Here is a 509,424-nt window from a genome sequence, read left to right as displayed (position 1 = left end):
AATCGCTCCTAAAGGAAAAAAAAGTGCGTCCCCCCCCTCTAACTTTTGAACCGAACGTTTAAAAAATATGAAAAAAATCACAAAAGTAGAACTTTATAAAGACTTTCTAGGAAAATTGTTTTGAACTTGATAGGTTTAGTAGTTTTTGAAAAAAATACGGAAAACTACGGAACCCTACACTGAGCGTGGCCCGACACGCTCTTGGCCGGTTTTTTACATTCTAATGACATAAAAACAATATTTTTATAGAAATTGCATGCTTAATTATCGTCACAAAACTGACAGTGAGTTAATATTTTTGTTAACAACTTACGCTAATTGGGGGGGTCCGAAACTTTGAAAATGCTGGTCGTACTATTTTTCTACTTGGCAGAGCCGGGAAGCGGCAACTTCGTTCAGTACAACGGCCTGAAATTTGATGTTTTCTGGCTAAAATTTGGACAGAAAATAAATTTTTATATTAAAGGAAAAAATGGAAAAATTTACGCTTCCGGCGGGACTTGAACCCGCACCATTTTTGCAATCCGTGCAATGCTCTTACCAATTGAGCTACGGAAGCCACGCCGGACTTCGCAAATCCTTCCATGCCTTTCCTTTTGTACACACGTCTTGGGGTGACGTCTAGCGCCATCTACCGACAGACTATTACATCTTGTAACGGCACTGGAGTCTCAAGTTATATTGAGAATTCACCAGTAACAATGTGCTAACCCATACTAAATTAATTTTTATTAAGCAGAAACGTCTGCTAACGATTCTAAACATATTAAAGGAAAAAAGTTTGGATCCGAGAACACAAGTATTTTTACTTAGGAATACATTATTGAACTTTCTGAATTATTTTATAACTCATTAGCAACTCTGTCAAAATTCACGCCAACCGCAAAAGTTAGGGGAATTATTCTTTCCTAAGAGCGTGTTCACATTGGCCGATCCGATCAGATCAGATACGTACAGCCTGGCAAAAAAGTGTAGTACCTATACTCTGTCAAACTCTGTCAGTAAATAAGAACAAAGAAAACTATAGGTATCCTTTTCTCTAGCAGCCTAAAGAAAGGATGCATATAGTTTTCTTTGTTCTTATTTACTGACAGAGTTGTTTGACAGAGTATAATTAAAAAGTGGCAAAATCGTATTGCGGTTTTCTCACACCTTATCCACACCACACCATGCCACTTCTTATATATTCGAATCAGAATCGTGGATAAATAAGTATTACAACAATCAAGAATCATTAACAGAATCGTTCACAACACATATCAACAAAATTATCAATAGTCTAAAAAAGTTCATTAACACCAAAAGAGTAATTAGTAATTCTTTCCTAATCGTGTCTCGCAAATGGTCTCGTCGGAATGGCTGCGTTCGTGTCTCGCAAATGGTCTCGTCGGAAGATCAGCGCTGTCCTCCGGGTCGGCATTATGCTGAGACGGGACCATTTCGTGATAAACTTGTCCATCCCTTATACTTTTGTAGTTCTTAGCCATTTTATGCATAATGTGTAGTTTATTACGAATAAATGTTTTGATTGATTGGTTGATTGATTGATAATTTACCACAGCTTCAAGGTCACCCGTATGCCTAGGTGCCCAATGCTCGCCCGTATTCCTACTAGCGAGGGCCTTTCATCCTGAACACGACATACAGTTTATTATGTGAATAACGTCTGCCACAGATAAGAAAGTCTATAACATTACGTACAACTTACACCTTATCATAATTATACATTAGTGTGCGATTATTATAATTTAGATAAAGATAATCGACGAAAATCACTCAACTTGATGGTGATTATGCTGATATTGTGGATGAATTGCAACAAAACTAATTATAGATACATAGATACAACCACTGTACAAAATTTAAATGTTGAAAAAAAACCGACATAGTGGCTAATAATACTCCCGACTAATTCAGCTTTGAAACGAAAAAAAAATCTTAATCGATTCATCCGTTCGAAAGCTGCCATAGAGACACAAACACGCACGCACGCACGCACATACACACTAACTTGCATAAGAGTGCAACGTAATAACCATGGCTAGTAGAAGTTGCATTTAAAATACATTTAAAATGTTTAAACAGATTATAAAAAAAAATTGACTCGTTTTTTTACATGCCTTTTCGAACTAAGTACCCGCCAGCGCCACGCTTGTGGTGAAATACCGGAATTTTTAACTTGCTCGAATATTGTAAAGAATTTGGGCAAATCTTAGAAGTCTTGTTTTAAAAATTATCTTATCGAATTGATTACCATTTTCCCGCCGAGTCAGGGTCGTATCACGATAACCGATAAGGGCATGATTGTAGCTGTCAATTCAGTCATACAGCTGTACAGGTGACCGACCGCACGCCAACAAAAGCAGGTAAGTTTTATTTTAATTTTAATTTCGTATTTAATTACCTATATTATTTTAAAAAGTTTATAAAATAATAACCGAATATCATTTGTTATACAATATAATTTTAACATTTAGAATTCGAATTTGAACAAATATTACGGTTGTCCGTATCTGAAACTTTATACGGTTAAAATAATAATATGTTTAATATAAAAAATAATACCCGTAATACGGATTAATGCCCGTGTGGTGACGGGTTAAGAATTTCACCACCCCCTTTCTTCCCGTGGGTGTCGTATAAGGCGACTGTGGGATATGGGTTATATTGTGGCGTAGGCAAGAGGCTGGCAAAAAGGGGTTGAATGAAATCGAAATTGTAACATTGCAGTGACAGGTTGCCAGCCTCTCGCCTACGCCACAATTTAACCCATATTCCACAGTTGACTTCTACGACACCCACGGGAAGAAAGGGGGTAGTGAAATTCTTAACCTGTCACCACACGGTGGAAGTAGCTAAGTAGTTTCAGCGTCTAATATGAACCATTTGCAAAAATAAATAACTTGAAAAAAAAGCGAGACATTGCAAAAAATAGCTTACGTTAAAAAAAGTGTTGGTGCTAGGTTAACGGTAAAATTTACTTTTAATACACTCAAAAAAATACAGAAAAAAACACATTTTTGCGAAATTTACTTACAAATGAGTAATTGTTTTTCTTTTGGTCTCTGAAAGGGGTGGTTAAAATCTTTCGGGTTCCTTATGTTACACCGTGTATATTGCGATACAATACAATGATAACGGCATTAAGAGAAAAGTAATGGACATGTAGCCAATAATACAATCATTCATTTTCCATAGCGTATCGTAGTAACAAAGACATTATACAACTCCGTATAGACCGATAAAGTCTAAGAAAAAAACGTACCTCAGTACCATACAGAAAAAGGTACGGTGGACTAGATGGCATTACACCTTTGGGGTACTCTCAGCTAGATGGCGCTAATACTAATATTTGACATTTTAACACATACCAAGCTAAGAATATGGGCCAAATTGTCAAAACTGAGGTTCAAAAGTTTTAAACCTGTCTCAAGAGATGGCAGTCTATGCACTGTGATTACAGATTTTACTTTGACAGTAACTCTCTGTAATACTCGATCCTCTTTGGTAGTAAATAAAGTTAATGTCTCTCTAACGCTCTTCCGTATTGGAGCGATAGAGACAGTTGCACTTCATTCGCCGCGGGTCGTTAACGATTGTACTCTTGGCTAAGGGCCCTGATAAACGTAACACAACAGTTTATTGATTTTCCGGTTTCAATTACCCGCCAAAGTTATCAGTTGGAAAACCCTTTGTGAGATAAGGCTCTCAATCGAATATTAGATCATTTTTTACAACTGAGTAATAAGTTACGTCAGTCAAATATCTGATAAGTATCTGATGAAAAAACTTTGGAATTTTTAAAACTAATATATTTATGACTAATTTAATTTTACTCTTGATACCCATACTATCCATACTAATATTATAAATGGGAAAGTGTGTGTGTCTGTTTGTTTGTCCGCCATTCACAGCAAAACGGAGTAACGAATTGTCGTGATTTTTTGAGTAGAGATAGTTGAAGGGATGGAGAGTGACATAGGCTACTTTTTGTCTCTTTCTAACGCGAGCGAAGCCGCGGGCAGAAGCTAGTGATTAATGTTTCACACATTCACTACCAGCAAGAACGATTTAATACTGGACTGATTAAGTCCATACAAAAAAGCGTACACCTGAAATGTATGGGTCTTTGAGGCTTAAAACTAGATGGCGCTGTTCACAGCCTGGAAGTGGCCAAAACCATATTTTACCCAAATATTTTTGCGTGTTTTTATTTTTTATAAGAACAAATGACATTTCTCTTTATTTTAAAATCATGATATCACGTCAATACACATTTTGAAAAAAAATGTAGGCATTGTCAATGTAAGTAGTTATAATAGTATTTAATAGGTGGCGCTAAAAAAATCGAGGTACGATTCTGAGTCTGAAGTTTGTAAATCCTATATAAATAATCATTGCTACCAGTAATATGATTAATTGTACGAAGGTGAAACACAAGCCTGTGTGGTGACGGGTTAAGAATTTCACCACCCCCTTTCTTCCCGTGGGTGTCGTAGAAGGCGACTGTGGGATATGGGTTAAATTGTGGCGTAGGCGAGAGGCTGGCAACCTGTCACTGCAATGTCACAGTTTCGTTTCTTTCAACCCCTTATTCGCCAAGAGTGGCACTGAAGCTTTAGTAGTTTCATGTGTTCTTATGGGATATAGGCGTGATTGTATGTTGTATGTATGTTGTGAAACACAAGGTGTGTTGCTGGCAGTGAATGTGTTCAAATGTTTCTTTTCGCACGCAGTGCCGGATCTAGACTTTTTTCGAGACGATTTTGGCGCCCCTTGAATTTGACGAAGTTCAAATTTGGCGCCCAACGTGGACTTCGCGGGCATTTGACCCGACTCGCCCCTAGTTCCGGCTCTGTTTACACAATTAATCTATACCTGGGCATTCTGAATTAAGACTGAAGACCACACATTGAAAATAATTACATGCTGTAGTTAGACATACGCACATGTTTCATTAAATGTGATACCGTAATTGAGTTTCAAAGTTGCTCTAGGTACTTAAATTATATTGCAAAACTGGTTTTATTTTATATTTAAAATTGCAAACGGGACTTAATCGAGTATTAAGCGTTTTCAGGTTGAAAAACCGAATATTGTGAGTGTTGTGTGTCGACAAGGTGACATCCCTAGTGCACAAACTCAGTCAGTACCAAGTGCGGGTAGTTCGAAAAAGTCGTACAGCTAGATATTGATGTCAACTTTAACCAGTCTGCTCCGAGACCCCGGGGACAATGCTGTCCTTGAAACGTCGGAATTTAGTGTTTACGTAGTAATACGCGATTAAGTCCCGTTTGCAATTTTAAATATGTGTAAAAATCAAATAAGTAGTTTTATTTTTATTTTTATTTTTATCATTTTCCACAGTCGCCGCCCCAAAACAAAGCATGGCTCAAACACAGTACAAACTAACCGACGTACAGGCGCGCAATGGCAAGCTTGGGGCTCCTGTCTGGGTCGTGTATAAAGACTCCGTCTATGATGTCACCAGTTACGTCGATCAGGTATGTCAATCTTTGAGCTCATTTAACAGGAATGTACAGATGTAAATAGTGCGAAAAGAAATTCCTTCGTATTTTTAGTCAGTTTTTTCAGTCAGTCTCAGTATAAGACGAACTGACACTGTCTGAACTAGCATGAAAAATACGAACGTCTCCGGAAAAATACGAAGAAGAAGCTTTCCGCACTACATCTATATCTTTGCATATAGCCAACAGTACAATCGTTGGCCACGGCACGGCTAGCGGCTCTGGGTTAGAATTTTTTTTTATACTACGTCGGTGGCAAACAAGCATACGGTCCGCTTGATGGAAAGCGGTCGCCGTAACCTATGGACGCCTGCAACTCAAAGACTATCACATGCGCGTTGCCGCTCCAGTAGAAAAGGAATTCCTGTAAGGGCATTTGTCATGTCTAAAGTCATGAATGTATTTTTTGTACAGTCCACAACACAGCTGTCAATCTGACAGACAAAATGCTAAGTATGTCATACAGAACTTTATTAACTGTACATTAAGGTGTGTATATATATTTTTGGCACTTTGTCTGTGTTCACAGCTGTGTTGTTGACTGTATTCGTGTCTTTGTTCTCAAAGACATTCCTTTGTAGCTAACCTAACCCATGAGGACTCAATGAATTATTCTACTCAATCTGAAACTCAATGAATTATATAATTATTTGGTTTACCTGTTAGTGTAAGTTGGTTGACAATAAATGAAATGAAAGCTCTGTCACAGATTACTAATGTGAGAATGACGCTAGTGGGCAATTTTAGAATTTGGAACCCCCAATGAGCGTAAGTTGTTAACAAAAATTAACTCACTGTCAGTTTTGTGTCGATAATTAAGCATGAAATTTCAATAAAAATATTGTTTGTGTTAATTGCATAAACATTAAGCGATAATCTACATTCAGAACGTGAAAAAAGAATTTTTTTAGACAGATTGTCGATTTATGCTTAATTGTCGTTACAAAACTGACAGCGAGTTAATTTTTGGTAACAACTTACGATAATTGGGGGGACCCACATTCTGAAAATGCCCTAGTATGCTAGGCCCGCTGACCAAGGCGAGTCAAACGGAAAGCAAGCTTTTCTCGAAGTGCATTCGTCTTTTTAACCTTCACAATAATATTTATTTATTAATTTATGATGCTGATTTTGTTTTCACACAGCACCCTGGAGGCAACGACGCCATCTTGGCAGAAGCAGGCACCGACGCCACGAGCGCTTTCCAAGATGTCGGCCACTCAGATGACGCGAGGACCATTCTCGCCAAATTCAAGATAGGAGAGATTGTAGAGGTATGACACACTTTAAAATTAAAAGTGTTTGTATTAAGAGTGTGAGGCAGTGGCGCTGTTGTCGCAAATATACGTAGGTAATGTTACGGGCATGTCAAATGTGGTATGACGTTGACGGTTCCGGTTTTTTTAAATACCTAAAAGTACAGGGTATAGCGGACAGAACCCTGCGTCACTGGCCTAGACGAAGTGACAGTGAGGAGGCACACTCAAAGGTTATGACAAATGGCGCCACCTTATTAGTCCATTGCACAGATAAAAAATTTCAAACGTGAGAGCGAGAAGATGATATTTTTTGCTCTCTCTCACATACGAATGACAGTGGCATGCCTAGGCACTTGATACAGGCGCTGCCTGACGGGATAAAATGTCAGTGTGCCTGCTCATTATTGGCACTTGCCTAAGCGTATCGTCTATCTTAGCTATCCCTATTGCTCTTATGTAATTCAACAACAGAGCCAGGCTGCATTTCGATGGCCACGTAGCGCCAATGATTGTCACTTCGGCTAGGCCGCCTTCTTTGACCTCTCATTTACGCAACTGTTGCACAAAACACTATTAACTGAGCACTCATAACTCACATTCCAATCGCCTGTTCAGTCCCGAGGGAGATCGTTTATAGCCTGTCACGGCCGCGGCCATCTTTGCGATAGATTATGTCCTATTCTTTTTACGACTCGATAGTGTTTTAAGCGTGAAATGTTCAATTTTAGTCGATTGCGGCGAAGACAAAAATGGTAGATTTATTTGATTTACGGATTTGTCAACGGAATGGCTTTCGATGAAATTCTCTCCCAACAGTCCCAGTTAAATAGGTCATTAAGCCACCCATAGGTATTACTTGAGGATTTTTTTTTAATATAGTGACTTTCAGTTATAAGGACAATTTACAAATTTCTCTGGCTGGTGCTGGCGCGACCAATTTATACATTTTTTTTTTTTTTATATATGGAGTTGATGTTACTCGTTACTCTATTAAAACATATTAGTCCGGAGCGGATCGCTCCGCGCGGTTGTAATATCTGATTTTACATTTTACTTTACGCTCTAGATCATAAAGCAAACGTTTGCCGCCTGCAGTGAAAATTAATTTCAAACGTTTTACAGTAACCCCGTGTGCTCGTTGGTTGCAATTGATGGCCACTATAAAAGTAACACGCAGATGGCCGAAGCCTCTATTACTAGGCACTCACTGTGATCACTCGACTGTTTGTCTTTTGTCTATATATCCTGGCTGAGTTAGAATTGCCACTGCAGCACGAGAGCGGGCGATCCTAGCTTTCACTGGTGTATTTTGACCTAGAGATTCGTCTTGACCGAAATTGATGCACAGACAGCATTGGATAAACTGTATTTCGATGAAATTCTCTCCCAACAGTCCCAGTTAAATAGGTCATTAAGCCACCCATAGGTATTAATTAAGGATTTTTTTTTATTTAGTGACTTCCAGTTATAAGGAAAATTTACAAATTTCACATTATCTGGTCCGATATCGGATGTCGGACCGATATCCCATACATTACAGACGCCATCTTGGATTTTCTATTGAAATTTTCCGACATCCAATATCGGATCGGATGATGTGAAAACGACCTAACAGTCCATCTGTATCGGCCGCACCAGCATTAATTCTGTCTGAAGATAGTGTAAGGCTTGAGTGTACGCTCAATTGGGAGCGTGCAGCGGGGCGGGGCGTGCGGCGTGGATATCAAATACTTGAAGCTCACACAAGTGTCCTCAGTCGACGCTGCACAGGAGTACGCGTGCTCGCTCGCCCCACAGAACGCTCTGCTCCAAGCGTCCACTCAGGCCTTAAAAGTAGGTACACTTAGTGCGTTTTCACATTATCCGATCCGATATCGAACCGATATCCCATACATTACGGGCGCCATCTTGGACTTTTTCCATAGAAATCCTTCCGACTTCCGATATTGGAACGGATAATATGAAATCGGAGAGGCTCGTAAGCTTTTGGAGTAACACCGCTGCTCAATTTGCTAAGTGGGTTTTTGTGACGAGTGTCCTGCTATTTAATGAAAGCCTATTATGAACTACGTTTTTTGTTCTCCTTACCTAATATCAGTCCTTTGTTTTTCCCAAAAAATACAGATTAAATTTTACGAAACTAACCTAAAAGATACCTACCTGCATAATCTTACTACTAGCTCGTGTAGATAGGTGTGTTCCACCTTTTGGTATTTCGATGGCGAAGTGCCATGAACTCCTAAGTACGAAAACCTAAGTAGTTGGGAGTTCATGGTACTTCACCGTCGATTTATTACAAATTAATATGTTATTGCCTTGTTTTAGGAGGAGAAAAAATACGACGCCAATGGAAAGAAAAAGAAGAAGGTTGTGGCGGCTAAAGACGAAGACACGGGAAGAAGTTGTTTAAGCACTGTCACTTGTGGTCTGCTAGGCTAGACAACACTAGGGTATCTCAAATCTACACGGTCGGCTTAGGTTGGCAACGAGATTTCAGTCCCCCTCAATTGGAGGGGGTATCCACTATGGGACCGGCAAGAAACTCGGCGGGCCACTTCTTTTCAAAACATTACATCTTATAATTAACATGCATTAAAAAACGAGATACAATTTAATCAGCAAAAGTATTCATCAAAAAAAAATATTAAATTAACAGACATGGTCGCGACAAAAAAGTCGCTGCCAAAAGTTGCCAGTGTGCGCGCTCTCTAACCCGTCACTAACTCACCACACGGGCATCCCTACCCCATACTGTTTTTTATGTTAGGGAGTGCAATCATAATAGTTTTTTTTTTGTTACCTTACAGCGTTTTCACATCGATCCGATATCGGAAGTAGGAAGGATGTAGAAGGCAAATGGCAAAGGGCCTTTATATATAGTATATCGGTCCTACATCCGATATCGGATAGATCATAATGTGAAAACGCACTATGTAAAGCCTGACAAGAAATATATGATATGATCAATGTTAGCTGAAACTTTGTAAATTGTATTAGCCTCAACCAAAGACATAATTATATTATGTAACTCCGTATAGACACTGATAAAATCTAAAAAAAAAACGTACCTCAAAACCATACAGAAAAAGGTACGGTGGCCAAGATGGCGTTACACCTTTGGGGAACGCTCGGCTAGATGGCGCTAAAAAAAATATTTGACATTTTAATATCAAGCTAAGAATATGGGCCAAATTGAAAAAACTGAGGTTCAAAAGTTTTAAGCCTGTGTCGAGAGATGGCAGTCTATGCACTGGATTACACATTTTACTTTGACAGTAACTTATCAATCCTCTTTGGCCTCAACTAAGAAATATTTGGTGAACAATTCTGAGCATTAATCTCAGCAGGATTATATTATTTCAATTTTAATGAAATAATACTACGATCAAATTGTACAAATAAGTAGTTTCAAAAAAATATTTTTTACCCTGCTGGCAGGGATTACTGTAGGATAAATGGTAGGTACAGATATGTTTTATTTATAAGTATTAGTAAAGTTAGTTCTAAGATTTTGTATGCATAAAAATATTTTTACTAACATTTTGTGTTTTTTTTTTATTAACCATCTCGAATTTCTGCTACATTAACATCTTGCACTTAATAAGTAGGTTGGTAAAGTACATGGAGAAATTATGAATGAATTCATTGATAAATTTGCCATGCACTTTTGCAGCTGATAGTACCTAAAGCCCGTAAAGACTCTCTGGCCCTTCTACTGTTTTCCTGAAGGTACAAATATCATCTTCAACTTTACAAAGAATTTCGTCCAATGTTAAATGTAGGTAATGTCTTCCTACCTCAAAATCTATTCAATCGGGAAGCGTCTGCGTCCAAAGTGACAAGAAATGCGTGCGGCATACGAGGGCCCCTAAACGAGCGGAAAGAAGCGGCCATCATATACCTACAATTGAGGAAGCAGAGCACCCAGCGCAAAAAACGTAATCATTCCAATAGGCGTAGAACTTTTGTGAGACATAATATACGAATGTATAGGTACCTACTCCTGGGAGGAGGGGTTACGAACATCTTAGTCCCCCAGCTTGTCTCGCCTGCACGTGGTCCTCCTGCTGTTTAACGAAAGAGATAGCACCAGAGAAGGAAAACTTGAAACAAACCCGGCTGGCACCGCCGTTATGCACCTGCAACCGACCCGACTCCGCGCGTATTGACTTGTCGACATTTCACATAAACAACAGTCCGTTGCTCGGGCGACTCAGTTAGGTCTGACAGCCCGCTACCGGACCGCCCCGCCCCGTGTCGTGAACGTGAACACAACGATTGCGTGTACTCGAATCGTATGGCCCGGAGATGGCGCACCGTAGAGCTGCCGCGTGACGTCGTCCCGCGCCGTTAGTCCGTTTTCACATTATCCGATCCGATATCGGATGTCGGAAGGATTTCAATGGAACAAATCTAAGATGGCACCTGTAATGTATGGGATATCGGTCCGATATCCGATATCGGATCGGATAATGTGAAAACGCACTTACGTCGACGGTCCGTCCCGTTCTAGTGTGAGTCATGCTTAAAGTGATGGCGTGCTCTTAGGCCATGACTCACTTTGGGTCGTCGCGACAACAAAAAAGTCTGTTTGTCGTTTTATAGCTGGCTATCGAGAAATGGAATCTTGAGCGTTGTGAGGGTTTCAAGGCACGAAGGTTAAACAAACTTACAAATACTGATAATAAATACCTCTAGATTTTGTTCATGTTGGTATGGTAAAAAATTTTGTTTCACTGGGTGGCAAAGTTTCTTTAACCTTCGTGCCTTGAAACCCTCACAAGTCACAAGATTCCACTTATCTTCACTTCAATGCGGTTTAACAACTTTTCCCCCTTGTAAAACAAATAACTATTATCTGGCCCGCCATCGGTCCTTTAAAATAAGTGTGTGATATGAATGTGGCCAGTACTGTCAGTAAAAAAGCATTTTTCGTGTAATTACTCGTATGGCCCGCCTCTAAAAGTTCCTTCATATTTTGGCCCCCAATGAAAAACGTTTGCCCACCATAGGTCTAACTACTACGCTACGTCTTCGTTTCATGGCCCCTCGCGTGTCTCTAGGGGCTCGCCCCAGACGAGGCCTAATTGCGCCTACAGCTGCTCGAGGACGTGACATGCCACTGTCACGCAGAATCAGATGATTTGATCTAGGGATTCTAGGGGACATATCAAATTATTTTAAGATTTTTTTTAAACTACCTACTACTGACAATGTTGCAAGAAAACGTACCTAATAGCAAAAGCCTACGTTATTGAGGCACCAGATAGGTACATTACACCGATTTGAATAGAAAATAATAATAATAAAGCTACATTTTCATGGAAGTTGGGCATCAATACTTAAATATAATGACACCTTATCGAGCCGTAGTGTACTTATACCTATATTTAACATCTTTTTTATTTATTATACTGAGAAGTGAGATAGAAGGCAAACAAGCAGACGAACCGCCTGATGGTAAGCGATCACCGTCGCCCATGGACACATTAACGATTATAGCCGTTATAGGTACGTTGCCGGCCCTTATGATAGGAGAACACTTTTTCTTATTAAGTTTGATTTAATTATACCTTGAATGTTTCTATAGCGGCAAATACTAACGCTCACTTTTTAAAATAGTAAAACGGTGCAGTCCATTAAATACCATTAGGACAGCTCGCAGAAACTCGATTCCAAGAAAACAGGAGCAAAACCTTTTACTCAATGCAGCTCCGTGTTCCCGCATAATGATGAATAACATTACTAATTCCACGGGAATTCTTATAGCCATTTTAACTTTAATATACCTAATGTAATTCAATGGAAATGTAAGAAAAATATCCATGATCTATTCAGTTTCCTATCTGACAGAAAGCGCCATCTATTGACTACTTATTGAAGCAAGAGTAAGTGAATTCAGCTTGAGCGCTAGGCGAGCGACTTTTACTTTCATAGTAGTGCCGCTACTGTATCGAGATGGCGCTGTTATAAACAACTATACAACATCAATAAAATACAATATTATAAAAAACTTCATAATTTGATGGTGATAACCAGTACACATTATTATATGACTGATAAAACCTAGTTACAAATATATTTTTGCATTCAAAGCCAAGATATTTTTATGATTAACACAATAAATACTTATTTTATGCTCTAACTCATAAGAACACAAATAGAAAGATTTATGATATTGATAGCTATGCAATACAAAATTTAATGATGAAGCAATCAAGTAAGGAAATTTGCTACATGGCCATTTTAAGAATTAAAAGCCAATTAAGTATGTCCAATAAATAGCGCCATCTATACTTTACATAGGTCATTGACTGTTGCGAAATAATTAACACAATTTTATCCAAATCGTTTATTCAAGCAAATGAACATAATATGAACAAACTATAACATTAAATTTACCTACTTAATGATATTTACATTCCATAACTCGCTTACCTTACCGATACTGATTATTCTATATGTATAACTAGCTTATACTAAATAAACAATAGGTATAAAAATGCAGAATATATCATATCACGAGAACATTTTCAAATATTTAAAAGAACAATAATATTTGTGAAATAGCAACGTTGTTGCGTGCAATCGGTCTCAAGTTCAGTCCTATTCTCTTATGGGAGTATTTTTAGATCACCCAAAGGCGGCATCATCCGTACGATGACATATTTTTTTATACCGAAATTGAAAGCGACTGTACGTAGGCATGACAATTGCGCAACCAGCCACCGGCAGTGGAATACTCTGTACCTACTTGACGCCGTACACACCTACTATTTACAACAGTATAATTTACAGTGAAATAGAAAATCTAAATAATAATTTGATATACATCCTTGTGAGCAAACCCTAATAAAAATATAAGATTTTCACAATAATACTCTGCATTTTTATCTCGGATATTTCTTACAGAACAATTATTGATAATGATTATCAATAAAATTGTCATTACGAAATTATATTGGAAGTGCCTTCGCAACTGATCGGCCGATCTACCGGCAGTAGACGGACGAAACCCATCTCTCAAGTGTTGGTTCAAGTCAAGTCAATATCTAAAATAGCCTCTGGGTTCCACACAGCGTATCGGTGAACCACATACCAACACCAGATCCATGCCAAAGTAACACGTCTTGTCATATAAAACTTAAATAGTAGTGCATATTATGTCGTGATTTGAATAAAACTAAGAAACAAGTCCTGGCTTCATGTTCTTAGTGGCTGCGAGAGTCCACTTGGTGTGCCCGATGGGCAGCCACTAGAAACATTCTTCGGAACATAAATATTCAAGTTATAACTAGCATCCTAAACACCGTCATGTTCAAAGGTTTAATTCAGCATTACAAGGAAGACAGGACAATCAATTTATCCTTTTGGTTACAATCAGACAATGCTAGTTGATTCACAGAGATGTACTGTCGATACATGATTATTGTAAAAAAATATTAATATGTATAATAGAAATGTAAACTAATAATAAGTTAGGAGACAATTCTTGCCCGTTTTAATGCATGTGGCAAGACTAGAATTGCTCAATAGGCACTTTCACATAAGTCAAATCAAGTCACAATGAAAGCAACTCTGCAGAATCACACAGAAAAACAGTATGCTGCCACATACAGAAATACATCATGGTACAAGACAGATCAACATTAATCAGTTAAAACATGAGCGGAAATCAGGACATTACAATAATATGTTTATATTAGGAGTTTATTAAAATATTTTAGTAAAAACTCTATGAGGACACTTTCTACACAGACCCATATAACATACAAAAAAAACTCATAAACTATATTATGATTTTAAAATATACTATAGTTCGACCGACTCACTAATAGTGTTTCACAGACATTTACAAACTAGTTTCATCACTCTGGCTACTGCGGCGGGGCCGGCGGCGCGCCCTGCCCGGCCGACTTGGTGATGACGATGGTCTGCTTGCCTCCAACACCAGCTTTACCCAGCTGCAGCACGTTAGAGGGCAGGGTGATGATCTTGTTGCCGCCTACTGTGTTCGCGGACACCAGCTTCACAATGGTGGCGCCGGGCGCGATACCTGCGCTGGATGCCGCGCCTGCAGGTGCTGCAGGTCGGCTCTGCATCATTGCCATCTTGGGCATCGTCGCTACAGTCATTCCGGTCGAGGTCTTCACCAAGGTCACGTATTGCGGGCCAGTAGAAGCCTGCGCGCCGCCGCCTGGCGTCTTCTTAATGATGACGGGGATGCCCGCGTTGCTACCGGCGGGCCGCATGACGGCCCCGCTCGCCGCCGCCGTCGTCGCCGTGACTGTCTGCTCGCCGGACTTCGCTGTGACGATCTTATAAACTGGCGCCTTGACTTGGCCTTGGAGCGGCGAGCCCGCGAGTTGCAGGGCTCCGCCGCTGCTTATGACGGGTAAACCGGCGCCGCCTAGTTTAACGGGTACGCCTCCTGCGACTTTGTGTATTCCTGCGCCAGCTTGAACCGGAACGCCACCCGCAGTTTTTACTAATACGTTACTCGTGCCAATTTTAACATTACCGGCACCCAGTTTGAGTACGCCACCGGCCTTCTGCACGCCACCCGTCGTCAGTTTACCTTGAACACTCTGAATACCAGCCGCTCCCAGCTTGAGAGGAACTTGTCCACTGGCCAATTTGACGGCGCTCCCGGCTCCTAATTTAACAGGAACGCCTGCCGCTCCACCTGCCTTAACTTGTACGAAGCGTGGAGTTCCGCCAGCGGCCGAGCCGAGCACGAGCTGCGTCGGAGCGGTGCTGACGCGCGCGGTTGCCGCGGCGCCCGGCGTGCTCGCAGCGCTGACTATACGCGTCACGCCTTGCGGTGTCACAGCCGCGACCTTGATCTGCGATGAGCCGGCCGGAGACTTCACTACCGTCTTGCCATGGTACGTCGCTTGTTTTAGCGCGGGCGTTCCGGGTGATATCTTGACTGCTGCCTGTGCCGGAACCTTAATGGCGCCGGACATGATCTTCTGTGGCGTGGTGACAGGGGAGGCTACGGGGGAGGCGGCGGCGACGGGCGCGGCACGCGCGGGCATCTCCATAGGCGAGGGCGGCAAGCCGATGGACGTAGGCGACGTGAGGCCGAAAGCTTTAGCCGCATCGGGCTGCGCGGACGGGGACGCAGGCGGCGGCGCAGCCACGGGCTCGGCAGCGGCCGGGAACCTCGCGGGCGCCACCTTGCCGCACTTCTGTACCTGTAATAGGTATGTGGTGACAGTGTTCATGGCCGGCCAGCACAGCTCAAGCGACGTCGTGCCCGCGCGGACTAACGCGACCCGCCCAGCCTGAGGAGGCACTCCGACTTCCAAATACCATAGATCCTTGCAGCAAATCTGGTTATTCCATGTTTTTCTGTATCCATCTCGTCCTGACCATATGTAAAGTCTTGTCTGTATAGCGACTGCACTGTGACCGGCTCTCGCTCTTGGCACACAATCTTCAAACTTGTCCAGAGCTATGTTGTCCCATGTCATATTTTCTAAATTTAGTGATGCAAGAGTGTTAGTGCATTTCCATTCTTTCTCGTGGGTGGCTAGCTTGGATTCATCAGGTACCAGGGGCACCCAGCCACCATACACGTACATGTGGTGACCGACTACTGTGGCTGTGTGCAGGGAGCGTGGTAGGGGCGCTGGTCCTCCAACTTCTGGTCGGGACCATGACATGCTGTCTACATCTAAAACCCACAAATCGCCAAGACGAGATCCGCTCATGCCTCCGTATATGATAAGTGAAGATTTGCCACTGTGATTATCAGTGTATGAAACTCCACTGTGCGACTCGCGTGGAGGAGGGGACTGTCCATAGGTGAGCGGGATATCCCATACCGTCATCGAGGAGTTGGTATACAGCTCGAGGGTGTACAGGTCGTTGAGGTACCTCGGGATGTTATTCTTGGGGTCGTCGCTCTCGTTGGCCAGGCCACCGAACAGGTAAACCTTGCCGTTGAGCAGTGTGAAGCTGTGCCCGAGGCGAGGACATGGCGGCAGGCCCTGCTTAGGCGGTAGCGGCTTCAGACGTTTCCATTCCCACCGGGAAGCTTGCAACTCATAGAGGTCGTTAGAATACTTGCCGTACTCCACCATGCCGCCGAAAACCAGCAGACGCGTTCCGTCGACTACGAAGCCGTATGCAGCGCATCCCGGAGGCACCTCCCCCTTGGTGACGGGCACGAACCATTGGTTTGTAGTGGTGTTGAAGACGTGAAGCTCATGAACGATACCTTCGTTTCCACCGCCGAAAACTATCATCAAATCTTTGATGGCGACGGCGCGGTGGCCATGGCGAGGTCGGGGCTGGGGGCCGGTGGGATTGTACACTTTTTGCCACTTAAGTACGGCGTTTTCCTTCATTTTTACTATACATTTGTCACTAAAAGCTTTATACCGTATGTATCGCTCGGGATGCGTATCTATAGCATAGACAATGAGAAACGTCGTAAATAAGCTTCGAAGAAAATATTCAGGCCAGTAGAAGCTACATACATCAATCCAATTCGACTTTCTCTTTCGCACCAGTGGTTCGTGCCTATGAGTAAAAAAAAATCACCTTACGCAGCTTCGAGCGTATAACAAAAATGGCGTTAGCAACAGCGCTGCCAATCTGACAAAAAGAGAAAGAGCGGCGTCGGACGTCAAGAATTTGTTTATGGTTCAATATAGTTTTAAAGTATTTGTTGTTCAGCCAAACATAATGATTTTTAACGACCTATAAATTCAATTTGTTGAGAAAGGGCATTTAAAAATTTATTTTAAGTGTTTTGAATTAGTTATAAGTCTATTTCTGGCTGAGTGTTTATTTTTTTATTACATTTTTTTAATTTTCACCAAATAAGAGGGGCACTGAGGCGGTTAATGAGCGGTTGAAATGAAATTTACCATTACTCCATGAAAATGTTTGTGGTAATAATATATTTTTAATTAATAAGAGTTTAAAAGTCTATAACCTATAATAGGTATTAGGTACTAATCATAAGTCATATCGAAATAGACGAAATATAACTTTCAAATAACTTCTAATAAACACAAGTTAAATCATAATCTATTGAAAATATTTCAACTTGTGCTGTCTTAAAGTAGTCACACTACTATGTATTTAAATTAAAACCGAAATAAATTACACATATGAAAGAAAAAGTGACCAAGTCCTCTGGTGCCTGAGGCTGGAATCGAACCAGCGTACTTTCCAATCGCGGGAAATGCCTCTATCCGCTCGGCCACCCAGGTCACAGCTGTCGAGGTCGAAATTATCTCTCATATGAGTAATCTATACAAGGACTCGTAGCGCCCTCTGTCCACCCCTAGGGCAGAACGGTATGGTTCTTGCCCCCCGTGTAAACCAAACTCAGGTTGGTTTCGACACAGCTCGAGAGATGGCGCTGCTAAATCAATTCTAATAAACACAAGTTAAATCATAATCTATTGAAAATATTTCAACTTGTGCTGTCTTAAAGTAGTCACACTACTATGTATTTAAATTAAAACCGAAATAAATTACACATATGAAAGAAAAAGTGACCAAGTCCTCTGGTGCCTGAGGCTGGAATCGAACCAGCGTACTTTCCAATCGCGGGAAATGCCTCTATCCTCCTCTATCCGCTCGGCATTTCCCGCGATTGGAAAGTACGCTGGTTCGATTCCAGCCTCAGGCACCAGAGGACTTGGTCACTTTTTCTTTCATATGTGTAATTTATTTCGGTTTTAATTTAAATACATAGTAGTGTGACTACTTTAAGACAGCACAAGTTGAAATATTTTCAATAGATTATGATTTAACTTGTGTTTATTAGAATTGATTTAGCAGCGCCATCTCTCGAGCTGTGTCGAAACCAACCTGAGTTTGGTTTACACGGGGGGCAAGAACCATACCGTTCTGCCCTAGGGGTGGACAGAGGGCGCTACGAGTCCTTGTATAGATTACTCATATGAGAGATAATTTCGACCTCGACAGCTGTGACCTGGGTGGCCGAGCGGATAGAGGCATTTCCCGCGATTGGAAAGTACGCTGGTTCGATTCCAGCCTCAGGCACCAGAGGACTTGGTCACTTTTTCTTTCATATGTGTAATTTATTTCGGTTTTAATTTCAAATAACTGTTTATTATTCTGTATTTATTTTCATAAGAATTTGTGACCAGATTCTATGATAAAGTCTCTACTTTATCATAGAATCTGGTCACAAAAATCTTATCTTATCTTAATCTGTTAGGCCGGCAACAGACAGTCTTAAAAATTCATAATCTTAGAAAAGATTTGTATGCAAACTGACAGTTCAAATTGACACTGACAGATCTGTCAGTGTCAGTTTGCATACAAATCTTTTCTAAGATTATGAATTTTTAAGACTGTCTGTTGCCGGTCTTATTGTCGAGACAGTTTTTGGACTTTTTCATAAAGGACTTAAGCGCCAATAGCGTGTACGGCGCTAAAGACTAACGTTACTTGACTGAGCTTTTTCTTCTTGTCCTAAGCCTTATCCCGTCATCTGGGGTCGGCTCTCCTTGACTGACCGACTTGACTGTCATAATTTGCCTAAAAGAACTAAGTGTTTTCACTTTTGCGTTTTCTAATAATATCTACCGAGGGGTCGTTCAAATAGGACGTAAGTAGATTTATTACAATTATTCCCCCCCCCCCCTCCCCCCTCCCTCCAACACCCTAGTCATCAACAGTAAGCATAGCTCTTACCCGATCCCCATAATAATCAATCATCATCATTTAGACCCCTCCCCCCTACCTCCCATGTCATTAAAAATAAGCAAAGCAAAAAAACCCACCTTTATATGCTTACGTAATACTTGAACGGCAGGACACTTTTATATTAAAACTGCCGAGGTCACATACATGATTTTGACTAATTTTAAATCCTTAAAGTGAGGCGATTTATTTGATACCCATCACTCCATAACTTTAAAGTATAACAGTTGTCGCTTTTTCACTTTTGCAATATTTGAACATGTAGCCGACGTGTCCGTCCACTACAATATTTTTAGATTGTAAATATAGAATAATTTAGTAATAAATAAATTAAACATTCGAGTAAATAAGCAACAGTTAGGTTAGCAAGTTGGACCCGTACACGGTCATTTATTGTATAGCCATAAAGTTACATTTATTTTATTGCGTAATCCACGACCGCTACGGTCGTCTATTGTTTACCCGTTAGGTTCCTGTAAAGTATTGTTTTAGTTTATTAGGGTTCATCTCTGTGTTCTCACTGACTCGTCGTCATTCGTTGTTCCGACACACGCGTTTGCTCAGTCAATATCTCTGTATAGTACTGTTACGCTAGTTGAGCCAAACCGTGTTGCTCCTAGCCGCGCTACTGTGAATAAACGATTTACAACTCTACAAGATATCTTCTTAGGGAATATACCTATCGCTACTCAGCATCCATAACCCTAAAAACACATTAAAAAAATAACTATTGGATATATTTTTCAAAGGTACACCAGTATTTACGCCTGATGGTAACAATTTTATGCTGCTGACCTGATGATGGAAGGTCAAGTCCTCAATGGTTAGCAGTTAAAGATTAATTCTTTCACTACTCTACGCATATTCAGACTGATACTTATAATATCAATGGGAACCATTAAAAATCAAGAAATAAATAAACTTTTAAAAAATAAAATAAAACCGCCTTCAAAAATAAGACCATTACAAAACACGAAGAAACTAAAAAGCAAAAAATAATGAACCTTTGAATTCAAATTTCTTATTGGATTGCAATAATGTAAACATCCAAATTATAAACAAATCAATTATTTTTGGAGTCGGGGCCAGCCTGCGTATGGTTGGGTGGGGCCATAGCTGGGCACCGTTAATCAAATAGTTAACTTCGTTAATCGCTAATCCGTTACTAAAAAAGTTAACTTCGTTAATCGTTAAAGCGATACATTTCGACAAATTTAACGTAAGTTAAAGTTAATCGTTAATCCTTTAACACGTGAAAAAAAATGAACTTTATTGAAAATATTTTGTTGTATCAGTATCCACTATAACGTATTATATTTCTGTAAAAGCCGAAGTACAGCTAGCCTATTGAACTCTAGGTTGAGCGTGGAAGACAGTGATCGCCTGAGCTACTGCCAAGAGCTGTGTCAGGAGAGATGCTGGCGGTGACGGGACTGTTATGGCACTTTAGACGGTAGAGGTTAGGGAAGCGAATGTGGTCGTAAATAGGGCTCGAATTTGCTGCCCTATCACTACAACAGTCGCCATGGTAAAGCTTAGGATTCACCGAATCAACGTTAGTGAAAGCAAATCTACGTGAAGAATACTTTTTTAGGTAATATTTCGGGCTTTTAGCGATCGACATCGGTAAAACCTAGGATTTACTGGCAAATCATGGGATTTGCCGTAATTCGGGCTTTTATAGTAGCGTTCAGAACGTGTTTTTCGCAGCGCAGATGGCGCTTGTGCCCTACTAGATTAACGATTAACGGACTCGGAGAAATTTAACGGAAGTTAACGAGTCCGTTAACATTTTTTCAAGTTAACTTAAAAGTTAATCCGTTAATCAAAATGTTAACTTCGTTAATTAACGATTAACGGATTAACGAGTTAATGCCCAGCTATGGGTGGGGCAAACACAAACAGTCAATAGCAAGACGAGGAACAGGGCTGGTGCTGGTACCGACTACAAAAATAATTGATTTGTTTATAATTTGGATGTTTCGATTATTGCAATCCGATAAGAAATCTGAATTCAAAGAATCATTATTTTTGCTTTTTAGTTTCTCCGTGTTTTGTAATGCGCTTATTTTTGAAGGCGGTTTTATATTATTTTTAAAAGTTTTTATTCCTATAAACTTAATTCCTTAATAGTTTTTAAGAGGTAAAGTTACGCAAATGTACTAAAAAAGTTAGAAAACTTTTTCTATACGTGCATTTAGTATGGGAGAATGAATCTATTGTTTTAATATTTATATTTCTATAACTCGACTATAATCCTGTTACATCATGATGCCATAGTATACACATTGTATGGGAAAAATGCCCTCAACGGTAAACTGTTTAACCGCATCCAAACCGCTTCAACCATAGACAAAGAAATAAATTTGAACGCATCACTGACTAAGGTATTTGTGCTGTATGTTGGTACTACTTCTGTTGAAATGGCGGGCCCGGGAGGTGTAAACTCACCGCTTTCTTTTCCTTCAAGTCCCAGGCCCAACCCAGTTTTCTTTTATGGTATCTTGCCCAAAAAACATACATAATGTTTTACAAAACACATACTTACTAATAAGTAGAACAAAGATAGTTCAGTAAATTTAATATATACTAGTTCATTATAATGTTATACAATAACATTTTCAGTTGACTTAGACGAAAAATTTGATCGTGATTGTTCACATATTTAAGATGACTATAGACTATAGATATATTTTGATGAACATGAATGATAAAGGTAAACTTATAAACTCCAATATCTCAAAAAAATGCATAAAGACGGTCAAGCAAATCTTGTCACCATAAAAAGGCGGCAGAAAAATGTAGGGGCCTTCATATTCAATAGCTAATCATCCAATAGCCATAACATTTCAAAATGATTGAAAATATAAGGCGAAGATCTATCGTCCATTAGATTCTGTAAATTCCTAAAAAACTAAAACGAACCGTCCGTATATATTACCTAAGTTGCTTAGTCTTAGCCACTTTCCGAGCTCACTGGTAATATTATTATGTATTTCTAAATTCACATACTGTTCATAAAATAGGTAATTCGCAACTCGTATCGATTTAAAACACGACTGAAGTGCATTTTGATTTGTCTTTACGCGTTGCGAACTTCCTACTTTACACAGTTGTATCGTTATTCGATATCACGCAATGTTTATTGAATCTTTGTAATAAAATAAATTCTTCAGAAAATTGCAGTAATCAGTGTTTATTTTTGTCACAATTTTATCATATGCGCCTAAAATTATGTAACTGGCCTTAGCAATCTCCGTAAACGGATACAAATGTCATCATACCGAACTGTGTCATTGACACTTTGACGTCTTTGACATTAGTGATATACTTCGAAAGCCGGCAGCAGACTTTAAGGTTATGTTTTTATGTGTATTTTGTTCTGTAACTATTTTAATGTTTTTGAATATTTTGAAGTATCTCTAATTGATTAGCCTCACTCAACTAGTATAGAATATACGAATAGTTATTTTAGCTTATTTGGTTAGCGTTTTTAAAATTGTAATATGAATCATATTAGATAATTATTCCACTTATTTGAATATAAAAAGTGACCAATATATGAAGAATTTCTAAAGATGACCGGGCTAATCAAGTTTTACTCTAGCAATGGCTATCGCCTACTAAAATAATGCTGTAATATTTAGCTTTAATAAGAAATATGAAAATGAAGGAATGAGATCATTTATCAGTGAAGATGAGCAATCAGATATTTGTTCCTGAGTCATGGATGTTTTCTACGATTATATAAGTGAAAATGTGTTTATATATTTATATATCGTTGTCAGCATTAGTACACACACAACAGCAAGCCTTCTTGAGCACTTGCATTGAAACATTTACCGTGGGCCTCAGTCAATCTGTGTAAAAATGTCCTATAATATTTATTTATTTATTTTTAAGCGTCCTAGGGACGATGCCCTGGGAAACATAGAATTAATATAAGCTGTAGTCTGATATGTATTTGAACAAAGTCCAAGCAGAGATCAAAAATTTGTGGGTTACGAAAAAGCACTAATAACCCCATTTAATGTCTGCATATTAGCTAGTTTGGCCCCACAGCAAGAAGTTTTTGCTAGGTTTTAAAATACACTAACTTTTCTTAAATTTTCAGGCCTGATTTTTATATGTGTTAGAAAATACTGTTAGGAATTCATAATCATCATTTCTGGACCAGTTCAACTGGCTATAACTTATCAAACGCTTGAAAGACTCTCTAACTTATCCTAATTTCTTAAGCTACGGCCATTTGTCCGGGCCTGTAGTCCAACAGTTTTGTATTCCACAACCCACAACTTCTGAGTTAAATAGACCTAACTCAATCAGAATCTAAATAATAATAGATTAACCCCCTTATTAATAAATGTTCACTAAAGTTATCAAGCTGATAAAGTTTGTTTGTCCCTTTCCAATGTATAGGTGTCATAGAAAGGGACAAACAAACTTTATCGGCTTGATAAATTTAGTGAATATTTATGAATAAGGAGGTAAGTTTTGTTTGTAAAATTCTGTAAAAAAATACTAAAATAAACAGTTTTTTTTTTTAGTTCTAACTCTGCAACTCAAAGTTGATAACTGTTTGACATTAATCGGTGAGTCCATATTTGTTGGTAGTTTAGTCTGTCTCCACCTTATTGCTGGGAAAATATTAGTGAGGATAACTCATTTGGAAATATGAATAAAAGAGGATGTCATCATATCACATATTTCTTTAATTGATTCCATAATTGTACCAGTTTTACTCTCTGTCTGTATGCTGACAGCTTTTCTGTCTGATTTGCTGATCGTGTTTCAGTCTCATTTGCTGACTGCGTTTCAGTCTCATTAGCTGACGGCTCTGCTTCCTTTTCAATCAATCAATTATTAATTTGTCACAATTACATAAACATGCACAAGTACAAAAACAAAACAACAATAAAAGAAATTTCAACATGATATTACTAGTAATATGTGGTGTTCCATACCTAAAGCACAGTATAATAAAGAGTACTATCGTACAGTATGGCCACTCCCGCTCCCCACTGAAAGTTCCGCCCAACCCCTCTCGGTTACCTCACAGTTACCGCCTGTCCAAAACGCGAACAGTCGACCTGTCATATTTCACTCGTACAAGCATAGTACGCGTTCACCTACACGAGCTTAGACTGTGTGCTAGGAACCCGCCTCTTTTATATATTTGATCGCCAGTGTCCGAGGTGTGCCAAAAGGGTGCTTAATGCTTATATAGTTGACATAGAATCATCATCATCATCATCATATCAGCCCTTTATCGCCCACTGCTGAGCATAGGCCTCTCTTCTAGTACGCCACTTATCCCGGTCCTGAGCTAGTCTCATCCAGTTGTGGCCCGCAATTTTCCGGATGTCGTCCAAGAACATTTAATTTGACTTAGGCATTGCTTAAAAAAAAGTGCTACTTACAAATTTCTCCTCATCACATAATAAACCTGTACACTAAAATTAAAATACGAAATGTGAGCAAGTACTTAATTTATTGAAACATGAAGAGCTATTTTGAATGCTTAAGTCACAATATTTGTTATTTGTAATTATAAAGAGAAAAAAACGTTGTGAGTTTTTCGCGGTTAAAAAACGGTGTTTAACTAAATCATTAATTAATATAGGCACATTTGACATAATTACCAGAGCTGTACAATTTCGTTCGCCGGCAGTGCACTGCACCAAAAAAAAATCTTGCTCAAATTTACAAAAAAAGTGTTGTGTCAGGCGTCAAGGTTATTTTTATTGGCTATAGTAGGTACCTATACCTATCTTTACAGTCAATGTCATAAATCAAAGTTTCGTGGTAGGTATTTCAAGTGTAGCAAAATATTTTCAGTAATTACCCTGGCTCGGCAAGACTGGCCGTTACACTGAAAAAACAAAGCTTATATTTATTTATTATTTGTTTAAACTTTATTGCACAATTAAAAAAAAAGTACAAATGGCGGACTTAATGTTAGCCCGCATTCTCTACCAGTCAACCATGGGCTAAACCGAGAGATCGTGTTAGTGCAAGGTCAAAAAACAGTTAAGTACCTAAGTGAAATAACAAGGTATACCTAAATTTGCCTAACCTTGTTAATATCAGCAGACGCAAAAAAAGTATAAACTGTTCCTTCCAACGTCTATCAAAAAATGTAAATTATGTTTACTTAATAATATCTACTACACGAAACAAATAATTGTAGTACATTACGATACAAGTGCGAAAAAAAGGAAGTTCGAAACGTGTGGCGATAAATTAAATCGACAGGAGTTACGAATTTACTTTTCGCACGTGTTTTTCAGTACAAATTGCCCTCTGAAGTTTCGATCTGACATATAATGAACCACTTCTCGCACTAGTGCATAAAAAAGCACCATCTGTACTGAAATAGTACATTATGATACAAGTGCGTAAAAAAGGAAGAAGAAGACCTGGCATATGAACCACTTCTCGAACTAGTGCGTAAAAAATCGACCATCTGTACTGAAAAATAACTATGTTCAGTTTTCCCCGAACTGGGAAAGGATTTGACCAGTATAACAAGAGCCTTCACAAGAAGTATGTTTTTCATCCTTCAAGGTTCTTCTTGATTCTTTATCGATCGAGAACTCTTTGATCGATCCGTACTTATATTGAAATGCAGAGACAGCCGTGTGAAGTTGAATGTAAGAACGATTCGGTTTGCTTTCTGGTACGTCAAATAAGGCTTAATTAAAAAAAGTGTATATTACCAAAGAATAACAGTCTGTTCCGTAACACTGAAATAAAGTTAAAAATAAACTTAGGTGCAAGTATAAGCTTGTGTTTTATACTGGGTACTCGTAAAGCTTTACAAGCCTCAATCAATTAAATTATCTTTTATCCTGCGGTATTTCTGGACCGATGCGACCTTCAAATCTTCAAGAAAACAGCGTACACCCATCTTAAAGGCCGGCAACGCACCTCCAACACCTCTGGTGTTTCGGGTGTCCATGGGCGGCGGTGATCGCTTACCATCAGGCGACCTGTCTGCTCGTTTGCCTCCTATCCCATAAAAAAAAATGTTTTATCCTTTTCTGATAGATACTTAAATCAGATTGATAGATTCATACATTTTTAATTATGGCTTTTCGCGTTCATGATTAACGCCATAAGTATTAAATCTAGCACGGGAAGCATGGTCGCGCGATAGACGATAAAATATCAGGCCGTCCCTATCGCACTTACAAGTAGTGCGATAGGGACGGCCTGCTATTTTATCGTCTATCGCGCGACCATGCTTCCCGTGCAGGAGTAGGTAAATAATTGTGGTCCATGTGATAAGAAGTTCGTAATTTGAAAACTTCGGAGCTTGCGATAGGCCATCTGTTTTCACCTCAGTTAAATCTTAAATTAAACATAAGAAGATCATATACCATCCCATACATTAAAATGCGACCGCCTAAGAACGCGCATACACTACACCACACATAGATGGCGCTACAAAAAAATGCCTTGTAGCTTTCGATTATACTTGTAGATGGCGTTAAGTGTCACTTTTGACATAGATTTATGGCAACCAAGATAATCGATGGCAACAAGGTATTTTTTTGTGGCGCCATCTATGTGTGGTGTAGTGTATGCGCGTTCTTAGGCGGTCGTATTATAATGTATGGTATGGTATGATCTTCTTATATTTAATCTATGGTTAAAGAAACACGCCGGATATACATATACAGTTTAAATAGGTACATACTACATACCTACTACCTAGTCTACCTGTATAACTGAGTGTATAACGCATCATCTTTGTCTAAGGGACTATCCACTCATAGGCGACGCATGTCTTAAGACGCGGAACGGACGTTAGCGTCATGCCGCCCGAATGTAATTTAGAAATATTAGAAAATGTCTCCTCAGTACATTTTGTATAGGAAGGACGTAAGACGTGCCCCCAGGCGACGCGGCGGCGCGCGCCTTAACTCTCAAGCGACGTTTTTTAAATTACACTCGGGCTGCGTGGCGCTTACGTCCGTTCCGCGTCTTAAGACATGCGTCGCCTGAGTGTGGGTTGCCGCTAAGAAATTTAAAATCAGCAAGAGAGAAACCACACTGTTCCCTTGTTTTTTTTAGTATACCTATTGGCGACATCTATTGGTGACATCTATTGGTGATTCTTCGTCAGATATGTGTGTAATAAACTTACATGTGATTCTGACGCTTGATGATTGAAATGTGGTATCTATAATGTAAAACATGCAAACAATACAAGTAGGGATTAGTTTCGTCAGTTGTGCCGGGCCACTGAGTAATAGCAGGGGCGGCTCACTCCGCGCAACAATAAACGCCGGCGGCCGATGAATAGAATTAGAATTCAATGTCGGCTGCTCGCGTGCGGTCCATTTGTTAATGTAGGTAAGAGTTTAGAATGGCGGCATTTTGTGAACATCAAAGGAGTGAGCCTTCTGTACTTGTACTATTATATATTCTGTGGTAAGAGCGCTATCGCCGTTGCCTGTGGCCTGGGGCCCTTTGAGTTTCGACATAGGCACATAAAGTAGGTACCACTTCTCGTACTAGTGCAATAAAGTTGCACTATGTGTACTGAAATAGTAGGTACATTACGTACAAGTACATACAAGTGCGTAAAAAAGGAAGTTCGAAACGAGTGGCGATAAATTAAAACACGATCGAAGGGAGTGTTTTAAATCGACACGAGTTACGAATTTCCTTTTCGCACGTGTATCGTACGACGTTTTTCAGTACAGGTGGCCCTCCGAAGTTTCGACCTGACATATAATGAACCACTTCTCGCACTAAAAGTAAAATTCATAATCCTACGGACTAAATTGACAAATGACTGACAGGTAAAATGATACCAGGAACAGCAAAATTAAAATAGGGAAGGGTATATGTCGATAACAATATATCGACAAGTTGTAAAGTACATACAACAGACAAGTTTAAATCAAGAATAAGTATATTAGTTTCAAATAAGAGGTACACATTTTGGTTTGTTCTATGTATCTTCGAGGTAGTGGATGGATGCCACGCATTTTTACCCACTAGTTTTAAAACATAAAAAGGTTTCCGAGCCTGTAGGTAAAAAATAAAATACCATGTCCGACGATAATCAATTATCTGTCACGCTATGGCAAGTATGTCATAAATATCTATATAATTTTCGAATAATATTATTGCTGCTTCGAAATTAAAAATATATCTCTAATTAGCGGTCTACAGACCTTTTGATCTGTCGAAATCACAGAAAAAGTTGGTATATTGATTAGCCGATCAAATTGCCAATTTCATTGTCCCGTCTGGGTGCACCTTAAATCTACGATGTAATCATAATTTTAATATCGATAAGAACGACACTGGCCAAACTGTGGCAACATTCGTTCACACTTACTTGTCAATTTGGTCCGTAGGTTTATGGATTTTACTTTAGTGCGTAAAAAAAACACCATCTGTACTGAAAAATACTATTATTTTATTCCGATTTTATTTCTATAAATACCTTTAATACTTTTCCTTTTGTCTGGAAACAAAATTGATTGCATTTTTACTAGATAAATATGTACTTACCTATTTAATTAGGAGATACCAAATGAAAACATGACATATAATTGTGATATAGAATTGCATGAAAAAATAATGAAAAAAAAAAACTGTCCCAAAACGTTATTTTACCTTGGAAATGCAGCTGTCTCCATAACACTGCAATTTTAATTAAATAGTGTTTTGATAATACATCTACTTACATATTTATTATTATTTATTTAAGTAGGTATTGTTTTACCATACCTGGGATTCACACGGATTGTCTAGACACTGTAATTAAAATACATAATTATAATTTACAATAGGCAATTCATATTTAAATCTCAAATAATGGCTTAATAGAATATTAACTCTGCAACGCAATAATTTGACTATCACTTTACAATATAAGATGGCGTTATATTGTTCTCATATAGGCAAAAGAATGTCAGAATTGAACGGGAGGGGTAAACCCAAGCAGCGATGGATGGTGAAAGAAGATACGAGAGAAAGAAAGACGTTAGTGCTGAGATGACGAAAGATACCCCACAGTATTAACGTGGGATAAAGGTTAGTAAGAAGAAAAATGATTATATTGATTAGTCACAAAGCCCATGTTGATGAAAAGCAGAATGTATCTGAGCCAGCGGGGCTTTGGGGTTGATTGAGATATATTATCCTAGCTATTTTTTTTTTCAGGGAATTAAGGCATTATTTACGACAGAGGGGCTGCGATCCTCGTTCTGGGTCGTATCGTATCTGGTTGAACTGGTCTCTATTGCAGTTCAGCGGGGAAACGCAGCGGAAATAATGACTACTTTGGAGTCAGGCCAGGCATCAATATTATGGTTTTCACTGACTATGTACTTTTATCGATCGCTGCAGGGTTAGCTTGGTCTAATTATAGGAAGCGTACCGTTGAGTTGCATTCTTTTCCATGACACTGAAACAAAACAACTAAGTATAGTAAGTATTAACCGTTTAAACGTTAAAAGATTCACAGAAATATTCTCTTCTGATGAATCTCATTAGTAAATAATTTTTTTCAAAAAAAAACACAAAAAATGCTAGGTACTTTTGTATTTGTACATAAACTCACAAACGCTTGTTAAAAGCAAGAATTATTTATATAGGATTTACATACTTCATACTAAGAATCGTACCTCGATTTTTAGCGCCACCTATTAAATACTTCCAGGCTGCAAACAGCGCCATCTAGTTTTAAGCCTAAAAGGCCCATACATTTCAAGGGTACGCTTTTTTGTATGGGCTTTGTCAGTCCAGTATTAAATCGTTCTTGGTTAAAAGTATTCAACAATAGCAACATGATAACGCATCAAAAACTGTCAGGATATTTTGGATTATATAATCAAATATTCATTCGTTTCCATACTATTCGTTTAATTTAATACTAGTTCTAAAATTAAGTGGGCACAGTTGCTCCACATGACTACTACATCTACATTTAGGTGTCAGCTTCATTTAAGTCGTACATGTATTTTTCATGTAATTGAGCATTTCTTTTTTTTAACATTTTTTTATTTTGATTTTTTTAGGGAAATTTAGGTCAATTGTACTCAGAATCACGAGTACTTTCAATCTCACTGGGAGACAAAAAGTGTCCCAGAATTTCCATACATTTTTGTTACTTTCCTCTTTTGTTACCTCACACAACATGTACGTAAATGGTAACAAGATAAGAAAAAATCGTATGGGACAATTTTTTTACCTACTAGGATTGAAAAAGCTAATGATTCTGAGTAGAAATAGCATATTTTTTTTCAAAAAAATCACATTTCATAAGTGGCAGAAAAATGAAATGCTCAATTAGAGAAAAATTGATTAAAATCGGTACCTTAGTATTACACATTTTTCCATAACACTGAAATGAAAACAAGAATTGATAGAAAGCTTCTTTATATTTAATTTTCTCCAAACAATGAATATTTGACGACCGGTCTGGCTCAGTCGGTAGTGACCCTGCCTGCTAAGCCGCGGTCCCGGGTTCGAATCCCGGTAAGGGCATTTATTTGTGTGATGAGCACAAATATTTGTGCCTGAGTCATGGATGTTTTCTATGTATATAAGTACATATGTATGTATCTATTTAAGTATGTATATCGTCGCTGAGCACCTATAGTACAAGCTTTGCTTAGTTTGGGGCTAAGTTGATCTGTGTAAGGTGTCCCCAATATATTTATATTTAATTTCGTTGAGTTTACACTATTAAGTAACGTATTCCAAAAACATGAAATATCTGTGGTAGTCCTTTATCTGATATCGGATCGGATACTGTTAAAACCCACGTAGAGGCTCAGGACGTTACGTTAATACTCACCTCGGCTGTGCATTCTGACCCCATACACTGTAATAACAAAGTTTTCGTTACGGCGGATGAACCACATTTTTTTTTAAATAATCTTATAATTACAAAATCGACTTTCTATATTATTAGGCCATCATGTCTACGTATAGTTACCTCACTTTCGCAATTAAGTCCTGTGCACTAAAAGTACAAAAATAAATGATCAGAAATGAGTGTTAGTCCGTTTTCTATCGTAGTCGATATCGGATGTCGGAAGGATTTCAATAGAAAAAATCCAAGATGGCGCCTGTAATGTATGGGATATCGGTCCGACATCTGATATCGGATCGGATAATGTGAAAACGCACTCACGAGTAGGTAGGCAGCGCCGGCCCGTGCACTCGATCAGGGTAGAGCGAGTTTGAGTTTCGGCGCCCCTTGGTAAGGGTTCACTACATAGGAAAATAAATCGCGAGCGTAGCGAGCGCGAAATTTTTTTCATAGTAATGCCGTAATTTGAAGATTGACGTAATACAGAATTTATGGATTTCATAATACAGATACAGAGTACGAAAGGGACAAATGGTTGAACTTTCGTAGTCACACCCTAGCATAGTTACGTGTGGCTGAACGTGTATATCATGTAAATACATAAAATAACTAACAAAATGGAGCACTATAGTGGCTAAGTCAGGAAAGCACATTCGAATTTTTCCCTAAATAACTAAAAGAGAACATATAAATAGTAAGCGCGAGCGAAGCGAGCGCGATTTTTTTACTCGATTTATGAAGACAACCCGCCAGCGGGGAATCCGCGAACTGAAAGCTTTTATGTTCTGCAGAGCTGCGGTCTTTGACATATTTTGGGGTATTTTGACTTCACTGGGCGCCTATGTTCCCGACTTTTAGGCCTTATATTTCCCCATCACTATTATTTTTATAATACTAAGAGTTAATTAAGAGATTAACTGCGGACTCGATCATCACCGTCGGGATACCCATTTCGTTATTTTGCCACTAAGTAATCTTAGTGTTTTGAAGTTCGCTCACCATCTGCTGGGACCTTTGAGTAATTATGTTAACTAGAGAGGGCACCTCAACTTGATTTTGTGTAACAACACTTAGAGCTGATCAGCACAAACGCGCTTAGTCTGTGCCGAACGGCTGTGGTAGATTGACGTATCGCAATGAAAAATATTTCGTCTAAATAATGCCGTCATGTGTAGTGAGGTACTGTACAAACTGCTCAGGAAAATCTAACAAAAGCCAAGGAGTGACTTTTCATACGTAGGTTTACTGCATTTTTGTTTAAACACGCTTTCTTTTAAAAAAATGTATCAATATAAACTCATGCCGAAGCGCCATGTTGCGGCGGCCATGTTTCGTTGAAACCAAAGAGTAAAAAATGCAACAAAAGCAGACGTGACAATATCGCAAGTTAGTTCAAGTTTCCTATCATACATTAAATTATATATATTTATCGACGCAAAAAAGGTTATTTAATTATTATTGTCAGAATTGCACAGTTTTCCGACATTTCGGTCTATAACAGATTCTCAATACGCGTGTCGAATTTCATGTGAGTATGTAAATGTAAGTGCAGTACCTAACCTGCCTGAATGAATTTGGGTAGGTAGACGGTCAAGCAAATTATGGGAGTATAAAAACGCGCGAAATTCAAATTTTCTATGGTACGATAAACCCGCGCCCATACATACATGGATGTAGATAAAGTTATGTGTGCGACTATACATAATTAGGCATTAAAACACTCATGTTATCTTATTAACACAACAAAAACAACACTCATGTTTTAATGCCTACCATTATGCAAATGTCACATAAATAACTAATATCCAGTTGCGGCTACGTGTACACATGTACGCTCAGTCCGTATGCAGCTTTATATGTGGTCATTTAAAAAAAATGGGCCTCACAGAGTTGTTAAAAAAAAGTTAAATCGCTGTCAGTTTTGCAACGATAATTAAGCATGGAATTTCAATAAAAACATCGTTTTTGTTTTAATTATGTAAATTATACTAAGCTATAATCTAAATTCAGAACGTGAAACAAGTTTAGTTTTAAATACAGATTTCAAGCTTCATTATCATTACAAAACTAACAGCGATTTATGTTTTTTGTTAACAACTCACGCTAATTGAGAGTCATAAATTAAAAAAATGCCCATGTAAACCCATGTCACTTCTATACTACGACTTCTAATCTATGCACTCTATGCAGGGCTCATCATTGCGACCGAAAGGTCGTAAGCGCAGAGTAAAATCGTAGCGCTTGCGACGTTACGGAAGCAGGCCATTGGTTCACACCCCGCCCCCTCGCCCCGCCTTCAGCTTACAGGCTGTGACACGTTCGTTGTTTGCTATAGCTCCTCTATACGAAGTAATAATTACTCAATGGCTGGGACTCACAAAATTGCGCCTTTCTGAAACGTTTTGCGCCTTTGGCTTTATGAGGAACTCCGCTTTGGACTGTCGGGTAGACTCATATTTTTGTATTTGGATAGCGACGTAACTTTGTCGTTCGCCGCACAACAATGTGGTTCGTCAAGGGCTAGAAGCCTAGAATCCTCCTTTTACAGCGCCCTAGCAACAGCGCCCTTATGAATGTTGGCATATGTTGGCAATGCGGTGGAACTTTCCACTTAATCTGAAATACAAATATTTTTCAATAGCGGATTCATTCCCGACTCCTCTCGCCATTTTGTCATATGTGCGCGCCCGCGCAACGTATAATTTTTTTGTATGGATTTTTCCACATTCTCGATTTTGGCGCCCCCTTGCCATGTGGCGCCTAGAGCGGCCGCTCCACTCGCTCTACCCTTAATCCGGCCCTGTAGGTAGGTATATTAAAATATGTTTCCGTAATTGGAATATTTCTTTGCGTAGTAGATCAAATGTATGGAAATTACTTGAATGAGTTTATGATTCCAGCCTCAGGCACCAGAGGTCTTGGTCACTTTTTCTTTCATATGTGTAATTTATTTCGGTTTTAATGAGTTTATTGTTATGACACAATATCGACAAGTTTTATATGTAAGTATTTGTGTATTATATAGGTAAGTATATCGTTATTTGAGTACCTACAACACAATCCTTACCGTGGGGCAATAAAACTGTGTAATGATGTCCTATAGTATATGTTTATTTATGTAGGGTAAGGTGGGCAACAGAGAACCAGTGGTACACAAGGAACCAACGGTTTTATTCGAAAATGCGACGTTGCCAAACTGCACTGCGAACATAGGCACGCGCCGCTAAGGTTCCCCCGCTCGCTCCCCAGTCGGCGGCCGGTCCGCGTTGAAATTGCACGTGTAGTGAAGTATTTTGTGATTTTGGACAAGAAAACAAAAAAAAATAAGTATTTAGTTTTTTTATTTTCTCAGAATGTAGTTATGTTTGATTTATCTAATTAATCAGTTGTGCGGAGTGACTATTTCTCTATCTTTTTGACATTCACTGATGCGGCTTTCTTGTGCCGTTTATTTTTTACCGAATTTAAAAAGTGAAAATGTATATCTAGCACACATTGAACCACAAGGCTAGAGTACTCAATGAACCAGGAGGTTCTCTAGGTAATTCTCTAGTTAGCCTTTGGAAGGTCTATTTTGTACAACTTTTGCCATGTTTAAGAGTTAATATAAATATATCTAATATAACGTTACTATATAATCACAAAAATATATGATAATACATATATTATTTAAGTTTTTTGAAGTGCAAGACTTTATTTTTCATATAACGAAGAATATTGTGACGATTACATTAGTAAACTACTCTTAGTTTAAATAAATAAGCATTTTTGACATTGTAAATGTTGTATTTATTAAATTGCCCCATATTTACCTAAATCAGTTTGTATATTTTGCAATTATTTATCAAAAACTATGCAATTATATAATGGTAGGTTCATTGTGTACTAGGCCGGTTCATTGAATACATAGTACCGGTTCAGTCTGTACCAGAGATTGTACACAATGAGCCATTGTTCATCTTTTAAAAAAACTAAAATATCTCGACTTCTATTCAGTTTTATTAAAAAATAATGATGAAAATTTAGAGCTAGATAAATAACAAATGCACTGAATAAAAAAAAATTAATTTGGACCTATTATGACTGACTTATTAAGATTTAAATTTTTGGTGGCTCATTGTTGGCAACCTCACCCTAGGTATTTATAAGTAAAGGAAATAAAGTAACTAAGGTGCACTAGGGTAATTCCGAAAGTCGTCTAATTTCGAAAGTCGCACAAAAATCACCATTATTTGCATCATATATACTTATCAAGATTCCCCTTTCGGAATTACCAGAGCATTTTTGTCATACGGAATTACCCTAATAAATGAATGAATGAATGAATATATTTAATGCACCTTACATGAATATTTTACTCACGTTCACAGTGCAAGGTCTTGGATAAGAATGACACTGAAATAGCACATTAAAATACTAGTGCGGAAAATTTTCGAAATAGGCACTTAATATTACGTACGATACAAGTGTGAAAAAAGGAAGTTCGAAACGAGTGACCATAAATTAAAACACGACCGAAGGGAGTGCTTCAAATCGACACGAGTTACTACCTTCGGTCGTGTTTTAATTTATCGACACTCGTTTCGATTATTATGTATACTCTGTCAAACAAGTTTGTCAGTAAATAAGAACAAAGAAAACTATATGTATCCTTTTCTCTAGCACCCTAAAGAAAAGGATGCATATAGTTTTTTTTGTTCTTATTTACTCACAGACTTGTTTGACAGAGATTATTAACGCCCATAAAATAACAGATATATTACAAATAAACTTTATTGGGAACTAGCTTTTGCCCGCGGCTTCGCTCGTGTTAAATTCGAAAATTGCGGATTGCTCCATACAAATTTCCACCCCCTGTTTTAAGGAAGTGGGGGGTTAGAAAGAAACGAAAAATAGCCTATGTCACTCTCCATTCCTTCAAGTATTTCCACTTAAAAAATCACGCCAATTCGTCGCTCCGTTTTGCCGTGAAAGACGGACAAACATACAGACACACACACTTTCCCATTTATAATATTAGTATGGACTATCCATACTAATTCTTTTTTTTTTTAAGCATGAATAGGTAGACGTTTGACCACGATATTATATCAAATTGGTAATTATGAGCCGGGGCTCGAACCCGCGATCTCAGGATTTAAAGTCGCACGCTCTTACCGCCAGGCCATCAGCGCTTTTTTTATAGTTATGTAATGTATATATTTATGTACCAATCGAGATATTCGTAATATGTAAACATAAGGCCCCGTAGCCGAATGGCATTTCTCCGACGCCAAACGAAAACGTAACGTAATCGCGCCAATGTGCAAAGCATAGAGATAGACGTGAGCGTTTCGTGAGCGTTTGTGCCATTCGGCTACGCACCCAGGACATAACTTACACTTGAGTCGCAAAACCAGCCTTTGCACTACAAAATAAAAATGCATATGTTTCAATTCAAAACAACAATGATCTTGGAGAACAAATATTGCCTAATACTAAACGTAAACATCGTAATTTCAAAGGTAGTCGTATGTAGGGTAAACTCGCCTCGTTCGGTGACACGCCTAATTCTAAAACAACCAAAAATCGTCTTTCGGAATAGTGCTTCAAAGCTTTTATCACCAAATAAGGCGTGTCACCGAATGAGGCGAGTTTACCCTAACCGCCTTGTTAAGATCTATTCTTACGGGTAGATGTTTGCTATAACGCCACCCTAAGTCCGTTTTCACATTATCCGATCCGATATCGGATGTCGGAAGGATTTCAATAGAAAAAATCCAAGATGGCGCCTGTAATGTATGCACAGATGTCATATATACCATAGATCAAGCAAACGTATCTACTTAGCGTGTCAAATGAACTCAGTGAAATCCACTGAGTTGATACTCGCAAGCTTTCGGGCGTCAATTTTTGTAAGTTGAAGTCAACCAAAACATAAAAAATGCCTCGTTACACGATATTCAATTGCAACAACACAAAAATTATGAACAATCAAGAGCCTGAGACATATTTAAAATTACAGGCAAGAATCAACTTCAGTACAAAATTTGACACGCTCGGCCCCTATACAAATATATGAATTTGTTTCTTCTATCTAAATTAAGTTCTGTGAATGTATGGGATATCGGTCCGACATCCGATATCGGATCGGATAATGTGAAAACGGACTAAGGCGGTTGAGAATTGAGGAAAGGCATGGATAAATTCGCACACATCCGGCAAACCTCCGTGGCGCAGTTGGTAAGCGCGATGGCCCCGGCAAGGCCAAAGGTCGCAGGTTCGAGTCCTGCCGGAGGTGTGAATTTTTCCATTTTTCCTTTAATTTAAAAATATGTAATATCGCTCGCAGACGTTTCTGCATGATAAAAAACAAATTTTGTTCACTTTGTTCGACTCTGGTGATCTCTTTATAGTCTTGACTTATTCATAGATTGTTGTGTATTTTGTTGATCTTAGAAAAACGTATACTTTACAACAAAGTTCGAGGTTACTTTGCTCGCACGCACCGTATCCCTCGTGTGTGAAGACCAATCTAATTCATTTTTATCATAATTTAATGTACCTAGTGTACCTACTATTACTCGATTGAGTCCCATTTTCAATTTTAAGAGGATACGGTAGCGAAAATGTAAAATGGAAAGGAGCCCCCCTTTCAAATTTCAACTTGGGAATTTTAGTTAAATATACCTCTACAAGTGATCATGTCACAATGGTCAAGTGTGTATAGTCACGTTTCGTTTTCTTTCAACCCCTTATTTGCCAAGAGTGGCACTGAAACTTGAGTAGTTTCATGTGCTCTGCCTACCCCTTCATGGGATACAGGCGTGATTGTATGTATGTATGTACAAGTGTTATTAAGTAGATTAATCGAAAAAAAATTGTCCAGAACAACTCAGTCAAAAAAATTTTCAATTTTTTTTAAAAAATCGAGGTTCCGCTCTCGACTCTTTCCTCCTTCAAAACTTAATCAATCTGAACGAAATTTGAGAATCTGAATAACAATGAAATAATCTATGTCGGACCGTTTAGTTTTTTTTGGTTAATTGTTACCAATCTTGAGTATCACACCTTTTTTTGCGCCACAATGAAAAAGGCCGTTTTGGAAATTTTTGATTGGCTCTAGAATCTTTAAAAAGAAATATTCTGATATCAAAAAAATCACAACGGTCCGACACAGATAAAAATAAAACCAAAAACCAGGGAGGAAATAGTCGAGAGCGTTTGTATGGAGAATTGACCCCTACCGTATCGTCTTAATTATGCTAATAGTGTGGTTGACTAACTTCACTCTTGAAGTATCCATGTCGCCTCTGAAATCAAACATCCGTAATTACTTCAATACTAATATTATAAATGGGAAAGTGTGAGTGTCTGTTTGTTTGTCCGTCCTTCACGGCAAAAATGAAGTTTGAGTTATAATTGACATAAGATTCTAGCAATGCCCTATCAGGGTGCCATGTGTTTTATAAATTTAATTGTAATTTACCACGGTTCACAATGAAGTATTCTATTATATTATATTCTAATACTTAATAAGTACTATATTCGTGAGTTTTCATAGAACTTTAAAACCCTACATAAAAGATGTCAGGACAAGTCTATCTAGTCACCCTGAAAACATTTAGTAGCAGTAGCACGATATAGCTGTTACAGTTCAGTAAATACATTGCTACCAACTTAACAAACCAATTCGCAGAGTACTCCTTCGTTTTCTGCTGCGTTCATTGGCGACGCGTCGAATAGCATTCAAAAGAGAACTCGATTCAACTCGGCTCGAACATCAGGCTTCAAAGAACCATACCATAGACAGATGTTTTCAAAAATTCAAAATGATAGGCGGTCCTAGATAACTAAGATGACTGAAAGTAGGTATTTGTTGAATTTATAATTTTCTTTCAAAATAAGTCGTGTTTTAATTTCAAAAAATGCTCGTCGCTTTATTAACAATTTTCGGCTCGCCTCAAATTTTCGAACTTTTTTGACCTCTTTTAACCACCAGTTGCACTATTTGTACAGATGGTCATCTGTGAAAATGATACACGTGCGAAAAGGAAATTCGTAACTCGTGTCGATTTAAAACACTCCCTTCGGTCGTGTTTTAATTTATCGTCACTCGTTTCGAACTTCCTTTTTTACGCACTTGTATCGTAACGTACCTACTATTTCAGTACAGATGGTGTTTTTTTACGCACTAGTGCGAGAAGTGGTTCATTATATGCCAGGTCGAAACTTCGGAGGCTCATCTGTACTGAAAAACGTCGTACGATATACGTGCGAAAAGTAAATTCGTAACTCGTGTCGCTTTAAAATAATGTACTATTTCAGTACAGATTAGAGATGGGCCGAATATTCGGTAAATATTCGGTATTCGGCATATTCGGCAAGTTTTACAATGTTCGTATTCGGCCGAATAGTTCGGTTACATTGCCGAATATTTACCGAATAAACAAAGTAAATAAATAGCGTAAGTTGTTTCGTAATTCATCACATAATGACATCCTATTTCTGCATTCTAAGGAACTACCAAAGGGAGTTAAAAATACGTTAAAATATAAAATACAATAATTTTGTTTGAAAAAAAAAATAACGTACCATACCTTAAGAAACAAAAACCAAAATTTTCTTATGCACTAAATTATAGGATAATTAAGATAAATGTGTACCCATTACGCAATCATTGAAACGTTTTTAACTCTAAGTCAGGATTTAAAATATGGCTCAACCGAATATTCGGCCGAATGTTCGGTTCGGTTACAGCTGAACCGAATGTTCGGCCGAATATTCGTATTCGGCAAAGTCCGTATTCGGCCCATCTCTAGTACAGATGTTGCTTTTTTTACGCACTAGTGCGAGAAGTGGGTCATTATTTGTTAGGTCGAAACTTCAAAGGGCCATCTGTCTCTACTGAAAACGTCGTACACGAAAAGGAAATTCGTAATTCGAGTATCGCCACTCGTTCCGAACTTCCTTTTTTCCGCACATGTTTCGTAATATACTAACTAAATGCACATACTTACCCCCGTGCATTGGTAGTCATGAGTGCCATGACACTAACAAAAAAATAGAAGTGAAATTAGCGGAAAATTAAAAATGCTAAATAGTGAATTACTAAATTTACTAAAATACAGTGTATTTTACAATGTTTGCATTATTAAATAGAGTGTCCACCGGTTATATATGGTAGGCGTGTTCAGTGGATACATGTAGAACTCAACATCATAGTGTAATAATGGAAAAAATGGATCAGTTACAAATGTCCCCCAGTCGAGATTTACTCCGCTGTACCTTATAGAAATTAAACGTGCATTCAAGAAATTTAAAGATCTAAAACAATTCAATTGGAGATTCACTGCACGTGTATAAAAGATCTAGAGATTGGCTATATGCCCGACCGCATATGACCCGGCAACCTTCAAATCTAGGAACAGGGGATCGATTTTTGAGTCTCAACGCGTTCGAATTCAGAAAATTGACACTGAAAATAATAAGCAAGTCACTGTTTTCAACCGGTATTTTAGTGACAAAATCCCGTATGCGAGATTCAAAAATCGCCCCCAGGCGTCTTCTGGGCGAGCTCACTCCATCGTAGGCCACGTCTTTGCCTTTGGCTAGTCTGTGGTTAAGAGTAAGCCCATTTATAATTTAAAAAAATGGGTACGAGTAGGACTAGGGATGTCCAATAATTCTGACAAATAAATCGGCATAACATAAGAACTTACGGTAAATTCCTGAAAAATAATTGGATATATATTTTGAAATTTGAATGAAAAACTTTTTATTAGGTATATTAACTTGATTACAGAAACATACCGAATATATACAATCTTTTCCTTCACACTGCAAAAAAAAAACTTAAATATCATACTAAGTACTCGTAAAATAATCTTTACCTCTATTGTTATTTCTGTTTTTCTTTTATATGAAAGAAGTTACGATATTATTTTAATTGATACCTAAGCCTGAACCATCTCCTCCACGGGACAGGCATCTGCCTAGTGTGGAGGTCAGTTTAATTGTATACATGACTGTATTTTCTTGGAAATTAACAAATTTTATTTATTTATTTTTATAATATGTATTTAAAAGATTGATGGATTCTTACCCTGGCTAAACAATTTTTTCCTGTACACTGCAATAACAATAGAAATAATTAAGTAGTATAAATTCCCCGTCACATATATTTTATAATGTTTCTGTAAAATTATATTACGTACTACAGCAATGCACTTCTCTCCGTGGCACTAAAAAAATAGAACAGTTGGTTCTTATATCTGTTAAATTAATGAAAATGAATGCCATGAATGAGGTAGTCAAAATCATTTTTCCTTACTTGTTATGATGAAAGTAACTGTCTTCAGATAAGGTACAGCGGGACAAGTCTCGGCTGGGGGGCAGATATAACTGGCCCATTTTTACAATGTTTGCATTATTAAATAGAGTGTCCACCGGTTATATATGGTAGGCGTGTTCAGTGGATACATGTAGAACTCAACATCATAGTGTAATAATGGAAAAAATGGATTAGTTACAATTGTCCCCCAGTCAAGATTTGCCCCGCTGTACCTTACCTACAATATTTATTATTTAATTTAAAGCAAACTAGCTTTTCGGTGAAAACATCGTGACGTGACTGCATTCAAGAAATTCAAAGGTAGGTAAATATGTGCACTTGTGCAGTCTCCAATCCGCATTGGGCTAGCGTGGGGACTGTAGCCCGAACCCTCATGCGTGAGAGGTCTGCCCAACAGTGGGACGTGGATACTAGTGTAGAAGCTCGATAATTATTATGTCTTTCCCATGACGGAACAATGGTGTTCCGGACCTTTGGGAGGCGTGCGCGGGGCCGAAGCCAACGCATATAGGCCCTTTTGACACTTCAATGAAATGTAAGGAGTACACCGAGTGGCAATAATTATTATTATTATAAACCAAATGTGAGAGCAGACCTAAATTATTAAACACATTGAATTATTTTTGCAGAATGGAGGGTTCTTTTTACTTACTTTGGCGATACAGCTGCTCCCTATGCACTGTTAGAATATTACCAATTTAGTGGAAATTCGAGGTAACAAACTAAGTATACGTGGGAGCCAATAATTGGGAAGATTTGAACCCAAAGATTCTGTAGCCTATTTTTAGGGTTCCGTAGTCAACTAGGAACCCTTATAGTTTCGCCATGTCTGTCTGTCCGTCCGTCCGTCCGTCCGTCCGTCCGTCCGTCCGTCCGTCCGTCCGTCCGTCCGTCCGTCCGCGGATAATCTCAGTAACCGTAAGCACTAGAAAGCTGAAATTTGGTACCAATATGTATATCAATCACGCCAACAAAGTGCAAAAATAAAAAATGGAAAAAAATGTTTTATTAGGGTACCCCCCTTACATGTAAAGTGAGGGCTGATATTTTTTTTCATTCCAACCCCAACGTGTGATATATTGTTGGATAGGTATTTAAAAATGAATAAGGGTTTACTAAGATCGTTTTTTCATAATATTAATATTTTCGGAAATAATCGCTCCTAAAGGAAAAAAAAGTGCGTCCCCCCCCCTCTAACTTTTGAACCACATGTTTAAAAAATATGAAAAAATTCACAAAAGTAGAACTTTATAAAGACTTTCTAGGAAAATTGTTTTGAACTTGATAGGTTCAGTAGTTTTTGAGAAAAATACGGAAAACTACGGAACCCTACACTGAGCGTGGCCCGACACGCTCTTGGCCGGTTTTTTTTTATTATTATAAATGGGCTTACTCTTGGCCACAGACTAGCCAAAGGCAAAGACGTGGCCTACGATGGAGTGAGCTCGCCCAGAAGATGCCTGTTCACTCTTCTATAGCCTATTCATAGTAAATAGGGTTATATAATAAATAGTCCAGAAACTGAATTAATTAATTATGTAAAACAAATCACAGGTTAAACAGTCTCAAGTCTAACACACCTACTTTTACACGCAGAAGCACTAACTGTATGATTGATGACCAATTTTTCTGATTTTTTTATCGGACTACAAACGAACCTGCGACCATTGGACCGTAGGTCCAATCGCTTTTGCTTATAAAATTGTAACGCTCGCATACGCTTGCTAAAAATAGTTTTTCTATAAAGTAGCATTAATCTTTACCTCGGCTTTACATCTATCTGCAGTACACTGCGAATGTTTTAAATTTTTAATTATTGGATAAGGTGACGCATCGTTAAAAAAGAAAATACGCATAAGCTTAACAAATTAGGGCATTTCCAGAATTTGGGACTCCTCAATTAGCGCAAGTTGTTGCAACAAAAATTAACTCGCTGTCAATTTGTGACGACAATTAAGCACAAAATAAGTCTAAAAATTTACTTTTTTAACATTCTGGATGTAGATTATCGCTTAAAGTTTATGTAATTAACACAAGAACAATATTTCTATAAAAATTTCATGCTTAATTATCGTCACAAAACTGACAGTGAGTTAATTTTTGTTAACAACTTACGCTGATTGAGGGGTCCCAAATCCTGAAAATGCCTATTAATCAAACGTACACCGATACTGATAGATGTCAAGGAATACCAAATAATTTACTAAATGTGCTCCTTTTAATATCCTTTCAATTATTATTTATGCTCCTTGTGAAATATATTTTTTTATGTAGATAAATATTTGGTTTAGACATTACAAATTGTAATAACTGTGGATTTCAACAGTTCGCCAAATGGATGGACGCAAACTAAACGCTTGATAGAAACTAGCACACACTCTACAGGATGTAAACCGAATACGGGCGAATCTCTTAACGGTAGTGAAAATAACACATAAGAAATGTAATTAGATAAATTTTACTTAAAACTGGAATAAAAATTTTAACCCTACAAAATAAGTCAGCCCGCACTGCAATGCAAACACACTCGCATTAAGCGCTCGTTGACAGTTGTCATTGACCGTCATCGCTACCATGTTTACAGTACGTTGCTGCGGGGAAAAATTTCGAAAATTCATTATGGGGTGAAAATTAAGAGTAACTCAAAAATAAAAATACCTCTCAATCAATGGAAACACTAATGAATGCCTAGTTTCATTTATCGCCCGTATTACGTTTACACGCTGTATAGGTAGTAGTCTCTACCGACTGTTAAGAAGGGATTCTCGCTAGATATGTATGTTGATAGAAGAAAATGCTTCATAGAGGTAATCGACATCGTGTCGTTATTGAGCTTTTTCTTTGCCACTTTTATGAAATGTAATATTTTTGAAAAAAAATTGCTATTTCTACTCAGAATCACTAGCTTTTTCAATCCTAGTAGTTACAAAAATTGTCCCATACGATATTTTTCTTATTTTGTTACCATTTTCCGTACATGTTGTACGGGTAACAAAAAAGGAAAGTAACAAAAATGTATGGAAATTCTAGGATACTTATTGTCTCCCAGTGAGATTGAAAGTACTCGTAATTCTGAGTACAATTGACCTAAAACTCCCTAAAAAAATCAAAATAAAAAAATGGCAAAAAAAGAAATGCTCTATTATCACTTGATTAGCTAATATTCTAATTCACGTACAACTATACGCTTAAAGGAGTTAATATATTTTGGTACTCGTATGTACATAAATAAATAGGTACACAATTCAGAAATGAGTAGAGAGATCGTTACCTCAACTTCGCACTTTATACCGGTGCACTAAAAACAAATAAATGCATGGTACCAGAAATACAAAGTGTATATATAAAAATAGTGGTACAAAAGTCTAAGGTGCGGCCTAAGGAATTTCCCTCCTATGTTATTTAGTTGTAATCAAAAATGATTGTTTGTCAATAGTCATATTGACATTTTGCAAAAGAATACATAGAAAAATCACGTCCGGACGGTATTGTACTTTTTATATATAATTATGTACCTATAATAAATATCTATCTACCCAGGGGATGATTTTTATTCGCAACTTTTCACGATTCACTAGTTATGTTTACAAAAATCTTTCATTTCATATGTATACGATGAATACTTACTGAAAAGTGAAAAAAAGCGTTATTGTACAAAATAAATTACTAAACAAAGCGTTCTTTTTTGTATTTTCCGCACGCGATTTTTCTAAAGGGACATTTTGGTGGAATGCACCTTTTGCATTTTATTTATACTTACGTACTTTAAGGTGACATTTTTCTTTTTCAGACTGGCACTGTAACAGTAATAACATTATTCATAGTTTTGTCCTTGTGAAGTTTAAAACTAAACACAAATTATTCCATTAATAAACATTTTATTTGAAGGTGAGGGAACAGAAAATTTATTAAAAATGCATTAATTTTTTATCTTGTACGTTTATTTTACTAATAAAATCTGTAGGTAGGTACTCTACTCTGTATAATGAATCTTTTGGGCAATATGATAGCGTCTAGAAGGTCAGGCTCAAGATCCTCCTCCTCCCAGATGATTTCGTACTTCAGAACAGACGGAATCTTGGCATCTTTTCTACTGTGTATAATGTATTGTATGTACAAATTTAACTTACCTCTGACCGGCACATATTTCCATTGCACTACAATATGGTAGGTAACACCAAAGAATCGAGTTATGAAATAGTATTTTATTTGTTATTATTTATTTATACGGTATGTCAATTATTAGTTATATTAAATAAAAAGTAAAATACCTAAGGTAACGGACCCAATCATGGACAGTTTAATATACAATTTTGCCTATTTTTGATATTTCACTGATACATGTAAAAATTCTACCGCTAAGTGTGGTAAAACTTGAATGTCCTAACCTTCTTTTACATTTCAAGCGTATTGCAGAATAGATATTGTTATTTGTTTCCTCGTAGTTAGCAAATTAAAAAGAAGTGTTTTTTTCTCCAATCATGGACGGCAGTTCTCCAGTAATGGATCCCCTATTATGGACAGTGAAATAAGTTTAAAATTTTACTTTTAAAGCCAACTGATACTCAATAAGTCAATTTTATATACCCCAAATAAAATTAGTTTGAGTTAGTTTAACATAGGATTGATTCTTGTAAATTTTGGTTTCGTAAATTGTTCCTTGTCCATCATAGAAGGTACGCAGTTTTCCGGGTCCAGTTATGGACACTCGCAAAATACATACATACTTACAAAGCATTGTTATTGCGTCCGTGGCCCACAAATGGTCTCGCCGGAAGACCAGCGCTATTGCTAACAAGCGCCAACCCAAGCGCTGGCCTTATGGTTAGCAATATATTGCTAACCATAAGGTCAGCGCTGGTCTACGCAATAACACTATATCTTTCTTTATATCTTTGGAGTAACAAACTAGTACGTTTTGTACCTTATCTCATGGTTAATGCAGTAAGTAAAACTCATTCAAGTTTACACCGAGTATTATTTTTTATTATTTTATACATGAACTTTACTCTCTTAGCGACATTACTAAGAATTCGTCTTGATATTTTTTTCAGTACACTGATGACTTTTAACTTGCCGTCAAATCCTTCAGAAATAACCGAATTAAATGAAACTTCAAAATTAAGCAACTCGACTCTTGTTTATGGTACAATGCCGTCTGTTTTTAGAAACTAATTCTAGATACTTATTTTTACGGATTTGAGTTTTTTTTTTTGTCCATAATCGCATCACAGTCCATTATGGGGTATTTTACTGTATGATTTACGTGTGCATTTGTGCAATAACTTCAAATTATTAAAAAAGTTTATTACTTACTTCGTAATCGCAATGCTTTTTTCGTTCCTATAAAAGTAAAGACATAATATTTACTTTAACAAGGGATAAAAATAAATGGTTCTTGAGATAGAGCTCTGTTATTTCTATATCATATTTTAGTACCTACCTAATAGATTTTCTAGAGTTTTTACACATTATTAAAACTTTAGTATTAATGCAGTTTTACAATTAAATTGTTTTAAATAAACAGGTAAATAAATGAGTCCCTGATTTTAAATGACAAAAAATCATGGATGGTATAATTTATATTAAAACATTTAAAACCTTAAATTATTCCCAACTGTAGATACCTGTTTATTCTAATATTTTACTTAAAATATGTCAAATACATACCATATTACATTCGTTCATGGGGCAGGTTAGTAGTTTCTATAAAATATATTAAAAAAACGTCGCTTTTATAAGGACCGTATTTCCACCAAATTGCGATTATATATTTATAAACAATTTTATGCTAATTTCAGGTAGGTATTAAAATTGTAAAAAATAATGTACAAATCCACTCTTTTAATTTTTTGATAAAAAAAACGTTCAAGTCTAAGGAATACTACCAATGACTTTCTAGAGTTAAAATTAGTCTACAAATAGCCCTAAGGGCCTATTTACACGGTGCGAGAACACGTGTGCGAGTTTATTACATAGCGATTTTTGATTGGTGTGCTGAATTGTATTATAGTCTCTAGCTCAGGGGTTATCAAAGTGTGGGACGCAGAAACATTATAAGGGGGGTGTGAGGCCGTGGGACGCGTGGACGTGGAATCATGGTCAGTAGAGCATTTCTTTTTTTTTTGCCACTTTTATGAAGTGTGATATTTTTGAAAAAAATACGCTATTTCTACTCAGAATTACTAGCCTTTTCAATCCTAGTAGTTAAAAAATTGTCCCATACGATTTTTTCTTATTTTGTTACCATTTTCCGTACATGTTGTGTGGGATAACAAAAGAGGAAAGTAACAAAAATGTATGGAAATTCTGGGACACTTTTTGTCTCCCAGTGAGATTGAAAGTACTCGTGATTCGTACAATTGACCTAAAATTTCCTAAAACAATAAAAAAAAATATTGGCAAAAAAAAAAGAAATGCTCAGTAATGTGTGATGTGTCCACTTGTCACGGTTTGGAGGGAGGGGGCGCGTAGAAATGTTCTTTTTGGCACAGGGAGGCGTATTTGAAAAAGTTTGGGAAACCCTGCAGTCTATTTAGTAGCTAGTAGGTAGTCCGCAATGTACGAGTGACTAAAGTGGTATGCGAGTTCGTTATTATGATTATAACTTATTCTATTAGATTTTATAAGTCCATCCATAGGTAAAAGTATTACTATTCCCGAGATTCTATATTTCCGAGCTCATATAACCCGGCAACCTTCAAATCAAGAGTGAACAGGCATCTTATGGGCGAGCTCACTCCATCGTAGGCCACGTCTTTGCCTTTGGCTAGTCTGTGGTCAAGAGTAAGCCCATTTATTAAAAAAAAAAGTATTACTAGAAAGACTCGTGAACATACCTCACTGCACGGTCTTACTTCCTTTTTCTCGCACTGAAAATAATTGATAAAATATTTAACTAGATGTGTAGTAGATTGTGTCACAAGGGAGCAAAATTAACATATTTAGCTACTTTAAGGCGGGCTCAGGGGTTAAAGTGATTTTGCTACCTTGCGTGAAAATATTATGATTTAAAATATTATTTAAACTTTAAATATGCAAAAAAAATAGTGTCATAGAACTGAAAAGTGTCACTTTTGTTCCCTCCTAGCTAGGATAAAATGTCAGTTTGCTTCCCTCGTAGCGAGGAAGAAAAAGCCCGTTTCCGAAATGGGGACGTATTTTTTTTTTGTGGTTTTTGATTTTTTGGTAATTAGTCATGAATATAGAATATATTATAGAAATACATACATACATACATATAATCACGCCTGTATCCCATAAAGGGGTAGGCAGAGCACATGAACTACTAAGTTTCAGTGCCGCTCTTAGCAAAAAGGGGTTGAAAGAAATCCAAATTGTGACATTGCAGTGACAGGTTGCCAGCCTCTCGCCTGCGCCACAATTTAACCCATATCCCACAGTTGACTTCTACGACACCCACAAGAAGAAAGGGGGTGGTGAAATTCTTAACCCGTCACCACACTAATATAGAAATAAGTAATAAAAATAATGCATAAAATATCTTACCGTAGACTTGCAGAAACCCTCATCCTAAAATAAATATTTTAAACGTTGGTAGGTGTTCAGTGTTCGGTTAGCATCAAAATGAATAATAAATTGATATAAATAGTATTAAACATTTTTTTTTAATTTCCAAACACAATTGTATCAAAGTTAATTTACCATATAATAATAATAAAAAAAAACAGAAAACATCCACAACAACAATCAATCAAACAACCCCCCACGAGTCATTCCAGGTGCAAAGGTTCCCAAGACGCTAGCTGCATTTCCGCACTGGACCGCGATCGATAACCTCTGCACCAGGAATGACCCTGAGCGGGGATCGAGCCCCCTCTCCCTCAGCCGACTCCCGAGCTCCAAAAAGAAAGCCCGAGCCTCCCAGCACCAACACCCAGTGGTCTCCACCTCGTGTTTTTTTTAAAACGTAAAATTATGAATAAACAAGAAACTTTACCGCCTTCATGTTTGTTGGTGTTGTGCCCTAAAGTTTTAAAACGAAAAAATGACGACTTATTGCGGAAATGTATTTACGCAGATTCAGCCTACCTATAAATATTTAAAGACCAACTGAAATATGGATAATTCAACTCTAAATAGTCGCTTTCCGGTAAAGAAAAACATCGTGAAGAAACCAGACTAATTCCAATACGGCCTAGTTACCCTACGGGTTGGAAGGTCAGAACGGCAGTCGCTTTCGCAAAAGTAGTGCCTACGACAAATCTTAGGATTAGTTGTATCATCTCCTATGAGCCGTGGCAAATACCGGGATAAAGCAAAGAGGATGATGGAAACTCACTCGTGTTTTTCTTTGTGGCGGTGGTCTCTTTGTGGTACGCTGTGGATTAAATACAATATATTGTATAAATTATTAATAAAATCACTGCTTTTGCGAAGTTATAACTTAAATATAGTATATTTTCATGTTATGTGTGGTGACGTGAAATAAAATGATAGGGATTTAGCCGATTTAGTATAATAATATGTAATGTATGATGTAAAAGTACTTACCCACTGAAATAAGTGATTTAAATAATCGTAAATTAAGTAATATGTTTATATATTGTAATATTTAGCCACTTTATTTTAACTTTACTTTACTAAACGTATAAAGAGTGTACCTACATAGGTATGTACAACATATATGTTTTTTTGGAGAAAACGGAAAAACTAATTTGCTACGTAAAACACCCTGTTTATGTGATTATTAAATGAAAACTCATTGAACAGAGCTATATACATATGTAGATGTTATGACATATATATGTTTATCAGTATCAGTTACATGAAAAGATTTCTGATGGTTCTAATTTAGGACCTTATATACATATGTAGATGTTATTATATATTTTTATCAGTACAGTACTGATGGTGCTTTTTGCACTAGTTTGCGCAAAGTAGTCAATTTCTTGTCAGGTCGAAAAAGAGGCCTATCTGTATTGAAAAACGTCATACAATCGGTACGATACATGTGCGAAGAGGAAATTCGTAACTCGTGTCGACTCCCTTTGGTCGTGTTTTAATTTCTCGCCAGTCGTTTCGAACTTCCTCTTTTCCGCACTTGTGCTATTTCATGCTTATTGTAGGCGTTATACGAACCCATTCTGGAAACTAAATGAATAAAAAACAATTAGACTAGACCAAATTTTATAATTTAGTTGGGCTAATTGTGCTTACTGCTTTAGTAAGGAAATAATTTTACTGCATTTTCGTTAGTCAATTCAAACATTTTTTAAGTTGCTTCATTTCTATACAATGTCAACAACTCCTTTAAGTATTTACAAATTCTACATTCCTTTGATGCCTCTTTAAATCATAAAATAAAATTAAGGAATTTTTTGAATTTTGTATAACTAGCTTTATTAATAGTGTGTGAACCTGCTTTCAAAATCTATATTATTTATAGTCATGGTACTCATGGTTCATTAATATTTCTTGTATGTGGGGTAGCTTTTGCACATTGTAATTTTTCCTCAGTCACCGTTGACCACGAATGCTGTAAATTAGTGTTCGAAACGTCTGGATTAGTTGTAAATTCATTATACGCGATATAATCCGTTTCCATAGTTCTATTTCATGAGTAACTATCGCGATAACCGAAGTCAATATTATGCCTCCTTAAATGTTAATTTTCATGACAATTTGAGGTTTATAATATTCTCCTAACATATTGCTTTGAGGTCCAAAGTAATGATTGTACTATATGGACAAATTCAATGTGCTTAACTTTTTATATAGTATTTTGTGTAAGATTATACTTACGTCTCCCAGTTTTTTCTGATACTGTAGGTAAGAAACGATTATTTCACTTATCAGGATTTCGTATAAAATATTTCCTATTAAATACTTATAATGTATACTTGGGAGAGTCTGTGTCATGACAGTGATGACAGATTTGTGTATGTGATAAGTACATAATTTTAAACGTATCTTACATAAACGAAGAATAGATACTTACATAGTCTTCAGGAATTATATAGTATGCATCGTTATGAAATCCTGCCTTAAAAAATATTACAACATTTGGTAAATATGTAAACACTTCTCGCGTCAAAAGATAGTAAATAAACAATTTGTTTACATACATTTATTACGACGATCTGGAATTGTTATTTTACCATTAAATACCGAGTTTTGCGATAAGAGGAAAACGAGCAGGGCGGTCGTCTGATGATAAGCGCTTGCTGTCACCCATGAAAACTGCATTTAAAAAAATTAGGACCGGCAATTAGCGTTTAGAAAAAGTTAACTCGCTGTCAGTTTTGTAACGAAAATTAAGCATAAAATCTGTCTAATAATCTACTTTTTTTCACATTCTCAATATCGCTTCTAGAATATAGATTACATAATTAACACAAAAACAATATTTTTATGGCTATGGGATATGGGTTAAATTGTGGCGTAGGCGAGAGGCTGGCAACCTGTCACTGCAATGTCACAGTTTCGTTTTCTTTCAACCCCTTATTTGCCAAGAGTGGCACTGAAGCTTTAGTAGTTTCATGTGTTCTGCCTACCCCTTTATGGGATACAGGCGTGATTGTATGTATGTATGTATTTTTATAGAAATTTCATTAATTGCTTTATTAACGTTACAAAACTGAGAGCGAGTTAACTTTTCGTCAACAACTGACGCTACTTGTGGGTCCCAATTTTTGAAAATGCCCCTTTTAACGATTATTAATTACGATTAAATCCCTTTAAGTCCTTAAAGTTATGAGCGCAAATCGTGTTCTTTATCAAATTCTGAATTTTATCTTATTTATCGACGGTTGATTTTACACTCAGAGTACCTACTCAGACTAGGTATGACTCTATTACCGTAGCTAATGACGTTACCGCGAACAGTGGGCATCTCGCTTCCATCTTTGCTGTAAAACTGAGTTCTTGGAAGATTTCTTTATACAATCGTTGAGCTGAGCCAATTGATTATATGGATTGTAATCAAACTCAATATTAATGGGAGTCTCTGTCTTTAAATTGTGCAAATATTATTTTTTTGACGACCGGTCTGGCCGAGCGCGCAGCGGTACGCAGCGGTCCCAGGTTCGAATCCCGGTAAGGGCATGTATTTGTGTGATGAGCACAGATGTTCCTGAGTCTGATATATTTGTATATTATATATATCGTTGTCTGAGTACAGTGAGTATCCACAACACAAGCTTTCTTGAGCTTACCGTGCATGGGACTCAGTCAGTGTATGATATGTATTCATTTATTTTGTCCGGATGTTCTGTCTTAGTGGTGGCATTTCTATAGGTGTCACCTATTTTAAAGCGGATTCGATACGCATTCCAATAGAGTTCTCATACATTTGACTGCAATTCAACACGTCGCCAATGGCAGTCTCATAAGAAATGCAATAAAGCGTATTAACGACGCCAGCGGGCGCTAGTGGCTTTATATTATAATAAAATCTAAAATAATTATAGTCTAAATACGTACTTAACCAAAAAGCATTCCAAAATGGACATGATTCTATGTACATTTAAATTTAGAAATTAATCCTCAAGTTAGCTGTGTAAATTGATTAACTACTCTTATGATCAATTTGTAACACTAAGTTATAATCATTTACTTGTCTCAATTTCAGTTTGGCATTCCTTCTAATTGGATCTGTATCTCCCAGATGTGGTTGTTAATATTGTCTTCATTGGTGCTGGTACGTTTTTTTAAATCGAGTTATTGGTCGTTCTTGATTCATTATGCTATGCTATATGACGTATTTTCACATAAAAAAATTTTTTTATCCATAAAGTTGGCAATTAAAATGAGTTCCTTCATTTATTTTTCTAAAAACCAAATTATTTGGAAGTTTTTCTTGTCACATTTTGACATCTATCAATGACTACTGTGAGACTATGCTCCACAATTGCGCATCAGCGCTGTTAAGAAACCTTTTCTACTGAGTAACAATACGGAAATGTTTTTTTTAAATTGGCAATATCTCTGAAACTAGACGAAATCTAGAAAAGTTTATATGACATTTTAGTCTTAAAATGTGACCAAGAATATGCCGTTAAAGTTATATGGGTTCCTCGCGAGCACCTTGTATATATAATTTGGGTAATAGAAACTCGTCATAAACTCTTATCAGTGTAGTGATAATTAAGGAACTATCAGATATTAAACTTTTTGTAAAGTATTTTTTAAGCGTTATTTTGTTCCAGGTTGATGGGTTATACGTGAGTACTAAATATTACCTAAGTAAATGCAGAAAACGATTAAAATCAGACATGTTCCCGCTCCCTGGCTGACTGAAGATATTAAGTCACTCATAGTCAAGAAAAATCTGGCCAAAGCAAAATACAAAGGAAACCCGTCTGATAAAAACAAATGCAGGTATCATACATTGCGTATCAGATGCAGTACTGTGTGAAGCGATACCGAGAGGCGCCAGCGCCACACACAGGGCTGTTGAGAATGATGATCCTGCTAACGTTTGGAGATTTCTTAGGAGTTGGGAAGTCTGCACAAGATTCAAGATTTTGATCGACTGAATCAGCACTTTTCTAATTCTACTTCTTTTTCTGGGCCAGCTAAATCAAACACTCAACTTTCTTTCTAACATTTCACTTCCAGATCATCCTTCTTCCTGTTTCACTCAATTCACTGAAAGTGATGTTAAAAAGAATATTTTAACTATTTCCTGCAATGCAGGTGGGGTGGACAGCGTTAGCCGTAACATGATTATTCCTCTTCTTGATTTCCTTTTACCTTATAACTCACATCTTGAACTACTCAGTTTTTCATAACCTCTCTGTCAACTCCTTCCTCTTTCTCTTGACTATCGCCCTATTTCTATCCTCCCTTTCCTTATTGATTGGTTTGGCAGCTATTTGAAAGGTCGTCGGAAACGTGTTAAACTTGATTCTATCCTTTCATTCGTGGTGCTACACGTTGGCTGGTGTTACGCAGGGTGGCGTGTCGTCTCCACTTATTTTTTCTGTTGCCGACGACCTTCAAATTTCTTCTCAAGGCACAGTTAGTGATCTCCTTTGATTATCGACACCGTTAATCGTGACTTGGACTACATTTCTGATTGAAGTAGGCGTTACGGACTTGTAGTCAACCCTGCAAAAACCCAAACGATTTTCATAGGTAGCTCCAAACTAATTCCTAGGATTGACTTCTCTGCGCTACATGCCATAACGTTTGATGGTGTCGTAATTCCTTTCTCTAAACAGGTAAAGAATCTCGGGGTTTTAATAGACTGTAATTATAAATATCTTTGATTCCTCAGATTAACGAGGTAAGCGGTAAGCAGGAAGGTGTTCGCCTCAATGGGTTCACTTCGCCGACTTCGAAACTTCTTGCCTATCGCGAACAAAATTGAGCTATCACAATCGCTTTTTATGCCATTTAGACTATGCAGACATTTGTTATCCAGATCTTAATGAGAACCACCTTAATAAACTAGAACGCCTTAAAAATATTTGTAAAACATATTTTGAAAAATATAAAAAAAATCTTAATACTCATTTAGGTTTTTTAACTGTTGGCTGATGTTTTTTTTACTCTTTTTAGGCTTGTGGCAATTTGAATGTAAGTACATGCGGTGCAACTGTTATTTTACACGTCAAACTTCGATGAAATGATGGCGTTTACTTACAGAGGCCATCAAAATTGTTTGCAAACTTATCTTTGGTTGATTTTAGGAATGGAACATGACATTATGCTTGATAAATCGACGACAACAACGTACAAAGCGCAATCTGAAAAAAAGATTTGCCGATTGTACCTTATACGTTGTTATCGTCGTATTAAGCACATTGTTTTGGGGTGTACAGACACTACCAACAGATGTTACGACTTTTGGTACACCTAAGTGCGTTTTTACATTTTCCGATCCGATATCGGAGGTACATAGGACCGATATACATTAAAGGCGCCATCTTTGATCTCTCTGATATAATACTTAGTTATTTATTTGTACAGATACCTGATATCATTTCTTTTTTTGTAGTGTTCAGCTTTTTGTACAGAAAACGTATGTATATTTTTAACCCCCGACGCAATAACCTAACCACAAAATTAAAATTTTGAAAAAACCCCCGACCGCGACATAGTGGACCGATTTTCATGAAACATGGCTAAGAACACTCCCGACTAACTCAGCTTTCAGACAAAAAAACTAAATCTAAATCGGTTCATCGGTTCGGGAGCTACGATGCCACAGACAGACACACACACAGACAGACAAACAGACAGACAGACAGACAGACAGACAGACAGACAGACAGACGGACAGACAGACAGACACGTCAAACTTATAACACCCCTTCGTTTTTCGTCGGGGGTTAAAAACGAAGGGGTGTTATAAGTTTGACGTGTCTGTCTGTCTGTCTGTCTGTCTGTCTGTCTGTCTGTCTGTTTGTCTGTCTGTGTGTGTGTCTGTCTGTGGCATCGTAGCTCCCGAACGGATGAACCGATTTAGATTTAGTCTTTTTTGTCTGAAAGCTTAGTTAGTCGGGAGTGTTCTTAGCCATGTTTCATGAAAATCGGTCTACTATGTCGCAGTCGGGGGTTTTTTTAAAATTTTAATTTTTAAACGTAATATGGTTTGTAAAGTAGCCTAGGTATATATTTTTTACATTAATGGAAAACTAAAATAAAAGCTTAGGTTAGGTAGCAATATTTAACAAATTATGTTGTATTTAATAAATGATTCACCGTTTGAGGCAAGATTTGAACATACTACCTTTAGGTACAATATTATAGGACATTCTTACACAGATTGACTGAGCCCCACGGTAAGCTCAAGATGGCTTGTGTTGCAGGTACTCAGACAACGATATATATAATATACAAATATATACATAGAAAACATCCATGACTCAGGAACAAATATCTGTGCTTATCACACAAATAAATGCCCTTACCGGGATTCGAACCCGGGACCGCGGCGTAGCAGGCAGGGTGACTACGCGCTAAGCCAGACCGTCCGCTGTTAAAAATCTAGAGTACCGAATGCGGTCTATCCAAAGTTCGAAAGGTAGCAAATTCTTGCCCAAAACAGTACATTTTACCATTTTTCTTGAATAAAAAAAATAACTTGCATGCACATATTTATTTGTATGTCTTTCCCATCACGGAACAATGGTATTCCGGACCTTTGGGAGGCGTGCGCGCGCGGGGCCGAAGCCAACGCGTAGAGGCCCTTTCGACACTTTAATGAAATGTAAGGGGTACACCGAGCGGATGTTGCCCTTGCCCGTATCATGGGACACACGCGGCAGAGGCAACACCCGCCAGGGTGTAAGGACTATTTGAGAGTTAATGGAATCTAAAATGAACTGGTATATTTTGATGAAAGTGATGGACTAAATACTGGGCATGCACAGATTTATTATTAGAGTAATTATCTGCTTGATATATAAATTGTATATTTAGACGATAGTAAGTAGTCATTAAAAAGTTTTATTCTAATATGTGGCTTATTTATTTTTCAGTACATAAACATTGATACGAGTAAAACTTGTTCAGCTAAAGTAAATAAATTAATTAAATATTATATAACATGCTCTGACATTTATTCTTTCTTATTCAAATATTAATAACCAATGAAAATAAAACTTATATTACTTTTCATTACACTTGCTCGTAAACGGTGTTATTACATGCCTGCATATTGATACGTAATGAGCTATTTTACCGCCCTAGTGCCATTTATGTATGTACACTAGGTAATAGTTAGTTCTCTCTGGGCCACACTGGTCACATATGATATAACACTCAATAATGGTAAAGTTAATAGTGTAAAACATGGAAAATATTTCGATTGGTAAACTTCTCCACAGTCAAAATTGCCTCGGTGAACCTTGCTTGATTTGTGACATAAATAATAATTTAAAAGTGGAAAATGTCTGCCTTGGGTGAGACTTGAACTCACGGCCTCTGGCTCAGTTGGCAGAGCGCTGGAATATTGATCCAGAGGCCGTGAGTTCAAGTCTCACCCAAGGCAGACATTTTCCACTTTTAAATTTATTCTAAGCCTAGTGGCATCGATTGCAGACGTTTCTGCTAATCATAAGTTAAAAATTTAGCATGGTTAGCGTATCGTAACTGGTGAATTTCCAATATGACTTGGAACTCCGGTTGCCGTTTAAGAAGTTTAACATTCTTACGGTAGATGTCGCTACGGGTCCCATTGACCTTAGTAGTGGAAAATTTCGCTGGCTTGGTTGAAGTCTTGGTTGCTCAGTTGGCAGAGCGCTGGAATATTGATCCAGAGGCCGTGAGTTCAAGTCTCACCCAAGGCAGACATTTTCCACTTTTAAATTTATTCTAAGCCTAGTGGCATCGATTGCAGACGTTTCTGCTAATCAGAAGTTAAAAATTTAGCATGGTTAGCGCATCGTAACTGGTGAATTTCCAATATGACTTGGAACTCCGGTTGCCGTTTAAGAAGTTTAACATTCTTACGGTAGATGTCGCTACGGGTCCCATTGACCTTAGTAGTGGAAAATTTCGCTGGCTTGGTTGAAGTCTTGGTGGCTCAGTTGGCAGAGCGCTGGAATATTGATCCAGAGGCCGTGAGTTCAAGTCTCACCCAAGGCAGACATTTTCCACTTTTAAATTTATTCTAAGCCTAGTGGCATCGATTGCAGACGTTTCTGCTAATCAGAAGTTAAAAATAAATAATAATAGTGACGTATATTTTAGTGCAGTGGACCAGCTTTGTGCGAGGGAAAAGTAAGTACTATGAACCATTCTTAAAAGACACTTAGGGCTCATTTACACGAAGTGCGAAGTCGCATGCGACTTTGTACGATGGATCTTATAAGAGATATTTATTCCGATAAAATTAATTCTGAACTTGAGTAAGTTCGACAATTTTACATTAAGAATAGAATTTGAAATTTTTAGTGTACCTCGAAAGATGACGACATACGTCCATGTGAAATAGAGGTGAGTCTAAAATATCAGATTGTTTCATTGTTAGGGCCCATTTAGACGGTACGAGAACTCGTATACGAGTTTTATTATATTGCGGTTATTGATGGATGTGCAAAATTGTATGCTGAAACCTCAACAGCCCGCAATGTAAATAAAATCGCATGCGAGTTCGCAAGCCGTCTAAAATCTAAATCAGGCCTATCATAGATTAAATATATGAATTTATTTTCCAGTGCGTTGGAGCAAAATGCGCAGCTACGGTAAAAAAATAGATTATTATTCTACGTGTTACTTTTGGCAGTTTTGGCGAGTTGTAGCTAGTCTAGGTATCCAAGTTGAAAATCATACATTTTTATCGACAGTTTTAAAAAGTTTTTGGTAGACAGTGCTGCTGCTGCAAGAGTGGCACTGAAACTTAGTAGTTCATGTGCTCTGCCTACCCCTTTATGGGATACAGGCGTGATTATATGTATGTATGTAGGTGCTGCAAAAAGACGTGGTTTATACTGTCGTTTTCTATTATGTACCGCATTTTTTTATTTCGTTAAATTTGACATGTCATTAGGCTCATTAACAAGAACCATCCAGTATATTATAGCCTTTTGATAAATAAAAAGTATACCTAAACGTGTAAACCTAATACGGGCGAACCTCTTAACGGTGGTGAGTATAGGACATAAAAACCGGCCAAGAGCGTGTCGGGCCACGCTCAGTGTAGGGTTCCGTAGTTTTCAGTATTTTTCTCAAAAACTACTGAACCTATCAAGTTCAAAACAATTTTCCTAGAAAGTTTTCATAAATATCTACTATTGTGATTTTTTTCATATTTTTTGCACATAGGGTTCAAAAGTTAGAGGGGGGGGGGACGCACTTTTTTTTCCTTTTGAAGCGATTATTTCCGAAAATATTAATATTATCAAAAAACGATCTTAGTAAACCTGTCTTCATTTTTAAATACCTATCCAACAATATATCACACGTTGGGGTTGGAATGAAAAAAAATATCCGCCCCCACTTTACATGTAGGGGGGGTACCCTAATAAAACATTTTTTTTCATTTTTTATTTTTGCACTTTGTTGGCGTGATTGATATACATATTGGTACCAAATTTCAGCTTTCTAGTGCTTACAGTTACTGAGATTATCCGCGGACGGACGGACGGACGGACGGACAGACAGACATGGCGAAACTATAAGGGTTCCTAGTTGACTACGGAACCCTAAAAATGGAATTAGATAACTCTTACTTAAAATTGAAATATTTTTTTTATCCATACAAATTAATTCGGCCCGCAACGTAATGCAAACACACTCGCGTTTATCGCTCGTTGACAGTTGTCATTGATTGTCATCGCAACAACGTTTACAGTACATTGCTGCTGGGAATTTTTTCAAAAATTCATTATGGGGAGAAAATTAAGAGTAACACAAAAACACCTCTTAATTAATGATAACAATATTGAATTATATGCCTGGTTTCATTTATCGCCCTTATTAGGTTTACGCGCTGTATATTTTGTTGCATACACATGTAATACCTAGTATCTGAATAAACTCGAAAAATCGCGTTTGCAGGGACCTAAGACTAAGCTAGATCGATTTTTCACCCCCGAAAACCCCCACATAACAAATTTCAGCGAAATCGTTAGAGCGGTTTTTGAGATCGCCGGTATGTACACCCTGTTTTTATTGAATTCCGTTAACTTTAAGGGAAGATTCTTTAGTTCAAATACAATACATTTCTAGAAACTAGCCTCTTAACTCTTGCGGTTATCGAATTATTAATAAGAATAATTTAATTAGTGAACACATGTGTGGCATCCCTTACCACTTCCTAATGTTATTTGATTGGACATGTGCCGTCAAACACTTGACAATGACTTTAATGTTATGATTAAGGTCCTCTCACACTAATTATATCATTTATTCCAAAAAAAAATTTTCGAATTTAACAAAAAGTGATATACATGGTGGTTCCTGATGATGAACCTAACTGCGTGTCGAATTTAACGGAAAACAAAAAAAACACGGTGTGTAAATAAATAAAAATACAATAATTGCTCAATTTGTTTTTTATCATGCAGAAACGTCTGCGAGCGATATTACATATTTTTAAATTAAAGGAAAAATGGAAGAGTCCTGCCGGGGGTGTGAATTTTTCCATTTTTCCTTTAATTTAAAAATATACAAGAATGGCTCGTTTAAAGGTATAAAATATAATAATAATAAGATATGACATAATAAGTGTGAGTAAATACTATCCACTTTTTGAGCCATTATTTTTTTTTAATAACTCTGTAACAGTAAGAGTTAAGACACAGATTTTTCCGCATTTTTCTTCAGTGTACTGGAGCGAGGTGTAAGGCGATGGTGAGATATAAACTTAAACTTTATCTGTTTACTTACTTGGCTAGCGCGATAACCTTACAATCAAATATTTTACTTCTTTCAATGAGTCGTTGACTCAAAATGAATGGTGATTTCGTTCTTATTATCTTTTTGTTTTTTTGTATCCGATCCGATATGGAATGTCGGAACGATATCCCATACATTACAGGCGCCATCTTGGATTTTTTTCCATTGAACAAAGTTTCTTCAGGCATCTGAGCGGGTTCTTGGTTGCGGAAGTTTTAAATACTTAATGATGACTTTTTTTGCAGTGTTCCGGAAACCATTGCACAGCGGAGGTAACATGCTGTTATGTATGTCGGCCATTTTTTTCAAAGTTGTCCACCCCACTTTTTTTTCAGATTTGGAATTTTTTATGTGTTTTCCACTCAGAATTTGCGCTCAGTGCAATGTTGGCGATTTGTTGTTTTGGTTATAATATGTATAATGAATAGTATGCCTACATTAATTATATGATTGTTGTATTGTATAACATCTACCGCGGAATGGAATAGGTATCGAGACAAACCTTATTGGTTTAACAATACTGTGTAATTAATTAGAGATTTTTGTTTGTAAATAAAATAAATAAATAATCGCGAGCTCTTTCAGTCCTAATATTAGAAAAACCGGCCAAGAGCGTGTCGGGCCACGCTCAGTGTAGGGTTCCGTAGTTTTTCGTATTTTTCTCAAAAAATACTGAACCTATCAAGTTCAAAACAATTTTCCTAGAAAGTCTTTATAAAGTTCTACTTTTGTGATTTTTTTCATATTTTTTAAACATATGGTTCAAAAGTTAGAGGGGGGGGACGCACTTTTTTTTCCTTTAGGAGCGATTATTTCCGAAAATATTAATATTATCAAAAAACGATCTTAGTAAACCCTTATTTATTTTTAAATACCTATCCAACAATATATCACACGTTGGGGTTTGAATGAAAAAAAATATCAGCCCCCACTTTACATGTAGGGGGGGTACCCTAATAAAATATTTTTTTCCATTTTTTATTTTTGCACTTTGTTGGCGTGATTGATATACATATTGGTACCAAATTTCAGCTTTCTAGTGCTTACGGTTACTGAGATTATCCGCGGACGGACGGACGGACGGACGGACGGACGGACGGACGGACGGACGGACGGACGGACGGACGGACGGACGGACGGACGGACGGACGGACGGACAGACAGACATGGCGAAACTATAAGGGTTCCTAGTTGACTACGGAACCCTAAAAAAAAGTGTCCCAAGGTTTTTCCCATTCCGTTACCACTTTTTCATACAATTTGTATGGCGGTGACGGAATGGAAAGTTCGAAAAAATGTATGGAAATCTTGGGACATTTTTTTTCTCCTATCAGGATCGAAAGAGCTCTCGATTCTGAGTATGAATCGCGTAAAAAATACCCATGTTACAAAAAAAGTGGGGTGGACAACTTTGAAAAAAATGACCCATCTCACTAAGCTCGGAATTCTATTTTACAATCCCGGGCTATTGCTTCATTCAGTCATTTTGCTCCCTAGTGACACAATAATATTGTTGCAGTGCAAAGGAGAAGGGTGTTCATCTATCGTAAGTGAATATTTTATTAGTTTACCTAAATAATTTTATGTTTTTTTATATTATTATAAATGGGCTTACTCTTGGCCACAGACTAGCCAAAGGCAAAGACGTGGCCTACGATGGAGTGAGCTCGCCCAGAAGATGCCTGTTCACTCTTGATTTGAAGGTTGCCGGGTTATATGAGCTCGGAAATATAGCCGTCGGCAAGGAATTCCACTCCTTGGCAGTGCGCATAATTTTTTTTAGTAAGCACAGATGGTGCTTTCTGCCAGCACTAGTGCGCAAAGTGGGTCCATTTCTTGTCAGGTCGAAACTACCGAGAGCTATCTGTACTGAAACGATTTTGTACAATTTTGCACATCCAACAAATAGGTACCGCAATGTAATAAAACTCGTATGCCAGTTCTCGTACCGTCTAAAAGCTCGGCTACACAGGCGTTGCGCCCAGCGGACGCCGGCGGGAACTAACGAGCGCGGATTGCGAGCGGAACGCCAGCGTCCCGCCGGCGCACGCTACGCTATCAAAACGCTTTATGTGTGGCGGAGGCTTAATAGGCAAAAAATGTGTACACTTCTTTATTGAAGTATTATTCTATTTCAAGTTTGTATTATTACTCTTAACTTAGCCTTTTTGTATTTCAGTGCTATACTTCCTCCTGCACAGTCTTGGTAACAAAATAATTAATTATACACGAAAGGCATTAAGTGCGTTTTCACATTATCCGATCCGATATCGGATGTCGGACCGATATCCCATACATTGTAGGCGCCATCTTGGTTTTTTCTATGGAAATTCTTCCGACATCCGATATCGGATCGGATAATGTGAAAACGGCATAAACCTGGACCCTTATAACCGACGATTAACAAAATAACCAGCATTTATTGCTCTTTCAAACTTCCGAACGATAGAGGAGAATAGTTATTTGTTATACAAGGGGGCAAAGTTGTATTTTAACGCCAAGTGTGGAATTGAAAAACGAGCAAGTGAAAGGATTCTATAGTTGAACCACGAGCGAAGCGAGTGGTTCGAGAATAGAATCCTGAACTTGCGAGTTTTTTAAAACACGAGAAGTAAAATACATTTGCACCCGAGTGTAACACAATACTTTTCCCCTCACTATAGCGAGGAAACTACAACGCAAAAAATGCGTTTAACATTGCTTCCAGTAGTTCCACAGGTGGTAAATCATCTTTATTACTTACTAGATTCACCTACTTTTATCAATTTTAAAGCAGTTAATTTGACTTTATTTAAGGTTAAATTACTTTACCCACTAGTGGATAAAATACGTTTTTACCCGCTGGTATTAAAGGACAAAACACGTGTTTCCGAGCTAGAGAGGGGAAAAATATTATTTCAAGTCTATCTAAGAACGTATAAGATTTTTCCCCTCACTAGCTCGGAAACACGTGTTTTGTCCTTTAATACCAGCGGGTAAAAACGCATTTTATCCACTAGTGGGTAAAGTAATTTGACCTTGAATAAAGTCAAATTAACTGCTTTAATAGTAGTAGTAGTAGTAATCACTTTATTGTGTACAACAGTTTATATACAATTTGTAGGAATAGAGATACAAAGGCGAGCTTATCCCTAAAAGGGATCTCTTCCAGCTAACCTTGGAGAAGATGAGAGGATCGTTCCAGTACGTAAGATAGACAAACTTACAGGAGTACAATAAAGGTCAAAAGTAATCCAAAATATTGCTAACAATTATATAAACTACATAAATACAAAATGACACTATTAAATAAATTACATACTAGAGTACATAAATAAAATACAAAATAAGTACCTAACCAATATATAAATATATCAATACATACATAATATATATATAAAATTCCCAACCATTATCATACTTGTTCAGAAAGCCAAAGTTTCTTCAGATTCACCTTGAGTGATGTCACACACTGAGACCGTTTGAGCGACAGAGGCACCTCATTCCACAATTTCACAGCGCGCACCGTGAATGATTTTGCGTACGTATGTGTATTATTCATAGGAATAGCAAGCGTGAGATTCGCACTTGAACGTAAACGGTGTTCACTGCCCTCAGCCAGATACTTAAATCTCTCGGTAAGGTAAGAAGGAGAACAGGGGTTATAAAGTACGTTGTAAAGTAAGGACAGAACACGCACATCTCTACGTCGGCGGATCGGCAACCACCCGAGCTGGGAGCGAAAATCAGAAATGTGGTCATATTTGCGGAGGCCAAATATGTACCGGATGCAAACATTCTGTAATCGCTCGAGCTTGTCCAGCAATTCCTCGTTGAGATCAACTAATGCAACGTCACCGTAGTCAAGAAGGGGTAGCAAGAGAGATCGTGCAAGAGTCAACTTGGTATGGAAAGGGAGGAAATTCTGCAATCGACGAAGAGAATGAAGGGACCCAAAAATACCTTTACTCACTTCAGCAATATGAGGAGCCCAAGACAGCGTCTGATCCATGGTGATACCTAAATTTCGAACAGTAGAGGAGAGAGGGATAGTGCACCCATCAAACAAAATTTCAGGTATCACCATGTCTGAGAGCTTGCTTACGAAGTAAGGGCTGCCAATGACTATCGCCTGTGACTTAAGAACATTAATTTTGAGCCCAAATCTGCTCGCCCAATCCCGTATGGACTCTAAGTCACAATTCACTTGATGAATCAGCGAGGGAAGATCGTCTAAGCCAGCCGCTGCATAAATCTGTAGGTCGTCTGCGTAAAGATGGTATGATGACTTAAGTGCACTAGTGATACCGTTGATAAAAATGGAAAATAAAATTGGTGAAAGAATCCCCCCCTGCGGAACACCAGCGGAGAGCTCGCACCAGTTGGACAAATCATCATCTGTTTTCACACGCTGGCGTCTGCCATAAAGGTAGCTGCGGAACCTTAAAGCCTTAAAGCTTTAAAATTTATAAAAGTAGGTGAATCTAGTAATAAAGATGATTTACCACCTGTGGAACTACTGGAAGCAATGATAAACGCATTTTTTGCGTTGTAGTTTCCTCGCTATAGTGAGGGGAAAAGTTTTGTGTTACACTCGGGTGCAAATGTATTTTACTTCTCGTGTGTTAAAAAACTCGCAAGTTCAGGATTCTATTCTCGAACCACTCGCGTCGCTCGTGGTTCAACTATAGAATCCTTTCACTTGCTCGTTTTTCAATTCCACACTCGGCGTTAAAATACAACTTTGCCCCCTTGTATAACAAATAACTATTAACAGTGCCCATGTCAAATACTAACTAGTATAGTAGCTGAACTAAGTATCGAGCACTAGTACCATACTAGTATACCTATTATATGTTCTGTGCTAGTACTTTCACCTAATACTTACTTATTTTTTGCTTTAATCCCCATGCGAAGCCTGGGTCAATTGTAGATTTACATATATGATCAACTTGCCAAAATAACACTAAAGGTTATTTTTTATTGCAGTGCGAGGGAGCAGACTGTACGTCCACGGTAGGTAGTCATAGCCATAGAGTATATTGAATAGAATCATTCAATTGTTTTTCACGCCCTCTATTGTCGTGTTTCCCAGGTATATCCAAAGTACATCGGATTTAATATTTCCTTTGACTGAAAACACCGTGGTCATAGCCCTTGTTTACAACTGGCCGAGCCAAGTTCGCAGCAAGGATTATGTAATAGTTATTTGTTATACAAGGGTGCAAAGTTGTATCTTAACGCCGAGTGTGGACTTGAAAAACGAGCAAGTGAAAGGATTCTATAGTTGAACCACGAGCGAAGCGAGTGGTTCGAGAATAGAATCCTGAACTTGCGAGTTTTTTAACACACGAGAAGTAAAATACATTTGAACCCGAGTGTAACACAAAACTTTTCCCCTCACTACAGCGAGGAAACTACAACGCAAAAAATGCGTTTATCACTGCTTCCAGTAGTTCCACAGGTGGTAAATCATCTTTATTACTAGATTAACCTACTTTTATCAATTTTAAAGCAGTTAATTTGACTTTATTCAAGGTCAAATTACTTTACCCACTAGTGGATAAAATGCGTTTTTACCCGCTGGTATTAAAGGACAAAACACGTGTTTCCGAGCTAGTGAGGGGAAAACATAATTTCATTGTTTAAAACAACATTTGCACCAACGAGGCTGTGTAAAATGTTGTGGGTTCCCCAAACCTAGCATTGGCGGGGAATCGGCTCTAGCCGTTCATACTAACGAGCGATTTTTGGCTGGTCGATGGGTTTGGGGAGACCCTTAGCCAGACCTTAGTTGTTACAAACTATCAAAGAAAGCACCTCCTTGTAGTACTTCTTTTTTTTTTCAGGCCGATATAAAAATAGTATGTATGTTATATATATAAATATTCAAATATTTGTTATATTTTGTTTTAACTAAACTTGATTATTTAAACGCAAGTGCAAAAAAAATTATCAATTGTGTGCAAATACTTCAGATTAATTATGTCTATTGAATAATAAACTAATTACGTACTCAGCCATTACCGATAAGTTTGTACATTTGGATCACGTCTCCGATTTGGATAAAAATTGGTAGGCTGATAGAGTCCGTGATGCTGAGCAAGATCCACTATCTTGCTCAGCATCACGGACTCTATCAGCCTTTCCCAAAATGTCCTATGTAGTTTGTATGAAACCTTCCTTTTTTTGTTACCAGATTTCTATACATTTTCGGCAACAAAAAAGGAAAGCTTCATACAATCAACCTAGGACATTTTAGGAAACCTAGTGGATCTTGCTCAGCATCAGGGACTCTATCAGCCTACCAATTTTTATCCAAATCGGAGACGTGATCCAAATGTAGAAACTTATCGGGAATTGCACTACTACACTATATGTATTTAAGTAATAAGCATGCTCTAAATATCTAAAAAAAAATACAACTCATGGGTTATATTATTATGAAATGAAAAGAAATGAAATTAACAGATTATATACCTAGGCCAGTAAAGTAAGAAATGTCTCAAATCACATGGAACTGTCGTGTAACGAAGGTGTGTATATTATTTTTCTGTCCGACGGAACTGGGAAGCGGTAACTTCGTTTAGCGCAGCGGCCTGAAATTTGACGCTTTCCGGCCGGAGGAAAGAAAATTTGTTTTCATTTGTCATGGTGTAGGTACATATACCTACACCGTGTTTTTTTTTGTTTTCCGTTAAATTCGACATGTCGTTAGGTTCGTTATCAGGAACCACCCTGTATAACATTTTTAGTTATATTCGCAAAAAAAGTTTTCATCGTGTTCATAGATAAGATAATAAATTAATTAATTAGTGTGAGAGACCCTTAAGAATAATATTCAAGTTAGTGTCAAGTGATTGACGGCACATATCAAAATAAATAACATTGGGAAGCGGTAAAGGCTCACACACGTGTTCAGTAATTATTTCTATTTTTTTAACTCGATAACCGTAAGAGTTGAGACGCTAGTTTTTTAGAGAAATTAATTGTATTTGATCTAAAGAACAATCCCTTAAAGTTAACAGAATTCAATAAAAACAGGGTGTATAATATTGTTTGTTTTCATCATATGTGCAGATAGACATCACGTCAAGTATAGATACTAATGTCAAGGTAAAAAAAAATTAATACCTATGCCTAAGTTTTTAGTGATGCGCTCTTTTTGATACTGACCATTTTTTTTTTGTGGAGCTTATGTAGTGTCTAACTGCTGGACAAAAGCCTCCCCTAGCTTTTACCACAAATTTCTGACATTTGTAAAATGCGTCCCAGTCGTCCGGCCATTTTTAGGGTTCCGTACCTCAAAGAGGAAAAACGGAACCCTTATAGGATCACTCGCGTGTCTGTCTGTCCCTCTGTCACAGCCGATTTCTCCGAAACTACTGGACCGATTTACTTGAAATTTGGCACACATATGTAAACCTGTGGCCCAAAGACGGACATGTAATTTAATTAAATGAAATTTAATCACAGGGGTCACTTTTGGGGGGTAAAATTGAAAATTAAAAATCAAAGTTATTAAAACTATATTGTGTTACATATCAAATGAAAGAGCATTTTATCAGCATCTGAAATATATTTTTTTTATATTTTTTGTTTTGGTAATTTAGAAGTAATTTAAGAAAATAAGCAAAAAATGACCATTCCCCCCCTTATCTCCGAAACTACTTAGCGTAAAATTTTCAAAAAAATACACTAGATAGCCCTCTCCCTGTAGATTACAGGAAAACCTATTAGAAATCTACAGTCAAGCGTAAGTCGGACTTAAGAAAAAAACTCAGATTACGAATTTCACTCACTGCCGCTGCAAGTAGGTACTAAACGTCTTAAAATTGTGTAAGCGCGTTGGACAGGTATAAAAAAATTCATTTCTGTCTTTTTCTTTTTAGAACTTGTTCAAATTTTTTTTCATTTGTACAAAATGACTTAAGTTCCTACTAAAAAGGAGGCGCTTAAGACCGTTTATAAATTGACTGAGCAAAATTTTATTCAAATCGGTCCAAAAAAAGGTGTCTGTTGACGAAAACATAGAATTTGTGCCACCGAAAGCCCAAATCTGAAGTCCATTTTGCTCTATCTCTTATCGTTTCCGAGATATATACGTAAAGTCTTGAAAGTGCGAAACGTTAACTTTGCCATCATAGTCGTTCAGGCGCTCATGAGTTCTTTGTATGGAAAAGTCGAAAACCGACTCGCACTTGACCAATGTTCATAGAACGTTGTGGTTTTTTTTATTAGCAAAAATGACTTAAGCGCCTTCAGAAGTGCAGGTGCTTAAGACCGTTTGTAAGTTAAAGTTAGCTGTGATGGCTCAACGAAGAAAGAAGATTTCAATATCCTACTTATACATATTTCATTAATTTAACTATACAGTTTTTATTACTCAAGCCAAGCGTTACGTTAGCTATTGCTATTGAAAGGAAAACTTGTGTATAAAGCTTGAAACAAATTATGGGACGCGTCTGACGGACGCGGCTGACGACCGCGACTGATAAGCCGATGGCTTGCGTGGGCGACGGTCGCGCGATGGCGATGCGACGCATACGAAATCAAACCTTATCGATATGGAAGAAACGATGCGATGAGAAGTGACGGCGACGGTCGCGCGACCGTCGCCCACGCAAGACACGGCGTAAGTGTGCACAGTCTTAAAACATTCAGCGCCTCAGATTGCGGCAGGACACCATCCGATTCATCCGAACGCTCAAGGCCACGTCCACGGTTTATGTATAGTTTGCACAATTCAGTGTCATATTCATTATCTAGATCGCGGCAGTGGACGGCGTTTGTCGCGTTTTTAGGTGATTATCTGATTATCGATGGATTATCGCATCGATCTAAACTACCGCGCAGCAGCGCGAACTGAATTAAACTTATGTTGGCTGCAATAAGACGTAGATTTGTTTAAAAATATGCACACCTGTAGGCCTAGCACATGATGGCCGCGGGAGTATGTCGCCGCGAGATAGACTACCCGTCCTTATGTCATTAATACAGTTAGAAGAAGACGTGGCATCTATCTCGCGGCGACATACTCCCGCGGCCATCATGTGCTAGGCCTACTGCCACCTGCGGTAATAAAATTTTATGGCTTGCGCGATGATCACATTTATTAATGTCATAACCGCCAATTGCTTGCATTTGAAATTGAACTTTAATTACTAAGAAATAACGTTGTTTTTGTAAAAAAAATGAAAGTAGTTTTTACTACATTGCGAAGTTTTCGTTTGTCAACTAGACGCACACATTTGCAACTAAGCGATCGGACACTTTTGAGTGTCGAATTTGTAGGTGACAGTGTATCTAGCCTCGTGGCGCCGAATGTACTTTCTAAAGTACATAATGGTTTCAATGGAATTTTAACTCTCATGTAAGCAAATAAAATATAATTTCTTTTGTTTCTAAAATTTTTCGAATAACTGAAATTGAATTCAATCTCAAGTACAATAAGAATCAAAATTCCCTTGCAAAAATTTTGTATGGTGGGCGCCACGAGGCTAGGGAAGTTTAAATCGATGTTATCGCATCGATCTACTGAGGGGGGCGGTGCCTACAGCAGTTGTAGTTGTATGCATACCTAGCTCACGCACACAGACGCGTCCACTGGCGCCGCGCCGGTGTCCGCGTGCGCTCTCTGCAATGTCTCTGCAAATTCTATGCACAGCGCAGAATATGCAGAAACCGCATGGTGGTCTGTGGCAGAAACTCAATAGACATTTTTAGGGGTAGGGTACGTGAAGTAACATGGTAAATTAAAAATTATCATTAGTAGAGCAGGCTCCAAGGGGATGTTCGTTTGCAAAAATAGCGCACCTCATTCTGACTTCAGATATATATTTTATAGATTCCGGACACCATATAAACACATGTTGCCAACCAGTTTTGTGGTCCCCTTTCCCGCACCCTGGCAATCAAAAATCGCATACAAAGAAAAAACTAATTTTCATCAAACCATGCCGTGTGGGGTATCGAATGAAAGTGCTTACTGAGTAGTTCACGAATATATGGCATACTATAATATTTCTTACACTTCCTCTAAGAATTTTTATGAAAGTTTACTAAAATGCTCGATTTTCGAGTTAACTTTAAACCACTATTGCTTGAGAAGTTATGAATATATTTTAATTATTATTATTTTAAATAACTAACAATAGTCTATTGTTTGCGAACCAATAGTTCGTATAGTGAAAAATTTGCATGGAGGAGCGGGGGAACAATCAAAAATGGCGAGTTTCGATGTTTCCGAAAAGAAAAAGTTGAAAGATGAAAAGTTGTTATAATATCACTTCGGAAATATGCATTATGTCGGCGGAGCTATTTGCAGTCTCTGAGGCTATATCGTATGCAGTTACGTTAAAATGCAAAAAAATCTCATCTTTACAGATAGTAGCTAGTTGCAGCATGTAGCTCGCTGCATCTCTGGAAACAGAGGTACAGCGATAGCTTACTCCGTGCTGAATAAATTATATTCATTTCCTAGTGATATTAGGTCTTTGAGACTGCAATGGATCCCTGCACATGTTGGATTGAGAGGGAATGAGGAAGTTGACACTTTAGCAAAGGATGCCTGCAATATTGGCGCAGAAATTTATATTACTCCTGACTTTTCAGAAATCTTACATAAATATAATAAGAAAGTACGGGGAATATGGAAAGAACATTTTGACGAGCGTAGCAAAGAAAAAGGTGTATGGTACAGGACTATGCAAAGTGAGCCACCTCATATCCCTTGGTTTACAAATGCTAGGTTAAGTAGAACATTAATTAAGATAGGTTTAAGACTTCGTCAGGACACATTCCTCCTAAAAAGTTCGCTTTTATGATGAAGAAAGTGCCATCCCCAAACTGCGAAGCTTGCAATGTTGTAGAAGATGTACAGCATGTATTAGCGGAATGTGTGCGGAACGAAAATATCAGACAACAGTTGATTGTGTCACTAAATATAAATAAATTAGATATAGGCGCATTTCAAAGTATCTTAGCTATACCGATCTCAGAAGAGGCAAAGGAGATATATTTGTTTATATATAAATATTTAATTCAGTATACTGTAAGGCCGTAGATGACTGTAATTTAGTTTAAGTTACGATGGGACTGGCATAATCTTAAGATTAAAAGTCCCGAAATAAATAAATGAAAAAAAAAAAAGTTATCAAGCCGATAAATTTCGTTTGTCCCTTTCCGACGTATTGATGTGATAGAAAGGGACAAACGAACTTTATCGGCTGGATACTTTAGTGTACGTTTATGAATAAGGGTGTTAAAATTTATAGCTACGAAATTTTACATAAAACACCTACTTTAAAATAAAATAAAAAATGTTGAATTTGGTTAACATTTTAAGACCTCACGCAAGCTGTGCTAATTAGTTCGCGAATTCGTCGAGAGGTGGCGCTAAACACAATTATGCTCATTAGAGAACCTATACTTCTAGCCTAGCCCAGTCTTTAGAATTATGTGAGTAACGTAAAAGTTTTGTAGGTACGGAACCCTCGGTGGGCGAGTCCGACTCGCACTTGGCCGGTTTTTTTTTCGGTCTGAACCATCTACGCTTTTCCGTGGGTCCCACTCTGTGACCATTTTGGCCCACCGTTCATGGTATAAGGCATGTTACGCTATAGGAAAGAAGGTGATCGGACTTGCTGGACGATTTTTAACCCCCGACGCAAAAACGACGGTCTGTCTGTCTGTCCGTCCGTCTGTCTGTCTGTATGTCTGTCTGTCTGTCTGTCTGTTTGTCTGTCTGTGTGTGTGTCTGTCTGTGGTATCGTATCTCCCGGATGAACCGATTTAGATTTAGTTTTTTTTTGTCTGAAAGCTGAGTTAGTCGGGAGTGTTCTTATTAGCCATGTTTCATGAAAATCGGTCCGCTATGTCGCGGTGGCGGGTTTTTTTTTAATTTTAATTTGGTGGTTAGGTTATTATTGAATAGAGTTACTATCACAAGTTACTTGAACCTACACACACTTGTAGCTGGAAGCTCCTATTGGGCCATTGCGTAATACACGCGCACCATTTCCATATTATGTCAGCCAAAAAAGTGGTTTAAGGTGCATTAAGGTAACTTCGAAAGTCGTCTAATTTCGAAAACCGTATAAAAACTGGAAACCAGATTCCCCTTTCGAAATTACCCGAGAATTTCTGTGATTTGGAATTACCCTAATGCACTTTACCACTTTTCGATCTCACGTGTTTAAAATAGTCGAAAAGTGGTAAACCACTTTTTTGGCAAACCGTACAATCCGTACATGCGAAGCGAGCGTTCAGTGAGTTGTCACACCTTGGACACTGGCGATCAAATATATGAAAGAGGCGCGTTCCTAGCACACAGTCAAAGCTCGTGTAGGTGAACGCGTAGGTACTATGCTTGTATGAGTGAGATATGACAGGTCGACTGTTCGCGTTTTTGACAGGCGGTAACTGTGAGGTAACCGAGAGCGGGTGGGCGGCGTTTTCAGCGGGGAGCGGGAGTGGCCATACTGTACGATAGTACTCTATACTGTGGAGTCGTGTCATCACGCATGCACACTGCGAAAATTGTATGAGCAATAAGCTCGTCCGCCGGCGGCTTCTCCGCTAGTATTGGCACACATGCCCAGCCCAGTCCCATTTTAGCAGTCTTGACGCCTGCATCTGCTACTTGAGTTCTGGAACGCAACTCCATATTTAATCTAGATTATTTTACGTTTACGCAAAAGACATGACCAGACCAGCGCTGACCCTCTGATTAGCATTTTATGCTGAGTCGGGACCGTTTCGTGGTAACTTATGTGTTTAATTTCTTTTATTTGCTGTTTCTGTTTTCTTACTTGTGTATTTTGTAGTTATCACCAATAAATAATTGATTGATTGATTGACATGAGAGCCTGCGAGGTTTCAGTAGACGACACGTCCGATCGTGCGAAGTGGGAGGAAAGAACAGGAAAAGCAGACCCCAAAATCAGATGGGAATAATTAAATAATGCTGAGGAGAGAGAGAGAAAGAATTGCCTCTATGATATGACTTTTTTTTTCAGTGCACTGGAGATAACTGCACATCAACGGTAATTTGGAAAGATTATGAATAGATACTAATTAGTACAGTTTAATATATCGTCACTACTTTTAAAAAAACTTGTATCTTCGTCTGTCAATGAGAAGAAAATTGTAGTAAGTATGCATGGAATGCATATAGACTTACTGCGTTTTAACTTTGAGGAGCAACGTGAGATACGAGACTTTTTCAAAGTAGTGACGTTATGTAGTTAACCGCGTTTCATAGCTCCCCAGGGAGAAGGACACGACAAATATGTACTATACAGCGTGTGTATTCCATACGGGCGAATATCTTAATAACGATTAGTATCGGACCTAAGGGCCCTAAACTACATGGTTTTTTGAATAAATGAGATATTTTTCTCATACATAAAATAAATTGAGCACGTATTATGTCCACATCAATTAGCGTACCTACCTAAACGTCATTACAACATGATGTTTATGTCATGTCAAATTAAGTTGGACAGCGTACATTGCTGCTTGGCCAGATTTAAAAAAAGTATTACTCTTAATTAATAACACTTTTTAATAAAATGATTATCTTAATATTCGTATATCAGATACTACACTATGTAACATAATTGCCGAAGATAAATCCTACGGCTTATACATTACCTTCTATAGTACCTTTAATTTTCATGGTGTTTATTTAAAAAAAAAGGAAGTGGTATTCGTAACCGCTATTCGATACCGGTTATGCTCTTAAATGGATCACCAGCATTAATGTTACATCCTGTATAACAGGATACATCGCCCGTATAGAATCCTCACGTTATATACGTAGAAAACATCAAAGACCCGGGCACTGATATCTGTTTTCCTCACACAAATAAATGCGCTTGCCTTACCTGAATTCGAACCCAGAACCATCGGCTTAGTGGCAGGGTACTTGCTAGGTGAGACCGGTGGTCAAAACATGTTTCATTGGCACTTGTTGCTACTGTTATCAATGTTGGAATATATTTTTCTGCAACTGTTATTTGACAGACACATCATCGTCACGCAACAGATGTCTACGCTTTAACCACACCGAGGTGTGGACCTCGGACACTGGCGATCAAACATATGAAAGAGGCGCGTTCACACAGTCTAAGCTCGTGTAGGTGAACGCGTACTATGCTTTAACGGTGACATACGGTTTGATACAACTGGTCCTTACTGATTTTTTTTTATTAACTTTGCAGTGTAACGGGGAAAAGTGCATTGTATCGGTAAATAGCCACCTTTATACAGACGCTCTATCGCGCGTGATACAGCAATCGCGTGTGAAACCATGCGCGTGTAAAGCCGACGGGAGGGGAAGGGAAAGAACCGCTGGAGCGGGCGCGCAATCGCGTGGTTGAGGTTGTCTTTAATGTAAAATACCCTATAATGGACGGTGATGCCATTATGGACAAGAAAACCACAAATCCTTAAAAATAAGTATCTAAAATTAGTTTCTAAAAACTGACGGCAATGTACCATAAACTAGAGTCATAGAGCTGCTTAATTTTGAAGTTTCATTTAATTCGGTTATTTCTGAAGGATTTGGCGGCAAGATAAAAGTCATCAGTTTACTGAAGAAAATATCAAGACGAATTCTTAGTAATGTTGCTAAGAGAGTTGAGTTCATGTATAAAATAATAAAAAAATAATACTCGGTGTAAACTTGAATGAGTTGATTAAGCATGAGATAAGGTATAAAACATACTAGTTTGTTATTTTTATTTTGCGAGTGTCCATAACTGGACCCGGAAAACTGCGTACCTCCATGATGGACAAGGAACAATTTACGAAACCAAAATTTACAACAAACAATCCTATGTTAAAATAACCCAAACTAATTTTATTTGGGGTTTATAAAATTGACTGAGTATCAGTTGGCTTTAAAAGCAAAATTTTAAACTTATTTCACTGTCCATAATGGGGGATCCATTACTGGAGAACTGCCGTCCATGATTGGAGAAAAAACACCTCGTTTTAATTTGTTAACTATGAAGAAACCAATAGATATCTATTCTGCAATACGCTTGAAATGTAAAAGAAGGATAAGACATTCAAGTTTTAACACGCTTAGCGCTAGAATTTTTACATGTATCAGTGAAATATCAAAAATCGGCAAAATTTTATCTTGAACTGTCCATGATTGGGTCCGTTACCTTACACGTACGTTCTTTGGCGCGCGCAACATGGCGGACATATTTACGCTCGTGGACTAAAGAATTAGTGGTTGAATTATTGTGAGCGTCAGAATGGCGGGTGTACATCAAGCAATCCTGGTGTGGTATACGTCAGGAGTTAGTGCTAGCAATGTGCCAAATGTGCGCCAAAATTCGAGCAATGTGCTCTTTGAACTCCAGAGATATTTAAGAAATTAATGACACCCGCCATTCTGACGTCAGGTTGGCGGGTGTACTTCCAGTTCTAGCTAATGGCTGCTAACTTGAGGGTGAAAGTACTGCCTAAGGTTAGTGCTCGCAATGTGCTTCCACATGTATGAAACACACACTAATTCAGAGAGCCGTTGAAGAGTAATATGGGATTGAATAAAGATGTCTATAACGCCTGCTGAAATAAAATAGCAATGTTCATTACCTGCAATGCAGCATTAACATTCAGGCGCTTTTCACAAAAAAGTGATACTTATAGATATATTTATTCAATCCCATATTACTCTTCAACGGCTCTCTGAATTAGTGTGTGTTTCATACATGTGGAAGCACATTGCGAGCACTAACCTTAGGCAGTACTTTCACCCTCGAGTAAGCAGCCATTAGCTAGAACTGGAAGTACACCCGCCAACCTGACGTCAGAATGGCGGGTGTCATTAATTTCTTAAATATCTCTGGAGTTCAAAGAGCACATTGCTCAAATTTTGGCGCACATTTGGCACATTGCTAGCACTAACTCCTGACGTATACGACACCAGGATTGCTTGATGTACACCCGCCATTCTGACGCTCACGAATTATTTGCTCTTTATAAATCGATACTATTAATAACAATAAACAATAATAACGCGGTCTGTCGCGTACGATAAGCCTTTACACGCACGCTCTTTCCGTTCTTAAAAACTTCGACGCGCAATCACGCGCGAAAGAACGTGAACCTTAAAAACTAACAACACGCAATCGCGCGCACAGGCAATACCGCGCGCTATCCTGTACGCTCCGGGAACGCGCGATAGAGCGACTGTGTAAAGACGGCTAATGTAAACAAACGATAATTATAATAGTAGATTATTACAGAGGCCGGGAAGTAAGTCGTTGCCGGCACTAGTTATTGATAAACGGAAAGGGATAAGGAGCCGGCAAGCCCTTTTCTCGGGAGGCATAAATAAGTGATGATTTTTGTAGCTTGTCGCTTTAAATCGTTTGACAATTTCGTATGACATTTCAGACACGACGTTAAAGTGACAAGGTACAGAAATCATCACTTATTTATGCCGGTGACTGTACAATAATAAAATAATGTGAAAAATAAAAATATGTGAGTGTGCACGGAAAACGTCCCACTTTGTGGATTGCTATTACCGCTTTGTCAGTTTATTCATACAAAGATACAAGAATTTTCCTTCTACCGTTTAAATATGTTTAAGTTTGTCTCACTCGTATAGTTTAAATGCGTATACCCTTAGCTTAAGCTAATTACTCCCTTATTTGGTATTAGCTAAATTGTTACCTAATAGTTCTCTGATGTTTGCTATTGTAGTTTTACTTACTAGATAGTGCTAAAATATGTATTGTTTCCGCTGAATTGTAAAACATGCTGAGTACACTTGTTTTGGATCTCTTGCTAGTTTTAAGCCACTTAGCATAAGTTTTAATTGTTATCAAGATTTTGTACGAAATCTGTTTGGTGTACCTAATAAAGTAAAATAAAATAAAATCTCGCCTTAATGGTAACCGACAAAGTGAGACGTTTTACTAAACACACTCACATAATATGGCGGCGGGAGGTGCTTGATGGTTAAATTTAATTAGTTTTTTTAGTGCATGGTTATGAATATGTCACAAATATGTGTGTAAAAGTTAAAAAATATATACACATGCTTCAATTTTCTATTAAATTTCTTAATGTAATAGGTACTCTGAGAGTTGGTTGAATATTAAAAAAATAGATCATTTTGCTCCCTTGTGACATAAACTACTATTTCAGTGTTTTGGGAAAGCATGTGATGCTTATGTAAGTTTTTCATCCCCATACAAACTATCACCCCTTTTTACGCCCTTAGGAGTAGAAGTTTTCATAATCTATTCTTATCTCTTGTAAACTTTACAAAAAGTCCTCATGTAAAACCAAAAGAATTGTTACTAGCAATTAAATTCAAAACTATTAAGATTATTCTTGCCTGTGTTGAAATGCGCGTTGCGTTGCCGGTGCTCGCGTACCGAGCGCCAACGCCATCTATCGATGGCCTTTTCACGAAATCGATGAGCGCTCAAAGGAATAAGGGGTCATAATTTTGTTCTTAATTTTTCTTCATTTAATCCTTAGACATATGTCTTGATCCTTTCCTCTAGAGTTAAAATTTACAGTTATAATTAACTAGTTAGTGGGCTTGAGAACATGTTAATTTCTCATGGTAAGTCAACAGTCCGTAGTCTAAAATCGCATGCGAATTCGCGCGCCGTCTGAATGAGCCTTTAGAGATTGCAGCCAATATTTGATACCAAGTAGATATCGTCACTACTTTTTAAAAACTGCTTCTCAAAGTTAAAACGCAGTAAGTCTATACGCATTCCATACATACTTACTACAATTTTCTTTCCATTGATAGATGAAGAAACAAGTTTTTTTTTTAAAGTAGTGACGATATATATTTTTTTCTACTCCCGTGTTGTTATTCGTCATTTACCGTGTCGTGCATAGATCGTTAAAACCCTACATAAAAGATGCCCGCCCCCGGCCGGCGCCCCGCGTACCCACGCATACGATATAGCTCTTACAGCATTGTTAGGTAACCGTTAAGGGATATAGCGGGCCGCGGGGCGCCGGCCGGGGGCGGGCGGCGGCGCGGGGGAGTGCGAGCGACAGGGTGAGTGCAGGAACATTGCAGAGGACAAGTCAAAATACTTGTAGGAAACAGTGCGAATTTCACGAAAGTTGTTCTAGAAAACTATTCAAAAGTATGTGCATGGTCGTAGAAAAAGTATTGTATGCAACGGTGTTTAACTGAGTCAAAAAATACTCGTGGCGTCTTAATAACAATTTTCGGCTTCGCCTCAAATTGTTACCCACGCCACTCGTCTTTTTTGACCTCCTTTAAACGCCTGTTGCATAAAATACTATTAACTGTGTTTTGTTCTTCAGTGCTTTGACAAAGATAACAAGGATAGATCGGAAGGCTGCGTAGCATTGCAGATTTACAATCACGACGTGGGTGCAGTAAATATTAACGTCTAAACAAATTATTTTATTTTACCATACAACACTGCATTTCTCCTTCATAATGTATTGTCCACACAATACACATACAGTGTGTAAACGTAATACGGGCGATAAATGAAACCGGGCATATAATTCATTAGGTATTTTTGAGTTTTTTTTTTTTATAGCCTCTTTTGTGTCCCACTGCTGGGCAAAGGCCTCCCCTCGCTTTCTCCACTCGACCCTGTTGTTGGCATTTTCCCACCATTTCGGGTAGAATGCGTCCAGGTCGTCCCGCCATCTCCTTTTTGGTCTGCCTGCACCCCGGCCTGCCCCGTCTATGGTGTTTCGCGGGTCCCAGTCTGTAAATATTTTGGCCCACCTTTCCGGGTGCATGCGGCAGACATGTCCAGCCCAGTCCCACTTTAGCTTAGCGGTCTTGACGCCCACATATGCAACTCCAGTTCTGGAGCGTAGTTCCGTGTTTCTGATTCGGTCAGTTCTACGAACACCTAATATACTACGCTCCATCGCTCGCTGGCAAACCTTGAGTTTCAACTTTAGAGCCTCAGTTAATGACCAAGTTTGTGCCCCGTAAGTTATGATAGGCAGGATGCACATGTCAAGGAGTTTGCGCTTAAGACACAGAGGAAGGTCACCCTTCATTAGCGCTTTCATGGACCAGAAGCTCTTCCAGGCATTCTTGATACGTCTATCGATTTCGACAGACTGCCTGTTTTCGAAGGATGCTATCTGGCCCAAGTAAACATACTCCTTGACGTATTGTATATCCTGCCCATCTACCACTATTCTATCCTCAGCTTGATTGGTCATCAACTGGGTTTTTGCTCTGTTCATTGAAAGTCCTACCTCAAGGCTTGCCGTGCTAAGATCTTGCAGCATTTGCTGCAGATGTGACGACGTATGGGAGAAGAGGACTATGTCGTCAGCAAAGCGCAGGTTTGTCAGCCTCTTGCCGTCGACTTCTATGCCCATAGTCTCCCATGAGACCGCCAGCTTCTGAAATATCTCTTGGAGACAACTGGTGAACAATTTCGGAGATAGCGGATCGCCCTGTTTGACGCCTTTCTCTATGCTAAATACGGGACCGGGTGCGTGCAATTTAATGCTAGCGGTGCTATTACTGTAGATAGTTCCAACGAGTTCAATATATGCCGGGTGTATACCTTGATTCTGCATGGCGGAGAATATGGAGGAGTGTTTCACGCTGTCGAAAGCTTTGCTGTAGTCAACAAAAGCAAGGTATAGGGGGACATTGAACTCGTTGGACTTTTCTATTATTTGATTAAGGGTGTGTAGATGGTCAGTGGTTGAGAAGCTAGGTCGAAATCCGGCTTGTTCGGGTGGCTGATGTTTGTCCAGCAATGGAGAAATTCTATTTTCAATTATTTTAATAAATAATTTATACAAATGGGATGTTAGGCTAATTGGACGATAGTTATTTATATCGCATTTATCTCCTTTTTTGTGCAGAAGTACTATATCAGAATGACAAAACTTGGAAGGGACCTTGCCAGTGTAAAGAACGGAGTTAAATAATTTTGTTAAGTGAGGTAACAAAGTAACCTTGCCCGTCTTGAGTGCTTCGGTTGTAACGCCGTCTACTCCAGGGCTTTTTTGGTACTTCATGCTCTTGAGAGCGGCGTTTACTTCGGAGTCTGTTATTGGGAAGACGGGGTTCGGACTGGAGTTACAGTTTTTGGGCAATAAAAGTGATGAATCGGAAGAATATAAAGATTTATAAAAAGTTGTGGCAATTTCAGTGATTTGGTCCCTGCTAGTACATTTTTTTCCATTTGCATCTCGAAGGCTTGTGATCCAAGGTCTTTCCTTGTTTATGCCTTGTTTTGCCGTTCGGAGACATGAATGGGTCCTTAAAGCTACTTCGACTAGTTTAGTGTTAAAATTTCGTATATCTTGTCTTATACTTCTTTTCACGAGTCTGTCTAGAATATTGTATTTTTTTCTGTCATTTTTAGTATTTTCCCGGTCCTCAATTAATTTGATTGTGTCTTTAGTCAATTTGTTATTATTCTTTCTGTTTGGTTTAATTTTACTGCTGGCTGTTTTTATGCTGGTAATAATAGCATCATATTGATTTTGTGCATCCTTATCTATATAACATTGGTCGAGTGTGTCAAAACTATTTCTTAATTCTAAGTTGAAGGTATCGTGATTCAATAACAATGTGTCTTTATTTAGGCGCCTTTTCTTTCTTATAAAAAGCTGTTTACGGTGAAGTTTAATGTTGAAACGAACTTTGACTCGCACTGGTCTATGGTCGGAACTGAAATTAATCTTGTTTATTGTAGATATGTCTTTAATTACGAATTGATCAGATGAAAGGACATGGTCTATTTCATTTTTAATGAGCCCACTTGGCGACACCCAGGTCCAACGTCTTTGTGGCCTTTTAGGAAAGAAAGTATTGCTGATACTCATGCTTTGTCCAAAGGCGAATTGAATAAGGCGAGAGCCACGATCATTTCTACTGCCAAGACCATGTGGTCCTAGTATCTCAGCATTATCCAATTCAGACCTTACTCCGACTTTAGCGTTGAAATCCCCGAGGACCATGGTCCATGTTCCTCGGTTCTCATCGCAAGCTTTGTTCAAGAGATCATAATATTCCTCTACTTCATCGTCACTATGTGAAGATGTTGGAGCATATGTCTGGATAAGAGTTAAAGTGTGATTTTCAGATATACTAAATTTTAACACAGCCACCCTATCGGAATAACCTATAAACTCGACAATGTTATCCTTCCACTTCTTTTTGACGAGGAAGCCAACCCCGTACAGACCGCGGGCTGTCCCGAAGTGGTAAAACACATTGTCTTCCCGTTCGACGGTCTGTTCGCCTTCTCGTCGAATCTCTGATAACCCCACAATATCCCACTTAATATCTTTCAAGGCGTGCTCTAATTCGATGAGGCGTTCTTCTTTCATTAGAGTGCGGATATTGTAGGTTAGAACATGAAGCGTTTCGGAGTCCGTTTTTCTTGCATGGGTCGGTACATTCGTTTTGTGGGAAACCTCCGCCCGGGGATTCTTAGCACCCCTTTTGCCGGGCACTCGGGGCCGTAACGGGGAGTCGTTCATCATGAGGGGGATTTAGACCATAAGCCCACCACGCTGGTCCAGTGCGGGTTGGTGGGTCGTCAGAGCCTCGTTCGTTGTTTAGCAGGGTACACCACGTGCAGGTGAGGATGACTTGAAGCCCGAGAGATGTTGTTTGGGCCCCCTTGTACCCTTTTAAGTAAAAGTTATCTAATTACATTTCTTATGTGCTATATTCACCACCTAAGAGATTCGCCCGTATTAGGTTTACAATTTACATCCTGTATTCGCTAAGTACCCAAAGCATTCATAAACCCTCTATGATTACTAATTGAAACAGATCTGATATAAGTAAGACACAAAAGAATTATCGACCGGTCCACCGGGGCCGAGTCGGGAATCGCACCCAGTTGGGGTGGTCTATGCATTGATTAATTCTGTTTATGACTCCTCGTCACTACAAAGATTAGAGATATTACAAAAGCAAAAGACGCTCTGGAGCAAGCATTGTCATTGAAATGGAAATGGGCAGGCCACGTATCACGTATCAGAGACCTAAGATGGACGAAAATTCTGACAAAGTGGAAAGGCCCGTCAGGGAAAAGAAAACAGGCACGACCTTGCGCAAGATGGGAAGACGAGATCATAAAAACAGCAGGAAGAAACTGGCTACAAACAGCCCAAATAAGGGAAGACTGGCTAACTTTACCTGCAGAGGGGTTCTTGCAAAACCAATTTAAAAAAAATAAATAATAATAAAAATAAATAGGTATAGTTTTTTAAGTAAAAATTAAGTCACTTGTATGCAAGAAATAAAAGGCTTTTTTTTTTTTTTTTATTTTTTTTTATTATGACTCCTCGTCATCGACCGGCCGAAAATTGGCGGTGACGGCCAAACAAGCCACATCCCCGTCGGCCGTCCACAATATCACCTCTGAGCTGAAGGTACCGTACAGACTGTGGTTGTGCAGGTGGCGAATGTCCAGAACGAAGTTCTTGAGGTGGTATTCTCCCTGTAATGATACATAACAGTCAGCATCAACAGTAAAACAGTAGCGCCGTGGCTTGCGTGGGCGACGGCGATGAGACGCATACAAAATCAAACCTTATCGATATGGAAGTAGACGATGCGATAAGACGCGACGGCGAGACACGGCGTAGAAGTAACTACCACAATACATAGGAAGAATAATTAAACTTTGACATTTCTGACCGCGAACTGTACCTAGAGATTGATACATATGTATGTACCCATACATATTTTGTGCGTTGTTTCATCTGCTACTATTGCTGACTATAGTGACAGTATATTTATTATTAAGTAAAATTTTCGTAACACATATTTTCAATATAGAAAAGCACAGTTCTAACAATGCAATGCACAAGGTCGGCACTTGAAACATCAATAGCCATATAATAAACGTGAGTAGGTATATAGGTGCATTGCAATACAATTATTCCAGGGTGGCTAGCCGAATGGCACAATCGCTCACGAAACGAAGCGCTAGTAGATATCTATCTCTATCGCGCTTGCGTATTGGCGCGACAGAGCCAGCGGCGTATCGCTTTCGTTTGGCGTCGGAGAAATGCCATTCGGCTACGGGGCCTGTTAGTTATTCCCAACGAAAATTTTATATGGAACTAGTTTTTGCCCGCGGCTTCGCGTTAGAAAGAGACAAAAAGTAGCCTATGTCACTCTCCATCCCTTCAACTATCTCCACTTAAAAAATCACGACAATTCGTCGCTCTGTTTTGCCGTGAAAAACGGACTAATAAACATACACACACACTTTCCATTTAAAATATAAAATATTTCTGTTAATCGAAATTGCCCCCTAATTGAAATCGTCCCGAGCCTACAATTTAATAGTTATTTGTTATACAAGGGGGCAAAATTGTATTTTAACGCCGAGTGTGGAATTGAAAAACGAGCAAGTGAAAGGATTCTATATTTGAACCACGAGCGAAGCGAGTGGTTCGAGAATAGAATCCTGAACTTGCGAGTTTTTTAACACATGAGAAGTAAAATACATTTGCACCCGAGTGTAACACAAAACTTTTCCCCTCACTGTAGCGAGGAAACTACAATGCAAGAAATGCGTTTATCACTGCTTCCAGTAGTTCCACAGGTGGTAAATAATCTTTATTACTAGATTCACCTACTTTTATCAATTTTAAAGCAGTTAGTTTGACGTTATTGAAGGTCAAATTACTTTACCCACTAGTGGATAAAATGCGTTTTTACCCGCTGGTATTAAAGGACAAAACACGTGTTTCCGAGCTAGTGAGGGGAAAAGCATTATTCTTGAATACCTACTTCCGGGAGTGGGAATTCAGGCGGATCTACGCCCATATTCTCAAGTGCTCTCCTCAGATTATGTTTCGCAGCAAAGTATATAAGTATACGGGCGCATTCGTATTCCAAACTCTGGAAATTTTTGCATTCTCCGTCTTCCATCATGCAAGTATTTATGCGTATCTGAAAAATGCAAATAAATACAAAATCTATGTTTATACAAGACGCTGCAGACTGGCGAAATCCAGAAAAGTTTATAAAACATTTTAGTATGAAATTGCTCAAGTTACGCAGTGTAGGTACTTATGTAATATATATAAAATATATGTATTAGGCGTTTAATAATGATTTTGAATCATAAATGTTTAATAAATTGATTAATTTGATTTACTTTGATCTTTCAAATTTTATTCGTGTTGGCGTGGTGATTTTTTTTTCATTTGGTGGAAAAACTTCGTGCCTTGAAACCCTCACAACGCTCAAGATTCCACTTCTCAAATCACTCGCTACGCTCGCGGTTCAATATTGAAATATTTCGCTTGCTCGGGTATTGCCACGTGCGGTTAAACAACAACTTTGCCTCCTTGTAAAACAAATAATTATTAACGTTTAAGCAATTTAAGCTAGAAATACGTTTACATAACGCATTCAAAACGTCAATGGTAAGGACTTAGTAGACTTTTAGGATTACTAACACCGACTGAATCGTCGAATACAGCCAACGTGTTGAAGTCAGCGTCGAACGCGTCGTGCGTACTGTTGACCGCGTATCGACGCGCGCGCAGCGTCCACGGCATCTCAGCGTCGCTCGCGCACGGCTGCACGTCCAGTATTGACCACCTGCCTCTACCCTGGAATCAGGACTTCCAGATTTTGTCATGTGAGCATTTTCAGAATTTGGGACACCCCAAATAGTGTAAGTTGTTAACAAAAAGCAACTTACTGTCAGTTTTGTGACGATAATTAACCCCTCGTATGCTTGACACGGATCCGTGCGTGGGAATTTTAATCTATTGCTTTAAATGTCAAGGTCACTATTTCAATGACCAAAATTGATATAAATAATCCTTGTACTATCATATCAATTTCATTCTCAAAATATTCTATTCGAATTGTAATTTCATTTAAATGTAACCTACATAATATTTGTTATTGTAATATTGACTCTTAATTTTATACAGAGTGGGGCCTGTAACAAAGGCGAAGAATTGAACTCTAGGCTATTCTCCTTATACTGATCAACATTTGTTCGGCGACTTTTAAAAATAACTTGTATTTTGATTTTTATCACCCTTGAAAGTTTTTTCTAAGAGGTAATGTATTGCGAATTCTGTTAAGTCTAAAGTGTGACAGACAACGTCAATGACGACAATAATGGCGTACATTGAAGCTAATATTTATTTTGTATGAAAAATAAAAAATTTAAAGACTTCATAATTTTTAAAAGTCACTGAACAAATGTTGATCAGTATAAGGAGAATAGCCTACAGTTCAATTCTTCGCCTTTGTTACAGGCCCCACTCTGTAGATGTTACAAATATGTTTTGAATTGATGATACAAAATAATTTATTCCCTGTTGTTGACATGTAATATTTTGAGAATATTATGAATAAATGAGTATGAGTATGATAGGCCGCATACGCATAAATTTTTTATAAAAATATTGTTTTTGAGTTAATTACATAACTTTAAGCGATAATCTACATTCAGAATGTGAAAAAAGTAAATTTTTAGACAGATTTTATGCTTAATTGTGGTCACAAAACGGACAGCGAGTTAATTTTTGTTAACAACTTACGCTAATTGGGGGGTCCTAAATTCTGAAAATGCCCATGTGAAAGTTATTGCTAAATAACTTGGAAGATTCTTGAATTCTACTTGGGGGTTAGAAAGAGACAAATATTAGGCTATGCCACTCTCCATTCCTTCAATTATCTCCACTTAAAAAAAACGGGTCACTTCGTTGCTGTTTTGCCGTGAAAGACGGACGAACAAACAGACACACACACACTTTCCCAATTACAATATTAGTACGGATCATGTACAGATGTAGTGCGAAAATGGTTTCCTTCGTGTTTTTCCGGATACGTTCGTATTTGTCATGCTAATTCAGTCAATGTCAGTACATCTTGTACTGAGACTGACCGAAATAGCATGACACGTTCGTATATTTCCGTAACAATACGAAGGCAAATATTTTCGCACTGTATTATGTACTTAAGTATTTGAATTGAATCGGCCACTTACCACCATCCCCTCTTCAGACATACCAAGTGACAAAATACTAGACAAAACAAAGCCTCTTGTGACAAGATGTAGAATCATTTTCGATAGCTAAATTGAAACTGCGGATGTAGTAGTTCCATGCTATTATTTTATAATCTAACATTATAATGTTATATCGCGTGATATTTTCCATGTAGATTGTATCTAATAAATTATTGTCATTGCCTTATTGCAATCGTATTGTCCACATAACACGGGTGTTTTTAAGTATTTTATACTTGTCACGCAGGTGTTTAAAATGGTTTCGTTCGATGCTGAATCGACATCACCTCAACTCAGTATTGTCACATCTAGGACACTGGCGATCAAATGTATGGAAGAGGCGCGTCCCTAGCACATATTCTAATAGGCTTGTGTCGTTCACGAACTATGAACTGTTAGGAATAAAATCCCATCAATGACCGAAATGAACTGAATCTTTCCGTGCTCTGAGAATCGGTCTTTGCTCATTTAGTTCAGTATAGGATCGGCGAGCGCGAGCGGTTTGGATCGAGAACGAGTGTGTGACTGCGCCGACCGAGAGCGAGAGCTACTTAGCAGAGCAACAAAAAAAGTCATTCGGCCCGGAATGTTACTATCTGTGGACTATTCGTATCATTTTGACACTATTCGGCCCCATTCGTTCTGATCTTTCCGATCGCAATGGTCGCTGGTCTGGCTGAACTAAATGAGCAAAAGACCTGAAAGAGCGAACTAGTTCGCGGGAGCGATTGAACGAGATCGGAACGCTCCGATCAACGAACGGAACGGCACAAGCCTATATTCTAAGCTCTTGTAGGTGAACGCGTACCATGCTTGTATGAGTGAGATATGACAGTTCGATGGTTCGCGTTTTTGACAGGCGGTAACTGAGGTAAACGAGAGGGGGTGGGCGGCACTTTCAGCGGGGAACGTACGATACGTACGATAGTACTATTTATTATACTGTGGTATTGTCGAACGCGCTAAGTATGCGCTAACTCGCTAAGGAAGCACTTTTCTGTTTAGGTTGGTACAATGTTAAATTAGAAATTTAGGAATAAAACGCAACGTCATATGTAACAATTTTATTTTACCAATATTAATAATATATTAACATACGTGGTCCAAAGCCACCTGACTCTGATAATAATGTAATACTAATATAATACAAAGAATTTGCACAAGAGGTCACTGAACCCATAACAAAAAAACAAGAGCTACGACTAACTAGCGAGCCGAAGGCGCGCAGGTAAAAAAGGAAAAACACCCTTGACGTAAACATTTCATAATATATTAATCGTTATTACTATTTAAAATTACTCGGGGGCGACGGTAGGCCGAACCACGACGGTCATATGTGCCATTCTCAAGAAAAAGGTACAATATTGTAGCTTACAGGTGGCCACTTTTTTTCAAAGTTGACCACCCCACTTTTTCATAACATGGGTATTTTTACGCGATTCCTACTCAGAATAGCGAGGACTTTTGATCCTGATAGGAGAAAAAAATGTCCCAAGATTTCCATACATTTTTCAAACCTTCCATTCCGTTACCGCCAAAATGGTAACGGAATGGGAAAAAACCTTGGGACACTTTTTTTCTCCTATAAGGATTGAAAGAGCTCTCGAAACCACATAAAAATTTCCAAATATAAAAAATAGTGGGTTTGAACAGCTTTGAAAAAAAAAATGGCCCATATTTAATTTGTAAAAAGAGAGGAGCGAATTTAATCTTTATGGTAGGTAAGTGACAATATGATGCATTTTACTTGAAAAAATCACATATTTTTATAACGCATCCATCCGTGCAAAGCTTGCGACCGCCCCTCACACGAACTTCACATTACTCGCTATAATTATACATTATATACAATGGGAAATAAATATATTATATGCACGACAAAATATATAATCGTGTATGTACACATAACCGCGCCCACATATCACAAAAATACTCGCGTCCAGCCCGACGGGCTATCGTGTCCATACACCACTAAATGCCACTAAAGTATAAAATTAACATTTTTGGTTTCCACATTGTACAAACAACTTCGTCCAAAAATATCTCTCACGAATCCCACCCGTGGACAGTCTGAAAACTTTTCAAAATTATAGAATAGAAAAGTCTAGAAATCGTACAAACTTTATGGGTCCAAACGCGTCAGAAACAAAGTCTTGGTTGGCGAGTCACGATTTTAAATACTTCTAAAACATGATTGGTAAATGTTCTAAATCAACTTGCACAAAAAATATTCGGTTCCGGAAGAAATGCAGTGACACAATTTCTAAACATTCAAAGACGAATTTCTGTTGTTTTTTTTGTGCAAGTGTTCAGTTTTCGCATTCGATACATCATAAGACAATTTAAAGCTTACGGCGTAACTTATCGATGTGAATTTATATCGTTATAGGTACAAGACATAACTACTAATTTAATGTACTTAACACATCACCTCTCGTTATTCTATTGACTATGGCGCGGTCTGTACCTCGCACGAACCGGTGTAGCTCGAAAGAAATACGCTTTGTCTATGTCAAAGTAAATATTCGTTCTACATTAGCATAGACAACAGTCACTTCTTGAGTTTATTCTAAAAACTATGTGAGCTACATTTTGGAGACCATTTACACCTTACGTGTAACTGCAAGGTAAAAACGGAGCTCCGATACAAATCTTGGTGCGATTAGCGTTACCTTTAGAAAAACGACATATTAAACTTTAGTATTAAGTAGGATTCGCATGAAAAATATAGTGCATAATAATTTTCCATCGTATCGGAAACGTTCGTATTTGCAGTGCTAGATCGGTCAACGTTAGTATTTCTTGTACAGTCAGACAAGAAAGTGGTTTACCACTTTTAGACTCTATTTGAAACACATGAGGTCGAAAAGTGGTAAACCACTTTTTGGCTGACTGTACCGAGCCTGGCTGAAATAGCATGACACGTTCGTGAGTTTCCGCGAATACACGAAGGAAAAATATTTCGCAGTACATCGGTACAGATGTACTGCGAAAAGATTTGCCTTCGTATTGTCACGGAAAGGAACGAACATGTCATGCTATTTCATTCAGTCTCAGTACAAGATGTACTGACATTGACTGAACTAGCATGACAAATACGAACGTTTCCGGAAAAATACGAAGGAAACCCTTTTCGCACCACATCTGTATAACGTCTCTAACAAACTAAAATAATACAGTAAAATAGATTTTCGATTAGTAACGCGTGTCGCAGTAGAATTATTAAAAGGGCGTAAGTTGTATTGGTATTATATTCACTTAACACTTTCGAAACCGGGCTCTACGCGGCGCTACGACATTTTCGCTACATACGGGGAAACCCATGTAATCGGCTACGCTTCTACGAGCGGTGTACCCGACAGTCGGGTTCTTGGTAGCGAAAGTGTTAATTCGCTGTTTGAGTTAAGTTGTAAGAAGAATATATACAGTAAAATAATTTTAAAAAAACTTTACTGAATTCATTCAAAATAGCAGTTAAAATATATCGGTTTTTGATCTCACTCAGGGAAAACATAATTTTCATTATACCACTCAACTTAGCCCTTTTAGATTGGTCGCAACATCGAAGTTATAATTGTAGCAACCTTTTAAGGCCACTGTTCCTTCATGGAGTACAAATATATGCTAGAATGGTATAATAGTATGTTTTTTTTTTGTTCACTCAGGATAAAGTACTATTATTTAGCCTTTATAAGTTTCCTCATTCCGAAATAACTAAACTGATGTTTTGTTCTGAGTAAAATTTTGTAAGAGTTAAGATTCACGATTAGTTTCACTAAACTTGTATTGATCGGGATATAGCCCGTGATCATATTTTTGTTTTTTGTCGTCAAAATCTGCTAAAATGGTACTCTGGTTCGAATCCAGTATTGAACACTTGGAGGCCTTGGTCATTTTTTCTTTGTATATATGACATTTATTTCAGTTTAAAAAACAATCTATCAGGCAGACAAGCACGGTCACGTAACAAAGCGTATCATATCAGGCTGTCCTTTTCGCACTGTTTGTAAGTGCGATAAGATCGCACCGACGCGATAAGGTTTACCACACTAGTGTGCTACAGCCAATTGTCTATATCCCGGTCAATACAAGTCTAACGATTAAGTACCATGTACATTAATGACTACTTCTAATATTTTGCAGATTAACTGCCTTATTCATAAACGTTCACTAAAGTTATCAAGCCGATAAAGTTCGTTTGTCCCTTTTCGACGTATTAGTGTGATAGAAAGGGACAAACGAACTTTATCGTCTTGAAAACTTTAGTGAACGTTTATGAATAGGGGGTCAGACTTTTATGGAAAGCTACAACAAACATTTACAAGTGCGTTTTATACCACTTATGTTAACACTCAAATCTAGCCGATCTACGAACGATGTAATGTAAATTGTAAACACACACTACTGAAGCCCATTTCTCGAAGTTACAAGTTACAAATTACAAATTGTAGTAGCTGTCTAATATGACCAGTTGAAACAGGAACTGTCATTCAATTAAAAGTTGTAGTAGCTGTCTAATATGACCAGTTGAAACAGGAACTGTCATTCAATTAATAATTGTGTAATAAGTTATAAATATTGAGTTACAAAGAGACTTCCTTTAAGCTTTGAGAAATGGGCCACAAGAGTGTTTGAAACGCAAAAAAAGTTTAATGATGATCCGAAAATAGCCAGCACAACCGTTGACATATGATAAAAAATAAATAAACAATGCCATTTGCATTATTCGTTGAATGATCGATTGAGTCCCTCTCATTTTTAATTTTTTTAAGTGATTTTATTGAAGTCTGACACGGCCATCCTGCTTAAGTGTGCGTCCTCGAGTGTGTTAAATATTTGTTAAATACAAATATGTTGATTAGCTACTTAGACGGACTGAATGTTCCATCCACGCCGTTAATTTTGAGTTTTGCGTCACACTTGCGTATTATATCGATCATAATTTGAACAGAGTTGCACTGACATAGTCAAGGACTTTTTATTTTAGGCACTAGTCTCACTAAAGCGAGTAATCGAAGAGCTGACGGCGATAGAAACGAAAGATACCTTTTGCCACTTTGGCACACCTCGGACACTGGCGATCAAATATATGAAAGAGGCGCGTTCCTAGCACACAGTCTAAGTTCGTGTAGGTGAACGCGTACTATGCTTGTATAAGTGAAATTTGACAGGTCGACTGTTCGCGTTTTTGACAGGCGGTAACTGTGAGGTAACCGAGAGGGGGTGGGCGGAACTTTTAGCGGGGAGCGGGAGTGGCCATACTGTACGATAGTACTCTTTATTATACTGTGCTTTTGGTGGGACGAGTGCCTAAGATCCTTGTTGTATCTCGTAACCGGCTAGTGTTCGTGTTTGGCTTGGCAGTCGGGTCGCTCGGGTCGCTCGGGTTAGTGGCCGACGGGTTCCACGTAGTTGGCCGGGTAGAGCCCGACGCGCCCGTCCTTGCGCCCCTTGCACCAGCCTTGCTCGTCCTCGTCTTCTAGTTTCTCGAAAAGGTCGCCTGGAATACAAAAATGAAATATAAATTTACATGTTTTTCAGTTTTAATATTGCGGTGACGTGGTTTGTGTTTGACATGGCTTCGAATAGTATAACCTAGGACCCATAGTAATCCCTGTACCTAAAACCTGTGTTGTGCCATTGAACGACTATAGGTACAATAATTTGATGGTAATTACATTACGGCGGTATGAAAAAACCACAACCGATTGATACCTTGGACACCTTTAAACATACATACTGATGATGCTGCAAATACAGATGCATCGTCGGTGCAATGTGCATACGAAGCCCTTTCTACAGTATAGCAATTTGTGAAAACGAACGTCAAAACTTGCTCAATTGCTTGCAATGACCACTTGTACCATTTTTTTTAATGATGACGTGAAGCGCTGGTGGCCTAGCGGTAAAAGCGTGCGGCTTTTAATCCGGAGATCGTGGGTTCAAACCCCGGCTCGTACCAAGACTTTTTCGGAACTTAAGGGCAAAATGTCATTTGATATTTGCCAGTCGCTTCTCGGTGAAGGAAAACATCGTGAGAAAACCTGGCTCAACCCAATAAAGCCTAGTTACTCTTCGGGTTGGAAGGTAAGATGGCAGTCGCTTTCGTAAAATTAGTACGTCACGTAGTCTACGCCAAATCTTGGGATAAGTTGTAAAAAGCGGACCCCAGGCTCCCATGAGCCGTGGCGAATGGTGGGATAACGCAAGGAGGATGATGTAATGATGACGTATGAAAGGGTACACAAAGTGTACAGTGTTAAATTCAGTAGTGCAGTGCACCAAAAAAGGGGAAGGCTCGCCTCAGTTAAGGGAATAGGCGCGGTGGCACGGCACGACGATGGCGTCTGGCCGCCAGACTAGCTCGGTCTCTACGCACAGTAAACAAACACGTACAGTAAGCGACAATGGTTGGCAGCCTTAAGGTAAACTATGGAATCGGACGTTACTTTGCGGTCCATTCTAATCAAAATTAAGATTGCTTTCCTAATCCGTGAAAAGACCTGTTCCGAATAAAATGCGAATACATCTATTCGCGGATTAGCAATCATTTGATTTTGATTCCTTAAGGCGATTTGTACTCTTACCATTTGCCATTTGTACTCTTTTCTGTTAAACTGTGCGATAAAACAAAAAAACAATGTGTCAATCATGCGAGTCCCGTGCCACCATGCTTCAATCTACTACAGTTACCTTTCATATGCGTTAGTAGGTGTAATGGGTAATCTAATGAGTACGTTCCATAATAGGAAGTTAAATTATTAGCATTAAAAATGGTTAAGTACCTATCACACTAGTTATGATGCAATGATATCTCGCAGAGTGGCACGGTTCATAGCATCTTCCGGAGGTTAAGTAGTAAAATTTGACATAATTTAGCGAAAAAGATCCCTCCATCCCACTTTTAAAATTCGTCATTTAAATATTCATTTATTTTCTTATCATGTAAAAGTTCAAACTTTGTTGACAGAGTTTCGAGAATGGATCATTTTCCCTAAATGACGTCATAATTGGAATCTCACATAATTCGTCTTGGAGTACCGTACTGCGCTCACACAGGCTACCTCGGTTCACCGGTAACAGTCACGAGCTCCGCCAGACCCCTGGTCCCAATCTTCTTCCCACGGGTTCTTTACCTAGTTAACTAGGGAGGTCTAATATTACCTTGTCTAAACCCAAGTTCATCGCTCTCCACCCCAGTTTAATCAAAAGGGTGTCTCGGTTTGCACTGGCAACCAGGGCTCCACCAGATCCTCCCATCCTTTTTCAAATGGGTTCTCCAGTGGTTTTCCAGGTTTTTAGAAGGATCTAGTGTCTCTTACCTTGTCTAAAGCTGAGCTCATCGCTCTCCGCTCCAGTATAATCATACAGCGCTCGCACAAACTGTCCTGGCTCCCCTGTATCAGTCAGGGCTCCGCCAGACTCCTCATCCCACTCGTCTTCTTCAAACGGATTCTCCTGCGGTTTGCCCGGCTTCTAGAAGGATCTAGTGTCCCTTACCTTGTCTAAAGCTGAGCTCATCGCTCTCCGCTCCAGTATAATCATACAGCGCTCTCACAGGCTGCCCCGGCTCCCCTGTATCAGTCAGGGCTCCGCCAGACTCCTCATCCCACTCGTCTTCTTCAAACGGATTCTCCTGCGGTTTGCCGGGCGGTTCTTTGGCGGGCGAGCTCTTGTTGGATTTTGGTGCGGAAGCTGTGCCGTTCCTGAAATCGAATTTGAATGGATTTAGACTGCAGTTTGGACACAATTTTGAGTTCAGTTAGTGGAAACGATAGCGTATTAAGGATGAGGAAAAAAATTAGCCGATACCTAAATACCTAGTGGGCCGGACATTTAGGGAAGTCTGCTTTTAATCATGGAATGGAGTGTTTGGAGAACACCAAGATTTGTGAGAATAAGGTTTTCAATTTGTTGCGACGACCGCTTCCTGGTGGCCGTCTGTCGACCCAGAAATCGCCGGGAGGACGGTATGGCGGCGAGTATACTTCAGCTCCACTTTACTAACTGGTAGGACTGACACGCCGTTTAGGAGGCTAAGATTCTATTTGGACTGTTGAACCAAGTCTAACTACACTGAAAACGGCCATGTACTAACGAATCCATCAACATAGGTTCTTCAGAAATATCAGCGAAGGCGTATCGTGGGTCCGCTAGCGCGAGGCGAAGCGAGCCGCGCGAGCCGGGCGCGTGCGAGGGGCAGGAGGCGCACGCGTATATCTCCAGCCGCTCGATGCTGGGGTGGGGGCGAGGGTCAGGGTAAGGTTGGGAGTTCAGATATAACCATTACTACTACAAAAGAAAATAGAGGATTAAGATGCATTGACGAAGTAAAATTTGTCGTCACAGTGAATTTCCTGCTATTTTTTGACTAAGCAAGGATTACGGCTCAGCCACGACATTGGTCTAAGCGCGGCAGCGGCGAGCGGCGGCCATACAGTGGAGCGAGACACAGCGATGGGACTTTTCATTCGCACGTATGGCTGCCGCTCACCGCTGTCGCGCTTAGACCAATGTCGTGGCTGGGCCGTTAGGGAGTTCAAGTCAGTTTAGGTTATTTTTTCAAAAGCAAATCACATTTCACTTCATGAGAACATGTGTTGAGAGTAATACTAGAGTAAATCAATGATTTAAATTTAGTCATGTATACTAGGTACTACTACTCGTACTACAAAAGAGAATGGAGTGCATTTCCTGCCATACACAGACACACACACACAGGACTAAAACGCAGCACAGGATAAAACATTTTAGAACCTCCCGTTTTGATAATTTAACCCATATTTTTTGACTGATATTTTATCTACTTTGAATAGGTACATCCTGAACAGCGTTACAGTATCATAATATGGGGAAAATTCGTACTGACAACCGTGCTTTTAAAAACTTTTAAGGAAACTTGGATAGTTTGTTCTCGTGTAAAAGGCATTTCATGTACAGTTTTACGACTTGTAACAATAGTCAGGCACTCATTGAAATTGGGTCGAAGGGGGGGAGTTGGGATGAGATTGTACAGCAATAATGCATATTGTAAATCCATTGACATTTTTAATCGCCTTCATGATGACATTAAAGATTTACCTATTAGTTTATTTAAGCGCAAACTAAAGAACTGGCTTATTCAACAATGTTTTTACTCGGTGGAAGAATATTTTGATTATTATAGACATCAAACTTGACATTCTATGAAATATTTATTAATTAGCTGAATGTGTAATTGTAGTTGTGTTATTTTAGTAGCAATATAATTGTAATTTGGACATTTTTAGTAAATACGTTAAATATGACTGACCTTATTTTAGATTTAAGTACTTAGAGTACCATTGCATGCTTTTTCTTATTTAGGTTGTATAATAATTTTGCATGCCAGTTTCTGGTGGAATGTGTGTGACTACAATATATTATGTGAACATCTCCTGTACCACATTTTAAAGCGAAATAAATATTTGATTTGATTTGATTTGTGCAATGACGGTTTTCTGAATCGTTTTTTTTTTCACCAGGAATCGATACTGAGGCGCCAAGTTTCTGACAGTAAACTTCAAAATCCACCAATCGATTTAATATGATTGGTGGATTTTGAAGTTTGCTATTTACCCTCATTAAGTTTAAATAAATACTTACGTGACAGCAATAGGCGCGCTAATTGTCTCCTTCTTGATGTTGTTCGTGTTGTTGACGTTCGCGGTGTTGTTGTGGTTGGCCGGCGGCTCGTGGTTGGCCTTCGGCGCCATTTTGTTGTTCGTGATCGGGGGCAGCTCCTGAAGTTCGTGGAACAGTTAGAGCTGATCGGAATACGTACTCGATGTTTGTGTGAAATTGTTCCTTCGGTTTTTCTTAGTAATTACTAAGATACAGTTCAGTATTAAATTTCTATAAATAATAGGTAACATAATAATTCTTACAAGTTACGAGTTGAGAATATTCGTTTTATTTTAGAAGGTTTAATTTCACATAAACATCGAGTTACAAGTTCGTAAAGATCTGTTATCGTTTAAAAATTCATATATAATTATCAAGGGAATATAATATTTGTATTCAATAAATACTTTATAGGAATAAAATATATTTAACAATAAAATACAGATAATTGTTAATGGTTTCATTAATGAACATGCCAATATGCGATAAGCAACATCCATCATGCGACATCGATTTAAAAAATAAAATAAATAATATAAAAATCGAAGCGGTACAGCTAGAATTGAAATGAGAATGACTCTCTTCCCACTCCCGGTTCTACCAACAACTAAATCGCTTCATGCCAACTACTGACTATAGCAATAAAAAATACCGTATACGTACTTGGCAAAAGAGAGGAAAAATAAAAAAGCGGCAACATCGTCGTGTTATCCCTTTCTTACCAATTTGCGTGAGGAAACGAGACGACAGAACGATGTTAGCAGTTTTTAATTTCTTGTCTTTTTTACCAGGCTGTATATGACGGTTATACACGTTTTCATTCTCATTTGAATCCCTGGAAGGGCCTACTCACGTCTGTCGGCTGCTCTGGGGACGGGGCCGGGGGACAAACTTGGTTAGGCCCGCTGTGAATGTGTATACTTAACTTATTGTAGGGGTGCTTTTGGATGAATACTCAAAAACTTGTAAACTTTTTACTTGAACCATTCAATGTCAGTTTTCGATTGTCAGAACAAAGTTCTTAAATTTATGTAATATGACAATTTACCATTTCAATACTAAATATATATTTCATTTCAATACATAAAAAAGAGATGTCATTTTCAACAGAATGTTCTTTGTTTGCTCATCCAAAAGGAGGAAATTTTAGACACACACGTTCTATAATCTCTTAAGCACTTATTTTTGAACAATTTTGAAACGTTTTATCCACCCATAACATTTTAATTTTAAAATCATGTTTGTCATATATAATAGAAATGTGTCTTTGTGGATTTGGTGACCGTGTGAAATCGACTAAAAGTAATCAAGTAAAAATAAAACCATAAAAAGCTAACACTACACAGACTTTGAAGTGACAAACTGTGCTTCAGTATAAAAACCAAATTCTAACAGAAACTAAGTTTATTTTACTTATGCATGGTATTTTTCCCGACACGGATGTAACTGAAACTCCTAGCGAATTCTGGCGCCTACGAATTGACAATATTTTCGTGACATCACATTAAAAAAATATTTAGTTGATATCGGAGTCATATCGAAATATTAAAAACAATGCATTTAGACTATCAGGAGCAATGGCATCATAAAATAGACCAGTGAAAAAATTAAATTTTTTGTTGTGAAAATGACAACAACTTACTGTCTAAACAGTTTTTATGACTAAACGGTGTGTGTCTAAAGATTTCGGGGGATGGTGGGGTAAGGTGGTACGTACGTCCTCGCTGACTGGGCGCTGGTTGAGCAGCGTGATGGGCGCGGTGGGCAGCGACTCCTTCTTGCCCTTCGCGATCTCGCGGAACTCCTCCGTGTACTCCTGCGCAACTGGCCACGTCACAAGAGGCAATGGGACACGCTACTACCGCCCTAACCGAGCAACGGACTCCGCGTGTTTGTTTAACTCAGTGGTGGGCAAGGAACGGCCCGCGAAAGGACTTTATCCAGCCCCCCATCGGTCCTTCAAAATAGTGTCTGATACGGACAGAACTTTAGTAAAAATGCATTTTTAGTGTAAATCTGACTCGCCTATAAAATTCCTTGAAACTTTGGTCTCCATGGAAAATAGTTTGCCCATCACTGGTGTGTAACTAATTACAGTAAAGAATTATTCAGGGATTGCTTTACCAAATCTATTTTTAAGAGTTGATCACGTACTGTTTGGAAGTTAACATAACAATAACATCCATCGCGGTCAACAATGGGTTAATCCGTTATTTTTTTAAACTTGATCCACCCTTGGGGGTTTGAATCATCATTCATCAGTGATCAACCAAAGGATAACAATTACATTTAACATAACATGATTAAAATAACTTTTGAAGTTACTTTTTACAAATTGTAATTTTTTTGTAAAATGTAACTGGAAAAGTACCTACGCGACTTACGATACTTGAAAGTAGTTTGTCCCAAAGTCTCTGAGCAGTGCTTGAGCGAAATCAAAAGGAAATCAATAAAATTAAAACATTAATAAAATAACACGTCCACTCAAAGCATGTTAACTAAACAAGCTCCGGTCACTGGACTCATGCAGGTTACTCAAGAAATAGGAAAATTAAATCTTATTGAAAGATTATTCAAAACACACAGAACATAGCAAAATTTGTTGTAAAGGGGATAATTTCGACTAACGGATAATTTCAACTCTTAACTATTGAGTGTCACTGCTCACATATGGCTAACATATTTACACATATTTTTTATCAGTCTATCAAAAATTGAAATATTTTGAATAACCTTTCAGACCAGAATAAAATCATACCGAAAAAGGTGAAAAGTAAAAATCTACGTTGAACTAGCAGTTGTTCAATGAATCAAAATAATAGTTTTTGCGACACTGAACGTGACTAGTATACGAAATAGCTGGCAGTGCTGTGCTAATGTCTGTGTATCCTTATATTGTTGATATTTTGACCAGGCCAATATATGGTGGCAACGATTTTGATAGTCCCGCCTCTGCAAGGTTAAGTAAACGTCATAATTTCATCGAAGTTACCACGTTTAAAGTAACATTTACACCGGCAATGCTGTCAAAATCGTTATAGCAACTTGTACTGGACGGACATGAAACCTATTCGATTATTTTTGTTTCAACAAAATAGCTATCGTAATCGTCTTAGGGGAATGTTCTATCGATTGATCGTGTCCTCCTAAAAACCTTACATTGGGTGTTCCCTAACAAAGTTGTTTGTTGACCCACTACTTTAATTACATATTACTAACCGTACGATTTACATGTTTCGCCATCTATAGGTATTGTTTTAATATTAAGTTGGTCGTCTTCCACGGTCATTTGATTTGTTTGTAAGCGCTGCTATGCGTGCTTACTGAATACTAGTAGATTTACAAAAGATTCAACCCTTGCCAAACATTATGAAACATTGATCAAACTAATCAAATATTTCGATTCTGTCTCGCATTTTTAAAATAAGGCTCGCAAAATCGTTGCTGACTCTAAAAAAATGTCCTTCGATTGAAAGTCAAGCTTGTGCTTATGTAGACTATTTGACAGCTGCTGTAGACGGTGGCTTATGACTCTGTTTATTATAAATCTGTTAAAACCTACTTCTAATAATTGTTGCCACATAATATGTAGGTAGCCGAATATCGTCATATTTTCGATCCGAAAAATTCGGAACTTGACTTTTTCTTAGCTTCAACACATTATTTCAATTTCATCATTATTGGTCAACCGTGATAATTGCGTCTAGTGAAGTAAATGTGTCTTTAGAAGATATCTTCTAAAAATAACATTTTAGAACTTTTGCAACCCTGTAGGTACCTATGTTTGAAGTATGGTTACCGAACTTTTAACACGTTCACTGCGTTACGGGGGGTTTTGAACCCCGTACGCTGTCATCACTCAGTGCGGGTGAGAAAAATCGTGTTCACTCCGCTGGTGCGAAAGCTGTATTTTGGTCATTTTTACAACTACGAAACTGACAAATATACATTTGGATTTCTGTTCAAAAGTATTATTTATTGATATATTAATTATATACGGGGTCTCAGGAACCCCGTACCGACCAGGGGACAAAAATTACCTTCTAGTGCGATACGGGTCTCCGTGAACCCCGTAAAAGAATTTGCTGGCCCGTACGGGGTTGTGGGCACAGTCTCGCTAGTGCAGTGCTTACTGAAATACTTGTTATCGGCAAATTAAAAATGAAGCGCTCGAACCATACGTTAGAACTACTATATTCCAAAAACAAAGGTTATCCCACACAATAAACGTCAAAATCACCACAAATTGGCATCTAATTACAGGCAGGTAATTAAATATATGTTCTTAATATGTAAAAACGGTGGTGGTTTATCTTATTTTATTTCTCTTTGTTACTTAATTATATTAACTACTTTCGCAAAAATACAAGAGTGCGAAGTATCATATTTTTGATGTGTAATTTTTTTATATTAATCCATCGATTAATACATCGATTTTTTTATTTCCCATCACTACTAATTTATAAATAAAAATAAAATAAAATAAAATCACTTTATTTCAGACAAAAGGTCCATATAAAATATACAAAAACAATACATATAAAACTTACACTAAGAGTTGCTTCAGTCGACAGACCAGTCTTATTTTTACTTTTTATTCTCGCTATGGTGAACGGATGACCAATGCCGAAAAATGGGGTTACACAGGTTCTCGGAGATAGTGCTAAGTATGAGATTGCCAGAGCTTCTCAATCTCTCCCAGAAACCTGCTACCCGACTTCTGATGATGGCAAAGAAGTCAGGCACCCCTGCATCCGCGAACATGCCCGATGCACTGCAAAACCTGGGTAACCTCAGTAGAATGCGAAAAGCGTCATTGTATTGTATTCGCAAAGTTGAGAATGCTTTTCTACTATAGTTAACCCAAAGTTGGCAGGTATACAGACACTGACAAAATGCTCGAAACAGAGACACCTTGACACCATCTGTACACCTTGCAAATTTGCGCGCGAGCATGTTACACCTGATAGACAGAGCTCGTCTTTCCCTTTCCATGTCAAGGTCATCTCTTAAGTCGCTGCACAAGATGTGTCCGAGGTATTTAAATTTATTAACCACCCGCACCGGTGAGCCATTCAGAACTAATTTAGGTATCCTATCCGGACCCCTACCAGCCCTAAATACCATCATCTCGGTCTTCTGAACGTTATATTTTAGACCATGAGCCGCCGCATACCGTTCACAGACCGAGAGTAGCACCTGAAGACCACTGATAGACGGACTGAGCAGCACCATATCATCCGCATAGCTGAGATTGTTTAAACAAACATCTCCTATATGACAACCGATTCTGGCGCCGCTCAGCCCGCCTATCAGATCATTCACATAGAGGTTAAAGAGGTCCGGAGAGGTTAAACCACCCTGACGTACACCGCAGTCTAGTCTATAATCACTAGATGTCGCGTCGCCCCACCTAACGCAGTTAGTTTGGTTCCCGTACCAGTATCTCAACAGCCCGACGATAGGTTTAGGTACCTTTGTGTCGAGCAATTTGTTCCAGAGAATATCATAATTCACCAGATCAAATGCTTTACTTAGGTCCAGGAAACATGCATAGACAGATGTTTCCCGGTCCAAGTAGTAATTCACACTGTGTTTTAGGCTTAAAATCGCAGTATCTGTTGAGAGCCCGGCACGGAAACCGAACTGAGCGTCATGGATATCTAAATTACTCACCAGTGCAGGCTGTATAAGTCTCTCCAGAATTTTCCCCAGAATTGTGCCCAAAGAAATAGGCCTGTAGTTGCTGGCAGATCCCAGGTCACCCGTTTTGTTTTTAACAACTGGAACCACGACGGTCCGCATCATCTCTAGTGGTAGGTAGGAATATTTGACGCACATGCAGTATAACGCGCATAATTTGCCATAAATGATATCGCTAGCATACTGCACATGTTCCAAACTAAGTCCATCGTGCCCAGGCGATTTACCCCTTGTCATTTGTGCAACTGCTTTTTTGATATCCTGGGGGGTAAACCGTACTGAGTCCTTCATTCCCGATATCACTGTATCCGCTTGTGCCGCCGTAGGCAGCGGGTCAACCTTGAACCTGCCAGCAAACATGTCTGCTATAAGCTTGGGCTCCCGCAGACCGTCCACACTAACAGGAAGACTTTGTTTAGGAGTAAGTTTCTTGATGTTACTCCAGAACTTTACAAAGTTCTTTTCTCGTTTGCACGTAGCTAGTATGTCCATCTTGATCTTATCTTCATTATTTTGACACCATTTCAGCTTGTTTTTGAAGGTTTTGCGGCTATTCTTCATATTGTCAAATACTTCACCAGAAGATGGACGGCCCGCGAGAACCCAAGTCTGAAAATATATCCTAGCCAATTGATGACTCTGCTTGACATGGAAATTCCACCCTGTTACCTTATCCGGTCTATTCCGTTCACCACCACGAGAAGCTGAAGTGACAATGGCAGCAGACTGTAAAATAGATACAATTTGTCTATAAAAATCGTCTATGTGTAGTTTATGATAACTTAAATTGCTACATAATATTTCTGGGTCGTCGTAACAAATATCACAGTTCGAACTATCACTTATACCTACAAGTTTACTACTAATTTATCGACCTTAATACATTACATGCGTTACGGGATATGCTAAGCCCCGTATTTTTTCAATTTTAGTGCTATACGGGGATAAAATAACCCCGTATTTTCTTTTCTATATAATTTTCTGAGTTTTTATCGTATCCACGTGCGGGGATAATGAGACGTAGGAAATTTCATACTCTTACAGTTAGCCGAAAAAAATATAATATATATAAAATTCAATTTTTCAGGAACTTACAGCACTTTTAACAAACTTAGGCGTACGGGGCACTTTTATACCCGTAACGCACTACGATGTAAACTATTACGGGGCGGATTGGGCCTCGTAACGCACTAGATTTTGGGTTAAGGTTTTGGCTTGCCGCAGCGAACGTGTTAATGTATTTTTTCTACTCCCAAACTGTTATTCGTCATTTAAAGGGTCGTGCATAGATCTTTAAAACCCTATTCATCAAAAGTCTATTCCCCAAAGCCAGCATCCGCCGGCTTTCCGCGCATGCGCGCAGTATCGAAAAAACTGAAAACGCATGGTTTGGCTCTGTAACCATGGCAACGCATTGTTATAACGATACTGTGCGCGTGCGCGGGAAGGCTTTGGGCAGCTGAGCTGACAGTGCAAACCTTTGCGTCAAAATATAGGAAACAGTGTGAATTTCACGAAAGTTATTCAAGAAAACTATTAAAAACTAAGTGCATGGTCGCACAAAAAGTATTGTATGCATGCAACGGTGTTTAATTGAGTCAAAAAATACTCGTGGCGTCTTAATAACAATTTTCGGCTTCGCCTCAAATTGTTACCCACGCCACTCGTCTTTTTTGACCTCCTTGTCATAAAATACTATATCTTATGTTCTATTTTGTTTAGAAGATATCTTTAAAAGACGCATTTATCCCGCCCAGAAACATTTATCCAACTTGACCTTGACAATTGACATAGTCCTTGAATTTCGTGTAAACTATCTAGATCCTTGCTGTTGGTGGTTGAATCTCGTGTAAACCGTCTAGATTCACGGTGAGGATGAGTGAGCGTGCTGTGATCTTTGCGTCTATCAGTCTTGCACCCCTCACGGTGTACGCCGTGTCACCAAAACCACTGTGTCCAAACTGTCGTGTCACCCGGTTTCTGGTTGTGCTTTTGTACTGGGCGGCCAGCTGGTATGGGGAATATTTTGTGCTTTTGAAACGTATTTTAATTGATTTTTAACAATAAAACACTTGTAGTTTCTGCAGCGTTATCACGTTGCCTAGAGAGTTATGTCGCTGTTTTCTTCTACTGTGTAAAATCTCTCGCAAGTACGAACATGCGAGCGTATGCTTTCAGTTTTCCGATGCGTAAGCGTCTTAAAATGCAAACAGGTTTTTATGTATTTGATAACGGTAGAGTTTCTATTAGTTACTGGCTGGATTTGAAAAGTAAACACAAATTGAAGTGACACAGTGCAGTGATTGTATTTGTTTCAAGTGCGAAGTTTACCCACTCTTGGATTTGTCGGTGCTAACCGGCCAACCGCCCAGAGATCCAATTCACAGTTCGATCGAGATTTACTCCTGACAGATAGAAAACCCTAGTTCTTAGAAAAGTGTAGAATAAAAACGTAAGCTCGACGCCGGTATGAAAAAATATGATAACTTCAAAAAATCGTGACCCGGAGTTACAAAACGCCTCCTCTACCTCTTGTAGATTTTAAAGAACCTAATTGTATTGTAAACTGTCATCTTTTGGCACGAAGTACCTACGGCATAAAGGAGACAAACGACAGCTGTAAAAATAAAAGCAGTTTTTTAAAAGTTAAGTTAGTATTTGTGGATACACATACAAAGCTGCAAAACGTCGTTCGACGTTTCCATTGAAAGAAGGAGTCTACAGATACTCTGGCGTAATTTCTAAAACGATCGCGTCTCTCGCCCTATATTATCATAATTTCTAGTGGCTTAATAAACGTGAAGTATAAGGGTTTCCCAAAAGATATCGACGCCGATTCAGCTTTCGCCGAAACAACATGCGTACGGCTACGTTCAGCGGCGATGACGCATAAGCGACTTCATACTAACGCGTGATTTTTGGTTTGAATTTTGAACTATATCTATCATGAGGTAGATCTCGATCGACCGTGGCGGCCCTACACCGTGACGGCGTACCATCGCGGGGTTGCCGTAGGCCCAGCAGTCGGGCGCGACGCGCTCGGTGCAGAAGGGCAGGCGCGCGCGCAGGCGGCGCAGGCCGCGCGTCCAGCGCCACGCCGACGCGGCGGCCGCCGACGTGGCCGTCACTGCGCGCGTCAGCATAGCCGACGCGGCCTCGGGGAGGTATTGGAATAGCGGCGTGGCTGACGGTTCTTCCTAATGTTCCACATTATATAAGAAGCCTGCAGGTCGTTCCCTAGTTGGATAGATGGCGGTACCATCTCTCTCTCGTATAGGAAGTGTGCTTGCACACTTTGCTCATCCTGAAGCTTTCGCCACACAAACGCGTGTTATGAGCAAGGCACGAGGTCGCATTGCGCACAGCGCACTCAAAACCCGCGAATCGAGCTCTCTAGAGAAGCAATCAACTATTATCTAAAACTGTTTTTAATTAAATAGTATTTTTCTACTTCATTCAGAATACATTATTATTTATTATGAATGTTTTGGAGAACCTTCTGTTCTACAGTTGACTATTAAATGTATTTGACCGTTTACAGTATTTTTGAGCTACGTTCATGTTACAGTCGACTACATTACTGCCCATAAAATTTGAAATTTTCAGTAAATAATCTCACGTTTTTAATAATCCGCCATACAACAATGATGAACAGGTCGGACCACTCCACTATACCATTTATGGTTGGCTGGTTCCTAATGATTCCATAAAGGGATAATTTGAGTCCCTAAACTAATCCCGCCTATGAATTTGTCATCCCTACTGAATATTTAAAGGGTCTAAAATAACACTGCGACATTCAGTATATCAATTAGCATTATACTTGAGAGTTGAATTTTAGATTAGGTTTACATCATCGAATATATTATGACAAGCAGACCGCCAAAAATACCGGACCACATCTTTATTATAGTAAATAAAAAAGGTGTGTCAAGATATATTTGGCGCTCTGACACAACATATTCGATACAGACTACGCACAATCTAGAAAAAATGTAAATCTTTTTATCAACGCTGATAATAAGTTCAAATACAAACGAGCTAAAGAATGCGAGGGCAATAACGTAATTCTTATATCGGTGCGGTATCTCGTACAAATATGCTCAGCAAATATTTTCCAACGGCATTGGAAGGCATTACAAGTAACTACAGATACAAGCGTAAGAACTACTAGGAAACTTTTAGAGTAGTGTCATGCTGATCTCATACTAGGAGGGGAACTAGATCAACGTAAAGCATTCGGTTAATACGATGCGTACATTATAGAAGAAATGGCTTAGTGTACGTCGGATATGATACCATCAATTCTTTATCAAACTTATCAGGAAAATAATCAGTTGGTGGAATTTTATATTATTGGTAAGTGTGGGTGGAATTTTTCCAATTAAAAATGCGGCTTATTTTCTAGAATAAAGCGCTTTATGGCAATAGCTGTTCTGCTTCTGTCATGACACGTAAGTGAAGTAACTATCTATCTATCTATAGCATTTCTTTGTACATTGGTCAAAGAGGATAAAATGCCTTCTAGACAAAAATTCAAACGTTGGCGCTCCGTGAGGAATAATACGCAAATGGCTTCGACGCACCAATTCTAAAGAGCAATAGAGAGAGAGATAACTACGATAAGCCACGGTGCGTCAACGATTGTCCGTCAGGCTAGGGGCCCTTACTGACTCTTTAGCCATTGATGGTGATCATATCCGACTTTTATATATTTGCAAAAAAGAGTAAAAATTTAAGGCTGGTTTTAGTGTCACGCGGATCGTCCGCACAGAGCTATCCGCACCGGAATAATATGTATTAAGTTCAGGGAGCGTTTTAGAGAAAAGCGGACGAATCCGCGCAGACGACAACATCAACTTCATACAAATTGGTCGTGCGGATCGCTCCGCGCGGTCGGTCCGCGTGACACTATAAGCAGCCTAAAGCTGGCAACATCGTAGTATCGTCCCGTTTTCTGGCAGACGTTGATTAGAAGCGACACTTCAATTTTACCACTTTTAACTTCTACTCTTTTCTGCCAGCCTGTAAGGAAGGTTCCCCGGCACTTGCAAGGGCGGGACAGTACCTCAAACTGAGGCCACGCCATGGCCATGTTAACGCCGTGGTTGTTCGCCCACCACTTCAGGTCCTTCTGGTGGTCCGCGTTGTTTATCGTGTGGTGGAACTCTTCGTAGAGTTGGGGTAATCTGGAAATTACGGCGAATCAGTTGATAATACAAAGAGTAAGAAGTCAGTTTTGAAACAGGGAGAAAGGATTAATTATCGTTAATGGAAGATTTGCTTATATGTTTTACTCTTGGGAATAACATTAGACAGCTAAGAGACTACAATTTTTCCTCAGCTCAAAGCCAAAAATTTGCCAGGAATAAAATAACTATGAAGAGATAAAGTATGGTTTCTGCTAAAGAATGTGCAATGTTGATGGCAACGTTAAACGTAAGGGACCATCCACACTCATAAGTTGCGGCGGAGTTGCGGCGCGCGCCACGTCTTCGCCACGCCGCCTGAATGTAATTCTCAAAACAATTTTCCTAGAAAGTCCTTATAAAGTTCTACTTTTGTGATTTTTTTCATATTTTTTAAACATATGGTTCAAAAGTTAGGGGGGGACGCACTTTTTTTCCTTTAGGAGCGATTATTTCCGAAAATATTAATATTATCAAAAAACCATCTTAGTAAACCCTTATTGATTTTTAAATACCTATCCAAAAATATATCACATGTTGGGGTTGGAATGAAAAAAAATATCAGCCCCCACTTTACATGTAGGGGGGGTACCCTAATAAAACATTTTTTTCCATTTTTTTATTTTGGCACTTTGTTGGCGTGATTGATATACATATTGGTACCAAATTTCAGCTTTCTAGTGCTAACGGTTACTGACATTATCCGCGGACGGACGGACGGACGGACGGACAGACAGACATGGCGAAACTATAAGGGTTCCTAGTTGACTACGGAACCCTAAAAACATCTCCTCAGTACATTTTGTATAGGAGGCAACTCATGAGTGTGGGTGGTCCCTAATCTTCTGGTCAGCGGGTGTGAAAAGATGAATGAAAAGGGATACCTTGGAAAACCTGATACAAAAAAGTAAATAGACACTAAGAAACATTGGACAGCATACATAAAAAATTCGGAACATTGTCAGAAAACTCTAAGAGGAAAGTACTCACGTAGGATCCTGGCTGATGTTTAGGCACTTAAACGTAAGTCTCTGTGCCTCCATCTGTTGACAGTCCACTCGAAGACACCGCTCATGTTCTCGATTCTCGAAGTTGGAAACACATCAGAACCAACTCAAAGAGAACAATACTCACGTAGGCTCCTAGCTGATGTTTAGTCACTTGTGGAAGCTAAACATTACGTCTTTGAAGAACGTGAGTCTGTGCCTCCATCTGCTGACACCACTCATGTCCTCGAAGTAGCAAGGATTGTAGGAAAGGAGACACATGAACCAACTCAAAGGAAGAAATCTTGAAGACATCGCTCGTGTCAATGAATCGAGGGTTATAGGAAAGGAGACAGATGAACCAACTCAATGAACAGTACTCACGTAGGCTCCTGGCTGATGTTTAGGCACTTGTGGAAGCTGAACAATACGTCCTTGAAGAACGTGAGTCTCTGTGCTTCCATCTGCTGACACCGCTCGAAGACACCGCTCATGTCCTCGATATACCGAGGATTGTAGGCGGTGATCTCGGCGAGAGCCGCTTGGTACTTCTCTCGGGACTTGGACACTTCCTCGCGGCATTTCGATACGCGCTCCGCCATTTTCTTAACCTGTAACAGAGGAAAAGCTTGAGATTAGTGGAACGGATTCAATAAAGGGAATGGATGACGGCCCATGATTAAGTACGACACATGTGTGACACTTATACATAAAGATAAATTAGCCAAAAAAGAACAAGAAAACACTAGCATCTTATTGCGTCTACCACAAGTTTTTGAGGTGTACAACGTTACTAAATAGCGCAGATGTGTCCAAACACACTACACTCACAGTGTTTGGACAGACCATCGAGTGTGTATGCGACCAGTGGTAACGCTCAAAGTGAACGCAGCCGACGCGCGCGAAGGAGGGTAGATCGAGCGCTGTCTACGCAACTTTGACATCCACCCGCCTTCTTCAGTTTTCCGTGATCATGATGCATGTATCGAAATATCTGTAGGGAATGCAACCGAGTAGTGAAAAAACCGAGTTTCGGTTAAAACCGTCCGGTTTTCACCGATTTGAAACTCGGTTTTCAATCGAGTTAAACTCGAGTTTTTTCGTTGAAGGATTTTTTAATAAAAATACTAAATACATTAGTTAAGATGCAAATTCTCACCTAGAAACTGACGTACCTAAAGCCAATGTAGATTACTTTACTTGTTCAAATATTTCAAATTACAGTGATCACTTTACTTTTTCAAATTACTTGTAGGTAATTGTTATTTGAACTTCTATCAATCTATCTCTAATCTATCTTGCATTATCCCGGTATTTGCCACGGCATTCATTGAAGCCTGGGGTCCGCTTTGACAACTAATCCCAAGATTTGGCACATGCACTAGCTTTATGAAAGCCTTTGCCGTCTCACCTTCCAACCGGAAGGATCCTATTGGAATTATTCCGGTTTCCTCGTGATGTTTTAATTCATCGAGAAGCGACTGGTAAATATCAAATGACATTTCGCACATATGAATTCATTGGTACGAACCGGGGTTCGCGTTCGCACTCTCTTACCACAAGGCCAGCAGCGCTTTTTGAACTTTAACGAACATTTTGTTTTTGTAGTAGGTACTTACGTTGTTCAAGATTCACCTAATACGCCAAATATCTAATATTTTATAAAAGGCAACTGAACGGTGTTTAAGAGATTTGTAATTGTAACATAATATGCTATTTTCACGCAATTGTAGGATGAAAGAAGAAATTTCGGTGCTTTTTTTTCTTTTGCGGAGACACTGTAGGTAAAATTAACTAAAAGTAAAGTTTTGCGGATGCGGTGTCGGGTCTGGGTTCATGCTTAACAATCATATAAAAAAGTTTTGAAGGAGCTTATCTTTTCCACTTCATCAAAAGCGACTGTTTTATTTGATAAAAATACAAATGACAATACACGTATACCGTTAAGGTTTATGGAATTCCCTGGATTTATTTATTTATTTATTTTATTGGATTCCTCATGAATTCCATTATTAGAACTCGAGCTTGACAAAATTACGTCTTGAAAACCCAACATGCTTAACAAACATAACGAAGAAAACAAATCAACGCGTCATGCGTCTTTAAAACTTTCTTTCTGATCATCATCAGCGATTCCACTTCATCAAATGCCATTCTTTTTAATGTTATTCCTTTTCTGATAAAGATACAAAAGTCACTATTGGTGTGCCGTTTAAATTTGAAGAGTTCCCTTGATTCTTCATGGAGCCCGCCACCAAAACACGAGCTTGACCTAGTGTTGTTATAAGACTAGTCTTGAAGACTTTTAAACCTTAAAGACTTGCAAACCCTAAAGGTTCACGCTTTAAAGACTCAAGCGTTAAAGGTTTTAGCTCAGAAACGGTTCAGAACCTTAACGACTCAAGCTTTTTATGAGCTCTTAAGAGTGAGTCTTTAAGACTCGGGCTTCATAGAGAGCTCAAGCCCCTAAACCTCGAAGGCCTGTGTCAAGCTTTAAGAGCTCAAACAACGAGCTTTATAGGCAGATAGTATTTATATTTAACCCTTAATTTGACGGTGTCGGTTTGGTAGATTATAGGGTTCCGTACACAATGGGTAAAAACGTAAGTCTATTACTAAGACTCAGATATCCGTCCGCCCGGTCACGTCACCACGCTGTATCTCATGTATCTCAGGATACTAAAAAGTACGGAGCTCTTAGTGGGCGAGTCCGACTCGCACTTGGCCAGTTTTTTTTACTTCTGTTGACCTTAGGATCTAGTTTATTAAAAGCTCTTAAGACTTAAATGCTACAAATCTTATAGACTTAAACCTTCAAAGCTTAGGAGTCTTTAAAGCTTGAGGACTAAAGACTCGAGGATTCTGTGCTCGTAAGCAGCAACGCAAACTTATAAGGTTGGGGCTTATATGGTCGAGGCTTTAAAATTCGAGGCTTTAAAACTCAGAAGTCGCGACTCGAGTTTTGTAGTTTACGCCTCAAAGCTTAAATTCACAACACTAGCTTGACCAGAATGTGGCTTAAAACCCCAACGTTCTTAGCAAACGAAAATCAGTTTACCTTTAAGATTTGAAGAGTTTCCTTGAATTCTCCAGGATCCCATCATCAGAACTGGACACCACTTGATAAAAATAGGACCAACCTATATATACATTCGATAAAAAAAAATCGGTTCAGAGTTGAGGGAGATATCAAATAACAAATATTTAAAAAAATACAGATGAACTGATTACCTCCTCCATTGATCTCTTAAAATCAGCTTTGGACACTTGGAGGCCTTGGTAATTTTTTTCTTTTTATAGTATATTTATTTCATTTTACTCCTCCATTGATATTTGGAAATCGGTTAAAAATGAAAGAACTCACCAGGACACAAAAGATGCCAAAACGATTACTTTCATCATTTCAATTATAGATGAGATTCGTTCTCAGAGAGTTGAAAATAGAGTCTTTTCATCCCATTTTACATCGCAATATGCTGCGTCTAACATAAAGAAATATGTAACATCACTTACGTTACATTTTTAAATTGTTCATGTCGATTGAACTTCAGATATACTTTTCAAAGCAATAATCTTCACCAATTCCTAAGAAAAACTGGTCCCAGCAGTCAACAAATCGTCCTATGAGATTTTTATTTATATACTGTGTTTACAAAGTCCATAAAAACACAATATAAGCGAAAAATCTGTTTTGTTTAACAATTTACCTGAAGGTAACAAAAACTCGGTTATGAACCGAAATTCGAATCGGTTTCGAGTTTCACCGAAAAAAAACCGATACTCGGTTTTCGGTTCTAGCTGCATTCCGCAAATATCGGGAGCTCGACAAAAATCAAAAAGGTAATCACGGTCTATATCGCGGTCAATATAAGTCCACTGATAGACACTCCAGTGTCGCTTATGTTAACACCAATGTCACTACACACAGAGACAAACTAGCCAGAAATATACATAAAATAAATAACAAACATACCTACATGATCGATTAACTCCTAACTTCTTTGTTTACTCACAACAGACATAAAGCAGCTCGCAAACTCGCCAATTTATCTTAACACAATGAAACAACTCAATGGCCCAAACTGAAAAGTGTGTCAGTGGAAACTGGACCACATCCAATTCCCGGTTCTTGATTTACAGATCGCGAAATCTGGGCCAGGAAATAAGACTTCAATTGATAATGCAGTTAAGTATTGTGCAATTCCCGAAAAATTTGTACATTTGGATCACGTCTCCGATTTTGATAAAAATTGGTAGGTTGATAGAGTCCGTGATGCTGAGCAAGATACACTAGGTTTCCCAAAATGTCCAGATTTCTATACATTTTCGGTAACAAAAAAGGAAAGTTTCATACAATCAACCTAGGACATTTTGGGAAACCTAGTGGATCTTGCTCAGCATCATGGACTCTATCAGCCTACCAATTTTTATCCAAATCGGAGACGTGATCCAAATGTACAAACTTATCGGGAATTGCTGTATTGCAGTTTGGGTTTTATTTTCAGACAAAACTTTAGCTTGCAGTGCTTTTGATAAATGAAACCGCATTGCATTGCATATAAGACTGGGTGGGAATTCTGTACAGAAACAGAAGAGTCACAAAATGTATAGGATCCTATCCCATAAGTACAGTCACGGACTTTAATTGTTGATCCACTTCTAGCTCATTTTATACTGGAACGTCATAGCTTAACTATGATATGTCCAGTATAAAATGAGCTAGAAGTGATAAAGTCCGTGACCGTACAGTGAGCGGTAAAACTGCATGGCGAATTTATCAATGAATTCATCCATAATTCTCCATGCATTTTTGCAGCTCAATCTATTACATTCCATGACTTTTCTCTTTCCAAATATACCTTTATCATCCATAATAGTGCGACAAAAAATGCAACGAATAGTGGTTTAGCCGGATACCGGAGACCGGGTATCTGACTCTTCTCAGATTATTTTTTTGTGTCAATATTTGTATTGTTACTAACCCTATTGACACTTAATAACTGTATGCAAATATTTTTAATATACTCAAGACCACAGCAAAAATTTGCATACCCGCTTCACGTATTCGATTAATTACCTATTTCATGCGCCTTTTACTTAGTTTTCTGTCAAATCCAATAACTTCCCGTACTTAATTTCCATTAAATTCCTCGGCTGTGCACCGTAAACACAATTTCCGTAAACGTAACAAAGTAAAGCCAGGTGATAAACCGAAGAGAAATCACGAGACCCAGCGGCGCCGGCGAACAGCCAATTCAATTACACCTTAAGACTTTTCAAATTAAAGTCTATAATGCAATAGACAGTTGTACAGTGGCCATCTGATATATCTAAACGGGCAAAGTGCTCAGAAACATCGGAACGCACTTTGAAGCTTTGGTAATAGAGGGGTGTTTCGATGTTTGTGAACACCTTGCCCGTTTCGATATATCAGACGATATAGTAGAGGAGCCAGACTGTGTGCAGCCACCCTTCACTGAGCACTAATTGGATGCCATTTTGATATAAATTAACATAAAAACCGGCCAAGAGCCACGCTCAGTGTAGGGTTCCGTAGTTTTCCGTATTTTTCTCAAAAACTACTGAACCTATCAAGTTTAAAACAATTTTCCTAGAAAGTCTTTATAAAGTTCTACTTTTGTGATTTTTTTCATATTTTTTAAACATATGGTTCAAAAGTTAGAGGGGGGGGGACGCACTTTTTTTTCCTTTAGGAGCGATTATTTCCGAAAATATTAATATTATCAAAAAACGATTTTAGTAAACCCTTATTCATTTTTAAATACCTATCCAATAATATATTACACGTTGGGGTTGGAATGAAAAAAAAAAAAACGCCCACTTTACATGTAGGGGGGGGGGTTATCCTAATAAAAAAATTTTTTCCATTTTTTATTTTTGCACTTTGTTGGCGTGATTGATATACATATTGGAACCAAATTTCAGTTTTCTGGTGCTTACGGTTACTGAGATTATCCGCGGACGGACGGACGGACAGACGGAAAATAGTTGACTACGGAACCCTAAAAATGAGCTAGCTTAAAACATTAAAATGGATCTATGGTTCGGTGTGCAATTATCGGTATTTGGTATTGTAATGCGGTGATGTATTGGTTGTATGATGTATGCGTGATTATTCGGGTTTTTCAGGATCGTGTTAAGATACTGTTTATACGGTTTGCCAATGTCGATTAAGATTTCTTTAGTGCTAAGCGAAATAGACCGATGCTTCTCATTTACTATGTTACTTGGCTTGCTTGCAACAGTTGCAACGCATAAAATTTACTAGCCTACATCTCTGTAAGGAAATACCTGACGCAGATGTCTTAGGTAGATACATTAATTGTTTTATTGATTTCATTGTTTCGAGTTGTGTGTTATTTTTGTTAAACTTTTAAATTCGGTTCTTTCTTTCTCTAACTGCTACGAGAGGCACTGAAACTTGAGCAGTCTCATTACTCTGCTTACACCTTTGGAAATACATAATATACGCCATTAGGCATTAAGTCCGCCATTTGGCATTAAGTAGTAGTCCGCTATTAGGCATCAGGTAATATATGCCATTAGGCATTACGTCCGCCATTTGTACATTTTTTTGATTTATATGGAATAAACTGAATAAAGTAAATAAATAAATAATATATGTGAATTTATATATGTATGTTTTATTATCGCTTGAGTTAGCGATAATATCTCTTGGGTAAATTATATACATATAGCTATATAAGTACATATTACAGAGTGTATAGCACTTAAGCTGAGTTTAGACCAGCAAGTTATTGCTGCAAGTTTTGAGACGCAACTATAGGTAAGAGTGAGTGGCAAATATCTGCATCTCTTTCTTGCATATACTTCTGTCTCAAAACTTGCAGCAATAACTTGCACGTCTAAACTCAGCTTTAGATAAGTAGCTACTACATTATTTATTACATAGTACAGTCAACAACAGCTGTGAATATAGACAGTGCCAAGAATATGTATACAGAACTTTATTTCCTGTACATTAAGGTGTATGTATACATATCTTTGGCACTTTGTCTGTATTCACAGCTTTGTTGTTGACTGTACAAGTACCTACCTGTATTCTTAGTTTAGTCAAAGAGGATCGAGTATTAAAGAGCGTTACTGTCAAAGCAAAATGTGTTAGCGACACTCCACACAGGCAGTTTTGACATTTCATTCTGAGCTTGATATGTTTTAAAATTACATACTTACCAATAAATGACGCTGTGAAAATAAAACGTATTGCATTAGTGTTTATTTTTTTAGGGACTATTAACAGTCAACACACAGGCGACGCACGTCGTAACACGCGGAACGGACGCCAGTCCGCTCCACGCGCCACGTCCCTCGCCGCCCGTGTGTATTTTACGCCTTATGATCTCATTTGAGAATAAAAAGCAGATTTTTGAGACGTAGAATTCTTACACAAAGGGTATTATATAAGTAGTATATTATGTCAGAAGGAAGGAAAATGATATATTTACGGCGAGGGCATACAGTGAATCCTGAACGAAGTTAAGGGTTCTCAAATTTAATACTTAAGAGTAGCGTAGAATTTCAAATACAATCTTGAGCGTAGTGAGTCTTAAGGCCCAATGTGGAATGGACTTATCATGGGTTACCATAAGAACATATCTTTATGTCGTAACAACAATAAAAGCTCGGCCACACATGCACGTTTTGAGAGTATAGGCGGAGCGTTAGCGGAGCGCAATGATAGTGGAGCGCCGGACGAACGCTAGCGTTGCGCCCAGCGGACGCCGGCGGGAACTAACGAGCGCGGATTGCGAGCGGAATGCGCGCTAAATGCGCTACGCTATCAAAACGCGTTATGTGTGGCGGAGGCTTAAATAATCGTACTTTGTCTTCAAACAGGCAACAAAATAATCTTCAAAGAAAAACGCTCAAACTTGTTTCATTAGTCTCTTAACAATACCTACTTTTAACGACACTTATGAGAAGTAGTGAAGTAAAACGTACAACCTTTTATTTTCTTCCACGTGACAGAGTTATTAACGACGGTAGAGGTATAAAAACAATGAAAGACAAACGTTGCACGAAGAAAAACTAAATTTTAACTTCCGATTAGCAGAAACGTCTGCAATCGATGCCACTAGGCTTAGAATAAATTTAAAAGTGGAAGTGGAGCGCTGGAGTATCGATATCGATCCAGAGGCCGTGAGTTCAAGTCTCACCCAAGGCAGACATTTTCCACTTTTAAATTTATTCTAAGCCTAGTGGCATCGATTGCAGACGTTTCTGCTAATCGGAAGTTAAAATTTAGCATGGTTAGCGCATCGTAACTGGTGAATTTCCAATATGACTTGGAACTCCGGTTGCCGTTTAAGAAGTTTAACACTCTTACGGTAGATGTCGCTACGGGTCCCATTGACCTTAGTAGTGGAAAATTTCGCTGGCTTGGTTGAAGTCTTGGTGGCTCAGTTGGCAGAGCGCTGGAGTATCGATCCAGAGGCCGTGAGTTCAAGTCTCACCCAAGGCAGACATTTTCCACTTTTAAATATATTCTAAGCCTAGTGGCATCGATTGCAGACGTTTCTGCTAATCGGAAGTTAAAATTTAGCATGGTTAGCGCATCGTAACTGGTGAATTTCCAATATGACTTGGAACTCCGGTTGCCGTTTAAGAAGTTTAACACTCTTACGGTAGATGTCGCTACGGGTCCCATTGACCTTAGTAGTGGAAAATTTCGCTGGCTTGGTTGAAGTCTTGGTGGCTCAGTTGGCAGAGCGCTGGAGTATCGATCCAGAGGCCGTGAGTTCAAGTCTCACCCAAGGCAGACATTTTCCACTTTTAAATTTATTCTAAGCCTAGTGGCATCGATTGCAGACGTTTCTGCTAATCGGAAGTTATAGCATGGTTAGCGCATCGTAACTGGTGAATTTCCAATATGACTTGGAACTCCGGTTGCCGTTTAAGAAGTTTAACACTCTTACGGTAGATGTCGCTACGGGTCCCATTGACCTTAGTAGTGGAAAATTTCGCTGGCTTGGTTGAAGTCTTGGTGGCTCAGTTAGCAGAGCGCTGGAGTATCGATCCAGAGGCCGTGAGTTCAAGTCTCACCCAAAGCCGACATTTTCCACTTTTAAATTTAAAACTAAATTTGTTGCTCGCGTTGTTGACAGCAGAAAAAGTACAGCGAGTAACTAGCAAAATTTTATGAAAATCATGAAGCAATAAAAGGCTGTCAAAAGTTAACATTAGACAATTCATAGATCAATCCCAATACATGTGCAATGTACATACGCGATACGTTTAAAATAGGGGGACGAGTTTTAATTTTTAAATCCGGTTTAAATTTGGGATGCACAGAGGGAGGCGTTATTTGATATCCGTGTCGTAGAGTCGTAGCTCCCTCTTACATCTCACGTCCGGTAGCAACAATACTTCAATCCGCCGAAGAAGAAAAAAAACGAAAATATCTGCTCCCCTGTGAAAAACGACATGCAACATTTACCCCCCTCGTAACATCCGTTGATGGTATCTTCGCACCTCAAATGTCTGCCTTTGTGAAACATCTGGGTGAAGCAATCGCCGAACGATGGGACAGATCCCTCAGCGTGGTTATGGGTTGGCTAAGATCAAAAATTACAATTTCAATAATCCGTGCTACAAGCATGTGTATCCGGGGTACGCGATACAAATTTAACACGTTCAAAAACTTCTTTGGCTTAAATGATGGCGCAGCCCTACCCAATCCTTCCTCCACTTCATAAATTTCCCTGTTTTGTTGATGCTTTGATACGTATTTGTAATATTTGTAACTATCTTTTTGTAAATAAATATTATCTCATTTAAAATAGGGTAGAATCACGGCAAGATAAGTTGTGAAGTTGATAGCCCTGCCTCTGCAAGGGGTTAAATAACCTAACCACAAAATTAATTTTGAAAAAACTTCCGACATAGTGGACCGATTTTCATGAAACATGGTTAAGAACACGTTCAACTTTCAAACAAAAAACAACTAAATATAAATCTGTGCATCCGTTCGGGACCTACGATACCACGGACAGGCACACATACAAACAGACGATTGTATAGAGTTAACTTTAGTTAGAACTTAGGATTAGTATATAATAGTATCAATTGTAATTTCAACTCAATTTTAAATATTTTTTAAATACCTATGTACATGTGACGTGTAAAAGTGCCCCTATGCTGAATAATTATTTTGATTTTTTTGATTTATTTTGATTTTAGACAGACAGACACGTCAAACTTATAACACCCCGTCGATTTTGCGCCAGGGGTTAATAAACGTCATAATTTCATAGAAAATAACAGTTGCACCAGCGAGACTGTCAAAATAGTTGTCAACTTGGACTTACTCTACCTACCTATATGGTACAGGATTAAAATTAGGAACCAAATACAAATAACAGTTAGGTGACATTAATAACAGTCACGACTATGTTCTGTTTTGTAACTGCTGCAATGTCCTAAGTCATCAATGACATCGGAGTATCGTATTGTTAGGAATGAAACAATGGCTCATAACTACGAGTAGTCATATAAAAGTACATCGTTCCTTACACGTGCGTACTAACTTGTACAGTCACCTGTAATAATAAGTTACTTTTCGAAGTCTGTCAAAACATCTGACACATAATTTAGCAGACTAGTTACTCACTCTTTCATCGAGGACCAAAATATAATAGTATTTTATGCAACAGGCGTTTAACGGAGGTTGAAAAAGACGAGTGACGTGGCAACAATTTGAGAAAAGCCGAAAATTGTTAATAAAGACGCGAGTATTTTTTTATTTTTTTAGTTTCCTGTGTTTTGATGCAAAGGTTTGCACTGTCAGCTCAGCTGCCCAAAACCTTCCGAAGCACGCGCGCAGTATCGTTATAATATAACAATGCGTTGCCATGGATGCAGAGCCAAACAATGCGTTTTCAGTTTTTTCGATACTGCGCGCTTGCGCGGAAAGCCGGCGATAGCTGGCTTTGGGGAAAAGACTTTTATGTAGGGTTATAAAGATCTACCTATGCACGACCCTGTAAAGTAGAAAAAGGAAATTTAGGCTGGCCAGATTTATACAAAAATACAGTTTTACCAAGGGCGGCTCACTCCGCGATTCTATCGCCGCGCTACAAGTACATCCTGGCGGCCGCGAGTTCGCGGCCTACTCAGGGGTTGCGCGCGTTCTCACGGAATGCACGTTCGCACTTTCTATTGTTACTTTACGTCGCGAGGTTTTTAAAGCGATTTCCGCGTGTGGAATGGCTAATAATACTTAGTTAAATAGACATATTGAATAAAATAAATACCATAAGACATTCTCACTCAGATCTACTACGTTTTACTACAGTGCTGGATATATCGAAATGATGATGATGATGAATTATATGTATGAATATTAACGCGTTACACGCTATCGCTATATGATGTGTAAAGCACACCTTTGTGCGTCCCTAGCTGCCAGCCGGCTTGAAGCCTCATCTATCAAAACTGCCGACTCAGCCCCAGGGCTGTCATACAGTTTTCGTTATATTTGGAGTGACGGGACGCTTCATCTGACGGACTAGTTGTAAATTGTAAATGATATACCTTTCATTTGTTTTACGCACTGTGGTATATTAAAGTGATAAAATAAGTAGGTAAAGCAGAAAAAAATGCATACTAATATTATAAATGGGAAAGTGTGTGTATCTGTTTGTTTGTCCGTCCTTCACGGCAAAACGGAGCGACGAATTGTCGTGATTTTTTAGGTGGAGATAGTTAAAGGGATGGAGAATGACATAGGATACTTTTTGTCTCTTTCTAACGCGAGCGAAGCCGCGGGCAAAAGCTGATTTAAAATACATTTAAACTCCGTCTACGGTGACTACCATTGCTAAATGAGGGTGCATTTAATGTTTTTATTATGAAATGAGAAGAACTTCTTTCGACACTTCGCTGCCCCTCTGTTATTTATAAAATGTGCAAAATGTACATTTTTACAATAGAGACGAGACGGTCCCTTTAGAAATCTTTCATGGTTTCTATACAACTTGAACACGTCCAGTCCCCCTTTATCGCAATCTATCTTATCCACTCCGATTTTACAAGGTACTTATAAAAAATCTAATGTAACTTTTGAAATTTTAACGAAGTATATTTAGGTCTTACCAAAGGAGATCGAGTATTATAGAGAGTTACTGTCGAAGTAAAATGTGTAAACACAGTGCATAGACTGCCATCTCTTGACACAGGCTTAAAAACTTTTGAACCTCAGTTTTGGCACTTTGGTAGCTCAATATGTGTTTAAATGTCAAATATTAATAATAGCGCCATCTAGCTGAGCGTACCCCAAAGGTGTAATGCCATCTAGGCCACCGTACCTTTTTCTGTATGGTACTGAGGTACGTTTTTTTCTTAGATTTTATCTGTCTATACGGAGTTATATTATGTCTTTGGTCTTACTGAAGCGCGTAAATTGACATCGGCAAGTTGGCAACCCTACATTTTATATCAATTCAGCTGATTGATTATCTCCGTGATCGGGAAAATATGTTTTTTTGCACCTAGGCTATTTTTAGCCGTTTGTTTCCAAGAAAATTTTTGAGGAAACTATTTTCGATAAATACATACACATTTACAGAGTAAAATTCCTATAAATAATTACGACAAAGTACAAAAAGAACCTTATCAATCTTATCATCACAAATCTACCTCAAAATGTTCTTTTTTTAGCCGAATGCCAGACTTAACCTCTCGTATGCTTATGAGCAGATCTGCTACATATTGTTTTAACTTTAACTTAAATTTATTATGACTAGTATGTATATGAATGACATTTTTTTGACAGGCGCATACTCCGTAGCTCCATTTTCAAAGCACGCCTAATGCACTGGTCCCACCAAAAGCGATAAGCCAGAGCCACACCTCGGACACTGGCGATCAAATATACGAAAGAGGCGCGTTCTTAGCACACAGTCTAAGCTCGTGTAGGTGAGCGCGTACTATGCTTGTATGAGTGAAATATGACAAGTCGACTGTTCGCGTTTTTGACAGGCGGTAACTGTGTGGTAACCGAGACGGGGTGGGCGACACTTTCAGCGGAGAGCGGGAGTGGCCATACTGTACGATAGTACTCTTTATTATACTGTGGTCAGAGAGAGCGAGCGATTATAGATCATCGCTCGGCGACGAACAATATTTAACTTGTTCGCGCCATTATCGCATCTTTGTAGGGTTTCGTACCTCAAAAAGGAAAAACGGAACCCTTATCAGATCACTCGTGATGTCTGTCCGTCTGTCACAGTCAATTTTTTTATTTCCACGGAAGCGACTGTCTTTTGTTAATTTCTCGATAGCTCATCAAATACTGGCTTTTGGTGGGACCAGTGCCTTAATGAGATTCAATAAGGCCACAAAGCGGGCGTATCGCAACACCTTTGTCACATTTTATCGACAGCCACTTAGCGGGAGTGGGCACGGTGGCGGGTGAATTGAGCGTTGAAAGGTGTTCGGAAGAATAGTTTACCTCAATTGGATTCTTTTTTTACCATCGCTAACTCAAGTCTTTTTAGACGGTATTTCAGATTCGTCAAAAAGAACCAAAGATTGGCTTCTTAGGCTTAGGGCCAGTTGTATCAACCACAGTTCTGCCAGACACAGCAACGCCAAGCTGCGGAAGTCTATGAAATTTCTCAAACAAAAAAAATTGCAAACGCTTAACTCGATACCAGACGGTTTGGTGCAACCGACCTTTAGACACTTAAGTACCTATGTACCTATGAGAAACGAAAAGTAACAACGGCTTTTTCTTCCTACTGTGTTACTTTTCGGAAACATTAAGCAACTTTAATATCATTTATTTAAGAATCGAGGAGCCCGTATATTTCTCTTTTTATTGTAAAAACAATGTGTTTTACTATCTCAAACAAGTTAGTTATCGTGGTCTTATTCTTTGACAACCGGTCTGGTTTAGCGCGTAGTGACCCTGCCTGCTACGCCGCGGTCCCGGGTTCGAATCCCGGTAAGGGTATTTATTTGTGTGATGAGCACAGATCTGTTCCTGAGTCATGGATGTTTTCTATGTCTTATATACATATTTGTATATTATGTATATCGTTGTCTGAGTACCCACATCACAAGCCTTCTTGAGCTTACCGTGGGACTCAGTCAATCTGTGTAAGAATGTCCTATAATATATATATTTATTTATTTATTCAGCCACAATAGAGGCCAAGTATCCCTATTATACAGAGCACTCCAAAATAAGACTACAATAGCTACTATACCCAGCATTCCTAAATAAGATTCAATCAGCCTACAATGCCTCGCGTATAGCAACATCTTTGTCACATTATTGACAGCCGGTAAACGAGTACGGCGAACGGTGGCGAATGGTCTTGAACGGTGTTAGGAAGAAGAGGGTCCATTTGTGTTGCTTTTGTTAAATGTGGGAGATAAATCGAAGTCTTTAAGTTGATTATGTAGGTGTTTTAAACTAGGGGCACGTATTTTGTCAAGTCCGTGACGTCTTCGTACACAATACACGTCTGAAATTTGATCGTATTTTTATACTATCTGTTGAGTTTATTCTTGATTTAATGCCTTTGCTTGAGAAGAACGGCACAAGCAAAACATTTTTATATATAAATATTATAGGACTAAATTAATATTATAGGACATTCTTACACAGATTGACTGAGCCCCACGGTAAGCTCAAGATGACTTGTGTTGCAGGTACTCATACAACGATATACATAATATACAAATACTTATTAAGTTCGCCTTTGTACACCGGAAGTATACTGTATTTCTATGTCCTAACTTGTCTTATGTACAATAAAGTGTTTACATACATACATAAATACTTATTTACATAGAAAACATCCATGACTCAGGAACAAGTATCTGTGCTCATCACACAAATAAATGCCCTTACTGGGATTCGAACCCGGGACCGCGGCGTAGCAGGCAGGGTCACTACGCGCTAGGCCAGACCGGTCGTCAAATATATCTGTAAGTACATTTTCTTTTTTATTTTGCAAACCTATCGACGCGACGTGGAATCGGCTCTAGCTGACCAAAAATCGCTCGTTAGTAATATGAAGACGTTTAGTAGATACGCGGTACGCGTCTGTATAGTCGCTAAACGCATGCGTCAACATGTTCTTACTAACGAGCGATTTTTGGTCGGCGAAAGCCGTCGCTAGGTTTGGGCAGATCCTTACGGACTACCCACACACAGGCGACGCATGTCTTAAGACGCGGAACGTCTTAAGATCCGTTCCGCGTCTTAAGACATGCGTCGCCTGAGTGTGGGTTGCCGCTTAGTTGACAAAATTTTACGATTATCTCTTCTAATTTACGATTCGTATCTCAAAATGTCGTTATAATGCACATATATAAACACGTCACATTTTAAAATCGCAAGATTAAATTTTCAACGCATTGCTCGTTACATAACGGTTCAAGTTCAAAGTTGAAAGTTCGCAATAAGCCCCAGTATGGTTATGCAAGCCGGCAGGTGGCGGCATTCAATTTCCTACTTCCCTCCCGCTTTCTAGGTCAATGCGAGATATTAATAAACCACTTTCAGGGCTTCGATGTGTAAATATGGACGCGTAAACATTTAGGACACGACTTTCTAAATAAACATTTTGAGTGTTTGAAAGAGGAGAGGAAATGCAATTTATAAATAAGATTGTCTTTGTCAGGTCAGGACACGCGGTAAAGATAGGTTTAAAATAAAAGAGTAAAAAATACCTACAACGATAAGAAAGTAAGTAAATATAGTTTACCATAAACCACAGGAATCATGTTAATCGCTAATATCACTATACGATACATAATTTCATTTTCAGAAAGCTATCGTTTACTTTGATTGTGGAGCGTTTCTGTTACAAAAAGTTTCATTTTAGGCCACCGCCAAGAGTCCGCAGAGAAATATGAATTTAAATTTCGTTGACACTTTCTACTACATGATTAGTTTCTAATAAAATCCTGGTCACGGCACCAAATTGTAACACTCTCTGAACAAAATCTATTTAAAGCAGCGCTAAAGAGGGCGACCTTGGCTTGAAAAACTTGTTATATTTTTATCCGTTTATACGCGATGTCACTGAATTTCGAGCGTCAAAGTGCTGTTATGTTCTCTCTGAGCGTACCTAATAAGAAAGATCTAAGTATTTTTATGTATAGGTACTCTAGTAACTAAAGTTGCAAAAGCTCAAGTATTAGACGTCTTCGGTTTCCGTATAAACAAATGCAGTATACTGAATTCTACAGTTTTTTGGTGCAGCGAAATCACTTCGTTACGCAAAAGGTCAGCATTTCCGATGTCAGTACTCAGAGCCTAAGACCCCTTATCTACCCTTGGCTTTTCGTTAATGACTCTAATTAATCAGGGACAAACTGTCGGATTAAGGCGGGACTAAGCACTGATAAAAAACATAATCCAGAGTGTAAATATGCCAAAATACGGTGCTGTGCTACACTCCGCTAAATCTCGTATTTTAAATTATGATAGTCATCATGATCTCAGTCAACGATATAAAAATACAGATCCCACTTTGAAGCCCAAGGACATAGAATATTTTTTTTAAATATCATCATCATTACACACAGGTGAAGTAACAGGTCAAAGAATAGAATTATTACTAAGTCATATAACGTGGCACAATGAAATATCTGCATTTTTGGTCGAAAGGTTTCAAGAAATAAACCTAATTTTGACATCCATGTGTTATGTGTTGTATAAGTACGATAATGACAATGATTAAATACAAAAACTGACAAACTAACAACAGAGACCTTGAATAAAACGAATAAGTACCTACTAATGAAATACGAAACACTGTAAGCAGAGCGTAACAGTCCGATACTGTTACGTTACAAATTGGACACGTCACTGGTTCCCAATCATTTTCACACCGCACTTCATTCACGCAGGCGCGTGATGCTGGTCAACGAATGTTACTTTACGCGTAAGTATTGGTTACTGAGAACCGTTGGTTCAAATTAACATTTCTTATATATCTTTTATAACGCGGAAGCCTTCTGAAGGAAAAGGAAATTTCTCGTTCAAACATTGTATTTGTTAGGTTTTCAATACTATTATTTTGTAGTCCTATCATATTATCTTCTTCTCCTTTAATATTATTTTCTTCTAAGGTCACTCAGTAATGACAAGAGTTTGTGACAAAATCCGAACACAAAAATGTTCTATAAAATCATGTTTTAACAATATTTTATAGGTTACACAGAAGGTCGTCCCTAAAATGTGTTGCATTTTTAGCAAAATACTATGCAAATATTTTTTAAGTTATAACTACTATTCGCTAAAATTAAAATTATAATCTATTTTCGTCTTCAAACAATGAAGCAATCAGACACCGCTGTCTCAAAACCGCCAAAAGTTTCTCTAGATTCAATTAAATAGTGCTGAAAACTACGCCCCTTCAGCGTTCTGGCAAAAGTTTCATTCAATACGATTCAGAAGGCACAATAAGAGCCAAAGCCTAGTACTATACTATATTTGGCTAGCTATTCTAGTGAATACAGATTAAAATAAACTTTGCGAGAGAAAATATACTTAGGCAAGTAGGCATTGACTTTCAAGCACAGCATTTAAAATCATAAACAAAAGGAACCGCTTTTTCTCGGCAACTTAAGTTGCATTCTTTTTATTTTATTATTTATTTAACATAAATGTATACAGCTTATAGAAATACAGTGTCCCACAAAACAGCTTCTACGGTTTGACTGTGGGATCGTGCAGTATCTACTCTCTTATATTATAAAATAATCTGTATCATTAAATACTTATGATAAACTATTTCTATACACTATTTATGAGGTAACTACGCAGCTTTTTACCAAATTTAAACGTCTGTCACCGTTAAAGCGCTCGTTAATTTTTTATGGTATGGGAAGTTTATGATGTGTCTGTCAAATGTGGTTGATGCAACTGGCCCTTAATGAAAATTATATACATTTTTGAGCACTTGGCTATTAGTCATGGAAAGTGCTGCCCTGATGACGTCACAAACTCGTCATCTAAGTCTCCGATCCCACCGGCATCGGTCCCAACCGCGTGCGCTCGCGAAAGCGGGCAAGTGTGCCACGGGCACAGCCATGGGAGCGTGGGGAAGCAAAGACATTCTTGCCATTCCGTGCCGGTTTCACTGGTGGATTGGTGCTTTTATTGTTCTGTTGGTAGCTAGTGTTAGTTTATACGGTAGTAGCGTTAAATAACATGTATGGTCAGCATAGGCTTCTAGGGTCGCGTAGGGGGTAGACCTAGACATATTTAGGATCCTGTACCCTAAGTGCATTTTCACATCATCCGATCCGATATCGGATGCCGGAAGGATTTCAAAGGCAAAAATCAAAGATGGCAGCTTAAATGTATGGGACAGTCCTACATCCGATATCGGATCGGATAATGTGAAAACTCACTAAAGGTAAAACGGGATCCTATTATTAAGACTCCGCTTTCTGTCCGTCGGTCCGTCCGTCCATCCGTCCGTTCGTCCGCCTGTCTGTCACCAGGCCTATCTGTCCCATGAACCGTGATACTCGTAGTTAGACGTTGGAAATTTTCACAGATGATGTATTTCCGTTGCTGTTCTTCTTCTTCTTCAACCTAGCGTTTTCCCGGTCTAGCGCCAGGGTCCGCTTTCCTGCTCAGCCTTCTCCACTTTGCCCGGTCTTCGGCATCCTGAGGTGAAAGATTGTTCTCTTCCATGTCCGCTGTCACGACGTCCAGCCAGCGCTTCTTAGGCCTACCGCGGCCGCGTGACCTAGGGCCTTGGACGATGAGGTTGAGGCATCTGTTTCCGACGTAGTCTACCGGTCTGTTTTTTTCCGTTGCTGTTCTAATAATAAATATTAAAAACGGAATAATATCAATATTTAAGTGAGGCTCCCAAGACAACACTTGATTTTAGACACTGATACGGACTCTTTAGTGCACTAACACTTGACCTTTATTCATAAGCAAATCCAAGCTTATATCTTGAAAATAAACTAGCATACATTTCTTCCTCCAATAACCTGAATATGCAAAGTACATTTTTAGCAAGAAATAAAATCGGCACTTAATGAACAGCCTTTTCATACCGCCCGCTTTTAATCACCCCTATTCCTCTAGCCAAGAGTACAATTGACACAATCGGTGCCGTATCGAATCGTATCTCTAACATTTTTTTAATTATAGAGGTATAGGCAGCAAGCGAGCAGACGAGCCGCCTGATGGGAAGCAGTCATGTCCGTCCATGGACATAAGCAACATCAGGGGAGCTACTAATGCGTTGCCGACCTTTGAGAACCCTAAATACCTGCCTGCTTCTTGAAGCACCCCATGTCATAGCACAAGGGAAACACCTCAAAAGGAAGCTCATTCGACAACTTGCACGTTCTGGACAAAAACAAGCGAGAGGCCCGTTTGTTCTTGATGTGGCATGTGTCGTGAGGAAGTGAGAAAGTGAGGATGACCTTTGTTTCTTTGTCAGGAGGCGTCGCTTTTTCATATTGGTACGACAGAGCCAATCAATCAATATTTATTTGCAAAAATGTAGTATTACAGTGAGTTCTTAAGTGTAAGTATACAAAAAGTGCGTACATTCTACTTGAATAAGAATGCAAATTTTACTTATAAGCTACTTAATTAAGCTATTCTAATAGCGTATGCTAAAAGTTATTTAACATACCAAAAATTATAAGGATTTAAGTAACTGCTGCAAAATAATAAATTAATAATTAAAACTACACTAGACATTAAAAAAATTACAAATTATTTACATATTGCATATTCTCATTATTATTTTAATACAATTCATGTCAAAATGTTCATGTATATATGCCAGTTGCGTGTTCGTCAACTATTGTATTCTTGGCTGCAGGCCTGCCCTGTCCGATACAAGGGGCTTTTTTAATTACACCTCTTGTTTCCAGTCACTACGGCTTTTATACTGTTCCCTATTTTGGTCAGGTTTTGTACTGCTTTGTTTGGTGCCACAGAGAAATTTGTGCTATCATTTTATATGAAGCACCTTTCAACAGGGCGTTTTGAAAGGAAGATTTTATTTCACAGCATTATCAGCATTAAATCAATTATTTTATTTAATACTTATAAAAAATTATCATCCTCATTGCGTTGTCCTGGCAATCGTCGAGATTCATAGAAGCCTGGGGTCCGCTTTGACATTTAACAATCAATCCCAAGATTTGGCGTAAGCATGCACTAGCTTTTACGAAAGCTTGAATTCGTGCTAATGAATTTTGCATTTTTTTATTTTCTAATATAAATGGACATTAGATATATAATTATGAAATAGAAAATAAAAAAAACCGGCCAAGAGCGTGTCGGGCCACGCTCAGTGTAGGGTTCCGTAGTTTTCCGTATTTTTCTCAAAAACTACTGAACCTATCAAGTTCATAACAATTTTCCTAGAAAGTCTTTATAAAGTTCTACTTTTGTGATTTTTTTCATATTTTTTAAAGTTATGGTTCAAAAGTTAGAGGGGGGGGACGCACTTTTTTTTCCTTTAGGAGCGATTATTTCCGAAAATATTAATATTATCAAAAAACGATCTTAGTAAACCCTTATTCATTTTTAAATACCTATCCAACAATATATCACACGTTGGGGTTGGAATAAAAAAAAATATCAGCCCCCACTTTACATGTAGGGGGGGTACCCTAATAAAACATTTTTTCCATTTTTTATTTTTGCACTTTGTTGGCGTGATTGATATACATATTGGTACCAAATTTCAGCTTTCTAGTGCTAACGGTTACTTAGATTATCCGCGGACGGACGGACGGACGGACGGACAGACAGACATGGCGAAACTATAAGGGTTCCTAGTTGACTACGGAACCCTAATAAAAAAGGGACTTCTATTAAGGACAAAAGAACTCGCTAACAGCGACCACAAACAAACATGACCACAATCTAAAGATAAGATACTAAACTTAAAAACAACTCCTCACAAGTTTGTCGAATGTTTTATTCATACGACAAATAGTGCATTTCTGCGGTTTTCTGATAAATGACAAAATTATCAAAATAACAGATAATGATTCGATATGATATATCATTGCATTAATCAATACTGATAGTTTATCAATGCGAAAGTATATCAGTAGGTGAGGGCTGCGACTCAATAATCGGAATTACCCTACTTATTGAGTAATTTGATAGGTATGTGAAATCAGTGATTGATTTGTATATTGCTTGCTACTTGCATTTATTTTAACATGTCAGAATCATTATTTACTGATTGTGTAGGATATTTAATAATTCAAATCATTGATAATAACATGAAACAAATTTAAACTTCTTCAAGACAAAACGTAATTTTTTTTTGGTCATCATCTACCCCCTTTGGTTATCCCGGTTTTTGTCACGGCTCATGGGAGCCTGAGGTCCGCTTTACCAACTAATCCCAAGATTTGGCGTACGCACTAGTTTTTACGAAAGCGACTGCCATCTGACCTTCCACAACTAGGCCTTATTGGAATCAGTCCGGTTTCCTCACGATGTTTTCGTTCACCGAAAAGCGACTGGCAAATATCAAATGACATTTCACACATAAGTTACGAAAAACTGATTGGTGTGAGCCGGGGTTCGAACCCGCGACCTCCGGATTGAAAGTCGCACGCTCTTACCGCTGGGCCACCTTGTTAAATATTAGTTCAGTTCGGTTATTATGTCACTAAGATCTTTGATCTTACCAAAGTTAGTATTCAGAATTCTGAGCATGTTAAGTATCCGATAATGGATATTTTAAACTGAGAGTTTTGGGTGTTGCTTTGATTTTTTTTTTAACCCCCGACGCAAAAACGACGGGGTGTTATAAGTTTGAGGTGTCTGTCTGTCTGTCTGTCTATCCCTCTGTCTGTTTGTCTGTCTGTGTGTGTGTCTGTCTGTGGCATCATAGCTCTCGAACGGACGAACCAAATTAGATTTTTTTTGTCTGAAAGCTGAGTTAGTCGGGAGTGTTCTTAGCCATGTTTCATGAAAATCGGTCTACTATGTCGCAGGAAAGCTGAGTTAGTCGGGAGTGTTCTTAGCCATGTTTCATGAAAATCGGTCTACTATGTCGCAGGAAAGCTGAGTTAGTCGGGAGTGTTCTTAGCCATGTTTCATGAAAATCGGTCTACTATGTCGCAGGAAAGCTGAGTTAGTCGGGAGTGTTCTTAGCCATGTTTCATGAAAATCGGTCTACTATGTCGCAGGAAAGCTGAGTTAGTCGGGGGTGTTCTTAGCCATGTTTCATGAAAATCGGTCTACTAAGGACTGTATCGTTAAGTATAAGGACAAAACAAACCTCGTCTAAATATTGACATGTGCATAATTTTGTATTATTATGTTCCGAGAGTATGATCTTAAGGTATTGGTAAGTACTATTTGATATAAGAAGGTCTGATATTTTTTTTATTTTAGGGACTTTATGGTACTTTCATTAAGGTCTAGCAAATAAATTTCGGACAACCCCTATCTGGCTTAATTTGAGAATATTTCAATGACTCTTTGTACGATTTCAACAAACAAAGGTTAATATGCTGCCAAAATATATTCTTTAAGAGTCCTCTTCATGGTTTTTCCAATTGGGTACTTGTAGAATAAATGCGGCGAATTTATATATTTTAAAAAACCCCATTTTGAGCAACGTTCCGGATTGCCGTAAATTTTTGATGCTAGCAGGATGAGAGAAACAGATAAAAAAATTAGCCATAGGCCAAAGACTAATTGACATTCATGGTGTTTGAACAGTGCTTAAACCAGATCGATATAAACAATGTATGATAGTCAAATTCGACATCAAAGTCGGAGTTAGAGTAAGCACAATGCCACATTCTCTAAATGGCCGCCATACACAGATCCTGAACTATATTTCTTTTAAATAACAGTGGCTAGACTATGTCCAGATATTCTGCTTTGTGGATCATGTGTCGTTGAGGTTCGCACCATACAATTTTTTTTCGCAATCGTATCGTCTTTTACGCACTTTGTGAATTTTCTAGTAGCATTTGTCCGGAATCGTAATTGGTACTCGGGAGGATTAAGTCAATACTGTCTAAACCATATGCTTTACGTCGAGTTTCTAGGACAAAATGTGTACCTTATTATGTGCCTTATTAAACCCATGGCTTGTTAATAAGAAAAAAATATAATAGCAAATAAATACGGCTACTCAAAGTTGTCTTCATACTTAACGATACAGTATGTCGCAGGAAAGCTGAGTTAGTCGGGAGTGTTCTTAGCCATGTTTTATGAAAATCGGTCTACTATGTCGCAGTCGGGGGTTTTTTCAAAATTTTAATTTTGTGGTTAGGTTATAAATATACTCTCCGCCATTATACATATATCTGTCTAGTACCTATCTACCTTTAGAACGTCACCTAGTATTAATTTAAAGGCATACTAGCGATTGCTGAGTACCAAACAGACACTGATACATACCTACATATATCAAATATTTACCGCTTGGCAAAAAATACGCATAGTAATAACAAATTCCGAAACATGCCTTGACCGATAAAGCATATACTTATATCCCATGGCGTGACAGTTATTATTTTTAATCACTTGCGGCTAAATGTGACTTTCCATCGCAAAGGGTCCTAATGCTTCAAGTGAAACAAGGATGATTTTATTTGAAACTCCAACAGGCAGTTTTTTTTAGGCCCCCCACAGACGGGAGACAAAACTGTTTTGTCTCCGTCGCTCGGTCTATGGGCTAGTATGAAAGTGCGCACACGGGGCGACGCAACTTTTCATACAAATACGAAAGTCGCCGAGCAACTTTGTCGCCCGTGTGCGCGGAGCCTTAAATTGGAAACAGATAAAGAATTTGACTACAATCTGATGGAAAGTGCCGATACAACCTAAGATAGAGCATGTTTATTCAGTAAAATAAATAAATAAATAATTATTGGGGACACCTTACACAGATCAACCTAGCCCCAAACTAAGCAAAGCTTGTACTATGGTTCTAGGCGACGATATAATTACTCATATAGATAAATACATATACCACAGAAAACATCCATGACTCAGGAACAAATATTTGTGCTCATCACGCAAATAAATGCCCTTACCGGCAAACCCGGGACCGCGGCTTAGCAGGCAGGGTCACTACGCGCTAGACCGGTCGTCAAGTGACTTTGTAAGTATACAATCGGCAGCGTTGACTGAACGGGTGCAATAATGTTTCTAGTTTCTAGAAGCGAAGTGCAACTGTTGGATACAAATTACTTTTAAAACTTTTAAAAGACTGTCTTGCGATATAATGAAATGACATACCGGACTAGGACTACGGTTTGAGCATAATTATGGTCGCTTATGTAGATCTTACAAAAGCGACGTGGACGCGAGATTTCCTTTGGAAGGATTGGTCTTTAGGATACAAGAATGGATTTAAGAAGTAGAGCCACCAAACATTTTGATGTTTTCTAATAATTAACCCCCGACGCAAAAACGACGGGGTGTTATAAGTTTGACGTGTCTGTCTGTGTGTGTGTGTGTGTCTGTCTGTGTCTGTTTGTCTGTCTGTCTGTGTGTGTTTCTGTTTGTGGCATCGTAGCTCCCGAACGGATGAACCGATTTAGATTTCGTTTTTTTTGTTTGAAAGCTGAGTTAATCGGGAGTGTTCTTAGCCATGTTTCATGAAAATCGGTCTACTATGTCGCTGTCGGGGTTTTTTTCAAAATTATAATTTTTTAGCATGATGTTTTTATGATGAATGCTACTAGGACTTATCGGCAGGGTCACTACCAACCGGGCCACACCGGTCGACAGATTATTAAAATCAATAAGCATATCCAGATAAAGATCTCTGTCAACCAGCGCTCGCGCACCTACTACGAACAGCTAACCAGGTGTCTTAACACTCGTAACCTAGATACCGCTACTGTTCCATGCACTAAACGCACTGTCCCAGTGAGAAAAAGTGCTGCACTTACGCCCTTGTGCATCTCAGGCCGGTTACATAACGCACATTCGCGGTCATAAGTGTTGCGCGGTGTGATTAATTTAACACTTCATCTGTTAAGTAGTGTATTTAATGTAGTTATGGTGTTTAAATTTGTTTTAAGTGAGTGAAGTGGTCCGTTTTATATTATTTTATTTTACAGTAACACGGTTTATATAAAATTTTAAGTTTTAACATGGCTTGGCATGGCTGATATGCACAATCTTACAATAAATTATTACTTACTTTTTACCATATTTTCGAAACAGTAAATAATAGAAGTATAAATAAATGCCATGAGAACATATTGCTGCATATTTATATTGTACCTGCAATTTGTATGCAATATGTTACCGTAATGATTAAATATAAAAAAAACCGAAGCACCGCGATATCGCGAGAAGACTGGAATTATAGCACCCGATAAAAATGTCAGAAAAATGACATAAGACGTCACAACTTATCGACATAAGACATATAACTATCTTATCAACGGTAATATTTCCGGCTTCACGCCTTTCTTGTAATACCAGTACGAGTATAATATTAATAATTATTGTATCTACTATCTCAGCAATTCCCGTCAACTTTGTACAATGCCACGTCAGCAAATTTTAATTGATCCTTTTTTGTTACCAACATTTAGTAATATAATTCGACTTTCGTAAAATATATACAGGATAATTGTTATAATTAAGAAAATATAGATACTAGAGAACCTTAATGACAAAATAAAACTTAATAAAATCTCAATTCATCAACAAAATCTTGGTAACAAAATAGGAATTAATAAAAACAAATTTAACTTTTCCCTTAATTTTTGTACAAAGTTGACGGGAATTGCTGATCTAGTACTGCGTGCGAGTACATAGATTTTATAGTAAGTTGGTACTTAATTTCGTGCATGATGCGAAAACGTGTTTTAAACACAGTAACGATTTGAAAATTGAATATTCTTATGGATATAATAAATATACACCCCGTTTTTATTGAATTCCGGTAACTTTAAGGGAAGGTTCTTGAGATCAAATACAATTTATTTCTCTAAGAAACTAGCATCTGAACTTTTACGGTTATCGAGTTATTAAAAAAATAAAGATATGACATGTGCCGTCAATCACTTGACACTAACTTGAATGTTATTCTTAAGGGTCTCTCACACTAATAAATTCATTGTTTATGTATGAAAATGATAAAAAAATTTTTTTTGCGAATTTAACTAAAACTGATATACACGGTGGTTCCTGACAATAGTGACAATGAACCTAGCTACGTGTTGAATTTAACGGAAAACAAAAAAACACGGTGTATATTATAGGACATTCTTACACAGGTTGGCCGAGTCCCACCACGGCAAGCTCAAGAAGGCTTGTTGTGGATAGTCAGACAACGATATATATTATACATACTAGCTTTTGCCGCGGCTTCGCTCGCGTTAGAAACAGACAAAAAGTTGCCTATGTCACTCCCTTGAACTATCTCCACTTAAATAATCACGACAATTAGTCGCTCCGTTTTGCCGTGAAAGACGGACAAACAAATAGACACACACACTTTCCCATTTATAATATTAGTATGGATTATGAGGAGGGCGTGTTAAATTCTTGCTTCTTCATATTTTTACTGACTTCGGGTACCATTAAACGTGATATTATCAGTTTTTAAAAGGTACCACTTTGAATCTTATCCGATTTTTGAGTCTCACGCGTTCGAATTCAGAAAATTGTCACTGAAAATAATAGGTAATTCACCGTTTTCAACCGGTATTTTAGTGACAGTGAGACTCAAAAATCGGCCCCCTGTTCACAGATATTTGTCCTGTGGTCGAAATAGGAAAACAGGCAATGTAGGTAAGCAAAAACGTGCCCAAGTTAATACTGCAAGCATCAAAGCATACAAATCTTTACATACATACATACAATCACGCCTGTTTCCCAGAGGGGTAGGCAGAGATCACGGATTTCCATTTACTACGATCCTGACAAACCACTTTCGCTACAAACAACAAACAAAAACACAAACAAACAAATCTTTACGCGGCCTTATCACGTTATGCATTCGCGTCGCTTCGTTACTGCGGTTTTATTGCGGTTTTTCTATACTATACATTAAGATTATCGGGAGCGCGGGAATGGAATGTGGAAAATGCAGTGAGATGTGCGTAAATCTGGAAATAGCAGTACGCAAAGGGATTGGACTCTAGATGTATAAAACAAATGCGAGTGTGCACGGGAAAACGTCCCACTTTGTCGATTGCTATAAAGCCGCTTTGTCAGTTTATTCATATAAATTAGAGATGGGCCGAATATTCGGTAAATATTCGGTATTCGGCATATTCGGCAAGTTATCCAATGTATTCGGCCGAATAATTCGGTTGCATTGCCGAATATTTACCGAATAAATAAAGTAAATAACTAATGTAAATCTTACGTATTCCATTGGATAATACGCTCCTATTTTAGTAGCTTTTTAAGGAACTGCTAAAAAGAGAGAAACCTATGCGTCAAAATATAAATACAATGGGGGATGTCTGAAAATTTTAAAATCGCCTGATATTTTTTCTGGTGATAGGAATAAGCATTTCTATTTACAGAAAAAAGTTACAGATTTTTTGGTAGCACCATACATTTTATAAAAATAAAAACGTGTTGCTCGACTGCGCGTACGACCCACTTCGGCAGTTATGAGATTTGTCTTAGTCTTTAAAAAAATCCATTTTGAATCTGTGCTGGCCACAGACACTGACAGTTGATTGTCAGCTTGACATTTTTTCGGAGAATTCATAACCATATCTGGTGAACTATTTATTACTGTTTTCGACTCATTTTCTCTCCCTGGCCTCTGATTTTGCCTCCTTCTACGACTACCTTCGCTCTCGAACCCCGGACCGTGATTTTACTGGCTTAAAACGACGACCTTTGATTTTAAACCCTGGACCTGATTCTACTTGCATTAACGAAGACGTGTGCTTGCCCTGCTTGCTGCCGACGGCCTTTGCGTTGAACCCCGGACCTGATTACAATTTTTAAGCCCATTGAATTGGGAAAACGTGGATAGGTACTAGCGATTTTGTAAGAGCTAGTTCATCTAATTTGCCAAAATGTGGAACAGCGACAAACACAATGCCTGTGAAGAAGAAATTGATGAAAGATGCAGAGATATTTTGGACAGAGAATGTGTATCCCATTAATTTTGAAAAGTGCAACTACATGTTATTAGAGTGTAATAAACATAAATTTGTCTTGATCTATATTAACATTATTACTCATTTTAGCACCCATAAGTACGTTTTCACATTATTCGATCTAATACCAGATGTTGGACCGATATCCCATACATTACAGGCGTCGTCTTGGATTTTTTCCATTGAAATCCTTCCGACATCCGATATTGGATCGGGTAATGTGAAAACAGGCTAACTCCTAGTAGTGATTCATAAGCGCACCTGCCTACAGATGAGAACTAGAGAAGGACCTATGCCCTAAACAAATAACTTTAGATTGTTGGTTTATTGTCTGCTTTAAGTAGTTAGTGCTCAAAAAGGAAATGAGTTTGCGATGTGACGCCTACTGCTTTTCACATCACCCATTCAGAAAGGGTACTTTTCGGCCCTGTTAGGAGGGAATTAAGTGACACTTTTCTGTTCAATAACTTTGTCTGGCCTGTATAAAATATTAACGCCACGGAAAGTGTTTGCACATAAGTAATAATCAGTAATCAGTAATTCTTTATTGCTATCATAGGTACATAAGTTGGTACATTTCAGTAGGTATAGCACAGCTATGAACCCTGTAAGGGCACTGCAAATATAGTTCTTAATAACTAAAAATCTTAATACTTACAATCTTATAAATCTTAATACCTATATAATATTGCTATGAGAACATTTTTATGTTGTAACATATTTTAATATTATGTATAAAAAAATTGTGTCGATTAAGTGCATAATATTTTTACAACAGACCTGATTCATATTTTAGTATTTTGCTTATATGATATGAAAAAAAAGTGTCAAATGGTAGCAATAGTAGATTGTGCAACAAGGGAGAAAAATGAGATATATATCTTGAGTGTAGCAAGGTATTCTTAAATTTAATCCTGAGCGTAGTGAGGGATTCAAGTGTTAAGACACAAGGTGGAATTAAATTTGCTACACATATTAACATCAACTTTTAGGAAATTTATATATAATGATATGTTATATGAACATAAAAAATGGTATGTTATGTAACCATGTAAAAAAAATGTGTCCTTGAAGGGAAAAGTATCACTTTGGTCCCTAATAGCAATGAGGAAAAGTGCCTCTTTGCACCCTCCTCGCAGTGCAGGGAAGAAAATAACCCTTTCTTTTCGAATCCCAGTCACTACACTCAGTATTCAATTACATATAGAATACTTCACTTTGTTCACAATTCAATTTATATCCTCGCTATAAATATGCAATTTTGTTCCCTCGTAACACAATCTACTATAGTGCTGTTAATCATGCTTTAACAGTATGGAGGGCCATAGAAGAATATGGAAAGCCATAGCCGACTGAATTTGATAGTAACTTGACAGTAACTCGACACACATCTACAACTCAGAAGTAAAATAAAACAACACAATAAAATAAATCAATTATATTTTATTATAGGACATTGCAAATTATAAAAAAAAATGTATTTTACCATATTTTTCCTATTGGTCTATCCAAAAAATACACATTTTATAAAATGCCACCGTGTCAGATATTTATGGCTTTCTTTTTTATGATATTATTGCCAGCGTGTAACTGCATTTTAAGGTTGGTTAACAAGACACGGTATCTTACACTCAGGTGGTCTTCACAGCAAAATCGCACTCTGGTTGGGCAGTTCCTGCCAACCTATTGACACCAACTTTCCTTCAGCTCCTTTCTTAATATGAACAATTTTAAATCTGGGTTTTTCTGGTTGGTTTTAGAACAAGTTGGTATAAAGCATGTTTTGGAATCCTTATATCGTGTTTATGTACTTGCATTCATTATAACAAATAGTGTCCGGAACTTAAAAGCGATGATCGTCCTTATATCAAGCAAAATCAGAAGTCAGGGAGGCAAAACGGATCGTAAACAGTTCAGCAGGATCAGGTCCAGTGTTTAAAAGCAAACGTCTTCGTTAATGCAAGCAGAATCAGGTCCAGAGGTTAATATCAAAGGTCGTCGTTTTAAGCCAGTAAAATCAACGTCCGGGGTTCGAGAGCGAAGGTAGTCGTAGAAGGAGGCAAAATCAGAGGCCAGGGAGAGAAAATGAGTCGAAAACAGTAATAAATAGTTCACCAGATATGGTTATGAATTCTCCGAGAAAAATGTCAAGCTGACAATCAACTGTCAGTGTCTATGGCCAAAATGGAAGCACAGATTCAAAATGGAACGTTTTTATTTTTTAAAGACTAAGACAAATCTCATAACTGCCGAAGTGAGTCGTACGCGCAGTCGAGCAACACGTTTTTATTTTTATAAAAATGTATGGTGCTTCAATCATTTAATAGTTTTAAAAATCTGTAACATGGCGTAACCGAATTTTTTCTGTAAATAGAAATGCTTATTCCTATCACCAAATAAAAAATATCAGGCGATTTTTTTTAAAATTTTCAGACATCCCCCATTGTGGGTACTCAGACAACGATATATATAATATACAAATACTCAGTACTCAATACTTGCCCGCGGCTTCGCTCGCGTTAGAAAGAGACAAAATGTAGCCTATGTCACTTTCCATCCCTTCAACTATTACTACTTAAAAATCACGTCAATTCGCCGCTCCGTTTTGCCGTGAAAGACGTACAAACAAACAGACACACACACTTTCCTATTTATATTATATATATATATATATATATATATATATATATATATACTAGCTTTTGCCGCGGCTTCGCTCGCGTTAGAAAGAGATAAAAAGTAGCCTATGTCACTCTCCATCCCTTTAACGATCTCCACTTAAAAAATCAAGACAATTCGTCGCTCCGTTTTTCCGTGAAAGACGGACAAACAGACACACACACTTTCCTATTTATAAATTAGTATGGATGTATAGGTAATATTGTCATATATACTAGTAAAGCATACTATTATTACAGTCACACAACATGAATTCTCCGATACATTGCAGTTCGTTCATCAATAAGGAGAAATGCACGTGTCATTCAGATATTCATTCAGTGAGAGGGGCGGAAAATTCACCGAGGCAGCATAACAGGTTTAAAAATAACCCACTCTCCCGTGTATCGGTGCTCCCGTGTGGAAACTAGAGATGGGCCGGAAACGAATATTCGGCCGAACATTCGGTTCAGGGTACGTAGACAAATGAACAAACGCTCATGATGATAATATCTGTTTCGTAGATATCTATCTCTATCGCTCTTTCGTATTGGCGCGACAGAGCCTACAGACTACATTTCTGTCGGCGTCTAGCGTCGACGATTGCCATTCGTTTAGGCCGGTAGATCTGCTGCATGCCAAACGATCTTTGGGCCAAGAAAAGTACCAAATGACCACTAAATGTGCGGCGTGACGGTAGACCGCAAAGAACATGACGGCACGATCTTGACGTTTTTTAACCCTCGACGCAAAAACGACGTGGCGTTATAAGTTTGACGTGTCTGTCTGTCTGTGTATCTGTCTGTGGCATCGTAGCTCCCGAACGGGTGAACCGATTTAGATTTAGTTTTTTTTTTGTCTGAAAGCTGAGTTAATCGGGAGTGTTCTTAGCCATGTTTCATGAAAATCGGTCTACTATGTTGCGGTCGGGGGTTTTTTCAAAATTTTTAATTTTGTGGTTAGGTTATATGTTTATTCAGTAAATATTCGGCAGTGTAACAGAACTATTCGGCCGAATACGAACATTTCATAATAACGACTAGTTGACGAAAATTTGGCCCAACTCTAGTGGAAACCCTCCGTAACTATTTGAACTGTTAACTCATGAGTATTCTGCGGCTGAGGTCTGTTTTGCTGGTTCACCAATGTTCAGTAAGAATTTATACAAAAGTGTCTCTAAAGCGAAATTTCATCTTTCATTATAAGTAATTATGTAGAGTAATAACATAATTTTATGATCTTCAAATATTCTTGTCTTAAATAATTTTTTATATGTAGTTCATTTTTGTAGTTGCTGCATATTAAGAAAAGCTACTACTCGTAATTTTATACCAATAACGAGGCAATCATACAAGATTTAGATTGATTCGCTGAACATCGAATTTTATCTAAAAGTAGGTTTTGCGAAGAAAAGTGGAAGACAACAATGTATGGAATCGATTGAGAGAGAAGCGCACAATACTTTATAGACGTCCACTGCACTGTACACGCAGGTTTCATTCTCATCTCCCCTCAAACACAGTCAAATTAAACCAGCTGGCCTAGCCGAAGTGACAATCTTTGACGCCGTGGTGATCGAAACGATGTTTGCTCTGCTGCGCCACTACAGAAGAGCGAAGAGTTTACAAAGCGTAAGCGATTGTCATCATTATCATATCAGCCCACCCTCGAGCAAAGGCTTCTCTTTTAGTAGGCCACTTCTCCCGGTCCTGGGTCAGTCTCATCCGGTTGTGACCGGGAATCTTGCGGATGTCGTCGACGGTCGAGCCAACGTATGCCAGATGTCAGGCACTTCTTACATTTGTCTTCTTCTTTAGTCGTTCCCTCAATGCTGAGGACCATTCTGTTGAAGACTAGGAACAGGAGGAGGACCTAGGAGGGACCTAGGTCCTCGCAAAGCGCATGGCTTCGTGCAGTTTTAATCGTATGGGTGCAGTAATTTGAGCACACCATCTAGTAGGGGGAGGTGCCTGAGGTCTCGTGCCTTCAACTTTGCCCATCATAATTATTCTCTCCAGGCTAGGCTATCTGGCGGGAGACGTGAAATGTGACCGAAATAACTAAGAGTTATGGTCCTGGCATATTGTTGACAGTCGGCGCTTTATGCATTTGTAATCGGCCACCATTCCGTTAACATTTGTTTATTTTCCGTTAACGTTTAGTTTAAGCGACTGTGACGTCAGCTATCGATATCCAGAATTCAAGATATACTGGTACGTTCTAGAACTTGAGTTGCAACTTCCAAGCAAAGGGAACACGCGGTCAGTTTTTGTGCTAACGATCGTCGGGAGTCTGGCGAGGAAGTTCGATTGCTCTCAGACTGGACGGAATTGCAACTTGATCGGAGACGATTGAAAATGTGCGGGCAAAATACAGTGTACGGTACGGATTCTCGAATACTTAGTTCGTTTTTTGAGTTAAACACGTAACTCATAAACTCTGTACACTATTTCATCCCTTCGACGTTGATGTTTTAAACATCTTGATTCATCGCTTGCTTGTAAAATGTGTCCTAGAACAGAAAAGTGCACATTTCTACGCTCCTAGCACAGAATAGGTGTCTCTTTGCATCATAACAGAGAAGAAAAGTATCCCTTCCGAATAGTTGATGTAAATAGTTATTTGTTATACAAGGGGGCAAAGTTGTATTTTAACGCCGAGTGTGGAATTGAAAAACGAGCAAGTGAAAGGATTCTATAGTTGAACCACGAGCAAAGCGAGTGGTTCGAGAATAGAATCCTGAACTTGCGAGTTTTTTAACACACGAGAAGTAAAATACATTTGCACCCGAGTGTAACACAAAACTTTTCCCCTCACTACAGCGAGGAAACTACAACGCAAAAAATGCGTTTATCGCTGCTTCCAGGAGTTCCACAGGTGGTAAATCATCTTTATTACTAGATTCACCTACTTGTATCAATTTTAAAGCAGTTAATTTGACTTTATTCAAGGTCAAATTACTTTACCCACTAGTGGATAAAATGCGTTTTTACCCGCTGGTATTAAAGGACAAAACACGTGTTTCCGAGCTAGTGAGGGGAAAAATATATTAAGCAGTGGAATATTTCATTGCAAGTTAAGATGAGTAACCGGTTCGTAATTACATCTCATTAACAGTTCTCGATTGAGTGAAGCGGTTCGACTTGAACCGTCAATAGTGACGTCAATGCGCGACGATCGCGGTTTACGTGTCACGGCTTTTAGGTGATGCCTTGTTTATCTACTACAGTAATCATTTTCAAGTTAAACACCTCTTTTCATACTCATAGATGGTCGGTAAGCAGTAAGTACGTGCGACTTTCGTTCCGGAGGCGGCGGGTTCGAACCCCGGCTAGCACCAATGAATTTTTCGGAATTTATGTGCGAAATGTCATTTGATATTTGCCAGTTGCTTTTCGGTGAAGGAAAACATCGTGAGGAAACCGGACTAATTCCAATAAGGTCTAGTTTACCCTTCGGGTTAGAAGGTCAGATGTGGCAGGCGCTTTCGTAAAAACTAGTGCCTACGCCAAATCTTGGGATTAGTTGCCAAAGCGGACCCCAGTCTCCCATGAGCCGTGGCATATGCCGGAATAACGCAAGGAGGATGAGATGGTCGGTACAGAAGAACGAACGAAGCTCATCCTTTCTTACTGTATTTCGAACAGGTACAATTAATACGAGAGTTTTTCTAAAATGATCTCTCAAATTAGAAGGGCTATTTACACGGTACGAGAGTTTGATTACATTGCGGTATTCTATTTGTCAATGTGCTGAGTATGTATCCTCGACAGTCCGCAATGTAACTGATATCGCATGTGCGAGTTCGCACGCCGTCTGAATGAATATGAATCCAAGTTGTATACATTATGCCGGTCTTAATTACCCACATTGAACTGAGTGAATCTTTACCCGTATAGACTTGCTGCATTTATTTTGGCATTCCACGAGAATGTCGCTTACGACATGCTTTTGCCTATTTCAATCAAATCCTTAAAGCTCGAGAACATACTGCCAATTTGTTAACCAAGACATGAAGGGTTGTCAGACACAAATTAGCTTTCTTAGCGTCTTCTTCAGAAGTATTAGAAGAATTACATGTCGTAAGCGTAATTCCGGTGGAATGCTCCAAATGTAGCTGTTTGGTAATTACAGTATATAGAGCAATACAAATAGCGTGTCCACATTTCGTGATATATAGGCAAGTTAACGATTTAGACATGTATTCATCCGCTTAAAAAATGGGGTATAAATAGTGGTTTGATGTCAGTAATTCATAGATAATTCATGTGTTCAAAAAAGTTTGATTAATCGCGTGTAAACCGGTCGTTAAGCGGCCTAATGAAATCAGAATATATTGTCTTCAATCTGTGGTATTTAGTGTAGTGTAGACTTTAAAATTCTCGCGTTTTATAGGTACAGTCACCGGCATAAGGAAGTGATGATTTCTGTACCTTGTCGCTTTTAATCGTTTGACAATTTCGTATGACATTTCAAACAAGACGTTAATTCGACAAGGTACAGACATCATCACTTATTTATGCCGGTGACTGTACACAAAATGATTTGAGTATGATTTCAATACGATTTGTGTTTTTCAATAATATTTAATTAAACTTGCAGAGTCCTTTACGTTTAAGTTGTAAATAAGCCCTATTTGTAAAGAAGTTTAATTTCAGTCACGAGTAAGTAATAAAATGACACTAAACATGTAAAGATAAATAAGTATTGAATGTCAAAGTGGCCGCGACTAATTTGCAACTGACAACGTTTTTCACAACATAATAGGGTAGTCAAAAGACTATGTTCTTCTTCTTCAACCTAGAGTTTTCCCAGCCTAGTGACAGGATTCGTCTTTCGACTACTACCTTCTCCATTTTGCCCGGTCTGCGGCATCATGAACAATGTGTCCACGTCTATATAACGGCATACAGCCGCCGTAAACTATTGGTATTCTCATGGACTTCTGCTGCGAGACGTTGATGTATCTGATAACTGTGGTTGATGCAACTGGCCCTGTTATTGTAACGTGATAATAAATAAATACCTTTTAAGTAGGCATATAAAAAAGAAAAACGAAATCCAGGATCAAGTCCGAGTCTGAGTTGTCGACCGGTCTGGCCTAGCGTGTAGTGACCCTGCCTGCTAAGCCGCGGTCCCGGGTTCGATTCCCGGTAAGGGCATTTATTTGTGTGATGAGCACAGATATTTGTTCTTGAGTTATGGATGTTTTCTATGTATATGTACTTGTATATTAAATATATCGTTGTCTGAGTATACCCACAACACAAGCCTTCTTGAGCTTACCGTAGGACTCGGTCAATTTGTGTAAGAACGTCTTATAGTATGTATTTATTATATTTTTTTTTATTGTTTCAAGTCTAGAATTTTCCAATTTCCGCCCGCATCTTGCATTTCCTACCTACCACCAAATTTTGAATAGGTATATCCTATTCATAATAGTTCACTAACGATATCTTTACAAGTCTTTTACTACTTCAATGGCATAAATCACTAGTGAAGTAAACAATATCAGTATTACCATACAGTGGAGGACGTATTACATAAATCTTAGATCATACCGTGTCAGGGCCGAGAGCATCCTAGCGTGGTTTGTTTGCCTAGTTTTTGTTCCTAGGCTAGGCATAAACAATCATCACTAAGTACTAGAATAATCTAGTAATTGATACTTATTACTGTTTACATGTTTTTCGTTTGATATGTCAAGTAGAAGTTAGTGTCGCTACTAGTCTAAGTATGTTTCTAAAGATTATTCAGGCAGGTTTTAGAAATAAAGAATATTTATCTACCACTACATATCACAAAGATAAAATGTATTTCACATAGTTTGTGAACTATTCAATATGAATGGGATCGTAATATTCGCAATTAATTATAATGGCGCCAATGTCGATGTGCTTTTGTGTTGTCACGTTGTGGCACTGAACAGTGAACACTTGAATGTGCCCAGCGACAATATGGCGCCTTTTTAGTTAGAATAGTCAATAGAAATAAAGCTGGACCAGGGGGCCGATGTTTGAGTCTCACTGTCACTAAAATACCGGTTGTAAACGGTGACTTGCCTATTATTTTCAGTGACAATTTTCTGAATTCGAACGCGTGATACTCAAAAATCGGCCCGCACGCCCCGTAGCCGAATGGCATTTCTGCGACGCGAATCGCCACAGAAACGCGGCAGAAAGGTTCTGGCTCTGTCGCGCCAATACGCAAGAGTGATAGAGATAGATAACTACGAAAGAGATATTATCGTGAGCGTTTGTGCATTCGGCTACGCACGCCGGGTACCTAGCTTCCTAAACGTATCGTTGCTAGCTCTCCCAAACGCTTTTCTGTAGTAGTGTGACAGAGGCAAACTGATGTCTGATACGCAACTGGTTCTGAAGGACCATTACATTACGTAATAATACACTGAGAGAAATTTGCATTGTGAATTTAACAAGTTCGACTTGTTGCGGTTTATCCGTTTGAATCAGCTAAACGTATGTTTAAAACAATATGTGTCAGGTTGTTTTTATAAAATCGACTTGTTGATTCAAATATATTGCCGATTCAAATGACAAGTAGCTTGTTGTTTGAACCAAAGAGCACGTAGGCGCTATTTTAACCAAAAAACTTGTTGAATGAACATGAAAACTGGTTGTATTTTCTCTCAGTGTAGAGCGATAGAGAGAGATGAGTTACTTTATCCCATGTTTACAAAACTCAATTAAGAGGCTTCTCATTAGATTCAATGTACGGTTTCCGACTGTATTCCTTGTTATCCATGTCAGATAAAAGGATATAATAGATATACCTACCCACAAACCATTTTACAAGCAATTTTCTAGGCATACATCTTATAAGAATCCATGGGTCCAAATACAGTAGGTAATCGTAAACTTGAGATACCTCGGATTGGGCTGAGTGCGGAATTCAGAAACAGCGAGACTGAAAGCCGGATCAGGAGGATTTAAGCGTGGTCGGCTCCGGAGTTTTATACAGGCTCTTTCCGATTCTTTGTTACTTGTACGATTGTATTGAAATGCTAGGCGCGTGGGAAGTTCTTTGTGGTCTTTGAGACTTTTAAATATTAAATGATATCAAAGAGGATCGAGTATTATAAAGAGTTACTGTCAAAGTAAAATGTGTAATCACAGTGCTTAGACTGTCATCTTTCGACGCAACTTTTGAACCTCAGTTTTGACAATTTGGACCATATTGTTAACTTGATGTGTGTTAAAATGTCAAATATTAATATTAGCGCCATCTAGCCGAGCGTTCTCCAAAGGTGTAACGCCGTCTAGGTCACCGTCCGTTTTTCTCATGGCTTTGAGTGTGGATGGTCCCTTAGACTTACATATGTCTTAGTCGTCTCCGAGTTACATATGTCTTTGATGATATTGAATCACGAAAAAATAAGTATTTTGTGAATACTATATGCTAATACTAAACTAACTAACATGGCTCGGCGATAAAGTGTATTTTGGCTTCCAACTTGACACTGATATTTAAATCCTTTCATTAAATTCTATTCTTATCTTATACATCAAATACGAAGAATCCTTGATGAACTATTACTTAAAATAATAATAAGTAGGTACTCGTAAATAAATGTTGAAAGGTCACACATGGTTTCATGGTAACACGTGTTTGGTAGCTACCAACGTGTAGGACCTACACTGTAGGTAGCAGTGGCGTAGCGTCGACACAATTCGATTCCCAACGGGTTGCCTAATATTCTTTAGTATCTGTAGAAGTCCAAGTCCACACATAACAGATTCCAAAAATCCCTCCGGCTTTACCAACAAAAATTGTCACGCCATGCCACTGGTACTTATATCAGTACTGGCACTACCAACATCGAAATTTGAATTTAATTTGAAATAAGATTTAGAATTTATCTATTTCAGCACTAAATTTAACAATGAAATAAGGTCGAGAAACTCCTGAACAGCTGAAGGATCTTAGGATCGCAGGGGGTAATAATTTCACAAGAGATCCCTTATGCCGAAGTGTATCTATCCGTAAGGGCCCCCGCAGATATAAGATAAGAATTTAAAAAAAAAAACAGTTTTTATACAGCTATTTTAACCTAAAGCTGTAACAGATGTTATCCAGAAATACCAATTATGACGTCACGGCTGTGAAGTATTTTATTTAAGGAACTAACCAGACGTCCGAATTTATTTACATGCCTGATGGCGTATCGATGAAAACGATATTTACAACGAAAAAACACCTCGGCAGTGCACGGTGAAAAGCGCTTTATCTGGACAGAAACAGGATGTATTTTAATTTGTTAAACGGCTAGTTATTTTAAGTGGTCGAATATTAATACTATATCTCGTTAGTAGGTACAGTGGGCTGCAAAATTCAATGGAGAAATTTTAATGAATTCACTGATAAATTCACCATGAACTTTTGCAGCCCACTGTACATGTTGTATTTGAAATAGATTTTAACACTTGTTTAATATTGTTTAATATTAAACAAGTTTCATTTCATTTATTCATAAGACCTACCGATTTTGCGCGCCCAAATATAAATTAATGGTTTCATATTAGGTCTTAGCATATATGTTTTTTTACTATGCATAATATCTGTATTTTAGCGGCTTGGGATTGTATAATATTTACGAGTAGACAATGTTACAAAATCTCTTTAATCCTTAAAAGGCAACAGTGATATATTATTATGGTAGTATAAGCAACAAGGAGATAAACAGAGACAGTTAATCAAATATAAATTCTAACTAGCATCAATTAAGGTGGACTTTCCAGTGGAAGTTGGACAGCAAAACAGTTAAGCAACTGAGTGCTGAAACTTCAGGGCAAAGTTGGTATCTTAGCAGTAGCGTTATCACCGTTATCAGATATAAGACCTTATCTCGGATATGGTGACGCAAGTCTGGTGAGTCGTGTGTGTAACACAAGGTGCTAATTACTGATTGTAACATTTAAGGGTCAAGAATTTCACCCCTTTTCTCCCGTGGGTGCCGTAGAAGTCGACTGTGGGATATGGGTTCCATTGTGGTGTGGGCGATGGGCTGGCAATCTGTCAATGCATCACAATTTCGTTTTTTTTTCAAACCCCTAAATTGCCAAGAGTGGCACTGATGAAACTTACAGTTTCATGTGCTCTGCCTGCCCTGTTTGGGAGTACAGGCTTGAGTGTAGGTAAACTTTTTTGACTGGGGACCATAATAATCCTCAGAAAACGGAACGCTGCGCTGGGCGGGTTGGGGTTCGGAAACCCCTGCATTAGTTTAAAATACGATACAAGTGCGGAAAAAAGGAAGTTCGAAACGAGTGGCGATAAATTAAAACACGACCGAAGGAACTGTTCTATCTGAACTGTTAAATCGACACGAGTTACGAATTTCTTTTTCGCACAAGTATCGTACGACGTTTTTCAGTACAGATACAGATGACCATAACAGGATTATTTTTTGGAGTTGAGGTTTTTCCTTTATTGGAGCACTTCTATACATATACCTGTGATGATCATGGCCAATAATACCATTAAGTGCATCGCGGAACAAAAACACCTATAAATTGGTACTGCTCCCCTCTTCTGCTGCCCTAAGGTTTTGAGTAGCGTAACTGCCGAATTTCGACCTGACATATAATGAACCACTTCTCGCACTAGTGCTTAAAAAAAAACATCTGTACATTCTGTAATGAAAAACTACATTCCAGAATTTAATTTCAAGTATCCAACCGGTTTTACCGAATTTATGAAACCGTACTGCTTGGGAGCGATCTTTTCAGTGAACGAGCAGGCACAACTCTAGTGGCTGGCGAAGCGAATACAGGCGCACCTTCAATACACTCGAGATCGGGCCTTGGCTGAAGTGTAAAGCGAAGCTATATACCTATAGGAAACTAACGACGTATTAGGTCGCAGGCGACGTAGGCAACGTATGGATTTTTGAATTGATCTCCAGACTAACAAGAATTCACAAGTCTCGTATCTCGTTAGGGACTATCCACACACAGGCGACGTACGTCGTAATAAGACGAAGAACGGACGCCAGCGTCGCGCCGCCTGAGTTTAATTTAAAAAACGTCTCCTCAGTACATTTTGTATAGGAAGGACGTAAGACGCGCCCCAAGTGACGCGTCGCTTGGGGCGTGCTTCTACTTATGACGTGCGTCGCCTGTGTGTGGCTTGCCGCTTAGAGATAAGAGGGTTTTTCGAGGGGGAAATGTGTCCTCGAACCTTTAAGAAAGAATTTTCAAAAAATTGACGACTAACATGTTTTAGTAATGTAGACGCCTTTAATTTCACAAGTTTCCATTCGATCTAGATATTAAGATAAGATCTTAATGAATATCTTCAATACCGGGACACCTAATCAATTCGCATCATCGACCTACCGGCTTAGCCGAAATGACAACCGTTGACGCTAGACGCCAAACGAAACGCAGTCTGGCTGTGTCTCGCGAATACGGAAGAGCGATGTACCTCTGCTACACACTTGACGAGCGGCTTGGGCAGTAGCGAGAGAATTAGGCAGAGGCATATTGTGGCCGCGCTACTCGTCATGCCCACCGCTCCCTATTTTGTCGGTATTTTGGCGCGAGTCGGCGGGCCGGCAACAACCTAGTGCGACAATCGCGCGAGTAGGGCAGCGTGTGCTCGGAGAGGGCAACATCGCGGCAGCGCGAGGAGATTATTGTGGCAGAGGTAATAGAGATAGCTTAGCTACGATAACGATATTATCGTGAGCGTTTGTGCATTTGGCTACGTACCCTGATTACGATCAGAGACTGAACGCATTTCGCCAAGTAAGTACACACATTAATATATCACGTGTATCGTGGAATGTGCCGATAAGGAGGAATTACACGTAATTTCACTTACGTCGTCAATCTATTACCTAAAAGGTAATGTCTTGACTAGGGATTGCAAGCCGGATTGGTTTTCAATTCGGATCGGATCCGGTTTTCTATTCGTTGTGTGCACGACTGATTGCGGCCGCCGCCGCTTGCATGATCATAAGATTATGTATGTTTTCTCAAACATGCAATGAAACGTCTTTACGTTCCTTAAAATGGGCTGGGAAGTATCGCTTTTTGGGCGCAACAACTCGAGAGGACTGTAAAGGGATTTCATATTATTTTTCAGGCCTAGGCCTGCAAAGTAACTTTTTTTTATAAAATATTGTCCTTTAGAGCATTTTTTTTTTTTATTTCATTGTATGTTTGAGAAAAGCACTATACATGCCTCGGCGTGAAAACGGATTCCCGGCCTCGTATCCCTATCCTATATATACCCACTTGGCCGGAAATCCTCATTTTCCCGGCCTCTGATGTAATGTACTATTGTGACAGGGGCACTTCATTCATACGCATTTTTAATAGCGATATTTAAGTTATTTTAAGTTAAGACATTCATATTTTTCTAGTTTTTTGTTTATCATGCAAGATTTTTGATTTTAAACTATTAAATAACTTCATCAGTAAAAATTTTTAAATTACAAAGTTTATCTCACCATAAAAACTAAACTTTGAATCACAGTAATTTGTAATTATTTATCAGAGTGTAGAAATTTCTTAGATCTACAACTTTTTCATTTTTTGTTCTGCATAACTTCCATTCGTTGCCCTTGCCCACCTAAAATGCAGAAACGCATGTATTTATTTATTCTTAACTTAATCTTCGGATCCGGTAGATCGTAAAAAGAGTCCGTTCCGGCGGGTTTATTACCGGATCTGCCGGACGAGATGGCCATCCCCATCCCTAGTCTTGACGCGCCACCTAACTCATTTCATTACCTACTAATCAAGTTTACATCGATAGCAGGGCTATTATTAACTCTGTATGGGATGTTAATAGGCAAAACAGTTATTAACAAAGTAACAACCTACAGCATGACCTTTAAAAATAAAATTTTGATGTTTGAGTTAACATGTAGGTGTTTATAATCAATAACGTTTCAATGACGATTCTGTGGAACAAAATAGATACGTTGATTGATACAACCGTTAGAAATTATTTTGATCGTTTCCACCCGTGGATGTCGTAAAAGTCGACTGCGGGATGCGGGTTCTATTGTGGTGTGGACGATGGGCTAGCAACCTGTCTCAGCAATATCACTATATCTCTGGAACCTTCCAATTGCAATAGTAAAACTTGAGCAGTTTTATGTGCTCATTCCTTTTGAGAATGCAGTTGCAGGTGTGTGTATTCTCTTTTATAAACCTAACCACAAGATTAAAATTTTGAAAAAAACCCCGACATAGTGGACCGATTTTTATGAAACGTATGGCTAAGAACACTCCCGACTAATTCAGCTTTAAAAAAAATACTAAAAGGCTAAGAACACTCCCGACTAATTCAGCTTTCAAACAAAAAAAAAATAAAACTAAATCGGTTCATCCGTTCGGGAGCGACGATGCCACAGTCAGACACACACACAGACAGACACGTCAAACTTATAACACCTCGTCGTCGTCGGTCTTGCATCGGGGGTTAAAAACAGTCGCACTTTACTGAGGGAGTGGCCATCCACTATCCTGCTGGGTGGCCACTTGGCCACTGTTAAGAAGGCCAGGGATGCACATAGCTCATTATTAGGACTGCTGAAGACCGTGCAGAATGGAGAGCTCTGGTGCACAAAATAACTACCTCATGTGGTCGCGACTCTCAGCCATGAGGAACCGGGGAAGAAGAACTCTACTGTTAATAATAACCTGGTAGATTGATGTTGTACAATTCAGTCGAGCATTCCAAAGTAGGACGAAACACCTACTAGGTCTATATTTGAAGGCAACGCGTGAATATTTCAGTCAGTCGATAAAATGTCTATTGTAAAGAGGCCGAGTTAAGGAACTCGATCGATCGATATTTTGTTGTGTAAATAAGTTAGGAGGCGGTTTGTTTGGTGTTACAAGCTCGCACTGCAGACACACGGGTTCTAAGAGTCTATAGGCACCTATAGATACAAACATGTACATGTAAAATAAATAAAAATAGTTCCGGTAATAGATGTGGGCAGAAACAGCATCTGATCTAATATAACTGAATGGCCAGGAGGCCACCGCCTTTAATTTTTTCTAAAATTATATTTCTTTTACTGGGGTATTTCGCTGAACTTTGGCGTTTTACTTAAAATGTGTCCCTAGCATAGTTTTTCAAAATATATTTGTAGGAGGTTTAAAATATAGATGGGATTAATTACTATGAAGTGAAATATGGAAATAGGAAACGACGTAAGCTAGTTATTGGTTTAATATCTAAATATATTTTAGTATAAGCTGTATAAAAATTAAGCAGAAACTTTTCACAAAAGCAAAGTTTCTAACGGCAGTTAGACACGCTTCACTTAGCAAGCCCTTTGATTGATTACAAGTGCTTTGTAACATTTTGCAACAAAGTTTTACTAGTATCGAAAATTATATAAGTATCGTGGTAATTTTTAACCATGTTTAATTTAATCCATACTAATATTATAAATGGGCTGTTTGTATATCCGTCTTTCGCGGCAAAACCTAGCGACAAATTGACGTGATTTTTTAAGTGGAGATAGTTGAAGGGATGGAGAGTGACATAGGATACTTTTTGTCTCTTTATAACCCCCCAATTTCCTAAAATGGGGGGTGGAAGTTTGTATGGAGCATTCCGCAATTTTCGAATTTAACGCGAGCGAAGCCGCGGGCAAAAGCTAGTCTTAACATAAAGCTGTTTAAAGGGATTGATATTCGTTCTGACGGACGGCAATGACGTGTAAATTCTTTGGCTGTCACTTTTAGATATGACCATAGAGATTGTAGACAACCCTAGAACTTGACGACGGAATATCTCAAATTTGTTTTCGTTCTGAAATACTGCCGGTTGTAAAACGCGTAATGGTCTCAAATATATTTTTCAGTGATATTTCCCATTATTGCGTTGTAAATGTTGTACCTTAAATCAAGACTATTCGGTTGTTTTTCAAATAAGATGTGAGCTACATAAAGTAAGCAGTAGATGTTCCTGTTAGTTCATAAATTTGAGAGCAGACGAAAAAAGGGTAGGTACGTTACGTTTGTGTACTCTTACTTCGCAATGTCCTTTTCAATTTATGGAACGAATTTCTGAGATCGCTTGAAATATGTAAAATAACGAAGAGAACTCGGTAGTCACCTATTGTATTGCCATGTAGACATCTACAGTCAAACTTCTTAATGTATAAGCGCGGAAACCATGGCAACTTATTAACTATCAGCAAAAATTAGCCCGAGGAATTCAATTGGGTTTCTAAGACCATATGAAATATGAATCATACTATATTGGACCCAAAGTTAAACACCGATGACATAACCCACATTCTCTGAATATCCGTGGAATTCGACAGAACTGAATCAGCCGGAGAAATTGGTGATTCACGGAATACCAGCTTCGCGGAAACGATGTGACCTACATTGCACAGGTACAGGTTACTTGCTTTTTAATCGAAAAGAAAAGGAGTTACGATCGTTAACGAGTTTATCAAGCGATAGCGTTAATAGAAAAAACACAGGGTGGTTTAAACATTATAGGGATAATTTTCTCACTCCATAAACTGAAGTAAAATTAACGTACAATTTTTAGGCTAAGAGTTTTGAATGATTCACTGTTATTTTCATTAGACATATTGACCGAGATATAGACCGTGATTACCTTTTTGATTTGGTTTTCCGTGATCATGATGCATGCAACTGCGTCGAAATATCAGGAGCTCGACAAAAATCAAAAAGGTAATCACGGTCTATATCCCGGTCAATATAAGTCTAATTTTTAGGCTGCTGAACTTTAGCAAATAATGCACCAACTGAATAGAGTCAGGCCAAGACAACTTCGCAACGCTTTGGATAGTCCCACTTGTGCAAGGGATAAGAAAGTTTGACGTTTAAGTAACATTTGCACCGGCGAGGCTGTCAAAATCATTGCCAAACTTATCTTGGAATGACTAGTTCTTTTCCCTTCGTGACAATGTTAAATATCCAACATTCTTCCTTATATTCGCATTTCTAGTATTTGACAGAATGACATGATGTCATGATCCTCAGCATTGAGGGAACGAATGAAGAGGAAGAAGATCATTTTGACAAACGGGCCATTTTTTACAAAATTGTCCACACTTTTTTGTAACATGGGTATTTTTTACGCGATTGATACTCAGAATCGCGAGGTCTTTGATCCTGATGGGAGAAAAAAAATGTCCCAAGATTTCCATAGATTTTTCAAACCTTCCATTCCGTTACCGCCATACAAAATGTATGGAAAAATGGTAACAGAATGGGAAAAAAGCTTGGGACACTTTTTTCTCCTATTAGGATTGAAAGAGCTCGCGACTCTGAGTGGAAACCTGCACATAAAAAAGTCCAAATCCAAAAAAGTGGGGTGGACAACTTTGAAAAAAAAAATGGCCCTAACACGAATATGTTGTATTTGCGTGCCCTCTCCTTTAGATTTTCTATTCGAGGTCGCGTTCCAAATGAAAGCAAATCTTATAAATTATGTGCTTTACCACTTACTTTAAAAGCAGCAGTATCGATAAGTCGAAACGCTATAAAATTTTATGGACTTTCTTTCAGTTAAGTTAACGAATCTGTTTAACGCGGTTATTAATGTTATTATATCCGATAGGCGAGCAGCCAAGTTAACATTATCTGTTTTACTCGATTTCACGGTGTTGATGTTTTTAAGTTGTCAGTGAGAAAGTTTTACAATATCGAGGAAAATAAACGTTCAAAATTTTGTGGTAAAATAACGTAAAAACGTGTAAATTCAATGCTGCGCCACCTTAAAAAATATAAAATCATTGAATCTGGTCTCAAAAATTTTACGACAATCGGTTGATACCTTCATTTTCACAAGAATATCAGAACGTATGGAATAAATTTTATATACTATGCCCATACTGATACGGCGATCTTCTGAGGTTTAGAATCGGTTGCTTAAAACTGTTTGTTACCGATATTAGCGATCGCAAAATTTTTGTATGGGAATTTCCATAGACTACTGCTGCGTGACGTTGACGCGTGTCTGTTAACTGTGGTTCATGCAACTGGCCCTAAGCAAAGTTAACAAAATATTGAGAAGTACCTAATAAAGGTTAGAGGGCACCTGCTGGTCGAACCTGTTGTTGCTCAGTGCATCCTTTCACTAATTTACGAGTATTCTATCAGTTTGGAGAGCTACCTGCGATTTCCCTACAGGCCAGAAGGTTATCAAGATGCTTCGTCCATTAGTAATGGTTTACGTCAATTTATTCATCATTATTTTTAAAATCGGGACTTAATCGCGTATAACTACATATTAAACTGACCTCCAACGTTTCAAGGACGGCGTTGTCCCCGTGGTCTCGGAGAAGACTGGCTTGAAATGACATCAACACCTTCTGACAGCCGCGCGAGTTTTTCGAACTACCCGCACTTGGTTTTGATCGCGGCTGTGAAAAATCGTCAGGTCAACAAGTCTGCCGTGGCTGAACATTTGTTAGAGTCAGGGCCAAACCACTGGATCGAACTACATGACCCTAAAGTCCTTTCCACGGAACGCCATTTCTACAGTAGAAAAGTGAAGCCATTGAAATCAAAAAACATCGCAATTTCAATCGGGACGAAGGGTTTAGGATCTCATCCACATGGAATCCTGTCATTAATAAGTGTAAGCCGAAAATAATATCGACAGTCGTTAAATCAAATATCGTCAGTGTTGTATGTCGACAGAGTAACATCCCTAGTGCGCAAACAGTTCAAGTTGATAATCAAAACCAAGTGCGGGTAGTTCGAAAAACTCGCGCGGCTGTCAGAAGGTGTTGATGTCATTTCAAGCCAGTCTTCTCCGAGACCACGGGGACAACGCCGTCCTTGAAACGTTGGAGGTCAGTTTAATATGTAGTTATACGCGATTAAGTCCCGATTTTAAAAATAATGATGTGTAATAATCGTGAAAGTTTAAATCAGCGTCAATTTATTGTTAGCCATTCGAACCTTGTCGTCCATTACTTAGTATTATAAGATTATGTTTGCGTGATGAGGAGTTTGAGTGACAAAATACAGATAATATCTTGTTCGAAAGTGACTGTTACATTCGATGTTGTTGATGGCTACGGATTCTGTCCGTATCGTTTTCTAAGAAACTGTCTTTCACGTATTTGATAAGTTCTAAAATTTATAAGCCGTATGAAGGCAATACTGACAAAAAGACGACTTTTCTTACATTTACGCAGAATATGACATTGTGGATTGCCGATCAGTTCCCTAGTTATTCATGAAGCTCTTTAACGCATTTAGTTTACTATAAACGAGATTCAGAAATGGAGCGCGGAGCAGATCGCGAATGAGCACGCTCCAAAAGAAAGAACATAATGCTCAGATTTTGTGTCACAGGAACGGCGTTGCTTTAAAATTGTTCTTTCACGCACGTCATCATCTAAGTGTGGTCCTCAGTCCTCTAGCCGCGTGCGTTCCACCTTCTGCAACAGTTTCCCAAGGCTCACGTCATCATCAAGAGTAAAAGTGCACCTACCTGGTCAGGACTCAGCGAGCTGTCCCCGCCCGCGTTCCGTTCCTGGTTCTGCGCGGTCCGCTCCTGTTTGCACGCCGTGTGGTACTCTAGCCGCGTGCGCTCCACCTTCTGCAGCAGTTTCGCCCAGGGCTTCTGTGCTTTCTTGAACGCTTCGTCCATTTCTTTCCTCTCTTTTAGCTGGATCATTGACTGTGGACAAGGAAAAAGGTGGATTAGTTAAATTGCCATTATAACCAGAGCAAATTCTACGTTTTATGCCCTATTTTATCTTTTCCTGTATTAGAAATATTTGTGAGTGTGCACGGGAGAACGTCCCACTTTGTCGATTGCTATAAAATCACTTTGTCAGTTTATTCATGATAAAAATAAACTAAATTTCGCCTTAATGGTAACCGACAAAGTGGGACGTTTTACTAAACACACTACACATGGCTGTACTTATTTTCAAAATGCGATGTTTTTCATGTTTTTATCTAATGGTATGTAAATATAAAGTGTAATAAAACATATCCTCGCTTTGTGACGCGTATTTGGAAACGAAATTTAAACATCTTTTCGAGACTAAATGTGGCGTTCCATGCCTAAAGAGTCCTTTAAGTACGTTATCATTTCATCTAAAATTCGAACAGAAATTCTTTCGTATGGCAGATGAAACATATAAGGACCTTTTAGAACGGAAAGTCACAAATAATCTCAGACAAGAGATTATCTCGGAATCTTTACCATATAAATATGCTAAAGACTAACTATACGCACATTATGTGTACTTTGCGTACACTATGCCTATAGACATGGAGCATACTTTGTCTATAACATAACCCGCCACACGTGCCGCCGCATCTAAGGCGGCTATTTGCCGTGTTCGAGCTTCACCTCAAGCTACAAACTTGTTGGCTCCGCGGTTAGCTGAACTGAAACATGGCTATTCCCTCATACATAATGTTGGTAATAGATCTTTCGTAAGGGTAAACAAGTGTAACGCAACTGACCAGTTTGAGAAGAAAATATAGTATTTTTTTCCTGTACCTGACGGGTTAAGAATTTTACCACCCCATTTCGTCAAGTGGGTCACAATGTCGAGTGTGGGATATAAGGTGTGGTGTGGGCGATGCGATGGGATGCATCCCTGACACTGCAATATCACAATTCAACCCTCAAATTGCACTGCTCCATGCGTGCTCTGCCTATTCCTTCGTATTTCTCCTGTTACAGTGGTAAAAACAATCTTTTACCACTTTCAGGGGGGTTACCATGACGTGCTAAAGCCGTTCAGTTTAGGTTGAGAGAGAGGGACGGAGCTATGTAACTGCTATAGCTGTGTCCCTTTCTCTCAACCTAAACTGAACGTCTTTAGTACGTCATGGTAACCCCCCAGGGCATTTTCAAGAAAATCATCCATTCTCCGTGACGTCACACCTCGAACAAAGGCCATCAAATATATAAGAGGCGCGTTCCTACGCACAGAGTCTAAGCGCGTGTAGGTGAACGCGAACCATGCTTGTATGAGTGAGATAAGACAGATCGACTGGTCGCGTTACTCGCGTTGTCGCGTTATTGATATGCCGTAGCTGTGAGGTAACCAAGAACGGGTGGGCGTTTCAGCGGGGAGCGGGAGTGGCCATACTGTACGATAGATTTCTGTATTATTTATACTGTGGTGACGTTTGCCCTAATAATGTTTCTGTCAAAAAATGTAGAAGCAGTGGAGTGGAAGGTTCGCTTCGCGTTGGAAACACGAAGCCTGTTTGGCAAACATTACCGTGGTCGTGCGGTCGGACGTTAACTTCACCTGTAGCCAAGTTCATTTGCAAGGAACCATCAAAGATATTCATACGTTGAGAGAGAAACATTATGAATAAATTGTTAATAACCGAGACTTGGAAAACACAAAGGTGTAGGTATTTTGGGCTATATTTGACACAAAATCTGACAAAAGAGAGTAAACTATGAGCTATCGGTGATAGAAACGAACAAAAGGTTCTGCGAGAGGATGGATGTATGTACGTCCTTCAACAGTTTATCATGTATATTTTTTTTGTACTTGTTTTTAGTTTTGCAGTGTTTTAGTATTTAATACTGTCATGCTGTATCACTATTTTTAAAATAAAATAATAAAATAAAAATAAAAGATAATTGCTCCCATGTAAATAAAAGGGACGCGATGTTAGCGCGTCGCCGAGCGATAAACTAAAATCGCTCGTTCTATCTTAGTAGTACGAAAATTGTTAAGCCTTTTTTTTAACCCCCGACGCAAAAACGACGGGGTGTTATAAGTTTGACGTGTCTGTCTGTTTGTCTGTGTGTGTGTCTGTCTGTGGCATAGTTGCTCCCGAACGGATAAACCGACTGAGATCTAGTTTTTTTTTGTCTGAAAGCTGAGTTAGTCGGGAGTGTTCTTAGCCATGTTTGAAAATCGGTCTACTATGCCGCGGTCGGGGTTCTTTTTTTTTAATTTTGTGGGTAGGTTATTTATTAATATAATACATAGACATAAAAAAACAAACGCATCTTAAAATGTTTCTCAGGAATACCGCGAACTGTTTTTATATCACAAATAAAACTTCATTCTGTAAAACAATGGTATATTTACACGCGTAACAATGGAAATTACAATATCTTCCTCTATAACCTTTGCTCATTAATTTGTGTATTAACCTTATGTAATTATTGCCAGTTAAAAACTTTAAGGTAAACCTTCGCATTAATCTCAAGGAAGTAAAAATAACACAAATGTTACATGATACAAAATACTAAGAGGAAATCATAGACATGTATTCTTATAATTAACGAATACCATTTTTTCTCAATTTTGGTTTAAGAAATGATTGTACAAATGCCACCCTATACTATACATGTCTATGTAGGTCAGTAGCGGGGCGTCGATACAACTCGATTCCCTATACGGGTTCCTTAAATTTATCCAGTATCTGTAGAAGTTCATACAAAACAGATCCTGAAAACCCCTCCGGCTTTATCAACAAACATTTTCACGCCACGCCACTGGTAGGTATACCATTTTTAGGGTTCCGTAGTCAACTAGGAACCCTTATAGTTTCGCCATGTCTGTCTGTCCGTCCGTCCGTCCGTCCGTCCGTCCGTCCGTCCGTCCGCGGATAATCTCAGTAACCGTAAGCACTACAAAGCTGAAATTTGGTACCAATATGCATATCAATCACGCCAACAAAGTGCAAAAATAAAAAATGGAAAAAAATGTTTTATTAGTGTACCCCCCCTACATGTAAAGTGCGGGGCTGATTTTTTTTTTCATTCCAACCCCAACGTGTTATATATTGTTGGATAGGTATTTAAAAATGAAGAAGGGTTTACTAAGATCGTTTTTTGGTAATATTAATATTTTCGGAAATAATCGCTTCTAAAGGAAAAAAAAGTGCGTCCCCCCCCTCTAACTTTTGAACCCTATGTTCAAAAAATATGAAAAAAATCACAATAGTAGATCATTATAAAAACTTTCTAGGAAAATTATTTTGAACTTGATAGGTTCAGTAGTTTTTGAGAAAAATACGGAAAACTACGGAACCCTACACTGAGCGTGGCCCGACACGCTCTTGGCCGGTTTTTTGCTAATATATAAGATAGCTTTTGGCTTTGCTCGCGTTAAAGTCGGAAATGGCATACAAATTACAAATTTCTACCCTCCATTTTAGGGAAGTGGGGTGTTAGGAAGAGACAAAAAGTAGCCTATGTCACTCTCCATCCCTTAAACTATCTCCACTTAAAAATCACGTCAATCTGTCGCTCCGTTTTGTCGCGATAGACGGACAAACAAACCGACACACACACTTTCCCATTTATAATATTAGTATGGAAGTATGGATACTAAGTCTTTGCTACATACTCGTAAGATATACCTATTTACCGTGATTACGTTAAGAGCGCTATGACAAAAAAAGGCGATATATTGTAAAATGCACAATATTTATCGACAAAATTGTACACTTTACTCATACTAAAAGACAGTGAAAGTACTTGTTTCAGTTAGAACATCTTATTAACTGTCGGTTAATTAAAAAACATATGGAAAAAAAAGCTTTTTCAATTAGTAATGATTGTTTTCCTGATGCTCGTTTAGGAAAAACCGCGTGAAGCACAGAATTCGGAGCTCTTATTATCTACAATTTGATAAGCTCACTCTCATAAATGAGGTAAATTTAAGTTCCAAATATCTTGTACTTAAGGCCCATTAAACAATATTTATCATTTAATCCTTTGAAATTGAGAAATTGAAAGTAAAACGAACTCAATTTTGTCTTGAAAATACATTGAAACAAGTGATCATTTCTCCGAAAATCTACATGTTATCGAAGTTATTTTAGTATATAAATAATCTGTACAATCTGCTTAAATTGCTGTTATCCATTTGTCGTTATAATATTATATAATGATTTTTTGCCAATTTTTTGAAAACTAGCCTTCCTGTCGCTATTTGACCGGCGACGGACGCCTGCGATTTCAGTGCCGCGCCGGAGCTCGTATAGGTGAGACGTATGTCACTTCGCTCTCCGAGTTTTGATCGCAAACGTCGAGAATATTTATCGTTGTGTGGGTCGGACGCCTTGTTTATACACGGGCTATCCTCGCATTGTGTGTGTGTAAACAGCGACCAACGAATTTGATCCTAGATCCGTAAATATTTGCTTTTGTAATATTTTGTTATGTTTGAATGTTAAAGTATTACAACGTTATGATGATAAATATGTAAAAATTACAATACGGTCAAGATGATAAGACACATCAAGATGGTACTCGGGATCTGATGATGGAGCCAGAAGGTGGTCACCAGTACCAGTGAACCATGTAAGTAAACGACTTCGTGTTTAGGCTCGTTGGGTTCGTCTCAACAAGACCTTTGACAAGAGGTGGTACTCAGGGTCTGATGATGGAGCCAGATGGTGGTCACCAGTACCAATGAACCATATAACTAAACCCAGAGATGGGGAAATCGTAATCGATTCCGGATTACACGATTACTTGATTTTACTTTGTAATCCACTACTGGGTGTCAGATTACTTGTAATGTAATCAAGTGAAACGGTAAATTACCATTACATGTAAAGGAATCACTAATCATCTATACAATAATTACTATTACCAATAATTCGGAATCATAGTCGATTCAAAATAACTGAAATTATTGACTTGATTACTTTCAGATTACAAATATGTAGTACCTCAGATTGCTGACTGTCACTTTGACACAAAAGTCATCATGGGTGTCGTAAAATAGGTTTTAGGGGGTGCTGATTCCAAAATGAATGACCAATGTGGAATCTGACATTGCTGACTGTCACTTTGACACAAAAGTCGTCATGGGTGTCGTAAAATAGGTTTTAGGGGGTGCTGATTCCAAAATTAATGACCAATGTTCAATCTGACGTTGCTGACTGTCACTCTGACACAAAAGTCGTCATGGGTATCGTAAAATAGGTTTTAGGGTGTGCTGATTCCAAAATTAATGACCAATTTGGAATCTGACATTGCTGACTGTCACTTTGACACAAAAGTCGTCATGGGTGTCGTAAAATAGGTTTTAGGGGGTGCTGATTCCAAAATTAATGACCAATGTGGAATCTGACATTGCTGACTGTCACTTTGACACAAAAGTCGTCATGGGTGTCGTAAAATAGGTTTTAGGGGTGCTGATTCCAAAATTAATGACCAATGTGGAATCTGACATTGCTGACTGTCACTTTGACACAAAAGTCGTCATGGGTGTCGTAAAATAGGTTTTAGGGGTGCTGATTCCAAAATTAATGACCAATTTGGAATCTGACATTGCTGACTGTCACTTTGACACAAAAGTCGTCATGGGTGTCGTAAAATAGGTTTTAGGGGTGCTGATTCCAAAATTAATGACTAATGTGGAATCTGACATTGCTGACTGTCACTTTGACACAAAAGTTGTCATGGGTGTCGTAAAATAGGTTTTCATGGGTACTGATCTCAATATTAATGATCAATTTGGAATCTGATATTGCTGACTGTCACTTTGACATAAAAGTCGTTATGGGTGTTGTCAAATAGGTTTCCAGGGGTACTGTGCAATGTCAGGTTCCAAATCGGTCATGACTTTTTAAATCATTTCATTAATTTTGGAATCAGTACCTGAGTACCCCCTAAAACTATTTGACTACACCCATGATTCCTTTTGTGTCAAAATGACAATTAGCACTGTGAGATTCCAAAATAGTTATTAATTTTGGAATCAGCACCCCCGGAAACCTTTTTGACGACACCTATGACGACTTTTGTGTCAAAGTGACAGTCAGCAATGTCAAGATTCCAAATCGGTCATTAATTTTCAAATCAGCACCTCCGGAAACCTATTTGACGACACCCATGACGACTTTTGTGTCAAAGTGACAGTCAGCAATGTTAGATTCCACATTGGTCATTATTTTTGGAATCAGCACTCCCTAAAACCTATTTTACGACACCCATGATGACTTTTGTGTCAAAGTGGCAGTCGGCAATGTTAGATTCCATATTGGTCATTAATTTTGGAATCAGCACCCCCTAAAACCAATTTTACGACACCCATGACGACTTTTGTGTCAAAGTGACAGTCAGCAATGTCAGATTCCACATTGTTCATTAATTTTGGAATCAGCACCCCCGCAAACCTATTTGACGACACCCATGACGACTTTTGTGTCAAAGTGACAGTCAGCAATGTCAGATTTCACATTGGTCATTAATTTTGGAATCAGCACCCCCTAAAACCTATTTTACGACACCCATGACGACTTTTGTGTCAAAGTGACAGTCAGCAATGTCAGATTCTAAATCGGTCATTAATTTTTAAATCAGACACCCGAAAACCTATACTCGTGGTATATGCACTTGAAATGTGAAAGTGAAAATGCTAGAATGACATGTAAACCAAAAACAATTTGAGTGACATAAAGAAGTAAAGTAATAAGCCTGGAATCGAAGTAAAGTGGAATTCAGATTACTTAAGTACTTGATTACCGAGGAATCCATATTACAGGAATCTATATTATACCGATTCCAAAGGAATGGATTACAGAGGTAATCATAATACAGCATTACAGTAATTTTCATATAACAAAAGCAAATATTTGGGATGGGATCTACTTTTATAATTATTTTTTTTAATAAATTTTAACATAATTGATATTATTTTGCGCTACATTCTAGTATTTTCGTACAAAATAATGTTTATTAGAAATCAAAAGTTTATATCGAGATAGTAGATTGTGGTTGTTATCAAAATTCCATAGAAAGGATCAAGATTGTTTTGTCCATTATTGTAGTGCGAGCGAGTGATAAGACGTGCTAGAAAGGGTCGGCATATTGGGCTCGCGCGGCGGGTAAAATACCTAATTTCGCCCGACGCCGAAATGTTATAACGCTCTTAACGTTTTTTTTAATTTAAAGTCTAGGGAAACTAACCATGAATCATTTAAAACTCAAAGTATTGAAGATAAAGTGAATAATTATCTGATATAAACCAGATTTTTATCACTTTACAGCTATTCTTATAAAGAGACGCTTACAGCTATGACATGATATATTTAATAATAGCTCTGGCGCTTAAATAAACAATATTAACTCGGATCTGTAATTTTGTATCAACAATTTGGCTAGCAGTCTAATTTATTTACACTTGTAACACGTCTGTTGTTTTAAGACGATACAGGAGGGGTCAATTCTCCATACCATTGCTTTCGACTATTTCCTCCCTGGTTTTTGAAGTTAGAGCAATGATATTTTTGATATTCTTATTTTTAAAGACGCTAAGCCCATCAAAGATTTCCAAAGACGACCTTATTGATTATGGCGCAAAAAAGGTGTGGTATTCAAAATTGTCGCCCGACAGTGACTCTTCGCCGTTCACTGCCTATTAAAATTATTAAAGAAAAGAAATATTGACGCTGAGTAATAATTTTACTTACCAACCCAGAAATAGGCACAGAATGGTCTGTCAGAAGTAGGTGAAACACATTTTATGGCCATGTCAGATGAGGCGAAATACTCTCATGTAATTTTAGTTACCTACATTGCGGACTGCGGTGCGACGAAGGAAATTGCCATGCAGGTTTTATAATTTATATAAGTATCGAACATAAAACTATAATATTTTAAATAAAACTAATTGTATCATAGTATTTTGCCTAAACTAAAGTAAGGCCTGATTTGGAAGGCGTGCGAACTAGCATGCGATTTTAGTTACATTGCGGGCTGTTGAGGACAATTTTACACAGCCATGTATGTTCCTTGTCTGGTCTGTTTTGATCTTGATAAACGTAGTTTTAGTTTTAAGTTCAGTTTTAATTATAGGTACCCTGAAAATTAGTGCGGTGTCTCTTAGACACGGTCTACACTGAGCGGCATCCTATTTGGTATAACGGTTCACTCGTTTTGTATTGAGTTGTACCTATACAGCGCGTAAACGTAATAAGGGCGAAAAATGAAACCAGGCATATAATTCAATATTGTTATCATCAATTAAGAGGTGTTTTGAGTTAATCTTAATTTTCAGCCCATAATTAATTTTTGAAAAATTTCCCAGCAGCAATGTACTGTAAACGTGGTTGCGATGACAATCAATGACAACTGTCAACGAGCGTTTAAAGCGAGTGTGTTTGCATTACGTTGCGGGCCGAATTAATTTGTATGGATAAAAAAAATATTTCAATTTTAAGTAAAAGTTATCTAATTCCACTTTTTATGTCCCATACTCACCACTGTTAAGAGGTTCGCCCGCATTAGGTTTACACCCTGTATATTTCTTATAGTACCAAATAAATATATATTTTTCTTTCTTTCAATGTAATAAAACTCATGCAAGTTCTCGTACCGTCTAAATGGGCCCTAAGTGTACATTGCAAACTATACGCAAGGGTGATTCCTATAATTTCCATTTCCACAATAAGTTGTGCGTGAGCATTAATGTCAAGGTCGCCGCGACACCGATACCCGGCAGCTCCGTCCCGCGTATTTCCTCTCTTCAATTTACTGTTTATATCCATTGTTCTGTTAAGTGGTAAACAGATGCGCTTGTAATTCTAGAGGGTACTTATAGAGAAATAACCTTGGTTACTTTAAACCTTAGTTTGAGGTTCTAACTGCAATTACATAATATCTGGTACGTGAACAGGCATATTCTGGGCGAGCTCACTCCATCGTAGGCCACGTGTTTGCCTTCGGCTAGTCGTCGACGCGACGTCGGCCAAGAGTGGCCCGAAGCCCACGCTAGATGGGGGGATAATAATAATAAAAAAAGGCTTTTGAGCAAAATTCTCAAACACTGCAGTCATAAATGCCTCCGCCGTCACCGTCCCGTTGGTCACCCGAAATATCGTTGGTCGGTTAGTGGAGATAGATTTCGATGCCGCCGAAGACAAAACCGAGTTATGTGGCGTGCTTTTGTGCTGAAGATAAAACTCATTTTGGGTTTTCGCGCTAGCCAAAAATAAGTAAATATAATCAACGTCAGCCTCTTCTTTTTCGCAAATGGTAAAGTTACTAGGAATTTTTGCCATCAGCCCATCATCCTGATGCTTGTGTTATCCCAGCATAGCATACGTTTTTCTTCAACGAAAAGCGGCTGGCAAATATCAAATGACATTTTGCAGATCGAGCAGGAGTTTGAACCCGCGACTTCCGTATTGAAAGTCGCACGCTTTTTTGGCATAAGAGTCCCTAAATCTACAACACACACGTATAATTGTGGTATATAGTTTCGTGACTAGTGCAGTGACAACAGACGGCACGACAAGGCGTGACGGAGCATACATTACAAGCGTTTACACGCCCGATGGGACACGGGACAGACTATTGAAAGGTTATAGACCCTTGATTACACTTCCTCTTCGTCTTCCTATTTGGATATAACCACATATGTCGAAGTCTAAGTCAAAGGTTCCATCTACATTGTCGCTTACCGTGAGGGTGAGATTTGCTTGCTTGATTACGTATGACAAGTGACACTAAGATTTTTTTTTGCTTTGAAACAACACATATTGTGAGTACTTACAGTTTTTCATATAGCTTCCCCAAAACTTCTGCCTGATACAACATTTACTGACCACCGCGGTAAGACCTTAGGCAATACCAAACCAATGTCGGTAAAAGCCCGAAGTAAACAAATCAACAAATTATAAATTGAAATAGATATCATACACGAAAGAAAAAACAACAAGGCCCACTGGTGGCCGAGCCGGGAATCGAACCCGGGTCTTCAGCTTACGCGGCTAACGTCTTTACCACTAGACCACCCGCCCGCCATGGTACCCGACGAAATTTCTCTAGTGTATGTTAAGGCTAGTCTCTGATAAGGCTAGGCGCCTTTTGACCAACTCTAAAAATATTCAACTTACTCTGAGAACAAATCAAAAACTATTCAACAAAATAATTTGATTTGTTCCCTAGTTGTAAATCAACAAATACCTATTTCTCACCTTAGTCTTTTACCAATCGACATCGGTAAAACCTAGGTTTTATCTTACTTGGGGCTTTCACAGTCACATAATATAAGTATTTGTATATTATGTAGTCAATCTGTGCAAGAATATGCTACACTATTTATTTATTTATTTGTTAGATAAGTGGGAAATATGTTCGAATTAAGTTATAGCAGAAAATGTATTCAATTCAACATGAATCTACAACTCTGGTAAAGTAATGATACCATTCTAGAACAAGTGCTAAAAGTCACGATAACAACGTCTCTATCAAGATAAGATTTGCTCGATACCACTCGAATTTGACGTTCTGACATGTATCGGAGATTGGTTATCTACATCTATGTGCGTCGTGCGCATTTGTGCAACACGTCTGATCACAGTTGAATTTCTACTTTATGAGGCTTAAGGATGATCTGTTTTAGTTTGATGGGGCTGAGGAAAATAGTGAGTGTAATCCGGTAGTAGGAAAGATAAGTCACTGTTGATCATAATCATTTCATAAAATATATTTTAGTTAATCTAGAATTTCAAAAAAAGATGAAAGTAATAATGCTGTCTTATATGAATTTCGCAAAACGCCTGTATCCCATAAAGGGGTAGGCAGAACACATGAAACTACTAAAGCTTCAGGGCCACTTGCACATTGGTTAAAGAAAACGAAAGGGTAGAAAAAAAGTAGAATCTAAACTGTTATCTAAAAACTAATGAACTTTCTATACTTGTACGTTTCCTAGTAAAACAAGCATCATATAATATACTATTATTAAACCAGAACTGCAATGGATCATCGAATGATATAACGCTGATATCATCTCAAATGGCATCATGGCGGTCTGTTATGGGGATGCCATCATTATTAAGTCATCTCTTTATCTTTGCTGATTTTAATTTTATAGTAATTTGAGACACAATCTTAATCCCAATGTGATTTGTTGATGAAGGCTTAGTACTGCTGCAGTGTGTTCTGTACTAAGAGATGTAATGAAGTTAAGTTTGAATCATATCTATCAAAAATATTCCAGGAAGGATTAAAACATTTCTAGCCATCCAGCAATTTCGACAGATTATCCGAAAATCAAGTAAGAAGTTTAATGTTAGAAAATAACATTTGCACCAGCCTTAAGTACACCGTGGACTTCACCAGAAACCATAAGCCACATATCAAGATCGATTGTTGCCACCTTAGCTTGACCTGACTCTAAGGCCGATAGTCCACTATCATATATTTATCATAGAAATATGATCATAGGCAACATGCCGTCCCTTTTCTTCACGTTGGAGAAAAAGGGAGGCATACGGACTTATGATCATATTTCTATGATAAACATATTATGTGAGGGTGGACTATCGGCCTAATCATAATCAGGAACATATAGGTAAACTCGCTGGACGTTGTAAGTACTAAGTAAGCATTAGTTGTAGGATGACAATGTACGGCGGGGTCATCCGAGAAGCCGTACCCGACCGACTGACCCAATAACACACTGCAGTTTACACTGCTACATAAATAATACTAACTTAGAGGCTTCGCCACAATTGTTACAATAATGGAAAAACTACGATAACAACAATAAAATTCTAGAGTATAATGAATTTAATATTCAGAGTATAATGAAATACTAGAATTGAATAGGTTAAACATATTATCAAATCGATGTTATATTTAAAAAACGTTGAAAAAATTGCATCATCGCAATTTATTATTCCTAAGTTAAGATAAAATGTGTGAATAGGTACTTAATCATTGATGCATTCCATTTCATTGATTTTTTTTATGAAAGTAACGCATACGCATTCGCTAAATCAGTATTCGCTGGCACACCTCGAACAGTGACCATCAAATATATGAAAGAGGCGCGTTCCTACGCACACATTCTAAGTTCGTGTAGGTGAACGAGTACCATGTTTGTTTGAGTGAGATAAGAGGGTCGACTGGTCGACCAGGTTTTTGACCGGCGGTAACTATGTAACCGGAGTGGATATACTGCACGATAGTACTCTTTATTATACTGTGACACTAAGATAGTATCGGGCCGGCGTATCGGAGCAGAGATCGTGCGTAATCGTTTAACTCGGTATTAGCAATATTTGCACGCGCCGAGTGCTTCCGCGTGCCTGCGCCGGCGCAACGCGCTAGTCGTTCGAGACTTCGGGCTGTTTGAGCACAGTGAATACATTAGTATCGGTTGTGAAACCTTCCGAGTTAAGTGACATTTTTATTCTCAATTCACCAGTCACTTTGATAGAACCTTAACTAATTGAGTTATTTCTAGCACACTTGTTCCTTCAAGTTTTTTTTATGTCCACCGATCTTTTAGGCACTGGTCCCACCGCGAGCTAGTAAGCTATGACTTATCGGCTATAAAAACGAACAAAAGATAATCACTCCCGTGTAAATAAAAGAGACACGACGATATTTATAGTTACTCGCCCAGCGGTGAGCTATCAATATCGCCGTGTCTCTTTTATAGCCGATAGCTTACTAGCTCGCGGTGGGACCAGTGCCTTAACAGACAGCCAATAGGATGTGTGCAACATCTATTCATCAGTAACTATAAGTTTCTGGCGTTTTTAAATAGATACGTTACTCGATAAATATCTTAACGTCACGGCAAATAACACTGTTTGGAGAAACAAAGTGATGACCAAAATGATTACTTACTAGAACTAACTATCTAAATATATAAAAGAAGAAGCTGACTGACTGACTGACATATCAACGCACAGCCGAAACCGCTGGTCCTAGAGATTTAAAATTTGGCACGTAGGTTCCTTATATAGTGTAGAGGAGCACTAAGAAAGGATTTTTCAAAATTCATCTCCTAAGGGGGTCAAATGGGGGTTCAAAGTTTGTATGGGGAAACAAGATTAGTTTGACTATTTTATTCGAAACTTCACAGGAAGATTCCTTAAGACATATGACTGAATACATGTTTCAGGTTTTTTGAAAATTTAACCCCTAAAAGGGTGAAAAGGGGGTGATAAAGTCAAAAAATCAATATGGGTATCGTTTTTATGGTTTATCGGGTCGCTGATCACGATAAATACAACGTTTTTAAAATCTAACGAGGCGGAAGTGAAATACCTTCTCCCCTGTTGTGGTGCAATGGGGTAAAAGAAGAAGCTGACTGACTGACTGACATATCAACGCACAGCCGAAACCGCTGGTCCTAGAGATTTAAAATTTGGCACGTAGGTTCCTTATATAGTGTAGAGGAGCACTAAGAAAGGATTTTTCAAAATTCATCTCCTAAGGGGGTCAAATGGGGGTTCAAAGTTTGTATGGGGAAACAAGATTAGTTTGACTATTTTATTCGAAACTTCACAGGAAGATTCCTTAAGACATATGACTGAATACATGTTTCAGGTTTTTTGAAAATTTAACCCCTAAAAGGGTGAAAAGGGGGTGATAAAGTCAAAAAATCAATATGGGTATCGTTTTTATGGTTTATCGGGTCGCTGATCACGATAAATACAACGTTTTTAAAATCTAACGAGGCGGAAGTGAAATACCTTCTCCCCTGTTGTGGTGCAATGGGGTTTAAATATCAAAAAAATATATAAAAGAAGATATTGACTGACTGACTGACATATCAACGCACAGCCGAAACCGCTGGTCCTAGAGATGTCAAATTTGGCACGTAGGTTCCTTATATAGTGTAAAGGAGCACTCAGAAAGGATTTTTCAAAATTCACCTCCTAAGGGGGTCAAATGGGGGTTCAAAGTTTGTATGGGGAAACAATGTTAGTTTCACTGTTTTATTCAAAACTTCACAGGAGGGATCCTAAAAACATATGACTAAAGACGTGTTTCAGGATTTTTGAAAATTTAACCCCTAAAAGGGTGAAAAGGGGGTGATAAAGTCAAAAAACTAATATGGGTATCGTTTTTACGGTTTATTGGGTCGCTGATCACAATAAATACAACGTTTTTAAAATCTAACGAGGCGGAAGTGAAATACCTTCTCCCCTGTTGTAGTGCAATGGGGTTTAAATATCAAACAATATATAAAAGAAGAAACTGACTGACTGACTAACTGACATAATATATCAACACACAGCCGAAACCGTTGGTCCTAGAGATTTCACATTTGGCACATAGGTTCCTTATATGGCGTAGAGGAGCACTAAGAAATGATTTTTCAAAATTCTCCTCTTAAAAGGGTGAAATGGGGGTTCAAAGTTTGTATGGGGAAACAAGATTAGTTTGACTATTTTATTCGAAACTTCACAGGAGGATTCCTAAAGACATATGACTAAATACATGTTTCAGGTTTTTTGAAAATTTGACCCCTAAAGAGGGTAAAGTCAAAAACACAATATGGGTATCGTTTTTATGGTTTATCGGGACGCTGATCACGATAAATACAACGATTTTAAAATCTAATGAGGTGGAAAAGAAATTTTCTCCCCTGTTGTTGTGCAATGGGGTTAAAATATCCAATATAGCCATAAGTATAGGTTTAGTGTGGGTTAAGTTTTTATCTTTACTTCTGGTTCAAGAGATTTCAAATTGACACGGAAGTTCCTTAGAGGAGCACTAAGAAAGGATTTTTCAAAGTTCACCTCCTAGCATAATAATTTGACAGGGGCAAGGACAGGGATAGGGATAGGGATAGGGGAGGGACGGGGACAGGGGAGGGACGGGGACAGGGACGGGACGGGGACAAGGATAGAGATAGGGACGGGGATAAGAATAGGGATTGGGGTCGGAATAATCGGTCGGTCATCGATATCTAGGCAGTGTAAAATGCAGGTGGCTCAGTGGGAAGGGTTTAGTAAGTAGGCATCGGCGAGTATCCTGCATCCGTAATAACTATTACATTCAATGTGCTGTAAGAAGATCGTTGCTTGCTTGCCTTTTATATGTTTACGTTTGCAATAAGTATAAGCAAAATGGAAAAAATTGTAAGCGATAATGCAAGGAAGTACTTTTTACCCTACCGACCATAGCGTCGAGATACTGGCTATGTGGGTTGTATGAAGTTTCCCCAGTATAAATATTTATATAGGTAAAATACATACATGTTCGTACCTACTACCTACGCTAAGAATTTCTTTTAAAACAATAGTAATATGTGTAAGGTACAGTCATCCAAAAAAGTGGTTTACCACTTTTCGATCAATAGTCGAAAAGTGGGAAACCACTTTCTTGGCTGACCGTACAGCAAATAGATCAGTTACAATGGCCCCCCAGTCGAGAATTGACAGATGTACCTACAAAGAAACCTACGGATCCAAATGAAAATCTTATTTTTTGTAAACGTTTCAATAAGAATACTTTTATTACGCGGGCGAAGCCGCGGGTAAAAGCTAGTACTATCATAAAACGTCAAAAAACATATGGTGAAGAACACAGCCGAGCCAGCCTACTCAAAGTGACATTCGTTGACGCTACGTGGCGATTGACTCGAAACGCTGGCTGGCTCTGTCGCGCGGGTCGCGCCACTGCACTGAGCTATTTCACCAGTGACATTCACAATGACAATTCTGTGCCTATTACGGGGTTGATAACTTTTTTTTTTAATTTATTGAATACAAAGATTAGGGATCATTGACGCATGTCCTGAGGCGCGGAAATGACAATTCTATTTCGTTTCACGAGAGCGACATATTGCAGATCGTAAGAACGTATAAATAAGGTTCAAAGACACTGCTGTCGTGAGACGAAGTAGGTACGCAAACGCATGTTAGTTGTAAGTTGCATTGTGGTTTGTGGTAAACAACTTAATTAAGGTAAAATATATTTGAGAGCGCACTATTCGCCAACAAACTGGTTCCAGTTTGGCGAAAAGAAAAAATGTAATATAGTCATAAGTTTTTTTGAAATAAATAAATAAATAAGTAAAACTTATTTCTTTGAAGGAAGGAAACTGTATGGTATTAGGAAGGCGCTGGTAGCCTCGGGGAGAGAGTAGGATTTTCACTAGAGATCGTAGGACCCTAAACCCGTATCAATGAGTTTTTAAATTTTTTAACTTATGTGCCTACGAAATATACATTTTGTTGATATATTTGCCAGTCACTTTTCGGTGAAGGGAATTGAAATATTGCAGGGAAACCGGGACTAATACCAAGGGCCTACTATACCTTGTGAGTTAGAAGATCAAATGGCAGTAATTTTCGTAAAAACAACTGTCTACGCCAAATCCTACTAGGACATGGCAAAAATGCCGGGATAACGCTAGGAAGAAGAAGGCGATGCACAATGAGGTAAAAAGAAAACTAAGAAACGGTAACATTTATCGGTTTGAAGCAATAAGAATTACAAAATATACAGGTACATATCCTCAGTTATATACCAGTCATATGGTTCCTTTACTGCATGTAAAGTCAACCAATTGGAACCCTAGGCCACTCTACAATCATGTCAAAATGACAAGCAGTAAGAGATTTCTTATATTCTGATTTATAACGTCACTTTGACATAGTTCTACAGCGGCCTAGGGTTCCAATTGGTTGACTGTACGGCTGTGTAACTAATTAGTGCTTGGGATGTAACCGAAATTAGCATTCGACTTCGCAACGTTAGCTACAGACGTTAATGTTTCCTAACAGCTTCGAACCTGGAGAGTGCGGTCGGCATAACTAACTTTAGTGCCTGGTCCCAGTTTAGTCACATTAAAGAAGACCTCGTAAAGTTCTGTGACTTTTTTTTTTACAAATACTAATCTTTATTAATAAAGCCAAACGTGTGCCAAATCTAAACGCTTACACAGGCCTAAACAATAAATAAATAAATATTATAGGACATTCTTACACAGATTGACTGAGGCCCACGGTAAGCTCAAGAAGGCTTGTGTTGTGGGTACTTAGACAACGATATATATAAGCTCATCACACAAATAAATGCCCTTACCGGGATTCGAACCCGGGACCGCGGCGTAGCAGGCAGGGTCACTAAGGAAGGAGGGATAAGGTGAATTTAGCGGCTTGTAAGTGGAACAATACAAAAAATCGTAAAATTCGGCTGTAATCAGAAATTCCATTATCAAATGACAGATGTCACAGGTATACAGTTGTGTGATGAATATATTGAATATTCATCTCGTCTTCAACAGCTGTTTAATTGCCTACAACGTAGTTTACTTAGAACAAGGTTATAATCACGTCTGTCTAGTCACGTCACTCCACGGCTGCCAGCCGCGACTAATATTATGTCATTATTTGATACATAGATAAGCGGCGAGCGTTATTGTTATTATTATCACCGTTATGTTGAATATAGTGGTAACATACTCATACTCAATACTCTTCTCCGTGTAGTGACGGGTTAAGGCGCGCGCCACGCCACCTGGGGCGCGTCTTACGTCCTTCCTATACAAAATGTACTGAGGAGACGTTTTTTGAATTACACTCAGGTGGCGTGGCGCGGACGTCCGTTGCGCGCCCCGAGACACGCGACGCTCTGATGTGGCCGGTCCCTTACGAAAGTCGAGTTATACATAATTACATATTACTAAATGTTGGTAACAAAATACGATTAATTAAAGTTTGCTGACGTGGCTATGTACAAAGTATTCGGGAACTGCTCAAAAATGCCCAGGAGGTAAACATTTAGTTGTTGAGAATTTTTCATACTCAATCGTTGCTCAAGGATCACTAAAGTTAACAGAAAACATTTCCTCACAGTGCTAATGGTAATCTCGCACCACGAGTTAACAGTTACTATTAGCGACATAGCGCCATGTTGCGTGCGCGACGCTTCAAGTGACGGATACCGTTGCCAAAATAATTTATTTATTTATTTATTTATTATACAAGAACGGTTATAAATATAAATACCAATTACACTTGCTATTTTGACTATCCTAAAAAATACATTTAACAATTACTACATATATTCAATTATTCAGTCATTCCCAATTTCACACAGTCATGTCATTCACCTTACTCTCGTAATAATACGTCTTAAAGAACAATCAGGATACATAGCCAAATGCACAAACGATTATCGAAACGCAGTCTGGCTCTGTCGCGCCAATACATAAGAGCGATAAGGAGAGCCAGTTTATACGATACGCCTTAGGATTGTGCACTCTAAAAAAAATTTGTTTGCTCCTATCAATATTTTGATCGTCGTAGTCAAGCATCTTGATTCCATACGAGCCTGATAAGATCTTAGACAAATGGAGTAAGGTAATTTTGATTGCTCTTACTTTTGCAACGTAACTGAGACAATTAAGATCTTGTTCAATAATTACATGAAAAATAATTAGGCGAACTAAATTACCTTAGTAAGTTCAACTAAGCACTTGATAATTATTATCATGATACGTAACTGTATCAACTAACGCAAACCAGTTAGTTCAACTATGACGTTGCTCAATATTAACATGGAGAATGATTGTATTAATTATTTGACCTAAATAAATTCAACTAAGAACATGATTACATCTACTTACGAACCTTGTGAGTCTGAACTAAGATATTGGTCAATTTGAATATTAATTGTTTAATCAATTCAACTAAGACATCTGTCAATATTAACATGAAGCATTACTGTATTAACTATTTAATCCGAATAAGTTCAACTAAGAACATGATTACATCTACTTACGCACCTTGTGAGACTGAACTAAGATATTTTTCTATTTGAACATGAATTGTTTAATCGATTCAACCAAGATGTAGGTCAATATTAACATGAGGCATTACTGTAGTAACCATTAAAACCAAATAAGTTCAATTAAGGACATGATTACATCGATATACACACTTTGTGAGAGTGAACTATGATATTGTTCAATTTGAATCTTTGTTTTGTTATACATTTCAACTGAGAAGCTTGTTCAGTACCTACTATCATTCATGTTCAATTGTACTATGACTTACTTTGTCTCATTTACTAAGACAACAACCCCTTATTGATAATTGTCATAAAACACCACGGGACTGAATTAGACAAATTATGTTTTATACCTATTTACAAATACATACGTTAACTTGACAGATAACATAAAACGATTCATATCTAATTCAGGCTGGTGATGCGTTTATGAATAACGCCATAAATAAAACAAAAGTTATAAAAAAATGACATTTATTCATAATATACTTGGCACCTACTACTACTACCTACTTAGAATAAATAGTTTTTTCTTGCGGCGGTTATCACATCACAGCTAACCTAACAACTTACAAGTTCAATGGAGGAAGAAATCGAAATTTTAAAAACATGGGAGTTGGAGAACTTAAGACGCTACAGGAGCGAAAATGCTAAAATGGAAAGGAGCCCCCCTTTCAATTTGGGAATTCAAATTTAATATACAAGTGTTATTAACTAGATTTATCGAAAAAAAATGTCCATTAAGAACTCAGTTAAAAAATATTGCGAAAAAAATCTTTAAAATCGAGGTTCCGCTCTCGACTGTTTCCCCCTTCAAAATTAAGTCAATCGTAACTAAATTTGAGAATCTGAATAACAATGAAATAATCAGTGTCGGACCGTTCAGTTTTTGTGGCTAATTGTTACCAATTTTGAATACCACACCTTTTTTACGCCATAATCAATAACACCGTTTTTGAAAATTTTCGATGGGCTCTAGCGTCTTTAAAAATAAGAATCTCAAAAAATCAAAACGGTCCGACACAGATAAAAATTATTATAATCTGTCTTGAAAAAATCATTGCTGTATCTTGAAAAACCAGGGAGGAAATAGTCGAGAGCGTTTGTATGGAGAATAGATCACTCCTGTATCGTCTTAATACCAGAGTTCACCAGTAAGTACAATGTATTATATTTTCATTGTATTATATATTTTGTAGCACGTATCTACTGCGTCCATAATGGACTGTCTTTCATAGATTATCGATCTGCTGACAACAACTAGAAATGATTCGATTTTTTCAAGAGACTCACCCACAACAATTATGTATGGCTGGCATGACAATCCTATTTTTTGGAGTGTGGCTATGCGAAGTTCGATGGTCTGGCTAATTTCTACACTAGAGCGGATATGCTTTATGAAACCTTCCCTTACTTCCATTTTACTGGGCTTCCAATTTTGACTTGCACCGGAACCTCGCTTCTTCTTTTGGCGGACTGCCGCAGTGTTCAGCAAAAATGGAATGGTGAGAAATCCGGCTATATTCGTTGTTTCCTCATAGGGCGCTATAAAAATGGGACTAGTTAGTAAAATATTATTACAAACGATATAATATAAGGAAAGATCAATGCGGGTAAGTGAACAGTGGGGCAACTGAAACGAGCCACGAAGGTTAAACAAACTTTGCCACCGAGTGAAATACAAAATTTTACACTACACCGACACAAACAAAATATTAACTGTAAAACATCTAACTAAATCAAATCTATCAAGCTTGAGACATCCAGTTAAAATTTGTATGAAATTTCTTTGCACTCTTGTGGACAAAATGCAGTTTTGCTATCTGTTTTTGAAGACTAAAGAGAGCCTTTGCCAGTCGGTGTGGTGAAACTAACTATTTTAACATAGACAACATCTGCTTTATCAATTTTATCATATACTTACAATTGGTAAGTGCAGTAAGTTCGACTTTTTGTATTTCAGCTGTTCCTGAAGATTTATTTTCATTGATGGAAAATTTATAAACAAATTGTCCTAGTAAATTTCATGTGCTTTTGAAGTCGTTAAGCCGCTGGAATGATAAAACAAACAATTAAAAACAAAAAGTAAAAAGAAACGAATGCAGTATTCAGTTATACATATAATAATTATTTTAAAGTTACATAGTAAAAAGTGACTTAGCTAGTTAATGTTATTATATTTACCAAAGAATATCCTTGTGGTTTTTTGAGAGCAGAATATTTTCAAAATAGTGATGCAGAGTCCAATGACTTTTCCACAATCTGAAAAATATTTAGAAACTTTACTTTTCATTTGCCTCTTTAATTAATATAATTATAATACAATTAATTACAGTCATAACCTATACACTCACAGTATAATGTATCATAATAATAAATTAATTAATTAATGTAATAGGACATTCTTACACAGATTGACTGGGTCCCACAGTAAGCTCAAGAAGGCTTGTGATGTGGGTACTCAGACAACGATATAATTAATAAACAAATAATTATATAAATAAAAAACATCCATGACTCAGGATTCTCAGGAACATACCTGTGCTCATCACACAAATAAATGTCCTTACCGGGATTCGAACCCAGAACTGCGGCTTAGTAGGGACGGTCACTTAGTCACTACTCGCTAGGCCAGCCCGGTATCTTGCCTAACAATGCAGTTATATTAAAAATATTATTGTGATAAGATGAGTATGTTACTTCAAAAATGGTTGGAATAAAATCTCTCTCTGGTATGTTGGTCTGCCTATGCAGTATTCATTTATTGAATTGTAATTCTTATAATGTTTTTTACAATAAAATACAGAACCTCCTCCTTCTAGGTAAAGAAGTCTGTTAGAAACTGCTTACCCTGGAATTATAACTGGGCTCTGCTTTCTTCTCAGCAATTGCAGATGGCACATTTTCCTTTTCCGAGGACAAGTTTTCCTTTTCTGAAGTTTCTATAACTATTAGGTCTGTGCTTATGTTAAACTCAGAAAAATCCATCAGGGTCTGGAAATGAATGATACAATTAATATCACATACCATACTACAAAATTATGAACAGCGTGGAAAAATATTTGGCCCTAGAGGAACCGTATTACATCTTTTTTTAACTCAAAGTTAATATTTTTCAATATTGCTACAATATCTATAATTGGGGGCCATTATGCTAGCAGACAAGATTTAAAATTGAAACAACTCTTAAGGGCAAAAGGTAATTATTTCTCTGTTAATTAATCTATTACAAAGGACTCCACTGAGCCTTGCCTTATATTATGAAATTACTCTCTAATTTACTAAGTTTACAGAGCCGAGGGCTAGCTACACTTGAACATGAGACTAAGGTTTTAAATTATTTAAGGGAACAAACGTGGATCAGCGAACTCTTGAGTTAAAACTACGGGTAGAAACGGTGTACGGCGGATATTAAAATAAAAGGTATAGTAACACGGAGGGTGCCAGAACCATAATTATGCCGGTTCGATGATGTAGATAAGAGTGATTGGAAAGGTCTAACCTCAAACGTGCTACGTCAGCCGCCTCAGACCACCACGACTGCCACGTCAGCCGCCTCAGAGATGGTGTCGTGTGGATGACGGCAGCGTCAGCTTGCCGCCTGTAGGTTACCGGAACACAGCGGGGAATGCTGGCGACCGGCGCGAGGATTAGGCGACGCGGCGTGAACCCTGAAATGTGTATACCAGTCTTTAAGTAAAATTCCAAAGACGGCGTCCGTGAGACTTGGATCGCCCGTAGGACAGGGGAATTGCCCCGGAATTCGAATTCCGAACGTCAACGCGTTCTGTGAAACGACCTACTGCTAATTTGGAATTACACATAACCTAAGTGACAATTTGACAAGGTTTTTAAAGAATGTACAATTTACCGTTGGTGGACAAAAGGCGAGCGGAGAGCAGTTTTGCACTTATTTCAACACCCGGGCACGCTGGGCGTCGCCTATTGCCATCGGAACATGGTTTTATTAGCGTCCGATTCCGGGGCTGGAAAATATGCAACGCTTTGTTAGAAACTATCCAACTATAAGAAAATACACAACAGAATCACTATCAAAACTCACTCAAACGGGCGATTGCGCCCGATTTTGACTCGGGCTAAAGATCCCCTCGCAATTCTCTCCCTGGCAAAAATAATTCCGGTCTCTCTCATTTTGACGGAACTATAGTTACCATACCAAGTCTAAATCGGCTCGCGCCGCGAACAGCACATGCCGGACGTTCAACGAAAATTGAGCCAACTTAAATGTGTATTTTATAGACAAGAAATTTAAATGTGTATTATTACGAGATTGCATCCATTATCGGCCGGGGCCGCAGCCCAGCAAGCTATTGGCCTCGTGTCATTAGCAACTTGACTAAATAATGAAAAAAATACATTGTACTTACTGGTGAATTTTCGTATTAAGTTCTCCAACTCCCATGTTTTTAAAGATTCGATCACTTACTCCATTGAACTTGTAAGTTGTTAGATCTGTGATGTGATAGATAACCGCAAAAAAATTAACACAAGACGCGTTGACAAATCACTTCGGCGTCAGTGTTGCCAACTCCGATTTTGAAAAACGCTAGGCTAATGTATAGAAGATGTCTAAAATACGTTAACATTTTTTTTTAAATGAGTCTACCTCGAATTAAAGGCATAAAGGTACTTAAAATAAATGATTAAAAATAATTCATAAATGATTAAAAATAATTCAGTACCTATCTAAAATTGAAATGCCGTCAAATGATACCTAATGTGCAGTAAAATTCACCTTTGTTATTTGGTTACGAGTCTGTTGTTTTTTAGCAATATATTTGATGGAATTTTTATTTTAACTAATAGATAGTAATCAATAGTAAAGTAATCAATAGTAAATTACGATACAAGTGCGAAAAATGGGAAATTTGAAACGAGTTGTGATTAAAACACGAACGAAGAGAGTTTTTTAAATCGACAGGAGTAGTGAATTACCTATAATACTTATTCTATTCGTACATGTATCGTACAACGTTTTACAATACATACCATAATTATGTAATAGTACATTACGATACAAGTGCGAAAAGGTGGAAGTTCGAAACGAGTGGCAATAAATTAAAACACAACAGAAGGGAGTGTTCTAAATCAACACGAGTTACGAATTTCCTTTTCGCACGTGTATGGTACGACGTTTTTCAGTACAGATGGTCCTCTGAAGTTTCGACCTGACAAGAAATGAATCACTTTTCACACTAGTGCGTAAAAAACGCAACATCTGTACTGAAAACTATATTATAAGTCAATAAAAATATATATTAGCCCCAGTGTCAATATATTGTAAGTAATATATTATATGTTGCCCGTGTGGTGACGGGTTAAGAATTTCACAACCCCCTTTCTTCCCGTGGGTGTCGTAGAAGGCGACTGTGGGATACCTATGGGTTAAATTGTGGCGTAGGCGAGAGGCTGGCAACCTGTCACTGCAATGTCACAGTTTCGTTTTCTTTCAATCCCTTACTTGCCAAGAGTGGCACTGAAACGAGTAGATTCATGTGCTACCCCTTCATGGGATACAGGCGTGATTGTATGTATGTATGTATGTATATTATAAGTCATAATTTATTGATTATTTCTCCTCATTTCCTCGCAAATTAGGACAAATTAAATAAATATACTAAAGCAATCTAAGCCTTGGAATGCTTGAATTTTCTGCCTTAACATGTACCTATATAATTATATGCTTAAAATCCTTGCACTTTAAGATGAAGCCTCACGCGCCACGCCGAGTCACGTGATCACGCGTATATATATAGCGTAACCGAAATTGCTCTAGTGTGGCTTCACCCTTTAGGGCTTCTAGATAGAACTTGCTACAGGCTCTGCGCTGCTTTATCCGGCACTGCGTCTGAGCTGAGCCAATTATAGCATTTTTTCTGGGAAGGGGTGGATCCGTTCCTGACTTGGATACTCATGAAGAATACAAAACTGAACCCATATCGAGTCCGGCTATGCTAACGCTGCAGCGTTTTTGATAACAGTGTGCAAGCGTTATTGCGATTATTAAATAACTTTAACGATTCTGACAACACTTTCATAGTGGGCTATCAAATATGAAAAGCATGGTTAGCTTAATAGGATCAGCATGGCAATCCGTAAATAACTCACCCTTCCATTTATTTTGAAAATTGTTATATTACATCGACGTCCGCCACACACGAAAATTCATAATAAAATTGAATACCATATGGCGATGACAAATGTGGTTGCTTTCAAGTTGATGCCTTAGACCAAATATGTAAAAATATGTGCCCAATGCTAAATAAAAATTTTCGATGAAAGAGCCGTGAAAATATCCCAGATCTGGTATATTTTATTCCAGAGTTGGCAACACTCGCACGCGCTGCGGGAGGGGCGCGGGCGGAAGGCGGATGTACAAACGCTTACCCCTACTATTCACTTGATTGATCAGATTACCAATTATTTAATTTGTTTATTATGATAATAGATTTAACAATTCATTCTTAGTAGAACTCAATTCATTTCGTAATTGATACAACAATTTGATCATAATGGGATTGAGAAATGTATCTTCGTTGTTTCAAAATTTTATATGTCTAGAACTATTGACATACTTATCTGTCTTAAAGAATTAGTTGAGGATTGAAGCAACCTAGATTTAGTTTATGTCAAATACCAAGTCTTATTTGAATCAACAAAGACAAAATAATCAAATTAAGCATGAAAATGCTTAAAACCATTAACATACTTATTTGTTTTAATGAATTAGTTCAGGATTGAATGTACCTACACGTTTAGTTGTTTCAAATACCTAATCTTATTTGAACCAACAGACAAAATAATCAAATCAACTATGAAAATGTTTAAAACCATTAACATACTTATCTGTTTTAATGAATTCGATCAGGATTGAATCTACCTATGTTTAGTTGTTTCAAATACCTAATCTTATTTGAATCAACAAAGATAAAATAATCAAATTTACTATAAAAATGTTCAGAACTATTAACATACTTATCTGTTTTAATGAACTAGTTCAGGATTGAATCAACCTATGTTACATAGTTTTGCCTAACAAGTTAATAATTGATTCAAGGTGTTCATTGGTTAGGAATAACAAAACACCTAAGTTATTAGTTCAATCATACATTCCTTTATTGTTTTAGTAATCAGCTTTATTTGAATTGTATAAGATCGTAATTGTAGTGATTAACTTAACGTCAACTAAGAGAAAACTGCTCTTAGTTGGCCTTCATTTTTTAGAGTGTGCCGTTTCGTTCGTTGATCGGAGCGCTCCGATCTCGTTCAATTGCTCCCACGAACTAGTTCGCTCTTTTAGGTCTTTGCTCATTTAGTTCAGTCAGACCAGCGACCACTACGGTCGGAAAGATCAGAACGAATGGGACCGACTAGTGTCAAAATGATACGAATATTCCACAGACAATAACAATTCCGGGCCGAAAGGTTGTAAGTAACCGAAACTTGATATGAAAACTTGACGTTTTTGTGTCGCTTTGCTAAATACCTCGCTCCCGGTCGGCGCCGTCACACACTCTTGATCCAAACCGCTCGCGCTCGCCGATCCTATACTGAACTAAATGAGCAAAGACCGATTCACGGAGCACGGAAAGATTCAGTTCATTTCGGTCATTGATGGGATTTTATTCCTAACAGTTCATAGTTCGTGAACGACACAAGCCTAATACGCCTACAAAGCGTAGGTAAGCGATTTTGACGTTAGATACATATGTCCCCCGCACCCGCAGGGTCCACAGAAAACCAGCGCCGTTGACCACGCTTAGCCATATCAGCTGCAATGCTGAGTGGAGACCATTTTAGGCCTCACATCTTTATTACTATTAGGGATTGCAACCCGGTCTGATTTCCAATCCGGCCGGATTGGCCTTCAGGATTAAAAGTACCCAAATAGTACCATTTATTTTTCAGCATACTATGAAAAGTATGATGGTATTTTGCTTCACGATTTTAATGTTTTGCACTATTTTAACATATTGAGTATAGATCCGGCGAATTTCACGGTATCCGGTGACGTGAAAAAAAGCACCGGATCTGGCTGGATTACCGGATCCGCCGGACCGGATTGCAATCCCTAATTACTATTTTTTACTTTGTGCAACTTTTTACAGTGTGTTATTTGAATTGATGTGTTGCCTGAATAAATGATTTCTATTCTAATTTACACCAGGGCCTGTAATCAAGAGTACAGTAGGTATTTGACGCTTCGTGGTGAAGGATACGCCACTGGCCCAGTCTCACCAATATGAAAGAGCGACAGGGAGATAACTACGATACGCTACGCTACGGAGCGTCAACGATTGTACTCTTGACTACAGTTCAGGCCCAGCCACTTAGTCTTGTTTCACTTATGATGTGAAACCCTTAGGGAACAATGCTCAATCTCCATTTTAAGTGTTATTATACCGAATTAAAGTTAATAAGGTACAGTAACTGGTAAGGTAGATATTGTAATGGACTTTCTCAAATCTTATGAGGATGACAGTTATACCCAGCTTTTTGAAAGCCCTAATTTATTAAAGGCCAATATTTTAAGCATTTTGACGTTTACTTAACCTTGCAGGGCTGTCAAACTATTTAGCTGTCTACTTCGAAGACTAAAATTTCGAAGACTGGACATGAAAGCGTCGAAACATATACTTATAATATTTACATTTACTATTTGTACAAAATGAACCTTTCAAAATAAACGACCCATTATACAAATGCGTGCCAACAAGCGGCCATCCTCATAATAAACAGAAACAATAATGGCGCTATAAAATTAGTCCACGCAATCGCACCTACGTCGCGCCCACCTTGTGTTTTACCGTGTCCATTAAGAGGATACGGTAGCGAAAACGCTAAAATGGAAAGGAGCCCCCCTTTCAACTTGGGAATTGTAGTTAAATATACAAGTGTTATTAACTAGATTTATCGAAAAAAAATTGTCCATTAAGAACAACTCAGTCAAAAGATATTTCAAAAAAATCTTTAAAATCGAGGTTCCGCTCTCGACTCTTTCCTCCTTCAAAACTTAATCAATCGGAACGAAATTTGAGAATCTGAATAACAATGAAATAATCTATGTCGGACCGTTTAGCTTTTTTGGTTAATTGTTACCAATCTTGAGTATCACACCTTTTTTTGCGCCACAATGAAAAAGGCCGTTTTTTTTCCATTTTAGCATTTTCGCTACCGTATCCTCTTAAGAGTAACTCAAAAACACCTCTTAATTAATGATAATAATCTTGAATGCCTGCTTTCATTTATCGCCCTTATTAGGTTTACGCGCTGTATAAAAACCAAGTAATTTGCTTAAAATAACAAATTTTATTCAAAATCTCGTTTGTTACTTTTCATGAGTGTTATACTACAGCGAAATCTTGCCAATCCGAGTTAGTGATGGGTCAAACCGAATACATTTCCAACTTCATATGTTTCAATTTCAACCCAAAACGGTTCGCAAACTTATGTGGCCAAGTCGGTTCAACTTCTATTGTTTATAAGTATATTGTTTTGTTTTGTTTTGTTATGAGTGGAACTGAGGACGCAGTATAAAAGCAAGCGGGAAAGAGCGCCAGATCTCTACTCAGATGATTTTGTAGGGTTACCCACATCTGGCAGAATAATTTGTCAGAAACACACTTTGCACAACATGTTTCGCAGAAGCACTATCGGTCGAATAGTCATTTTGCAGAAAACTTGGTTGGCATTATTACTTACTACCATCCACGCATAAGACATACTTGGCAGAATATTGTTTTACAGAACATTACTCGACTTTGATTTAGCATAGTTTTATACTATGACATGAGCACTTGAGCAGAATTGTTAAACGCTATCAAAAAGGCAATACTGCCCCAGGGTCACGTTAGGTGCGACGACGAGCGAAATGAGGGTTTTATCTTGCATCCCCAACACACCCAGCTCGCTATCAAAAAGCAAATTGCAACTTTATGCAGCCTAAATTTTGTGCAGTTGGCTACGTACCCAGCCGAGGTAGCCGAATGGCAATCGTCAACGTCAGACGCCGACAGAAATGCAGTCTAGGTTTGTCGCGCCAATGCGCAAGAGAGAGAGATAGATAGCTACGAAACAGATATGATCGTGAGCCTTTTGTTTTGTTTTTTAGTATGAATAGGTAGATGTTTGACCACGATCACGTTCATGCAGTCTAACGGTGGAGCTCCTATGAGATACCTATTTACTCTTGTGTATTTGGCTACGTACTCTGACCCGTTCATTAAATTATAAACTGAAATAGATACCATACACTAAAGAAAAAAAAGCGATCAAGCCCACTGGTGGGAATCGAACCCGGGTCTCCAGCTAACGCGGCTGACGTGATAAACCGCTACACACCACCTCGACCGCGCTCTGTTCATTAAATATTTATGATAATATTGAAGACAACTCGGCACAGCGATGAGACGACACGGCAGCAATCGGACGATTGGCGTAATGAGACCATTACCTACGCTGACCGATTGTTCGAGAACAATGGACTCTGAATCATGACAACCATCACTGTTTGCGAACATCAAAATGTTTTATAACTAGTACCTATCCAAGTATCCATACTTAATACTTATTATTATAAATGGGAAGCGTGTGTGTGTCTGTTTGTTTGCTTTCACGGCAAAACGCAGCAACGTGGCAGCAACGAATTGTGATTTTTAAGTGGAGATCCTTAGTTGAAGGGATGGAGAGTGACATAGGCTACTTTTTGTTTCTTTCTCTAACCCTCCACTGCCCTAAAATGGGGGGTGGAAGCCGTGGAAATTTGTACACTCCACTACGCGGTTAGACAAGAAGTGACGTATAGGGTTGCTATTACTTAATACATATAAATATATATATATTTCGGACGCCAGTTGTTCATCTTATAGTTTTTAAATCGGGTTTCCATTAAGCAACTACACAGATTACTATGGATGAAGGGGTCAGACGTTTTGTAACGTTTTGGACAACATGTTTATTGCATAATAATGCACCTGTCGTAAGCTTGCAGCTATGTATGTTGCAACACAGCTTCGTTAATAAAAAGGTTAGCGGTGAAGGGCAATATATTAAAATTCATTTATTATAATATATCTTAGAAAAGAATGGGAATGAAATAAATTATTTCACCGGTAACTTACTTCTGACGATATTGAAATAAAAAAGGAATTCGTAGTACCATATCGTTAGTGATAGTTTGTCTCAATTTTTCATATCCTATTTACCTAGTGTCCCGCTGCTGGGCAAAGGCCTCCCCTTACTTTTTCCTCTCGACCCTATCGTCGGCATTTTCCCACCATTTTGGATAGAATGCGCCTAAGTTATCCCGGCATCTCCTTTTTGGTCTGGCTGATGTAAATACAATCAGACTCACACTTATCCTGGAATAAATACCTAGTTAGTTTTTAGTTTTAACTTAGAACTTAGAACTTAGATATGTAAGTAAATTTATTCTCTTTCTGTAGCAATTCGCGCCTGTAATTGTAACTCGGTTGTAATTTGATTTCCTACGGGACAGGCATTGCCTAGTGTAGGAATCACGCCAACTATTGGTAAGGCACAAAAGGTTTGCTTTTCAAATTCACTGTTCTTTAATTTAATGTTGTGTGTATGTATATGAATTTGTAAAGTTGAATAAATATGTTTTATGTTATGTTATGTTATGTTTAATTTGGTGTCCCAATATGTTACCTATTATTTGTGTTTATTAGACAGGGACAGAGTTTACAGTTTCGTTAAGTTTGGCTATGAATTCATGAATAAACGATTAAACATCAAATAGGGATGACGACTACATAAAAAATGGCTTCTGTTTAGTCAGTTAGATCGTCCAAAAGTACTGAACACATATTTTTCGCCTTTTTTTAATTAATGAAAAAATACCTACAAAGATATAGAGCATCAAAGTTCCGGAGTGGGGGCTTGTGACGTCACGTCTAAGTAAAAATTGTACCTAGGCGTGAAGTCACGCGAAACTTCAACGCACTGTACCGTCGTAATTTTTCGTTTACAAGAAAAAAGCAAAAATACGTGTCTAAAATTCTTTGATAATCTAACTGCCGGGCCGGACTAATTAGTTTTTTTTTAGTCGTCTCGCCTATTGCCTCATGATACAATTAAGTACTAACCTTTTCTATTTCTCAATAAAGAAACCAAGAAACTTGTTCAAAAAGTCTAATCCCAATTACATTTGAATATGTATAATAAGTATTATTCCAGCTACTTCTAGTTCATTCCACCGTATAATTTTCTACCGCGAAGGAATCTTTATTGAATGAGGAGTGCACCTCTTTAATATTAATAAAGCATGGTCGGGGACTGACGTCACTCCATGTATAAGTAAATGACGTATGTACTTGCAATACTTGGTTGCATAAACCTGATTCTTCAATTATATGTAGGCGCCCCTTTTTAGGTACTTTAAGGCAAAACATTAGTACTGACGTCACTCCATGTATAAGTAAATGACGTATGTACTTGCAATACTTGGTTGCATAAACCTGATTCTTCAATTATATGTTGGCGCCCCTTTTAAAGTCTCTAGGCAAAAGTAAAGTCTCAGTCAGTTCTTCTTCGTTTTGTTTTTAGTCCATGAGACCTTTGACATTGACAGTCCCCAAATTGACCCGCATGGGAAGGTTTGTAGCAATGTTTCCCATATGTATTGACAACAGAGATAAGGGCACTGAAGGATTATAGGCCAGTCATCACAAAAAATATTACTTATGTAACCTCCCACGACATTTGAATTCGTGTTCTGTAAAAAATTTACTACTACACTCTTTTCATTCGCGGTCGAAAGTTCAAAATATAATCAAGTGCTGAATCACCATATTCACCGGATAAGGGTACAGTCAACCAATTGGAACCCTAGGCCACTGTAGAACTATGTCATAGTGACGTTATAAATCAGATCGTAAGAAATCTCTTACTGCTTGTCATTTTGACATGGTTGTAGAGTGGCCTAGGGTTCCAATTGGTTGACTGTACGTGTACATAAGCCTATCTTTATGTTGTCCACGGCATTATATCCATGGCCATAATCAAACCATTCAAATAATGGTCATTACTGTAATCGCTCACTTACCGGCTCGTCGAGACACTTTTATCATTCTTGACATTATATTCTAATGTTGACTAGGCCTAACTATTTCTATAGTACGAGTCTTCAGTGATATAAATTTGGAGGAATATTAATTTTTTTTCTTTCCGTAACCAAATTTAGAACTTCTTACTAAAACATGATATTTAGCCGAATAGTGCATTCTGTCCTTTGGCTGAAATCTGCTAAACAAGCCCCGTGCCTGTATGATTACAGCTCCAAATAGTCCAAATACCTCTATATTTTAATCCTGACAGTACTCTCCCACTTTATACGAATACCACTGTTTACATTGTTCACTCACTCGTCAATACACATGATTGCCCCAAGGTTCCGTTTCTTATAGTGAAAAAGATGTTTTCATCTAAAAATCCACTAGACATTCTCCCTTATTCCTGATGAAGCATAATGGTATGCTTTAGGCATGGACAACCACAATAATAATTTTAATTGTCCCGTGACGGCACCGGGTCAAGGCGGGCCAATTAAAATCTAATTTGACTCAGTAATCCGCGATTAAGTCACCTTAATTCGATTACCAATTCGCAATCACGGCGCCTTAATGAGATTGGACTCATTAATGTTGGAACGTTTAGTTAGTAACAACATCGGAACTTAACTCGGGTATCATGTCGTTTTAGAATTACTTGATAGCGTACTTTTAAAGTTTCGCACTAGGTAGTTATGTCCGATCCGAATCTGATCCGAACCCGTGAAAATGTGGTCTGTAGAAGCCGTAGAACTATTTATACACTATGTAACATAATTGCCGAAGATAAATCCTACGGCTTATACATTACCTTCTATAGTACCTTTAATTTTCATGGTGTTTATTTTAAAAAAAGGAAGTGGTATTCGTAACCGCTATTCGATACCGGTTATGCTCTTAAATGGATCACCAGCATTAATGTTACACCGTGTATGATAATTTACGCAACACATCCGAGGAATAGCGGAAAGAAATCGGATCGCATGACGGAGATCGGATCTAGTATCTAGTACGTAAATTCGCTCTAAATTTTAGAAAACTCATTGTACAAGCCCAGGAAGAAACATAATTTTTTAGCCAGACAGACGATAATACACAAGGTTACCACAAATTTCAGTGCATGTGGCAGATTATCAAACATGTCTCTGGATACGACATACGATACTAGAACTGGGGTGTTATTACTGAACTGCTTGAATAAATAGAGGAACCAAAACCAGTATATTACCATAATATTCACAATTTCGTTTTCTTTCAACCCCATTTGCTGAAAGTGGCACTTAAACTTGAGCAGTTTCCTGTGCTCTGCCTACCCCTTTTGAGAATACATGTGCAGGTGTATTAATTAAACAAAGTCGTCCGCCGAGACTAACTGTATGCCTAAAGCTCGCGAGAAACTGGTTATCTTCGAACGGATTTTCATTCCGTTTTCACCTTAAAGCCTCCGCCACACATAAAGCGTTTTGATGGCGTAGCGTTAGCGGAGCGTCAGCGGAGCGCTACGATAGCGGTGCGCCGGCGGAACGCTCGCTCGCAATCCGCGCTCGTTAGTTCCCGCCGGCGTCCGCTAGGCGCAACGCCAGCGTTCGTCCTGCGCACCGCTATCAATGCGCTCCGCTAACGCTCCGCCTACGCTCTCAAACCGCGCATGTGTGGCCGAGCTTTTATAGATGAATTTTTGATGTATATTTGTAAACTTTGTAAATATCGTCAAATATACCTATCTTCAAAGTCATCAACTACATGTTGAAGAAGGAGATCACATAACTAAATTAGTTATAGAGGCGTTTTGGTCTTAAATGTGTGAAATAACATGCCTGGACTGTTGCCAACCCTCTATACCATCAGCGACAAGTAAACAGATTAGTATTTAGTAGGCACGGAGATATTATGAGTTGCCACACAATTTCGTTCGCAGTACATCCTCTTTGGGCGCGATGAGACGCGAAGTACTATCAGCTGCAAAAGTGCATGGCGAATTTATTAATGAATACATTCATAATTTCTCCATGCAATTTTGTAGCTGATAGTACATAGCTTAAACACAAGGTGTTCAGAACAAACAAGCACCTCTTATATTTGTGACGTCTGATTTTTTGGTTTTCTGCGTCGTTTTTAACGAAAAATACCCTCATTATGACAGAAATGTCACTACGTCTCTTCTACACTGAGAGAAAATACAACCAGTTTTCATGTTCGTTCAACAAGTTTTTTGGTTAAAATAGCGCCAACGTGCTCTTTGGTTCAAACAACAAGCTACTCTCTCCAGCTAGTCATTTGAATCGGCAATATATTTGAATCAACAAGTCGATTTTATAAAAACAACCTGACACATATTGTTTTAAACATACGTTTGGCTGATTCAACCGGATAAACCGCAACAAGTCGAACTTGTTAAATTCACAATGCAAATTTCTCTCAGTGTAGCAGCTGTATTATTCTGAGTATTCTGACACAGGTTAGCCACCCGGGGAAAGCATTGGAAAATATTAAAATAAGCATTTTCCATTATCGATCGATTAAAGTAATAACCACATTGGTTGGGTAAGTATTTGATAAACCTGCCAGCTAGTATATTTCTAAAAACTAAACATTATTTTGATAGTAGGACAAATTAAAATCAAGAAGATAGTTTTTCTTAAGCAAGAGATTGTCAGCACGAACACAGTCAGTCAAAGGCAGCAAAAATACGTCACACTTTTATAGCTCTACAAAAAGATATCAAGTTCTTGCCTTTGTTGAGTAACAAAAAATTTCACTGAGAAATCCTTTACTACGTTCAGGACCCTATCCTAGCAAACCATGCTTCATTGTGCATCTTCACGACCTGTGTATACGTTTTGTAGTTCACAAAGGGAATAACCTTGTGGTGGTAGGTATCTCTCACCCATTTATTCATCTGCGCGTTGATCTGACGATGCACAACATGGGATCTAGCCGACCTAGCATTATGAGTTCTCAAAAGCAGTGTAAGTTTTGCTTATAATCGATTAAGGACCCTCAGAGGCAGTAATATTTTTTGATGAATACTTTTGCATGTTAAATTGTATCTTAATTATAAGATGTAATGTTTTGAAAAGAAGTGGCCCGCCAAGTTTCTTGTCGATCCCATAGTGGATACCCCCCTCCCAAATGAGGAGGGACTGAAATCTTCTCGAGGCTGAGGCGTAGGGTTAGAGCCGGCGTAGCTTTATTTGACGTTCTTATGCGCATTGTAATATGCCTACTTGGAAAATAAATATTTCATTTCATTTCATCGACTTGGTGGCTATAATTTGAAGCATCCACTTGGTGGCTATTATTTGTGCTAATTTGTGATGAGTTGGCGAGTCACCGCCTGTCTTTTACAATCTTGAGACTAGTTGTCATGGCAGGTGTCCGATAGTCTCCCCCCATAGACCATTATCCAGTCCATCCAACTTACACAACAATAGCCTATGACCTTAGTTCCCATCGCAGCACAAAAGTGCTGCACTGAAATAGTCTTTACACCTGGCGGGGACCATCTCCGGATGTACCATATTGTGCGCTCGGGGATGGTATCCACCACGTGTATCCCTTGCTAAAGGCAAAGATTAAAGTGTCTAAAAGGGCCTCCGTGCTGTTGGCTTCGGCCCCACACATGCCTCCAAAAAGTCCGGGACCCCATGGTCCCGAGATATGGTAAGACATTCAAATAATAAAAAGAAGATGTTGAAGACACTGACCTTGTGGTAGGTATCTTTCTGCCAGTTCTTGATCTGCGCGATGACGTCGTTGACGAGCCGGTCGCGCACGGCGAGGTGCAGGTCGGACAGCCGCTCCGCCTCCACCATGCCGCCTTTCCACGCCGCCTCCATCGTGCCGTATTCAGGTCCTGGGGAGAAAAGGTCATCATCATCATCGTCATCATCATCATCATCATCATCATCATCATTATCATTATCATCGTCATCATGGGCCTGTAAGTCTAATTCAGACTATTAAAGTGCAATTCTCGAAAAGTTTGCACATTTGGATCACGTCTCCGATTTTGATAAAAATTGGTAGACTGATAGAGTCCATGATGCTGAGCAAAATACACTAGGTTTCCCAAAATGTCCTATGTAGTTTGTATGAAACCTTCCTTTTTGTTACCAGATTTCTATACATTTTCGGTAACAAACAAGGAAAGTTTCATACAATCAACCTAGGACATTTTGGGAAACCTAGTGGAGTATCCAAATCGGAGACGTGGTCCAAATGTACAAACTTTTCGGGAAATGCACTAAAACAGTGTCTTGTCAAGTAGTAGAACGGCAGCGTTTTTCATGGCTGTCTAAGCCAATACGGGAGCGGCAAACGCGACCACAAGCCAAGTGTAATTTGCCCGTGGCGAACAGGTGTCGGGCTGGTGACGCTTGGCTCGCTTGATTGCGAGTGTCTTAAACCACGCCTCATGGATCGGATCGGATCATATGTACGTAACAAACACCTGTATTGCCAAAAAGAGTAGGCACATGAAACGTACGGGGCACGCTTTCATCGCGCACGAGCAGTCACACTAAACACTACAAGGTTGCTTCCTGAGAGTCTAACGTGTGCTACACGGGAAAAGCTCGCGCAGTTTTCATGGCGCCGCGCGGAGCGATAAGCACGGCCAATTTGTGTGAGGTTGATGTTGTTGAACCCGCCCGGTTTACTCTAAAAGCTCGGCCAAACTAGCGCGTTTTGAGAGAGCATCAGCGTTAGCGGAGCGCAATGAAGCCGGACGGAGCAGATCGCGAGTGTTCCCGTTCCCAAACTTGTAAGCCTATATTTTGCAACTGTAAACTTCTAATAAGTATTGAAATGAAATGAAATGAAATGAAATGAAATGAAATATTTATTTTTCAAGTAGGCATATTACAATGCGCATATGAACGTCAAATAAAGCTACGCCGGCTCTAACCCTACGCCTCAGCCTCGAGAAGATTTCAGTCCCCCCTCAGTTGGGAGGGGGGTATCCACTATGGGACCGGCAAGAAACTCGGCGGGCAACTTCTTTTCAAAACATTACATCTTATAATTAACATGCAGTAAATAACAACATACAATTTAACATGCAAAAGTATTCATCAAAGAATATGAACAGACTAGGTACTCTATGGAAATCAATTTCAATAAATTATATTATTGCTTAATAATACGTCGTTCTTCTTCAGAGAAAACATATCAAATTGTCATAGAAGAAAAAGATAATATGAATCTCAATATCATTAAATATGTAATTTACCTACACAACATAAAATATAAAATATTTGATGTGCTTTCTTATCTGAACTGTGTCCTCTATACATAATACAATTATTTTAATTGCTATTCGTTTTTTGTAGTTTCTGGTTCGGGCCATGCATGTTTGTCTGTCAAATAGTCCTCGACTCTGTAATAAGCCTTTAACATCAATGATTTTTTTAAGTAGTTCTTAAGAGCTGGGAGGGGTAATCTCAAAGCAGTGTCAGGTAACTTATTATAAAAATGAATGCATTGCCCAACAAATGACTTCTGTACTTTACGGACACGAAACTTCTTTATGGCAAGCTTATTTTTGTTTCTAGTGTTATAATTATGGATATCAGAATTCTTAGTGAAACAGTCTAAATTCTTAACAACATAAATTATACTATCATAAATGTATTGGGAAGCTACAGTTAAGATATTAATTTCTTTGAAGAGTTCTCTTACTGATTCACGTGTTCCTAAGTTGTAAATAGAACGAATGGCTCTCTTTTGTAATACAAAGATAGTCTGTATGTCAGCTGCTTTGCTATTGAATGACACATAAAAAATCAAAACAACATTTTGGAATAAAACAATTAGCTAAATGGTTAACATTTAATCCATATTCGGACAAGTCCGCTCACAATGCGCGCTGTGTTATGTGTGACCGCGCGAGCGTATTCAGTGCGCCGCCGATCCACTTTGAAAACGCTCGCGATCTGCTCCGCTAAAGCCACTAAAATCACAACGCCCTAGAGTGGCCGAACCTTAAAACGCTCCCTGAAGATAATACATAAATTAGTCCGGTGCGGATCGCGAGCTCGGTCCGCGTGCTTGACACTAAAACCAGTCTAAGGGATTCGAAAGAAAACCAAATCGTGATATTGTACTTAGAGTCAGGTTGCTAGTCGATCACTAAACTTGTTTGGCTTGTGGTCGTGTTCTATGCTCCCGTATTGGCTTACACAGCCACGAAAAACTATTCGACTCTGTTTGATTAGTCAGTAACAGACTTTAGCCAAAGATGATTGTCAAGATACGAGAAAATATTAAACGATTATGTATTATTTTGTCCCTATCATAATTTATAAGTAAAGTTTGCAATTCCTACCTCACAGGTAGGCCTATATTAATATTTTCCACACTTTTGATTCGCGCGATAGCTCGCCAACATCCATATTTTTCATTACCACTACTCGCGTAACTTGAATCATTGAAACCCGAGTCATATCTTCTAGCAACAAAGTTCATTTTCGATGACTCCTAGCGAAGTAATTATACCGAGTAGGGTTAACCGCGGAGGTGCAATTTGCGTTAATAGCTGGTAAATACAGATTGATATAAGCGTAGTTAAAACTAGGGATTGCAATCCGGTCCGGCGGATCCGGTAATCCGGCCGAATCTGGCACTTTTTGGCCGAGCTGTCGGATCCGGTCAATGTTGTTTTTTTAAACTACGTCGGGGGCAAACAAGCACACGGTCCGCCTTATGGAAAGCGGTCACCGTAACCTGCGTAACCGCCTGCAACTCAAAGTATCACATGCGCGTTGCCACCCCATTAGAAACTGTCATTGGTGATCGGTTACCACCAAGACATTGCGTTTTATAAATGCATTGGGACGACGCGCGACGCCGACGTAAAGGCGTCAAATGGAAGGATAGTGACTAAACAGAACAAAATTAATAAGTTTTTTCATTGTGAAAATACCTATATATGTAGGTGTAAGCAAATGACATAGTTTTCCAATTTTGGATTTTTCCCACTTCTAAGAATAAGAATGAGAGTTACTTTATTGATTAAAATATAAATATCATATATAACACAAAATTAGAAATACATACCTCTCATTTGTTTATATGTAGGTAATAGGATTAATAGGTATTATACAAAAACCGTATTATACAGATTACGGCTAAAATCCGGCCGAATTTAAAATCAATCCGGTTTGCAATCCCTACTCAAAACATTGGCTAGCTCTTCAACCACCATATTTCATTTAAAACAGAACCTTATACTAGAAGAATAAAGTATATTTAGTCTAAGAGCTGTCGCGATAAACAACCCTGGGTGTTAACAGGTCGTTGGATTCGTTTTAATCAATTTAAACCCGAGGCTAGATATTAGGAGTATAATGAGTTATGCTCGGATTTTATTGCGACATTTTAGCGAAACCTGTTTAAGCAAGGCCAGACTCAAGTGTAAGGTTTATTATCGATTTATGAGTGGATAAAGGAAAAAAACGTAAAACAGAACTGTGATAAACGATAAACGTAAAATAAAAAATAAAATATTTTAGCAGTTAGCACTTAGTTGCAACAGATCTAATAATACTGGAAAACACTTACCGGACTTGTCGTTAACTAATTCAAAATAATTAAAACGGAAACGGAACATATGTCAAAATAATTTGCTCGATGTGCACAACGATATGCCATAACCGATTTTGTAAATATTTGTGTTATTTTATACGTCTCATACCTACAAAACACAAAAATTACCAACATTTTGTTACCGTTATGTACACCTTATTTTGAGTGAAATCGCGACTAAAATACTATTTCTGCGTCTGTACAGTAAAAGCCGAGATATTTACCCATCAAACTTAACTTACGAGAAACGAGAAACATAACCCGACCCGACCAACCTGACTGACTTGACCTCACCGAAACCATATTTCATTAAACGGGCAGCTCAATCCCAGTAAATCTCGTCCGAGAACAAAATTAAACGACAGCGCGTCCACGGGATTACTTTATTTTTACAAGTCATCGTTTGCTCTAAAAACGACCGACACCCGACATTTTTTCCAAATTTTCAATTTTCAACTTTCTTTTCTTTCTGAAAGAGTTTAAAACTCGAATATGATTTGTACGCTAACAAGTACACTGGGACTTATAAGGTTATATTAACGGCATATTTTTTGACAGTGAGAGGTGAGGGAGGGGTAGATATGAAACCTGTCTCATCGCGTGGACCGCTGAAGGCGCAATTTTCGCAGGTGTTTACTTGACGTTTCATAACTGATTACCTACACGCTTGCGAGCCGTGATGTAATGAAGTGCTAATTTGTAAGATCTGCAAATTATAAAGAAGTACAAACACTCTAGACTTTGTTCCAATTTTTTGATGGAAATTTTAGGTTTCCAGTGTGTCCTCTAGTCTTCCATCGAATCTTTTAACTCAAATATGAGATGGAACCATAGAATCTGGGTGGTCGGTGCGTGGAACAGACATTTTAGCTCATCTTTTTTAATGGTGGGATGGCAAGTACTGACAATTTTGAGTGTAATAAGTCCAAAAACTCGAAAATTTGTGAGAATCTGGTATTCAATATTTTTTCTGAAAAACTCTGCGATTGCATCAATTGCATACATACATATAATCACGCCTGTATCCCATAAAGAGGTAGGCAGAGCACATAAACTACTAAGTTTGACTCTTGGCAAAAAGGGGTTGAAAGAAATCCAAATGGTGACATTGCAGTGACAGGTTGCCAGCCTCTCGCCTACGCCACAATTTAACCCATATACCCACTGTCGATTCTATGACACCCGCATAGCAATGCACCACTATTTTTAAGTTCTACGAATGAGAATCAATATTCTGGCAGCATGTTTGTGGCATAATGGTTCATTAGATAACATTGGTCGATGGGTACTCCGTCTGAGCAATGGCGCGTGCATTCCAAATTCAAACGCGGGAATGACACTTTCGATTTTCAAATCGGCAACGGAACGTGCTGAAGCGGCCATTAAGTGCGTCGCCGTCGTGCCGACCGGCCAATACGAACGCTGAATTACAGATTGGGGCAGGTTCCAATGGTTAGGCGCAGGTGAACGGTTGACTCAATTAATCCAGTATTTTTAAGCTCTTTCTTAACTACGTGAACATGTTACACCTTCTACAATTGTTTAGGTAGAATTAACCTTTTAGTACTAAACTCGCTAAAGACGTGAACAGACACGAGCGGTTCTCTTCCCAGCGTTCCGACAAGGTGTAGCGATTTGGCTGATTGGTAGAAAATTTGACATTTAAGTCTTCCGCACACCAAAGCGCGGGACATCAGCGGGACAGCTTTCATGCGGAAACCTTATTCGACATTTCTAAATTATTAATTTGCGTAAATAAGGTTAGATCAGAGGCCACCGCAGGCCAACGGTAGGATTCCTGCAGTTCATTTAAAGCCTCTTTCACGTGACTGGAAAACCTTTATGGTTGGCATGGGGGATGGAGGACGGGGGAGTGGCCATGCTGGCCATCCAACAACACGCTTGGTGGGCAGCGTTAGGAAGGCCTGCCAGGGATTAACAGAGGCGTCTTCTGCAATCCTTATAGTATTAGGATTGCAGAAGACCGTGCTGAATGGAGAGTTTTGATGCGCCAAATAACGACGTCATGTGGTCGCGACCCTCAACCCTGAGGAACCGAGGAAGAAGAAGATTTAAAGCCGGGCCAGAAATATATGACCACTGTTAAGACGGCGTTGTTATTCTGATGTATGTGGTGACAGTTCAGTGGGTATAGTATGAAGATAACCTAACCACAAAATGAAAATTTTGAAAAAATCCCCGTCCGCGACATAGTAGACCGATTTTCATGAACATGAACACTCCCGACTAACTCAGCTTTCAAACAAAGAAAACTAAATCTAAATCGGTTCATCCGTTCGGGAGCTGCGTTGCTACAGACAGACACACACACAGACAGACAGACAGACACGTCAAACTTAGGTAGCGTTCCCACTTAAGCGTCGCGTGTCTCGGGGCGCGCAACGGACGTCCGCGCCACGCCGGCTGAATGTAATTCAAAAAACGTCTCCTCAGTACATTTTGTATTAGGAAGGACGTAAGACGCGCCCCAGGCGGGGTGGCGCGGACGAAAATGTACTGAGGAGACGTTTTTAGGGTTCCGTAGTCAACTAGGAACCCTTATAGTTTCGCCATGTCTGTCTGTCCGTCCGTCCGTCCGTCCGTCCGTCCGTCCGCGGATAATCTCAGTAACCGTAAGCATTAGAAAGCTGAAATTTGGTACCAATATGTATATCAATCACGCCAACAAAGTGCAAAAATAAAAAATGGAAAAAAATGTTTTGTTAGGGTACCCCCCCTACATGTAAAGTGGGGGCTGATATTTTTTTTCATTCCAACCCCAACGTGTGATATATTGTTGGATAGGTATTTAAAAATGAATAAGGGTTTACTAAGATCGTTTTTTGATAATATTGATATTTTCGGAAATAATCGCTCCTAAAGGAAAAAAAAGTGCGTCCCCCCCCTCTAACTTTTGAACCATATGTTTAAAAAATATGAAAAAAATCACAAAAGTAGAACTTTATAAAGACTTTCTAGGAAAATTGTTTTGAACTTGATAAGTTCAGTAGTTTTTGAGAAAAATACGAAAAACTACGGAACCCTACACTGAGCGTGGCCCGTCACGCTCTTGGCCGGTTTTTTGAATTACATTCAGGCGGCGTGGCGCTGACGTCCGTTCCGCACCTCAGGACATGCGTCTCTTAGATGTGGCCGGTCCCTTATTCAGTACAGCCCAATCGAACACTGGCGTATGACAGGGCCAGTTTCTGGCGCTGATGCCGCAATTCGCCAACTTTCCATTTCGTTGCACATGTTTTATTCTCGTTGCATTCAGTTGCGTAACAGTGAAAAACGGTGAAAACTAAGTTAGCATTGGAGCTCGGTGGGGTTTCAATGAGCCAATCTCGATTTATTGGGGATTCTAAATTTCTAATGCATTATCGTAAACATGCGGTTTGTAGTGTGAGGCGAATTTTAGTATTACGCTTTGGTATTTGACGCCTTTTAATACACAAGTCGCTAGTTACAAACATCATCTATACAGGGTGTAACAAAAATGGTGGTGATCCGTTTAAGGGCGTATTCAGTATCGTATTCTCATCAGGAAAAAGTAGGATAAAAATTTTTTTTCGCAAAATTTTTTTTTATCTTTGTATGGAGATTCGACCGATTCGCGCGGCCCGGCTCATACAAAGGTGAAAATTTTTTTAGCGAAAAAAAAATTTTCTTCTACTTTTTCCTGATAAGAATACGATACTGAGTACGCCCTTAAACGGATCACCACCATTTTTGTTACACTCTGTATTTGCGCGCAGATCAATTCTTGTGAATTTTTGGAAGCAGGTTCAATGATTAAGAGGCCTTATTCCTAAAGACGAGCGTTTTTTGCAAAATAGAACCTTTTTCATTCAAAATTATAAAGAAACTATAAATGATTATTAAAAAAATGATAATGTTCCTAAAAGTACATATCTTAAGCTAGAAAGTCAATTGGTACTACTTTAAAATATGTCTTTTTATACTTCCGAAAAATCAGTTTTTTCGGAAGACGTTTTCAAATTTCGTAGTGGAATAGCTCGTTTAGAATCGTGATTGTGCTGTTAAAAATGTTATTTGGGGTTATAAATGATCACAATCCTATTTGTTATATCCTGTACGAGTTAGCTAATACTTTGACATTTTAAGATTTACTTGAAATGGTGGATAAATAACCTTCCGTATCCTCCCCATTTTTTCGATAAAAAGAGGTTTACATTATGTATTTTTCCTGCGATTCCTGCATTTTTTGTAACTCTTAAATAATATTATCCTAAACTAGAACTTCTTATTGACCTATAAAAAAAAAATCATACATATAAGACATACCTTTCTGTCGATAGATATGTTTTTAAAACACCTAAAATTCGAATAAAAGACACTGTGCTAACGCGAGCCCGCTCAGTCTGCGCCGAGCGCTCGAAGACAACGGACCTGCGTTTGATCGTCCGGCGCACCTACCTTTCGTAAGCAGCGCGATAGTTCCGAGAAGTGCCGTAAACTGCGACTAAACAAATCTTGATCCTTTTTACACCTTATGCAATTTTAGCATTCGACATGCTTTTCATATGATTTTGGATTTTAAGTTATACGTGAAGTTTGTTGAGAGTTTGAATTATTATTATATTTTGGGACCAGGATGAGGTTCTGGTTCTCATGATGATGGAGTCAGGCAGGAGATGTTCAACAGTTCACCATGTTTGGGCTCATTAGATTTGGGCTGATGAGCACCATCGATCTAGATGAGGTCCAAGGTCTCATGATGGAGTCAGGAGGTGGTCAACAGAACTGCTATTCTCCTCATCATAACCCCATCATGTTTGGGCTCATTAGATTTGGGCTGACGAGCACCATCGAACTAGATGAGGTCCAAGGTCTCATGACGGGGTCAGGAGGTGGCCAACAGAACTGCTATTCTCCTCATCATAACCCCATCATGTTCGGGCTCATTAGATTTGGGCTGACGAGCACCATCGAACTAGATGAGGTCCAAGGTCTCATGATGGAGTCAGGAGGTGGTCAACAGAACTGCTATTCTCCTCATCATAACCCCATCATGTTTGGGCTCATTAGATTTGGGCTGACGAGCACCATCGAACTAGATGAGGTCCAGGGTCTCATGATGGAGTCAGGAGGTGGTCAACAGAACTGCTATTCTCCTCATCATAACCCCATCATGTTTGGGCTCATTAGATTTGGGCTGACGAGCACCATCGAACTAGATGAGGTCCAAGGTCTCATGACGGGGTCAGGAGGTGGCCAACAGAACTGCTATTCTCCTCATCATAACCCCATCATGTTCGGGCTCATTAGATTTGGGCTGACGAGCACCATCGAACTAGATGAGGTCCAAGGTCTCATGATGGAGTCAGGAGGTGGTCAACAGAACTGCTATTCTCCTCATCATAACCCCATCATGTTTAGGCTCATTAGATTTGGGCTGACGAGCACCATCGAACTAGATGAGGTCCAGGGTCTCATGATGGAGTCAGGAGGTGGCCAACAGAACTGCTATTCTCCTCATCATAACCCCATCATGTTTGGGCTCATTATAAATATGTGGAAGGTCGTTAATAATAATAAATGTTTTATTAGGGTACCCCTACATGTAAAGAGGGGACAGATATTTTTTTTTTATCTACTACTTTTTTTTATCTGTATTCATATACATTCAATAATATTTTTTTTAATCGGTCCAGTAACAACGGAAATATCGAGGAACAAAGATAAAAAAATTAAAAAAATAAATAAACATACAGACGAATTGAGAATCTCGCCTCAAATCTCTCAGATTTGAGGCGACGGTTAAAAAGTGACACATCATGAGCAGTTCCAATGCACCAAATATCACTGTTCTGGACGTAAGTGCATGCTGTTCTTATAAAAATATGAAAAACACTATAACTGTGATAATTTCCGAAAATATTAATATTTTAACTATAAAACTCCCGTGAGACTCATACATATTTAAAAATATTTTAAGCGGGTTACTCACGTATTAAGTCACGTATTAAAGGCGGGGTGTCGCTACTCTTGAGAAAGGTTCTCGAAATTGAACCGAAACATGTCGAACGCTATATCGACTTAATACGTGAGTAACCCGCTTAAAATATTTTTAAATATTAATATTATCAAAAAACGATCTTAGTAAACCCTTAGACTTATATTGACCGGGATATAGACCGTGATTACCTTTCTGATTTTTGTCGAGCTCCCGATATTTCGACGCAGTTGCATGCATCATTATCACGGAAAACTGACGAAGGCGGGTGGATGTTAAAGTTGTATAGACAGCGCGCGATCTACCCTCCTTCGCGCGCGTTTGCTGCGTTCACTTTCAGCGTTACCACTGGTCGCGTTTACACTCGATGGTCTGTCCAAACACACTACACTCACAGTGTCACTACGTTTGTTCAATTCTGACTTCACCGGCCAAAGAAGCCATTCAGAGAAGCCATTGAGATTCACAAATATAAAAATTTCAATCGTGAGGATGGCTTCAAACTATCTAATGTATGGAATCCAGTGATTTGTTTGTGTAAAAAACCGGTGAAGTCAGAATTGAACAAACTTAGTGACACTGAGAGTGTAGTGTGTTTGGACAGACCATCGAGTGTGAACGCGACCAGTGGTAACGCTGAAAGTGAACGCAGCCGACGCGCGCGAAGGAGGGTAGATCGCGCGCTGTCTATACAACTTTAACATCCACCCGCCTTCGTCAGTTTTCCGTGATCATGATGCATGCAACTGCGTCGAAATATCGGGAGCTCGACAAAAATCAAAAAGGTAATCACGGTCTATATCCCGGTCAATATAAGTCTAATGAAAATAACCGTGAATCATTCAAAACTCTTAGTAAACCCTTATTCATTTTTAAATACCTATCCAAAAATATATCACACGTTGGGGTTGGAATGAAAAAAAAAATCAGCCCCCACTTTACATGTAGGGGGGGGGGGGGGTACCCTAATAAAACATTTTTTTCCATTTTTTATTTTTGCACTTTGTTGACGTGATTGATATACATATTGTTACTAAATTTCAGCTTTCTAGTGCTTACGGCTACTGAGATTATCCGCGGACGGACGGACGGACGGACGGACGGATGAACAGACAGACATGGCGAAACTATAAGAGTTCCTAGTTGATTACGGAACCCTAAAAAACAGAAATCACTATTAAACTATTCTCTAATTTCAAGTTCCTAACTAAAATTTTCCTAATAAAAAAAAAACAAATTGATCCCGCTACAAACTTTCACCCCCTTTTTCCCTCTACTAGGGGTGTAAATTTTCATAATCGATTCTTATCTCTTCGAAATTTTGTTAATGCAATCTGTACAAATTTCGACTTTCTAGCTTTCGTAGTTTCGGCTCAGCGGTGTTGGTTGTTGAATCAATCAATTAGGAAACCTGAATTTATATATGTACATGTAGACTAATACTATACTTATACTACATTCATATACCTTATTTACTACTACCATACCATGAATATGAAATTAAATAAAGAGTCCCCATATAAAATTGAAAATTATGTTATTAGCAATTTAATTCAAAACTATCAAGATTATTCGTGTCTGCGTTGAAACGCGCGTTGAGTTGCCGGTGCTCGCGTACCGAGCGCCAACGCCATCTATCGATGGCCGTTTCGTGAAATTGATGAGCGCTCTAAGGAATAAGGGGTCTTAAGTATTCTGTCGATTGGCTTCTTGAATTTCTTTACTACTACTTACGTTTCGCAGAACTTATAGAGACAGTGAATATTTGATAAGCCTTTGAAGACTGTTATCACCATGAAAAACTGTGAACGACGAAGGGTGAAATGTTACCCGTTTATAAATCCCGAACGACCCGAACTAAAAATAACTAACAATATAAAGTCGGGAAGTAATTATTATAAATTCTTTACAGTCAATACGAGTATAATCCGTTTCCCTACCATTTCCTGAAATTGTGGAGTTACGCTAATTGTTATAAAGATTAATGACTAAAATTGAATCAATGCTCGCAAAGATAACTCCGCTAGTGCACATAAATACTTCCGCTCCTAATTCGTATAATCACTACTAACACTAAATGTTTATGGACAGTATTATGACTGCGTTTCAGTGCAACAAAGTCATGTCATATGAAAAGTAGAATTGTAACTAAAACCTGTGCTAAAACTTAAGGGTCGGTTGCACCAACCAAACCGTCCATTACCAAATTAAGCGTTCGCATTTTTTTTTGTGTGGGTATTTTAGATTTCCGCTGCGTGACATTGATGAGTCTGTTAACTGTGGTTGATGCAACTGGTCGTCTGGCCCTAATTAAGATTAGGTATTTAGACGACCGAGATAGGTACAGTCACCCAATTGGAACCCTAGGCCACTCCGCAACCATGTCAAAATGACAAGCAGTAAGAGATTTCTTACAATCTGATTTATAACGTCACTGTGACATAGTTCTACGGTGGCCTAGGGTTCCAATTGGTTGACTGTACAAAGGTTTCCACTGGCTATGCAAGGTTTCCAGCTTCCAGCTGTACGTCCATGTTTCACTTGAGAATTGACGTTGTAGGGGTGGAGTGGAATCGGAAATAACCTGATAGGAGTATCCATACCAGGGGGAGGATTAACGGTCAGATACATAACCAAGGACTCCGGACTCTCCGAAACAGTACGTAACAGGGTGAAACGTTAAATAAATAAATATTGGGGACACCTTACACAGATCGACTTAGCCCCAAACTAAGTAAAGCTTGTACTATGGATGCTAAGCGACGATATACATCCTTAAATCGATAAACACATACTTAAATATATACATAGAAAACATCCATGACTCAGGAGCAAATATAAGATATAGTATAAACACTAATATTATCAATTAATAACATTATGTCCATAGGCAACGATGATGGCTAATCATAAAACGAAGATATGTTAACTTGATATTTAAGTCTGTCCGGAAACTTTTTATTATTTTATTATCCGTTTCTAGGCCAATGAACTGCTGTCTAATAGTACTGTGGTCGACATAATTTGTTGTCGTGCGTGAGCGACACCCGACACCGCAATCAGGCGGCCAACTGTTACCGTGATACCTTTTACTGGTTACAACCACATTCTTGTCAAGTTGAATCAAACACTTGTACACGTTTTTTTTATGTTTATGGTATGTAAAGAAACACGATGGAGTGAGCTCGCGCAGAAGATGCCTGTTCACCCTTGATTTGAAGGTTGCCGGGTTATATGAGCTCGGGTTATAGCCGCCAGCAAGCAAGTTTTAGATTTATAAGCTGTTGGTTTTCCAAATAAAAGAAAATTGAACTACTTTTATATGTATGTAACCACTTTTTTCTTTGCTTACCGACTACGTCATTCAAATTTTATTTTAAGAAAATATCACACTAGGAAAATTGCCCACCAATGCCTTAAACTGTCTATTTACACTTTTCATGAATACCCCGTTGTGTTGTCAATACAAACGTTGAATAGTAGAGAGTTTTCATCTGACAGTGTAATTTCCGCGCTCTTTGTATGGGCAGTTACATACATACATACATAGGTCGTATGAAACGTGCATAATTAAAACAGCTAACGCGTGCCTAGTGTTTTAACAGTTGTCTAGACTTGGACTGAACATGACTGGAGTTGGAATTTTAGGAAAGTGAGAAAATCGGAAGTTTCGAAATCGATTTTCTAGATTTGAACAAGCAAATACATAGTTGACTTGGTGATTTGGCTGCGAATGTTTATCTCAAACAAATATTTTTTAGAACTACGTCGGTGGCAAAAACATACGGCCAGTCTGATGCTAAGCAGTCTCCTTAGCCCTAATGGAAACCTGCAACTCCAGTAGTAGGAATTATACCCATTATGCGCGTTGCCGCCCCTAACACTCCGCACCCAACACACAACCTCACTTCTTTAACATCTGATGTTTTTCTAACCTTTTTGCTATAAATAGCTAACAAATGTGATCTAACAAATGAATCATATCATATAGGTAAGGTACAAAATTTTACGACAAACCATATACATTTTAAGACACTCTTGGAGAAACGTTTTAAGAAAATGAGAAATTTCAAAATGCATTCAAACACTTACCGAAATGAAAATGTAATTCTATCATACTCAGAAGCATGCAAAGCTCTGTGAAAGACACGCATGTACATAAAAGACATGTGCATGCATATAAGAGACATGTTTGAGTAAATTGAATGCCAGCATCGTTTGACGAAGACATCAAAGGGAGCGGATACATTTCCCGTTCGTCGCACTCGTAAAAGCGGTAACAGTCTGCGGGCTACCGTCTGAGACATACTGCCATGTGATATATCGGAGCTGCCAAAGCTTTCACAAATATCGGAAAACTCACTCTTGACTATACGGGTGTGTTCCGATATTATTTTTTATTTTCATTAAAATGGATAATGGAGGATTTATGTGTGAGTAAAATTTGTAGTCTAGCATTGTCTTCATCTCTCGATAGTTTTGACGATTTCACGGTACCTAAACTAATATTGTGTTAAAATTGACACATTAAAATTAGCGCCATCTAAAGTATCTAAACGTAACTGAGCATCAAATTAAAGGTTCCGTGTCCGAGGTAAGCTGTTTTTTGGGACGCTTGTTGCCTTTTATATAAGGAAAGTCCTCAAGTGTGCAAGCGTTTTACGCGGTTATATATATATTCTTTGCTCGCAGGTAGGTTATAGTTGAGGACAGACTTTAAACAGATAATAAAATAGAATACTTTTATAGACGTTAAACTTACGTGATACATATTCAAATATTAAATACGTTTTTAATTAACTATCTGTAGTTGTAATAATTGTTGTTTTCAAACTGATAATCTATACGCGTAAATAGTGTCACGGTCAAAAATCGGCTTGTACGGTCAAAAATCAATGCTTTCCTGACGCCGCGTTTAGTAATGTATTTGTTTTATTGATTCTCGAAAGCTGATGTGGAATTTCTATGAACATATTATCGCTTTAATAATACAACCTGTATGAATAGGCATGTATTCCTTTAAGGTAAAGTCGATACAACCTGTATGAATAGGCATGTATTCCTTTAAGGTAAAGTCGAGAAAGGTAGACGTTCAACCGGTTCTAAAGCGTAATCGCACCTCGCACCTCATCGTTACATCACTGAACGCGATTTCCTAGCATCGAACCGAACCAGTATTGGAATTTGTACAAAAGCTTAGTTCGTTCGTTCCTTTAGGTTGGTTTTTGTAATTTGCTGTCAAGTAATTCATGGTTTTATTATTCAATTATTTGGGAAAACTTAAGGAAAAGTCAACGAGACGATTGTGGTGCAAGCGAAATGGCTACTTCAGGATTCAGTGGCTCCCCTGATGTTGCTTTATGTCCATGGGCGGCGATCACGCGGCTCGTCTGCTCGTTTGCTGCCTATTTCATATAAAAAAAAAGACTAGTAAGTGAAATATCTTGATCTTTGTCTAGCTCGGCGAAAAATATGTAGTGTTGTATAATGTACCTAACGTGTTGCTAACCATAATAGTTTGCCATCGACAATCAGGTCAGTGGTGATTCGTCAAGAATTTGAAGGCATTTTAATAAACAATTGAGAAAATACCAGATGTCGGATATTTATTTATAATTGCTTCGTAGTGATCCCTCATCTCTATAGTAATAACTTTATTTGCATTTCTATGAATGCACGCCGAATATGGATGAATCGTTAAAGCATGATGCGGGCGATCACATTACTTAATTATGGTGATCGCTAAACGGCCATTGTGCGTAGACTATAGTGCGTGATCAATGATCATTCACTAAAACGATTGCGACCCACTTGTACTGGTTAGTCCTTTAGTACATTTAGGGTCACTTGCACCACCGAAAATGGTGGGTAAACCCGAGGTTAACCCACTATTTTATATGCAAGTGGCCCTTAGTTTAGTAAGTAGTACACCCGCACCGAAAGAAACTGTCACTCCGTATCGGTCATATCAGTCAGGTCATGCAGGGGTCTCAAAACTCTGGCCCGCCAAACGTCCCAATCCGAGTCTGCGCTCCGGCTCGTCACACGGCAGCGGATTGGAAAAAAGATAGTGGCTCGCCAGGAAAAATTTGAGGAGCCTTGAGGCAAAAATATATGGAGGGTTGTATGATGGAGCAAGATATACTAGCCGAGACTTGTTTTCACGCGCGCTCGGTTGGTTTTAGTTCGGATCCCTCTGATGTTTTTGCTGTCATTGTCATTCCTCCACTAGAGAATAAGGAGTTTGGTCTACTAGTGGAGGCAATTGCGTCTTTTGTACTAGTACATGTACTAGACAAGCCTACTTGAATGAAGCCCTAGTACTGTCACTGGCAAACTAATGAATTCTCGTCAGCCGATGAAAGGCATCCGATGATGGATGGATCAAGAAATGAATATATTGCGTCGCTTCAACGTTTTATGGACTCGTACATAATTGATATATTGTGTAAGTGGTTGCGTTATGCAGACGGTTTTCGGCTTATTAAAATGTTTTATACATTCTACAAGTTGAGAATGGATCATATCATAATGTGTCTGTCTGTTGTTTGATGATTGGTTTTATATGTAGCCGGAGAATAGTCGGATGATTTGTTTATATTAGAAGTATTCGCATAGGTAATAACTAACTCATTACCAGTATCACAATTTCGTTAACTTTCAACCACATTATTGCTAAGATTCGCAATTTCGCACTGAAACGAGCAGTTTCATGTGCTCTGTCTACCACTTTTGGGAATGCAGGCGTGAGTTTATGTATGTATGATTACTCATTATTGTGCACTTTTATGGCACGTGAGACCTGACAGTGACACCTCCTTTGTCATACAAATTTCTACAGAAAAGGTCAAACGAACCTGCAGATCGAAAAGAACATGCTATTGCAAAAATAACAAAGAAAAGATTGTTGTGAACAAATTATATGCAAGTTATTCAGCACCGTTACATCATCAGTAAACTTAGAACTTGAGTCATACTATTGTCTGGTGTTATCGTTATCGGTGCATCTCAATGCAGTTACACCTTCGAGATGAAGCCTCAATCAGATGCGGCCACGGGTCAAAATGTCGCCGCGCCGGTGGAGCAACCGAGCTAATGCTAGTTCTATCATGAACACTGATCATCGGTGAAACTTATATCTTTGCAATGTACTATATTTTCCTTGCTTACGCCATTGTTTGACATGTTAAATTCCTTTGTAAATAATATATGTATCTACGTAATTGTAAGACTGACAATGTATAACTATTACAAAATAAATCAATATATGAATTTATGAAATTACGCACAAACTACACAGACAGAAGTGTTAATAAAGAACTAGCTTATGCCCGAGGCTTCGTTCGCGTTAGAAAGAGAAAAAAGTGGCCTATGTCACTCTCCATCCCTTCAACTGTCTCCACTTAAAAAATCACGTCAATTCGTCGCTCCGTTTTGCCGTGAAAGACGGACAAACAAACAGACACACACACTTTCCCATTTATGATATTAGTATGGATGAGTGGTACTGGTGGATACCATGATTCGAGCAACGCAATTGAGTTGTATTTTACACCATTACATTGTTTATAACATTACAGAATAACAGTTAATAATTAAATTTTTCTACTTGTCGACTGTAATCTGTCAATTAGGACACCACAGACTAAACTATAAGTGCTAACTTTTCAGTGTTGGATACTCTATGGCAGTTCCGATTCAATTATAATAAGCTCATTATAATTGACTTTAGTTAACTGTAATAATTTCAAAAATAGAACTTCATACAATTTCTATACTAATTTGCGATACCTGGCAAATTTTCCTGCATCTGAAACACATTTTTTTTTATCTGTCGCGTTATCGGCCAAGCAGACGGTTATTACAAACAATTGGTTGCTAGGTAATTCGATGTTGATACAACGGTGAACGACTCTATAAACATTAATTTTAACTTGCATGAATGATGATATTTCCGTCCATTGATGATGAAGATGATGACTCGTAGAAAAAGTATTGTATACAATAGTGATATAATTAAGCTTTTCACTCTCGTACCGTACTATTAGGCCACTCAGCAAGCTTCGTGGCCTAAACATGGTACTCGACTGAAAAGCTTTGTATTATATCACGATTGTATAAAATACTGGGGTAATAATTGAACTATATATATATATATATATATATATTTTCTTTTCTGTACAGTGTTCGTTTGTCTATCATGTTTTTATTACTTTTTTCCTCTCAATTCGCTCAAAGGTTGACTGGAAGAGATCCCTTATAGGGATAAGTTCGCCTTTGTACACCATAACTATACTGTATTTCAATGTCCTAACTTGTCTTATGTACAATAAAGTGTTTACATACATACATACATACTATTATAACAGTCCAGGTTCAACCATAAAGCTAATTTTAAAATGTGGATCAAACGGTTGCGTTCCCATACTAAATTGCAAAAGGGTCGAATTTGTAGTGAGTTAGCTCGAACGCTCGGTCTAGTGATTGAGAATTGAGATGCTCTTTGGCTGGGTATACGACTACAGTGTCGAATGAAAACAAGAAAAAACATTGATCAGTTTTTTTCTTATAAATTGTTAGGAATAACGAGTTGCTGGAGACTGGTTCTATTCTAACAGAGGTGATTAGCCACAGGTCAAATGTCGCGGATGGAGTAAAGACGCCAACAATGGTGGCAATAAGGAAATATAAGGATGAATAATTAAGACTCCTTATTCCTTAGAGCGCTCATCAATTTCACGAAACGGCCATCGATAGATGGCGTTGGCGCTCGGTACGCGAGCACCTGCAACTCAACGCGCGTTTCAACGCCGACACAAATAATCTTGATAGTTTTGAATTAAATTGGTAATAACATAATTTTCAATTTTATACGGGGAATTTCCTGTTCATGGTATGGTAGTAGTAAATAAGGTGTATGAATGTAGTAAAAGTATAGTAGTCTACATATACATATATAAATACAGGTTTCCTAATTGATTGATTCAACAACCAATACCGCTGAGCCGAAACTACGAAAGCTTTTATTGAATGTATATGCATACTGATTGGTCCCATTTTTATCAGAACCCAGTTCTGATGATGGGATCCTGGAGAAATCCAGGGAACTCCTCAAGTCTGAAAGGCATACATATAGCGATTTTTGTGTTTTTATATGAATAGCATGCATTTACGTACGGAACAATGACATTTGGTGCAGTGGAACTGTTGATGATGGTCAGACCGGAACTCCCTAAATCTAAACGGCACAGTTATAGTGACTTTCATATTTTTATAAGAACAGCATGCACTTACGTCCAGAATAGTGACATTTGGTGCAGTGGAACTGCTCATGATGTTGTGTCACTTTTTAACCATCGCCTCAAATCTCTCAAGGAAGGACGGTTCTCAATTCGTCTGTTTTTTTTTTGTTTGTTCCTCGATATCTCCGTCGTTACTGGACCGATTTAAAAAATTTAATAATTAAAGCATTAAAAGCAGTTTTAAAAAATACCTACACATTTCTACATGTGCTCTGCCTACCCCTTTATGGGATACAGGCGTGATTGTATGTATGTATTTGTACATAATCCAACATTCGCAAGTAGCTTTCATCAGAACCCAAAAGGCGGCGGTTTTTTTTCTTAAAAATTATTAAACGTTTTTTTTATGGGATAGGAGGCAAACGAGCAGACAAGTTGCCTGATGGTAAGCGATCACTGCCGGCTATGGACACCCGAAGCACCAGAAGTGTTGGTGCGTTGCCGACCTTTAAGATGGATGTACGTTCTTTTCTTGAAGGTTTGAAGGTCGCATCGGTCCGGAAATACCGCTGGCAACAATTCATTCCACAGTTTAACTGTGCATGACGTGACCTGTGCAAAACATTGCGTCTTAGAAACATTTGAAAGGGTGAAAATCAAATTATGTACATGTTCGTTCTAAAAGTAGCTGATCAAACATCATCGGTTTGGAAAGCCTGCGGTTAAATTTTTGCTCCTTCCTTACTAGACATATTTTATTTAGAGGGTTTTGAGATTTAGGTAATAAAACAACGCTTCATTAGGTTTAATAGCATTATGTAAAGTATAATGTCAATGTAAGTGCAAGCAGTCTTATGAATAGAATAGCAGTTCTGTTGACCACCTCCTGACTCCATCATGAGACCTTGGACCTCATCTAGTTCGATGGTGCTCGTCGGCCCAAATCTAATGAGCCCAAACATGATGGGGTTATAATGAGGAGAATAGCAGTTCTGTTGACCACCTCCTGACTCCATCATGAGACCTTGGACTTCGTCTAGATCGATGGTGCTCGTCAGCCCAAATCTAATGAGCCCAAACATGATGGGGTTATGATGAGGAGAATAGCAGTTCTGTTGACCACCTCCTGACTCCATCATGAGAACTTGGACCTCGTCTAGTTCGATGGTGCTCGTCAGCCCAAATCTAATGAGCCCGAACATGATGGGGTTATGATGAGGAGAATAGCAGTTCTGTTGGCCTCCTCCTGACTCCATCATGAGACCCTGGACCTCATCTAGTTCGATGGTGCTCGTCAGCCCAAATCTAATGAGCCCAAACATGATGGGGTTATGATGAGGAGAATAGCAGTTCTGTTGACCACCTCCTGACTCCATCATGAGACCTTGGACCTCATCTAGTTCGATGGTGCTCGTCAGCCCAAATCTAATGAGCCCGAACATGATGGGGTTATGATGAGGAGAATAGCAGTTCTGTTGGCCACCTCCTGACCCCGTCATGAGACCTTGGACCTCATCTAGTTCGATGGTGTTCGTCAGCCCAAATCTAATGAGCCCAAATATGATGGGGTTATGATGAGGAGAACAGCAGTTCTGTTGACCACCTCCTGACTCCATCATGAGACCTTGGACCTCATCTAGATCGATGGTGCTCATCAGCCCAAATCTAATGAGCCCAAACATGGTGGAGTTATGATAAGTAGAATAGCAGTTCTGTTGAACATCTCCTGCCTGACTCCATCATCATGAGAACCAGAACCTCATCCTGGTCCCAAAATATAATAATAATTCAAACTCTCAACAAACTTCACGTATAACTTAAAATCCAAAATCATATGAAAAGCATGTCGAATGCTAAAATTGCATAAGGTGTAAAAAGGATCAAGATTTGTTTAGTCGCAGTTTACGGCACTTCTCGGAACTATCGCGCTGCTTACGAAAGCTAGGTGCGCCGGACGATCAAACGCAGGTCCGTTGTCTTCGAGCGCTCGGCGCAGACTGAGCGGGCTCGCGTTAGCACAGTGTCTTTTATTCGAATTTTAGGTGTTTTAAAAACATATCTATCGACATTAAGGTATGTCTTATATGTATGATTTTTTTTTTATAGGTCAATAAGAAGTTCTAGTTTAGGATAATATTATTTAAGAGTTATAAAAAATGCAGGAATCGCAGGAAAAATACATAATGTAAACCTCTTTTTATCGAAAAAATGGGGAGGATACGGAAGGTTATTTATCCACCATTTCAAGTAAATCTTAAAATGTCAAAGTATTAGCTAACTCGTACAGGATATAACAAATAGGATTGTGATCATTTATTACCCCAAATAACATTTTTAACAGCACAATCACGATTCTAAACGAGCTATTCCACTACGAAATTTGAAAACGTCTTCCGAAAAAACTGATTTTTCGGAAGTATAAAAAGACATATTTTAAAGTAGTACCAATTGACTTTCTAGCTTAAGATATGTACTTTTAGGAACATTATCATTTTTTTAATAATCATTTATAGTTTCTTTATAATTTTGAATGAAAAAGGTTCTATTTTGCAAAAAACGCTCGTCTTTAGGAATAAGGCCTCTTAATAATAACCTTCACCTAGACGCCTCTCTCGTTTTACTGCTATAAACATGTGTTTTAATAATCTTTACAAATACACACTACACACGTGTGAGTGTGAAGTCATGTCGCAAACGTAAATAATACACTCATTTCATCTTGGTGTATGTACCACCCTACGTTGGGAAGTCTATATCTTCCCCATTCTATAGTAACACAGCCCCATCGGTGCGTGTTATTTTAATCGTGAAACTTCTATGAAATTATGACGTTTAATTAAAAAAAAACACATAAACCCTCTCCTGTACCAGGGCCTGAATCTCCCCGCATAGCCAGTGTCCGTCGTCGACCCTATTGATAGTTCTCTTATATTTACCATCTTTCGTCTCCGTCAGACAAAGCCTAAGTAATATGCTGTTCATCATAAAACACTACTGACTCACCTTTTTCTATAAGATCGTTCCATTTCTTCGCCCAGCCCCTTAAACTTTTGGCATAAGTCTTCTCTATATCAGCCCTTTCTTGTACTAGGGCCTGTAACTCTCCGCATAGCCTGTGTCCATCGTCGACCCTCCTGGTTGTTCTCTTGTAGTTACCAGGCTCCCAGAAGGAGTCGGAGGTGACTGTGAGCATGGACTGCTCGTCGCTGTGGTGCGACATGGCGGTGCGACACTCACACACCGCCCCTCTGGAAAGAAGAGAAAAGGGGTTTAGAACAATGTAAAATGCAGACTATAGGTTACGATTTACGATGTTGTTTGAAATCTCGCGACAACTAGATAAAACCGTCGAGTTTGGAAACGGTCTGGACAAGGACTCTTGTGCTACGTGATATCCAGGATCTAAAGATGAAGTCCCAAGGGGTGCATAGATTATGCTGTTTATGTAAAGGCAGCCACTGAAAATCAGTCCGCCGGACGGCTGCGGCCAGTTAGTTTTTCGGCGCTGTCACTTTTTACGTCCAACTCAGGGACCGGCCACATCTAAGGGACCGGCCACATCTAAGAGACGCATGTCCTGAGGTGCGGAACGGACGTCTCCGCCACGCCGCCCCGAGACACGCGACGCTTAAATGGGAACGCTGCCTTACGTCGTTCCTATACAAAATGTACTGAGGAGACGTTTTTTGAATTACATTCAGGCGGCGTGGCGGAGACGTCCGTTGCGCGCCCCGAGACACGCGACGCTTAAGTGGGAACGCTGCCTAAGAGACGCATGTCCTGAGGTGCGGAACGGACGTCCGCGCCACGCCGCCTGAATGTAATTCAAAAAACGTCTCCTCAGTACATTTTGTATAGAAAGGACGTAAGACGCGCCGCCAAGCGGCGTGGCGCGGACGTCCGTTGCGCGCCCCGAGACACGCGACGCTTAAGTGGGAACGCTGCCTCAGACTGTTGCTGTCCGGAGCACTGATCGTCAGTGTGTTTAATCCTGTATTTAATCAACGATACGTACGTGTATCAAACATATTAAAAAAAGCTTTGGATTGGATAACATTTAAGAGCGATTTTTTTATGAAATCGTAGACGTTAATACTTCTATGCGTTGTAATGTATGCATCTTAAATGTAATATTGTAAATATAAATGTAATAATTTTTTTTGGCTTATTTTGCACAGAATGTTAAATACAAAAGGACAGACAATTTACAACAACAGACAATTTAAGTCGAGCTGTAAACTTGTAATCTGAGATTGTCAAGCAGATTCGCGAGGTCATAGACAATAAACAGTTATTGCTGTAATACTCGTAAACTAAGAGCAGAAAATTTATTATTCGAAAAATAAATAAGAAACATACAAAAAACAGTAATATGTAGCAATAGGATGAAACGAACTTAAATATTTTGAATGATTCACGGTTATTTTCGTTAGACTTATACAGACCGAGTTTTCCATGATCACGATATTCACGATGCTTGTAAATGCGTCGAAATATCGGGAGCTTGGCAAAAATGAAGCAGAGTGTGTAGGTGTTTTTTTTTATTCACTAGATTTATCATCTAACATGACCTACATAACACTATTTACAAGTATGCTGTTGTTGAAAGATGATCATAATTATATCAGATTGAAACAGTCATATATAATAGGGTGTTTCATATTTGTATGGGAAAAATAAAATTGTGATATTTTTTCTGATTTCGCTCGGCTTTCGGTTCTAGCTTATCTTAAACGCCTATATACCAAATTTAAAGTGATTTGGACATTGTTTAGAGGTCGCACTGGATGAACAGTTTGAAAAAAAGTCGCTAAAAAGTAATGTTACTCAATTTTCTTTTCAAATAAAACAATAGAGTAGTTGTAACTTATTTGAAAGTAAAAGTAAACTTAAAATACAACAGTTGTAACATCCATTCTTCATAAAATAAGTCATCATCATCATTTAGCTTACATGTGTAAGCCGCAACCTTATCTTTTGTTCGCAAGTAGTAACGCATTTTCTGTGATGTTCGACGACTTTCAGCGAGAACCGTTTTGCTCTTCATCTTTGACTGGAGCGTTAATTTTTATTATTAAATATATAGGTATACTTACTCTTCTTTGCGGTATGATAGACTATTGTTAGACTATCGACCAAGTCTGGTGTTAGGGCTACAATAATCGCTAACATCCTGAACATTAAATAGTTCTAAGACAAAAATCAAAAATGTAAGTAGGGTCTATATCCCGGTCAATATACTTAAGTCAATGAACGATCTTGTTTTCTTCTTTGTCGTCACACTCTTGGCAGAGTGGTCGTGGTCGTCACATCAGGGGTGGTAGCAAGCTTAACAATGCATCGACATTCCTTACGCATTCGTAGAGTGGGCCACTAAGTGCAGCCTTGACTTGGCTGGTCCATCGCATCTGAACCTTCTGCAGGATACTCTTAGCTTTCTTCTGCAGCACCACATTTCTAGGAAATCTATCTTCTTTTCCCTTGAAGTCCACGTCTCAGCACCGTAAAGAAATATGGGAAAATTGGGAGATACTAATGCCCTGACAAGTCGCATTTTAGTGGCATTTGTGATGAAGATTCTCCATATTTTGCCGAGCCGGTCCATGGCGGACCTGGTGATAGCCAATGTACCGCTTGATATCATCCACCTATCCTGTTATCAGTGCCCCGAGAGGGCCGAGAGACCACTGCTTCATGCCAAAAACAGGACAAAAAACCAAAAAAACTTGTTCCTTAGAAGGAAGTCGAGCGTCCAAAAAAATACCATAAGAAACCTTGCCTAGGAACTAAATGCCACGTCAACTAGTAATTTTTTTAAAAGAACTTGCTTCAATATAAAAACTTTTCATTAAAATCACTTTTATACCACCTACTACAAAAAGTTACATAAATTTTGTTTCTAGCCTTTCCTGCGCCCATACTAACTTCTTCAGACAAAAGTTGCCACAGTGTGCGACCTCTAAATATTGTCCGATTTCCCTGATTTTTGGTATATGGGCTCTGTATAGGTGTAGAAACAAGAAGAAAAGCGAAGTCAAAGATAAATCAAAATTTTGGAAAAATGAAACACCCTAATATATAAACCAAATATCTTTATGCTTTAACGATAAGGAAAAATTGCTGATGAAATTTCAGATGAAAACAGATTTGTATTTGAAAAAGGACCCTTTAGGCATAGAACGCCACAAATAACAATAACATAAACGTAATCTAGCAACCTTGATATTACCATCAATGACGATCCTTCGATACTCTCATACTCTGACTAATTGTATTTCTATTCACGTTTGTTTATAAAATTCACATCACGTCATTTCATTGGCATTGTGGTCATCTGATGTCATAACTGCATAAAAAATTATGGATACAAAAAATATCGTCAAATTAAGGAGTTATTTATAGTTTTCTTACCTGCAATATTGTTAAAGAAGTATAATTTGCATTAATATAGAATATTTCCTTGTTTACGTCTGACTATGATTTTTAAATGCATTTGTACAGTTTGTATGATTTGTATCTAGATTTTTAGACACAACAATAGTGTCGTGGATGATACTTTGACAATTGGTATAGAATTTTAATTTAAAAGTATCGTAGGTAGTAATTTAATAGTTTATGACCTCTTATCGCGAATCGTACCCACTCAATAAATGATGTCGATTACCTACTACCGCATCCAAAATTTATAAGGAATTTATGTTAAAATCAAGTTGTTCACACACATATTAGTAATTTTAGTATAAAATTGAATGTGTATTGCATTGAATACTGAGCTGGACTCAGAACAGCCTTACTTAAAAGGTAATGATTGGATCATTAGCGACGCTGTGTCTGTGGTGAAGTTCAAGGGTACACATTACGACCTCAAGGTCATGATGGAAAAACACAAACACTGATAGTAGGTATAAATATATAAATAAACCTGCCTTTGCGTTGCCGTAGTCGGATAAAATAGTACATTACGATACAAGTGCGTAAAAAAGGAAGTTCGAAACGAGTGGCGATAAATTAAATTTAAATCGACACGAGTTACGAATTTCCTTTTCGCACGTGTATCGTACGACGTTTTTCAGTACAGATGGCCCACTTCTCGCACTAGTGCGTTAAAAAAACACCATCTGTACTGAAAAGGATATTTATTTTGTGATAGGAAGTTTGGAGTGCAGTAGTTAGCTAAACACCGGAGGATTCTCAATTGTGCGGCCGGTATTATTTGTGACCGGATTCGATCCCAGGCCCATCGGTTTTGCAGGCAGGGTCACTACCAACTAACCAGGTTTTTTAGTTTCTTGTAGTGGCAAATAATCTCTTATCTTTTTCAGACACATTTGCATAAATATTTCAAAAATTTGTTTATTAACAGCAGCAATAGCGAAAGTCTACGTTTTTAACTCGCTTTGCTTTTTTTGTCCGGGAGTTCTCCTCTACGGGTGGCAATTCTCAACCGATACCAGGGACCGGCCCGCTATCCCTTATACGGGGTTTTGTATGGGTATTTCGTTAGGCTTAACTTACCCTACCCTTTTGACGCGATACCCTTTCATTTTGCTTTTAAAGCCCTAACGAAAGCGCTTACCTAAAATAGCCCAATACCCTTTCAAAACCCTTATCATCGGCTCAGCCTAACGCCATAAGGGTGAGCCTTATATTGGGTTTTATTTGCTTTCCCTTATAGATCATATCGTGCGAGTTTAAATCCTATACCTCGCTCATAAAGCACACATTACTCCGAACGAAATAACATACGATCGTTACCTATGGCGGCACAGTGTGTGATATTTGCGCGTTTCTGTTTAATGGAAACGGCTGTAGATAAAATAAGGTTCAATTTTCAATACCAAATACTTATAGTTATGATAGGCTCCTGCTTTGCTCGGGTGTAACACAGGCAAACGCTGCTTTTTAGGGTTCCGTAGTCAACTAGGAACCCTTATAGTTTCGCCATGTCTGTCTGTCCGTCCGTCCGTCAGCGGATAATCTCAGTAACCGTTAGCACTAGAAAGCTGAAATTTGGTCCCAATATGTATATCAAATCAATCACGCCAACAAAGTTCAAAAATAAAAAATGGCAAAAATATTTTATTAGGGTACCCCCCCATGTAAAGTGGGGGCTGATTTTTTTTTTCATTCCAACCACAACGTGTGATATATTGTTGGATAGGTATTTAAAAATGAATAAGGGTTTACTAAGATTGTTTTTTGATAATATTGATATTTTCGGAAATAATCGCTCCTAAAGGAAAAAAAAGTGCGTCCCCCCCCTCTAACTTTTGAACCATAAGTTTAAAAAATATGAAAAAAATCACAAAACTAGAACTTTATAACGACTTTCTAGGAAAATTGTTTTGAACTTGATAGGTTCTGACCGTAGCCCGACACGCTCTTGGCCGGTTTTTTTTATCGGACTTGTCTTGATGAGTACCCGAAGTCTAGCTGATGCTGAACCCTGGCTGCACCTAGGAGAACTCGGGTTTAGTGTAACACAGGCAAACGCTGTTTTCGTCATCGGACTTGTCTTGATGAGTACTCGAGTGAGCAGTACCCGAAGTGCAGTTGATGCTGAACCCTGGCTGCACCTAGGGGAACTCGGGTTTAGTGTTACACAGGCAAACGCTGTTTTCGTCATCGGACTTGTCTTGATGAGTACTCGAGTGAGCAGTACCCGAAGTCCAGCTGATGCTGAACCCTGGCTGCACCTAGGGGAACTCGGGTTTAGTGTAACCCAGGCAAACGCTGTTTTCGTCATCGGACTTGTCTTGATGAGTACTCGAGCGAGCAGTACCCAAAGTCCAGCTGATGCTGAACTCTGGCTGCACCTATGGGAACTCGGGTTTAGTGTTACACAGGCAAACGCTGTTTTCGTCATCGGACTTGTCTTGATGAGTACTCGAGTGAGCAGTACCCGAAGTCCAGCTGATGCTGAACCCTGGCTGCATCTAGGAGAACTCGGGTTTAGTGTAACACAGGCAAACGCTGTTTTCGTCATCGGACTTGTCTTGATGAGTACTCGAGTGAGCAGTACCCGAAGTCCAGCTGATGCTGAACCCTGGCTGCACCTAGGGGAACTCGGGTTTAGTGTAAAACAACACAGGCAAACGCTGTTTTCTTCATCGGACTTGTCTTGATGAGTACTCGAGTGAGCAGTACCCGAAGTGCAGTTGATGCTGAACCCTGGCTGCACCTAGGGGAACTCGGGTTTAGTGTTACACAGGCAAACGCTGTTTTCGTCATCGGACTTGTCTTGATGAGTACTCGAGTGAGCAGTACCCGAAATCCAGCTGATGCTAAACCCTGGCTGCAGCTAGGGGAACTCGGGTTTAGTGTAACCCAGGCAAACGCTGTTTTCGTCATCGGACTTGTCTTGATGAGTACTCGAGCGAGCAGTACCCAAAGTCCAGCTGATGCTGAACTCTGGCTGCACCTATGGGAACTCGGGTTTAGTGTTACACAGGCAAACGCTGTTTTCGTCATCGGACTTGTCTTGATGAGTACTCGAGTGAGCAGTACCCGAAGTCCAGCTGATGCTGAACCCTGGCTGCATCTAGGAGAACTCGGGTTTAGTGTAACACAGGCAAACGCTGTTTTCGTCATCGGACTTGTCTTGATGAGTACTCGAGTGAGCAGTACCCGAAGTCCAGCTGATGCTGAACCCTGGCTGCACCTAGGGGAACTCGGGTTTAGTGTAAAACAACACAGGCAAACGCTGTTTTCTTCATCGGACTTGTCTTGAGTACTCGAATGAGCAGTACCCAGTACCCAAAGTCCAGCTGATGCTGAACTCTGTTTGCACCTAGGGGAACTCGAGTTTAGTGTAACACAGGCAAACGCTGTTTTCATCATCGGACTAGTCTTAATGAGTATTTGGGTGAGCTGTACCCAAGATAGAGCTGATGCTGAAACCTAGCTGTACCTAGGGGAACTCGGGTTTGGTGTAACATAGGCAAACGCTGTTTGCGTCATCGGACATGTCTTGACGAGGACTTGGGTGCGCAGTAGCGCAAGACAGCGCTGTAGCTGAGCCCTGGCGGTATCTAGGGCAACTCTGGTTTCGGTACATTATAATATAGAAATATTTCATGCAATCTCAAGTTAGGCATAAAAACATAATATTAATTGAACAAAAATCTTACCAGAAGTGAATATTAACATCAAGTAGTTAGAACACATTTATTAATTTGCCATACATGAAACACTTTATTTGTGTCTAAAAAAATACGTATGTATATCCATTTGAATATCAAAATTAAGTACAGTCGATTTCACTAATAGTAACACAGGGAATAAAGAGAATACTGGAGTTCCAAGCGTCCATAGACTACGGTTACTACTTACTATCAGACGCGCTGTATGCTTGATTTCCACCAGAAAAGTATTTCAGTTTCAAACGATCTTCATAGAATTCACAACAATCAACAGAAATAGTTTGACAGATTCTATGGTACTACTCAACTCAACCAAGTACCAGTCATAAAGACGAGTCTCAGATATTTCACGATGACGAAAACAGCGTTTGCCTATGTTACACCAAACCCGCGTTCCCTTGGGAATAGCCAGGGTTCAGCATCAGCTCTACCTTGGTTACTGCTCACACAAGTACTCATCAAGACAAGTCCGATGACAAAAACAGCGCTTGCCTATGTTACTCCAAACCCGCGTTCCCCTGGGAAAAGCCAGGGTTCAGCATCAGCTCTCTACTTTGGTTACTGCTCACTCAAGTACTCATCAAGACAAGTCCGATGACGAAAACAGCGCTTGCCTATGTTACTCCAAACCCGCGTTCCCCTGGGAAAAGCCAGGGTTCAGCATCAGCTCTACCTTGGTTACTGCTCACTCAAGTACTCATCAAGACAAGTCCGATGACGAAAACAGCGTTTGCCTATGTTGCACGAAACCCGAGTTCCCTTAGGAATAGCCAGGGTTCAGCATCAGCTCTACCTTGGTTACTGCTCCCTCAAGTACTCATCAATACAAATCCGATGACGAAAACAGCGTTTGCCTATGTTGCACGAAACCCGAGTTCCCCTAGGAATAGCCAGGGTTCAGCATCAGCTCTGCCCTGGTTACTCCTCACTCAAGTACTCACCAAAACAAGTCCGATGACGAAAACAGCGCTTGCCTATGTTACTCCAAACCCGCGTTCCCCTAGGAATAGCCAGGGTTCAGGATCAGCTCTACCTTGGTTACTGCTCACACAAGTACTCATCAAGACAAGTCCGATGACGAAAACAGCGCTTGCCTATGTTACTCCAAACCCGCGTTCCCCTGGGAAAAGCCAGGGTTCAGCATCAGCTCTACCTTGGTTACTGCTCACTCAAGTACTCATCAATACAAGTCCGATGACGAAAACAGCGTTTGCCTATGTTGCACGAAACCCGAGTTCCCTTAGGAATAGCCAGGGTTCAGCATCAGCTCTACCTTGGTTACTGCTCACACAAGTACTCATCAAGACAAGTCCGATGACGAAAACAGCGCTTGCCTATGTTACTCCAAACCCGCGTTCCCCTGGGAAAAGCCAGGGTTCAGCATCAGCTCTACCTTGGTTACTGCTCACTCAAGTACTCATCAATACAAGTCCGATGACGAAAACAGCGTTTGCCTATGTTGCACGAAACCCGAGTTCCCCTAGAAATAGCCAGGGTTCAGCATCAGCTCTACCTTGGTTACAGCTCACTCAAGTACTCATCAAAACAAGTCCGATGACGAAAACAGCGCTTGCCTATGTTAAACCAAACCCGCGTTCCCCTGGGAAAAGCCAGGGTTCAGCATCAGCTCTATCTTAGGAACTGCTCACCCAATTAACTCATCAAGGCGAGTTGGATGACGAAAACGGCTTATTTTTATGTTGGCAATTAACGTTTTCAATGTGTAATGATAATGGCAGGGAGTATAGAAGTATAAAGGAGGAACATCTGTCGAAGTACAACAATCGCAAAAATGACCGGCTGAGGCCTTGTAATTGCAGTTACAAATCTCTCCGCTTGGAGCGCATGTCTCGCTCAATGATCAGCGATGTGACATGACATTAGACGTTCTTTTCTCTAGGCTGATTTCGTCAGACTGAGTAAGTCAAGACGTAGTCCCGTGGTAGTGCGCTGGCTTCGTACGCAGATGTTCTCGGGTTCGATTCTGACAGCGATCTTTTTGCTTTTTGTTTTTTTTTATACATTAATTTTCTTTTTGTTGTATTTTTATTTGTGTTTATTTATTGTTTTATTCAGACAAATGTTAATTTAAGCCCTTTAACATTGTTTGCCCCATGTTAGGATTCTTAGGTAATGTTGTAAGTCTTGAGAATGAAATTTCGAAAAGTAGTAACAAAACAAAATATTTTTGGACATTAAAAAAATAAAAAAAATTGAAGAAAAATATTAGTAGAAAAAAATAAAAACGATCTCATCAGGATTTGAACCCGGGACCTCTTGCTCCGTAGGCGGGGTCACTACCGATAAGGCTAAGAGATTGTCAAACCCTTATCTCCCTGCTATTGCAGCGCCACCTATCTTCTCTTTTATATGTGCACTTCTGATACTTAAAGCTTTTGCTCCTTATATTTCTAAACTCCATAGATAATGGTTAATTGTATTGATTTTCGGCCAACACTGTATGCATGTAAATATACATGTATATTTACATGCATACATACATATTTATATATTTATATTCATACATACATACCTACATACATTCATACATACCTACATACATTCATACGTACGAACATACATACTGATCTATGGGCGACGATGATCATTTACCATCAGGCGATCCTCAGTCCCTTGTCTCCCAGTTCATTAAAAATAATTTCTAGCCGTGTTCTACTTCTATCCAACGAAAACATGTTTCGTTGCAAAATTAAAAATGGGGCGCATAGTGCGGAGTGGCAACAGCGCATTTTCCTTCCGCCTCTTACACTAGCTTAGATTCATAATCCTGTCTCTTTCACGCAAGGCTCGACTACGCTTCAACAAAAGGGAAAGCCTTATAAATAGCGCTTAAAATAAGGGTAACCCTTATTAAAGGCTTGCAAGCCGTATCGGATAGCGGTAAGCCAATGCACAGGGCTAGCTTTATTGTTTTGCTAAGTTTTTTGTAAGGGCTAGTCAAATGAATGGGCTTGCAGTTCGAAAGGGAGAGTCTCTCGATTGGGTCGTCCTTACGTTAGGGATTCCCAATGAAAGGCTTGTAGCGCGGAAGGGGTTGTCCGGTCCCTGACCGATACTCATGAAATTTTGTTGCCAGATTCTATGGGACCGGCCGTACTTAAGAGACGCATGTCCTGAGGTGCGGAACGGACGTCCGCGCCACGCCGCCTGAATGTAATTCAAAAAACGTCTCCTCAGTACTCCGTTCCGCACCTCAGGACATGCGTCTCTTAAGTGTGGCCGGTCCCTAGGAAGGACGTAAGACGCGCCCCAGGTGGCGTGGCGGAGACGTCCGTTGCGCGCCCCGAGACACGCGACGCCTAAGTGGGGACGCTACCTAAGATGAACCAATTTTTTTGGTCGATTACAAAATTTCTAAAAACGGCTTAAATTTAATAGCGTACGCGGTTAAAACTATAGTGAGTTGAGTTGACTGTGATAAAATGATTTTAAGAACGAATTATTTTTCACTTTTACGTTTTCCAAGCATGTCGTGAAGGTCTACAGCTCCCAGGGCCGAGTGTTTATGTTGTGGATAAAGATAGTAAGTGCATTAGTTCCATACAAGAAGCGGTTGTTTATGTCCGCCGGGGGCGCCAACAAACCTGCTCCGGCCGTTCCGTTTGGAATCCCGTCAAGGATTATACAAGGGTGTCCCAAATATTGTGCATTATTTTTATGATTTTATTCTTATTAACCTGTATACAGGAAAACAAAGGCTACTTTCAATCCCAAATTAGCCAACATAGCAAAGTCCAATAAGGCTGCCTGATCAGTGTGGTTAGGATGAGAGACTGACAGTATACGAGAATCAGCCAATAGAATTGCTTGTAAGTTGTGATTGTGATCCACTGGAGTGAGAATAAAGCGACGTGAATATCATCAATATCGATTTGCAGAGCATCGTAATAAACATGTATTAGTAACAAGTTGATGGAATAAATAACTTGACTTTATTTGACGTTCATATGCGCATTGTAATATGCCTACTTGAAAAATAAATATTTCATTTTCATTTTCATTTTTTTTTCAATAAAAAAATAATAATAAATCGTTGAAAGCTGTACCGATACCGCGCAAGAGCGTACAAAGTCGCGTGTTCTTGTTAGAGGACAAGACTCATTAAAAAAAAAGATAAGAAAGTTTATTGCCACAAACTAGAAATCTTAAACTTATACTACACAAGCTAAACAATAATTTATAAAAATACAGCTTTATCCTACTTAAATAATTACTTAAACAATATAGTTCTTATTCGAAAACAAAACTCCAATTTCATATAGATAGTTTTAGGCTATGGGTCCCAGTCTCAGCTCGTGCTAGATATGCGGTGTGCATATAACTAGCGCTGATTTTCAGTCTGGTCCCTTTCTATTTTCGGTCATGTTTCCCAAGGGCTGCGAATTTTGAGATATCGCGCCAGTCAAGTAAGTAAAGCCTGCGATTCACATGCCTGTAGATTGCACAAATGAACTGTTATGCCAACCGCGTATAAAATACTTGCATGTCAATCCATTTTCCAGTAATTTTGTAGACGGCTAGTATGACAGTTGTGCAAGTTACATCAGGCATGTGTGTAATTGTGTATCGCAGGCTTTAAAATCACTACGATAATCAAGGCACCCTGTAGTGTGTAAGTGGCAGGACGTGTAGGCAGGCAGCAGTGCAGTTTACGACGAGATAGCTGAATACATTTACAGGCCATCCCCGTTCTGATAGCGATATTACTTGGCTCAAGTTACAGATTGTGGCGTAGGCGAGAGGCTGGCAACCTGTCACTGCAATGTCACAGTTTTGTTTTCGTTTTTTTTTCAACCCCTTATTTGCCAAGAGTGGCACTGAAACTTTAGTAGTTTCATGTGTTCTGCCTACCCCTATATGGGATACAGGCGTGATTGTATGTATGTATGTATGTAATTTTAATTTAATTTAGTTAATTTATTATGTTAATATTAGTAATAATCTATGGAATGTATTTCCGGCAATATATAATTTCATTTCATTTCATAGGACATTCTTACACAGATCGACTGAATTTCAAGAAGGTTTGTGTTGTCGGACAACAATATATATAATATACACAAACTTAATATACTTACAAAATACCTATGACCCAGGAACAAATATCTGTACGCATCAGCATCACACAAATCTGATTCGATCCCAGGTCCATCGGCTAAGCAGGCAGGGTCGATATCCGGTATGCCAGACCGTCAATAAGTTACCCACAGTTGATTTCTAGGATACCTAAAGGAAGAAATCGTGTGGTGAAAAATTTAGCTCGTCACCACACGCGGTCTCATCCGCTATCTATGTATGTCATACTAGCTTTGGCCCGCAGCTTCGCTCGCGTTAGAAAATGACAAAAAGTAGCCTATGTCACTCTCCATTCCTTCAACTATCTGCACTTAAAAAATCACGTCAATTCGTCGCTCCGTTTTGCCGTGAAAGACGGACAAACAAACAGAGACACTTTCCCATTTATAATATTAAGTATGAATATGGACAATATTAGCTATTAAACGGAAATTTAAGAATCAAAGCCATAAATACGTCACCTAAGATACTGCCACATGTGATGCAATTTCCCGTTGCACTTTTGTCTCCCTCCGTAACTCACTTGTAAAGCCATCACTTTGAGTTCACATTATTTTGACGTTCACACTTATTTGTAACTTAAACACACTGAGTTGACATTCGCATTAATTTAGGAAGTCTGTTGCTCAATTGAAAACCAAATCCTGTCAACGTCAACGCCGAAAGCTTTTAAAACAGATGTATTGTATTTAGTTAAAATATTAGTGGAAACCGTTAAAAGTTTCTTATTTCCTAATTATTCCTCCGGGCTCTCCGGTTTATTGCTTTCCCCGGAAACCGAACTTATATACATAAATATCTAATCTATCTATATCAAATTACATCTAAAGAAAACAATACTTCTTCAACCTTTAAATCAAAACAACACTAAACACTTCACAACTTCTGAACATTTCCACTTGACATTACAATCACCACTAAACTCACTTTTGTTGTCAAAACAAAACCGTCACCAGCATACGTGTATACTATAAGTTTTTGCGTTATACCATAAATTACACTATAGCATAAACGTCATGGAAAATGACGTTCTTCGCAAGGAAAATTAAACAGTGCACCCTAACGGCTACTAGAACCAAAAAATTACATAAATTTTTGGATTGTTAAACGCTATCGCTATACGTCAAAAACTCGAAGGTCATTAAATAGACATAAAACTCGCTGACGTGCGAGTAGACCGAGATTGCAGAGATACTAAGTACTAGGTCTACTAAGTCGACGAGAACCAGTTCGGTCATCCCTGTCTGGCAGGCTGGGGAGGAAAGGGACGGGTGCCACGGACGGAAGCGTCTGCGCAGGTGTGGTATTCTAATCGCTTAATAAGTTGGAAGGGGACCAGTATGCCTTTGATTGTACAGGGGCCGAAAGTCTTGTACGGTGGTATTATTATTCTACGTGGTCAAATCATTTATAAATTTTTAGTAAAAACTCTATTAGTATTTTGATAGACTGTCAAGTCAAGGTAAAGGTAAAATACATAATTGTATGAATCAAATCGAGGGGATGGTCACTAATCAGAAAATTATTGACAGATTGGGAAAATGAAACATTTATTCATATCTAATATTTGAGCAGTGCCAGTTTAATGTGATCTGCCTACCAGGTCTTGGAAGGTCAGCTAAGGTCAAGTGCACAGTTACGCTGGTTGAACTGTGCGCTCGGCTCTAGGCAATGTAAGCGGCGCAAGACTCCCACGGTTATAGAGTGGTAACGGGTGTAAACAACGCGGATCTATTCGCGGACCGGAGTCATGCGATGCAGTCTGACGGCACGACAAATTATTCATTTTTAGAGCATTTCTTTTTTTGCCATTTTTTTTATTTTAATTTTTTTAGGGAATTCTAGGTCAATTGTACTCAGAATCACGAGTACTTTCAATCTCACTGGAAGACAAAAAGTGTTCCAGAATTTCCATACATTTTTGTTACTTTCCTCTTTTGTTACCCCACACAACATGTACGGAAAATGGTAACAAAATAAGAAAAAATCGTATGGGACAAGTTTTTTAACTACTAGGATTGAAAAAGCTAGTGATCCTGAGTAGAAATAGCATTTTTTCAAAAATGTCACTTTTCATAAAAGTGGCAAAAAAAAGAAATACTCTTTAGTGCTACGGCTACGTTCCCAAATGTATGTTATGAAGGATATATAATATAATAAATAAATTAAATTACTAGGATGATGCTATAAACATAAGGTAACAGTGCAAGCGCTATGAATCATAAAGTTTTCAAATTTTCAAAAATTCTGAGAGGTTGTAACTGAGGAAGTGTCGCCAACATGTTCTGACTAGAGTGTAAATTGAATCTAATACAAACAATTTTTTTTTAAGAAATCCAAGAAGAATGCATTATAACGTCTGCTTCACAATTTCGCTACACCAAATGTACTTAAGTAAGATACACAAGACTGTAAATGGCTCCAACTTGTACTTCCATTCGGTAAACTTAACGCTTAATGTAGCTATAAAGCGTTTAAAGCCCTGAGCCGGATCAGCTTCAACTTGTATCGCTCCAAGCGAAGTTACTTTATTCAAACTAGTGTCTCGTTGAAAGTTGGAGAGTCTCCTCTGAGGCGAAGATGAGAAGAACGCAGGAATTAATCGACTGGGCATTTTCCGAAATATTGAAAAACTGTTTCTCACAAATTCTGATATTTTTAGGCTCAATCTACTCTGAATCGTCAGCACTTTCCAACCCACTATAAAAATGTATATGCCAAAGTGACCGTTCCACTACGTCACGTACTGATTTATTAGTTATTGCACTTATTAGGTATATGCGTGTGACGACAAACAATCCATACAATTTTTAAGGACCATTTGATTTAATCTCTTTATGATTCTGAGATCAGCGAACGCAAAAATTCCACGATTTAGATCTTATTAGGTATAAGAATCAGGTCTTCGGCTTCTATCCTGAATAATACCCCTATTTATTGGTTGATGACCGTATGTCTCCCCTCATCTCGGCCTCAATCGAAAAGCAGTTGAGCTCAAGGCTGGATTTGAACAAAAAATACACTATTCTCATTTTACATAATGATTCATGGTGATGTCACTGCATCCTTATCAAACTGGGCGTTGGTTACATCATCGATTACAAATTATAAACTATTGTTATCAGCAAAATAATCCGATAAAAACTCGACGCGGATTAAATTCTCAAGAAATCACTTGGAACACGTCTGAGTGTAAAACCGACCTCTAGCACAGAAAGTTCTAGATAAAAAAAAGAACACTGTCACGTTTTAGAATTCTCAGGTTTTAGAAAAAAACCGATACGACCGCTCGCTAAAGCTGAACGATAATACTGACTAAACTATTAACGATAAGGCTAAGAAAAATTCTCGACTTTATGTCATTGTATATTCGACGGAATTTATAGTTTTTTTGGAGAATAGCGGCGTGGAAACCGGTCGGCCTTGTAATGAATGTTAGATCCATAGTCCTCATACTTATGTCTTAAGTTCGCACGGAGTATTGTGTTTGAAATTATGTGAATGGGTAAACTGCTATAAACTCTGAAATGATCTTATGATATTGTAGATAGACAGGGTGTTTTGTCGACCGATATAAAATATATTTTTTTTCTACTACGACCTCCTTAAACAAATGTTTGTTTTATACACGTATCCTATCAAGTTATTGGCTAGCTAAGATTATTATTAACGTCCCGGTTGAAAGTTTCTGATTCTCCTGTGTAGCCAAAATATACCTATCCAGAGCCACGAGCATTTTTTTACAATTGTTAGGAAGAAACCTCTTGTGGTATCAGAAAAGTAAAGGCCTTTTTTTATGAACCTATTATGTCCCACTGCTGGGCAGGCCTCCCCCTTCTTCAATCAATAGATACTTTTTCATTTTCATTCTTCCTCCACTCTTCTCGATCTTGAGCTACAACTGGCCAGTCAGTCAAAAAGGAGTCCAAGTTATCCCGCCATCGCCGGCGAGGTCTGCCGGATCCTCTGTTCGACTCATGGGGCTTCCACTCCGTGGCAAGGCCCATAGGTCATTCGGCATACGGCAGACATGTCCAGCCCAGTCCCAGGCCTTGTAATACATAATTATAATATGAAGATATATCGTCGATTAGCACCCATGTCCCATAGTACAAGCTTTACTTAGTTTGGGGCTAGGTTGATTTGTGTAAGGTGTCCCCCAATATTTATTGATTTATTATTTATTTTATTTAGAAGTAGATTAGTCCAACCACCTAACTTGCTACGATAATTCGTCGTGGCTGCGATATGTGTGCTAATATACAGAAGAATAAATATATTTAGGTATTCTTATCCCAATATTAGTAAGTCATATCCATGGTTCATTTTCACAATATTCATGGTCTTCAATTCAGAATGAAAGTAAATTATTGACAGGAAATATAATATTAATAGATAAAATAATACGTAATTCAATGTACTATGTTGGACGTGTAATTCAGGTGAAATACATGTTCTAATAAAAACGTACATATTTAATATCGTTGGGAGTTTACACAGCTGGGCTATGAAACTTAGATTGTACGGTACACCAAAGGAATAACCTTGGCAGAAATGTCAAGGGTAAAGACTAAAAATCTTGTCTTCAGGAGAGTACCAACTTAGAAGAAAGGAGTACAAGTAAATTTTAAAACAATTAAATGCTTCTTGTAATAGGAGGGAAATGGGCAGAAGGATCACGTGTTGGTAAGCGACCACAAGAGATCAGAAGGGTTATAGATGCGTTGCCGGCCTTTGAGATGGATATAACTGATATAAGCTCTTTTCCTGAAGGTCGTATCGGTCTGGAAGCACCGCAGACAGTGCATTCAACAGGTTTTTAAATATAAGAGGTTTTTTGTTTCGAAAGAAAAGGGAGGCTGGACTTTGAGAAAAAAAAAACTCTTCAAAGTTCGAGTTTTCACTGTAATAAACATGTGTTAGGCTGCAACTTTTCCCACGAGAAAAGTTAGTAAACATACGAAGTTTAACATAAATGTGTGATTTTTTTAAAGTCGTTAAATGTATTTATGATGATGTGCTAAAAGTTTATATCCTACAGGTAAAAGGCTAAAGGCGCGGGCTATCTGTTTAATTTAACCCTTAACGGCTGTAACTCTTGGTTTGGTATTTTCCAAACGACCTTGCATAATAGCCATAATTATTGTTTATAATAATGTAATATAATTTTTTTGCCTTTTCCTAGTAGGTAAATTACAAATAAAGCATAGTTAGTTTTCCGTTCTAGAAACAGAAGACAACGCCTTCAGTAAACTGAAGAAGTTATAAAATGTGACATATTTAACAGCAGGTTTAATATGTATTTTACGTAACGGTAAGCTGGTACAATCAGCCAAAAAAGTGGTTTACCACTTTTCGACCTCATATGTTTGAAATACAGTTGAAAAGTGGTAAACCACTTTCTTGTCTGACTGTACATAACTAAGAAAGTACCATTTTACATAACTAAGAAAGTACCATTTTACATAACATTAAGTAACCTACATATAATTTAATCAGTACAAAATTCAGTAAGTAAACTAATTTTAAGTAACTGTGGCATTCATCAATATAATAGCACTGCAAACAAGGCTCCCCCCAGTTAGGAGGGGAACTGATTAATCACGACGGGGGACCAATAAACCAATGTCAAGTGCAACTAACATAGTTACTACTAGTATTACATGTATACATACATAAACGTTCAATCCGTGCACAGGAAGCACGCACTATCATCTAGATTTATATATTTTATACCAAATAGATTGGTTACTAATGATAGATTGGCAGCGTTCGTCCGGCGCACCGCTATCATTGCGCTCCGCTAACAGCTAAAAACGCGCATGTGTGATATAATTCGGTAATGAAATATTCGGTATTCGGCATATTCGGCAAATTTTTCAATGTTCGTATTCGGCCGAATAATTCGGTTACATTGCCGAATATTAACCGAATAAACAAAGTAAATAACGAATGAAGATCTTACGTATTCCATTGGATAATAAGCTCCTATTTTAGTAGCTTTCTAAGGAACTACTAAAAATGCGTCAAAATATAAACACAATTGTTTTGTAAAAAAAGTTAAAAAACCGTAGTTTAAGAGCTGAGAAGAGTTCAGAGTTGTTTTAACTAAGTTTTAGTTATCCACTAAATCATTAGAACATAGTTGTACTAGTTATGTATAACAATTATCAATCATTTCGTAGTTTTAATCTTAACATTCGCTTTAAAAATATGGCGTAACCGAATATTCGGCCGAATGTTCCTAGTCTCAAGGGACCAATTATGTAACAACATAAGATTACTTTAGATAATGGTGTATTTGCGTTACAATAATCGTTATAGTAAGATAATGTTTTCTCAAGGGAGAGATTAACAAAACTACTAAGGGCAGTCAAGGGCCGAATGTTAGACATTATCGTACAAAATATATAGGGAAAAATAGAAGCGTAGAACTACACAAAAATACCTTTTAATCACAATTGCTGAGTGTGTTCAATTGGAAAATGGAGTTTTACATATTTTTTATTGAAAATGTGATGAATAATATTGTATGTTACTCGAGGAGTAAGAATATCGTAAACTCGAGTTATTTGATATTTAAGCCTTCGCCACAGATAAAGCGTTTTGAAAGCATAGCGCAGCGCGCATTCCGCTCGCAATCCGCGGTCGTTAGTTCCCGCCGGCGTATTACGCTGAAGGCAACGCCAGCGTTCGTCCGGCACACCGCTATCATGCGCTCCGCTAACGCTCCGCCTACGCTCTCAAACATGCGCATGTGTGGCAGAGTCTATCTATACTCTCGTTTGTAATTAATTACAAATCATGTTGCACGAAAAAGTCATAGTCATATTTATTTTGTGTTTCGAAAGTAAACAAACAGTAAAACAAATATAGACCATCCAATCAAGAATCACCTCCTTCATTTGAAGAGAACAAACGCAGTTGTGCGCAGTCAAAACTATAGTTTATTCCCTATACCTATTATTATAATAATTAATGTCATTAAACAAATGAATTTGGGATACGTTTTAACCCACTGATAGTGTTATCGTTATCTATCCATCAACAGATTGCGGTATCAACAGCGCTTATCTATAAATTATACTTAATAAATCAGAGTTAATGTTTAGTGTTATACAGTTTTTTTTACCTCTACTACTGCTATGGAAGCGATAATATTCAAAACACTTAAAATTAGAGTAGAGCCATGCTCATGCACAGATAAATAAAATAAATAAATATTGTAGGACATTCTTACACAGATTGACTGAGGCCCACGGTAAGCTCAAGAAGGCTTGTGTTGTGGGTACTCAGACAAAGATATATATAATATATAAATACTTATATACATAGAAAACATCCATGACTCAGGAACAAATATCTGAAATAAATCTAAATCTAAATATAAATAAATCTATATCTAAATTATTCAAACACTTTCAAAAACTGGGCGATATAATATAAATCGGCAGTCCGAATGAACATTATTATAATAGGTATAATATTAATAAATCACGACAAAGTTAAAGTCATCGCAGACTTAACTAAACTTAGGGTCGGTTGCACCAAACCGTCTGTCACCGTTAAAGCGTTCGTTGAATTTTATTGTATGGGAAGTTCCATAGACGTCCACTGCGTGACGATGATGTGTCTGTCAAATGTGGTTGATGCAACTGGCCCTTAGACGAACACTTTGTAATATATAAAAGTTAACATGCATCAAATTGTCAAACTGGCCGTCAAATGGCCAGTTGCATCAACCATATTTGACAGACACATCATCGTCTCGCGCAGAGAACTTCCCATACTATTGTATTATAAATTTAACGAACGCTTTAACGCTGACAGATGGTTTGATGCAACCGGCTCTAAGGCTTTAACCCTAGCTGTGTCGAGAGATGGGAGTCTATGCAAGTTGACGTGAAGTTGACTACAAATTATTCTTTCACAAAAATCCTCCATTATCATTTTTTTTAACCCCCGACGTAAAAACGACGGGGTGTTATATAAGTCTGACCTGTCTGTCTGTGGCATGTGGCATCGTAGCTTTCGAACGGATGAACAGATTTAGATTTCGCTTTTTTTGTTTGAAGGAGTGTCCTTAGTCAAACGTTTTATGAAAATCGGTCCACTCCACTACCAGGGGCGGCTCACTCCGCGATTATATCGCCGCGCTACAAGTACATGCTGGCGGCCGCGAGTTCGCGGCCTAATCAGGGGTGGCGCGTGTTCTCACGGAACGCACGTTCGCACTTTCTATAGTTACTTTACGTCGCGAGTTTTTTTAAGTTTTATAGGCGATGTCTGCATTGTCCGCGTGTGAATGGCTAATAATGCTTAGTTAAATAGACATCATGAATAAAATAGGACAATCTTACACATCTAATATTGATTAAGTCCCACGTAAAAGTTCAATAAGGCTTGTGATGTCGGGACTTAAACAAAAATATATAAATACTGTATATATATCTAGAATGTACCCAAGACTGGAATATCATAGTATCACATTTTATCTGAGTACTAATTCGTTTTAATCCATAGGCAACCCTATCGTCCGACGCTGCGCACGTGCGGCTCGTTTCTTTGTTAGAATTTTGTAGGCATTTAAAAGGCGGCATTTCGTGAACATCAAAGTAGTGGGCCTTCTGTACTTGTACTATTATATATTCTGTGCCACTACGTCGGGGGTTTTCCAAAATTTAAATGTTGTATCGTGGTTATATAATGCAAGTTGCATACATGAAGCGCACGCCGTGCACCGTGCATGCTCCGTATCTGCGTTATGGTTCCTTTGACCTCCCATTAGGCGCACGCTTTTGCCCAACTTACCGCTCACCCTACGGTTACACATTTTATTGACGTACTTTACTTTAGATTGGACCGTTTCATATTTTATCACTTTTCACTCACTACGTATGCTAGGACACGTTTACCGTATGCCGGATGACCTGCCAGGGCAAAAACAGCCACCTGTTGCCACAAATTACAAGGCCAAGAGGTAGACCACGTCAGATGGCGGGACGAACTCGATGCCTTTGAGACACAGTGGGAGACTTCCGAGGATAGGGATACGTGGAAAAGTAGGAGGGAGGCCTTTGCCCAGCAGTGGGACAATGTGGGCTAATAATAATGTGTCTAAAAGGGCCTCTATGGTGTTGGCTCCGGCCCCACACATGCCTCCCAAAAGTCCGGGATCCCATGGTCTCGAGATATGGTAACTATGGTAAGACAATACAAATATAATAATAATAACGTATCGTCACTACTTTTAAAAAATCTCGTATCTTCGTCTGTCAATGAAAAGAAAATTGTAGTAAGTATGTATGGAATGCATATAGACTTACTGCGTTTTAACTTTGAGAAGCAGCGTGAGATACGAGATTTTTTAAAAGTAGTGAGTGACGGTATGCTTCGATTTTACGACATATAATGAAGTTAGCCCAGATTTTTGGGACGATGTGTAACGCAAGAGGTTAGAGGAAGGCCCAGTGACCTATTTCACAACAGTTACAATTGTCGCCCGACAGTGACACTTCGCTGTTCATTGCCTGTTCAACAAGGAAATATTGACGCCGAGTAACAATGTTACCAAACCAGAAATGGCACAGAATTGTCAGTGTCAAGTGTCATTGTCTCTATGGTGAAACAGCTACTGATGCAGATACATTTTCATTTTAAACGAATAAAAAAAATTAGGGCCCGTGTCGTAAGATTTCGCGCAGGATTTGACAGATATCGACAAGAGATTTTGTGACTTTCTGTTCGCCAATCATAAAAATCTAAATAAGACAGACCAAAATATATTAAAGACGATATTTCACTAAAAGATACCGACAAATTCAAAACTTTCGGACAGTTATCTTAACTTAAATATTTCCTTTATTATATTGTCACTCATTTATTTTAAAACTACGTTAGTAAACACAAAGCATCTCATGTTGAGTAAACAACATTGACTTTTCCAACCAAAATGTTTGCCTTCTATAATGGACATGGACTTTTTCTATTTTTGTCCCAATGTTTGCGTCCATCTATGAGACAACATGTCTCGGGAAGCCTATTCTGATAGTATTTTCTTACAGTGAGTTATTGTTTATTGAATTCGAAAGAAATGTAATAATAATTTGATAAGTTTTGGGTAAAAAAGAAATGTTGGTACAAATTTGTACTTTCATAGGCAACGAATTTCGTAGGTGGGCATTTTCAGAATTTAGGACCCCCCAATTAGGGTAGTCGTTAACAAAATTTTACTCGCTGTCTGTTTTGTGAAGACAATGAAGCATAATTTTTTTTTTTTTTAATTATAAATGGGCTTACTCTTGGCCACAGACTAGCCAAAGGCAAAGACGTGGCCTATCTGCCTAAAAATTTAGTTTCTTCACATTCTGAATGTAGATTATCGCTTAAAGTTTATGTAATTAACACAAAAACAATATTTTTATAGAAATTTCATGCTCAATTATCGTCACAAAATTGACAGTGACTTAATTTTTGTTAACAACTTGCGCTAATTCCCCCAATTTCTGAAAATGCCCGCGTACTCGTTCATAGATAGTATTCTAAAAACTTCCAACAAAGGTAACAACGTAGAATAAATGTGTTTACTTAGCTCAGAGCTCCTAAACCCAGCAGTCCATGCCATCAAAATATTGCATTGTCATCCGATCTACATATTTCACTGTAATTAGGAAAGTAGGTTAAATTCAAATTGCAAGATTCGACCCGTACAAACATAGTACATACATACATACATACATACATATAATCGCTATTGCTCGCCAACAAACTGCAAGACAGTTTGGCGAGAAAGATAAGTTTGAATCATATAATGTACTTATTTGTTAAGAGGCCTTATTCCTAAAGACGAGCGTTTTTTGCAAAATAGAACCTTTTTCATTCAAAATTATAAAGAAACTATAAATGATTATTAAAAAAATGATAATGTTCCTAAAAGTACATACCTTAAGCTAGAAAGTCAATTGGTACTACTTTAAAATATGTCTTTTTATACTTCCGAAAAATCAGTTTTTTCGGAAGACGTTTTCAAATTTCGTAGTGGGATAGCTCGTTTAGAATCGTGATTGTGCTGTTAAAAATGTTATTTGGGGTAATAAATGATCACAATCCTATTTGTTATATCCTGTACGAGTTAGCTAATACTTTGACATTTTAAGATTTACTTGAAATGGTGGATAAATAACCTTCCGTATCCTCCCCATTTTTTCGATAAAAAGAGGTTTACATTATGTATTTTTCCTGCGATTCCTGCATTTTTTGTAACTCTTAAATAATATTATCCTAAACTAGAACTTCTTATTGACCTATAAGAAAAAAATCATACATATAAGACATACCTTTCTGTCGATAGATATGTTTTTAAAACACCTAAAATTCGAATAAAAGACACTGTGCTAACGCGAGCCCGCTCAGTCTGCGCCGAGCGCTCGAAGACGACGGACCTGCGTTTGATCGTCCGGCGCACCTAGCTTTCGTAAGCAGCTCGATAGTTCTTTCCGAGAAGTGCCGTAAACTGCGACTAAACAAATCTTGATCCTTTTTACACCTCATGCAATTTTAGCATTCGACATGCTTTTCATATGATTTTGGATTTTAAGTTATACGTGAAGTTTGTTGAGAGTTTGAATTATTATTATATTTTGGGACCAGGATGAGGTTCTGGTTCTCATGATGATGGAGTCAGGCAGGAGATGTTCAACAGAACTGCTATTCTACTTATCATAACTCCACCATGTTTGGGCTCATTAGATTTGGGCTGATGAGCACCATCGATCTAGATGAGGTCCAAGGTCTCATGATGGAGTCAGGAGGTGGTCAACAGAACTGCTATTCTCCTCATCATAACCCCATCATGTTTGGGCTCATTAGATTTGGGCTGAAGAGCACCATCGAACTAGATGAGGTCCAAGGTCTCATGACGGGGTCAGGAGGTGGCCAACAGAACTGCTATTCTCCTCATCATAACCCCATCATGTTCGGGCTCATTAGATTTGGGCTGACGAGCACCATCGAACTAGATGAGGTCCAAGGTCTCATGATGGAGTCAGGAGGTGGTCAACAGAACTGCTATTCTCCTCATCATAACCCCATCATGTTTGGGCTCATTAGATTTGGGCTGACGAGCACCATCGAACTAGATGAGGTCCAGGGTCTCATGATGGAGTCAGGAGGTGGCCAACAGAACTGACATTCTCCTCATCATAACCCCATCATGTTCGGGCTCATTAGATTTGGGCTGACGAGCACCATCGAACTAGACGAGGTCCAAGTTCTCATGATGGAGTCAGGAGGTGGTCAACAGAACTGCTATTCTCCTCATCATAACCCCATCATGTTTGGCCTCATTATAAATATGTGGAAGGTCGTTAATAATAATAAATGTTTTATTAGGGTACCCCTACATGTAAAGAGGGGGCAGATATTTTTTTTTCATTTCAACCCCAACGTGTGGATATATTGTTAGATAGGTATTTAAAAATGAATAAGGTTTTACTAAGATCGATTTTTGATAATTTTCATATTTTCGGAAATAATCGCTATAACTTTTGAACCATATGTTTAAAAATATTAAAAAAATCACAAAAGTAGAACTTTACAAAGACTTTCTTTGAAAATTTGTTTTGAACTTTATAGGTTAGTTTTTGAGAAAAATACGGAAAACTACGGAACCCTACACTGAGCGTGGCCCGACACGCTTTTGGCCGGTTTTTATTTTATTTTAATACTTTTCTGTGCTATTCATACATAGCCACCCTAGGGGATTCAGTATTGACAGCTTCTTTTTTTTCTTTCTGCATATATTTCTTTCCGCTTTTAAGTTTGTTGTAAATAAGACTGCTTGCACTTACATTGAGATTATAATTACATAATGCTATTAAATTAAATCTAATGAAGCGTTGTTTTATTTCCTAAATCTCAAAACCCTTTAAATCGAATATGTATAGTAATGAGCAAAAATTTTACCGCAGGCTTTCCAAACCGACGATGCTTGATCAGCTACTTTTAGAACGAACATGTACATACTTTGATTTTCACCCTTTAAAATGTTTCTAAGACGCAATGTTTTGCAAATTTGGTCACGTCATGCATAGTTAAACTGTGGAATGAATTGTCGCCAGCGGTATTTCCGGACCAATGCGACCTTCAAACCTTCAAGAAAAGAGCGTACATCCATCTTAAAGGCCGGCAACGCACCTCCAACACTTCTGGTGCTTCTGGTGTCCATGGGCGGCAGTGATCGCTTACCATCAGGCAGCCTATCTGCTCGTTTGCCTCCTATCCCATAAAAAAACGCTTAATATTTTTTAAGAAAATAAAAACCGCCGCCTTTCGGGTTGTGGTGAAAGCTATTTGCGAATGTTGGATTATGTAGAAATGTGTAGGTATTTTTTAAAACTGCTTTTTAATGCTTTAATTATTTGATGGCAACACAAATCAATATACGTATAACGCTAAGGTTTGAGGAGTTTCTCAATTCCTCATGAATCCGATTATAAGAAATCGAAGCTTGACAAACTTTGACTTGAAAACTCAATGATTATGCTTAACAAACATAACTAAATAAATGTCACTGTTCTGAACTTAAATGCATGCTTTTCTTACAAAAATACCAAAGTCACTATGAGTGTGCCGTTCAGATTTGAGGAGTTCGGTTCTGACCATCATCAGCAGTTCCACTGCACGAAATGTCACTGTTCCGGACGTAAGTGCATGCTGTTCTTATAAAAATACCAAAGTCACTATAAGCGTGCCGTTCAGATTTGAGGAGTTTGGTTCTGAGTGTTCTGACCATCATCAGCAGTTCCACTGCACCAAATATCACTGTTCTGGACTGGACGTAAGTGCATGATGTTCTTATAAGAATACCAAAGTCACTATAAGTGTTCCGTTCAGATTTGAGAAGATCGGTTCTGATCTGACCATCATCAGCAGTTCCACTGCACCAAATGTCACTGTTCTGGACGAAAGTGCATGCTGTTCTTATAAAAATACCAAAGTCACTATAAGCGTGCCGTTCAGATTTGAGAAGTTCCGTTCTGGCCATCATCAGCAGTTCCACTGCACCAAATGTCACTGTTCCGTACCTAAATGCATGCTGTTCCTTTAAAAACACAAAAATCACCGTACGTATGCCTTTCAGATTCGAGGAGTTCCCTCGATTACTCCAGGATCCCATCATCAGAACTGGGTTCTGAGAAAAATGGGACCAATCTGTATTCATATACATTCAATAAATTTTTTTTTAATTGGTCCAGTAACAACGGAGATATCGAGGAACAAACATAAAAAAATGAAAAAAATAAATAAACATACAGACGAATTGAGAACCTGAGAGAGGCGACGGTTAAAAAGTGACACATCATGAGCAGTTCCAATGCACCAAATGTCACTGTTCTGGACGTAAGTGCATGCTGTTCTTATAAAAATATGAAAGTCACTATAACTGTGATAATTTCCGAAAATATTAATATTATCAAAAAACGATCTTAGTAAACCCTTATTCATTTTTAAATACCTGTCCAAAAATATATCACACGTTGGAGTTGGAATGAAAAAAAAAAATCAGCCCCCACTTTACATGTAGGGGGGGGTACCCTAATAAAACATTTTTTTACATTTTTTATTTTTGCACTTTGTTGACGTGATTGATATACATATTGTTACTAAATTTCGGCTTTCTAGTGCTTACGGTTACTGAGATTATCCGCGGACGGACGGACGGACGGACGGACGGACGAACGGACGGACGGACGGACGGACGGACGGATGGACGGACGGATGGACAGACACGGCGAAACTATAAGAGTTCCTAGTTGACTACGGAACCCTAAAAAACAGAAATCACTATTAAACTATTCTCTAATTTCAAGTTCCTAACTAAAATTTTCCTAATAAAAAAAAAAAACAAATTGATCCCGCTACAAACTTTCACCCCCTTTTTCCCTCTACTAGGGGTGTAAATTTTCATAATCGATTCTTATCTCTTCGAAATTTTGTTAATGCAATCTATACAAATTTCGACTTTCTAGCTTTCGTAGTTTCGGCTCAGCGGTGTTGGTTGTTGAATCAATCAATTAGGAAACCTGAATTTAAATATGTACATGTAGAATAATACTATACTTTTACTACATTCATATACCTTATTTACTACTACCATACCATGAATATGAAATTAAATAAAGAGTCCCCATATAAAATTGAAAATTATGTTATTAGCAATTTAATTCAAAACTATCAAGATTATTCGTGTCTGCGTTGAAACGCGCGTTGAGTTGCCGGTGCTCGCGTACCGAGCGCCAACGCCATCTATCGATGGCCGTTTCGTGAAATTGATGAGCGCTCTAAGGAATAAGGGGTCTTAAATAAATTAAAAAAAAAAATCACGCCTGTATCCCATAAAGGGGTAGGCAGAGCACATGAACTAAGTACTAAGTTTCAGTGCCACTCTTGGCAAAAAGGGGTTGAAAGAAATCCAAATTGTGACATTGCAGTGACAGGTTGCTAGCCTCTCGCCTACGCCACAATCTACGACACCCACGGGAAGAAAGGAGGTGGTGAAATTCTTAACCCGTCACCACACGAGCAATCATAATAGTACACGATAAATAAAATAACAGTTTGGCTAGAGAACACATTGATAACAAGGAATGAGTATCTGAATAGTTATCCCGGGTCACCCAGCACGTCCGAAGGTAATGTCAACGCAACCTTGGCACGTGACCAGACTCATAACTTAATGTGTGTGTTTACTGTGTTTAGGGCCTATCTTTAGGCAGAAGCTGGTCGTTTGGCCTGATGGCTTGATCGTCAAGCATGGCCGCGCGATAAATGATAAAACATATCATTTATATATCATCTATCGCGCGATCATGTTTGCCTGTTTATCGTCACAAAATGAACAGGGAGTTAATTTTTGTTAATAACTTACGCTAATTGGGGGGGTCCCAAATTCTGAAAATGCCCATAAGCATCTTCAAAGTCTTCAAACAACTCTGTAGAGTGGCTAATATTATAGATATTACACTTAGGTACATATTACGCGGTTACAATTACAAGGGAACCGGTGCAGTGTGGCCTTGGTCCGTTGAGGAATTGATTGAGAATGCAATTAACTTGACAAATGTCAATCCGGTTGCGAAATTGGAAGCAGGTCGGCTGACTTGCATTAATGTGTGTTTGGTATTTGGTAGGTTAAGCTACCATACCAGTCAACGTAATGAGGTGAGACAGATTTTTTGGTTAATTTATAGTAGAATAGCTTTTGCCCGCGTTTTTAACTTCGAACATTGCGGAATGCTCCATCCCCCTCAAACTTCCACCCCCGGGTTAAGGAAGTGGGGGGGTTAGAAAAAGACAAAGTAGCCTATGTCACTTTCACTTTCCATCCCTTTACTATCTCCATTTAAAAAATCATGTCGATTCGTCGCTCCGATTTGCCATGAGAAGGTGTGCGTGTCTGTTTGTTTGTGCGTCCTACAAACAAACAGACACGCACACATTCCCATTTATAATATTACGTATGAATTTGAATGGTTCATGGTTAGTTTCACTGGATGTATCTTGACCGGGATATATACCGAGATTACATTTTTGTTTTTCTTCGTCAAGCTTCCGATATTTCTACGTCACGACCACGGGAAACTCAAGTCACCCGGGTAATTAAAGATATCAGGAGTTGGACTATTTTAACTCTTGATAAAACGACAAAAATACAATATATGTGGCAGTAAAGACTTTGTTAAAACTATTGTATAACTGAACTACGATTATAGAATATATTCAATTCCGCATGCATCTTACATCTTACGGAATCCACGGTAATGTATAATTAGACACGCATTATTAACTATTACGTCTGAAAGGTGCAAGAGCGTAAAATCAAACATTACTTACTTTGTATTATGGAGTGCGAAATTATCCTCTTTACATACCTATGCCTAATCGGGTTCAGTTACATCTATCTACAATCGAACCAAAATATTTGAACTGGCTCTACGTACAGTCTGGCCAAAAAGAGTAGACATTAATAACTGGCAACATCGTAGTGTCGTCCCGTTTTCTCACACATATTATTGATTTTAAATGAAAGGGATGTCATTACAATGTTGCCACTTTTTAATTTCTACTCTGTTTAGTCAGACTGTAGATAGGTACATAGGTACAAAAAACCGGCCAAGAGCGTGTCGGGCCACGCTCAGTGTAGGGTTCCGTAGTTTTCCGAATGTTTCTCAAAAACTACTGAACCTATCAAGTTCAAAACAATTTTCCAGGAAAGTATTTATAAAGTTCTACTTTTGTGATTTTTTTTTCATATTTTTTAAACATATGGTTCAAAAGTTAGAGGGGGGGGGGGGGGACGCACTTTTTTTCCTTTAGGAGCGATTATTTCCGAAAATATTGATATTATCAAAAAACGATCTTAGTAAACCCTTATTCATTTTTCCCCTCACTAGCTCGGAAACACGTGTTTTGTCCTTTAATACCGGCGGGTAAAAACGCATTTTATCCACTAGTGGGTAAAGTAATTTGACCTTGAATAAAGTCAAATTAACTGCTTTAAAATTGATAAAAGTAGGTGAATCTAGTAATAAAGATGATTTACCACCTGTGGAAATACTGGAAGCAGTGATAAACGCATTTTTTGCGTTGTAATTTCCTCGCTATAGTGAGGGGAAAAGTTTTGTGTTATACTCGGGTGCAAATGTATTTTACTTCTCGTGTGTTAAAAAACTCGCAGGTTCAGGATTCTATTCTCGAACCACTCGCTTCGCTCGTGGTTCAACTATAGAATCCTTTCACTTGCTCGTTTTTCAATTCCACACTCGGCGTTAAAATACAACTTTGCCCCCTTGTATAACAAATAACTATTAAATACCTATCCAACAAACCCTTATTCATTTTTAAATACCTATCCAGCGGACGGACGGACGGTCGGACAGACAGACATGGCGAAACTATAAGGGTTCCTATTAGTTGACTACGGAACCCTAAAAAGTAAGAGAGATTTTTGAATAGGTACTCGTAATATCTACTATTAAATAAAATAACCTGGACTATGATCCCAAATGATATTTTAGTCATTTTAGTAGAATAAAAATTAAAATTGTGAAAAAACCCCCGACCGCGACACAGTGAACCGATTTTCATGAAACATGGCTAAGAACACTCCTGACTACCTCAGCTTTCAAACAAAAAAAAAACGAAATCTAAATCGGTTCATCCGTTCGGGAGCTACGAGACGGACAGACAAACAGACAGACACGTCTAACTTATAACACCCCGTCGTTTTTGCGTCGGGGGTTAAAAAAAAGCCCTGTTCGCGTTCTTTAAAAGACCCTCGCTGTTAGGACTGAGACTGGTGACAACTTTGAAGACATCGTTATATTTCAGCGGTCTCATTTTTGACACCAAAGCCCGAGTAGGTATTGTACCGGAAAATGAGCGGTTCGCAAATCAAAGCAGTCTTTGGACTGGTGAAAAGATAGGGGAAAAGTTGCCTATTATTACCGCACTAGGCCGCAAAGGTCGCTCATAATCATAATCTTAAACATCAGTGGAAATGGTTGGTGAGGAGAGAAAAGTATATCTGCCTCTGTATTTTATTGTTTCTAGTATACGAGATAAATTTATACAATTCATTGAATGATTCTTATTTGCACACAATGATGATATTAATGATTGAATGATACTTTTTTGTTTGTTTTATTTATTGTAGCGTGAACTGATTGTTTCTCAATGTTTTAGATAATCTACTAAAAACATCCAGTCCTAACTTGAATTTTATTACAAAGACATACGATTCCCAACTGTCAGTTATAGTGAGTTTTACAACTAAGTATGCAATAAATTAGTCGTAACCTTTAAGAAGACATCCGAAGTGTGGATTGAGACATTAAGTGTGAAAATAGCATTCTCCAGAGCCACTACCATGAGATTTTCAGGTTTTAGAATACATTTCTCGATCGTCACGGAAAATGTATGTAAATTTCGGTTCTAGTAAGTGACCGTTCGGGGGCGCTGTTCACTTGTTATTATTATTACACATAATGTAACTTTCCGCGACGTTTACACTATCGAGTAATGTTTTCTAAAACGTGAAAACTATTCTCATAGTGAAGGGACGTAAAGCGTGTGGCCGCCTGGCGCGATTCGTGCATAAAACCAAACTGTTGCAACTATAGTGGACACTAAACTAGGTTTATAGCGAGCGTGCGGCAAAGACTGTAGGTTAACAGATGGGTAAATTGAAAGATTACTAAAATTTATTACACAAGTCTTCGAAAAACCTTCCGAAATCAGGTAATTCGGAAATTCTGTTTCATATAACAACATTAGCAACCATTAGAAGTGTAGGAAATAGTGTAGAAGAAGAAGGGAACACTTTAATTTGGATAATTCCGTTTAAATAGTCAATAAATACATAGTTGTTAATTAAACTGAATACTCGATTACAAACATCGTGAAGTTATAGTTAAACATATCACAAATATATCGACATTTTCGTCGTGGCGACCTCGGCCCTAAAACATTAATTTAGAGTTGTGCAATTACTGCAGATACAAAAGGAATCAATCCGGTCTGCGGCCGTAAACTCTGCGGCCGCTCGGAATGCCGCGACCTGCCTCAAGGAAGACGCAAGTGTAAGGCAACACTTACTCCAATGTAATACAGATGTAGTGCAAAAAGATTTTCCTTCGTATTGTTAGTTACGGAAACGTGTCATGCTATTTCAGTCAGTCTCTGTACACGGCGTACTGACACTGTCTGAACTAGCATGACAAATACCCACTCACATGCTTCCAGTAGCTGGAGCTACGAGCTTGCACACCTCTGAATTGCCTGCAGTAGCTGTGGCTACATAGCGGGGTATGGAAATGTTTGACTAATTTTATGTCGAAGCAGTTTAGGGTGCCTTTTATGAAAATCCAAATCACGTGAGCGGATACAGACGTTTCCGTAAAAATGCGAAAGAAAAGCTTAATGCATACACATATGTAAACATATGCTGACAGTATTATACTTGGCAGATATTGTTATAGTGAACTTTTAGTGCGATATCATCATAATTTTAGACTCAAGAGTTTTGCTCTTGTCAGTGAAGTAATTATAGAAAAACAACGGTGCATTTCATCAGTAGGCCTAGCACATGATGGCCGCGGGAGTATGTCGCCGCGAGATAGACTACCCGTCCTTATGTCATTAATACAGTTAGAAGAAGACGAGGCATCTATCTCGCGGCGACATACTCCCGCGGCCATCATGTGCTAGGCCTACAGATTTACCCAGAACCGAAAAGTAGAGAAACTACACGTTACATACAATTGTTTTGCCTTTTTCCCTTCCTAAGAATACCGCGCCTCTTTCATATATTTAACCGCTAGTGTCCGAGGTAACAGAATATTTCTCTAGGAATGTATGTAAATGGTGGGAAAATGTGTTATCCAATTATAGTAATATTGTTAATAATTATATATACAGGTTAAGAACGACTTTAGGTGTGCACAGTAATTATATTAAATTCCAAAATAGACATTAAAACAGGTTAATGATGATGTGCGAGACGAGTACGGTCAAACATTAAAGGGTAATTCCATGTAACAGAGTAATGTAAGTGACCAATTATTTGCATGTTTTTTTATTCATGGTGCTAATTTAAATATCAATATATCTAAGGATTAAAAGTAGGCTTATCTAGAGATAAATTAAGATTTCAATTTGCATCATAAATAAAAAAACATGCAATGAAGTGGTCACTTACATTACAGTTACGTGGAATTGCCCTAAAATACATGTTTTAAATCACTTTTAATGGAGATTTGATTGTATGCGTTTGTATACACGTTTAATTAAGAATAATTAATGGCATAACGGCATATTTCGAGTTCAAAATACTATTGTTTCTGCGGAGAATGGCGCTTAAAATTAGTGATCGACTTGACGGACCTGAGGAACTAAAGCCTCCGCCTTTCAAATACCATTACTTTCGTCTTACTGACATTCATTCTCATTCCTTTCCTCTCGAAGGATGCATGCATTTGCAATTTGCTTACCAATATATAACTCAATCTACAGAATTGTTTCGTCCTTCAAACATAACTGTATTGGATGCTTACCTGCAAAAAAATAAATACATATGTATTAGTAAAGAAATTCAGATTTAAACAATATTTGTATAAGGGCTGGTTTTTCAATCGCCAGATAAATAATATCTGTCAGATAAATGTTAGCTGTCATTGTCATTGATACGTGTGATGAAAAGGATAGTGTTAACTTTATCTGTAGGCCTAACACATGATGGCCGCGGGAGTATGTCGCCGCGAGATAGATGACACGTCTTTGTCTAATTGTATTAATGACATAAGGACAGGTAGTCTATCTCGCGGCGACATACTCTCGCGGCCATCATATGCTAGGCCTGCTGATAGATATATTTATCTAGCGATTCAGGGCGTGTTTAGATATTTTTGAGCGCCCCGGCCGCTGAGATGTATCTGATGGTGACTGTCTTGACACGACACGCTTTCGAGTAACGCATCCTATTGAAAAGTTAAAACCTCATGGGTATGTCCCATCATTCGTCACTCCGCGCAGTATTTTGACAGGTCTCGGTGCGTTGTTAACGTAATGGTCAATACAAATTGCCCCGATCGTATTGTTAGACGCGTGCGCGTTCGCTACGCCTATTGTTTGCGATGTAATTACCGAGGTGCAAGGCAGAAACTGCAGCGTATTGGTAGGTAGTATAAAAATACTTTAGTTTTTAGGGTACCCAAAAAGATAAACTAGAGATAAAAAAAACAAATAGGGTCTCCTAATACAAAAACTCTACTATTCGTTCGTGTCACTCAGTCTCCGTCTCTTACTACCTATAAGCACACCTCGGACACTGGCGATCAAATACATGAAAGAGGCGCGTTCCCAGCACACAGTCTAAGCTCGTGTAGGTGAACGCGTACTATGCTTGTATGAGTGAGATATGACAGGTCGACGGTTCGCGTTTTTGACAGGCGGTAACTGTGAGGTAATCGAGAGGGGGTAGGCGGCACTTTCAGCGGGGAGCGAGAGTGGCCATACTGTACGATAGTACTCTTTATTATACTGTGCTATAAGTCAACAGTATCAACTTCCTGAGTTGAGACAGAACTTTTTTGTGGATAAATCCTATACCTACAAACAATGAGTACGGCTTTTGTAAAGTAAAAAGCAAGGACGATATTATACGGGACAGACAAAACCCATACAACAAAGCGTACCCCTGAAATGTATGGGCCTTTTAGGCTCAAAACAAGATAGCGCTTTTTCGCAACTTGGCAGCGACCGAAATCATATTTTCTCCAAATATTTTTGCGTGTTTTTATTTTTTATAATAAGAAATGACATGCTTATTTATTTTAATATCATGATATCACGTCAATATACATTTTGAAAAAAAAATTGTAGGCATCATCAGTGTAGTTATGATAGTATTTAATAGGTGGCGCTAAAAAATCGAGCTACGATTCTTAGTACGAATGAAGATTGTAAGTAACGATAGACAACCTTCAAGCGACACTCCACAGTCATAGTTCTGTATCAATCGCTGTTCTTTCGTGGCACGCGCCACAGCCTTTAACAAGGGCCTCTCACCGCTAAAAGAATTACCTTCTAACGAGATTACGCCTTTCGCCAAGGTTTTAGCTTCGGCCGCAGGATCATTAGCACATATAGACAGGCTTTCTCTGAAAACGGTAATTTTATCTTTCTGTTCTCTTGTTAGAGAATCTGAGATTCTAGCCTAGAATATCCAATTCCCCAGGAATCTGATAGACAACTGACTGGATAGCAATGGCGGCTGGTGAAAATTTCTGCTACGCAACATTGAGCAAAAAGAAACCTACCTTTACATTAGGTACTTTACTAGTAGGTAATCAATTTTAGGCAAGCCGGTGGGAATCAGCTTGTATGGATCAGCCGCTGCTGCTGGATAGACCAATTCTTCTGACCCATCAACCACGTGGTGACGGGGTTAGAAAATATGTTGTTTACATATTATATTCCCCTTTTTTTGACTTAAAAAAAAAAAAAATTAAATTTTAAATTATTTATTCAATAAAAGTGAATTATATTCCGCCAAACTGTAGAACAGTTTTTTAATCACAAGACTTACAAGTTACAAACATAGTTAGTTACTTAATACTAATTACTAAATTATTTTAATAACGTAATTTTATTAACTAAAGGTTCAGTTTCAAATTGTTTCAACATAAACTTTTTTAAATATAATTCTTAATGGTATATTGTTATAAAAGGTAAAGTTCTAGTCCTTTTTCCATAATAATTAAGATCTCTGCGCAATAGTGTTTTAGTGATGTTGCGAAATATAATCACTGATCGTGATGTGATCAGTGATCTGTTCAGTGTTCACCGTGGTTGGTGCCACCGGCCCTTAGAATTTTCTCTTCTACGTTCTTATTTAAATGAATTAGATGTAATTCATAGTTTTGATTTAAAGTTATTCAAGAGAATGTAGGTACCATTCCCAAATATTGTATACCTACTAGTACTAGTACAGTCGACAACAAAGAGATGTATCCACTTTTTCACTGTACAGTCAACCAATTTGAATCCTAGGCCACCCTAGAACCCTGTCTCATTTAAACCGTGTTTTATTCCCCTTAGAAAGTCACATTGACGTTTACTGTGCAAAGGTTCTACGGTGGTCTATGATTCAAATTGTTTGACCGTACCTTCTTGTTGCTGTCTTGTTAAGTCTCAATAAAAGTTATAGAAGTTTCTTACGAATGATAAACGATAGAAATAAATAGCTGTATTACCTGTAGTTGTAATTTGACAACGGTTATGTTAGGATAGTTTCCAAATGTTTATTTTACTTTAATCTTTACGGGAAAGCTTTAAACTGCAAATGGAAACGAAGACTTCCTCAGTAAAGTTGTGAGCTAAGTATTTTAGTGGCAGTTACACTGTTTACTGCCGACTTAAAGCTTCCTTAAGTTACGTCACAAAAACTTACTTTCCAGTGATGTTTAACATATACAAATTAAAGACACATCTGTATTGGAACTAAACACAAAACTGAAACGCGCTGAAGTTTGAGAAATTAACGTTTCCAATTTGTGTGGTAACCTCAAACAGTTATCTAAAATACGGTAAACTTTGGCTGAAGATGTCAAATATAAACAGACACTACTGACTCTCAGAATCTAACAAATATTTAGGAATTTTAGCCCTGAAACCACGCCGAATAAAATAAAACTGACAATTATTTACAATTCAATTCAAAATATCTTTATTCATGTAGGCCTAATTACAAGCTCTTATGAATAGTTCATTATTGTGATCTTAATCTTCACAGATAGATTCTGAATAACACCCAGGTACATACATACATACAGGCGTGTTCCCAAAAGACGGTCAACCAATGTGTATTCTAGGCCGTTCTACTTAGAACCCTTTTTTTACGTGGAGTAAAACCTGCCACGGTATGCCCGTCTCGCAGCAATGGTGATGATGAACACGGGATCGCAGAGCATTCGAACACCGCCTGCTGCCGACAGCCGAAACTGTCCCCTCGTTTGACCCGAAGGGCCTGGAGCCGAAGCTCCCCCTCTCGAAAGGCAGTGTGCAGGACACACCACACACTGGACCCTCTTGACAACCTCCACGCCGGGAGGAGAAGGAAAAAGGCCGTTCTAGAACCCTGTCTTACTGATACCGTGGTTTATTTGCCATACAAATAACTTTGACTTTTACTGTGAAAAGGTTCTATTCTACAGCGGCCTAGGATTAAAATTGGTTGACTGTACAGAGCTTACCAGTTATCAACGGATGTATCTACGATATCTGTTCCTTAGATCATCCGTCACTCGTTCTCGATCAGCTGCGACGTAATGGAATCAATTTAAATGCAAATGCGACACAACGAAACTGTCGTGACACGGGGAAACTTCCAGGGAGTTATTTGAATAGTTTGCCTAGTTTTAAGACGTATAAAGGAATATAATTATCTGCCAATACCAAGGGTTCTTATTGTCGATCGTTATTACAAAAAGCTTCATTTTTAACCCCCGACGCAAAAACGTCTGTCTGTCTGTCTGTCTGACTGTTTTACTGCCTGTCTGTGTGTCAGTCTGTGGCATCGTAGCTCCCGAACGGATGAACCGATTTAGATTTAGTTTTTTTTTGTCTGAAAGCTGAGTTAGTCGGGAGTGTTCTTAGCCATGTTTCATAAAAATCGGTCTACTATATCGCGGTCGGGGGTTTTTTCAAAACTTTAATTTTGTGGTTAGGTGATAAAATCAATATTTTCGACGACCGACAATGTGGCGGTCCCTTTTAGTTGATAACATCATATGATTAGATAATTGGTGCATAATAGTTAACCCCAGACGCAAAAAAGAGGGATAGCACCAAGTTTGACCAGAATTTCGGTCTGTGAGATCCTAAACTATTTTATGTAGAATTAGTTTCCTTGCGATGTTTCATTAAAAAATCGAACCATCCGTTTGAATAGTGTTAACACTTTCTGATTTTGGCAACAGTTTACCACCAGTAGAGGTAATAGGTCCGCCAAAAAATACAAGCTGACAGTCAGTCACCGGCATAAAAAAGTGATGATTTCTTTACCTTGTCGCTTTTAATCGTTTGACAATTTCGTATGACATTTCAAACAAGACGTTAATGTGACAAGGTACAGAAATCATCACTTCTTCATACCGGTGACTGTACATAGTACAAACATCTTGCAGGGGAGTCGGTTATCTCTGCTGCAGCTGACCGCACTATAGGTAACGTGCGTGATTATGCATGTGCAACAGTAAACATTCCATGCCAACCTAAACTATGAGCAAGGCGAGAACAACCAAGCTCAAAACAACAGGCAATGCATACCCAATGACAATGGTGAATTATTCGCTTATAAATTACAAGCTTATACAATATACATTCGTCACGTCTTTAACTGAGTAGAATGCTAAGTATTGTTACGTAAAGATGAGTTTCGTTTCGTTCGGTAAATGAATTCTTTGAGCGTTAAACGCTCCATTCTGGTGTCAGTGTGGTGATGAATTTTCTGTAGACTTTACTGGTTATTTGTGGAATACCGACCGGTTATTACAATGCTGCAGTCAATTTTAATATTTTTAGCTGTGTACTCAAGAAAAGCATGAGTTAGAATCATGTTTTCGTCAGTATTAGAATAATGAAATCCTTTCTTTTAGTGAACTGATTTGATGATGGACCGCATTTACTAAAGGGTCAACCAATAATTCAAGCTATATGCACTGCAAACTTTCCTTGTCAGTCCTTCCGCAGGAGTCCCGCGGAAGACTATGTCGGTCTCACATCGGCCTATTAAATATGTTGCACTAATGTTACACCATAAATCGTCTGCGATAGATGTGGCCAATAATGGCAATGATGATGACATTGATGAAACGGAAAAAGGTTTTTTTAAAGTATCGATATTAAATTATGATCCACCAGAACTTGAAGTATTTTTTAGGGATCTTGTCAACTCGAATACCCCGCATAATAAAGAAAATTATAAACAATCGGAAACAGATTCAATGTCAACATTGAAATTTGGTGTAAACTGTTTATCCATCACTCCCATTGTCTGCCATTGTTTTGCGTCACACACCACCAGTCGGCCAAGGTCTTTACGTCATAATGGTTTTTTTGACATTACTTTTTCTAAAATTAGAACCGCGATCTAATAAAATCTACCAGAGTCTTTCGGGCCCTGTAAAAAGATGGTGGATTTGCCCATTTTTATACACTGATAATTCATATAATTTTAGAGGGAAAGTAAAACTACGTTAAAGATGGATGGACTGCGAAAGCAAGTGAATGATGAGATGACGGAGATAGAGATATTAGATAGGAGTGGAATAAGGACACATGCTCATGCTCAATGTTCCTTCATGTAATTTAAAAATGTATTAAAATATTTCGACATATCAAACCACGAATACTAATACAATAATTTTAATTTTAATATACCATAAAATCAATTGTGACGTGTAATATGTAACAATATTCTAAATAAAAATGAGTATGAGTATGAGCATGTTGCGTCGGCATCGACGTCGACTCGAAATGAATAAGATAAGGGCAAGCGATGATAATTGTAACGGCAGGAAAATATTCCAGAATTATCATTAGCTATAACATGCAGTATTATTAGAGTATTACTAAGCGAAATCACTCGTCATTAACTAACTCCGGTCAGACACAGTAGTGATATATTTTCATTTAGTAGCGTTATCTAATACCAGATATGACGGTTCAACCTTGCCGATATCGAGTAAGCGGTCGGTATTTCGCAGATTGAGGGCTTAGAGGAAATTATTATTTACGATGCCGGTAGTAGGTCAATATTGGAATTAATACGTAGCCCAGCTCTTTAACAGTAGGTACCTAAGGCAGCGTTCCCACTTAGGCAGCGTTCCCACTTATGCGTCGCGTGTCTCGGGGCGCGCAAGGGGCGTCCGCGCCACGCCGCTTAAGTGTAATTCAAAAAACGTCTCCTCAGTACATTTTGTATAGGAAAGACGTAAGACGCGCCCCAGGTGGCGTGGCGGCGGCGGAGCGCGCGCCGCGCCGCTTGGCGGCGCGCCTTACGTCCTTCCTATACAAAATGTACTGAGGAGACGCTTTTTGAATTACACTCAGGTGGCGTGGCGCGGACGCCCGTTGCGCGCCCCGAGACACGCGACGCTCTGGTGTGGCAGGTCACTAAGGGTCCCCCCACATCTAGCGTCTCGCGAGCGTCGCGTTGGGCTAACTGTATGGAAAAAGACGCCGCGTCGACGCGACGTCAACGCGGCGTCAGGCTTTGCCCATACAGTTAGCCCGACGCGACGCTCGCGAGACGCTAGATGTGGGGGGACCCTAAACCTTGCATTTAAAGATATTTTAGTCAATTAACACACATAGGTGCAATGCAAATGAATAGGTAAATGAAGAAGAACGCAAGAGGTAGAAAAATACACGTTAAACTTTCGTGAGACATATTCAAATAATTAATGAATCTACGGTTGTACTCACGTTATTATATCGCTATTGCTGCGACATGTTTCGGGCTAATTTTGGAGGCCCCTGAGTTCACGCGGCGGCTAAACTCCGTGGCGATATCAATCAATCAATCAATCAATATCTTTATTGCTTACTTTTACAGAAAAGCATAACGTACAACAACAAATTGGTACATACATTACATCGCTATTCATATAGATATAATAACGTGAGTACAACCGTAGATTCATTAATGGTTACTGCCTATTGGGCATCTAGCATCTACTGTATAAGAAAGGAACCTCGACACGATAAGAAGAATTAATTATTATAGGTAGAAAGATGTTTGCAAATAAATAATTTAAATAATTTAATTTAATAATTTAATAAGAAGAATTAATTATTATAGGTAGAAAGATGTTTGCGTAAATTATTATGCCTCTATGCAAAGGATTGCTAATATTGCTATATAACCTGATTAGGTGTGCTGCGTTCAGTGTGTGGTGGCAAGAATTTCACCACCCCCTTTCATCCCGCGGGTGTCTTACAAGCCCACTGTGGGATATGAGTTCAAGTGTGGTCTGAGCGATCCGCTTGCAATATGTCTCTGCAATATCACAATAGGCTAGTTTCCTATACTTAAAATAAAATATTCTATGCAGTGCACGAAATAAAGCACCACATAATTAGAAGAAAAATATGGACAGTAGTTATGTTTAAACATAATTTTTATTTAATAAGTCAAAGAGAAAGATATAAAGTAAATGAATTGACCGTGTCGTCACTTCTCAGTATTTCATAGTAATTCCATATTAGCAAATCGTTTTGACAGTTCTTAAAAAGAAGCTGATTTGACTAGTAGGAAACTAGCCTATTCAACAGTTTTTGGGAATACAGGCACGAGTTCATGTAACGTGTGTACTGTGCAAATACTTTATTTTGAAGGAGTACGTCCATACTAACATTATAATTTAATTTAATTTAATTTATTTATTACATTAGGTAACAAAAGACCCATTTGGTTAACATAAAAAATAAAAATAAATGGGAAGTAAGATGGAGTGGATGGAGTGGGATTAGTAAGTGGGTGGTTATAAATGGGAAAGTGTGTGTGTCCGTTTGTTTGTCCGTCCTTCACGGCAAAACGGAGCTACGAATTGTCGTGATTTTTTAAGTGGAGATAGTTGAAGGGATGGAGAGTGACATAGGCTACTTTTTGTCTCTTTCTAACGCGAGCGAAGCCGCGGGCAAAAGCTAGTACTCAATATTTTGCTGCAAGGGTGTCAGAAAGGTCCCTATTATAAATCATTTATTTTCCACACTTGTTACGCAAACTTGTCATAAGCTTATTTGCTAACCACGCCTCGAACTTTCACTAGCATTTTTTGCTGTCGTTTTTATTAAACTTATTGTGCAATTTATATTGACAAGCGCTATTATGGTTCACACAATACATAGGTATACTTAGCTGTTTGGGAGTTTGTGACCAAAATGTTTGTTACAAGATTGCTTATATTTGTGTCGCTTAACTTCAAACCTGGTTAAATCCATTCTGCTTTAAGGTTGATTATATAAAATATATATTTCATTTCATTTCATTTATTTTATTCATAACAATGTACATTGTGTTGAATATTGCATACTTATATGAATAATACTTATAAACTACCAATATCTAAGCCATGATTCAAAATTGACGATAGTTAATTAATTAGGTACTAAAATATGTCAAAAACATGTATGTCTATGTCAGTCATAAAATTAAATTATATAATGATATGGGTATTACAAATTCGTGTAATATATAGAATGTCATCAATTTTGAATTATGTTGTAGGTGAATTAAGCAGTACAATAAGTTACGATCTAATAATAATAATTGTTACAAATTACATAATTTCATTACTTACATGGAATATTATTACGAGTATTTATTAATATTAATACATTAAATCACTCAGAAGTCTAAACTAATATCTATACATTAAGCACTATTAGTATTATATATAAATTCGTCTATGGAATAATACGACTTTTCCAACAGATATTTCTTGAGCCGTGCATTGAACATTTTGCTATTTGTTATTGACTTGAATTCTGTCGGTAATTTATTGTAAAGAGCCACAGCCTGATGACACGCGGCGTGTTTCACAACGTTAAGCCTTGGGACAATCAGGTTTTTAACATCCTTACGCCTAGTTAACAGCCTGTTTTTTTGTTCACTTGTAGTTTCATAGTTGTTCAGGTGCTTCACGAAGTCTGTTAATAGTACAAGTAAATAAAGGCAAGGCGTTGTAAGCAAGTTCAGATCGATGAAGTGTTCTCTGCAGGATTCCAGCTGCGATATACGAGCAATCGTCCTGACTGCCCTTTTTTGCAGTATAAAAGCAGCATCAGCGTTGTAATTGTAGCTGTTGCCCCATAGTTTAATACTATATCTCAGCTTTGACTCCACGAGAGCATGATACACCATTTTTAACTGCGTTTTGTGTAACACATCCCTCAGACACCGTAAAGCATAACAAGAAGAACTAATTCCACTGCTTATTGCCTGCATCTCGTACTTCCAGTTCAGTCGTTCATCAATATGGACACCTAAGAACTTGACCACTTCAGTTTGAGCAATTTCATTTCCGTTTAAACTAATGTCAAGTATATCCGAAGTTTTTGCTGTCGGTGAAAATAATATGACATTGGTTTTGTTATTATTCAGTTTCAGATTATTTACTGTAAACCATTTGTCAAAGGAAAGTAAGGCAGTGTTTACTCTGTTACTCAACTGAGTCATATTTTCAGCAGAGACTACAGCATTTGTGTCGTCTGCGAAGACGACTAGCTTCGTGTAAGGATGTGAGTTCCCTATATATTGGATCAGGTCGTTCATGAACAATACAAAAAATATTGGGCCAAGTATTGAACCTTGTGGTACACCACGTCGTATTGTAACAGTTTTTGACTTTACAACTTTTACAGTGTCTCCCACTAAGGCTTTTAGTTCTACATACTGTTTCCTATTGGTTAGGTAAGACTGGAATAACTTAAGAACATCGTCTCTGATACCATAATGCTCCAGTTTCACTAACAGGATTTCATGATCTACAGTATCAAAAGCGGAACTGAGATCTAGGAAGATGCCAGCTACTTTCAGTTTCTCATTTAAACTTGTGACCACGTCGCTCACTAAAGTATCTATGGCTTCACTAGTTCCTATGCTCTTTTGATACCCAAACTGCCTGCCGTCCAGGACCTTATGTGCAATAAGATGCCTTTGCAGTCTCGTCTTAAGCAGCTTCTCAAATATTTTAGACAGCACTGGTAACAGAGATATCGGTCTATAATTTTTGGGATCCGCCCTACACCCTTTTTTGTAAATGGGCAAAATCTTAGCTACTTTTAATTGGTCTGGAAAAACTCTTTGCTCAAAACAGTCATTGTAAAAAGCTGCCAGCGGTACAGATAACAAATCCGCATTATCTTTAATAATAGTAATGGGTATCTCGTCGTACCCCGCTGATGGTTTGCGTTCCATACCCTTGATTATCTGCAGAACTTCTTGTGAGGTCACTTTATCACAAATCAATGACTGGTCGACCCTACTTGTACTGTCCCTCAGAATTTCCAGAGCAGAAGCAAGGTCAGCAGTGGATGCACCAGTATTATGATCAAATACGTTAGAAAATATATTAGCCTGTTCATGTGGATCTTCAACATCCCTGTCAGTTCTTAGTATCAATCTAGCATTTGACTTAGCCGGTGTTTTGTTTTTGTGCCTATTCACAATTTTCCATATTTGTCTAACCGAGTTCCCTGCTTTGTTTATCTCCAACCTAACGGCATTTTTCTTGGCATAATATAATATGAGAGATAATCAACCTTATAGCAGAATGGATTTACCCAGTTTTGAAGTTGAGCGACACATTTATGAATGAGAAGTATTATTGTGTAGTGTTCTCGGAAGAGATAAGATCTACTAACGGTCACTAATGGAACTCTTTGTTTGTGTTTGATAGAGGAATTAAAATATTGTGACATTTGTAAATTCTGAATGTAAGACTATTTCAGAATAGTGACAATTTTTTTTGCGCGAATGACGACAGCGCGCTGTCTATACGCAACTTTGACATCCACCGTCTTCAGTTTCCCGTGATCATGATGCATGCAACAGCGTCGAAATATCGGGACCTCAAAATCAGAAAGGTAATCACGGTTTATATCCCGGTCAATATAAGACTTATGACAATTTTATTGTCGCCCGACAGTGACACTTCGCTGTTCAACAAGGAAATATTGACGCAGAGTAACAATGTTACTTATCAACCCAGAAATATATAGGCACAGAATCGTCAGTGTCAAGTGTCAATGTCGCTGTGGTAAAACTGGTGAAATAGCCCACTGGCTACTAGTAACGTATTTTAAAACGTCAAAAATGGTAGATGTTCTGGTTTTCAAGTGCATGCCGCGTCTTGCAGACGACCGTAGGTACGGAGCCGACCGGACACGAATGTCCGCGACCGTCGCGAAATGACCGGCGGCCAATCATCCAATAATACCGGTCGATGCACTTGTGTCTTATTACGTACGAACTCACGCCTGTTGAGTTTCCCAATTAAGGGGTTGAAAAAAACTAAACCATTGTATCTCTTTCCCATCACGGAAACCATAGGGTATTCTAGACCTGTGTGAGGCGTGCGCGGAGCCGCCTAAGGGACCGTCTACACTCAAGAGACGCATGTCCGCCGACGCGGAACGGACGACAGCGCCACGCCGCCTGAATGTAATTTAAAAAACGTCTCCTCAGTACATTTTGTATAGGAAGGACGCGCAAAGGACGCGCAAGGGACGTCGCTTGGCGCGCGCCGCGCCGCCTGGGGACGCGTCTTACGTCTTTCCTATACAAAATGTACTGAGGAGACGTTTTTTAAATTCCATTCAGGCGGCGTGGCGCTGTCGTCCGTTCCGCGTCGGCGGACATGCGTCTCTTGAGTGTGGACGGTCCCTAAGGGCAACACCGGTGTGAGAGCTCAAGGGCGTCGAGAGGTGTACACCGCTTTCTACTCTTAACAGCCACTGTGCCAACTCGCGTCTTAGGCAACTTTTCTCTTCCACCCCTGGAGCATATAGGCCTTAACGACTGAATTCTGGATGGCCAACCAAGGCAAGCCTGTCCACTGTATCTTATATATTATTATGTTAAATATATTATATACTAGCCGACCGCCCGGTTATTAAATCATAAATATTATAGAAATTAAAAACGTTTGTTTTATAAGGTGTAGTGATAGTGATTTGCGCATTGGTAGAAGCCTAATTTGGGTATTCTACTGACGAAAGCCTAAGCACCAATGCAACTGCAGTCTGCATGTATACTTCGTTTAAAATTAAATACGGAAAGTGGACAAACAGCTGTACAAATGTTACAATACACTTCCGCCGTTTAGGCGCCTCCGACCATCCGCGACGGACGGACACAAAAACTACAACATTTGCATTGTCGTGTTTGGTCTGTTTCAATTATATCAACTAGGTTGGTCGAGGTTGTATAAACAGTTTACTACTTAAAATGAGACATGTTTTCCAGAGGAAGGTAGCACTGTTTATGTAGAATGTAGATCGTGTAGATGAATGTAGGTAATTGGCGCATTTGGGTCTTCCCTAACATATCGACGCGGAATCTGCTTTCGCTGACCAAAAATTGCTCGTTAATTATGAACATGCGTATTGCGTACACATTACACATGACATGCGTTCAGCGACGACGACGGACGTTACGATTCAAGTGAGATGAAATCAAAGAACACACAGAACTTGGAAAAGTAACATATTACTGCACGTGACTGTATACAAATTAATTAATAGTTACTTGTTATAAAAGGGGGCAAAGTTGTATTTTAACACAAGAGAAGTAAAATACATTTGCACCCGAGTGTAACACAAAACTTTTCCCCTCACTATAGCGAGGAAACTACAACGCAAAAAATACGTTTATCACTGCTTCCAGTAGTTCCACAGGTGGTAAATCGTCTTTATTACTAGATTCACCATCTTTTATCAATTTTAAAGCAGTTAATTTGACTTTAATCAAGGTCAAATCACTTTACCTACACGGAAAAAAAATATTTTAACAATACTACCAGAACGTTTAGTAAAATAGATTTATCGTAACTGATACTACAATCTCGTAATAAAAACAACTGTATTGTTACGTTTACTATATCTTGAATTCAATAGAACTAAGCAAACATTAATATGCACTAAACAGTTCTGTTTGAATTACATATACGAGAACTCTAGTTTTATTTACAACTAATAGAATAAAGGTTACGATAATTCTATTAACAAGAAGCTTCTTGTAATGCCAAAAAAATAAAAATTATCTTTACAATCTTAATCTTAGCGGTTACTATCACAGTATACTTCCTGTAACTTTTTTATACGTTGCCATTACTTTATAGTTCTCGTAAAGAAATAAAAAGAATATTCTTGTAATGTAAACTCAACGAAGAGTTATATTTAAAAATATTATGTTTGTATAAATATGTACGCATCGCTGTCAACTCTATTATTTGTATCGTAGCGAATGCCATCGCAGTATATACTTCAATTGCTAATTCGAGTCCAAAAACTACGATAGATACGTCAATGTCACAGCTGTCAATGTCACTTATGTCACTGTCAAAATACTTTTCATGTTATTGATACCTGAAGTGATACAAGCGCAATACCAACTTTACAACTAAAAATCACGGAAAAAAAGAAAAAAAATCGAGCGACCTAGTATTTATGTAAATAATAAAAGACTATTAAATATATAAATCAAAGGATTGAAATAAATAATAAATAATTTATCTTGGCGTGTGTTTTTATAAAAAAGGATTATACTATATTACAAACATTTTATTGCAGTGGCAACATCGTAGTAGTTTTTTTGGACTCGAATTAGCAATGGGAGTATAGTTGATATGACTGTTTTACAAGTTGGTATTACTTTGCAGCTCTTGTAAATAATGACAATAATATTCTCGTAATGTATACTGGTGAACAAATAGTTCTGTTGAAAAAGTATTTAGTTAGTATAAATATGTGTTTCGTTTTTGTAACGAAACGCCATGTTTAAGTACCATTGTATATCTTAGTGAATGCTATAGCAGTATAGTTGATTTTACTTTGCGCCTCTTGTAAAAAATAACAATGATATTCTCGTAATATACACCGAAAAATAATTGTTATAACAAAAATATTGTCCGCATAAATAAATGTTTTGCTTGTGTAACGAAACGCAATGTCAAAGCGCTTGCGGCGTGGTCGGCGGCCATTTACGTGTCATGAGAGATCACGCGTGGACGCGGATCGCAATAGGTTATATTATTTATCGTTAAACGTACTCACTACGTATTATCCATTCGTTTGGTAGTTTCCATTTTAGGAAATGGATGAAGAGGTGCAAAAACTCTTGCAAGGATGGGAGATGGCAGAGTTGGCAAAAGCAGGTGAGTCATGTATCGTACATGTAGAACTTAGTAGATAATTAGAATGGTGAGTAAAAAGGCATTTAATGTTGTATTCATTTTACATTGCATACAAATTCATACGACATTACGTGGGCAAAATCTAAATACTGAACTAATAAGGACTGTCCACGATAAAAAGTGGTCATACATAACATGATAAATCTTTCTTCCTGAATGCACATTTTGAAGCAATATTATATTTTGATAAATCTGTATACATAAAACTATATAATAATTAAAGCTATTCCTTATAATGCTTTAGTGTGTCTGAGGTTTCGCCGAATGTATACCATCAAGCATTTCATTTCTTGTACAGTGTTTTTTAACAAACTTCACACGCTTCCTGGCACAATTTTATAAATACTTATATTTTTATAAGCTGTTTTACACACATTAGAATGACATCTTAGCAGACAAAAAAATACTTTTTGAAACTCATTTCGACTTTTGGGAGTCAGGAAGACTTTCTACTCCAAGCACTGACAGTTGTTTTTGTATGGAGAGCCAAAAGTGTCAAAAAGTCGAATTCAGCAAAGTTAGAAAATCTCAGTACTTTCTTAATCTGATTACAATCAGAAAAATGATTACTATCGTAAAATGAGTATGTAATAGGGTATATTTTGGCTATTATAATTAAACATTAAAAAAATATTTTTGTCATTAAAACTGTTGTACTTAAAGACTGCAAGAAGACACTGTACAAAAAAATATTGTTATCATGAGTTACATACTGCTAAAATTCATAGGCCACCTAAAGTTTATAATTTGTTTGTATTTTTATAATGTAGTTTGATATCTACAAATTATTTGACAAACATGCTGCTTATAAATTCTCATTGTATCAAAAGATTTCATCATCATCATCATCATCACATCAGCCGAAAGACGTCCACTGCTGGACATAGGCCTCCCCCAAAGATTGCCACAATGACCTGTCCTGCGCCACCCGCATCCAGCGGACTCCTGCGACCTTCACCAGGTCATCAGTCCACCTTGTTAGGGGCCTACCCGCGGTTCGCCTTCCGGTACGCGGTCGCCACTCGAGAACCTTTCCGCCCCAACGGCCATCGGTTCTACGTGCAATGTGCCCTGCCCACTGCCACTTAAGTTTAGCGATTCGGAGGGCTATATCGGTTACTTTGGTTGTGTTGCGGATGGTCTCATTTCTGATACGATCTCGCAAAGAGACTCCTAGCATAGCCCTCTCCATTGCCCTTTGGGTGACCTTGAGCTTTCTTATGAGGCCCATTGTAAGCGACCACGTTTCAGTACCGTATGTCATCACTGGCAACACACACTGATCAAACACTTTCGTCTTCAGACACTGCGGAATATTGAAAGATTTACCATGTTATATATGAAAACTTTTTATCGTGGACAGCCTTTATATATATCTAAAGTGGACGTAGAATATTACTTATTGTAAAATTTATTCATAGAAATTTTAATGTCTTTTTCAGATGATTTACAATGGTTGCAAGTTTCCTGTGACCCATGCCATACTGTGGAACAAAAGTGGAAAAATTCTGCAAAATATAAATTTTGGGACGAAATGAAGGACGGTTCTATTAACACTGACGAATATATGAACAAAGTCTTGCACTAAGGATCGTTGAAATATATTTTTTAACAAATTATATAATTATTTTATTTACTTTCAGATTCATCAATTTTCACCGCTCATAGCATCCATTCCATATGCTGGGTGACCCAGGTTTCCGGTAGCTGGGGAGTTTATTGAAAAACCTTAAATTTTTTGACCAAAGCATGAAACTTGGCACAGTTGTTCCTTATATCAAAATAAGCCGATTAAGATCGGGAGCCTTCGGGAGCCTCCCCCCTGGGGCCCGGGAGGGGGGGTCAAAGTACCGCTTCACCCGGCTTGGTTTGAAAAATTCTAACTTACCCCGTTTAGTTAATAGGTCATGTTTGGTATCGTTTTCGAGTAAATCAATAACGTAGAATTCGTTTTTAGTACTAAAATTATAATTTAATGGTAAATAAAATAAAAAAAAATAAAAAATTTGAAATTTTCATCCATGATTTACAAATTCAGGTCATCATAAATGACAAACTGTTTGCTTTTTCTATAAATAAAAAATATGACATGATAGCCTATTTAATATAGATTATAAAAAATATAACTTTTATCCACCTTTACTAACGTTAAGTTCCACAAAAAAATTACTTTAAGACGCGCGGCGTCGGGACGCCGCGAGCGTAATTTTAAAATGCCTTTATTTTAGAAACTCTATTAGACCCCTTTTAGCTATTAGGTCATGTTTGATATCGTTTTCGAGTAAATCAATAACGTAGAATTAATTTTTGGTACTAAAATTATAATTTAATGGTAAGTAAAATTTAAAAAAATTAATAAATTTGAAATTTTCATCCATGATTTACAAATTCAAGTCATCATAAATGACAAACTGTTTGCTTTTTCTATAAATAAAAAATATGATATGAAAGCCTATTTAATATAGATTATAAAAAATATAACTTTTATCCACCTTCACAAACGTTAAGTTCCACAAAAAAATTACTTTAAGACGCGCGGCGTCGGGACGCCGCGAGCGTAATTTTAAAATACCTCTATTTTAAAAACTCTATTAGACCCGGTTTAGCTATTAGGTCATGTTTGATATAGTTTTCGAGTTAATTAATAACAAAGAATTTATTTTTGGTACTACAATTATAATTTAATGGTAAATAAATAAAAAAAAATATTCATCTATGATTTGCAAATTCAAGTCGACAAAAATGTCAACTGTTTGCTTTTTCTTTAAATAAAAAATATGATGTAAAAGCCTATGCGTATGTCACCAAACACCCAGACAAGTTTGGTGGAAACTTCCTTCACGAACTGCTTGGTGTCTAATGACCATGGTCCAAATGTTTCAAATGCAATTGCCGCAAATATGTAGTTGTTTTTTAAAAATGCATATTTGCGCGTTTAAACTGGGCGTTTTGCAGCAGCAGTCCCTGGTTTCTGGGCCGAACGTTAGACGTTGGACGGAGCCAAGGTATCCACACAGGTCACGCGCCAAGGGTCGTCCCAGAAACCAAGGCAAAAGCGAGCAACCATCAGGCCGCTTTGCTTTGCTGATTAGCCTATCTATGATATTGCTCCATCTCGTAATAGTTTGAAGTCTTGGGTGGCCATGTTTCTCCCTTGTTGATCGTTTCAAGCTGCGTTTATCGTACCTATCCCATACTATGTCTAATCTAGAAACGTTTTCTTTTGGCTTTGAAGCTTAGCCAGGCCACCCAAGGTGTCAAACTATTACAAGATGGAGCAATATCAGAGGCAAATCAGATTTTACTAAAGTTTGTAATAATTTTGTATGATACGTAACGTAAGTGGGTAATACTGAAGGTTACGTGATCCACCAAAAAGTTGTAATTTGATAGTTGTAGACTCTAAAATGATAATGCACATATTGTTTCAGACCAAGTCGTTGCGTAACGGTGAATGAGTGGTCGAAGTACCTACCTCTTTAGGTACCAGAAAAGATCGACAATTGGAGAACATACCTCCTTCAGAGGCTGCCTTGCATCAGCATATACTGCGCACAGTGTACCAGGGGCCCATTTCTCGAAGCTACAAGTTACAATTTTCAACTGGTTGTCAATGTCTAATATGACAAGTTGCAAAGAGACTTCCGCTTGTAACTTGTAACTTTCAGTTTTGAGAAATGGGACTCAGGGCGTTCAACTTGGAGTCAGGCGTTGGTGCCACACCAAAATTTGCCAAGTCCGTCTTCTTGGGGATGGAAGGAAGAAGGAGACGAATGGGTAGTGTGGTACCCATTCGTCTCCTTCTTCCTTCCATCCCAGTCAGGCAACACTGAAGTGGCCAGTATATGCTTAGAAGTTACAAGATGTAAATGTAAATCAGGTTGCAAACACCGATGCAACTGTATAAAGAGGGTAGAGCCCTCTTTATGCAGTTGCATATGTACCCAGCTATGTCTCTGCGAAGGGAATGTATAGTATGAGTATGAGTATGAGTAATCTGTCAATTAGGACACCACAGACTAAACTATAAGTGCTAACTTTTCAGTGTTGGATACTCTATGGCAGTTCCGACTCAATTCATAATTCATAATTTCTTTATTGCATCCATGGTTACATCTAGGTGTTACATATTTATATTGGTTTCACATGGACCCTGACAGGGTACAGCAAGTCTGAAATCTAAATTATGCTAGGTATTGAATCGATTATAATATTACAATATTGAATTTAACAAGGTAATTATGTAAAAGTATATAATAGGAAACAATGAAATAGGACATAAAGGTAGGTATGTCAAAAAAGAATAGTAAGATAGTAAGAATAATAAGCTCATTATAATTTAATAATCATTTAATAAATCATTTTATTGATCAAAAGGTACATGGTACATGGTACAATGGCGCCCTGGAGACTGCGTTAGTTTACACTGTGTTGCAGTCCCAGTGGATGCCCGAATTACATGCTCGATTAGATAGGTATTGAAAAGAACAATTAGACTTCATTTGTAACAAAGAAACGGAAATTAACATATATTACTAGGTTGGTACAACAGCATGCATAATTGTGTGAGTGTGTGTGTGTGTGTGTGTGTGTGTGTGTGTGTGTGTGTGTGTGTGTGTGTGTGTGTGTTTGTGTGTGTATGTATGTATGTATGTGTGTTGTGAGTACGTTTTTGCTTAATATCTAGTAGTTGTGTGCCTATAATCGTACTAATCCTAACACCCGAATAAACTTTCACTCAATAGTTTTTCAGTCTCATCGTAGTTCATAATACATATCCATGTCCAGATTGTCTTTTTAAAATCGTAGCCAGTTAATGTTTTTATACTCTTGTGTTTTAATTTTAGTTTATTATAAATTAACGGTGCGTTATAATTAATGTTCCGTCTTGCAAATTTAGTTTTGCATTTCGGCATGGGAACGCGTTCAATGCGCTTGTTTGATGTTGGTAACAACGGGACTATTTTATGGTGGTATCTTTTTAGGCATTGCATGATATATAATTTACGGACGGAGGAATTGACTTTAGTTAACTATAATAATTTCAAAAATACTTCATACAATTTCTATACTAATTTGCGATATCTGGAAAATTTTCCTGCATCTGAAACACATTTTTTTTATCTGTCGCGTTATCGGCCAATCAGAGACGGTTATTACAAACAATTGGTTGCTAGGTAATTCAATGTTGATACAACGGTGAACGACTCTATTGACATTAATTTTAACTTGCATGAATGGTGATATTTCCGTCCATTGACGATGAAGATAGACTCGTAGAAAAAGTATTGTATACAATAGTGATATAATTAAGCTTTTCACTCTCGTACCGTACTACACATGGTACTCGACTGAAGAGTTTTGTATTATATCACGATTGTATAAAATACTATTATATAAATTTCTTACAGGATTCACTACAATGAATAAATAACAGGTACAGTCGGTTTTTAGATCGTGTGGCCCGACCCGAGTGTTGCCGTTGTCGACACCGGAGTCAATAATAATGAATCTTTTTCTATTTATGCATTAACACACCTCGGACACTGGCGATCAAATATATGAAAGAGGCGCGTTCCCCGCACACAGTATAAGCTCGCGTAGGTGAACGCGTACTATCCTTTGTGAATAGGCTTTAATATCATATTTTTATATTTATAGAAAAAGCAAACCGTTTATGGTGACTTGAATTTGCAACTCACAGAATTTTTTTTTTAAATTTCATTTAACATTAAATGGTCATTTTAGTACCAAAACTAAATTCTACGTTATTTATTTACTCGAAAACGATACTAAACATGACCTAATAGCTAAACGAGTTCTAATAGAGTTTTTTAAAATAAAGGCATTTTAAAATTACGCTCGCGGCGTCCCGACGCCGCGCGGTTTAAAGGTTTTTTTTCTAAAACTTAACGTTAGTAAAGGTGGGTAAAAGTTATATTATTCATAGTCTATATTAAATAAGCTTTCATATCATATTTTTTATTTGTAGAAAAAGCAAACAGTTTGACATTTATGATGACTTGAATTTGTAAATCATAGATGAAAATTTCAAACTTTTCATTTTTTTTTATTTTATTTACCATTAAATTATAATTTTAGTACCAAAAATGGATTCTACGTTATTGATTTACTCGAAAACGATACCAAACATGACCTATGAACTAAACGGGGTATGTTAGAATTTTTCAAAGCAAGCCGGGTGAAGCGGTACTTTGACCCCCCCTCCCGAGCCCCAGGGGGGAGGCTCCCGAAGGCTCCCGATCTTAATCGGCTTATTTTGATATAAGGAACAACTGTGCCAAGTTTCATGCTTTGGTCAAGAAAAAAAAGGTTTGGCCTCTTTTTGTCGATAAACGTCCCCACTACGGATCCCAGTTTCAACTCTAGGCTTCTGTCTCTTGGAACTGGTCCTAGCAACCTGCATTTTTATCGGTAGGTACCTATGAATTTGTCTGTGCACTGTATAGACAACTAACATTTCTTGTAAATGTAAGAAAAGGTTTGTTGTCTATACAAGGTGGTACAGTAGGATTAAAGGCTGAGCCACGCCAGATACGTGTACGTAGACGTGCGCGTAGCGTACGCGGTGTAAATGACGAATCCTCATTAGAGATTGCACCGCTTGTGTGACGTGTTTCCCGTGTGTGTCTAGCGGTGTATCATCTCTTTTGAAGATTCGTACTTTACAGCGCGCACGCCACGCGCACGTCTACGTACACGTATCTGGCGTGGCTCGGTCTTTAATCCTACTGAACCACCTTGTATAGACAACAAACCTTTTTTACATTTACAAGAAATGTTAGTTGTCTATACAGTGCACAGACAAATTCATAGGTACCGATAAAAATATAACACGTTAACGCAATTGTCATGGACGAGACTTTTTTCTCCGTGTATTAATGGATAAAATGCGTTTTTACCCGCTGGTATTAAAGGACAAAACACGTGTTTCCGAGCTAGTGAAGGGAAAATATACATACTTGCTCCACTTTCAATAATGTCCATTTATCCAGAAAATAATCGTGCATAGCAAGTGCTAACCCACCATAAGGTTAATAAGATAATAATAGCACTTTCGTGGCTACAATCACCATATTCGTGACTTTCGACCCATCTTGTTTACGCCATCATTTATACGAATCTCTCTAATCAATCTGCGCATCAAACCGGTCTAAAACAAAGATTTCTAAAATAGGGATAGGCGATTCATAATTCACAATTTCGATGTAACATTTTTGTATGTTGCGCCCGCTACAAACAAGACGAATAATAGTTTTTTATAAAGATGATTTAGCACCTGTGGAACTACTGGACGCAGTGATTAAACGCATTTTTTGCGTTGTAGTTTCCTCGCTATAGTGAGGGGATAAATTAACTTTTTAACAAAAAATAAAACCGCCTTCAAAAATAAGCGCGTTACAAAACACGGAGAAACTAAAAAGCAAAAAATAATAAACCTTTGAATTCAGATTTCTTATCGTATTGCAATAATCTAAACATCCAAATTATAAACAAATCAATTATTTTTGTGGTCGGTACCAGACCTGTTCGTCGCCTTGCTATTGCATGTTTGCCCCACCCAACCATACACAGGCTGGTACCGACTCCAAAAATAATTGATTTGTTTATAATTTGGATGTTTAGATTATTGCAATACGATAAGAAATCTGAATTCAAAGGTTTATTATTTTTTGCTTTTTAGTTTCTCCGTGTTTTGTAACGCGCTTATTTTTGAAGGCGGTTTTATTTTTTGTTAAAAAGTTAATTTATTTGTTGATTGTTGTGTTACACTCGGGTGCAAATGTAATCAAAATGTAATATTGACATGTAAAAAGTGCCCCTGTGGCCTACTTGTTGAATAAATGTTCTGATTTTTGAGCGTTTTGACGAGTGGTTGATGAGTTCGCATCTCGCGATTAGGTTGGTCGCATAGACTTGTACCTAGTCTTAACTCGCATTCGAACACAGTGGTATGATACCGCATAATAATTTTACGAAGTAATATGTAAGTCAATGGTCTAAAATGATCAAGTGGATTCTTAGTGTGTTTTATAAAAGTACAAACAATTATGCATCTTGTTATTTAAAAGATAAGATTGGTAGAAACTATGAACGAGCATAGCAATTATAAAATTTAGAAAGGCCGTTATCTGAATTCATTGCCAAGGTCAAATTAATTTATTCAACTAGCATGTTAGCAAGCTACATACGTATGTTACTTAAGCAGTTTACAGTCGTGTCAATGTTTGGCCTATCTACATTCCCCATCAGATATGTAGAAGCGGACGAGATGCCCAAAAATATTTGAGCAAGAAATCTAACGTCTTGATAATAGAGGGAACAGATATTTTTAACCCCTGACGCAAAAACGACATGGTGTTATACGTTTGACGTGTCTGTCTGTCTATCGGTCTGTGTGTGTCTGTCTCATGCATCGTAGCATCGTAGCTCCCGAACGGATGAACCGATTTAGATAGATAGAGAACATAGCTAAGAACACTCCCGACTAATTCAGCTTTCAAACAAAAAAAAGCTACGATGCCACAGACACACACACACACACACACACACACACACGTCAAACTTATAACACCCCGCCGTTTTTGCGTCGGGGGTTAAAAACTGATAATAGTGATAAATTGATAATAGTTACTACGACATTGATTACAAGCCTTAAGGTCACAATTATTACCTTATCAATGCACAAGTGCAATAAACTAAAGACATCATTACTAATTAATGACAAAAACAAAGTTATCTGGAAGAAGACGTCACAAAATGTTTGATTTCTCCAGTGAAAGTAGTTTGGTAAAGCTAGGCGGACGTGTTTTGTTTAATATATTAGAAATTGTGAGTAATATTTAGTAAATACTAGTAGTAGTAGTAGTGTTTAAAATGGGTGATGCATACGCGGTTCATGTGGATGCAAATTCAAATGATTGGCGGACGGGATTGACAAGCGAAGCTCGAAGTCAGTTCGTGAAAGCACTGTGAGTATACATTTATTTATGCTAAGTTAAATAACCACAACATTTTTCTTTAATTTTGATCAATCATGGCTAAGAACACTCCCGACTATCAATTGTATACAAAATTTAAGCATAGCCACGATTACACTTGTACAGTCACCGGCATAAATAAGTGATGATTTCTGAACTCATATACGAAATGTCATTTGATATTTGCCAGTCGCTTTTCGGTGAAGGAAAACATCGTGAGGAAACCGGACTAATTCCAATAAGGCCTAGTTACCCTTCGGGTTGGAAGGTCAGATGGCAGTCGCTTTCGTAAAAACTAATGTCTACGCCAAATCTTGGGATTAGTTGTCAAAGCGGACCCCTGGCTCCCATGAGCCGTGGCAAATGCCGGGATAACGCAAGGTGGATGATGATTAACGTCTTGTTTGAAATGTCATACGAAATTATCAAACAAATTAAAAGGTACAGAAATCATCACTTCTTTAGGGACCATCCACACTCATAAGACGCATGTCTTGCGTTGCGGCGCGCAACGGACGTCTGGCGTGGCGCGCGCCGCGCCGCCTGGGGGCGCGTCTTACGTCCTTCCTATACAAAATGTACTGAGGAGACGTTTTTTGAATCACATTCAGGCGGCGTGGCGGAGACGTCCGTTGCGCGCCACGAGACACGCGACGCCTAAGTGGGGACGCTGCCTTATGCCGGTGACTGCACAACACTGTATACATAGTTGTATTGTTTACATTTTTTTTAAATAGCGCCTCTATGACTGATTAAAAGCAAAATAATTATTTTTCAGGAAGAATACAGTATTGGGATCAAGACCACCAGTATCACAGGAAGTAGTAGCAACACAAGCGATTTTTATAGAAGACGAAGTATTCAGAAGAGCTCGAACACATCCGGAATATTTGCAATTATTAGCTCTGATGATAACTCAATTGAAAGAAGCCTAAACAATGCTTTTGTTAACTATTATCCAGTACCATTTGGGCATTTTCGCGAGAAGAGAGAAAATGAATGAATGAATAGGTAAATCTAAGGGACCGGCCACACTTAAGAGACGCATGTCCTGAGGTGCGGAACGGACGTCCGCGCCACGCCGCCTGAATGTAATTCAAAAAACGTCTCCTCAGTACATTTTGCATAGGAAGGACGTAAGACGCGCCCCAGGTGGCGTGGCGGCGGCGTGGCGGCGGCGTGGCGCGCGCCGAGACACGCGACGCTTAAGTGGGAACGCTGCCTAATGTGTTTCCTACTCAGAGTCACGAACCCTTTCGTTTCTAATCGTACTAGGTGAAAAAGAGTGTCCCAAATTAATTTCCACTTCGTTACCATTTTTAAGCACTTTGTACAGCGATTACAAAGTGTGCAAAATAATAGAAAATTTTGGGACCATTTTTTTGTCTTTTGCGTTTTGTCCTAGATCGAAAGGAGTCGTGATAAAAAAGAAAAAATATTCTTGTTATCTCTTCTCGCGAAACTGTCCATTTTCCAGATATACATATAAAACACCTAGGCACGAGCTGTGTTCATCCGAGCGCGTAACAGACAGACAGGCAGACTGCTTTAATTCGAGAATTACTCATGACGAATGCACAAAGGCACAAAGGAACAATGTGTCATGGAGGGGAATATTGGAAACATTGTGACCTTACTTACTCATTACGTATATTGTAAGACTTTGTATAAATCCATGGCGACGTTTGGTTTAGCAAGCGCGCCAAGCGTTATCAACGCGATACTTCTTCGCCACTGATACACCACACCTACCAGAGTTGTGGTCGTGTTTGCCGCTCCCGTATTGGCTTACACAGCCACGGAAAGCATTGTCGCTCCTGACACGCTTGAATAGTCTGTTATAGGCTTGCAGGCCAATGATGATGATGATGTATAAACTCTGGGCAACAAGTGCTCATATCATAAGTTTGATTACGAATAACAGAGCCCGCTTTACGTAGCACATTAGCACAATTCTTAGGTTTTCACATCTCAATTCCTTTTTTATGCCATTCTAGTGTGAGTATCATCAATTACTTATCATCACCCTTGCTACTGACTAGACTTATCTCTTCAGAAATTACCTACTTATGGTAATTCGGATACAGACGTTTCACATAATACTACTGCATATTCCATTATATCATCAGAGAAGTGCAAACACATACCACTTGATCATGACGGACTTGATAAATTTAGGCACGTTTTCCAAACCAAATGTCATACGAGTCAATTGATAGGTGCCGCGAATATCTTCCACTTATCGACAATCGGTTTGCTCCGTGAGCATCATCAGTCAATAACGTAACGTATTCGATTGCCCACGAATTATCACCTAGTGCCACTCAAAACCGAAAAGGAGTTTGTCTTTTTCAAAAGGCAAATATTTAAGACTTTATTCCTTCAGTCAGTTGTTGCGCACAAAGAGTATGGAGATAAGTCTTTTGGTTTGTAAAATGTAGAGTTGAATCATTGGGTTGGTTAGCATTGATTGCGCGATGGGATTGTTAATTGATTGGTGCTCGTTGTTTCCATTTCTAGTGTTTTGAGATAAGGGTTGGGCGAATTCGTGAAGTGGATACTGTGGCCTGATTCAATATAGTGACAATTGTCGCCCGACAGTGACATTTCGACGTTCATTGCTTGATCAACAAGGAAATATTGACGCTGAGTAATAAATTACTTATCAACCCACAAATAGGCACAGAATTGTCAGATCAAGTGTCGTGGTAAAATACCTCATTGACCGTTTTAATGGTAATGGTAACACATTTATTTTCAGACGAGCTAATGATAACAAAACGAAGTTTTATTCTAAAACATTCAAGTACAGTCAAGTGTAAAAATATGGGTTCGTACAACTTATCAAAAATATGTCCCATAGCACTTTATGTCGGCGGAATATAGGTCTCGGTACATATTTTGAAAAATATATCGATACGATGAGCATGACTTTACAAGTATAGCATTCGTAAATCAGCTATTTTATATAGCAGTATATATGAAAATGTAATGTTTAACAACATAATAAAGCATTTATAAACGCTATTCGCCGCAGACATAAGGATATTGCGTGTCTACGAGCAATTAAAGATGTGATCAACGCAATTAGGTGCGACGCTAGACTACTAACATCAACTATTTAGACGATCTAGTTTAAGATTCAATTAAAGACAAATCCTCTGAGTTTTTAAAGGTTTTAAAATACGTTACTGTTACTCGATAGCGTATCGTCACGGACTTTCATGTAATTTGTGGTTCTACTGGTTCTAGTAATATCGTGCGCTCTTTTTCCATACAACGATAATAAATTTCTTTTTTAGATTACCTAGACAAGGTTTTAAAAACTTGTTAAAGCAACTGTGCAAGTTTATTTCAACTTTTGTAACTACAGTGCCCACTGTAGTTTCACTATAGCTGTCAAATAGTAAAGCTATTTAACCATGGTGATATTGACACGACACTGAAAATTCTGTGGCTATATCCTAGTCAATATTTCCTTGTGGAACAGGCAATGAACGGTGAAATGTCACTGTCGGATGACAATTGTCACTTATGTTATGAAATAGGCCACAGTTCGTATTCGAACGTAGACGTACTTATGCAAATTTCACGACGGTAATAAATATTAATTTATGCCCTTTTCAAACGTTAGTATGTTCAATTTGCATCTTCATTAAGGCACACAAGTAACATTATAACATGCACGTCCTAAAAATCCATGAATAAATTGGGTAACACCTAATACCCTATAATGGCGGCACGTATCAGGCGAAATGCCTCCCATATTTTTTGTATTTTATGTTAAAAGCTCGGCCACACATGCGCCTTTTGACGCGGCTAAGCGCTAGCGGAGCGCAATGATAGCGGACGCTGGCGTTGCGCACAGCGGACGTCGGCGCGAACTAACGAGCGCGATTGCTCCGCTCACGCTACGCTATCAAAACGCTCTATTATGTTTGGCGGAGGCTTAAGTGTATCTTTCAATTATTTTTGTCGGCATAGCAATGATCAGCCTCCGGCTACCAATAATCTTCCAAAATTATACTTGGCTTAATAAAAAAACTTGTTACAAAGACGTGAGGTCTAGCAATGATCAATAAGTGTCGATGGCAGTAATTTGGTTGCACATGTACGAGTAATATGTAATTCAGTGCAATCTACTTCGCAATCGATGATTACAATCCGATCTGAAAGTGGATCAATGGTTATCCGAATAAAGTAGCACGTAATATGAATCTGACTCTCATTTATTTTCCAATCAGTTTTCGCGTGATCAGAATAAAATATTCACAAGCGTAATTCTTTCTCAAAACTGTTCAAATATATTGTCTAGTAAGGTACAGCGCGGCAAATCTCGACTGGGGGGCAAATGTAACTAGTCCATTTTTGTTTTACAAGGTTTGCATTATTAAATCGAGTGTCCAACTGTCCACCGGTTATATAAGGTAGGCGTGTTCAATGGAAACATGTAGAACTCAACATCATAGTGTAATAATGGAAAAAATGGATCAGTTACAATTGCCCCCAGTCGAAATTTGCCCCGCTGTACCTTAATCATGTCTTGACCGTGTTGTGACTGGTTAAAAAATTCACCACCCCTTTGCTCCCGTGGGTATCGTGGGAGACGAGACGACCATGGGATATATAGGTTTAATTGTGCTATAGGTGCTGGGCTGGCAACCTATCACTGCAATATCATAGTTTAGCTTTCTTTCAACCCCTTAATTGTTAAAAGTGACATTGAGCAATTGTATGCCAACCCTTTTTGGAAAAACAGGCGTGAGTTTATAAATTTGTATGTATGGGGTGACAGCCTCAAGTCTGCAGATGCAAGTGCCTGACAGATGAAGTTACGTCCACAAGAGGACGTAATGGCAGCTATTACGTGAACATACGCAGCTCCTGCATTAAGCCATAATTACATACTCCCGTCTTTGCATGTCTCGCAGAGCCATTCACGCACGCGACGACAGTAGAAACCGACAAGACACACATACAAATTAAACACTATTCTTATAGTTCGATAAACACTTGCAAATGGTGCGAAAAGAATGAAAAAATGAAATTGACGTTCTATCGTTTATCACGCGACCATGCTTGCCTGCCAGAAGTTATTCTAAAAATTTTCAAGATCCATATTTTATTTTAACTTTCAATTTATGATATACGAGGTTTTGCCCGCGGCTTCGCTCGCGTTAGAAAGAGACAAAAAGTAGCCTATGTCACTCTCCATCCCTTCAACTATTTCCACTTAAAAAATCACGTCAATTCATCGCTCCGTTTTGCCGTGAAAGACGGACAAACAAACAGACACACACACACTTTCCTATTTATAATAATAGTATGGATTTATTTTACTGAAGATCAAATCTTGAGTTATACATAAATACTGTTAAATTTTAAATATAGGTATTTAGGTAGGTACCTTTATTTAAAATTTAGCAAAAACCCTTCCTAAAAGTAACCATAAGATGCTGAAGGCACAGTACCTAGTATGCGTATGGACAAAAATTTTAGCTACGCAATGCAGTTTACCTTCTTAAGAGGATACGGTAGCGAAAATGCTAAAATGGAAAGGAGCCCCCTTTTCAACTTGGGAATTTTAGTTAAATATACAAGTGTTATTAACTAGATTTATCGAAAAAAAATAGTCCATTAAGAACAACTCAGTCAAGATATTTAAAAAAATTCTTTAAAATCGAGGTTCCGCTCTCGACTCTTTCCTCCTTCAAAACTTAATCAATCGGAACGAAATTTGAGAATCTGAATAACAATGAAATAATCTATGTCGGACCGTTTAGCTTTTTTGGTTAATTGTTACCAATCTTGAGTATCACACCTTTTTTTGCGCCACATGAAAAAGGCCGTTTTTGGAAATTTTTGATTGGTCTAGTCTTTAAAAAGCAGAATATCAAAAAAATCAAAACGGTCCGACACAGATAAAAATAATAACAATCTGTGTTGAAAAAATCATTGCTCTATCTTCAAAAACCAGGGAGGAAATAGTCGAGAGCGTTTGTATGGAGAATTGACCCCTACCGTATCGTCTTAAGTTCTTACACAGTAATATTATGAGGTCAAGATTCGGTAACAATAATGCGAATTGAAATGATTTCATTGATATGTACCCCATGAAGTGGCTGAGAAAACTAGTATAGGTATATGCTTACTTAGGGTTGTAAATAGAAAAAAAACCAAATGTTTTTTTTCAGAATTGTGAAAAAAAACATGAAAAAAAACCGAGCACCATGGTTTTTTTTCTAAATATGGTTTTTTTTCAGATGAACAAATAATACGACAATAACGGTTTTTCGTGAGTTGTAACGTGTTTCAATAACAATAACGTACATTTTAATTCAATTAACATTCAGTATACAAACGTTTATTGGGGAAAATCCCCGATGCTGCGTGTAGCGTGGAGAGGCGGTGGTGTTTCCAACAGTAAATAGTGATAACTACCAACTACAGATTTCGTAAATGTTACTTTTATAAGACCAGAAATTAAAGTTATTTGATTAAATTCGTTTAATAGTTAACATTAAGTCTAAAAAACCGTATAAAAGTATTAAATACTTTGCAAATTTTGAGATTTCGTACTTTAGAAAAAAAACATACTCCAGAAAAAAAACTGTTTTTTTTCACGGTTTTTTTTTCATGTTTTTTTTTCAAGCCAGAAAAAAAACCGTTTTTTTGCAACCCTATGCTTACTACTGCAGTGTTTTTAAACAAAGTATGTTTTACCTATTATGTTATAATTATAAGTAGGTATGATGGTTTATGCATGTATGAAGAGGATATATAAACTATTGGGTTGGTAAAAAAGTAATGAGCGAATCATAACCAATATTGTAATTTTAATTTAATTTATTATTTTAATCATTTATCAAAAATATAACGGCCTTCGTTATCTACTACTTGTCTCCATCGTTCTGGTAAAGAATGAATAGCATCGGCGAAGAAGTTCTTAGGTTTAGATTAAAAAAACTCAGCTATGTACTGTCGTAGATGGGCTTGATCATCGAACTTTTTTTCATTCAAGGCATTGCTTAGCGATCTGAACAATGCGTAATCCGTAGGTGCCAAGTCTGGAGAGTACGGTGGATGAGGTATCACTTTCCAACCTAGCTCCAATAGCTTTAGCCGAGTCTCTTTTGCAATGTGTGGGCGAGCATTGTCGTGTAAGAAAAAAACTTTAGCATGCTGTGGACGATTCTGACAGATTTTTTGGTTTAAATTTTCAAGCTGATTACAGTTAGTTAGTTTTGTTGGGCATTTTCCGCAAGTCGACAACTATTGTGCCTATTTTGCGTGAATTTGACGAGGTAGCACTACTCTAGCCACCCCAGCTCCTCTACAAATCCTAGCAGTGTTTTCAGGTTGCTAAATACCTCTTTTAGTGTGTTCGGCGTACCTAGGTACTTGTTCCTATATACTTCTACCTGTTTACACTCTAGAAGAAAGTGTTTGGTGGTTTCTTCTGCTTCCATGCACGCTCTGCACATGGGGCTATCGGTTATACCTATGTTATTGAGGTGTTTGTTCAGTGTGTTGTGTCCTTTCATTAATCCTACTATTTTGCGCAGTTGGTGTCTGGGTGTTCTGAGTAGGATTTTTGTGAGCTTCGTATTAGGTACAGCAAGAATTTCTTTGGTTTGTCTACATGTGTCTAATTCAACCCAGTATTTGTTGTGTAATTCTTTGTGGTGTTGCATAAGTTGGTTTTTCCTATATGATACTGGTAGGGGTATGATGGGTTCAGGTCCATATGCCGGTGTGTCTGATCCTTCTCGGGCCAGTTCATCCGCTGCATCATTCCCTCTTGATCCACTGTGCCCCTTTATCCATTGTATTGTTACTTTGTTGTCTTCTTCGCACACTTCAGTGAGGCTTTGATGACATTCTAGTATTAGTTTCGAGGTAAGTTTTTCGCTGTCTAGTGCCTGAAGCACTGATTTGCTGTCTGATAATATTAGTATGTTTTCATGTTTTACCTGTCGTCTTTTTATGGCATTGCAAGCTTCTATTATACCCACACATTCAGCTTGGAATACCGTGCTGTGTTCACCTAGGCGTTTGGATATGTGTATGTTTAAGTCTTCTGAGAAGACTCCACACCCTGTTCCCTCTTTTGTTTTTGATCCATCTGTGAATATTCTTAGGTTTGTTTGGTGCAGTCCTGATTACAGTATACTGATGCGGTAACAGTCATTCCACTTGGTAGGAGTTCCCAGTGAATAATACCATGAATATCCCACCAAACGGACAGCATAACTTTTTTCGGGTGAGGCGCTGTTTTTGGTGCCTCTATTCCTTTTTCGTTTGGAGCTAGCCACTGACGTTTGCGTGTGTGATTTATATATAAGACCCATTTTTCATCTCCAGTGATAAGATGGTCCAACCAGTTGAATGTGCGGCGAAAAGACAGAAGTTGTATGCAGATATCGGCACGGCGGTTTAGTTGATCTCTATCAAGTTCGTGCGGTATCCAAACACTGTATTTGTAGTTTTTTCCCAACTCGTGTAAATGTGTTTCTATGGTGACATGAGAGCAGCCTAACTCGGTAGCAAGAGTACGACTCTGATCTATAATGAAAAATCCGCACATCCTTATTGAAGTGACGTTTTTAAACATAAACAGTGAATCATTAATCATTATGAATTCTTTCAAAGCTGTTACGTACTTCTTGCAAATTATAAACACATAAAATATTTACGATACGCGAGTACGTAGCGAAGTCATAAAACTTGTAAGTCATAAAAAATGATGAAATAAATGTTTTTACCGTAGTTGTGAATTTGAAGAATTATCTAAAATTGTAAAAGTGAACGACTAGCATATTACCATAGTATAATTACTACTGTACAGTATGGCCACTCCCGCTCCCCGCTGAAAGTGCCGCCTACCCCCTCTCGGTTACCTCACAGTTACCACCTGTCAAAAACGCGAACTGTCGACCAGTCATATCTCACTCATACAAGCATGGTACGCCGCGTTCACCTACACGAGCTAAGACTGTGTGCTAAGAACGCGCCTCTTTCATATATTTGATCGCCAGTGTCCGAGGTGTGATATTACATACTTTTAACAGCGTATTCCTCATCATTAGAAGAATAAAATGTCATATAAACTTTTCTGGATTTCGCCTACTTTCAGAGATATAAGCATTTAAAAAAAATAACAATTACTTAATTATGTATCAGAACAAGACGCTGTTTTGATGGCGATGATGCCGTTATTGAGCATAATCTATATCCTCGTTGATAGATATCAAAAAGTAACTAACTCAATGAAAAAAAAACATTTAAGAAAAACATTGAATAAGTAAAAAAAAGTAAATGTTATTCGTAAAACTGGCACTTAAAATACCGTGAAAGTATGCAAAAAAAAAGTACAAAAAAAAATTCGCGAAATTTTCTTGACGACATATGGCCATTTTATCTTTAGTTTGCCCACAGAAATGCGTAGTTAAAATTTTTCGGTTTCATCATGTTACACCGTGAACCGTGCATATCGGAGCTGTAAAAGCACTCACAACTATGTAAGACGTTACATCGTCTTGACAATAAAGGCGTGCTTTAATATTTGTGAGAGCTCTGGCAGCCCCGATATATCTGATGGCGGCTGTACTTGGTAGACGTGGGTCGACAAATTCCTAGCCTCGGCGAGTAACGGTGCGGCGGCCGCAGTGCTGCCCGATTTGGCGGCTTTCCGCTCCGGCCGGTCTGGGTACGTACACTACGTAGCCAAATGCACAAATTCTCACGAAGGCAGCCAAATAACAGAAGACCGTGCCAAATAACATTTAGCTACGAGAACCCTACGAGTTTTATTCATATTGATGTTGTGTTCCTGTCGGTGCAAGTAAAATCGCTGCCAGAGCTCAACGAGAGCTGCAGAGTCAACGAGTGCTGGTGACAGTGGTGACGGAAGGACCTACGGAACAAAATTTGTTCCATCTATTGTCCTTCGAGTCGTCATCAGCAACCCGAACAATCCTTGGAACTTGTACACTCCTTTTTGCTACTACTACTACTTTTTGCACTACTACTTTTTGCACGCCGCTTCAGTGTAATTCAAAAAACGTCTCCTCAGTACATTTTGTATAGGAAAGACGTAAGACGCGCCCCAGGTGGCGTGGCGGCAGCAAAAGCTTGGCGGCGCGCCTTACGTCCTTCCTATACAAAATGTACAAGTTTCTAATGGGTTGATGGCAACGCACATGTGATACTTTTTGAGTTGCAGAAGTTCATAGGTGTTTGCCACCGACGTAGTATAAAAAAATGCACAAACGCACATACGCTAGCTATCTCTATTGTTCTTCCGTATTGGCACATGTACTTTTATATATTCTGTGGTATTGGTGCGACAGAGCCATACTGCGTTTCGATCGATGACTAGCGTCAACGATTGTCATTTGGCTAGGCCGGCTGTAGCGTAATCGGTATTCTTTTAAACGTTCGATTGACATCATCGGAACGGACAATTGCGTAAAACTTAATGATGCGTGGAAATCGTATCAATTAAGTGAGTTTTGCCGTCAAAAAAACTAAAAAGTTTTTGGTGGTAGAATTAAACAAGAATTAAACGAAGTAAAAAAATGGTTTAATTTTTCTATGAATTTTCAAGTACATCCATACTAATATTATAAATGGATAAGTGTGTGTGTCTGTTTGTTTGCCCGTCTTTCACGGCAAAATGGAGCGATGAATAGACGTGATTTTTTAGGTGGAGATAGTTGAAGGGATGGAGAGTGACATAGGCTACTTTTTGTCTCTTTCTAATGCGAGCGAAGCCGCGGGCAAAAGCTAGTATTTCATACTCGTAATAACTCCCTGGGAGTTCAGGAAAATATAATTCACTTTTGACCGAACACAATTGACTCAAATACCTGCCAAAAAAAAAGTATACTTGCACATTATGTAACTTAAGTCATAATCAGACGCATTTTTTTAAAACAGTTAGATTCGATAACAGTATTTACTAATATAATACACTATCAGTACCAAGGCCACGTGATCCACGGTTCAAAGGAGCACTTGTGTCGCTGTGATAGTATTTAATATTTTGCGTGTGACTCATTAACGTTTACGTTTTCTTTAGTTTCGCGGTCGCTGCGGCGAACCTTGACTTTCACGGCTGGGGGAACGTAGGATTGTGTCTTGCTTTTATAGAAATATAGTGTGTTAAGCATAATAAAATTATGAATATATTCATGAAAAAAAAAAATCCATATTGAATATACTGGTCCCACGGCGATGCTAGCAAAAAAAAACAAAACCATATTCGAGAGACTATTTTATAGTTCATCGCTCAGAAATAACTATCTTTTGTCGCATAAATAGCCGATAGCTCATCGTTTTACTAGCTAGTGGTGGGACCAGTGCCTTAGGAAATAAAGGCATATTTTTATTTTCTTGTCTGTTTTACTTTTTTTTCAAATGTGGTAATTTTTGTACTTTTTCCACTCAGAATCATGATCTCTTTCGTTTCTGTAGGAGAAAAAAAATGTCTCACAATTTTTTTTCCACTGAGTTACAATTTCTCATACAACTTGTTTTATCGTAACTCAGAGGAAGACAAAAAATATATGGAAGTTATGGGACATTTTTGTCTCCTAGTAGAATCAAAAGAGCTCATGATTCTGAGTAGAAAAAGTGCAAAAAATTCCAAAAATAAAAAAGTAAAATCGACAACAAAATAAAAATATGCCCATGAAATATAGCTTGCGCATTGCGAGATTAATTCCGTGTGTATTGACCCTAACGCTGATATGCCCTATAGGTTTAAGTTACTTAAGTTCCTAAGGAATCTGTCATCCATGCCCGACACATAGTTTTAGGTCACAGGATAATAAAAACTGGTTTGATGCGTGATGCTGTCCCTCGACACATAAGCAGTGGGCCGGTTGAAGGGTAACATGAATGGTGTGTTAGTCGGGGCTAAGATCAAAGATATCAATCACTTCGTACAGATGCTACTGAATCTATCAGTTTAAATGAATGTGCGACAAATCAATATTAGTCAATCTTTCGTTGTGGATTTACTCCTTCAAAGTGCTATCAAATTTGGATATATAACGTTATGTGTTGAACGCCTTTGAGCAAAAACAATAAGTTTTACAATATGAAATTAAGAAACAAAACTGTTTTTATTTAAGAATGACTTACATATGATAAATCCGAGCAGCGTGGCGCCCGTCCGAGCTCCTAGAGTATCATCGATGCACTTCACAGGCACGAGCACAACACTATCTGCGGACAAACAAACACACAGTCAAACTCTTGTTTTTGACAGACATGGGCAAAATTTATTCAAATGACGAATAAGAATAGCAAAATAAAACTTTCAAATGATGATTATTATTAGAATAAATTATCATTTCATTTTTTTATTGCAATGTCATGTACTATCAGCTGCAAAAGTGCATGGAGAAATTATGAATGAAATGATTGATAAATTCACCATGCACTTTTGCAGCTCATAGTACATTAAATGCAGGTGTAATGCAGTAGGTAGGTCAGTTCATGACGCCCTGTGAGGGCAAACAAGCTTATCTTTACATACTAATCTAGGCTAAAAATAAAATAAATCTACACATACAATGTTAAAACCGAAATAAATTACACATATGAAAGAAAAAGTGACCAAGTCCTCTGGTGCCTGAGGCTGGAATCGAACCAGCGTACTTTCCAATCGCGGGAAATGCCTCTTAATCCGCTCGGCCACCCAGGTCACAGCTGTCGAGGTCGAAATTATTATAAATTATTATTATTATTAACATACAATGTTTTCTCTAAGTCACTAAGTAGAAGTACACAGTACTAATACTCAAGTCGTTGCCCTGTCTCGAAAAGTCCAATATTTATTTTTTAGAGTATCCCTTTGTTGGTAGCGCGTTGTTAATAATTTTAACATATGTTTGACGACCGGTCTGGCGCAGTCAGTAGTGACCCTGCCTGCTGCGCCGCGGTCCCGGGTTCGAATCCCGGTAAGGGCATTTATTTGTGTGATGAGCACAGATATTTGTTCCTGAGTCATGGATGTTTTCTATGTATATAAGTATTTATATATTATATATGTCGTTGTCTGAGTACCCACAACACAAGCCTTCTTGAGCTTACCGTGGGCCTCAGTCAATCTGTGTAAGAATGTCCTATAATATTTATTATTTATTATTATTTATTATGTCATTAAAATTCAAAATGTATTTAGCAAACCTCGATTTCTTCGGTTGAAAAGGCGTATGTCCTAAAAATGCTTCCACTAAACTACGAAAGAATATTCTCATCATATGATATCATCAATATCATCATAATATGTCTACCATGCCATTGTATCATGAAATGACGTTTACGATCGAATCTGAATCTCAATGCACTTGAATATTAAAATTTGCAGTTACGCGTAAAACTGCATTCCGCTAGCATAAAGTAATTTCCTGTAATTCCTGTATACCATCATTATACTATTATAACATATACCTCCACGGAGATGAATTCTTAGACTTTTTTTCGCATAATCATCAATGGCTGGAACTTACATTGGAACATAAGTCCTGTGAGTTCGTTGTAAAGTTTAGGTTAGAGTAACGTGAGGTGGGATGAGGGTCGTCCAAGGACGCTTATTGTGGGTATTGTGGAAATCCGGCTGTTCTGTGGCCGGGGCGAGCAATCTTTATACATAGGTACTACGTATAGCTAACTGGAGTGTATTAGGTATTATGTCATACCGATTGCAGTGTAGCAACTTGATGGCATAACATCTTTGGCGAAAAATATATTGACTAAACCCCACTTTATGTATATACAATATATTACGGAGAATTGATGATACATACATATTAATCGCCCATTTAGTTATGTAGCGCTAAGTGCGATTACTCACGTTAAGGTAGTACTATGTATATAGCTATTGGCGATAATGTCAGTGAGACAAGCACCGTAGGGTGCAAATGGTGTAATGCAAGGAATGTAGCCGTCGCGAGTAATCAAGTATCATGCCATCTGACGAAGAATTACCACAGAGATATAATAAACGTGAGTAGAAGCTTGCTTTTCAATATTTAAAACATGTCTCAAGAAAGTTTACTTTATAACATAATATAAAGTTACAAATCATAACAATAGTCAATTATCGACAATCTGCCCCCCAAACACCGACGAAACAAATACCGTTATGTAAACAAAGTTTTAATTGTAACTGTACCTTATAAATTTCGTTGTCAGTTGAACAACTTTTGTTATTCTAAGACAAAAGGCCGCACACTTCTAAACAAATCAAATAATCACTCGTAAACAAATAACACGAAACATCTTCACTCCACTTAACCAATTCACTTTAAATACTTAAGTCAAGAACCTAATAAGTAGAATTTACACTTTCACGCCAACAAAACATCCGTGTTTTATTCGTTTTGGGGTTTCATGGATACCTAAATCACTTTTCGGTGAAATCTTTTCTGGGACAGATAATTTTTTAAATGTCATAATCATAACAACATTTACTATATTTAGACAGGTTTTTAGAAATAATTAAATTGATGTAGTTTTGCTAAAGCCAAATAAAGGTGCAACTTCGGTCTTTAATCTACTTATTTCTCATAGATTGGACAAAATAAACAGATTTTAGGATAGGCAAACTATTTGTTACTTGTGATTTATGTACAGATAAAAATAGTCGCGAAATTACACAGTTAAACAATTATAAAGCTATTTAATATCTTAAAACGGTTAAAAAAAACGAATTATGTAAATTCTACAAGGCGCAATATTAAAATTAGAAAAAGTCTAACCAAGAGAGGTAGTTGGAACGCGCGGTCGAGTTGTACTAAGCTAATCGAGTTAGTTGCGTGTGGAGGGATGGATGGAAGTTGTTAAGGACGAACAGACGAAAGTTAGGCGTCCGGATTATACCAAAAGTGGATAGTAGTTTAAAACTGAAATAAATACATGTATCATTACAAGAACATGCGTCACAAGATCCCACATTACACGATGATCCATTTCAGAACGAACATTTGAATACCAAAGAGCTACTGGCCTGTATGAATCGCCTGCTACGCCGCGGTCCCGGGTTCGAATCCTGATAAGGACATTTATTTATGTGATGAACACAGATGTTTGTTCCTGAGTCATGGATGGTTTCTATGTATATAAGTATTCGTATATTATATATATCGTCACTACTTTTAAATTCGTCTGTCTATGAAAAGAAAATTGTAGTAAGTATGTATGGAATGCATATAGACTTACTGCGTTTTAACTTTGAGGAACAACGTGAGATACGAGATTATTTAAAAGTAGTGACGATATCGTTGTCTGAGTACCCACAATACAAGGCTTCTTGAGCATACCGTGGGACTCAGTCAATCTATGTAAGAATGTCCTGTAATAAAGAAATAATAATAATAAGCTCCAGAGCGACACAACATATAAATATGTACCTACCCTTAAAAAAGTCATTCGTGTATATACCAGAGGCGGCTCGTGGCTATAATATGTGGGTGTTCACTCAAACTCTTATTGTGAGCACCAAGATCCTACATGTATGTACCTAGTATGACGGTAGGACGGTACTCCTGTGTGGATTTTCGATATGCTGAATCTAAGGCCTTGCATATTTCCTGACGACCGATCATTGAGACGGGTTTCGGTCCATGCACACTCACCACCTCCGTCGTCCGCGCCACTTCCAAATAAAAGAAATGGTTTTCACTTTTCACTTTTGTCACATTCACATAACCACTGGACTTTTAATTCTAATCGGGTTGCTAAAGTTTTTTCACACACTTTTATGTCACGTTGCATCCATCCATTCTCACACACTGAAATTATTTACACTTACCCTTAATTAAAACAATTTAATTATGCGGTTTCAAATTAAGTCTAAATCGTATTTCCTGCGGGTGCCGTACAACTTGTTTACAAAATAGCGCGCGAAATAAGTACGCGGATGACCGCGAAGCGCATCGCGCCTGCGCGCTGCAACAAGATGGTAATCAAGGACAAACGCACAGACCTATACCGAGATAGAAGGAACAAGCTCGGCGGTTGACAAGACCAACCGTGTAACATTTTGCATGGACACTTGACGTCACGAATATGAGTTGACTCGACAGTTTGAATAGCTAATTTTTACATCGCTCGTAATCTAAGAACAAATTAAATTATTTTTATTACACGCATTGCTAAGACACTTATTTCATGTTTATATAGATATCGCTCGTTTTGAATGCACGCCAAGTCGAGGTCGTTAAATTAAGGCTGCAATGAACAAAAGAGCAACAACGCAGACTGTCGTTTGCGGCGAGGAAAGAGGTCGTTGAGTCTTCTTTTTGCCACGCGAAGTACTAAATAGGATACTTCTTCCTTCTATTTTGATACTAGCTTTTACCCGCGGCTTCGCCCGCGTAATAAAAGTATTCTTATTGAAACGTTTACAAAAAATAAGATTTTCATTTGGATCCGTAGGTTTCTTTGTAGGTACATCTATCTGTCCGCGATTATTTCGATTAAGGTAAAGCGGGGCAATTCTCGACTGGGGGGGCCATTGTAACTGATCTATTTGCGGTACGGTCAGCCATGAAAGTGGTTTCCCACTTTTCGACTCTATTGATCGAAAAGTGGTAAACCACTTTTTTGGCTGACTGTGCCTTACACATATTACTATTGTTTTAAAAGAAATTCTTGCAATGATTGTAGAATTGTTACACAGCGACCACAGCGTAGGTAGTAGGTACGAATATGTATGTATTTTACCTATATAAATATTTATACTGGGGAAACTTCATACAACCCACATAGCCAGTATCTCGACGCTATGGTCGGTAGGGTAAAAAGTACTTCCTTGCATTATCGCTTACAATTTTTTCCATTTTGCTTATACTTATTGCAAACGTAAACATATAAAAGGCAAGCAAACAACGATCTTCTTACAGCACATTGAATGTAATAGTTATTACGGATGCAGGATACTCGCCGATGCATACTTACTAATCCCTTCCCACTGAGCCACCTGCATTTTACACTGCCTAGATATCGATTGCCGACCGATTATTCCGACCCCAATCCCTATTCTTATCCCCGTCCCTATCTCTATCCTTGTCCCCGTCCCCGTCCCGTCCCTGCCCATGTCCCTCCCCTATCCCTATCCCCGTCCCCTATCCCTATCCCTATCCCTATCCGCATCCGCATCCCTATCCCTATCCCTATCCCTACCCCTACCCCTACCCCTACCCCTTCCCTACCCCTACCCCTACCCCTACCCCCTACCCCTACCCCTATCCCTATCCCTAACCCTATCCCGTTCCTGTCCCTGTCCCTGACCCTGTCCCTGTCCCTGTCCCTGTCCTTGCCCCTGTCAAATTATCATGCTAGGAGGTGAACTTTGAAAAATCCTTTCTTAGTGCTCCTCTAAGGAACTTCCGTGTCAATTTGAAATCTCTTGAACCAGAAGTAAAGATAAAAACTAAACCTATACTTATGGCTATTTTGGATATTTTAACCCCATTGCACAACAACAGGGGAGAAAATTTCTTTTCCACCTCATTCGATTTTAAATATTTATCGTGATCAGCGACCCGATAAACCATAAAAACGATACCCATATTGTGTTTTTGACTTTACCCCCTTTGCTCCCCTTTAGGGGTCAAATTTTCAAAAAACCTGAAACATCTCTTTAGGAATCCTCCTGTGAAGTTTCGAAAAAATAGTCAAACTAATCTTGTTTCCCGATACAAACTTTGAACCCCCATTTCACCCTTTTAAGAGGAGAATTTTGAAAAATCCTTTCTTAGTGCTCCTCTACGCCATATAAGGAACCTATGTGCCAAATTTGAAATCTCTAGGACCAGCGGTTTCGGCTGTGTGTTGATATGTCAGTTAGTCAGTCAGTCAGTTTCTTCTTTTATATATTTTTTGATATTTAAACCCCATTGCACTACAACAGGGGAGAAGGTATTTCACTTCCGCCTCGTTAGATTTTAAAAGCGTTGTATTTATCGTGATCAGCGACCCGATTAATCATAAAAACGATACCCATATTGTTTTTTTGACTTTATCACCCCCTTTTCACCCTTTTAGGGATTAAACTTTCAATAATCCTGAAACATGTATTTGGGAATCTTCCTGTGAAGACCCTCTTCCTTTTCACCCTTTTAGGGGTTAAATTTTCAAAAAACCTGAAACACGTATTCAGTCATATGTCTTAAGGAATCTTCCTGTGAAGTTTCGAATAAAATAGTCAAACTAATCTTGTTTCCCCATACAAACTTTGAACCCCCATTTGACCCCCTTAGGAGAGGAATTTTGAAAAATCCTTTCTTAATGCTCCTCTACACTATATGAGGAACATATGTGCCAAATTTGAAATCTCTAGGACCAGCAGTTTCGGCTGTGCGTTGATATGTCAGTCAGTCAGTCAGTCAGTTTCTTCTTTTATATATTTTTTTGATATTTAAACCCCATTGCACCACAACAGGGGAGAAGGTATTTCACTTCCGCCTCGTTAGATTTTAAAAACGTTGTATTTATCGTGATCAGCGACCCAATAAACCCTAAAAATTATACCCATATTAGTTTTTTAACTTTACCACCACCTTTTCACCCTTTTAGGGGTTAAATTTTCAAAAAACCTGAAACACGTCTTTAGTCATATGTTTTTAGGATCCCTCTTGTGAAGTTTCGAATAAACCAGTGAAACTAACATTGTTTCCCCATACAAACTTTGAACCCCCATTTGACCTCCTTAGGAGGCGAATTTTGAAAAATCCTTTCTTAGTGCTCCTCTACACTATATAAGGAACCTACGTGCCAAATTTGACATCTCTAGGACCAGCGGCTTCGGCTGTGCGTTGATATGTCAGTCAGTCAGTCAATATCTTCTTTTATATATTTTTTTGATATTTAAACCCCATTGCACCACAACAGGGGAGAAGGTATTTCACTTCCGCCTCGTTAGATTTTAAAAACGTTGTATTTATCGTGATCAGCGACCCGATAAACCATAAAAACCATACCCATATTGATTTTTTGACTTTATCACCCCCCTTTTCACCCTTTTAGGGGTTAAATTTTCAAAAAACCTGAAACACGTATTCAGTCATATGTCTTAAGGAATCTTCCTGTGAAGTTTCGAATAAAATAGTCAAACTAATCTTGTTTCCCCATACAAACTTTGAACCCCCATTTGACCCCCTTAGGAGGTGAATTTTGGAAAATCCTTTCTTAGTGCTCCTCTACACTATATAAGGAACCTACGTGCCAAATTTGAGATCTCTAGGACCAGCGGTTTCGGCTGTGCGTTGATATGTCAGTCAGTCAGCTTCTTCTTTTATATATTTAGATAGTTCTGTGGTCGGTGCGGCGCTCCCGCTTTACCTAATATTTCATAGATAATCGTCTGTCTCACGCGCGGAGCTGTGTCTAAGCTTCTCTTTCACTCTCACTGAATTTTCTATCGATGAATGCACTGAATCTTTTTCCATAGGAGCGCAATCGAAAGCGCTCCGTTGAGCGCGGTGCGTATGAAATTGTAGGAAGGGAGTTGGCGGAGTAATAGTCAGATTAATGAACTGTTAAGAAATACAAGTAATTGTTTAATTGAGCTTAACTTTTTTGCGATACTTTTTTTAAATAATAATACATTAATTAGAGGTATCATAACAGATGTATTACTATAATTTACTTGTGATAATTTCTGGGAGTGCACCGCACAAGCGCACTTTAAGGCGAGCCGCTACTGGTATATACCTACATACATGACCATTGTTAATGAAAGTCCTCACCTTAAAGTATTTGCATCAGCAAAAAGTATAACTGAATCGAATAGCGGACCAAAACAATTCACAGACCGCTCCCCAAACGGGGGCAAAAAATATTTAATTTCAATACAAACTTAACTGTCTCTGATCGCGTGCTTTGGAGCAATGGCCATATCGACGTCTCGCAACATCGTATCTCATACTGATACATCACTAAAAAGTGTTCTTAAGAATGTGTTACAAAGTTCACAATAGCATGCACTATGTAATTGTAATGTGAGGTTGAGTACACAAGTAACAATTACTTCCAAAACAAGCTCTCTGGATCCATTCATCATATGAGAGCAAATTATAGTGTACCTAGTTATAACACAATCGTTAACGCTTCGTAACCGTATCGTAGCTAGCTCTCTCTATCGCTCTCTTGTAATAGTTGCACGATATCGACAGAGCCAGACTGTGCTTCAATCGCCGCGTAGCGTCAAAGATTGTCACTTCGGCTAGGCTGGTCTCCGAAAGTTCCGTGATGGGCCGTAAAGGACTTAAGTACGTGAGAAATGGGACTGTATTTGGTCGTTTTGAAATAACGATGAAAACCTGCGTTTGGACTGTTTATTATAAGAATAATGGTTGTAGTGGTTAGACTGTTTGTTAAACGCTGAAAGATAGAGAGCGGGCTAGATCGTTAAGGTGTATGTATACCTATTTGCTATCCTTGTTGTGAACTTTCGTTTTAACCTCCAAGGCCCAAGGTCCTTCCTATAGTAATAATTAAGTTGGTCATTCAGGCCCAGCTTCTTCAACGACTATATTAGTCATAGCGTACCACGGTCCTACCAGTAGGACTTATTATAAAAGCCGACATTTTGATTTCAAATTTCGCGCCAATCTAAACTGACGTATCCGATTTTCTAGAGGGGTGTTTCAGGTTGAATGTGAACACACTCATAAGCTTGAAAAATAAAAACAAAGTGTCAAACTGACAGGTTACAGACGGCGACATGGGTATTCCGTGAAGGAGAGGTTAGTAAATCCAATTTTATTCATGTAATTTTGAGTACTTTCTTACTAATTTGTAAATAATCTTCTTTTTTATTAGTTATTTTACGAAGTTAAGTAATAATTTCATTGATTTTGCTTATATTTTACGAAATACGGGATGAAAAATATTAAGTCCTATGAGTAGTACCTCGGTTTTATACAACTACATAATGTAATAATAATGTTTGTGGTGGTTGCAAAAACTGACACATATTGCTTTTATTGTTGTAGGATTAAATGACAAAAAAACATAATTCGCTCTTAGGGAATCAGAAATAGAAACTGAAGATGAAAAAAACAGACTTTTGCCACATAAAACTTATAGAAACAAATTTTGTTCAAACCAGATCCCGGTATGCTTCCTCTAGTTCCTATGTCGATATTTCTCTGTCAGAACTAATTCCAAAGCCTATCCACGGCAGGACCCGATATTTCACCTTGCAGCTTCTGCAGAAGGACGTCGTGGAGCGTCTACAAGAGGATGATCTCACGCTCGCAGTGGAATAACATTCGTCGAAGAAGAGCGTAAAATCTTAATTTTTAAGTGATTTAAAAGTGATTGGTGCATTGTATTCTTTTAATAAGACTATTATTTTATCTCATTCTTTCTATAAAACTAAAAAATAAACAAATCTTAAGTGAGTTTTTTCATTTCGTAATATAAATAACGTTTCTTTATAAGCCCATGGACCTTCCTGTAGGACTTTTTTAAATTAAAATCAAATTATCCTAAAAGGCATCGTAAACTGATAATAAATATGCCCCAAAGCTGTTGGTGGCATACAAGTACAATAACATTTAAAAAATGTATTCCTAATGTTTGGGCCTGAACGAGTATAAGACAATAGTACTACTGGTAGGACCGTGGTTCGCAATGACTAGTAGCCGAATTTCGCCTTGGGCCTTAGGAGGTTAACACTTTCGAAACCGGGCTCTACGCGGCGCTACGACATTTTCGCTACATACGGGGAAACCCATGTAATCGGCTACGCTTCTACGAGCGGTGTACCCGACAGTCGGGTTCTTGGTAGCGAAAGTGTTAAATCACAGTGTGTTTAAGCCTTAATGAGTTTTCACATTATCCGCTCCGATATCGGATGTAGGAGGTAGGACCAATATCCCATATATTACAGGCGCCATCTTGGATTTTTTCCATTGAAATCCTTCCGACATCCGATCGGATAATGTGAAAACGGACTTAGATTCATAAAAAGCACATTACATATCTTTTTCCCCTCACTAGCTCGGAAACACGTGTTTTGTCCTTTAATACCAGCGGGTAAAAACGCATTTTATCCACTAGTGGGTAAAGTAATTTGACCTTGAATAGAGTCAAATTAACTGCTTTAAATTTGATAAAAGTAGGTGAATCTAGTAATAAAGATGATTTACCACCTGTGGAACTACTGGAAGCAGTGATATACGCATTTTTTGCGTTGTAGTTTCCTCGCTATAGTGAGGGGAAAAGTTTTGTGTTACACTCGGGTGCAAATGTATTTTACTTCTCGTGTGTTAAAAAACTCGCAAGTTCAGGATTCTATTCTCGAACCACTCGCTTCGCTCGTGGTTCAACTATAGAATCCTTTCACTTGCTCGTTTTTCAATTCCACACTCGGCGTTAAAATACAACTTTGCCCCCTTGTATAACAAATAACTATTAAAGATACGTGTCTAAAGAAGTAAAGCTTTTATGAAATGATGTTTATCAGAAAAATTGTCGACATATTTAATTAGTGATTCGTTATAGTGCAGTAGCTTCAAAAAACGGATATAAAACACGATAAATAACGTAACCACAAAATTAAAATTTTGAAAAAACCCCCGACCACATAGTAGACCGATTTTCATGAAACATGGCTAAGAACACTCCCGACTAACTCAGCTTTCAGACAAAAAAAAACTAAATCTAAATCGGTTCATCAGTTCGAGAGCTACGATGCCACAGACAGACACACACACAGACAGACAGACAGACAAACAGACACGTCAAACTTATAACACCCCGTCGTTTTTGCGTCGGGGGTTAATAATTAATTAAAGTATAACTCACAATTGCTATTAGTTACAATTATCTGTAGGTTAGATTTGTGAATATGACTTAGGCACCGGCCACACCAGACCGTCGCGTGTCTCGGGGCGCGCAACGGGCGTCCGCGCCACGCCACCTGAGTGTAATTCAAAAAGCGTCTCCTCAGTACATTTTGTATAGGAAGGACGTAAGGCGCGCCACCAAGCGGCGCGGCGCGCGCCCCGCCGCCGCCACGCCACCTGGGGCGCGTCTTACGTCTTTCCTATACAAAATGTACTGAGGAGACGTTTTTTGAATTACACTGAAGCGGCGTGGCGCGGACGCCCGTTGCGCGCCCCGAGACACGCGACGGTCTGGTGTGGCCGGTCACTTAGATACATTTAACAACACAGTTAATTAAAAAAATGAAGGTTTTTCTTATCTCAAACACGTAGCAAAACAATTATAACAGATACACGGTCAAAGACAAGTACAAAACCAAAAGGTGACATGCGCCAATGAGATTGTTCGGATAGTGTCACTTATTGGATTTATATCGTCTAACGGGGCCAACTTTGACCTCTGCTCTAAAGGGCAATGTGGTCAATGCAGATGTGTATCTGTTAAGGAATGCGGGTAAAAGGCTCCCTGTCACTATAAATAGACCTAGAGGTATCGCTGACCCTTTAGCACAACTTGCCTTGTCGCGCGCGAGTCCATACATCAAGCGCGACTTCAAGTATGGACTCGCGCGCGACAAGGCCAGTTGTGCTAGAGGGGCTGGTAGTGTATACAATACAATGTGCTTTATCTTAGGGTCTGTTAATCTGTTTATTGATATACAGTAACGGAAATAAATATATCATACTGGTTATATATCGAAAACAATAAGTCGAAAATTCTTAAAATTAGACTTTTATATCAAGTAAACAACTATTGGATCATCATTACAAATATGTATTTGAATACTTACGAGTTTTTTAGGACTCCCTGCACGTGGCCCGTGGGCAGCCACGAGAGCCTGATGCGGATTAGATACTTTACATGGTGTATGTTTATTATAAAAATACAAAATAGCGAATCCTACTAACAATTATAATATAGATGGATGGATTTATCAATCACAGAAGTCGTTGATATGAAAATTACACCACATCATTATTTTAGTATTTGAGGTTGCATAACTCGGGCATATGAATAGTTTTAAAAATGACCCTTATGTTGCCCAAATTGTCTTTTTTTATATTCACCTATATTGTAAATTTCATCGACATCACAATAGCCTTTTTTTTAATTTATGAAATAAGTATGCAAATGTGTAAAAAAAATATGATAGATTATTTTCCGATACTGTAATTATGCCACTTTAAATCTGTTTTAGGGTACAAATCCACGTACAGAAATAATACTTCTTACAAAATGGTGTAAGGAGTTAGTTCATAAGTAAGTAATAATGCAACCTTGCTATTTGTACTACTATAAATTAGGTGTTTATTAAATAAAACCTTAGTCATTATTCCGCATTCACTGTGTTTAATTGTACGCCCAACTTCCCGCACCACATGGCGACCCTGCCACGTGAGGTGTCGGGTTCGCGCGCCGCCGCGTGTGCAGAACTGCATTAAAGGACGTGATCCGACACACTCGTATATCGCAATTTTATTTAAAGCTACAAATATGTGCAATTCAAGAGTAGAGAAGGAAAATGTCTTTATTAGCCAAAACGCCGCAGGAAGATCCGCCAACGACGCTCCATTCCACGAGATGAAATATCACTTGTCATCGATCAGTATTGTCATGATAGTGATTTGCTCATTTTTGGGCATCGGAATACTCTACAGCTGCTATAAACTGTACAAGAAGTGCCATGACAGATGGTCAAGAGATTTGATTGTTCAATACAATCTTCGTCGATCTTTTAATCGCGATCTGCGTGAGGCTCACTGTCATCAGTGCGGACCAGCTCGAGGTGTCTCCTACACAGCGGATAGAGCAAACGAGTGACCCGGTACATCCAGCATCAGGACGACGAGTGCCCCAGGTCACCCCAGCGACCACAGCGTGTGTACGGTAAAGTGCGCGTATTCGGAAAAGTGCAGTGAAATTTAGTGCGTGCATAAAATCGGAACTAAGGTAAAAGTGCGTAATGTTACGTTTATTATACATAGAACTCCATTTTCTTTAATTTTAGGGTTTAAATAAGTACCTATTGTAAGATAACTGCATATTATGCTATTCTGACATGTCAAGTGACTTACAAGAAATATTTAACGAATTGAAAAGCATAAAAGATTATCTAGTTAAACTTAGTTATGATAGACGGACATCCGAAGTCCTTAACTTAAAGCTAGAGGAAGCATTTTTAGTTTATTCTGAATATTTAAAGCTTTGTGAAGTAATAAAGAAGGAAATAAATGACAAATTAATAACGGGACAAAGGTTATTAGATATTGAAACTTTTTGCGAGCATATTAGAAATTTGTATAAACAAATAGAGGATTTTTGTCAGAAAACCTATACAAGTTCAAAAGCTATATCTAAAGAAAAATTAAAAATGGACGAGTTTAGTTTGAAAATAGCGCTATCATTAATACCATCAATGACAGATGATGAAGTTGCCATAAATCAATTAATAGACTCCATTGAGTACTACGATTCTACTTTAAAAAGTGACGGGAAGCTACAGCTTATAAATTTTGTCTTAAAAAATAGGCTTACGCAGGTAGCAAAATTGAAATTAAGCTCGTCCTACACTACTGTTCAAGCTTTAGTGGCCGACATGAAAAAGCTATTGTTGCCTAAGAAATCAGCCACTGCTATTCAAAATAAATTACAGACGCTGAGACAAGGAGATCTTTCGATTGACGACTTTGGTCAAAAATTGTCGAAAATGTTTGTCGATCTCACGATCGCGCAATCAGACGGAGACTCAAAATCATTTAATATATTAAAAGGATTAAATGAAAAACAGGCAATAAAACGATTTGCCGACGGATTGCGCAATCGTCGAGTGAGTACTATTATTGCGGCTCGTGACTACGCGTCTTTAAAGGATGCTATACAGGGTGCGAAGGATGAGGAGACGCACTCAAATAATACGACAGGTGAAGTATACGCCTTCAATAATCAACGTAAAAATACTTATTTCAGTAGAGGCTACAGTCGAGGGCGAGGTTCTTCTTACAGAGGACAACTGCACTACCCTACTACTGGTGCGAGGACGCAGTACAGTCCCTCAGGTGCTTGGACTCAACACCACCCAGCCCAAACATCAGGAGGATACAACAGAGGCAGAGGAGCTGGCAGAGGAGGCTACCAGTTCCAGGGCGGTCATCGAGGCCGAAACATACAGGGGAACCGAGGTAAGTCAAACACTTTTCGTGGAAACAATGGATATCGCAACGAACGCATTTTTGTGAACGAAACTCATAAAAATATTGAGCCGAATCAGTTTTTTCGTGAATAAAGAATTTATATTTGCATGTGAAAATACTTGCACAATTTATTTTAAAGTGAAAAATAAAATTCTCATATGGTTATGTGACACTGGCGCATCATTATGTGCTTTGAAATTAGCGACGGCTTTGAAATTAGATATACCGATTTATAAAGACGACTTAATTATTAATGGAATCGGTGGAACAAAACAAGCAATCGGATATGCTTACATTGAATTGTGTGAACGTGACTACATAATTCAACATAAGTTTTATATTTTTCAAGATTTACCTATCAAATGGGACGGAATTATAGGCTATGATTTTCTTAAAAAATATCAGTCTAACTTAGATCTACAGAGAATGGAATTGAGATTAGTAGTACCAAGTAATAATGATATAGTACGCATACCTTTGCAAGATGTTCAAACACATTTCATTCTCCCCCCCAGGACTGAATCATTACATTTTCTTACGACTGACTTACAGGAAGATTGCGTAATATGTTCATCAGAACTACAGGACGGTATATTTTTGGCAAGTTCAATTGTTAGGCCTTTTAATGGAAAATTACCTGTAAAAATTCTAAACACAACAGAAAAGGAGATTAAATTAGATGAAATACGACTAGTTATACATAAAGCGAGTGATTATGATATTTGCTGTTTTGACAATTGTGACTCAAAAAATGTTGATCGCGTAAAGGAATTGTTTTCTCATTTAAATTTACAAAATCTTAATAAAGAAGAGCAAATCTCCATAGAAAACTTATGTGCCAAATTTTCCGATATTTTTTATTTGCCCGGGGATAAGTTAACAACAACAGATATTTACAATCACTCAATAACATTGAAAGACAATATTAGCCCTATATATACAAAGCCCTACAGGTTGCCTCATGCCCAGAAATCAATTATAAATACCCAGTTAGACAATATGCTCAAGGAAGGTATAATAGAGAAGTGCTCAAGTGAGTGGTCTAGCCCACTTCTATTAGTTCCTAAAAAGAAAGACAAAAATGGTGAGAAAAAATGGCGTATCGTTATTGATTACCGTAAACTAAATAATTGCATTCAAGATGATAAATTTCCACTTCCTAATATTACTGAAATTATTGACTCTTTATCTGGTTGCGTATATTTCACACATTTAGATTTAGCAAACGGATATTATCAGTGTAACTTAGACGAAAATAGCCGAAACTATACAGCTTTCAATTCAGGTCAGTACCGCATGACTCGCATGCCCCAAGGGTTAAAAACATCCCCCAATTCTTTTTCTAGAATGATGAATATAGCTATGTCGGGCTTAACCTATGACAAATTTCTTCATTTATATTTTTTCTTGCTGTGCATACATGTTTTGGACGGCATTCTTATTTGAGACCTGTAACTTGTAGCTGCTATAATAATGTATTGAATGTTGTCTGTTTTGTGTGCCTTATGAATAAAATAAAATAAAAAATAGAATAAATGCTTAATTTATTTAGACGACTTGATAGTTTTTGGGAAAAATCTAGATAACCATAATTTAAATTTAATGGATGTCTTTAAAAGACTACGAAAAGTCAACCTTAAGCTAAATCCGAGTAAGTGCAATTTCTTGAAGAAAGAAATATTATACTTAGGACACGTAGTGTCATCTGACGGTATATTACCTGATCCAGAAAAGATAAGTGCAATTAAAAATTATCCAACGCCAACGAACTCTGACCAAGTAAAAAGATTTGTAGCATTCGCTAATTATTATCGTAAGTTTATCCGTAATTTTGCACAAATAGCTTTGCCATTAAATCATTTATCTCGCAAAAATGTAGAATTTAATTGGGATGTTAACTGTCAAAAATCTTTTGAAAACTTAAAACAAGCTATAACAACCGCGCCCGTCTTACAATACCCAGATTTTTCAGAGAAAAATACGTTTATTCTCCAAACTGATGCGTCAGGGTACGCGCTTGGTTCTACTTTAAGTAATTTTGACAATAGGCCAGTAGCATTTGCCAGTAGAACCTTAAATAAAGCCGAAAAACGCTACCCTACTGTGGAAAAGGAATTGCTAGGAATATTGTGGAGCATTAAGCATTTCAGACCTTAATTATATGGGCGTAAGTTCATAATTAAGTTGGACAGCAGTTCAAGGTCAAATCGTGTTATCCCTTTCAAATACATGGCACTATCCCTTTGGACTATTATATCTGTGGTAGCGTACGCAACATAATCGTCCGATCGGGAGTGTCCGACTCCTGTCATGTTAGCAAAACAGTGTAACAATTAAACCAGGTTGGGTCAACGACCGACCGGGCCGAAAAGCGGACTCTGATTCTAGTAAATGTGAAATGGCTACAAAAACGTATCGCGATCTCTGAGATAAGCATCTTTGTACGAACTCGTGTCGCTAAATATTTGACAATGGACATTATACTTTGTTTGGCTGAACGTAAGGTTTTATTAGTAAACTAGCTTTTACCCGCGGCTTCGCCCGCGTAATAAAAGTATTCTTATTGAAACGTTTACAAAAAATAAGATTTTCATTTGGATCCGTAGGTTTCTTTGTAGGTACATCTGTCCGCGATTATTTCGATTAAGGTAAAGCGGGGCAATTCTCGACAGGGGGGCCATTGTAACTGATCTATTTGTTGTACGGTCAGCCAAGAAAGTGGTTTACCACTTTTAGACTCTATTGATCGGAAAGTGGTAAACCACTTTTTTGGCTGACTGTACCTTACACATATTACTATTGTTTTTAAAGAAATTCTTGCAATGATTGTAGAATTGTTACACAGCGACCACAACGTAGGTAGTAGGTACGAATATGTATGTATTTTACCTATATAAATATTTATACTGGGGAAACTTCATGCAACCCACATAGCCAGTATCTCGACACTATGGTCGGTAGGGTAAAAAGTAATTCCTTGCATTATCGCTTACAATTTTTTTCCATTTTGCTTATACTTATTTCAAACGTAAACATTTAAAAGGCAAGCAAACAACGATCTTCTTACAGCACATTGAATGTAATAGTTATTACGGATGCAGGATACTCGCCGATGCCTACTTACTAATCCATTCCCACTGAGCCACCTGCATTTAACACTGCCTAGATATCGATTGCCGACCGATTATTCCGACCCCAATCCCTATTCTTATCCCCGTCCCTATCTCTATCTTTGTCCCCGTCCCGTCCCTGTCCCCGTCCCTCCCCTATTTTCCCCGTCCCCTATTTTTTATCTGTATTTCTATCCCTATCCCTATCCCTATCCGTATCCCTATCCCTATCCCTATCCCTATCCCTATCCCTATCCCTATCCCTATCCCGATCCCTGTCCCTGTCCCTGTCCCTGTCCCTGTATCATGCTAGGAGGTGAACTTTGAAACTTTAAGGAATCTACGTGGCAAATTTGAAATCTCTTAAACCAGAAGTAAAGATAAAAGGTAAAACTATACTTATGGCTATTTTGGATATTTTAATCCCATCGCACAACAACAGGGGAGAAAATTTCTTTTCCGCCTCATTAGATTTTAAAATCGTTGTATTTATCATGATCAGCGACCCGATAAACCATAAAAACGATACCCATATTGTGTTTTTGACTTTACCCCCTTTGCACCCTTTTATGGGTCAAATTTTCAAAAAACCTGAAACATGTATTTAGTCATATGTCTTTAGGAATCCCCTTGTGCAGTTTCGAATAAAATAGTCAAACTAATCTTGTTTCCCCATACAAACTTTGAACCCCCATGTCACCCTTTTATGAGGAGAATTTTGAAAAATTCTTTCCTAGTGCTCCTCTACACTATATAAGGAACCTACGTGGCAAATTTGAAATCTCTAGGACCAGCGGTTTCGGCTGTGTGTTGATATGTCAGTCAGTCAGTCAATATCTTCTTTTATATATTTTTTTTGATATTTAAACCCCATTGCGCCACAACAGGGGAGAAGGTATTTCACTTCCGCTTCGTTAAATTTTAAAAACGTTGTATTTATCGTGATCAGCGACCCGGCGAACCATAAAAACGATACCCATATCGATTTTTTGACTTTATCACCCCCTTTTCACCCTTTTAGGGGTTAAATTTTCAAAAAACCTGTAACACGTATTCAGTCATATGTCTTAAGAAATCTTCCTGTGAAGTTTCGAATAAAATAGTCAAACTAATCTTGTTTCCCCATACAAACTTTGAACCCCCATTTGACCCCCTTAGGAGGTGAATTTTGGAAAATCCTTTCTTAGTGCTCCTCTACACTATATAAGGAACCTACGTGCCAAATTTGAAATCTCTAGGACCAGCGGTTTCGGCTGTGCGTTGATATGTCAGTCAGTCAGTCAGTCAGTCAGTCAGCTTCTTCTTTTATATATTTAGATTATAGTGGATTACTGATACAACTAAATATATACCTACAGTAAAAATATTTTTTTGTCACGCGTTAACGGATTATCGATTAACTTTAACTTACGTTAAATTTGTTGAAATGTATCGCATTAACGATTAACGAAGTTAACTTTTTTAGTAACGGATTAACGATTATCGAAGTTAAATATTTTATTAACGGTGCCCGGCTATAAGCGGAATAGAGCGATAGAGTGAGGCAATACATGTTTGTCCTTCTCTACCTATTGCTCCGTCTCACTCTAATCGTGCAACCGATCGCCATGTGTGTAGAGATCTTGAGGATTGTGATCGTTTCGGTTTCCTTCGCCTAAGTTTTGCACGGAGCGAATGTAACTATTTATTTGCGATGGTACCGGTTCATCACTACTTTTGTGAAGTATAAAATTAATAGCTGTAACAAACTGTCAGATTTGGTTCGAGTCGGACAGCGGATTTAATTCGCTCCGAACCATATCCGGCCGTCTGTAGAGCACGCGGACCAAATCCGACCGGTCCGGCCCGAACCAAATCTAACCGTCTGTTACAGCTATTAGAGAAAATTTATAAATCTGGCAAGCAATTTGACAATGACAACTTCATAGACTACTTAACAGGGAGAATAGAAGTATAAAGGAGGAACATCTGTCGAAGTACAACAATCGCAAAAATGACCGGCTGAGGCCTTGTAATTGCAGTTAAAAATCTCTCCGCTTGGAGCGCATGTCTCGCTCAATGATCAGCGATGTGACATGACATTAGACGTTCTTTTCTGTAGGCTGATTTCGTCAGACTGAGCAAATCAAGACGTAGTCCCGTGGTAGTGCGCTGGCTTCGTACGCAGATGTTCTCGGGTTCAATTCTGACAGCGATCTTTTTGCTTTTTGTTTTTTTTATATACATTTTCTTTTTGTGTATTTTATTTGTGTTTATTTATTGTATTATTCAGACAAATGTTAATTTAAGCCCTTTTACATTGTTTGCCCCATCTTAGGATTCTTAGGTAATGTTGTAAGTCTTGCGAATGAAATTTCGAAAAGTTGTAACAAAACAAAATATTTTTGGACATTAAAAAAATAAAAGAATTCAAGAAAAATATTAGTAGAAAAAAATAAAAAAGATCTCATCAGGATTTGAACCCGGGACCTCTTGCTCCGTAGGCGGGGTCACTACCGAGAAGGCTAAGAGATTGTCAAACCCTTATCTACCTGCTATTGCAGCGCCACCTATCTTTTTTTTTTATATGTGCACTTCTGATACTCTTACGCCTTCGCTCCTTATATTTCTAATCTCCATACTACTTAAAATAGCTGTAACAGACGTGTGCGTTCCGATTTAGTATTATTTCTTATTTCTTTAACGGAATAATTACTAATTTTCACATTATTTTGCCAAGATAAATTAATAAAATCACAATGCGTTTGGAACGCATCCCTCATTAATGTAAGTTTGGAACGCACCTGTCATTAACGTCACGTCATTGTCAAGTTGTCAGGTAGGAACAATTTGTATGGGAAAAAAGAATCACTGTTTTCTAATTATCATCACAATATTTATGTGTTTTTACATGAGTTATTTGAGCACAACGGTGCAGCGGACGCAACAACAGATGTTATACACGATTTCGTTTAATTTGTAACTTTAGGTGCAAATTAATGTAAAAGTAGAGTGCCTAGTGCCTATTTTGTTTAAGTAAATTAGTACCTAGTACTTAGGCCGGCCGCTGCTTAAGCCGTTAGCTAATTTACTCCAAGATCCATACTAATATTATAAATGGGAAAGTGTGTGTGTCTGTTTGTTTGCCCGTCTTTCACGGCAAAACGGAGCGACGAATTGACGTGATTTTTTAAGTGGAGATAGTTGAAGGGATGGAGAGTGACATAGGCTACTTTTTGTCTCTTTCTAACGCGAGCGAAGCCTTATTTGATACTATTTGGTACCTGAGTACATATATTTGGTACCTCCACTGATATCGAAAAATCGAGCGAATAAAGTGGCCAGACATTCTGACGTCAGATTTGGCGGCATTGTGGTTGTAGGTACTGATAGTAGATGATTGATTTGATGTTTGTATTTATTCTTAATTCATAATTGACACTAATCGATGCAAAAAACAAATGTTACCGAAAGCAGTGGTTTATTTATATGATAAACCCTTATAACGGAGCTCGTGGACCATAGACTGGTCCACATCATCAAAATACATCCTATATACCAATATTACCAATGACGCTGTTAATTATAAGAGTTTATGCTATTTCCCCCCTAGAATTTGCCCAACTGTTGCCACGTTTTTAGGTCTCCCAGGAGGAAAATGGAAAACTAGTGTAATTACATTAATTACTTTTATATTTCGACTATATTAATGCCACTAGTCAGTAGTAGAGATGATGTGCGAGTGCCTAAAACTAAATGCCCTATTTAAGTTGTCTCGCCAGGAGGGCAGGCGGATTTGAAATACTTTTGACAGGCGCTATACTCAACGGCACGACCGGGCTCACAACTTTAAATTCCGTCATAACTTTTATATTACCAAAAAAATTTGAAAAAAATATATTGACAGGTACCAAATAGGTAGTAAATATTGACTAAGATATCAATTAGTAGTGTTGTCTAGAACTATGTAAACCAAAAATGGTCCAGACATCCTGACGTCGGAATGTCTGGCCACTTTATTCGCTCGATTTTTCGATATCAGTGGAGGTACCAAATATATGTACTCAGGTACCAAATAGTATCAAATAGGTACTAAATTTTAGTATGTACTAAACATCAAATATCTGTAGTGGTCCAGGGGTCCTGACGCTCACATAATTATAGTCTATCCCAACAGCTTGAATTGAGAAAAAAAAGACCTTTCAGATGTAGGAAAACGGGACGACACTACAATGTTGCTACTTTTTAATCTCTATTCTTTCCTGTCAGGCTGTCATTATTCTTGTTAGTGCAAGATGCCTTTAATTCGTTCCACAGTGTTAAGCATTTCACACTAGCAATTACCAAGATATAAGCGTTTACAGGAAACGCGTTTGATTTTCTCCAATTATTGGCGGAGCAATGCGTTTAATAATGAAAACAGCGCTAAATGATGTTGGGGGAGACACGCCATTAGAAAATTACGAAATTGCTGACGGATCTTAAGGTGCTGTTATAATACACGGGCAACACAATTGCCAGCAATTCACATACCATTGCCGCGTTTGCTCCATAGTTGGTGCGTATTGAACAAACGCAGCAATGGTATGTGAAAAGATATGCGTGCGTGTTGTGTGCGGTGTAGTCTTGGACTTGGATTGTCCCATTCGTATTTTGTTAAGTTTTTCAATTCGTCCCATTCTGTCACCCATTCTCCTTTCGTCAGTAGTCTTTGAACTTAAATATTCCAATTCCGATTCTTAAAAGTTGACCTATGACCCATCAAATACCGCAGTGCAAATCGTCATTTCGATGTAAGACTATCGTCAATCATCTAAATAACTCTAAATCTAATTCACAAACTATAAGGCCCTATTTGATTGTTACTAAAATCGTACATTCGTTCGCGCGCCGTGTAAGTTAGACCTAAAGTTGCCTAGTTTTAAGTTTCGAATCCACAAACGTTCTAAAATCGCGGTTGGCACGGCAATGCACGACTAGGTCTGACCGGGCAGGTAGACCGAGAACTCGTCTGCAACCGGCCTCCCATTAAAATACCACGGCCCACGCTCGGAGAGAAATTACTATTTACATAACAAAAAAGCCGATACAGGTGGTATCGGAACTTTATTGGTTTACAAATAGTGGGTGTTTCTGATAAAGGCATTGTGGGATGTACCAGCAAGGAAACTACGTGTTAGATTTATTTTACTGATGATAATATTATAACATTTGTAACCTTGTAAAATTATGATACTTTGTAACCTACAAACCCAGATTAAAGTTTCGTCCAATTATAGAAATGCTAACTTCATAAAACAATAGCTCAGACAGAAATGTAATTAGCATTTAAATTAAATCATATCACATCAAGCATGAAATAAAGCACTATAAGATTCATGGAAAATGTAGACTGCAATTAGTTTTAAATACAATTTATATTTTATAGATACATCGTACATAACTAACATGAGTAAGTCAGTAACTCAGACAGTTACTGCCGTGACGTCATTGAATTTCATATAAATTTCACACTAACGCGCGTGCGTTTTGACAGTTCTAAAAAAAGGAGCTGATTTGAATGGTACTTGACCCCTATTGGTTTATTTACTTATCTAGAAAATGTTGTCTCCTTTCGGCTAACCTTGCCGATTCTTGATATGGACGAGGTCATTGCCTTAAAGCGGAGAATTACCTGACTGCATTGATATCCGTTCCGCTCTGACTGCAATTATTACACAGTAAATTAATTTCGACTGCCTCGGCGTGCAACATCCCCGAAAGTTGCCTAAATTGCAGATATCCTTTATTAAACTGAAAATCCGGGAGAGTTTCTAATCGTTGTCGAAAACGCGAGGTTCATTGCAATTTGCAATGTCGGATGGGTGCGTTCGGTTTCCGGAAAGAGTGTTGCAATTGGGCGCTGGAGCGTGCTTCCACAATCATTAGTTTGTTCAACGTGTTCGGAACTGGCGCTGGAAAGTGCGGATTGCGAAAGACGGCGAGGTTATCATTTATATTTAGCGTTTGGCCGCTATCAGTGTGGCCAACTAGCCAAAACATGAGAAAACGGTGATAGAGATTGCCCAGATAGCTATTGTTAAGCGGCAAATGAAGACTTACAACAACACTAGCGCAGTTGTCAAACCCAAGCGGTTGACAGCGTGGGAAAAAGGGAGATCAAGGAATCTTTCTTTTTCTATGCTAAACCGAACTTTATAGAAAATATAATAAAGAAAGATTTAATGGGCATCATAATATGTATAAGAAGATCATACTAATTAATAAGCGAAGTAATGCGTTACATCAAATTATTTGCTTCAACATCTTTTGACGCGAAAAAAATTGTTGTCCATGTAAAAAAATAATTTATTCCAATTAGAAGCTAAGTGTCAACCTGTAATTTTTAAATCTCTATTATCTAGTTTTTATGGCAAGCTTTTTTTGATTGATGAAGTCTATAACCGGTTAATCTCGCAAAAAATACCAGAGGCGTAAATGCTTAAAAAATGAGAACATGAATCAATGGAATAAAAACAGGTATCTAGACAATATTTACAATTAGTCGGCTGGAAAAGATGTTTCAGATGTAGACTGTCCCACGATGGCTAAAAGTCATCGTTTAATGTTAAGTATAATGTCGACAATCGTTTGTACGTCAAACGGAAGTTTTCAATATCAAATTAATTTTAAAAAGGCTGTTTTTATTACAGTAACAGTCGTTTATAAAACTGCTCCCCTAATGATAAACTAGCGTAAAGAGTGATTTATGAAGTATGTTCCAAATTTCATGTAGCGTAGCACCGGACGGCATTGGAGTGCTTGACCTACGTTGAGGCAATTTGATGATTATACTTTAACAAAATTTATATTTTCACCCCCAATCGTTCCCCGTTTGCTGACGGGTTAAGAATTTCGCTACCCTCTTTCCCCTTGTGCGTAGAAGTCGAATGGGATATGGATTAAATTGCCGAGTGGGCGATGGGCTAGCAACCTCGTTTATTTTCCACCCCTTGACTGATAAGTTTAGCACTTAAACTTCAGCATGAGCAGTTTCACGTTCTCTGTTTTGGGTATTGAATACCCCCAATTAAGGCATATTTGGGGAAGTCTGGCACATCCAATTGGTTGTGTTGTGCCAGATTTCCCCAGTCATACAAGACATACAGATCGATACATGCGTAATAGGTATACAATATATACATATGTTCATGCGTAACATGACGTTCGCGACAAGATACTCAAACAATTTCCGTACAGTGGCATGTCCGTCCAGTGACTTTACGGTCGACTTGTCAAATATATTCATAGATATTCAAATTTCATAAAGATTCTCCGTTAACATTTTGCTGAGACGTCACCGCTGTGGCTTATTTAACAACTGTGACAATTTTCACCCGACAGTGACACTTCACCGTACATTGCCTGTTTAATAAGGAAATGTTGACGCTGAGGGTCAATGTTACTTATCAACCCAGAAATAGGCACAGAATTGTCAGTGTCAATGTCACTGTGGTGAAATAGCCCACTGGTGCAAGTGGTGCAGTGCAATTCAAGCTGAAACGTCGAATAAGTCCGTTTTCACATTATCCGATCCGATATCGGATGTCGGAAGGATTTCCAATGGAAAAAATCTAAGATGATGGCGTCTGTCTGTAATGTATGGAATATCGGCCCGATATCGGATCGGATAATAATCATTTATTATAAATATAAATATATATAACCAAATTACGCACTTAGGTAAAAACAATAATATTATACAGTCCTAGCCAGTGGCGGGGCGTCGATACAACTCGATTCCCTACGGGTTCCCTAAAATTCTCCAGTATCCGTAGAAGTCCATACAAACAGATCCCGAAACCCCCTTCGGCTTTATCGACGAAAATTTTCATGCCATCGCCACGCCACTGAGTCCTACTGAAACACTTCATGATGTTGTCACAGAATATATAATAGTACATGTTGTGTAATTGTTTATCCAGTATATCGCCGGATAAGTGATGGACCAATGATTTAACCGCTGCGATTGCTGCATCGCTGCGTAAGCAAGGTTTTTATAATGTATTAATGAAGGCAATGATTACAATACTGGCATGCGATGACAGCGTTATTATGTATATGGCAGTCGTGTCGTGATTCATGCAACGAGAATGTAAGAAGATCCGCAATAATTCCGTAGGTAATAAATCATTAACATTATTGTACGTAAGTATAGTATATTGACACTCTTTATACAGAAGCCCTACCAAAGGATACTATATAAATATTTCGCAAGCAAGATAGACTACAGTGCGAATTTATAAGGCAGCGTCCCCACTTAGGCGTCGCGTGTCTCGCCGTCGCGGCGTGGCGCGCGCCGCGCCGCCTGGGGGCACGTCTTACGTCCTTCCTATACAAAATGTACTGAGGAGACGTTTTTTGAATTACATTGAGGCGGCGTGGCGAAGACGTCCGTTGCGCGCCGCGAGACACACGACGCCTAAGTGGGGACGCTGCCTTATGCATTAAACAAGGTATTTAGGATAGCTGCTACAAGCAATAAATCCTATGTAATCTACATCATTGGCGTTTTCCGTTGTCCTTCAATCCCTCAGTGTCGCCGATAAGTTTGATAACATGCAAATTACAAGCTATCGGAGTAAACTCAATTTGTATCTTATAAGAATAACATAAGGTCGATCAATGCGTTAATATTTTTGATTTGACTGTGAGAAAACCGGTCTGTGGCATTAATCGCAATAGTTGAGCGTGTACCGTGCGTTTTTGACGATTGAGAATACGTTGCTCGCTCGATCGGGTAAACGTCATGGAAAATAAAATAACATTGTATGGAGAAAGTGTACAGCACCCCCAAAATAATGTTGTTATTTTTTAACCCCCGACGCAAAAACGACGGGGTGTTATAACTTTGACCAGTCTGTCTGTTTGTTTGTGTGTGTGTCTGTGGCATCGTAGCTCCCGAATGGATGAACCGATTTAGATTTTTTTTTGTTTGAGAGCTGAATTAGTCGGGAGTGTTTATTACCCTGTTTCATGAGAATCGGTCCGCTATCGGGGTTTTTTTTTTTCAAAATTTTGATTTTGTGGTTAGGTTGTTTGTTACTATTATGTTGGCGGAGCGTACTTCGTAAGCAAGGACCTCGCGAAGGATACAGCGAGCCTTGCTCATGTGCATATTTGCCGACATCAGTTTTCCTTTAGTCGCCTTACACGACACCCACGGATCGAGATGGGATGGTACTATCAATGTTGTTAAATGTAATCTAACTGGCTTTTCGGCGCCTTCGGTCGCGTTAAATTCGTAATTTGCGGAACACTCCATGCAACCTTTTAGGGTGGCGTGGCGGCGGCGTGGCGCGCGCCGCGCCGCCTGGCGGCGCGTCTTACGTCCTTCCTATACAAAATGTACTGAGGAGACGTTTTTTGAATTACACTCAGGTGGCGTGGCGCGGACGTCCGTTGCGCGCCCCGAGACACGCGACGCTCTGATGTGGCCGGTCCCTTAGGGAAGTGGGGGATTACAAAGAGACAAAAAGTAGCCTATGTCACTCACCATCCCCTTAACTATCTCCACTTAAAAAATCACGTCGATTCGTCGCTCCGTTATGCCGTGAAAGACAGACCAACAGACAGACACACATCACACACTTTCCCATGTATAATATTAGTATGGATATAAACAAACTTATTTTTTTCTTCCACTATTTTAGAACTGGTTTGGTAAATCTAAGCATTTTGCTTGGAACTATTCAACGCAATACGTATTAAGGTCGCCTGTTCCGTACTAAGCATTGTTACCAATATCCAGGTTAGGTTAGCTTACCTAGTAGCGACAGGCGGCCTTGGTCGTGCTAGCCAATTTCCAAATTCCAATAATACCTGTCTAGATTCTTGGGCTATGCAAGTCTATGTAGGTATTTAGCTACGAACTAGTGTAGGTACCTACTTAGATAAATATTATGTATTTAACTACCCATAGACTGCAAAAACCACCTACCTACCTCCACCTAAGGACCAGGTCATCAACCACAGGCAGGTAACAGACACATTATCAACATCACGTCACGCAGCAGGAGTCTATGGAAATAGGCTAGTTTCCTACTAGTCAAATCAGCTTTTTTTTAAGAACTGTTAATGACGAACGAACTGCTAAACGAAACAGACTACTGTTTACACTTTGTTAAATATGTAAAGATAGAGAAATAAAATATGCCAGGAGAGAACCCTTAGATTTTTCGGTCACATCATGAGATCACCAATGCATAATATGGAGAAGTGTATCATCTTGGGGCGAATGAATGGTAAACGCGCTTGGGGTGGGGCTCGTAAGAGATGGTCTGACTGTGTGAAGAAGTCGACTGGCGGCAGCCTATACCGTGCAGTCCACATGGCTTATGACCGCGTTCAATGGAGACACGCTACTTGTGGTCGCGATCCTCAGCATTGAGGGAACGAGGAAGAAGAAGAAAGATAGAGATAGTATGATTCTGATAAAGTAAGGTAACTGTGAAGAAGCCTGGCATAAATAATTTCTGGTAACAATCACCACTCAAAACACAAAAACTCTCATATACTCAATTTCATAGAAGGTTGGGATTTTGAAAATAAATTTGTGTATACAATTAATAAAAATGCCCTGACAGCTAAACTGGTCTCATCTCTCTTAATATATTTTAAAAATATCTTAGACTTAAGTACAGTTGCCTGAGGTAACCCACTACGATGGCTCTAGAAATAAGATTTAATAGCCTTCAAATAAATGGAATAAAATAAAAATGCATTTTATTCTAATTGCACATATTACAAATTTACATTATTTTTTTAATTATGCTGGTATATAAGAGCCTTTTTGGGTGAAGGCCTCCTACATCGATTTCCACATGTCCCTATCTTTGGCAATTGGGGTCCAGATTGGGCCCACAGATTTTTTAATATTCAACCCATCTGTATGGTCTGCCGCTAGCCTTCAAATAGTAAGATGTTATTGCAGATGACGGTATTATAGTTACCTCTTGACAGCAAACAAATACAATGCAAAAAACATTGCTAAATGTAGCCATCAGCTGAGAGTTATTGTGACAGTCACTCTTATATATAGCTGAGTAGTAGGTTTGTGGCAGGGCTCCTGCCATCAAAACAGATGCTTTGAAGTTTGATGCCAGGTAAGAGTATAAGGTAAGGCATTTGTAGATAACAGCAAGCTGAGAACAACACTGTTAATGAGTTGTGTTTCAGATGAATAATATTTCTAATAACAATTTTATTGTGTCACTCAAATGTAATGTCTTAGGCAACTTACTGTAAATCAGGTATTAATTTGTAAAAATAACAAAAAGAAGCAGTTGTGTACGTATTGTCATTGACTTTGTGTGTTATCTTTAACTAACATGATAGTAATACAATCATTTTCTGTCTTTTGGTTCATGATTGTTTTGGAAACGAACAATCAGCTGATGTCTACAATGATTTATCTGTTGCCTACTAATGTAATACGAATCGAAGATAATACGTGTGCCTGTTTCAATAAAATGATTGATCTAATCACCTCATTAAAACATACATTTGTAATTGGTTGTTTTAATATTTAAAAAAAATATTTTAAAATCCACTACTATGTGTTAAAATATACTAAAGAAAATGATTATAACTGTCTACAAATTCAACAAATGGTTATTTAAACGATATAAAAGTATCTTATCAAATTCTACACCATCTCTAATCTTCCGTTATCTCAGACCCGGCCGAGAGCCAAGACGAAACGATCCGACGATCACGCGTCAGCTTTCGTGGCAAACCTGCCCTCAACCTGTGCTAGCGCAATCCAAATAAAAAACTCACCTTTATTTCTCGAAAATTAAATAAACACCGTCCGTAATCCAATATAACGAATCTTCCACTGATCCTATTATTATAAACGACACAAAAACATTCAGCACCGTACCACACAAGCAATTTAACTGACACGCAAAACACTAATGCACGGGAAACGTTTTTCCTGATTAATTTCATTCACTTTTAAACACTGACGGATTGGAAACGTGATTAAATTAACACTAAATTTCGGCAACGGTCGTTTTAGCATCCCTTCCAACTGAACCATCGGCCATCACTAAAAATGTTGCTATACGAAAGTCACGTTACGAACTCACGTGTACAGTTGCCACATGTCATTATGTCATAATTTTATAAATATTTATTTTATTATAAACATATAGCATGAATAACGTGAAACTTAGAAAATAATATTCATAGTAATTGTACATTTTCTGGGATAAAAAGTTGTTAACTGGTGCTTTACAAAAACAATTAAAATTAGACCGTGCTTAAATATGCTATGCGTGAGTGTTTGTTTTTATCCCTAGCAACATTTTAGCTGTCATTAGTTGTCATTTTGCTGTCATTTTTTTAATTAATTACCTGCTTTGGATACAAGGCATTTAAGTGAAACACAATCTCGAATGTTGCCATATTTATATGATTACCCATATTTTTGGGAATTATTTGTACGGTTACCGTGCTAGATTATGTCCGGCGCGATTTTCGCCCATGGAGTCAACAGGGACAACAAAGTGATGTAAAGGGTTCTTTTTTTATTTTTATGTACATAACCATATATATACTCGTAGGTATGAGTTAAAAGTCCTATCACTATTTTAAGATTTTTAAGGGCGTTCCCTACGCCAATGATCTTCGATTTGAATCCATTGATATTATGATAGTTTCTAAAGCCTATCATATTAACAGCATCGTCTTTAAACAAAATAGTATCTCATAATTACTTCACAGCTCATTGTTTCTGTGATATTTGGCAATTTTAGGGTCAAAAACTGGTTTTTTGGTCATAACTTTTAGTATAAAATTAAAATCTGTCTTGATGTTTTAGAAAAGTCAAAGGTAAATCCAAACATATTGATACATGAAGTATGTAACACCCTTCACTATAACATAACCACAAAATTAAAATTTTGAAAAATCCCCGACCGCGACATAGTACTTGGTAGACCGATTTTCATAAAACTTGGCTAAGCTAAGCTGAGTTAGTCGGGTGTGTTCTTAGCCATGTTTCATGAAAATCGGACTACTATGTCACGGTCGGAGGTTTTTTTCAAAATTTTAATTTTTTAGACCATGTTTAAAAAAAACCTTAAAAAATTAGTATTCATTTTTTTTTAATTTGGCTCTTACGATTAGAGATCAAAGATTGGAGAACCGATGGCCGTTAGTCTTATAATTCTATCAGTAGTGGAAATTTAGGAGTTTCAACCCAAAACTTGTCAAAAATCTATGAAAACCGTGTGGAGCCCCTTAAGTGATTATTAAGTATTGTTTGTCCTCTGATGATATTTAATCTACTTTTAATTGCCAAATGAATACACGTAGATTCAATAGAGGTTTTTAAAACAGTATAGACAACTACCATTTAGTGTTCGTGTAAAAAAAAACAGGTTGACGTAGATATTCAATTTAATTTTAACAATTCCTCTGTAACTAAATAGATCACAACAACAGTTTTAGTTTCTTGTTTATACATTAAAATGGTTCAAAAATGGATTTTATATTATGCACAATATAACCTAAATTTAATATTGAACTAAATAAAATAGAAACATTATATTTTGGTTTTTTTTGAACATATATATGATGATTTTCATACGATATATTTGAGTGAATACACAGATATACTCATACAGCGCAGAATAAGTATGAAGCGAATATAAAATATCTAAGTAACTTTACATATACAGGCACAATATTTTTAAGACTATAACACATCAAAAATATATACAAAAATACATATGACCAAACATAATAGGAATATGTAGACCACACTTCATTTTATCTAACCGCATACCTACACTATAATAAAAAGTATTGTATATAGATTGATATATTTAATTTGCTGTAATCTTTTCATCATAGTATGACAACTTTGAATGCTGATGAAATATAGTACGAAATTTCATTAATTTCATATAGGATATTAATTATATGTTAAAGACTAACTAATCCCAATCCGAAAATATGTACAGTTCATTTCACGTAATATAAAAGAAAAAAAAACTATATTTTAGAATAAAAACTTATATACAATCTCTGTCTAAATTGAATACTATGTGCCTAGTTGGCACGATATCAACGAATGTAAAATCTTTAAGTATATTTGCCAATCCCGATATTTTTCACTTTCAATTCCAATACACTGAAAGCTGTCCGTATATTAGAGAAAACATAGCTTTCAAAGTTTAAAACACAACTTCAAAAAGTACATATTCGCAATTTATAGTAAATCTCTCGCGCCCCTTCTCTAGACCTTTGGAAAAATAAATACTACACCTAAAGAGGCACTAAATATATAATTTACATCAGAACGATAGATTAAACATAAAATACAAAAAAAAACTGGATTTATATACAAATCAAATGCCTCAAGGGATGCATTTACTACTATCAAATTCTTTTCTAACAATTATATCTTTCCAAAGACGTGTAGAGACTCAACATTATACAGCAAACAAAAATAGCTTACATTTTTTACACAAATAATATATACATTTTAAAAAGAGTAAATACGTTTTAATGAAAGTATTTTACATACAAACAGAAGCCACCATGGTATTTATACATACAATAAATATATAATATTATGTATATGGCCATAATCTGTCCCTTATATTTAAAATCTTAGCCTAGGAAATGTTTGGTGTCACATTTTAAGCTGAGTTTAGACGTGCAAGTTATTGCTGCATGTTTTGAGACAGAAGTATATGCAAGAAAGAGACGCAGATATTTGCCACTCACTCTTGCGTCTCAAAACTTGCAGCAATAACTTGCTGGTCTAAACTCAGCTTTATAATAGTCCCGTTTACAACTTCTAGGTAAGTTATGAAGTTATTCTCTTTACAAGTGAAACTATATAGCTTGACTAGAAGTCAAAACGGCTCTAACTTCAAAGCAATACTGATCTATTTGCTGTATCAAAGTGGTAGAACTATGATATTTAATAGCCCACCAAACATCGATAAAATCTAAAGTATTGCTGCCCCAACAAATAAAAACGTAATAAAATGCATACATGATAATGAGAGGGCTATTGCACAAAATTATTGGGTTAAAAATGTGTTCTGGCTAAGAAATAAATCAGTATTACGTACCAATTGCTTCTATCCATACACAGAGGGTAAAAAACTTATTATTATTTTTTTATTTAGGTGCATATAAAATGTCCTACCCACACCCTACTACACCCTACTTTAAATATGGATAGAAACGATTTTATTAAAGAATCGTCAAAGGAACGCGTCAGTTTCAGAAACAAACATCTGGCAACACTAGGTCAGTGTTGCCAGGTACATGAAAAAAATGTCCCATTTTTATTCTGAAACTCGCATCGTAACATTAAATTTAATATACTCTTCAATAATAAATGCATGGTGTAAGTACGCAAGTATAAAATATCTGTAATCACAATTGCCCACCTCGACCAATATTTTCAAAACACCTTAAATATGCTACACATTTGACGATTATAAACTATTTACTATAAATATAAAGTCAATACGGCTATCTGTGTTATACGAAGAAGTGTGTCTGACCTTCATATATTTTTAGTTTATTTATAGTTCAAACTTTTACCACTAATCGTGAGCAGCAAGTAGCAAAAGTATGAACTGGCAAATGCACCTGCTGTTGTGGCTGAAAAGGCCAGACACAATTGCCCCGATGGCACACATACCCGAATACCTGTATTGACCTTATGACATTATCTTTGCGCACGTCAAATCAGTAGGAATTTAAACGCAAAGATGTATAACTGAAGCCGTATTCCATTATTATTTCGTAACTAAAAATGTAACAAAGATAAGCGCGTAAACATAATGTGCTCAACAATCAGTTTTAAATTATGCTGTATCAAGTCAGCAAATTATCCTTATTGCTCTTGCAGCATAAGAACCTTTTAGGCACGGCACGTCACAAATGAATTAGTGAAGTCGTTAAACGGTCATAATTCTACATTTCTAAATATGATACGTCTTTGAAAGCGTTTAATTTATCTCACTTGAAACATTTTTATATTTTGTTTAGTAGGTATTGATCTCTAGCCTCCAAAATATCCCGAATTTTATATTTGACGTGTACACGACCATTTGTTTCTTTCAGAAACGCCCCCGTGTGTGTGTGTGTGTGTGTGTGTGTGTGTGGGGCTAGCAGCTGTTCCTGCCAGCGGTATACTTCTTATTGGAAGCGTTTTCTGACGAGTATACGTCCAGTTATTTTTTTTAGAAAACGTCTGTATGTGTGTGTATTTGCTTGTGTCCCTGTGTGGCTGGGTGTTCGAGTATTCAACCATTTATTTCTTTCAGAAAACGCCCGCGCGTGTGTGTGTGTAGCTAGGTGTCAAAGTAAACGCCCATTTATTTCTTTCATAAAACGCCCGTTGTGCGTGTAAGCCACCGTGTGGCTAGGTGTCAGAGTATACGACCATTTATTCTGAAAACTCCCGTGTGTGTGTGTGTGTGTGTGTCAGCAGCGGCTGGTCCATACAAGCCGATTCCCACCGGCTTGCCTAAAATTGATTACTAGTACAGTACCTAATATAGGTTTCTTTTTGCTTAGTGTTGCCACAGTATAATAGAGTACTATCGTACAGTATGGCCACTCCCGCTCCCCGCTGAAAACGCCGCCCACCTCTCGGTTACCTCAGAGTTACCGCCTGTCAAAAACGCGAACAGTCGACCTTCACTCATACAAGCATAGTACGCGTTCACCTACACGAGCTAAGACTGTGTGCTAGGAATGCGCCTCTTTCAATATATTTGATCGCCAGTGACCGAGGTGTGGTGTTGCCTGGCAATAATTTTCACCAGCCGCCACGGGTGTGTGTATGATTGTGTGTCCGTGTGGCTAGGTGTCGCCGCAGCAGTGCGTACAGTCGAGACTGCAGGAGTCGCGGCGGCCGCGGGACCGCTACCTCTTCCCGCGCACACCCAACTGCTCCTGCAAGCGATATGCTACTCATTACAATCGCTAACAATAAAATAGTACATTGTGCAACAAGGGGAGGAAGTTGAATATTACTATCGAGAGTAAGTTAAATCGCGACGGCTTGCCGGAGCGATTTAAAGACGGTAAAGACGGTGGGAGGTGTCGAAATTTTCAAATAAATCGTCACTACTTTGAAAAAAACTTGTACTTCTGTCAATGAAAAGAAAAATGTAATAAGTATGTATGGAATGCATATAGACTTACTGCGTTTTAACTTTGAGGAGCAGTGTGAGATACGAGATTTATTCAAAATAGTGACAAAATGTACAATTACCGAAGGCTCATGGCGCCCCCTTCATACATAGTATACATACATTACATGGACATGTATTCACATCTGTATTCCCAAAAGGTTACTTATCGTCGTTGAGATTGCCAATTCCGTTATGTGCATTTTTTCGATTTTTCGTTTTTTGCAGATTTGCCTTTAAAATTGTATTCCACGTCTAATGCAAAAACCAGCATACGCAAATTCTACTTGGATCATGTTTTAACTAAACACATTTGTGATTTTAGCCCCAAAAATAAATACACATGTACTTCCAAGCACATATAGGTTTTGGTAACCAAGTAAAATAAACGAAATTGATAATTACTACTGCACATGTGTGGATTTAGTATGGATTGTTGCTTAGTGTGCTTATGTGTTTCGGTCATATATCTTTATTTTTCAATTTATTTTTTCAAAGCTAAATATTTTAACCGTAAAGCTGTTATACTTATTATGTTTAATATTGTGAAGTACCTTTTTGTCGTCGATTATTCGGCAGGTTTTTCACATTTATCGCAAAACATTTTCTAACACAGTAAGAGGGTAGCAATTATACTTCATTCTAACGTTCTTGATACTGATAAATTATGATAACTTCGTATCTGACTTATTTTACAGCTATTCCCGTTAAGTTTGTACATTAAGATCACGTCTCCGATTTGGATAAAAATTGGTAGGCTGATAGAGTCCATGATGCTGAGCAAGATCCACTAGGTTACCCAAAATGTCCTAGGTTGATTGTATGAAACTTTCCTTTTTTGTTACCGAAAATGTATAGAAATTTGGTAACAAAAAAGGAAGGTTCATACAAACTATATAGGACATTTTGGGAAACCTAGTGGATATTGCTCAGCATCATGGACTCTACCAGCCTACCAATCTTTATCAAAATCGGAGACGTGATCCAAATGTCCAAAGTTAACGAGAATTGCTCTTTAACACTATTTTAAAAGTAATTGTTTATTGGTGTAGTTAGGTAGCATCTACTGTGTAGTATATCCGTCGTAAGAGTAGCACCAACCCTGGTAGAAGAACGAGGGTGTTGTAAAAGGCAACTAAGTTCACAAACGAAGCAGCTAATAGCTAAAGGGGAGATGAGCCTCTTCTCTTCGAGAAGGAAAACTACTAACTCAAGCCCGGGATGGAATCCCCGTTAGGCGCGAGTAAGGTCTAAGCTGAAATATGTGGTAAACTCCTCAACCTCCAACGGCCAGTTTCCAAGAGGGTAGCACAGGTGCGGGGAATCACAGCGATTTCCTTCATTCCTCAGTCCCTGGTGGTGTGTCTGCCGAGGTGTGCGACAGGACTGCGTTTTGGCTCCTACCGTATAACGTGTGTGTCTTTGCTGCTTTGGTATTCATCTGCATACAAGAATCTATATAAAGTTCAAAGTTGTACACATCACTCCTCAAATCACAGAAGAAACGCGAGGAACTTTTAATTGGCAGCCTTTATGCCAATACTTTATGCCGATGACGCAGCCTTTGTTGCTACCTCTGTGAACTTCAAGCTAATGATGGGTCCAATCTCCAAGGCAGAAATTCCACTCGATGGCACGCTGTTGGAGACCACTTTACGACAATAACCGACCATCTTTCGCTCTAGGCAGAGGTTGACATTTACATCGGCAAGGCAGCTACCACTTTTGGGAAGCTTAGTGCTCGAGTATGGCATAACAGACTCCTGACTACTAAGACCAAGGTGTTAGTCTTTCAGGCTTGTGTATAGACCATACTCTTGTACGAATCCGAGACGTATGCCAAAGTCAAACGCCGTGGCATCTCTTTCTATAAGCGATGCCTGTGTAAGATGTTGGGCATATCATCACAGGTCGTCAAACCAGAGAGTTCTAGAAATCGCTACCCAGTCTGACCATGCTTCTCAAACAGAGGCGACTTCGTTGATGGGGTATATGCACAGGATGGAACCCTCTCGTTTACCACGCCGTGTTCTTCTGGGCACAGTAGCGAATGCCAAGAAAGATGTTGAGAGGTCATTGCTTCGCTTCAAAGACTGCGCCAAGAGGTACTATCAGCTGCAAAAGTGCATGGAGAAGTTAGGAATGAATTCATTGATAAATTCGCCATGCACTTTTGCAGCTGATAGGACATGGCTGCCTTTTAGATCGACTACCGAAACTAGGAGAGGCTTGCTAAGAAACGGAGGGAGTGGCGTAAGTGCATCGAAGATGGTCGCAAGTTCGTCCATGGACCTGGTTTGCGGCACTTGCAGACAATAGGGAAACAAGGTACCGTAGCAAACCGTCTCAATTGGTTGCAAGCTTCCCTTGTCAGCTATGTGGCAAAGTATGTAGCTATCGCATAGGTTGTCGTTATAATTACTTACGTTGAATTTAGTCAGAACGAGTTTTAAGTTCTTTTTTTATTATAAATGTATATTTCGTTTTCTTTCAACCCCTTTTTGTCAAAAGTGGCACTGAAACTTGAGTAGTTCATGTGCTCTGCCTACCCCTTTATGGGATACAGGCGTGATTGTATGAATGTATGTACGTAAATATATATTATTAGTAATTGACAAGGAAGGTCTTTAGTTTTGTCAGATACTGACATTTTCCTTTGGATAATATCATTTATTTCTGATACAAGTGATCATGTTGTTTTGTTTTTATTACCCTAAACGCACATAACTTACTCTGATAAACCTCAAATGAACAGTATTTATGATTCCTATGTGCATGACTTACACATATGTATTTAGTAAGCTCAAAACCAATACCCATATGTGCACAAAATTAAGAAAAACGAGTATATCTTAATTTGTGACTTATTATTTCCCATTTTTTTTCACACAACATATTTCTTGCTATTTTTGACACATTTTGGATATAAATTGAAATGATGTTTGTACCTAATTCTCTAGTAAATCGATTTTTTGTCTCTCCTGAAAAGTAGCTAAAGTGCACATAGCGGAATTGGCAATCTCACCGACGTTATGTAGATATTTATGTGTTTATCATGAAGAAGAAGAGGAAATATGTTGGGACACCTGTTACGACACGACGAATTCATCAAGATCATCATAGAAGGGAAAGTAGAAGGAAACAGAAAGAGAGGAAAGCCAAGGAAAAAGTGAATGTCGTGTCGTATCAGGCTGTCAAAGAAAAAGCCCAGGAAAGATATAGCTGGAGATTGCTTCACCGACATGAGCCCAGCTCTTAAATTTATGATGATGATGAAGAAACAATTGAATCTTGAATAGAATTTGTTTACCTGCAAAACTCGCATGGCCTCGAGCAGCTCTTGCTTGTCGGCCAGCAAGCTGGACACTTCTTGCTGCGCCGTGTGCACGCACTGACGCAGCACCGACACCTCTTCCGCTTTACTGCAATATTATAGAGAACGACGTGAAAAAAAAAAAAAAGTAAGGGGAGAGCACTAACTTCAATTCTCCATTTTGGGGTGTACCGGGATGGCCGAATCGTAGGCAAAATTGTTTTTTATTTGTCATATGGCTTTACACTCAAAACGACATTGGATTATAATTACAAAGACTTAAATTTTTGCCGTTCCCAGGTACGCTACTGCTTCATCCGACAAGATTTTAAAGCCGTCTATATGACCTGTGTATCTTGAAAGATGTGGTTGATTGTCTAGTCAGGCTGTCCACAGCAGTAGTACGCGTATTATCCTCCGGGTCTTTTTCTCAACTCTTCATTTTCTTTACTCAAACTATGTATCTTCCCACTTTATACTTACTTCCTTCAATTCCGCTTGTACACGAGGACGCGTGACATATAAGAATAGCCGAATCGTAAGAAAAAAAATACTCACGCTCTTAAATCTCTATTATCTTCCGCGATTCTTGCTAACGTCATCAGTCTCTTCCTCAACTCCTCATTTTCTCTACTCAAGCTGTCTATCTTCCCTTGTGCCTCCTCTAGGTCCGGCTGGGGGGTAATGGTGGTGGGGGTGGTAGGGGAGGGGGGACCTAAGTGCAGGATGCCGTGTTGGTCGCGCGTGAGGCGGAGGGTGGAGAGGGCAATGTCGAGCGGTTGCGGGGGAGGGGAGGAGATTGAGCGCGTCGGCCGGTCTTCGATTAGGTGGAGTTTCACGTTCTCTATTAGTACCTGGAAGAGATGTTCAATTTTAGCGAGCAATGAAAAATGTTAGCGTTTCGAGTTTGGGCCATTTTTTTCAAAGTTGTCCACCCCACTTTTTTTGTAACATGGGTATTTTTTACGCGATTAATACTCAGAATCGCGAGGTCTTTCGATCCTGATAGGAGAAAAAAAATGTCCCAAGATTTCCATACATTTTTTCGAACCTTCCATTCTGTTACCGCCATACAAATTGTATGAAAAAATCGTAACGGATTGGGAAAAAAGCCTTGGGACACTTTTTTTCTCCTATTAGAATTGAAAGAGCTCGCGATTCTGAGTGGAAACCACATAAAATTTCCAAATCCAAATAAAAAAAAGTGGGGTGGACAACTGAATAAAATGGCCCGTTTTGATCGTAATATTTTTTTAAATTTCAACTTATTAACATAATTCGTTTGTGTCAAAGATCGCACTTTGAGTTTTATGCTTGAAAGTTGAATAGCCTATCAAGAGTCTTTAGAGCACGCAAAATGAAGTTTCAAATAAAATTTCAAGTAGTTACTAAAGTCAGTGCCACTATCTTTGCAAATAAGGGGTTGAAAGAACTCGAAATTTAAAAGAACACATAACAAAATTACAAAATAAACCGGGTCCAATCGCCGTCAAACATAATGAAAGTTAAAAAGTGGGACCATTTGCTTCAAAATGACAATGACACATACTAAAATGACATAACACACTCCTTCGTAGGCCACGTCTTTGCCTTCGGCTAGTCTGTGGCCAAGAGTAAGCCCGTTTATAATAATAATAAAAAAACCTACATACATACATACATACATATAACCACGCCTGTATCCCATAAAGGGGTAGGCAGAGCACAGGAACTCCTAAGTTTCAGTGCCACTCTTAGCAAAAAGGGGTTGATAGAAATCGAAATTGTGCCATTGCAGTGACAGGTTGCCAGCCTCTTGCCTACGCCACAATTCAACCTATATCCCACAGTCGACTTCTACGACACCCACGGGAAGAAAAGGGGTGGTGAAATTCTTAACCCGTCACCACACAGCCACAAAAAAAACCTACTACATAAAAATACGTACTTCCAAAGGCATGGGCGGCACGAGCACTTCATCCTCAATGAACTCGGCCAGCGCTAGGGCTGTGCTCATGTTGAGCGCTATGCTCAGTTCCCGAACACGAGCTTCCAGTAACTCTTCGAATGGCGCCAGCCCTGATGTTACACCCTGGAAATTGTGTCAACACATTTACATTATTATTTATTTAGATACATACACAATTTTACGCCTTTTTTCTCAAAAGGGGTAGACCTCCGCGAATAGATAACGCGCTAGTCACTCAGTGCTAACCCGCTATACTTACTTGCACGTTGGGGTTAGGGTTTCAAAAAACATTTCCGGCTTGAAAAAAAAAACATGAAAAAAAAACCGTGAAAAAAAAAATGGTTTTTTTTCTGGAGTATGTTTTTTTTCTAATGTAAGAAATCTCAAAATTTGCAAAGCGGTTAATACTTTTATACGGTTTTTTAGACTTAATGTTAACTATTAAACGAATTTAATCAAATAACTTTAATTTCTGGTCTTATAAAAGTAACATTTACGAAATCTGTAGTTGGTAGTTATCACTATTTTCTGTTGGCAACACCACCGCCTCTCCACGCTGCACGCCGCATCGGGGATTCCCCAATAAACGTTATTGTTATTGAAACACGTTACAATTCACGAAAAACTGTTTTGTCGAATTTTTTGTTCATTTGAAAAATAAACCATATTTAGAAAAAAATCCATGGTGCTCGGTTTATTTTCATGTTTTTTTCACAATTCTGAAAAAGAAACATTTGTTTTTTTTTTCTATTTGCAACCCTAGTTGAGGTCCAACGTCCATTTCATGTTTCTACTTATTTCCATTGTCGGACCAGCCCCTCTAGCACAACTTGCCTTGTTGCGCGCGGGTCCATAAATACATGAAGTCGCGCTTGATGTATGGACTCGCGCGCGACAAGGCAAGTTGTACTAAAGGACGTTGTGGTAACGTCCCCAGCATCTCCTGCGGATATTGTGTTTTTGGTGGTTATATTTATTTTTGTGAGAGGGTGGGGGCATTACATATTAATAACATATAAAAATATTACGCAAGTATAACGGGTTACCCACAGAACTAAATCAAGATAGAAGGAAAATGCTCGGCGATTAACAGCGAAACCGAGCGTGTAACGTTTTGTGTCGAGCCTATGACGTCACGAGTGTACTTTAGTGATGGGAACGTTGTCGCCGCGTAACCTATGCGATCGATTGTGGAGGTTGCTTGCGGGATGCCCGCCGAAGTTAAAAATATCGGATGTTCATCTTCGTTGTGAAATGAAGTAAGTATATACCTGTATTCGTGTGATGACAAACAATTCACTAGTAGGTATATAATTTGCCTAAGGCCAGGAACAAAGATTTTAGTAGGTAGGTATTAATACTAGTTAATATTTCGTAATATTTTTAAGAAAATCGACCATGTACTCACTTCATTATCCTCATGTTATTTGTTACCACTTTTAGTAATTTATAAATATAATTAACCATTAACACATTTTTAGAGTTATTTTTATTCATAATAAATATAGAGCGTATTATGTTTGTATTTGTTTTTCTGCCGACCACAAATTCAACGTTAATACCGTAACTGTAACCTATTTTAAAGTTAAATTTACTTATTACTCGTACTTTATATGTATAGTTTCATAACAATATAAAAACAATTATAATTTCCACTGCTTCGCAAAATCGATTTAAATCGAATAAGGAAATCGCAGCATACATGACGATATAGTTCCGTGGTGCACCACTATTCTTAAGTTCGACGGACAAAATAACAAATCTACCTTCACTTTGTCTCGACAGTTTGAATAGCCTATTTTTATATCGCTTGTTTTAAACGCACGCCAAGTCGGACTCGTCAAATTAAAGCCGCAATGGAAAACTAGTTTGACGGCCGTACGTCAGCTAATGTTTTGATGATAAAAATAGGAAAATCGTGTTTTTTATTGAATAAAAAATATTTTAGGACAAATGGTACTTACCGATGATAGGAAACACTTTGTTTAACACTCTTGCTTTTATTGGTGGTGTTTGAACAGTTAATTATCGAATACCGACCCATTTTGTATTTTTCACTGTATGTCACTCGCGGGCAGCGGTCGGGAGCAGACTGACTTGCGCGGCGAACAATGTTGCTCGCTATTTAACTTTTCCGCACGCGAAGTAGATACACTTTTTCCTTCTATCTTGATTTAGTTCTGTGGGGTTACCACTGATTGACTAGGACGTTATCTATTCGCGGATTAGTAATCTTTTCGATTTCGATTAGCTTGGATTTCCGCAAACTGACACCTGATTTCATCGATTACTGTCCCAAATTATGTATAAAAACTGTTCAAAGGTACTAACCTTTTCATCAGGAACTCTCGGCAGTTCTTTCCTGGTTAATCTAGCTGCAACCTTTGGAGTGTCCCGGGGCCTCAGGTCGCACTCGTCCACCGGAGGCTCCGCCCACGCCCGCGCTCGCATCGAGAACTTATTCTACACACACACATATATAAATACATACTTATTAGCAAAAAATGTCTCAGCTGTTAGCCGGGTCCACACAGAGCGAAGCACGTTGCGAGGCAATGGGGATCGCGTATGAATTTGCCACTAGAAGCGCTGGTGTCGCGTAAGGTCCAAAACACAGACCAACCCCTATAGACATCTATTACAAGACGACTCGCGGTCGCCAGCCTTCCTAGTATTTGCACTGATATAAGCGCGGGCGCTCGCCGTGCCCGATCAGTATCGACCAAGTAACAGACCCGAAAGCAGCGCGTGTTTTTCGCACAAAAAAATTGGAAAAGGGTATTTTGATGCCTTAAAGATGTCCACCTGTAGTGTGAAATGGTGTGGAAAGATAACAAGAAGCTCAAATTTAAAAACAGACGGCATTACATTCCACAAATAAGTCATATTTATAATTTATTCAGAGCCAGCATAGGTCAACTTACATTGGCCACTTACGCGTCAGTAGAGGGACAGTCATACTTCTGTCCCTTTTCATCTGGCGCGACTGCCCGCCGTCCTTGAAACGGCCAATCACAGCGCGCTTAACACATTCCCCGCCCGCTCCTCGCACCCCAAACACTGGTGACTCGTATCGCGAACCAAATATACAAGACTGCCACTCTATAGGAGGTTCTCTGTGGTCCAAAAACATTAAATTGTCACTGGTTTTGGTTCATTTCTTTAATTTACCTGTTGAAAAGTGATCTCCTTCGTGAACGCTTTGAAAGCGGAATCAAGAGAAAGAGGTGCAAAAATATGATAATAGTGGCGAGTATTTATAATTAACTAGCTTTTGCCTGAGGCTTCGCTCGCGTTAGAAACAGACAAAAAGTAGCCACTCTCCATCCCTTCAAATATTTCCACTTAAAAAAATCACATCAATTTGATGCTCCGTTTTGCCGCGAAAGACGCACAAACAGACACACACTTTCCCATTTATAATATTAGTATGGATAAACAAGATGTTATTTATAATTTAATTAATGAGATTCAAAACTTTGTTTCGCCGATCTTATAAGTCACCTTTGATTTTGACAGCTATACCTCTGGACCTTACTCAACAGCGCCAACTGGTGAGCCAAAAAAACGATAGTACCTATTTCCTCGTACGGCAAACGTGATATGTGAACGTACGTCGGCCGAGGCAGTGCGTTTTGCTCGGCCGACCAACCTGCCTCGACCAAGACAGGACTGCATTCATGCATTGGACGTTTGCCGCGCGAGCATATTGCCTCGCTGTGTGGACCCGGCTATTAACGGGGAAGTTACTGGTTGGGTGGTGTTCTACAGATTATTATGTTATATTAGCTTTTACATAAGGTAAACGCTAGCTAAGCTTTTCCCGGTGAATGTATAGGTTTAGCATTGTAAATGGTATTTTATTAATTAATATGTAATCGTAGGCAGTGCAATCTTTCAATAAAAGGCGAATTGAAACAGTTACTTTATTTGCAGCTTGTATAATAATGCCTTTATATTGTGGTAGTTCTTTGTATTGTGAGGTTTCTGTGAAAAACTCAAAATCCATGTAAAAGTATGAGTACTAGTCATGGACGCGTGTATAATTTCTGTTAGATATTCCAAAAACGTTATTTCATCGCTTTTCCACAGGAAGAGCTCGAAATTATGGATGTGTATTTTCAAAAAGGTGGCCTTGGTAAGTAAACGTGCTATATTGACCTTGAAAACCAAACAAATCCACACTAGGATCAATATAACTTATATAACACATCTGTAACCCCTACTTCTAACAGTACAGTCCAAATGTAAAAATATAGGTGTAGAAACGCATGTTGCTCAAAATACGTCCCATACCTCTTCATTCGCCGACATAAGCCACATTTTTACACTTGGCTGTACTGTACAGTCAGCATTGAAAATAATTATGACAGTCAAAGCGCCAAATATATCGGAACACATCTTTAGGCACTGGTCCCACTGCGAGCTAGTAAGCTATGAGCTATCGGCTATAAAAACGAACAAAAGATAATCGCTCCCGTGCAAATAAAAGAGACACGGCGATGTTTATAGTTACTCGCCCAGCGGTGAGCTATCAAAATCGCCGTGTCTCTTTTATTCGCACGGGAGTGCTTATCTTTTGTTAGTTTTTATAGCCGATAGCTCATAGCTTACTAGCTCGCGATGGGACCAGTGCCTTAGGCAGAGGCAAACCAAGCAAAACTGAACCAGTGAGCTAAAACCTCGGCCTTGTCGTCACTTTCCATCAGGTGCGACTAAGGTCAGGTGCGACAATCACTGGCCAGTTTATAATAAATAAAAAAAAAAAATTGCAGCGATTTCCCAGACGGAGCTATAAAGTCGTTGCCAACTTATAGTAGCCTGACATTCCTGGATCTAGGTGTTATTACGGTGGCTAAGGTGTTGTTACCATTACCGATATACATATTTGGCGCATTGGCTGACTTTAAATATCTGGGCAATTTTTTTCAAAGTTTTCCACCCCACTTTTTTTGTAACATAGGCATTTTTTACGCGATTCATACTCAAGAATCGCGAGGTCTTTCGATCCTGATAGATAGATACATTTTTCAAACCTTCCATTCCGTTACCGCCATACAAAATGTATGAAAAAATGGTAACGGATTGGGAAAAAACCTTTGGACACTTTTTTTCTCCTATTAGGATTGAAAGAGCTCGCGATTCTGAGTGAAACCATATAAAAATTTCCAAATCCAAAAAAAGGGGTGGACAACTTTAAAAAAAAATGGCCCATCTATATACAGCTTTTCAACAAATTGCCTTAAAACTATTTCAAAACAGTAATCACTGTTAAAACCTTAAGCTCAACACAAGCCTAAAGCTTTGTAAAGTGACAATCATAGGTGCACTATGCCTCTAATAGGCGCACTAGTAACCAGTTCAATGCAGTTTCGTGCAAAATGGTATCGCCAAACCTATCGACGTGGAATTAGTTGTCGCCGACCAAGAATCTCTCGTCAGTATGAACACGCGTTACGCATGCTTTCCGACTCGTAAGCGTCTTTATACTAACGAGCGATTTTTGGTAGACTAGAGCCGATTCCGAGTCGATAAGTTTGGGAAGACCCTAAAATTATTGTTGACTTTGGAGTACAAACCATTGGGAACGCTATGTGTTATTTCTTGTAGTGTAGAAATGCAACTATCGTATATTATCATCCAAATAAAAATGAGCATTTTTGCTACTTTTACTCTTAAACAGAATCGAAGACATATGTAACTCCGTATAGTCGGATAAAGTCTTAGAAAAAAAACGTGCCTTAAAGCCCTAGAGAAAAAGGTACGGTGGCCAAGATGGCGTTACACCTTTGGGGAATGCTCGGCTAAATGGCGCTAATATTAATATTTGACATTTTGAAACATATAGCTAACAATATGGGCCAAATTGTCAAAACTGAGATTCAAAAGTTTTAAGCCTGCGTCGAGAGATGGCAGTCTTTGCACTGTGATTACACGTTTTACTTTGACAGTAACTCTCTATAATACTCGATCCCCTTTGACAGAACTAAGGTAAAAGTGCCTTAGGACTTAAGACTGTGTGTACTTGTACCTTTATCTCATTTGAGGAGTGTCTTTTCAAAAGGGCTTATTTCCATTTTTTCTTTTTTTTAAACTATGAATGCAGTTTTACTTAGTATAGAAAATTACGCGTTGTTTTGAGATAAAAGTTCAAAAAGTCTCGCCTTGATCTTTAAAAAAAAGATTAACATCAAAGTTTATATACATTTTGAAAAATGTGTAATGATTATTTATGTGGATAAACCAATGTATGTATTACAACAACATTCATATCAACTAACGTTAATACAAAATCCAAAAATAAAATAAAACTATTTTAAAACAATAACATAACATAACAAGGCCACAACAAAAGGGCTTAATTCCCAAAAGTTCGCATCAAAAGTGCTTAATTCTCAAAAACATATGGTAATTAAATATTTATTTAGGTACACATGTTACGTTTGATGTAATTATAGCATTAACGTCAACTTACAATATTACAATTTTGAAAATTAAATATTAATTTCAAAATCAATACCGTGGAATTATGTTTTTCTCGATTTCCCAAAAAAAGTTCAAAGTGGAAATAAACCCTTTTGAAAAGACACTCCTCATTTAGAAGTTTTTATTTTTATTTGGACGATCATATACAGGGTGGGGCCTGTAACTAAAGCAAAAAATTAAAATATACACCCTTTAACTAATCAGTAATCACGTACAAATGGTCTTAATTAATTAAAATGAAAAATAAATTTACTGTTATTTTCTAACAAACTTAATCGAGCAAGTAATGTACCTCAAACATTATGTCCAGGCGAAATACTTGACAGTGACATTTGGGATCGTTTTCAATAATACTTATTATTAAACCTATTAACAATGTTGTTTAAACGTATGCAATGCAGTTGATCTAAATTACATAGGTACTTAATCGCTTATTTCAACGCGAGGTAACTATTTTCTTTAAAGTAGGTACCCAGGTTTAAGGTGTACCTAGTAACGAAAGGATAAAAGTAAGTAAATCATGTTTTAACGTAACTTACTGTTTATTAAGAAGTTCCAACAATATATGAAATCACTGATAAAAATTAGGTATTCCAATTCCAATATTACTGGGTAATCACTTCACAAGGTAAATTGCACATTTAATAGTTTGTTGAAGATGTTTCTATTTCTCAGCCGCAACTACTCTGTGTGGCTTGTCCTCCAATTGACCCCGTCCAGATACAGCTTGTTAGTATCTTTTGAGAATTAAGAGTTTCACCTTTTACAAAGAATTTCTGTGAAAATTGTGATGCATACAGCGATCACAAACAGAACCATATTTGGCGGCTGCACTTTCGTTGCAATGGGTTGAATGTAACGCGACTATTACACAAAGCTCGGTTTGTTTTCGCTTTTCTTTCGTGATAGGTATCTGGTACCTGCATATTTTACGTGCGTTGTAATTTAATAAATTGTTGCTTTTTTGCACAACTTTGATGTATCTTATCAACTTGACGTATGTTGTCAATAGACATGTAGGTAATAAAATACACAACGAAAAGTTATCATTTGCAAATGTGTGAATGTCTGTGAAGGTTCATGACAAAGTTCATGATATTTGCGTAATGGACCACAGACAACATAGTTTTAAACAGACTGTTTAGAGCGTGCGCAGACAGAGAGCGGTCTGGAGTTCTGCGTTCCGCGTTCAGAGTTTTGATTTCTTTAGAATGTACCGAGTCTGCAGCAACAACGCCCACAGCGGGCAGTCTTCCCGCGGCGGTCAAAGCGGAATGCCGCGTTCTAGCGTTCTTTTCCCGCCGAGACAGAGAACGCTGGAACGCGGGGATGTCTGAGGTTGCAAACACAGAAAAAATACTGAATTGGTTAGGAAAAGGAGGGATTTCTATATGCATAGTGAATATAAAGAAAACTACCTTCAAAGTACCACTATAACTGTACAGGATAGAATTGGAGAAATAAATATAAGTGCAGTGTATTGCCCTCCCAAGTTCTCTATTAAGGAAGAAATGTTTAGGAATTATTTCAAGACTTTAGGCAAAAGGTTCATCACCGGAGGTGACTGGAACAGTAAGCATACACATTGGGGTTCCCGTCTGGTAACCACCCGGGGTCGCGAACTGAAAAAATGTATCGACAACCTGAAACTTATAACCTTATCAACCGGAGAACCAACATATTGGCCTACTGACACAAATAAAGTTCCAGACTTATTAGACTTCTTCATCATCAAGGGCTTTTCTGATACATATTTTCATATTGGCAGCTGCTATGACAGTTCCTCTGATCACTCACCAGTCATTGGAACATTTAGTGCCAACATAATACATAGAGAACACCCATTAGCATTATGTAACCATAGAACAAACTGGACTGCTTTTACTGAACATCTAGATAACCATATAAACTTAAGAGCCAGGCTAAAGACTGAAGAAGATATCGATGAGGCAACCTTCTATATAACAAACAAAATACAAGAAGCTGCCTGGCACTCAACTCCATGCACCAAGACTACTAACTCCACAAAAATGATATCCCTAGAAATTAGAAACAAGGTTAAAGAGAAAAGACAACTAAGAAGAAGATGGCAAACAAGTAGATACAGGGAGGACAAAACTGCATTTAATCGAGCTGCCAGAGAACTAAAAGCTATAATTAAGGATCATGAAAATCAAACATTCCACCAAAAGTTGAGTTCTTTGTCATCCACAAAAAAAGACAATTATTCCTTATGGAAAATAACTAAGCAGTTTAAGCAACCGAAACAAACGGTGCCCCCTATAAAATCACAGAGTGGAACCTGGGCAAAGAAGCCTGAAGAAAAGGCTGAACTATTTGCACAGCATCTTAGTCAGGTCTTTACACCAAATGCATCAACAATGCAAGACTTTGAAAAAGAGGTTGATGCTAGATTAAACAGCGATCAACAATTATCACTACCTCTGAAACCTGTTACACCCAGAGAACTCTACCGAGTGATCAGAAACCTAGGAAAAGCGAAGGCACCAGGGTTTGACCTGATAACAGCTGAGATACTTAGACACCTTACAAAGAAACCAGTGGTATTTCTCACCATGCTATTCAACGCCATTCTAAGATTACACTACTTCCCAAAGCTCTGGAAAGTCTCCCAGATATGCATGGTACCAAAGCCCGGGAAACCTCCAACGGAACCAAGCTCATACAGACCCATCAGCCTACTGCCCATATTATCCAAAACTTTTGAGAAAATACTGCTGTGTAGGTTAAAACCAGTACTGGAAGAGCATAACATAATACCTGATCACCAATTTGGTTTCCGACAAAATCACTCGACAGTTGAGCAAGTACACCGTGTAGTAGCAAAGATAAGACAATCCTTAGAGCGTAAAGAATATTGCGCTGCTGCTTTTCTTGACATACAGCAAGCATTTGACCGCGTCTGGCACAAGGGGCTCCTATTTAAACTGAAAAACTTACTTCCTAACTCATTCTATATGATTTTAAGATCTTACATACAGGAGAGAAAGTTCCAGGTTAAATTTAATGACGAATACTCTGAACTCTATGACATAAACGCTTCTGTTCCTCAAGGTTCTGTCCTTGGACCTGTGTTGTACTCAATATATACCGCAGATCTTCCATGTACTGAAGACGTTGTCACAGCAACATATGCTGACGATACAGCGTGCCTTGCCGCTGATAAAGATCCCGCTGTAGCGTCACAAAAACTGCAAATACAGCTGCACAAAATCGACCAGTGGCTCGACAAATGGAGAATCAAGGCAAGTACAACCAAGTCACTCCAAATAACATTCACCCTACGAAAAGGAGACTGCCCGCCCGTAACTCTACGAGGAGAGACTCTACCCAGCGAATGCTGTGTTAAATACCTAGGCCTACACCTGGATAGGAGACTTACATGGGCCAACCACATCAAAGCAAAGAAGAATGAAGCTAACATACAATATAAACGGTTACTATGGCTAATTGGAAGACAGTCTCCTCTGACACTTAGCAACAAACTTCTGGTTTACAAATGTATCATAAAACCTATATGGACGTACGGTATTCAGCTCTGGGGATCAGCCAGCAACTCTAACCTCGAGATCCTCCAAAGATTCCAGAATATTATTCTCAGAACAATATCTTGTGCACCCTGGTTTGCCCGAAATAAAGAAATACATGATTACCTTCATATACCAACCATTAAACAGGAAGTAAATAGCTTCTCAAGGAAATACAAGGAAAGACTCACAATCCATGAAAATGAACTTGCTAGAGACCTACTAAATGAAAACAGTAACAACACAAGACTCAAAAGGTGGAAGATCTTGGAACTAGACCAGAGAGAATAACGCCCCCCTCTCTCCACAAAAAAGGAATGGTGGTTAATGGACCACCACCGGGAAAATGTTATTAATAGTACCATACAATCTGATTATGGCTAAGAAAGCCGATGGCAGATGAAACTTCAAAAAAACAAAAAAAAAAAAAAAATTTCTGAGGTCGAATCTACGGATAGTACACGACGAAATGCTGTTATGTTTATTTTGATCTTAATAAATAATTACAATGCCCTAAAAATACAACTAGCCGTTATTTTTCTCAATTAATGAAACTATAAATCGACATGCGAATAAAAATATCGAATCGCTTGTTGATCTGTAAGGAGAATTTAATCGGTAGAATTTTTGAGCAATAATTCTTCATAGAAAAACGAACTTTCCAGTGACAATTACGTTGCATGTACAATGACACAAACGAAACTAGAACGCGAGAATTTGAACGCCGCCTGTGTGCGTTGGAACTCTTGAGCGGTCAACGGTCACCAGAACGCGGAACTCTGACAGAACGCAGACCGCTCTCTGTCTGCGCAGGCTCTAAGTACCTTATACTTAAAAAGTACAAAAAAGTTAATTACAGTAATTTATTTTTCCCCTCACTAGCTCGGAAACACGTGTTTTGTCCTTTAATACCAGCGGGTAAAAACGCATTTTATCCACTAGTGGGTAAAGTAATTTGACCTTGAATAAAATAAAAATAACTGCTTTAAGATTGATAAAAGGTGAATCTAGTAATAAAGATGGTTTACCACCTGTGGAACTACTGGAAGCAGTGATAAACGCATTTTTTGCGTTGTAGTTTCCTCGCTATAATGAGGGGAAAAGTTCAGGATTCAATTCTCGAACCACGAGCGAAGCGAGACTATAGAATCCTTTCACTTGCTCGTTTTTCAATTCCACACTCGGCGTTAAAATACAACTTTGCCCCCTTGTATAACAAATAACTATTTTCTATTATGTAAATATTTATTTATGATACATGCCTACTTGTCTCAACTCAGGTGTCTTTATAACCACTTGTAATGAAAGCCGCTAGACGTAGTGATTAAAAAGCGACGATAAATGATGTTATCCTGTTTATTAATTATTTGTAACATAAACCAACACTACAAAATAAAACTACTTAAATCATTTCAGTCTGCTTACTCTACCCTCCTGAGTCCCCGCGTACTTGTACAAGTACAAATTAAATTAGAGTTTTGAACTCTTAAACAAATAAAAGAAAGTTCCAAATTCAAAATCGGAAAAATTGGCCCGGGACTCAGGAGGCTACCTATTTAATGAAACAAATTTTCTATGTGTTGGCCGTTTGCTGTTCTGCACGCTTCATATCATAACGCAAGAGTGTGTTACGGTGCACTTTGTCAAGATCAACTTCTCGAATTTTTTCGAACGCCTCAACAATTCTTCTCCTCAGCATCTCGACCGTGTCTACTTCTGCCGAATACACGTAATCTTTGACTGCTCCCCAAAGAAAAAAATCCAAACATGTAAGGTCGGGAGATCTCGGCGGCCACCTTCGGGGACCATACCGACCGATCCATCTATCACCGAATATTTGAGTCAGCCTTTGTCGGACTGGCACAACAGAATGTGCAGGTGCACCATCGAGTTGAAACCACGTTTGATTTTTAACGTTCTCGGGTAAATTATTAAAGTAATCTATCACGGTCCCATCGATTAATTGCATAAAACGTGCCGTATTTAATGTGCCGTCAATAAAAACTGGACCAATTATTGTGCGCCCGTGAATAGCAGCCCAGACGTTTAGGGAAATGCGGTACTGATGTGCCGTTTGTCTCATAAGAAATGGGTTGTCGCCGCTCCAGTAATGCGTATTTTTTGGGTTCCATATTCCATTATTTGTGAAAGTGGATTCATCCGTCCATATCACATTACGCACGAAGTTCATGTTTTCTTGGTTCTGTCTTAAAAACCAGTCACAACATACCTTGTATTTTTAAAAATGTATATGGGTGATATTTTCGATTTTTTAAAACTTTTTGAACTGTTCGGTGATTCACCCCAAATAGACGGCCTGCTTTTCTGGTGCTGGTCGTGGGTCTTTGACGAAAATGACGTAGAATTCTTTGTTCTAATGCCAATCTTACATTAAGTGCCGCACCAGGGCCCTGTGGCGGTGCGGGTGGCAGTCGTGCTCCAGTCACAGGCAATTCGTCGCGTACTCGTTGTACGGCGTTCGTTATGACTCGGCCGTTGCGTGGTTGCCGTCGATCGGGATATCGCTCACCGTACAACATCAGCGCACGATGTGCGTTGCCTCTTGTTTCGCCATACAGGAGAATCATTTCGCACAATTCCCGCGAATCATACAGAACTCTAGGCATTTTGAATTGCTGATAATATCTGCCGTTCTAACTTGACAATCTTGACATTATTAACGAACCATAAAGTTGCAATCATTTTTAAACCATTAAATCAAAACCAGAATTCAGGAATTTATGGAGATTGACAATAATAAGCAAAGATAATAAGTAATTACAACTATTTCAAAAACATTATGGTCAACAAAATAGTAGGTAACTACGTACGACTGTCAATCTAAATGTATAGGCGTAAGGACTATTTTGGTTTATTTTCTTTAAAAAAATAATTCACAACAAATCAAATATTAACAAATGTTACAATCTGTCAAAATGCCCGGTACCAAGATATTTTACGATAGCTAAGCGACAGTATCGCTAGGTGTAAATTCATTAATTACTAATCGTAACTTTAAATCACTATTTCTCCTAATTTCAAAACTTTGTAACATTAAAACCACGTTGTAATAACTCTACAGCCTACTGTTGCCTGTGTGGTGACGGGTTAAGAATTTCACCACCCCCTTTCTTCCCGTGGGTGTCGTAGAAGGCGACTATGGGATATGGGTTAAATTGTGGCGTAGGCGAGAGGTTGGCAACCTGTCACTGCAATGCCACAGTTTCGTTTTCTTTTAACCCCTTATTTGCCAAGAGTGGCACTGAAGCTTTAGTAGTTTCATGTGCTCTGCCTACCCCTTTATGGGATACAGGCGTGAATTGTATGTATGTATGTAATAACTCTATATACTTAAGTCAGTCCCTGTTTTAATTTTTTGCTTTAGTTACAGGCCCCACCCTGTATAGCAAACTCATGCATGATAGGCATCAGCAGTGTTAAATTGTTAGTGTTCGTGTCAAGTCGCTACAAAAACGGCGTTTATCTAATGTTTAGGTATATGTAGGTATATAAATCTATGAATAAATGGGTAACTAATACTGTCTAGCGAAGAAAATTATGCTAGAAAACTTAAAGGGGGTTGAATTTTTTTTATTAAAAAAATATATGTTCTGGCAAGCTTAAGATTTTCATTGATAGACTTAAGACGATACAGGAGGGGTCAATTCTCCATACAAACGCTCTTGACTATTTCCTCATTCGTTTTTGATGGAGCACTGATTTTTCAACACAGATTTTTTTTTATGTGTCGGACCGTTTTGATTTTTTTAATATTGTTATTTTTAAAGACGCTAGATCCTATCAAAAATTTCTAAAAACGGCCTTATCGATTATGGCGCAAAAAAGGGCGTGGTATTCAAAATTACCAATTAACTAAAAAATACCAATTAGCTAAAAAAAAAAGTAAACGGTCCGACATAGATAATTTCATTGTAATTCAGATTATCAACTTTCGTTACGATTGCTTAAGTTTTGAAGGAGGAAATAGTCGAGAGCGGAACCTCGATTTTAAAGATTTTTTCGCAATATTTTTTAACTGAGTTGTTCTTAATGGACAATTATTTTTCGATAAATCTAGTTAATAATACTAGTATATTTAACTAAAAGTCCCAAATTTAAAGGGGGGCTCCTTCCATTTTAGCATTTTCGCTCCTGTAGCATCTTAAGAGTTTCCTAAACCTATCGACTCGGAATAGGCTATAAAGAACGTCGTCGTCACTGAGCGCATGCGTACGCATGTTCACTGACGAGCGATTTTTAGTCGTCGAAAGCCGATACCGCGTCGATAGGTTTGGTGAGACCCTAAACATGCAGTGTCTGGGTCTAAAGCTACGCAAGTATTATGTTAGTGTGCACTATACCTGTTGTGACGTCAGTAGGCGTTTGTGTCGCTAGAAACGTATTAGAAATAAAGAAACAATGTGATTTTAAAGCAGCAGCGAAGATGTTTCCTGTCACGATGTAAACTTCTTCAAATGGAGCTTACAGGTGTTTTAGATTTAGTTTTAGCATGGTTAGAATACATTTGATTTTATACCTTACAGTAAATAAAATAAAATCAAAAACTATCAACCATTATGCTTGAAATACCAAAGCTTTAATAGTATTAAACACAGTGATCATGATGCATGCAACTGCGTCGCAATATCGGGACCTCAATAAAAATCAAAAAGGTAATCACGGTTAATGTCCTGGTCAATATAAGTCTAATTACATATCGTCACTACTTTAAAAAAATCTCGTATCTCACGCTGTTCCTCAAAGTTAAAACGCAGTAAGTCTATATGCATTCCATACATACTTACTACAATTTTCTTTTCATCGACAGACGAAGATACAAGTTCTTTTAAAAGTAGTGACGATATTACTATAGTAAAATAGAAATCACAACGAATATTTCTCATCACATCTAAATCCTGCATTTTCGCCCACCTGTAAGCACTATTTTATAAAAAAAACGTGACGGAAAAATCTTCATCATCCATTCACACATACAAACCCCCTTGGCTACGACACGACTACAGAGGTTCCCAACCTTCTCACACAAGTCTTAGGGCCCGGCGCATGCGATTTGTTTTACCTACAGCCCTAACGGTTGGGTGCCCCTGGCAGGCAAGCACGGGCGCGTGATAAACGATATAACCTTCGGGGCCCATTTCTCGAAGCTTGAAGTTACAATTTACAAGTGGTAGTCAATGTCTAATATGACAAGTTGGAAAGACTTCCGCTTGTAACTTGTAACTTTCAGTTTTGAGAAATGGGCCCTCAGGCCGTCCTTTCCGCACTATTTGTAAGTGGGTGAATCAACTTTTTCTTGCCTGGGTGGCTAGCCGAATGGCACAATCGCTCACGAAACGCTCACGAAACGCTCACGAAACGAAGCATGGTTATCGGCTTGCGTATTGGCGCGACCCAGAGTCACGCTGTTTGGCGTCGGAGAAATTTTACGCTGTTATTGCCATGGTTAAGTCACGCTGGTTTTACGCAAAATTAAGCTACTTAAACTATGCAAACATGCATTTTTCTGGTGTTAGCTAGCCCTTTCCTTAATTTGCCACTTACAAACATTGACTACATGCATGCTCGCATAATTTCAGTAGCATAATTTTGCGTAAAGCGCGACTCAGGGGACCGTAACCATGGCAATAACAGGCAAGAAAAAGTTGATTCACCCAAGTGCGATAGGGACGCACCGATGTGATAAAGTTTATCTAACTAGTGTGCTACGCCCGCTGATCTAAACTATCTTAAAATACACTACTTGTTAAAGTCTCTAAGTACCTTGAGTCGGTTCTGGGATAGCCGAGCGGGCGGGATGCGAGAAAAAACACAGGTATACACATAGTTGTAGAGATATAGGATGCATTAAGACTGGGGTCTGCTTAAACTTTGACAATATGGGTCTAATTAGCATTTTCAAAATTTGGGACCCCCAAATTAGCGTAACTTGTTAACAAAAATTAACTCACTCTCAGTTTTGTGACGATAATATTGTTTTTGTGATAATTACATAAACTTTAAGCGATAATTTACATTGACAATGTGAAAAAGTAAATTTTTAGACAGATTTCATGCTTAATTGTCGTCACAAAATTGACAGCGAGTTAATTTTTGTTAACAACTGCATGGGGTGTCCTAAATTCTGAAAATGCCCTAATACACAATTTTTGGCATTTAAGTACATCTACTGTTACAGAGGACTTGACCAAAGTCTACTGAACAACTTTACTTTTAAGAGTATAAGAGAACGTAATAGTACAAGTAGGTCTTATCAAACACGTTCGGCTACTACTGCTAAGGTTGACGTAATATAAGGGTCCCCCCACATCCAGGGTCTCGCGAGCGTTGCGTCGGGCCAACTGTATGGAAAAAGACGCCGCGTCGACGTCGCGCCGACGCGGCACCAGGCTTTGCCATACAGTTGGCCCGACGCTACGCTCGCGATCTTATTAGTCTTATGGGGGAGAGATCGATTGCTTTATACATCGAAACATTATCTATTCTGCGCTCAATAAAAGAACTACTGTTGCTTTCATATAGTTGGACTGGACCAATGAAGAGGCACACTTAAAGGTTATGACAGATGGCGCCACCTTATTAGTCCATTACACAGATAAATAATTTCATACACGTCAGAGCGAGAAGATGATTTTTTTTTCTCTCTCTCACATATTAATGACAGTGACATGCCTAGGCACTTGCACAGGCGTCGCCTGGCGGAATAAAATGTCAGTGTGCCTCTTCATTGGATAAGGGAGCACTTATACTAGTATTTTTTCATCGTGAAAGCGGTATAGACCGTATATTTTTACTTTAATTCTACGAATATGAAGACCTATTTTACCCTCAAAGTTTAACCAGACCAAATTAAACCTGTTAAACAAAGTAAACGGCAAATATAGACCTTACGTTACACGAGATACGATGGATTTTCGGATGGTACAACATGGTGGTACGGACATGCAAAAAACCAGCTTCTACTGTTGACTGTAACTACTTCGAAAAATCACCCCCTCGCCCCCCCCCCCATTTTAGGGCAATGGGGGGTTAGAAAGCGACAAAAAGTAGCCTGATATCACTCTCCATCCCTTCAACTATCTCCACTTAAAAAATCACGTCGATTCGTCGCTCCGTTTTGCCGTGAAAGACGGACAAACAAACAGACACACACACTTTCCCAATTTGATTGTATGGACATCTAGTCAAAGGTAGAAGCTGTACACGTAAATGGTAAATTCTGAGAAACGGACAAAATGGTGAATATTACATGCCAGAGAGGATGACATATGCGACTTGAATGAAGACTGAAATGTATCGAATGTTACAAATACATGTTGGTGTAAAAATAATGTAACAACAGATATATTGTACAATTTGTACATAAATAATTTGTACATAAAACTTGATTGTTCTTAAAATAAAATATTTTATACCGTGCACGAAATAAAGCATCAGATAGTTATTAGAATAACATGGACAGAAGTTATTTTTAAATCGAAATTTTATTTAATAAGTCCGGTAGAAATATATAAAGTAACTGAATTGACCGTGACGTCACTCAATTCGATTTCATATCAATTCCATATTAGCAAGTCGTTCAAATTCGTTCTGACAGTTCTTAAAAAGAAGCTGATTTGACTAGGAGGCAAGTAGCCTATATGGTAAATAAATTTATTAATTCATGACTTATTTCGATGAGTATAAACGAGCGCGTAGTTAAAATTGTTCAAATAACAAAAAGCTTTTTGCAGAAAGTGTGAAGCGTTTGGTTGACGACACTGGTGGTGATCAAAGAGCTGGCGACTTAAACAACCTCCCAGCGTAGAAATGTTGCCAGAATTAAGAACGTCTTTTAGACTGAAGCTAAAGCTCCTCATATTATGTTCATGCTTCTCAGTTTTGTAATGCACATTTTCTTTTCTCATGTAAATACGAAGTTAGAGTATTTCCATACAACTGACTTGCTTCATAACTTTATAGCCGTATGTGTAAAAAAAACAATTACATTATTTTTACACTCGGACAACAATATCAAAGAAAATATTACATAAAAATCAATGAATAGTCCCAGCAAATAAATTAATAGGAAGTAACCAATTAATTAATAGTAATAAATTAATAGGAAGTTCTTTCAACCCCTTTTTGCCAAGAGTGGCACTGAAACTTAGTAGTTCATGTGCTCTGCCTACCCCTTTATGGGATACAGGCGTGATTATATCGACGACAACAACGTACAAGGCGATATCTGCGATTTTTTTTGCAGCAGATAGCACCTTGTACGTTGGTGGGTAAGGTGCAATTTTCTGAAAAAAATAATTGCAGGTTGTACCCTATACATTGTTATCGTCGATATGTATGTAATTGAATATATCGTCACTACTTTGAAAAAATCTCACGCTGCTCCTCAAAGTTAAAACGCAGTAAGTCCATATGCATTCCATACATACTTACTACAATTTTCTTTTCATTGACTGACGAAGGTACATGTTTTTTTTAAAGTAGTGACGATATGTTAAAATTGACATCAATGTATTTTCTGCCAGAGACCGTTGTCAGAATAGTTTCACATTAATATCCGGGGCCCATTTCTCGAAGCTACAAGTTACAATTTACAAGTGGTAGTCAATGTCTAATATGACAAGTTGGAAAGAGATTTCCGCTTGTAACTTGTAACTATCAGTTTTGAAAAATCGGCCCCGGTCAAAAAGTTTGCCACTAGAAAAAGGCGCAAAATTCATTTTCTTCATGAATAAAATTACATCCATCATTTCTTATATTTGGCGCTTATTTCTAGTGACGAAAACGGATTGACAGTATGAAGAAAAAAAAAACATAAAATTGGGAGTGATGTAGGCATGTATGTAAGACGTCACGGGTAATGTAGTGAATAGACGACACTGTAATGTATTCTGAATTTCTTATACAGGTACGCGTTTTGTGTTCTACAGAGCTACACGAACAAAAACATCTGAACACACTTTTATGTTCATAGTATTGAGTAGAGTCCAGATATTTTTGTTCAGCAGGACTTAAACATGCAACATCTGGAATCCATCTATTGCTCTTAGGCACTGGTCCCACCGCGAGATAGCTAAGCTATGGGCTATAAAAACGAACAAAAGATAAGCACTCCCGTGCAAATAAAAGAAACACGGCGATTTTGATAGTTCACCGTTGGGCGAGTAACTATAAACATCGCCGTGTCTCTTTTATTTACACGGGGGTGTTTCTCTTTTGTTCGTAGCCCATAGCTCATAGCTTACTCGGTTTTGGTAAGATTTATTCTCGTAAGTCCCCGTCCATTTTTTATTTACTTTGGAACAGTCACCGGCATAAATATGTGATGATTACTATACCTTGTCACATTAACGTCTTGTTTGAAATGTCATGCGAAATTATCAAACAATTTAAAGCGACAAGGTACAGAAATCATCACTTATTTATGCCTTATTTAGTTGTCCCGTACAGACAAGAATTTTCGGCTGATGTAAGAGGATATTTATCGAAGGCAATGTTCAGAATTACGCACAGAAGAATGATTTACTGCTTGAAACGCTGAAAAAAATAATCGCAACACACAAAATATAATGTGTTTGTACGGAACAGCCCGTGGAATGCTCCAATTTATTATCGTGTACACCGGGACTTACGAGTCTATAGCACCTCATCTCCAACTGAGCACTTTTTTTTTTTGCCACTTTTATGAAGTGTGATATTTTTGAAAAAAAATATGCTATTTCTACTCAGAATTACTAGCCTTTTCAATCCTAGTAGTTAAAAAAATTGTCCCATACGATTTTTTCTTATTTTGTTACCATTTTCCGTACATGTTGTAAACAAAAGAGGAAAGTAACAAAAATGTATGGAAATTCTGGGACACTTTTAGTCTCCCAGAGAGATTGAAGGTACTCGTGATTCTGAGTACAATTAACCTAAAATTCCCTAAAACAATAAAAAAAAAATATTGGCAAAAAAAAAGAAATGGTCAACTCATCCCAGTCTCACCTGGAACTCGTCCCAGGGTATGGCGGCGCACTCGTCGGTGCGCAGGTCGTCGGCCGCCAGGCGCAGGCGCGAGGCGCCGCCCGCGCCGCCGTGCACGACGTGGATGTCGTGTAGTCGCCACGTGCACGTCGATATCTGACAATGACAATTATTGACAAATGTCATCTATAATAAAATTGCAAAAAGGTCAGGTCAGAAGTACTCAAAACCGACGAGCGTGTATGAGAAACGTTATGAAAGTGTGTGAAGCGAAAGTGGTTTGTCAGGATCGTAGTAAATGGAAATCCGTGATAGGAGGGCACCGATTTTCACTTCGACGAAGCAGATATGTCTGACGGCGACTGCACAGCGTATATTATACATACATACATACATACATACAATCACGCCTGTATCCCATAAAGGGGTAGGCAGAACACATGAAACTACTAAAGCTTCAGTGCCACTCTTGGCAAATAAGGGGTTGAAAGAAAACGAAACTGTGACATTGCAGTGACAGGTTGCCAGCCTCTTGCCTACGCCACAATTTAACCCAGCACAATTTAACACAATTTAGCGTATATTATTGATCGGATATATACCACGTCTCGCCGGCGACAAAAGCTGATCACAGAATGGTCGCTGAATCCTCGTCACTTGAGTTGTTCTTTCCGATGTAACACCCTACATTTCATGGCGACTCTGACAGTCGGGCTGTAACAGACTGGCCCAATCTAGACGCCATCAAGCTACATTTCATGGCGACCCTGCCAGAATCGGGAACATACCACGTCTCGCCGGCGGCAAGAACTGGTCACAGAGTGGTCGCTGGGTGACGAGGAGCGTTCCAACACTTCAGCTGCTACCTCTACACCGGTTGTTGACATGCGCCCGTGCTCGAACTCTCTGTAACATTTACAACAAAAATATCTAAATATATAAAAGAAGAAACTGACTGACTGACATATCAACGCACAGCCGAAACCGCTTGTCCTAGAGATTTCAAATTTGGCACGTAGGTTCCTTATAAGGTGTAGAGGAGCACTACGAAAGGATTTTTTCAAAATTCACCTCCTAAGGGGGTGAAACTGAGGTCCAAAAATTTGTATGGAAAAACATGATTACGTAGGCGAGCGAAGCCGCGGGAAAAAGCTAGTTACTAAAATAATCTTACACCAATTTTTGACACATCAAAATAATTTGCCAAATAGCACTAGACCCTACTCATAGTGTTGTGTTCCTGCCGGTGAGTAAGGCTGCCAGAGCTCAACGAGGGTGCGGTGTGCTGATGACGGGAGGACTTACGGAACTAACTTGTTCCGTCTATTGTCCTTTGAGTCGTCGGCAACCCGAACCCTCCTTAGAGCTTATACACTCCTTTTTGCTGTGTACTTATCACAGCAAAAGGGAGTGTACATGTTTCTAATGGGGTGGCAACGCGCATGTGACACTGTTTGAGTTGCAGGCGTCCATAGGTTACGGTGACCGCTTTACATCAGGCGGGCCGTATGCTTTTTTGCCACCGACGTAGTATAAAACATCAAAACGTGCACAATGCCAGGGTGGCAAATTCTTGGCGAAAGATGACATGTAATTATATATTATCAATAAATTATGAGTATGAGTATGAGTATATACATAACATAGTTTGTGAAGTTATTTCTGTAGCTAGAAAAATAGAGGAAAGTTTAAAAATATACACTTGAAGAGTCAGCGCCCCATGTAAAATTTGAATTACATGCCTTTTCTAAAAATATAGGTGTACCAAAGTTACATAACTTTTGTACATATTGAGAGGTATGCATATTAAAGGAACGGTATGTGGCGCCACGTGAATCAGAATAAAGATTTTTTTATGGTTTTCAAATATTATCTAGACTATTTTTTTACGGGTTTTTATGTCTCTAGTACAAACCAAACGCGTGTACACTTGTACAGACCTAAAAGCCTGATCAGCGTCGAGAGGCGACTCGCAAGCGAGTCCGACCACGACATATCTCTCACTATCCGAGCTGGCTGTAGACGCCGCGTCGCTCCGCGCGTCGTCGCGCGTCCACGCGCTGTCGATCGACGTGACTAGCGAGGTCAGTACACTACGCATTGATGAAAAGCATACATACTGATAACCGATTGTGGTGCTTGCTTGTGTCAAGCCCTACGGTCGGTGTGGCTTGGTGACGACACTCGTTCGCGCGCGCGGCGTGACCTGTCAGCCTGTCTCTAAATCATTGTCCGCCATTAGAGCGTCGTTGTGTGATTTGTCTCAAGCTGTCCCGTATTCTTGAGTTTTTTTTTGTTTTTATTATACTATAAATGGGTTTACTCTTGACCACAGACTAGCCAAATGCAAAGACCTGGCCTATGATGGACTGAGCTCGCCCAGAAGATACCTGTTCACTCTTGATTTGAAGGTTGCCAGGTTATATGTATTAAAACCTGTATTTGATGATATCTGGTGATGTGTTTGTTAATAATACAAACTACATAGCGTACCTGAAAGCCTGATCAGCGTCAAGAGGCGACTCGCAAGCGAGTCCAACCACGACATATCTCTCACTATCCGAGCTGGCTGTAGACGCCGCGTCACTCCGCGCGTCGTCGCGCGTCCACGCGCTGTCGATCGACGTCACTAGAGACGTCAGGCCGCGACGCATTGACGAAAATCCTGTACGAAAAATGTACGTTGTTAATAATAATTTGGATTGGAGGCGGGTTAAGAATTACACTGGCTTCTCCTCTTATAACTCTCGTAGAAGTTGACTATGGGATATGTGCTCCATTGTGGTGAGGGCGATGGGCTGGAAACCTGTCCCTGCAATATCACAATGTTCACAATTTCGTTAAGGCCCGATTTAGACGGCGTGCGAACAGGCATGCGATTTTAGTTACATTGCGGGCTATTGAGGTTACATACAGTTTGGACAGCCATCAAATACCACAATGTAATAAAACTCTTATGCGAGTTCTCGTACCGTATAAATGGACCCTAATTGCAAGAACGATATACACCGGGACTGATTGACAAAGCCCATACAAAAAAGTGTGCCCCTGAAATATGATAAAACTAGATGGCGCTGTTTTGTATCCTGGAAGTGGCAAAAATCATATTTTCCCAAAATATTTTTGCGTGTTTAATTTTCATAAGAACAAATGACATATTTATTTATTTTAATATCATGATGTCACGACAATACGCAATTTGAAAAAAAAAAAAAATTCGTAGGCATCATCAGTGTAGTTATGATAGTAATAGGTTCCCCTTGTTTTGGCATAATTTTACAATCGAGAATTCTTTTTGGCATCATCTGTATTGGCATAATTCACCTTTCGCATAATGTTATGGCATAGTATAGTTACGCATAATTTGTCTAGGCATATTTTTGTTTGTCCGAATATATTTCATGCATAAAGGTTATTCGCCGAATGGTTTTTATGCATAAATTATTTCTGCATAACATGGTTTAGTGGAAATTTACTACGCAGAATTTTTATCATAGGTAATACTACTATATTAATGTTGCAGTTCTAACCTAACCTAACCGAAATTCTTGACAAAATGTTTTATTTGTTGAGGTCGCAGTTCTAACCTAACCAAACCGACTCTCTTAACAGCATTTAGTATGGGTGGATATTCTGATTTTAAGAAATATGCCAAATACAATTATGCGAATTAATTTTATTCATAAAAACAATCGGCGTAAACAGAATTATGCGAACTTATTTTCGGACAATGTGTTATACGTATTATTTTCGATTATGACAAATAAGTTTTCTGCAAAATTAACATTCGGCGAAAATCGATTATGCGAAGTCTGTTATGCGAAAATCGTTTCGGACAATTAAAGTTATGCCAAATAGAGGGAACCCGCATTTTAATAGGTGGCGCTAAAAATTGAGGTACGATTCTTAGTGTGAAAATTGTCAATCCTAAATAAATCATCCTTGGTGATTGCTAGAAAAGCACTGAAAATTGAGCAGTTTCATGTACTCTGCTTACCTCAGCAATACACGCGACCGACCATAGTACCTAATTGTGTCCTTGAACTGAACTTTAATGTATTTATTACCTCCAAAACTGAGTCCCGGGCTGGGTGGCGGCATTTCCTCGGCGGGGAGCGGCTGCGCGGAGCAGATCTCCACAGGCTGCGTGCCGCTGATGATGCCGCTGTCGCCCACCAGCGTAGAGGGCGCCATCGTCGCTTCAGACCCTGTCATGAAAAAAAAACGAAGTTCAATCAAAGACAATAAATAAATAATAAATATTGGGGGACACCTTACACAGATCAACTTAGCCCCAAACTAAGCAAAGCTTGTACTATGGGTGCTAAGCGACGATATACATACTTAAATAGATAAATACATACTTATATACATAGAAAACATCCATGACTCAGGAACAAATATCTGTGCTCATCACACAAATAAATGCCCTTACCGGGATTCGAACCTGGGACCGCGGCTCAGCAGGCAGGGTCACTACCGAGTGAGCCAGACCGGTCGTCAACAGACAGACAGACAGACAGACAGACACGTCAAACTTATAACACCCCTTCGTTTTTACGTCGGGGGTTAAAAAGAGCACTCCATGAACAACAAATAAAATCTAAGAAGCCGTAAAAAATGCTCGTTTAGATGGCGCTTAACATTTTTAATACATCAGGTAACGGATTGTTAAAACGGTAGATGTAAAACCCTTATCCCTATTACCTAATAGTCCTTATCAAAGGCGTCAAGGTCATCTCGCCATCGCCGACAAGGTTTGCCGCAACGCCCGGTTCGATTTTGTGGGACCCAGTTAGTTGTCGTTTTAGCCCACAAGTAATCCGGCGTACGACAAACGTGTCCCCCCGTCCAGTCCCACTAATCTTGGCGGTTGTTTCAGCTTAGGCTTGTGTCGTTCACGAAATATGAACTGTTAGGAATAAAATCCCATCAATGACCGAAATGAACTGAATCTTTCCAGGCTCTGAGATTCGGTCTTTGCTCATTTAGTTCAGTATAGGATCGGCGAGCGCGAGCGGTTTGGATCGAGAACGAGTGTGTGACTGCGCCGACCGAGAGCGAGAGGTAATTAGCAGAGCAACAAAAAAACGTCAAGTTTTCATATTAAACTTCGGTTACTTACAACCTTTGGGCCCGGAATGTTACTATCTGTGGACTATTCGTATCATTTTGACACTATTTGGTCCCATTCGTTCTGATCTTTCCGACCGCAGTGGTCGCTGGTCTGGCTGAACTAAATGAGCAAAAGACCTAAAAGAGCGAACTAGTTCGTGGGAGCGATTGAACGAGATCGGAGCGCTCCGATCAACGAACGAAACGGCCCAAGCCTACCCACAAGTAATCCGGCGTACGACAAACGTGTCCCCCCGTCCAGTCCCACTAATCTTGGCGGTTGTTTCAGCTACGTCAGTTATTTGAGTTTTTGAGCGAGAGAAAAAACCACATAATGTTCTAAGTAGTAACTAGCTACTTAGAACATTATGTGGTTTTTTCTCTCCAAAATCAAGGAGAGCATCCATACTAATATTATAAATGGGAAAGTGTGTGTGTCTGTTTGTTTGTCTGTCTTTCACGGCAAAACGGAGCAACGACTGGACGTGATTTTTTAAGTGGAGATAGTTCAAGGGATGGAAAGTGACATAGGCTACTTTTTGTCTCTTTCTAACGCGAGCGAAGCCGCGGGCAAAAGCTAGTACATAAATAAAGTAAATATCGGGGGACACCTTACACAAATCAACCTAGCCCCAAACTAAGCATATAGCCTTGCTTGCCTTGCTTCATGATACAAGAGCCAAATAAAAGGAAAACAAGGTCGTGACATTTTTATATTAAAGGAAAAATTGGAAAAATTTACGCTTCCGGCGGGACTTGAACCCGCATCATTTGCAATCCGTGCAAGGCTCTCAACCAATTGAGCTACGGAAGCCACGCCGGACATTGCAAATCTTTCCATGCCTTTCCTTATGTACACACGTCTTGGGGTGACGTCTAGCGCCATCTACCGACAGACTATTACATCTTGTATCCATTTTTCCTTTAATATAAAAATGTTTAGAATCGTTAGCAGACGTTTCTGCTTGTTAAAAATAAATTTAGTATGGGTTAGCACATTGTTACTGGTGAATTCTCAATATAACTTGAGACTCCAGTGCCGTTACAAGATGTAATAGTCTGTCGGTAGATGGCGCTAGACGTCACCCCAAGACGTGTGTACATAAGGAAAGGCATGGAAAGATTTGCAATGTCCGGCGTGGCTTCCGTAGCTCAATTGGTTGAGAGCCTTGCACGGATTGCAAATGATGCGGGTTCAAGTCCCGTCGGAAGCGTAAATTTTTCAAATTTTTCCTTTAATATAAAAATGTTTAGAATCGTTAGCAGACGTTTCTGCTTGTTAAAAATAAATTTAGTATGGGTTAGCACATTGTTACTGGTGAATTCTCAATATAACTTGAGACTCCAGTGCCGTTACAAGATGTAATAGTCTATCGGTAGATGGCGCTAGACGTCACCCCAAGACGTGTGTACATAAGGAAAGGCATGGAAAGATTTGCAATGTCCGGCGTGGCTTCCGTAGCTCAATTGGTTGAGAGCCTTGCACGGATTGCAAATGATGCAGGTTCAAGTCCCGCCGGAAGCGTAAATTTTTCCAATTTTTCCTTCAATATAAAAATGTTTAGAATCGTTAGCAGACGTTTCTGCTTGTTAAAAATAAATTTAGTATGGGTTAGCACATTGTTACTGGTGAATTCTCAATATAACTTGAGACTCCAGTGCCGTTACAAGATGTAATAGTCTGTCGGTAGATGGCGCTAGACGTCACCCCAAGACGTGTGTACATAAGGAAAGGCATGGAAAGATTTGCAATGTCCGGCGTGGCTTCCGTAGCTCAATTGGTTGAGAGCCTTGCACGGATTGCAAATGATGCGGGTTCAAGTCCCGTCGGAAGCGTAAATTTTTCAAATTTTTCCTTTAATATAAAAATGTTTAGAATCGTTAGCAGACGTTTCTGCTTGTTAAAAATAAATTTAGTATGGGTTAGCACATTGTTACTGGTGAATTCTCAATATAACTTGAGACTCCAGTGCCGTTACAAGATGTAATAGTCTATCGGTAGATGGCGCTAGACGTCACCCCAAGACGTGTGTACATAAGGAAAGGCATGGAAAGATTTGCAATGTCCGGCGTGGCTTCCGTAGCTCAATTGGTTGAGAGCCTTGCACGGATTGCAAATGATGCAGGTTCAAGTCCCGCCGGAAGCGTAAATTTTTCCAATTTTTCCTTCAATATAAAAATGTTTAGAATCGTTAGCAGACGTTTCTGCTTGTTAAAAATAAATTTAGTATGGGTTAGCACATTGTTACTGGTGAATTCTCAATATAACTTGAGACTCCAGTGCCGTTACAAGATGTAATAGTCTGTCGGTAGATGGCGCTAGACGTCACCCCAAGACGTGTGTACATAAGGAAAGGCATGGAAAGATTTGCAATGTCCGGCGTGGCTTCCGTAGCTCAATTGGTTGAGAGCCTTGCACGGATTGCAAATGATGCGGGTTCAAGTCCCGTCGGAAGCGTAAATTTTTCAAATTTTTCCTTTAATATAAAAATGTTTAGAATCGTTAGCAGACGTTTCTGCTTGTTAAAAATAAATTTAGTATGGGTTAGCACATTGTTACTGGTGAATTCTCAATATAACTTGAGACTCCAGTGCCGTTACAAGATGTAATAGTCTATCGGTAGATGGCGCTAGACGTCACCCCAAGACGTGTGTACATAAGGAAAGGCATGGAAAGATTTGCAATGTCCGGCGTGGCTTCCGTAGCTCAATTGGTTGAGAGCCTTGCACGGATTGCAAATGATGCAGGTTCAAGTCCCGCCGGAAGCGTAAATTTTTCCAATTTTTCCTTCAATATAAAAATGTTTAGAATCGTTAGCAGACGTTTCTGCTTGTTAAAAATAATGGTCGTGACATATCAGGTGGTATCAGGATGACAAAGGAAGACAGACTGAAGACCGACACACGTGCGAGTTGCTTCACGGAAAAGACCTTTAAATATATGCTGATGATGATGATAGCGACGATAACTCACTAGGCTTGTGTCGTTCACGGACTATGAACTGTTAGGAATAAAATCCCATCAATGACCGAAATGAACTGAATCTTTTCGTGCTCTGAGAATCGGTCTTTGCTCATTTAGTTCAGTATAGGATCGGCGAGCGCGAGCGGTTTCGATCGAGAACGAGTGTGTGACTGCGCCGACAGAAAGCGAGAGAGCTAATTAGCAGAGCAACACAAAAACATCAAGGTTTCATATAAAACTTCGGTTACTTACAACCTTTCAGCCCGGAATGTTACTATCTGTGGACTATTCGTATCTTTTGACACTATTCGGTCCCATTCGTTCTGATCTTTCCGACCGCAGTGGTCGCTGGTCTGGCTGAACTAAATGAGCAAAAGACCTAAAAGAGCGAACTAGTTCGTGGGAGCGATTGAACGAGATCGGAGCGCTCCGATCAACGAAAGAAACGGCACAAGCCTATAACTCACCCATTTTCATGTCCTGCAGGCTGGAGGAGTCCAAGGGAACGCTGTCCAGGTCCCTGGAAGACTCTTGCCCGGGACAGCTGGAGGGGAGAACCAGGGTCAACTCCACAGCTGGTACCACCACCCCTACTACTATTGATCTGGAAGGAAAAAAAATAAACATTTCATTTCAACATCAGCGCCATGGCTAACTTAGTCATCGGCATATGCTGAGTGGCAACCATTTTGGTGTATAAAAGTGTTATTAGACTCAGATGTAATAGGTTAAGTTTTCATTTTTTTATACACCAAATAAACGTTTCTTTCTTTCTTTCTTTCATAAGATACACCGTACAGCGGTACAATTACGACTGGGGGGTCACTTTTCAACTATTAAATTTTTTTCAAGATTTAGATTTAGATTTCTTTATTTCATGATAAAAATTACACTATAAATTTGCTACATGTCAAAATTATGTTTATCTTCTCATCATGATCGTCAAAAATTACATAATAAATTCTAAATAAAAATAATTGTGTCTCCCAATAAGGATCGTCATTTACAAAGAAAGAAAATACACATGCCAAGCTAAATAAAATTAATAAATTAAGTTACAATATCATAAAATTATCACAAAGCAAGAAAATATTATATAACAGAGATTTTTCTCACGAAAAATACATTGGTCATTAAAAATTCAAATCCATGTACTCATTTACAGAGTACAGCGGATTATCTAACAAAAAGTTTCTCAATTTGCGCTTAAATGCTTCGTCACATGGCTCATTTCTCAGATCGGCAGGTAAGTGCTCGTATTAAGTCAGCTCAATGTTTTACAATTTTTGCATTATGGCTACACATACATACCACAACACACACACAGGGGTTACTAAAAAGGATTATATGAATGACTTTAACGAGTTCCTGAGGACATAAATTAATGTATCTTCAAATTAAAATATTATCTGTGTACCCGCGTGGTGACGGGTTAAGAATTTAACCATCTTTTCTCCCATCGGTGTCGTAGAAGGCGACTGTGGGATATGGGTTCAATAGGGGATATTGGGCAAAACTCTGTGCAGAGGGCGAGCACAATATCCAGGGGCTACATACCACAACACACACACAGGGGTTACTGTTAACCTTGTTTGGTGTCTTGTCCCTTTGTCGCACTTATTAATTCGCACGTAAGTGTGACAGGAAGGCAACACCACGAACGTGGGTCGCGGTATAATTGGTACAATTTCACCATCCCTTCTTTAGTGAATATACGACTGTGGTATATCGGTTCAATTGCGGTGTGAACGATAGGCTAACAGCCTGTCACTGCAATGTCACAATTTCGTTTTCCTTCTACCCTTCAATTGCTAAGAGTGTCACTGAAACTTGACCAGTTTCATGTGCTTTGCCTGCCTATAAATGGGAAAGTGTGTGTGTCTGTTTGTTTGTCAGTCTTCCACGGCAAAACGGAGCGACGAATTGACGTGATTTTTTAAGTGGAGATAGTTGGGATAGTAAGGATGGAGAGGGACATAGGCTATTTTTGTCTCTTTCTAACCCCCTAATTCCCTAAAACGGGGGGTGGAAGTTTGTATGGAGCAGAAATTTAACGAGAACGAAGCCGCGGGCAAAAGGTAGTTGTATATGCATATGTGTATGTACCTTGCGTTAGCGTCAGGTTGTCTCGCTGCGTCATGGGCGAGCCAAGCTGTCAGCTCAGAGATTCTCTCGAGCTGCCGCAGAAGGAACAGCATCTGGTAGTGGTTCAGCTGGAGACCGGCCAGGCCCGTGGTACGCGCCACCGCCCAGATGCGAGAGAAGTCTTCGTTGAAGCATAACTGCAAAGAAAAAATTAAGGTTAGTGATTAATAATAACGACGCAACGGAGCCACTCTGTTACGTCGTCACCTAAATAGAATATAAAAAGTGTAACATTACAATAAAAACTATTTTTTGGAAATTATATTTGGTAGGTATTCTTATATCTAATGAAGCAAACAAAAAACATTTGATGTTGACGGGGTAGGTGGTAGTCGGGTGGATGATGTGTAGCCTCTGCGTCGTATACAGGGTGGAAAAATCGAATGCCACATGGATGGCAACTACCTTAAATATTGTAAATAACACATTTTGTGTAAAGGAGACTTTCTTTGTTTTTAAAAACAATAAATTCTGCATTTAAGGATTTATGAAAAATCGCTTGCCTCAGTCGGGACTCGAACCGGTCAAATGTGACAAAAAATAACGTGCCAAATAATGTGCCAAATTTTCATGGCCTTCCGTTATTCTGATTGTATTTGTTATTTAGAGAAAAATGAACCTTATCAGTAACCCTTTCAATCTGCATCATAAAATACGGCACGTTATTTTTTGTCACATTTGACCGGTTCAAGTCCCGACTGAGGCAAACGATTTTTCATAAATCCTTAAATGCAGAATTTATTTTTTTTAAAAACAAAGGAAAGTCTCTCTTACACAAAATGTGCTGTTTACAATATTTAAGGTAGTTGCCATTGATGTGGCATTCGATTTTTCCACACTGTATATAAGCCACAGTGAGCACACGTTCTATTCTGTAGAGCCGGTCTATGTGTGTGTGTGTGTGTGTGTGCGTGTGTTACCCAGGCAGTGAGCGGGCAGGCGTCCAGCAGCGGCGCGGGCTTGTAGTTGGTGGCGCGCGCGCCGCACAGGTCGGCCCACAGCGGCTCCACGCGCGCGCACCAGATGCTGCGGTTCTCTCGCCACAGCAGTCCTGGGGAGACGGCTGTGCCGCGGTCTATGTCGTCCAGATCTGGGAAAAGGAGGAAGTTACAGTATTTGTTTTTTAGGGTTCCGTAGTCAACTAGGAACCCTTATAGTTTCGCCATATCTGTCTGTCCGTCCGTCCGTCCGTCCGTCCGCGGATAATCTCAGTAACCGTTAGTACTAGAAAGCTGAAATTTGGTACCAATTTGTATAGTAATCACGCCAACAAAGTGCAAAAATAAAAAATGGAAAAAAATGTTTTATTAGGGTACTCCCCTACATGTAAAGTGGGGGCTGATTTTTTTTTCATTCCAACCCCAACGTGTGATATATTGTTGGATAGGTATTTAAAAATGAATAAGGGTTTGCTAAGATCGTTTTTTGATAATATTAATATTTTCGGAAATAATCGCTCCTAAACGCTCAGTGTAGGGTTCCGTAGTTTTCCTTATTTTTCTCAAAAACTACTAAACCTATCAAGTTCAAAACAATTTTCCTAGAAAGTCATTATAAAGTTCTACTTTTGTGATTTTTTTCATAATTTTTAAATATATGGTTCAAAAGTTAGAGGGGGGGGACGCACTTTTTTTTCCTTTAGGTGCGATTATTTCCGAAACTATTAATATTATCAGAAAACGATCTTAGTAAACCCTTATTAATTTTTAAATACCTATCCAGCAATATATCACACGTTGGGGTTGGAATGAAAAAAAATATCAGCCCCCCCACTTTACATGTAGGGGGGGTACCCTAATAAAACATTTTTTTCCATTTATTATTTTTTTACTTTGTTGGCGTGATGGATATACATATTGGTACCAAATTTCAGCTTTCTAGTGCTTACGGTTACTGAGATTATCCGCGGACGGACGGACGGACGGACGGACGGACGGACGGACGGACAGACAGACATGGCGAAACTATAAGGGTTCCTAGTTGACTACGGAACCCTAAAAAAGTGCGTCCCCCCCCTCTAACTTTTGAACCATATGTTTAAAAAATATGAAAAAAATCACAAACGTAGAACTTTATAAATACTTTCTAGGAAAATTGTTTTGAACTTGATAGGTTCAGTAGTTTTTGAGAAAAATACGGAAAACTACGGAACCCTACACTGAGCGTGGCCCGACACGCTCTTGGCCGGTTTTTTTTTTTAATACCACGTCGGTGGCAACCGGTATACGGCTCGCCTGATGGAAAGCGGTCTGCAACTCAAGGGGTGTCACATGCGCGTTGCCGATCCATTAGAAACTTGTACACTCCTTTTTTGAAGAACCCCATACTGTAGTTCGTCGGGTATACCTCGGCAGGGAGCTCATTCCACAGCCGGATATTTCATAATTATGTAAATCCGTTTCAGTGACATTGCTCATGTCGTGTGCGTCTGATAAATAAGGCAAATCTTTATACAATAGGCTAGTTTCCTACTAGTCAAATCAGCTTCTTTTTAAGAACTGTCAAAACGATTTGCTAATATGGAATTACTATGAAATACTGAGGAGTGACGTCACGGTCAATTCATTTACTTTATATCTTTCTCTTTGACTTGTTAAATAAACATTATATTTAAACATAACTCTGTCTATATTTTTCTTCCAATTATGTGGTGCTTTATGTCGTGCACTGCATAAAATATTTTATTTTAAGGATAGGAAACTGGCCTATTTAGTACCTGCTTGGCAATACGACCAAATCGTGCTTGTTATATTTGACGACCGGTGGCCTAGCGCGTAGTGACCTTGCCTGCTACGCCGCGGTCCCGGGTTCGAATCCCGGTAAGGGCATTTATTTGTGTGATGAGCACAGATATTTGTTCCTGAGTCATGGATGTTTTCTATGTATATAAGTATTTGTATATTATATATATCGTTGTCTGAGTACCTGCAACACAAGCCATCATGAGCTTACCGTGGGACTCAGTCAATCTGTGTAAGAATGACTATAATATTTATTTATTTTATTTATTGAACAGCAGCATTATCATGCAGTTGTTGATCGGAGTGCTGAATGATACACTATACGTAACCTTAAAAGACTGCAATGTAACTAAAATCGCATGCGAGATCGTACGTCGTCTAAATCAGACTATAGATAGTCACTTTTTTTTTTTTTTTTTTACTTTGGGCATGCAACACAAATTGTTGTTCATGTATAATCTTCAGAGCAGGGAAACTGGCCGCGAGGGGGCGCCAGTCTTCGTAATAGTCATAGGGCTTACGGAAAAAAACTGCATTTTATGCAGAAAGCAAGCCACTTTGCACAGTGATATTAGGGACCAATACAAACGTTTTCATCCGAGGAAACACGATTTTCATCCACTAGAATTCAAGATGGCGGACATTTTCCAAAATGGCGGCCGCATATTTTTAAAAAATTATAAAATCGTAACGGCTGCACCGATTTTGATGAATGGGATGTCTATCGCATTGTATTGAAGCGTTCATTGAATATAAAAAAATAAAGTCATAAAAAAATTAAGATGGCGGCCGAATAATAAGAAAAATAGTGCAATTTTCCAATAAATTTTCTATGATATGGCCACATTTTTATGTATTTAAATTAAACCTGATAATATTATCTACATAATAAAATAAAAATCATGAAAATCCGTTGAGTAGTTTTTGAACTATACTCATTTGAAATGGAGCGCGCGGATTTGAAAGACGATTTCGCACGTGATGTAAACAATTTTGGAATCATAACGGCTGCACCGATTTTAATGGTTGGGGTAGCTATCAGTTTGTATTAAAACATTTATTTATATAAAAATTAAAATCATTTAAAAAATAAAGATGGCGGCCGAATAATAAAAAAAATATGAAATTTTCAATTTTTTTTTCTTCTCACGAAATTTACAAATAGTTTTTCTACCATATGGTCACATTTTTATTTATTTAAATAAAATCTGATATTAACATCTGGAAAATAAAACAAAAAACATTAAAATCCGTTCAGTAGTTTTTGAACTATACGCATTGAAAATGAAGCGCGCGGGTTTGAAAGACGTCTTTGCACTTGATATGTGATGAATCGTATCGTTTGGTACCGCTATACACGCAAGACTGATTATTTATTTTGGTCATAACTTACTATATTACTATTCAGAATCAATGTTTTTAGTATTTATATACATTATTAGTTTTTTATTCCTAGTTTAGGTATATTTAGACAACCCCCGTAAACTTGACCATCACATAATTTTTATTTTAATACGTAAAAGAACTTAAATGCACATAACATAACATTTGTAGTAATAGCAATTGTCCTTTCCGAGGACTCCAGAGATAATTTTCGACAACTTCTGTAGGGGGCTACGAAAACATATTATATTAATACAAAACATATTTTTTGCTTCTCGTCTAGGTTATACTGAAAGATAAAAGAGATACAAAATAATATCAAACAAGGAAATAATGATAACATAATAATTTATAATATTATATTTGCAAAATACTTTTTATTTTGGCAGATCCCTTTGCAAATATAACATTATTAATACATTGCATTATTTGCATTGCGCCGCGCAGGGTATAGCCACAACACGTACAGCGTATTGTTTCGCAGCCTTTTTCACAACCGCAATATAATTGTCCAAGTATACATATTCATACCATATCTCCCTGTTTTCAGACCACTGCAGTACCCAACTATCATTGTACGTCTTCCAACCCCAGGATGATGGCATAGGCACAGAAGTAATATCCAGAATATGGGGCGTTGTTATACGACACGGAGTGCTGCCGATGTTGGTTAGGTACTAATTTATTTTTGGTGGTAAACAGTTTCTTGCTCACCAAGTTCAGGTGAACTTTTCAAGCATGGCGATTATTCCTCCAGGAAGACTTTGTAGTTACTGCGATGTTTCTATCAAAGCTAGTATAACTTCAGTGTGTGTGCAAACAATGTTTTAGAACATGATTTTTTCCTTTTGTATTGAAAAAAGAAGTGGTATCAGACGTAAAAGCGTAAAAACCACCAATAGCAGTAGTACCTTATACTCCGGTAGGTTATTCTCATTTGAAGTCTTAAGAAAGTATACTAGATAAGAATTGGAAATTTCCCAATATAATTAGCTCCATAGATCACATGCTTAAATGCCAAATTGGGACCGTTCTTAACACATATTTTACTGAGCAAGCATGGACTCAGGCCTGTTTACCGGTATGGTTTGGCGGCTGAGGCACTCGTAAAGTGTCGTTTTGCCGTCATTCCTGCCTCCATTTACATCACGTCCGATCTCGCACGTAACGCCCTGAAAGCCTCCACGGCTACAAACTGCGAGATAAACTCAACGAAGGGCATGGGACACTCTAGTATCCGTTACCACCCTGAACTCACTCGAGGTCTCACATGAGGCAAAGACCTTTCGAGGCTCTAAGCTAGGTCCAAACCCGAATCTGGCCACTGACTTTACGTCTATCCTTCACCCGAAGACTCCAGTGGTTTTGATTTAAATACCAAGACATCTGTATCGGAAGATGTGATGATACGCGTGAGTCCCTGTTCCGCCATATCTTTTGCGCGAGGTACAATGAGGCTATCAGCTTCTTCCGGTTACGTTCCTATGGTTTACCCTGAAATAGCAGAGCAAATGTTCTCTGATGAAGTAAATTGTTTAGAAAAAAATAATCACCACACTTATAACATCAACAGGCTACAGTTTCTGGAAAAAGTCTTGTCGATTGTCATACTGAACAGTGTCTTCCTGGAGGAATAATGGCCAAGCTTGAAAACTTGATCCGCAGACTCAACATTTATCGGTTAACTTGGTGCGCAAGGAACTGTTTCCAACCAAAATTAATAACCAGCATCCCACCAACATCGCCAGCACTACAAAAACATACGCTCCTTGTCGCAGAAAACAAGTTATTTTATACATAGATATTTCTGAAGCCCCATACATAGATATTACAGAAGTTGTCGAAAATTATCTCTGGAGTCCTCGGAAAGAACAATTGCTATTAATACAAATGTTATGTTATGTGCATTTAAGTTCTTTTACGTATTAAAATAAAAATTATGTGATGGTCAAGTTTACGGGGGTTGTCTAAATATACCTAAACTAGGAATAAAAAACTAATAATGTATATAAATACTAAAAACATTGATTCTGAATAGTAATATAGTAAGTTGTGACCAAAATAAATAATCAGTCTTGCGTGTATAGCGGTACCAAACGATACGATTCATCACATATCAAGTGCAAAGACGTCTTTCAAACCCGCGCGCTTCATTTTCAATGCGTATAGTTCAAAAACTACTGAACGGATTTTAATGTTTTTTGTTTTATTTTCCAGATGTTAATATCAGATTTTATTTAAATAAATAAAAATGTGACCATGTGGTAGAAAAACTATTTGTGAATTTTGTGAGAATAAAAAAAAATTGAAAATTTCATATTTTTTTATTATTCGGCCGCCATCTTTATTTTTTAAATGATTTAAATTTTTATATAAATAAATGTTTTAATAAAAACTGATAGCTACCCCAACCATTAAAATCGGTTAAGCCCGTAACGTGGCCAGGAAACTAGGTGTGTGATAATGGCGATCAAATATCTGAAGGAAGCGCGCTCCTACGCACACAGTCTAAGCTCGTGTAGGTGAACGAATACTAAGCTTGTATGAGTGAGATGAGACAGTTCGACTCGCGTTCTTGACAGGCGGTAACCGAGAGGGGGTGGGGGCACTTTGAGCGGGGAGCGGGAGTGGCCACACTGTACGATAGTACTCTTTATTATACTGTGGCTCGAGTGCACGCCGTGTCTGCAATATAACTATGTTAAAAGTAACACTCACTTTCGGCGTGCAGTACAAATTGTTCATGTATGGGATCCATGTCGTCTTCAGAGCAGGGAAACTGGCCACGAGGGGGCGCCAGTCTCCGAAGCGCGGCCAGGATTGAAGCCAGGTCTGCACGAGTGCCTGCCGTATCTGTAACATGCATTATACGGTTAATGTGTGAACTTTGTGATAGTCAGCTGCCACTCCGACTCGACTTGGCGTCAGGCGATGGTGCGCAGCCAATCACGATCGAGATGAGCGCGTCGGCGCTGGAGGGTGCGCTTCGGATGCCCATATATGGTAATACAAGCGAGCAATGCCGTCGGGGCGCCGGGGGACGCTAGCGTGGCAGGTTCGGGCGGGGCCGGCACCCGAGCGGGCTATATAAGCCAGTACACGGGGCGCAGGGGGAACATTCAGGAACGAGTCGCGGGTCGAAGCAGCCACGGGGAGATCTCTCCAAAGATAAGAAGGAGTCATGTGAGTTCTTTAACATTTATCACTGTTTTTCTTTGTGATTTCATTATGATATTCTATTGTGCTTTGTTATATGACTATTTTGTGGTACTTTGAAACATAACTGATTTATTAAGGGTTTTTATTATACACTTAGAATAATCTATAGATTTTAAATAATTCTCTGAAATTCTGGAGCATATTATATTATAATTTTATTACAATGCTTATCTGCATATTTTCTGTGTATGAGATCCAAGGGTCTTCCATTAATTCCAATGAATGCTGAAGCAAACTAAATTATTTTATATGAGAACTTATTACAATGTTAATTATATGGTTATTTATACAAGCTTTTGCTTTTAAGTGAACTAAGGTTCTAAACAACTTCAGAAAAACAATGCTTAACTGCATACTTTTGAGTTTAAGATCCAAGGGTCTTACATCAATTCCAAGGAGTTCTGAATCAAATTAAATGATATTTTATGTGTTAATTATATGGTTATTTATACAAGCTTTTGCTTTTAAATGAACTAAGGTTCTTAATCAACTTCAGAAAATGCTGAAGCCAATTATATTTTATTTATTCTTCAGAAATAAAAGATTATTTTTATTTCTTTATACGTGATATTATATTTTTATTATTTATTATATCTGTAGAATGAGCTGCTAATGGGGACTATATCTTTGGAGGTTTAATTGCTGAAGTATATGGGATAGCTGGGTTTTGAGAAGCTTAGGGACTAGGTTCTGTCGGGAATGCCAGTTTGAATTAAGTATTTTTATTTCGGATTTGTTTTTGATAAATTAAAGAGACTCAGGTCTTTTCTCTTGCTACTTGGCATTGGAGTTATGATGCTTGTTTGGGCAGGAGGTCCAGGCTTGAGTATATCAGCTAAGCGTAACGTGACAGTTGAGGCAAGTCTTGTATAGCAATGCGTACGAGCTTACCACATACAATGATGGCCATTAAATGGAATTGTCTTGTTCGAATATAGTAATTGTAGTCTTCATTTGTCGATATGTTGGAGGAGAGTCTGGGGTTCTATGGTTTATAAAGTTCAAAATTTTTAAGAGAACCGGTTGATAGGTTCACATTCCAGAAAAGATGATTCTAGGAAAGGATCCAAGGCCTGGCATTTTAGATGACAGAATAGGCGACCTTACCTCATGCGCAAACCAGGAGGTATTTGCCTAAATAAAGCCCCGAACACAAAATAAAACAAAGGGTTCTTGGAATTTTTGAATTTCTGATAGTTTTCCTTTAATTATCTTTGAATAGTATTAATAGTGAAGTTGTATTCTCATTTTCGCTGATTCTCACTGATAATTTAAAATAGAAACAATAGAAATAGAGTTCCAATTTTATATTCGATTCAAAGAAAGAATTGAAACTGGCAAATAGCTCTACGTTGATGGTCAGAGCTTAGTATGTATTACCGACTATGTATTGTAATTCATACTAAGACGCGTTGGGGATGAAACACCTTTAAAAATAAAATTCCTAAGAATTTGACTAATAAATTGAATTTTTCACCTTAATTATTGTATTTTATTTCTTTCTACTTCACAAAGTGTATATTTGACTATGAGAATTGAAAGAATATGTTGGTTGTAATTGCTCTATAAAATAAATTATGTATTAGTACTCATCTATAGGGAATATTAGAATAGCGGAAACTATTATTACCTAGGAGGTAGAATTTCTAAATGTTAGGGGAATATCTAGTGTGTTGAAACTTCCTACACTTGAGAAAAGGATTTGTGGTTACTTCGTACAACTTAGGCGTCCTTCCTCTACTAAACGATCACATTTTATTATTTTTCTTATGGCCAATCGTTTTTAAATGCAGAACAAAACAAACAAAATAAATTGGGATTAAATTCAGGGGTAGTTATTGAGCTTAATGGGTCTTGGGTTGTTAAATATATGGGGTGCTTATGGTTGAGTATAGGCTAGGGTAGGTAGGTCACCTTTTGACCGTTACAATTTGGTGCCGTGACCAGGATGTATGCCATATTGCGGTTGTTCGCCACATTAGAATGTTGTTAGCTTCATTTGTTTACATTTGTTCATGTCTTTGTCTTACTTAAGAGTGTATTTGTTTTGTTTTGCAAGTGACATGTTTTAATGTCACAATTTGTTGCAGTGAAAAAGGACTCAAGTTGTAGTTTCAACTCATTGTATTAAGTTTGAGTAGTTTTGATTATACGCATCTTATTTATATACAGTGTAACTATAAATTGATTACTAACCTTACAGCATTCAACGGGTTTGAAGACAATAAATGGTGATTGACCATTTTCTTTCCACATATCACTTAACACTATTCCACAAATCACTTACACAACATGTGGTAGTTACTGAATATCTAACACATTACACATTGCATTCAACGGGTTTGAAGACAATAAATGGTGATTGACCATTTTCTTTCCACATATCACTTAACACTATTCCACAAATCACTTACACAACATGTGGTAGTTACTGAATATCTAACACATTACACATTTTAACTAGATTTGTTATATTTCGTTTCACAGTAAATGATGAATTCCACTGATAGGTTACGTTGTTTTGCCGGCTCCAATAGTCGTGGAATTGCGGTTAAATTATCACTTATTTTTGTACGGGTGTTTTACCTCATTGATTGTTATGTATGCGAATATATTTCCACTTGAAAAAATAGAATAATTATTACTTTAAAAACTTGATAAACAAGTAAAAACACGAAGAAAGTTGTTTGTTTTTTTGACAAACTATGGAACTATTGTTACTAGTGAGGAAAAGTGCCATCTGTCAGTAAACTTTAGCGGGCAACACTGACAGAGCGAGTATAGTCTGGTGGACTACGTGGTTACTAGACGGTGCGCTCAGGTTGAAAATATACGAGGGATTCAAAATTTCATCACAAAGCGGATTTTGATTTTTAGAGGGTTTTATGTCTTTTTTCGACAAAATTGTTCAAAATACTAAAACAGGGGTTTGGAAGGTTAATTTAGTATTGTATTGTAGGATTAGATAAATAATAATAGATACCTAGTTATTTATTTTACAAGGGGGCAAAGTTGTTGTTAAACCGTATTTGCCAATGTTGATATTCGCGTAAGCGAGAGATTCTAGTATTAAACCGCGAGCGTAGCGAGTAGTTTGTTGTTTGACTAGTCGTGCCAATGATGATATTTTAGTATCTAAGCGGGGAATTTCAGCATTGAACCGCGAGCGTAGCGAGTGGTTCGTTATTTGACCGGCCGTGCCAAAGTTGATACTTGAGTACTTAAGCGAGGGATTCTTGTATTGAACCGCGAGCGTAGCGAGTGGTTTGTTGTTTGACCGGTCATGCCGAAGTTGATAGAAGGGTATTGAACCACGAGCGTAGCGAGTAAAAACGACGCGCTACGGAGTGCTATAAGTCTGTCTGTCTGTACGTCTGTCTGTCTGTACGACTGTCTGTCTGTACGTCTGTCTGTCTGTACGACTGTCTGTCTGTACGTCTGTCTGTCTGTTCGACTGTCCGTGTGTCTGTCTGTCTGTCTGTATGTATGTATGTATGTCTGTCTGTCTGTCTGTATGTATGTATGTATGTCTGTCTGTCTGTCTGTATGTAAGTATGTCTTTCTGTCTGTTCGACTGTCCGTCTGTCTGTGTGTGTGTTTGTCTGTGCTATCGTAGCTCCCGAACGCAGGAACCAACTTATATTTATTTTTTGTTTGAAAACTGAATTAGTCGGGAGTGTTCTTAGTCATGTTTCAGAAGAAAGTGTAGGAAAGTTAGTTTTAGTGTTTAGTAAAGTTAGCGAACTAAAATTTAGGCTAAAATCTTTTATAGGTAAAATTGATCAAAGATTTAGGGATTGTGGGGATTTCAAACTATGTCACACGGGAGGATAATGGTCAACAAATTCGTACTTATGCTAACAGCGTAAGCGGCTCAGCGGTAATACGTCGGACATGTGATTCGAGGGTCCAGAGTTCGAACCTTCGATGGGATAATCAAATTTTTCTGTTTTTTTACTTTTCCTGTTTTTCTAGGATATTTGGGTAATTTATATTTATATACAGTTATATTTTTGATTTTGATTATCTATAGAATTTATGAATACACTGTTATGCTATTGTTTGTAAAGTTGTCGCCGATTTATTGTTACACCTACGTTTCGATACGTAATGAATGATTCAGTTTAAAGTTTTAACGACCATTATAGATTTTGTTGTTGGATCAGCGAGAAAGAAAAATCTACTTAAGTAGAATAAAAAGGGAAATTCCAAAAATAATACATCATAATTTATATTCACATATTTCTAGGCAACTTAAATTTCTTGTTTTAAGTTTTATTTCTAGGTTAAATATTATTTCTAGGTAGTTTTAGTTTATTTCTGTAAGTTTTACTTTGTAAGTACATAGCCACAATAGGTTAGTTTCAATGACTTCAACATACCTACTTGTTTAGCATTTATTTAGTATTTTACGTGTAGTAAGATCAGTCGATAGTCGCTTTCGTAAAACTAGTGCCTACGCCAAATCTTGAGATTCCAATAAGAAGAGGGACGGCCGCGCCCGCGCCCGCGCCGCCGCCTCGTCGCCTACCGTCGCCGCCTCACTCGCCGTGTCGTCACGCGCCACGCGCTGTCAGTTCGCTTCATCCTCGCCGCCGCCTCATGCACCGCCTCGCCTAGTCATGCTCCATGGGCTAGTCAGACCGGTTACCGTCGCCGCCTTGCCTGCCGACGCCACCTTGCCTGCCGACGCCGCCTTGCCTACCGTCGCCGCCGCCTCGCCGCCACCGCCTCGCCGCCGCCGCCTCGCCGCCGCCGCCCGCCGTCGCAGACTAGTTCCAACTGGTTGATGACAGCTTCAGATAGAGAGCTCTGGAAAACCTAAGAGCAGGACTTTATCCTATAGAATAAGGGTTCTCACTTAAAACTTAACATGTTCTTAACTTACCTTTACTTAATTTACTTAATCTTAGTGTTGATATGTATAGGTCTATTGTATGGTTATCAACATTAGAGTAGGAAGTTCTATAATTTGATAGATGGTCAAAATAGAATAGATTTGTGTTTACCAACGGCAAACAGGATAGTCTAGTGAGTTGGATTTTGTTAATTAGTATGGCACAAAAATAACGCCTGTCATTTTGTAATAGCAATTCTTCGTAGCGAACGATTGTCGTCCTCAACATTTAGGATATCATTGTTTATATACACGGCTAGTGTAAAGTTTCATGTAGTCTTTATTTTAATATTTAACAAATATTAGTTCTTATTTAGTCTCAAAGCTCGTTGTAATCCTTGAGTTTTTGTAATGAGCTGCCATATAGTTTATAAGACGTTCATATGTCGACAGGGTTTTAGTGTTAGCAACTAAAGCAAAGATTACTTCAGCTTTCTTCGTAAGAATAGTGGCACTGAAATTTGGTAGTTCATGTGCTCTGCCTACCTCTTTATGGGATATAGCCGTGATTATATGTATGTATGAGTAGAAATATGAAAGGGTTTCAAGAACAACACTGAAGGAACGTTTTTGTAGGGATTGTTATAAGGAACTAACACTTTAAGTACATATCATTAAACATCATCACTTAATATTATAAGTAAGTATGTAAACATACTTTAATGCACCATTTTACACATTACATTTATGTATACGTAATGTTGAGTGAGAGGATAAATAGGTAGCAATAGGCAGTCTTATCACTAAAAAGCGAATAAAATATAGTCTATGTCAGCGACTTTTACAACTTTCTTTTATGAATATGTATAAGTATGGCTCGCAAAGCCGAACTTGGTTCTAAATGTCTTCGATTGTTATGTCTGCCCATACAGCTAAACTATAGAATGAATCGTCATCGGCGTTATTTCCGGACCGGACCGATACTACTTTGAAATATTCAAAAAAAAAAAAGTGTACACCTATCTTAAAGGCCGGCAACGCACCTCCAACACTTCTAGTGTTTCCGGTGTCCATGGGTGGCAGTGATCGCTTACCAGTAGGCGACCTGTCTGCTTGTTTGCCTTCTACCCCATAAAAAGTTATATGTTTTACCAAATATAGTCACATAATGTGTAGGTATTATGTAAGTACGTTTAGGGTGAAACTTCTGTTGAAGGCGGATTTTTGTTTAAGCCTTTCAGTAAAGTTCGAAATCAGAATAAAAGTAGATGAGAGTTGCATAATTTTTATTTCTCTTATAACATTGTGTTTTTATATTTTTAGGTCTACACTACTTATCTTGTTCTTGTATAATGGTGGGTCAAGACTTTACTATAAGGGGGGGCACGTGAAGATGCAGGAAGTTCAAAGTTGGAAGAAACCAAGATTTACAAGTTAACGGGACATATTTGACATGTTTATTCACCTTTTTGTTGTTTTATACTAACCCTATTTACTTTTGTTATGTACTGTTATGTTTTTCCATTGTTTTGTTTCCCCATTTATAGTTTAGGAAACTTAGAAAATTATGTGGATTGACTCAAGGCACAGTGGAGTAAATATCAGCCAGAAGATATTAAAAGGTTTCAAAAATTGTTGCGGGGACCGCTTTCCATCAGGCGGGCCGTATAGTATAATTACCTGTTTGTCACCGATGTGGTAGAAGAAATTGGTAAAATGGTAAATGAAGTCAGACTAGTTAGAGTCAGTAAGCAGTTTCATATTATGTCGAGGTAAGTGAGCATGTCTGAAATATTATAATCTTCGTGTTTTACTTATGTAACTTTATAGATTCGACGAGATAAACCTATAATGCATTCGATTAAATTCGAATCTTCTTGCGATTAGGTAGGTACTTTATTGGTTCGAACCATGTCGCAACAGTAACGATATAACAACGTGAGTGCAACCGTAGTTTCATTGAGTTTTATTGTAGATTATGTTGCTCCGTAATTGTCAGTTTTAACATTACTCCGTTTATTTAAAATTAGAAAGGATTTTCATCTTATTCTTTTATATTTCCTTGAACAAAACTAGAGACGTAGTATATTAAACGTTTTAGTCCTTAAATTAACCAGTCTTTTAAATTTTTGATAAGCACTCATATCAGTAAACTTTCAGATTAACATTAGAGTCAAGTAAGGTCAAATAGAGTCAAGTAGTATTATAAAACATTTCACTTTTAACTTTAACTAGTTTCTTTAACCAAGGTAAGTACTTGTTTTACTAGATATATTATTAGATAACCATTATCGTCGAGTATTCATAATATTGCTTTCGTCAACGCCGAGCTCACGGAGGTCTACCTCCACTGTATCCGCCCAACGATATTTAGGGAAACCAGCAGGACGGTGTTCTCCCATGCTCTCAAGGCGAATGTGAGGTAACGATACCGCTCAAAACCGAACGAAACGGTGTGTTCTTGTGTTGAAGGACGAAACTTATTTTGGGTTATCGTGCCAGCCAAGTAAGTAGTAAGTAATAGGTATAAGTACCAAGTAAGTAGTAAGTATTTGTTCTATTATATATTCTGTGGAAGTAGGTATGTAAGTAGGTATTCAAAATATTGCATGTCAAAGGAAAATTATTTTTCATCTGCGTCTGCGTCATCAAATCTGCGTCTATTATATTCAATTGATTAAATCCAATTTTACATTCTAATTCTATAGTATCGATTCAGTAAATAAGGGATAGTTCATCACGTTTTTCATAAACATAGATATACCTATTTATACTTCCTAGTTGTTTGATTTTGATTTTGAAAACATAGACGTGATTTTTAGAAATAGTAAAAGTTAGGTACGTCAAATTTCAACTCAATGTAATGGTCAGCAGAGGGTAAGAGTATGTACTTACTATTGTATTGTATTGTACTGTATTGTAGTACGGGCGATTTTCCGCAACCGATTTCTTGCGCGTATTTTGCGTGATGTATAAGCTAACTATTATCAATAGGTATTCTAATTATAAGCAGATTAACGAAATAAGACGTAAGTAGTTTGTCATTACCATCATTATACATAGATAAACTTACATTAAGAGGTTAAAGGTGCACTCTACTCAAGGAGTTTTCGCATTCGATATCGGTCGGATCGGATAGTGTGAGAACTGAGAACACACTTAAAGTTAAATTTCAATTTTCATAGTTGTGTTTGAATGTATGTACCTGTAGTTGTGTGTTTGAATGTAGGTATGTATAGTTTTGTTTTTGAATGTAGGTATGTAATGTATGTATGTTACGAGACTATTTAGAAGTCATTTATTTACTATTAAGGGCTATTCATCTATTCATTTCTTTTGAAATCGTTGACGTAATTAAATAAAGCTTAAAGTAAGAGAAATAAACTATTTTCATCACCAAAACCTAAATCATAGAATTTTTGTCTGTAATTTGTGATAGATGAAGAAGAGTTAGTTTCGCAAAGAGGACCTGAAGTAGGCCAACAAGTATGTAAAGGAACATTTTTGTATTTTAAATGTAATGGTAGGTATGTGTATGTATGTTATTTTAGTAGTCGCTTGTTTCAAGTGATACGGTAATGCTTGTGGTTGAAACATGATGTTTTAGCATAACATCGCATTACATGATCCTAATAACGCCATCTAGTTTCAATTTGTTGTCTTTAGAGGGTAATGGGTAGATTGGTGACAACATACATTTTTTTATTTTAAAATGTAGGGTGTTGCGAGAAGAATGAAGTGGACCGTCAAGAAGATGAGAGGTCAATGAGAAATTCCGTCATTTTAGAAATGTAAACTGGGAAGTTTAATTGTTTTACGTACGTGAAAAGGACGGTGTATACCGTAATCATATGTACAAGCGGTACGTGCGAGTGTGTTATTGTCGCGGGGTAAGTGTTATACGACTGTTCGTGTATTTACAGGACTAGTTCTAAATGTGCTTAGTGTTCATTCATATTTTTCGTGCGACATTTTGCCCGAAACGCAATTGTTCCTACGGTGGTAAAATAATCAGAAAAGATAAATGAAAGAAAATTAAACATCAAGGCAATCTGTCTTCGTCGATATACATTGCCTATTTCACCACAGTCGCCGTAGCACACTTAGTTCAGTGGATTGGGCTACGAAGCGGTAGATTACCGGTTCGAACCCCGGCAATGAAATATTTTTGTGTATTTTATTGTTTGAGTTTTTTCCTTTTAATTTGTTTTAGTTTAGTTTTAAGGTTCTTCCTCTATATTTATTTTAGTTTTGTTTTTAATCTTATTGTTCAAGGTTATCTATTTGTGATTAAACTTTGGTCAATTGTTTCCTTTATTTAGCTTCTCACAATTTGAACCCTTTAGAATACGCTAAATTTTAGTTGTCACGGGGGCATGTATGCCAGCGAGTAAAGAGAGTTGTAATTATTTTGTGTGTGATAAAGATGACTTTTGTTGTGAGTTATTCCGTGTTTGGTTATCACAACTGAGTATGTAAAAGTTTAGTTCGCAGGGGGGCACGTGTGCCAGCATTTAAAATTGTAATTAGTTTGAGTAAGCAACAGTTGATTTAAATTGTAAGTGTATGTGTATGTTACTTTTGTTTCCGATTAACTTAATTAATAACTGAGGGTGCTCGTCATCATAATTCGGCAAAGGTTAGAAGCCAGAAACTAATAGTTTTACATTTACAGAGTTAGTCAATAGCATAAAACTTGCAATGACATGGGGGCAAGTTTAGTGTTAGGATATCTAGTTATGGTAGCGTAGTAGTATCTATTCACGCATCGTTACATGACAATATTGTTCTTTAAAGTATGTTTCTTATCATGTGGATGGGAAATGAATAGAAATATTTTATTCAAGGACCTAGCAACAATGAACTACAATGTAATGACTATGTGCGAAGTTGTACGAGAACCTATTAATTAGACCTTAGTTTGATGAACCAATTAGCTACTTACACTAAAATTTATTATTTTGATTATCAGGCATAGGTTTTTGTCATGTTTTTCTATTCCCAAGTAAAACTGATTATAAATAAGGGTTATCCATTTATAAGCCGTCGTTTTATCCTCCACCTAGCTAAAAATATCGTGTAACTGTAACAGTATTAATTTATCGATTTTGTGTTGGGGAAACTAAAAATAAAGGTTAATCCAAGGTTCATATTTTGTTTGTAATTACGCTAACTCGACGTGTTTCGTGCTTCGAGCTTTTGAGTTACAGAGCCAGCAGCAGTTGTACGGGACAGCAGCAGTAGTACGGGCCAGCAGTTGCAGTAGGAAATTTACGATTTGAAGTGGCTGTCTTCGCCTGAAGCCCTTCCAAGAACATATTTGTGTAGTTAGCATCTACTACTTCAGCAGAATAAACAAGTTCAAAAACATCTGAAGAGGATCTGGATAGTGAAGAATGAGACGTGGTAATCGTTTGGTTCAGGATATTTGTGGCTGGTCAAATGTAAGATGAACATGTTACCATTTTGTAGTTAAAATACCTAAGTTAAGTGGCATAGCGTGTAGTAATTTTGATTAAAGCAATTGGCGTAACTAATTTAGCGTAAATTAAAATACATTTTGCGTAAATTTAATTGCAATTTAGCGTAAATAATTAAGCGTAATTTTTAGAGCATATAAGGCGTAACCTAGCGTAATTTTTAGAGCATATAAGGCGTAACTTTTATGGTTGGAGTAATGTGGGATTGGTTTTTGGTGATTGTGGATGGCCAGTGCATGTGCGGGGCTATGGCTTTTTGTTGAACAGCAAGTCATGGTTTCGTATGTGTAAGGGTTCATTCATGACTTTCAGGAATTGATTCTAACGTTGCTCTGACTATATTTATTTTTAGCGTAATTTGTCTCAACCAATTACGTTAAACATTAAGCGTAAGCCTAAACTTTAATTATAAGTTATGTTTTGTAGTATAGTATACTATGTAGATTTTTTCAATATAAAGCACAATGCAGTAAATATTTTATTCAAAAGGAAATGGGATTAACTTTTTTTTACTGTCAATATTTTGATTGTTTGCAACTTTGTATTAAACTGTATGAAAGAGCGAGTGAGGAAGAATAAAAGGTGATTGAATGAAACATGTATGTGTACGACTCAGGTGATGAATGTATGTTATGTGTAGATGTAAGAGAGGATGGATGAAAGAATTGATGTATGATTTGGTATGAGAGAGTTTATTAAGAGTTGTTTATCATCAAATATTGACAACAGTTATTGTTATTTGCAAACGGGGAAAAGGGGAACAAAGATGTGTTATCAAGAGAATATTGGTGTTAGGTTAAGGTCATACCTTTTATAGGTAAATTCTTTTTGATAACACAATACTCTACAAGAAGCTATCACTATTCGTCCGTCACACTCTCTATGAACGAGTGGGTTTGCAGAAGGAGTGTTTTGATTTAGTTTGCTTAACCTATCTTAGGGGATCCGGGGTACCGGGCTGCACAGCAAGCACGTGGAAAAAAAAAAAAAAAGAACCATGTGTTTGAACTGCAGTGACGTGGCGGTCCTACCTTTGGAGAGAAATGTGTGCCTCTGATAGACAGTTTTGGTTATTGCTATTTAACTGAAAAGCTTTCTATAGAAATGATTTTTTGAAATCAATTGCATTGTAGATTAGTATGGCATTTTGCAGCCGATATACATCCAGATATGTATAATTTTTATAGTAATTTTTCATCATAAGTAGGATTATGATAATAATAACTTCCACAAAATAAAATAAAGTTATTATTAATGTAATAGCAAGGCTGAGGCTGTCCAGGAGTTCCTTCCTGTCCATTTGTATTACCAGTAACTCGGTCGAGTCTTTCAAATACTTTTAAGGATGTCTTCTACATTCTTAACTGACCATTTGGCTGACTCCTGAGCTTACGTGATGTGGGGTGGTCAAGCATGTGAATTAAAACACATGTTTGAATTACTTCGTGTCCATCTATCCTGACGCTAACCTCAGATAAGGAATCTAGAGTTCGTTTGGGTTCCACACGAATAAAAAAAAAAAAAAAATCGAGTGGAAATCATTTGAGCCATAACGTAATATATATGAATTCAAAATACTTCTAGCTTTCTTGCTTGGAAATAGAGTACTACATCAAGCCAAGAAAGAAAGGAACCGGTTGTCCTGTGTGGGTTATTGACTGGAGTTATTGCCACTGGGAAAAAGTGTTGGAGGTTACCGCAAAGGTTTTTCCATTCTTTATGGGGAGGTTTTCGTTGTTTCTGGACATCTGGGCAATGTAGGTGGTGGAATCTCAATGGCTACGGTCGTAGATTCCGGATGAAACGCGAGGACTTTGCTACATAGGGCTCACTTGCCTCACAACCAAGTGTCGCATGGAGGGTGGAAATTCTGTCTGAAAACAATTGGACTCATGGGTCATAATTCTGTGGGTTTATAATTTCATGCCGGATAATTTGTTTCCTTTCTAGTAATGGTCACTTTACACACCACATTTACATCAAAGGGTTAAATAACAATATCTGATTTAGAGTGGGAACATTTGTGCTCCGAGTCAAGGGTTACCAAACCTTTCCTCTGTGACAAATGTTGGGGGCAATTGTGACGATCCGATAATCTCGTTTCGTACAAACCTATGCATGCATAAATATAATCGTTATTTTCATTCCAAGTAGAAACATCATTCAAAACATCGGTAGCAAGAGTTCTAGGAAAACAGGTCGGAACTCGACTTGGCGTCAGGCGATGGTGCGCAGCCAATCACGATCGAGATGAGCGCGTCGGCGCTGGAGGGTGCGCTTCGGATGCCCATATATGGTAATACAAGCGAGCAATGCCGTCGGGGCGCCGGGGGGACGCTAGCGTGGCAGGTTCGGGCGGGGCCGGCACCCGAGCGGGCTATATAAGCCAGTACACGGGGCGCAGGGGGAACATTCAGGAACGAGTCGCGGGTCGAAGCAGCCACGGGGAGATCTCTCCAAAGATAAGAAGGAGTCATGTGAGTTCTTTAACATTTATCACTGTTTTTCTTTGTGATTTCATTATGATATTCTATTGTGCTTTGTTATATGACTATTTTGTGGTACTTTGAAACATAACTGATTTATTAAGGGTTTTTATTATACACTTAGAATAATCTATAGATTTTAAATAATTCTCTGAAATTCTGGAGCATATTATATTATAATTTTATTACAATGCTTATCTGCATATTTTCTGTGTATGAGATCCAAGGGTCTTCCATTAATTCCAATGAATGCTGAAGCAAACTAAATTATTTTATATGAGAACTTATTACAATGTTAATTATATGGTTATTTATACAAGCTTTTGCTTTTAAGTGAACTAAGGTTCTAAACAACTTCAGAAAAACAATGCTTAACTGCATACTTTTGAGTTTGAGATCCAAGGGTCTTACATCAATTCCAAGGAGTTCTGAATCAAATTAAATGATATTTTATGTGTTAATTATATGGTTATTTATACAAGCTTTTGCTTTTAAATGAACTAAGGTTCTTAATCAACTTCAGAAAATGCTGAAGCCAATTATATTTTATTTATTCTTCAGAAATAAAAGATTATTTTTATTTCTTTATACGTGATATTATATTTTTATTATTTATTATATCTGTAGAATGAGCTGCTAATGGGGACTATATCTTTGGAGGTTTAATTGCTGAAGTATATGGGATAGCTGGGTTTTGAGAAGCTTAGGGACTAGGTTCTGTCGGGAATGCCAGTTTGAATTAAGTATTTTTATTTCGGATTTGTTTTTGATAAATTAAAGAGACTCAGGTCTTTTCTCTTGCTACTTGGCATTGGAGTTATGATGCTTGTTTGGGCAGGAGGTCCAGGCTTGAGTATATCAGCTAAGCGTAACGTGACAGTTGAGGCAAGTCTTGTATAGCAATGCGTACGAGCTTACCACATACAATGATGGCCATTAAATGGAATTGTCTTGTTCGAATATAGTAATTGTAGTCTTCATTTGTCGATATGTTGGAGGAGAGTCTGGGGTTCTATGGTTTATAAAGTTCAAAATTTTTAAGAGAACCGGTTGATAGGTTCACATTCCAGAAAAGATGATTCTAGGAAAGGATCCAAGGCCTGGCATTTTAGATGACAGAATAGGCGACCTTACCTCATGCGCAAACCAGGAGGTATTTGCCTAAATAAAGCCCCGAACACAAAATAAAACAAAGGGTTCTTGGAATTTTTGAATTTCTGATAGTTTTCCTTTAATTATCTTTGAATAGTATTAATAGTGAAGTTGTATTCTCATTTTCGCTGATTCTCACTGATAATTTAAAATAGAAACAATAGAAATAGAGTTCCAATTTTATATTCGATTCAAAGAAAGAATTGAAACTGGCAAATAGCTCTACGTTGATGGTCAGAGCTTAGTATGTATTACCGACTATGTATTGTAATTCATACTAAGACGCGTTGGGGATGAAACACCTTTAAAAATAAAATTCCTAAGAATTTGACTAATAAATTGAATTTTTCACCTTAATTATTGTATTTTATTTCTTTCTACTTCACAAAGTGTATATTTGACTATGAGAATTGAAAGAATATGTTGGTTGTAATTGCTCTATAAAATAAATTATGTATTAGTACTCATCTATAGGGAATATTAGAATAGCGGAAACTATTATTACCTAGGAGGTAGAATTTCTAAATGTTAGGGGAATATCTAGTGTGTTGAAACTTCCTACACTTGAGAAAAGGATTTGTGGTTACTTCGTACAACTTAGGCGTCCTTCCTCTACTAAACGATCACATTTTATTATTTTTCTTATGGCCAATCGTTTTTAAATGCAGAACAAAACAAACAAAATAAATTGGGATTAAATTCAGGGGTAGTTATTGAGCTTAATGGGTCTTGGTTGAGTATAGGCTAGGGTAGGTAGGTCACCTTTTGACTGTTACATCCGCAAAAAGTTAAAAGATGTCGAAAAAAGGTAACAGGTAACAATCATATAATTTATATTATAGGACATTCTGACACTGATTGACCTAACGGTAAGCTCAGGAAGACTTGTAAAATATTTGTACAAAAAAAGTGTTATATGATTTGATTTGTTCTCAAAAACAGGTTCATCATTCAGCCTTAGAGTAACGGGTTTTAGTTTATATGCTTACTGGTTCTCGGCGACTCTCGCACGTTGGTGAGCGTGGCCCGGGCGGTGCAGATGTGCAGTTCTTCGGCCGGTCGCGTTGTTGGGGTATGTGCTCCGGCCCCGCTTCTAGTACTATCTGAAATTACAATACAATTTAAAAAAATGGTATCAAAGGCTAAGACAATATGTGTGACTTAAAAGACACAAAGTGTAAGAAAGAGAATTGTCATGAGATGTATGCTTGTTTAGATGGCGCCACCTCCGAGCCAACCCTAAAAATTCCTCGGTAGCATTGCGAGCCGAAAATTGCCGGAATCGCCCGATCGGGAGACTGCAATCCAACAAGATTTTTGAATGGAACTAGTCCACTATCATATGTTTATCATAGAAATATGATCATAGGCCGTGCTTTTTCCTCACGTTGGAGTAAAAGGGAGGCATACAGACCTATGATCATTATCACGTCATCGACCTATTTCTATGATAAACATATGATAGCGGACTATCGGCCTTAAACGGGACGTTGCAGGATAGTCATTTTGAAATCTGCCTCCTTAAATGGCTGTACAGAAACTGCTGTCGAATCCATGAAGAATGAGATACCAGAATTTATGAGATTGTTTTTCTAAAAACTTGTAAATACCTACCCTAGGCTAGGCTAATTCTTAATTGCTACATAGCAATGCGAGCTGACAGTTGCCGAAATCACCCGATCATTGTCCAAACACTGTTTCCACATACAATACAATACAATACAATACAAATATTCTTTATTGTTCACCAATATAACAAGATTACATCACATAACTTTAATTAACTATGGTAGACAACAGGCGGTCTTATCGCTAAAGAGCGATCTCTTCCAGACAACCTTTGGGTAGTGGAGACAAGACACAAAAAACAACTGATTTGAGTAGGTGATGCAGTGAGTGATAGAAAACGTCAAATAATCTTAATACTAATAAACATACATAAATAGGAATTAAAATAAACCTAAATATACCGTACATATATAAATACTATAACAACACAGCTACGAATGTACATAGATCAAAAACAATGCGGCCAATAGCGATAAAGGAAAATGAAACAGGACCATCAATAAATATTGTATTATGGAATAGATAAATAATGCTCTTTTACTTGACTTTTAAAAATGTGAAGAGACTTAGCATGCCTTATGTCAATAGGTAATGAGTTCCACAACCGAACTGCCTGGAAAGTAAAGGAATCGTTGAAGAATTTAGAAGAAGATGACGGGACTTTAAGAAGATAATTTCGGGAAGATCTGATAGATTGAACAAAACTAAAGCGGTCTTTGAGATAGCGAGGAGTTGAAGGGTTAAACAGTATATTATAAAGGAGAGAAACTATATGAAGGTTACGTCTGCGACGAATGGGGAGCCACTTCAGCTGCGATCGAAAGCTAGACACATGATCGAATTTGCGCAAACCAAAAATGAAACGTATACAGACGTTCTGAATACGATCCAGCTTATTGAGTTGCTCTTCGGATAGATCAAGATAGGAAACATCAGCGTAATCCAAGATTGGAAGGAGCAACGCCTGAGTAAGCGCAATTTTTGTGGGGATAGGAAGAAAGTTGCGAAGTCTCCTCAGGGAAGCCACTGATCCAAACACCTTCCTGCTAATTTCACTAAGCTGGGGTACCCAGGAAAATGTACTGTCCATAATAATGCCTAGATTTTTCACGTGACCAGAGAAAGGAATTAAAACTCCGTTGAAGATTAGTGGTGGCAAAGTACCAAGGTCCAGTCGCGATATCAGCTTAGAGCTCCCAATAACGATGGCTTGAGTTTTACTAGGATTAACATTCAGTCCGTAACTGTTACTCCATTCACAAATTCGTTCTAAATCCTTATTTGTCGATGAAATAACTGTTGGTAGATCGTTTAGTGAACCCTGAGAATATATTTGAAGATCATCGGCATACAGGTGGAAAGATGAAGAGAGATTGACAGTAATGGAGTTAATAAATAAGGAAAACAATAATGGGGACAACACGCCACCCTGCGGAACGCCGGCTAACGTGCTGCACCATGATGATCGAGAAGAATCTAACTTAATACGCTGCCGACGACCTGTTAAAAAACTACGAAACCACTCAACAGCTCCAGGAGATACGTTGAGAGAACGCAGTATCGCCAGCATAATGTCGAAATCAACAGTGTTAAACGCGTTACTAAAGTCTAGCAACGTTAACACTGTTAACTTACGATCATTCATACCGGATCGTATATCATCTGTAATATTGACGAGAGCAGTAGCCGTACTATGTCCCGACCTAAAGCCAGATTGATATGGATTCAGAAGATTATTGTAATTAAGATAGGAAAGAAGTTGTTGAAAAATTAAACGTTCAAGGACTTTGGAAAGAAAAGGAAGTATAGAGATAGGTCGATAATCTGTGAAAGTGGAAGGCTTTGATTTTTTAGGTAAGGGAATGACTTCAGCATCTTTCCAAAGTGAAGGGAAAACGGAATTGGAAATTGAAAAATTCAAAATACAGGTAATGACAGGAGCAAGAACATCAAGAAGTGGAAGAATCATATTACGGCTAATGCTATCGACACCCACGGCGTTAGAGCCTATAGCTGATAAAGTTTTCGCAACATCACTACTGGAAAATTGAGTAAGAGAAAAAGGAGAAGAGTCTGGAGTCGGAAGTGATGAAAGATACTCGAGAGTCCTAGTCTTAGCAGGACCACTAAAGATTGAAGAAGTGGAAAAATGTTGATTTAAGTTATCAAGATTAACATCAGATTTACATACATTTTGAGAAGATTTACCGACTCCCAGAGACTTTAAAAATTTCCAAACTTTAGCAGGATTACCATCTTCCACAGATTTATGGATATAACGCCTCTGAGCATCTCTGCAGACAGTACTGCATCGATTTCGCAACGAATGATACTTGGTTTTATTTGCATCAGATGGATCCGCCTTGTATCTCGACTTAGCCAAATTCTTTTTACCTAAGAGCGATTTGATTTCTTGGGTCAGCCAAGGAGCAGGTAGATGCTTGACCTTGATTGAGCGAATGGGAGCGTGCTTATCATACAGTTGAATGAGAAGCGAGTTAAATATGGAGATTTTATCATTAACTGTACTAGCATTGTGAACACTATCCCAATCAACCCTCACAGCATCAGCCCGCAACTTCTCAACATCCATCCGACCAAAACTACGCTGCAACAGGATTTTAGATTTAACTTTAGGTGGACGGATTCTGTAGGAAAGGTAAAGAAGATCGTGATATGAGAAAGCGTCCGCAGACAACTGACCAAATTTAGCTACATGTGAGACGGAAGAAACCAGAGCGAGATCAAGAAGTGAAGGGGAGCAATTTGGAAAGTGATGGGTTGATTTCGAAGGAAGGATATTCAAATTACAGGAGTCAGCTAGTGCTTTAAGGGATTTAGAACGATGGTCATTTTTGAGTAAACAAGTATTGAAGTCCCCCATTATGATATGGTGTTGAAAAGATGGTAAAAAATCCTCAAGAAGTTTTTCTAAAGATGAAAAATAATTAATAGTAAGGGAAGGAGAGTAAAATACTCCAAGGAGAAGTTTGGAATGAGAAAGCGTAACGTCTAAGAAAAGATACTCAGCACAATCTGACGAGGAAGACTGCGGCGAAATGCTAATAATTGAAAAAGGAATATATGAGCGAAGATAAATTGCAACTCCTCCGCCAATCCTCCCCGAGCGATCATTTCGAACCAAAGTAAAACCAGGTAAAGAATAGGAAACAGAAGGTAGGCATGGCTTAAACCAGGATTCAGAAACTAATATTGCATGAATATTTTGCACATCGAAGGATGATAGGAAATCACTGAAATGAGCAGGAATGCTTTGGGCATTAATGTGAACAACATTGAAATTTTTGCATAAATCATAAAATTGTGCATCTAACAAGTCGTGGAGAGAAGGAGGCAAGCTATAGAAACTATCTTCACTTTCATCATTAGATGAAAAGGAAGCGTAGTGATCACTCAAATCGCTATTAAAACTATGGCCGTGCAGTGACATAATATATATAATATAATATATAATAAATATAAATTTACTAATATAATAAAATAAAATAAACTAAAGGTGGTCATACACTACCCGCCAGCAGTGTGAAACAGTGAAAAAACATTTGCAAAAACAGACAACATAAAATATTTGCAGAAACGAAACGCAACAATGACATGACATTGACAGTTTGAGATGACATTGATAGTTCAAATGTCAGTTCAAGTTGGTTTCAATAACGTAACGTAATAAATGATCTTGGTTTTGTTGGTAGCAAGTCCGGGAAATTTAAATTAATTAATTGTTTTATTTTGTTTCAGACCTGTTTTGTTGTATAATTTATTTAGTTTTTCATTAATTCTATCTAGTTATCATAATATATTTATTAGATCCTGTATATAGGGTAAGTTTTTATAGTTTTCAAAAATGAGTAACGACCCGCCGGACCCTGGCGGGGGCATTTTTGATGTTGATGCCATGGATACTTCGCCGGTATCTTTAAGCGGTGGAGTAAATAATGCAGGCGTTTATAATGGTGGTGTAACGCGTTCTTTGAAACGTGGGGCTGACATAACTTTAAATGTCGAAAATTCTAATATCAAAAAGGCCCCTATGAATCAACCGTCTGATTCTATCCAGTCCACATACACGCACCCAGATTTTGAAACTGTAAGAAGTAAATTCTCGGATACTGATATTGCTCCATTTGTTTTGCATATTCAAAAAAATGTTAATGACCCTGCCTCAGGCGTTGTTTTAAAAGCGATTAACTTCGGACATTTTTTATTTAAAAATAATATTTCCGGGGTAGTGAAGGATGGAGTCAAGCGAATTGGCCGTAATCGATTCTCGGTTGAATTCGATTCTGCTCAGCATGCAAACGATTGCTTGTTGCATCCGGCGTTAGCGAGAGCAAATTATTCGGCTATTATACCGTCATTCTATCTTACGAGGATGGGTATTATTCGGAATTTGGCAACAGATTGGACAATGGAGGAGGTAGTGAATAACATTCAAGTGCCTACTGGTTTTGGGCGAGTAATTAAGGCTCGCCGATTGAGTAGGAAGGTCATTGGTGAAAATAATGTCCCTCAGTGGATTCCTACTCAGTCTGCGGTGGTAACATTTTCTGGCCGTTCATTGCCGCCACATGTATACTGTTTTTATAATAGCCTTCCAGTTGAGTGCTATTTGTATCCTACAATCCAATGCAATAATTGCTGTCGTTTTGGACATGTTCAGGTCCAGTGCCGTTCAAAATCTCGTTGTTTTAAATGCGCAGGAGACCATGAAGGAGCAACGTGTAATAAATCTACCTTTACTTGCCTATTTTGTTCAGGGGACCACTGTGCTACAAATCAAATTTGCCCAGAGCATCATAGACAACGTAACATAAAATTAGCCATGTCTCAGGAAAATTTGCCCTATCTGGAAGCTGCTGCCCGTTACCCAAATGTACGAAAATCATTTGCTGATGTTTCTCTTTCTCCTTCCCCTGTTGTTCAGTCTGATGGTATTTCTGTATCTCAACATTCGACTTCTGTTCCTGGTGCGTCTTCCAATCAAAATATATCTCAATCTTACCGCAAAACTGTTTTTTTGCCGCGTAAACCTCCATCTGTGCCCAGCCCTGGTTTCGACAGGAGGGCCCATGACTACATTGTTAGGGAACCTGTATCTTCGCAACCTAATGGATGTGCATTAAACAATGAACATGTTAATAAAAACGATAATTTAATTAAATTCGTATTTTCTCTCGTTGATATTGTCGTTAACAATTCGAACTCTGTTGAACCGAACATCATGCGTCAAAAGTTATTTAATCTCATATCTCTATTTTTCTCAGATAATGGCTCTAACCACGATAGTTCAATGGAACTGTCGCAGCATCCGTAATAAAAAATCTGATATAGCTTATCTTGTTAATAAATTTAACCCATTTCTTTTTGCTGTTCAGGAGACATGGTTGAAGCCTGGTTCTATTTTTAGAGTTCCGGGCTTCGCATGTCTTCGTGATGACAGGAATGATGGGCATGGTGGTGCAGCTATCTTAGTTGCACGGTCCGTAAAATTTTCTCAACTTCTTATTCCCTCTCATAGTAACTACTTGAATGTGGTGGCTGTGAGGGTGAATAACATTTCATTTCTCTCAGTTTATATTCCTGATCCACACCCTGCTATGATTCCTGAACTTTTGCATATCTTATCATCAGTTCCTTCCCCTTTAGTAATACTTGGTGACTTTAATGTTCACCATACGTCTTGGGGTTCTCATCATTGTGACTCTGTTTCTCATCATTTTCTACATCTATTTGACTCTCTGAATTTATGTGTTCTTAATGATGGCTCCCCTACAAGACGTGTGTCTTTTTCACAGAATCCTAGTAGCGCTGTGGATATTTCTGTTTCTTCTTCTTCACTTTCATCTAGACTCTCGTGGCGTGTTCTTCCATATTCTTTTGGAAGTGACCATTTTCCTGTCCTGTTATCTTTCCCTGATCCTGTGCCTTCTATTTCTTTCTCTCCTAGATTTAAATACCAAACAGCAAAGGCTGACTGGCCTATGTACAGTTTATTGTTGGATAATGAAATTGCTCGAATTTATGATCATGGTAACGAGGACGCTGCTGCTAGATACAACAAATTTAAGAATGCGATTATCTTAGCAGCTAATGGCTCTATTCCACAAAAGAGACAGTGTCCTAGGAAAACTCCTTATCCTCCGTGGTGGGACTCGGAATGTTCTGAAGCTGTAGGAAAACGGAAAAGTGCAGAGCAATTACTAACATTAAATTTTTCTAGGGAGAACTACGATAATTACTTAAAGATTGCTGATGATTGTTCTAAATTTCTCTTAGTTAAAAAACAAAAAGGATGGCAATCGTTCTGTGAAAGTCTTTCTCCGTCTACTTCGTCTTCCTCAGTATGGAGAAAGTTGAACCGATTTCGCGGTGCTTTTGCATCCGAATCAAAAGTGCAATCAAACGATCCTTCGGAGTGGGTCGAACCATTTGCAGATAAGCTTGCTCCTCCCTCGGTTCCTATTCTGGAAGAAGTTTCACCTGTTCTCCCTTCTCTACAGTCCACTTCAAATAATCAATTTGATGAACCTTTTTCTTATGAAGAATTTTTGACGGCCATTAGTCATCTTAAGGACTCCTCTCCTGGTGTGGATGGAATTCCTTATTCCTTCATCTTGCATGCCAGTCCAGATTCAAAACAGTTCTTTTTGGAAATTCTTAATAAAATATTCTTATCAGGCATTCCTCCAGATGATTGGAAGACTCAGATTATAGTTCCTATACTTAAGCCAGGAAAGTTAAGCAACGATCCATCTGGGTATCGTCCTATTGCTCTTTCATCAACGTTGGCTAAAATTCTTGAGCATCTTATAAAAAACCGATTGGAATGGTTGGCGGAGAGCAGAGGATTGTTGCCTAAAAGTCAGTTTGGTTTCCGCAAAGGTCTCGGCACGTTGGATAGTCTTGCCATATTTTCAACTGACATTCGAATTGCATTTTCCGAATGCCATTCCGTGGTGGGGGTCTTTTTGGATGTAGCATCTGCCTATGATAATGTACTTCTCCCTCGTCTTAGGCAAAAGCTACATGATTTACACTTTCCAGAAAGGCTTGTAAATTTTACAATAAATTATCTTTTATGTAGATCCATTCTTGTTAGTTCAAAAAATATATGTCTTTCTCCTAGGTTAGTATGGAAGGGACTTCCCCAGGGTTCGGTCTTAAGTCCACTGTTGTACAGTATTTATACTTATGATTTAGAACTCTCAGTTAATTCGTTTTGTAATGTGTTACAGTATGCGGATGATATATGTTTGTATGCTTCAGCTCCCAATATCCTAGATGTGGTTCCTTTACTTAATTCAGCTTTAAGTTATCTACATATTTGGCTAGAAGATCATGGGTTATCCCTCTCTATTACTAAGAGTACAGTTGTTCCTTTTACCCGTAAGTTACGTATTCCAGATTTTACAATCGCTTGTAACGGAATTCCAATTCCTCAGTCAGATAAAGTTAAATTTCTAGGTTTAATTTTTGATACAAAGCTTACTGGAATCCATCATATTAATTATACAGTTAAAAAGTGTGAGAAGAGTATTAACATTATACGCTCCCTTTCTGGTGTCTGGTGGGGTTCACATCCTTACTGTCAAAAATTAGTTTATAATGCGCTAGTGCGTAGTAATCTTGATTACGGGTCTTTTCTCCTTGAACCTTGTAATAAAGTTGCATTAAACTCTTTGGACAAAATTCAATCCAAAAGCCTTCGTATTGTTATTGGTGCAATGCAATCTTCTCCTATTATAGCCCTTCAAGTTGAATGTGTTGATCCACCTCTTCATTTAAGAAGACAGTACCTCTCAGATAGATTCCTCTTTAAAATAATGCAATCGTCTGCTCATCCTCTCCTTTCAAAACTGCATGTTCTTTCTGAGTTAATTAAATCATCTAAGTTCTGGTCTCACAAAGATCCTCCTTGTTTAATAAAAAGTTATCTCAAATTTACTCACCTCCCTTGTCCCGTTTTTCAGTGTATTCGTAATCCAATCTTTGAAACCCCTTATAATGCAATCATATTTAAACCCATTATATTACTTGACATTGGAATTGATAAAAATACGACGGCTCCACTCTCACAGTTAAATAAAGCTATCGCTGAGTATTGGCCCAACTGGGTCACCATTTACACAGATGCTTCCCGATTGTCGGTTCATGGTTATGTAGGATCTGCTGTGTGGATTCCTAGGTTTAATGTTATCCTGAATTTTAAATTACCTACTTACTCGTCTATCTTCACAGGTGAAGCAGTAGCTATCTTGGAATCTCTTAAATATATAGAATCTCATAATTTAAATAAATGTGTCATATTCACTGACTCTAAAAGCACTTTGCAGGCTATTTTAGCCAATCAGTTTAGATCTAAAATGAAATTCCCGGTTATTTTAGAGATAAAACGCCTCTTGTTGTCGCTTTTTCATAAAGGTATCATGGTTGTATTAGTTTGGATACCTAGTCACGCTGGAATTCCAGGAAATGAAATGGTCGATCGGAGCGCTAAGGATGCAATAATCAATGGATGTCTTTCATCATTTAGGTCTTATACACATGATTTACTCTCGATAGCTAAAGATAGTCTTAATGATGCATGGCTTGTTGAGTGGTCTCGATCTAGCCAATCCATAAAATCACATTACCCCGAAATTCAAGAAAGAATCCCCGTAAAACCCTGGTTTTTTCGATATCGTAATGCTAATAAGAAAGTTACTTCTACTATTTGCAGGTTACGTTTGGGTCATGCGTGTTACCCGGTATTATTATGTAAACGTCGTATTAAGGATACGTCGGTGTGTGAATGTGGATTGGATGAGGGTAATCTAGATCACATATTTTTTGAATGTAACAAATTAACCTCTTCTTTGTACGATTTGCTCCCTCCATTTATACCTCGCCCGACGAATATCACATCTTTACTTCGATTAGTCTTTACACCGTTCATTTCCATTTTATGTCATTTTATCAGTCATAATAACATTAAATTATAATTATACATATATATATATATATATATATATATCCTAATAACAAAACAGGAGATAATAGTTCTTCATAATTCCGTATTTCTTATTTATAACTTGCTGTTGGCATTCCTGTTAATACCCGAATAACTAAAAACGCCTCAACTGACTTTGGCAAAGGCCCTCGAGGCTGCCATTCCCAAAAAAAAAAAAAAAAAAAAAAAAAAAAAAAAAAAAAAAAAAAATAACGTAATAAACAAGTTTGGATTTAAACATTTGAAACTAAATCATAAAAAGTAAAGAGGGTATGATTAACTATGTATATAACGCAACTAAATTAAGAAGTTACAACCAACCGACCGACATAAAATGATGTGAAATGTAGAATTAAGTTAAAAAGGTGTTTCAAGAAACTGAACCAACAATATTTATCGAATTACAACTACTTATTTTTCCTTGGGCGAAGTTTTGACGCCTTTTGCGCAGGCTGTGTGTCTCCGTCTGCAGGTGTAGTTGAAGCGGCGTCTGTTTTCGATGCTGGTGTAATCGACTGTAGCTGCAGAATACTGGTTACATGGTGCCTCACTTTGTTCGCGTCGAGAACGAATACATCACCATTCCGGGTCCAGCAGCTTCGGACACCAAAACGTTCCCGGGCAGCTACAAATATATCGTAGCGGGGCTTTGTAAGGAATTCACCTAATGTAACACCGGTGCCTTTTAATGCTGTCTTCCCAAACCACAGGTCATCTCGCACAGCAACGTCATGAAACTTGACAAGGATGGGTTGAGGTCTGGCCCCACGAGGCTTACCCAGACGACGACAGTGCTTGAAGTCTGTTACTGACACATTACTTCTGATAGACTTGAACTTTTCAATTACAAGTGCGGCAGTGTCTTCAGTATCTGAGCTGGAATCACATCCCTTGATGCCATGGACCACCAATATTTTCCTGCGGGATCGCATCTCCATGTCATCGACTTGCTGGGCAACAAGCTGCACCTGCTTCTGTAGAGTCTCGAGTGCCGTCAAAATAAATGACCTAAACGCTGTGAAGTCAGACACCACCGCTGCCGTTGATGATCCACTAGACTCTGCCTTGTCCAAATCTTCTTGCAGCTCTGCCATCTTGGCGTTAAAAGTTTGTGTCAGCTCTGCGATGGACTCCTTAATTATCCCAGTGAGTGCCATAGTGTGATTTGGAGGTTAGTTAACTTAGGTCCAGTGAATAAATAAATAATTGTCTACGGAAATTTGAGAATTTGCTGGAGGGTGGCAGTTATTAATTTTGCATTAAGAATTTAATGCTTAAATTCCAAAATAAATTAAACAAATAATTATAAAAAATAAAAAACTTTTAGACAGATGTTACTGATATTCTTCACCTACCCTCATCCCTTTAGTTAGATACGGTTAATTTAAACTTAATAACTAATAACACTAACATAGTTTATGTCGTGACTCAAATTTACGTCAAGGGATCCTTCCGCTGGTCTTAAGTTGGGGCCGTTCCGACTGAGCGCAACTACTTTTCGTAACTGTTCTTCAAATATAATCTTAAATCTACACAATCTTAAATTTCTAAGACCGTTTTCACGTGACACCACGAGTTCTGGTAGCTGCCCTCATTGACCTATTATCGAAATACTTACCAGGGAAGTTGACATCTCCGGGGTAGTAGAAGTGCGTGAGTTCCGCGTGCAACAGCCCGGCGTCGCCCGGCATCGTAGACTTCTCGGCGCACACGAGCGGCCGAGGCGCCTCTCGAGATTTTGTGGACATCTGATAAAGGATTATAAAACATATATGAAGTTAAACAGATTGAACACTGCTAGTTTTAATAACGCTTGCTCGTACAGATCATCATTGGCTCCACGGCTCATGGGAACCTGGGGACCGCTTTTGACAACTAATCCCCCGATTTGGCGTAGGCACTAGTTTTACGAAAGCGACTGCCATCTGACCTTCCAACCCGAAGGGTAACTAACTTATTGGAATTAGTCCGGTTTCCTCACGATGTTTTCCTTCACCGAAAAGCGACTGGCAAATATCAAATGACATTTCACACATAAGTTCCGAAAAACTCATTGGTGCGAGCCGGGGTTCGAACCCGCGACCTCCGGAACGAAAGTCGCACGCACTTACCGCTATGCTACCAGCGTTTACGCTTGCTCGTACAGATGTAGTGGGAAAAGCTATTCCTTATTTTTCTGGAAACGTTCTTATTTGTCATGCTTGTTTAGACAGTGTTAGTACTTGGTACGTCTTGTACTGAGACTGAAATAGCATTTTTTTCATCGTTTTCATACATAATAAATTAATTAGTGTGAGAGACCCTTAAAAATAATATTCAAGTTAGTGTCAAGTGATTTACGGCACATGTCAAAACAAATAACACTAGGAAGTGGTAAAGGAAGTGGTACACACGTGTTCAGTAATTATTTTTTTAATAACTCGATAACCGTAAGAGTTGAGACGCTAGTTTCTTAGAGAAATTAATTGTATTTGATTTGATCTAAAGAACCTTCCCTTAAAGTTAAAAGAATTCAATAAAAACAGGGTGTATACCTTGATAATAATAATATTGGGATCGATCTATTATCACTGACAGGACTATTGTAGCCAATAAGCCTGACATTGTGATAATAGATCGACCGCAACGCCGGGCAGTGCTCGTTGACATCACCATCCCCCATGATGAGAATCTCGTGAAAGCCGTTGAGCGTACTTTAGCCTTGTACACCCATATTTTTAACCCCCGACGCAAAAACGACGGGGTGTTATAAGTTTGACGTGTCTGTCTGTCTGTATGTGTGTCTGTCTGTGGCATCGTAGCTCCCGAACGGACAAACCAATTTCGATTTAGTTTTTTTTTGTTTGAAAGCTGAGTTAGTCGGGAGTGTTCTTAGCCATGTTTCATGAAAATCGGTCCACTTTGTCGCGGTCGGGGATTTTTTTTAAATTTTAATTTTGTGGTTATTACACTTGACTGTACTATTATATTACCTTGTAAACAGTAAAATCGTCTATCCTAAGTACGAGGCACGTGGTCATCAGCTTGCCGAGCTGCTGGAGAATCTTCGTCCTCGTGGGAGAAGCTGAAACAAGATACCAATTTCAAACGATGCAAAATTTTTAACTATAAATATTTAAAAATATTTTAATCGGGTTACTAACATATTAAGTCGATATAGCGTTCGACATGTTTCGATCCAATTTTCGAGGATCTTACTCAAGAGTAGCGACCCCGCCTAAATATTTTTAAAGATGCTAAAGTTGTCAAAGCTAGGGAACAAATCAAATTATTTTATTGAATGTTTTTTGATAAATTATAAATTGAAATGGATATCATACACGAAAGAAAAAACGACAAAGCCCAATGGTGGGCGAGCCGGGAATCGAACCCGGGTCTTCAGCTTTCATTGATAGTTGCATATGACGTTTTTCATTACATATGGCCCTTTGAAGTTTATACACTGACAGGATATGCGCTCACTTTGCAAACTATTGCGGGAATAAAACAATATGTAATCTACTGAAATAGTACATTACGATACAAGTGCGTAAAGAAGGAACTGGTGGTGAAAAAAAAGGTGCGTAAGGAAGGAAAATTTCCTTTTCGCACGTGTATCGTACGACGTTTTCCAGTGCAGACGGCACTCCGAAGTTTCGACCTGGCATATAATGAACCATTTCTCGCACTAGTGCGTAAAAAAAACACCATCTGTACTGAAAACTATAAAACTTAACTATAAAAAATATAAGGCGGGGTCGCTAGTCTTGAGAAAGGTCCTCGAAATTGGACCGAAACATGTCGAACGATATATCGACTTAATACGTGAGTAACCCGCTTAAAATATTTTTAAATATGTTGTTGGGTTCAGCAGGATACAGTCGAGTTCATAAATATATGTACATTACTTCACCTTAACTCGTTGCTACAAGGTAAAAAAATGTACACATATTTATGAACTCAACTGTACTAACTTTATTTATAATTTTGTACGGCGGGACACTTTAAAATGTTACCTTGTGAGGTAGCGTTGGCGGACGGAGCGGCGGAAGCACTAGTTTGTGCCGGCTTGTGGCTGATGCCGTTGGACACTGGCTCTTCGGTTTTCTTCTCCGGTTGACTGGGCTGTAATCATTCTCAACTCTATTACAATGGTATTAAAACCTACTGAATTATACAGACTGCTCAAATAGTAGTCGACACGAGGTGAGCAGTGATCGGGGATTTGGTCGCCACTCAGGCAAAATTTCTTTACCTAATTTTTATCTTATTATATTAAAATATGACCCAGACTCTAATCATCTCTTTTTATCATCTCATTCACTCAAAGGTTAACTGGAAGAAATCCCTGAAAGGGATAAGTTTCGCCTTTGTACTGTTCTTTACTGTGTTTTTTGTTATTAATTGTACTTGTCTGAAAGGCAACACGGGCTTAAAATTGTATCAATGTTAATATCTCAACTTGATAAAGATGGCGCCTGATCACTGTATGGGATATCGGTCCGACATCCGATATCGGATACGTCGATAACAACGATTTATAAAAACGTTTACATGGTGTTCGTTAAGGTATTTAGAGGTACATAATTTGAAATGGATACGAAAACCTACTTCATGACAAACGGTAGAATGATGGCTAGGAGCCTAGGAGAAACTAAAACGTACCTTATTACTAGGCGTTAATGGTCTAGGGTCCAATAGGTCCAACAGTGACCCACAAAAGGAGGATAAGGCTTGCGATAACCACTGGGTGTGAGGCGTGGCGGCTTCCCTGGAACATTTCATAAATCAGGAGTTATCAAAATTAATTATCAATATAGCACGAAACTTGGGGTAAAGATAGACGGGCAGACTATACAATATAAGTATGTTAATGAGTATATCTACTTGGGCCAGTTAGTCTCTCTCAACGATCGGCAAGACAAGGAAGTTGAGCGCCGAGTTCAAAATTCATGGAAGAGCAAATGGTCCATGAAAGAGCTAAATGAAGGCGACCTTCCAATGTCACTGAAGCGCAAACTCAACAGAAACTGCCTGTCCTCACCTACGGTGTCCAAACATGGTCATTCACCGAGGGTCAGAAGTCCAAATTGAAGATTTGCCAACGAGCAATGGAGCACAGTATTTTAGGTGTTACTAGGATGGATCGCATTCGAAACACTACCTGCGCTCCAAAACACGAATAGCTGATATGGGGGAGAAGACCGTCAGACTAAAGTGGGACTGGGCAGGCCACGTTTGCCGCATGCACCCGGATAGGTGGGCCAGCATAGCCACCAAATGGATGCCTCGAATTAAGCGCGGACGTGGCAGGCCCAGACGGAGATGGTGGGACGACTTTGACACCTGCATGATGAATTAGCCAGAAACAGCACACCAATGGGAGCTGTGGAAATCACGGGAGAGGCCTTTGCCCACCAGTGGGATACATAACCGGGCTATAAAAAATATATAAATATCAATCTGTAGGCTAGCACGTGATTGACGCGACACTAACGCTGCGCAATGTTATGATGACTTGGAGCTGATCTGAAAATCCAGACAGGATCTGGCCTTCGGAACTCTGTGATAAAACTACGTCATCTATTTGTATATGAGGTTTTTAGAATTGTCTCCATGACTGTTAGTTGCCTATGGAAATAAACACAAAATTACAATTTTGTAAAAAAACCCCGACATTGTGGACCGATTTTCATGAAACATGGCTAAGAACACTCTCGACTAACTCAACTTTCAGACAAAAAAATACTAAATCTAAATCGGTTCATCCAATCACACACACAGACAGACAGACAGACAGACAGACAGACACGTGAAACTTATAACACCCCGTCGTTTTTGCGTCGGGGGTTAAAAAAAGCTCGCACCAAAAATTATTCATTTAGGGCCACTTGTAAGGTCAGTGTGGGGAAGACCGTCTACCCGGAAAGACCGTCTATTGACTATAACTTTTTTGTTTATATATCTACGCCTCTCACACCTCTGGAGGTATAGCAGTTTTTCATCCTTAATCCATTGGTCTTCAATACATATCCCTAGGACGAACACTAGTTAACAATAAACTTGTTTCTCGTTTCGAACTCGAACATCAAGTTCAACATGGTTCCGCAAAAAAATAAAATAAAATAGAAGCAGTCGGAATATTTGTATATCATGTATGTAACGCAGTCATTTAATAACCGTTATTTCTGACTAGTACTATTATTCTACTCAAAACGCGCTCAATTTCTAGTTTTATGTTCTGAAATATGTAACTTAGAAATTGTGCCTAGTCAGAAAGTCCGGCATAAAAGAGAAAGGCAAGACCGGCATATGATAAACAAGGAGTTGCCAACCTTTTTTAGGCTTTATTGGAAATAAGTCGAGTCTAAACAATATCAATATATAGGTACGTTTTTGGCTTATGATAGTTGTACCGTTTTTGATTTTAACTTCGAAATACAGTTTTGATAATGATTCGTATGGTGTTACTAAAATCATTCGAAAGTATTAAGTAAAAATAAAATATATGTGACATGGTTGTGAAGAATGATAAGAGGTGAACAGAAGTAAGCCTACACTGCATTATTCATCATCATATTTAAGTTGGTAGAATTATCGTAAGCTCTAACCGTTTTTTATTATTTTTGTTTAAGTATATTTAGATTGTGCAACATGCGGCGACAAATATTTCAAAAGAGAGTAGGGTTTCAAGTTGGTTATTATTTTTATAATCAGCATTACCCAACAGGGACCGTATGGGTACCCTTTAAAACGGTTTTGACACTTTTGACCGACTATTTTACGGCTACCCGACCGTTAATTGACATTGCTGGCTGTCACTTTGACAAAAAGTCGTCATGGGTGTCGTCAATAGGTTTTCGGGGGTGGTAGCTCAGGTAGGTGGTAACTCTGGTAGTAACTATAGAAAAACCAAGCATTGCTAAGAAATGTTACCAAACCAATTCACGACATCTTAATATCCTATTACCTTTTCTTAATAAAAAAGTTTCAAAAACAGATAAGTAGTTGGATTTATATGAGTCTGTAATATCGTGACTAAATTGTATCGCAGGTGTTCGTTGTAAAAACAGTATTATGCAATATCTGGACCTGAAAAGAAAAGGTTATGAACCCCATCTACGGGACTTATGCCGGTCTTGCCTATAAATAGAAAAATGCTTATATGTTCAAAATTTTAACATTATTTTATTAATTATCTAGCACATTCTGCCCTGTTATTACGTAAAATAACAATGATCATGATTTTGGAACCTAGTCTCATATGAAATTACGCGACAACAAGCACTAGACGGTCTTTCTGTACTCATCGCGGGAGGACGGTCAACCCGCCGAGCCTTATAAAATGTGATTTTTATGACTTAAAAGTACCTTATTTCACCAAAATATTATAAAAGCTTTGTAAAATATAATATTTGCTATCTCATAGGACCATGCGCATTACGCCAGACTACATTAATTATAGAGTTTTATCCACTCAAACTTTATTTCAAATAAACTATGCCGGTCTTGCCCGCACTGACCTTAGGCGTGTGAACTTGTGAAGTTTAGTGTCAATCAAAATAATTTGGATTTCGTATAATTCCATCATTACTGCAAAAAGGTACGCGATGGAAATTTTACCGTTAAAAGAATATTAGTTTAATGGAGTATTTTAAGTGCGCCCTCGATTTATACCTGTTTTGAATAAAATAAATAAATATAATTTAATACAATGAAATTATTGGCACCATAGTTTCTACTATGGATCCAAGAAGTAAAACATACGCTTTTATAGTTCGACTATGTCACTTATCATACGCATTCACTGCCATAAGCCCGCCATTGTGGATTCAATTAGGGTTGCATGAGACTTTAACTGTGATCCAGTTTAACTTATAAGTTCTTTATATAGAAAACAATACTTGTTTTCAATGTTTTACTATAGAAAGATCTTCTAAACAGTTTTTTTTATAAAACATATAGTAAACTCAGCTATAACGCTATTGTGTTTTAAAAGAGATACCGAAACCATTATTCCACAGTTCTGTGATATAAAAGAGTAATTGTGACGTATACGGCGATGAGATATAAAAGGCATTAGAAAACGACTATTAACGCTTTTCAAAGCTATATAAACGTATCCTGAAAACTTCATTATACAGCAAAATAGCTCTATAATGGTATTCATATCACTACTACAGTGTTAAATACTGTAGCAGTGTTTTCCAAAGCCACTATATCCCAAAATAGTGGTATAGTTAGGTTTTAATTTCTGTTAAAATACGACTACTAAAAATACTATAAGCGGCTTGTTGGGAACCTTAATAGCGCAAATTGATAGCATAACAGTGATTCTTAACACTATTATACAATAATATTGTTCTTTAGTAGGTTATTTGATCCTGTTATAGACCAGGCCTATAGCGGCTCTATAAAATGGTGATATAAACGTTTACATCACTTCCTAATAACACCTTTTAGCTGTATAACACAACAACTATAGCAGCTTGTCGGGAACCTTAATAGCGTAAATTGATTGCATAACAGTGATTTCTAACACCATTATATAATAATATTGTTCTATAGTAGTCATATTTGATCCTGTTATAGACCAGGCCTATAGCGGCTCTATAAAATGGTGATATAAACGTTTACATCACTTCCTAATAACACCTTTTAGCTGTATAACGCAACAACTATAGCGGCTTGTCGGGAACCTTAATAGCGCAAATTGATTGCATAACAGTGATTTCTAACACCATTATATAATAATATTGTTATATAGTAGTCATATTTGATCCTGTTATAGACCAGGCCTATAGCGGCTCTATAAAATGGTGATATAAACGTTTACATCACTTCCTAATAACACCTTTTAGCTGTATAACGCAACAACTATAGCGGCTTGTCGGGAACCTTAATAGCGCAAATTGATTGCATAACAGTGATTTCTAACACCATTATATAATAATATTGTTCTATAGTAGTCATATTTGATCCTGTTATAGACCAGGCCTATAGCGGCTCTATAAAATGGTGATATAAACGTTTACATCACTTCCTAATAACACCTTTTAGCTGTATAACGCAACAACTATAGCGGCTTGTCGGGAACCTTAATAGCGCAAATTGATTGCATAGCAGTGATTCCTAACACTATTATACAATAATATAGATCTATAGTAGTCATATTTGATCCTGTTATAGACCAGGCCTATAGCGGCTCTATAAAATGGTGATATAAACGTTTACATCACTTCCTAATAACACCTTTTAGCGGTATAAGCTTATAGAGCTAAAAGGTGTTACTGGAGGCTTTTATACGACAAGCGGTCACGCCGAAAACCTTTATACGACATCTATAGTAGCTTTTGGCGTCGAAAACCAAAATTATAGCACTAAAATGTTACTTGGGCGAGTAACTATAAACATCGCCGTGTCTCTTTTATTTACACGGGAGTGATTAACTTTTGTTCGTTTTTATAGCCCATAGCTCATAGCTTACCTAGCTCGCAGTGGGACCATTGCCTAGGCGATGTTTCTCGATTATATCGTCTGATATAAGCTCCCCAAGGCCAGTAGTAGTAGTATTTTGTAGAAGCAGTATATTATTTCTTACCGGTAACCTCTCCAGTGTCTCCTGTCGTTGGAAGCTCTGTGGTAAGGGAACAGGTCGGCCTGCATGCTCACTAGGGTCACTTGCAGCGCGCCGCCGTTCGCTAAGGACGGATGTTCCGATCGACCCACTGGAAAGAAGAATATCAGTTAATTGGCGCAGTCAGTGGCAAATCTCTAGTAAATACTGTTGTTGTTGTTATGTGTGTGTTGTTGAAGTGTGTTGTTGTTGTGTGTTGTTGTTGTGTGTTGTTGTTGTTGTTGTGTGTGTTGTTGAAGTGTGTTGTTGTTGTTGTGTGTGTTGTTGAAGTGTGTTGTTGTTGTTACAATAATTTATTATTTACATAATTTTTTCGGAAAGGGAACATTTCTTCTCCCTATGAGGAGGTTCATTTCAAAGCGATACTTTTTTCATTGAAAAATAATTTTAACCTAGGGTGTTCTTTTTTATAATGTCTTGCTACGACCAGGATTCAACTTAATAACCCTTTACTTCGTTAAGACAATGGATTACTAGACTTGGAACCAAAACACTTTTTTTACTGTTTTGTTGTGCAATAAAATAAATGTAAATATTTTAGGGAAACCTTACACATATCAACCTATCCCCAAACTAAGCAAAGCTTGTACTATGGGTGCTAGACTACGATATACATAGAAAACATCCATAACTCAGGAACAAATATCCGTTGGTCATCGCACAAATAAATGCCCTTACCGGGATTAGAACCCAGCACTATCGACTCACCACTGACTATGCCAGATCCGTCGTTAAATTGTTATACAGCTGTTTGGTGACTTACAACCGGAATCGTCACACAAATGCAGGTCTATCCGAGGCGCCAGCAGGTGGTACGAGGTCTCACGAACATTCGCGTCAGGATGTCTATGACGAGCGGCTGTGGATTCGTATGCAATAGCAGTTTGGTCACTCACAGCCGGGGTTGTCACACAAATGCAGGTCTATCCGCGGCACCAGCAGGTGGTACGAGGTCTCGCGAACATTCGCGCAGGATGTCTATGACGAGCGGCTGTGGATTCGTATGCAATAGCAGTTTGGTCACTCACAGCCGGGGTCGTCACACAAATGCAGGTCTATCCGCGGCGCCAGCAGGTGGTACGAGGTCTCGCGAACATTCGCGCCAGGATGTCTATGAGGAACGGCTGTGGATTCGTATGCAATAGCAGTTTGGTGACTCACAGCCGGGGTCGTCACACAAATGCAGGTCTATCCGCGGCGCCAGCAGGTGGTACGAGGTCTCGCGAACATTCGCGCAGGATGTCTATGACGAGCGGCTGTGGATTCGTATGCAATAGCAGTTTGGTCACTCACAGCCGGGGTCGTCACACAAATGCAGGTCTATCCGCGGCGCCAGCAGGTGGTACGAGGTCTCGCGAATATTCGCGCCAGGATGTCCATGAGGAGCGGCTGTGGATTCGTATGCAATAGCAGTTTGGTCAGTCACAGCCGGGGTCGTCACACAAATGCAGGTCTATCCGTGGCGCCAGCAGGTGGTACGAGGTCTCGCGAACATTCACGCAGGATGTCTATGAGGAGCGGCTGTGGATTCGTATGCAATAGCAGTTTGGTCACTCACAGCCGGGGTCGTCACACAAATGCAGGTCTATCCGCGGCGCCAGCAGGTGGTACGAGGTCTCGCGAACATTCGCGCCAGGATGTCTATGACGAGCGGCTGTGGATTCGTATGCAACAGCAGTTTGGTCACTCACAGCCGGGGTCGTCACACAAATGCAGGTCTATCCGCGGCGCCAGCAGGTGGTACGAGGCCTCGCGAACATTCGCGCCAGGATGTCTATGACGAGCGGCTGTGGATTCGTATGCAATAGCAGTTTGGTCACTCACAGCCGGGGTCGTCACACAAATGCAGGTCTATCCGCGGCGCCAGCAGGTGGTACGAGGTCTCGCGAACGTCGTGCTTCGCGAACATTCGCGCCAGGATGTCGTGCTCGCTCGACGACGAGCGGCTGTGGATTTGCTCTAGGGGTTCTTCTACCTGTAACATATTTTAATATATTTATAGCGGAAATATTCGCCGTGTCGATAGGCGTCTTAGTAGCTTAGATGGATGTGCACTGGGGTAGCAATCGAGTAATTTTGAGTTCACAAGATATTTACAATAAACTGGTTGGTACAAAAATCATGTTTTTTATTCTTCAAATGTATGTGTGTCCGTGATCTTTTAGGTGTTCTGACTTTAAGTCATTTTTTTAGATTGATCTAGGCTTAACTAAGAAATGCTTACACTATGAGTACTAGGCAACAATAGTCATATGTACATAGAAAACAACTATGACTCAGAAAAAATGTATCTATGTTCTTCAAACAAAAAAACCCATTACCGGGATTCAAACTCAGCATTATCGGCTTACCAATTGGCCAGACCGGTCGTGTAAGATTTAAAGAATCGTTTCGCTACATATTGATCCTTGCTTTGATCGCAAGGCTATGTTTTTTGCCTGTATGAACAATGTTTTTTGCTTTTATGGCAGGTTTATGGTTACGTTCCTAGCCGCTTTAGCCCTAGTAGCGGCAGCTGTGGCCCGTTTCACAGGCTCGGTAAGCCCGTCCGTCAGTACCCACACTACCTCTACATTGATCGCAGGTGTATGGTTACCTTCCTAGCCGCCGCCTCTCTGTCTATAAACATTTGCACTGATCGCAGGTCTATGGTTACCTTCCTAGCCGCTTTAGCCCTAGTAGCGGCGGCGGTGCCTCGCTTGACAGGCGCGGTTAGAGCCTAGCTCGGGTCCTTCCATCTATCTATAAACACTTGCTTTGATCGCAGGTGTATGGTTACCTTCCTAGCCGCTTTAGCCCTGGTAGCGGCGGCGGTGGCGCGCTTGACAGGCTCGGCTAGGGCCGCGGCGCACGCCAGCATGGCGCGTAGCTGGCCGTCAGTCAGCGCCCACGCTACCGGTTCGGGCCGGATCGCGAGACGGGAACCGATCACGGCGCAATCTGATAAGAAAAATAAATGGTTAGATTGTTGTTAATATGTAAATTAATAATTTATGCATGGCTACCCGCTAGCGGTTAACTGTATAAGTTACAGTTGTTAACACACATTTATTAATCACCAAAATATCAACACGAGCTGTCGACAGTTACCTACCAATGTTACCATTTAACTTGCTATGGATCAAGAGATCGTGTCTCATATAAGACAGTGAGTTTTGCACTTTAAAATTCATACTCAGCTTGAAGAAAATGGCCAAGAGTAGGACACGCGTACGAAGGGTTCACTATCGATGCAAACGAAAAAAAAATTACGTCTGTTGTATGGGAGTGCCGTTAAAATATTTTTCTCAAACATGGTATGAAATATTGATGTTATGTGCCTTATAATTCGCAGCGAAGTATGACGTTGCAGGTGCGGCTAGGACGATTGATAGATAATGGAATTTCATACAAACCTTGCAGGCCAAGGCCGGCAGTCTTCTTTTTTAATTTCCAAACACAGATAATTGTGACATAACATTCAGGTATTTAGCCAATTAAAAAAAAAACTATAAGGGGCTTTATAGACGTGCCGACTGCAACTGGTACGGGCCCTAGACAATATTTGATTTTGGGTGCGTTTTCATACAAAAAAATTTTTTTTCGTTTTTTTTTTTGAATTTTTTTTTAACTTTTTGTTTTTTTATAAGCGTATACGGGGTATCAAAGGGGAACGAAAATTCGATTATTTTTGCGCTACGACGCACCGTTTAGGAGATACAGCCATCCAAAGTTACTATTTTCAGTAGACTTTATTTATTTCATACCATGTTTGAGAAAAGCACTATACATACCTCGGCGGGAAATGGGATTGCCCGCCTCAGACCTATCTGGCCTCTGTAGTAATGTACTATATTTTGGTATTTGTGAAAATTTCAAATGTCTAACTATCACGGTTTATAAGATGCAGCCTGGTGACAGACAGATAGGCATACGGACGGATGGACAGCGGAGTCTTAGTAATAGGATCCCATACTAGCCTTTACGTAAAGAAGCCAAGAATCTTAAAAATAGTTACTATACTGAAATACAACTCACCAGCTAGCCTCTTCTTGATCACGATCCGACAGTGCGTGTTGCCTAGCAACAGCCGTAATGGCGGCAAATTTGCGGACGCGCCGTGTGCTTTGGCTTCTATCCGGGCACTCTGCCATTCTAGTTCCTGTAACAGAAACGCTTTAGAAATATGTGTGACGTTTTCCATCAAAAGGTACCACATGGCGGTTCGATAAGATCTGATGAAATTATTGAGGAAAAAGCGCCTTATTGACAATACGAGTAAGTATCCTTTTGATAGAAGACGGCATTACGTTAAGAGAACACATGTACATTATAATTGATAGACATTCTAGAAAAAAAAACAGTTTATGATTTCTTTGCCAGGCCGAACAACCCGATAGGCAGGAGCTTAGAGACCATCCGACACACAACGGACGTCAGCGCCACGCCGCCCGGATGTAATTTAAAAAACGTCTCCTCAATACATTTTGTATATATATCGCCAAGCGACGCGTCGCCTGGGGGCGCGTCTTACGTCCTAACGTACGTCCTACAAAATCTTGCGCAAGTAGTCAGCCAAAAAAGTGGTTTACCACTTTTCGACCTTATATGTTTGAAATAAAGGCGCTGTATATGAATCTGTTGTACACAATAAAGTGATTACTACTACTACTACAAAGTGGTTAACCACTTTCTTGGCTGACTGTACTTGTAGGGTCGCAATAGAATCGCGGAGTGAGCCGCCCCTCATGTTACCTTAAATATAAGCAGTTGTCCCGTGTCCGGGCTCTTGATTCTAGTCAGTCTTAGGTCCCCCCGTCGGCCTTCAGGCGTCCTTGATTCCACTGTCACCCTGGATATCTGAAACAATAACGTTTTTATTATAATTGCAATAAACATCGTCTTATTAGTGATTTGTACCTGTAAATTCAGTGTTACTCTAAATATCTGGAAGAATGCTTTTGAGCATTTCTTTTTTTTTTTGCCACTTTATGAAGTGTGATATTTTTGAAAAAAAAATGCTATTTCTACTCAGAATTACTAGCCTTTTCAATTCTAGTAGTTAAAAAAATTGTCCCATACGATTTTTTCTTATTTTGTTACCATTTTCCGTACATGTTGTATGGGGTAACAAAAGAGGAAAGTAACAATAATGTATGGAAATTCTGGGACACTTTTGTCTCCCAGTGAGATTGAAAGTACTCGATTCTGAGTACAAATGACCTAAAATTCCCTAAAACAATAAAAAAAAATATTGGCAAAAAAAAAAGAAAATGCTCTTTTCGGAAAATACAATAAAGACTGAAAACATGCATTTTCCCAAATAAAAAAAAGATATTCATCTCTTCGTGAATTTTTGGTGAGGGGGTCATACTAAATGTGACTGATACATGTTAAAAGGATACAAAAAATCGTGACATATGGGGGAGGGGTGACGTAATATGTGGACGGCCCCTATGCATGTTTAGTTGTTTACCTGCACGTTGCTCGTAAAAGCGTCGCACGCGAAGTCTATTTGCACTTGATTCACAACCACCGAGATTCCGTCTATTACCTGCGAACAAACAAACACACTTTACCATGGATTTTCTTATTAAAAGAAAAATTAGAAAACCTACGCTTCCGGCGAGACTGGAATCCATTCACTGGACACGTTTACTAAGTTTAAGAGGATACAGGAGCGAAAATGCTAAAATGGAAAGGACTCCCCTTTCAATTTGGGAATTTTAGTTAAATACACTATTGTTATTAACTAGATTTATAAAAAAAAAAAAATTGTCCATTCAGAACATCTTACTTAAAAGATATTGCGAAAAATCTTTAAAATCGACGTTCCGCTCTCGACTGTTTCCTCGTTCAAAACTTAATCAATCGTAACGAAATTTGAGAATAAGAATAACAATAAAATAATCTATGTCCGACATAGATCCCAAGACAACTAATCCCAAGATTTGGCGTAGGCACTAGTTTTTACGAAAGCGACTGCCATCTGACCTTCCAACCCGAAGGGTAAACTAGACCTTATTGGAATTAGTCCGGTTTCCTCACGATGTTTTCCTTCACCGAAAAGCGACTGGCAAATATCAAATGACATTTCGCACATAAATTCCGAAAAACTCATTGGTGCGAGCCGGGGTTCGAACTTACCGCAAGGCTACTAATGTAGCGCTTCAGTAGGCCTAGCACATGATGGACGCGAGAGTATGTCGCCGCGAGATAGATGACACGTCTTCTTCTAACTGTATCACAGACCAACCCCTATAGACATCCATTACAAGACGACTCGCGGTCGCCAGCCTTCCTAGTATTTGCACTGATATAAGCGCGGGCGCTCGCCGTGCCCGATCAGTAGCGACCAAGTAACAGACCCGAAAGCAGCGCGTGTTTTTCGCAGTAAAAAAATTGAAAAGGGTATTTTGATGTCTTAAAGATGTCCACCTGTAGTGTGAAATGGTGTGGAAAGGTAACAAGAAGCTCAAATTTAAAAACAGACGTCATTACATTCCACATAAAAGTCATATTTATAATTTATTCAGAGCCGGCATAGGTCAACTTACATTGGCCACTTACGCGTCAGTAGAAGGACAGTCCCTTTCATCTGGCGCGACTGCCCACCGTCCTTGAAACGGCCAATCACAGCGCGCTTAACACATTCCCCGCCCGCTCCTCGCACCCCTGGCACTGGTGACTCGTATCGCGAACAAAATATACAAGAATGCTACTCTATAGGAGGTTCTCTGTGAACTGTATTAATGACATAAAGACGGGTAGTCTATCTCGCGACGACATACTCTCGCGGCAATCATGTGCTAACCCTGCTGGTACTTGAAAGTTACCTTATGAATGTAACTGTACTTTCCGGCGGCGGGCATGGCGCCCGCGGCTCCAGGGTTCACGTCTCGCGGTTCCGCGCATACTTCCAGGGCTATCCGGACCTCATCTAGTTTCTGAAAAAGAAGAATAAATCCGTGAGTCATGTTGCAATATCTCTCTCAAATCTGTAATACTAATTATACCTAAATTAAGTCCGAACTCTAGCTGTAAACAAGCCATTTCTGGCATAGCAGATAAGTTATATGAAATTCTGCGCATTAAAATTTTGAACTATAATTAAATAACTAACCTAACCACAAAATTAAAATTTTGAAAAAAACCCCGACCGCGGCATAGTGGACCGATTTTCATGAAACATGGCTAAGAACACTCCCGACTAACTCAGATTTCAGACAAAAAAAAACTAAATCTAAATCGGTTCATCCGTTCGGGAGCTACGATGTCACAGACAGACACACACACAAACAGACAGACAGACACATCAAACTTATAACACCCTTCGTTTTTGCGTCGGGGGTTAAAAACAGTGACCATTTTTGAGGCATCATATATCTTATATATCTTAAGAACTGTTCGACATACAGCACTGCTGTAGATACGCTTAAACGGTGTATTATTGATTGTTCTTTCAACATTACTTATAAAGCAAATTATAGTAAAAAATCTGTAGTTTTCGAACGAAACCGAATTACGAAAGGAGAACATTTTTTTGACTTGTAAAACATAGTTCCTCCCACAGATGTCATATATACCATAGATCAAGCAAACGTATCTACTTAGCGTGTCAAATGAACTCAGTGAAATCCACTGAGTTGTCCGTCTTTACTCGCAGCTTGCAGCTTTCGGGCGTCAATTTTTGTAAGTTGAAGTCAACCAAAACATAAAAAATGCCTCGTTACGTGATATTCAATTGCAACAACACAAAAATTATGAACAATCAAGAGCCTGAGACATATTTAAAATTACAGGCAAGAATCAACTTCAGTACAAAATTTGACACGCTCGGCCCCTATACAAATATAAGAATTTGTTTCTTCTATCTAAATTAAGTTCTGTGGTTCCTCCTCAAAAATTCCAACATACCAAACTCAACAAATTTGCTATCTCATTCAACTATAATAAAAGCCTCCCAAACTCGAAGCGGAAATCACAAACGTTATAACTTCAGTTTAATATCTCATCAAGTAATAAATACAGAGCTCGAGGAATTATGGAGCGCTAATAGGGCCTCAGGGAAATCAGGCGAGGGTGAGAGGAAAGGGTTTAGAGAAACCCCCCCCCCCCCCCCTTTCTTCCCGTGGATGTCGTAGAAGTCGACTGTGGGATATGGGTTAAATTGTGGCCTAGGCGAGAGGCCGGCAACCTGTCACTACAATGTCACAATTTGGATTTCTTTCAACCCCTTTTTGCCAAGAGTGGCACTGAAACTTAGTAGTTCATGTGCTCTGCGTCATTACATGTATGTATGTAGGTATGTAAGAGAAAACGTCGTAGTAAATGGGAAAGTGTGTGTGTCTGTTTGTTTGTCCGTCTTTCACGGCAAAACGGAGAGACGAATTGACGTGATTTTTTTAAGTGAAGATAGCTGAAAGGATGGAGAGTGACATAGGCTACTTTATTTATTTATATATATATATATATATATATATATATATATATATATATATATATATATATATATATATATATATATATATATGTCGGAGACAGACCGGATATTGGCACGGACAGTCAATTATAGCGCAGCGCGCGAAGAGTTGCAGCTGGACAGCTGACGTCACAACCAACCAGTTGTCCACCCAACCAGTTGTTGTCCCCACTTCGTGCGCTAGGACGGAGCCGCGGTACCTGAGACCCAGCACTCTCTGGCGGACCACGCTAGAGACAAGAAGTCTTAGAGCCTCCTCGGAACTGTCCACGCTATAATTGTTCTAAACCAAGTTGTTTACCTATCAGTTATTGTAAAATTTAAAGTGTGTAAAATAAATCGTTGATTACTATCGTCTTCGTCTCAATCCTCGATGACCCAGCAACGCCCCGATGTCTGAAAATGGTGCCAATCCTGACCTGTCCCCGACATATATATATATATATATTTGAAAACATATTTCAACGACATTACAGATAAATCCAATGCGTCATGAAACTTAAATTAAAAAAAAAATATGTCTTTTTCTAACCCCCCAATTTCCTAAAGTGGGGGGTGGTAGTTTGTATGAAGCATTCCGAAATTTTCGAATTTAACGCGAGCGAAGCCGCGGGCAAAAGCTAGTACTTAATAATTTTTGTTCCTGAGTCATGGATGTTTTATATGTAACATATAAGTCAGCAATTCCCGTCAACTTTGTACAAAAATTAAGGGAAAAGTTAAATTTGTTTTTATTAATTCCTATTTTGTTACCAAGATTTTGTTGATGAATTGAGATTTTATTAAGTTTTATTTCGTCATTAAGGTTCTCTAGTATCTATATTTTCTTAATTATAACAATTATCCTGTATATATCTTACGAAAGTCGAATTATATTACTAAATGTTGGTAACAAAATAGGATCAATTAAAATTTGCTGACGTGGCATTGTACAAAGTTGACGGGAATTGCTGAAGTATGTATTTATCTATCTAAGTATGTATATCGTCGCTTAGCACCCATAGTACAAGCTTTGCTTAGTTTGGGGCTAAGTTAATCTGTGTAAGGTGTGCCCAATATGTATTTATTTTTATTTTATTTTATTAGTAAAATTTGACATTCGTGTATAATTCTAAATATTATAATTTCCCTTTCATATTCATAGCACTCAAGTTGTAATGTAATACAAACAAGAGGCAACTTGATTAGCATTCAATGTTTATGTTAAGCCCAGTTTGCATAGAATTAGCAGCGCGGCGCGGAATGAATTTATGATTCCATTACAGACTACTATGAATTTAGAGTACGTTACACGATACCGTAAACGTCACGAAATATCCACGATACAAGTGCGGAAAAGAGGAAGATCGAAACGAGTGGCGAAAAATTAAAACACGACCGAAAGGAGTGTTTTTTTTTCCCACACTAGCTCAGAAACACGTGTTTTGTCCTTTAATACCAGCGGGTAAAAACGCATTTTATCCACTAGTGGGTAAAGTAATTTGACATTGAATAAAATCAAATAAACTGCTTTAAAATGGATAAAAGTGGGTGAATCTAGTAATAAAGATGATTTACCATCTGTGGAACTACTGGAAGCAGTGATAAACGCATTTTTTGCGTTGTAGTTTCCTCGCTATAGTGAGGGGAAAAGTTTTGTGTTACACTCAAGGTGCAAATGTATTTTACTTCTCGTGTGTTAAAAAACTCGCAAGTTCAGGATTCTATTCTCGAACCACTCGCTTCGCTCGTGGTTCAACTATAGAATCCTTTCACTTGCTCGTTTATCAATTCCACACTCAGCGTTAAAATACGACTTTGCCCCCTTGTATGACAAATAACTATTAATCGACGCGAGTATCATCCTCCTTGCGTTCTCCCGGCTTTCCGGGTCCGCTGTGACAACTTATCCCAAGGGGCCGTCCATAAATTACGTCATCGATTTTTTCAGATTTTAGACCCCCCCCCCCTATAATCATCCTATCGTCATATCTTAATGACCCCCCCCCCTTCTCCCAAAATTGACGTCATTACCAGTTTGACAAAATAAAACATTGCAGATTTGAGAAAAATAGGGTATTACATATATGATTAAAACACTTGGTTATAGAATCATCTTTTATTATTTTTACTTAAAGTAATTTTAGTATTTGAGTTATTTTAGTATTGTATGCGCCTTAGCCGCCTCTCACATTTGCAGTCTCACTTACTAGGTGTGCTGGAAATGAAATGAAATGAAATGAAATATTTTTTATTTTGCTTGAAATATGGTACAAAAGTTGTTCAGACAATATTATAAATAGGCAACACATATTTCACCATCATCGGGCATGCAAAAATATCTTAATCTACAATTAAAACTAAGTCTATACAATTATAGTCAAGGCCAACTTCAGTCAAAAGATGACATGTATTCCTCTATGGAATAGAAAGCTTGTTGTACAAGCCAAGCTTTTAGTTTTGTTTTAAACGTTTTCAACGGAAGAAATTTCTTTTTAGAAATAATCTTTTTGTACGTGAAAAATAAACTATAAATAAATAAATAAGAATGACGTCAATTTCGAAACACCCCCCCCCCCCCATCTATCATTTACCGTCATCCGCAGACCAAACCCCCCCCCCTAATTTAGAATGACGTAATTTATGGACGGCCCCCAAGATTTGGCGTAAAAAGCAACTATCATCTGACTTTCCAACCCAAAGGGTAACTAGACCTTATTGGAATTCGTCCGGTTTCCTCACAATGTTTTCCTTAACCGAAAACGACTGGCAAATATCAAATGTAATTTCGCACATAAGTTCCGAAAAGCTCATTAGTACGAGCCGGGGTTCGAACTTGAGACCTCCGGATTGAAAGTCGCACGCACCAACCGCTAGGCCACCAGCGCTTAATTCAACACGATAGCGATATAAATTAATAAGGTTTTTTATTTACACAGCTGCTAAAAGATACTGTAAATAATATCAATAATATGAACTACGCCATACATTATTACCTCACTACAAACGATGTAACTTAATGATTAAGCCTTACTAACCAACTTTATTAACCACAAAATACTACACGAAAACAAAATAAATAATAGTACTAACAGGGGCGGCTCACTCCGCGATTCTATCGCCGCGCTGCAAGTACATGCTTGCGGCCGCGAGTTCGCGGCCTAATCAGGGGTGGCGCGCGTTCTCACGGAACGCACGTTCGCACGTTCTATTCTTACTTTCCGTCGCGAGTTTTTTTTAAGGTTTTTATGCGATGTCCGCTTGTGGAATGGCTAATAATGCTTAGTTAAATATATATCATGAATAAAATAAATACCATAGGACATTTTTACACAGATCTACTATTAGTAAGTACCCCGGAAAGGTTCAATAAGGCTTGTGATGTTGGAACTTAAACAAAAATATATAAATACTATAGATATACCTAGAAATTACCCAAGACTTGAATATAATAGTATAACTATCTGAGTATTAATTCGTTTTAATCCATAGGCAACCCTATCGCCGGACGCCGCGCACGTGCGGCTCGTTTCTTTGTAAGAATTTTGTAGGCATTTAAAAAGGCGGCATGTCGTGAACATCAAAGCAGTGGGCCTTCTGTACTTGTACTATTATATATTCTGTGGTACTAATGAACAGAAAGGACACTCCCTACAAACCCGAAGTTTGATAGCTGTTCAGGGTCGAACGTGTTGTCCCTTTCTAATGAAGAGCACTGTCCTTTAATGACTATTTAGGGCTGTCAAAAATTAAGTAATTATGTACCATTACTGTGATAGTACTGATTACACACGTAAAGGGCCGTATGCCCGTATTACACACAAAAAATAAGCACAAAATGACTTCATTTCTTAAGGCATTCTCTCTCGAACAATTGCTACGTAGCAATACGAGCCGAACGGTACAGTGTCCGATTACTTTACATGTGACACATTTGTATTAATTAGATTAAACACATTTGCACTTAATTAACACAATGAACTAACATCGTTAACATAATATGTAGATAACGATAAACTATTTTGTCGAGTTTGAAAAGGTCTTATAAGTTTATGATTAAACTAGCTTTTGTTCGCGGCTTCGCTCGAGTTAAATTTGAAAATTGCGGAATACACTATACAAACTTCCATCCCCCATTTTAGGGCAGTAGGGGGTTAGAGACAAAAAGTAGCCGTCACTCTCCATCCCTTCAACTACCTCTACTTTAAAAAATCACTTCAATTCGTCGCTCCATTTTGCCGTGAAAGACGGACAAACAGACACACACTTTCCCATTTATAATATTAGTATGGATTCACTATGGATTAGTATCGTTCGCAGACATTTCTTCATGATAAAAAATAAATTTAGGTCTTATTCGTGTGAGCGTCAGAATGGCGGGTGTACATCAAGCAATCCTGGTGTGGTATACGTCAGGAGTTAGTGCTAGCAATGTGCCAAATGGGCGCCAAAATTCGAGCAATGTGCTCTTTGAACTCCAGAGATATTTAAGAAATTAATGACACCCGCCATTCTGACGTCAGGTTGGCGGGTGCACTTTCAGTTCTGGCTAATGGCTGCCTACTCAAGGGTGAAAGTACTGCCTAAGGTTAGTGCTCGCAATGTGCTTCCACATGTATGAAACACAAACTAATTCAGAGGGCCATTGAAAAGTAATATGGGATTAAATAAATATATCTATAAGTATCACTTTTTTGTGAAAAGCGCCTGCATGTTAATGCTGCATTGCAGGCAATGAACATTGCTATTTTATTTCAGCAGGCGTTATAGATATATTTATTGAATCCCATATTACTCTTCAACGGCTCTCTGAATTAGTGTGTGTTTCATACATGTGGAAGCACATTGCGAGCACTAACCTTAGGCAGTACTTTCACCCTTGAGTAGGCAGCCATTAGCTAGAACTGGAAGTGCACCCGCCAACCTGACGTCAGAATGGCGGGTGTCATTAATTTCTTAAATATCTCTGGAGTTCAAAGAGCACATTGCTCGAATTTTGGCGTACATTTGGCACATTGCTAGCACTAACTCCTGACGTATACCACACCAGGATTGCTTGATGTACACCCGCCATTCTGACGCTCACTTATTCGTAGGTATTTTAGTAGTACACGCCAAAGTTTATCAATGCATTATAATCGCAGTATTACTTATACTGGTTTGTATTTGTTCACTCGAGGGTAATGACTTTTATGAGTACTTAAAAGAGTAAACATAGATATTTGTGTAGGGCTTGTATAGTTTGTAGTATGTAGACAGGATGGATGGGAGGACATTAACGATCTAAGTGTATGAAAAAAATATTGAAATACGACCACGGGTCTCGGAGTATTCAGTGAACATACATAAAAAAAAACACGAACCCGAATATATAACCTCCTCCTTCTGGGTAAAGAGGTCAGTTAAAAAAGAGTGGAAGAGATAGTTAGGAGTGGAAGACCTAGCAGGCAAGCATGGTCGCGCGATAAATGATATGACATCAAGCCGTCCTTTTCGCACTATTTGTAAGTGCGATAGGGCCGGCCTGATGTTTTATCGTTTATCGAGCGACCGTGATACGGCTAGGCCAAGTTTTCTCGACCAAATCGGAGAAATATTGCAAACGACAAGTTCAGAAGTACTACAAAATAAAAACCACGAGCATGTAAGATGAACGTTATGTGAGTAAAGCGAAAAAGGTTTGTCAGGATTGTAACAAATGGGAATCCGTGATCTCTACCTACCCCCCTGGGAAAGAGGATGTGTATGTATGTTGTATATTTCAGAACGTGACAAAAAAAACGTCAAAAGCTCATAGTAGAACCTTTGGTGTCAAATAGGCTACTTTCCTCCTAGTCAAATCAGCATCTTTTTAATAAGAACTGTCAAAACGATTTTGAACGACTTGCTAATATGGAATTAATATGAAATCGAATTGAGTGACGTCTCAGTCAACTGATTTACTTTATATATTTCTATATGATATATCAAATTATAAATAGGAGTTAAAATTACTTCTATCCCTGTTTTTCTTATATAATAATCTGATGCTTTATTTCGTTCATGGTATAAAATATTTTATTTTAAGTACAGTCTAACTAGTTACTGAACCAGTGAGCTACAACCTCGGCCTTGTCGTCACTTTCCATCAGGTGCGGCTAAGTTCAATCACTGGCCAGTTTATATTAAATTAAAAAACAAAAGTTGCCTATTTACGTTTGCAAAGGACGAAGCCCTAAAATCCCTAAATATAACCAACATTTACCAGTTCAGTGGACTGTTATCAGATGAATAATTATGCTAGTTTAATCTGGATTGAAATAAAGCATTCTATAAATACGCCATCACCAGTTCAGTCATAATATTTGTGACATGTACAGTCAACCAAACCAACAGGCGCTGGTGGCCTAGCGGTAAGAGCGTGCGACTTTCAATCCCGAGGTCGCGGGTTTCGAACCCCGGCTCGTCGAATTACAACTACATAGCATGTTTGCCGCGTGAGGATATAGGGAACTTGACTGTAGTTGAAATATTTTATACGATCCACGAAATAAAGCGTCAGGTCAGAAGCGTCAGAAAAACATAGACAGAAGTTATTTTAAAAACCAATTTCTATTTAATAAGTCAAGTAGAAATAATGTATATGAAGTAACTGAGTTGACCGTGACGTCACTTAATTTGATTTCATAAAAAATCCATATTAGCAAGTCATTCAAATTCGTTTTGACAGTTCTTAAAAAGTAGCTGATTTGACTAGGAGGCAAGTAGCCTATTACCTTGCAACGTGCCTAACTCTGTGTGGACCCGGCTACAGGCTACTTGCCTACTAGTCAGCTTCTATTTAAGAACTGTCAAAACGAATTTGAACCACTTGCTGATATGGAATTTATATGAAATCGAATTGAGTGACGTCACGGTCAACTCGGTTACTTTATATATTTCTATCTGACTTATTAAATAGAAATTGGATTTAAAAATAACTTCTGTTCATGTTTTTCTTACAATTATCTGATGCTTTATTTCGTGCATGGTATATATATATATATATTTTTTTTTTTTAACTAGTCAAGTTCCCTATTACTGAGCTAGCAACGCGTTCTGAATAGTGATGGTTGAAGTCACTCAAGGCATTGTCTAAGACCGATACTATAAAGTTCCTGGCCATAAAATGCTCGGATGAGAAGCTATAAAGACGTTTTATTAGACTAGACGATGGCTTGCAAAATCCGATAGGTTTTGGACAATTCCGATCAGAAGTATATAGGTAATATAATATGTGTTATTGAGAGTTATTATGTTACATCTGAAGTTCATTTGTTTTGAAGAAAGATTATTTTAAGGTTCATAAGATTGCTGATTGAACTTCGGTATGATTATATTTAGCGGCGTATTTAACCTTTAATAGGGCAGAAGAATTTCAGAATGTAGTCAAATTATTGTCAAGTCTAGCTAAACTATGGTGGTAAATCAGCAGTTCTCGAAAAGTTTGTACAAAAATTAAGGGAAAAGTTAAATTTGTTTTTATTAATTCCTATTTTGTTACCAAGATTTTGTTGATAAATTGAGATTTTATTAAGTTTTATTTCGTCATTAGGGTTCTCTAGTATCTATATTTTCTTAATTATAAAAATTATCCTGTATATATCTTACGAAAGTCGAATTATATTACAAAATGTTGGTAACAAAATAGGATCAATTAAAATTTGCTGACGTGGCATTGTACAAAGTTGACGGGAATTGCTGAAATATTATGCCCCCTGCCTTATTAAGTGTTAAGGATTTAGCGCCCCGGGGCAAGTTAGATTTGATGCCCCATTCACACCAATTGGTGACATAAATAATCTAATGTAAGAAAATACTGGATTTGCCGCCCCAACGAGAGCCTGCAACGCTGGGCCATGGTTGATTCAATAATATTGGTAATTAGGCAGGTAGGTCCTAAATTAAGTTTCCACCAATTTTTTTTTTCTTAATAAGCATAGTATGAATTGAATAACCAATTAAAATTTTGAAAAAACCCCCGACCGCGACATAGTAGACCGATTTTCATGAAACATGGCTAAAAACACTCCCGACTTACTCAGCTTTCAGACAAAAAAAAACTAAATCCAAATCGGTTCATCCGTTCGGGAGCTACGATGCCACAGATAGACACACACACACAGACAGACACGTCAAACTTATAACACCCCGTCGTTTTTGCGTCGGGGGTTAATAATTAAAATCATCCTAAGACATACTTGTATGTCTCAAAGTACAAGCGGTTAAATTATTTAACAGGATGCCTATAGAGTTTAAAGTTATAAGATGCTCTGTAACCTTTAGAGATAAGTTAAAATTGTATTTATTAGAAAAATGCTGCTATGACATTAATGATTTTTAGTTCTAAGTAGGTATTATTATTATTTATTTTTGCTGACATGTAGTGCGTATTATTATTATTAGTTATTATGTTCTTTCATTAATTTTAATTTTTTTTATTTTTTTTATCATTATTTTTATCATTGTTTTATTTAATAAGTATAATAGCAGACATTTTTATTGGGGGTTGTTTTTGTTTGTATTATTTTACTGTATATATTAGACATACACATTCAAACACGATGTCAAATTGTTCATGAATAAATAAACTAAACTAAAACTAAACTATTATGTACCTTGTATTGAATTAATATTCAACACAATACAAAAATGGTGGAAATATAAAAAATGTGTTTTGTTTATTGTTCTTGTGACATAAAAAACTTCAAGCAAGACTCATTATGTCCAAAATAAAGTTATTTTTAAGTTATAGAGCAGGCTCCAAGGGGATGTTCGTTTGCAAAAATAGCGCACCTCATTCTGACTTCAGATATATATTTTATAGATCCCGGACACCATATAAACACATGTTGCCAACCAGTTTTGTGGTCCCCTTCCCCGCACCCCGGCAATCAAAAATCGCATACAAAGAAAAAAAATTTTTTCATCAAACCATGCCGTGTGGGTTATCAAATAAAAGGGCTTACTGAGTAGTTTACGAATATATAGCATACTATAATATTTATTACACTTCCTCTAAGAATTTTTTTGAAAGTTTACTAAAATGCTCGATTTTCGAGTTAACTTTAAACCACTATTGCTTGAGAAGTTATGAATCTATTTTAATCATTATTATTTTAAATAACTAACAATAGTCCATTGTATACAAAATAATAGTTAATACAGTCAAAAAGTTGCATGGGAGAGCGAGGGGAGCAATCAAAGATGGCGAGTTTCGATATTTCTCTCGTGGCCAAACGTTGTGTATAACTGTTGTTTTAGATATTTTTTCTACTCCTGCTTTCCTCCTCCCACTTTAATCTGTCAATTATATTGTCCCGCAATCAAATTCCACTCAGAAACCGAATTTTAAGAACCATATTGAAACATCGAAACTCGCCATTTTTGATTGCTCCCCCGCTCCTCCATGCAACTTTTTCACTGTACGAACTATTGGTTCGCAAACAATACACTATTGTTAGTTATTTAAAATAATAATGATTAAAATATATTCATAACTTCTCAAGCAATAGTGGTTTAAAGTTAACTCGAAAATCGAGCATTTTAGTAAACTTTCATAAAAATTCTTAGAGGAAGTGTAAGAAATATTATAGTATGCCATATATTCGTGAACTACTCAGTAAGCACTTTCATTCGATACCCTACACGGCATGGTTTGATGAAAATTTGTTTTTTCTTTGTATGCGATTTTTGATTGCCAGGGTGCGGGAAAGGGGACCACAAAGCTGGTTGGCAACATGTGTTTATATGGTGTCCGGGATCTATAAAATATATATCTGAAGTCAGAATGAGGTGCGCTATTTTTGCAAACGAACATCCCCTTGGAGCCTGCTCTATTAGGTCACATGTACAAGATCACACAAATATAAACATTGTATATTATTCTGATGGTTCCAGAATTAAAACTGTGACTGAAAATCACCTATTATATTTTATGAACTGAGCAAAACCTGGGGACCAAAAATGGGACTTGGCATATTGATATCGAATAGTTAGCACTTCATTGACTTGCTGCTTCTATCAGGTTGTCCAAATATAAATCCGCCATTTTCCAAAAAACTTTACTATAATTTTATTTTTAAACTAACAATTACTTTTCATCAACATATTGACCGTCGTTATCCACAACTTGCTGCCAACGATTTGCCAGTGTGAGAATCCCGCGCTCGTAGAAGGCTTTCGGTTTCTCGTCAAAAAAGTTCGTGAGGTCACATTTTAGTTGGTGTTCGTCATCATTTCTTTTTTCTTGTAAGTAATTAGATAAAGCCCTGAATAGGTGGTAATCGGTTGGCGCAATGTCTGGCGAATAAGGGGGATGTGCAATAATGGTCCATCCAAGTTCCTGTATTTTCTCACGAGTTTTCTTGCAAATGTGTGCTTTGGCATTGTCATGTAACAATTCTATCCTGTTTTCCTTTCAGATTTTTAGATACTTTGTCAAGCTGGCCACAGTAGATATCCGCAGTAACTGTAGTATTAGGTGGTAAAAGTTCCCAGTATATTATTCCCCTAATTCCCCACCAGACGCACAGCATAACCTTTTTTTGGTGACTGTCTTGTTTCGGTGTTGGTACTGCCTTCTGACCGACGCTAAGCCATTGACGCTTGCGTTTATGATTTGCATAGAAGACCCATTTCTCGTCGCCGGTAATAAGATTGCGTAACCACTCGAAGTTCCTGTGTGATGTCAGGTTTTGCATGCATATGTCGACTCGCTGTTGTTGTTGAGAAGGAGTTAAGTTGTGCGGCACCAACATTCCATATTTCCAAGTTTTATTAAGCTTGTGGAGGTAATTATCTATCGTCCCATGGGAGCACTGAAGACGCTCTGCCAGTTCACGCACCGTAGATCTTGGCTCATCTTCAATTATTTTTTTTAGAACGTCGATATCAATTGCTGGTGGTCTTCTAGGATGGGGCTCGTCGTCAAGGTTAAAGTTACCCTCACGAAACTTCTGGAACCATCGTTTTGCTGTGTCGTAACAGAGGACATTCTCTCCCATCGTACTACAAATATTTTGCACGGCTTCCGTGGCTTTGTGACCCAGACGAAACTCATGAAGTAGAAGTAACCTGAGTTCTCTTCGAGAAATGTCCATTTTTGTCGATCGTCCGAATTACTCCGAATCGTATCGAAGTTGTAGTTTGACTGTTGAGGTCGTGCGAGCGTGCTCTTTTTATATAGTCTAACTATGGACATTTCCAGAACCTTCTCGCGATTTTGTAAAATTGTTAATAAGATGGCGGGTTTATATTTGGACAACCTGATACAATAAATAAATAAATATACATATTGTGGGGGGGACATTGGGACATCAGATCTTACACAGATCAACCTAAGCAAAGCTTTTAACTTTTACCCATTACGGGTGCTAGGTGACAATATGCATACTTACACAGATAAATATATACTTACTAGCTTTTACCCGCGGCTTCGCCCGCGTAATAAAAGTATTCTTATTGAAACGTTTACAAAAAATAAGATTTTCATTTGGATCCGTAGGTTTCTTTGTAGGTACATCTGTCCGCGATTACTTCGATTAAGATAAAGCGGGGCAATTCTCGACTGCGGGGCCATTGTAACTGATCTATTTGCTGTGGTTTACCGTTTACCACTTTTCGACTCTATTGATCGAAAAGTGGTAAACCACTTTTTTGGCTGACTGTAGTACTTACACATATTACTATTGTTTTAAAAGAAATTCTTGCAATGATTGTAGAATTGTTACACAACGACCACAGCGTAGGTAGTAGGTACGAATATGTTTGTATTTTACCTATATAAATATTTATACTGGGGAAACTTCATACAACCCACATAGCCAGTATCTCGACGCTATTGTCGGTAGGGTAAAAAGTACTTCCTTGCATTATCGCTTACAATTTTTTCCATTTTGCTTATACTTATTGCAAACGTAAACATATAAAAGGCAAGCAAACAACGATCTTCTTACAGCACACACACACACACACACACACAATCACGCCTGTATCCCATAAAGGGGTAGGCAGAGCACATGAACTTACTTAAGTTTCAGTGCCACTCTTGGCAAATAAAGGGTTGAATGAAAACGAAATTGTAACATTGCAGTGACAGGTTGCCAGCCTCTCGCCTATGCCACAATTTAACCCATATCCCACAGTCGACTTTTACGACACCCACGGGAAGAAAGGGGGTGGTGAAATTCTCAACCCGTCACCACATGGGGTCTTACAGCACATTGAATGTAATAGTTATTACGGATGCAGGATACTCGCCGATGCCTACTTACTAATCCCTTCGCACTGAGCCACCTGCATTTTACACTGCCTAGATATCGATTGTCGACCGATTAGTCCAACCCCAATCCCTATTCTTATCCGCGTCCCTATCTCTATCCTTGTCTCCGTCCCCGTCCCCGTCCCATCCCTGTCCCCGTCCCTCCACTATCCCCGTCCCTGTCCCCTATTCCTATCCCTATCCCCTATCCCTATCCCTATCCCTGTCCCTGGCCCTGTCCCTGTCGCTGTCCCTATCCCTATCCCTATACTTTCCCTATCCCTATCCCTTCCCTATCCCTGTCAAATTATCATGCTAGGAGGTGAACTTTGAAAAATCCTTTCTTAGTGGTCCTCTAAGGAACATCCGTGTCAATTTGAAATCTCTTGAACCAGAAGTAAATATAAAAACTAAAGCTATACTTATGGCTATTTTGGATATTTTAACCCCATTGCACAACAACAGGGAAGAAAATTTCTTTTCCACCTCATTAGATTTTAAAATCGTTGTATTTATCGTGTTCAGCTACCCGATAAACCATAAAAACGATACCCATATTGTGTTTTTGACTTTACCCCCTTTGCACCCCTTTAGGGGTCAAATTTTCAAAAAACCTGAAACATGTATTTAGTCATATTATGTCTTTAGGAATCCTCCTATGAAGTTTCGAAAAAAATAGTCAAACTAATCTTGTTTCCCCATACAAACTTTGAACCCCCATTTCACCATTTTAAGAGGAGAATTTTGAATAACCCTTTCTTAGTGCTTCTCTACGCCATATAAGGAACCTATGTGCCAAATTTGAAATCTCTAGGACCAGCGGTTTCGGCTGTGTGTTGATATAATTATGTCAGTTAGTCAGTCAGTTTCTTCTTTTATATATTTTTTGATATTTAAACCCCATTGCACTACAACAGGGAAGAAGGTATTTCACTTCCGCCTCGTTAGATTTTAAAAACGTTGTATTTATCGTGATCAGCGACCCAATAAACCGTAAAAACGATGCCCATATTAGTTTTTTGACTTTATCACCCCCTTTTCACCCTTTTAGGGGTTAGATTTTCAAAAAACCTAAAACACGTCTTTAGTCATATGTTTTTAGGATCCCTCCTGTGAAGTTTCGAATAAAACAGTGAAACTAACATTGTTTCCCCATACAAACTTTGAACCCCCATTTGACCCCCTTAGGAGGCGAATTTTGAAAAATCCTTTCTTAGTGCTCCTCTCACTATATAAGGAACCTACGTGCCAAATTTGATATCTCTAGGACCAGCGGCTTCCGCTGTGCGTTGATATGTTAGTCAGTCAGTCAATATCTTCTTTTATATATTTTTTTGATATTAAAACCCCATTGCACCACAACAGGGGAGAAGGTATTTCACTTCCGCCTCATTAGATTTTAAAAACGTTGTATTTATCGTGATCAGCGACCCGATAAACCATAAAAACGATACCCATATTGATTTTTTGACTTTATCACCCCCTTTTCACCCTTTTAGGGGTTAAATTTTCAAAAAACCTGAAACACGTATTCAGTCATATGTCTTAAGGAATCTTTCTGTGAAGTTTCGAATAAAATAGTCAAACTAATCTTGTTTCCCCATACAAACTTTGAACCCCCATTTGACCCCCTTAGGAGGTGAATTTTGGAAAATCCTTTCTTAGTGCTCCTCTACACTATATAAGGAACCTACGTGCCAAATTTGAAATCTCTAGGACCAGCGGTTTCGGCTGTGCGTTGATATGTCAGTCAGTCAGTCAGTCAGCTTCTTCTTTTATATATTTAGATTATAGCTTAACTCAGGAACAAAAACTTGTGTTCATCACATAAATATATCTTACTGGGATTCCAACACAGGACTGTGGCTTAGCAGGCAGGGTCACTACCAATCTAGACTGGTCATCAAATAAGCTTTTTCAACTATTTTTGATACTAACTTGTAAAATAAAATAGGGCCTTGGAAAAATATTATTAGAATAATTTAGTCTTTTTACTATCATTAACGCAATAGTACATTGTGCAATGAGGGGAGGAAGTTGAATATCACTAACGAGAGTAAATTAAATTTAGATTTAAAGACTCGAGTTTGTAATATTCATAGGCCCCAAGTTACACACAATGTTTTTCATCACACTCGCAATGTAAAAAATATGTAAATAAATGTAAAAAAGTTAAGTACAGTACTAGAAATTTCATTATTCCCTTGGGAGAACGATTTTTCTATAACTCACGCTCCGCCTGAGTGCAATAGCACATTTAAAGTGCGGGTGTGATAAAAACATAATCACAACTATTTAGGTTATGACTCACCAATACAATAGGCACAGTTTTCAGTTTCGTCCACTGTATCCGAAAAGTAGCTTTGTTGCAGGAAGCTGATGTCAGTCGCAGCCATCCTGGTAACTCAAGTAAATCTGTGAGCAGGTCCTCATCAAGGGTCAGGTCTTGCAACTCTCCGGAGCCTCGGAGCGCTGACAGGGAGATCTGCTCTGGTGATAAATTCTTTGTAAACCTGTAAAGCAATTAATTTTAACAGATTCAGTCAAAATTATTTTGAAAATGGTATGTGACTTTAATTGTTACAGTATCTCCTGCAGACAGTATGTAGTAGTATTATTGCTATGACCAAGGACAGCATGGAGTGCAAATATTAGGGATTGGACCGGCATTAAAGACACGTCTAGAACGGCAAAGAGTAGAGAAAACTTTCGCATGATGATCGCCGAAATCCGATAGGATATGCTATAAGAAGATTCTCAATAAAACTACAAATAATATTATTATTCTGATTACACATACATATTATATTGTGAATCTGGAAATGTTCTTTAAGATTTTTGTTGAGATAGGTATTACTTTTAGAACAATGATAATGCCTTAATTAAAAAATCACACCTAGACAACTTTTATTAGAATTGTCAAATATCTTACAGCCAATAATAAAAAATTTGGCTAAGACTCAAAATATTTCCCTGTAAACAATTTTTCAGCCTGCACTTAAAAAAAACTCAAACATGCTTAACCAAATGTAACCTTACATAGTTCCAATAAGGAAAAAATTACTTTGAAGCATATTTTGTACTGAAGACTAACAGCACATCATATGTGCTCAGTCAAGGTTACCTGATTTGAACATAATTGTTTGAGTCATGATTTGCTCTTATTCTATACATTGAAGTTGCACTAATTCAATCAATCAATCAATCATTCAATAATTTATTCGTGATAACTACAAAATACACAAGTAAGAAAATAGAATAATTGAGTGATGCATAACATGGATGCTTTGTATTTTAATTATCTTAGAAGAAATATGTATAAACTAGACTGATTAATCTGAGTAAAACAAATAAATAGGTACTACATAAATCATGTTTTCCTTAAACCATCTTAGAGGCAAAAGGAAGAGTAATGAAAATTATGAAAAAGATAGTATTATGTGTGTGTAAAAGTTGAACTTACAGTAAATATATCATAGTATTTACATATGAGTCTAAATATAATACAATGAAGTTGTTTTTCAGGTATCATGACTAGTTGTTATTATTTTTAAATTGGCAGACTGGGATTCTCCACACCTATACTCAACATAATGTACACAGGTAGAAGAACTCTTTAGTCTACCAAAGAATAGGCTAACTTTATCTGCTACAGATCTTAAAATAGCACAATAAAGCTCTAAACACATTTTCATAACAGCATGAAACTACAGCATTCCTATCACTGATACATTTTAATTCAATTATTATCAACGATGTTTAGCCTGTTTTAAGAGTCAAATAAGCGTGCACGTACCTTGAGAGATGTTTCAATAATTGGTTCTTTATTATAGTAACCATTTCTACAGCTAAATTATAAACTTCTAACTAATCTCAAAGGATATTATCAATAAAAAATCATTATTGTAGAACAGAACCTGTACGACCTTTTCTTTTGTGTGAAATGTCAATGTCAAAAGCGTTCGGGGGCGTTTTTCACGACCAACTACCGGTCTTTTTCCAATTTATGTAAAAATTTTGCCTTAACCAAAGAATAATTCACTAGAACCAATGTTAGATATAGAAATTAGCAACTTCATATATTTTTTTATGATTTACCTTGCAACTACATGAAAGAGTAAAACCATTGATCGAAGGCAGTGCAAAGCGTAGTCTTTGGAGACAATAACGTGTAACGGAACGTTTCAGTACCTGTCATTTCATACCCAAAGAACGGCGCGATTTTTGTTTGCTTGTTGTCAAGTGCAATTATTGATTTTTGGATCACAAACATTTTATAAGATATTCATAGTTGTATTATCGTAAATCTTGAGCTGGGGCCACTTATACTATATCGTCAGACTGTCTGGCAGTTAATAGGCAAAAATTCGACCTGTAAGCTTCTTAAAACAAAATGTTGTGTCAAGTTATTTAGTTGTCACATTTCGACGTATTCTACTCTTTTGTACTGTTTAACTGATAATGTTTTGTGCTTCTCTAGTTCCTACACAAGTATATTTGTATCCAGTTGTTATTTAGAATAAACTTAGCGCATATAGTGGCAAGTTTTTATAATTGTTACAGTATTTTATGCAACTGTATTAAGTAAGTAACATTTCTTTTTACTTTTATTATCTACTGCCTTGCCTTTAGGCAAAGGAATGTGCATAGAAATTATAAGTCACTACGGTAGGTATCACTTTTATGTACTTTCCTAATTAAAATGATGTAGCAAGTAAACAAGTTATGCCTTGTCTTTATTTTGGTTTTATTTGTATTTATGTTTTTCTTTTTTAGCCACTGATCAGTATTTGCACGCTTCCTATCGCACAGATGGAGAAAAACAAACACTTTGTAGACACAGAATACTCCTCCGGTGATTCTAAAATGATCAAATCCAAACAGAAGTTTGCGGAAGAGAACAACAACGAGGTTGATGAGTTGACGAAAGATTTCTCGGAGATGGGATGTATTGTGAATCCAGAGAAGCAGCCATCTAACATTTGTGTGGAGACATGTGTATATGAGTCCTCCGGAGATGAGGCGAATGAGAACGAAGCTGATGGTTATTCAGATGAGTTTGAGGAGGATAAGAGCGAGGATGAGCTGAAGTTGGAGCCGGTGTCTCCGAAGAGCAGTAGTCATGGCACCGAGTTGGCGGTGAAGCTGACTAATAGCCGGTCCTCCATGTCTAGTAAGCCACCAGCTACAGTGTCCGGTCGATCTACTAGTACTGGGTGAGTTTATTAAATACTCATTCTCAAGACTGTAAATGCATCAGGGCAGTCAGTGTGATATGTGTTTGTTTTTGTGTCAAATAAATGATAAACTAAAGGATTATTTCAAAAAAATTATAAAATTAGTCAACAAAGTTTGAAATATTAAGTTCATAATGTTTTGCCTGCATCAAGTTTTAGTAACAAATAAATATTCGATATAATGAATTAATTTTATTGCAATGATTATATTTTACTTTTAAATGAAGTGTAAGGTACAGGGGGTAATTTCTAATGGCAGGGTTTTCAACTAATATTTTTTCCATGTTTTACTGGTCACATATGCCACGCGTATTAAGACTGTGGCGTCATCCATATATTACGTCACAGTCAGGGGGGGGTCATTAAAATGTGACAATCTCACAGTTCCACTAATGATAAAACAGTTATGTTGCTCAGAAGTTGAAAGGGATAAATGTTTTTTACATGTTTCAAAAAGCGTGACATAGGAGGGGGGAGGGGTCCAAAAACCTGAAATTTGGTGTGACGTAATATGTGGATGATCCCTAAGTAGACACATTTGGAACTCAAGTTGATTTTAAATTAAAAACTTTAAACTTCATGTTACTATGCCTTAGAAAGCACAATAGTGCAAACTAACGTATGCCTATCGGCGAACCATAGCACTCTCTTATATAATTGTTTACCAACATTGTTACCTATGTTTTTAAATTAAAGGAAAAATGGAAAAATTCACACCTCCGGCAGGACTCGAACCTGCGACCTCTGGCCTTGCCGGGGCCTAAAATATGTACCTAGATAATATCGCTCGCAGACGTTTCTGCATGATAAAAAAACTAATTGTTACCTATGTTTACAAATAAATTATTTGAATTTAATCCTATCCCTCCCCCATTTCAGCTCCCAATTCGTCCCAACAACCCGTCGCGTGAACATGTCATTTTCCAACGACCGTCTCCGCGAGATCGAGCGACACAACCACATACTGCTGAACAAGATCCTGACTGCCAGGAACCGGAGCAAGTCCTCCATACCGCCCGCGGAGCCGCCCAGGAGGCCGCTGCCCCCTGCGGCTGTGCAGAGGAAGATGTTGCAAAAAAAGATTGATCATGACAATATGGTAATAGTTTATTATGGACTACATTCTAAATTAGCTGAGACCAAGTGACCTATACTGTCAGTTGAGCCACCAAAGACCACTGTCCCCCGTGGCTGTGCAGAGGAAGTAAATGCAGAAGAACATTGACCATGACATAAAATATGAAAAAATCACAAAAGTAGAACTTTATAAAGACTTTCTAGGAAAATTGTTTTGATCTTGATAGGTTCAGTAGTTTTTTTTTTTTTCATGTTCCTTGGACTATATTCTGCTAAATTAGCTAGGGCTGTTTCTATGTTTATTGAACAATCTTTTCCAATGTGCAATGCCTACCCCTTTTGGAAATACAGGCGTGGGTTTATGTATGTATGTATATGTGCACGTGTATCTACTACTACGTAAAACCAACGCCTAGCAATTCTCTCTTTGCATCGAATTTATGTAATCGATTGCTAATAAAAAAATCAGGCGTTATATTTAAGGTTGTTGCTATACCGGCGGTTAGTACATGTAAGTACGGAAGGCTCACTGCTTTGATGTTCACAAAATTTCGTCTTTAATCATTATTGTTTACGTTAAGAAATGGACCGCACGTGAGCAGACTACATTTGAATTCTAAATGTTTTAATATTGTGCCGCGCGAAGCTTGTCAACCACTTTAAGGGCCTCCGGCATGTGTAGCTCGGCGAAAGAATCACGGAGTGCGCCACCCCTGGTTCGGCTCGCATTGCTACGTAGCAATTATGAGGGTTGATACGGTCAGCCAAGAAAGTGATTTACCACTTTTCGACTCACTTTAAACTCGTAAGATCGAAAAGTGGTAGGTAAACCACTTTTTTGGCTGACTGTACGACTTGACGTCCCTTTGCATGCGCTATTATAGTATGAATTTTCTGATATGAACTTTTTGCTTTAGCCGTAATCTGCTAAACAATAGTACATTACATCAGAGGCCGGGAAAATGAGGATTTCCGGCCAAGTGGGTATATACGGCCGAGCGAGCGTGCGAGCGAGGCCGGATAGGGATACGAGGCCGGGAATCCGTTTTCACGCCGAGGCATGTATAGTGCTTTTCTCAAACATACAATGAAATAAAAAAAATGCTCTAAAGGACAATATTTTATAAAAAAAAGTTACTTTGCAGGCCTAGGCCTAAAAAATAATATGAAATCCCTTTACAGTCGTCTCGAGTTGTTGCGCCCAAAAAGCGATACTTCCCAGCCCATTTTAAGGAACGTAAAGACAATATTTCATTGCATGTTTGAGAAAAGGCCTTTGTCTCTATTACTATTATTATTGTTGTTTTTTCTCACTTAATGGTCTCACCGGAAGACCAGCGCTGGAAGTCGTCAGCAATATGCTGAGGTGAGGCCATTTCGTGGCACTTTATTACTTTTCTATGTCAGTGTAAAATTGTTTATTATCTGTGTGCTTTCGAATAAAAATATTCTATTCTATTATTCACGGCGGCTAGCTCCCGTTTCCACAGCACGTGCTAAAGTCTCAGTGTAGTTAAAAAACAACTATCATGATAGCAATAAGATTCAAATTTATTAAACAGTTTGCAGTGTGCAGGTAACTTTTTTTGAAGATGACAAAACGTGTTATCTCCGAAAGGGCTTTTTATGGATTTGAACCTTATTACTATCATGATAGTTGCTTTTTAACTACACTGAGACTATAGCACGTGCCGTTTAAACGGGAGCTAGCCGCCGTGAATAATAGAGACAAAGGCCTTTGTTTAACAGATTACGGCAAAAGCGAAACGTTCATCTCAGAAAATTCATGCTATAAGTACTACAGAACAGATAAGATATTACTTGATTTTTGATAACCCTAAATAGTCGAAAGAGATAGTGCTGTCAAACTTTCGCAGGATGTGTCCTTTCTGTATGTTATTATTATTATTTATTCTGTGTTTTTTTCCAGATTCTGTTGAAGAAGATCCAACGCGCCAAATCATCAGCTTGCGGCGTGCGCCGTTGATGTTGGCGCGGGCGAATGCCGCCCGAACACGTTTCTACAACAATATGTCGTTCTCGATCAAAACTCACCACATTCTCGCTCGTGCATAACGCTGTAACTGCAAGTGGTATCTCTATTTTGTCGCTCAAGCACGCTCTAAGGCCTGAGTGGTCGCTCGGAGTTCGTTCGGCGGGGCGTCGCCTTTGCGCACGCTATGCATCGTCGACTCAGGTCACTTGTTTGAGCTTCAATTGTTTGGTATTCACGCCGCACGCGTCTCGCTCCACGCCCAATATGAGCGAGCACTCAAGCCTTACAGGTAATTCGTATAAAGATCACAAATTTATCTACGGTAAGCGACAGTTTGGGAGCTTTTATTTGAGAACGTCACATTTGCTTGTACCAGCGGCTAAATTGTATGGGCAGCGTATAGAATTTTGCTGCTGTACTTACTTTTATATTTATTATACTTACTTATTTATGATACTTGTGTATTATTTATCTACCTCCAAACCTCAACCACAGTATAATAAAGAGTACTATCGTACAGTATGGCCACTCCCGCTCCCCGCTGAAAGCGCCGCCTACCCCTCTCGGTTGCCTCAGTTACCGCCTGTCAAAAACGCGAACAGTCGACCTGTCATATTTCACTCATAAAAGACATGGTACGATGTTTACCTACGCCCAGCTTGGACTGTGCAAACGCGCCTCTTTCATATATTTGATCGCCAGTGTCCGAGATGTGCCTCAACTGTGTCTTAAACCCCTGAACGCTGTTGTCAAAAATTTGCTACTGAATGAATAACCTCGAGTTTTACTTACAGTTTGAATTGTCTGGGACAGATCTGGAATAAGGCGTTTAAGGGTTAAAGGCCGGCCACGCATTTCCAACTATACTCAGTATTGTGTTCCACCCGGTGAGTAAGGACGCCAAAGCTCAACGAGGGTGCGGAGTGCGAGGGTCGGCAACGCGCATGGAACGCCTCGGGAGTTGCTGGCGTCCATGGGCTACGGACACTGCTTGCCGTCAGGTGCGATGTATACTTGTTTGCCACCAAAATATCCTATGGATTTAAAGGTGGCGTTTTTTTGCAGAGTGGTCTAGACTCTGAGTAGTAATAGCCTTTTCCCCTCACTAGCTCGGAAACACGTGTTTTGTCCTTTAATACCAGCGGGTAAAAACGCATTTTATCCACTAGTGGGTAAAGTAATTTGACCTTGAATAAAGTCAATTAACTGATTTAAAATTGATAAAAGTAGGTGAATCTAGTAATAAAGATGATTTACCATCTGTGGAACTACTGGAAGCAGTGATAAATGCATTTTTTGCGTTGTAGTTTCCTCGCTATAGTGAGGAGAAAATTTTGTGTTACAGGGTGCAAATGTATTTTACTTCTCGTGTGTTAAAAAACTCGCAAGTTCAGGATTCTATTCTCGAACCACTCGCTTCGCTTGTGGTTCAACTATAGAATCCTTTGCTCGTTTTTCAATTCCACACTCGGCCTTAAAATACAACTTTGCCCCCTTGTATAACAAATAACTATTTCTGCCTCTAAAACACATCTAAAACTGCCATTTTTCACGGTTCTATTTTCATTGACTTTTATTGTAATTTTAATAATATAAGCTGATACAATATTTATTATACTGTTCTCACCGGTGCCACTATTCCATTGGTTTTTTTTTATAGTATGAATAGGTAGACGTTTGACCACGATCACACCTGATGGTAAGTGATGATGCGGTCTACGGTGGAGCACGCTTACCTATGAGATACCTATTTACTCTTGCTTTAAAGAGACCTGGGCTTACCAAGTTACTCTATAGCGTACTTAAACGTTAAAGAAAATTACATAATTATGTCCATAGGCTACGGTGCAGTGACTGCTTACCATCAGGCGGACCGTATGCTTAGTTGCCATGCCATTTTTTTAAATTATGCCATGTTATGGTATAAAAATGTCCCAAGTTTGGTATGCACGCCGCACGCGCCTCGCTCCACGCCCGATATCAGCGAGCACTCAGGCCTTACAGGTAATTCGTATAAAGGTCACAAAATCTATGGAAAGCAGTATGGGAGTTTTTTTTTTAGAACGCCACATTTGCTTGTACCAGCAGCTAAATTGTATGGGCAGTGTATAGAATTTTGCTGCTGTACTTACTTTTACATTTATTATACTTACTTATTTATAATACTTGTGTATTATTTATCTACCTCCAAACCTCAACCACAGTATAATAAAGAGTACTATCGTACAGTATGGCCACTCCCGCTCCCCGCTGAAAGCGCCGCCTACCCCCTCTCGGTTGCCTCAGTTACCGCCTGTCAAAAACGCGAACAGTCGACCTGTCATATTTCACTCATACAAGCATGGTACGCGTTTACCTACACGAGCTTGGACTGTGCTAGGAACGCGCCTCTTTCATATATTTGATCGCCAGTGTCCGAGATGTGCCTCAACTGTGTCTTAAACCCCTGAACGCTGTTGTCAAAAATTTGCTACTGAATGAATAACCTCGAGTTTTACTTACAGTTTGAATTGTCTGGGACAGATCTGGAATAAGGCGTTTAAGGGGTTAAAGGCCGGCAACGCACTTCCAACTATACTCAGTATTGTGTTCCACCCGGTGAGTAAGGACGCCAAAGCTCAACGAGGGTGCGGAGTGCGAGGGTCGGCAACGCGCATGGAACGCCTCGGGAGTTGCTGGCGTCCATGGGCTACGGACACTGCTTGCCGTCAGGTGCGATGTATACTTGTTTGCCACCAAAATATCCTATGGATTTAAAGGTGGCGTTTTTTTGCAGAGTGGTCTAGACTCTGAGTAGTAATAGCCTTTTCCCCTCACTAGCTCGGAAACACGTGTTTTGTCCTTTAATACCAGCGGGTAAAAACGCATTTTATCCACTAGTGGGTAAAGTAATTTGACCTTGAATAAAGTCAATTAACTGATTTAAAATTGATAAAAGTAGGTGAATCTAGTAATAAAGATGATTTACCATCTGTGGAACTACTGGAAGCAGTGATAAATGCATTTTTTGCGTTGTAGTTTCCTCGCTATAGTGAGGAGAAAATTTTGTGTTACAGGGTGCAAATGTATTTTACTTCTCGTGTGTTAAAAAACTCGCAAGTTCTGGATTCTATTCTCGAACCACTCGCTTCGCTTGTGGTTCAACTATAGAATCCTTTCACTTGCTCGTTTTTCAATTCCACACTCGACCTTAAAATACAACTTTGCCCCCTTGTATAACAAATAACTATTGTTGCCTCTAAAACACATCTAAAACTGCCATTTTTAACGGTTCTATTTTCATTGACTTTTATTGTAATTTTAATAATATAAGCTGATGCAATATTTATTATACTGTTCTCACCGGTGCCACTATTCCATTGGCTTTTTTTTTATAGTATGAATTGGTAGACGTTTGACCACGATCACACCTGATGGTAAGTGATGATGCGGTCTACGGTGGAGCACGCTTACCTATGAGATACCTATTTACTCTTGCTTTAAAGAGACCTGGGCTTACCAAGTTACTCTAAAGCGTACTTAAACGTTAAAGAAAATTACATAATTATGTCCATAGGCTACGGTGCAGTGACTGCTTACCATCAGGCGGACCGTGTATGCTCAGTGTAGTAGTTTTCCATATTTTTTAAACATTGCCATGACCACTTTTTTTTTCTTTAGGAGCAATTATTTTTTAAATTATGCCATGTTATGGTATAAAAATGTCCCAAGATTTCCATACATTTTTCAAACCTTCCATTCCGTTACCGCCATAAAAAATGTATGAAAAAATGGTAACGGGATGGGAAAAGAACCTTGGGACACTTTCTTTCTCCTATTAGCTCGCGATTCTGAGTGGATCCACTTAAAAATTCCAAATCCAAAAAAGTGGGATTCCAAAAAACGTTGAAAAATGTGGCCCAGTTACATTCTACAACCAACAACTTGTATCTTGTAATATATTACATGTAATATGTTACAAGATACAAATATGTGTAGCTCGCCAACCATGTGTGAATAGGGCTTCCAGACCAGTTGTTTCAATGTGCGTCAGAGTGGACTGAAAAGGCTGACACTGTGTCGGATCAGGGGGCCGATTTTTGAGTCTCACGGCGTTCGAATTCAGAAAATTGTCACTGAAAATAATAGGCAATTCACCGTTTTCAACCGGTATTTTAGTGACAGTGAGACTCAAAAATCGGCCCACTGACTGAAAATATTTTGATAAATTTTATTATTCCTTACTAGCTTTTTCCCGCGGCTTCGCTCGCATTAGAAACAGACAAAAAGTAGTCTATGTCACTCTCAATCCCTTCAACTATCTCCTCTTAAAAAAATCACGTCGATTCGTCGCTCCGTTTTGCCGTGAAAGACGGACAAACAAACAGACACACACACTTCCCATGAATATTAGTATGGATTGTCATATTTATACTGTCATTTTTGCCCTTGTATGAAGCTAGTTGCGATCTAAGAGCTTTTATTCTTTGTATGAAATCATTTATGCGCCAATTTTTCGAAATACAACTGTTTCGACGGAGCCCCGCACGGGGCTTCTAACTTCTACTTAGGCTGTTTGCCCTTCAGGCGTCTGATGCACCTATTAACAAACCTAACCTACCTATTGTTTTGCGCAGGTATAATATCTATATACAATAGTACTCTTACCATAGTTGAAGCCCTTTGAAGGTTCGTTGGGTCGGAAGGAAGGACGCACAAAGCGTGTGATCTAGGGTCCTGTAGTCCTGTTGATACAGAGGCGTTGGCTTTGGATATAATATATCAGTAATTTTGCGCCCTTGTGACACATTCTACAATTTATCCCAACCATATTTACCTATTTATACCCAGAGATACCTAGTACTTGGTCTCTCACAATCTCAATTTATCATTGCTCGCGGGAGGGAGGATATATCAAAAGTCAGAGGTCATGTTTTTCTTATGATACGCTGACAAACACGTTCAATGAACACTAGTTATAATTAGTTGTTGATCGGATCCAATCAGTGTTCCTCTATAATTGTGGAATTTTACTAGGTGAGTGTCGAGATTGTCAAGTTCAGTGGGGTATGAAAGTTGTGTAATGAGTAAACGAATTGAACCCATATCCTACAGTCGACTTCTACAACACCCTCAATAGAAAAGAGAGTAGTGAAACTCAAACCAGTCACCACAGCAGGGCGGGGTTTTCCGGGTATTTTCAGAATTTGCCCCCCCCCCTCCCCCCAACTAGCGAAAGTTGTTAACAAAAATTAATTCAATGTCAGTTTTGTGACGACAATTAAGCATAAAATCTGTCAAAAAATTTACTTTTTTTCACATTCTGAATGTAGATTATCGCTTAAAGTTTATGTAATTAACATAAAAACAATATTTTTATTGAAATCTCATGCTTAATTATCGTCTCAAAACTGACAGTGAGTTAATTTTTGTTAACAACTTACGCTAATTGACAACGTATTTTTAGTATAAAAAATCTTAAAAATAGCTTAAAGGGGAAGTGACGTCAAATAGCTGATTTAAAGCTGCCACTATAACAAAAAAATCTTCCAGTTGGGATATCACTTGAGTTTGACAGTGACACTTATCACTCTTCGTAGCAAAGATATTAAAAATCTCATGGCTTAGTCTATGGTTCGTAGTCGCTCACTATTGGTTGACAGTGACACTTGAGTCACTTGACAGTCAGACATACCGAACTGTTTGAGCTGACTGTTAAAACTTTTTTTTTAGAAATGATTTTGTCGTTTTCTTGGGTGTATGAAACAACACATGTGACGTCACGAAGCTGTTGTCTTGACGTTTGTAACTTACGCTCTTTCTGCTCGAAGTAGTAATAAGAAGGGATTTTCTCATTAAAATAGCAGTTTTTGGAAAAATAAAAAAATACGTGTATCTTTTAGTATTGAGTTCTTTCAAATCAAACAATAAAACGTTGTACTCAAAAATATGAAATGTTGTCAATTGGGGTGTCCCAAATTCTGAAAATGGCCTACCACGCTGGCTCTTAGAACATGTTACACTACGGGGTCACTATTTAAAAATACAAAAAGTACAAATTGTATCCTGAAAATAGTAATAGACGTGTTTCTCTTGAAGAGCTCCTTACGTAGTGTCGAAACACTCGAAATATTTAAAACAAAACATTACCTAATCGTCCGTTTCATCACGTTCCTCTGATACAAAGAGGATCGATAGTATTATAGAGAGTTACTGTCGAAGTAAAATGTGTAATCACAGTGCATAGACTGCCATCTCTCGACACAGGCTTAAAACATTTGAACCTCAGTTTTGACATTTTTGCCCATATTCTTAGCTTGACATGTGTTAAAATGTCAAATATTAATATTAGCGCCATCGTACCTTTTTGTGTATGGTTTTGACTCAAAACCAAGGTTTTGAGGTACGTTTTTTCTTGGTTTCTATCTGTCTATACGGAGTTACATATGTCTTTGCTCTGATATTAACCTGTAAACTCATATTTGAAGTATTTAAACAGATTCTGCAGAGACTACGTGACAATAACTCAGTGAATCAGTATTTGAGAAACATTCATATTCATGACTCATGCATTTGATGAATAAATTATTCTGTCTTACGCAAAAACTACGTAATCTTCGAGCTACTGTAAATATTTAGTGTGTTTTTTCTTGAGAGTTTACTTGTTTCACGCTTTATAAAGTGTTAAAATAATTGTTTTAGCTTCACAATAACATTTATATTTAAAATTGCAAACGGGACTTAATCGCGTATTACGATCATCCATAAATTACGTCACATTAATAAAACATGATTTTTGACCCCTCCCCCCTCCTTGTCACAGCTGGTCACATTTGTTAGACCTCCCTAGTGTGACGTCACATATTTTGCAAATCTACACGTAGAAATTATTGAATGAAAACAGCGGTTTGAAATCAATCTTATTTCCATTTATGTACTTAAGTTATTCTTCACCACACCAGCAGGTAAAAAGCTCTCTTGATAGGTACTTCAAAAACGAATGACAAAGTTTTATTTTATCTAAAAGAGTGCCAAGTATTTTCATAGAAATTTTAACTTGAGCTGGCTGTGGCTGGTAGAATAAATGTTTGAATGATAATTTTGATTCTTAAATGTAAAAAAAATATGAATCAAACTAAATTGTTTGATGTTTTGCAGTTAATATTTTCCACGTGTGTGTATGTGACAAATTTATTTAACCTACGTGCCTTGAACACACCGAAACGCTAAAGATTCCACATTCTGAATCGGTCGACATAACAATTGGTATCTTATATTTAATTTTATAACCAGATTGTAGGCGACGCATATATGTTTTATGTGAACTGTACGTTAGGATTTATTTATTAAGTTTGTTTACTTATTTTGGTACATGTAACGCCATCTAGATTAAAACTTTGGAATTAAAGCTACATAAAAACAATGGTGGGTAGCGAGCCCAAGTCATGCGCTGCACCTAAGTAAAATGAAGATAGTTGTACATTTCGCGAACTGAGACCCGCCGCGTTGACTCCTCGCTCGTACCACGGTTTTTGGCATCGTATTTCAGAATTATGCGTTTAATTTAACCTGTCACCTACACAGATGCAAAGCCGAAAATAGGTGATAGTCTAGGCCATTTAGAACATTTTTAGCTATATGTACATGGCTTAGACAAATTTATTTTATGGTGTACGATAGTCATTTTACAACACGAAATAAAACCAAAACAATTACCTACAGTAACAAGAGTAAGCTTATCGATTTAGTGTGAAATTTTGCGTTTTCACTGAGAAGTTTAAAAAAAAACGACGAATCAAATTTTGTCCAAAACATTTATAGCTAAAGAATGCTCTAAATGGCCTAGACTATCGCCTAATTTCGGCTTTTCATCCGGTTACCGAACACCCTGTATTTGTATATGTTTATGAGGGTTTCGTAAAGTAACAGTTTAAAGTTCGTGTTTTAACCCTTAGATTATGATAGATTTTGAAATGTGACGTCACGAAATTTAGGACTCCCTCCTCCCCCTTGTCACACATTGTCACACTTCATCGACCCCCTCCCTCCCCCTTAATGTGTGACGTAATTAATGGATGATCCCTTACTATGTTTTAAACACTAACCTCCGACGTTTCAAGGACGGCTTTGTCCCCGTGGTCTCGGAGCAGACTGGCTGAAGTTGACATCAACATCTTCTAGCTGTACGAGTTTTTCTAACTACCCGCACTTGGTCCTGACTACCCACTTGAACAGTTTGTGCTAGTTAGGACGTCACCTTGTCGACGTCCACGTCGACTCACAAGTCGGTTTTTCAACCTGCGATATTTGTTTCTTCTTGCATTTACTAATGACCGGGTAACATAGTAATACGCGATTAAGTCCCATTTGCAATTTAAAATATGTGTAAAAATCGTGAAAGTTAAAAACAATAATATTTATGTCATGATTTTATAGCCTGATGTAAGAAATTGGCTTCCAGTAAATACAGACAGGTAGCTATAACTTACACAGTTTTCATATGTAGATTCTTGGGGAAATACTTTAAGTAGGTTAGGTACGTATTCACGTCACAGGGTACGCTACTTGTAATGATCGTATCTATGTCAGATCTAATAATTATTTGTTAGTCAATCAGTCAAACAAAAGTAGCTTTTACTTACAGAGATATTTTTTTATCTGGGAGGTAATTACCTACTATTGCAGATATTGTGCAGGCTTGCTTTTTTTACACAAGAAATTAATGCAGCTTAACTTTCATGAACATATGAAAACGCTGGCAACTAATGTCTACCGGAGGTTAGGGTTTGTGGTCCGAAATGCACGAGATTTTGATCAGGTTAGAATTATCAAATTAGTGTACACTGCGTTAGTCCGGAGTAAACTCGAGGCAGCATCGGTTATCTGGAGCCCGCATGAGGAGAAGTACATACTCTTGCTGGAAAAAATTCAGAAAGCCTTTCTGCGATTTTTATACAAGAAGGAATACGGTTATTACCCATATTTGTACCCATCAAAATTCCTACTTGGAGTACTAGGGTTTAATTCCTTAGAGGTAAGGCGCAACTATGGACTCTTGACTACTGCGTGTAATGTCTTACGAGGAAACTCGGACTGCCCGGAATTGGTTGCACAGGTTGTACGCCTGTTCGTTCCATCTATAGCTAAGGCCCAATTTAATTTCAGACCACGAAATAGTCAACTTTTAGCTGTGCCTAAAACCCGTACTGTATCCCATGGCCAATCACCACTTGTCCGCGCTCTACGGTATATTAATGCGCTACTCGCATCAGCACCGGAATGTGATGTATTTGCAAGTGGTTGGTTGGATCTGTGTAAAGAATGTATGAGGTTTTGTGAGATGATGGATAAACGTGAATCTTCTGTCTTGTATTAGTTTATCTGTGTTTTTCTTTTTTTTTTTTTACCTTTTTATTTGTTTATTTATTTGTTTATTTGTTTATTAGGATCACCAACAGAAGATACAATATACATACTATTAATTACAGATTATAAAAAGCCCATTCATAATTGATCCCCCACTTATAGGTAATCACAGCATGCAAAAATTAAGACGATACTGGAGCGAAAATGCTAAAATAGAAAGGAGCTCCCCTTTCAATTTGGGGGTTCTACATAGTTTAATATAGGTACTAGTGTTATTAACTAGATTAATCTAAAAAAAATTGTCCGTTAAGAACAACTCAGTTAAAAGATATTGCGCAAAAATCTTTGAAATCGAGGTTCCGCTCTCGACTATTTCCTCCTTCAAACTTAATCAATCGTAACGAAATTTAAGAATCTGAATAACAATGAAGTAGTCTGTGTCAGACCGTTTAGGTTTTTGGCTAATTGTCACCAATTTGGAATACCACACCTTTTTTTACGCCATATAATCAATAACGCCGTTTTTAGGGATCCGTAGTCAACTAAGGAACCCTTATAGTTTCGCCATGTCTGTCTGTCCGTCCGTCCGTCCGCGGATAATCTCAGTGACTAGAAAGCTGAAATTTGGTACCAATATGTATATATGTATATCAATCACGCCGACAAAGTGCATAAATAAAAAGTGGAAAAAAATATTTATTATGGTAACTACCCCCCCTATACGTAAGCCGGTTTTTAGAAATTTTTGATGGGCTTAACGGCTTTAAAAATAAAAATATGAAAAAAATCAAAACCGTCCGACACACATACAAATAATAATAAATATCTGTCTTGAAACAAATCATTGCTCTATCTTCAAAAACCTGGGAGGAAATAGTCAAAAGCGTTTGTATGGAGAATTGACTCCGTGACTATAAACAAATCGCGAGTAAAAGTAAATGTAGTGAAAATAACTATTTCTCATTTTGAAGGCAAACATGATGTTCGGCTATAAATGATTCTTATTTATTACGCCATCAACATACATTTGCGATCTATAAATACTTAGAAAGTTTGTTTGAACCCAAATTAGGCCAAGGCTCATCTCGCCCAGATAAAAATATTAAACCTAAATTACTCCGTTTTATCTTTAAACGCGATAATATATTTAAATAGGTACGTCATTTATTTTCAGAACATCAAATAAACTGAGTTTAACATATGTTTATGTGTTCATAAATTATGTAAATGGTTTGCAGTGTATGAGTGTTTTTGAGTAACAGTTTGTTTTTGAATTTAATGACAGATGAAGAGGGAAAAATACAATAATAAGTTTAACGGGTTATGGCCAATGTAATTTAGCTTAAAGGGGTTGTTGTTGCTGTAGTCCTAAGGCACCCGAGAGGTGCAAAGGGCCTTCACAAGCTCGCGCCAGGCCTTCCTATCTTCAGCGACCCTCGTGGTCTCGCTCCAGCTCAAACCAGCCGCTCGTAGCTCATTTTCGACATTTTCCCACGAGTGGACAGGGCGCCCGGGGCCACGACTTGTATTCTGCGGTTTCCAGTCGAGAGCAATGCTCGCGTTATTTCTTTCCCCTCTTCGAAAGAGTGTGTCCAACTCATCTCCATTTAAAGGGGTATTCTTAAAGGGGTACTAGCTACTAATTTGTCTAGTACATTTAGCCATAGCCATAATATATAACATTTGCATTACCCTATTTTCTACCATGGGTGTCGTAGGTCTACAGTGGAATATGGGTTCAAAAAAGTGTTGTTTTTGTTGTGTCACAAGTTCGTTTACTTCCTACTCTTTAATTGCTAAGTGGCACTGGAACTTGACTGGTTTCATTATGCTCTGACTACCTCTTTTGAAGATAAATGCGTGTTCAGACATATATGTATGTAAAATAGAATAAAAAAATATGATTGCAATTTCCACATTGGCTGCGCAGTGAGTTACCGAGACCGACTAAAATATTTACTTAGCTAAGTAAGCACTTGCCATATTCAAACACATTTCTATAGATTATAATATTTGTACAATACTACGGCATAAACGGCCTTGAACAGATGGGTTTAGTAAAATTTAAATGTTTATTTATCATTTCCAGTCTTCACTTAATTGCACAAAAATGTTTTTATTTCACAAAAAAGAAAAAACTGGGTCAAATTAATTTACATGTTGTGTGCAGGACCACAATGCATATTGCCCCACCTATAATAGTACAGCATATTGTCCCTGTAGGTATATGCCTTATCTATCGACCAAGGATGATTTATATGGGATTTACAATCTCCATACTAAGAATCGTACCTAATTTTTTTAGCGCCACCTATTAAATCTTCTAAATATATAAAAGAAGAAGCTGACTGACTGACTGACTGACTGACTGACATATCAACGCACAGCCGAAACCGCTCATCCTAGAGATTTCAAATTTGGCACGTAGGTTCTTTATATAGTGTAGAGGAGCACTAAGAAAGGATTTTCCAAAATTAACCTCCTAAGGGGGTCAAATGGGGGTTCAAAGTTTGTATGGGGAAACAAGATTAGTTTGACTATTTTATTCGAAACTTCACAGGAAGATTCCTTAAGACATATGACTGAATACGTGTTTCAGGTTTTTTGAAAATTTAACCCCTAAAAGGGTGAAAAGGGGGAGATAAAGTCAAAAAATCAATATGGGTATCGTTTTTATGGTTTATCGGGTCGCTGATCACGATAAATACAACGTTTTTAAAATCTAACGAGGCGGAAGTGAAATACCTTCTCCCCTGTTGTGGTGCAATGGGGTTTAAATATATAAAAGAAGATATTGACTGACTGATTGATATATCAACACACAGCCGAAACCGCTGGTCCTAGAGATATCAAATTTGGCACATAGGTTCCTTATATGGCGTAGAGGAGCACTAAGAAAGGATTTTTCAAAATTCTCCTCTTAAAAGGGTGAAATGGGGGTTCAAAGTTTGTATGGGGAAACAAGATTAGTTTGACTATTTTATTCGAAATTTCACAGGAGGATTCCTAAAGACATATGACTAAATACATGTTTCAGGTTTTTTGAAAATTTGACCCCTAAAGGGGTGCAAAGGGGGTAAAGTCAAAAACACAATATGGGTATCGTTTTTATGGTTTATCGGGTCGCTGATCACGATAAATACAACGATTTTAAAATCTAATGAGGTGGAAAAGAAATTTTCTCCCCTGTTGTTGTGCAATGGGGTTAAAATATCCAAATTAGCCATAAGTATAGCTTTAGTTTTTATATTTACTTCTGGTTCAAGAGATTTCAAATTGACACGGAAGTTCCTTAGAGGAGCACTAAGAAAGGATTTTTCAAAGTTCACCTCCTAGCATGATAATTTTACAGGGGCAAGGACAGGGACAGGGCCAGGGACAGGGACAAGGACAGGGACAGAGACAGGGACAGCGACAGGGTTAGGAATAGGGATAGGGATAGGGATAGGGATAGGGATAGGGATTGGGATTGGGGGTAGGGATAGGGATAGGGATAGGGATAGGGATAGGGATAGGGATAGGGATAGGGATAGGGATAGGGATAGGGATAGGGATAGGGAGAGGGAGAGGGATAGGGATAGGGATAGGGATAGGGATAGGGATAGGGATAGGGATAGGGATAGGGATAGGGATAGGGATAGGGATAGGGATAGGGATAGGGATAGGGATAGGGATAGGGATAGGGATAGGGATAGGGATAGGGATAGGGATAGGGATAGGGATAGGGATAGGGATAGGGATAGGGATAGGGATAGGGATAGGGATAGGGATAGGGATAGGGATAGGGATAGGGATAGGGATAGGGATAGGGATAGGGATAGGGATAGGGATAGGGATAGGGATAGGGATAGGGATAGGGATAGGGATAGGGATAGGGATAGGGATAGGGATAGGGATAGGGATAGGGATAGGGATAGGGATAGGGATAGGGATAGGGATAGGGATAGGGATAGGGATAGGGATAGGGATAGGGATAGGGATAGGGATAGGGATAGGGATAGGGATAGGGATAGGGATAGGGATAGGGATAGGGATAGGGATAGGGATAGGGATAGGGATAGGGATAGGGATAGGGATAGGGATAGGGATAGGGATAGGGATAGGGATAGGGATAGGGATAGGGATAGGGATAAAAATAGGGGACGGGGATAGGGATAGGGGAGGGACGGGGACAGGGACGGGGACGGGGACGGGGACAAAGATAGAGATAGGGACGGGGATAAGAATAGGGATTGGGGTCGGAATAATCGGTCGGCAATCGATATCTAGGCAGTGTAAAATGCAGGTAGCTCAGTGGGAAGGGATTAGTAAGTAGGCATCGGCGAGTATCCTGCATCCGTAATAACTATTACATTCAATGTGCTGTAAGAAGATCGTTGTTTGCTTGCCTTTTATATGTTTACGTTTGCAATAAGTATAAGCAAAATGGAAAAAATTGTAAGCGATAATGCAAGGAAGTACTTTTTACCCTACCGACCATAGCGTCGAGATACTGGCTATGTGGGTTGTATGAAGTTTCCCCAGTATAAATATTTATATAGGTAAAATTCATACATATTCGTACCTAATACCTACGCTGTGGTCGCTGTGTAACAATTCTACAATCATTGCAAGAATTTCTTTAAAAACGATAGTAATAAGTGTAAGGTCAGCCAAAACCGGACCGTACAGCAAATAGATCAGTTACAATGGCCCCCCAGTCGAGAATTGCCCCGCTTTACCTGAATCGAAATAATCGCGGACAGATGTACCTACAAAGAAACCTACGGATCCAAATGAAAATCTTATTTTTTGTAAACGTTTCAATAAGAATATTTTTATTACGCGGGCGAAGCCGCGGGTAAAAGCTAGTACTATACTATCATAACTGCACAGATGATGCCTACATTTTTTTTTCAAAATGTTTATTGACGTGATATTATGATATTAAAATAAAGAAGCATGTAATTTGTTCTTATAAAGAATAAAAACACGCAAAAATATACTGGGTGCGTAGATGAATGGCACAATCGCTTACGAAACGCTCACGAAACGAAACTCTCGTAGATATCTATGTCTATCGCTCTTGCGTATTGGCGCGGCAGAGCCAGATTACCTTTCGCGGAGTTTCGTTTTCGTTTCGCGTCGCAGAAATGCTATTCGGCTACGGCACCAGGAGAAGGGAAAGCAACGGCGAGTCCCATACAGCGTGCGCAATGAGGAGGCACACTCAAAGGTTACAGATGGCGCCACCCTATAAGTCCATACGTGAGAGCGAGAAGATGATATGTTTTTTCTCTCTCTCACATATGAATGACAGTGACATGCCTAGACACTATAATGACAAAATGTCAAATGATAAAATGTCAGTGTGCCTCCCAGTAGCGGCTGGTCCATACAAGCCAATTCCGACCGGCTTGCCTAAAATTGATTACTAGTAAAGTACCTAATGTTAAGGTAGGTTTATTTAGTGCTCAGTGTTGCCTAGCAGAAATTTTCACCAGCCGCCACTGGTGCCTCCTCACTGCATTCCCACTCCGTGAAAAAAAAAGGTCAAAGAGCTGAAACCGTTCTCAATGTCAAACTTAACTGACGTAACGCGAGTCAAACACCTCAACTTACGCAAAATGTTTAATATGTTTATCAGTACCCAACGTCAATGAAGCCAAGTACCGTAAAAATTGACGATTAGATACGAACGTTACTCATACTAATAACCACCATACGCGAAAGATAAAACCCGAATATTAATGGTCACTTTTGTATAATATTCGTTTCAGCGTTGGATATTTTTTTATCTTTACTACGCAATTACTTATCATTGTGACGCAGGAATTGTTAATTTATTCATGATATTTGCAAAGAAATTATTTATTTCATATATATGATGCATTTACAGAAAGTTGTTTAGGTTGTTCTTAGATACTTATAAGAACTGCGACTCGTACGTACATATCTTACCACTACCACACAGATTACAGAAAAGTCCTTCCGACTTCAACGTCAACTTCAACTTACGTTAGATCAAACTTAGTACGTTTTCACATTATCCCATCCGATATCGGATGTAGGACTGGCATCCTATATATTTAAGCCGCCATCTTTCATCGCCGCCTTTGTAAAGGATAACAAAGGAAGGAAGGATCCTACATCCGATATCGGATCGGATAATGTGAAAACAAACTTAAACCAACTGCTGCCAGTTCAGTCTGTTAGGGGAGAACTAGCTGTCACCTCAACAGATACCAAGATAGGTCTCTTTAGTTATCAAAAGCGATGTCTCTCGGACATTGCACCATAAACCGTCTGAAATAGACGCTAAAGCCAGCAGTAGTAGTGTATAATGTACTAATAGTAACTGGTGACATTATGAGACGCGGCATGGAGTATCAAATGGTCACGGTTCTTTTTCCAGTTGATTTCTCTAACGCGTTTAATATCATGACATATTCCTTGCTCTTCTTAACCACAACATACGTAGTACAACTAGGGAACAAAAATATTTAATAATAAAATAATAAATAATAAAATATTAAATATTTTTTGATTGGTTTTTCTAGTAGTACACTACTATATAGGCCTTCACTCGTAGAGAGGTCCTTAAATAAATATTTTACAAAATAATAATACAGATATAAATTAATAATTATGTAGGGTAAGGTGGTTGACAGTGGGTCGCTGGTGCACAATAGGTCACGCACACTACGACGAATCTAAATACACTATTATTAGTTTATTACGCGCCTTGGATACCTCTGGCCAACACGTACCTACTAGCTCAGTGCCCACGGGACCGCGCGAACAGAACGTCGTGTGCAGGTGAGAACGTGATATCACTCCGCGGGTAGCATATTTACGTAAGTTGGATATTATCGTATAATTTCGAATTATGTGCCATTGAATGTCTTGTTATCGTTTTTATTACTAACTTGATTAAAAAGCTATTGTGTGTTTTAACATTTTCCGCTATAAATATTTTTTTTTGTATTTGTTTTTAATTATTTAATTTTTTTCGCGTGTGGGTTGACACTGGGTCATCTGGGTCAAGTACACAGTGGGTCAGATTTAGTACACATTGCTATGTTACAGACTGCTGCGAAAGGGTCACCTGTAGAAAAGAAGGCGGAATACCAAACGAACGAGTGGAAAAAGCATAGGCTGCCATTAAACAATCTTGGAAGACTATTTTTATGTGGCTCTTACTTATGTTGTATGGTCAAAATGTTCATTTCAGAAATATTGATCCCATAAAAGCATTTTGAGTAGTTAATTATTTATATACGCATAATAATTATCGTTCTAATTTTCTTACATTATAAAGTTTAAGTTAGATAACAAGAAATATTTATTTTTGTTTTATTGTATGGCTATTTACTAAGCTTCTAAGGCAGTAAAGTTGAAATTCTTAGAAATTGGATCTTTTAGTTAGATGATCAGTAACACCTATGTTATTAGGTTTTGATATTTAGTATTGACTATTTTAATAAAAAATAATACTTGTTCTGTTTCATTCTTTTTCCCCTTATCTTTCTGATATGATTCTCTTTGGTCCACTGTAAACCACTGGTATATCCATTGTTCACACCCCCTGTTGCACAGTGGATCAAATTACATTTTTTTTTAAAAGCGTTAGTGACCATATATGTCTCATAATATAGATTTTAAACCACAACACAATAAATCTTAAATATGTCAAACCATTCCTGAGATATGGCCTCTGAAAAATGGAGTGATCCACTGTCAACCATCTTACCCTACATATTAAATTAAATTAAATATTATTCTCAATTAATACTTAATGAAATAATATTTAAATTGTAATTGTAATGTTATATTTAAAAGCATGACAAGGAATGTTAATTTAAAAATTTATATTTAATTATGGAATGATTATTTAAACTATGCTAGTTTTTTAAGGAATAAAGAGGCTTTATTATATTTTACACTACTATATATAAATTATAAACTGAAATAGAAATTATACATACAACAACAACATACAACATACAATCACGCCTGTATCCCATAAAGGGGTAGGCAGAGCACATGAAACTACTAAAGCTTCAGGGCCACTCTTGGCAAATAAGGGGTTAAAAGAAAACGAAACTGTGGCATATGTGTGTGTGGTGTGGATAGAAATTATACACGAAAGAAAAAACGACAAGGCCCACCGGTGGCCGATCCGGGAATCGAACCCGGGTCTTCAGCTTACGCGGCTAACGTCCTTACCACTAGACCCGCCCGGCGCCACCGGTGGGCCTTGTTTTTTCTTTCGTGTATGATATCTATTTCAGTTCACAACATACCTTGTTTATATATATATACCTATTTAAATGTTTCATCTCCAGCTCTCAGATGGTTTCTGCTGACCTGGGTGCTGCAAGTAAGTTTAAAAAAGTCAGATAGGTTAGAATGACGACCTTGACGTTTGACGTCTATTAAGTATCTAGATACTCGTATCTATCTACGAAATGCAGTAACGAAAGTCATAAACATTCGCAAAGAGGATCGATTATTATAGAGAGTTACTGTCAAAGTAAAATGTGTAATCACAGTGCATAGACTGCCATCTCTTGACACAGGCTTAAAACTTTTGAACCTCAGTGTTGACAATTTGGCCCATATTGTTAGCTTGATATGTGTTAAAATGTCAAATATTAATATTAGCGCCATCTAGCCGAACGTTCCCCAAAGGTGTAACGCCATCTAGGCCACCGTACCTCTTTCTCTATGACTTTGAGGTACGTTTTTTTTCTTAGGCTTTATCCGTCTATACGGAGTTACATATGTCTTTGGCGTAATAGAGCTTCCTGCGAACATGCTCTATCGGCGTGTAGGTAAACTAGGTAAATAATTTGTATAATTTATTTGACACATGTTTTATAATGATATTTATAGCGCCATTGTTCAATGGAATACGCTACAGACGTACGGATCTGACGCACAAGACTGAAAATAAACAAACATTGTCCATATTATTAACGACTATTGTTATTAAAATTGGTGATAATAAGTACCAAAACTTGGGTACCTAAGTATTTAAGCGTACAAGCACGTTTAAGAATAAAATTTATTTAAGTTTAAGGACACTTCTAGGATAATGATGCCCCAAAAAGTAGACAGAGTACATGAAACTGTTGTACAAGAAAATAATACAAGACACGAGAGAAAATACTTATTATTCTAGTACAAAGTCGAACATATCACATATCCCTTTAAGGGATCTCTTTTATCTAACCTTTCATCAGTTGAAGGAAAGGTATTGTAAGTTATTAACTAATTACTTACATTGCTTGTATGTTATACTAACCACCGTTAAGATATTCACTCGTATAGCTTTACACACTGTATATTCGATAGTTATACCAAGAACGATTTAATACTGGACTGACAAATCCAATACAAAAAACCGGCCAAGTGCGAGTCGGACTCGCCCACCGAGGGTTCCGTACAAACTTTCTTTCAAACTACCTAGTAAAAATAATCTCATATTTTCATATAACTCTAATGACTTGACTAGAAGACAAAAGTATAGGCACTAATGAGTATTGTAGTGTATAGCGCCATCTCCCGGTCAATTTGCTAACTAATTTGCGTGACCTGGTTTTTCAGGGATAATTCTTTATAATGCTAACCGATTTAAACAGTTTTTACTTTATTGGACAGAAGATGGTTTACGTAACATCTCGTATTAATTTGAAGTACGATATACATCCGCAAGGGTGGGTAAATTGAAAGTAAAAATCTGAAAAGTTTTTTGTGAATTAAAAAAAAAAGTATTCAAAATACAAACACGATTATATTTTTCCTGTAATATATAGCATAAAACCAATGTTTACTAAAACTTTCATAATTTTTCGTTGGTAAACTTCGGAGATAAGGGGGGGGAACGGTATTTTTTTTTACATTTTCCTTCAAAATTCTTTTTTTTTCCACAACAAAAAAATTATAAAAAATAGCTTATTTACGTTCAATTTGAGCTCTTTCCAACGATACTCCACTTGCCCTAGTAACTTGAAATTTACAGTTTGCCCCCCTTTCATTTTGGCCATTTTCTACAATTAAAATTAGTATATTTAAAAAAATTATACTTTCTATCTGTAGAGGTTTACAATGTTCACAACTATTCCAAATTTCAAGTTGATAGCATTAGTAGTTCTCGAGATATTTAGGAATGTGACAGACGGACAGACAGACGGACAGAGTCGCACCATAAGGGTTCCTGTTGTACCTTTTTGGTACGGAACCCTAAAAAGCGTACCTCTGAAATGTATGGGCCTTTTAGGCTTAAAACTAGATGGCGCTGTTCGCAGTCTGTAAGTGGCCAAAATCATATTTTCCCCAAATATTTATGAGTGTTTTTATGTTTTATAAGAACAAATTACATATTTCTTTATTTTAAAATCATGATATCACGTCAATACACATTTAGAAAAACATAAATTTGTAGGCATCATCAGTGTAGTTAATTTATGAGTATTTAATAGGTGGTGCTAAAAAATCGGGGTACGATTCTTAGCATAAATTATCTATGTAAATCCTAAGATACAATAAATAATCCTTGGTTACCTATACATTTTACAGATTGATTCTAGGCTTGTGCCGTTTCGTTCGTTGATCGGAGCGCTCCGATCTCGTTCAATCGCTCCCACGAACTAGTTCGCTCTTTTAGGTCTTTTGCTCATTTAGTTCAGCCAGACCAGCGACCACTGGTCGGAAAGATCAGAACGAATGGGACCGAATAGTGTCAAAATGATACGAATCACATACGAATAGTCCACAGATAGTAACATTCCGGGCCGAAAGGTTGTAAGTAACCGAAGTTTAATATGAAAACTTGACTTTTTTTGTTACTCTGCTAAGTAGCTCTCGCTCTCGGTCGGCGCAGTCACACATTACTAGAAAAACTGCGGGGCACTTCTGGATGAGGTTAGCTCAGGACCGGGATAAGTGGCGTACACGAAGGGAGGCATAGGGAGCATAGGCTCAGCAGTGGGCGATTAATGGCTGAAATGATGATGATGATTTTTTTTTTATACTACGTCGGTGGCAAACAAGCATACGGCCCGTCACCTATGGACGCCTGCAACTCAAACAGTGTCACATGCGCGTTGCCACCCCATTAGAAACTTGTACATTCCCTTTTGCTGTGTACACAGCAAAAAGGAGTGTACAAGGTCTAAGGAGGGTTCGGGTTGCCGACGACTAAAAGGACAACAGACGGAACAAGTTAGTTCCGTAAGTCCTCCTGTCATCAGCACACCGATGATGAGGACTAGATAGAGATTAACTATTAAATAGTGTAGAAAGTTAGGTTATAACTTGACTCTGGATAATGTCCCGAGACACGGAATCGACGAAAACTCTAAATCGGAAGCAACAGTAAACTTTAGTCGTAAAACAGAAATAAATCGACTGGCCTAATTTCACGTAGGCTCTATCTGCCCTAGTTTGTAAACTTAATCGATATGCGTGTATTATAGACAATGGGGTAGATAATGGTTTATTAATGTGCGCGTGTCCTCAAAACATTCCTATTTAAGTACGTATTACATATATCTAGCCTAACTGTGTGGGAGCCTGAAAATTTATAACCTAGAGTTGATTTACATACGTAACAGGAGCATTCCACGAAAAATCTACCATTGTCCCGTACTAAACGCGAATTTTCTGCAAATTGGCTAGTGTAAAAGGACCTTTTTCTATGGTAATATGCAAAATTATGCACAGAAAACTAATTGCATGCTAATTTTTTTTTTTATCATGCAGAAACGTCTGCGAGCGATATTACACCATGGCCCCGGCAAGGCCAAAGGTCGCAGGTTCGAGTCCTGCCGGAGGTGTGAATTTTTCCATTTTTCCTTTAATTAAAAAATATGTAATTGCATGCTTTAAACGCAGAAAAAAATGCGTTTAACACACGAAAAATAATGCGTTTGTCCAGGACAGCCCCCTGGAATGCTCTAATATGGGTAGGAACCCTTGTGGTGACATAGGCAAGTGGCTGCAATGTCACAATTTTGTTTTAAATACTAAGCTCATCGCCCATAACACATTGAACTCATATCCCACAGTCGATTTCTACGATAGGTACCCACTTGAGGAAAGTGGTGAAATTCTTAACCCATCATCAATACACTGTGACCAATTTAACACCATATAAATAAAGCAGAAATATAATACCTTAATCGTCTAGTTTCGTCTACATTCGGCTGAAGCTACGTCATCACCAGGCCAAATAAAACATTGTTTGCGTACGTAACGTTACACATTACGTCATTTACGTCACGTAAATCTGTTAGTAAGATAAGCTCATGTTCACACGCTTTGTTCATCCTTGAATAATTGTATAAGCGGTTTAAAAAACGTTTTCCCCTCACTAGCTCGGAAACACGTGTTTTGTCCTTTAATACCAGCGGGTAAAAACGCATTTTATCCACTAGTGGGTAAAGTAATTTGACCTTGAATAAAGTCAAATTAACTTTAAAATTGATAAAAGTAGGTGAATCTAGTATTAAAGATGATTTACCACCTTGAACTACTGGAAGCAGTGATAAACGCATTTTTTGCGTTGTAGTTTCCTGCTATAATGAGGGAAAAATTGTTACACTCGGGTGCAAATGTATTTTACTTCTCGTGTGTTAAGAAACTCGCAAGTTCAGGATTTAAAAAACTCGCTTCGCTCGTGGTTCAACTATAGAATCCTTTCGCTTGCTCGTTTTTCAATTCCACACTCGGCGTTAAAATACAACTTTGCCCCCTTGTATAACAAATAACTATTAACATACCAGTAATGGTTCGGTCTGTCTAAAACTAGTTTTGCGCCAGTCTTGCCATTTTTGTAGGTTACCTAGTAGATCTTTTATTCTCACATTTAGTGGGTCACTATCAAGTTTACCTTATCGCTAAACGACTATTTCGGCTAGATGTCAGAAAATTTAAATATACAGTCAGTATAAAGTCAATTCAGCTGGGATGACATGAAAGTAGAATACTCAATCAGCAAAAAGTAAATTTAACTGGATGGCTAAGACTTAGAATGAATGAGTAGCCAAACGACTGGAAATATACATAGTCCGTATGATTAGCATATCTAAAAAGCCAAAAGTGTAGTTAGTTAATTGACGTCAACACAGAACTATTCAGTAGCAAAACGTCCGGAAATATAATGTGTCATCGCCATGGTTTATAAATATGTAACAGAACAGTTCTTATTAACAGTGCGAGAAGGTTTGAATTCTCAAGACACTTAAGCATTTAAAACCAGACGTTTTGCTAACGGGTCGTTTGGCGTTTATTCTATTTAGCAATAAAAACATTAAACAATCCAGATTTTTTGCTCCTTGACCGTTTAGCGTTCATGTCTGTTTTGTAATACAGACATTCGGAGATGAAGATGTTTTGCAGTTAGATCATTTTAAATTCTTACGTTTTAAGATCCAGACGTTTTGCTAAAGACACATTTAGCATTCATGTCTACGTAGTCACAAAGACATAACACAATCCAGACTTGTCAGCTATATAGTCTTTTAGCGATAAGGTAAATTTGATAGTGACCCCATTTAGTTCGATACCTGTATTTGTTTTTGTAATCCCACGGGAAACTACGACAACAGTAAAACAGGATCTATTTTAGTTTTTATTGTTCATGCCTATTTACAAACCTAATTTACCTGTAGTCTAGATTTTGACTAAACGGTTGCAGTTTTGAGATAATATTGAAATTAGTCACTTAAGTAGTTGGCCCCGTGTGGTGACGGGTTAAGAATTTCACCACCCCCTTTCTTCCCGTGGGTGTCCTAGAAGTCGACTGTAGAATATGGGTTAAATTGTGGAGTAGGCGAGAGGCTGACAACCTGTCAATGCAATGTCACAATTTGGATTTGTTTCAACCTCTTTTTGCCAAGAGAGGCACTGTAACTTGAGTAGTTTCATGTGCTCTGCCTACCCCTTCATGGGATACAGGCGTGATTGTATGTATGTATGTAGTTACTTAAGTTACAATGTGTTTCATTTCATAATGTCTTTCTGGCGTTTTGATCTAATCTCACCTAAGCTGCTTCTCTAACCCCAGTTTTTTTTCTAAGGGTCGTAGGCTGTAGCGCAGACAGGTACTTAAGTCGATATAACCTAGTTTTCCCATATTTATGAGGGTTGTATACTTCTGTTCTAACTTACCCACTACCTCATTTTCGGGGAAACAGTTCTTGTTCGTTTCAAATAGTAAAGATAACTAAATTGTAAATTAAATTATGTAAAGTTTTTGGTTAAAATACAGAATTCATAGTACTACTTAAAGTCGTGAAGTTATAGTAATACTTAAAGTCGTGAAATATGTTCCCCAAACCTTAAAGTTGCGTGGAATTTTTTGCCCAACAAGCTTAATAAGTCGCTATAATTAAAAACGAGATTCATCCGGTGTTGTGTCCGGAGCCGACTAAAGGAATCCAGAACTAGCTAGTCTTATTCCAGGGTCGGTGTACGTACAAGCTTACCGATGATTCATCTCAAATGAACCAGTTTAAATGATCTCATTGATAAGAGTTTTGAATGATTCACGGTTATTTTCATTAGACTTATATTGACCGGGATATAGACCGTGATTACCTTTTTGATTTTTGTCGAGCTCCCGATAGCTCCCTGAGTTTTCCGTGATCATGATGCATGCAACGAAATATCGGGAGCTGACAAAAATCAAAAATTAATCTATATCGGTATAATCTAATGATCTCACTGATCTTTATAACACAATACATTATTATAAAGGACTACATTTGATAGCGGTTACAGTTCAATTCTAATAAAATTTCAAACGGGGAAAATGTATCTGTAGATATAGATATCATATACGAAAGAAAAAACGACAAGGCCCGCTGGTGGCCGAGGCGGGCGAGTGGTCTAGTGGTAAGGACGTTAGCCGCGTAAGCTAAAGACCCGGGTTCGATTCCTGGCTCGGCCACCAGTGGGCCTTATCGTTTTTTCTTTCGTGTATGATATCTATTTCAGTTTATAATTTATATATAGTGACTACTTGAAAAACAACAAATCAAAAAAATATTTAATAAAATAATTTGTACCCAAGTTGTGGGGAAAATGTAAGTAAAAAAAAAACACAGAAAAATCTAAATGAATATGTCGGTGCACTCAAATGCATTTTTAGGGTTCCGTACCAAAAAAGGTACAAAAGGAACCCTTATGGTGCCACTCTGTCCGTCTGTCTATCTGTCTGTCACATTACTAAATATCTCGAGAACTACATCGCTTTGTTTGGGAGACTTATAAACATCGTTCTTATTTCGATATTTAGTCGTTGGACGATATACGATTGTCATCTTTTATTAATAATATAGGAGGCAAATGAGCAGATGGGTCGCCTGAAGGTAAGCGGTCGCCGCCGCCCATAGACACCTGCAACAGCGGAGGAAATGAAACTTGCCGGCCTAAAATGAGAGTATACTAATGTAATGTTTTGAAAAGAAGTGGCCCGCCGAGTTTCTTGCCGATCCCATAGTACCCCCTCCAACTGAGGGGGGACTGAAATCTTCTCGAGGCTGAGACGTAGGGTTAGAGCCGGCGTAGCTTTATTTGACGTTCATATTATGCGCATTGTAATATGCCTACTGGGAAAATAGATATTTCATTTCATTACTAAACTACTAAAACTACACTAAAACTATACTAAAACGCCATTCAAAGTCAATCAAATCCTTACTTGCCATTTATACATACCTTTACCCTACAAAAAAAAAATAACCGTACACATACAATACTCAACTTTTACGCACCTTCTAGCCATAAAATCCAACATTAACTATAACATAACACATACAACACAAAACAATTCAACAATTAATAATTCATAATCTGTGAATAACATTCTCATATCATATTTTAGTATGTAATTATTTATCATCATGTAGTGTGATTGTGGCCTGTCACACTACATAATGATGTATTTCCATATAATTATTTTAAGTGTCACATCAGTAAAAAATGTATATTCCAGGAAACATCTTATTTTTATTATATGTCTTAAACCAAATTAAAATAATTCTAAACTGAATACAATGTAAATCTAATTGGTATAATTATGAGGTTAAAAGTCTGTTGCGTGAATGTTTATACCTACATTTAAAAATCGGTATAAGTAATGTTCTAATACTATTTTAATTAACAATGAAATTCAAATGATTTAAAACGGTGCACAAATACTATGTAATTCGAGATGTAATAACAGACGGGCGCATGCCGATCCCTTTAAGGAGTGCACGCGCCGCCGTCATGTGCCATATTTGTAAGAGATAAATTTATTCTAATGAACACAAGTTAAATTATAATCTATTGAAAATATTTCAACTTGTGCTACGCTGGTTCGATTCCAGCCTCAGGCACCAGAGGACTTGGTCACTTTTTCTTTCATATGTGTAATTTATTTCGGTTTTAAGATAAATTTATGTCACGAAAACAACTATTGTATGAAGTTGAATAAAGTAAATGTAAATTATTTATGAAAATTAATGAAAGAAGTAATTAATACACACATCTTTAAGATATCCATGAGAAAAATAATTTTAGACCAATATTTTAACCATAATTATACATTCGTTTCTAATTACTGTATTTATAAATTCTTATTATTTAAATTCTACCGAACGTACACAAGTAGTATATCTTAGGCATTGTGTACCATTAGCAAATAAAATAACTACTAATTTAACCGTCTCTTTTACGCGGCACGCTCCACACAATGTCACGTTATTTTTCACGAATCTCACGATGCAACCAATCTATCAATCATCATTAGATACTACCATGGGGTCTCATCCGGAACAGTGCAAAATTATTTCCAAATAGAAATCATAGATGGCGCCAAGTGTCACGATTGACGATTATTATTTTTTTATCAAATAGATTTAAAGGTATTTGAAGCGTCATAAATTAAGTACATTATAAATTAAATACAAACATCGATGACAACACAAATTTAATGCATTATTTTAGAAATTTTCAAAGAAATAATATCACGTAATATATTGCTACTGACTATGACGCAACAACGTGAACAACCTGCGCGCGACAGTATCGAGCTACCTAAATTTTATTGCATATTGTCACTAGATGGAGCTGTCACTATCTACAGTATACTGCCAACGAAACGGTGCGATTGTGTGCGTTCCGTTCATTGAGATATATGTACTACGTACTATAGGCGACGTTGCCAGACGGAAACTCTGCACAAGCTGACAAATGCGCGGAGTGCGCGAAGCGGTAATTTACGCGTAGAGTAGTAAGTCCACCATCAGATGTGACACATTATTATATTCCGCCTGTCAAAATTATTTATTTATTTATTTACAACTTAAAAAATACAAAGTAAGCGATCACTGCCGCCCATGGACACCCGAAACACCAGGGGTGTTGGAGGTGCGTTGCCGGCCTTTAAGATGGGTGTACGCTCTTTTCTTGAAGATTTATCTTCTTCTTTAAAATACAAATATATACTTATATTTAATAATATATATATAGTGCGGTCAGTTTTTTTGGACAAAGCGTATCCATTGTTCTCTTTTTTCATGACCAGGCCAAAGAAAACAGCAAAAAGTGAGCGTGCTAAAAATACAATTTTACTCAATAACTATTAACAATACAATGACAAATGAACTTTTTTTTTGTATTATAGTAACATAATTCATAAAGTAGTAAGTAGTTACCTAATAATTTTCCAAATTGAAATAAATATATTTCGCAAATCTATTAGAGGTGAAACACATTAGTAGGAACAATGAAAATGGCACATCTGCGCGGTTAACTTTTTAGTCTATGATTGCGTCACCAAAATCGCGGAAGCCTCGCTCCCGCTCGCGTGTTCGTAGAATATTCAGCTGTCGTGTCGGCCGATAATATTTGTTTGTGTCCGTTAATAATGTAGGTATACGTTTGTTGTAGTGTGCGTGACAAAAATGTCGTCTATAAACAGCTGCCAATGATCGAAATTCAAATTAGTTGAACAATTTCCATTGAAAAAAAAAAGTTTGTAATGCATCGGTCCGAATTGCGGATACTAGTTTTATCATCTTTTAGTAGATATAATTGAATGTAAAATTATTTATTTTGCCTGACACTCTTGAGTATTTTTTATGCCGTTATTTTAATTTTACAATATAATATTTGGAATATAGTGCTTATAATTATTAAATATAAAACATTTTTTAAATACTTTTTGATACAAAATCATACTTCATTGATTTGGAACAACGCTTTTTATCGGACCTACATCCGACACTATCGGAAGCGTTTATCGGATGTAGGATGTCGATCTGACACCCGATATCGGATCGGATAATGTGAAAACGGCCTAAGCATTAACCGTTAGTGCGTTTTCACATTATCCGATCCGATATCGGATGTAGGACCGATATCCCACACATTGAAGCCGCCATCTTTGATTTTTGCCTTTGAAATCCTTCCGACATTTGCCACATGCACGACCGATGCGATGCATGCGAAATCAAACCTTATCGATATGGAAGTATGAGACGCGACGATTGCCGACTGGCTAGGATTTCCGAACGCACACGAATGCGCGCTCGGTCGCCGATCTGCGGCGGAGTGGGCCGAGACCTCGACGCGACGCCGTCAGCAACTACCTAGGTAGTAAATAGTCAAGAGCGTTTGTATGGAGAATTAACTCCTCCTGTATCGTCTCAAGGATGAAATGGTGATTTTAGTATGTATGCGATTTAGGCTGATTTTTTCAGAGTCAGTAATTATTTTAAGTTTAAACATTTTACTGTAGGGGTTCCACGAATAGTGTACCTTTCTAATAGTCAGTAAAACCCGAGTCAAACTTTTCATATACTAATATAATTAACCAATAATCATTATATTTTTATAAAAATGATTTAGCCTATTTAGCTTCTAACCACATAATATATTATAGTACAACTAATTTAGTATTAGAGGTAATATCGATGTCAAATATTTTTTTAAATATTTTCCCAGACTCAGGAAACCTTCGCCTATCATACATATAAGTCATCATCATCATCATTTCAGCCATTAATCGCCCACTGCTGAGCATAGGCCTCCCTTCGTGTACGCCACATATCCCGGTCCTGGGCTAATCTCATCCAGAAGTGCCCCGCAGTTTTTCGGATGTCGTCCACCCAACGAGCCAACGGATGCCAGGCGCTTCTTACATCCGATAACGGCCACCATTCGGTCAACATTTTAGTCCACCTGCCATCACTCTGCCTGGCAACATGCCCCGCCCAATTCCATTTTAGTTTGGAAATGTCGTCACCCACGTCCCGCACCTTGGTGCGGCGTCGGATCTCGACATTCCTCACTCGATCTTGGAGTTTAATGCCGAGCATGGTGCGCTCCATCGCTCTCTGTGCTACCCGTATCTTATGCACAGCCTTTTTAGTGAGCGTCCATGTCTCGGCACCATATGTCATGGTGGGCAGGACACACTGGTTGAAGAGACGAGTCTTCAGGCATTGTGGAACATTATTTGACTTAAGGATGTCCGCTAGTTTGTTGAATGCCGCCCAGCCTAGCTGGATTCTCCTGGATATCTCCTTGTCTTGTTGTTCTTTATCAAAAGATAGAATATGTCCAAGATAAACGTATTGTTTAACCATCTCCAGATTTTCGTCTCCAACCGTTATAGTAGGATTCGAATCTCCAGTGATGTTCGACATAACCTTGGTCTTGGACATATTCATCTTGAGACATATAAGTACCTACGCTTATATTAAAAAAAGCATGCATTTAAGTGCGTTTTCACATTATCCGATCCGATATCGGATGTCGGACCGATATCCCATACATTACAGGCGCCATCTTGGATTTTTTCCATTGAAATCCTTCCGACATCCGATATCGGATCGGATAATGTAAAAACGGCCTAAGGGTTACCAAGGCTCGACTCGGCGCGCCTAGTGGACGCCAGGCTTAAATTATCTGGTCTTGGTGTTTTAATCATTTTTCAGTGCAGATGGTCGTTTTTTTACGCACTAGTTCGAGAAGTGGTTCATTATATGCCAGGTCGAAACTTCGGAGGCTCATCTGTACTGAAAAACGTCGTACGATACAAGTGCGTAAAAAAGGAAGTTCGAAACGAGTGGCGATAAATTAAAACACGACCGAAGGGAGTGTTTTAAATCGACACGAGTTACGAATTTCCTTTTCGCTGTACTATTATGTGTTTATAGTCGTAATTTAGTTGCGAAGTATTAATTTTATATCTGTATTTAATTTTATGAGTAAAAATATTACTCTCGAAAATGTTTTATCAAATACGTACTTTACATTTTGTTCATTATGTTTACTACATGTACATTCTTAGCTATTATACTTATGTATTTCTTACATAATAATATTCATTTCCATATTTCTAATTAACTACGCGCCTGCTTTCGAGTGCTTTAAATTTTAACAAATCAATGCATCCTTTGGTCGGTGACTGGGGCCTCTCAACTCAAGGTCGCCGGCGCGCGGCGCCGTGGTCGCGGGGCGCGGGGCGTGGGGCGCGGGGTGGGGCGCCGCGGCTCTCGTTCATTCAATTCCGCTTGCATGTGTTGCGGACAGAGCGAGTATATTATACGTACGCGGCGAGCACACATACAAGCCGCACGGCAACGCCATCTAGTAATGTTCGACTTTAAACGTCCATGTGACGTTATAGGTTTAGTGCGTGATAGCTAAAACAGATGTCGCAAGATGTTGCAGTTTGATGACTATTTCGACGTAGGATACTGATAAGAGTTTTGTTGGCCACGCGTGGCTACTGGCGCCATCTAGCTCTTTGAGTGTGGATTAAATTTAGCCTACAGGTCTAGAATACTTAGGACGGCGCCCATTTTTAGTATGGGATTAGGTATCTGTACTAGTATTATTTGATCTGTGATACTACACATCACTTTAGCACATCCTCGGAATTCCACTCGGAACACCATCAACTCCCTGCTGCAACCGTATATATATACTCGTCCTTTGAATTGTCCAAATCAATTTCCGTTTCATGTACTTATTAATTAACAATATGCTTTCAGTCACTGGTTATTTTTTCCTTTTCTTTACACGCGTTGTTTTAGTCCACAATCACTTTGTCCGTAATCACTCGTATTTTGAGCGTCCAACGTCACTAATTCACGTATAAAAAGTTTCAGCAGTACGTCAAATTTATTTAAAAAGTTCAAAAAGTCAGAAGAGTAATTTTATTTTGCACATTATTATAATATAATACTGGCGGCCTCGGCGCGCCGCCAGTGCAGCGCAAGGCCGCACTGGCAGGATCGCCATGCAATGTGGGAAGTAATCGAAACGACTAGTTATCTTTAGGACGTTTATTGCAATCCTATATATGGGTGGATACAGCTCTTATATACTAGTATCATAGAGTAGTAATACATAGAGAGTATACAAAGAGTATAAATGTAGACATGTAATAAGGCATAATACTTATAACACTACACTTTTCTTCGTTTTTTCGTTGCGATAACTCGCTAGCCGATAGCTAATACTCCCTCAATGCCAATAGTACGAGTAATAAGATACAATTGGTTGATTATTGTCGTAATTATTGGGACAATAGTAATTAGTCAGGAACCGGACTTTAGTATTCGGTCAGTCACTCTTGTTTGCAATTATAATGAGATTAATGAGGACTTGTCTGTGAGAACCTAAAGTAGGTACAGCCTGGCAAAACAAATCCAAATTGGTTATCCGTTCGGGAGCAGACAGACACACACACAGAGAGATAGATAGACACGTCAAATTTATAACACCCCGTCGTGTTTGCGTTGGGGGTTAAAAATAGAGTAGACTATTGAAATATATTTTTAGGGTTCCATATTGAACTAGGAACCCTTATAGTTTCGCCATGTCTGTCTGTCTGTCCGTCCGTCCGTCCGTCCGCGGATAATCTCAGTAACCGTTAGCACTAGAAAGCTGAAATTTGGTACCAATATGAATATCAATCACGCCAACAAAGTGCAAAAATAATAAATAGAACAAAAAAATGATCTTCTTCTTCGTCGTAACTTTCACATTTTGTCTCTTCTTTATTCTATCCTATTTAACCCTGCTACTCCCCGCTATCTTAAAAATCGCTTTAGTTATCTCTGTTCTACTAGGTGTGCCCAGAATTTAATTCTTTCTGTCCCCTCCTCTACTTCAAAATTCTATAATCATTCTTTTACTTTTCAAGCTGTGCGACTTTGGAATTCCCTACCTCATGACATAAGACGTGCTCAGTCTCCTAACTCTTTCAAGAGACTACTTAAACTCCACTTTTTATCTCTTCCGTAATATTTTTGTCTGATTACTCCTTCTAAATAACCTGGTACTGTTATATGTGTATTTATTTATATATATTTTATTTATATATTTATGCATTTAGTTATTTATCATTATATATGTATGTTTATGTATGTTAATGTTTTTGCCTATATTGTGCGATAAGTTTATTTCTTCGAATTTGCTGACACCTACTGACATTATGTAAATTTATCAATTTCCGCTACCTTAAGGTTGTCTGGAAGAAATCGCTCTTTAGCGATAAGACCGCCTGTTGTTTACCTTTGTTTGTGTTGCTTCCTTGTTTTGTATTGTTGTATTTTATCAAGGTGTGCAATAAAGAGTATTGTATTGTATTGTAATGATTTTTTAGGGTACCCCCCCCCCCCTACATGTAAAGTAAATGTAAAGTGGGGGCTGATATTTTTTTTAATTCAACCCCAACGTGTGATATATTGTTGGATAGGTATTTAAAAATTAATAAGGGTTTACTAAAATCGTTTTTGATAATATTAATATTTTCGGAAATAATCGCTCCTAAAGGAAAAAAATAAACTATAAGGGTTCCTAGTTGATTACGGAACCCTAAAAAGTAGCCTATTTATTTATTTATTTAAACTTTATTGTACAAAAGAACAACTTAATGTACAAAAGGCGAACTTGATGCCATGAGGCATTCTCTACCAGTCAACCTTTTGGCAAAGCAGAGAAGATTGTAGGCGGTGCATTAAGAGATCAATTTTGAAATATCAATCAAAACCATATAGATAGACATAGAATATATTAACGTACATACTATTTACCTATGTTATACTCTCCATCTCTTCAACTATCTCTTCTTAAAAATCACCCCAATTCGTCGCTTCCTTTTGCAGTGAAAGACGGACAAACAGACACACACTTTCCCATTTATAATATGTGACGTTATCTGGGTAAAGGGACCATATTGTCGATGGCGCTTACGTCCCGCGGCGTCGTATTTGTACACGAACATCGCTCATAACGCTGTTAGCGCCATCGACATGGTCCCTTTACCCAGATAATGGCACTGAATGGATGGATGGATTTGTATGGATCTGAATGCTGGGCGACAAAGGTGGAGGATGAAAGGAGATTGCACGTAGCGGAAATGAGAATGTTGAGATGGATGTGTGGAGTGACCAGAATGGATCGGATCAGGAATGAGTATATTAGGGGAAGTTTGAAAGTTGCGCCTATAACGGAAAAGATGAGGAGTGGCAGGTTGGCGTGGTACGGTCATGTAATGAGGAGGGATGAGTGTCATATAGGCAAAAGAATGTTGGAGATGAATGTTGATGGATGGAGAGGGAGGGGTAAACCCAAACAACGATGGATGGATTGTGTGAAAGAGGACATGAGAAAGAAAGATGTGAGTGTTGAGATGACGAAAGATAGGGGAGAATGGAAGAGAAAGACATGTTGTACCGACCCCACATAACGTGGGATAAGGGTAGGAGGAAGAAGAAGAAGACCCAGATAATGGCACATATTATAAGTAGTATAGTATGTAACTATGTCCTTATTTTTGAACGAAATAAGTGGAAGTTTTTGTGCAGATAAAAATATATTTGGAATGAAAATACACAGGCTAGTGATAATGAAAGGTAAACAGATAACTTGCACTGTTTATTTGATTCCGTTGCTGTGTGCTTTACGTGTTATGTAGGTTACTACGCCACGCTTCTTATAGGAAAGTTATAGATAAAAAAAATATCAGGCAACATTCTTATATTGGGTTGTCTATTGTTTGCCCGACAGTCATTTAACATAATATTCATATGCCCGAATCTAACTTGCCTGAATTTCATTTGCCCGAATGATTTGTTTACCATAAAAATTGTATGACATACTGGTTGTTTATCCGAACATTACCTTCCATAATCGTACAATATTTGTTAGCCATATTATTAAGTGCAATAATATGGTTTAATATAATATTCAAACGCCATAAGCAATTATTGCCATATTAATTGTTGCCCATATTATTACCTAACCTACTTTCTGATAGCAGTTTCATTTTCCAGGGGGTCACAGTTCTAACCTAACCTAACCTACTTTTCAAGCAGTTTCATTTTCCAGGGGGTCACAGTTCTAACCTAACCTAACCTACTTTCTGATAGCAGTTTCATTTTCCAGGGGGTTACAGTTCTAACCTAACCTAACCTACTTTTCAAGCAGTTTCATTTTCCAGGGGGTCACAGTTCTACCTAATAACCTAACCTACTTTCTGATAGCAGTTTCATTTTCCAGGGGGTGACAGTTCTAACCTAACCTAACCTACTTTCTGATAGCAGATTCATTCTCTAGTACTTCTAGTAGTGTCGTCTCTGTGATAATTACGCATTTCGATGATTCTGCCAGATCACATTATGGAAATTTTTCTGGTCGCTAATTTGGATGACAAATGATGGTATGGAATGTGGTAATTACTGATTTCGATGATTCTGGCAAATGACATTATGGAAACTGACTTCATGGGAAACAAAGTTTCTGGCACTTGATTAATATAGTAAACAATGATTATGGCATAAGATGTTATGAGAAACAATATTATGATTGTTGAATAGGGTGGCAAATAAAATTATGGCAAATGAAATTCTGGCAAATGGGGGTATCCCGTTGCGGGTACTCAGATCTAACAATATGTATAACTAGCCTTTCGCGGCTTCCCTCGCGTTAGAAAGAGACAAAAAGTAGCCTATGTCACTGTCCATCCCTTCCACTATGTCGACTTAAAAAATCTCGACAATTCGTCGCTCTGTTTTGCCGTGAAGGACGGACAAACAAACAGACACACACTTTTCCATTTATAATATTAGTATGGATATAATATTAGACATAGATATACAAATAGACATACGACATAGACATGACTTGACATGATATACGACATAAAAGTAATATAGACAATATGTATCAGGAACACGTATCTTTGCTCTTCATCGCACTATTTGTGATAATCTATTTGATTATCCTTACCGGGATTCGAACTTCGAATTTCGAAGCCAGGACCGCGGCTTAGCAGGCAGGACCATGAAACACTAGATCAGCCCGGTCGTCACAATTGGATACTTATAGTAAGATTTCGATATTATATAGACACACCAAGTGGATGCCTCAAATTAAGCGCGGACGTGGAAGGCCCAGACGGAGATGGTGATTGGGACGATATTTGTTCCTGAGTCATGACTGTTTTTGGGAAGTAAATATTATATAATCGGGAGCTGAGTACCCACATCACGGGGAAGGCCTTTGAGCTTACCGTGGGTCTAAACGGGTCAATCTAAAAAAAAAAAAAAAAAAATGTCAAATATTTATTTAAGTAATCAAGAGAAAATTTCTCCATACGTTATGTTGTTATATCTCAAATAGTTGATTTACTCCGATTTCATAAATAAATATCGTCATTTTTCAACCCATTCATACAAAGTGTAATACCTAAACCTTCCTCAAGAATCACTATATTGATGGTTGATAAAATATTCACTATACAAGTAGCTCACAAAATATTCCACCACGGTTTTATTTTTACCAAGATGTTTGTCTACATTACCTAGGTGATCTCACCACTTATACCTACAACTCTACTCCTGTTTGTTGCAAAAGACCACAAAATGCGTCGAAAATCTGTAACAAACTCAAATAAATGGTATCACATTGTCGCTGACCAGAAGGATGAAATTATATTATATTTTAATACGAATAACGGAATAACTTGTTATGCTGGGTTTAAACAGGCTTAGTAGCTAATAATTAGAATAATACTTGAGTGCGTGTCGAACTATTATTTTTACCTTTTTTCCCAAAAAAAAGAAAAAAGGTAGGTAAAAATAATGTTAATTTGTACCATGTGTACAAACACTTAAAGTGTTATATTGCAAACCAGTGCTTAGTTTTAGTATTAGTGCAACTGCGAGTGCAAGTGAATAGAAGTCAGTTCTATTTACTAAGCGACAAGTATCTATCGCCGGCAAAAAAACTACTAATACTTACTTGTCACTTTTCAAGTGGTGTAAACATTACTGACAAGTTAAGTTCAACTACTCCAGTAATTAGTTTACTTTGTTACCATGTCAATATCTTGTAACTAATAACCTACTTCTCTAACACCTATGTGTAATCGGCTACTTGCCACTTCTCGCTTTGCTAACAAGCCCAATTTAAAAGTGCTTATTGTAAGCCTATTTGAATAAAGAATATTTTGATTGATTGATTGATTGATTGCCCCTAATCACTAATACTAATGACAAATACTAAGCCTGTGTAAACCTAGCTTGAGACAAAAGTGGTACCTTTTGCGTGAAGCGTACTATTGATTGATACGGCCCTGACCTGTCTGTCTGTATTGTCTAACCAAAAAACAATAGTACCGTAGGTATAGAAAAGTGTTTACTGCGACGGTAGCTTTCCAAGGATTTCACAGACCTGAATGCGTAATTAGTTACCTACGATTAGTCTTAATTTTTAGGGTTCCGTGCCTCTAAAGGCAGGAACCCTATAGAATTACTTTATTGTCCGTCGGTCAATCCTTCCGTCCGTCTGTGTCTGCCTGTCATTCTATTTGTTTGATGATGATCTTCGAAACAGCTGAAATTATATTCAAGTGGTTATAGGTATTTATGTAAGTAAGTATTTATACAGGGTGAAATAAAAAGGACCGTTAAAAATTTGCATGGTGACTTTTGAGGTCATAATGAACAACTTTTATAATGGGACCAATGTTGAAGTCGCGAAAAAAATTCGACTGTCCCATAGAAATGAGTGGCATCATGACAGTCGAAATGTATGAAACAGCTATTTTTTTGTCTATTTCAGCATTGGCCCCGTACTTAATAAAAATTGTTCATTATGACCTCAAAAGTTACTATGCAAAGCTTGAACGGTCCTGAAATAATCACCGTGTATGTTGTGTAGTTAAAGTTATGAATACCATTTTTCCACTACCCAAAGGTTGCCTGGAAGAGATCGTTCTTTAGCGATAAGGCCGCTTGTTGTTTACCTATGTAATAAAAATTATTGTAATGTGTGTGCTTTTGGGCTGTAAATACACTAAACTCAAAATACACTATTAGTCAATATGCTACAATTTCAAAACGACCTTTGTTCATAACACACGAGACCCTAATTACTATATTCCCAAAAGGAACTTGTCCTCGAGATGCACCATTCTCATTGCGTACTATTTCCAAAATACTATAATCCCAAAATACCCTAAATTATCTCCACTCGGAAGTGCCAAAATACTCTACTGTCATAAGGCATTATTCCCAAAATACTCTAATCCCAATACACCCTAGTCCCAAAATACCCTAATTTGTTTTTAATGCCAATTTCTGTTTTACGTTATTAAGTTTTCTTTCAACTCCTTAATTGCCAAGAGTGGCACTGAAATTCATAGTTTCATTTGCTCTGTCTACACGATTTGTGGTATATTATTTTGTGGTGGTTGTATTTTGATAGCGGGTCTGTATGTTTTTTCCAAAATCTGTAAATGCCATTTTTCATCAATTTGAAATCGATGGATGGTCCCCTTAGACCATTTTCACGTAGGACTACGGCATCTCATAGCTGCCCTTACTGACCCGCTATCAAAATACACCCTGTATAATAAGTTAACGTACATAAACTCACAAATCGTGTAGACAGAGCAAATGAAACTATGAATTTCAGTGCCACTCTTGGCAATTAAGGAGTTGAAAGAAAACTTAATAACGTAGAAACAGAAATTGGCATTAAAACAAATTAGGGTATTTTGGGACTAGGGTGTATTGGGATTAGAGTATTTTGGGAATAATGCCTCTAAAATACTTTAATTTCTTAAGCCACGGCCGGTGCAAATGATTAGGAATAGGAAATGATGATTATCAATTCCTAAGTAAGGAGTTGAAATTAAACGAAATTGTGATGGTGACCGGTTGCCAGCCCACCGCCCGCACCACAATGGAACCCAATAATAACTTAAGTAAGTAGTGGCATTGCTAAAAAAAATCATATTTCAATCCAATAACGCCAGGTAATTTTCGGTAACTTCTGAGAATGTTTTCGAGAACGAGAATTTATCAGAATACTTAGTAACTTCGTAGTTTATACCATAATTTCGTCGAACTCAGCAAGTCAAGACGTAGTCCCGTGGTAGTGCGCTGGCTTCGTATGCCGATGTTCTCGATCAGGTTCGATCCTGACAGCGATCTTTTTTTTTATATATATATACATATATTGGCATGACCAAAAGGCATCAAGAAATAATAGTTCGGTACCTAATTAAAAAAAAGTCAGGACTAAAACTCTGAAAGTCTGAAAGTCGAAATGTTCCCTGAAGTATAGTGAGAATTTAAGCAACTTATAGTGAGAATTTAGGTAACTTATCACTTATCAACAAAATAGCTAACTGTAATAGACAATATTATACCTATAATAACATATAGTTTTATATTATGCCCATTTAAACATTATTTCAAGTATATTCTCTTGTTTAAATAATAAATTGCATGTTGCGGGAATGTTCTGCGAACATTCTTAAGAATGTTTCCGCTTTTTGGGAATGTTCTGCAATTTCTACATTACTAAGCCAATAGCACAGTCGATGACGCTCCGTGGCCCGTACGTGGTAGAATGCTTACAGTGACCCTGCGGCACTCCACCCAAGGCGGAGACGGAATTCGTTGGTGGTTTTAGACGGTAGTCCTACACTGGTTAGTCCGTTATCGCCCCTGGTTCCCCGGACCGGGTGGGATGCGTAAAAGCATTTCCCCAACGTAAAAAACAAAGGATAATATTTTCGAAATATGGAAGAGGCGGAATAGCGAAGGAAAGAGTTAACTTCTATACCCCTCAGAATGAGAGTACTCTTGGCTGCTCCTGATGCATGTCAGCTGCAAGTAGCTAAACCAAAAATTTACTGAACACTATTAGTTAAGAATTGCCAAGCTTTAGAGTCAATTTCTATGGCATCTGATGAGTTGATAATTAAACGCCAGTGTGTAACTCAAACATCTTACGAACTTAAATCATTATTTTGTTTTTGATATAATTTAATGTTGCATCAATTGCATCGCCTACAATTTCTCTGTTTTTCCCAAAAGTTGACTGGTAGAGAATAGAATAGAATATATTTTATTCGAAAGCACACAGATAATAACCAATTTTACACTGACATAAAATAGTAGGTACTGTACTAATAAAGTGCCACGAAATGGTCTCACCTCAGCATATTGCTGGCGACTTCCAGCGCTGGTCTTCCGGTGAGACCATTAAGTGAGAAAAATCACCTCACATAGAGAATGCCTTCGCACTAAGTCCGCCTTGTGTACAGTTGTATTTATTGTTTACAGTTTATAAATAATCAAAGCAAGCGATCGTCAACTGTTGAGAACATTTTATGTCATCTGTTCTCACTAGCAACTCGCATGAGAATTTTCTTATAAAACATTCAGTAATTTACAGAAATATTGAGAATGTTCTGCAATTTGTATATTGCTACTATTGCTAGTATAATGATGCTAAAGATATACCCAGGAAGTGTTTCGTATCTGCGTAGGTATACCCATTAGTATACAAACGGCCGCCCTTTTTCTGTAAATTACCTCGCACAAATCACTAATAAGCCCTCATATCCCTTAGTAACCACTCATTGGCCAAACGCCAATACATTTACAAAGAACTTTTCAAAGCTCACATCTATTTTTACTTGCTACTCCGAAAAGAAACTTGTCGTAATATCAGTAAGGTATATACTAAAAAAAACCCGCGTATTATTACAAGAAAACGAAACGCTGTCAATTAGTAATTTTTGATAGCTCGTATTTTCAATGATTTCTGCACTTGGATTTACAACTAAAGTAGTCAAGTTTTAAAGTGTAGAATTGAAGAAGGAGCATAATTTTCTCTCGTGTTTGAAAAGTTGTTAAAACGTATAGGTAGGTGAGTGATCATATCATACCCGTTTTTCCTTGGAAATGCGATTTTTATTAAATCGCACGACTGACGCGCGCATAAATCTTAATTTTTAACGACACCGCGGTTATTTTATTCCCCAAGGTTTTAGTTTGATATATTTGACGTTTCTTGGGAGTCAGTCTGTCTGTATGTTCGGAGGTGTGTTGAAATATAGCAGTTTTACTACATGGATGAAAATTAGTAAATGATGAGTATGACGTAGGTTGTTTCTGGGAAGGAAATAATATTTTAATTTCACTCTCTTTTGAGCAACTTTTGAGACATGTATTGAAATGTGAACATTTTTTTAGTGTTTATATTTCGACACGTTGGGGTTTCTGAACTCCACTAATTCTGGGTAATTTGTGCTACAATTTTATTTGGATAGAAATAAAAATAAACAAGGAAACAACCAAAATTACCAATTTCAAATCATCAGAATTTTAGTTCTTTTTTGTTTGGAAAAACAAATACGTAAGTAATTATCTATTGTACCTACTGAAAAACAACAAACATATTAAGTTTATAATATAAAATACCTACATATGTACTAACATACCTATTTGATTCTAGGAAACGAAGTAAACAATGATTATTATCATACATTTCTTGACCTCGTAACTTATATTCAGTAGATATCTCTCAAACAACAATAAATACAATATCAATAATATTTCAAACAAATAATCATTACAAATAACTAACTACGCTGCATTTAGATACAATATCAGTGATAATCAATCATTGGGTAATTTATAAATAGAATAAAAAGAAACAAACGCCACAGAAAAACAAATTGTAAGATTTATTTGAAGATAGAGGTGCCAAAACAACGAAGTACCTAATTTAATTTGAACACTGATTGCCAGATAATATTGATTAAATCTACATTTCTCTACTAAGAATATTACAGGAATTATATTATTAATTTCTAGTGGGCATATTATATGTATATATAATATGGTACTTTCATCAGTGTCACCAACGCTTATGAATCGTCTGTTACATATCAGGTTAGTCAGGTTAGGTTAGTCTGTGCCCAAGAGTAAGCCCATTTATAATTTTATGAGTAAAAAAAAGGTTCCCTGCCCGTGCCCCACATTTAAGGGATACGACAGGCCTCTATTAAGACCCGGAGGGCGCCATGTTGAATGATGAACATGCATCGATCCAGCGCGCCCTCACGAACGGCAAAGAGGATGAAACGCCGGAGTGGGTTTAGTGGGTAGGGCCAAGTTTCCCCCCTCTCGCTAGGGGAGGGGAAAGAAACGGCGGGTCCCACACATCGTGCGTAACAGCATTCCCACTCCGTAAAAAAAAAGGCCTCTATTAAAACAGCGGAGTAGGCTGCATGACCAGCCACAAGAACCGGGCCCGCAAGGGCAACGCTGGCGGGGCAACCATGATCTACAACTGTGTTCCCGAAACCCTGCCCAAGGTGAGCGTCGGAACACCCCAGGGGGTTTAGTCCGTGGGAGTCGGACATACCCACTTGGCTTTCCCGGGCCAGTGGGATCCATAACGGATTCCCCCTGGGTAAAAAAACAATGGCCTCTATTAAGACATGTTGCGGAGGAGTGCCGAAACGTGCCTGTGACCTCGTCTTATAGCCCTGAGACGGCAATCGAGGGGTTTTAGTGGGCAAACCATGGGTCTCATTAGCCTATATGGGAGTCCCACATAACCATCCCAGGCCAGTCCCTGCCCCTGGGATGGTATGCGTAATGCATTTCCCTTGGCTAAAAAAGCCTCTATTAAGAGGATACGGTAGCGAAAATGCTAAAATGGAAAGGAGCCCCCCTTTCAACTTAGGAATTTTAGTTAAATATACTAGTGTTATTAACTAGATTTATCGAAAAAAAAAGTCCATTAAGAACAATTCAGTCAAAAGATATTTCAAAAAAATCTTTAATATCGAGGTTTCGCTCTCGACTCTTTCCTCCTTCAAAACTTTATCAATCGGAACGAAATTTGAGAATCTGAATAACAATTAAATAATCTATGTCGGACCGTTTAGCTTTTTTGGTTAATTGTTACCAATCTTTAGTATCGCACCTTTTTATGCGCCACAATGAAAAAGGCCGTTTTTGGAAATTTTTGATTAGCTCTAGAGTCTTTAAAAAGCAGAATACAAAAAAAATCAAAACGGTCCGACACATAAAAATAATAACAATCTATGTTGAAAAAATCATTGCTCTATCTTCAAAAACCAGGGAGGAAATAGTCGAGAGCGTTTGTATGGAGAATTGCCCCCTACCGTATCGTCTTAAGGCAAAAGTTTCAAATGTTGTGAACAGTAAAGGTGTCCGAAATCTGTGAAAGGTGTTCACTGTTCAGTATTTTGATGGATTATTTTAGATTGCCGATGAGAGACACTTCAAAGTGAACTGAAAGATCATTGAACTCGTTTGTTTACGAGGCGTTGAGACGTAGATAATATACAATGACCTACGCTCTCGGATGGTTAGCCAATTAAGTCGCTTACGATAAGCTGATACGTGGTCGTATTTCCGAAGGCCAAATATGAACCTAATACAATTGTTAAGCAATCTGTCCAGTTTGTTGAGTGTGGTTTGCACAACGTTGGAGTAGCACACATCAGCATAATCAATTACCGGAAGTACGAGACCTTGAACGAGAAGGGTTTTTGTGCTTACTGGCAGGAAGTTTTTGAACCTGTAAAGTGATCTTAGCGTGTTCGTCACTCTGCGACATACATCAGACACTTGGGGTTCCCACGTAAGACCACTGTCTATAATTAGACCAAGATTTTTTACTTTGGATGATAGCGGTATCACGACATCCTCAAACATGATTGGTGCGATACTTTTTAAATCCATCAACGCAAGCATTCGTGGACTCCCAACTACGATCGCTTGACATTTAGTTGGGTTAACGACGATCCCAAAAGAACGTGACCATGCAGAAAGACGTATTAAATTATTATTTATGATAGAGACTGCATGATCCACATCTTTAACGTTCGCTTGTGTGTATAACTGTAGATCGTCAGCATAAAGGTGGTACGAGCAGGTAATTTTAGGGGTAATCATATTGATGAAAATTGAAAAAAGAAGAGGTGAAAGAATGCCGCCCTGTGGAACTCCAGCAGAGAGATCACACCAGTCAGAGGTGGTACGGTCAGCACGAACAGATTGTCGGCGATCCTAGAGATACGAAGCAAACCACTGAACTGCCGACGATGACATATTTAAGTGACTAAGGCAGGCCAGCAGAAGGTCATGGTTAACCGCATTAAACGCGTTCGAGAAGTCAACAAGTACTAGCAATGTTAACTGAGAAGCCTCCATACCTTGTCTGACATCTTCGACTACTTTAAGCAGGGCGAAAACCCGACTGAAAAGGAGACAGAATTTGATTGGAGTAAACATGAGACGACAATTGCTTATGGACGATAGCTTCAACTATCTTGGAAAGAAAGGGAAGAATGGAAATAGGGCGAAAATCTTTTAGAGTAATGGGGTTTGAAATTTTGGGAAGAGGTATGACATAGGCTTTTCGCCATGCTGAAGGAAATACTCCGGTAGTGAGTGAAAAGTTAACAATGTGAGTTATAACAGGGAGGACACAATCCAAGATGCTAACGATCATTAATCTGCTCAAATCGTCATGACCTACTGCGTTTGATTTAACTGATTTTATTACCTTACCTATATCATCGTCAGTGGCTGGAGATAGTGAAAAAGTTACATCAGAAAGATAAGGCAATGTCTTAATGTACTCTAAACTTTTGGCTAATGTAGTTGAATCTAAAGGTAACGTTTTAGCAAAGTGACAATTTAAGTCATTAAGGGGCAATGAGGAGGTAGTTGGACAAGTGGATTTGACAACGCCAATTGATTTTAAGAATTTCCACGTTTCGGCTTGTGAAGAACATGCGATATTGTCGTGGATATATTTCCGCTTGGCTGCCCTCACGATCTGATTACATTTATTCCTGGCTGTTTTAAAAATGTTCCATTTATCTACGCAGCGGTCTCGCTTGTACCTCCTAAATGCCCGATCGCGTCTTGCCATAGCAGTTCTCACTGCCTGGTTAATCCACGGCGCAGGGGGCGCTTTAACTTTACTGTACGTATGGGAGCATGTATATTAAATAGCTTCAGCACAGTCGAATTAAATGAGTTCACAGCCTCGTCAACGGATGGTGCCGAAAATATCGTCGACCAGTCCTCTGTGTTAGCGTCACGTCTTAAAGTGTCAATGTCGAGCTTAGCGAAACTACGGATTTGGACAGTGACACGTTGCGGTTTGGGAGGTCGGACTCGGTAACTCAGGTAAATAAGGTCATGATGCGAAAAGCCTGGGGCCGGAAACTGACCGACAGCATCTGCAAGATCAATAGACGAGACAATAACAAGGTCTAACCAGGAGTCTGACGTATCTGCGTTGTGGTGAGTGGGCTTAAGAGGAAGAACTGCTAAGTCAGTAGACTCCAAAGTAGCATATAATTTTCGCGCTCTAAGATTGTCTTTGAGAAGGTCTGTATTAAAATCCCCCATGATTAACTGATGTGCGTAATCAGTACTTAAAGGGGACAGTAACGTTTCAAGGTCAGCAAAATAGTCGATGGTAGGGGGACAATAAACCACTCCCAAAGCCACCTTAGTCCCACCAATGCTAACCTCAACAAACAAAAATTCTATAGCCCCGGAAGATTGAGATGAGGATGTGGCAATAATTTTATAAGGCACTTCACTACGGATATATATGGCAACACCGCCACCTCTTCTACCAATACGATCGTTCCGAAGCAAGACATAACCAGGAAGGCCGAAAGAAGTAGACGCGAGATTGGGCTTAAACCAAGTTTCAGATACTAATATAGCGTGGACATTACAAGTGGAGAAAGTCTCAAGAAGATCATTGTAATGACTAGGAACACTTTGTGCATTAATGTGACACAGGTTGAAGTTTTTGGGGTAGTTCTGAAAAGTGTTAAATATGCAGTTGCCAAGCGTATCAAGCTCCGAAATAGTGCTATTTAGTGAGTGAAAAGAATCGGACAAGTCGCAAGCTGAATGGAACGATTCATCATCATTATCATCGGTCATAATATTTCAATCGTAGGTACATAAATATAAAATAATAAATAATTTTATATAGATACAATATAATTATAAACTAAAATGTTTGTGCCCGAATGCACATAACAAGGACTAAACAACCAGTTTCTTCTGAACCCACCAGCCAACCGGTTACACATTGTAGATTATACAAAGAATAAAAATTGAAACTTTCGAAATAAGCTAATATATCTAGCTACTGATCAGGGTTTGGCGCCGACTACTGAATGTCACCAAGTCACCATGTGTAATGTTACGTAGAATTGCGCATCTCTATGTGTGTAGTTACACTTAGGTACATATAGAGGGTATACGTATGTGTGTGTGTTGGTTAAATTGTGGCGTAGGCGAGAGGCTGGCAACCTGTCACTGCAATGTCACAGTTTTCATTTTCTTGCATTTAATTTTTATTTGCCAAAAGTGGCACGTGTGCTCTGCCTACTCCTTTACGGGATACATGCGTGACTGTAGGTATGTATTGTAAATTGTAAAATGTGTGTAAAGAATACCTGTAAAAAATATTAAGTAATACATATATTCTTATATTTACATATTAATGAAGTATTCATTCAATGCTATAATTTGTATAGTGCCCATTTTATCCCACCCATTTTATGTTTTCGTTGTTCTATGCTGACGTGACGAAAGTGACGAATGAAAAATGAGTGACGAAAGCCGAGAAGCGTTTTTCAAAAATAGTGTACCTACCTACTTTACAGTCATGTCTTTTTCTTTTTAATACTACGTCGGTGGCAAACAAGCATACGGTCCGCCTGATAGAAAGCGGTCACTGTAACCTATGGACGCCTGCAACTCAAGGAGGGTCACATGCGCGTTGCCAACCTACTAGATACTTGCTTGTACACTCCCTTTTGCTGTGTTAAGTACACAGCGTTTTCGTTGTAATATGTGTATTGTGTACCTATGGACTAAAGTTGCCTGAAATAAATGATTTAATTTAATAATTTAATTTAATTTAAAATTTGTAGTCAAGATGCATTGACATCCATCTCTCGACACATTTAAGAAGAAACAACCTCAGATTGGAAAGGAACCTCGATTTTAAAGAATATTTCGCAATAAGTATCTTTTAACTGAGTTGTTCTGAATGGACATTTTTTTTCGATAAATCTAGTTAATAACACTAGAGTATATTTAACTAAAATTCCCAAATTTAAAGGGGGGCTCCTTTCCATTTTAGCATTTTCGCTCCTGTAGTGTCTTAAAATCATGGATTGCCTTGTTCGTTATAAGTGATTTCTTTCCTTTCGACTAGGATGCGGTAACCTATAGTTATTTATAGAAAAGTAAGCAGCGTCAATTATACAATAATTATTATACAATAAACTCGTTTATATGTCCTTCCATCGACTTATTCGACCGGACGACCGAATGCATCAGATACATAGTAACAGGGTGCGTAGCCGAATGGCACAAACGCTCACCAAACGAAACGCTCGAGAGCCGAAGGGTATTTCTGCGACGCGAAGCGCCACCGAAACGCCGCAGAAATGAAGTCTGCCAGCGTTTCGTTTCGTGAGCGTTTGTGCCCTGAGGGCTGGTGAATAATAAAGCGTACGTCTTCTGTGGGGTTTGGGTTCAATTGTGGTGTGCTATCAAATCAACCTGTACCGCAAATTCACAAATTTCACAATGCCATTTCTTTCGACTCCTTGATTGCTAAGAGTGTCATTGAAACTTGAGGAGTCTCATGTGCTCTGCCAACCCTTTTGGGAATACAGGCGTGAATATGGTATCTTTGTATTTATTGTCTATTAGTATTACCATGTGCTAGCTTTGTAGGATTGAAGAATTTAAAAAAAGCAATTCAAAAATATCCCTAAAATTTAGTCTGCTCTAACATCTGGGCCTTTTTTTAGTTTTTTTTTTCCACTTTCTTTTGGACTTGGAATTTTTTATGTGGTTTCCACTACTCAGTATCGCGAGTTCTTTCAATCCTAATAGGAGAAAAAAGTGTCTCAAGGTTTTTTCCATTTCGTTACCTGAATATGAATTGCGTAAAAAATACCGATGTTACAAAAAAGCGGGGTGGACAACTTTGAAAAAAAAAATGGCCCACCGAATTATGATTAAGTCCTCCACTCCACACATATTTATTTAACGCTTGACGTCCTATTACTTGAAGAAATATTGCTAAGAATACTTATATGTCGTGGGCGAGATTTCGGCTGATTCATCCCAAATAGGTCATAGGTCGTTTGCGGTGCCAAGCGAGCTTATACATATAAACAATTTGTCTATTTCTTATTGTCCTCCCACTCTTCCAGCTAAAACGCTCATATTCCCAGACATTTGGAGGGAATAAATACAGTAATCCGTAGCGCTGGTGGCCTAGCGGTAAGAGCGTGCGACTTTCAATCCGGAGGTCGTGGGTTCGAACCCCGGCTCGTACCAATCAGTTTTCGGAACTTAAGTGCGAAATGTCATTTGATATTTGACAGTCGCTTTTCGGTGAAGGAAAACATCGTGAGGAAACCGGACTAATCCCAATAAGCCCTAGTTACCCTCCGGGTTGGAAGGTCAGATGGCAGTCGCTTTTGTAAAACTAGTGCCTACGCCTCTTGGGATTAGTTGTCAAAGCGAACCCCAGGCTCCCATGAGCCGTAGCAAATGCCGGGATAACGCAAGGAGGATGATGATGATGAATTGATGACAGACTAAAGTGTATTTGAATCGTATTATGATTATGACATGAGAAGATCATAACCTAGTCGTTGATTTAATGTGTTTTGCTACACTGCATTACAGACAATGATTTAGTGTCAATAAACAAAACGGTTTACTTTACTGGGTTAGTTTCCATGAAACAGCGGAACGTGGGAAAACCACGTAGAGTGCCAAAATAGACAATTTCTCGCTATCATTGGTAAAGTCTAGTTCTTGGCAACAATCGTTATGTACTTGGGAACCAAAGTGATTAAAATAAATCTACGTTATTTAACGCTAAGCTCCTTGGGAGTCACACTTACCCGTCACCAAAAAGCCTTATTTATTTTACACCCCCATTTTAAAACTACATAGGTATATGCTTATTAAGCCATTCATTGCCGATGTCCGCATTTACAATTAATATGTATCGTTTTCGTGACGCGAATTCGCTTCTTCGGCAATGAATGGGTTAAAAATTACACTAAGGGCATTTTCAGAATTTGGGACCCCCCAATTAGCGTAAATTGTTAACAAAAATTAACTCACTGTCAGTTTTGTGACGATTATTAAGCAAAAAATGTCAATAAAATAGTACATTACGATACAAGTACAAAAAAGGAAGTACGAAACGAGTGGCGACAAATTTTAAATCGACACGAGTTACGAATTTCCTTTTCGCATGTGTATCGTACGACGTTTTTCAGTACAAATGAGCCTGCGAAGTTTCGACCTGGCATATAATGAACCAATTCTCGCACTAGTGCGTAAAAAAGCACCACCTGTATTGAAAATTTCGTTTTCGCTTGGGGAGACCCAAAATCTGAAAATGCCCTTAAACTTGACTCGACATACAATCATTATTTTTATGTCCAGTATAGGTAGGTACTTTAGACACATAGCGAACTTAATCAATTAAGTAGGCTAGGTACCTACCGTGTACCTTCGTTTGTACCTTCTACATATTTTGTACGGGTATAGTACATTACGATACAAGTGCGGAAAAAAAAAGAAAGTTAGAAACGAGTGGCGATAAATTAAATCACTATTTATATTGCTTTTCCCCTCACTAGCTTGGAAACACGTGTTTTGTCCTTTAATACCAGCGGGTAAAAACGCATTTTATCCACTAGTGGGTAAAGTAATTTGACCTTGAATAAAGTCAAATTAACTGCTTTAAAATTGATAAAAGTAGGTGAATCTAGTAATAAAGACGATTTACCAGCTGTAGAACTACTGGAAGCAGTGATATAAACGCATTTTTTGCGTTGTAGTTTCCTCGCTGTAGTGAGGGGAAAAGTTTTGTGTTACACTCGGGTGCAAATGTATTTTACTTCTCGTGTGTTAGTATTCTATAGTTGAACCGTTCAACTAAAGAATACTTTCACTTGCTAGTTTTTCAATTGCACACTCGGCGTTAAAATACAACTTTGCCCCCTTGTATAACAAATAACTATTTCCGAATTGGTGCAATACAGCCAGTTTTGCTTATCGTTTGTCGAGCGTCTATGATCGTACACTTGGCTACAATGGCTACAGGCCTTTAAGTACTTGTAAGTATCTAAAACAATCCATCGTGTAAAGCCTGACACCTCGATTACTCATAACAAACCGCGAAGATAACCAGGTATCAGCTCAAATAACATTGTCCATGTAACTGTAAACAGCTCGATCAATCGCACCAGACTGTACTAGCCTTCATATATATCGGAGCATCCGTCGCGCTCACAAATATGGAAACACGCCTTCGCAGGAGAGGCGTGTACACATTTTGAGCACTTCGGGCGTTCTGATATATTTGATAGCGGCTCGATCACATTGGCAGACGGTCACATGAGATGATGTGTCTACAGGTATTCTTAAGGACATAAGGACATAGCGAAGTGAAAATAAAAGATGAGATTTTAGGCTACAAATGGATACACATAGGTTATATCGTCTAAGGAAAGGTATTTGATATTAGATTATCTTTAAAATTTCTTCTATTTATACTTACAAGTAGGTCCTGTATAAATGATTTGACAAAAACTGTAATTGTGTATAATACAATTGGTATACAAACTAGCTTTTGCCCGCGGCTTCTCTCGCGTTAGAAAGAGACAAAAAGTAGCCTATGTCACTCTCCATCCTTTCAGCTATCTCCACTTAAAAAATCACGTCAATTCGTCGCTCCGTTTTGCCGTGAAAGACGGACAAACAAACAGACACACACACTTTCCCGTTTATAATATTAGGATGGATAATTTTTTCTTACTTTTGCAAGAAGTTTTTAAAGTAGGTACATAACCCAAAAGAGTTTAAGAGGAAATTATCTGTTGTTAACATTAAGGAACAATAGCAAGTTTTTTAAATATTTTGAGTATAGTTGATAAAAAAAAAACTGGCCAAGAGCGTGTCGGGCCACGCCTCAAAAACTACTAAACCTATCAAGTTAAAAACAATTTTCCTAGAAAGTCTTTATAAAGTTCTACTTTTGTGATATTTTTTCATATTTTTTAAACATATGGTTCAAAAGTTAGAGGGGGGGGGGGGACACTTTTTTACGTTTAGGAGCGAATATTGATTAGTGATATTATGACCTATAACTTTCATGTTTAGCACTATGCTGTAAATGTAAGTTGGTTGAATAAATAAATAAACAAATATTTCCGAAAATATGAATATTATCAAAAAACAATTTTAGTAAACCCTTATTCATTTTTAAATACCTATCCAACAATATATCACACGTTTGGATTTAAATGAGGTTATCCGCGGACGGACGGGCAGACGGACGGACGGACGGACAGACAGACATGGCGAAACTATAAATAAAATAAATAAATAAATCGTTTATTCTCAAAATAAACCCTTTTTTAACAACATTAAATCTTCTGCCAAACTGCAGGACAGTTTGTTGGCAGAGGGGACTCCCTTACATAATCTAAGTGGGTAGAACTATCTAAGTAAGTTTACGCTAGGTACAGTTTTGATGTATTGCTTACGGAGAGTTTTAACTTCAAATTATCTATGAAAATAACTATCTAAGTGGATAAATTCTGGGTACAGCTTTGATTTACATTTTACAGTAATTTCAACTTTAATTTTTCTAAGAGAAAGTTTTTCATTTTAATTTTAAACAATGTTTCCTAGTTGACTACGGAGCCCTATAAAAGGGAAATATTATCAGTTGGGATTCCCTATGTTGAATGACCCTTTATCATTATATGACATCGTTTCAAGTACCGATGAAGAAAAATCTAACAGATTATTACATAACAGTGGTTTTCCTCTTCACTGGACACTTGACAGGCAGATAATTTACCAGACAGATAAGCAGCATATCTCAGAGAGAAAAAAACCTTATACCTACCACAATTTGCGAAATGTATAATACCAGGTGTGGTCTGTAATAGGAGCAAGTTATTTAAACACTAGCTTTCGCCCGCGGCTTCGCTCGCGTTAAATTCGAAAATTGCGGAATGCTTCACACAAACTTCCACCCCCCATTTTAGGAAATTGGGGGGTTAGAAAGAGACAAATAGTAGCCTATGTCACTCTCCATCCTTTCAACTATCTCCACTAAAAAAACACGTCAATTCGTCGCTCTGTTTTGCCGTGAAAGACGGACAAACAAACAGACACACACGCTTTCCCATTTATAATATTAAGTACCTATGGATAGACGCAATCGATGTCAATTTTGTTTAATAACTTGTAAAAAATTGAGATCATTAGATTTCCCCTTTTAGAAATTTTATACAAATTAAATATTATCATCAATTCAATTCTACCAGCCAGCTTCGGACATCAAGTTAAAATAACTATGTATAAAATTACTTTGCACTCTTGTGCATAATAAAATGCAATTTTGTCATCCGTTTTGCAAGATCCAAGAGGGCTTTTACCAGTTGGTGTGTGAAAATAAATCTTGATCGACAATATCTAGGCCAATACCTCATCTATAGACATTTCAGAGATGTTGCATGTCAAGATATAGGAAGATAAATTAATGGATGCTTTTCGCGTGACGAATCGCGAACTACATTTTATTATATTTTTTCTACTCCCGTACTGTTATTCGTGAGTTACAAGGTCGTGCATAGAACTTAAAAACCCTACATAAAAGATGTCAGGACAAGTCTATCTAGTCTATACCCTGAAAACATTTAGTAGAAGTAGCACGATATAGCTGTTACAGTTCAGTAAATACATTGCTACCAACTTAACAAACCAATTCGCAGAGTCGAGACTCCTTCGTTTTCTGCTGCGTTCATTGGCGACGCTCCGAATCGCATTCAAATGTATGAGAACTCGATTCAACTCGGCTCGATTCGTCTTAGTGGCCAGGCTTCAAAGAACCATACCATAGACAGTTTTATTTTCATGTTTGCACTCAAACTGCATATTCAAAATGGTAGGCGGTCCACTAGATAACTAAGATGACTGAAAGTAGGTATTTGTTGATTTATAATTTTCTTTCAAAATAAGTGCTTGGTCGTAGAAAAACTATTGTATGCAACGGTGTTTAACTGAGTCAAAAAATGCTCGTGGCGTCTTTATTAACAATTTTCGGCTTCGCCTCAAATTGTTACCCACGCCACTCACCTTTTTTGACCTCTTTTAACCACCAGTTGCATAAAATACTATACATTTCGTTCGTGCCTTATCTAGGGAGTGCGTTCTGACCCTCTACCACGAGTCTTTCACATTTTGCTGATATCCATAATTATAACACTAGAAACAAAAATAAGCTTGCCATAAAGAAGTTTCGTGTCCGTAAAGTACAGAAGTCATTTGTTGGGCAATGCATTCATTTTTATAATAAGTTACCTGACACTGCTTTGAGATTACCCCTCCCAGCTCTTAAGAACTACTTAAAAAAATCATTGATGTTAAAGGCTTATTACAGAGTCGAGGACTATTTGACAGACAAACATACATGGCCCGAACCAGAAACTACAAAAATCGAATAACAATTAAAATAATTGTATTATGTATAGAGGACACAGTTCAGATAAGAAAGCACATCAAATATTTTATATTTTATGTTGTGTAGGTAAATTACATATTTAATGACATTGAGATTCATATTATCTTTTTCTTCTGTGACAATTTGATATGTTTTCTCTGAAGAAGAACGACGTATTATTAAGCAATAATATAATTTATTGAAATTAATTTCCATAGAGTACCTAGTCTGTTCATATTCTTTGATGAATACTTTTGCATGTTAAATTGTATCTTGTTATTTAATGCATGTTAATTATAAGATGTAATGTTTTGAAAAGAAGTTGCCCGCCGAGTTTCTTGCCGGTCCCATAGTGGATACCCCCCTCCCAACTGAGGGGGACTGAAATCTTCTCGAGGCTGAGGCGTAGGGTTAGAGCCGGCGTAGCTTTATTTGACGTTCATATGCGCATTGTAATATGCCTACTTGAAAAATAAATATTTAATTTTCATTTTCATTTTCATTTGAAATACGTTACTCGATAACGATTCTTGGTTCTAATTACGTAAAACTTTAACCTCAGTCTTCGCGCACAAATTTTTATACATAACTTATTCCAAAATATATATTGAACTTTTATTGAATCACAAAAGGTTCCAATTCAAAAACGAAACAAATGCTTCTAGTGTAGTACTTCAATAATTATGGATAGACGCAACTCTCTAACTGACCGTTTTACGGGTTGATGTTCACATGATATGTGTCATTTTCCGTGACGTACCTATATCTACGCAATCGAGTACCAAACACTTATTACCAAAAACTTATTCTACAGATCCATACACACATATATAATGTCACGCCTCTATTACCAAAGAGGGTAGGCAGAGCACATGAAGCTGCTCAAGTTTTACTTTTGCTTCATGCCACTTTTAGGAATTGAAGTGTTGAAAGAAATGGTATTTTACACAATCGTGATATACATTAAATCATAATAGTTGGGTTGAAAGTGTCATAGTCTATGCTACATTAAGCTACATTGAAAAGAGGTACGCTGTTTTCACATTATCCGATCCGATATCGGATGTAGGAAGGATTTCAAAGGCAAAAATCAAAGATGGCGGCTTTCTGAATTATGGGATATCGATCCTACATCCGATATCGGATCGGATAATGTGAAAACGCACTAAGGTTACAGTATTGTCTAACTGTCTATTAATACAATACACAGTCGACAAAAAGAAAAATGAGGAGTGTCTTGTCTACATTTCTCTATGTTTACAGAGTTTTATCTATGAAATTAAAAGAAAAATAAGCCCTGTCTACGTAAATAATAAATCCTTTTGAAAAGACACTCCTCAATTCAATTGCGATATTGCAGTGACAAGTTGAGCTTACCGTGGGCCTCAGTCAATCTGTGTAAGAATGTCCTAAAATATTTATTTATTTATAAGTTGCAGGTTAAATTGATTCTAAAACGTCGAAATCTCGTGGTAGAGTTTATGTAGAGTGATCTCGTTCAATGAAAACTTGTTTGCCCTGCGCGCGTGCACTTGCAGCTCTATATAAGGCAAATGTCAAAACGGAATTAAATTCGATAACAAATGCCCCCAACATGTACTTATAAAGGCATAATGTGCTGGTATTAATGAAAATCCAAAAAAACATGCGCTTCACCTTTCTGGAGTTTCAGGAATCATTGCCTGTTGAATGTTCATGTCAAAAATAAAGGACTGGTAGAGAATGCTTTTAGGCATTTAGTTCACCATTTGTTCCTTATTTTGTTTTATTTTTTATTTATTTTATTTATTGTCACTTAGCAACTATCCTATCCTACCCTAACCCTACCCTACCTATCCTACTGTTGTGCAATAAAGATGAAATAAATAAAAAAATATCTGTTTTGTACATTATCTGCATGATTCTCAAGTCTCCAGTGGAGTGTGAGAGTGAAGTGGGAAAACCACGGTTATGTAAAATCGGTGACATCTATTGTTGATTTGTTGTTAGATTTTTTTTGCATTCTTGCGTGACATACGTACAATGATAAAGGGCCATTTAACATAAGGATTCCCAAGTGATAAATGTATTAATATTTCACTTTTTTTAGGGTTCCGTAGTCAACTAGGAACCTAATAGTTTCGCCATGTCTGTCTGTCCGTCTGTCCGTCTGTCCGTCTGTCCGTCTGTCCGTCTGTCCGTCTGTCCGTCTGTCCGTCTGTCCGTCTGTCCGTCTGTCCGTCCGTCCGTCCGTCCGTCCATCCGTCCCTCCGCGGATAATCTCAGTAACCGTTAGCACTAGAAAGCTAATAATTTGGTACCAATACGAGTATGTATATCAATCACGCCAACAAAGTGCAAAAAAAAAAATGTTTTATTAGGGTTACCCCCCCCTTCCCCCTACATGTAAAGTGGGGGCTGATATTTTTTTTTCATTCCAACCCCAACATGTAATATATTGTTGGATAGGTATTTAAAAATGAATAAGGGTTTATTAAGTCGACCGTTTTTTGATAATAATATTAATATTTTCGGAAATAATCGCTCCTAAAGGAAAAAAAAGTGCGTCCCCCCCCTCTAACTTTTGAACCATATGTTTAAAAAATATGAAAAAAAATCGCAAAAGTAGAACTTTATGCAGACTTTCTACGAAAAATGTTTTGAACTAGATAGGTTCAGTAGTTTTTCAGAAAAATACGGAAAACTACGGAACCCTACACTGAGCGTGGCCCGACACGCTCTTGGCCGGTTTTTATAAATAATACCTCTACTTATTGCTCTAGTATGGCATGCCTGTCTGCCACAAACGTGGCTTATAAAATATGTATTATATATTTCAACAATTGGACGCTTCTTAAACATTACACTGAACCTTCTGCGGAAATTATAGCATAGGATACCTATAATTTTCGCAGAAGGTTACCATTGTTACCAACTAGGCATTTAAAAACTAGGTTATGGAAACGTATGAGGAATTGTTTCCCGCAAAGGTCGCTGTGTGCACTTATCGGGCTTCAATCCTCATAGAAAGCAGGTCAAGCTCAGTACGGACACATCTCCAGTTGTCGCGTAACATTCAGTAATACATGAGCCGCCGTGACGCCGCTCGCAGACGGCGCACACAGACGAAATCCTGTGTACGAGGCATAAACACAGCGGCGTGGGGGGTATATATAGAGGGGCCGGTCCGCGCGCCCCGCACTCTGCTTCAAGCATTCGCTGAGAGCACAGCTATCATTATTGTTTAAAACTCCTTATCAACATATTCAACATGGTTGTAAAACTATCAGTATCTGCGCTGTACGCCGACGGTTTCCCCACGCTGCCTAAAGCGAGGGGACGCGAAGAATGCATCGCCGCCGACTGCCCTAGACGACAGAAGATGCAGCAGGTCTCGCTTCCCGCCTTGGTGGAGGACGATTCCGAGGTCGAGGAGACCTTCGAACAGGAGCAGCGACCTTACATCCTGCGCGCCGAGCACCTGAGGCGCCAGAAATCAGTGTCTCCGCAACGACGCGAGAGACTCCAGCGTCACATGGTTCTGCCTTCACTCTCTGAAGATGACGAGGAGCCTTGATCGCCTTAATGAAGACCCCTGGATTGAAGTCCTGACCGGCCGACCGGCCGCAGCCCCGAGACGTGAAAATCTCGCCGAGATTTCCCAGTGATCGGACTATGTGAAGTGCAGTGACTGCAAGTGTTATGTGCAATCAAAAGTACCAAAGCGTATTTAAGTTAACCTAAGGTGTCACTAAGATAAGTTTAATAAAAAGTTTTAACTATATTTCTGCATTTTGTTTCGCCAACCATTCCTAAGGGGTTTTTATTGCTGTGTTATCGAACTCAGTAAGTAGATATTCGATTTCAGTTCCAGCGTTTTTCAGTTGAAAATGTACTACATACATGCACTTTCGTCAATAATACCTACTCTGTACTATTTACTCTTACTACTCGTAATCATATTCTATAGAATATACTTAGTTGCATTTTTAACTCAAAATACGTTGCAGTTAAATTACTTCAAGATTGGGCAAGGTATCATGAATGCATGCATACTATACGATATATGAATTAAAATCACGTAGGTATTTATAAAGGATAATTCTCCAAAAAAGATATCTAGAAATATTTCAAAATACATCCAAATAACCACAGCAACTAAATGAAAATAATAGGTCAGTAAACTTTTCAGCTGAGTTGCTGGCGCCAGTGCAATGAAAATAGTGCACCAGAAATGAGGGGCTGTAATTTAAATGACTTGTCTTCAATGAAATCGTGTAGTTTCAAAGCTATCAGGAAAACCTATGTATGACCCAGAGATAATAAATGCAAAGCTATAACTTACAGTAGTAAAACATGCTGATAGCCTCGGGCAAACATTATGATAGCCACGGCTCAGTGCTCTTGTTCAATACAAGTACGTCATTCAGCGAACAGAACACTTCATTTACTCAACTGTAATTGATAGCTAGCGGGGTTGCGGACTGTAATTACTGACGTGAAATGATGAAAACATGTAATAAAAGCACTAATTTTAACACTTTCTAAACCGGGCTCTACGCGGCGCTACGACATTTTCGCTACATACGGGGAAACCCATGTAATCGGCTACGCTTCTACGAGCGGTGTGCCCGACAGTCGGGTTCTTGGTAGCGAAAGTGTTAATTATTGGTAAACAAACACAAGCTTATTTACAGTTTCGTGACAGAAGGCAGACTGAAGACAAATCAATCATATTTCATAACATGAGGACAGTTTTTGAAAGTGACATAATTTTAAACTATTAAGGAGGTCGCGCACCAGCCAGTCGCCAACAGTAATAATACATAAAATGTATATGTGAGGCATTGTACTCGTATCATTTATATAGGCACACTGAACCAATTTGAATCTTAAACCAATGTAGACCCTTTTCACAGTAAACGTTATAAGTTGGTTATAATGACTTACTTTTGGCAAATTAAGAACGGTGTTAGTACGACAGGATTCTAGACTGGCCATTACTTGTCCGTACCTATACTTATGGTAACTTATGTAGTAACTAAAGGTATATTGAAGCTCGAAATGAAATATTATAGAAACTTATGTGAAATTATAAAAAAATCGTCAATAATGACTTTAACTAACCTAACCTAACCACAAAATTAAAATTTTGAATAAACCCCCGACCGCGACATAGTAAACCGATTTTCATGAAACATGGCTAAGGACACTCCCGACTAACTCAGGTTTCAGACTAAATAAAACTAAATCTAAATCGGTTCTTCCGTTCGGGAGCTACGATGCCACAGTCAGACACACTCACAGACAGACAGACAGACACGTCAAACTTATAACACCCCGTCGTTTTTGCGTCGGGGGTTTAAAAATTAGAAGGATTGTTGACATAAGAGCGGGTTCGCACTATGTGCGATTCAAATCCGTGAAAATAAGATCGGATTCAGATTAGACGTAGTGCGAAACTGCTCTTAGTAAAAGTATTATAAAATTTTATACCCAAAACTTACACGGGTAATGTAATGTACTAATTAATGACAGGTAAGTGGCCAAATGAAAATTTATTGTTTCACTAGATATTACTCTGATAGTAGCTTACGAGCGCTTTCTTTATTTTTATTTGTTGTTAACGTGAAAATAAAACGAAATAGAGTTAACCACAGAAATTAAGACAAAGTATAATAAAACACTTACAACGAATTCTAAAAACAAAACATGAAAAAAAAACCGGCCAAGAGCGTGTCGGGCCACGCTTGTAGGGTTCCGTAGTTTTCCGTATTTTTCTCAAAAACTACTGAACCTATCAAGTTCAAAACAATTTTCCTAGAAAGTCTTTATAAAGTTTTACTTTTGTGATTTTTTTTCATATTTTTTAAACATATGGTTCAAAAGTTAGAGGGGGGGACGCACTTTTTTTTCCTTTAGGAGCGATTATTTCCGTAAATATTATTATTATCAAAAAACGATCCTAGTAAACCCTTATTCATTTTTAAATACCTATCCAACAATATATCACATGTTGGGGTTGGAATGAGGGGGGGGGGGGTACCCTAATAAAACATTTTTTCCATTTTTTATTTTTGCACTTTGTTGGCGTGATTGATATACATATTGGTACCAAATTTCAGCTTTCTAGTGCTAACGGTTACTGAGATTATCCGCGGACGGACGGACGGACGGACAGACAACATGGCGAAACCTATAAGGGTTCGTAGTTGACTACGGGTCTATAAAACAGTTGATACGAAACAGTGATTGATATCATATTGTACCAAATCTTTCAGTGTAAGTATTACTGTAAATCCGCAGACGGAAGATATTTAGACAGACAGATGAATATAAGGGTACACTAGTTGACAACCCTAAAAAAAGTGTACCCATTGTAAGCCTATTTGAATAAAGAATATTTTGATTGATTGATTGATTGATTGACAGGTTGGTTGATTAATGATGATGATTTGACAGAGCCGTGGAAATTGTAATAGGCAGATCATTAGTCAAAGTCGCGGTTTTGGTAAACAAGTGGTTTGAAATCACGAGCAATAGGGTATTTGACTACTAATCAACTCGGCTCATTTTTTCGAACATTCACAAACATTTTTCACCACACCAACTCGGCTGCCCTAAGCAGAAATCAAGTATCTGGGTTTTGTCAAATTTTACAGTAGAGCGAAAAAATGCCTTTAAAACAGTCGAACTTTATTAGACTAGATATCATTAATAGTGTACTATACTTATTTTTTCAAAATTATTAACACAATCATTTTAAAATACAAAAACAGCTTTCTGCGTAGAATGCGATAAGAAAATTTTAAAGCTTTTCTACAAGAAAGCAAGTATCTTGAACTGTTTTCATTTAGCTTTGGTAGGCTTGTTATTTTTAACTGTATCTAAAACACAAACTACAGAACGGATTTTCATGCGGTTTTCACCAATGAATATAATGATTCTTGGGAAAGGTTTTGGTATATAATTTGTTGAGATCTTGTTTGAATTAGTTGAAATATTCGTCGTTAGTTGATATATCGTCAATTTTTGCTAATCAAGTCGGACAAAATTCTGCTGGCTGAGAGCTTTAATCGAAAACGCTGCCCAAACTGTTTGAGCTATATTAAAACAATGTACGGCGAAATTGTGTGTCTTTCATAGACATACAAAAAAATCCGTAATAGCATATGTCTATCTATTAAGGATAAATTACTATAACCATTTTTATGATAGCCCCGTGCGCATATGTTTCCAATGTATACATTTTAGATAGATGCCTTCAATGTAGTGTATGTCATGCTTGTGTAAATTAGGTTTTAATATAAATGCAATATTGGAGTAATCCACGGAAAAGAAGCTCTAGTTGTGTTTGAATGCAAGTTGTCTTAAGATTATAGGTTTAAGAGGTTTTTCTGTCACGAAGAGTTCAAAAATACTCATTAAACTTAATCAATTACTCACGTTTTAGAAGACTATTTAAATAACAAAAAAAACCTCGAAAGCGATTTCCCGTGGAACGCACAATATTAATTAAGTGCAGTAGGTAGGTGCCTAAATACTCGAAGACAGAAAAAAATAATGAAAGTTATAGTCTTCCTTAATTATAATAATAGGGAACTGTAGTTAAAATAAAATATTTTATACCATGTACGAAATAAAGCATTATGTATTTGCTCATAATGCTTTATTATGAGAAAACATGGACAGCAGTTATTTTTAAATCCAATTTCTACTTAATAAGTCAGGTAGAAATATATAAAGTAACTGAGTTACCCGTGACGTCACTCAATTCAATTTCATATAAATTCCATATTTAGTAAGTCGTTCAAATTCGTTTTGACAGTTCCTTCTTAAAAAGAAGCTGATTTGATTAGGAGGCAAGTAGCCTATTGATCAACTAACCAACATGCAATAATTATGTAAGTATGTTCGTTATATATATTTTCGTATTTTGGATAAAATAAGTTACATATTAAATAAGACAAGTTCCTCGTGCTTTTACTGTTTACATCTGGTTGTTTTTAATACTAAGGCAATTTCTACCTGAAAACCCAAATTAATACATGTATAAGCAATTACAAGCTTTTGACATCATAACAAAATGATAGACGCCGAAGTCAAGTAACTTCACAATCAATATCAATAGTTCTACGCTGAAGTCAAGTAACTTATCAATAAATATCAATATTTCTACGCTGAAGTCAAGTAACTTCGCAATCAATATCAGTATTTCAACTCTGAAGTCAAGTAACTTAGCCATCTAATATGAATTGCAAGTATCTTTCGTAAGATACTTGATTTCAAGATAGAAATAGGGTAGATACTTGACTTTAGCGTAGAATACCCCGTTAAAAAAAGATACTTGAATTTTTTAAAGTTCTGTATTTTGAAAAATATAGATTATAAAAATTTCAAAAAAATACTGAAAGATGTATTTTGAAAAAATGAATCGAATGATGTAAAAAACCATTTTTTGGAAAATTTTGAGATACTTGATTTCTGCGTAGGGCAGCCGAACTGGTAAAGACTCTTTGCTATTCGAAAACAGATAGCAAAATTGCATTTTATCCACAAGAGTGCAAAGTAATTTCCAAGGATCGTTAACTGCGAGCGAAATCCATTGAAGTACTAGGGTTGCTAACTGGTTGTCATACGTCATTTCAATGGATTTCGCTCGCAGTTAACGATCCTTGGTAATTTCGTACAAATTTTAACTTGATGTCTTAGCGCGTTTTCACCTTATCCGTTCTGATATCGGATGTAGGAAGGATTTCAAAGGTAATAATCAAAGATGGCGGCTTAAATGTATGAGATATCGCTCCTACATCCGATATCGGATCGGATAATGTGAAAACGCACCTAAGCAGGCTGGTAGACTATTACAGTTTCATGTGTTTTGCGTATCCCTTTTGGAAACACAGGCAGACTGAGTTTATGTATGTATTTATAACCTAAATATCCATACAATTATCTACACACAATACAAACCGATATGGGATGCATACCTATCTCTTTAATAATCGACGCAATAACGAAGAGTGAATCGTCCTTACACCTTCGTCAGTCTGATAAGACTTATCAGTTCAGGAAAATCCAGTTTAAACCTGTACGATATTGGGTTGCCAACTGATAATAAAATAATTGACTAAATGAGTAAGGTACAGCGGGGCAAATCTCATTTCATTTCATTTATTCATTGTAGTCATGTACATACATTAAAATGCAGGTGTAATGCAGTAGGTAAATCAGTTCATGACGCCCTGTGAGGGAATACAACAAGCTTATCTTAACAAGCCCAGCATATCAAGGTTTCTTGTTTTGGTTATACATGGTATAATATGTATAATGAATAGAATACCTACATAATTATATGATTGTTGTATTGTATAACATCTACCACGGAATGGAATAGGTATCGAGACAAACCTTATTGGTTTAACGATACTATGTAGATTAGAGATTTATGTTTGTAATTACCTAAAATAAATAAATAAATAAATAATAATAACTAATCTAGGCTAAACACAAAATTTACAATGTTTTCTCTAAGTCTAGTGCTAAGTCTTGTACAATAAATTGGTCAATTATAATAAATTTCATTTTATAAAAGTTAGAATATAAATCATAGTCAGAATCAATAAATTATTACGATTAATCTTACATTTGACCCCTAGTCGGGATTTGCCCCGTTGTACCTCCCGTTTTCCGTCACTGAAACTTTACAATGACTTTGTAACGTGTTAGATTACGACTCGTCAGCGTAAGTGAGTTTTCACATCATCCGATCCGATATCGGATGTAGGAAGGATTTCAAAGGCTTTGAGGACCGATCTGGCGCAGTCGGTAGTGACCCTGCCTACTAAGCCGACGGTCCTGGATTCAAATCCGGGTAAGGGCATTTATTTGTGTGATGATTTGATGAACAAGGATATTTGTTCCTGAGTTATGGATGTTTTCTGTGTATACTCGTATTAAGTAATTTTTATATACTTACCCTACATAGCGAGTAAACTTTTGGTGGCGGTGTCTATGTTCTACATAAAGGGGTAACGTATTATAAAATGTTAGCACTCCACAGTGTGTTAAAAACCCCAATTTTGTCTCACCTTGTTTTTATTGCATAATTCTACAGTTAAGAAGGTTTTGAATAATAGACTAAAACTCCGACGGTGCTACTGCTTCTAGTTTTTTTATAAAAAAATATTAAAGTTTGCCTATACCCGGGTCATAAAATTCATAAAAATAATAATTTCTAAAAATCTATAATACTTATTTAAATTTCAATTGAACCAGTTGATTAGGCGTATAATACCTCACCTTTGTGCAATTTGTTGTTTATTTCCTCTTTTTACGTAAGGAGAAATTTATGTATTTTTATTTTTATGTTTTCATTTTATAATTCGGGAATAACGCCGTATTAGCACATGAAACCAAAACAGAACGATAGCTTACACGTGTCTTTATAAGCCATATCAAAATCACGTGCTAATTCCGCGTTAATCAAAAGATATCATTAATTTAAGTTTTAATTCAGGGCTGTCACCCTGAATACCTGGATGTTACTGAAAGTTATGATCCAGGTCTAAAATGTTAAATGTTCATTAAATTACGTGTAAAGAAGGCGTACTTTCTATCACCGCTTGTCACTTCCGTAAAAACTAGTGCCTACGTCATTCTTCATTTTTATTTAACAAGTTGATGGCCATATTGTATAGCATTTCATATTTCACTCTGCAGAGTGTGTTTCTTATAAGAACATAAACTCAAGAACAATGAAAACGGGTCACTTTGTATGGAAACCTACATTTACCAAAAAAGTGTAAGTTCTAATGAACATTTATTAGTAATATTAGTTTTATCACATACAGTTACAAAGCATTAATTGAAGAAAATTGAGATTAAACATGTGAATTATACACGATTTTTAGGTAATTTTTATAAGATAAAACAGTTACAAGGAAATGCATTACACAATACCACAGATCAAATAATACAATACTTTAAAAGATCAAGGACGATGTGATAAAGGAATTGATGTACCTACTACTCTTCATTCACTGAGCTTAAATTTTCTGAAATTTAAAATTCGCGGCCAGACAGTTGCCCGATTATGAATTATTTATTAATTAATTTCATTACTTTTTTTTTAAATTAAACTGTATTGCAAAATATAACGTGTACAAAGGCGAACTTAATTCCAGAAGGCATTCTCTACCAATCAACTTTTGGATTATTGTGGTAAGTAACAAATTTTAAAAGTGATACTGGAAAAAAACAACAATGATCAACTGTAGTATTTTATAAAAAAATTGGTTCAGGTGGGATTTTAACCCACGACCTCCGAATTGCTGGTCCAAAGCGCTATCAATTAAAAAGAGCCGACCCTCCATCGCAATGATTTCGGTGAGTGTTGATGTTTCTGTCAAAGTGTAAGAATTATTTAAAATTGTAAGGCCTTATAAAATAATGACAGTGAATCGATCTACAAGCTTCGAGAGTTTGAAAAGTTAATAATCGAATCCGGATATAACTAGCCTAAAGTAAAACCCTAGTCACAAGAAATCCGGTTATAACTAATATCAGTTCTAACTTTTGATTAACGCGGAATTAGCACGTGATTTTAATATGGCTTATAAAAACACGTGTACGCTATCGTTCTGTTTTGGTTTCATGTGCTAATACGGCGTTATTTCCGAATTAAAAATTATAAACATATTAACAGAAATTCGTAAATTTCTCCTTATGTAAAAAGAGAAAATAAACAACAAATTGCTCAAAGGTGAGGTATTAACTGGTTCTAGGGATTGCAATCCAGCAGTGATTTCAATCCAGCTGGATTTTTGCTGGATCGGCGCCAATCCAGCTGGATCCAGCGCGGATCCAGCAGGTAGAAAAAATGCCAAAAAAAAATTACATTTTGCTCTACTATAGGGCTGTTATTACTAAAATTATTTGAAATAGTGAAAGTAACGATGAAAACGCGCAAGTTTGTAATTAAAAAAAAACTTAAAACGGTTCTCTTACTTATCTCCGAAAATTGTATGACCGAATATCACTTCCCAACGCACGTTTCGCGGAATTTTATTCCGCGGAATATTCATTTCCCAAATTATCATATTGTTTTTTTTTTAATTTGCCAACCTTGCATTTACCTACTAACTTAAAGCTTGGCCTTTTTTAGGGTTTTTCAAAAGGCTTTTTTTTAAAAACCAAACTATCATGTTATCTAATTTTTTACTTAACGTAATATACAACTAGTTGTTTATTGTATATACCAAATGCCGTCAACATCTATGGCGTATTTCGAAAAATATGCAATACTGAGTCTCCTATGAACTTCTAAATTTATTGACAGGGATGCAATTACGTATTTTACTTACCTATATATATTTTTTAAATAGTTACCTACTTACTTTTTCTACAAGAATATTGTTTAATTTATTGTTATTACATTTCAAAAGTTTTTTCCGGTTTTCTCACGGTCAACCTAACACGCTCCTTCTCGTTTCGCTCGTCGTCGCCCCTAACTGGACTCTGTCATATATGATTATACTGCCAACATAGTCCGTGAACAGAAAACTGCTACTTTGCTCCCTCCTAACAGGGAAGAAAAGTTAAAATTTATTTGTAAAAAGTTGGCATTACTTTTTGTAACCATTTTTATCCTTATATCAATCTACATAAATAAAAAATGTCATTAAAAGTGTAACAACGATGAAGCGAAAGTACTACAATAAGTAGGTAACATAAATAATGTTCAACTAGGGAACAAATCTAATTATTTTATTTAATATTTTTCGATTTGTTCTTTTTTTCAAGTAGTCACACTACTATATATATTACACTATATATATTATACTATGTTTTTTTTTCTTTCGTGTATGATATCTATTTAAATAAATAATGTTATCAACCAGACATGGCCTGCTTTTTTGGCACAACATTTGGGCATTCACTAGTTCACACTGAAAATTACTAATTTACTTACTAGTAGGTACTTAGTTTAACTTAATATTTATGAAAAAATAAACCTCTAAGTAGGTATATTATACGTAGACTAACATCAATAAATATTCTGATCTAAACATAAGTTGAAACTTAAAATAAATTTTGCAGTAACTAATAATTAAATACTATATACATTTTGAGATCTTCAGTAGTTATACATAAACTGACGAACGACCGGTCTAGCGCAGTGCAATCCCTAACTGGTTCAATTTAAATTTAAATAAGTATTATGGATTTTTAGAAATTATTATTTTTATGAATTTTATGACCCGGGTATAGGCAAACTTTAATATTTTTTTATAAAAAAACTAGAAGCCGTGGCACCGTCGGAGTTTTAGTCTACTATTCAAAACCTTCTTAACTATAGAATTATGTAATAAAAACAAGGTGAGACAAAATTGGGGTTTTTAATACACTGTGCACTCGTGGTAAACACATTGTAAGCTTATTCTAATTAAACTCATTAGGTTATCTTAATTGAAAGGGCTTACTTAAATTTAAATTAATATAAACACCCAAATATTAGTGTCATTAGTCTGATAAAAATGTCTAAAATTAGAAAACACATTTTTATAACTAACAATATTTTGATGTATAATGTTTTTTTTATATAAAATCTAAAAGACTTATATAAAAAAAGAAACTGACTGATTGACTGCCTGACTGACTGACATATCAACGCACAGCCAAAACCTAGAGATCCCAAATTTGGCACGTAGGTTCCTTATAAGGTGTAGAGGAGCACTAAGAAAAGTTTTTTCAAAATTCACCTCCTAAGGGGGTGAAATGGGGGTCCAAAGTTTGTATGGAAACACACGCAAGCGCGGCGTACGTACGCGAGTGAAGCCGCGGGAAAGAGCTAGTTTCCTGTAAAAACAAACACGCGTAGCAACTATAAGTAACTACAATTTCTTTATTGTTTTGAAGTTCATCGGTGACGCGTAGATAACGGGTAAATTATTTATACAGTTTATTACATTGCGATGCAGACAGTGGGCGTTCAATGACAAACACTTGCTTTGTTGATATATATGGAGAATATGGAAATTAAGTTATTGCTCAATGTTATTAGTTTATTATGGCTTCCAAAGGTTTTATAGTTAAGCTATGGAATCAAACTGGCTGAACAATTTAAGAAAATTGAATAATTGTCATATTAAAAATTTTGGTCGAAGTCAAATCGTAAGGAAAAATGTAAACTAATTAGTTCATAACGATCGACCTGCAAGGGACTATATGCAAAACGTGAGAATTTAAACTGTAATTTTTGCCATCTCTCGACACAGGATTAAACTTTTAGAATCACAGTTTCTTAAATCTTACTCACATATGAGTATATTAACTAATAATGCGTTTAAATTTTCGAAATATAATTAATGTCGCCATCTAAATCAACCAAGGCGTGGCATCATCTGAACAACTTTGACATCCTCCCGCCGTCTTCAGTTTCCCCTGATCATGATGCATGAAACTGCGTCGAAATATCGGGACCTCAATAAACATCAAAAAGGTATCTAATCACGATCTATATCCCGGTCAATATAAGTCTAATTGTGGTAAACAACTTAATTAAGGTAAAATATGTTTGAGAGCGCACTATTCGCCAACAAACTGGTTCCAGTTTGGCGAAAAGAAAAAATGTAATACATTAGTCATAAGTTTTTGAAATAAATAAATAAAATAAATAAATAAAAATAATGAAACTAACCGTGAATCATTTAAAACTTTTTAACCCCCGACGAAAAACGACGGGGTGTTATAAGACTTATAAGTTTGACGTGTCTGTCTGTCTGTTTGTCTGTTTGTCTGTCTGTCTGTCTTTCTGTTCGTGTGTGTGTCTGTCTGTGGTATCATAGCTCACGAACGGATGAACCGATTTAGATTTAGTTTTTTTTGTCTGAAAGCTGAGTAAACCCGGGTCTTCAGCCGCGTAAGCTGAAGATCCGGGTTTGATTCCCAGCTCGCCCACCAGTGGGCCTTGTCGTTTTTTCTTTCGTGTATGACATATATTTCAAATTTATACATTAAGTCTACTTAGTACAGGAGCATGCAGCCAGCTCATGGCATGAGGATGATAATTAGATAGTACTGACATGTAAATATTGCAAATAGATATGGTTAGATCGTTACGTCTTCCTGAGTTGCGTAAGGTCACAGTATAATAAAGAGTACTATCGTACAGTATGGCCACTCTCGCTCCCGGCTGAAAGTGCAGCCCACCCCTTCTCGGTTACCTCACAGTTACCGCCTGTCAAAAACGCGAACAGTCGACCTGTCATGTTTCACTCATACAAGCATAGTATGCGAGCTTGGACTGTGTGCTAGGAACGCGCCTCTTTCATATATTTGATCGCTAGTGTCCGAGGTGTGGTAAGGTACTGTTGGTACAGTCAACCAATTGGAACCCTAGGCCACTCTACAACCATGTAATAATGACAAGCAGTAAGAGATTTCTTACAATCCGATTTATAACGTCACTATGACATAGTTCTACAATGGCCTAGGATTCCAATTGGTTGACTGTACTGTTTTTAAGGAAATCGAGGCTTGTATTCACGAGTAGAATAGGCTACTTGACCCTTTTTAAAGTCTGTCTTATATGATTAAGCAAGCACTGTCCAATTAACCGAAATAAAACATTACCATATTTTATTATGACTTAAAAGCAGCAAAAAATATTTTAAAGTATACTTTTCACGTAATCAGGCGAAAACAACACAGTCATGTTAATTTATAATCTATCTGTGCGTCAGGTCATTCTATACGAAAACAACATTTTCTGACTTTTTAACACGTTCACTGCGTTACGGGGGTTTTTGAACCCCGTACGCTGTCATCACTCAGTGCGGGTGAGAAAAATCGTGTTCTCTCCGCTGGTGCGGAAGCTGTATTTTGGTCATTTTTACAACTACGAAAATGACAAATATACATTTGGATTTCTGTTCAAAAGTTTTATTTATTGATATATTAACTATATACGGGGTCTCAGGAACCCCGTACCGACCAGGGGACAAAAATTACCTTCTAGTGCGATACGGGTCTCCATGAACCCCGTAAAAGAATTTGCTGGCCCGTACGGGGTTGTGGGCACAGTATCGTTAGTGCAGTGCTTACTGAAATACTTGTTATCGGCAAATTAAAAATTAAGCGCTTGAACCACACGTTAGAACTACTATATTCCAAAAACAAAGGTTATCCCACACAATAAACGTCAAAATCACCACAAATTGACATCTAATTGCAGGCAGGTAATTAAATATATGTTTTTAATATGTAAAAACGGTGATGGTTTATCTTATTTTATTTTTCTTTGTTACTTAATTATATTAACTACTTTCACAAAAATACAAGAGTGCGAAGTATCATATTTTTGATGTGAAATTTTTTTATTAATACAGCATATACATCGATTTTTTTATATCCCACCACTACTAATTTATCGACCTTAATACATAACATGCGTTACGGGGTGTACTAAGCCCCGTATTTTTTCAATTTTAGTGCGATACGGGGATAAAATAACCCCGTATTTTCTTTTCTATATAATTTTCTGAGTTTTTATCGTATCCACGTACGGGGATAATGAGACGTAGGAAATTTAATACTCTTACAGTTAGTCGAAAAAAATATTGGAAAATCCAACATTTCAGGAACTTATAGCACTTTTAACAGACTTAGGCGTACGGGGCACTTTTATACCCGTAACGCACTACGATGTAAACTATTACGGGGCGGATTGGGCCTCGTAACGCACTAGATTTTGGGTTAAGGTTTTGGTTTGCCGCAGCGAACGTGTTAAGTATGAAGGCATAAAGTTCAATATGTCAGTGATTGTTTTGACATGCAAAGGTTTTGACAAGTAAGGTTCGAATTTAATGACGTCACTTCATCGCTGAGAATGTTTTCGGTGGCCAAAATAAATAAAAAGTTACACACATTTTTAATCGAAAATACGTAGTCAAAATACACTTTTTATACCCACGATTTATAAATATTGTTTTTTTTTATGTCAAATACTACAAAAGACAATCATTTGACGACCGGTCTGGCTCAGTCGGTAGTGACCCTGCCTGCTGAGCCGCGGTCCCGGCTTCGAATCCCGGTAAGGGCATTTATTTGTGTGATGAGCACAGATATTTGTTCCTGAGTCATGGATGTTTTCTATGTATATAAGTATGTATTTATCTATTTAAGTATGTATACCGTCGCTTAGTACCCATAGTACAAGCTTTGCTTAGTTTGGGGCTAAGTTGATCTGTGTAAGGTGTCGCCAATATTTATTTATTTATTATTATTATTTATTTATTGTGCTAAATTCGATATGAGTCTAGTAGCTATTGTTGGCCAAAGATAAGCAACTGACTCTATCTCAACACGAAAGACTGATAGAGATATAATAACTGTACGATACCGGTTACAGTGTACTTAACATGAGAAAAACGGATGATTTTAACATCGTATCATCATATTAGAAGAGTAAAATGTCATACAGGGTGTAAACCTAATACGGGCGAATCTCTTAACGGTGGTGAGTATAAGACATAAGAAATGTAATACGATAACTTTTAATATTGTTTTCGGTTACTGCGATAGTTACTCATGAAATAAAACTATGGAAACGGATTAAAAAACGGATTAACGCGATTTAATCTGTTTCCATAGTTTTATTTCATAGATAACTTTTATAACATTGAGATAAATTTTTTATCCATATAAAATAATTCGGCCCGCAATGTAACGGAAACACACTCGCGTTAAACGTTCGTTGACTGTCATCGCCACCACGTTTACAGTACATTGCTGCTGGGGAACTTTTCAAAAAATAATTATGGGGTTAAAATTAGAAACTCAAAAACACCTCCCAATTAATGATAACACTAATGAATTCTATGCCCGGTTTCATTAATCGCCCTTATTACGTTTACAGGCTGTATACTTTTCTGGATTTTGCCTACTTTCAGAGTTATCAGAGCATTTAAAAAAATTACAATTAGGTACTTATCATTTCTCAGTTATAAAAAAATCTAAATCGAGAACGTGACAAAACTCGTAAGGTAGAGGTACATTTTCGTCACGTGTGACTTTTAGACCCCGTTGTATGTAAAGTTTACCATCACGTCACAACATGAGCACAGTAAAGTCACCTACCTATCATTATGTTCGGACATATCACGTAATAGACGTGTGAAGTAACGCCCACGCATTATAGCCACAGACATATAAATTTAGTTCACTCAAGCTTCTACCATATAGAACATAATTATTCAGACATGTTGTCAAGGATATTCAAATAAATATGTAGACGAGATTTAATTTTTATAACCATACTTGCAAGAATTTTATCATGTTCTATTGCAAATAAGTATTGTTTGATTGATTGTAAAAATAGGCAATATGCCATTTGGTACGGACTGAATCAGTAATTTAACTCCAACTTCCAACGTTACACCAACTATTATACTGATTCCGAATACCATTTTTAAGCTTTGCGACCATTGCACAGCACATTACAGTTAAGGTACTTCAATATATGTATCAGTACACCTAACACACAGTACAGTACCACTAAGAAGTAATTCTTATGAGTTACCTGTAAAATTTGACATGTCAAATTTAATTTATTTCTTGATTAATAATATGCTGTAAAAAAAAAATTAAAATTTTAATGAATGAACACTATATCTTCATGAGTTCATGACATTGCCCCTCAAGCGTAGGCTTTTCTTTTAATTGTGGCAGCAGCGAGATCTATCTAAATATATATCTGCGACGGCGGCCTTTGGTCGAGGCGACCACTAGGTCATATTTGTTTGTTTACGGTACTAATATAATTGGGCGATGTTTACGGAACAAACGTGCTGTTTGGAGCCAAATGGTACTGTTTAAAGTGTAAATGAGCCGTAATAATTACATTAATTATATGCGTAAGTAATTAGTTTTTCACCACACAAACGGGTAAAGGCTGACTTTGCTTTTCGAAAACAGATAGCAAAATTGCATTTTATCCACAAGAGTGCAAAGTAATTTCATACAAATTTTAACTTGATGTCTTCACAACTAGGGGACAAATCAAATTATTTTATTGAATATTTTTTGATTTGTTCTTTTTTTCAAGTAGTCACACTACTATATATAAATTAGTTTCACTCGGCGGCAAAGTTTGTTTAACGTTCGTGCCTTGAAACCCTGGCAAAGCTCAAGATTCCACTTTTTAAACCACTCGCTACGCTCGCGGTTCAATATTGGAATTTTTCGCTTGCTCGGGTATCAATATGGGCACTTGCGGTTAAACAACAACTTTGCCCCCTTGTGAAACAAATAACTATGTATTTTATTTGTCTTTCTTTGCAGAAGTTCGTAAGTTTCGTATCGAAAGATTCGAAAGCTTTTGACGTTTTAGAGTACTTTTTAGAAAATGTATGTAATTTTTTAACCGACTTCAAAAAAAGGAGGAGGTTCTCAATTCGACTGAATATTTTTTTTATTTTTTTTTGAGGTATGTATGTTACTCGATATCTCCGAGAATCATGGACCGAGTTTGCTTCGTTCCGGTTTGGCTTCGTAACCATAACAACGCATTGTTATAACGATACTGCTCGCGTGCGCGGGAAGGCTTTGGGCAGCTGAGCTGACAGTGCAAACCTTTGCGTCAAAATACAGGAAACAGTGTGAATTTCACAAAAGTTATTCAAGAAAACTGTTAAAAACTAAGTACATGGTCGTAGATAAAGTATTGTGTGCAACGGTGTTTAACTGAGTCAAAAATACTCGTGGCGTCTTAATAACAATTTTCGGCTTCGCCTCAAATTGTTACCCACGCCACTCGTCTTTTTTGACCTCCTTTAAACGCCTGTTGCATAAAATACTATTAGCACACTTTCGAAATACCAAATAAACGAACATGCTACACACCAAGAGGGAAAATATCGTATTTTCTTGATTGAAAAAACAGTTAACGACGTTAACGTCATCTTAAGGGGAATCTCAAACCAGTTATTATCAATGAGACTATAGATTGTATACTTAATCCAAAGTGGATCTTGTCTCGAGCATATAAGGTTGCAATGGTTAGAAGATGTGTTGATGGTAAACCGTTTTGGTATAGACAAGGTGAACAGTGGGACATCTGATTGCAACATTGCTTGGCGGGAAACCCACGTATCGTATGGCATGATGGCATCGATGCTAACTAAGAAGCGGGTTTTGAATGTTGTTAAAAGCATATCATTATGTTATTTGGATGTTTGTCACAGGTATTTCTTAAGTCATAGACGTATTATAAACCGCCATTAAATTTCAAATATGTTACCAATACGTTGCCATTTTTTATGAAACGTTAAAGTTATTTTTTTTTTTTCTAAATTATACGTAGTAATTTTTAGTAAAAAGTGGTTTGGGTATTTCTCATAAGGTCGAAACTTGAGAAGGCCATCTGTACTGAAACACGTCGTGCGATACACATGCGAAGAGGAAACTCGTAACTCGTGTCGATTTGTTTATCGCCACTTGTTTCGAACTTCCTTTTTTCGCACTTGTATCGTAATGTACTATTGTGTATCAATTTGTAGTAGAAATTATTAACATTAACAACAATGATTGTGTCATTCTATCGGCTATCTTGGATAGTTTTTATTAGAAATAGTATAGTAATTAATTGAATTTCTAGTAAGGTATAGTGGGGCAAATCCCGACTGGGAGGCAATTGTAACTGATCCATTTTTTCCATTATTACACTATTAAGTTGAGTTCCACATGTATCCACTAAACACGTGTGCCATGGACACCAATGGACACTCTATTTAATAATGCAAACATTGTAGAACATGGAAAAATATGGATTAGTTGCAATTGTCCCCCAGTCGAATTTGCCCCGCTGTACTTTATAATATAAGGAGTCTCGACTCCTCCATTTGAATCGTAATCGACAATTACACTTAATTGATGGTGTAATGAACCCACCTCCATTAGCGTAGCTGTTTAGCCTGCGAAGCGGAATATAACCTCAATTTCACCGTCACATTTACCCATAAACAGGGTAGCCACTTAAGAACTTGCTAATATGTTACTCAGGAACTATTGTATTGAAACTTAGTAGGTATTTTATATGTCTTTTGCTGCACTGAAATAGTATTTTATGCAACTGGTGGTTAAAAGAGGTCAAAAAAGGTGAGTGGCGTGGGTAACAATTTGAGGCGAAGCCGAAAATTGTTAATAAAGACGCCACGAGCATTTTTTGACTCAGTTAAACACCGTTGCATACAATACTTATTCTACGACCAAGCACTTATTTTGAAAGAATAAATTCAACAAATACCTACTTTCAGTCATCTTAGTTATCTAGTGGACCGCCTACCATTTTGAATATGCAGTTTGAGTGCAAACATGAAAATAAAACTGTCTATGGTATGGTTCTTTGAAGCCTGGCCACTAAGACGAATCAAGCCGAGTTGAATCGAGTTCTCATACATTTGAATGCGATTCGACGCGTCGCCAATGAACGCAGCAGAAAACGAAGGAGTCTCGACTCTGCGAATTGGTTTGTTAAGTTGGTAGCAATGTATTTACTGGACTTTAACAGCTATATCGTGCTACTGCTACTAAATGTTTTCAGGGTATAAACTAGATAGACTTGTCCTGACATCTTTTATGTAGGGTTATAAAGTTCTATGCACGACCTTGTAACTCACGAATAACAGTACGGGAGTAGAAAAAGTCCCATACCAGTAAAGAATACCATTTTGTAAATTCAGTCCGCTCTCTAATTTCGGAAACACGTATTTTATAGTGTGTTTTCAGATTATCCAATGCGATATCCGATTATAACTATTATACACCGTGTTTTTTTTGTTTTCCGTTAAATTCGACACATCGTTAGGTTCATTATCAGGAACCACCCTGTATACCACTTTTAGTTAAATTCGCAAAAAAAAAAATATTTTCATACATAATAAATGAATTTATTAGTGTGAGAGACCCTTAAGAATAACATCCAAGTTAGTGTCAAATGATTGACGGCACATGTCAAAACAAATAACATTAGGAATTGGTAAAGGCTGTGACACACGTATTCAGCAATTATCTTTATTTTTTTTATAACTCGATAACCGCAAGAGTTAATAAGACGCTAGTTTCTTAGAGAAATGAATTGTATTTGATGTAATGAATCTTCTCTTAAAGTTAACGGAATTCAATAAAAACAGGGTGTATATTTTTGCGGTTGCACTGATATCCTAAAAGGTATATTTAAGGCGACATCTTTGTCATTTTCCTTTGACAGCTTTCTTACCTCCGATATCGGATCGGATAATGTGGAAACACTCTAACGCTTTGGTAATAGAGGCGTGTTTTTTTCCTATACTACCTTGGTAGCAAACAAGCATACGGTCCGCCTGGTGGAAAGCGGTCACCGTCACCTATGGACGCCTGCAACCAAGGACTGTCAGGTGCGCGTTGCCAACCAATTAGAAACTTGTACACTCCTTTTTGTTGCTATATTAAGTACACAGAAAAAAAGAGTGTACAAGTTCCAAGGAGGGTTTGGGTTGCCGACGACTCAAAGGACAATAGACGGAACAAATTAGTTAACGTTCACACCGCACTCTCGTTGAGCTCTGGCAGCCTTACTCACCAGCAGGAACACAACACTACACTGTTCCGATATTTGTGAGAACCTTGCCCAAACTGATGTATCTGATGATGACTTTAGATATACCTATTTACCTTTTAACGTTAAAGGGCATTTTCAGAAGTTGGGACTCCCAATTAAGCGTAGGTTGTTAACAAAAATTAACTCACTGTCAGTTTTGTAACGATAATTAAGCATGAAATTTCTATAAACATATCGTTTTTGAGTTAATTACATAAACTTTAAGCGATAATCTACATATAGAATGTGAAAAGAGTAAATTTTTAGACGGATTGTCGTCACAAAACTGACAGCGAGTTATTTTATAATAATAATATTCTTTATTGCAAACCATGGTTACAGTACAGGTATTGAATGTAGTATGATGTCTCACATGGACCCTGCAAGGGCACAGCATATAATAACTTATCATTAAATTTAATTATTATTATTTAAAAAAAAGAATAAATTAAACATTAAAAATATATTAATCCATAAAATTTCTCATAAAATAAAATAGTAGTCTCAAATAAATAATTAATTATTGTGAGTTTCATATTTCAAATTTAATAATAATTAGAAGTAGGTAGGTGTAAGTTAATCAATCAATAGAAGGTGTCTCCAACGTCGTCATCAAAAAAATCTTTTAATTTGTAATAACACTTATTTATCAGGAAGTCTTTCAACATCTTATTAAATTTCTTGTTGTTTTCTTGACCTTTAATATTATCTTGAAGGTGGTTATAAATTTTAACCGCCATGACATTTGGACTTGCACTATGGAGTTTGAGGTTAGAGGTTGACGGCAAAGCTAAATTATATTTGTACCTTGTTTCGAAGCGTCGTGGCTGATCTACTAACTTTGTAAATAAGTTCGAATGTTTTCTTACAAACTTGCACATTTCGAATATATACATTGATGTCAGGGTAAGAATTTCGTATTCAATAAAATGTGGTCTACAGCTCGCTGGACTACTTATATTTGCGAGGATGCGTATGCATTTCTTTTGGAGTAGAAATAGGTCTTCTACATCTGTGCTATTTCCCCAAAGGATTATACCGTATTTAAGCCAGGAGTAAGGATAAGCATAATAAGCTATTTTTGCAGCTTGTAGACTAGTCGATTTTTTTAGTTCTCTGAAGGCATAAATAAACCTGAGCATTTTATTTTTCATTTTCAGAATGTGTGGTTTCCAATTTATAGATGTATCGATATCAAAACCTAGCAGGGTGGAGGTATCAACACATTCCAGTCTGAGGCCGTTAAATGAATAATCGATTTCTAAGGCGCGCTTTTGTACTGGTTTAAATTGCATAAGTTTGGTTTTCGTAAGATTGATTTGCAGGTTGTGATCGTTTAGCCAAGTTACTACTGTAGTCATTATGTTGTTGAGGTCGATATCTAAGGTATCGTTATTTTGACATGATGTAAGGATGGAGATGTCATCCGCGAACAACACGCATGGTTTATCTACGACTTTAGGGAGTTCATTTATGTAGATTATAAATAACAAACAGCTGATTACACTTCCTTGGGGTATAGAGTGATTTATGATTTGTTCGTCTGATTTCACGTTTGTTATTAGGCCCGTGGTATGATCATGGTATTGGACTTCTACATATTGCTTACGATTTTTTAGGTAGGAGGCAAACCATTGATGAGTTATCCCTCTCACTCCTAGGTCGTATAACTTATCCAATAGTAGGTTACATTGTACGCGATCGTATGCTTTAGACATGTCCAGGAGGATGCCAACTGCATATTTCTTGTTATTTAGTGTATTTAACACCTCCTGTATGAATTTGTAAGTAGCAAGGTCAGTGGATCGGTTTTTTCGAAAACCGTTCTGACAGTCGTCGAATAGGTCGTATTTTTCACAGAATGAGTAAAGACGTTTACTCATTGCTGTTTCAAACACTTTTGAGGAAGTAGGTAAGAGAGAAATGGGACGATAATTGCTTGGGTTTGATTTGTCATCCTTTTTATATATAGGTTTTATAACGGATATTTTCAATCTGTCGGGGAATATTCCTTCTGAAAAAGACTGGTTAATTAGCATAAAGTATGGTAAAGTTAGTTCATCTGCGCATAATTTAATCAATGCAGGTGGTATCTCATCTATGCCGCAGCTATACTTGTCTTTCAATTCCTTAATGATCTTGTTTACTTCAAGCGGCTCGACCGGCCGGAGGTACATGGTGTTGATAACGCGCTGGCGCACGGGTCGCCCGCGCGGGGCGGGTCCCCGCTGGCCTCACCAACTGTCGCAAAAAATGTATTGAATGCATTCGCAACCTGCTTGGGATCGGACGATAGATTATTGTGGATATCCAGTTCAATGTTTTGGTTTGAATATTTTACATTTTTGTTTGTACGTTCTTTGATTATACGCCACATGGATCTAGATATGTTCTTGGAAGTACTTATTTCTTTAATGTACTGGTTTCTCTTGGAATTTAGGATAACTCGTTTTAATAGCTTTTCATACTGTTTATAGTGTTTAGTAAGGATAGGATCTTTTGTGTACGAGACTATAATTTTTAGAAGTCTTTTTGATTTGCATGATATTTTAATGCCTTTCGATAGCCATGTTTTTTTAGATGTTAGTCCAAACCTTATTTTCTTTACTGGTATACAATTGTCGAGAATATTTTTAAGTATAAATTCAAAATTGTTATAATTTTCATTAATATCATTGTCAATGTTTAGTACGTCATTCCAATCGATTTTTTGCAGGTGTGCTTTAAAATCATTCATATTTTTCTTGTTAAAAATTCTTTTCTGGGTTTTCCACGTCAATTTATCTTTGTTTTGTTGCTTGTTTAGGTGTATTATAGTGCCTTTGTGATCGGACAAACCTAAATCATATACATATGTTGATATAGACTTTCCTGTAAAATTGGTAAATATTAGGTCTAGACAAGTGGATGAATTACTTGTGACTCGCGTTGGTTCCCTTATATGTTGAGTGAAATTATATTGTAACATACAGTGTAACAATTCTAGCGATTTATTATCATTTTCTAAGATATTTAAGTTAAAGTCACCTCCTAAAATTATACTTTTCTTAGAATATTTCTTATTTAATAATTCTAATACAAGTTTTATCTGTTTATAGAATATGTCAGGTAATCGGCTATTCCAATAAATTACAATAAGTATTATATTCAATTTAGTTAATTCAACCGCAGCAATTTCGATTACATATTCGATGGAGTAGTCCATAATGTCCTTTCGCTCGACATACTCTATTCCGTCGCGTAGCAATATGCAGCACCCGCCTCCCGCGTAGTTGACTCGCGACATTGACGCCGCCAGGGTGTAGTTGCTGATATTGATGAGATGTTCTTTTTCCTTTGATAGCCAAGATTCGGATATACATATAGCTTGGTATTGATTATCTCTCGTTTCTAACAGTGCGTCTAGTAATGTAGTTTTGTTGAAAACACTTTGCATATTTTGGTACAGTATTTTAAGTGTTTTTTTATATTCAGATGTTACGAAAGTTAGCAGATTGTTGTGAAGTGTTTAAAGTGGCGTCTTCCGTGCGTCGCGCGTTTGTGTTTGTTTCATTTGAGACGGTACTACTGCGGCTAGTGTTTGGGCTTTGTTGTTGGTGGGTCTCCTGCGTAGGTTGGGGATGCAGGTCAACTAATTTTCCATTCACAAACAATTTGTTTTCGCGAATCACTGCATGGTGTCCGCTTTGTCTTGCTAGGCGTAAACTTGAAATTTGTGCTCGTCTGTCTTTTAAAGATTGTTCACTCAGGAATTCAGAAACGGATAATCCGGTGTTTCTAAAGTAGTGCTTGTTTTGCAGGATATACTTCGTCATGCGTTTGCTGATAAGTTCTATCATTAAGGGCCTGCATGGTTTATCAGGTTTAGATTTAGTTTGGTCATATCTAGATTTAGTGACCTTTCCTATTCTGGAGATGTCCTCGATATAACCAGACAAGTTTATATTCAGTATATCTTGGAATAGGCAGATAATACGGTTATGTAATTCATTCTCGCTTTCACCTTGGTATTCGTAGAGCCCGTGGAGAACCAATTTCTTGCTGTTTTCTTCGGGGTTGCTCGGCATAGCGGCGGCGGCGGCAGCGGCGGCGGCGGCGGCGGCGGCGGTGGCGGCGGCGGCGGCGGTGGCGGAGGTGGTATCGGCGGTGGTGTTGGTGGTTTTATTTTTCAGGTGTTCTAGTTCTTGCTTTAGTTTTATGTTTTCTTGTTCTAGCTTTTTAATCTTATCGTCAATGTTGGATATGCTATTTTTTATGGTAGTTTGTTCTGCTGTTAATTTTTCATTGTGTGATGTTATATCTTTTCTGAGACTGGATACTGCTCTCTGTATTTCGGTGAGCACTAGCTGATAATTTTGATTTAATTTTTGATCTAAAAGTTTGCTAAAACATTCTAGGCTGATAGTTGCGTTGTTTTGTTGTTTATTTGTTTGTGATTGTTCATCAGTCTTTGGGGAGATCGATAGATTTGATTGGTCTTTTGTTTGGTCGTTATCTAATTCTTCGACTGACATCGATGTGTCGTTTAATATTACACTTGTTAAGTTTCGAATTGGAGTGTCATCGTTTCTAGGACGTCGAGTGACATTGTAGCATTGTGGACAGAGCCATGATCTTTCTATTTCGAACTTTTTGCTCATATATTGTGCAGTTGTTATATTTAGGCATCGGTAGTGATAAGTATCGAAACATGCAGTGCATTTTATTATTTCGCTGGGGTATAAGATCTCTAGTTTGCAGCTTGCGCAGTTCATGTTGTAATCTAGTACCTGTTGTCCGTTAGCCAATCACGACGTTGGGAAGGACGGAGATGGCGATAGCCTTGGCTGCAGAGAAAGCGAGATAGCCGTTTGCGTTAACCAATGGTAGCGTCGGTAGCATAGATCGATTTTTGCTTTGAAATGGTGGATTCCGTTGCGCACTTTACACAATGATATTAGTCAATAAAACACTGTTAGTTCAGAATTTTAACACTATTTAAAGTAGTTAGTAGGTACACTTGCATATTTCGTCACTACTTTTAAACAGAACTTGTATCTTCGTCTGTCAATGAAAAGAAAATTGTAGTAAGCATGTATGGAATGCATATAGACTTACTGCGTTTTAACTGTGAGGAACAGCGTGAGATACGAGATTTTTTAAAAGTAGTGACGATTTGTCGTATGGCATATATCGTTTCTCTACTTTTAAATGTTTAAAAAGTCAGACTGCAGATATTATATAACGACTTAATTTTTGTTAACAACTTACGCTAATTGGTGGGTCCCAAATTTTGAAAATGCCCTAAAACTCTAGGAACATTCGTTTTAAATTATATTCTAGAATTTAAATGCCCAAGTAGTAGTGAAGGTATTATTGAACGAAATACACGAACTAGAGCAGTAGATACAAAAATCGCCCCCAGGTCATGACCCCGCTGAATGAATCAGTACACATAGTAGGTTAGACTTGAAAATTAGGGCTCGTTCATATCAACCCGTATAAACTGGACCCTAAGGCAACCGGCGTTCAAGCAACTTTCGTCTGTACTACAAAGTAAATACGAAGCTGCACCAAGTAAGCGCCGTCACATTAAAGTCCTTTTTTGCCTGCAAGGAGACGATTGGATAAGTCGTTGCTTTATTAAGATAGTGTCCCAATTTTGCCTCGTTTTGCTCGAGAAACGTCTCTGTCGAGAGAATGTGTAGGGATCGCATTCAGGTCCGCCGGATCCGGTAATAAGACCGGATCTGACACTAAGGGGATCCGATCAAAATCACGAAATCCAGTAAAATATAGTTACTTACTCCAAAACATAGGTTACAAAAGTACAAATTAAAAACTAATGTAAATTATGAATTTAAGAGAACAAAAGCGAATTAAAAAGTTTTAGGTTTTATTTGATGATAAAGGTTGTAATTTTTATAACCGACAATACTTGGAAGAGTCATCATATAGCCGAGACAACTCCAAAACCATTAAAAATAGTCTATCTTAATTTTACCCTATATTTTTATACATTTATACAAATTATGGACACTTTATATCTATTTATAACCGACTTTTATATTTCAAGGGAGGTTATCAAGTCGGTAAGTTTTTTGTTTTTTAATGTTTGTTATTCGATATCTCCCTCGTTACTGGACTGATTTTGAAGCAATTTTTTTGGTTAAATTGATATACTCGTATATACAAATTATAAACTGAAATAGATACCATAGGTACACTAAAGAAAAAACGACAAAGCTCACTGGTGGTTTTATATACATACAGTTTGGTCTCATTTTTTTTACCTAGTTATATCATGATTCATGCAAAACATTAGAAGCATAATTTCATTATCTTTGATATCCGTACTGAAAACCGGGTCCTCTTTGCAATCCCTAACATTGACATCTAATCCTTTAGATAGCAGTCACTCTTATACCATAAGAAATATAGTTCAAAGTAAAAGAGACGAGCGGTGGAGAAATCTCGAAGGATCGACCACGAGTAGATGGATGAATTGCAAAACGATTGAATGATGGATAATCCTTTGGGTAGAAAATGAAAATGAAGATGAAAACATTTTGAATTATTGAGTTCTTGGGTATATTTTCGTGATTATAGAAAATAGCAGGTTTTGCGACATCCTTTTCAACTACGTTAATTTTTTATTTCGAATTTTACAGTTCTTTAATGCACTAATCTTTCGCAAAAAATTCTTAAATTTACTTACAAGGCCATCTTTATCTATCTACATATTCGAGCGACAAAGTTTCGGATACCCATTTAATACTACTTATTCCTCTACTTTAGAGCTAAGATTCAAAAATAGTTTTGTTCTGAGATCAGTAGGTAGGCCAAAACATCATAACACTGGTTATTTCGCCTTAGTACCGGTGTTTTTAATTTGTTTTTTAATTGATCTTGCAAGATCTTTTGTCATCTTCTCACGTTTAATGACACATTTTTTAAACATCCAATGCAACCAAAAGACATTTGAGCAGTATTTGCGCAACTTATCCTCAACTTTTGTTTACACTCTTTCATGTGACTCACTCCAGTGAGTGATCATTTATTTTGGATTAAATGTCTCATGACAATATGAATCTTGTATGAACATATGACTTTATGATTTTGTTGTGAATGACATGATTGTACGTGGAAGTATTTTTCGAAAACTTGATGTTTCTTTTTTTAACAGAAAACAATGTCACGTGAGGAATTTAGGAGGAAAAATAAGCGATACTTTTTAGAGGAAATCTAATTCAATATGGAACATATAAACTTACGCCTGTATTCCCAAAAACGGTAGGCAGTGGCCCAAGAGGCAGGTATAGGTTTAAAAAAAGGTATTGCTTATTTCCGACCAATAATAAACCTTCATTCATAATTCATAAAGAAAATAACTAATGGAGAAAACCGGGCCCGTAGTTATTTCAAAAAGTCTAAACAATAACAGCTTTGTTTATTTAATCCAGCTTGAAAAGTCGAAAATTGGAATAAATTACTCTTTTAATATTAAACTTTTTTGAAAAGAATAATAATTAATAGATGTTACTAGTCCATTATATTCAAAAATCTAACTTTGTCTAGCGCAAAGAATTCATAATGAACTTAACTCTAATATAAATTATTTATTTGGTCCATTGATTGCGTAATTTTCAGCCAAAAGTGTACTTAATATCGGTTGTTAACAGGCCACTTGAGGGTAAATGAAAAAACATTACACGCCCAAATAAGTAGGTTAATGACTGGTTGCACAGTGACAGATACGTTTTATTTAGTACGAGAAAGAGACAAAAAGTAGCCTATGTACTCTCCATCCCTTCAACTATCTCCACCTAAAAATCACGTCAATTTGTCGCCCCGTTTTGCCTTGAAAGACGAACAAACAAACAGACACACACACTTTCCCATTTATAATATTAGTATGGATTAAATTGAATTAGGTACTTTCTACCGTTTTTATAATCTTTGTATCCAAATGATTTACTTCAGATATTTCTGCTTAGGTAATCAACAACCGGTAAAAGCTTGATCAAAACATTAATACTTAATTTCTGAAATATCTCCCACTCGCCTAAAGGTGAGCGGACTTTTTTGACATTATCGACGCGTAAGAATATTCTACCGAAAAAAAAATCACGACGGTAATAATCAAATTACATTTTTTACATTATGTTTCCATGTCACTACAGGATATTGTGAATTTTCCCTACCCAAGTTTTTGGTCTATTAGAAGGGCCTAGTCAATGACAATGTTATTGTCTGTATGTTTGCGTATGACCCATAATCATATAACGCGATGATTGGCCTCGGTTAACAACTCCGCGCCGGAACAATCTAGAACCGCCATGGTAGTGCGAAGTGCGACGTGTCACTTCCGATATTTTCTTTTTAGAGGATTATTGAGATGTTATTATAAAACCATCAAACATCAAAATTAGCAAATATCATAATATTTGCTGGTTTTTTACATAGCGATCTGATCAAATCTACAAAGTATTGCCGGTTGTAAAAATTACACTCTGTATACTACAAATTATTATATATAGAAACTAGCGACCCGCCCCGGCCTCGCACGGGTACTATACCTGCATGTAAACCTTCCTCTAGAATCACTCTATCTATTTAAAAAAACTGCATCAAAATCCGTTGCGTAGTTTTAAAGATTTAAGCATACATAGGGACATAGGGACAGAGAAAGCGACTTTGTTTTATACTATGTAGTGATAGTGATTAGTGACAATGTGATGACTTAAATACGAGAATGTATACTTGTTCAATTTTTTTTGAACAATTTGTGCTAACTTTAATTATAACAATCCTTCAACGGTATTTAATATTTTTAACTTTTTTAACTGTGACGCCGTGGCTTGCGTGGGCGACGGCGATGCGACGCATACGAAATCAAACCTTATCGATATGGAAGTATGAGACGCGACGGCGACGGTCGCGCGACGGTCGCGCGACCGTCGCCCACGCAAGACACGGCGTGACATATTTTAGTAGGTGCTTGCGTAAGTATGTATGATCCTTCAAAACCCAAGGTAATCTGTGACATGTCACTTGATAGTCCTATTAATCAATCAATCAATCAATCTAAATATTTTTTATCGAAATAGGCTTACAATAAGCACTTTTAAACTACTTTTAAACCTAGATTAAGCTTTGCTTTGATAGCGCAGCCGGGAGTGCTTAATCGCGTCGTCCAAACGGACTGTTTACCGCAGACAGACGTAAACATAGGCAAACAAACGTAGACATAGGCAAACAGACGCAAACAGGGTACCTAATGGAAGTGTTGGTCTGAGACCGCCGGTGCCAAATTACCAATTTATTTATTTAATCGTCTGGCATTGATTTAATAATACCACAAAAAAAATACAAAAACCCCGACATAGTGGACGTATAGGAGTATTTATGATCATTTGAAGCGCTGGTAGCCTAGCGGTAACGGTAAGTACGTGCGACTTTCCTTCCGGAGATCGCGGGTTCGAACCCGCCTCGCACCAATGAGTTTTTCGGTATTAATGTGCGAAATGTCATTTGATATTTGCCAGTCGCTTTTCGGTGAAGGAAAACATCGTAAGGAAACCGGGCTAATTCCAATGAGGTCTAGTTACCCTTCGGGTTGGAAGGTCTAGCAGTCGCTTTCGTCAAAACTAGTGCCTACGCGAAATGTTGAGATTAGTTGTCAAAGCGGACCCCAGGCTCCCATGAGCCGTGGCAAATGCCGGGATAACGCAAGGAGGATGATGATGATCATTTGAAGTTTAAATTATCGCCACTCGGTTATAATTTCTTCCTTTCTGCACTTGTATCGCAATGTACTGTTTTTATGAACCCAAATTAGTTATAAAGAAAGGTACTTATACAGGGTGATTCATGAGTCGTGAGCAGGAGTGAACAGGGTACTGGGGAGGGTCACGCTGAGCAACTTTCATAATGGGGCAACACTGAATTGTGATTATTTTTCTTAACTATGACTTAATTGATAGCTAATTATCAATTACGTTCTAATTATGACTTAATTGATGATTAACTATCAATTAAGTCATAGTTAAGAAAAAAAAATATCACAATTTAGTGTTGCCCCATTATGAAAGTTGCTCAGTGTGACCCTCCCCAGTACCCTGTTCACTCCTGCTCACGACTCATGAATCACCCTGTATAATAAATACCCTCACCTTACAATGGACTTTAAAAAAAGCTACTTACTACAACATCTCTTACCTAATGTGACGGAATATAACTGCTCAACAGGTAGCTTCTTTTCCATTAAGGAAAACCAATATTCTATTTCCACACAGGAAAGTTCCTACCAATTCGCATGTGGTACTTTATCTTGATAAGACGGAGCCGGGGGCGTTCATCCCTGAACCTCGAATGTTACGAAATAGAACTGTAAGCACTCATTCCACCAAACGAGAGTAAGCGATGAGGTATCGGCTATAAAAACAAACAAAAGACATGGTCCAAGAGCTGGCAGGATTTTGGAGTAGGTCCTTGAGGCAACCTGGAAAGGTGCTCAGATGCTTCTCTGATCATAGCCAACATCAGGTCTGCAAGTC

At 38.1% G+C, this 509,424-nt stretch overlaps 8 protein-coding genes and 1 long non-coding RNA gene across 15 annotated transcripts; 3 read left to right on the top strand and 6 right to left on the bottom strand.

Annotated features, from left to right (window-relative positions):
* Positions 1-2,333: 2,333 nt before the first annotated feature.
* LOC125236036 (cytochrome b5-like) lies at positions 2,334-9,269 on the top strand. The gene is made up of 4 exons (XM_048142722.1): positions 2,334-2,366; positions 5,368-5,504; positions 6,674-6,802; positions 9,113-9,269. Exons 2-4 carry the CDS (start codon positions 5,388-5,390, stop codon positions 9,224-9,226), a joined length of 360 nt encoding a protein of 119 aa, XP_047998679.1. The 5' UTR covers positions 2,334-2,366; positions 5,368-5,387; the 3' UTR covers positions 9,227-9,269.
* Positions 9,270-13,124: 3,855 nt separating this feature from the next.
* LOC125235893 (host cell factor 1) lies at positions 13,125-17,236 on the bottom strand. The gene has a single exon (XM_048142522.1). The coding sequence runs from the start codon at positions 17,143-17,145 to the stop codon at positions 14,665-14,667; it is 2,481 nt and encodes an 826-aa protein (XP_047998479.1). The 5' UTR covers positions 17,146-17,236; the 3' UTR covers positions 13,125-14,664.
* A 6,941-nt stretch (positions 17,237-24,177) lies between these two features.
* On the bottom strand, positions 24,178-35,720 carry LOC125236050. Its single transcript, XM_048142740.1, has 14 exons — positions 35,694-35,720; positions 31,455-31,481; positions 31,314-31,340; positions 30,831-30,857; positions 29,892-29,918; positions 29,240-29,266; positions 29,126-29,152; positions 28,953-28,973; positions 27,639-27,674; positions 26,206-26,232; positions 25,332-25,358; positions 25,129-25,161; positions 24,907-24,939; positions 24,178-24,330 (listed from the first exon to the last, which is right to left on the bottom strand). Exons 3-14 carry the CDS (start codon positions 31,335-31,337, stop codon positions 24,181-24,183), a joined length of 459 nt encoding a protein of 152 aa, XP_047998697.1. The 5' UTR covers positions 31,338-31,340; positions 31,455-31,481; positions 35,694-35,720; the 3' UTR covers positions 24,178-24,180.
* Positions 35,721-38,575: 2,855 nt separating this feature from the next.
* LOC125236091 lies at positions 38,576-52,518 on the bottom strand. The gene is made up of 19 exons (XM_048142786.1): positions 52,486-52,518; positions 51,753-51,767; positions 51,626-51,670; positions 51,430-51,450; positions 50,767-50,778; positions 50,179-50,181; positions 49,967-50,005; positions 49,625-49,651; positions 49,174-49,197; positions 48,504-48,536; positions 47,335-47,370; positions 46,981-47,007; positions 45,795-45,821; positions 45,429-45,461; positions 44,936-44,962; positions 43,428-43,454; positions 42,317-42,343; positions 41,528-41,554; positions 38,576-38,623 (listed from the first exon to the last, which is right to left on the bottom strand). Exons 8-19 carry the CDS (start codon positions 49,631-49,633, stop codon positions 38,576-38,578), a joined length of 345 nt encoding a protein of 114 aa, XP_047998743.1. The 5' UTR covers positions 49,634-49,651; positions 49,967-50,005; positions 50,179-50,181; positions 50,767-50,778; positions 51,430-51,450; positions 51,626-51,670; positions 51,753-51,767; positions 52,486-52,518.
* A 188-nt stretch (positions 52,519-52,706) lies between these two features.
* Positions 52,707-79,383, top strand: LOC125236090 (keratin-associated protein 9-4-like). Its single transcript, XM_048142785.1, has 20 exons — positions 52,707-52,722; positions 53,258-53,326; positions 53,835-53,849; positions 55,192-55,209; positions 55,631-55,654; positions 57,117-57,155; positions 58,330-58,359; positions 58,534-58,575; positions 58,797-58,823; positions 60,907-60,933; positions 61,224-61,250; positions 62,498-62,524; positions 63,158-63,184; positions 65,947-65,973; positions 66,807-66,821; positions 68,038-68,073; positions 73,977-74,003; positions 75,183-75,209; positions 78,136-78,162; positions 79,291-79,383. Exons 2-20 carry the CDS (start codon positions 53,294-53,296, stop codon positions 79,381-79,383), a joined length of 588 nt encoding a protein of 195 aa, XP_047998742.1. The 5' UTR covers positions 52,707-52,722; positions 53,258-53,293.
* A 12,111-nt stretch (positions 79,384-91,494) lies between these two features.
* Positions 91,495-312,819, bottom strand: LOC125236029 (protein kinase C and casein kinase substrate in neurons protein 1). 4 transcript variants are annotated; one of them, XM_048142715.1, is made up of 11 exons: positions 312,556-312,819; positions 283,632-283,715; positions 214,704-214,948; positions 192,599-192,747; positions 156,781-156,969; positions 108,898-109,124; positions 107,407-107,527; positions 98,353-98,451; positions 96,618-96,754; positions 94,494-94,699; positions 91,495-92,493 (listed from the first exon to the last, which is right to left on the bottom strand). In XM_048142715.1, exons 3-11 carry the CDS (start codon positions 214,918-214,920, stop codon positions 92,381-92,383), a joined length of 1,458 nt encoding a protein of 485 aa, XP_047998672.1. In that variant the 5' UTR covers positions 214,921-214,948; positions 283,632-283,715; positions 312,556-312,819; the 3' UTR covers positions 91,495-92,380. The 4 variants fall into 4 exon arrangements, with proteins under 4 accessions (XP_047998672.1, XP_047998669.1, XP_047998668.1 ...); XM_048142712.1 differs by lacking the exons at positions 283,632-283,715; positions 312,556-312,819 and adding exons at positions 94,316-94,451; positions 227,401-227,662 and having other exon boundaries at positions 94,630-94,699; XM_048142711.1 differs by lacking the exons at positions 283,632-283,715; positions 312,556-312,819 and adding an exon at positions 227,401-227,639.
* LOC125236030 lies at positions 177,017-180,441 on the bottom strand. 2 transcript variants are annotated; one of them, XR_007178159.1, is made up of 7 exons: positions 180,189-180,441; positions 179,672-179,786; positions 179,303-179,471; positions 178,651-178,794; positions 177,985-178,062; positions 177,725-177,851; positions 177,017-177,345 (listed from the first exon to the last, which is right to left on the bottom strand). It is a non-coding gene; the product is annotated as an uncharacterized LOC125236030 (long non-coding RNA). The 2 variants fall into 2 exon arrangements; XR_007178160.1 differs by lacking the exon at positions 179,672-179,786 and having other exon boundaries at positions 180,189-180,439.
* Positions 312,820-317,420: 4,601 nt separating the features above from the next.
* LOC125236088 lies at positions 317,421-419,606 on the bottom strand. The gene is given in 29 exon segments (XM_048142783.1): positions 317,421-317,712; positions 321,262-321,373; positions 321,823-322,118; positions 323,192-323,335; positions 325,544-325,675; positions 343,252-343,386; positions 344,019-344,136; positions 345,724-345,895; positions 347,298-347,438; positions 351,778-351,914; positions 353,417-353,592; positions 354,376-354,545; positions 360,298-360,432; positions 375,743-375,805; positions 375,808-375,856; positions 385,884-386,452; positions 386,951-387,080; positions 388,305-388,396; positions 389,328-389,436; positions 389,977-390,082; positions 394,913-395,039; positions 396,773-396,923; positions 397,728-397,888; positions 398,966-399,089; positions 399,683-399,787; positions 400,404-400,481; positions 401,764-401,874; positions 417,980-418,181; positions 419,465-419,606. Coding segments are annotated over 29 exon segments (4,119 nt in total). The 5' UTR covers positions 419,509-419,606; the 3' UTR covers positions 317,421-317,682.
* Positions 419,607-419,878: 272 nt separating this feature from the next.
* On the top strand, positions 419,879-424,421 carry LOC125235719. 3 transcript variants are annotated; one of them, XM_048142291.1, is made up of 4 exons: positions 419,879-420,042; positions 420,445-420,884; positions 421,785-422,004; positions 423,913-424,421. In XM_048142291.1, the coding sequence occupies exons 2-4, from the start codon at positions 420,481-420,483 to the stop codon at positions 423,967-423,969; spliced, it is 681 nt and encodes a 226-aa protein (XP_047998248.1). In that variant the 5' UTR covers positions 419,879-420,042; positions 420,445-420,480; the 3' UTR covers positions 423,970-424,421. The 3 variants fall into 3 exon arrangements, with proteins under 3 accessions (XP_047998248.1, XP_047998247.1, XP_047998246.1); XM_048142290.1 differs by having other exon boundaries at positions 419,880-420,252; positions 420,481-420,884; XM_048142289.1 differs by having other exon boundaries at positions 419,881-420,252.
* The last annotated feature ends 85,003 nt before the right edge of the window (positions 424,422-509,424 follow it).

The sequence above is a fragment of the Leguminivora glycinivorella genome, chromosome 18, assembly GCF_023078275.1.
Source record: "Leguminivora glycinivorella isolate SPB_JAAS2020 chromosome 18, LegGlyc_1.1, whole genome shotgun sequence".
NCBI lineage: Eukaryota > Metazoa > Arthropoda > Insecta > Lepidoptera > Tortricidae > Leguminivora > Leguminivora glycinivorella.
Note: the sequence above shows the minus strand (reverse complement) of the source record. Positions and strands in the feature narration are given on the sequence as shown.

Excerpts from the sequence above, each read along its gene's own strand:
- LOC125236036 (XM_048142722.1), top strand. The coding sequence starts at position 5,388 with ATGGCTCAAACACAGTACAAACTAACCGACGTACAGGCGCGCAATGGC. Across the intron at positions 5,505-6,673 it reads TCACCAGTTACGTCGATCAG|CACCCTGGAGGCAACGACGC; the intron begins GTATGTCAATCT and ends GTTTTCACACAG. Across the intron at positions 6,803-9,112 it reads AGATAGGAGAGATTGTAGAG|GAGGAGAAAAAATACGACGC; the intron begins GTATGACACACT and ends GCCTTGTTTTAG.
- LOC125235893 (XM_048142522.1), bottom strand. The coding sequence starts at position 17,145 with ATGAAGGAAAACGCCGTACTTAAGTGGCAAAAAGTGTACAATCCCACC.
- LOC125236050 (XM_048142740.1), bottom strand. The coding sequence starts at position 31,337 with ATGGGGTCAGAATGCACAGCCGAG. Across the intron at positions 29,267-29,891 it reads GAAAAGAATGCAACTCAACG|TGTCTAGACAATCCGTGTGA; the intron begins GTACGCTTCCTA and ends TTTTAATTACAG. Across the intron at positions 24,940-25,128 it reads AACGAAATTGTACAGCTCTG|TGTACAGGTTTATTATGTGA; the intron begins GTAATTATGTCA and ends TTTTAATTTTAG.
- LOC125236091 (XM_048142786.1), bottom strand. Across the intron at positions 44,963-45,428 it reads AAGAAAAATGTCACCTTAAA|TGCACCGGTATAAAGTGCGA; the intron begins GTACGTAAGTAT and ends ATTTGTTTTTAG. Across the intron at positions 43,455-44,935 it reads GTATAAAGTGCGAAGTTGAG|TGTACTGCAGATAGATGTAA; the intron begins GTAACGATCTCT and ends AAACATTCGCAG.
- LOC125236090 (XM_048142785.1), top strand. The coding sequence starts at position 53,294 with ATGTGGTTGTTAATATTGTCTTCATTGGTGCTG. Across the intron at positions 58,360-58,533 it reads CAGCTTTGTGCGAGGGAAAA|TGTACCTCGAAAGATGACGA; the intron begins GTAAGTACTATG and ends TGAAATTTTTAG. Across the intron at positions 60,934-61,223 it reads GAGCGAGGTGTAAGGCGATG|TGTTCCGGAAACCATTGCAC; the intron begins GTGAGATATAAA and ends CTTTTTTTGCAG.
- LOC125236029 (XM_048142712.1), bottom strand. The coding sequence starts at position 227,474 with ATGGCTTTACAAGTGAGTTACGGAGGGAGACAAAAGTGCAACGGGAAA. Across the intron at positions 214,949-227,400 it reads CACATGTGGCAGTATCTTAG|AGGGGCGGTGTGTGAGTGTC; the intron begins GTGACGTATTTA and ends TCTTCTTTCCAG. Across the intron at positions 156,970-192,598 it reads AGAAAGATACCTACCACAAG|TCAATGATCCAGCTAAAAGA; the intron begins GTCAGTGTCTTC and ends CCTTGTCCACAG.
- LOC125235719 (XM_048142291.1), top strand. The coding sequence starts at position 420,481 with ATGGAGAAAAACAAACACTTTGTAGACACAGAATACTCCTCCGGTGAT. Across the intron at positions 420,885-421,784 it reads GGTCGATCTACTAGTACTGG|CTCCCAATTCGTCCCAACAA; the intron begins GTGAGTTTATTA and ends CCCCCATTTCAG. Across the intron at positions 422,005-423,912 it reads AGATTGATCATGACAATATG|ATTCTGTTGAAGAAGATCCA; the intron begins GTAATAGTTTAT and ends GTTTTTTTCCAG.